At 43.2% G+C, this 576,716-nt stretch overlaps 24 protein-coding genes across 52 annotated transcripts; 14 read left to right on the top strand and 10 right to left on the bottom strand.

Moving 5' to 3' along the window:
• Positions 1–70,956: 70,956 nt before the first annotated feature.
• Positions 70,957–151,826, bottom strand: LOC149974343 (transformation/transcription domain-associated protein). Of its 5 annotated transcripts, none has more exons than XM_090211870.1 (73): positions 151,553–151,826; positions 150,472–150,650; positions 149,996–150,045; positions 149,744–149,854; positions 149,525–149,629; positions 148,553–148,636; positions 148,206–148,262; positions 147,937–148,062; positions 147,505–147,671; positions 147,220–147,316; positions 146,926–147,064; positions 146,760–146,838; positions 146,127–146,361; positions 145,593–145,941; positions 145,315–145,412; positions 143,687–143,881; positions 143,253–143,444; positions 142,857–143,022; positions 142,398–142,654; positions 142,052–142,252; positions 138,131–138,282; positions 136,749–136,948; positions 136,326–136,543; positions 135,910–136,107; positions 135,503–135,763; positions 134,873–135,034; positions 134,544–134,640; positions 134,185–134,306; positions 133,163–133,333; positions 132,965–133,033; positions 132,163–132,183; positions 131,449–131,568; positions 131,132–131,251; positions 130,735–130,899; positions 128,071–128,252; positions 127,636–127,834; positions 125,702–125,830; positions 124,750–125,016; positions 124,281–124,487; positions 123,387–123,545; positions 123,106–123,273; positions 122,413–122,523; positions 121,389–121,535; positions 120,253–120,466; positions 119,938–120,066; positions 119,099–119,248; positions 113,829–113,891; positions 112,576–112,775; positions 112,192–112,313; positions 110,999–111,212; positions 110,288–110,467; positions 109,750–109,896; positions 109,267–109,386; positions 107,899–108,189; positions 104,950–105,087; positions 104,429–104,541; positions 102,916–103,051; positions 101,453–101,644; positions 98,602–98,797; positions 97,691–97,809; positions 94,691–94,837; positions 94,214–94,314; positions 91,022–91,223; positions 87,529–87,690; positions 85,231–85,321; positions 84,640–84,839; positions 83,299–83,560; positions 79,617–79,842; positions 79,302–79,519; positions 77,227–77,411; positions 76,874–77,077; positions 73,724–73,918; positions 70,957–72,757 (listed from the first exon to the last, which is right to left on the bottom strand). In XM_090211870.1, exons 2-73 carry the CDS (start codon positions 150,569–150,571, stop codon positions 72,473–72,475), a joined length of 11,655 nt encoding a protein of 3,884 aa, XP_090067996.1. In that variant the 5' UTR covers positions 150,572–150,650; positions 151,553–151,826; the 3' UTR covers positions 70,957–72,472. The 5 variants fall into 5 exon arrangements, with proteins under 5 accessions (XP_090067996.1, XP_090067997.1, XP_090067999.1 ...); XM_090211871.1 differs by having other exon boundaries at positions 143,687–143,875; XM_090211873.1 differs by lacking the exon at positions 113,829–113,891.
• Positions 151,827–172,854: 21,028 nt separating this feature from the next.
• baiap2l1a (BAR/IMD domain containing adaptor protein 2 like 1a) lies at positions 172,855–214,631 on the top strand. 7 transcript variants are annotated; one of them, XM_021576156.3, is made up of 15 exons: positions 172,855–173,282; positions 174,463–174,538; positions 174,930–175,016; positions 195,775–195,836; positions 198,385–198,456; positions 198,685–198,819; positions 203,809–203,961; positions 205,669–205,824; positions 206,016–206,145; positions 206,301–206,330; positions 206,862–207,084; positions 209,994–210,053; positions 210,215–210,335; positions 212,879–212,919; positions 213,051–214,631. In XM_021576156.3, the coding sequence occupies exons 1-15, from the start codon at positions 173,220–173,222 to the stop codon at positions 213,121–213,123; spliced, it is 1,482 nt and encodes a 493-aa protein (XP_021431831.3). In that variant the 5' UTR covers positions 172,855–173,219; the 3' UTR covers positions 213,124–214,631. The 7 variants fall into 7 exon arrangements, with proteins under 7 accessions (XP_021431831.3, XP_021431828.3, XP_021431832.3 ...); XM_021576153.3 differs by having other exon boundaries at positions 210,215–210,368; XM_090212137.1 differs by having other exon boundaries at positions 173,026–173,282; positions 203,809–204,304.
• Positions 214,632–215,253: 622 nt separating this feature from the next.
• Positions 215,254–231,558, top strand: LOC149974342 (tectonin beta-propeller repeat-containing protein 1-like). The gene is made up of 24 exons (XM_090212126.1): positions 215,254–215,403; positions 217,025–217,257; positions 219,284–219,466; positions 219,676–219,798; positions 219,959–220,084; positions 220,305–220,479; positions 220,676–220,776; positions 220,868–220,969; positions 221,134–221,285; positions 221,426–222,015; positions 222,236–222,381; positions 222,533–222,688; positions 222,780–222,929; positions 223,224–223,381; positions 223,661–223,785; positions 224,249–224,448; positions 225,125–225,204; positions 225,351–225,407; positions 227,514–227,688; positions 227,801–227,936; positions 228,221–228,313; positions 228,436–228,542; positions 228,685–228,804; positions 228,974–231,558. Exons 2-24 carry the CDS (start codon positions 217,033–217,035, stop codon positions 229,151–229,153), a joined length of 3,660 nt encoding a protein of 1,219 aa, XP_090068252.1. The 5' UTR covers positions 215,254–215,403; positions 217,025–217,032; the 3' UTR covers positions 229,154–231,558.
• On the bottom strand, positions 231,552–236,385 carry LOC149974341 (class A basic helix-loop-helix protein 15-like). The gene is made up of 2 exons (XM_090212133.1): positions 236,190–236,385; positions 231,552–233,619 (listed from the first exon to the last, which is right to left on the bottom strand). The coding sequence occupies exon 2, from the start codon at positions 233,582–233,584 to the stop codon at positions 233,003–233,005; it is 582 nt and encodes a 193-aa protein (XP_090068259.1). The 5' UTR covers positions 233,585–233,619; positions 236,190–236,385; the 3' UTR covers positions 231,552–233,002.
• A 1,014-nt stretch (positions 236,386–237,399) lies between these two features.
• LOC149974340 (serine/threonine-protein kinase LMTK2-like) lies at positions 237,400–253,687 on the bottom strand. 5 transcript variants are annotated; one of them, XM_090212128.1, is made up of 7 exons: positions 253,485–253,634; positions 242,007–242,076; positions 241,709–241,828; positions 240,078–240,258; positions 239,792–239,978; positions 239,466–239,699; positions 237,400–237,909 (listed from the first exon to the last, which is right to left on the bottom strand). In XM_090212128.1, exons 3-6 carry the CDS (start codon positions 241,792–241,794, stop codon positions 239,467–239,469), a joined length of 687 nt encoding a protein of 228 aa, XP_090068254.1. In that variant the 5' UTR covers positions 241,795–241,828; positions 242,007–242,076; positions 253,485–253,634; the 3' UTR covers positions 237,400–237,909; position 239,466. The 5 variants fall into 5 exon arrangements, with proteins under 5 accessions (XP_090068254.1, XP_090068255.1, XP_090068256.1 ...); XM_090212129.1 differs by lacking the exon at positions 253,485–253,634 and adding an exon at positions 242,300–243,928; XM_090212130.1 differs by lacking the exon at positions 253,485–253,634 and adding an exon at positions 242,588–243,927.
• A 952-nt stretch (positions 253,688–254,639) lies between these two features.
• On the top strand, positions 254,640–257,092 carry LOC110499196 (parvalbumin, thymic). Its single transcript, XM_021576166.3, has 4 exons — positions 254,640–255,292; positions 255,535–255,667; positions 256,329–256,438; positions 256,851–257,092. Exons 1-4 carry the CDS (start codon positions 255,232–255,234, stop codon positions 256,877–256,879), a joined length of 333 nt encoding a protein of 110 aa, XP_021431841.1. The 5' UTR covers positions 254,640–255,231; the 3' UTR covers positions 256,880–257,092.
• Positions 257,093–257,935: 843 nt separating this feature from the next.
• LOC149974339 (parvalbumin-2-like) lies at positions 257,936–260,776 on the top strand. Its single transcript, XM_090212125.1, has 5 exons — positions 257,936–258,151; positions 259,028–259,098; positions 259,231–259,363; positions 260,168–260,277; positions 260,508–260,776. The coding sequence occupies exons 2-5, from the start codon at positions 259,038–259,040 to the stop codon at positions 260,531–260,533; spliced, it is 330 nt and encodes a 109-aa protein (XP_090068251.1). The 5' UTR covers positions 257,936–258,151; positions 259,028–259,037; the 3' UTR covers positions 260,534–260,776.
• Positions 260,777–265,158: 4,382 nt separating this feature from the next.
• Positions 265,159–267,512, top strand: pvalb2 (parvalbumin 2). Of its 2 annotated transcripts, XM_090211861.1 has the most exons (5): positions 265,159–265,241; positions 266,080–266,143; positions 266,464–266,596; positions 266,871–266,980; positions 267,106–267,512. In XM_090211861.1, exons 2-5 carry the CDS (start codon positions 266,086–266,088, stop codon positions 267,129–267,131), a joined length of 327 nt encoding a protein of 108 aa, XP_090067987.1. In that variant the 5' UTR covers positions 265,159–265,241; positions 266,080–266,085; the 3' UTR covers positions 267,132–267,512.
• Positions 267,513–272,554: 5,042 nt separating this feature from the next.
• Positions 272,555–277,535, top strand: pvalb9 (parvalbumin 9). Of its 2 annotated transcripts, none has more exons than XM_021576167.3 (5): positions 272,555–272,888; positions 273,781–273,848; positions 274,304–274,436; positions 275,505–275,614; positions 277,184–277,535. In XM_021576167.3, exons 2-5 carry the CDS (start codon positions 273,788–273,790, stop codon positions 277,207–277,209), a joined length of 330 nt encoding a protein of 109 aa, XP_021431842.1. In that variant the 5' UTR covers positions 272,555–272,888; positions 273,781–273,787; the 3' UTR covers positions 277,210–277,535. The 2 variants fall into 2 exon arrangements, with proteins under 2 accessions (XP_021431842.1, XP_021431844.1); XM_021576169.3 differs by having other exon boundaries at positions 272,883–273,400.
• A 3,246-nt stretch (positions 277,536–280,781) lies between these two features.
• LOC110499198 (CCZ1 vacuolar protein trafficking and biogenesis associated) lies at positions 280,782–295,717 on the top strand. 2 transcript variants are annotated; one of them, XM_036956024.2, is made up of 17 exons: positions 280,783–280,909; positions 282,348–282,419; positions 282,501–282,597; positions 282,783–282,880; positions 282,992–283,085; positions 283,910–283,990; positions 284,122–284,169; positions 284,300–284,383; positions 287,153–287,328; positions 287,964–288,045; positions 288,963–289,024; positions 290,515–290,626; positions 291,130–291,163; positions 291,414–291,531; positions 293,605–293,763; positions 293,891–294,018; positions 294,123–295,717. In XM_036956024.2, the coding sequence occupies exons 2-17, from the start codon at positions 282,406–282,408 to the stop codon at positions 294,176–294,178; spliced, it is 1,443 nt and encodes a 480-aa protein (XP_036811919.2). In that variant the 5' UTR covers positions 280,783–280,909; positions 282,348–282,405; the 3' UTR covers positions 294,179–295,717. The 2 variants fall into 2 exon arrangements, with proteins under 2 accessions (XP_036811920.2, XP_036811919.2); XM_036956025.2 differs by lacking the exon at positions 282,348–282,419 and having other exon boundaries at positions 280,782–280,909; positions 282,465–282,597.
• A 1,298-nt stretch (positions 295,718–297,015) lies between these two features.
• On the top strand, positions 297,016–316,533 carry LOC110498774 (DLG associated protein 5). 3 transcript variants are annotated; one of them, XM_036956026.2, is made up of 16 exons: positions 297,016–297,168; positions 297,411–297,655; positions 297,905–298,080; positions 304,105–304,176; positions 304,346–304,385; positions 304,509–304,556; positions 304,697–304,855; positions 304,987–305,275; positions 305,497–305,664; positions 305,793–305,881; positions 305,989–306,149; positions 311,591–311,954; positions 312,164–313,182; positions 315,470–315,647; positions 315,788–315,831; positions 316,021–316,533. In XM_036956026.2, exons 2-16 carry the CDS (start codon positions 297,415–297,417, stop codon positions 316,135–316,137), a joined length of 3,165 nt encoding a protein of 1,054 aa, XP_036811921.2. In that variant the 5' UTR covers positions 297,016–297,168; positions 297,411–297,414; the 3' UTR covers positions 316,138–316,533. The 3 variants fall into 3 exon arrangements, with proteins under 3 accessions (XP_036811921.2, XP_090068249.1, XP_036811922.2); XM_090212123.1 differs by lacking the exon at positions 304,509–304,556; XM_036956027.2 differs by lacking the exon at positions 315,788–315,831.
• Positions 316,534–324,835: 8,302 nt separating this feature from the next.
• LOC110499200 (mismatch repair endonuclease PMS2) lies at positions 324,836–335,365 on the bottom strand. 2 transcript variants are annotated; one of them, XM_021576174.3, is made up of 10 exons: positions 334,559–335,365; positions 332,493–332,632; positions 331,063–331,149; positions 330,849–330,951; positions 330,526–330,709; positions 328,042–329,576; positions 327,618–327,785; positions 327,429–327,529; positions 327,085–327,254; positions 324,836–325,266 (listed from the first exon to the last, which is right to left on the bottom strand). In XM_021576174.3, exons 1-10 carry the CDS (start codon positions 334,600–334,602, stop codon positions 325,123–325,125), a joined length of 2,676 nt encoding a protein of 891 aa, XP_021431849.1. In that variant the 5' UTR covers positions 334,603–335,365; the 3' UTR covers positions 324,836–325,122. The 2 variants fall into 2 exon arrangements, with proteins under 2 accessions (XP_021431849.1, XP_021431850.1); XM_021576175.3 differs by lacking the exon at positions 334,559–335,365 and adding an exon at positions 332,773–333,290.
• A 3,862-nt stretch (positions 335,366–339,227) lies between these two features.
• LOC110498775 (eukaryotic translation initiation factor 2-alpha kinase 1) lies at positions 339,228–366,940 on the top strand. Its single transcript, XM_090211864.1, is given in 16 exon segments — positions 339,228–339,236; positions 339,650–339,815; positions 340,073–340,209; positions 340,323–340,366; positions 342,030–342,129; positions 342,218–342,298; positions 342,413–342,509; positions 342,634–342,682; positions 342,744–343,187; positions 343,272–343,278; positions 343,819–343,924; positions 345,644–345,750; positions 354,309–354,429; positions 354,685–354,764; positions 365,458–365,691; positions 366,728–366,940. Coding segments are annotated over 16 exon segments (1,908 nt in total). The 3' UTR covers positions 366,854–366,940.
• On the bottom strand, positions 345,962–353,473 carry LOC110499203 (ankyrin repeat domain-containing protein 61). Its single transcript, XM_090213200.1, has 6 exons — positions 353,073–353,473; positions 352,224–352,242; positions 352,055–352,149; positions 351,571–351,742; positions 346,752–346,952; positions 345,962–346,618 (listed from the first exon to the last, which is right to left on the bottom strand). The coding sequence occupies exons 1-6, from the start codon at positions 353,342–353,344 to the stop codon at positions 345,962–345,964; spliced, it is 1,416 nt and encodes a 471-aa protein (XP_090069326.1). The 5' UTR covers positions 353,345–353,473.
• A 475-nt stretch (positions 366,941–367,415) lies between the features above and the next one.
• LOC110499199 (ubiquitin carboxyl-terminal hydrolase 42) lies at positions 367,416–401,506 on the top strand. Of its 3 annotated transcripts, XM_090212121.1 has the most exons (19): positions 367,442–367,557; positions 383,892–383,954; positions 385,473–385,731; positions 391,847–392,056; positions 392,675–392,785; positions 393,106–393,205; positions 393,596–393,663; positions 394,734–394,804; positions 394,906–394,988; positions 395,116–395,227; positions 395,368–395,508; positions 395,758–395,858; positions 396,039–396,195; positions 396,276–396,902; positions 397,028–397,104; positions 397,490–398,626; positions 398,711–399,072; positions 399,190–399,296; positions 399,457–401,506. In XM_090212121.1, exons 3-18 carry the CDS (start codon positions 385,482–385,484, stop codon positions 399,255–399,257), a joined length of 3,675 nt encoding a protein of 1,224 aa, XP_090068247.1. In that variant the 5' UTR covers positions 367,442–367,557; positions 383,892–383,954; positions 385,473–385,481; the 3' UTR covers positions 399,258–399,296; positions 399,457–401,506. The 3 variants fall into 3 exon arrangements, with proteins under 3 accessions (XP_090068246.1, XP_090068248.1, XP_090068247.1); XM_090212120.1 differs by lacking the exon at positions 383,892–383,954 and having other exon boundaries at positions 367,416–367,557; XM_090212122.1 differs by lacking the exons at positions 383,892–383,954; positions 399,190–399,296; positions 399,457–401,506 and having other exon boundaries at positions 367,416–367,557; positions 397,490–398,760.
• Positions 400,593–439,067, bottom strand: LOC110499201 (cytohesin-3). Its single transcript, XM_036956030.2, has 13 exons — positions 438,621–439,067; positions 419,519–419,601; positions 418,940–419,004; positions 418,456–418,522; positions 418,139–418,257; positions 416,332–416,412; positions 416,030–416,142; positions 414,580–414,728; positions 414,394–414,505; positions 408,736–408,812; positions 407,821–407,892; positions 407,516–407,670; positions 400,593–402,323 (listed from the first exon to the last, which is right to left on the bottom strand). Exons 1-13 carry the CDS (start codon positions 438,637–438,639, stop codon positions 402,251–402,253), a joined length of 1,185 nt encoding a protein of 394 aa, XP_036811925.1. The 5' UTR covers positions 438,640–439,067; the 3' UTR covers positions 400,593–402,250.
• Positions 439,068–465,056: 25,989 nt separating this feature from the next.
• rac1 (ras-related C3 botulinum toxin substrate 1 (rho family, small GTP binding protein Rac1)) lies at positions 465,057–474,191 on the top strand. Of its 3 annotated transcripts, NM_001160673.1 has the most exon segments (7): positions 465,185–465,443; positions 467,532–467,603; positions 467,851–467,968; positions 470,299–470,361; positions 471,917–471,934; positions 471,970–472,076; positions 472,399–473,038. In NM_001160673.1, coding segments are annotated over 6 exon segments (330 nt in total). In that variant the 5' UTR covers positions 465,185–465,408; the 3' UTR covers positions 471,994–472,076; positions 472,399–473,038.
• Positions 474,192–474,249: 58 nt separating this feature from the next.
• LOC110499216 (crystallin, mu) lies at positions 474,250–479,143 on the bottom strand. The gene is made up of 8 exons (XM_021576206.3): positions 478,584–479,143; positions 478,357–478,507; positions 478,132–478,194; positions 477,902–478,003; positions 477,569–477,752; positions 474,735–474,856; positions 474,491–474,575; positions 474,250–474,398 (listed from the first exon to the last, which is right to left on the bottom strand). The coding sequence occupies exons 1-8, from the start codon at positions 478,748–478,750 to the stop codon at positions 474,334–474,336; spliced, it is 939 nt and encodes a 312-aa protein (XP_021431881.1). The 5' UTR covers positions 478,751–479,143; the 3' UTR covers positions 474,250–474,333.
• Positions 479,144–479,860: 717 nt separating this feature from the next.
• Positions 479,861–481,352, bottom strand: LOC110499221 (NHP2-like protein 1). The gene is made up of 3 exons (XM_021576213.3): positions 480,869–481,352; positions 480,581–480,701; positions 479,861–480,311 (listed from the first exon to the last, which is right to left on the bottom strand). Exons 1-3 carry the CDS (start codon positions 480,869–480,871, stop codon positions 480,049–480,051), a joined length of 387 nt encoding a protein of 128 aa, XP_021431888.1. The 5' UTR covers positions 480,872–481,352; the 3' UTR covers positions 479,861–480,048.
• uqcrc2b (ubiquinol-cytochrome c reductase core protein 2b) lies at positions 481,288–490,201 on the top strand. The gene is made up of 14 exons (XM_021576199.3): positions 481,288–481,421; positions 483,093–483,173; positions 485,751–485,900; positions 486,034–486,098; positions 487,241–487,297; positions 487,403–487,527; positions 487,683–487,780; positions 487,940–487,997; positions 488,140–488,235; positions 488,523–488,722; positions 488,926–489,006; positions 489,266–489,339; positions 489,449–489,602; positions 489,827–490,201. The coding sequence occupies exons 1-14, from the start codon at positions 481,389–481,391 to the stop codon at positions 489,908–489,910; spliced, it is 1,356 nt and encodes a 451-aa protein (XP_021431874.1). The 5' UTR covers positions 481,288–481,388; the 3' UTR covers positions 489,911–490,201.
• A 19,236-nt stretch (positions 490,202–509,437) lies between these two features.
• Positions 509,438–519,304, top strand: LOC110499219 (uncharacterized protein C16orf52 homolog B). 2 transcript variants are annotated; one of them, XM_021576212.3, is made up of 3 exons: positions 509,438–510,321; positions 517,227–517,439; positions 518,460–519,304. In XM_021576212.3, the coding sequence occupies exons 1-3, from the start codon at positions 510,216–510,218 to the stop codon at positions 518,642–518,644; spliced, it is 504 nt and encodes a 167-aa protein (XP_021431887.1). In that variant the 5' UTR covers positions 509,438–510,215; the 3' UTR covers positions 518,645–519,304. The 2 variants fall into 2 exon arrangements, with proteins under 2 accessions (XP_021431887.1, XP_021431886.1); XM_021576211.3 differs by having other exon boundaries at positions 509,477–510,330.
• A 2,886-nt stretch (positions 519,305–522,190) lies between these two features.
• LOC149974338 (transmembrane protein 235-like) lies at positions 522,191–537,227 on the bottom strand. The gene is made up of 4 exons (XM_090212118.1): positions 536,632–537,227; positions 536,380–536,445; positions 536,072–536,209; positions 522,191–525,082 (listed from the first exon to the last, which is right to left on the bottom strand). Exons 1-4 carry the CDS (start codon positions 536,807–536,809, stop codon positions 524,829–524,831), a joined length of 636 nt encoding a protein of 211 aa, XP_090068244.1. The 5' UTR covers positions 536,810–537,227; the 3' UTR covers positions 522,191–524,828.
• A 14,087-nt stretch (positions 537,228–551,314) lies between these two features.
• LOC110499206 (FA core complex associated protein 100) lies at positions 551,315–558,367 on the top strand. Of its 4 annotated transcripts, none has more exons than XM_036956042.2 (9): positions 551,315–551,383; positions 552,028–552,194; positions 552,540–552,661; positions 552,752–553,716; positions 553,812–553,968; positions 554,079–555,048; positions 555,374–555,481; positions 555,574–555,660; positions 555,844–558,367. In XM_036956042.2, exons 2-9 carry the CDS (start codon positions 552,039–552,041, stop codon positions 555,973–555,975), a joined length of 2,697 nt encoding a protein of 898 aa, XP_036811937.2. In that variant the 5' UTR covers positions 551,315–551,383; positions 552,028–552,038; the 3' UTR covers positions 555,976–558,367. The 4 variants fall into 4 exon arrangements, with proteins under 4 accessions (XP_036811937.2, XP_036811938.2, XP_021431859.3 ...); XM_036956043.2 differs by having other exon boundaries at positions 551,341–551,475; XM_021576184.3 differs by lacking the exon at positions 551,315–551,383 and adding an exon at positions 551,792–551,887.
• Positions 556,379–575,301, bottom strand: LOC110499224 (fascin-2). Its single transcript, XM_036956048.2, has 8 exons — positions 575,121–575,301; positions 567,811–568,027; positions 567,484–567,585; positions 566,511–567,237; positions 560,414–560,570; positions 559,672–559,793; positions 559,356–559,523; positions 556,379–559,165 (listed from the first exon to the last, which is right to left on the bottom strand). The coding sequence occupies exons 3-8, from the start codon at positions 567,577–567,579 to the stop codon at positions 558,963–558,965; spliced, it is 1,473 nt and encodes a 490-aa protein (XP_036811943.2). The 5' UTR covers positions 567,580–567,585; positions 567,811–568,027; positions 575,121–575,301; the 3' UTR covers positions 556,379–558,962.
• Between the last annotated feature and the right edge of the window lie 1,415 nt (positions 575,302–576,716).

Raw genomic sequence — 576,716 nt, 5'->3', positions numbered from 1 at the left:
GCTGAGCACTTGTTGGCAGCTTTTCCTTCACTCTGCGGTCCAACTCATCCCAAACCATCTCAATTCGGGTTGAGGTCGGGTGATTGTGGAGGCCAGGTCATCTGATGTAGCACACCATCACTCTCCTTCTTGGTCAAATAGCCCTTACACAGCTTGGAGGTGTGTTGGGTCATTGTCCTGTTGAAAAACAAATGATAGTCTCACCAAGCGCAAACCTAGATGGGATGGCGTATTGCTGCAGAATGCTGTGGTAGCCATGCTGGTTAAGTGTGCATAGAATTCTAAATAAATCACAGACAGTGTCACCAGAAAAGCACCCCCACACCATCACACCTCCTCCTCCATGCTTCATGGTGGGAACCACACTTGTGGAGATCATTAATTCACCTACTCTGCATCTCACAAAGACACACTGATTGGAACCGAAAATCAAAAATTTGGACTCATCAGACCAAAAGACAGATTTCCACCGGTCTAATGTCCATTGCTCCTTTTTTTGGCCCAAGCAAGTCTCATCTTATTATTGGTGTCCTTAAGTAGTGGTTTCTTTGCAGCATAAAGGAAGTGGGGAAAAGACGGGAGGTTGGGATAAACTTGGCCTGGGTGGGTAAGAGAGAGCATGGATGGGAGGTGGTGATAAGCTTGGCATGGGGGGCAAGGGTTTTTCTCAATTTCCGCCTGAATGACGTGCCCAAAGTAGAAGTTAAGTTAATTTTAATACATTGCAAATATTTCTAAAAACCTATTTTCCCTTTATCATTGTGGGGTATTGTGTGTAGATTGATGAGGAACATTTTAATTTAATCAATTTTAGAACAAGGTTATAACGTAACAAAATATGGAATATGAATACTTTCTGAATGCACTGTATTTAAGGAGGAGCTGGGTTGGAGAGGCCTATGCCGCCACCTATTGTAGAATCAGATGAGGTGTAGGCATGCTGATAAATAAGAATACACATTTTTCCTTATATCCTAGCTAGCACATGGACCAAGAAGGCCATTTTCTAATGTTGAGAATAGTACCTTAGATGGTGAAACATACACATTGACTTAATTGTATATCCCACCATTGGCAAATCTGGTGTTTTTAGATACAAATAAATCTATATTAGATCAAATCCAGACAGAAACTATTATTTTAACAGTTGACCTAAATCATTCATTCAATAAGATTGACATAGGGCTTCATTAAAAAGTCAAACTTTGCGAGCCTCCAAAGAGGCTGAAAAATGTTATTTCTTCAAATAATTTACAGGATTTACCTGGAGATAAATATTCCCAACTAGGAAGTTTACATACACTTTAGCCATTTACATTTAAACTCAGTTTCACAATTCCTGTCATTTAATCTGAGTAAAAACTCCCTGTTTTAGGTCAGTTAGGATCACCACTTTATTTTAACAATGTGAAATGTCAGAATAATAGTAGAGAGATGTCACGCCCTGGCCATAGAGAGGCTTTTATTCTTTATTTTGGTTAGGCCAGGGTGTGACTAGGGTGGTTATTCTATGTTCATTTTCTATGTTTGGTATTTCTTTGTTGTTTGGCCGGGTGTGGTTCTCAATCAGAGGCTGCTGTCTATCGTTGTCTCTGATTGAGAACCATACTTAGGTAGCCTTTTCCCAGCTGTGTTTTGTGGGTAGTTGTTTTCTGTTTTGTGTCTTTCTGCACCAGACAGAACTGTTTCGGTTTTTGGTCATTCGGTTAATCAGTGTTCAGTTCCAATAATAAAGATGAACATGTACCACGCTGCACCTTGGTCCTCCACTCCTTCCAACAGCCGTTACAAGAGAATGATTTATTTTAGCTTGTATTTCTTTCATCACATTCCCAGTGGGTCAGAAGTTTACATACACTCAATTAGTATTTGGTAGCATTGCCTTTAAATTGTTTAACTTGGGTCAAACGTTTCGGGTAGCCTTCCACAAGCTTCCCACAATAAGTTGGGTGAATTTTGGCCCGTTCCCCTTGACAGAGCTGCTGTAACTGAGTCAGGTTTGTAGGCCTCCTTGCTGGCACACGCTTTTTCAGTTCTGCCCACAAATTTACTATAGGATTGGGGTCAGGGCTTTGCGATGGCCACTCCAATACCTTGACTTTGTTGTCCTTAATTGTCCTCCATTTTGCCACACCTTTGGAATTGTCCATTTGGAAGACCCATTTGCAACCAAGCTTTAACTTCCTGACTGATATCTTGAGATGTTACTTCAATATATCCACATAATTTTCCTATCTCATGATGCCATCTATTTTGTGAAGTGCACCAGTCCCTCCTGCAGCAAAGCACCCCCACAACATGATGCTGCCACCCCCATGCTTCACGGTTGGGATGGTGTTCTTCGGCTTGCAAGCCTCCCCCTTTTTCCTCCAAACATATCGATGATCATTATGGCCAAACAGTTCTATTTTTGTTTCATCAGACCAGAGGACATTTCTCCAAAAAGTATGATCTTTGTCCCCATGTGAGACGAATGCGTCTCCTTCCTGAGCGGTATGGCGGCTGCATGGTCCCATGGTGTTTATACTTGCGTACTATTGTTTGTACAGATGAACGTGGTACCTTCAGGCTTTTGGAAATTTCTCCCAAGGATGAACCAGACTATCAGACTATGTATTAAACATGAGAAAAAAATTCAACAATTTACTTGCCACACAGTGTCATTACACTTTATGACACTGTCAAAAAGCATTATGACCATCATAATCATATAAGCTAGATAGTCCTATCACGTATATGTCCTTATATCAGTCATCAGTCAAATAAGAGGGTGTCTTGTCCTGCTCCTGAAATCTGCTCCTGCATTCATCCCAGTCATCAGCAACAGAGCATTGGGGTAGGTGCATGTCTGACATCAATGTGTGCGCAATTACAATTTAATATGGTCAATTAAGAAATATATATATAATATTACATAAACATACTGTTGACATAGGCTATGGTGTAATGAATTGTTTTGCCTTGTGCGGTAGATTTTGTGGGTTTTGACACTTATATACAGTAGGTGTCATAACCAGCCGTAAAATAACACAATACATATATGTCACAACAGGTCTAAATATATGTGTCATGACTGTGCCATAACCATATTATAATAGGTTATGAAAAGTTATGTCAGCTGTTATGACATATGACAAGGTTATGACCATGTTATAACGTGCTATGACGCTGGGTGTCAAGTAAAGTGTTACTAAAAAAAAATACTTTACAGTTTCTAAATGACATAGAGGACAGGGAAAACCCGACCCCTGATATAATCTGGGATGCCTTTAAGGGGTACAGTACATTAAGGGGATGATAATCTCATACTCATCAAAGCTAAATTATTTAGACATATTTATTGAAGAAAAAGCCCATTAAAAAAATCTTTACAAGGTAAAAAATAAAATAACATATCTGAACTGAAGCTGGAGTCTTTCAAAATCTTTCACTTCTGACGAGAGCCAACAATTACAAGGTTAATAAACTCAAATAAAGCCTATAATTTAATGGCAAATTAACATGGTAAATATCTTTCAGCTCTCACAAAACAAATACACGCTAAACAAGCTATAATTTTAAAAGATAAAAGATACAAATACAGTAATTAGAAATAACAATGTGATTAATGACAATATTTAAACAACAGTTGGACAGATCCTATAGCCTTCTTGGACTCAACAACCCTGAAGCAATTATCAGCAGAAAATAAAAATCACTGAAAACAGAGATCACGCAAAATGAAATATGGGATATTGTTAAAACCTCTCAAAAGCCAGAGAAAATGCAGAGTTCCAAATTCAAATACAGTGCCTTGCGAAAGTATTCGGCCCCCTTGAACTTTGGGACCTTTTTCCACATTTCAGGCTTCAAACATAAAGATATAAAACTGTATTTTTTTGTGAAGAATCAACAACAAGTGGGACACAATCATGAAGTGGAACAACATTTATTGGATATTTCAACTTTTTTAACAAATCAAAAACTGAAAAATGGGCCGTGCAAAATTATTCAGCCCCTTTACTTTCAGTGCAGCAAACTCTCTCCAGAAGTTCAGTGAGGATCTCTGAATGATCCAATGTTGACCTAAATGACTAATGATGATAAATACAATCCACCTGTGTGTAATCAAGTCTCCGTATAAATGCACCTGCACTGTGATAGTCTCAGAGGTCCGTTAAAAGCGCAGAGAGCATCATGAAGAACAAGAAACACACCAGGCAGGTCCGAGATACTGTTGTGAAGAAGTTTAAAGCCGGATTTGGATACAAAAAGATTTCCCAAGCTTTAAACATCCCAAGGAGCACTGAGCAAGCAATAATATTGAAATTGAAGGAGTATCAGACCACTGCAAATCTACCAAGACCTGGCCATCCCTCTAAACTTTCAGCTCATACAAGGAGAAGACTGATCAGAGATGCAGCCAAGAGGCCCATGATCACTCTGGATGAACTGCAGAGATCTACAGCTGAGGTGGGAGACTCTGTCCATAGGACAACAATCAGTCGTATATTGCACAAATCTGGTCTTTATGGAAGAGTGGCAAGAAGAAAGCCATTTCTTAAAGATATCCATAAAAAGTGTTGTTTAAAGTTTGCCACAAGCCACCTGGGAGACACACCAAACATGTGGAAGAAGGTGCTCTGGTCAGATGAAACCAAAATTGAACTTTTTGGCAACAATGCAAAACGTTATGTTTGGCGTAAAAGCAACACCCTGAACACACCATCCTCACTGTCAAACATGGTGGTGGCAGCATCATGGTTTGGGCCTGCTTTTCTTCAGCAGGGACAGGGAAGATGGTTAAAATTGATGGGAAGATGGATGGAGCCAAATACAGGACCATTCTGGAAGAAAACCTGATGGAGTCTGCAAAAGACCTGAGACTGGGACGGAGATTTGTCTTCCAACAAGACAATGATCCAAAACATAAAGCAAAATCTACAATGGAATGGTTCAAAAATAAACATATCCAGGTGTTAGAATGGCCAAGTCAAAGTCCAGACCTGAATCCAATCGAGAATCTGTGGAAAGAACTGAAAACTGCTGTTCACAAATGCTCTCCATCCAACCTCACTGAGCTCGAGCTGTTTTGCAAGGAGGAATGGGAAAAAATTTCAGTCTCTCGATGTGCAAAACTGATAGAGACATACCCCAAGCGACTTACAGCTGTAATTGCTGCAAAAGGTGGCGCTACAAAGTATTAACTTAAGGGGGCTGAATAATTTTGCACGCCCAATTTTTCAGTTTTTGATTTGTTAAAAAAGTTTGAAATATCCAATAAATGTCGTTCCACTTCATGATTGTGTCCCACTTGTTGTTGATTCTTCACAAAAAAATACAGTTTTATATCTTTATGTTTGAAGCCTGAAATGTGGCAAAAGGTCGCAAATTTCAAGGGGGCCGAATACTTTCGCAAGGCACTGTAAATTACTATAAAAATCAAACTTTCATGAAATCACACATGCAAGATAACAAATTAAAGCTACACTTGTTGTGAATCCAGTCAACATGTCAGATTTCAAAAAGGCTTTTCGGCGAAAGCAAACAATGCTATTATCTGAGGATAGCACCATAGTAACCAAAGAGAGAAAAGCATATTTCAACCCTGCAGGTGCGACACAAAACGCAGAAATAAAAATAGAATTCATGCCTTACCTTTGACGAGCTTCTTTTGTTGGCACTCCAATATGTCCCATAAACATCACAAATGGTCCTTTTGTTCTATTAATTCCGTCGATATATATCCAAAATGTCCATTTATTTGGCGCGTTTGATCCAGAAAAACACCGGTTCCAACTTGCGCAACGTGACTACAAAATATCTCAAAAGTTACCTGTAAAACTTTGCCAAAACATTTCAAAGTATTTTTGTAATACAACTTTAGGTATTTATTTACGTAAATAATCGATAAAATTGAAGATGGGATGATCTGTGTTCAATACAGGAAGAAAACAATTTGTAGCTAGCTTTCTGGTCATGTGCCTCTATCTAACAGTACACTTCAAGTTACCCTCGTTCTGGATGGCCGTACTTCTTCAGTACACAAAGGAAAAACCTCAACCAATTTCTAAAGACTGTTGACATCCAGTGGATTCTGTATTGTATTCCCAATGAAAACTCATTGAAAAGAGAGTGACCTCAAAAAAACAAAATCTGAATGGTTTGTCCTCGGGGTTTCTCCTGCTAATTAAGTTCTGTTATACTGACAGACATGATTCAAACAGTTTTAGAAACTGAGTGTTTTCTATCCAAATATACTAATAATATGCATATCTTATATTCTGGGGATGAGTAGCAGGCAGTTGAATTTGGGCATGCATTTCATCCGGACGTGAAAATACTGACCCCTGTCACCAAGAAGTTTTAAAAACATTTGTGTGAAAAAAAGCACAAGGAATGGATCACTTTCCCATAGAAGTCTATTCAACATTTTGGGACAAAGTAGCGCCCCTATTTATACAAATGACAATATGTCACTCAATTCAGTACTTCCTAGTTCCATATCTCAAACAGTTATTTCAGTTATATTAAAACCTGGAAAATCTGGAGAGTACCCTATTGATATTAAGACCCATAAGTTGAATAAATTGTGACAATAAAATAATAACAAAGCTTATAAGCAATAGAATGGCAAAAGTCTGATCAGACATGATACATATCAATCAAACAGGGTGTATTAAACATAGACACTTACAAAGACACTTACAAACAAATACAAGAACACAAACAAATACAAGAACACGTTTCAGTTTAGTATAATACAAAACTAAATCTAAATTTATAAATAATGGCTGTTGATGCTGAAAAGGCTTTCGACCATCTTGATTTGCCTTTTCTATTAAAAACTTTTTGGAAGCTTTCAACTTTCCAGCTGAAAGAATAAATGTAATAAAAATAATATAGAAATGTCATCAAGCAAAAATATACACAAATAAAGCAGTATCTGATGAAATTGCTTTAGAAAGGTGCACAAGGGAGGGATGTCCAATCTCCCCCCTCCTGTTTGCATTGGCAACTAAAACGCATGCAGAAAGAATTAGACAGGACCCAAACATATCAGTATTGGTGAACATTAAAATAAACTAAACTTATTTGCAGATTATCTCCTGACGTGTCTGACCAATATTGAAATCTCCCAATCTTAGGGTATAAAATTAATGTGGAAAAAATGAAATAATGGCATTAGGAAAAATAGAAAGAATAATTCATGATCTATAGCAATACTTTAAGTGGACCACACAAATACTTATTTTCCACCATAATTTGCAAATAAATTCATTAAAAATCCTACAATGTGATTTTCTGGATTTTTTTTTCTCTTTTCGTCTGTCATAGTTGAAGTGTACCTACGATGAAAATTCCAGGCCTCTCTCATCTTTTTAAGTGTGAGAACTTTCACAATTGGTGGCTGACTAAATACTTTTTTGCCCCACTGTAAGTGAGTAAACTGAGATATGACTAAGGAGTTAATAAGGGCAATTCTTCCATAAATAGACAGGTATTTACCTCTCCGTGGTTGCAGGATCTTGTCTTTTTTTACAAGTTTTCTATTGAAATTCATTGTGGAGAGCTTATTTATATATTTTGTGATATGAATACCAAGTATGTCTACTTCACCATCAGCACATTTTATAGGTAAGCTGCAAGGTAATGTAAAAGTTGTATTTTTTAAGGATCCAATACGTAATATTGTACACTTATCATAATTAGGTTTTAGTCCAGAGAGTACAGAAAAGTTATCTAGATCTTTAATGAGACATTGCAGGGATCTAGCTTGCGGACTTAACATAAAACTTGAGTCATCAGTATACATGGACACCTTTGTTTTTAAGCCTTGGATTTCTAATCCTCTAATGTTGTTATTGGATCTGATTTTAATAGCTAGCATTTCGATGGCCATAACGAATAGATATGGTGACAGCAGATACCCTTGTTACTCCTTTTGACAATTCAAAACTCTCTGAGAAGTAGCCGTTATTTACTATTTTACACCTGGGGTTGCTATACATTATTTTTACCCATTTCATAAGAGAATTACCGAAATTGAACAAATCCAGGCATTTATAAATAAAATCCAGTCCTACTTTATCAAATGCCTTTTCAAAATTCGCTATAAATACCATTCCTGGCTTCTTAGATGTTTCATGATGTTCTATTATTTCTAGTAGTTGTCGTATATTATCTCCAATGTATCGTCCATGTAAAAAACCTGTCTGATCAGGATGAACAATACCTGGTAAAACCATTTTAATTCTGAGTGCTATGCATTTTGCTAGTATTTAGATAGACCGGGTTGCCATCTGGGGCTTGTTTTAATAATAGAGAAATCAGACTTTCCTGCTGAGTACCTGACAGACTACCATTTGTATAGGAGTAGTTAAAAAAATCTAACAATGAGGGGCCTCCCGGGTGGCGCAGTGGTTAAGGGCGCTGAACTGCTGCACCAGCTGTGCCACCAGAGACTCAGGGCGGGTGGCTTCCGGGTTGGATGCGCACTGTGTTAAGAAGCAGTGCGGCTTGGTTGGGTTGTGTATCGGAGGACGCATGACTTTCAACCTTCGTCTCTCCCGAGCCCGTATGGGTGTTGTAGCGATGATGACAAGATAGTAGCTACTAACAATTGGATACCAAGAAATTGGGGAGAAAAAAGGGGGTAAAAAATCTAACAATGGAGCTTTTCGTATATCAAAAAATACTTGATTCACCTCTACCGGTATGCCATCAAGCCTTGGGGTTTTCCATACTGAAAGGATTTCATAGCCTCAAAAAGCTCTTCCTCTGTAATCTGGCCTTTGCACTGTACATTTGTTAATTTTCCATTTTTTATATTATTTGGAAAGAATTCCTTACCGTAATCTTCATTCAGTGGGAGAGGATGAGATGGAAAAGAGAGCATCTGCCTAAAATAATTAGCTTCCTCTTTTAATATATAATTCGGAGAATCATAGATGACTCAGTCTGCAGTAACGAGTTTGTGCAAATTATTTTTGTTAGCGTTCCTGTATTGGAGATTCAGGAAGAATTTTGTGCATTTTTGTCCATATTCCATCCAGTTTGCTTTATTTCTGTAATAGATCACATTAGATCGTTCTTGAATAACTTCCTCAAGTTCTTTTTGTTTTTCCTCTAACTTATTTTGTATCTCTGTAGTATAATTTTTATTGCTATCTACCTGTACTATTAGTTTATGAGTTTCCCTTCTTTGTCTTGTTTCTTTAGCCAGAAACTGCTTTTTTATTATTGATGATTTTGACCATAATTAGTGCTTGTAAAGTTACTGCCATCAGAAGGTTAAAACTAGAGCTTTCAAATGTCTGATATTTAGAATTCAAGAAATAGGTTCTAGCAATATTTTTTTAATACGTTTGCATGTGAGCCAATGCCACAGATGTTAGAACATTGAGACAAATTATGTGTGTAACAAATCTGAGTAGGTTGATGTGTATGATATTGGATATGATATAATGAGAGTGTGTATGATGTCTGTATAAGAGTAAGACCATAATTTGTGATGTCCAAATAAATAATAATTTGCATGTTTGAGTGTTTATGTGTGTAACATGTAGTGCTTATAGCCTTAATATTCATAATTGTAATCCATATCATATCACCATCATAGTTGCATCCTAATTACCTTTAACATAATTGAAAAAGACATCCCAGCATTTCCATAGCAATTGACATTTCACATGATCATGAAAGAGACCTTGCATTACTCTAGAGACTGCTTCACTACAATACAAATGTATTCCGTACAATATGTTATTATTCCCCAATGCCCCTATTTTGATATCTTCCCCTTGCTTGTTGTTAACATATATAAACTTGTAGACAAATACATAAAAAAAGATAGACAAACAATAAACACATTAATTTATAAAACAGTTCTCGACAATAGAGAGAGGGAGAGAAGAGGAGAGAAAAGAGAGAGTGAGAAAAGAGATCGAGATCAGGTGTGTGTGTGTGTGTGTGTATAAGTCCGTATGTGTAAGCAAGCATGTAGTTGAGTATGTGTGTGTTCATATCCACTTCATAGTGTTCAGATATTTTAAACAGTCCCCATACCTTCTTTGTTTTTGTAACCTGAAGTCCCTGTAGAATTTAGTACAGCCACGGTGTTATAGAGCTGTCTCGGAATAGCTGTCCATCTATAAAGAGTTTGTCCACAATGATAAAGGCACGCCTACCATCCATCCTTTGTTGTCTTTGTACCGGATAATGTCTCTTACGACATTCGTTTATCTCCCTTGGAAATTGGTCATTGAGACCGAATTTAGTCCCTTTAAGCTCCCTTCCTCTGCTTTAAATCAGCAGATCTGAAAGCAGATCTAATTAAATGGAAAAATCTTCCCATAAATCTTACAGGTAGAATAAACCTCTTCAGAATGGCATGGCTCCCAAAGTAATATCAATCGGTAATACCAATTACCCCACAGAAGACATTCTTTTAAAAAGTATACTTGATCTTAACAGACTTTTTATGGGCAAATACAATTCATAGAATAAAAAGGAAAGTTATACATCTTCCTAAGTCTGAGAGGGGTTTAAACATTCCAGACTTATCAAGCCTTATCTTGCAACATATACAGTTGAAGTCGGAAGTTTACATACACCTTAGCCAAATACATTTAAACTCAGTTTTTCACAATTCCTGACAATTAATCCTAGTAAAAATTCCCTGTCTTAGGTCAGTTAGGATCACCACTTTATTTTAAGAATGTGAAATGTCAGAATAATAGTAGAGGGAATTATTTATTTGAGCTTTTACACATTCCCAGTGTGGGAAGTTTACATACACTCAATTAGTATTTGGCAGCATTGCCTTTAAATTGTTTAACTTGGGTCAAACATTTCGGGTAACCTTCCACAAGCTTCCCACAATAATTTGTGTGAATTTTGGCCCGTTCTTCCTGACAGAGCTGGTGTAACTGAGTCGGGTTTGTAGGCCTCCTTGCTCGCACGTTTTTTAGATTCTGCCCACAAATATTCTATAGGATTGAGGTCAGGGCTTTGTGATGGCCACTCCAATACCTTGGCTTTGTTATCCTTAAGCCATTTTGCCACAACTTTGGAAGTATGCTTGGGGTCATTGTCCATTTGGAAGACCCATTTGCAACCAAGCTTTAACTTCCTGACTGATGTCTTGAGATGTTGCTTCAATATATCCACATAATTTTCCTCCCTCATGATGCCATCTATTTTATGAAGTGCACCAGTCCCTCCTGCAGCAAAACACCCCCACAACATGATGCTGCCACCCCCATGCTTCATGGTTGGGATGGTGTTCTTTGGCTTGCAAGCCTCCCCCTTTTTCCTCCAAACATGGTCATTACATGGTCACAACAATGGTCATTATGGCCAAACAGATTTATTTTTGTTTCTTCAGACTAGAGGACATTTCTCCAAAATGTACAATCTTTGTCCCCTTGTGCAGTTGCAAACCGTAGTCTGGCTTTTTTTATGGTGGTTTTGGAGCAGTGGCTTCTTCCTTGCTGAGTGGCCTTTCAGGTTAGGTCGATATAGGACTCATTTTACTGTGTATATAAATACTTTTGTACCTGTTTCCATCTTCAAAAGGTACTTTGCTGTTATTCTGGGATTGATTTGCACTTGGCTGAGGTCTTGGCTGATTTTCCCATGATGTCAAGCAAAGAAGCACTGAGTTTGAAGGTAGGCCTTGAAATACATTCACAGGTACACCTCCAATTGACTCAAATTATGTCAATTAGCCTATCAGAAGCTTCTAAAGCCATTACATAATTTTCTGGAATTTTCTAAGCTGTTCAAAGGCACAGTCAACTTTGTGTATGTAAACTTCTGACCTACTGGAATTATGATACAGTGAATTATAAGTGAAATAATCTGTCTGTAAACAATTGTTGGAAAAATTACTTGTGTTGTGCACAAAGTAGATGTCCTAACCGACTTGCCAAAACTATAGTGTGGCGTGGTTGAAAAACGAGTTTGACTCCAACCTAAGTGTATGTCCGACTTCAACTGTAGTTACATTTTTATTTATATATATTTTTTATTTCACCTTTATTTAACCAGTTAAACTAGTTTACAACTGCGACCTGGCCAAGATAAAGCAAAGCAGTGCGACACAAACAACAACAATAAACAAACATACAGTCAATAATACAATAGAGAAAGTCTATATACAGTGTGTGCAAATGAGGTAGGATAAGGGGGGGGGGGGGTGAGGCAATAAATAGGCCATAGTGGCGAAATTATTACAATATGGCAAGTTAAACACTGGGGTGATAGATGTGCAGCAGATGAGTGTGCAAGTAGCGGTACTGGGGTGCAAAGGAGCAAAATAAATAAAATAAATAACAATATGGTGATGAGGTAGTTGGATGGGCTATTTACAGATTGGCTGTGTACAGGTGCAGTGATCTGTGAGCTGCTCTGACAGCTGGTGCTTAAAGCTAGTGAGGGAGATATGAGTCTCCAGCTTCAGTGATTTTTGCAGTTCGTTCCAGTCATTGGCAGCAGAGAACTGGAAGGAAAGGCGGCCGAAGAGGAATATGCTTTGGGGGTGACCAGTGAAATATACTTGCTGGAGCGCGTGCTGCTGGTGGGTGCGGCTATGGTTACCAGTGAGCTGAGATAAGGCGGGGCTTTACCTAGTAACGACTTATAGATGACCTGGAGCCAGTGGGTTTGGCGCTAAAGAGGAACTAAAGAGGAACAATGGGTACATAATGAAACTGTGCATACTATCCCCAAAATATTTTTACGTGTCTATTTTAAAGGATAAAATTAAGAACATTAATTACTTCATAGTTCAGACACTACTTCGGCCCTGCCATGACCGAGGGGTGGAAAGTACTGTAGATCCGCACCCACTTTGAGAGTTCTGGGAAGATAAGTTGCCCTGTGAGACAGGGAATACGCGCTGCTCCATACATGCACATTCTCATTTACAGCAACGACCTGGGGAATAGTTACAGGGGAGAAGGGATGAATGCTGGGGATGACTAGGTGACCGTGATGGTATAATGGACAGCTTGGGAATTTAGCCAGGACACTGGGGTTAACACCCCTACTCTTATGATAAGTGCCATGGGATCTTTAGTGACCACAGAGAGTCAGCACACCCATTTAACGTCCCATCCGAAAGACGGCACCCTACACAGTGCAGTGCCAATCACTGCCCTGGGGCATTGGGATATTTTTCTAGACTTGAGGAAAGAGTGTCTCCTACTGGCCCTCCAACACCACTTCCAGCAGGACCGACCAGGACAAACTCTGCTTAGCTTCAGAAGCAAGCCAGGGTGGTATGCTGCTGACTGGGCTCTGACAGTTCAGGCCTCATGAGGCTCTGACAGTTCAGGCTTCTCGGGTAAGAGAAGCCTGGAGCCCTTGTGCTGCCGTGAGCCTCCTAGTTTGGTACCATCTGAGCCGGCTTGGGCATGATTGTACGTCCCCATAGTATGTTATATCGAATGACCGACAACGGGAGCATACAGTTATGAATATAACTACTGTTCCCTGAAGAAGGGAATGAGGTATAAAGTATTTTGGCTTCACACCGTCATGGGGTTTGGGCTCGCTGAAGAGCGGTACTGAATTGAGGAAATGGATGCAAGCCCCGGTATTATAGCCAAGAAGGCGAGGCCTCCGAGGGTGGGCTCGGCATCCATTGGCCCGTTGGACTTGATTTCAGTTTGCTTCAGGTGAATAGGATTGGTCGTTGGCTCCCCATAGTATGTTATACCTCGTTCCCTCCTTCAGGGAACAGTAGTTATATAGTCATAACTGTACGTTTTGTTAATTGTGTATCATTTGGCATAGTTGTGTGGTCCCATTTACTGTAGGTTGGTTGAATGCTAAAACTGCCTTCTAATCACCACTTACCGCAACATGGCTGAAGGAAGGCTCATGGATACAGTGTATGACATGACTGACGAACACCACTTTTATTTTGTCACCCTGACCTTTCATCCTTTTCAAACATTCAACAAATAAATGATCTAACTAAAGTGAAGCCAAGCTGTGCCGCACCGCCTGCCATCTCTCAACTGTATATACATTTATTCAGCCATTTTGGGTTTGCGGCTGACAATGAGGATGGGAGCTGGTCAAGTTGACACTGCAGGACAGGCAGACAGACAGCTAGAGTAATAAAGAAGGGCCCTTGGCAACAAGCTGTGCTATACTACCTGCACTGCTCTCTCTTTCTGTCTCTGAGTGGGAGAGAAATGAGAGGAGCTGAGAGGAGAGAAATGAGATGCACAGTCAGCAGCCAGGTAAATGGGATGGGGGAGACGGGCGAAGGGGGCAGAGGGAGAAGGGGGAGGACAGTGGATGGCAAGGGGAGAAGGGGGAGGACAGTGGGTGGTGGTAGAGACAGGGGGCCTCCTGAGGTGAGCTATGCTGTAGTTAGTTAGTAGAGCCCTGAAGAAGCCAAGAAGCTATTCCCGCTGGAGGGTGGTGGGTGTATGAGAGAGGATATAGCTGCTCTGACTGGCTTCATATATCATGCTGTTAAGGGTATTGGCCAAATCTCAAACCTAATGCGTTCATATGTCTCTCTCTTCCACTCTCTCTCTCTTCTCTCTCAATTTCCATCTCTCTCTTGTTCTCACTTTCCTCCTCACTCTCTTTCCACCTTTCTCTATCTCACTCTCTCTCCTGCTGCTTCTCGCTTTCATTCTCGTTCTCGCTCTCTCTCTTTCTCTACTCCTTTTATCTCTTAATTACTTTTGGGCCCCATCCAAAACTGCATTTGGTGTGTCTCTATTTTAGCTTTGCTGTCATCCTTCTTTGATTTACAATGAAGGAGCAGTGATTTAACTCTTCACTTTTCACAAATGTGTTTGATAAACAGAAAGGAGTATAAATACTGAGGGTAGAAATGTTTTCTAATCACAAGGATGTTTATGAGGGCCTCCACACACAACATAATAAATATGCTCAATTTTTCATGGGTAGTCTGAGCTAATCATGATAACCTGCAGACCATACTATTTACCAAGAGAGAATTCATCAATATTTTTCATAGCTATCTATTTACCGTCACAAACCGATGCTTGCACTAATACCGCACTCAACGAGATGTATAGGGCCATAATAAGCGAACAAGAAAATGCACATTCAGAGGTTGCGTTTCTCATGGCCAGTGATTTTAATACGGGGAAAGTGAAATCCGTTTTAACAAATTTTTACCAGCATGTCACATGTACAGTACATACCCCAACCAGAATCCATGGATTACAGGCAAAAAATGCACTGAGCTAAAGGCTAGAGCTGCCACTTTTAAAGAGCAGGACACTTATCCAGATGCTTCTAAGAAATCCTGCTACAACCTCCGACAAGCCATCAAACAGGCAAAGAGTCAATACAGGACTAAGAGGGAATCCTACCACGCCGGCTCTGACACTCAATGGATGTGGCAGGGCTTGCAAACTATCACGGTTTACAAAGGGAAACCCAGCCATGGGCTGCCCAGTGACATGAGCCTACCAGACGAGCTACATGCGAGCTATATGCTCTCTTCGAGGCAAGCAACACTGAACCATGCATGAGAGCACCAGCTGTTCCAGACAAATGCGTGATCATGCTCTCCTTAGCCGATGGGATTAAGACCTTTTAAAAGGTTAAAATTCGCAAGCCCGAGGGGCCAGATGGAATACCAAGACCCGTACTCAGAGCATGCGCTGACCAGCTGGAAAGTTTCTTCACAGAAATGTTCAACCTACCCCTAACCCTGTAATACCAACTTGTTTCAAGCAGACCACCATAGCCCCTGTGCCAAGGTAACCTGCCTAAATGACTATCGCCCCATAGAACTTACATACAGTACATAGTCATGAATGCTTTGAAAGGCTGGTAATGGCTCACATCAACACCATCATCCCAGACACGGTGGGTCAACAGCAGTTTGCATACCGCTCCAACAGATCCACAGAAAGCGCAATCTTTATTGCGCTCCACACTGCCCTCACCCACATGGACAAAATGATTGCCTATGTAAGAATGCTGTTCATTGACTACAGTACAGTATTCAATACCATAGTCCCCTCCAAGCTCATCACCAAGCTCAGGACCCTGGGACTGAACACCTTTCTCTGCAACTGGATCCTGGACTTCCTGATGGGCCGCCCCCAGGCGTTGAGAGTAGCAACAATCTGCCACGTTGACCTCCTGTTCACCCATGACTTTGTGGCCATACACAACTCCGACATCATGTGCTGACAACACAGCAGTGGTGGGACTGATCACCGACGACGATTAGGCAGCCTGTAAGGAGGAGGCCAGGGACATGGCAGTGGCATGCAAGGACAACAACCTCTCCCTCAACGTCAGCAAGACAAAGGAGCTGATCGTGGACTACAGTAAACGGATTGGTGAGCACGCTCCATCAACATCAAGAGCATCAAGAGCTTCAAGTTCCTCGTTGTCCACATCACTAAGGAATTTACATGGTCCACACACACCCACACAGTTGGGAAGAGGGAACGGCAGTGCCTCTTCCCCCTCGAGAGGCTGAAATATTTGTTATGGGCCCTCAGATCCTCAAAAAGTTCTACAGCTGCACCATTGAGAGCATCTTAACTGGCTGCATCACCGCTTGGTACAGCAACTGCAAGGCGCTACAGAGTGTGGTGAGTACAGCCCAGTACATGACTGTGGCCGAGCTCCCTGCCATCCAGGACCTCTATACCAGGCGGTGTCAGAGGAAGGCACACAAAATTGACAAAGACTCCAGCCACCTAAGCCACAGACTGTTCTCTCTGCTACCACATGGCAAGCGGTACCAGTGCACCAAGTTGGAACCAACAGGACCCTGAACAGCTTCTACGCCCAAGCCATAAGACTGCTAAACAAGACTGCTAAATAACTAATCAAATGGCTACCCAGACTTTACCCTTTTTTCCACTAACTCTCTTGCACTGACACTACCAACATACTCACACATACTTACTCTGACACCCCAACACACTCAAACACACACACACACACACACACACACACACACACACACACACACACACACACACACGCACACACACACACACACACACACACACACACACACACACACTACATATGCCTAAACACACATAACATGCACACACATGCATACTGACGCCATACACCCACATCCACACACACACACAGCTGCTACTGTCTATCGTCTATCCTGTTGCCTCGTCACTTTACCCCTGTCTATATATACACATAGCTACCTCAATTACCTCGTACCCCTGCACATAAACTCGGTACTTATACTCCCTGTATATAGCTATGTTATTTTTGCTCGTTATCGTTATTCACTGTGTATTTGTTCCTCATGCCACTATTTCTATTTTTTATTTTATTCTTTATCTTTGCATTGTTGGAAAAGGACCCATAAGTAAGCATTTCACTGTTAGTCTACACCTTCTGTTTACGAAACAGGTGACAATTAAAATTTGATTTGATTTTGTCTGTGTTGATTTTGTTCGAGAGCATCTAAAAACAGCCTTTATAAAGTGCACCAAAAGTGGTTCTAAATGACTTGACACATGATAAGATTTTACTGGAAAGTCAGCAAAGACTATACTTTGATTAGGGTCCACTGATAATATCAATCACTGTTGGAAAAGGTTGATTGTATAATTAAATGTGTTTTAAAGAATGAATACCATTGATCCTAACATCTGTGATGTTATTACACTCTCACTCCTTTGCTTTTCTGAGGTAAAATAAGATCAGATCAGCGACTCCACAAAGCAACGACACAGGATCAGTTCTCTGCCCAGACCTACAGTATATTTAGAACACTGGAAGTCAAAATAACAACAACAAAAAAGCACTGTTATTTGGCTTTAGGCCAGGACGAGGTAGAGGGGGTCTATTCGAGACCTATTCCTGGAGAGGCCCACACTCCAAAATAAACTCTACATACACACAGAATATGACACAAACATGCCTCTCTTCTCCCTCCCTATGCTCCATATGACCCCATACATACAGGTGTAGGATCTGCATTTGATCACTCTTTTGTTGCCGAGAATTGTCCTGAATTGTCCTTATGGACTAAATGCTCAAATCCTGTTGAGGCAGTTTTATTTGGCTGTGACAATAAAGGTGTGGAGACTAGGTGCAGCCAGCTGCCAAAACAGAATTGATAAATAAACACAAGGAGGGGTAGGGAACCAGGGAGAGAAGGAAGGGAGAGAAAGTGGAGGGGAGGAGGAAGAGGGGGGGAAATTGATAGCTAGGCTATTCAGACTAGGCTGAATAAGTGTTTTGCAATAGCATAGCAGCTTATTATAGCTAAGACTGGGACTCTTTGGATCATCGTAGAGGCTTTGTGTTTAGAATAGGGTTCATTAAATACACTCCTTTAGACTATTGACACACCCGACCTTTTGTCTGTAGCGTCCGAACCGTTTGACCCCCCCCCCCCCCCCCTATGGGAAGGGGAGATTCTCGCAAACACAATGGTGTTCTCTGTTTTGCTCTACGACCCCCACAAGTGTCACGGGACTCGTTGGAGGTAGTTTTGTGCCAAAAAAAAAGAAGGGGTTAAATATGTGTCCAAAAAACTAAAATTCCTTATGATATATTTTTTGGACGGTCTGTTTTGCCATTTATGAATGTGTTATTCATTGCGTTTCTATGGGCTATAGTAGTAAAGGCCAAATTCAATATTTTATATTTTTATATACAGTCTCACTCAAAAGTTTGGACACACCTACTCATTCAAGGGTTTTTCTTTATTTTTACTATTTTCTACATTGTAGAATAATAGTGGAGATATCAAAACTATGAAATAACACATATGGAATCATGTAGTGACCAGAAAAGAGTTTAGGACTTCATTGGCGCTTGGGAACTCCTTCCTCTGTGTTCCTTTTCATACCCACAGCACTGCCGGTAATCGGAGTTGAGACTTGATTCCTTTTTCCTACAGTGACTCTGATCGGAATGAATTGCTTACGTTTTTTCCTCAGTTTAGCAGACACATCCTGGAGGAATCGAATGGACTAGCCATGGATTTTAATCTCCTTTCCCCATGTGCCTCCAGAATGTTGACTGGTCTGATAGTTCCACAGCTTAAAGATTACCATGCAAAGGTATTTAACTTTTGTCTGTTTCACGATGATCAGATGGCATCGCTCCAGCTCCTCCGGTGATACATTCATGCCAAGCTCCTCCGATATTTGCTTGATCAAGTAGCTGGAAAGGTCTCCTTTTTCCTTGTCTTCCGGTAGGTACAATATTTTCATGTTGTTTCATCTCATTCTGTTTTCTTGCTGGTCCAGTTCATCTTCTAAAGTTTGCAACATTGTTTCCAGAAGGCCCATTTTGCTGTCCTGCTCATCTACGTGTCCAGTGAAGGGAAATCTTAACACTACAGCATACAATGACATTTTAGACGATTCTGTCCTTCCGAACTTTGTGGAAACAAATTGGGGAAGGCCCTTTCCTGTTTCGGCTTGACAATGCCCCCATAACACAAAGCAAGGTCCATACAGAAATGGTTTGTCGAGATTGATGTGGAAGAACTTGACTGGCCTGCACAGAGCCCTGACCTCAACCCCATCAAACATCTTTGGGATGAATTGGAATGCCGACTGCGAGCCTGGCCTAATCGACCAACATCAGTGCCCGACCTCACTAATGCTCTTGTGGTTGAATGAAAGAACGTATAGCAGCATATTAACTCCATATTAATGCCCATCATTGGGGAATGAGATGTTCGACAAGCAGGTGTCCACATACCTTTGGTCATGTAGTGTATATAACTGACCCCTCACTCTCTCCTGGTTGCTTAGGGATATATTGACCTATCAATTTTAGATGCTTAATTTAAACTATGCTGTCTGGTTTCTACATATAACCATAGTTTTGACAGTACAAAATGGAATCCGGACTCTGAATACTGCCAGAGGAACCGGAATGAGCCATCTCAGCTGGGATGACGCTCCTCACAAAGTCAGCCCGACTACGGAAGTTGAACCGAGCCGAAGACAATGGTCACACAAACTGGTCCGAACCAAGGCCTCCTGAGCGGGTTTCCACCCCTGGCAAAAGGACAGCACTTGTGAGTATTTTTCTTTTTCGTAGTGAAATGAAACTCTAACCCCAGGGCACAGTTGGAGGTTCCAACTTGGCTAGTTAGCCTTTTTGAACTTACTGCTACGACTGGCCATCTTACCCAAGCAAGGAAGCACTGGCTACACAAGCAGAGCAGAAAGTAGCTTTTCGCAAACACAAAAACCGATTCCAAGACCGAAAACTCACAACATCTAGGGGGACAAGTACTCTCTCCCCACTAACAGACACCTAAGTCAAAGCTGAATCTCGTAGCCTTTCTGTGCTTGAAAAGTTTGTAAATTGCGTGGCATGTTTTTCCTTCATGCGAGTTGAAGAGTGAAGAATTGAGGAAATGGATCCGATCCCCGGTATCATAGCCAGGAAGGCGAGGCTTCTGAGGGCGGGCTCGACATCCATTGGCCCATTGGGTGTGATTTCTGTTCGCTTCAGGTGAATAGGATTGGTCGTTGACTCCCCTATGTTATACCAATCGACCGACTGAAATGGAACAACATGTTGACCTGTCTCACTTTACAACCTCAATTACAGCACTGCGTGTGTGTGAAGGGGACTTTCTGACTCATTCAGTCAGTAATAGGTCAGTATTAGGCGGGGATCCATTTAACACTGACCTCAGATCTGTTATCGCTCCCCACAATGACACAGTGTACTGGAGGAATGAAATGAGAGAGAGGGGGGGGGGGGGTTAGAGACAGAGAGAGAAAGAGAGAGAGGGGGAGAGAGAGGGAATGAGAGGAATGAGGGAGGAAAGAAATAAAGAACAAAAGAGGAGAGATAAGAGACAGAGTGGGAACATTGGGGGGAAAACACAGGTTGGCAACTGATTCCCAGTGATATCCCTATCTACATTCATTCCTATGACAGGTCAAACCGATGTGTTGACACTGATCTCAATATCCAATATACCAAATCCTCCTGGGCCGCCCCCCCTGCCACGGCGTTGTACTTTATAAGATGATGATAGCTCCATCTGAATGGCACTGACTGTTACCAGAAAAGATAGTTTTCATCCGACTCAGAACGGACTGACCTTTAGGTGGTATAGCTTCAACACCACGGTACTTTCCCTCAGGCTAAACTGACAGAGATTGCTGCTGTTTTTCCCCGAACACAAGCTTTATTGAACAAACACGTAGAGAGAGAGAGCGAGAGAGAGCAGTTCTTTCTCCTCCTTTTCCTTATCAGGTGTCATGGAATATTACAACAAAGTCTCACCTCCGAGCCCATTTGCGTTCTCTCAGTGATCAGTGAGCCAAAATCGTTTTTAAGAAATGGTGTTAGCTCTGTGAATGCAGAAAAGGCAACATTGTATGGTGAATTGAAACTATTCCGGCTAAGATCATTTGTTTATTATGTCATGCTAGAAAGATGTGAACCATGTTACTGCTGACCTGCTGTTAAATCTGTGCCTCACACTTATTTTACGAGGTAAGGTATTTTATTGTATGTTTAGTGATGTGTCTGAACATTTAACTATTAGAGAGTATGGTTTATGTGGGTCAAATATGTTACATGTAAACCCTTCAAATGTAATTGCCAGTGATGTGAAATGTACTGCAGTGGCAGGCGACTGACATTTTGTCTTGTAGATGGCTGATATCTAAGCAGCATTATCTGTGTTTTGCAATTCAAAGAGCATATTGATCTCTCTCTGCATTCCACAGAGCCAGTCTGCTCTTATTTCCCATAGGACATAAAGGACTAGTTCACTATTTTACAACTTGATGTCACCCTGAAAGTAGTCTGTGGACCAGGAGAAACTGTAATCCATGGTTCAGTTTTCTTCAAACAGCCATTCCAAACTTCAGCTAACTTTAGCCACTGCTAGCTAATAATCTATGGAAGTAGTGGGGGCTTTTGAGCATGTTTTTTTTTTTTAAATGGCCAAATCACCTTTAAATAACATCAAACCAAATATGGAGTTGATTTCAGGTGATTTGGACATGATTTTTTCTAAACATGCTCACATGCCCCCATCACTTCCATAGATGTTTAGCTGGCGGTGGCTAAAGTTAGCTGATGTTTGTAATGGCTGTATAAAGACAACTCAACCATAGATTATGTTTGTTCCTGGTCTATAGACTACTTTCAGGATGAGGAACCATGTAACATCAAGTTGTAAAATATTAAACTACTCCTTTAAGTCTCTAAGCCATCTAATGTCACTACCCTGTCACCATTATTGAACAGCCCCCTCCTAGTATATACCAACCCCCCTATCCATCCATCCATCCATCCCTTTTCCCCCCTACTTGAACACACACACACCTCTCCTTCCCACATACACACACAAAGCCGGTACAAACCTGTTGGGTGCTGTCTAAATATAAATGGAGTCCAAGTGTTAGGGCACAGGGCCCTGTTTCTTTGTGCGTCTGCTGAGACAAAGGGCCTGTTGTTAAGTGGAGGTGGGAGCAGGGGCAGGTGGTTGGCCTTGATTGCATTAGAGTGATGACGTGAGGGGAATGTGAGGCTGGCTGGGCGTTCAGCAGCACAGCACTCAACCTCCACCAGAACAACACGAATAAAAATATGGCACACCCAGACAGGGAGGGAAGAGGGGAGGGAGAGGGAAGAGAGAGAGAGAGAAAGAGAGGGGGAGAGAGGGGGGGGGGGGGGGAGAGGGGGTGGAGAGAGAGAGGGGGGGAGGGAAGAAGGGGGGGAGATAGGGGGGGAGGGAGAGAGGGGGAGAGGAAGAGAGAAAATAGAGAGAGTGGAAGAGAGGGATAGAGAAAGAGAGAAAATAGAGAGAGTGGAAGAGAGTGATAGAGAAAGAGAGAAAATAGAGAGAGTGGAAGAAAGTGATAGAGAAAGAGAGAGAAGAGAGAGGGGAGAGAGTGATAGAGAAAGAGAGAGAGAGAGAGAGAGAGAGAGTGGAAGAGAGTGATAGAGAAAGAGAGAGAGAGAGTGGAAGAGAGTGATAGAGAAAGAGAGAGAGAGAGTGAGTGGAAGAGAGTGATAGAGAAAGAGAGAGAGCGAGAGAGAGAGTGGAATAGAGCGATAGAGAAAGAGAGAGGGAGAGAAAAGAAAGGAGCTGAGGTACGTGGTGAATAAAACATACTGTAGCCAGACATCGCCTCACACTTTTCCACCACTTGTCTCTGCTCTATCACGCTAACCTCAAACACATCCCCAAGTTAATTTATTTCAGAAGACAACAAGCACCAAATCCTCACACCTGAAGTCCACAATCTAATTAACACGACTAAGTAGTCATAAGGCTTAAAAAAATAATAATCACAAGCTCCTACTTTTGAGCCTTGGTCAAAAGTAGTGCACAATGTAGGGAGTCAGGTGCCATTTGGGACACAGTCAGAGTGCAATACAAACAGCGGGGTTGATCCTTAAAGCCTGGTAATGAATACAGCCTATTGATGGACATATTGATGGATTATTCTGAGATTATTCTGGGGTTTGATGTCCATATGGGGCTGCTGCTGTTATTCAAGAGGAATGTCAGGTCAGAGGTTCTTTCTCAATTCCTACTTCCTTTATTCCTCACATCCTCTCCTCCTCTCCTCATCTCCTTCTCAAAATGCATTGGAAAAGAAGGTCTGAGGGGAGGGACCTTGGACCGTCTACTCCAATACGGTTCAGAGGAGGCAAGGAGATAGGATGTGAGGAATCGAGAACAGGCAAACTGAGATACAGCCAGGGTCTGACTGTAGCTGATCTGATCTTCATGGGATCTGGATAGTTAATGTCTGTCTGTATGTGGATTGATAACAATGAGGACAGACAGGACAGCAATGCACCGTGGTCCATTTCTTGGTCTGTTTCTGTGTCTGTCTGGTGAAACACTCAGACGACCCCATCTATCATGGCTAATCGGAGGTCAAGTTTCCATACATGGATCAAATAGCGGACCTTTTGAAGATTCTCCTGGTGTTTTCTGTCTGTCAGTCACAGAACTGGACTGTATCTAATGTTGTAATGATGCTGTAGACTTTAGAACTGCGAGGAAGGTAGCATTTAAATCCAGATTCTTCAGCAGACAGTCTGGCTGCTGGGACAAAGCAACTGAGGAATAATACATTTGATTTCTGATTGCAATCACTTTAAAACCCAAACAGAACAGAGGATGTAAAATCGGTAAAATGCAATGAGCATAAAACAAGGAATCTACAAACTAGATATATGGCTAACTGATGAGGACTGCTACATTGTATTTGTCTGTGACAAGAGCCTAGAGCAATCCTTCTTTGTCCTTCTTTACTCACTCCACTTTTAACTAAAGCAAGTAAGCAGGCAAATTGGGGCTTCTGAATAGATTTAATTCAGATTGAAAAAGTTAATTGAATTAGCATTGGTCAATCATTCAACCATGGTATTAATCTCCTACCCGTGGAAATAGCTAGAAGGCAGCTGCCCAACGTGTGATTGATTAGACACAAGACCTAACATGGGCTTTCCAGTCCCTTTCCATCCCTTTTCTTAAAATGACAACACATCAAGTTGATATCTCCAGCTAACAGTACGAGATACAGTTCAATTGTGCAACACCACGAGTGGTATGAGAAAAGGCTTTGGGGCAGCAATTCTATGTACATTTCTTCATAACAACATGTATTTTCCATTCACAGATCGGGTCCAAGTCTGAGAGAGAGCGCAGTATGCATAGATTTGTCTCTGTCTATATTGTATCTGTATGTTTACATGCTTTAACTTCATAAAGCAGAGAATGGATGGAGGGGCACAAATACTACCCACTGTTATTATAATATGTCCCATTGTTTGATCATAGTTCTCAGGGGTATATTGTTCAGCCAGGGGATGCGGAGAGAGGGGTGGGAGCCCTGCAGATATCCCTGTTGTTCAACTGGGGTAATTGTAGGAGCTATGATTCTGTTATCACAGGTCGTCCATTGTGGCTCTGAGGCACTGATAAAGATGCATGTCCCTAGCTATGATTCTGTCACCACTGGTTGTCCATTGTGGCTCTGAGGCACTAGTAACACACTGTCCCTTCTCTGTATGGCTCATAGCCTACATCCATGCCCCAGCCATAATTGTACACATCAATAAACCTCTCACATCGTATCTGACCCCCCCCCCCCCCCCCCCCCCCCCACACACACACACACACACACTCCTTTTTGTGCACACACACACACACATGCACGCACAGACACACTCAAGCACACAGAGACATGATTCCATTGAAAAGATGGAGGCGTGGGTGAAATGTTTGTTATATTACTCACAGAGCAGGGCTTGAAGCGGAGGAGTGCCTTCAGAAGGTATTCCTACCCCTTGACTTAATCCACATTTTGTTGTGTTACAGCCTGAATTCTAAACGGGGGGGAAAAAAACTCCCTGGTCTTTGTGGTTGAGACTGTGTTTGAAATTCACTGCTCGAGTGAGGGACCTTACAGATAATTGTATGTGTGGGGTACAAAGATGAGGGAGTCATCAAAAAATCATATTAAACACTATTATTGCACACAGTGAGTCCATGCAACTTATTATGTGACTTGTTATTAAGCAAATGTTTACTCCTGAACTTATTTAGGCTTGCCATAACAAAGGAGTTGAATATCGACTAAAGACATTTCAGGTTTTCATGTTTTATTAATTTGTAAAAATGTCTAAAAACATAATTCTGTTTTGACATTATAGGGTATAGTTGAATCTATTTTAAATTCAGCCTGGACCAAAACAACATGTAGAATAAGTCAAGGGGTGTGAATACTTTCTGAAGGCTCTGTACGTCCGTGTGTGTGTGGTTTACACTGCATCAGGCAAGTCACCCTTTTCTTTAGCTCTCTCTCTCTCTCTCCCTCTGCCTTTTGTGATGCTTTTCCTCTCCTCTCCATCCTCACAATTACCTGCCAGTGATCTGGTGTGTCTGAGGGAAATGGCTCTATAACTCATTTACACCCACTGTCAACACCCGGGGAGCAATACGCTCTCTTTCCCTCCCATTAACAGGGGGTCTATATTTAAAGCAGCTGTGGTGGTGGAAGGATACACCAAGCGAGGTCCTGCTTGGGTCATCAGGCAATAATATGTGTGTGTTCTGGACGGAAATTCTGGTCAGCTTCAAGTACCTCTTCAGATGCACATTCAATCATTTTTCTTGGGTTGAGAACAAAAGAGATCGTTATACACAAGGCCAAGAGTTTGTCCTGACCAACCAGTTGACCTGATAGAAAAACATGTAGACCCGCGGATACTAACTATCAGATAGAAAAACAAGTTACACTAAAATAAGTTACATTCATTCATTAAGAGTACACTCCCATAGGGTCAGTACAGTTTACAGATTAAACCACTAGCCAGATTCAGATCAAATGTGAAGAATCACCAACATTACTGACTCCCCCAGACATTTAACTGGCCTGTCTCAAAATGGCTGCTGTGTTATCTTCCAGGTGGCAGATTGAAATGTTAATGATGTCGTTTGATCATGAGGGGCCCTGCCTGTCAAGAAGGCTTGAAACACATCCATTTGTTTGTCCAAAACCTAGGTGACATCTGCTCTTCACTGACCTCTGGGTTGAATTAAGAAATGCCTTGACATGAATCATTCTCCCTCTCACTCGCCTCGCCACTGATTCCCCACAGTTTCCAATTATTGATTGGTCTAATGAAGAAATGAAGGTCTGCGATTCAAAATGAGACGGGTTTCAAAAAGTGGCCACATCAGCAGCGGAATTCCAATTTCAATGGAGAGAGAGAGAGAGAGAGAGAGAGAGGGGAGAGAGAGAGAGAGAGAGAGAGAGAGAGAGAGAGAGAGAGAGAGAGAGAGAGAGAGAGAGAGAGAGAGAGAGAGAGAGGTGGGGGTATAAAGAGATAAATGGAGTATTGAATGTGGGAATTACTGTTATATAGAACTGTCATTGCAGAGGAAAAATGAGCTACCATATAACTTTGACAGTCCTCAGCAGCATACCACCCTGTATTGCACTGCTGGCTTACCTCTGAATCTAAGCAGGGTTGGTCTTGGTTGGTCCCTGGGTGGGAGACCAGATGCTGCTGATGTTAAAAATATATATATACCAATGCCCCAGGGCAGTGATTGGGGACATTGCCCTGCATAAGATGCTGTCTTTTGGATGGGACGTTAAACGGGTGTCCTGACACTCTGTGGTCACTAAAGATCCCATGGCACTTATCGTAAGAGTAGGGGTGTGTCCTGGCTATTTTGGTTTTATTATAACTGAACCAGTGTTTCTGGATGCAGACACACCAAGTTAAAACTGAACACTGATTGGTTGCAGCAACACTAAACCGAACACTGATTACTGATTGGTTCCTGGTCATTTGTAAGCCAATAATTTCCTGTTACTTAGGTGTTCCCTTTTTATTCTTCAACTTCAAAACCAATCAAAATAAATAGGTGAATAATAGAGACACGGTTGCTGGCGACATCCACCTTGCTATTATGATAAGAGAACGAGTTGACCCACTTGCGACCCACTGTGCTGTACTTATTCCTGACGGTCTACACTGCTTTATGCTGTAGTAGGCACTGTGGTTTTGTCAAGCACCATCTCTTTCCCTATATGACTTGATGATGATTGGACTTTAGGAGAAATGCACATTTCCCGTTCAAGTGGCTTCCTTAACAGATACACTTCATTAAGAGATACAGAAACGGGTTCCAAAAGGGTTCTTTGGCTGTCCCCATAGGAGAACCCTTTTTGGTTCCAGGGAGAACCCTTTTTGGTTCCATATAGAAACCTTTTGGGTTCCATATAGAACCTTCTCTGGAAAAGGTCCTACATGGAACCCAAAAGGGTTCTACCTGAAACCGAAAGGATCCTACCTGGACCAAAAAAGTGTTTTTTAAAGGGTTCTCCTATGGGGACAGCCGAAGAACCTTTTCAGGTTCTAGATAACACCTTTTTTTCTAACTCCTTTGGACCCTATTTTCTAAGAGTGTAGTGTCAAATATGTACAGTACTCAACATGTTCTGGTGGTCGTGGTGGGTCCTTCCCTTCGTTTGTCAGAAATGACCTGGGACAGAAGAGAACTAAATCTGAATGGACTCTTGGGCATATTTTTGGCAGGGTTTAAAATCCTTTGAGCATTGTGTAATGTGAATATTGAGTCTTATCAGATAGAGTAAACAAAACTAAATGTGATTTCAAATGAGCATATACTAATCCTATCTGGTGTATAGCAGGAGAGTAGAGAGTACTGTACCATGTCTTAAAGCTACCATGTCTTATTAGTAGCTGGTGCAGGAGAGCAGAGCGAAAGAAAGGAGGAAATAGTACCACGTAGTACAGTGCATAAAGTACAGTAACATGACAGCTGAATCTGAAGGTTTGCGGTCTGAGGTTTGCATTTGCTAATAATGAACGCCTGCCAGGTTTTTTTTAATTGGCTGTCAGGAGGGTTGAGGGCTGGCCACTTGATTAGCACTGGTATAAAAAAAAGCCTCCCTGGGAGAATTATTAATGTCCGTTTTCATGGCTAAACGCTGCCTTTAATTTAGCTAACAGGAGTTATATTAGCTATGTTTAAATCAATCAATCAAATCATCCTTTTTTTTGTAATTATGTCCGTAATAAAGCTACAGACTGAAAGAAATTGAGACTATGGTAGGCCCTACTGGTAGAGTTTATATAGCTTTAGTTTCATCAGCTAATCCTCATTGAGCGTAGTACAGTATCCTCCTGACTGTCTGAATCAGACTCTTCTATTTTCTAGAGGAAATTAAGGAAGTTAGAAACAGTCATCGATGATATAATCTACTGCGCCCAGTGAGGTCCTCCATGCTCTGCTTTATAACACTACCAGCCATACTAGATCAAATACGTACAGTATGTAGCACCTATGCTATCAGTTATAAACATATACTGTATCATTAGTTAAAAAGCATCTACAAAGCCGTCATGACACACACAAAACGACAGTGTCCAAAACCCCTTTCTAGTCCTGTCCTGAGTTCAGTGAAAGATAACACTGGAGCGGTAGAAAGAGAGGGATGAGAGGAAGAATGAGAGGAGGGATGGGGCCCAGTTATCTGCTATATTATCTTCTAACTGCTCAGTCTCTTATTCCTCTGGGCTGCTTGTGCCTTCACAGCGATCCCTCCCTCCCATACAGACAACTAGAGCAGCTAAAGAAGCCAATGTCCCCAGTAGACTACCATATTACTGCTCCAATGAACAGCATAATGAAAGTCTCCGCTGGGTCACGTCCATGGACTGGGCTAGGCCGCCATGGGAAAATAAATGTAGTGGTTAGCTGATGTTTCATGACCATATACTGAAGCCATGTATGGAGGAGAAGGATGCATATCATTGTTGGGGTTAACTTCATTTCAGTTGAGGTTATCAATTTAAATTCCAACTTTACAGTAAGAATTTGAAAATGGCATTTGTTTTCAATTGGATTTTAATTTCACTATCTCTTGCAGCTTTTGGTTTGGCACTGTACAAAATATATCTATTTTCAATCTGTGTGTCAGTTTAAATGGATGAAGCCCATTACAAAGCCATCTTCACATGTTCATATGGGCTGAAACCGTCCACCATGGGGCGCAGGATGAGAGAGCTCCGGAGAGGGTCCCATATTGACCCCCTGCCCCTTAGATTAAGACAAATGAAGCCCTCATCCTATAAAGTTTGCTATGGCTACTTTGTCAAACCAGCCCAGAGGAGTGAATAAGGGTTCTAGAAACCAACGGTTTCTCTCTCGCACCCACGCCACTGTCACCACCCCACCCACGCCACTGTCACCACCCCAGCCAGCCACTGTCACCACCCCACCCACGCCACTGTCACCACCCCAGCCAGCCACTGTCACCACCCCACCCACGCCACTGTCACCACCCCACCCACGCCACTGTCACCACCCCAGCCAGCCACTGTCACCACCCCACCCACGCCACTGTCACCACCCCAGCCAGCCACTGTCACCACCCCACCCACGCCACTGTCACCACGCCAGCCAGCCACTGTCACCACCGCAGCCAGCCACTGTCACCACCGCAGCCAGCCACTCCATCTCACCCTCTTTCGTTAGTCAAGATGATTCAGAGGGAAGTGATAAAATCTGGGTTGATGATGCACACTGACTCCGTAGTGCACATTTCATTTGGTCTGATAGGACAGCAATTAGCCACATTATGGATCAGACAAGGCTAATTGAACTAGCGTTCACGCTACAGTAATCGGGTTTTCAGTTCAGATCCTCAATCTGAACGGAGGGAGAATGGCATTTCTCAACTAGCAGCGCTACTATAATAGGAGAACACAGATATGTTCTGAAGATTAATATAGATCTAGATATCTGGATTCTGGAAATAGTTAAGCAACCATCAGCCACTGTACCAGAGCGTAAATTAAATTATTTTTACTTTTTCATACAGCGCTATGCTGTTAATTCACTTTCTGGTCTCATCCATGGCTGTGGTTCTTTGATGGTCCAGAAATTGGTTTAATCAGGGTCTAGAAACTGGCCTGTATTGCGCTTCTGCAAAAACACGTCCCCTGTTCTATTCGAGATAACCTCCGCTGCTCAGTTGTCTCTGTTGTCGAGAGTTGTCTTTTAGGGAGTGAACGCAATTATATTTCTGCCCCCACTCTTTCTCAGGTGCTCACTCTCTCTCTCACTTTCTCTCTCCCTCCTCCCCCTTCCCTCTCTCCCTTTCTCTCTCCCTCCTCCCCCTTCCCTCTCTCCCTTTCTTCTTTTCATAAAGATGATCGATAGTGGAGCTGCAGGTGACGGAGGAAGGATGTGTGGTAAACGCTTCATAGTCTCTCATTAGAACAGGAAGAAGAAAGGAATGTGTACTGAGGACATCTCTTTGTTTGGCTGTTCATTTAAATGAATACTCTCATATATTTTGATTAAATTAATACCATACAGTAGGAAGATAGGCGAGGGATATATAATATTAGCGTAGAGTGTTTGCAGAGTAGGAGGAAGGTAAGTAAACATAATGCTGTGACAGTAGTGCTATTATTGACTATATTTATAGTGTGAGTAGACTGTAGACTGACTGTCTAGTAAAGAGTGATATATCCTGCCTGGTGTAGAGACAGGCTGGCTCTCCTCTCCCCTCTGTCTTCCCTCATGGCTTATCTTCTAGGGGGGGGGTTTGGAGAGCTGAGGCAATTACTAAATTAAAGAGGTATTCTCTCTCTCTGCCTCTCCCTTTCCATTTCTCTCTCTCTCTCCCTGTCTCTCTCTCTCTCTCTCTCTCTCTCTCTCTCTCTCTCTCTATCTTTCTGATTGATACACCCATTTCACAAAGATTTCACGCCTGAAGGATCCCAAATAGGTCTATCTCTCACGACACACAGATCAATTTTTATAGAGTTGAAAGTTGCTGGTCTTGAAATTGTTTGAGTATCTTTGAAAGACCACAGGGGTAGCTAGGCTACACCGGTCCCTCTGTTTCATTTCTACTAAATACTGGCATCAGTGTTAATGGCAATGATGTACATCATTAGTTATAACACCTCTATAAAAAGTAGAGGATACAAGGTGCAATTTCTAACTTTGCTAGTACATCAGCAGTTTTCCACTTGTTATGTCAGTCACTGACAGTCACTCAATTAGCCCATGTCAGCTAACTCTTTTTTTATTGCTAGGTAAGCTAGTCTAGCTAAACCCTCCAATAATCATCCCCAAATTACCAACCGAGCCTGTAGGGCATTTGCCCAGGGGCCCTGACGTCCAGAGGACCCCCATTGATTTTGTTAGATATCACTCAGATATATGAACATGGCATAAGTCATGGCAAAATGTGTAGAATTGCTGAAAATGTGCTTTAAAACGGCAACAATTTCTCTTCACCTCATGGCAAAATGTGTAGAATTGCAGGATATTACCTTTGAAACTGCAACATTTTCTCTCTGCCCCATGGCAAAATGAGTAGAATTGCATGAAATTAGTTTTAATATGCCAACATTTTCTCTACACAGGAAATTAACTTTAACACTGCAAAGCAAATTTTGCAATGCCAAGAGGGGGGCACTAAATGTTTTGCCCGCAAGGTGGGAGGGGGGCCCACAATCAAATCAACCCCCCCCCACCAAAAAAAAGGTTGGAGGCACTTCTGTGGTACACTCTTGCACATGCACTGAAGAGGCGACTCCAGGGCTGCTGGCCTTCTAGGCAGAGTTGCAAAGAAAAATACATATCTCAGACTGGCCAATAAAAATAAAAGATTAAGATGAGCAAAAGAACACAGACACTGGACAGAGGAACTCTGTCTAGAAGGCCAGCATCCCGGAGTCGCCTCTTCACTGTTGACGTTGAGACTAGTGTTTTGCGGGTACTATTTAATGAAGCAGCCAGTTGAGGACTTGTGTGGCGTCTGTTTTTCAAACTGGACACTCTAATGTACTGGTCCTCTTTTTCTATTCTGGTTAGGGCCAGTTTGCGCTTTTCTGTGAAGGGAGTAGTACACAGCGTTGTACGATATCTCCAGTTTCTTGGCAATTTCTCGTATGGAATAGCCTTAATTTCTCAGACCAAGAATAGATTGACGAGTTTCAGAAGAAAGTTCTATGTTTCTGGCCATTTTGAGCCTATAATCGAACCCACAAATGCTGATGCTCTAGATACTCAACTAGTCTAAAGAAGGCCAGTATTATTGCTTCTTTAATCAGCATAATTGCAAAAGGTTTTTCTAATGCACAATTAGCCTTTTAAAATGATAAACTTGAATTAGCTAACACAACGTGCCATTGGAACACAGGAGTGATGGTTGCTGATAATAGGCCTGTCACGACTTCTGCCAAAGTTGGTCCCTCTCCTTGTTCGGGCGGCATTCGACGGTCGAAGTCACCGACCTTCTAGCCATCGCTGATCCACTTTTCATTTTCTTTTTTTTCTTAATTTTTTCTATTTTTTTTTACCCCTTTTTCTCCCCAATTTCGTGGTATCCAATTGTTTTTAATAGCTACTATCTTGTCTCATCGCTACAACTCCCGTACGGGCTCGGGAGAGACGAAGGTTGAAAGTCATGCGTCCTCCGATACACAACCCAACCAAGCCGCACTGCTTCTTAACACAGCGCGCATCCAACCCGGAAGCAGCCACACCAATGTGTTGGAGGAAACACCGTGCACCTGGCAACCTTGGTTAGCGCGCACTGCGCCCGGCCCGCCACAGGAGTCGCTGGTGCGCGATGAGACAAGGATATCCCTACCGGCCAAGCCCTCCCTAACCCGGACGACGCTAGGCCAATTGTGCGTCACCCCACGGACCTCCCGGTCGCGGATGGTTGCTGATAATAGGCCTGTCACGACTTCTGCCAAAGTTGGTCCCTCTCCTTGTTCGGGCGGCATTCGACGGTCGAAGTCACCGACCTTCTAGCCATCGCTGATCCACTTTTCATTTTCTTTTTTTTCTTAATTTTTTCTCTTTTTTTTACCCCTTTTTCTCCCCAATTTCGTGGTATCCAACTGTTTTTAATAGCTACTATCTTGTCTCATCGCTACAACTCCCGTACGGGCTCGGGAGAGACGAAGGTTGAAAGTCATGCGTCCTCCGATACACAACCCAACCAAGCCGCACTGCTTCTTAACACAGCGCGCATCCAACCCGGAAGCAGCCGCACCAATGTGTTGGAGGAAACACCGTGCACCTGGCAACCTTGGTTAGCGCGCACTGCGCCCGGCCCGCCACAGGAGTCGCTGGTGCGCGATGAGACAAGGATATCCCTACCGGCCAAGCCCTCCCTAACCCGGACGACGCTAGGCCAATTGTGCGTCACCCCACGGACCTCCCGGTCGCGGCCGGTTACGACAAAGCCTGGGCACGAACCCAGAGTCTCTGGTGGCACAGCGCCCTTAACCACTGCGCCACCCGGGAGGCAAAGTTGGTCCCTCTCCTCGTTCGGGCGGCATTCGACGGTCGAAGTCACCGACCTTCTAGCCATCGCTGATCCACTTTTCATTTTCCATTGATTTTGTCTTGTCTTCCATCACACCTGGTTCCAATTCCATCAATTACGTGTTGTGTATTTAACCCTCTGTTCCCCCCCCATGTCCTTGTCCATAATTGTTTGTTGTAGTGCTTGTGCACAGTATTACTGGGTTTTGTTTGACCCATTTCATGTATTGTTCTGTTGACGGTGGTTTATGGATATTAAACGACACCGTTGTGAATCAGTTTCCGCTCTCCTGCGCCTGACTTCTCTGCCACCAGTATGCACATCACTACAGGGCCTCTGTACGCCTATGTAGATATTCCATAAAGAACCTGCCGTTTCCAGCTACAATAGTCCTTTACAACATTAACAATGTCTACACTGTATTTCTGATCAATTTGATGTTATTTTCATGGACAAAAAGAAGGACATGTCTAAGTGAGCCCAAACTTTTGAACGGTGCTGTATATATATATTTTTATACATAAAGGGATCTGCTTACCTGCCTTTCTGCTTGCGTTCCTGCTTGACTGCCTGCTTACCTGCCTGCCTATTTACCTGCCTGTCTGTCCACCTGTTTACCAGTGTTCCTGCTTGCCTGCCTGCCTGCTTATCTACCTGCCTGCCTTCTTACCTGCCTGCTGCCTGTCAGCCTGCAGCCTGTCTCCCTGCTTCGTGTTTCTACTCTCCTTTAAAAACAATGCCTGCTCCTGGAACTCAACTGTCAGCACACAGGATATGGTAAATGTGTGTGCGTCTGAGCGAGCATGTGTGTCTTCTTCGAACTCAAGCATTTTTCAGCATTCCTGGTAATGCTACCACCACTTACCTGTTTTCTAACCCGTTTTCTAACCAGAATGCTAGCTGCCTTGAGTGCCGCAATGTTGCGGTAACAAAAATTGGCATCTCTTATCAGGCAATTGCTGCATATCCTGGGTAAGGCTCTGAACATGGCAGCTCCAACATGAACAGGATCAGTATGGATGGTACATTGGAGACCAATGACTCTTCTCTCTCACAACAGCAAGATATACAGTAGGGGTCAGTATACAGTAGATTGAGGGTTTGTGTTTGATTTATCTTAACCAGACAACAGTCTGTACAGTAATGCTGTGTTGAGCCATTGAATTGTGAGTTAGTGTTAGGCTAGAACAAAACCCTGCTCTAGACCCTGTGAATGCATTAGACCAGGAGTGTGTGAAGAACACTGAGCTAAGGAGACAGTGTAAGGGCTGGATTGAATCCACAGCGCCAAAGATCTCTGCAGACATCAGAGTGTCAGTATAATATAAGCAGGTCATTTTTATACATTAATAGAAAGATCTCCATTTTCCAATGATTTTCTGTCTCTGTGGCAGAGTACACAAGTTCTATTTTCCCCCTGAAACGCATTACTGTATCAGTAACTGTAGCAGTAATGCTTTCAACAATCAATAAGGACCCACAAAGTAATGAAAATCCTCAAGGATGGATACTCAAGCAATACATACAATTATACGGTATCTGTTCTGGAGTTGTTACAGGGATGAAAGCCGACATCAATGGATCTTGTCTGATGCACGGTGTGTGTAGAACATTGGGCGAAAAACGGACAATCGACTACTTTTATCTCAGGACTTTGATGTTCTGAGATGGGGAGATGGAAGTTCAAGGATCATCATGAGAGAGATGGGCCTTTTCTCAATTGGGTAAAAGTCCATCCTCTCTTCGACTACTCCGTCCTCCTCTCCTCCGTGACCCAGACACCGATAAGTGGTCGGAGAGTGCTGATTTGTTAATAGCTGAATGGGAGTAGTTATCTTCTTTCTGCGATTGCCTATGCCAGTGGAGGATGCTTAGGTGTATCCTAATCCGCCAAACCCCTTTAAAACGGTTGTTTTCTCTGAGGATAAAAGCATGCACACAAAAAAAAATGATACACTAGCCTACTTATCGTTTAACTATACAATGTCTAACACAACTAGCTACATTTCTTTTTACCACTTACCACGTGTGACGGGATTCCACCTCTGTTAACCTCATTGGGCTAGTTTAAAAAAAATAAAAAAATTAAATGTACATTTTCCAAAAACATTCTGTCTCCGTAGTAGAATATTCAAGTTCAGTTTTCCCCCTGAAAATTCAGGAGGTATCATTAATGCTTTCATCAATCGATAAGGTCATTTCATCCTGGAACATACACACAAGGACACTCCTTGAGGAGGGATACTCATGCAATCCATACAATTGTATATTATATTACATATGTTCTGAAGATGTTACAGGGATGAAAGCCAACATCATCAATGTATGTAGAACACTGGGAGAAAAACTGACAATCAACTACTTTATGTCAGGGCTTTGATGTTCTGAGGAAATGGAAGTTCAAGTAGGGCAGGCACAGTTGGACGGGCATTTGATTTCCATAGGGGGGCAAGTTTTTTTTCACAGAACCTTCTTTATTTTTAATGGGTTTCATAGTAAAAATGTAATTTAACTGTAAAAATGTATTACCGTCATGTTTTCATCTGATTGTCAAACAAATAATAGGTTACCTTCGCATGTCCGTCCGTGTGCCCCCTCCACTTCTCCTTCAGTTCCAGTGGTGTGCTGCTATTTCTTTTTATGTGAGGGAGTACAACAAAATGTTTTTTCAATGAGGTCATCATTTCTCAATCAAAGTTTGTAACGCCAGACGTAGCCTAATGAATATCATGGTAGAACAGGCCTATGCCTGAAATGCTCCCTCCAATTGCAACGACTGCCAATGACCACAAATGGTCTGTCTCAAGAACCTTTTCTAATTTGAATACCATCAAACACCGTTAGGTGGACCTCATTTCAAAACAGACTGAATGAACACGCCCCACATTTTACTGGTGAAATGTCCACACATATACCATTCATTTGATCTCAATACGTTTCATGGGAATATGCATTTCCTGTAGATCCTCATGAATTACTGCTTCATGAGGGAATTAAAACCGATGGCGTTAACAAACTATTAGCCTTTCTTGAAAGCATATTTTGTTTCAATCAAAGCAGATATCCTGCCCAATGGTGCGTGCTGGTAAGTTTTGGCCACATGAGGATTTGTTTTTTCACTATTCAGCTGCAGATTACAGATTACTGAGGAGGTGTTTTCAGTGTAACGTGTTATAGGCCTACAGTATATGCTATTATGTTTGGTTATATTATATAAAATACTAATCAATCATTATGTGATCTTGCGAGACATTGATTAAGCGTTGATCTAACTTTACTAAACAAGCACCCTTGTGAGAAGTGATCATCTTCTATTTGTAAAACAAATAATAATAAATGATGAGTAGCACTATCAGGTGCAGGCAACAGAACTTGGCGAGGGTTATGTTAAACGAGTTGAATTGTGGTGCTGAAGGGACAGCACCGTAACCAAGTGGTCACATACAGGGCAGTCAGAAAGTATTCACACCCCTTGACTTTTTCAACATACTGTTGTGTTACAGCCTGAATTTAAAATGGATACAATTGATATTTTGTGTCACTGGCCAACACATGTTACCCCACAATGTCAAGATGGAATTATGTTTAAAGACATTTTTTGTTGTTGCCCGCGGATGGACAGCTGACTATGTCAGTTCGCTAATACGGGAGTGGTAAAGCAGTGCGCTACTTTTGGACTTTTTCAGGGGGTTCTGCAGCAGCCTCAGCACCCCTACTTCCCGTGGCTATGCCGGTCACTACAAAGATACAGGCGTCCTTCCTAAATCAGTTACTGGAGAGGAAGGGAAACACTCAGGTATTTCACCATGAGGCCAATGATGACTGTAAAACCGTTAGAGTTTAATGGCTGTAGTTAGTGCTAAATACGGCTGCTAGAATCCTGACTAGAACCAAAAAATTTGATCATATTACTCCAGTGCTAGCCTCTCTACACTGGCTTCCTGTCAAAGCAAGGGCTGATTTCAAGGTTTTACTGCTAACCTACAAAGCATTACATGGGCTTGCTCCTATCTATCTCTCTGATTTGGTCCTGCCGTACATACCTACACGTACGCTACGGTCACAAGACGCAGGCCTCCTAATTGTCCCTAGAATTTTTAAGCAAACAGCTGGAGGCAGGGCTTTCTCCTATAGAGCTCCATTTTTATGGAACGGTCTGCCTACCCATGTCAGAGACGCAAACTCGGTCTCAACCTTTAAGTCTCTACTGAAGACTCATCTCTTCAGTGGGTCATATGATTGAGTGTAGTCTGGCCCAGGAGTGGGAGGGTGAACGGAAAGGCTCTGGAGCAACGAACCACCCTTGCTGTCTCTGCCTGGCCGGTTCCCCTCTTTCCACTGGGATTCTCTGCCTCTAACCCTATTACAGGGGCTGAGTCACTGGCTTTACTGGGGCTCTCTCATGCCGTCCCTGGAGGAGGTGCGTCACCTGAGTGGGTTGAGTCACTGATGTGGTCATCCTGTCTGGGTTGGCGCCCCCCCCCCCCCCCCCCCCCCCCTTAAGTTGTGCCGTGGCGGAGGTCTTTGTGGGCTATACTCAGCCTTGTCTCAGGATGGTAAGTTGGTGGTTGAAGATATCCCTCTAGTGGTGTGGGGGCTGTGCTTTGGCAAAGTGGGTGGGGTTATATCCTTCCTGTTTGGCCCTGTCCGGGGGTGTCCTCGGAGTGGGCCACAGTGTCTCCTGACCCCTCCTGTCTCAGCCTCCAGTATTTATGCTGCAGTAGTTTATGTGTCGGGGGGCTAGGGTCAGTTTGTTATATCTGGAGTACTTCTCCTGTCCTATTCGGTGTCCTGTGTGAATCTAAGTGTGCGTTCTCTAATTCTCTCCTTCTCTCTTTCTCTCTCTCGGAGGACCTGAGCCCTAGGACCATGCCCCAGGACTACCTGACATGATGACTCCTTGCTGTCCCCAGTCCACCTGGCTGTGCTGCTGCTCCAGTTTCAACTGTTCTGCCTTATTATTATTCGACCATGCTGATCATTTATGAACATTTGAACATCTTGGCCATGTTCTGTTATAATCTCCACCCGGCACAGCCAGAAGAGGACTGGCCATCCCACATATGCTCTCTCTAATTCTCTCTTTCTTTCTCTCTCTCGGAGGACCTGAGCCCTAGGACCATGCCCCAGGAATACCTGACATGATGACTCCTTGCTGTCCCCAGTCCACCTGACTGTGCTGCTGCTCCAGTTTCAACTATTCTGCCTTATTATTATTTGACCATGCTGGTCATTTATGAACATTTGAACATCTTGACCATGTTTTGTTATAATCTCCACCCGGCACAGCCAGAAGAGGACTGGCCACCCCACATAGCCTGGTTCCTCTCTAGGTTTCTTCCTAGGTTTTGGCCTTTCTAGGGAGTTTTTCCTAGCCACCGTGCTTCTTCACCTGCATTGCTTGCTGTTTGGGGTTTTAGGCTGGGTTTCTGTACAGCACTTTGAGATATCAGCTGATGTACGAAGGGCTATATAAAATAAATTTGATTTGATTTGATTTGATTTGATCGGAGAAAAACAACAACACTACAACACAACAACACTATAGTTACTCCACAGTACTAAAGTAAATGACAGAGTGAAAAGAAGAAGCCTGTACAGAATGAAAAATATTTCTAAACATGCATCCTGTTTGCAATAAGGCACTAATGTAAAACTGCCCCAAAAATTGGCGAAGAAATTAACTTTATGTCCTGAATAAAAAGCGTTATGTTATGTTTGGGGCAAATCCAACACAACACATCACTGAGAACCACTCTTATTTTCAAGCATGGTGGTGGATGCATCATGTTATGGGTATGCTGGTCATCGGCAAGGACTAGGGAGTTGTTTAGGGTAAAAATAAACGGAATAGAGCTAAGCACAGGCAAAGTCCTAGAGGAAAACCTGGTTCAGATTTCTAACAGACATTGGGAGACAAATTCACCTTTCAGCAGGACAATAACCTAAAACAGAAAGCCAAATATACACGGGAGTTGATTACCAAGGCGATATTGTTCCCGAGTGGCCTAGTTACAGTTTTAAATCAGCTTGAAAATCTATGGCAAGACTTGAAAACGGCTGTCTAGCAATGATCAACAACTAACTTGACAGATCTTGAAGAATTTCAAAAACAATAATGCAAATATTGTACAACCCAGGTGGGCAACGCTCTTAGACACTTATCCAGAAAGACTCACAGCTGTAATCGCTGCTAAAGGTGTTGTTGGGGTTAACTCAGGTGTTTGAATACTTACAAGTGATGTCAGAAGTTAACATACACCTTAGCCAAATACATTTAAACGCAGTTTTTCACAATTCCTGACATTTAATCCTCATAAAAATTCCCTGTTTTAGGTCAGTTTGGATCACCACTTTATTTTAAGAATGTGAAATGTCAGAATAATAGTAGAGAGAATGATTTATTTAAGCTTTTATTTCTTTCATCACATCCCAGTGGGTCAGAAGTTCACATACACTCTATTAGTATTTGGTAGCATTGCCTTTCAATTGTTTAACTTGGGTCAAACGTTTTGGGTAGCCTTCCACAAGCTTCCCACAATCAGTTGGGTGAATTTTGGCCCATTCATCCTGACAGAGCTGGTGTAACTGAGTCAGGTTTGTAGGCCTCCTTGCTCGCACGCGCTTTTTCAGTTCTGCCCACAAATTTTCTATAGGGTTGAGGTCAGGGCTTTGTGATGGCCACTCCAATACCTTGACTTTGTTGTTCTTAAGCCATTTTGCCACAAGCATGCTTGGGGTCATTGTCCACTTGGAAGACCCATTTGCAACCAAGCTTTAACTTCCTGACTGATGTCTTGAGATGTTGCTTCAATATATCCACATAATTTCCCTTCCTCATGATGCCATCTATTTTGTGAAGTGCACCAGTCCCTCTTACAGCAAAGCACCCCCACAACATGATGCTGCCACCCCCGTGCTTCACCGTTGGGATGGTGTTCTTTGGCTTGAGAGACTCTCCTTTTCCTCCAAACATAACGATGGTTATTATGGCCAAACAGTTCTATTTTTGTTTCATCAGACCAGAGGAAATGTCTCCAAAAAGTATGATCTTTGTCCCCATGTGCAGTTGCAAACCGTAGTCTGGCTATTTTATGGCGATTTTGGAGCAGTGGCTTCTTCCTTGCTCAATAGCCTTTCAGGTTATGTCGTTAAAGGACTCGTTTTGCTGTGGATATAGATACTTTGGTACCTGTTTCCTCCAGCATCTTCACAAAGTCCTTTGCTGTCGTTCTGGGATTGATTTGCACTTTTCGCACCAAAGTACGTTCATCTCTAGGAGACAACGCGTTTCCTTCCTGAGCAGTATGGCAGCTGTGTTGTCCCATAGTGTTTATACTTGTGTACCATTGTTTGTACAGATGAGCGTGGTACCTTCAGGCATTTGGAAATTTCTCCCAAGGATGAACCAGACTTGTGGAGGTCTACAATTTGTTTTCTGAGGTCTTGGTTGATTTCTTTAGATTTTCCCATGTCAAGCAAAGATGCACTGAGTTAGAATGTAGGCCTTGAAATACATCCACAGGAACACCTCCAATTGACTCAAATTATGGCAATTAGCCTATCAGAAGCTTCTAAAGCCATGAAATCGTTTTCTGGAATTTTCCAAGCTGTTTAAAGGCACAGTCAACTTGTATGTACTTGTATGTAAACTTCTGACCCACTGGAAATTTGATACAGTGAATAATAAGTAAAATCATCTGTCTGTAAACAACTGTTGGAAAAATTACTTGTGTCATGCACAAGGTAGATGTCCTAACCGACTTGCCAAAACTATAGTTTGTTAACAAGAAATGTGTGGAGTGGTTGAACGTGTTTTAATGAACTTCCGACTTCAACTATATGTATATGAGATATCTGTATTTAATTTTCAAGACATTTGCAAAAAATTCTAAAAAAGTGTTTTCACTTTGTCATTATGGGGTATCGTGTGAATTCGGGTGTGATTTTTTTTTCTTAAATACATTTTTAATTCAAGCTATAACACAACTAAATGTGAAATAAGTCAAGGGGTATGAACACTTTGTGAAGGCTCTGTACATTCTGGGTTCCCCTGTGCAAGAGGGAGTCTGTGGAGTTTTATGAACGTCAAGGAAAACCAATGGTGAATTTGGATCCTAGATATTGTTGGTATGGCAGTGGATCAGTGGATCAGTGGATCAGTGGATCAGTGGATCAGTTTGTCTGCATACACAATAGAGGAGGTACGTTTTTGTAAGCCAAGCACTCGGACAGTAGAGCAAGTTCAAGTGCGTCAAACATGAGCCCCAAGTGTATAAAAAACTGTCTTTGAGGACAACCCCTGGTAGAGTTTTCTGTCTGTGGCTGTTTTTGTTATGTCGGATTTGGATCTCTCGAAGTGGTCAAGTCTCCAACCGACGGGCCTCTGCACAGACGCCTACAGTTATTTAGTCGTTTGCACCACCGCCAGAGAGAAAGAAGACAGGGAAGAAACCCCCATTTACCCACCTATAGGCTGCTATAGCCTACATGTTTATTTAGTTTGTCATTCTATCATTTTCATAGAATTTTTGTAGCAATTCAATCATTTATTTAGAATTTATCCAAATACATTTTCCAGAAATATGTTTACACCGCTTCCCCCACGCTACTTTCAATTCACTAGTGGCTGAAACTATGGTTGTCAAGAGTTACCACTGTGCCACAAAGTCATAAAACCCCTATTTCTACAATGTATCTTCTTAAAATGTGATTTTAAACCTAACCCTAACCACACTGCCAACCGTATGCCTAACATGAACATTAAATTAAGACCAAAAAGCACATTTTTGTTTTATGACAGCTGATTTGGACATTGTTGCTGTGGTAACTAGTGGAAACCCTATCTCACCGAAGAAAGCATCCAAGTTTTTTAGGTACTCCACCCCATTCATGAAAATGGTGACCATGACTTGCTATATAAAACAGGCAGACAGGCATTCAGTTTCTGTTCGATTCAACATTAAAATGGGAAAACAAGTGACCTAAGCAACTTTGAACGTGGTATGATCGTCGGTGCTAGGTGCGCTGGTTACAGTTTCGACAGTGTCTAGGGTTTACTGAGAATGGTGCTACAAACTAAAAACATCCAGTCAGTGGCAGTCCTGTGGGCGAAAACATCTTGTTGATGAGAGGTCGAAGGAGAATGGCAAGAATCGTGCAAGCTAACAGGCGGGCCATAAACAGGCAAATAACAGTGGTGTGCAGAACGGCATCTTGGAACTCACAACTCGTCGGTCCTTGTCACTGATGGGCTATTGCAACAGATGACCACACTGGGTTCCACTCCTATCAGCTAAAAACAAGAAGAAGCGGCTCCAGTGGACACACGGTCACCAACACTGGACAATTGAGAAGTGGAAAAACATTGCCTGGTCCAATGAATCCTGGTTCCTGTTACATCATGATTTGGCGTAAGCAGCATGAGTCCATGGCCCCATCCTGCCTGGTGTCAATGGTAATGTCGTGGGGAATGTTTTCCTGGCATACGTTAAGTCCCTTGATACCAGTTTAATTGAATAAATTGTTATGGAGGCAAAGGGGGGTCCGACCCAGCACTAGATCAATGTACCTCATAAACTGTGTGAAATGCCATACACTTTTTGTCCATACAGCTTTAGATACATGGGCTACACATACTGAGACAGAGGGGGCCGTTTATCTCGCTCAGATGCTTTATCTGAGATTGATGCGTCTTTCTTTTTTTGCAGGGACGGGGGGGGGGGTCGGGCATGAAGGTACGGTAGGGCGGCCCAGGCCCCCCTAAGGCCCGCCATAACGCAGGCCCTGAGTTCAAGGATCATCATGAGAGAGAGAGAGAAAGAGAGAGAGAGAGGGAGAGGGAAAGAGTGAGAAAACAGGGAAAAGATAGAAGAGAGATGCCCACTGAATGCTGGGCCGGGTGGATGATCCTTAACAAACATTTACCTGTGTGTGTGTCTCTCTGTGTGTGTGTCTCTCTCTGTGTGTGTGTGTGTGTGTGTGTGTGTGTGTGTGTGTGTGTGTGTGTGTGTGTGTGTGTGTGTGTGTGTGTGTGTGTGTGTGTGTGTGTGTGTGTGTCTGTGTGTGTGTGTGTGTCTGTGTGTGTGTGTGTGTGTGTGTGTGTCATGCTGTGCTGCGCCGTGGGGAGAAATGGCTGTGTTTGATTCCATTACACTTCTATAACAGCTGTAGTTAATGGTTGTGTCACAGTCTATTAACTGCATTCATCTTTTCTGTGATATATAACAAGGCATCACCACGCCCAACAAAGACAAATGACCTGGACTCCCCTCTTCCTGCTGCCGCATTACCATTCCTACCTTATTCTCATCAGTGTGACGACAACACACACACGTATGTACGCACGCAGTCAGGTACAACGCGCACACACACACACATAGAAGAAACCGGGGTCTGTTTGACAACGTGAGCACCACTGGCAGGCAGCAGTCTGGTTGATAATAGAATGGAGAGAGGTGTTTTTTGTAATCTAAACAACTCAATTATCTGTAGGCGCTACCAAGCATGATCAAAAGACATCATCATAATAACCATATTACATTTGAATTGAAAACCACGGAACAGGGAATGAGGGGTAACAGCTGTGACGTGACTGTGTGTTGTGTGACTGGAAGCTTTCATGCTTGTGTGTGTGCATCTTTGTGTGTCTTTCTCTCATTTTCTCAGCGCCTGTGTTTTGTTAATTTCATTTTGTGAAGATGCATGGTCTCTGCCGAGTGTTCCAAATAACCCATCCGGAGGGGGAGAAGGGTGGGGGGTCTTCTGTGGTAACCAGTGCACGCACTGCTCTCGGCTTGCCAGCCTTAATCTATTTGAGGCGGCTTTTAGGCCTGCTCTGTCGCTATACTCTTTCACAATTGATGAGGCCGTAATCAATAAACAATGGAGCATCTACATGAATAATGGTAATGGGGAAACCGCAGGGAGGGAACATGAAAGGCAAACGCTGAGGCTATCCCTTTTCTCTGAAACAGATACCACTCAACTGCCTAATAAAACTTAATACTAAATATGAAACTCTGAGACCACATATGCAGCCGGTGGAAGCTGATATTCAGCTAAAGTATTTCTATTCCCCACTTCCCAGCACGCCCGCCCGTGTGCCTGCCTGACAGCAAATTGTGTCCATAAAACACATTTAGATAACTCACCCGTTGACAAAGCTCTAGCTACAGGGGTCATTGTAGAACCCTCTCTCGCCAACGGTACACACGAAAATGACATTGTCACTTCACTATTAATTAAGACAAGTGCCGAGGCCCTCTTTAATCTTCTATGATTAATAGGAATTATCTGTCAGTCCTCGTTATGAATTTGATTAACTTGTATCCGGAAGCAAATAAGCCTTTTGACCCAAACAGGAGTTTGGATAAATGTCTCTCTACCATTTAGTGGTAAACACATAAAATCACAATAACAAACAACCCTGTAAAGCAGATTTACGTGAGGGGAATGGATAACTCTCTCAGAGGATTCTGCGACTCTAAACCATATGTATACCCATTTTCAGGTGTGACAGGTCAATGAGAGGTGGCACCTGGTCTAAGATGTGGCCTTGCGTGGAGGCCAACAAAGTTTCTGCACCAGTGCACTCACTGATCCTCATGTAGAACATGGGTTGTGATTGGTTAAATGAAGTTCAAACTGCACCAATCCTGATGGATTTGGATAGATACACGCAACCTGGGAACACAACTAAGACTACATTTCTTAGATTTACTGTACTGTAGTAGATTCGTTATATCCAGGTTAAAATAGATATTTACAAAGCCCAAAACATATAATTTCATAAATGAATTAAATGTTTAATTAATGTAAAACAAATGCATGCTTTTCAACTGTTCGCTGCCCGACTGGCATCACCACCCTGGACGGTTCCGACCTAGAACATGTGGACAACTAGAAATACCTAGGTATCTGGCTAGACTGTAAACTCTCCTTTCAGACTCATTTTAAACATCTCCAATACCAAATCAAATCTAGAATCGTCTTTCTATTTCGCAAAAAAAGCCTCCTTCACTCATGCCGCCAAACTTACCCTAGTAAAACTGACTATCCTACCGATCCTTGACTTCGGCGATATCATCTACAAAATAGCTTCCAACACTCTACTCAGCAAATGGGATGCAGTCTATCACAGTGCCATCCGGTTTGTTACCAAATCACCTTATACCACCCACCCCTGCGACCTGTACCCTCTCGTTGGCTGGCCCTCGCTACATATTCGTCGCCAGACCCAATGGCTCCAGGTCATCTATAAGTCTATGCTAGGTAAAGCTCCGCCTTATCTCAGTTCACTGGTCACAATAACAACACCCACCCGTAGCACACGTTCCAGCAGGTATATCTCACTGATCATCCCCAAAGCCAACACCTCATTTGGCCGCATTTCCTTCCAGTTCTCTGCTGCCAGTGTCTGGAACGAATTACAAAAATCGCTGAAGTTGGAGACTTTTATTTCCCTCACCAACTTTAAACATCAGCTATCTGAGCAGCTAATCGATCACTGCAGCTGTACATAGTCCATCTGTAAATAGCCCACCCAATCTACCTACCTCATCCCCATACTGTTTTTTTTTATTTACTTTTCTGCTCTTTTGCACACCAGTATCTCTACTTGCACATCATCATCTGCTCATTTATCACTCCAGTGTTAATCTGCTAAATTGTAATTGTTCGCTCCTATGGTCTATTTATTGCCTACCTCCTCATGCCTTTTGCACACACTGTATATAGACTTTCTTTTCTCTACTGTGTCATTGTATTGTTTGTGTTATTGGCTTGTTTATTGTTTACTCCATGTGTAACTCTGTGTTGTTGTCTGTGTCACACTGCTTTGCTTTATCTTGGCCAGGTCGCAGTTGCAAATGAGAACTTGTTCTCAACTAGCCTACCTGTTACGGTGCGTGAATGAGGACCCAAAAGCGAATTAACGTAAACAGAGCTTCTTTAATAACAAAACATAGGTAGGCTCAGATGGACCGGCAGATTCCGACAGGACAGGACAAGGTTGCAGCAAACATGACGATAGTCTGGTTCAGGCATGAATAACACAAACAAGAATCCGACAAAGACAGGAGCAGGAACAGAGAGAGATATAGAGGACTAATCAGAGGGAAAAAGGGAACAGGTGGGAAAAGGGGTGACGAGGTAGTTAGGAGGAGACAAGGAACAGCTGGGGGAAAGAGGGGGAGAAAAGGTAACCTAAAACGACCAGCAGAGGGAGACAGGGTGAAGAGAAAGGACAGAAACAAGACACAACATGACAATACATGACACTACCTGGTTAAATAAAGGTGAAATGAATAAATACAAAAATTAAATGTTTGTTCCTCAATAAGACCCAACTGTAGTAGGTTGATACTCCATCCCTCACAGCTGTCCCTGTCGTCTAACCAACTGATGGCATATTTGGCTTATCATCTCATTGTTCCAGGAAGATGTGCCTATTTTTAAATGACCCATTCTTTATTGTTTCTCTGTGGCTTCATCCCAAACGGCACCCTATTTCCTAGTTAGTGCACTACTTTTAAACCAGGGCCCATAGGACTCTGGTCAAAAGTAATGCAATTTATAGGGAATGTGGTGCCATTTGGGAAAAGCCATTGTCTGTCTCTGTTTGTCTGTGCTGGCTGGCCAGTGGACATGGTGTAACCGGCCATGCTGTCTGTCTCTGTTAGCGACGTGGATGGAATGGAACAGGATTAAGTCTGTTTTCTTCAACAAGCCCTTGATATAAAGGGGGCGAGCTATAAGCCAAGTCATTCCAGGCTATTGCAGAATAAAACCAAAATAAGTACAGAGGCAGGTGCAAGCCAAAACACTTGAGTAACACTTTGATCCTGTTCCGATGAGAAATATGAAATAAATCACCTCAACTGCATTGATCAAGTATGTGCTGCCAGTGTGAGAACTGGAGGAGAGGATGGAGCCTGATTGTCATTCACTCTGCCTCCTCTTTGGATTCACCAGCATGGAGAATCAGGAAGATGGGCTGAAAAATGCCACGTCCACACTGAGACCAGAGGCTAATCTGGAATGGCATCCTATTCCCTTTATAGTGCACCACAAGGGGCTCAGGCAAAAAGGAGTGCACTACATAAACTACCGTTCAAATGTTTGGGGTCACATAGAAATGTCCTTGTTTTTGAAAGAAATGCATGTTTTTTTGTCCATTAAAATAACATCAAATTGATCAGAAATATAGTGTAGACATTGCTAATGTTGGAAATGACTATTGTAGCTGGAAACGCCAGATTTTTAATGGAATATCTGCATAGGTGTACAGAGGCCCATTATCAGCAACCATCACTCCTGTGTTCCAATGGCACGCAGTGTTAGCTAATCCACGTTTATAATTTTAAAAGGCTAATTGATCATTAGAAAACCCTTTTGCACAGGTCCTCAACTGGAAAAAGACATATCTCAGACTGGCCAATAAAAATAAAAGATTAGGGTGGGCAAAAGAACACAGACACAGGACAGAGGAACTCTGACTAGAAGGCCAGCATCCCGGAGTCGCCTCATCACTGTTGACGTTGAGACTCTTGCTCAGTTGTGCACCGGGGCCTCCCACTCCTTTTTCTATTCTGGTTAGAGACAGTTTGTGCTGTTCTGTGAAGGGAGTAGTACACAGCATTCTACAAAATGTTCAGTTTCTTGGCAATTTCATTTCCCAGAACAAGAATAGACGGACGAGGGTTTTCTAATGATACAATGATCAATTAGCCTTTTAAAATTATAAATGTGGATTAGCTAACACAAGGTGCCATTGGAACACAGCAGTGATGGTTGCTGATAATGGGGCCCTGTACGGCTATGTAGATATTCCATTAAAAAATCTACCGTTTCCAGCTACAATAGTCATTTACAACATTAATGTCTACACTGTATTTCGGATCAATTTGATGTTATTTTAATGGACAAAAAAAATCGCTTTTCTTTCAAAAACAAGGACATTTCTAAGTGACCCCAAACTTTTGAACGGTGGTGTATGTACAGAACAGGGTGGCATTTCGGGCATATTCCAAGAAGGACTGATACTAAAAGTCCATTGGACATCTAGAGACACAGTCTTTTGAAGTGAAAACCAAGCACACACACAGCCACTGAGACAAACAGAGAAAGAGTGGCCTGTGTCTTCTACGTAAAAATAGATTTCTCACCGGGATATAAATGCATGTGGGTGCATTATTTCCACAGGGGAAAAACGCATTGAGAAGCATTTTTCAGTGAGAGTGTGAATATAAGTTCATTTCTGACTGGGATAATGAGTAGCAACGCACCTCTCTCAACATGTCTCTTAATACATATTTAGGCCTATGGGTTAGAATTCAATGTGAGTTGTAAGGAAGACACTGTTTTGAATCAATGTTCAGAGCTTAAGGATTGTTATTGGCCTTGATCAAACGACCCTCGAATGCTTTCCTATTTGCCATTCACCTTCTCTGTCCTCACACCCTCCCTCGCTCCTGCATCTCCCTCTCTTTCTCTTTTCATCCCTCCCTCCCCCACTTTCTCTCTTCCTCTTGCCCTCCCTCCCCCTCTCTCCTACATCTCCCTCTTTTTCTCTACCATGTATTTTCAACTTGGCCTGGCTCTCCTCTGAGAGATTGAGACCACCATTCAATCAGGCGCATGGTAACTTGAACAACTGCTGCTTGTCAGGGTTGTTACCTTTGAGGCAGTGATTTGAGCCCAGGGGGCCTTGAGGAGCCAGGTGAGTGGGTTTCAATCAATCTCTTTGATTCATCTATTAAGCACTGAGCTGCAGAGAGAAGCAGAGGCCTCTATGTCAGTACGAGAATTGAGCTGCTCACGTTTCATCAAATACATCAACTGTAAAGGGGGGGAGAGAGAGACATCCACTCTTTAGCCATGTTATAATGTCTAACATGTTTCTAATGCATATCACATATTACATACTTGACATTCATAGGCTCAAATGGTACGGTGAATAGGTTATCATTGCTCTGTGTGACTTGAATGGAATGAATTAAAGTGAGGTTAATATTGTACTTAGATTTTTGTAATATGGACAGATGTCACGCCCTGACCATAGAGAGCCATTGTTTCTCTATGGTGTAGTAGGTCAGGGTGTGACTAGGGGGTATTCTAGTTTATTATTTCTATGTTGTGTTCTAGCTAATTTTTTTTCTACATTGGTGTTTTGTATGATTCCCAATTAGAGGCAGCTGGTAATCGTTGTCTCTAATTGGGGATCATATTTAAGTAGCTATTTTTCCCACCTGTGTTTGTGGGATATTATTTTGTGTTTGTGCAACTTGATAATAAAGATGTGGAACTCTATGTACAGTGGGGCAAAAAAGTATTTAGTCAGCCACCAATTGTGCAAGTTGTCCAACTTAAAAAGATGAGAGAGGCCTGTAATTTTCATCATAGGTACACTTCAACTATGACAGACAAAACAAGCAAGATTTCTGGCTCTCACAGACCTGTAACTTCTTCTTTAAGAGGCTCCTCTGTCCTCCACTCGTTACCTGTATTGATGGCATCTGTTTGAACTTGTTATCATTATAAAAGACACCTGTACACAACCTTAAACAGTCACACCTCAAACTCCACTATGGCCAAGACCAAAGAGCTGTCAAAGGACACCAGAAACAAAATTGTAGAACTGCACCAGGCAGGGAAGACTGAATCTGCAATAGGTAAGCAGCTTGGTTTGAAGAAATCAACTGTGGGAGCAATTATTAGGAAATGGAAGACATGAAAGACCACTGATAATCTCCCTCGATCTGGGGCTCCACGCAAGATCTCACCCCGTGGGGTCAAAATTATCACAAGAACGGTGAGCAAAAATCCCAGAACCACACGGGGGGACCTAGTGAATGACCTGCAGAGAGCTGGGACCAAAGTAACAAAGCCTACCATCAGTAACACACTACGCCGCCAGGGACTCAAATCCTGCAGTGCCAGACGTGTCTCCCTGCTTAAGCCAGTACATGTCCAGGCCCCTCTGAAGTTTGCTAGAGAGCATTTGGATGATCCAGAAGAAGATTGGGAGAATGTCACATGGTCAGATGAAACCAAAATATAACTTTTTGGTAAAAACTCAACTCGTCATGTTTGGAGAACTAAGAATGCTGAGTTGCATCCAAAGAACACCATACATACTGTGAAGCATGGGGGTGGAAACATCATGTTTTGGGGCTGTTTTTCTGCAAAGGGACCAGGGCGACTGATCGGTGTAAAGGAAAGAATGAATGGGGCCATGTATCGTGAGATTTTGAGTGAAAACCTCCTTCCATCAGCAAGGGCATTGAAGATGAAACGTGGCTGGGTCTTTCATCATGACAATGATCCCAAATACACCGCCCGGGCAACGAAGGAGTGGCTTCGTAAGAAGCATTTCAAGGTCCTGGAGTGGCCTAGCCAGTCTCCAGATCTCAACCCCATAGAAAATCTTTGGAGGGAGTTGAAAGTCTGTGTTGCCCAGCAACAGCCCCAAAACATCAGTGCTCTAGAGGAGATATGCATGGAGGAATGGGCCAAAATACCAGCAACAGTGTGTGAAAACCTTGTGAAGACTTACAGAAAACGTTTGACCTCTGTCATTGCCAACAAAGGGTATATAACAAAGTATTGAGATTAACTTTTGTTATTGACCAAATACTTATTTTCCACCATAATTTGCAAATAAATTCATTAAAAATCCTACAATTTTGTCTGTCATAGTTGAAGTGTACCTATGATGAAAATTACAGGCCTCTCTCATCTTTTTAAGTGGGAGAACTTGCACAATTGGTGGCTGACTAAATAATTTTGCCCCACTGTATGCTGCGCCTTGGTCCAGTTCTTACGACAACCGTGACAACAGACTTTGAAGTCAGTGTTGATCAGTCTTACCGTATATGTTTCATTGGCTTCATCCGCAAACTCTCTCCTCCCTCTCTTTCCTTTTTTAGTCTACACATTTTAATGGCTGCTGAAGGGCTCTGATTAATGAATCATGTTGCTCTCTTTCTATACAAGGTTAATAAAGCCCACACGAATGAATGTCAAAGTATCTTTATCTGTCTCAGTGTATTATGTACACCTGTGCATTTGTGTATGTGTGCACATGACCAAGGTCAGTATGACCATTAGAGCAGTTAGTAATTACTACAGGGTAATGGGGTCCACTGATTAGCCTGTTGATTGGTTTAATTATACAACAGTTTTCTTTGCATTCCTCCTTTGTGACATTTTAGATGTAAGTATGATGTTGGTATTGATGTGACCAACACTTGGCTTACTAGGTATAGTCATATATCATATATTCATAATCAGCGCTTCTCTCAACTGTACACGCGTGACATAAAATCGCAAAATGTCTCTAATTTGAAGCTAATATAAAATAACAGTACATGAAGGTGACTGTGTCCTTTCTGACATTATGGCCTGTGTGAAGTTAACAATGGAAATTGGTTGAGTGTTGTAGTGAATCCATGAGCATATAGTAAGTAGTGAGCCACTCTTCCTCCCTCTAATGATAGAACTTCCTCAGCATATAGATACAGCTAGAATATGATTTGAATGTGAAACATCGATGTCTCGGGATGTCCTTCAGAGAGAGAGAGAGAGAGACGCGTTTGGGAAAAAGTAATTAATTTGTGTGCTATATGTTCGTATAATGCCGACAGTATATACCATTTACTCTAGCTAGTCTTCTTTTGTTATATTTTGTACAGGTGGAGATGCTTATTCTAGAGGTACTGTAAAAGTAACACGTAAATAACTATACTGTACAACTGATGCTGCAGCTAATGAGCCAGAGGGGTATTTAACAAGCATTTGTTTCACTTCTTCCATTTGAGCATGTCTCTTGCCAGCCGAGTGATTCTAACCTAGGGCTTTCTAAACATCATGCTTAAACGGTGAAATTCACAAGTTGTCACTGACGTCTGTAGAGACAAAACGATAATGTCACTCACAAAACCAAACTCTCTTTCTGTCATTTCCATTTAATTCAATTCAAATTCCAGGTCAGTCTTCGAATTCAGCAATAATTCAATTCTTCTAAATTCCAATGTTAGGCAAATTCCAATAATTAAATTCCCAATTCAACATTATCCTCAACAATTCACAAATTCCAATTTGAATTTAATTCCGTCAGGCTTTCAGGCTGATCATCTCACTGTTCAGACAACCTAGCTATACTGGAAATATAGGGACACTGGTAGAAATGATTAAAAACAAATCATACAGTACATTTTTGAAACTATGTGCATTAATTCTATTATCTTGGAAATGTAAAAATATTGAATTCCAATTGAATTCAATGATTAAATATTTTTACAATTCTTACACCATGCCCAAACCGGATGCGCGCATGCGTGTGCCATGGTGCGCAAATAGATTTTGTCCCCCTACACCAAGCGCGATCATGACACGCAGGTTGAAATATCAAAACAAACTCTGAACCAATTATATTAATTTGGGACAGGTCGAAAACCATTAAACATTTATGGCAATTTAGACAGCTAGTTTGCACTTGCTAGCTAATTTGTCCTATTTAGCTAGCTTGCTGTTGCACCGCATTCAGCATCACAAATAGAACTGACTTCGTTTTTAGCTTGGCAATGCAGATGCTCGTTGGCTCGCGCGAGCAGTGTGGGTGCAATGATTGGATAACAAGTATGTGTAAATGTATTTTGCAACGCTCGGGCATGCGACACGAGCGGTGTGGTCAGCATGTTATGCAATTCCAATTCAAAAGTTAAAACAGTCTAATTCCACTTCAATCCCAATTCCATAGCTATTTCAGCATACCCTATCAGCAATGCACAGCAGCTTTCCCCTAGAACAGAGACAGATGTACAGAACAACATCAGTTGAGGGGCTGCAGCACTCAGTTGATTACCCACAAGCCCTGGGTTCTAAATTGATTAATTAGAGTCATTGATTGGATGGGAGTGGACTCACCTGGGTTCCTCTGCCTGTAATGAATGACTGATTGGAGGTTTGTTATGGAAACTGGGATAGACTGCAGCCTCTGAGGAGGTGACTGACTGACGCACTGCAACAGAAATAACTATCAGGGCTTCAGACATGTTTAAAATACATCTGAAGCACTGTTCTCATGCAGGGCTATGACGAGCAATGAGGTAAAATAAGACGCTGTGGTAGAAAGTAATCACCGTTAATAGCTATCTAAAGTGCAATTATATTTAGGCCTTGAATGTGAGGCACTTACGTTATTATAATTATTAAGTTTAAAGGTGCACTTCTGATTTAAACTACAGTATTTTTTTTAGCAAGTTTAGCTAGGTTTGATCCAATTCAATGAGGGATGGAATAGAATAGAATAGACAGAATATTATCTGTCTTGCTTTGAACTAACCAAAGATGACAGTGTGAGGGGCAAACAGCCGAAGGACATGTGAGACCTTTGGAGGAAGTCATGTTCAGGTTGGCTAACAGCTCAGCTGGACAGCTGTAGTGCGGCGTTTCCCAATCCTAGTCCTGGGGACCACAAAGGTTATACATTTTTGTTTTTACCCTAGCACTACACACCTGATTCAAATAATCAACAAACCATCAAGCCTTTGATTACAGTATTTGAATGAGGTGTTTAGTGCAAGGGAATAAACAAACATTTGCACCCTTTGGGGTCCCCAGGACTAGGATTGGGAAACTCTGCTCTAGCAAACACATGACATGGTCTAAGAGGACAAGCAGCTGCAGAAATAAAAGCTGCTAATTTCTCATGAATTATCGTTTTGATTTTCTATGTCAATTAAATCACTAATGACTACAAAACAAAATACCCCCATTCACATCATATACATGAGTCATTCAATCATATGAAAGGGAATGATTTGTTTCCATTTTAAAATACAGACAACAGTCACCCACAGCGATACACAAACACCCAATCAATTGTTTACATTTATTCACAAAGATACCATTGCTCATTGCTGTCATATATAAATGATGTGACTCTTGGCACAGCGATAACAGGACTTGAAAGTCTCCAGCAGCAAGTTACTTATGGTGAATCTCTCCTTTCAAATAAGCTACACGCCCAGAGAAGATTGAGCCCAATGATCTATCCTGGGTTTGAACAGAGTTCTGCACTGATCAACAGGGACACTGTATTATTAGTGATGAGCTAGTAGATTGAAAACAATCTTGGGTTTCATCTATCTCTGCTGAACATGCTCTCTGTAGCTATCTGATCCTAGATCAGTAATTACTGCAGGTTGTCAACAATTTATCACTTGGGTGCCATAGTGTCCTGAGTGCAGTGGCTATATACACTCACGAAAGGTTCACACACACACACACACACACACACACACACACACACACACACACACACACACACACACACACACACACACACACACACACACACACACACACACACACACACACACACACAGGCGCGCACATACACACACACTTTTTCTCTCTCCACACCCACTTACAAGATGCACATGTATTTACGAGTTGGGTTGAGGTGGGGCAAGTTCATTTGCTTTCTAAAAATATAATGTTTGTTATTATAAAGTTCCTTAGGAAAAACAGAAACTCCCATGTCTAAATTGTATGGAACATTAGCATAATTATGTCTAATTTAGTAAATGATCTTTTAAGTAATATATTTTTGGCAAAATCATAGGAAAGGACATATTGTATTTGTTACAAGAGAGGTAGAAGAAGTCATAGTTAACATCACAAACGGAAAGGTCACAATGTAACTGCTCTGTAATCCACACTAGACAACAAGGTACTGTTGTGAAGGGTATACAATTCACAAGAGAGCTCTTTCCGTCTCTGTCCTTCTCCTGGCTGTGAGACTTGATTTATGAACTTTGACAACGGCATCACTGTTTTTAATTATTAATACAGTAGAGTCTCACAGCGCAATCTCTCAATCACTCTGGGAAGTAATGGGGTTATTTGTTCCAACACGCACTGCACACCTTGATTCATTTGACAATAGTCCCCCTTGTCAAGTGTAGCTGCAAAACCTGGTAGATAAACAATGTTATTTCTAATGATCCGGTGACATTGACCTGTTCTGCGAGGACACACACACACAGACAAAAGCCTGCACACAAACCCATTTCATCTAGCACAGAACAGTTTACAACAGTACACAACAGTACCACAGTCTATTCAGTGGATGGCAGCCCTCTGGAAGCTCTCAAGGAGTTCAGGGGAAATTGATGTAATAAGAATGAAAATGCATTCCAAGCAGCAGTAGGGGTTAGTCGAGCAGGGTACACTGAGGTGAACCAGACAAGGACAAGTCATCTGAACTGGCACACTCTGATAGTACACTTTGCTATTTATGAGGGGGAGTAGTGCACATGCAAAATCAAAGACTGATCAGCATACTATCAAAGTGTAATGAATAAGAGTATAAAGGGTTGAATCGCTAATATATTAAACATGAAAAAGCAGAAACTGTGTCATGTTCAGAAGGGCACACAATCAAAACATTTTTTTTTTTTATTGGACTGTTCAGGTAGTGCGTCCCCATTTCATTCTTTATTAAACCATTTTCTCTCTACTGAACACTACCCATGTTTACCTCTGTCCGTTCGCAATGAAATCTGCATTAGCTTGCTCCTCAATGTGCATCAGCTCCCCAAATTACAACCCCTATCATCCTGCTCCAGCCTCGCCAATATATTTTCCAATCAACAGCTAAATTATTCAGTGTTGTCTGTATGGGGAATCTGGTAAGGCGAGGCTACAAGGTTACAGTAGCTGCAGAGAGGATACAGTAACAGCGTATAGAATATTAATCATACTGCTATATTTATATTGCATTTATATTGTATAAAATAGGAGATGGGTGTTTTTTTCCATTTGCGAAACCCTCTAGCCCTGTAATTAGAGTGTAAGCCTATGAAGGGTTTTCATCATCATCATCATCTACTCACTGTCTGGGTGTGTATCTCACACATGGGTCATTCCATGTCATTTCAACAAGCCATGACACCCACCATCTCAGATTGTTCTGAAATAGTTTCTGTAGTTAGAAACAGATAAGATTACCATTCCTGAAACATTATTTGGTTGAAATATAATTTCTGAGAAAGGAAGCTAATTGATTGCACCCAAATTGGCCATTTTAATTTATAGGAATCATATGATATTCAATAAATATAGTACCTTACATCCGATTTCGACCAAACTTTTTCATAAAAACGAGTAAGATGAGGAATCTAAAGAAATGGTGAAAAGCCACCCACAGACCCCCCACGCCAATCCCAACCCAACAACCAATATACAGTATCTGCTCAGAGTATTTTCTATATACTATGCAATGTATTCTCAGTTAATTTGGTGACACCCCCCCCCCCGTTCATAGAAAGTAAAGTTGTACGATTTGTCAAATAAAAAAATTGAATCAAATGTTATTTATCACTTGCTTTGTAAACAACAGTTGTAGCCTAACAGTGAAATGCTTACGGGCCCTTCCCAACAATGCAGAGAGAAAAATAGAAAAAGATAATGACAAGGAATAAGTATACAATGAGTAACGATAACGTGGCTATATAAACAGGTTTAATAGTACAGAGTCAATGTGCAGGGGTACGAGATAATTGAGGTCAAATATATGTATGTATAGGTAGGGGTAAAGTGACTAGGATCAAAAATAAGCAGTTGCAGCAGCATACACTGTATGGGATGAGTCAAAAGAGTTAGTGCAAAGGGTGTTCAATGCAGAATGTCCGGGTTGCAATTTGGTGAACTATTTAGTGGTCTTATGGCTTGGTGGTAGAAGCTGTTCAGGGTCATGTTGGTTCCAGACTTGGTGCATCGGTACCACTTGCCGTGCGGTACCAGAGAGAACAGTCTATGGCTTGTGTGGCTGGAGTATTTGACCATTTTTAGGGCCTTTCTCTGACACCAACTGGTATAGAGGTCCTGGATGGCAGTGAGGTCGGCCCCAGTGATGTACTGGGGCGTACGCTGTACCCTCTGTAGCGCCTTACTGTCAGATGCCAAGCAGTAGCCATGATGCAGCCAGTCAAGATGCTCTCAATGGTGCAGCTGTAGAACTTCTTGAGGATCAGAGGGCCCATGCCAAGTAATGTCAGCCTCCCAATTATTGTCTAATCTTTAAACTAAATGCAATATATTAGCTATTAAAATGTAACTAGGTATATCTAGCTGTCCAATGACACATTCTGATGGAATGGCTTGTCCTGCACTTTGTAAAAAAGTGCATTTAGTGAATGTTGGAAAAATATCTTGGTTCCTTTCCAAACATGGCAATGCGAATGCAAAGATGACTCGGACCACGAAATTGGTGAAGTGAACTAGCAAAATAGTTAAGTCCTCATTCCAAGGCAAGGGCAGTGTGAATACAAAGACAACTGAGTTATTTCTGCTTTTTTTTTTACCCCAGAGTTCACTTTAAAGAGAGGACTGGGATTGGTTATTTTAAAGAGGATTATATGTGAAAACACCCTGAGATAGTGGGTGTCAAAATCCTCTTTCTTGTGCTTTTTGAGGTGGAACATACACACATGCTTGGAGAATATTCCTTAACCAATATATTACAGATATTCAAATGTTCTAGTCGTTTCAGAAGGGTATACGCAGTCTTTCAAGAAATAAACATGTAGTAGTTTCATCCTAATCCACTAACTGTTTTTCCAACTGAAAAACAAGGTGGCAATGTGGCCCTATGCACTCTTAAGAAATAAGGTGATATCTAGAACCTGAAAAGGTTCTCTGGCTGTCCCCATAGGAGAACCCTTTGAAAAAAAAAGTTTTGCTTCCAGGTAGAACCCTATTGGGTTCCATGTAGAACTACTTCTCCAGAGGGTTCTACATGGAACCCAAAATAGTTATACCTGGAACCAAAAAGGGTTCTCCTGTGAGGACAGCTGAGGAACCCTTTTGGAACCCGTTCTAAGAGTGTGTTGCTCCAGTCAAAAGTAGTGCACTTTGTTGGAAATAGGGTGTTACGGGGTCAAAAGTAGTGCACTTTGTTGGAAATAGGGTGTTACGGGGTCAAAAGTAGTGCACTTTGTTGGAAATAGGGTGTTACAGGGTCAAAAGTAGTGCACTTTGTTGGAAATAGGGTGTTACGGGGTCAAAAGTAGTGCACTTTGTTGGAAATAGGGTGTTACGGTGTCAAAAGTAGTGCACTGTCTGCCCATGTATAACATGTTAGCAGCCATCTGGTGCTGCTGTTCTTGGTCTGGCCCCAGCTCTGATGAGATTGAAAGCAGATGTTTGCAGATGTAATTGACTCCTCTGAGATATGTATCCCCTATCGACTTCTCCCCGCAGGCTGTCTGTCGCCTCTTAACACTTGCTTCAACTAGACTGCCTCTCGCTTCCGGTCGCATCCTGTCCTCTCCCTCTCTCTAATTCAATCCCCACAACTGTTGCTATTTTCAACCATTGGTTCAGCCCGTTGTCAAAGAGCATCCTGTTGTTCCAGAGCATAGATAACCTGACATCTGCAGGGCTAGACAGGCTTTGAGGAGGTCCAAACCCACCAGAGCGTACAGGATCTGAGGTGATGTGATGGCCTTTAGTACATTTAATTTGAGTCATACTGTATTAGTGGCATTTTCTTATCATTTTCTCTCCTGCCTGCTTATCCATGGGTCTCTTCCACTGTCTCTGTGACTCTTTTCATCTGCCAACAGGGGAGGGCATTCAGCCACCATAACGCTCTTTACACTATTTCCCACCACTCCACTGAGATAGTGTGCAGTCTTAATTATACGGCAGGTCAACACTAATGAGAAGGTTCTGGATGGTTTTTCTTCTTTATATCTGTGAACCCACTGAACCTTCTCGCTCTCTGAACTTCAACTGTTGACTTCAAAAGCACCTACAGAGTTCATATTTTGCCAAAAATGAAATACCTGGGGAAAAGTCAAAGACAAACCTAATCTAATTACAATAAATATATATATCTAATAGATAACTGATGTGGTACATGTAAGCTTTAACTAGGCAATACTACTGTAGTAATTATAGATGTTAAATGACCATATTGAGTACATGGGTAGATACAATTCTGGTGCTGTCCTAAACCAAAGTGCCATAATAGTCACAACAGTAGCGATGTGTCTAATCTGGTCTCATCCTGTTCCTCCATTACAGGCACAGCAGAGAGACGAGCTGTATAGCGGCGTCTAAATGAGCTCAGCGCAGAGCAACGTGTGCTAGTTGGAACAAGATCTCCTTCCGCTCGTGGCTTTCACCCAGGTGGGATACGACTAGCTGAGGCAGCAGGAGTGAGTCTCTCTTTTTCTCTCTCGCTCTCTTTGAGCGTGTTGGGAAATAAATTGTGTCTGTCACGTCAACTGAGATTATATTAGCTGTGACATTACATTAGCCTGTAGAGGGGAAAATAGGAGAAGCAATACATTTCGGTTTTAGATTATTGGGTGAAGAGAAAGAAGTGTAGTGCGAGTCGGTGATTAAGCTGAAGCCTAATTTTTTTGAATACTGAACTGCAAGTTTGTGCTAGGACTGTTTGGCTGGAATAAATGTACTATAATTTACCAATTTAGAGAAACAAAGTAGCCTAGGCTTAATCCAGAACAAATATGAGATGTTTACCTTGCAGACATTATTAGGCCTAAAAAACATCCTCTACATCTGTAGTCTACAATAAGGATTAGCTGCAATATCAACTCTTTCTAACCTTCAAAATAGAGATGTAAATTCAATACATCTGATTTCTAGACAACATATTCATGAAAACTCCCATGGTGATTCCTCAACCCATTAGCCTACATGTTGTGTTTGTGAATCTATTCTGCAGCAGGAGATATACATAACACACAGAGTAAACTGTAATAATGGAATAGAGGCTAGAGAATTTCCTCATTTTGTAAACTAGGTTTAAATGATTTCATGTGGTGTAGAGAGGGATATTATAGTCATTAGTTTATGTACATTAGTGACGGTACCTAATAGGTTTTCCATATGGGGGGGGCAAGGGCTTTTATGATTTAGAATGATGCTTATTTTATGGTAATGAAACAGTACTAACCAGGGTTAAGCATATAACTCATGTAGATAGGTAGGTCTATCTCGCTCTGATTAAATTGTAATTTTTCCCCCGCCCATGTACACACAATACCTCATAATATCGACAAAGTGAATTTACTACAGCTGTGTGTCTTTCTGGGTAAGTAACACCTGAATTGTACAATATTTGTACATTATTCTTTTTCAAGTTCTTCAAGCTCTGTCAAGTTGGTTATTGATCATTACTAGATAGTCATTTTCAAGTATTGCCAAAGATTTTCAAGCCGATTTACATCAAAACTGTAACTGCCGCTCAATGTCATTTGGTAAGCAAGTCCAATGCATATTTGGCCTTGTGTTTTAGGTTATTGTCCTGATGAAAGGTGAATTTGTCTCCCGGTGTCTGTTGGAAAGCAGACTAAACCAGGGGTTCGTCTAGGATTTGACCTGTGCTTAGCTCTATTCCGTGTTTTGATATCCTAAAAAACTCCCTAGTCCTTGCCGATGACAAGCATACCCATAACATGATGCAGCCACCACCATATGAAGAGTGGCACTCGGTGATGTGTGTTGGATTTGCCCCAAACATAACGCTTTGTATTCATGACATCAAGTTAATTTCTTTGCCACATTGAACGTGGTTTACTCCATGACTCCCATGCAATACACACGCGCACCCCACGTGTCCCAGAGAACCCAAATGCACCCAGGAGGCTACTACATCACATTCTCCTCTCGCTCTCTTTTTATTCTCTCTTTCTCCTCATCCCTCTCCCTGCCAGATAAAGTTATGTTGATAGTGATTTAAGTGGAGTTAAATGAGGATCCCTCCAGCTATATTATCCAAGTGTGGTAGATTGTGAGAAGGTAGATGTTGGGATATGCTTCACAGCATTTCACCTTCACTGAGATACAGTATCACCCTGTAGGTACAATGTGCTTATAGGAGAAAAAACTAGGTAGTGGAGGAACTACTTTGGGGGTGCCGACATAGATAATTATATGGAGATGGAAATAGGGAGATGTGTCTCAAACCTCCAACCTCACTCCTTGCCAATCAGTTTGATCTGAGCTCACTCCTCTGCCTGATGGGCTGTGATCTGTTATCATGCCTGAGGTCTGGCCTCCTCACAGACAGGCTAAGTAGGCGGTCTCCCTCCACTGGAGGTGGAAATGAGTCTGGACTGAGATCCACTTTCCTCCTGTCTGTCATCTCTCTCTCGCCCTGCCTGCCTCGTTCTTCTCCTCCCCTCTTCTTCCGTCTCTGCATCCCTGTCTTCCTGCTTCCCTCGCCTAACTGCCCGCATTCCTCTTCTCCTCCCCTTTCTACTTCCATCTCCCCTCCTCCTGCCATGCTGTCTATGGGATAATCTCTATTGAATAGTCCTCGCATCCTCTCTCCTTCTCAAAACCTATTGGAGGTCAGAGTGGAGGGACCTCTGTCTTTCTCTTCAAATGTGTTATGAGAAGGAGGGGAGGAGAGAGGACACGAGGAGTGTGCAATTAAGATTCTCCCTATGTCTCCCTCCCTGCCGGCCTGCCAGTCTACCTGCCTGCTTTCCTCGTCTCCTCTCCTCTTTAGTCTCTTCCCTCCCCCTGCCTGTTTGTCTCTGTGTTCCCGACTATCATTGTCAGGAGGAGAAAGAGGAGAGAACCTGTTACAGAGGACCGTTGCCTGGTGAATAGGCTACACTTGCTACATACAGTGAATGTAAAACGCAGAGTGAGCTGTCTTTTCTGTGTGGTGGTTGTGTGTGTGTACATTTGTTATGCCCTACTTTCTTTTGTCAAAATGACACCTTTGTCAAGGGTATTTTCACCAAACTGTGTTGTAATGGAATGACTATTTGATGGTATTTCAGAAGTTTGGAAGAATCCTCCTTTTCACATTTTACAGTTAGGCAATTTGATGACAAATTGTTTGGATGAGTAATTGTACTGGACATTGAGTAATATTTCATTCCTCTGTTTTATTTCATTATCTTCAATTCCTCGATATTCTCTGAAAGAGTAGAGTCAGCTCAACACTTCCATTCTCTTCCTTTCACAGGGAATAGATCACTGTCAGTCAAAGCAGTGTGACTGATCAGAGCCGACAGAGAGCTTGACACCATGCTTGACACTGACAAAGTGAATCAACATCCCTAATTTTCATTTGCCTCTGGGCTTTGGAAAGTTCAGGGCAAACTACAATAAGTTGATTATCATCTCTCGTTGCCGTCTCAGCACTTCTTTAGTCGAAGAGCTCTCCACTTTTAGAAAGTGGGGAAAGGTGTGAAAGTTAAACTCCAGTACGATATGGTTCACTGGCTTGGCTTTCCGTCTACTCTGCTAGGCTGAGCTGACATACCTGACATGTACCTGCTCAAATAGCAGGTATATGCTGGTTGTGATTGTGAGTCGGATTGTCGGTTGCCAAGGTGTTACTCTGAGAACACCTAGATAGCATCGCCTGTGCATCTAGCTCAGAATCACCATGGCAGGTTGATATGAGTCAATAAGCAGGTCGTCATGGAAACGTGTCACTGTAGAGTACTCAAAAGTTGAGGAAATATTTGTCATGCTCTGTTGAACAATACATGTTGGGAGACATTGAGGTAATGCTGTCAATATGAAAGCACACACATATTACATGTACATTGAGAATATGTATGAACAAGATTTTGAAATAGGCATTGTATTATTAGGGAGGAAATTCCTAAAATAGGTTTGACAACGTACAACAAATCTGATCAGGAGATAATATGACCTGACAGACTCTCATAGGAGAGGTAGAATGGATGGATTAGATTAGCTGCAGAAGTTACAGGGATACATAATGGATGGATTAGCTGCAGAAGTTACAGGGATACAGAATGGATGGATTAGCTGCAGAAGTTACAGGGATACAGAATGGATTGGATTAGCTGCAGAAGTTACAGGGATACAGAATGGATTGGATTAGCTGCAGAAGTTACAGTGATACAGAATGGATGGATTAGCTGCAGAAGTTACAGGGATACAGAATGGATGGATTAGCTGCAGAAGTTACAGGGATACAGAATGGATGGATTAGCTGCAGACGTTACAGGGACACAGAATGGATTGGATTAGCTGCAGAAGTTACAGGGATACAGAATGGATTGGATTAGCTGCAGAAGTTACAGTGATACAGAATGGATGGATTAGCTGCAGAAGTTACAGGGATACAGAATGGATTGGATTAGCTGCAGAAGTTACAGGGATACAGAATGGATTGGATTAGCTGCAGAAGTTACAGGGATACAGAATGGATTGGATTAGCTGCAGAAGTTACAGGGATACAGAATGGATGGATTAGCTGCAGAAGTTACAGTGATACAGAATGGATTGGATTAGCTGCAGAAGTTACAGTGATACAGAATGGATTGGATTAGCTGCAGAAGTTACAGGGATACAGAATGGATGGATTAGCTGCAGAAGTTACAGGGATACAGAATGGAACATTGCACCTGGCTCTTTGTCCCCATTTACCTCCGTCTTCATAGTGCCGCGCGTCTTGACAGAGCACACCCCTGAGTAAAGTACGGAAGCAAATTGGTGTCGGCCTCCCTGTTCAGGTGCTCCTCTCCACAGCAGCAATCCTCTGCCCACTCAAGCAGCTGTCAAGGTGAGACAGTTTTACATAGTGAGGCTCCAATGCCCCTGTCCAATTTCACTTTGGAGTGAGGCTGGGCTGAACATGCCAATCCTGATATTACCAAACAAATTAAATCACACGTCTGGGAGAAAGCGGGATGAGGAAAGGAGAGTAGGGTGGAGGGATGAGGAGTGGAAGAGGGGGGGGGGGGGTGGCTGTCAAACAGGGCTGAGCTAGTCTCCTTCCCGCTTCGTCTGCCAGAGGATCGGGACATTGTTAAGAGAGTCAATAATTGGTTGAGGATGTTGAGCTTTTTGGAGCCAGGCAGTGCTGCTGAGGGAGGAGAAGAGAGGTGGAGAGAGCCATGATGCCTGGACATTAACACAGAACTAGCTAGAATACAACTGAATTCTCTCACAGTGACTGAGTGTTAATCTTGTTACAGTATCATTACATGCTTGATGGGAAAACCTTCAAAATGGTTAGAAGGTACCGAACAGTCATTCTGACTCCCATGTAAAATAGCCTTTTGAGTGACAAAAATCACTCATAATATTTTGGGAATGCTCAAAATCTGAGAAAAATGACTTTCTCTCTGATGGCTAACTACCAGGAGGTCAGAAAAGTGGGCGGGGAGCTTATTTTCATGAGCTCGGCTTGACTGACAGCTCTTTGAAATGCCTATTTCATGAAATGTGGATGCAGTGAGGGGTGCTGCAGTGAAATCATCTCAAGCAAAGTTGGTGATACACAAAGTAACTTAGATGACATAGAAATTGCATCAACAATTACACAAATATACACTATAAACTAAGTATACAAAACATTAAGACCACCTGCTCTTTCCATGACATAGACTGACCAGGTCAATGCTATGATCCCTTATTGATGTCACTTGTTAAATCCACTTCAATCAGTGTAAATGAAGGGGAGGAGACGGGTTAAATAAGGATTTTTAAGACTTGAGACATGGATTGTGTATGTTTCCCATTCAGAGGATGAATGGGCATGACAAAATATTTAAGTGCCTTTGAACAGGGTATGGTAGTAGGTGCCAGGCGCACTGGTTTGTATCAATAACTGCAACGCTGCTGGGTTTTCCACACTCAACAGTTTCCCGTGTGTGTCAAGAATGGTCCACCACCCAAAGGACATTCAGACAACTTGACACAACTGTGGGAAGCATTGGCGTCAACATGGGCCAGCATCCCTGTGGAATGCTTTCAACACCTTGTAGAGTCCATGCCCCGACTAATTTAGTCTGTTCTGAGGGCAAAAGGGGTTGTGCAACTCAATAGTAGGAAGGTGTTCCTAATGTTTAGTATGATCAGTGAATATCTCTCATTTGGCATGTCTATTTGTGATGTGGTTCACAGCAGCACTGACAGATGTGTTGACATGACAACTGTATCAGTTTTGAACTACCCTTCCCCTTCTTTTGTTCCATGCTAGCTGAAGACCTAGCTAGCCAGTAACTAGCTAACACGTGACACAGATGAAGACCTAGCTAGCCAGTAACTAGCTAACACCTGACACAGATGAAGACCTAGCTAGCCAGTAACTAGCTAACACCTGACACAGATGAAGACCTAGCTAGCCAGTAACTAGCTAACACCTGACACAGATGAAGACCTAGCTAGCCAGTAACTAGCTAACACCTGACACAGATGAAGACCTAGCTAACTAGTAACTAGCTAACACCAGACACAGATGAAGACCTAGCTAGCCAGTAACTAGCTAACACCTGACACAGATGAAGACCTAGCTAGCCAGTAACTAGCTAACACCTGACACAGATGAAGACCTAGCTAGCTAGTAACTAGCTAACACCTGACACAGATGAAGACTTAGCTAGCCAGTAACTAGCTAACACCTGACACAGATGAAGACCTAGCTAGCTAGTAACTAGCTAACACCTGACACAGATGAAGACCTAGCTAGCCAGTAACTAGCTAACACCAGACACAGATGAAGACCTAGCTAGCCAGTAACTAGCTAACACCTGACACAGATGAAAGGGGCGACATAAGTATCTTTGCCATAGATGAAGTGTAAACATTTCATTATATTTGATGACACCCTACAGTGAAAATATGAGTGGTACTAAGCGATGTGTTCTGTTGGATTTGCTCCAAACATAACGCTGTGTACTCATTACATCAAGTTTATTTCTTTGCCACATTTTCAGTTTTATTTTAGTTTCTTATTGCGAACAGGATGCATGTTTTGGATTACTTTTCTGCAAAGCTTTCCTTCTTTTCACTCTGTCATTTAGGTTATTATTGTGGAGCAAATACAATGTTGTTGATCCATCCTCAGGAGAAAACTATCAGACATCAAACTGTTTTAAAGTCATCATTGGCCTCATGGTGAAATCCCTGAGAGGTTTCCTTCCTCTCTGGCAACTGAGTTAGGAAGGACGTCTGTATCTTTGTAGTGACTGGGTGTATTGATACACCACCCAAAGTGTAATTAATAAATTCACCATGCTAAAAGGGATATTTAAGTGTCAGATGTTTTCTTTTTTACCCATCTACCAATAGGTGCCCTTCTTCGCAAGGCAAAGGAAAACCGCAAAGACCTCCCTGGTGTTTGTGGTTGAATCGGTGTTTGAAATTCACTGCTTGACTGAGGGACCTTACAGATAATTGTATGTGTGGGGTACAGAGATGAGTTAGTCTTTAAAAAAAATTATGTTAAACAGTATGGCACAGAGTGAATCTGTGCAAATGTTTAATCCTGAACTTATTTAGGCTTGCCATAACAAAGGTGTTGAATACTTAGACTCCAAGACATTACAGCTTTTCATTTTTTATTAATTAGTCAAATGTTTCTAATAACATAATTCGGTATTGTGTGTAAGCCAGTGACACAAAATCTCAATTTAGCCCATTTTAAATTCAGGCTGGAACAACAAAATGTGGATAGGGTGAAGGGGTGTGGATACTTTCTGAAAACACTGTAGCTACAGAAATCCGCAAACACAACTTCTCCGATGTTGGTTACAAGGCAGGCGGTGCCTTATTTAAATTAGGTAAGATAATATCATGTTACCATTAGAGTGCTGTCACCCTATCCCCTTAATAATCCCACCTCCTGAATCCAAGCATTTGACACAGAGAAGGGGATCACTCTTTATCGATGTAGAAGCAAAAGTCATTGTTCATACTTGTCATCATACTTCAATCTGGTTTCATCCAAATATATATATTTTTTATATCATCCATGATTTTTACTACAGCACTAGCTGTGATGAAGTACAGTGTAAAATACCACTCATTCTCTTGCCCAAGAATATCAATGAACTGTTCCTAACAGTGTGCAGGCTTTGGAACAAGGGATTGGATGCTGAAACAGTCAGGAAGCATAAGCATTACAGCAATGTACTGAATGGATCCTGTAGAGAAGAAGTCAGTGAATGACCAAAATAATGACTACAGTTGATGTGATTTTAATTCACAGAAGACTGAAAATATCTGGTCACAAACTGAATTAAATGAAATGGAAATGGACATTTAAATCATCATCAGCACTGACCCATTTTTTACGCAGACAATGTAATTCATTCTTCAACCTTGGTTTCAACAACCGTGCGATGAGATGACGTTTGACACAGTGAAATTCTAATAGCCTGAAGGATCATGGGAAACATGTTTAATGAATTCCATTAGCTGTGTTAATGGTGTTCTGTCATAGAACAGGAATCAAATCTTCCTCAGATGAAAACAGGCATTTAAAGAAAAAAATACTACTGTGATATATAATCTGATGTCTGGATTAATGTTTGTTAACATAAAAATAAAACATGCAGGATGCCTCCCAAATGGGAACCTATCCCCTATATAGTGGGGAGGGGATCATTAACTTAGTGTACTATTTTTGAGCAGGGCCCATAGGGCTCTGGTCAAAAGTAGTGCACTAAATAAGTAATAGGGCACTTTTGGGACGCTGATGTAACAAATCCCTCAGATCTACATCAAGCCATAGGCCTGCTGTATGACAGGCGATAACATCCTGATCTTGAATGATGCATTACAGTAGAGTAATCCAAACCGATTAGGATTATGTTTTCCTTGTCACTAGACAGATTTACTGTAGCCATATACACAAAAGTACGTGGACACCCAATCAAAATTAGTGTATGCGGCTATTTCAGCAACACCTGTGTATCAAATCGAGCACACAGCCATGCAATCGCCATAGACAAACATTGGTAGTAGAATGGTTTACTGAAGAGCTCAATGACTTTCAACGTGGCACTGCATAGGATGCCACCTTTCCAACAAGTCAGTTCATAAAATCTCTGCCCTGCTAGAATTCCCCGGTCAACTGTAAATGCTGTTATTGGGAAGTGGAAATGTCTAGGAGCAACAAAGACTCAGCAGCGACATGGTAGGCCACACAAGCCTAAGACCACCATGCACAATGCCAAGCGTCAGCTGGAGTGGTGTAAATCTCACTGCCATTGGACTTTGGAGCACTGGTAAAGCGTTCGCTGGAGTGATAATTCACGCTTCACTATCTGGCATTCCGACGGACGTTTTCTGGATGCCAGGAGAACGCTACCTGCCCCAATGCATAGTGCCAACTGTAAAGTTTGGTGGAGGAGGAATAATGGTTTGGGCAAGGCCCCTTAGTTCCAGTGAAGGGAAATCTTAATGCTACAGCATACAATGACATTCTAGACGATTCTGTGCTTCCAACTTAGAGACAAGAGTTTGGGGAAGGCCCTTTCCCATTTCGGCATGACAATGCCCCCGTGCACAAAGCGAGGTCCATGTAGAAATGGTTTGCCGAGATCAGTGTGGAATAACTTGACTGGCCTACTCTACTGGACACAGAGACAGGCCCGTTATCTACTTACCCAGAGTCAGATGAACTCGTGGATACCATACTGTCTCGGTGTCCAGTATGAAGGAAGTTTGAGGTAGTTTTCTGAGCCAATGCTAACTAGTGTTAGCACAATGAATAAGTCTATGGGTATCTGTTAGCATGCTAACAAGTCGAGTGTCTGCTAAATTACTACAATGTAAGTATGCTGTGAACTATAAAGGGTAAGATTGCTGTACTATTGTAAAACATGTCGACTTGAAATATTATAACATTTTATATTCATGATATACACCTTAAAATTCTTTAATAGATAATCTAACAATGCACAAAACATGTTTTATTTTCTTGCTTTATCCATCCACCCATTGTCAGATTGCGGATATCAGCAGAGGGAATTCTGGACGCTCTTCCTGACAGGTTCCATTCCACTGAGTGTGTCCTTAGAGTCCCAGGCAGTGCCAGCAACCATGTTCCCTCCCTCTTCTTCCTTCCCCACTTCAATCCCACCGGTCTGCATCAATCACATCCTCTTCCCAGATATCAGTCTAGACATCAGCAGACGCCTAGGCCGGCCGGGACACATGCCAGGACACAGCACACAGGATACAACACATCTCTCTGTTGTGATGTGTGTGTGCGCTGTTGAATTTCATATCTCACTGCCAGCCTCATATCAGAAGAGACACCTGAGGCATGAAATGGATGCCTTAACTACAAAGGCCAATAAGGACACCCACAAGTTCAAATGCTATTGTTTAGAGAGAAATGGATCGTGGGTGTCCTAGATGTTTGTTAAGTGTTACGTGCCATTGGAAAGGGATATCAAACATGATATATGGACATACAGTACATGGTGGTATACTTTCTTTCCGATGTCATATTTGACATTTTCTGGCGAGGCCCCATGTGATGTGATGGTAGCCTGGGTGGCAGTCTGTTCTTGCTTCAGGCCCACTTGTTTTTAACCTGCCAAACAGATTGCAATAAAGTATCATTGTTAAATGCAGGTTGGTAGTCTGAAACAATAAATGTGGACAGTGAACTGCGAGAGAGAGATGGGAGAGCTGCAACAAAGAGAAGTTGGATGACAAGAGAGTGAGATTAAGTGAGAGAAAGAGACATTTACAGTATTAAAAGACATGGTTTATGAGTGTGGAGAGCAGGCTGACAGTATAACTCAGCGTAGGCCAGACCATACTGAGATATACGGACATGGATAAATCAGTTGCCAGGGGAGAGGCGGAGGCTGACCACACCTCAGTAGTCTTCCCCTGGAATTCCATGGCGGGGGGGGGGGGCAGGCGCGGAGGAACAAAAAAAAGGCAAACAAGGTTATTCTGCCTCCACATAGCCCTCAGCCAAAATGTTAACAGGGATTTACTTGAAACTGCAGACCAGCTAAAGGTAGTGCTTTTCATTTTTCAGTTATTTAGAAAAAAAAAAAAACAGTGTCCAAGTGTGGCACGATTGATTGATCTCCCTTTGTGCCAAGCATGATGTGTGCAATGTGAGAGGTAGCGACTGCAATGTAAGACAAGGTCTTTTTTTCATGAAAGAAGTGTCATTTCTTCAACTCTATTGTAACTGAATGGGTATGAGATGCACTGTCTGACTTGATATGTAATTCAAATCCAGGACTTGGTTCTCTTTACCGTGAAATTGAATGGCGACACACAAACAAGGGTCTCCAGAAAATGGAAATTATTTAAAAGAGCATTTTATTAAAACAAAATGCATATTTACAAGGCAGGAGGTAACAATCCTTCAGTTGGTCGAAAAGCACTGTACCTTTACAAAAAATGGGGGATAACGCATACAAAAAAACATGTCAGTGTAGCTCATATAGGCTACTACAGAGATGCTGTATGTATAGATACTGCTTACGGAGTACAGTCTTGAACCTGAACGCTTGAGTGCAAGACAGTTGTGCTAAAGGGAATTCAATCAGCTTAAAAAAAAAAATATCCTCATCTAGACCTCTGACAGCTGCAATAGAACAAAACCTAAAGTAAAAATGGCTTTTGAGTAGCTCGGACATTGTACAGTACACACACTCCAGGCAGTGAAAAGGAATGTCACAGCATAATTATTCACAAGAGCATTATATTCTACATTTTTTAGGGATATATAAAAAAAACGTCAAACACATAATTTGGTATTTAAATAATAATACAAACTCAAAAAGAAGGGCTTAGAATATGTTTTACATTGTGTTGATTCACTGGAGTCAACTTGTAAACTTACAAAAGACTCGTTGAGACGATTACAACGTCAACTGAAAATCATATGACCTCTACACAAAACGAGCATTATAAAACAGTACTGTACTTTCTCCAATACTCCCTGGACTGTTCCATTTTCATGGAGGGATGATATACACAACACACAGTAAGTCAAGTACAGAGAGAGGCGATGCAGAATAAACATGTGTCAGACTACGTTTGGTTCGAGTGCCTTAGTTTCTCCATCATAGTGAGTTTCCTGATTAGCCTGGTTAAACAAGACTGAACGTGTCCAGACTGGTTTTACCAGGCTATTTCCTGATAACATGGGTTGACTGGCTGGTTCTGCAGCACTCAACTTCGCTACATCGTTCCCTTGCTTTGTTTGCTTGCTACAGTAAATCGCTGCATCCTTTCAACTTGAGACCAGGAAGCCCGCTTCAAAAATAATACCTGACAGAACCATTTCTACATGACAAAAGCATTTTCTTCACTTCCAGTTTACATCTTATGATTTCCTCTTTTCTGTGGCTCAATAGTGAAAGGCGCCTGTCACGCTATTCAGTGGCCAATGATGACATCTTATGGTTGTGTGAGCAGCATAAGCAATAAGGCCCGAGGGGGTGTGGTATATGGCCAAAATACCACAGCTAGGGCAGTTCTTAGGCGTGACGCAACGAGGCGTGCTTGGATACAGCCCGTAGCCCCGGTTCAGTTTATTGGACATACGCCACCAACCCCCGGACGGAGGTGCCTTATTACTATTATAAACTGGTCACCAACATAATTAGGGCAGTAAAAATAAATATTTTGTCATACCCGTGGTATAAGGTCTGATATACCACGGCTGTCTGTCAATCAGCATCCAGGGTTCAAACCACTCTGTTTATAATATGCATTAGAACCCCCTCATTTCATAGGTTTTATCATGTCCATTGTCTTCTTAATCTTTCCCCCCCTCACAACCAGGGCTGCCAGGCATCTCCTCTCCCCCCTTATAGCCAGGGGTGCCAGGCAGGGTCCATGCGACAGAGGTTGTCCAGGCTGTTGGCAGCAGCCACCAGGGTGTTGACCTTTGACTCCCCTCCCTCGAACTGGGCCAGGTTGTGGAGCCTGGTCATGATGGCCGTCACAGCCTTCTGCACCAGGGACACTAGCTGCTGGGAGTCCATGTTCTCAGGCTGGCCTGCTGGGGACAGGGGCATGGACGTGTCCTCCTGGGTCTTCTTGTGCCACGCGATGATCTCGTCACGGAGCACCGCCTTCAGGATGCCGTCCACCTAGTGGGGAAGAAGGAGAGGAGAGAACAGAGAATGATGGGGAGCAGCTAAATGCATCTTGCACTCTAGCAAGACTATTTATGGGAACCAAACTATGAATTGATACTAATTCAGGAACCATGAGATACTGTGAAACCACTGTGTATTGTTAACTCACCATGTTGGGTAGGGCTAGACACAGCAGCCATATAAACTATACAGAGACCACAATACTAGCTAACCACCTAGCTGGGTACTCGGTCTTCTCCACTCATTGTGCACACTTTATGGTGTGTTGAGGGCCTGCTTGTCAGAACAACCGTCTCCTCTCCCAGTAAGTATGTGTAACCACCACTCCACCAAAGAAAGCAGTGGCCTCTGGGATACATCTCCAGCTCTCTGTGTGTGTGTGTGTATTTCTAGCTCTCTGTGTGCGCATCGCTGCACGCCCTCCATCCAAAAGCCCCGTCTTCAACATCCCAGTTTGTTCACCTCCTGAAGGAAGCAGCCCCTCTCTGGCTGTAGCTACAGGATGAAGCTATACATAGACATATAGCTGCCTGCCTGATGCCCTATCATTACAGGACCAACATAGATATACAGCCCTCCTCCTGCCACAGCTGGGACTGAGGCTGAGAGGCTGTTGTTTTTGTTTTGATACGCCTCAGTGAATTTCCCTCCAAGTTTACATTTGTGGGATGTAAAACACCCACACAGAATAACATCCATCAAGAATTATAGTGTCTAAATTAAGACAAGAATTGAGAAATGAGTCCGCTCACACTTTAAACTTAATTCAAGTGTATGGTTCTACCAGTGAGTTCTACGCGGTGCACAGTAGTGGTCTACCAATGTAAAGGATAATTCTCACCAACCATGACTTCAAAATTTAAACTGTGATATGCTGCTTCATTATTCTTGTCCAATAAACATAGTTAACAAACTATGAAAGTAATTTGCTGTTGTACAACAGGTGTGTGTGCTTACCTTGAAGTTTGGTTGAGCAAAGCAGCGTGCCACAGCGATCATGGAGGCGGTGAGGGGGCCAGAGACGCCGATGGTGGTCAGGAACTCTGAGATGTTGGGCGTCAGACGGAAGGGCACGGGCCGGTTGGCGTCCAGATCACCAGTGGCATCGTTGATGTCGAAGCGGAAGTAAGACACATTCAGCTTCCCCGTGTCCTGTTGGAGGAGAGAAGTCTAACGGTTAGGATCAGTGTGTGTGTGTGTCTCTACACTTCCTGATATTGCCTCATACAGTGCATTTGTAAACTTTTTCCACATTTTGTTAATTACAGCCTTATTCTAAAATGGATTAAATTAAAAATGTTCCTCGTCAATCTACACACAATACTCCATAATGACAAAGCAAGAAACAGATTTAGCATCATGCTGTGGGGATGTTTTTCGGCAGCAGGGACTGAGAGCCTTGTCAGGATCGAGGGAAAGATTAATTGAGCAAAGTCTTTGATGAAAACCTGCTCCAGAGTGCTCAGGACCTCTAAGCACACAGGCAAGACAATGCAGAAGTGGCTTCGGGACATATCTATGAATGTCCTTGAGTGGCCCAGACAGATCCCAGACTTGAACATGATCGAACATCTCTAGAGACCTAAAAATAGCTGTGAGGCAACGCTCCCCATCCAACCTGACAGAGCTTGAGCGGATCTGCAGAGAAACTCCCCAAATACAGGTGTGCCAAGCTTGTAGCGTCATACCCAAGAAGACTCAAGGCTGTAACTCGATGCCAAAGGTGCGTCACAAAGTACAGAGTAAAGGGTCTGAATACTGATGTAAAATGTGATATTTCAACAACAAAAACATTTGCAAATGTCTAAAAACCTGTATTTTCTTTGTCATTGTGGGGTAGTGTGTGTAGATTGATGTGGGGGGATGACAATTTCATCCATTTTAGAATAAGGCTGTTACCTAACAAAATGTGCAAAAAGTCAAGGGGTCTGAAAACTTTCTGAATGCACTGTAGATTCCAGTCTGGATTCCACCGTGTACAATCACTGAGACAAGTCATCTATAAACGTTCTCCTGAGGTATTCTCTATGGACATGTTTCTCCTGTATAGAACCCATGGACAGGATACAGCTGCCTTCCAGTAAAGTGTTTAACTACAAAATGGCTGCTTTTATTGATCTGCTGTAGACAGAGCACCATAAAACAACATATCTCCCCAAGCACATCCATAATCCCTCCATCCCTCTTTCTCTGTGGAGTTAAGTATATACAGCAGGACTTTGTCTTTAAGCCTGCATTTGTGTAAAGAGGGACCCGTATGAAGAGCAAAGAGCATTCTGGGAAGATAAGCTGTTTATGGGAGAAAGTGAGTGTGCTTATGACAGCTTTATGGCAAAAGCATTTCATTTGAGTTTTTTTCCCCCAACAGGGTTAGACGCTAGACCCCCGGAGGATCAGAGAAGCTCAGAGAGAAACTTCTCTGGCTCCGGACTGAGGCAGGGTCCTGAATAATAACACATTAACAGGTGACTGCTAATCCACTTTGACGCTGTATCAATAGACTGAGTCAACAATACGAGGGAGGTGACATTACAATCCATACTCTGAGGATGGGGGCAGGCAGAGGCCAAACCATCTCAATGCACTATGTTAGAAAAGCTGACTATTCTAGGGGTAAAATATGGGGTTATTTGGGGTGTTTATTGGGGCTAGGCTAGTGGTTACACATGTCAGTAATGTCCTTGATATGCTGGTGTCAGTGTGCGTGCATGCGCGTGTGTGCGTGCGTGTAATCCTGCCTGTGGCTAATGGGATCTATGGCGTGGAACAGGCAGAGAGGGGGCTTAATGCGTCCGCTTAGCTGCCCAGTGAAACGCCTGTCAGCAGATCATAGAAGAGGAGAGGGGAAAGGAGAGGAGGCTGTCCGTCTGTTCCACACAATCATCTTTAATAATGACTTTCAGAGATATACTCTCTGCCCTCCGAAAGGACCGTGCGCGCGTGTGTGTACCACTGCTCCGGTGCGACACACACTCTGGGCTCTTTATATTGAATGGTCTCTGATAGCAGAGCAAAGAGTCGGAATAAGACTGACTGTCAAAACAGCATCGTCCCATAGAGGCTCACTGACTGACAGGGCTGCATTGATGTCATAGAGAGGAAGTCATGCATATTACCAGTCAGAGCGATGCGCATCTCCAATGAATCTGAGGAGGAACATCTCCATACTGAATTAGTCTCCTTGACATGAATCCTCCTTTGACAGACTGCTTCAAATTCCCTTCGCCACGTGTCCTTGGCTGGGTTAGGTGTGTGTGTGTGTGTACACGCTTTTATGAGTGTGAGTATGCGTTTATCTGTGTGTGTTAGGGTTGGGCGGTAAACCATATTTTACCTTATACCAGGAGAAATGAACGGACCAGTTGAATTTGATAAACTTTTCCTTCCATAACGGTATTTCAATGTTTGGTTTGTAAAAATGTGATATGAAACTCCGGCGAATGTAATGTCCATTTTTATAGTTAGCTGGTTGCTCCTCGAGTCGTCTTTCTCCCTCTCCTGCTGCATGCCCTGCCCTGCCCTTGTCACTCAATGGAGAGCAGTTGCTCAATCACGGTATCTTTTAAATCAGAGAGGACTAGGCGAAGCATGAATGTTCGCTAGCTACGTAATGTAACATCGAATTAGGGTCCCCTGGAAACACTGACCAACACTTTGCTTCCTACCCTCTCAATAATTCCTCCCTGGCTTCTTCATTCGTTGTCATGTCAAAACAATGTATCAAGGCGCTGCCCACTACATATAAACTATAGTTTATCATTATATTTCTATGACTCCAACAGTTCACCAATTAACTAGGCCTAGGTTTTTTGCCAATATCATGCAGCCCTGTGTGGCAGTGTGGAAATGAAGTTGGATTGAACAGTATAAAACAATCAGAATGGAGAAAGACCCATTGAAATCATTTAGAATGTATGTGTTGCCACCCTGGGGTCATGAACTACCCATAAAGCATATTCAGAGCTCTTATTATTAAAAGGCATAAAATACCATCAAGATTTGAAAAATCGTGATATGATGTCACCAAGCCCTAGTGTGTGTGCATGCACGTGTCTGTGTGTGTATGTCCAGGTGTGTGTGTGTGTGCGCTCGTCGCTCTCCCCCTACCTGTGCTATTTGCAGCATCTCAGGGTTGAGGCGGTTGAGGTGTAACATGAATTCAGCCAGGCCGATGAGAGACAGCTGGATGGTGAACATCTTTCTGAAGGTCCAGTAGTCTGTAGCGTTGGGGAAGGTGTGTAACGCCCACTCCCTCAGCATGCTGCGAGGTACCATGTTCCCCTGCACCTCCTTCAGAATGTCACGCAGCACCTGGTGGGGACAGGGGAGGTTCGAGTCAGAGGGAGTGTGTCTGTGTGTTCCAGACAGTACCTGGTGGCTGGCCAGTGTGCCACTGGTCTGTACAGTAGCCAGACAGTCGTTGTATTTGTGTGTCTCCATGCGTATGTTCCAGACAGTACCTGGTGGCTGGCCTGTGTGCCTCTAGCCTGTACAGTAGCCAGGCGGTCGTAGTAGCGTGAGATGGGGTTGTCGTGCTCAATGCCTTTCTTGGCACAGCGTTGCTTATAGATCTCCACCAGAGACAGAGATGATGGGTTGTCCTCTACCAGACGCATCTGAGGAGACACAGCTACCACCCTGGGGACTGGAGAGATAGGAAGGGGGAGAGTAAGCACAATTTAATAAGATGGTAAACTGATTACACACATCCATACACTGTATACAACCTAACCTTGGAGGGCGAGAGAGGGACAGAGAAAGCCACCTCAATACAACATTGCAATACTAAACATCTACATTTTCCAAGGCAAAACAAGCCATCTTCATTTCAATACACTGTGTAAAGTAAACTAGTACACCCAACACTGCACAACAGGTCTACATATCTGACCTAAGATGTGTCAACACAAGAGGTAACACTAGGGTTACTAGAGGTTCAGAGGACAGAACCTGGAATGTAAATCACACCCACGGAAACATTTACATAACATGGTAAACCACCAACCGAACACATTTCACGTAGGGAAAGGGAGGGAGAGGGACCACAGAAGTCCACATTCCCTCTTAAACAACCCAATCAGTCGCTGAGAGGGAGAGTGGGCAAACATCTGGATGGAAGGAAAACTGGGGGAGGACAGGAAAGGAAATTGTGTATACAATGGGATTGTGAGAGAGAGCGAATGAGTCTCTCCCATCCCCCTCTAATGTATAACCCATCTAATTTACAATGAGTGAACAAAACATTAAGACCACCTGCTCTTTCCATGACATACTGACCAGGTAAAAGCTATTATCCCTTATTGAAGTCACTTGTTAAATCCACTTCAGTGTAGATGAAGGGGAGGAGACGGGTTAAAGGATGTTTAAGGCTTGAGATATGAATTGTGCATGTGTGCCATTCAGAGGGTGAATGTGCAAGACAAGTTTTAAGTGACTTTGAACGGGGCATGGTAGTAGGTGCCAGGCGCATAGGTTTGAGTGTGTCAAGAACTGTTACGGTATTGGGTTTTTCACACGCAACAGTTTCCCTTGTTTAACAAGAATGGTCCACCACCCAAAGAACATCCAACCAACTTGACACAACTGTGGGAAGCATTGGAGTCCACATGGGCCAGCATCCCTGTGGAACGCTTTCAACACCTTGTAGAGTCCATGGCCCAATGAACTGACGCTGTTCTGATGGCAAAAGGGGTTGTGCAACTCAATATTGGGAAGGTGTTCCTAAAGTTTTGTATACTCAGTCTCTCTAAATGTCTATCCCATCTCTTCAGATCAGATGAAAGGAAAGACATGAGCCCTCTTATTCTATTTTGAAATGCACTTCTTTAGGTCATCAGACCAGAAGTATGTAGCCCCCCCATGAGGATGCCCTTGACCTCTGACCTGGAAGTGGTTCACCATAATACTGATAAATCAATCACAGAAAGGCAATTTAGATTCAATCTCCCAGCCAGCCTCCCGTGGGAATAACCTTGCATCTTATTTCATTCACTCACTGACATTCTCTGCCCTGACACATGTCGACAATTCACCTCAATTTCATTTCTCCCATTCCCCTCTCCTCTGCCATATTTTTCTTTAAAGAAAACCACATGTACAGTACAACTAAAGAGGTTGCTAGGATTTAAACATCACCCGCCTGCCTTATCGGACTGTATAGACATGCCCTTGGAAAAACAGTTTAGACTGAGCTACACTTGACATTTCTACTCGCTCCTTGAATTCTCTATTCCTGGGTTGAGAGCCCAAGATACACAGAGAGGAGATTTTAGACTGCCTGTCAAAAAAACTGGCCTGCCAAGAAGAAAATGAGAGAAACAGACCTGTAGAATGATATATGAAAGAGGAGAGTCAGAGAGGAAAGGGAAGGAGAGACCAGACAGACCTGTAGAATGATATATGAAAGAGCAGAGGACAGGGAAGGAGACCAGACAGACGTAAAACAATAGTCCAGAGAGTTGTCCCAGGAATAATGCGTCTCTTGGTGGTCTGAGACTAGAGACGGTGGAGAGAGCTAGCCCAGTGTGTGTCATACCAGTAAAGAAGAGGTGTCTCTTGGTGGTCTCCTTCCTCTTCTCCAGACAGGGGTTGAGCAGCCTCAGTAGCTGCAGGACCCTCTCCTCCCTGCGGGACTCAGTCAGACAGGCATCGTTCATCACCAGGTAGGGGTAGATCTTCCCATTGTGACCTCTGATGTAGAGACGTCGTGCTGCCGTGTTGTGTTTCTGGACTATCTCCACTCTGGGCATGAACCTGAAGGAAACGCCACACACAGTTAGTACCTGGAGGTAATGGATGTGTAACACATGTGTGTGCACATACTTTCTATATAAACGTGCACCCTCCTCACCGTGCGATCTTGATGTAATAGTGTGTGGGTTTGGGCATGAGGAACTCCCCAGGGATCTCCACCTCGGCGGTCTGGGCTGAGAAGTTGCTAAGGAAGCGACACTTCTCCTCGATCAGGAAGAACTTGGGCAGCTGCTTGGTCTTGGCCTCCAGGATCTTGATCCACTTCTTGAGCTTAGAGATGAGGTTGTGGAGCTTCATGGAGCCAGGCACGCTGAAGTCAAAGTCTGCATGGAGACAGATGACCAGCAGGAGGTTATTATTAAGCGGAGGTAGACAACCTGTTAGATTAGAAGGAAGCCAACACCAAAGCCTAGACTGACAACTATGAAATTCAAAGTTTGGGTTCACCTGGTTTATCTATTAAGGGTCAAAGAGAGCTCAAAAATGGTCAGATTGACAGATGGAAATAAGGCAATAAGATAAATGACCAATGACAGCAAAGCTGAGACTGAAAAGAACCAATGCTAAAGAGGCAGAAATAAGCGCTTCGTTGCCATATCAACCAAAGTGCTGTACGTTTTCCACCCAGTCCCCCATGGAGCTAGTCTACTGATACAATCACAAGGGTTTACATTTCATATTCAAGACACAACTGACATTGTGCATATTCTTGGGAGGGAACGGTAGAACAAAAGGTGCAAGCAGAAAGGGAGCCACGGTGATGGCCCCAGGACATCTTTATCAAACAGGTACAAACCTGCTCCATTATTACAAGCCTGTTGTGCTTTGCTTGTTGTAATGAAACCATGAAAGTGTATCAGAGAATGAAAGGCCTTGCCATTTCAAACCTCTTTCGGAGTGAACTCTTACACTTTAAATAAACCTTTTTTTTTTAAATCCAATGTTCCTTCGTAGCATCCATTTTACCTGCCTGCTGTTTGCTAGCCTAGGGGAAACGGTGAATTAGGCTAGTCTTATTGAATTGCCAATGATTCAGCAGCATAAAAGTATATATAACCTACAAATAGAATACATGAACTGTGGCTGTCTTCATTTTACAAGAATTCATCACCATCTCAATTGTTTTGTGATGTAAAAATAGGAAATAATAGGAGAGCTGAAAATATAACACATTTTGACACATTGGAGCTTGGCCATATAGTAGAACCTGAGTCAGAGCAGAAGTAAGGAGGAGGGCTATTTCAGCTCCTTTTTTCACTGACCGCTGATCAGTCATCTCATGCTTCTGTTAACAACAAGCCCCCTTCTCTCTGATCCATAGTCTCCTAAAACTGCTACCTTCTCCCTGACCGGAGACTGGAACACTAGGAGGCATGTAACACGCCCTCTTTCACTGCCCTCTCCCTGCTCCCCCCCCCTCCCCTCCCCTCCCCATAACCAGAGAACCACAGTGGTCCGTCTCTATAAATAGCCACTAGACTTTATCGCAGCAGCAGGAAGTCTCAGGTGAGTTATACTCAGTGGTTTGTTCAGCAATAGATGTAACGGCTGGATGGCCACTGGTTGGCTGTCTGGACCTCAGAGCCAATCAGTCTCATACAACAACAGCAGTGCAGAAGGCTACTGGTGTGATTGTGTGTTGAACTGCTATATTTGTTATTGATAAAAATAGAAAATGTTTAGTCCGGTAGATTCAGTGCAGGGAGACTTATTTCTGTATGTTCACCTGCACAACCCATCAGACAAAATAAGAAAATCCTATCAGAGTGTTTCTCATAGCCAAGTAAAATGTCCTTTTACAGAAAAGTTATTTCAGTGTGAAAATTGTTTGAAAAACTCAAGAGCATTCACATGCCATGTGGCCAATGTACTGTAGTTTGAGAGCCTGACAGAGATAGGTGAACATATTGTAGCTGAAAACATGCGCTGGCTGCTGTGAACAGTGAAGTTATTTCAAATATTTTTTTCCAGGGATCTGACAAGCAGAGAGCTTTGGAGTGAATCCATTTAGAAAACAGTACCTCGTGCAAAGAGCATTCCCCATAATTGGATTTGAATGCCCCCCCCCCCCCGTCCCCGTCCCCGTCCCCTCTGACTAATGTTATGTGTGCGCACATAAACACAGATTTTCCGGCCCACAAACCCAGGGAAAGCGAGGGAGGGAGCGGGTAACGCAGCGAGGCTGGCTGCTCGGCAGCAGCAGAAGTGCGGGGCTGTAAACCCTGTTTGTTCCGCTCCGGAGGCTTGTCGGGTTTCTCTGCGGCGCTCGGTTGGCGTGGGTACAGCTGGGGAGCGACGGCAGGCACCCTGTGAGTCGGAGCTCCGGTGACGCCTGGCCGAGCCAACACAGCTGGCACCCAGTACCCACACATCTGGTAACATGAATGAATGCCACACGCTCCCCTTCTACCGCTTTCCATCTCTCTCATAGGCTCGTGTTCCTAATTTTCAATTTCTCCATTACTCAATTATCTTTCCCTCTTTTGTATTTTATTTTCATTCTCTCGCTCTCTATTCTCTGGCCCTCTCTCCCTCTCCCTGCCCAGTCAACATGCAGTACCTTAGCCAGACACATTAGCCCAGCTAGCCTCTCTCCCTCTCCCTGCCCAGTCAACATGCAGTACCTTAGCCAGACACATTAGCTCAGCTAGCCTCTCCAGTCTGGTGGAGGGGAAAACAGAAGTGGAAAAGAGGGGGAACAGAGGGAGGCCAGGGAATGAGCAGCTCTGTGTGTGTGTACTCAGTCATACAGTGTTGAGAAGAGAGCCAGAGGAGAGGAGGGAGAGTTGTGTGGATACAGGGAAGGAGTTGGAGGTTGCAGCAGAAATTCTTAGTTTAAACCAGTGGCCAGGGAACTGAACTGTGGTTAAACCTGGGGGTTAACGTACTATTTCCAAAAAATAATTTGTTTTTTAGAAATGTCTCTACGTGGGCCAGTCTGCACCTGTCTGTCTGTTGCATTCCTAAGTAGAATATAAATAAATACTCAGGAGAATGAGGGTCTGTCTCATGGGTCGCTGACTAACATGCACAAATACATGCATACGAGAGATAAACGGAGCGCTTCATGATTCAAATTAACTTCTGCATAACTGTTTCCAAGGTATTGTTATGAAAGCAGTATGTGGTAGGCTGATGATTTGAGTTACAACAGTTGCTGAGGTCAAATACAAAGGCCACAATAAAAAAAATCTATAGTTTTCAATAGTTTCTCTTACTGCTATTAAACATCCTTCAGTTGAAACTGAACTCTCATTGGAGCTGCAGTACCAGTAAGCACCGTTTTGATCTTCTCCACATGCTGTGCCTGTATGTACCCAAATGACCGCTAAACAGGCCTGGAGGGCAAGTCAGTGGGTTGGATTAGCAGAGCTGTGTAATGCCTGTGTAATCAACACCCCAAACCAGCCCAGCAAACACGCACACACACACATACGTCAGCCCTCCATTAAATCAAATCATCTGGTTCAGAAGCCCCAATTACGTTCCGGAACAACACTGTTCTGTTGTTTCTGCCTGGTGAAAAATAACCCAGGCCTGCTGATGCACACAGCGTGGCTACATCTGGCAGCTTGGTTATGTCTGGCTATGGCTAGAATGAGACGGAGCACTGCATAAGGAATAGGGTGTGATTTGAGATTTACCCCTACACTCCTATGGGTCAACACTGTTAGTAAGATTCCAAAAGTGAGTTATATTTCTTTAAAATGAAATCAATAATAGGGAAATAATTAACCTAGCAGAAGTAACAAACTACATGAGGTTAGAGCAGTGTGTACCTGTGGTGAACTGTCCCTTCATCTTCTGGAAGACCGGGTCCTGAGCGGTGGCCTGGGCTCGGCGGGCGAGCGACTCAGACGCCGCGCTGGAGAACATGGTGGAAACGTTGGAGACGTTCTCCAGCCCCACGCCAAAAGTGCTCACCAGCTTCTTGACGAAGTTCAGCGTGTGCGGCGTGATCTTGGCGTCCGACACGGCACCGCTCTTCTCGAACGCCACCGAGTAGCACTTAAACAGACCCTGCTGGAGCTGTCTCAGGACCTGGATGGGAAGGGGGGAGGAAGATATTGATAATGTATAATACACTGTTTCTGACCCTAAAAATGCTGATAGTGAGCAAAATATGCCACCCACAAGCTCACCTTACCCCCCTAATCTGCCAACCCTCCCTCCTTTTCCAATAGCCCCCCCCCCTACTGAAAACTCCTCTCCCCAGGCAGGTGTATCCAGGTGAGGTTGTTCCCACGGTGTTCCTCTGTCCAGGTTTAACCAATGGAACGGACTGCAGCCCCGAGCACAGACACTACTACCCCCCCCTCTCCCACGCAGCATTGCTAAAGCACTTTGCAGCACCGGCGAGTTGCATTTGGAAGCTTGTATTATGTCAGCGCTCTCCCGGTTTATAGAAACCAGTCAAGGTTTCTATAGGGGGGTAGGATATAGTGTTCTAGATGAGGGAGTGATTCCAGAGGTGGGTGCTGAAAGTGTTTCAGGAAAAAGAAGTTAATCCTCTGTGTAAATGTTGCGTTCACTGACAGTCACTTCCATTTTCCAGTCTGTAAGCTCGCTGTGTTGGAGGTTGGATGGAAAAGTCGCAGTTTAGCTTCGCCATGTCAGAAACATGACAGAGCCCTTCCTTCAACAGGGCTTCAGACTACTCAGGTAGAGAGGAGCACCGGACTGAACAGATGTGGCTAATGGTAGTGGTGGAAAATAGGAGAACAGATGAGTGCCTGGGTGTGTAGGAGGACAGGGAATTGGCAGCTCTGTGTACTCAGTCATACAGCATTGACAAGAGAGCCAGAGGAGAGAAGGGAGAGTTGTGTGGATACAGGGAAGGAGTTGGAGGTTGATGCAGAGTTGTCTTGTTCAAACCAGTGGCCAGGGAACTGAACAGTGGTTAAACCTGGGGGTTAACATACCATTTCTAAAAAAATCTGAATTTGTTTAGAAATGTCTCTACGGAGGCCAGTCTGCACCGGTATTTCCGTTGCATTCCTGAGTAGAATATAAATAAATACTCAGGAGGATGAAGGATTCATGGGTCGCTGACTAACACAGTCCTCTAACACACACACCCTCTCACCACCATCCCAGGTGACCAGGTGCCCCTGCCTCACCTCTTCGTGCCAGTTCTCTCTGAACCAGACCATCTGGTCCACAATGCCCTCCAGAGAGGAGAGCAGCGTGGGGTGCAGCTCTCGCTGCATGTGCATGATCCTGCTGCAGCGCCACATAGGGGCCGTGGCCCTGATGGGGCCCGGGTCAGACGCCGAGTGGGTCTGGGCCCCCACCGAACTGGGCTGCTGCTGGCCCGAGTCTAGAGAGGAGAGGAGGAAGAGGTGGGGAGAGAGAAAAACGAGGTGTGAAGACAGTGGAGGCAGAATCGAGGGGTAGTGATGTGAGAAAGATGAGAAAAGAGAAAAGGAGAGAGTGTAGATAAAAGAAAAGGCATTAGGAAGCAAAAAGACAATGAGTTCTAAAATGCACTTCAAAGCCTGCAAAACAAAGTCATAGCTTTGTTTGATAAACGCTTTTCTTTAAGAAGTCAGTGAGCTAGAACCCTCCTGCACCTACAAGGTGAATACATAAATACGCTACTCAACAGTAGCGCCGCTTTCAAACACAGTCATACCCTTCGTGTCCAAAAGGGGACATAACATCACCTTTAATGTTCAAACCGTGGTGAAACCGGCACGCACACAACTTACCGCTCTTGTAGCGTTCCCTCTGCTCGATCTTGAGCGTCAGGTAGAGGGTGCGGATGGGGAAGTAGACTGCCTGGGGGTACACTCGTCCCACCTAGCAGACAGCGGGGGGAGGGGGGGGGGGTCAGATTACCATTCAAAGAAGAAGCTACCCTCAGAGATCTCATTGCACACAGGAGAGGAGTGTACGCTGCAGAGAATCCCAAAGAATATCCAACATTGATACCCTACAAGCAGCTCTGTAATGTGTAATGGAGATATGATATGAAACCCTGGAGGGTATTTCAGGTTCCAACAACTCTGTGCCTAAATTTAGAGGGTTGCCTTGGCCTAGACTGCTAGAGACTGACCTAAGTTCAGCGGCATTAACTTTATCCGCAAACTATACACTCCATAATCTACATTTCTACAGACGTCATCAAGACACCTCAGAAAACCAAACACGATTTGACACAAACAATCCAGGGAATAAACAGGATGGATGTAAGAGTTTGAAAGGGGGACAGCCATAGGTGTGAGCTCAGCACCTTTTGCTAGGTGGGAGATAGAACGCCGATCAACTCAACACACGGGAGTTATGCACAGTGACAGTGAGGCCTTGATGACAGAGACAACAAGGTGGTTGAGCCCAGACCACAGCTCCTCTCAGGCCCCATTAGACTGACACCCTACACCCCTGTTCCCCTACCCTGCTGACAGAGGGGTGAGGAATAACCTGTAGGTGTAAAGAGACACCTCACTAACCCTGGTTCAGCCTCCCATTAACAGTACAGAGGAGCACAGAGGGAGGGCTATGCTGGGTGATGGAGAGGAGGATGGAGGGATGGATAGATAAGTGGCAGCTTAGCAGGGCATTAAAGATGAGGCAGAAGGAGAGAAAGGAGGAGGAGCGTAAGGAGAGATCAGGCTCTTAATGGGAGATGAAGGATGTTATATTTTGGAGGGGGATTAGATTCGCTGTAGGACTGTTAACGCTGTGATTCATCTCTCCTCTGCTCCTCAGGGTTAACCTTCATTAATATTTCACTGTCTGTTTTTAAAGCATCACGCCGTGCGGCCGCCGCCCACAACACTAAATTATTCAGCGTCGCTAAGATAAAGGCTTCCATCCATTAAAAAGGTGCTTTTCTCTTTTACAGACAGTCAACCTTTTACCCTTCACTCATCATATGATGAGGAGGAAGGCAGACGAGTGACAAAATGCTTCACCCATCCATTCCCCAAATACCAAACTGCAAAAGCCATTCATAAACCTCTCCATGATCTCACCATTACCTTAATAGGCTACAAAAAGGTTGAGAAACCCTGATTTAATAACTAAACAAACCATATTTATATTCCATTAAGCACATGATGTGGGCTTGTCTGACTCGCCTTAGAATAGCGTGTTTCCACTTCACGTGAGAGATTATCTATAAATCTCTTCGCTCCCTCTTCTCCCACCCTCGCTGTCTCTTCTCTCCCATTTCCCGCTCTACTGGGTGGATAAGGGGTGTTTGATGTAGCCAAATAGTCTTTGAAGTTCCCACCTCTCAATTGCTCGGAAATAATACTCCATTAACGGAAAGCAAATTAGTCCCTTACTTTATTTGTCAGCTCTGTTCCTGCACTGCGGATGAGTTTGATATTAACTTAATATTCATTCCTTCTATAAATAATTGAAAAGGGCTCACTGGAGGAAGGGGAAGCCAATACATGAGGAGAGGAATCTGAATGGTTAATTTGATAAATAGAAAGTGCTGGAGAGAGGCCACTCTGGCACTGAGTGCTGTTAATCCATCTCGATTAGGCTGACGTGCCTGCGCGCACACACACATACACACACCTGTCCACTCAGTATTTACAGACGGACAGATGCAAGGCCAGATACAGATGGGGGAACATTTACATTTAGGAGAGGAGGATAGGAGGGCTGAGTGCTTGTAGTACAGAAAGGTCCTTAGCTTGTCCGTCACAGGTACAGGAAAGTTGAGAAACAAAATAAAAAACGAGGACCAAGGCACTTTTTATAGAATTAAAATATGAAGAGTGCCTTGGTGCTCCTTGTTTTTTTTGTTGACCAATTAACCCTTTGCCAAAGAGCACCAATCGAATAAGACCTATGGAGCAGCAATTGCTTCCTTTCCTTTTTTCTACTCTAGAATTATAACGGGCTGTGCTGTAGACAGATGGGCTTATTCTATGGATGGGAGGTGGGTACAGGCGTAGAATTACATATTACAACTTCATTGAATAGGATCTCTGTGGGTACGGGTGTTGTGAGTGGTCACAGGTGTGCCGTAGGTACACAGGTTGACGTACCTGGCTGATGAGGTTGAGCAGGGGTTTGCCCTCTGACCCCACCAGGCAGGTCAGGAGCTGTGGTATCCATGCCAACCACTGGATGGGCGGCACCCCGATGCAGTACTTGTCCACAGCATCCGCCAGGGTGTTCTTGTCATCAAAGCTCAGCAGCCACAGCACCTGGGAATGGGGGGCAGGAGAGAGAACAGTGACACCGTTAGAGGGAGGTTGCTGGCGAGCTCAGGCAGCATGGACACAAATTACATCAACATTTCAAATGGTGACTAAAGGGCTTAATTGCCTGTAATATCATCACCAGACCATCTCTGGAGCTCAGATCAGTGGCACACATGAACAGTGAGAGGGAGGTTGCGTTCCTTGGCAAGCTTTAGCCGCTTTGAGAAGGGGAGGAGTGGGTCACAGAGCAGGTGAACTCCCTCCTGGGGGGGCTGTTGATGGAGACATTAACCCCCCCACCCCCTATCAGCCAGCCAGCTAGGCCACACAGCTTGTGTATAATTACTGATAATCACTGGACATCTCTGCTCATCCATCAGGCTCTAAATGCTGCCAGGACCAGACCCAAGATGTGTCCCAAACAGAAAGCTATTCCCTATATAGTGCACTACTTTTCAAAAGTAGTGCACTATATAGGGAGCCATTTGGGACACATCCCCGGTTACCGAGCCCCGGCCAGCCATCTCCTCTCTCCATACAATAGCAAGGGCAACATACACCCCCCCCACCCCCTTGTGTGAGAGTGCACTGTTTAATGTTATCCCCCCAGAAACACCAGCCCAGAGGAAATGGAAGCTAATGGCCCTGATTATTTCTGTAAGAGCTGATTATAGTACTTGTGTGACGGCCAATATTCACAGCTAATACTGGAGAGGGAGAGACTTTTGTCCCATTTCTCATTTTTACTACAGGTGAAAGAGTCAGGGGATCGTCATGTTAATGATGCCCTACTGCCCATTTAGTGTTTTCTATGCTGCTGTCCAATGTCCACCATCACACAAGAAGGATCCAATTACAGCATCTTACCTGGACATATTTCTACAACACAGAGCAGAAGATTCAACACCCCCCCTGCAATAGCTTTGCTGTAGGACTATTAGCTACAACTGTCCGCCGTTTCTGGTACCACAGTCAGCTAGGTCATGACCTCCAGAGAGAGCATCAAAGGATCAGAGTGTGTACTACTGATTGGTCTGGTTGTTGGTGATGGTCAGTCTGAAGCAGAGGGGGAATTGGGGTGGCTGGTGAACTTGTATTCAGTCATTTTAGAGTGCAGCATGAGATTGACCCTCTAGAGCAGGGTTCCCCAACTGGCATACCAATATTTTCTGTGGTTCATTTTATTTGACTGCCAGGTTTCCTGAGAATTAATGAATATATATATAGTGTAGAAAACATTAAAGGACACCTTCCTAATATTGAGTTGTTGCCCCCCCCCCCCCCAGTTTAACCTGTACCCTCCCCTTTATCGACACAGATTAAAGTGGATTTAACAAGTGACATTGATAAGGGATCATAGCTTTAATATGCATTCATCCTTAATGTTTTGTACACTCAGTGTGTGCATACACACATACATAGAACAAAAATAACATGTAAAGGGTAGGCAACACATCTTCCACCCTGATCCTCAACACAGGGCCCCCTCAGGGGGTGTGTGCTTAGTCCCCTCCTGTACTCCCTGTTTACCCACGAGTGCGTGACCAAGAAGGACTCCAACACCATCATTAAGTTTGTAGACGACAACTATGGTAGCCCTGATCAGACAACGATGGGACGGCCTATAGGTAGATCAGAGACCTGGCCGCATGGTGCTAGGACAACCACCTCTCCCTCAATGTGAGCAAGACAAAAGGAGCTGATCGTGGACTACAGGAAAAGGAGGGCAGAACACACCCCCACTTACAGCAACAGGGCTGTAGTGGAGCGGGTCGAGAGCTTCAAGTTCCTTGGTGTCCACCTCATCAACAAACTATCATGGTCCAAACACACCAAGACAGTCGTGAAGAGGGCACGACAACTCCTATTCCCCCTCAGGAGACAGAATTTGGCATGGGCATCCTCAAAAAGGTTCTACAGCTGCACCACCGAGAGCATCCTGACCGGTTGCATCACCGCCAGCTATGGCAACTGCTCAGCGTTCAACCATAACGTGCTATAGAGGGTAGTGCGTAGGGCCCAGTACATCACTGGGGCCAAGCTTCCTGACAGCTATAACAGGCCACATGGTGGCGGTGGGGTTATGGTATGGGCAGGCATATGCTACGGATAACGAACACAATTGCATTTTTTTCTATGGCAATTTGAATACATAGAGGTACCGTGACGAGATCCTGAAGCCCATTGTCGTGCCATTCATCCGCCGCCATCAGCTCATCTTTCAGCATGATAATGCATGGCTCCATGTTGCAAGGATCTGTACACAATTCCTGGAAGCTGGAAATGTCCCAGTTCTTCCACGGCTTGCATACTCAGACATGTCACCTATTGAGCATGTTCGGAATGCTCTGGATCGACATGTTCCAGTTCCCACCAATATCCAGCAACTTCACACAGCCATTGAAGAGGATTGGGACAACATACTAAAATCAACAGCCTGTTCAACTCTATGTAAAGGAAGTGTGTCGCACTGCATGAGGTAAATGGTGTTCACAGCAGATACTGACTGGTTTTCTGACCCACGCCAAACTTCTTTTTTTTTTATGGCATCTGATCATTCATTCCCAGTCATGTGAAAGCGATAGATTAGGGCCTAATGAATTCATTTCAAATGACTGATTTCCAAATACTAAAATTGTTGCATGTTGGGGGGCAAATCCGCTCTAAGTTCCAAAATATTCCCACGCATAATAGAGAGATACATGTACTCATACACAAATGTATGCAAGGTTTGAAATTATTACGTTTTAGACAAATATTATATCTGTTGTTTCGGCTTCGGGCAGTCAATTTGCAGTCTACAAATTATTTGTTGATATGTTCCGACCCCCTGACCATCCACTCAAGAAAAAAAATCGTCCTCAGACTTTATCTAGTTGATAATCCCTTCCCTAGAGAAAAGGAGACTATAGTAGTGATTGGTGGTGAAGAATAGATGGTGTTTCTTTGACATAGGTGCGCCACGCAAACAATCAGAAAGAGGAAGTGCTTTCTCTTAGTTACAGCCCAGTGGAGTCTAAATTATGTCTAAATGAAAATAACTCCTACACACTGAAAACCATTTGTGGGTTTAAGTTCACAAGTGCTTTCCTGTTCATCCGTGTGAGACCTTCACAGGTGAAGTTGCAAGGCAAGGCAAGCAAATAAACGTAACTCTAGCATTTTCACCATTTGTGATCCATAATATTAGCAGTTGCTTACACCGAATGATGGCATGCTAGAGCCATGTCCTTCACAGAAGCTGGAAGGTTACTAGTAGCTGTTCCTCATGAGGCATATAACTCCAGCTCAGTTGTGCTTGGATCACACGAGCAGAACTCCATCTCTAACCCACCTTGGCCAGGTACTTCCGTGACTTGCTCTCGTTCTGATGTCGGCAGGCGTGCAAGTAGCAAGTGAGGGCGGAGACACCCAGGTGCAGCTGGCGCTCCTTAACGAAGATGTTCTCCAGGTAGTCCCCCCACATGGCCCAGGCCTTCACCAGGACATCATGCATCTGGACCGCTGCCGAGAACGCCTTGTTGGCCTCCTCTGACCTGGAGAGGGGGAGAAATTAATGAGTGAGTAAGGGAGAATAGAGGAGAAAGAGGGGGGGAGTAATGAAGAGTGAGTAAGGGAGAATAGAGGAGAAAGAGGGGGGTAGTAATGAAGAGTGAGTAAGGGAGAATAGAGGAGAAAGAGGGGGGGAGTAATGAAGAGTGAGTAAGGGAGAATAGAGGAGAAAGAGGGGGGGTAAATGAAGAGTGAGTAAGGGAGAATAGAGGAGAAAGAGGGGGGGCAATGAAGAGTAAGGGAGAATAGAGGAGAAAGAGGGGGGAAATGAAGAGTGAGTAAGGGAGAATAGAGGAGAAAGAGGGGGGAAATGAAGAGTGAGTAAGGGAGAAGGGAGGAGAAAGAGGGGGGAAATGAAGAGTGAGTAAGGGAGAAGGGAGAATAGAGGAGAAAGAGGGGGGGAAATGAAGAGTGAGTAAGGGAGAAGGGAGAATAGAGGAGAAAGAGGGGGGGAAATGAAGAGTGAGTAAGGGAGAATAGAGGAGAAAGAGGGGGGGAAATGAAGAGTGAGTAAGGGAGAAGGGAGGATAGGAGAAAGAGGGGGGTAGTAATGAAGAAGGGAGAATAGAGGAGAAAGAGGGGGGGAAATGAAGAGTGAGTAAGGGAGAAGGGAGAATAGAGGAGAAAGAGGGGGGGAAATTAAGAGTGAGTAAGGGAGAATAGAGGAGAAAGAGGGGGGGAAATGAAGAGTGAGTAAGGGAGAAGGGAGGATAGGAGAAAGAGGGGGGTAGTAATGAAGAAGGGAGAATAGAGGAGAAAGAGGGGGGGAAATGAAGAGTGAGTAAGGGAGAAGGGAGGATAGGAGAAAGAGGGGGGAGTAATGAAGAAGGGAGAATAGAGGAGAAAGAGGGGGGGAAATGAAGAGTGAGTAAGGGAGAAGGGAGAATAGAGGAGAAAGAGGGGGAACATGGGAAGATAAGGAGAAAGAGGGGGATGGGGATATGGAGAGGAAGAGAGAATAGAGGGGAGAGTACGTTGAGAGAGAAGAGGGGATGAAGGATGTAGCAAAATGGAGATTGGGAAAGGGTAGAGTACGGCAGAGAGCGAGGATAGTGTTAAAATTATATTTTGAATATGTATATCAATAGCGATCAGTTTTAAAACTTCCCCTCATCGACAAGGCTCTCCTCCCATTATTACGGCTAGCGCTAGAAAGTAACATGACTACATCAGTGAAGGAGCGTTTAATGTTGTGGAGTATGTCAGAGCCAGCCACACAGTATTACAGCAGTTTAACAGCGTCGCAACATGCCATCAACGTCACAAAGCAGGTAATGGCGCCGTATACTGGAATAAACTTTAACCCAGAAGAGGATTCTTGATCCTGCTTTCAGAATCTGGAACTCACGGCTCAAGTGTTCAGCTCCAGTTTATAGCTGAAAATACCAAGAAGAGCGAGGGAGACAGACAGACAAGGTGGAACCTGGCAGAGACCTACGTTTGAATGTTGTATATGCTGATGGTGAAAAATATGTACAGTCATCAACCGCTTTCAAAGACATAAAACATTTGAATAATTTTACAACCAATTCAGGACTTGATTAAGGAATAAGGGGCAAGGCACCCCATAAAAAAATAAACATCTGCCCCTTAGTCAAAATAAAAACACTTGTCTGTAAACAAAACAAGAGCTCAACAGGACTTAGTCAAACAACCTTTCCCCACCATTTTGGGAGAGGTTTCAAACAGCGAGGAGAAAGCACACCTGCTTTAAAATGGCTCGCGGGCCAATCAATTATAAAGGGTTACTATAACAACATATTTGGCATTGCCATAAAGGAACATGGAGGCTGATTGCTGTGGGAGTCTAAACCAGGCCCCTCCAGACATACTTTATGTGCTCGTCACATTGGCCGTGTCAAAGTACATAAACAGTTTCTCCTCAGCGGGAGTGGAGTAGAGGGGGAGAAACGCCCAGAGTGTCAAGTCACACACAGATACACCACTTAACTGTACGCCCCAACTGTCTACCCCAGGCCCAAACCCCAGGCCCAAAGCGGTTCATACTCCCGCAGTGTGTGTGTGTGTATGTGTGCGTGTGTGTTCGTAATGACTGTGTTGGGTCCTTACTGCTGAGGTTAGGCTAAGTTCTGCTGATACCAGAGATTCCAGTAAATTGCCAGCGAGTTAATTATTTGGGCGCGGATATTTAATAAGCTATCCCCCATTTTTATTTCACCCCCGCGGGGAGCCGTCATGTCAGGGCTGATGAGGAGAGTGGGCACTGAAGGGTGAGGGGGAAAGTGGGTTGTGTGTGGATGTGTGATTTGGGAAGGGCATAGAGAGGGTTGTGTGTGTGTGTGTGTGTGTGTGTGCGTGCATGTTTATTTGTGTGTGCGGGTATGTGAGATTGGGGAAGGGAACAGAGGCATGTGTGTTTGCTCTGCAGGCACTCCCTGTAGTGAGAACGTAGTGTAGACACAGGCGTGTGTGTGTGTTTGCTCTGCAGGCACCCCCTGTAGTGAGAACGTAGTGTAGACACAGGCGTGTGTGTGTTTGCTCTGCAGGCACCCCCTGCAGTGAGAACGTAGTGTAGACACAGGCGTGTGTGTGTTTGCTCTGCAGGCACTCCCTGCAGTGAGAACGTAGTGTAGACACAGGCGTGTGTGTGTTTGCTCTGCAGGCACTCCCTGCAGTGAGAACGTAGTGTAGACACAGGTGTGTGTGTGTTTGCTCTGCAGGCACTCCCTGCAGTGAGAACATAGTGTAGACACAGGTGTGTGTGTGTTTGCTCTGCAGGCACTCCCTGCAGTGAGAACGTAGTGTAGACACGGGCGTGTGTTGAGGACACGGTTAGATATAAGAGTCTGAGATTAGAACCTGAGTCCGTCACCAAGTCAACCTGAAGAGCTCATTCATACACTCAGACACCCAGACAGTCCTACACCCAGACAGTCCTACACCCAGACAGTCCTACACCCAGACAGTCAGTCATACTCAGCCATCACTTGTAACGGTCTAGAGGAGTACATACTTGTTGATCTGAGCCAGGAACATGCCTTTGAGAGCGTAGAACTCAGCTGTCATCTCCTTGGTGAAGTACTTCAGGTTGGTTGACTCTATCACCTCCAGACCCTGCAGAGGGAGATGAAAACAACTTTGTTCACCAAATATACTCAGTCACTATTTAGAAAGTGAATTTCAATAAGCGTTCTGTCATCATTTAAGATCATGTATTTCAAAAGGCATTGAAGTGAAGTCTTCAATGGGGTTTTTAAAAATGGGGGAAAAAACTTCAGACAGGGGAACATTTATCAGATAAAAAAGGTCTCATCATCATCACTCAAACATACTTCATGTAATAATATATTCCATTTAGCAGATGCTTTTATCCAAAGCGACTTAGTCAGGCACACATGTACAAACAGGTGGTCCCGGGGATTGAACCCTCTACGCTGGCGTTGCAAGCGTCATGCTCTACCAACTGAGCTCCAAATGACCACTTCCTCACCTGCATACACTCGTTCTTGCCCATGACCCCTGCCAGCTGCAGGTAACATTTGACCTGCTGGCGGATCTTCTGGAAGCAGTCTATGATGGGCACCGTGGGGATGGTGTGGATACGACTCAGGATGTCCAGAGACACGTTCACAAGACCCTGAGGGGAAGCATACAGGTTCATAACATTAAAAATAGTAATAACATTATAATACAGTGCCTTCAGTCAGTACTTTATCCACAGTGTTACTAAGTGGGATTAAAAATACATTTAAATTGTCATTTATGGTCATCGATCTACACAAAATACTCCAGTGTCAAAGTGGAAGGAAATGTTGAATATTGATTAGATAAGTATTCAACCCCAATCACATTTGGCAGCGATTACAGCTGTGAGTCTTTCTGGGTAAGTCTAAGAGCTTTGCACACCTGGATTTGCACACCTTTTAAAAAACTCTTCAAGCGCTCAAGTTGGTTATTGATCATTGCTAGACAGCCATTTTCAAGTCTTGTCATAGATTGTCAAGTTGATTTAATTAAGTCAACTGTAACTAGGCCACTCAGGAACAGTCAATGTCATCTTGGTTTATGTTATTGTCCTGCTGAAAGGTGAATTCGTCCCCCAGTGTTTGTTGGAAAGCAGACAACCAGGTTTTCCTCTGGGATTTTGGCTGTATTCCATTTTATCCTAAAAACTCCTTTCAAACCAGCGTAAAAATATAATTAGTGGTACTCAGTGAAGTATTGCATTGGATTTGCCTCAAACAATGCTTTGTATTCAGCATAAAAAGTATGTAGTATTACTTCAGTGCCTTGTTGCAAACAGGATGCATGTTTTGGAATATTTTTATTCTGTACAGGCTTCCTTTTCACTCTGTCATTTAGGTTAGTATTGTGGAGTATCTACAATGTTGATCCATCCTCAGTTTTCACATCACAGCCATTGTAATAGTTTTAAAATCGCCATTGGACTCTGGTTCTCTTCCTATCCGGCAACGGAGTTTGGAAAGACGCCTATATCTTTGTAGTGACTGGGTGTGATACACCATCTAAAGCCTGATTATTAACTTCACCGTGCTCCAAGGGAAATTCAAATGTCTTTATTTTAATTTCTTCTTTTTTTTCCCTTTTCTTTTTTTAACATATTTACCAATCCGTGCCCTTCTTGAAAGGCATTGGAAAATCTCCCTGGTCTTTGTTGTGAAATCTGTGCTTAAAATTCATGACTCAATTGAGGGACCTTACAGATAATTGGTCTGTAAGGTCCCTCAGACATAATGTTAACCACTATTATTGAACACAGAATTAGGGCTGGGCAATTCAAAACTTATGGGCAATTCACAATATACCATGTGTACAAAACATTAGGTACGCCTGCTCTTTCCATGACAGACTGACAAGATAATTCCAGGTGAAAGCTATAATCTCTTATTGATGTCACTTGTTAAATCCACTTCAGTGTAGATGAAGGGGAAGAGACAGGTTGAAGAAGGATTTTTAAGCCTTGAGACAGGTATTGTGTATGTGTGCCATTCAGAGGTTGAGTGAGCAAGACAAAAGATGTAAGTGCCTTTGAACGGGGTATGGTAGTGTCAAGAACTACAACGCTGCTGGGGTTTTCACGCAAAACAGTTTCCCGTGTGTGTCAAGAATGGTCCACCACCCAAAGGACATCCAGCCAACTTGACAACTGTCAGAAGCATTGGAGTCAACATGGGCCAGTATCCCTGTGGAACGCTTTTAACACCTTGTAGAGTCTATGTCCTGACGAATTGAGGCTGTTCTGAGGGCAAAAGTGGGTGCAACTCAATATTTGTAATGTGTTAATGTTTTCTACATTCAGTGTTACCCTCAATTTTTTGTTTGTTTTTAAATCTCTGAATAAGCTTTGTAGTACAATTAAAAGATCACTACACCACATTTCAAAAAGTCAGGAATAATCTAATGAATTCAGGGCTTCTAAAATGATACGAAGGCTAAACATAAGCCTTCCACAACCATAAGACCCCACTAATAAAATGACCTAAATAGTTTTACCTGCTTTATTTAGCAAAAATCACTTCAGTCTTTCAAGTCCATGAAAATTCCCCTTTTGTTACAAATGTAACCAGAACCATGGTCATTATTGGTGGATGTGCAACCATTAACAGGTCTCATTAACAATCTCTCAAGCCCACACGCTAGTGAGTAAGCCAGTTAAGATGTATATTTCAAGTCTAGCCAACTTGGATGTATTTGCTTGCTAACAAGGTAGAAGAGTTGACCTGTTATGAATAAACACTTGTCTCCCAACTGGTTGAACAACTGGAAATCAAGTGGCTTACCTGGAGAAAAATCACCCTACTTCTCAGAATGAGAACGATATGCCAATTCCATAGAAAAAGTTATGCACATTGCACAATTCTAAAACACAAACTAGACGGCACATAAGTCTGTGGCTAAAATGCTGCTGGGGTACTGCAATGCCGTGCGCGACTGAAACTGAGCATTCATTTTCCACACCGATTTTGACTCCTGAACTTATTTCGGCTTGCCATAACAAAGGGCTTGAACACTTTTTGACACAAGATGTTTCAGCTTTTCATTTAATTAATTTGTAATACAAAATCTAAAAACAGAATTTGCCCAGTGACAAAATCTCTAAATTCAGGCTGTTAACAACAAAATGTGGAAAAGGAGAGTGGTGTGAATACTTTGAAGGCACTGTATGTGCAATTTAGTAGACGCTTTTATCCAAAGCTCATGCATGCATACATTTTTTTGTATGGGTGGCCCGTGGGAATCGAACCCACGATCCTTGGCATTGCAAGCACCATGCTCTACCAACTGAGCCACACAGGAGTTGGAAACAATTCAATTCATAAATTGGAAAACCTTCAAATGAATGGGACATTTTATTTTCAATGCTCTAATCTAATCTTCCATTTCCAGATTTGGCAACTGAAATTAAATCCAACCCTGGTGAACACGTAATCTTGGCAGATAGTGATTTATCACACAGTGAGCATGGTACCTGTTTGCGTCCTATCTTGCCATATTGGATGATGGCAGAGGCGGAGGCGTGGACCCCCAGCATGGCATTGCTGGTGTTGGGGTCGTGCTGCGTGTTGGTCTCATACGCCGTCACGATGGCTGGGATAGGAAGGAGGAGAACAAGATGTCACTACAGTCCAGTCAGTGTAGAGTAGAGGGGGCTCCATATTATTGAGCTTGACTATGTAACAAAGTTAATTTGGATGAAAGCATTAGAAATATAACTAAGGATGAATATCAAAGACAATGATGTCTCATGTTCTCTCGAGGTTTGTAGTTACACCAGTCATCATAGCTGTAGTAGTTTCATAGCAGCACTAAAGCTGCCACTGACATCTTTCAGGATGCTAAGTCTGAATGGTTTCAAAGTCACTGCAGGACAACGCCTGGCACCACAGCGTGTGTCATGTTATAGAGGACACAGACAACAACGAGACCAGATTTTTAAATTCACTCAACTCTCCCTTTATTTACCATGTCTCCTCATCTTCTACCTCAAATTTGTTCCATCTTTCCCCTCTTTGTTTTTTGTACTGTTCTTTCCTTCCTCTTGTCCTTTTCATATCCACTCCTCCTTCCTCCCCCTCTTTGCCACAGAGTTTCACCTCTTCTTATCTCCAGCTCTTTCCCTCCCGCCAACTTAGTCTGTGCTGTCATGCAGTCCCTTGGCATTGCTCCCCCCCCCCCCCCTCTACCTCTCTTTCACACTCACTGTCTGTCTGTCTCTTCTCTCCCCCTCTCATATGTATGTGTGTGTGTGTGTGTCATGCGGAGTAAACAAGTCATTTAGAGAGCTGACATTTGGGAAGGTAGAGAGAGCCTGAGGGGTTCAGCTCACTATGGCCTTTTAGAGACGTCCCCATTGTGAGTAGCGATAGGTGTGAGTCCTACCCTGGTAGTGGTGCTGCCGCCACATGAAGATGCTGCTCCAGTGGGAGAGGTCGTCAGAGACGATGGGCAGCCTGTTCCTCCAGGTCTTCACCACAGTTTTCATGTCGTGGAGGCTGGTGTTACGGCCCAGGTTAGCTGGCTGCAATCCGGCGTTGATCTGGGCCGCCTCCTGGAGCTCAATGATCTGCTGGGCAGCCTGGTTGGGGAGGAGAGGGGTGGGAAAGTTTAAGGGTTTTGAGAGAATGGAGGAATGGAGAGAGAAGGGGAGGAGATGAAGAAAGAATGAGTGTGGAGAACAGTGGTGACAGGAAATAATTGGAACGAGAGTGCGAGAGAGAGAGAGAGCGCGCGAGACAGAGGGCCAGGGTAAACAGAGAAAGAGAAGGAGGGGTACAGAAGACGGAGGGATGAGACTTGGCAGGGTTTCTGTTCTTTCTCTATGACAGTAAGAAAGGCAGGATGTTCAGGCCAATTCCAAACCCATTAGCCCACTGTATTACAGGCTTATGATGACTATTGGAAAAACCTTCTCTGAAATGAGGTCCGAGAAGCAAACACCTGATAGTTGATAAGCCACTTTGATCCTTCTATTTACCTTCAGGGACAGAACATCATATTAAGGCTAGGGCTGGTGACAGGGACAGAACATCATATTAAGGCTAGGGCTGGTGACAGGGACAGAACATCATATTAAGGCTAGGGCTGGTGACAGGGACAGAACATCCTATTAAGGCTAGGGCTGGTGACAGAACATCCTATTAAGGCTAGGGCTGGTGACAGAACATCCTATTAAGGCTAGGGCTGGTGACAGAACATCCTATTAAGGCTAGGGCTGGTGACAGGGACAAAACATCATATTAAGGCTAGGGCTGGTGACAGGGACAGAACATCATTAAGGCTAGGGCTGGTGACAGGGACAAAACATCATATTAAGGCTAGGGCTGGTGACAGGGACAGAACATCATTAAGGCTAGGGCTGGAGACAGGGACAGAACATCATATTAAGGCTAGGGCTGGTGACAGGGACAGAACATCATTAAGGCTAGGGCTGGTGACAGAACATCCTATTAAGGCTAGGGCTGGATGACAGAACATCCTATTAAGGCTAGGGCTGGTGACAGAACATCCTATTAAGGCTAGGGCTGGTGACAGAACATCCTATTAAGGCTAGGGCTGGTGACAGAACATCCTATTAAGGCTAGGGCTGGTGACAGGGACAAAACATCATATTAAGGCTAGGGCTGGTGACAGGGACAGAACATCATTAAGGCTAGGGCTGGTGACAGGGACAAAACATCATATTAAGGCTAGGGCTGGTGACAGGGACAGAACATCATTAAGGCTAGGGCTGGTGACAGGGACAGAACATCATATTAAGGCTAGGGCTGGTGACAGGGACAGAACATCATTAAGGCTAGGGCTGGTGACAGAACATCCTATTAAGGCTAGGGCTGGATGACAGAACATCCTATTAAGGCTAGGGCTGGTGACAGAACATCCTATTAAGGCTAGGGCTGGTGACAGAACATCCTATTAAGGCTAGGGCTGGTGACAGGGACAGAACATCATATTAAGGCTAGGGCTGGTGACAGGGACACAACATCATATTACTTTAATGGCTAATCACTTCTTTCAGACAAAGACTAAAAGGTATGTAGTCTCCATTCTGAAGGGTCTAATTTATTTGTTCTATTTAACCAGGTAGGTTGACTGAGAACACATTCTCATTTACAGCAACGACCTGGGGAATAGTTACAGGGAAGAGGGGATGAATGAGAATTGGAAGCTGGGGATGATTAGGTGAATGATGGTATGAAGGCCAGACTGGGGATTTAGCCAGGACACCGGGGTTAACACCCCTACAATAAGTGCCATGGGATCTTTAGTGAGTACAGAGAGTCTAAACCGGGATATGAAATGCTGTTGAGCTGCTAGAATCTACACACGAATGACGATCAATCATTTTCATCAACCCATCAATCAAGATTAATACTAAAGCCAACGATCAATATAGCTGGTGTAAATTCATTGGAAAGTCCTTTATTTTGATGGCTTGATTCCGAATGCAGTTTGATTCTAGTTATTTACCTGCAGAAAGCCTTTGTTTTAGAGGCTCTCCGGGCTTTAAGTGTATGGTACTGAAATAAAGATTTACGACTGCTGAGTTCACTAAGCAGGAAAGAAAAGTTGTTTTCCTGCTTTTATAATGAATGGGACCACAGACAAATGAATGTAGCAGCACGCAATTCAAATAGCTGCCTTCAAAAGAGAAATGTCCTGAATCGGTCGGTGGACCGACCAAATCAAATCACCAGAAACAAAATAAATTGGGCAGTACAATATTCTCACAATTATCTGTTAATATCAGCTGATGGCACATTTATAACCTTCATTTTGGAGTGGTCATTCATCATGCAAATGTAATTTTGGAACAGGTATTTATTCAAACACTATCTGATGGGGGGGGAAAGCAATTACAGACAGTCTAAAGTTACTGCCTCGGTCTCGCTACTTTACTTTCTGTCTCCATTTTTCTTTTCCTCTCAATCCCTCTCCTCTTTCGTCCATTTTATTTCACTCTCCTCTTTCTTTTCCTCCTTCTCAGTCTGTCTCACTCCATTATCTCCCTCCCTCTTGTTTTTATTGCACTTCCAGGGAAGTGTTTTCCCCTCTTCATTCCCAGAAAACAGATCATCAGTGTTTTCCCCAGTAAATTGGCTGGGATCACTGATCGACTCTTCATTTGGCAATACAGTGATCAAAAGAGACGTGTTCCAGACTTTTATTTCATCTTGATTAAGAATTGAGACATATTCAGGTGGTGCTTGTGTCTGCCTCCCTCATCTCTTACCTGAAGTAGTGGTGTGTGTACGTGGGACACGATGTGAGGCAGTCTCCTCCACTCCCGTATGGCCAGACTGGAGGCCATCTCCACCAGCCGTTCTATGAAGTTGAGCTGCTGCTCCTCTGGATGGCAGATAGCCAGGTAACCACGGTGCATGTTCACCTTCCACGCCATCTCCTTAGGACAACTCAGCTCCACCTTACAGATTAGAGACAGGTTACACACCCACACACACGTTCGGTGCATATGAGAAAGTGAGCCTATTTGGACTGCAATTCTTTGTGTGCATCTCAAGTGAATTACTTCATGCCACTGTCACAAAGCAGCACTCTAACAGGACACAATACACCAGCTGTTCAATTCATTCTCCTCATCATTTTTAAAAGGCCTGAGTGGTTAATGAATAATCAGCCTGACACGGAGGTGAGCAGAGACTATATTGATCAGACCACTGAGTGCATTAACCACAACACTAACAAAAGCCCAATGGGAGCCTGCCTTCTGCGCAGTCAAACCTGGGAAACATTATTAGGTGTGTGTGTGTGTGTGTGTGTGTGTGTCTTGGTCTGTGTGTGTTGATGGGGGAGAGAATTACAGCGATCGTTCAATGTGCACTTATCACAGACGAGGGATAGGTGATGAATCTCCCGTAGACAGTGGTGGCCTTATCAGAGGCTGTTTAATTGAAAGCTGGGCCATTCAGATAGACAGACGGAGCCTCACCACAACAGCAGCAGCCTGCTCTACTCTGTCTTCTACCACCGCCACGTAACAAAACACACAACAGATTTTGGGCCAATTAATCACGCAGACACGTAAATATTAGATCTATGCAAAACCATGGAAGAGAGAGAGAGAGAGAGAGCGAGAGAGAGCGAGAGCGAGGCAACCAGTGGAGCACAAACATTGTAATTACAAACCATATTTATTTTCCTTTAAAACTTCAAAAACTTGCATTGTTACAACACTCTACATAGCCAATAATAACATTTGAAATGTCTATTCTTTTAAAAATTGTGTAATGTTTACAAAATGTTCCTTGTTTGTTGTCTATTCCATTTGCTTTGGCAATGTAAACGTATGTTTCCCATGCCAAGAGACCGAGAAAGAGAGCGACTGAATGCAAGAGGCTGCTAGTTAAAAGGTTTTGCTGGACAGTTTAATGAGATGTCACCTCAGGACAGTGCCTCGTTTCAAAATCTCCTTGAGCGGAAAGCAAGGCAGGAGTATTTGTTATGTGTCAGCTACTATCACGTTCCCTCCTCTACTCTGCTTTAGAAAACACGAGGCTGATAAATTAACCTTCCTAACGACTGCCAAACTACATTTCCACAGCTTTACGAGAGTTCTGGAGCTGGGAACCAGACCTCAGCCGAGTGTGTGTGTCTGTCTGTCTGACTGTCTATGTGCGCTTGTGTGGTCTGTGTATAGCCGTGTCAGCGTGTGTGTGTGTGTTGGGCATCCCCTACCTGTACCAGCGCTTCCTTCATGGCGCCCCAGTTGGAGACTCTCCAGGCACACTCCAGTACCAGGTAGGGGTTGCTGTTGCCTTTCGACTGGCCGTACTCTGTCAGAGGCTCCCACTGGTTCAACTCTTTAGAACAGCTGCAGAAACAGGGAGGAGAGTTGATATCAAGATGAATACCAGTTCTCATCGACGGGGCTGTAGTGGAACAGGTTGAGAGCGTCAAGTTCCTTGGTGTCCACATCAACAACAAACTATCATGGCCCAAACGCACTAAGACAGTCGTGAAGAGGGCTTGACAAAACCTATTCCCCCTCAGGAGACAAAAAAGATTTGGCATGGGTCCTCAGACCCTAAAAAGGCATCACTGCCTGGTATGGCAGCTGCTCGGCCTCCAACCGCAAGGCACTACAGAGGGTAGTGCGTACGGCCCAGTACAGCCTTAAGCTTCCTGCCATCCAGGGCCTCTATACCAGGCGGTGTCAGAGGAAGGCCCTAAAAATTGTCAACGACTCCAGCCACCCTAGTCATAGACTGTTCTCTCTGCTATCGCACGGCAAGCGGTACCGGAGCGCCAAGACGAGGTCCAAAAGGCTTCTTAACAGGTTCTACCACCAAGCCATAAGGCTCCTGAACAGCTAATCAAAGGACTACCCAGACCCCTCTTTTACGCTGCTGCTACTCTGTTTATAATCTATGCATTGTCACGAACTACCAACTCTACCTACATGAGCATATTACCTCAACTAACCGGTTCCCCCACACCGGTACCCCCTGTATATAGCCTCACTTATTTTACTGCTGCTGTTTAATTATTTGTTATTTTTCATAATAACTTCTTAAAGCATTGTTGGTTAAGGGCTTGTAAGTAAGCATTTCACTGTAAGGTCTACACCGGTTGTATTTGGCGCATGTGACAAATAACATTTGAATAATATACACTGAGTGTACAAAACATAAAGGAACACCTTCCTAATATTGAGTCGCCCTCAGAACAGCCTCAATTCATCAGGGAATGCTTCCCACATGTGTATCAGTTAGCTGGATGTCTTTTGGATGGTGGACCATTCTTGATACACACGGGAAACTGTTGAGCGTGGAAAAACCTAACAGCGTTGCAGTTCTTGACACATTCAAACCGGTACTCCTGGCACCTACTACCATACCCTGTTCAAAGGCTCCTAAATATTTTGTCTTGCCAGTTCACCCTCTGAATGGCACACACACAATTCATGGCTCAATGCTTAAAAATCCTCCCATTAATCTACACTGATTGAAGTGGATTTAATAAGTGCCATCAATAAGGGATCATAGCTTTCACCTGGATTCACCTGGTCAGTCTCATGGAAAGAGGTGTTCATAATGTCATGGAAGGAACATGTAGTTATTTTATACACCATTAATTACATGGCAAATACAAATATTATATAGCAACTGCATAGTTCTGAGAGTAATTATGCAGTTATTACACCTACCAGGGATGAACAACTAGACCAGTAAATACATCAGTTATTTACCGTATCCAGTGGTCCTCCCAGAGTTGGTACTCCGGTAAGATGGCAGGAGAGGCGTTGCTCCTCTCGTGTTCCTTCCTGGCTTTTTCCATGGCCTTCTCATAGCTCTCCTGGGCCTGTTGAAGGTAACATAGTAAATAGTCAGTACTACCCAGCTGTGACCAACTCAGTGGCCTTGTGGATTGAGTGTCCGCCCTAAGATTGGAAGTTGGATCCCCGGCAGAGTCATACCAAATACTGTAAAAATGGAACCTGGTGCATCTCTGCCTTGGACTCGGCATTAAGGAGATAGATTGGGGGCAAGGCCTTGCGATAGACTAGCGCCCTGTCCAGGGGTTGTTGTAAATCACGCTGCCTCATGCTACAGAAACAGGAGATAGGCTTTTGCTCCCATGCGCTGTTCCAGGTCGCACAAGCCAAGGCTCGTGCAAGGCTACCTACCCAGCTGTAGGCTTTGTAGTCGAAATTGTACAATGTTTACAACATTATCAAATTTGCCAGTGCATCAATCAACAAGACCTCACCTGTTCGAAGAAGCCGTGCTGCTCGTAGGCAATAGCCGTGGAGGTCTCTGGGAACTTGCAGCGTTTCTGCCATAGCCCCGCCCACATGTCCTCCTCCTGCAGTAGAGAGTACAGCTCTGCCAGGGAGTCCAGGATCTCCTATAGGACCACACAGAGTTGGGATCAGGGGTGTACATCTTCCCTTTCAAAGACTATTCCATACACATCTAGATACATGGGCCACCATAAAGGAACTATATTTTATTGTAGTTTGAAACCATTCGGATTGATAAGAGGAATAAATCGATGCGATACAATTAGATTCAATGCACTAACAGTTATTGCATGAAGACATTCATTTTCCAGTCTAAATGGAAATCTGCTGCTCATGGAGCTGGGCCTCTCTGAGCAGGATCAGTCGGAGCTGTGTCAAGTCAAATGGATTTATCATATGCACAGGATACTCGCTGTACATAGTACAATGAAATGCTTTACTCGCAGGTTCACCTCTCGATATGCAACAATAACAGAAAAAAAAAAGAGGTAATAAAAATAGAATCGAAAGTTGAGCATTAGTATAAAGACGAGCAAGTGTCTGTTTTGACTGTGTTGGGTATGGTTCACAGTTTCTACTATCATGATATAAAATGACAGAGGTACATCTAACCCTAATCTTCAAGTTAAACCGACATGGTTCTCATAACATAAAGCTACTAAAATGTAAATACATGTTCTTGAAGAGAATGTGCACATTTCAAGTCAATTTTGTTCCTCCCCCACTAAAATGGTGGGCAAATATCAATCTAATGTTATTTCCAGTATAACGTCACTGCAGGTTTAAATCAATGTTATTTCCAGTATAACGTCACTGCAGGTTTAAATCAATGTTATTTCCAGTATAACGTCACTGCAGGTTTAAATCAATGTTATTTCCAGTATAACGTCACTGCAGGTTTAAATCAATGTTATTTCCAGTATAACGTCACTGCAGGTTTAAATCAATGTTATTTCCAGTATAACGTCACTGCAGGTTTAAATCAATGTTATTTCCAGTATAACGTCACTGCAGGTTTAAATCAATGTTATTTCCAGCATAACGTCACTGCAGGTTTAAATCAATGTTATTTCCAGCACAACGTCACTGCAGGTTTAAATCAATGTTATTTCCAGCATAACGTCACTGCAGGTTTAAATCAATGTTATTTCCAGCATAACGTCACTGCAGGTTTAAATCAATGTTATTTCCAGCATAACGTCACTGCAGGTTTAAATCAATGTTATTTCCAGTATAACGTCACTGCAGGTTTAAATCAATGTTATTTCCAGTATAACGTCACTGCAGGTTTAAATCAATGTTATTTCCAGTATAACGTCACTGCAGGTTTAAATCAATGTTATTTCCAGTATAACGTCACTGCAGGTTTAAATCAATGTTATTTCCAGTATAACGTCACTGCAGGTTTAAATCAATGTTATTTCCAGTATAACGTCACTGCAGGTTTAAATCAATGTTATTTCCAGTATAACGTCACTGCAGGTTTAAATCAATGTTATTTCCAGTATAACGTCACTGCAGGTTTAAATCAATGTTATTTCCAGTATAACGTCACTGCAGGTTTAAATCAATGTTATTTCCAGTATAACGTCACTGCAGGTTTAAATCAATGTTATTTCCAGTATAACGTCACTGCAGGTTTAAATCAATGTTATTTCCAGTATAACGTCACTGCAGGTTTAAATCAATGTTATTTCCAGTATAACGTCACTGCAGGTTTAAATCAATGTTATTTCCAGTATAACGTCACTGCAGGTTTAAATCAATGTTATTTCCAGTATAACGTCACTGCAGGTTTAAATCAATGTTATTTCCAGTATAACGTCACTGCAGGTTTAAATCAATGTTATTTCCAGTATAACGTCACTGCAGGTTTAAATCAATGTTATTTCCAGTATAACGTCACTGCAGGTTTAAATCAATGTTATTTCCAGTATAACGTCACTGCAGGTTTAAATCAATGTTATTTCCAGCATAACGTCACTGCAGGTTTAAATCAATGTTATTTCCAGTATAACGTCACTGCAGGTTTAAATCAATGTTATTTCCAGTATAACGTCACTGCAGGTTTAAATCAATGTTATTTCCAGTATAACGTCACTGCAGGTTTAAATCAATGTTATTTCCAGTATAACGTCACTGCAGGTTTAAATCAATGTTATTTCCAGTATAACGTCACTGCAGGTTTAAATCAATGTTATTTCCAGTATAACGTCACTGCAGGTTTAAATCAATGTTATTTCCAGTATAACGTCACTGCAGGTTTAAATCAATGTTATTTCCAGTATAACGTCACTGCAGGTTTAAATCAATGTTATTTCCAGTATAACGTCACTGCAGGTTTAAATCAATGTTATTGAACGTTGACATGTTTAAAAGGGGGATACTGTTGAAATTCAATTTTAAAATCGCCTAAATTGTAGCAATTTGATTAACACACATTCTACCCATAAAATGGAGACTTGATTTTGGAGTAAAAAAAATAAAAATTTTAAGTAGTCCTGATCGTGTCAGTTTCCCTATAAGCTTCAACGATATACCGAAAGCTGTGCTTTCTAGTATGTACAACTAGAGTTTACTGGACAGTGGGCACCGGTGGGTTGTCTTCCAACTAATAAAGCCTGATTGACTATTGCACAAGTCGTCTCACAAGTGAACCAGTTCATGCTACATTTTAATCGGTTTGGAGTTTTGTGGACCGAAGCACTTGCATCTTAAACATTTGAACTGGATTCCATATCGTATCAATGAATCGTTACATCCCTAGTCAGGATGCAGTGCCTGTCTAGTAGCCATACCCATTTAATGAATGGACAGTACACAAAAGGCAATGAATGAAGAAAAAGTTACCAAGCTAACCATGTACTCATTTAATAGAACTGAAAGTGAACACGATGACATCTGTAAACCTGTACCTGTTGTGGTGGAGTGATGCTCTCCTGTTCGTAGAACTCGTTGGTGCTCTGTTTGGGCTTGCTGTGAAGGCTGAGGCCCTTCTCAAAGGCCTGCTGTTCCAGCATCAGAGTGGAGCGCAGCCACAGATTGTGAGTCTTCCCCAGGTACTTCAACACACAGGGCCTGATGGGGATAGGGGGCACACACTGGGACATTGCCTCCACGAAGCAGTTGAGGGCACTGGGCTGGCAGTCCCTCTGAGCCTGGTGGCTCCCACTGCACAGGAAAGGACTCATCTCACCTGACAGGGCCTGGGAGGGAGGTGACGTGGGAGGATGGTTGGGGAGAGGAAAGGAGGGGAAGGAGAGTCAAGGTTAAGAGGACAGATAGATCCGCATTCTATGGCCAAAAGCATGCAATATTATGCACCACTGAAAACAAGCTAGAACTAATTGGATGCCACCACACTAGCAACCACAGAATAATCATCTAAGAGACAGCTTCAGCAAAAATAATCACTATTTAAATGCTTTGAATAGATTTTTCCTCCAGCAGTCAGTACCCTAAAACCACATGAAGATATTTAGAACCAGATAATCATCAGCCTAAATATGCATCCTATTTAAGTGTTCATCCATGTCCGTCTGTGAGTGACAAACATCATTAAGACGTCTAGTTCTATTTCCAACGCGTCTCAGAAAGTTAATAGCTCAAATCACTTCAAATCAGGAGCCCTTAAATGAGCCTCTTAATACTGGAGGCATCTGGTTCATTAAACTCAGTATGTTATTTCTTCTTACATATTCTGCATAAATGAATGGTTCCTCATTAAGAGGAAATTGCATGTTTTAAGGAAGAAATGGCAGAGCCAAGGTCAGGCTGACTGTCTGCTAACCAACGTCACGGAGCTGAGGTGTGTGTTTGTCTTAGAGAGAGCGCACGTCTCAGTATCTGTGTGTCTCAGAGTGTGGTGCTGACCAGTCAGGTCAGACCAGAGCCTGTGACCCGTGTCGGCCCTGTCCAGGTAAATAATGATGACAGACAATGAGTCACGCCATAGCCTTTGACCTCTATCACGGCATGACAACCAGGGTTTTGACCTGTAAACTTGCACAGAAGGTATAAATAGCTCATATCAACATTGCATATAGAAACACCATGAATAGACATTGGAAAATAATTACTATTACAATAGTTCATCTATTTCTATGGAGTGGACATGATTTCTTCCACCTAAACATTGCAGAATGTTGCCCCCTTTTGAACAGGCCCCAATCCAGTTGTGAGCACATTGAATTTACAGTCCATTGTAGCCTGGCCATCTAGTGCCAAACTTATGACCTGGAAGTACAAGACATGTTAATGCACGTTGACCTGGCAGTGCTTACGTGTTGCTGTCGGTCAGAGAGGATCTTCCACAGTCGAGGGAACAGCTGTACCCAGGTCTTCTCAGCCAAGGGGGTGGAGATGTGACACAGCTGGACCAGGGCGTTCAGCAGCGCCCCCGTCTGACACAGACACAATGACAACACAGGTCAGCATCAGACAAAATGACAATAAGGGGTTGACATCTCGCCCTTACAAAACAGCCCTACAGGAATCATTCAGCAAAAATCCCACATAAAAGGTTGTGCAGGAAATACCACAGGATTTTGTGGCTACTTTCCTGTGGAACAACCTACAAGATAAAGGTTCAGGGGTCAACTTATCACCTTCCAAATCTTGTTCCTTAAGGTTCATCCATATAAATCGATCAAATGTAGAATGTGTGCTCAAAGCCAAAGTATTTTTTGCTAAAAGCATGAACTTGTCAGTGAGGGCGGGGAGGGTTGATTTGAACTAAAAGGGCAAATGTTGGTGTCATAACTCACCTTGACCTCTCTAAGGGAATCGAGGAACTTGTCGTGGCGGTTGGTGAGCATGTGCAGCTGGTTGCCTGTGTCTTTCTCTGCCTGCTCCTTGTTCTTGGGGATGGCTGTCTGGTCCCCTGGGGCTAGCTCTATGTCGATCTCCACATCCTGGAGGAGAGAGAGGGGGAGAGAGTAGAAGAAGATTGCGGAAAGGAAGAACAGAAGAGGTGGGGGATGCATTTAGTCATTTGTTGTAATATATGCAAAAGCACTTAGTCTTTCCCCTTGGAGAGATGATCATAATGAGATGGGGAGGAAAGGTAAACAGAAAATATTGACTGTTATATAAATACTGCTATGAATACTGCATCAAATCTGTGGGGGAAACAGTTTGCTGCAGCAGGAAATACAGGTCAACAAAGAGGGAGAACTAGATGTTATTCCTCCCCAATAACAAACACACAATGGGATAATGGGTCTTTGTGTGTGTGTGTGTCAACACGTCTCTTAGAGAGTGTGTCCGTGTGACCCTCAGACTCCTGTTGCGTGGCATCCTCACCTCCTCCTTGGTCTCGCTGTTCTCCCTCTCTCTGGGCTCTTGCTTGATGTGGGTTGCCATGGCGAAGGCGGCACGGTCGTGGCTGTCGGCCAGATTGATGACGTTTGTGATGGATGGGAGCATGGAGCCCTGGCAGCTGGTCCCGATGATGCTGTTACGCTCACACACCGCCAGCAGCAACTAACAGAGAGAAAGTGACACAGAAAAAAAGATCACAGAAATTCAGGTTAACAGTTTCTAGGGGGTCTGAAGCATTATGGAGACACTTCACAAAAAAGGCCGTCTGTAGAGACATATGACATATATGGACAAGCTACATCACATACCACTGTATACAATAATTATTTGTGCTAAAACAGACAGGACATAGTTAGATTTCAAAGCTCAAATCAGAAACCTCTTCAAAGGACTTAGTCCTAACTGGAGTATTCAGAAACATGGAGAGCTTGGGACAATAAGGTTCTACCTGTAAAAAGAAAATGGAGATAATTGGCTTTAAAGTTGCGAACTCTCATTGGTTTCAATTTTTATCTGGTGTTCTTTTGAACTTAACATGAATTGGGGGTATTTAGAGTACACTGAAAACAGAGAACAAGGCTGTCAACTACATTGACAAAAATGCAGGTAACCGTATAGTCCCAAGCTCTCAAATGTCTCAACTGATATCAAAACAGTCATGACTTGACCCCTCGTCCCAGTACATCTCCTTACCTCTATGCATTGTTTGATCCAGAAGTGGCTGCTCATGGCCTCCCAGTTCTGAGAGCAGCAGATGTAGAGTAGCCTCTCGTAGACACGTCTCTTCATGGAGAGGTCAAACACCTCAAAGAACTTAGCCCTGATCAGAGGCTGGGCGCAACGCAGACCCGACAGAAAGGCCGGCTCCAACTTCGACGTGATGTCACTTCCTGAGAGACTCTCGTCCCTGATTGGACAAAGAGGGTTGAAATGCATCTATGTAACCATTATTTATATCTAATTGAAAATGGTTTACAACTGCAATTTATTTTTCTTATACAGTTATTAATGCTAATGCATTTCAGAGCAAGCGCCTTCATAACAATTAAGATACAAAAGGAGCTAAAAGCATCATAGCAATTAGTGAAGAAGCAATGAAGGTCATTGAAGTGAAACAGCATAGGATGCAGACAGTTACTTTAACTTAATGTTTAAAAACGGATCACCTTATCTTTTATGATAATCCTAGCGGAATAGTAAAACGGTTAACATCCCACATTAAATGCTGTGTAATAAGCTATGCAATCATTTCTAGATCATTCCACAGCCCTGGTGAATGGGCCTCTAGAGTATTTAAAAGAGAGGAAGAGTAATGTCTCAGCAGTGAGTGTATTATACTGAAGCTACTAAACCATCTACTTATTCAGAGATGTCGTTGTGGAGCAGATGCTATGTGGACGGTGATTCGTCAATCATAGTTTTACAGCTTGTTCAAAGTTACGTGACTTACAGAGCAGATCGTCTGTGGACAGGCAGAATGGGAAAAGGGATGGGGCAGTCTTGATGACTGGAGGAGAGGAACGGGGGCGTGGTATTTGTGGTGAGAGGCCCAGCCAGGCTGAATAGCAGTGGGCTGAGGAGTCAGTCGCCTTTCGCTTGGCTGCCTCACCCCTCTGCCACCCTCCCATCTCTCCCTCACACCATGTGTCCTGTCAATGGAAGACCCTCAAATCCAACCCCCACCATTCTGGCTACCCTATCCCCAACCTCTGTCCCTCCTGCTCAATGGATGAATGGTTTGTGGCGGTGACCTGGCATACTCCTCTCTCTGCACCCGACTCTCTCTACGCCCCCCCCCCCCCCCCCAATCGATGGGTGAAATAGCGTAGCGGCGCCGAGTATGTTTGCCGTGCATACTCATCCAGGTGATTAATGGGGGTAATTACCTGTAAACGTAATTAACGAGGTCCAGAAATTGGGCGTTTAACTCAAGGTCATCAGGGAAACGCTTCTCTATATAGGTCATCATCTTCACCAGCAGAATGGACTTCTCACGAAGATTGGGCATCTGTGGATGGAGAGAGAGAGAAGATTGATTCAGTTCATTTATCTTTAGTGCATCTGAAGGGGGGGGGTGTAGTACCTTTGGTCCTCGCTCCCCCCTCATTGTCTCTGCTGGACTCAGAGCAAAGACACCTGTGTAGATTTGTGTTTCCTGGTTCCCAGATTGGTTTGCTGGCTAGTTGTTCTTACACAGATCATTAGCAGTGCATGTCCTGGGTTTTCAGTGTTTGCTAAACGGCCAACGTGATGAAAAATGGTCCTCTCACCTGGTTTGCTGCCATGGGGGAGTTGTTCTTAACCCACTCCTCCACGATCTTGACGATGGCGCGGAGGATCTTGGCGTCAGGCGACTTCTCGATGAGCGACGTGAGGATGACTTGGATGAAGTTCTTCCTCATCTCAATGGACATGACAGACAGACGACTCTTCACCAGGTCCAGAGACAGCATCACTAGTTCGCTAGTCACTGTGGGGAGAGGTTAGAGGTCATGACATAGAATGTCAATTCACTTAACTGCATTCACTACAAAGTGAGTGTAAAATAGTGTGCTTGTGTTCTTTGACAGTGAACATACAGGTCATTAGAGATCCATTTAAAAAGCCTGATAACATCTCACTATCATTACCGGTCTTAGGAAGAGCAGGGATAGAGGTGCTTGGCTTGGGCTCATTGGCTATGACCAAGAGTAAATGCAGTCTCACTGCAGCAGCACCCAGTGGCCACACAAACACTGCAAGACTGAACATGCAGAAAACACTAAACAGGAGGACCATCTAACCTTTGGAGAAACGGTGCAAGGTAAACAAGTCTGTCTCAGCCAGAGGCATCTCACTGCATCTACAACCCAGGAGGGGAATCAGAGCCATGGTAGATTCCCAGTGAGACCTCTATCATCCCAGTGGATCTGCCAGACCTTCAAGCCATTCACATTGACCTTCCAGCCATTCACTCCCTCTTCTGTATGGGCCAAACAGACCCGAGGTAGGGGGATATCTGAGCTCTGGTTTCTGAGGGGTTTCTGGAGGTGTCCGGAACACACACACACACATTGTGATTCGACTGCTACACACTCTCATCTGAGTGTCACACACAAGGAATTCCAACTGTTTCCAGGGGGTGCTAAGGTCAGCCAGCTGAAATGTCACCCCTGTTTGATGAAGGCTAACTAGGGTAGACTGTATTATAGAACTGGGAGAGCAATAATGGCTGATGACTGGAGGAAATGGAGCAGAGAGCCAGGCAGTGTAAGAAGTAACAGGTTGCCATCCCACCTGGGCTGCTGGCGCTGGGTAACACGTCTACTGGGAGACCTGGGACTGGTGGGCCTGAGTATGTGGTAAAAGGTGAGTGTGTGTGTTAAGGCTCCAGAGTGCAACCATTTAGTTGCATTTTAAGTCCCATTGACTTGGCTATGCGAGTTAAAATGTTGAAAATGGTCGCATCTCATTCAAAACTCTGTTTGAAAAATAGGGAGTTATCCTGATTCCTACAATGAACGTGTCTGATCTGCCCCTGTACCTGTTTCGCTGGCGGCTGCTGTGATGAGCGAGCCACTTTCACTCCCTCTCCCTCCTGTGCGCTCTAGAGGGAGAGAAAAATGTGTTCTGATTGCGCAACATTTCAAACTGTAAAATTGTTTTGAAAGCACAATGTTTGTTGGATAGAGGATCCCAGCTTGCTGTAGGTATAACATGTATTTCTCAATATCGAGTGATTGGCACCGTTTCAAAACTAAAGTTTCTTTACGGTTTTAAGATGCATGCGCGAGTGCATTCTGCAGTTTTGTGAGTCAGTGCATACCGGTAGGCCTATATAAGTCACTGGGTAGGCTATCTTTTGTTGTTGGGACAATTCATTTACTGTTATATTAAATCAATTACACAGCTAACTAGCAGCCATATTATATTTATTTAGTAATCTAGCAAATGTTTTTTTAATTTCCACTTCCTTAAGAGGTGAATTAGTCCCAAATGAATTAGCCGACAGCAGGCATCATCAACTAGATTCAGCCGCGGGACAACCTTTTCTGAAGAGGATGGTCTGAGGACCGGAAAATATTTAGATACTTTGTTGACTGAAAGTTGACCGCAAGAAGTCAAAACATACAGTGCCTTGCGAAAGTATTCGGCCCCCTTGAACTTTGCGAACTTTTGCCACATTTCAGGCTTCAAACATAAAGATATAAAACTGTATTTATTTGTGAAGAATCAACAACAAGTGGGACACAATCATGAAGTGGAACGACATTTATTGGATATTTCAAACTTTTTTAACAAATCAAAAACTGAAAAATTGGGCGTGCAAAATTATTCAGCCCCTTTACTTTCAGTGCAGCAAACTCTCTCCAGAAGTTCAGTGAGGATCTCTGAATGATCCAATGTTGACCTAAATGACTAATGATGATAAATACAATCCACCTGTGTGTAATCAAGTCTCTGTATAAATGCACCTGCACTGTGATAGTCTCAGAGGTCCGTCAAAAGCGCAGAGAGCATCATGAAGAACAAGGAACACACCAGGCAGGTCCGAGATACTGTTGTGAAGAAGTTTAAAGCCGGATTTGGATACAAAAAGATTTCCCAAGCTTTAAACATCCCAAGGAGCACTGTGCAAGCGATAATATTGAAATGGAAGGAGTATCAGACCACTGCAAATCTACCAAGACCTGGCCGTCCCTCTAAACTTTCAGCTCATACAAGGAGAAGACTGATCAGAGATGCAGCCAAGAGGCCCATGATCACTCTGGATGAACTGCAGAGATCTACAGCTGAGGTGGGAGACTCTGTCCATAGGACAACAATCAGTCGTATATTGCACAAATCTGGCCTTTATGGAAGAGTGGCAAGAAGAAAGCCATTTCTTAAAGATATCCATAAAAAGTGTTGTTTAAAGTTTGCCACAAGCCACCTGGGAGACACACCAAACATGTGGAAGAAGGTGCTCTGGTCAGATGAAACCAAAATTGAACTTTTTGGCAACAATGCAAAACGTTATGTTTGGTGTAAAAGCAACACAGCTGAACGCACCATCCCCACTGTCAAACATGGTGGTGGCAGCATCATGGTTTGGGCCTGCTTTTCTTCAGCAGGGACAGGGAAGATGGTTAAAATTTATGGGAAGATGGATGGAGCCAAATACAGGACCATTCTGGAAGAAAACCTAATGGAGTCTGCAAAAGACCTGAGACTGGGACGGAGATTTGTCTACCAACAAGACAATGATCCAAAACATAAAGCAAAATCTACAATGGAATGGTTAAAAAATAAACATATCCAGGTGTTAGAATGGCCAAGTCAAAGTCCAGACCTGAATCCAATCGAGAATCTGTGGAAAGAACTGAAAACTGCTGTTCACAAATGCTCTCCATCCAACCTCAGAGCTCGAGCTGTTTTGCAAGGAGGAATGGGAAAAAAATGCAGTCTCTCGATGTGCAAAACTGATAGAGGCATACCCCAAGCGACTTATAGCTGTAATCACAGCAAAAGGTGGCACTACAAAGTATTAACTTAAGGCGGCTGAATAATTTTGCACGCCCAATTTTTCAGTTTTTGATTTGTTAAAAAAGTTTGAAATATCCAATAAATGTCATCCACTTCATGATTGTGTCCCACTTGTTGTTGATTCTTCACAAAAAAATAGTTTTATATCTTCATGTTTGAAGCCTGAAATATGTAAAAAGATCGCAAAGTTCAAGGGGGCCGAATACTTTCGCAAGGCACTGTATATATTTGGCTAAAACATCATTTCTAATCTGCTAACATTTGTATTGATCACTTATAAAAGTGCCTTCAAAGTATTCACACCCCTTGACTTTTTCCACATGTTGTAGTGTTACAGGCAGGGGTTGGAACCGGTTCAGCAAAAATAACCAAAACGTTTTTTTAAAAGCATGGTAAACAGTTAACATTATTTTGTGTTCATGACTTATTCTTTTTTTTCTAAGTACAAAAACACAAGACAAGTTCATATTTAAATCTAGCTCCTAAACTTAGTCAGCATTATGTGTAATGTAACAGAGTCATGGTCAAGGGCTAGCTCTGGTCAAACTCTAAGCAAACTCTTTGAAGTTTAAAAACATTAAAAGTTCCTCCATAAAAGCAACTCTTCTGTTGGTATAACTGTAGGCCTAACACCGATAATGCATGTCATAGCAAGATGCCCAGCGCTCACCCGCAAAATTTCAGTCGTATGTCCAACCCTACACTAGACTTGTCCGTCCAACGCATGTACATAGCAGCTTGCTAAGGAGTGGGCAAGCTCTATCCATTGGTGAAGTAATGTCAGAGGTTTAAAAAGGAACAAAACATTATTATTTTAACGGTTCTGAAGTTTGTTTTGCTGGTCGGAACGGGAAAACAATGCTTCCGTTCAGAACGAAATTCAAAAATAATTTTGGTTCCAACTCCTAGTTAGAGTGAATTTAAAATTGATTAAATTGAGATTGTCACTGGCCTACACACACACACACACAATATACCCCGTAATGTCAAAGTGGAATTAGGGTTATTTTTTAATGAATTAAAAATGAAAAGCGTAAAGGTCATCAGTCAATAAGTATTCAACCCCTTTGTCATTGGAAGCGTAAATAAGTTCAGGAATAAAAATGTGCTTAACAAGTCACAGGATACGTTGCATGGACTCACTACCTGCAATAGCGTTTAACATGATTTTTTAATTACTTCCTCATCTCGGTACCCCACACATTCAATGATCTGTAAGGTCCCTTAGTTGAGCAGTGAATTTCAAACACAGATTCAACCACAAAGACCAGGGAGGTTTACCAATGTCTCGCAAAGGGCACCTATTGGTAAAAGGGTAAAACATAAAAAAGCAGATATTGAAGATCCCTTTGAGCATGGTGAAGTTATTAATTACACTTTGGATGGTGTATTCATACACCCAGTCACTACAAAGACACAGGTGTCCTTAACTCAGTTGCCGGAGAGGAAAGAAACCGCTCAGGGATTTCACCATAAGGCCAATGAGGACTAAAACAGTTAGAGTTTAATGGCACGGAGGATGGATCAACAACATTTTAGTTACTCCACAATACTAACCCAATTGACAGAGTGAAGGAGGAAGCCTGTACAGAACACAAATATTGCACCCGGTTTGCAATAAGGCCCTCAAGTAAAACTACAAAAAAAAGTGGCAAAGAAATTAAGTTTATGTCCTGAACACAAAGTGTTATGTTTGGGACAAATCCAACAACATGTTACTGAGTACCACTCTTCCTATTTTCAAGCATGGTGTTGGCTGCATCATGTTATGCGTATGCTTGTCATCGACAAGGACTAGGGAGTTTATGGTAAAAGACACAGAATAGAGCTAAGCGCAGGCAAAATCCTAGAGGAACACCTGGTTCAGTCTGCTTTCCAACAGACAAATTCACCTTTTAGCAAAACAATAACCACGTGGCCAAATATACACTGCAGTTGCTTACCAAGACGACATTGAATGTTCCAGAGTAGCCTAGTTACAGTTTTTACTTATATCAACTTGAAAATCTATGGCAAGAGTTGAAAATAAATGTATTGACTCAGGGGGTTGAATACTTATCTAATCAATGACAGTGTTTTTTAGCCATATTTATTTACATTTTTCTTCCACTTTTACATTACGGAGTACTTTGTGGAGATCGCTGACGTAAATATTTTTTTTCTTCATTTTAACAAAATGTGTAAAAAGTGAAGGGGTGTGAATACTTTCTGAAGGCACTGCATCTCTATTATGTGTGGGAATCCTGTAAAACAGACTTCCAAAATTAAAACCATTTGGAGCTGATTTGCTGGTGTTTAGTATTTTATGTCCAAATATAAATCAATTAAATAAAAAAAAGTAATAATTTAAATCACCTGCAGGCCACCAGTTGGCCTACTGCATGTGATATTAGTGGGCTAAAAAGATGTATGCAAATGAATCTATTGAACAAAATAAAAAATAAAATCACTTCTATTTTGACAGTAAAATAAACTCAGTGTACAAAACATTAATAACACCTTCCTAATATAGAGTTGCAAACCCCCCTTTTGCCCTCAGAACAGCCTCAATTCATTGGGACATGGACTCTGCAAGGCGTTGAAAGCGTTCCACAGGGATGCCGGCCCATGTTGACTCCAATGCTTCCCACAGTTGTGTCAAGTTGACTGGATGTCCTTTGGGTGGTGGACCATTAGTGATACACATGGGAAACTTCTGAGCATGATAACCAAGCAGCGTTGCAGATCAACTTTTCAAACCGGGGCGCATGGCACCTACTACCATACTCCATTCAAAAGGCACTTAAATCTTTGGTCTTGCCCCCTCACCCTCTGAATGGCACACATACACAATCCATGTCTCAAGCCTTAAAAATCCTTCTTTAACTCGTCTCCTCCCCTTCATCTACACTGATTTAAGCAGATTTAACATGAGACACCAATAAGGTAGCATAGCTTTCACCTGGATTCACCTGGTTAGTCTGTCATGGAAATAGCAAGTGTTCCTAATGTTTTGTACACTCAGTGTATAGAAACAATAGCCTATTGTCAACCAAAAATCCATGACAATCACTGCTTTAAGTTGGACATGTTAGATGAAACATTTTTAGCACCGTAAATAATTTATGAGAGGATTACGGGGAATTCTTTTTATTGCGTGACACTGCGGCAAAATGTAGGTGTGACCAAATGATGGGCTGGTGCCGCCAACTGAAAAAGTAAATAGCTCCAGTGCCACGAGGGGGAAAGTTAGTCTGGAGCCCTGTGTGTTAGTGTCTCTGAATGCGTGTGAGTGTGTGTATTCCCAACCTGTGCTGGCCTCGGTGGGCCCGGGGGTGGCTTGCTGGGGACTGAGGTGTTCTCGGACCATCTTCTGCAGCGAGCGCATGAACACAGAGATGAGCCTGTCAATGTAGCTGGAGTTGTAACTACAAGCCGACTTCAGAATCATCAACGTACCTGGGAGAGAGAGAAAAATACATTCGAGACACTGCCACTGTCTCCCACACACACACACTAAATACATTTTTGGAGGAAATCGAACCAAATTACAGAAAAAGCATGCGGTCTCCTGTAGAGGGGAGACGAATGTTAAAATGTCACCGTTGGCGAGACATGCATCATACCAGCAGTGTGTGTGTAACACAACCCCTCAAGGAGAGGACAGGGTATGAAAGCAGTTATTGACCACTTTTGCCATTTCGGGAAACGGTATCAAATAGCGTTACCTTTAGAGTGTTCTCCAATAGCCATCTCACTTTGTGCCACTTAAATAAATAATGCCACCTCCATGTAAATTGAGACTTTATTCTCATGCATGAAAAATAAGCTTTTCAGAAAAACTTCTGACATCAGGTTTAAACCTGATATTAGAAGTAGTGAAAGAGAAAAATCTGGCTTTACCTCCACAGACTGACTGACCTGTGCTGCACCGTTCATTTAACCAAACGAGCTGTTAACCCACCCAGCATAGACCACTGCTTTAGATTTAAACGACACCTGCTCCTCTAATTACTGGATGGAGAGATGGTGTGTGCAGGCGCGCCTGAGAGAGCGAGAGCATGAATGATTGAGTGAATGGGTGCAAGGGAGAATAAGAGACCGACAGAGACAGTAAAAGTGTGTCTTGGTTCTGGTAGGTGTCTTACCAAACAGCTGTGTTGGGTTAGCGCTACTGGTGGCCTTTTCATAGTTGGTGAGGCCCTCGTAGATTACTTTCCCCACCGCTGCATACAGACACTCCAACTCCTCATACTTAGACGCCACAGTTGACGTGCCTAGGAGAGAAACAGGAAAAGGCAACATATTTGATTATAGTAGAATGAAGTTTGGCTTATTGAGTCAAAACGCAGTTTCCCAAATAGGCGTGTCTGCAGCGGATTCTTTTTGGGTCACAGGAAAACTCCTAAAAGTATGTCACAGCAGACACCGGCCTGGGATCTACTAATAAAGCTGGGACTCACTGGGCTCGGTGGGGAATACGCTCATCAGTCTGGATAGCAGGGAGTGGACGGCCCGCAGGACTTTGGTGTTGCCGCAGGTCATGCAGGCAGCAATGCCCCTCTGGAGGGGCTTGAAGTGGGTAAGGATGGCTGGGGACTGGAGTACCGTCAGCAGGAAGCACAGGATCTCCAGGCCAGTACAGATGTTAGAGAAGTTAGCCTGGGCTGGCTGCTCCTGGAGGAGGGAAGAGAGGGAGAGGTGGAGAGAAATAGAATGTGAGTGCAGGGTAATTCATCAATCCTTTTGGAGTGCTGTCAATTTCACTCCATCTAGTAGAGAGGGAGGAGAGAAGAGAGATAGAAAGATGATTAGGAGCAGACCATTTGGTCTAATGTGTAATAATGAACAAGGTGACTCGGTTGATAAGGCTCTGGTCTAAGTTAAAAGGTATTGATTCAGCGCTGCAGGAACAGAATAAGGCCTAGTCTCTGGTGTGTTTCAGATATGTGTGTGATGCCCTCTCCCACTGTCCCTTTAATGACTGACATGGCAGTACAATGAGATGAGAAAGGGCAATCTGATTTACAGCGTTGTTCAATGGTCTGGATAAGACTGCTGGACATGTACTGTTCAGTCCCACCCCCCAGGTAAGGTTGGGACTCTGTTTGAGGGGGGCTGCAGTGACCCACAGAGAGAAAAACAATAATTGTCAGACATTTGGGGTTGCCCTCAGATAAGCTTCCTAAGACAAGGTTATGAATAGGGAGGAGGAGTGGAGGATGGGACAGTCAAGTCAGTCCGGGTGGATTAGTTATCTCTCCTACACTGAGTGAGGCTGCTGCTTCAAATAATGACAGGGAAGTGATAAGGGACAAAGGAATTAAAATAGGAAGACAAACTTAGGAGCTGAGGAAAACAACTGACTGAAGGCCAAATCCCAGGAGGAAACTTGGCAAGAACATACTTCAGTTACTCACTCATTGAAAACACAGCTCTACATGGTGGATTTGAGCTGATGCATGTATGATGTGAGTATTACAAATCATTTCTGGGAGGCATGATAAAGCAATTTTGACCGGAAGAGAAGTAAAACCTCAATGTGAAACCAAAATTAATAACTAGAAAGCCAGAAGCAGAGATTTCTGTGAAGCCTTACCACAGTCATGAGGAGTTTGTCAAACCACTGTAGTTTGAGCTCAGCTCTGGGCCACATGTCAGGGCGGAGGGCAGTCTTCATCAGGCTTACACAGCGACGGGAAAGGAGCTCACCTGGAGACCCCGCCACGTTGGCACTGTCATTGACCTGGAGGACACATCATAATCATCATAGTACAGGTTTTTCCATTTATGTTTAGAGGTTAGACAGATTGGTGTCACCTCGTTAGTCAGTATACGTTACACCTGTGCTGGTTGCCATCTTGTTAATGGGAAGGTGTTTGACCTGTGCTGGCCCAGGTGCTAATTAAGAGTGGCCTAGAGGGATGTGGTGGGTCAACACCTTTAGTTGTCTCTCCCTGTTTGATTTCTAGAAAGATCTTCCCTGTCTACATCATTTTGCTCCTCCTTTTGGTTTGCTTCCTGTCTTTAAGTTTGGTGTAGGTTTTTCCTTTGTTTGGCTCTTAGTGCACGCTCATTGTGGGTGTCTGTCAGGTCCCGGTTGTTGTTGCTAATCAACTTTCAGTGGACACTCCCATGAGTGTATTTCAGAACCCTCCTAAAACCCCACTTTGTTTGTTTGTTCGTTCATCAGTGACTTTGTTAGTTCCACTTCTGTTTGAGCAACCTTGTTTTTCTTGGGGAAAGTAACAATCATCATTATCGTCTTCCATTGAAAATAGACAGAGGTTAATTAAGGGTCCCCGGGTCTTGTGAAACAAAATGGAGAAAAAGCAGCAGCTGTTTCAGTGTCAGACAATTGTAATATAAGTAAAAATGAAGCACATTCAGAGACTGCTACACATGGCAATTATGTACAATGGTGCCCAGAGGAGGTGGTGACATTCTTTCCCAGTTCTATTTCAGGTAAAGCCCACAGATCCAGAACCAAGGACATGTTGTCCCTCTGCAAGTCCAGGGGTGAACATCTGCTGCTGCTACCAAGGCCTGCTGACTGTGACGCAGTGACCCGGGGGGGTACCTGGGCCACTGTGTAAGCAAGGTGATCATGACAAAGGTGTTACCTGGCAGGCGATGCGGATGAGGAAGTTGACCACGGTGTCTGTGTGTTGTTTCTCCACTGGCTTGGTGAGGAGAGTCTCTGTTACCGGCATGGATGTACTGCGGCCAAACACCTACACACACACACATGGGACAGGGTGAGGCCAAACACCTACACACACACACATGGGACAGGGTGAGGCCAAACACCTACACACACACACATGGGACAGGGTGAGGCCAAACACCTACACATGGGACAGGGTGAGGCCAAACAACTACACACACACACATGGGACAGGGTGAGGCCAAACACCTACACACACACACATGGGACAGGGTGAGGCCAAACACCTACACACACACACACACACACACATGGGACAGGGTGAGGCCAAACACCTACACACACATGGGACAGGGTGAGGCCAAACACCTACACACACATGGGACAGGGTGAGGCCAAACACCTACACACACATGGGACAGGGTGAGGCCAAACACCTACACACACATGGGACAGGGTGAGGCCAAACACCTACACACACATGGGACAGGGTGAGGCCAAACACCTACACACACATGGGACAGGGTGAGGCCAAACATGCATATTCCACCTAGAAAATCAGAAGGCATGGTGGAGCTGTTACCTAGACCCATCAGGGTTTCCTGACCATGTGACTGGAGAAAATAATCTGTTCCCTCCTGATACGTACACTTGTGCTGGGCGGTGTTACCGCGGCGACAGCTCCAGTGGCGGTACGGAACCTCTTGACGTCCTGTCCGGCAGCAGAGTCCATGGAGAGGCCTCTCTTCACCCCCCCAGTACCGCCTGCACTGGTCCCCTCTCCACTACTACCTGGGTCGGCCCCCTCCGCCTCCGGCTAGGAAATATAAATCAAATATCAAAATCTACTTTCTACAGTTGTAAAAGGAAGAGTATTGTAGGTGAAACAATTAACGTGTTCTATCCTATTAAATGGGTCTGCACACGTACCAGTGCGTCTTTGATCCTCTGTAGTTCCCACTTGATGACAACCTCAGCCAGGTCCACAGCCAGCTTCCTCTGTTCAATAGTCACACTGGGGGTGAAGCCCAGACGCTGCATGGCACTGATCATGTGCTGCACCAGGTGGTGACGCACCGGGTAGTACACCTGGGGACAGGGAGGGGGTGCGTGCGTGGTTAGACACCACATGGGAGAAAAGTGGGACAGGGGAAATACCGTGTGTGTTCATCTAAGCTACATAGGTATGCTTGGGACTCGATTTAAACTCTGTGACAAAGCCCACACACTTATTAGGCCTATACTTAGCCAGAGAACACACTCAAACCCCAAAGGGTCAAGCACAAAGGCACACACAGACGCTCTGAAGAGGGTGTCTCTATGACACTCCTATCGGGAGTGCTGTCAGCATTGTCAGAGATGATTAGAGCTGTTCAGATGGAGTGATTATCTCTGATGGGTGACAGGGACTTCAATCCCAGACAGAAAGCACAGCTAAGCCTTGTCTACATGCATACACTGCAGAGAGTGAGATGAGCTTCCTGTCCGAGTGCAGTCTACACTGTCAGAGATCATCAGATGGAGACGCATACACACTACTCTAGGCACATGTCCATCGTGACAGACTCATCTCTCCAGGGTAATGATGATGAGATGAGCGGTCTCGGTCAGAGAGCAGTGTGTCAAAGTGCCACAGATCAATCTACAATGAACTTGACCAGGCGTCAGTCTACAGTTCTGAACAGCTGGCTGGGATCATGATGAAGGGTGTAGGAAGCACAAGGGGGGGAAACCCATAGAATTAGTAGATTCTATAAAGTAGAATTATACAGAAAAATCCACCCTGCGTGCTAGGATGTGTGTGCGCGAGCGTTTGTTACGCACTCTGAAGTGCTGGACGATAAGGTGCAGTATATGGACCAGTTGAGGGACGGTGTGTCCCTCCTCCACGATGATCTTGCGTGTCCAGTGGGTCAGCATCTGGTGTCCGTCCTCCATGCGGGCTGGCACGGCCGGGGTCAAGATGGCCATAGCCTGGCGGACGATAGCCCTGGCCTCCATAGTGTGGGCCTTCAGCAGGCTATGGAACACCTAGATACACGCACAGGTGGAAGAAATGTGATCATGTCAAATGTAAAACGTTACTTTTGAGGGCATAAATCAGTGAGCGGCTATCCTTTGTAAATTGGATTATGCAGCCTAAAAACAGGCCAGCAACCTCCAAGAATGGTGCCGGTCAAGTGCCCTCCACATCAATGTGGACAAGACAGAAGAGCTGATAACCTGCCACAATATATTAATTACAAGCTATTTCACAGACAATTCCAACTATATTTTTAAAAAGTAAAGTAACCTGCAGTACGATCTTCTTGTGGATGGCGAACTTGGCGATGATGTGTGCCAGGAGCAGGTGGCCGCTGTACTTGCAGGCAGGGTCAACACAGGCCTTGGGCAGCAGGCATGGCCAGGCGAAGGTCATGAGGCGCCGCAGCTTGCTGTTCCGGGACTTGTTGTTGTCGTGGATGTGGTGGGGGGCATGCTCCACCAGGAGAGTAGAGAACTGGAGCAGGTAGATACGGAGGGAATCTAGGAGGTCTGCCTGCTTTTCTGGATCCAGGACCTATGAGAGAGAGAGAAGATGGATGTATTACATATTTCTTGTCCTTGTCCTTCAATACATTTCTCCCCACAGAGAGAAGGGCAAGGAGAATATGTACATTCTATAGGTATTCTTTTTTAAATGTAATAAATAAATACAATATAATCTGATTGGGGGGGGGGGGGGGGCACACAAGTTGTTTTTGGCAGTGGCATTTTCCACAAAGACTTAAAATGCATAATCTGTCATGTAGAAAGGTGGAGAGAGAAAATGAGTTTAAAACCCAACCAGACGATCAGATCCATACTAGGTCTGGTGTTGGTCAGACAGTGAGTCAGGGACTATGATTAGATCGTGTTCAAGACAAACAAAACCGTGACCTTTACTGTTGCCACGGTGACAGTACTGCCAGGCAGGCCAGAACATTACACACTGCTCTGATGGATGGACAGAGTGATGAGAGGAGAGAGGGCAATAGGATGAGAGCAGGAAGAGGGGGCAAGATGGGCAAGGGAAAAGAGAGGTGAGAGGAGAAAGGGAGAAGATGATCAGAGAGGATCAGAATAAAAGGAAAAAGAGGTAGTGATGGATATAACAAATGATGAGGGAGAAAGGGATGAAAAGAGGAGAGAAGGACAGGGGTGTAGAGAAAGGATAGGCCATCCATGAAGAGTCTTGAGGGCGAGGCGTTGGTTGGTTTTTATACCTTGGTGATGAAGACGCTGGTGATGCTCTCGGAGTTGTCTCCCTCTGGGTTGGGCGGTCCCAGAAGTTGCTCCCCCTCCCCCTTCTCAAAGCTGTACAGGAACGCTGGATTCAGGATGTGCTGCAACACCTGGGACAGAAAGAGACAGGTTGTAATAACAGATCCACACTTAAAGAAGATAACTTCTCTAGCGGGTGTGGTCTTTTTTAAAGGTCTATAGAGGAGATAAGAGCAGGAATGTCAGTTAAATAAAATTCCACGTTGTTTAAAAAACATAATGTACATTTACATTGTCTGCTAAATGACCAATCTGATCAAGAGCGACTTAGTCAAATCTTTCAAATCAAAATTAAATCAATAAAAAGTACAACTTAATCATTTAAACTCCTCACAAAAACAAGAGCATATATCAATGGTAGACATTGAAGACAAAGGAATGATTAAGCAGTCAGCAGCAGAATAACTGAGCATTTATAGGTACCATCCTAATGAACTAGTCTCCACCCTATACATCATCCTCTAGGCAGGACATATTTTAATAGAGGCATCATGTGGCAGCATATGCTCCGACGCTGCCATTAACACACACAGGAACAGATAATAGAGGGAGAGGAAATGCGTAGCGCCACGCTCTCTTATTTGGTATCATATGTCCCCATTCATTTAGAGTGTCTGTGATATCAATCATACAGACGTCACCCAACATTACTTTATTGCCATTAGATGATTAGTGTCCTCCTTCTACAGCACGTGTGTGTGTGTGTGTGTGTGTGTGTCTCGCTCTCTCTCTAGCGGAGACATTAGCATTATCTATTAAAGCAGAGGCAGTGCCTGTGGCTGAACCAGAGAGAGAGTGTGAGAGATATGCATTATGTTAAATCGTCCAGATGTTAGGCTAGGGGAGGAGGACTACTAGAAAGAACAGCCGTTTGTTAGCAACAGTGGTCCTAATATTTCACCATATGAGAATAGGCCTCCATTTCTGCATCCCAAATAGCACCCTTTTCCCTATATAGTGCACTACTTTTGACCAGAGCCCTATGGGCCCTGGTAAAAGTAGTGTGCTATAAAGGGAATAGGGTGCCAGTTGAGACGCATCCTGTGAGTGTGGCTGCTCTCTCAGTTAAGGTGAAATATCCAGACCCCATCTGCCTAATGCTATTGCACAGCACACCCTTTCTCCCTATAGAGCCTTGTTTTCAGGAAACTGCTTAAGACTATGATTCACAGTAGAGATATGGGCGATATGGACAAACATCCATATTGGATAAATTGCCTGAATTGATGCGAGAACGAAAAATAGAACGATAAGTTTATAACATTAATGTGCACTTCAGCTTTTTAGTTAATAACACTTTCAACTACTTCTAGTAATTTGATGGTTGTGGCCACCAGTTGTACCATTAACAATCACCCATATTAGCAAACCTCATTCATGTCAAACTTTACAGTTCTCTAGTACAGACTACTTATTGTAATGAACGATATCAGAAAAATGCATGCGATAAGTCATTGGCGTGTCAATGTTGATCATTTTCGGTTTATCGTCCCAGCTCTAAACACACACACAGGCACAAGAACACACACTCAAGCACTAACACACACAGGCACAAGAACACACACTCAAGCACTAGCACACACACACGGACAGCATCTGCTCTTCGCTAGAGAACAATTAAGAGGATGACTATATGAGCAGCATAATTCATCAGGGGGAGAACTGGCGCTGCACCGCTGAAATTAAAAAACTCTGCAGTTCAGCAGGGAACACTATAAGAATATAGCCATTTAATTACAGATTTTTTTTAATATAATGGTCTTTCACCATATATTTGTGGGTGCGAGTGAATGCATTTGAGGGGATGTAGTGTTCCCATATACATCTCTGTGTGTGTGTGTGAGAAAGAGTGCGATAGCGAGAATGGGTTGGTTACCTTGGCTTTGAGCTCATCGTTGAAGTGTGGGTCGTTGAACTCTACGAAGCGGAAGAAGAGGGCCCGTTTGTGAGCGATGCTGTAGTTCTTAGGGATCTCCTCCTCCATGTAGTCCTTTAGGAAGGTCATGTTGCACAGGAAACGACCCGTGAACGCCCTCAGCAGCTGGAACAGCAGCTCGATCTCATTGAAGTTTCGTCTGGGGGGGGGGGGGGGGGCAAGGAGTACAAGTACAAATCCTTTGATTTTTGTAGAAGTCATACATCAATGTCTGAAGATTTACATGAAAGCTCGAGGTTGCACAGTCAAGGATGCATTTCTCTCAAGCCTCTTGAGTTAAGAAATATTGACAGTGGTAGTGCAACTGATGCACTTTTGCAGTAGCTGAGCAGGCATTAAGCCAGCACTATCATGGCGTGTGTGTGAGGTACATACTTGCAGTAGCTGAGCAGGCAGTAGGCCAGCAGCTTGGGCTCCTTCCAGTTGATGGCGGCCATGTTGTCTTTGCGGTGTCGTTCCTGGAAGGCCTCGCTGACCCAGACCCGTCTAAGCTGGCTGACCAGAGAGTGCTGGCCCGCCAACCAGCCCTCCTCATTCTTCACTATGATGCTGATAATCTGAGGAGTGAAAGAGGGGAGAGAGAACAGTAGACTCAGGTGTGAGAAGGTATAACAAACTCACTCTGTTGGAAAACATTTGATAAGTGTAAGTAGGGCTGCGGCAGTGATGAAATTTCATCAGCCGGTGATCATCTAGAAAATAACTGTCAGTCTCACAGTAATTGACCGTTAATTAACAAACATTTAGCATCTCCTGGCTTCCACACAGCCTACAAGCCACTGATGCAGACCTTAAGAACATACATTTTAAAAAGTCTAATAAATCCATGTAATATATGCTAAACTTCACAATAAATCAGCTCTAAAGAAACATGATAAGTAAATGTAGTCTATTTCAGAATAGCATACTCTGAGTTGTCCTTATGTTAGGCCCTGATCTGGCTAGGCCATATGGCTGTGGGCTACACTAGCTCAGATATTTGATATTATATATATATATATATATATATATATATATATATATATATATATATATATATTCTGTGGCATTATTTTATAGTATGAAGAATACAATTTAACAAAGCTGAAAAAAATAAAGGATATTTTCTCCAAACGATTTGAAGGAGTGTGCACATGCAGCTATTCTGTGTTGAGCCGTTAACAAAGAAATAGGTATTCCTATATGGTTAATTTAGAGTTATTAATGTAAGTATTAATGAATGTTCTACAAAGGTTAGGCTATATGTTTAGATGTTTAATACATTGTAAGGCTGCATGATGCGAGTCTAATGATGATTTGAAAAAAGTAGCTTGAAAAGGCATGAGCTCTGCTTAGTTTTTTTGAGCAAGCTATACACACACTTCATCGGTCACTCATTCACAATATGACAAGCACTTGATAATGCCTCAAATTTCCCGGCAGCATCCCCTTTGTATGGCCATAATGCCCCCCCAAAATTCCATGCCTTTTGCAGGCCTTCTCCCTAAATGCTTCCCGCTCCAAAGCCCTTCTCATCTCACTCACATGGCTCTCCATCACGTGATCTGGTCTTTCTCACAGGCTACAAGTGAAGACAGACACATCGGGGACGCAACTGCGTGCTTCCTTATCCAATTCTGAGGTGCATGTTGAAGATATTGGAAGAACTGTCCACATTTACTTTTTCAGCCAACAAGAGGAGTAGGCATAACGAACAGCAAAAGCACTAGCCTATGTCATACTGTCCCCCATAGTACAAAGGTCGACCTATTCTATTCGAGAAATAAATATTCCAAACATAGTCCAGGACAGTTGTGGGATGCGATAGACCCAAATTAGTACAACCACTAGCATCAAAACAACTTTTTTACGCAATGTGGCTGACGCAACAGATCAGAACGTTTGGCCAAAAATGCTGATAGGCTAATAGTTTATTTCTTCACATCATAAGCGCAGCAATGCGCATACAGCAGTAGGTTATAAGCGTAAATATTCAATTAGCAGGAAAACACCATTATCAAAAGTGACCAGAAATGGGATTATGCATGTAATGCTTTTATTATAAAAACAAATGTGCATTTATGGTGAAAATGAACTTACCCAACTTGAAACTCACGTGCTGCATATGTATGCCAGTTAGGCTCTACAATCCTTATAAAGCGGATAATGTGCTTAAATTTAAAGAAGTTATTTGGCCACTGTAGTTGTGATACAAACCTTATCAAAACATAGGCCTATGGGCCTACATGGGGTGTGCGACTATGATACGAAAGTTTCTTGCCTGCGCTGGGCATCATTCACAAGTGATAGTGTGATGGGTGACAATATTAGCCTATTATTGATTTCATCTTGTCTTTACAAAGAGTAAATAATAAATGTGTGAAATTTGTTTTGATTTACAATGGACCATTATCATGCACCTGTCTTGAAACGGGCAGCGGGGGAAAATACATGTCAGCTATGCACTTAAAAAGCAAATGGAGGATGCTTTTCCTGTGGTAAATTTTCATGCCAGCCATATAGGCCATACTCATTTTGTAAATATAAGCAATGTGCTTAATATTAGGAAAGTTGAAAAATAAATATAGTAGCCTATAGAAAGCTGATGTTTTAGTAGAGGCCATCACTCTTTTTTCTTAAGCAATTGCATAGCCTATTGAAATGGTGCCCAACATGCACTCATAGGCTCATGAAGTGTTTGATTAGATTTTCAAAGACATTTGCATTGATGTCAGAGTGACTAGAGGAACAATAGAGTGCTGAGTACCAGGCAGTTAGCCAGTTTGGTAGACTACTAATGACCAGCAGCAGCATCAAAGCTTGGAGAAGCTTAATTACTGTGACTAAACGGTCACATGGAATTTGACTTCCTTCATGACTCGTGATCGTATTACCGCCACACCGGCGGTCACAACAGCCCTAGGCGTAAGCAACATGGCTGAAACTAGCCTGTCAGCAGTAGATTAGCATGAAGTGTCATGGGGTAAGGAATGTGTGTGTGTGCGCGTAATGGAGTGCACTCGTGTCCAAAGCTGTGCATCTGTGTGCGTCCTCACTCACCTTGATGGCCTGGAACTGCAGGTCAAGCCGGGCTGTGTTGGTGGAGGGGGACCCAGGTCTAGCGGTGGCTGCGGTACCAGCAGGGACCAGCAGGGGGGCGAAGCGGCTCGGGTTGGAGGCTAGCACGTCCCTCAGGGGCTTGGCTTCTTTATGCTTCAGGAAACTCTGGAGCACAACAGTGGAGAGGGGATTAAGAGAATGGGAAATATAAAATTAATTTCTTACAGAGATCCATAGAGCAAACCAGCTAAATGAGAACACCCAGAGCAAAATGTTAGCAGCCAAAACGGCACTTGTATTTGGCAATTGTTTCCACACAGGGATTCCTTGACACAGTTAAAACCCGGTAGTGAGACAATGTGCCTGAGGCTCTTAGGCAGGAGGGCATTTGTCTCACCATGAACATGCGGCTCCACTGTGGGTCATTGAGTGTGGCCTCCATCATGAACAGCTCTACGGTCTGGGACGGGTGACGCGTCAGGAACTTGATCAGGGGCTCCCTGAACGGACTGCCAGCCTGGGGGGGGGGGGGGCAATAAGTTAACCATGTCCATGACAATCTAAAAAAGTGTTCTTTAAATGGACTGAAAAAGAAGTGGAAGGGAACTATAATTCAGGGGTAGATGGAGAGGTGGAATGAGGAGATTAGAGGGAGAGAAAAAGAGAGAGGAGTGGAAGGATGGATAGAATTGAGGCGAGAGAAGTGCCTAGTACCTCTATAAGCATGGCCCGCTCGGTCTTCATGACCACTTCCAGCAGAGGTTTGACCAGAGTCTGAGGAGCTGCTGGGATCAGGTGGAACAGGTTGATAATGGCCGAACATATCTTCATCTCCTAGAGAGGGAGAGGACAAGAGGGAGAGAGGGAAAGTGGAGGTGAGAAAATAAAATAGTATTAAGTCATCTTTACCAACATCTTGAACAGACATCTTGATTTTGCAGTAACTGTAGAGATACACTAGCCCAATACCAAATGGACCCCTTAGTCCGGCCTAATCCCTAGACTCTTTTTGAGATCTGAGAGGATTGGCTAGAGCTCCACGAGTACTTAGGGAGTAGGGGGCAATTTGGAACTGCGCGACAGGGCATTTCTAAGGGAAAACAGCTTCAGGGGATGAGGAAGTGATGTCACTAGTTGGGGAGTGGTGATTGGTTGTTTTGGAATATGGATGAGAGGGGTTGAGAGTACCATCTACAACTTGCTGACTTCAATGATGATTGATTTCTATGACTTTACTATTAGTGACTCTTATATGACGTTAAAATGAAATGGGGTCATAAACTGAGTTGGGATAAAATGTCACAGAACATTTTGATACGGTATAGCACCAGGTAAGGTTAATGTTAAGCAACCAAACACAACAGACAATACAATCCACCAGAACTACCACAACACTATGGGGGGGGGCAACATTGGACCCAGTCTCACCTCAACGCCCTCCAATGCAGGCTGTGCCGGAACGGAATGGGAGAGAATGGAAAGAGTCAGCAAAGCAGTGTGTGTGTGTGTGTGTGTGTGTGTGTGTGTGTGTGGGGGGTGGGGGGGAGGGTGCATGAAGGATGGAATGGAGTGGAATGAGTGTGTGTGTGCAAATATTCAGACAGTGGCAAAGACCTGAGAAATCTCAAACATTTTCATACTGAACAGGGGAGAAAAAAAAACAGGACAATTGGTTAAACAAACTGGTATAGTTGTGCTTCCTTCCTTATCCCTCTATCCACTCTCTACCCCTCCTTAACCCCCCCTCACTCTCCTCGTCATCCCTCTTATCCCTCCCTGCCCCCCTCCTCCTCCTCATCCCCTCTCTCCCTGTTCTCCTGTGCGGTTGACCTGGTGGTCTCTGCCTCATTGTCAGTGGCAGCCCTCAAAGAGAAGAGTAGTGGCAGGCGAACAGAGGGCCAATTTACATCTCATTACCACTACGTTTGAGGAGCGTAGAGAGAGGAAGAGAAAAGAAAAGCAGGAAATAATGGATGCTATTTCTGCGGAGGCTGACGGTGGACGGTGCATCTCTCCCCCCTGCAACACCTCTTCTTCCCCTTTACAAGGTTATCTGTCAGAGATAACGAGTGGAGAGACGGTGGCTGGGCTGCTGGCTCTGCGCTCTGGCTGGCGCCTAATTAATCATTGATTGTAATATGGCCACTCACTTCTCATCTGGAGCAGGCCTCACTGAGGAGCTGTCAGGGTGCATGTGTGTTAAGTCATCTTCCTATGTGTTCATACTCACACTGCCATCGCTGCGCTGGCCTCCCTTGTGAGTTATGACTACCACCTCCATCCACTTCCTAAGGTGTTGCTGAGAGAGAGAGAGATGAATCAGATATTTAATCATTCATTTATTCAAATGGATGACTACCTCCTTGATGCGTTAATAGCGACTTAATAAATAATGTTTAGCCCAAACTCAGCAGCCTTCCTTCTTTACCATCATCTGGTCACAGAACTTGTCGTTGAAGGAGTTGGGGAAGAGGCGCGTGACCGAGGTGAGGCGGTTGACCACGTTGAGGGTCAGACTGCGGTAGTCCCCCAGCATCATCAACAGAGGGCGCATGTGGGTGTGGATCTGGTCCACCTCGATGGTGGCCCCTTCCAGGAACTGGGAGACAGAACAAAGAGAAAAAAATACATTCCTTTAACCATAATCATTTTTCAATTCAGGTCATTCTCAGCATGAATCATGGCTTATTCTCACCAACTTTATTTCTGTCTCTCAACCCAAGAGCCCAGTAAAACAGCTCTGGATGATCCAGTGCCTGAGAGAAAGGCCGCAACAATAAGGCCAGGGCCAGTCACACACACAGGGATGATGCATGGCAGCCACATTAATTCTCCCCTCTTTGCTCAGAACAAACACTCCATCCTGTATCGACCGCTCCCTGGCAACGCTCATTAGTGTTAGGCCAGGGAAGACAGCGTGAGAGGAGGCGAGAATGAGAGGAGAGAATGGAGGGAGAAATGATTGTTGGATGGAGGGAGAGATGAAGGTGTTGATAGGTAGATTGGGGGTATGAAGGCTGGAGGTCAGTGTTGCATTGAGGAAGAGGCACATGTAGAAGAAATTCAATGATTTTGTGATGGAGGGAGAAAAAGGTGTGCAATGAGGAGATCAAGAAAGAGAAATAAGAAAGGTATGAATGAGGTGATGAGGATAAAAGAAGGGAGAAGAAAGGGAAGGGAGGATACCTAGTAAGTTGCACAACTGAATGCCTTCAACCAAAATATGTCCTCCGTATTTAACCCAAACCCTCTGAATCAGAGAGGTGCGGGGGGCTGCCTTAAAATCCACATTGTCAGCCCAGGAGCAGTTTTTGGGGCTGACTGCCTTGCTCAAGGGCAGAACAGCAGATTTTTACACCTTGCCGGGTTAGAAATTGAACCATGACCTTTCTGTTACTATCCCAATGCTCTTAATGGCTAGGCTACCTGGGACGTGTATAATATACTAACCTTCCTCATACAGGCCTCTCCTGCCTCCTGCAGTTCAGAGTTGGTAGAGTTGAGGGCTTTGAAAAGTGCAGCAATGATCTTCTCTCTGGACTGAGGCAGGTAGTTACAAGCTGCCAGGGCATCTATGCAGACAGAACAACTGTCAATTTACTGCTTTATAAAAGACAAAATGTTGGATTAACACATTTGTTTTGAGATGCTGTGGAATAGTAGATGATGAACAAAGCATAATTAGAAAGAATGTTGTTCCCATTTTGTCGAGTTGATTGTGATATGCGTGTTTGTTCTACATGTTGAATGGCAGAATTATTTGGAGTCCTTCAGTGTAGTAAGTACTCAGACTCCTGTCATGTACTCACTAAGGGCAGCGATGCGCAGGGGAACCAGAGAGGGCAGGCTCTTATAGCAGGGCAGTTTCATCAGAGCAGCGTCCTCAGCCTCACACAGGTTCAACAGCTGGAGAAAGAGCAAGAAAGAAATGTAATCAATACGGATCAATAGGGGATGGAAATACAGAGTCAACTCAATACATTGTTGACTCAATAGGGCAAATTGTTTTCAACAGTTTGTGATAATTATTGGATAGACCACTTTTAAGGTATGAAAACAAAACCTATGATAAACGTTTGACTTTGTGATAAACTATTCCTTTCAGTCCGTTGCCATGGCTATGCCCACGACCTCTCACCTCTGTGTAGAAGACCTTGTGCTCCATGACGTTGAGGTCCATGGTAAAGAGGCGTGGCTGCAGGGTAGTGCAGAAGGTATTGCCCTCCATCAGGCCGATCTGGGCATTGGCCGGCTGGTGACGCAGCAGGTGTTTCTTAGGGGGGATCATGTCCTGTAACACCTGTGGGTGGGAGGGGTTATAACAGGTTATAAATCAACAGGTGCTTCTTGGGGGGGGGGGGTCACGGTCTGTAACACCTGGACCATCGTCCCAATATCTGTAGCATGTGTAGAGCAAGGGCAATATCTACCACTGCCTAACAGTCACCACTTTATGAGCTACGAAAAATCCTGTTTTACCCATTAAATTTCTATGATGGTGAATGCATACATACACACGATAACATACGCACATGTACACATGGATTTTGTCTTGTAGATATTTGGTAGTAGAGTAGAGGCCTGATGACACACAGTACATGGTGACTTCTGTAATTAAAGTAATTCAAGTATTGTAATGTTTTTTTAAATTGTATAACTGCCTTAATTCTGCCGGACCCCAGGAAGAGTAACCTTGGCAGCAGCTAATGAGGATCCATAATAAATACAAAATGTGCCACAAAACCCTGGTACGGCATCTTAGACCCACCTCTTTGTGCGGCTCCATGATGATGGTGACACTCTTCCCGGTGACCTGAGCTAGCACCTGCAGGGAGTGCATGGCCTGCTTCCTGACTGTGGAGTTGGGGGAGGTGACCTCTCTCACCAGGTCATGGGTGACCATGTGGAAGGACTTGTCCTGAGCAGCCAGCAGCTCCTCAGTCTTCTCCTCATCCTTCAGAGGGGTGGCACAACGAACCAGGAGCTGCTCCAGAGTGGTCTTGGCCATGGCTACTGCACCATTAGACACCTGGAGGTCAAACTTGATATATTTAACTATTGTTTTTACCCTCCCCATAAACACATTTTTCTTTGATTTGAATGTTTTAACCCTGTGTGTCAACACAAATCAGACAACTAGTGTCTGCAACAGTTGGTTAACACAGGTAACTGTACCTCCCCAGTGAGGTCCATCATGACAAAGAGCAGAGCCTTGAGGAAGGTGAGTTGGTTCTGCAAGACCCAGATGAGAGGTAGTCTCTCCATCAGGAACTTAATGGACACCACCCCGCCCAGCTTGGCGTACCAGGCCTGCTCATAGCAGCATGCACACAGACGCTCCACGATGTAGGAGAACAGAGGCAGCTGGCACGCCTGGGGACAGCGACGAGACAAGAAGGGAGATGAGGGGGATAGAAAGATTAGCAGAATGAACTCATCGCAAGCACTTATTCACAGACAAAAATAAAAACAATTACAGTAATCAAGACTTCACATCCTACTTAAAATATATCAATTTTTAGAAATCACCACCAACAAGCATTAAAGTGATGCAATCCCACCGATAAACCCCCAAGCCCCCTTTCTCTCACCCTCTCCTTGGACCCCAGGATGATGGAGGCTACGTCGAAGATAACAGCCAGAGCCACCTCTCCTATTTTACACAGCTCCTTTTCCTCGTAGGCCATGCAGATGGCGATGGCGTCGATCAGAACCAGCGGATCCATGCCCTTAGAACCGTTCTCCTCACTGTGGAACATAGCTGTGTTGGGCTGGCTGCCCAACTGGTAGCACTGCAGCAAGAACGGACCTGGGGGTGGGGGAGACCAACACAACAACCATGAGGAGCATAGAAAAAGGAGGGGAAAAGAGTGAGAGAATGAGATACCGAAGGAGAGAGACAAAGAGCTGGAGAGCTTCCAGCCAAATGAGAAAAAGAAGAAGGGTGGAGAGACGGTCAAGTCCAAAATGCAAGTGGTACAAAAACACAGGAAGAGAAAGATTAATTCTCTCACCACACTGCTGAGCAACAGCCACCATGGTGTAGTGTCTGATGAGGCTGGCCACAAAGGGCAGAGCGCTGGGGCGGAGGTCCTTAATGACAGCAGACATGAATGCACCGGTCAGTGCCTGTTCAAAAGTCCTGCGGGCCGGCGTGTCCTGGGCCTTGTAGCGGTGGGAGATGATCACACTAGGGATCCACTTCTCTGTGAAACTGGACACACCACAAAACACACTAAATGAACATGCCGCCATAGGACATTCAATAGACAAAAGCAAAGGACAAAACACTCCCATTAACATTTTCTTTAGTGTTTCCCCTAGGATTTTTTTCAGTAGGGGAGAGTTGGTGGCGGAGCTGCTGAATGCATATACGGGAAACACTGGATCATATGACAAAACTGTAATGCATCATTTACAGGGCCTGTCGCATGTTTTTATCCTGCGGTAAATGTCTCTGGGTAAATCATCTGTTGTCTCTGCCAGTGCCTAAAAACCCTGAGGACCGACAGAGACCGTCTTTGGTTGGTATGTGCCTCTCTGTCTCCCCCCCCCCGACTCTCTCACAAGAATGTGTTGTTATTTAGCCCTGCTGAAGGGGACGGGTTGGTGTGTGTTATTTAGCCCTGCTGAAGGGGACGGGTTGGTGTGTGTTATTTAGCCCTGCTGAAGGGGACGGGTTGGTTTGATTGAGAGGCTGTTTTCTCCATGCTTGAGCTTATGTTTTATAATGCCAGATGCCATGGCTACCCCTGATGGATTGCTCCATTTCATTATCACCATTTAAAATAATTTTGCTTTCGGAGAGGGAGAGGCTGAGAGGGGAGAAAATGAGGGAGGGAGGGATTTAGGGGAGGGGGGGGCAGTTAGACAGACTGCCAGATCAATTTCTGTTCATTTACAGCCCCGGCCACTCTGATGGAGCTCCATTCTCACTTCTTGGCATTTGGTGATATTAAAGAAAAGCTGATGCTGTTCACTGAAAGGCCCTTTTCACGGTGACCAACCGGTAAAACAGACAGAGAATGAGGGGGCGAGAGAGAGAACAGAAGTCATGAATCAAAACATCTGACAGAGGTGGGGGGGGGGGGCTGTGTGTGTGTGGAGCAGGGAGGAGCGTAAACAGAGAGGGGAAAGTCAATTAGCCCCTGGTGAGGATCAATGATAGTAATGAGACCCACTCTCCCCTCCGTCTCTCTCTGCCGAAGCATCTTTCAGTAATCAGCAGCTGTAACACTTGACAGAGCTGATGAAGCAGCTTGACACGTGATGGAAGATATGAGAGAGGAGGGGCAAAGTGGAAGGGAGGGATGGAGAGGGGTATATATGGAGATTAATTAGGGCAGAGGGAGAAAGACCTCAAGTCATATGGGGTTAAGGGTGTGTGTAGTCTTACTTGGGGTGAGCAAGTAGCTGGTACAGGGCGTGTTTGTTGTCGTCCAGGCTTGTCATGGCAACCAGGAAACACTTGATGACCTCCCAGGCCTGTCGTCTGTAGTACGGCTCCGTGTTGGCACTCTTTAGACAATCCAGAGCCGTCTCTATAGCCTGCAGGGGAAACACACACAGAGAGATGTTTACCTTCCAACATCCATACAGACAAGGCTTCAAAATAAGATCCTACAGTAAATCATTTAATTGACCATGGTGGATTCATAAGATGAAAGAGCAGTTTTTTTGTCAACTTACAAAGGACCCTTGACAAGCAGTAAAACCAAACGTAAGTGTTCAACACTAGTGCTGAGCGAATAGTGCTTTTTGAAGACGGTTCGGTTTGATTATTTTTTAAATAATCATGGTTTTCGATTTCGATTGTTGTTTTCTTTACATGAAATGCATTGTGTGGCTTGAATGCTGTAAAAGAATCAAATAATGAATAAAAGCCTCATGATGGTAGTGACTGTCCATTACTGCTTATCACGTAATAACCATCATTTATTCACATTACTTAGGGCCTACTTTAAGCAAATATTTCAGTTATGTATATTAAATGGTTTTATGTAATGATATTATTTCATTTCAAGTCATCATCTCTATAGAGCTGCTGCCTACGTTGTCTGACCAAAAATCACAATTTTAGTACTTCTTCAAAGTAAATAAGGCATACTTTAATGACTGCTGAATACCAACAATCAAATCACTTAGATCCTGTATTTTCCGGTAGAGATACCTCGAAACAACAGCTTTCTATCCCTCTCCATCACACATTCTTCTGTCTCTTCTCTCAGGGTCTGCCTGACACTACTATAACAGGCGTTAAAGAAACACAGACCGGCACGCAGTGGATTATGGTCATTGTAGTTTCAGGTTTTCTGAGTGAAACTATGTAGCATTTTGTCCTGTTGGAAATTACAACTCCCTAGGACAGATTTATCGCTATAGAAACTACGCAATGTGCGCATTGAGCTTACAGGAAAAAACAGAAGGAAATGGAATTCAAATAATTAAACCGATGTTCATCATTTAGTTGTTTAAAAACAAAAATATAACTAACATTTCAGTTATTCGCTCAGCATTTCTCAAAACTTCCCATGAAAACAACCCTTTGAACCAAGTTAACAAATGTAATATAATTAATTGAAAGTTAAAATAATCTGAGTAGAACAACAAATACCCCACGGCTCAAGACTAACATTTCCCCATGATTTGGTGCCCCCTCCACACAAAAATTGAAATCTGCATCACACAATAGAATACATTCACAATGCCTTATTAAGAAGGCGAATCGACTACCGAGATTGTATTCAATAAATAAGTTGTTACAGCTAACATGTCAAAGCAGGAATGAATGATCCTAAATAGTTTGATATGCAACCTAATTGCAGTGAATGTTTTTGGTAGATCCAGAGATAGTAAAATATAACAAAACCTGTCAAAATAGGGCTCCAGAATATTCCGATTTTTTTGCCTTAATCTTTATGTTCACTAACAGTATTAAATACTGTATAGGCCTAATTCAATATGTGCTAATTCACCACCTGAGGAAGTGGAAACTCAAAACACGTCCTCTGGATCCCCAACTCTAAAAATAACACCTTCTAGTAGGCACAATAACAGTAAACGCAATGTCCTAAAAATAAACTTTGCAATGAGCCCTTGTGCACCTGCGATGGACAATACGCATTTCCCCATGCACTCCACAGATATCATGATCGTAAAACAGGGTGCTTTGAGCCAAGGTTATAGTAAACTAAAACAAGAAGAAAAAAAAAACACTTGAGTAAAATGGAAATAAAATGAACAAACCCATTTGATAACATAAAACGTATAATCTTTGGCTCTAAACCAACTAAAATAAAAACGAATCATGAATTATGTTCAGTTGTAGTGTTTGTGTTTTCAAGCGTCTGAATCTGGCGGGTCAAATTGAGATGACCTTTAAAATGATGAAGTCAAATTCACGAGCAGCACCGCATATATTGGGCGTGTTTAAAAATGGTAAGGCTAAAGTAACCGACTGTAGACAAAAGTCAGGGAGCGAAGTCAGGGGAGGTGCATCTGCGACAGCCAAAAGTCAGACACTAATCTGGTTTTCCAACAGCAAGGCTCAGAACAACATGGCAGTGTTGCCAAAGGTTCTTTATAATGTCAAAAATAAAATAAAATCATGTATTCCCATATCACACACTCAAACCATAATATTATGTGTTTACATTGTACAATCAATTAGTGAGAGACAGCCGTAAATATATTTATTTGAATATATCCATTGTACACATAAATCAGTCACACCTGGGAGAATTTTAGAATTTTATCTAACCCTACCTCGCACAGACAAGTGACAGGGTCACAAAATATGACAAAATGGTTGCAGACTGGAGCCCTGTACCCTGTGTAGAATAACAACCCTACTGCACTCGGGCAGTGTGTTTAACTCATGCCTGAGATCGGCGCTATGCGTAACCTGTCATGGAGAAAGAAACTCTACACATGGTGCCGGGCCCGAGCCCAGCAGAAGCCATTTCAACTGCCAGATTATGATCTGACAAACCAATGCGGCCGGACACTTAAGGGGGAGAAAATGAACTAATTAACGCCACTCAGAGAGAGGAGCAAGGGAGAAAGAACAAGAGAGAAGGATGGTCTGTCTGGTGGAAGAGGAAGGCGAAGAGGAGGAGAGTGCATAATTGAATTCTACTGGCTTAGCCCTGTCAGCACATTAGGGCTACACTGCTACTGGCTGACATGCACTCATCCCATCTCAACAAAGTACATAGATATAAAGACAAAGACATTAGAAAGTGTTTTGAATAAAGAGAGACTCAGGCGCTTTAAATAGACAGTGTCTCACTTCAAAAGGAGGAGGCAGTGGAGAGAGAGGGGGCCGGCGGAGATAAAGAGGACGAGGGAAAGTGGGAGAAGAGAGCAGGAAAAGAAGGGGATAGAGGGAGAAAATGAATGAGAACGGAGGGCAATAGCAATGGTGTCTTTTTGTAGGCACTAACTCTGCCACGGCTCTTTGGTCAAAGCCTATGGGGAAATTAATAGTTTTTCTTTTTGGGGGGGATAAACGCCAAAAATAAGGTCTGTGGTAAACCTCACTTCAGACCTTATTTTCAGCATTTATCCAAAAACCCCATTCATTTTCCCCATAGAGATGGCAGAACGAACCAGAGAAAACTCATTTCCGGATTTTAAGACTACAAGCTGGCGAGCTCCAGAGGAACAAACACCGTCCTTCTAGTCATTACCATCCAAATAAATTTCAGGATAAGACACATGATGTAAATACCATTAAGCCACTTAATTCCAGAGAGAGAAAGGGGACTGTGGCATCCATCTTTGGAGCATCAACTCAATTACAGAAATGACAGTCTGCATGTGTGTTTCACTATCAGCAGACAGCGATAGAGTCATTAGAAAGCAAATAATCGTCTTCATCCAGGGTTCTGTAGATTGATTATTCATGCCTGGAGCAGAGATGAGGAGCCCGTAAGGACGCATGATGTCTTTAATTACATGGGGAAGACAGTCTTCTCTCGCAGAGAGAAGCTCAACTCTGACAGGGAACGATCACCCCTATTCTCGCTACTTTCATTGTTATCTAACTACTTTCTCTGCTTTGTTATCACATTGAAATAGAAAAGGAGAAAGGAGTGGATAAGTGGAATTAACGGAGGGGTTTTGAAGTTGTCTCTTGCCTAGATTTTTAAAATGTTGCTCACTAGAGTTTTGCTTTGAGAACATACTACAATACCCTGCTACTGTGACTTAATGCCCAACACAGCACAGTTGAATACCTTAACCACTACTATGATCCAAAATGGCTACCATACCAAGCTCCATTCACACCCGTAATGGCTGACAAGTCACATACCTTCTCCATGGGCAGCTGTATAGAGGCCTTGCAGTCAGTGAACTCTGCCTTGATGCTGGGTCCCTGGACCTCAGTCACCACGTACTGTAGTCTCTGGGATTCCTTCAGCATCTTCCTGTTGCTGCCGCCAAACTTCCCCAGCACTCGGTACGCCACATGGCTGATGGTCTCCGCTGGGTTACGCAGCGTCCGCCACAATGCCTAGGGGGGGGGGGGGGGAAGAGGGGTCAAAGGTTAGGAAGTGAGAGCAGAGACTAGGATGTGTGTATAGATTGAATGTGTGTTTGTGGGGGGGGGGGGGGGGGGCACGCTTCTGTTGTGCCTGCATCCATGTGTACGTCCTTACCTGCATAAGCTCTGCTCTGACGGGCTGTATATGATCGTAGAGGAAGTCTGGCTGCAGGTTGTCCACACAGAGCTCCAGGGTGCGGAGGCCCTGGCTGACCAGCGTCTGGGAGCCATTCAGAGCAGAGACCAGCGGGTCCATCAGCATGGGCAGGTAGGGCAGCAGGGAGCTCAGCCTCACAGGCACCGTCAGACACAGCTCCACAAACAGATCCTTCATGTGCTGCTTATGGAGACCACTCTGGAGCATGTTGAGGCCTGGTGGAAGGAGAGTGGAGGCCAAAGTGAGGAGAGAGGACTGGAGACGTCCTGTAAAGCAAATTCCTGCTTGGCATCCACCATGTTTTTTTTACCCATCTATCCTGTGTCTTCAGATCAGTGCATATGAAAATACATGCTACTAACTTTAAAAGCTACAAAACAATATTTTAATTAATTTTTTGTGTGTGGCGCAAACTACCCTGCAGCAGGTTGGGTAGTAGGGGCAGGAACTCCTGGTAAAGCAGGTCATGGCTGCCTCCACCAATGGAACGGAAGAGAGCCCTGAGAAGCAGGAAGTAGTTGTATGGTTCCTTAGCAGACTGGGCCAGTTCCATGGAGCTGTTCACTATCTTGTGGAGGTGAGGCTGGGGGAAGGAAGAGACATGATTTGTGTTCGGCATCGATACATTTGGTTTTGAAAGTATGGTGAACATCACAATTTAGCCTTCAGACAAGATTAATGTTGTTTCCTGTGCATTTCAATTCAGTCAGGATAGTTATCTCAACAACCATTGTCAATTTAGGACAGGGCTTCCAAGAGGAAGAGGCATCGAAACTATGCAACACGGATGATGAAAATAAACATCACCCTAACCTTGAGCATCTGCTCGTTCTCAGCAGCGAACAGCGAGACAGAGCCGAAGACCAGTTTGAATAGCTTGAGGTAGAGGTTGGACAGCTCTACGTTGGAGCCCATCTCAGGTAGTCTCTCCAGAAGGTACTCCACCAGGATGGTGGCAAACAGGACTGACGTCGACAGGTTAGCAAGGAACGAGTTAGCCACGATCTGGAAAAATTAGACGGTGAGGTTTTACACATTAGTCCCCAAACAAAACCAATCCTACATACACACATTTCATTGAAAGTTATCTTTAGTCTAGGACTAGACTTAATCTGGGTCCGGGAAACCGGACCGAAATGTTCCATTAAACCCAGATCTGAAATTGCTCTTAGAGCCCTGAACAAAAGTAGTGCACTACATTGCAAACAAGGTGCCATTTAGGACACAACAACAGAGTGTGGGGTTACCTGCAAGGCGTAGTTCTTGGAGATCCTCTCCACCATGTAGGGGACTGTGGTCTGGAAGATCTCCTTGAAGGTGAGGGGGTTCATCATCGTGAAGACCCCAGCAAAGTGCTCCAGCACCTCCTTCTCCTCCTTCATACGCACCGTCTGACAGTTGGCCACTCTGATGTACGTCTGCTGGTTGTTGGCAATCTGTACCTAGCCAGGAGAGGGGGATGGGGCGCTGTTATATTATGGTTATTACAGCAACCCTGATCAATCTGTACCCTGTACCTAGCCAGGAGAGGAGGACGGGGCGCTGTTATATTACGGTTATTACAGCAACCCTGATCAATCTGTACCCTGTACCTAGCCAGGAGAGGAGGACGGGGCGCTGTTATATTACGGTTATTACAGCAACCCTGATCAATCTGTACCCTGTACCTAGCCAGGAGAGGAGGATGGGGCGCTGTTATATTACGGTTATTACAGCAACCCTGATCAATCTGTACCCTGTACCTAGCCAGGAGAGGAGGACGGGGCGCTGTTATATTACGGTTATTACAGCAACCCTGATCAATCTGTACCCTGTACCTAGCCAGGAGAGGAGGATGGGGCGCTGTTATATTACGGTTATTACAGCAACCCTGATCAATCTGTACCCTGTACCTAGCCAGGAGAGGGGGACGGGGCGCTGTTATATTACGGTTATTACAGCAACCCTGATCAATCTGTACCCTGTACCTAGCCAGGAGAGGAGGACGGGGCGCTGTTATATTACGGTTATTACAGCAACCCTGATCAATCTGTACCCTGTACCTAGCCAGGAGAGGAGGATGGGGCGCTGTTATATTACGGTTATTACAGCAACCCTGATCAATCTGTACCCTGTACCTAGCCAGGAGAGGGGGATGGGGCGCTGTTATTTTATGGTTATTACAGCAACCCTGATCAATCTGTACCCTGTACCTAGCCAGGAGAGGGGGATGGGGCGCTGTTATATTACGGTTATTACAGCAACCCTGATCAATCTGTACCCTGTACCTAGCCAGGAGAGGAGGATGGGGCGCTGTTATATTACGGTTATTACAGCAACCCTGATCAATCTGTACCCTGTACCTAGCCAGGAGAGGGGGATGGGGTGCTGTTATAGTATGGTTATTATGGTAACCCAGAGTAATCTGTATCTATCTGAGGATGGACGGGGCACTGTTATACTATGGTTATTACGGTAACCCTGATCAATCTGTACCAGCCAAGAGAGGGGGAGCTGTTATATTATGGTAACACTGAGTAATCTGTAGCCGAGGGCAGACGGGGCGCTGATATTCACAAGTATATACAATGTTTGGCTCTCGTTACAACCTGGACTTGATAGTGGTACGACCTGGAGTTTCTACATTGTATGGCCCTGGTTATACCATAGGCAATGTACCTAGCCAGGAGGGAGAAGAGAGCTGGTATACACATGTACAGTATATAGTGGTATGAGTTTTCAGAGTTTTCTATCTGGTTATATCCTGATCAATCTGTAGCTAGCTAAGCGGGCAGTGGAGCTCTCTTATACATGTGTAGTGTATACATGTATAATGTATGGCTATATAATCATATCTCCATAAGACAAAGCCCTACTGGTACACTGGCAGTCATACCTGGTAGATGTCCAAGGCCTGCATGGCGTATTTCACCAGCTTGATGTAGATCTGAGTCTCCTTGGGCTGAAGCTGCTTGTTAGGAATGAACTGGGCCTCTGCAACACAGAACACACAACAGGAGTGGTAAGCAATCAGTGAGGTTAGTTTATCCTGAGTTATCTTCATGAAATGAGGATGGAAATCAATGGGGAAAAAAGGGTCAATCTTGACATCGGAACTCAAGTGTCCATTTCTCCTCCGAGTGTAATGTAAGGGCCATTTTTTTGGCTCCTCACCTCCAGGAGCCTTGCAGGAAGTGATTCCCCAGGTGATGGTCTTCACCCCACAGACCAGCGTCTTCACCAGGCTGCGACAGTCCGACACCTGGAATGTCTGCTTGTCCTCCTTCTCTCCCAGCCGGTCGAAGGGGGTGGCGGGGGCGGGAGGTGCGGGGGTGACAGGGTTAGGGGGCGCAAGAGGAGGCAGGGCAGGGAGGACAGGGGTGGCTGGGAGGGCAGGAGTTGTGGGGACCCCGGGTAGCGCCCCCTGTGGTTCGACCACGCCCATCTCTGACTGGGGCTTGCACTTCTTGAAGATGGTGGCGAGCTGGTAGCGAGCGATGGTGTGGAACTTCAGCACAAACACCTTGAGGAAGAAGGAGATTGAAGATGTATTGAAGTCAATGTCTTGATAATCATAAAAGGAACATCATTTTCTTACATGGGGAACCTAGAGATAGTATAAAAGGTGCAGAGTTGATTTGTGATTGGGCACAACATTGCCCCTTTCCTTATAAATCAGGCTGTCGTTTCCCATCTCGCTTTACTTACTTCCAGCATTCTCATCAGTATGTCCCGGCCGTTGCCGTTCTCCTGTTCACTCTTGGAGCGGATGCAGTCGACCAGGTTAAGCAGCAGTTTGCAGGACATGGTCTGGATGCTGCTGGGGAGAGACTCGTCATCTATGTTCTTGGCAAACAGCTGCACGGCCAGAGACAGGTCTGTGAGAGGCAGGTTCTGACGCACGTGGTGCACCAGGTCTGCCAGCGTGCTGTAGGCCAGTGGTCTGGGGGGAGAGGAGTTGCAAAGGTTCACCACTATCAAAACAGAAGGTTATATTTCAGGTTATATAGTTCAATCACCAACTACCATGTAGGCCAGTGGTCTGGAGTGACAGGAGAGAGGGAAGGGAGAGGTCAGAAGAGTTCACTATCAAATGGAAGGTTTTTACAGTTTACGTAACATCTCAGTCATTTAGCAGACACTAAAGGCTCTAATCCAGAGCGACTTATAATCAGTGCATGGAAGGTGCCAGAGCTTTAAAGAGCATTAGAAGACACCTTTTCCCTTTTTTATACTCCACCATCCACAGATCTGCCAGGTCTGATAGCTACAGCTTGTTTCACATGGAGACTAATGAAAGATGAAGGCTGGTGTTTGATGAGAGGGTGAGAATGGTCTTACCTCAGTGTCTCCCGGGCTGTGTAGCCAGACCCGATCAATATGGACTCATCAAAAAGTTTGTCCATGCAAGGGATGAACTCTGCAACAGAGAATGAAAATAAAGTGTCAGAATTAGTCTGAGTGAACGAGTTTACATTTGTTTGTGCATGCGTGCGTCAATGCGTACGGCTGCGCAGGTCTGTGGTGAGGATGTGTTTGGCAGCGATGAGCAGTTCCTTGCGTAGATGGGCTGTCTCAGAGGGACAGTTGGTGAGCAGCTGCAGCATGCCCTTTACCATCTGCTGGGAGTACTTCCCTACCAGGTCCTGGTCAGAGGGATACACAAACACAATATAGTTTAGAAAGTTCCATGAAAACTGGCATTAAGTACTCTGTGTGCCAGGTAAATACAATACAGAAAATGAAATGAGAAATTGAACACAGGCACATGAAGTGAAAAGCACAACATGGGTATATGTACTTGGTAAATGCGGATGATGTAGGCCAGGAAGGACAGGGTCTTGATCTGAGCAGCGATAAAGTCAGCATACAGCTCCTTGTTATACAGCTTGTGTTGCCTGAAAGTTACATGTTAGGGTTTACAATAACTACTTATATACAAAGCAAACAATTCCACTGTACCCTTAATAATGATTTATGCTTTAATACCATTTCATGTTCTTGTGGTTGTTTAGCAAAAATAACAATTATGACTGACTCTAGGACGGAATCAAGACAGACTCAATCGCACACACAGGCTTCTTACCTGGCCTGGGGAGAAACCTGCAGCATGATAGTGTTCATGATGAGGGGGACAAACTCAGATACCACGTTATGGATGTTCAGTTTATACAGCTGGTACATGAGCACCACTATGATAGGCAGCTCAGCGAGCACCTTCAGGGACAGGGACCCCCGTGGGATGATGGTGTGCTGGAGAAACAAATAAACAGGAGTCAGGCAAGGGAAATGCCAGCCTATATTCAGGATCAGTACAACAGTATGGAACATTCAGATAGAAATATACTGTGTAGAACAGACATGATTCAATGATGAATCACATGAGCTCTGTGCCTTACATTTCTACCTAGAAAACGAGCCCTGGTCTGAGATGCTTTGCCAGTGCTTCTACACCACCAAGTGGTAATAAGAGGAGTTACAGACAGTTGATAGAAGTATTCAGGACAGGTCTACTCACTGTGCGTGTTTCACTGTCCTCCCTCTCGGGGGCGGTCTTCACCAACACCGAGGTGATCATGCCCACCATCTCAGGAGAAGGCACAGTGTTCTCAGCTATCACCTGGGGATTCTCAAAGTACCGAGCCTGAGAGAGAACAGGGACAAGAACAGAGACAGGGAGAAAAGACAAGAGGGAAGGAGAATGCAAAAGTGAGAACATGATTCCTACATCCTCAGAGACCAAACATTTCCCTGCTCAATAAGCCACCTGCTTTTCTGTTGTCTTACCACTACTTTAGGCAGCTCCTTATAGATCTGCTTCACAAAGTCCAGAAAGTGATGGATCTGAATAAAAGATTACAACAGACAGTTAATACCCTGATCAGAGGAGCACACTTCAGCATCCAGACATGGGCTCCATCGCAATTAATCTTTGCTCGATTCCTCACATCTTCTTTCCTCGCTTTATTCTCGAAACACATTGGGGAAGAAGGTCTGATCCAATATGGTTAAGGTGGCAAGGAGATGCGAGGAATCATGGAAAGAGGAATTGAGATAGAGTCATGGCAAGACACTGTAGGCAGGTCTTCTGTTCATCAACACAAAGTGAGATTGGAGAAAAGAAAGGTTCTCACCTCTTGAGAGATCTGTGGACGGAACTGTTTGTGCAGTTCAATGATAATACGCAGGCATATCAGCACATTCTCCTCGCTCTCAATCTGAAAGCAAACAACGAGCGATGCAATGCAAAGAAAACACTGAGTCAATCAGTTCAGGTTAGGGACAGATAACTATCTTAACTAAATACACTGAGTGCACAAAACATTAAGGACACCGTCCATGACAGGCTGACCAGGTGAAAGCTATGATCTCTTATTGATATCACTCTCTAAATCCACTTCAATCAGTGTAGATGAAGGGAAGGAGGAAGGTTTAAGAAGGATTTTTAAGCCTTGAGACATGGATTGTGTATGTGTGCCATTGTGTATGTGTGCCAGGATTTAAGTGACTTTGAACGTGGCATGGTGGTAGGTGCCAGGCGCATAGGTTTGAGTGTGTTGAGAACTGAAACGCTGCTGGGTTTTTCACACGCAACAGTTTCCCTTGTTTAACAAGAATGATCCACCACCCAAAGAACATCCAGCCAACTGTGGGAAGGATTGGAGTCCACATGGGCCAGCATCCCTGTGGAACGCTTTCAACACCTTGTAGAGTCAAGCTGTTCTGAAGGCAAAAGGGGTGCAACTCGATATTAGGAAGGTGTTCCTAATGTTTTGTCCACTCAGTACGTGTGTGTGTGGGGTGGACAATACCTTTCTGATAGATTTCTGAAACGATTGGTTCCTATGGAACATTCCACCACCACACAGTTCCCATCTCTCAGCAAACAGGCGTTCTCAGATCTTATCAGTTTTACTTTCAGCGACCAGAGTGTTTTAAGGTACATTTATCAGACACACTCGCACGCACTCAGTCAGTCAGTCACCATCACAAATACACTGTACCTTACTCTGGACTAAAGCATATCGCTCTCATCACATCGCCTCTGCTGAAAAGACGATACGCAGCATAAATCATGTCTGTCATAGACGCGAGTAACAACTTACCTCCAGGAAGCGAAACATGACAGACAGAATGTTCTTGGTGTGAGGTCTCAGGTGTTCATTAGTTGGGATCCGGTGGATGATCTCCAGCACCAGCTTCCTCAGTTGCTGTTTTAAAGTAATACAAGGTGAATCTGATTCTTGTGCATTCAATGACTTCATGTTTAAATTGTATCTGTCCTTAAGCAAATAAATATTTAAAATGATTTAATGTCCTCCTACCTGTGTGGGCTTCTCCTGCAGGAACTGCACCTCTCCGTCCTGGAGGAAGGTAAGGAAGCGAGGGATGATGTGTTCCAGGAAGGTGGAGTACTGTGGCGATGATGTCACATTCTGAAAAAGACATCACCACTAACATAAGACCAGTTTTCATTATGTAGACAAGATAAGTGAACAGTGTTGCGACTTACCGCTGTAGTAGAAACAGACATAATGGGTATACCCATTCTAGTTATTCTATGGTTAGAAACTTACCTCAAAGTTCTCACTGACCTCCTGCATCATCTTCAACTTTGTTTCATCAGCTGAGTGTTGGAGGATACAGTAACAACATTAAAACAGCTCATGTGACACAATGAGTCATCATATACTTCTCATCTCTGTGCAGACAGGGACACTCAGATCTTATCAGTTTTACTTACAGCGCCCAGAGTGTTTTAAGGTACTTTATCAGACACACTCGCACTCACTCAGTCAGTCACTCACAAATACACTGTACCTTATTCTGGACTAAAGAATATCGCTCTCATCACATTGCCCCTGCTGTAGAGATTATACCTAAACCATAGATTACTGAATAACTATGCCCACAACTCACTAATAGCACCTACAGCTACAGTATACATTAAATCACGCAAATAATTATGTTTCTGATCACAGGATATTTCTCAGGCTGATGCTGACTCTCAGACTATGGCACACTCAACTATCATAGTTTCTCATTCACTTACGAGTGTTGTTGTCTGTGAGGGCTGCCACGAACTGCAGGTACTTCTTCATGAGGGTGGTCTGGTCCACCACCGTTGGGCTAGGGGTCGGCACGAAGGCCATGGTTCCCGCCGGGAGTGACAGGGTTACGATGGGGTAGAGCAGACAAGAGTCTGCACCTCTCACAGAGAATAAATGTGCGCTGCGTGTGAGAAAATGGAAGAAATCAGAGACAATACGACATTTGATTTGCATGAGTAACTAACATACAAAACAAGTCAAGTGAACGTGTCAACAATTCTCTAACAGGCAAACTCTCTATAGTATGACAGCAAGCAACCGCGCAGTCTTTGTATACTCATAAAATTACATATGTATTCTCCGTAAGACCATTTCCAGTACTATGGTCAGTGAGCAAATGCGTACGGCTGAATTTAACTTACCGAAATGTATACTATTCCACCACAGCGATCTAGGATTCAACTAGCTAGCATAACATACTGACTGACTGGGTCGACAGGTAGCCTAGTGGTTAGAGCGTTGGACCAGTAACGTTAACAGGAGAATGCTAGATCGAATCCCCGAGCCGACAAGGTAAAAATTTGTCGTTCTGCCCCTGAACAACGCAGTTAACCCAGGCTGTCATTGAAAATAAGAATTTGTTCTTAACTAGTTAAACTAAAATACTATCAACGTGCCTCTAGTTCAAGTCAGGCGCACAAAGATGACATAATCTATAGCATGCAAGTGATAAAATAAATAGATAAACATTGTCCGTCGAACACGGACAATCCTCACATAATTACTGCTTAAAACTACACACATAAAATCAAACTTAGAAAGTGACCATATTGGATGGTTTAGTCAAAGACAAACTCTGTGGTTTAGTAACCAGGCTAGCTAGCTAAGAGAAAGAAACCAATCGCGCTAACCCCTCACATCCCCGTTTAGCTAGTATGTCGACAAAATAAATATATGTTTTACTTTTTGAGAACGCATTCGCTAGTTAACGACTTCATCATCCCAAAATGAGCATGCAAAGCAAAATATACATTATATTTTAAGGAAAGTAATTGAAAAAGAAAGCATCCCATTTAAACTTACCAACTAGCACAGACAGGAAATAGTACCTCTGTGACTTCCGGTCTCCGAGAGCCAGTCTGATATATGTACACTTTTGCACTTTACTAGGATAATAATTATATTCCCATATGCAATTCTTTGAAACATATTGTTTATATATGCATAAATAATACCGTAATGTGATATATATTCCGGTTCCTTCAACAATCCTCATCAATATAGTACTTGGCGGAATGATATTCAGGAACGGATTGATGTTATAAGACCATCGTTTTCGATGGTCTTTTTCTGCTCTACGGATTGTTCCTAGGCAAACAATTATGCGGTAAACTGCGCAACGCATGCAGTGGAGCGCGCCAATGTAGCGTGAAGTTCTGGGTGTCTGCCCACTTGGGTCTGTTGCTGGCTGTGTGTTTAGTTTGCATCGAGTTATACAATATAAATATAGACAATGTATGCATGTGTCATATATTTTCTAAGTATGTAGCTATGTCGTTCTTTTTTTTAAGCCAGCATTGGCCATTAGCCCCTATAAAGATCAATTTACAAGAAGTCAGTTTGTGATTATAGGCCTACAGTGAATAATGTCCCCTGTAGTAATATATCCAATATAGCAAACAGTTCAGTCCTAAAGTCCTTGCTTAGATGTTGAAACAAATCCTTTGCCACAAGATGGGAATAGGCCATCTTTGTTTGAGAAAATATTTAGGGCCTACAGTACAGAAACGTGATCCTCTGTAGCTCATTTGGTAGAACATTGCACTTGCAATGCCAGGATAGTGGATTGCCTTCATTGGACCACCCATGTGTAAAAATGTATGCACTCATGACTTTGGATAAATTGGTCTGCTAAATGGCATATATTATTGGTATAAATGGAACGGTACACATCAAACGTATGGATACCATGTTTGACTCCATTCCAATATTCCATTCTACCCATTACAATGAGCCCGTCCGCCTATAGCTCCTCCCACCAGCCTCCACTAATAGAAATGATAGTACATTTTCCAAATTAAGAAAACTATTGTCAAGTTCTGACCTTTATTTCCTTTGTTTTGTCTTTATTTAGTATGGTCAGGGCGTGAGTTGGGGTGGGCAGTCTATGTTTGTGTTTCTATGTTTTTTCTATTTCTGTGTTTGGCCTGATATGGTTCTCAATCAGAGGAAGCTGTTTATCGTTGTCCCTGATTGAGAACCATATTTAGGTAGCCTGGGTTTCAATGTTGGTGTGTGAGTGTTTGTCACCATGCGAGTGTTTGTTGCCACATGGTACTGGTTCGGCTATTTCACGTTTGTATTTCATAGTGGTCAGTGCGTTTCTTATTAAAATTGTCATGAACACTTACCATGCTGCATCTTGGTACGATCCTTACTTCTCTTCAGACTAAGAGGAAATCTGCTGTTACAGAAACACCCACCAACAGAGGACCAAGCGGTGTGGTAATGGGCAGCAGCAACAGCGGCCGAAGACACAGGACTCATGGACTTGGGAGGAAATTCTAGATGGGAGAGGACTCTGGGCACAGCCAGGGGAATATCGCCACCCCAGAGCTGGAGGCAGCGAAGGCAGAGAGGCGCTGGTATGAGGCTGCGCGGTTGGAAGCCCGAGAGTCAGCCCGGTGTGGTGGGGGGGGGTACACAGTGAGTGTGGTGACGCCAGGTAGGAGACCTGTGCCAACTCCCCGTGCTTACCGGAGAGGGATCGGGCAGGCACCGTGTTATGCTGTGCTGCACACGGTGTCCCTGGTGCGGGTGCATAGCCCGGTGCGGTACATTCCAGCTCCTCATTGGCCGGGCTAGAGTGGGCATCGAGCCAGGTGCCATGAAGCTGGCTCTATGCATCTGGTCTCCAGTGTGTCTCCTTGGGCCGGCGTACATGGCACCAGCCTTACGCATGGTGTCCCCGGTTCGCCAGCCCAGTGCGGGCTATTCCACCTCGCCGCACTGGCTTGGCTACCGGGAGCATGCAACCAGGTAAGGTTGGGCAGGCTTGGTGCTCAAGAGCTCCAGTGCGCCTGCATGGTCCGGTCTATCCAGTGCCACCTCCACGTGGCAGCCCCCCGCACCAGGCTGTCTCTCCGTCTTCTGCCTACAGGTGTGTCCTGAGCTGCCGGGGTCTCCCGTGTGTCCTGAGCTGCCGGGGTCTCCCGTGTGTCCTGAGCTGCCGGGGTCTCCCGTGTGTCCTGAGCTGCCGGGGTCTCCCGTGTGTCCTGAGCTGCCGGGGTCTCCCGTGTGTCCTGAGCTGCCGTAGCCGCCCTTCACTCCGACGCAGCCGGAGTCTCCCACCTGTCCGGCGCTGCCGGAGTCTACCGTCCATTCGTAACCTGTGGCGTGAGTCCCCAGTCCAAGATCGGCGGCGAAGGTCACCGCTCTAAAGAGGCCACAAGAGGCGGACGAAGAGGCGCACTAGAACTATGGCAAGTGGGGTCCAGAACCGCCACCGCGGACAGACGCCCACCCAGACCCTCCCCTATAGGTTCAGGTTTTGCGGCCGGAGTCCGCACCTTTGGGTGGGGTTGCTGTCACGTTCTGACCTTTATTTCCTTTTTGTCTTTATTTAGTATGGTCAAGGTGTGAGTTGGGGTGGGCAGTCTCTTTGTGTTTCTATTTTTTTTTTTCTATTTCTGTGTTTGACCTGATTATGGTTCTCAATCAGAGGCAGCTGTTTATCGTTGTCCCTGATTGAGAACCATATTTAGGTAGCCTGGGTTTCACTGTTGGTTTGTGAGTGTTTGTTTCCGTGTGAGTTTGTCGCCACACGGGACTGTTTCGGTTTGGTTATTTCACGCATTTGTTTATTGTTTTTGTATTTCATAGTGTCCAGTGCTTTTCTTATTAAAATCGTCATGAACACTTACCACGCCGCATCTTGGTCCGATCCTTACTCCTCTTCAGACGAAGAGGAGGAAATCTGCCGTTACAACTATGTATATACAGTACCAGTCAAAAGTTTGGACACCTACACATTCAAGGGTTTGTCTTTATTTTGACCATTTTTACATTGTATAATGGTAAAGACATCACAACTATGAACTGACATATATGGAATCATGTAGTAAGCAAAAAAGTGTTAATCATTATTTTATATTCAAAATTCAAAGTAGCCACCCTTTGAAGACAGCTTTGCACACTTGGCATTCTCTCAACCAGCTTCTTGAGGTAGTCACCTGGAATGCATTTCAATTAACAGGTGTGCCTTGTTAATTTGTGGAATTTCTTTCCTTAATGCGTTTGAGCCAATCAGTTCTTGTGACAAGGTACGGGTGGTATAGAAAAGAGCCCTATTTGGTAAAGACCAAGTCCATATGTCAAGAACAGCTCAAATAAGCAAAGAGAAATGACAGTCCATTTAAGACATGAAGGTCAGTCAATACAGAACATTCTAAGAACATTGAAAGTTTCTAAGTGCAGTTGCAAAAGCCATTCAAGCGCTAAGATGACGCTGACTCTCGACAGGAAAGGAAGACCCAGAGTTACCACTGCTGCAGAGGATAAGTTCATTAGTTACCAGCCTCAGAAATTGCAGCCCAAATAAATGCTTTGAAGTTCAAGTAACAGACACATCTCAACATCAACTGTTCAGAGGAGACTGTGTGAATCAGGCCTTCATGGTCGAATTGCTGCGAAGAAGCCACTACTAAAGGACACCAATAATGAAACTTGCTTGGGTCAAAAAACACAAGCAATGGCCATATTAGACCGGTGGAATTCTGTCCTTTGGTCTGAGTCCAAATGTGAGATTTTTGTTCCAACTGCCAAGTCTTTGTGAGACGCAGAGTAGGTGAACGGATGATCACTGCATGTGTGGTTACTAGCGTGAAGCATGGAGGAGTAGGTGTGGGGATGCTTTGCTGGAGACACTGCCTGTGATTTATTTTGAATTCAAGGCACACTTAACCAGCATGGCTACCACAGCATTCTGCAGAGATCCGCCATCCCATCTGGTTTGCTCTGAGTGGGACTACCATTTGTTTTTCAACAGGACAATTACCCAACACACCTCCAGGCTGTGTAAGGGTCATTTGAGCAAAAAGAGTGGAGTGCTGCATCAGATGCCCTGACCTCCGCAATCACCCAACCTCAACCCAATTGAGATGGTTTGGGATGAGTTGGACTGCAGAGTGAAGGAAAAGCAGTCAACAAGTGCTCAGCATATGTGGGAACTCCTTCAACACTGTTGGAAAAGCATTCCAGGTGAAGCTGGTTGAGAGAATGCCAAGAGTGTGCAAAGGGTGGCTACTTTGAAGGATCTCAAATATAAAATATATTTAGATTTTTTAAAAACACTTTTTTGGTTACTACGTTATTCCAAATGTGTTATTTCATAGTTTAAATGTCTTTATCATTCTACAATGTAGAAAATAGTAAACATAAAGAAAAACCCTTGAATGAGTAGGTGTGTCTAAACTTTTGACTGGTACTGTATATAATTGGATAAGTCTCCACCCCCCTGAGTTAATACATGGTGGAAGCACATTTGGCAGCCATTACAGATGTGAATCATTTGGAATAAGATTCTACCTTTTAACTCTTAGGGCAACATATTTTCACTGAAGTAAAAATATGACAGGAGCAAAGCTCAGGTAAAACGTTAGTGGAAAACCCACATCAGTCTTCTGAAAACCTAACCCTGGGATAGGGTTTTATTTTTCTGCTGGACAATTACACACGTTTATGCAAAAGACACACCAGAATGGATTTCCAAGAGGTGTTGAGTGTTCCTTAATGGTCTAGTCTCAGTCCTGACTTATACTGAACAAAAATATAAATGCATCATGTAAAGTGTTGGTCCCATGTTTCATGAGCTGAAATAAAAGATCCCAGAAATGTTCCATACAAAAAGCTTATTTCTCTCAAATTTTATACACAAATGTGTTTACATCCCTGTTAGTTAGCATTTCTCCTTTGCCAAGATAATCCATCCACCTGACAGCTGTGGCATATCAATAAGCTGATTAAACAGCATGATCATTATACAGGTGCACCTTGTGCTCGGGACAATTAAAGGCTACTCTAAAATGTGCAGTTTTGTCACACAACACAATGCCACAGATGTCTCAAGTTTTGAGGGAGTGTGCAATTGGCATGCTGACTGCAGGAATGTCTCCCTGAGCAGTTGACAGAGAATGTTATATTTATTTCTCTACCATAAGCCGCCTCCAATGTTGCTTTAGAGAATTTGGCAGTACATCAAACCGGCCTCACAACCGCAGATCTTGTGTAACCACTCCAGCCCAGGACCTCCACATCCGGCTTCTTCACCTGCGGGATTGTCTGAGACCAGTCACCCGGACAGCTGATTCAACTGAGTAGTATTTCAGTGTGTAATAAAGACCTTTTGTGGGGAAAAACTCATTCTGATTGGCTGGGTCTGACTGCCCAATGGCTGCGCCCCTCACCAGTCATGTGAAATCCATAGATTAGGGCCTAATGAATTTATCTCAATTGACTGATTTCTTTATAGGAACTGTAACTCAGTAATATTATTGAAATTGATGCATGTTGCATTTATATTTTTGTTCCGTATACTTGTACATCAGTGAAATAATATATAGTTCAAGGTTACTTTACATGTATATTAATCTCAAACCATACATTTTTAGCAAACTATTAGCATTGGACTTGAATCAGACCAGCAGAAGACTGGTTGCGGTATGAGTAGGCGTCAGCTCTGGTACCATGCTGCAACAGAAGGGTTTGGACCTTTCCTTTCTCTGCCCTGGACACATACAGATCAGTACTGATATCAGGGATGTCCTGATGGGGCTGCAGTTCCACTTTAATGCTGGAGTAAGTGGCGTTACTGTACCCAGACATCTGTAACATAATACAATAAACAAACAAATGTAAACATTTACACTGACACTTTTTTTGGTGTTTGTAGGGCTACAGTGTCTCAACATTTCCTAGCAAATTTATACAGAACAAGAACAAATACACTGAGCAAATCACCATCGGACAACTAAGTCACTACCGGTCGAGTCCGAGTCCATGTCCGAGTCACCACTGGTCGAGTCCGAGTCAGCACTGGTCGAGTCCGAGTCCATGTCCGAGTCACCACTGGTCAAGTCCGAGTCACCACTGGTCAAGTCCGAGTCACCACTGGTCAAGTCCGAGTCACCACTGGTCAAGTCCGAGACCATGTCCGAGTCACCACTGGTCAAGTCCGAGTCACCACTGGTCGAGTCCGAGTCACCACTGCTCGAGTCCGAGTCCATGTCCAAGTCACCACTGGTCGAGTCCGAGTCAGCACTGGTCGAGTCCGAGTCACCACTGGTCGAGTCCGAGTCCATGTCCGAGTCACCACTGGTCAAGTCCGAGTCACCACTGGTCGAGTCCGAGTCACCACTGGTCAAGTCCGAGTCCATGTCTGAGTCACCACTGGTCAAGCCCGAGTCACCACTGGTCAAGTCCGAGTCACCACTGGTCGAGTCCGAGTCACCACTGGTCGAGTCCGAGTCACCACTGGTCGAGTCCGAGTCAAGTCTGAATCTTGTACTAGAGTACCATAACATTGTTTGACAGTGCTTTCTACAGCCACGGCCATTATTTGAAGTTGATCGTTAGTCAATTTGTTAGGTATAGAACACCTCCTTGTGGACACGTTGTAGAATAGCCTCATATCTTTGGGAGGAGTATTGAAACAGGGCCTAACATTCTACCTGTGAATTGTTGTTGTTTCCTTTCTTAGGGTGACTGGCTATAACAGTGATGAAGGTGAGGATTGCTAACATGATCCCAGCACACGGCAGGATGAAGAGCAGGTTATTGGAGGCTATTAGGAGACAGAGAGAACTGTTTTTACCATAGTTCAAGGTAGGGAAAACTCTTCACATACTTTAATGCTACAGTATTACATGATGCAGTTAGACAAGCTTGAATACTGGTGAGAAGTTGTGCAAGCAAAATTAATTTCCTATTTACAATTCACTCCCAATTAGTAACTGTCATACTCACCAGTTTCTGCATACATGATTATTCAAGCACCACAGCATGTCTCCTCTTGACATACTTTGTACACCACTGAATCATGTTCCTATTTACAATAGCCATCATTCATCATTATTTTAGTCTTCTGGTATTTGTATATGCATTAGAATTAGGTCACAAGCTTCCTGAAACTCCTCAGTTCACCACAGGAGACATGAACAGTATGGGTTGTGGGTCCATGAGTTAAATTACTCTTCTCCAGAACTCCCTAGTGAATTCCTCAACCCTGGCCACTGTCCCATTGTCGTCTTTTAATTTCTCTGAAAAACACTATCACTCGGTTCAGTTTAAAGGGATACTTTGGGATTTTGGCAATGAGGCCCTTTATCTACTTCGCTAAAGTCAGATGAGCTCATGGATACTATTTGTATGTCTCTGTGTCCAGTATGAAGGTAGTTCAAGGTAGGTTTGTGAGCCAATGCTAACCAGCGTTAGCGCAATGAATAGACACTTCCAGTCATTGCACTAATATAATTTAGCAATTGCGCTAACACTAGTTAGCAACTTTCTTCAAACTGCATGCAGAGACATAAAAAGTATTACTACAAGTTCATCTGACTCCGGGGAAGTGGATAGAGGGCCTCATTGCCAAAACCCCATAGTATCCCTTTAAGATTACAAGGAGAACCATAAAATCTAAAGAGGTAAATTCGGATCAAAACCTCTTGACACTATACTAATAGATGGATCATTTGTACTATATCAAACTAGTCTATACTGTATTCATAGTGAGAGGAGAGAGTGTGTACTGTACTGTAGCTTCAGCCTAGGAGGTCTGTAGTTTGCTGATGTCATTGCAGGCACTGATGTCAAGACAGTGGACTCCTAAAGCCGTGAAGGTGTGGTTCAGTCTGAATGAGAGAGAGAGAGAGAGAGAGAGAGAGAGAGAGAGAGAAAGAGAGAGAGAGCTAATGAGAATGAATATAGCACACCCACATTGGAGGACTGGGAAGCAAAGAGAGGAAGAGAGAATAAATTAGTTGATTCTTTGATGTGTTATGCATGTTTATGGTGCTGTATGGGTGTTAATTCTACTGAGAAATTGTATCCACCTTCCATCGACATGAATAGCCAGACGGTTGTTTCTGGAAACCTGGAAACTCAAAGGGCCTTTCGACTTAATATTTCTGATGGGGTCGGGAAAATAGCAGAGATATGCAATACAATTTCAAACGAAATCATTCTTAACAAAAATTATGTGTATTCTGCCAACCTACCCAACACTGTAATGTCCATGGTGTAAACCCCAGTTAGTGGAGTACAGCTTTTGTTCACTTGGGCCCCCACTCTCAGCCGCAGAGTGTAGTTTCCAGAGGACAAGTATTTATGGTGCACATACAGCACCTCCCTTACAAAACCAGAATAAAACAACCACATGCTATTTAAATATATAGCCTAACCTGTGAAAAGGAATACAACAAAACATATATTCGATGATAAACAGGCAGACATACCCGTTGCCAAAGTCCCAGGTATAGTTGAATTTGGTGGTGCGTAAAGTGTTCCTTGGATCGAACAGTTCGAACTTTGTCTCGGTTGGAACCTTCGAGGCCAGCTCCCTGTCCCGCACGTAAGTCGCATTCCCTCTGAATGAAGCTGAGCTTCCCCGAAACATTTTCTGAAGGGAAAAAGTAACAAAAACATGAGTATAAATTGTTTAAAAAATATATATTATATTGAAATAATATTATGCGCGTAAAATCAACCTACTCAGATGGATCAAACCGTCTGTTGTGAGCCCCAAAATCCGGGGGCTCAGAATCAGGGCAGGTGACACGAAGACCACCACAATTATATTTCTGAAAACATAAACCAGAATTATATAAAAGTATATATTAAACTTGATATTTAATACAATTCTACTTATTTACTCGAATATTACGCAAGCAACTCACATTTACCGATACATTTGCGCTTGTCCACTCACAGATGAGGCAAATGGTATAGGCTACTCCAGAACAAAGAAATGTGAACACTTCAAAAGAACAACCTATAATATATTCCTTAACTGTCTTGTTAGCTGCTGCCAAAAAGTTGTTCATAGCCTTAAAATTTCCCAAATTCCTGTAAAAGCCTGAAATAATTCCTATGCGTTTCAACCATGTGCTTCTAGGAACACAAGGAGCTGTGTTGTGTGAGTCGCTGTCCATGGTATTAAGGAATTGGTTTATGGCCCACAACAAACATCTGCTGGACACTTCTTAGGAATGACCAACGTTATTTATTAGTTATGAAGTCACCCATGTTCTGTCTAGGGGAGTATATCATTGAATTTATTGGCTATACCTTTGTTCGATGTAAGCTATATTTGTCCTGCTGTTGAAAAAAGGATGTTATGCTGCTTGCATCTCAAATCAAATGTATTTTATAAAGCCTTTTTATATCGGCAGCTGTCACAAAGTGCTTTACAGATACCCAGTCTATATCCCTAAAAAGCAATCAACGCAGAATTAGAAGCACAAATTAGAAATGTGTGAATAAATGTGAATTTTGATTGATCGCATCTGTCATGAGCTCCAGTATTAAATATGGCCACACGATGGAGACATACACAGAGAATTGCGATGGAGCCCTCACCTTGCAAGCAAAACACTTGTTAGAGTGAATTTGCTGCAAATCTACATATTTTGCCATGGGGAGTAAAGAAAATGTTGCCGTTTTAAAGCAAGTTTGCTGCAATTATCCTAATTTTGCCATAAGGTGGAGAGAAATGTTTGCAGATTAATATGAATGACGAACACAAATATTTGCTGACATATTCAATCTCTCCGTATCCCAGTCTGTTGTCCCCACTTGCTTCAAGCTGTTCACCATTGTTCCTGTACCCAAGAAAGCGAAGGTAACTGAACTAAATGACCATCACCCCGTAGCACTCACTTATGTCATCATTAAGTGCTTTGAGAGGCTAGTTTAGGAACATATCACCTCCACCTTACCCAAAAACCTAGACCCACTATAATTCGCAAACCGCCCCAACAGATCCACGGACGACGTAATTGCCAAAGCACTGCACACTGCCCTATCCCACCTGGACAAGAGAAATACCTATGTAAGAATGCTGTTCATTGACTACAGCTCAGCCTTCAACACCATAGTACCCTCCAAGCTCATCAATAAGCTCAGGGCCCTGGGTCTGAACCCCTCCCTGTGCAACTGGGTCCTGGACTTCCTGAGAGGCCGCCCCCAGTGGTGAAGGTAGGCAACAACACCTCCACCACGCTGATCCTCAACTCTGGGGAACGTTAGGGGTATGTGCTCAGCCCCCTCCTGTACTCACTGTTCACCCATGACTGCGTGGCCACACACGCCTCCAACTCAATCATTACGTTTGCTGACAACACAACAGTGGTAGGCCTTATTACCAACAATGACGAGACAGCCTCCAGGGAGGAGGTGACGGCCGTGGCGGAGTGGTGCCAGGAAAATAACCTCTACCTCAATGTCAACAAAACGAAGGCGCTGATAGTGGACTACATGAGACAGCAGAGAGAGCATGCCCCTCCCCTATCCACATTGACAGGGCCAAAGGGGAGAGGGTCTAAAGCTTCAAGTTCCTCGGCGTACATTCACTGATGACATGAAATGGTCCCACAGACAGTGTGGTGAAGAAGATGCAGCAGCGCCTCTTCAACCTCAGGAGGCTGAAGAAACTTGCCCCTAAGACAGATGCATCATTGAGATCATCCTGTCAGGCTGTATCACCGCCTAGTATGGCAATTGCACTGTCCGCAAACACAGGGCTCTCCAGAGGCTGGTGCGGTCAGACCAACATATTATAGGGAGAACACTGCCTGCCTTCCAGGACATTACAGATTTCTCCATCCCCTTCTCCGGCTGTTGTATTGGGCAGTTCAAGGGTTGAGAAATGTCTCAGTCCCTGGAGCAAAAATCTTGTGATACCCAGGAGCACGAGTACAGGACATCAATAAGCTGCTCCAAAACATTTAACCCTGCATCAGGAAATTGAGTATATCATAGTTCATGTGGGATTCAATTAAATTATGAAGGGCAGGCAGAACAGCTGAAGATGGATTTTAAAGAACTGACTGGGTCTTTGCTTGACACCAACAAACGCCCCATAATATCTGGCCTTGTGCCCTCCCTAAACCGTGGCATTGAACATTTCAGCAGGCTTCTAGCCCTCCATAACTGGCTACGTAACTATTGCAGCTCTGTGGGTCTAACATTTATTGACAATTTTGATATCTTCTGGAAACAAAGCTTGTTTTATAAGGAGAATGGGATCATCCCAAATCATTTGGGTTCCTGGTTCTTTTCACAGCATTATAAGACTACGCTGAGACAATGACTTATCAATCACCCAAGCCCAGCTAGGTTAATCCATACCATTGTGTTGCTGAGTTGTCATAATGCTTCAGCAAATGTACATTATCCCGTTGGTAGACACAATGTAAGTAACCTAATGTATGTCCCTGTAACTGCCCGGAATACCTCTGCTGATCCTACAGCTATTATATGCAGTAATCATGTGCCTTTGAACAAGTGTTATACTGTTAGCACTGTGGCGGTGGGCCTTAGTAGGAAGTCCACTGTGTGCAGCTCAATTTGCACAAACATAAATAACATGAGCATGTCTACTTCTGCTAAGCTTCCCAGTAAAGCAATGAAAACAATCAAGCATCATAGAAAAGTGCTAAAAATAGCCACATTAACATATGTAGCTTAAGAAACAAGGTTTATGAAATCAATAATTTGCTTGTAACAGATGACATTAATATTCTGGAAAGCTCTGAAACTCACTTAGATAATACCTTTGATGATACAGTGGAGCAATACATGGTTATAACATCTACAGAAAATGCAGAAATGCCAATTGTGGAGGTGTTGCTGTTTATAGTCAAAACCCTATTCCTGTAAAGTTTAGAGAGGATCTCATGTTAAATACTGTTAAAATAATATGTCTACAGGTTAATCTGCCTCACCAAAAGCCCATTCTTGTGAGAAGCTGCTATAGACCACCAAGTGCTAACAGTCAGTATCTGAAAACATGTGTGAAATGCTTGATAATTTATGTGATATCAACAGATATTAGATATATAGATATATAGATATTTTCTGCGTGATTTCAAAATTGACTGGCTTTCATCAAGCTGCCCACTCAAGAAAAAGCTTAAAACAGTGCTTGAAACCTGGGTCAGGTTATCTGTCAACCTACTAGGGTAGTTGAAATTAACACAAAAATGAAATAATAAACATGTATTGATCACATCTTTACAAATGATACAGAAATTTGCATTAAAGCAGTATCCAAATCCATTGTAGTGTACACAATATAGTAGCCATATCTAGGAAAACAAAAGTTCCAAAGTCTGGGCCTAATATAGTGTATAAGAGTTCATACAATACGTTTTGTAGTGATTCATATGTTGAAGATGTAAAGCATATTTGCTGGTCTGTGGTGTGTAATCAGGAGCAACCAGATGCTGCACTTGACACATTTATGAAATAGCTTATTCCAGTTACTAATAAGCATGCACCCATTAAGAAAATGACTGTAACTACAGCCTGGGGTTCAATCCCAGGCTGTGTCATTATCGTCCGTGATCGGGGAGTCCCATAGGGCGGTGCACAATTGGCCCAACATCATCTGGGTTAGGGGAGAGTTTGGCCAGGGGGGGATTTACTTGGCTCATCGCGCTCTACCGACTCCTTGTGGCTGGCCGGGCACCTGCAGGCTGACTTTGGTCGTCAGTTGAACGGTGTTTCCTCCGACACATTGGTGCGGCTAGCTTCCGGGTTAAGAAGCGCGGTTTGGCGGCTCATGTTTCGGGGGATACATGACTTGACCTTCCCCTCTCCCGAGTTGCAGCGATGAGACGACAAGATCATAATACGGAAATTGGGGAGAAAAAAGTGGGTAAAAATATAAAAAATGAAATAAATAAAATTACTGTAAAAAACAAGGTTTGATGAGGAATTGAAAAATGGAATAGTTGTGTCAAGTCTACTCCCACTCCCCCGCTCGACGTCGCCGGTTGACTAACCACCAGTCCTGGCAAGCCATCTATACTCACACCTTGCAACACTCATGACGTACATCTGCATCTCATCATCAGTCACACCTGGACTTCATTACTCCCTTGATTACTCACCCTTCATATAGTACTCTTCTGTCATTAGTCGTCAGGTAGTATTGTTTATGCTTCCATGTCAGACGCTTCTCTTCTTTTGTATCGTTCCATGTTCATTATTATTAAACTCACTAACTGCACTTGTTTCCTGACTCCCTGTGCCTGCTTTACAGATTGAGAGGGATGAGGCAAAAGGACGTGCAAATAAGTCTGGCTGCACAACCGATTGGCAAATGTGCTGCAAATTGAGAAATCATGTGACTAAACTGAATAAAAAGAAGAAGAAACTGTACTATGAAACAAAGATAATTAATATAAAGAGTGATACTAAAAAGCTTTGGAGCACCTTCTTACGGATAGGCGGTACAGTTGCGTCCCACTTGGGCAAAAAACAGGCACATTTTTAAAAAATTACATAAAAATCCAACTTTCATTAAATCACACATGTGATTGGGGCAAAAAGGCTAACTCAGCTCCAACATTTATTGAATCAGATGGCTCATTCATCACGAAACCCACGGATATTGCCAATTACTTTGACAAAGAGCTGCAGTTAGTTTCAGAGTGGGGGGCAAGGAATTAGTTTGTCCTAAATAAAATTAAAATAAACTAAAAGCATTGTATTTGGGACAAATCACTCACTAAACTCTAAACCTCAACTAAATATTGTAATAAATAATGTGGAAATTGAGTAAATTGAGGAGACTAAACTACTTGGAGTAACCCTGGATTGTAAACTGTCATGGCCAAAACATTTTGATACAACAGTAGCTAAGATTGGGACAAGTCTGTCCATAATAAAATCCTGCTCTGCCTTTTTATCAACACTATCAGCAAGGCAGGTCCTACAGGCCTTAGTTTTGTCGCACCTAGACTAACATTCAGTCGTGTGGTCAGGTGACACAAAGAGGGACCTCGGAAAACTACAATTGGCTCAGAACAGAGCAGCAGGCTGGCTCTTAAATGTACACAGAGAGAAAACATTAATAATATGCATGTACATTTGTCATTGCTCAAAGTGGAGGAGAGATTGACTTCATCACTACTTGTATTTGTAAGAAGTGTTGACATGCTGAATGCACCGAGGTGTCTGTTTAAACCTCTAGCACACAGCTCTGACACCCATACATACCCCACAAGACATGCCACCAGAGGTGTCTTCACAGTCCCCAAGTCAGGAACAGACTAAGGGAGGCGCACTTTATTCCATAGCAGCAGTAGAATAAGATAAAAAAAACGGATAAGAATAGACCTTATGGAACAGCGGGACTGTGAAGAGACACACACAGGCACAGACACACAAACACATAAGACACTCACTCTACACTCACGTACACATGGATTTTGTATTGTAGATATGTGATAGTAGAGCAGTGGCCTGAGGGCACACACTTAATTTGTTGTGAGAAGTGTTATGGTATGTAATGTAATGTAATATTTAAAAATATGTATGACTGCCTTAATGTTGCTGGACCCCAGAAAGAGTAGCTGCTACATTTGCAGCAGCTAATGGGGATCCTTAATAAATACAAATACAAATCTACTGCATCCGGAGTCACAGAAAGACCTAGGAGATCATCAAGGACCTCAGCCACCAGAGCAATGGCCTTTTCACCCCGCTACCATCTCGAACAGGGGTGGGCAATTCCAGTCCTCTGGGGCCTGATTGGTGTCACAATTTTGCCCCAGCCCGAGCTAACACACCTGACTCCAATAATCACCTAATCACGATCTTCACTTTAGAATGCAATTTGAGTAATCAGCTGTGTTTGCGAGGGAAGTGTGGCACCAATCAGGCCCCCGAAGACTGGAGTTTCCCATCCCTGGTCTAGAAGGAGGAGACCTTACAGGTGCATCAAAGCTGGGACCGAGAGACTGATGAACAGCTTCTATCTCCAGGCCATCAGACTGTTAAACAGTCACCACTAGTCGGCCTCCGCCCAATACCCGGCCCTGAACCTTAGTTACTTTTACTAGCCGGTTACCACCCAGTACTCCTATATCACTACTGCTGAACACACCTTTTCAATTAATATATTATCCATAGTGTCTATACACATCATTATTCACTGAGTGTACTAAACAGTAGGAACATCTGCTCTCTAAATCGACTTCAATCAGTGTATATGAAGGGGAGGAAACAGGTTAAAGAATGATTTTTAAGCCTTGAGACAATTGAGACATGGATTGTGTGTGTGCCATTTAGAGGGTGAATGGGCAAGAAAAAAATATTTGGCCATCAAAGCCCTGACCTCAATCCTATAGAAAATGTGTGGGCAGAATTTAAAAAGCGTGCACGAGCAAGGAGACCTACAAACCTGACTCAGTTACACCAGCTCTGTCAGGAGGAATGGGCCAAAATTCACCCAACTTATTGTGGGAAGCTTGTGGAAGGCTACCCGAAACATTTGACCCAATTGAAAGGCAATGCTACCGAATACTAATTGTGTTACGGTGCGTGAATGAGGACCCAAAAGCGAATTAACTTAAACAGAGCTTCTTTAATTACCAAACATAGGTAGGCTCAGACGGACCGGCAGATTCCGACAGGACAAGACAAGGTTACAGCAAACATGACGACAGTCTGGTTCAGGCATGAAACACAACAAACAAGAATCCGACAAGGACAGGAACAAAAACAGAGAGAGATATAGGGGACTAATCAGAGGGAAAAAGGGAACAGGTGGGAAAAGGGGTGACGAGGTGGTTAGGAGGAGACAAGGCACAGCTGGGGGAAAGAGGGGGAGAAAAGGTAACCTAACAACGACCAGCAGAGGGAGACAGGGTGAAGGGAAAGGACAGAGACAAGACACAACATGACAGTACATGACAGTACCCCCCCACTCACCGAGCGCCTCCTGGCGCACTCGAGGAGGAAACCTGGCGGCAACGGAGGAAATCCTCGATCAGCGCACGGTCCAGCACGTCCCGAGAGGGAACCCAACTCCTCTCCTCAGGACCGTACCCCTCCCAATCTACGAGGTACTGGTGACCACGGCCCCGAGGACGCATGTCCAAAATTCTACGGACCCTGTAGATGGGTGCGCCCTCGACAAGGATGGGGGGGGGGGGGGGGAAGACGAGCGGGGGCGCGAAGGACGGGCTTGATGCAGGAGACATGGAAGACCGGGTGGACGCGACGAAGGTATCGCGGAAGAAGAAGTCGAACTGCGACAGGATTAATGACCCGAGAAATACGGAACGGACCAATGAACCGCGGGGTCAACTTGCGAGAAGCCGTCTTAAGGGGAAGGTTCTGAGTGGAGAGCCAAACTCTCTGACCGCGACAATATCTAGGACTCTTAGTTCTACGCTTATTAGCAGCCCTCACAGTCTGCGTCCTATAACGGCAAAGTGCAGACCTGACCCTCTTCCAGGTGCGCTCGCAACGTTGGACAAAAGCCTGAGCGGAGGGGACGCTGGACTCGGCGAACTGAGATGAGAACAGCGGAGGCTGGTACCCGAGGCTACTCTGAAAAGGAGATAGCCCGGTCGCAGACGAAGGAAGCGAGTTGTGGGCGTATTCTGCCCAGGGGAGCTGTTCTGACCAAGACGCAGGGTTACGAAAAGAAAGACTGCGTAAGATGCGACCAATAGTCTGATTGGCCCGTTCTGCTTGACCGTTAGACTGGGGGTGAAAGCCGGAAGAGAGACTGACGGAAGCCCCAATCAAACGGCAAAACTCCCTCCAAAATTGAGACGTGAATTGCGGACCTCTGTCCGAAACGACGTCTGACGGAAGGCCATGAATTCTGAAAACATTCTCGATGATGATTTGTGCCGTCTCTATAGCAGAAGGAAGCTTAGCAAGGGGAATGAAATGAGCCGCCTTAGAGAACCTATCGACAACCGTAAGAATAACAGTCTTCCCCGCTGACGAAGGCAGTCCGGTGACAAAATCTAAGGCGATGTGAGACCACGGTCGAGAGGGAATAGGAAGCGGCCTGAGACGGCCGGCAGGAGGAGAGTTACCGGACTTAGTCTGCGCGCAGACCGAACAAGCAGCCACGAAACGACGCGTGTCATGCTCCCGGGTGGGCCACCAAAAACGCTGGCGAATGGAAGCAAGCGTACCCCGAACGCCAGGGTGGCCGGCTAACTTGGCAGAGTGAGCCCACTGAAGAACGGCCAGACGAGTAGGAACGGGAACGAAAAGAAGGTTCCTAGGACAAGCGCGCGGCGACGGAGTGTGAGTGAGCGCTTGTTTTACCTGCCTCTCAATTCCCCAGACAGTCAACCCGACAACACGCCCCTCAGGGAGAATCCCCTCGGGGTCAGTGGAGGCTACTGAAGAACTGAAGAGACGAGACAAAGCATCAGGCTTGGTGTTCTTAGAGCCCGGACGATAAGAAATCACGAACTCGAAACGAGCGAAAAACAGCGCCCAACGCGCCTGACGCGCATTAAGTCGTTTGGCAGAACGGATGTACTCAAGGTTCCTATGGTCAGTCCAAACGACAAAAGGAACGGTCGCCCCCTCCAACCACTGTCGCCATTCGCCTAGGGCTAACCGGATGGCGAGCAGTTCGCGGTTACCCACATCATAGTTACGTTCCGACGGCGACAGGCGGTGAGAAAAATACGCGCATGGGTGGACCTTGTCGTCAGAGTGGGAGCGCTGAGAAAGAATGGCTCCCACGCCCACCTCTGACGCGTCAACCTCGACAACGAACTGTCTAGAGACGTCAGGTGTAACAAGGATAGGAGCGGATGTAAAACGATTCTTGAGGAGATCAAAAGCTCCCTGGGCGGAAACGGACCACTTAAAGCACGTCTTGACAGAAGTAAGGGCTGTGAGAGGAGCTGCCACCTGACCGAAATTACGGATGAAACGACGATAGAAGTTCGCGAAGCCGAGAAAGCGCTGCAGCTCGACGCGTGACTTAGGGACGGGCCAATCAATGACAGCTTGGACCTTAGCGGGATCCATCTTAATGCCTTCAGCGGAAATAACAGAACCGAGAAATGTGACGGAGGAGGCATGAAAAGTGCACTTCTCAGCCTTCACAAAAAGACAATTCTCTAAAAGGCGCTGGAGGACACGTCGAACGTGCTGAACATGAATCTGGAGTGACGGTGAAAAAATCAGGATATCGTCAAGGTAAACGAAAACAAAGATGTTCAGCATGTCTCTCAGGACATCATTGACTAATGCCTGAAAGACAGCTGGAGCGTTAGCGAGGCCGAAAGGAAGAACCCGGTATTCAAAGTGCCCTAACGGAGTGTTAAACGCCGTCTTCCACTCGTCCCCCTCCCTGATGCGCACGAGATGGTAAGCGTTACGAAGGTCCAACTTAGTAAAAAACCTGGCTCCCTGCAGGATCTCGAAGGCTGAAGACATAAGAGGAAGCGGATAACGATTCTTCACTGTTATGTCATTCAGCCCTCGATAATCTATGCAGGGGCGCAGAGACCCGTCCTTCTTCTTGACAAAAAAAAACCCCGCTCCGGCGGGAGAGGAGGAGGGGACTATGGTACCGGCGTCAAGAGCTACAGACAAATAATCTTCGAGAGCCTTACGTTCGGGAGCCGACAGAGAGTATAGTCTACCCCGGGGGGGGGTGGTTCCCGGAAGGAGATCAATACTACAATCATACGACCGGTGTGGAGGAAGAGAGGTGGCCCTGGACCGACTGAACACCGTGCGCAGATCGTGATATTCCTCCGGCACCCCTGTCAAATCACCAGGCTCCTCCTGTGAAGAAGAGACAGAGGAAACAGGAGGGATAGCAGACATTAAACATTTCACATGACAAGAGACGTTCCAGGAGAGGATAGAATTACTAGACCAATTAATGGAAGGATTATGACAAACTAGCCAGGGATGGCCCAAAACAACAGGTGTAAAAGGTGAACGAAAAATTAAAAAAGAAATGGTTTCACTATGATTACCAGAAACAGTGAGGGTTAAAGGTAGCGTCTCACGCTGAATCCTGGGGAGAGGACTACCATCCAGGGCGAACAAGGCCGTGGGCTCCTTTAACTGTCTGAGAGGAATGTCATGTTCCCGAGCCCAGGTCTCGTCCATAAAACAGCCCTCCGCCCCAGAGTCTATTAAGGCACTGCAGGAAGCTGACGAACCGGTCCAGCGTAGATGGACCGACAAGGTAGTGCAGGATCTTGAAGGAGAGACAGGAGTAGTAGCGCTCACCAGTAGCCCTCCGCTTACTGACGAGCTCTGGCCTTTTACTGGACATGAAGTGACAAAATGACCAGCGGAACCGCAATAGAGACAGAGGCGGTTGGTGATTCTCCGTTCCCTCTCCTTAGTCGAGATGCGGATACCTCCCAGCTGCATGGGCTCAGCACCCGAGCCGGCAGAGGAAGATGGTAGTGATGCGGAGAGGGGGGCGACGGAGAGCGCGAGCTCCTTTCCACGAGCTCGGTGACGAAGATCAACCCGTCGCTCAATGCAAATAGCGAGTTCAATCAAGGAATCCACGCTGGAAGGAACCTCCCGGGAGAGAATCTCATCCTTTACCTCTGCGCGGAGACCCTCCAGAAGACGAGCGAGCAAGGCCGGCTCGTTCCAGCCACTGGAGACAGCAAGAGTGCGAAACTCAATAGAGTAGTCTGTTATGGATCGATTGCCTTGACATAGGGAAGACAGGGCCCTGGAAGCCTCCTCCCCAAAAACAGATCAATCAAAAACCCGTATCATCTCCTCCTTAAAGTCCTGATACTGGTTAGTACACTCAGCCCTTGCCTCCCAGATTGCCGTGCCCCACTCACGAGCACGTCCAATAAGGAGAGATATGACGTAGGCGACACGAGCAGTGCTCCTGGAGTAAGTGTTGGGCTGGAGAGAAAACACAATATCACACTGGGTGAGGAACGAGCGGCATTCAGTGGGCTCCCCAGAGTAACACGGCGGGTTATTGATTCTGGGCTCCGGAGATTCGAAAGCCCTGGAAGTGGCCGGTGGATCGAGGCGGAGATGGTGAACCTGTTCTGTGAGGTTGGAGACTTGGGTGGCCAGGGTCTCAACGGCATGTCGAGCAGCAGACACTTCCTGCTCGTGTCTGCCTAGCATCGCTCCCTGGATCCCGACGGCTGAGTGGAGAGGATCCGAAGTCGCTGGGTCCATTCTTGGTCGGATTCTTCTGTTACGGTGCGTGAATGAGGACCCAAAAGCGAATTAACTTAAACAGAGCTTCTTTAATTACCAAACATAGGTAGGCTCAGACGGACCGGCAGATTCCGACAGGACAAGACAAGGTTACAGCAAACATGACGACAGTCTGGTTCAGGCATGAAACACAACAAACAAGAATCCGACAAGGACAGGAACAAAAACAGAGAGAGATATAGGGGACTAATCAGAGGGAAAAAGGGAACAGGTGGGAAAAGGGGTGACGAGGTGGTTAGGAGGAGACAAGGCACAGCTGGGGGAAAGAGGGGGAGAAAAGGTAACCTAACAACGACCAGCAGAGGGAGACAGGGTGAAGGGAAAGGACAGAGACAAGACACAACATGACAGTACATGACAAATTGAGTGTATGTATGTAAACTTCTGACTCACTGGGAATGTGATGAAATAAGTAAAAGCTGAAATAAATCATTCTCTCTACTATTATTCTAACATTTCACATTCCTAAAATAAAGTGGTGATCTTAACTGACATAAGACAGGGAATTTTTACTAGGATTAAATGTCAGGAATTGTGAAAAAAACGAGTTAAATGTATTTGGCTAAGGTGTATGTAAACTTCCGACTTCAACTGTATATTCCGGACTCTGACATGGCTTGTTCTGATATTTTGTCATTTCTTTCTTTTACTTTTGTATTGTTTTCGAGGTATTATTACTGCGCTGTAATAATATTTCGCTGCATCTGCAAATCTGTGTATACAACCAATAAACTTTGATTTGATAACAACAGCAATGAACCACAGCATAATTAAGCTGAGAAGATCCCTTATGGAAGAACCACGTGAATTTCACGTGACCACATGTCAAGTGTTCCAAAAACAAGTTTTTACATGATTTCACATGTGAAATTTTACTTGAAATCATGTGATTTTCCAGATGTGAAATCGTGTTTTTTTTCTGTAGGGATGTTTACATGAGACCAATGCCGATGGCCAAATGGGGGAGTTAATTGATTTTAAAATATTGTTTGTTTATTTATTTGGATCCCCATTTGCTTTTGCAAAAGCAGCTAAACCCGGGATGGTTCACCCTGATTTTAAAGTAAGCCTATTGTCATTTAAATGCTTCCGAATGCGATAACAGAACCGCCCCGGGAGAGTGAGCCATAGGGAGTGACTGAGCGCCCAACCCCTGTTGCCAATACCGAGTTGATCCACCTGAAAGCACAGCACCGAAAGTGCTTGACTAAAGCAGTGACGTCACGGATCCTACCTTTTCTGTCTCTCGCCCCTCCGACACACACACGGTGAAGTTTGACAGTCTCCGTTCAGGCAGCGCAGCGGTTGATGCCGGTTTGTTTGGCCTCTGGTGCACAGTTGCGCTTCTGCTCTCAATTGTAAACTACTCCTGGAACAACTAAACAGCCCACCCTTGGATTTGAAAGGAATTATATAGACTTCGAGTGATTGGCTTTGGTTTAGTTTTTTTTCTCCATCTTGCAGAGACTGAGAAATGACTGCCAACATGTCTCTGGATCATGACGATGTGAATAAACTGACCGAAAGTACATACAAGGTAAGCAGGCTTTTTTCCCTCGTCATAATAGCTCCCCATTTCTCCACCATGACCTTGGCTACATAATAACAGGGTTTCCATTTGGCCATTGTCCATCGTCGCCTTTGGCAATAGCAGTAGGCTCCAATTAGTTTCAGATTAGGGCTCACAGTTATTATAGGAGATACATATACCCATTCCATAATATGGCCATACATTTGCACAGTGCTTACCATTAGCGCACGTGTAAACTGTGCCCATGATTTGTTGAACGCAAAACGCAGTGAAGTAGCCTACAAAGTACCATTGCCTCTCAACTGAAAGAAAAAAAACAATAGATTTGTAATTTGTCAACTTCAAATTTGACCAATCATCTGTTTCGTATTGTTAGTTCATTAATTCTAAGGCAATATGGTGCACATAAGGCAATATCTCATGCCCCACCTGTCCAATACTCCGCAGGTGAGTGAAGTCGAAAGTGTCAGTTTAATAAATTATACATACAGTTTAGGACCTGCCACAATTTCAGCTGAAGAGAAGAGTGATGATAAACCTGTTTCTCTCTGTTTTCTTTTCCCCCTTTCTCTCTCTCTCTCTCTGGCTGGGTGCAAGCAGGCCTAACACATACCTGGCAGTTCATTGTTCTATTGAGGGTGTGCCTGGGGAATTTAAACAGGGACTCCAGTCCTGAACAGCATTTTATTGTGGGCCATTTGAATAGGACGGGGATTGGGTTTGGTTCACCCTAGCCTGCTGCTGCAAATACTTTGTGTCGGACTTTGTGTCGCACATAGCTGTAAAGTGTGAAGGATCATGTTAATGATTAACACGTTTTATTTCAGCTTGGTGTTATTTATAGAATTAACACAAACATTGAAACCTTTATTTATGATGACATTAAGACAATCATGTATGTGGTTTATGTATTGGCTTATTATTGGTTTCTGTGTATATAATCCACAAGAGAATTGGCCATTGTTAATAAAAAGTAAGTTTTCCCACTGGACATTGGTATAAAAATAGTGTTGTTTAAACAAACAATTTCAAGAATAGTCACACTCAGTCCCTGGCCAAGAATAAACAGGTCTTTGATTGTTCTGTAGTTTGTTTTTATCGTCTGTGTTCTCCCAGCTGTAGTTCATTCTCTCTCCTCTCTCTCTCTTTCTCTTTGACCCCCCCGTCCCCCCTCTCTCGCTTACAGAATGTGATGGAGCAGTTCAACCCAGGTCTGAGGAACCTGGTCAATCTGGGGAAGAACTATGAGAAATCTGTAGCCGGTAAGAACATGTTAATGTTTTCTACCCAGTACAACCAGAGGAGGATGGGTCTGAGTCTGGTTCCTCTCAAGGTTTCTTCCTTCTAGGGAGTTTTTCCTTGCCATTTGCCACTATGTTGCTGCTTGCTCTTTGGGGATCTAGGCCGGATTACTGTCAAGCATCTTATGACAAATGTTGTTATAAACAAGGGTTATACAGCATGAACAAAATGTGATTTATCATCCCAATATTTGGACATAAGTGAATTAGATGTCTCACATGATACACTAACAAGTTAACTTTTACACTGTGGTTTCAGACACAGGCATGGCTAGCACAAGGGTCTGAATAGGGTATCATGTAGGTGTTGGTGAGATCCATTCATATGATTATATTGTTTGTCTCCTCACAGCGATGACTCTTGCTGGGAAGGCGTACTTTGACGCTGTGTCAAAGATAGGAGAGACTGCTTCCGTGTCCCCTGTCTCCAGAGAATTAGGTAAGTTCACACACACACACACACACACACACACACACACACACACACACACACACACACACACACACACAGAGAGAGAGAGAGAGATACACAGAGAGAGAGAGATACACACACACACACACACAGAGAGAGAGATACACAGAGAGAGAGAGATACACACACTCACACACTGTAATGAAACTATCATTAGTACTATATACAGGTTGTTATTCCTTCTCTCTGTGGTGACTCACCACCCATTATTGAGGTGACCTATTCTCCCAGGTCTATGTTTTTATGATCCATTAAGTAGCTTCTTATCAGTGGTGTAAAGTAATTAAGCAAAAATAGCTTTAAGTACAACTTCATTTGTTTTTTTGGGGGGTATCTGTACTTTACTTTACAATTGATATGTTTGACAACTTTTACTTTTACTCCACTACTTTCCTAATGAAAATGATATACCTTTTACTCCATACATTTTCCCGGACATCCAAAAGAACTTGTTACATTTCAAATGCTTAGCAGGACAGGAAAATGGTCCAATTCACACACTTATCAAGAGAACACCCCTGGTCATCCCTACTTCATCTGATCTGTCGGACTCACTAAAAACACATGCTTTGTGGCCTCCTGGGTGGCGCAGTGGTTAAGGGCGCTGTACTGCAGCGCCAGCTGTGCCACCAGAGACTCGTGCCCAGGCTGTGTCGTAACTGGCCGCGACCGGGAGGTCCGCGGGGCGACGCACAATTGGCCTAGCGTCGTCCGGGTTAGGGAGGGTTTGGCCGGTAGGGATATACTTGTCTCATCGCGCACCAGCGACTCCTGTGTCGGGCCTGGCGCAGTGTGCGCTAACCAACGTTGTCAGGCGCACGGTGTTTCCTCCGACACATTGGTACGGCTGGCTTCCGGGTTGGATGCGCGCTGTGTTAAGAAGCAGTGCTTCTTCCGTCGTGTATCAGAGGACGCATGACTTTCAACCTTCGTCTCTCCCGAGCCCGTACGGGAGTTGTAGCGATGAGACAAGATAGTAGCTACTAACAATTGGATACCACGAAATTGGGGAGAAAAAGGGGTAAAATGTAAAAAATAAATAAAAACAAAAACACATGCTTTGTTTATAAATTATGTCTGAGTGTTGGAGTGTGCCCCTGGCAATCCATAAATAAAAAAATAAGAAAATCGTCCAGTCTGGTTTGCTTAATATAAGGAATAGCTGAGCAGTTCCTTCCTCTCCTGTAACTGAGCTAGGAAGGACGCCTGTATCTTTGTAGTGACTGGGTGTTTTGATACACCATCCAAAGTGTAAATAATAACTTTAATAATAACAATAACTTCGAAGGGATATTCAGCGTCTGTTTTAAAAAAAAAACTCATCTACCAATAGGTGCCCTTCTTTGTGAAGCTTTGGAAAGCCTACGTGGTCTTTGGGGTTTAATCTGTGTTTGAAATTCTGAGGGACTGTACAGATAATTGTATGTGTGGGTTACAGAGATGAGGTAGTCATTCAAAAATAATGTTAAACACTATTATTGCACACGGAGTCCATGCAACTTATTATGTGACTTGTTAAGCAAATTCTTACTCCTGAACTTATGCGAACTAGGCTTCCCATAACAAAGGGGTTGATTACCTATTGACTCAAGACATTTCAGCTTTTCATTTTTAATGAATTAGTTTTAAAAAAAAGAGAGAAAAAAAGGCTAAAAACAGAATTACAACTAAATTCTGTAGTTGACCCTTGGATCCGGGTCGGATCTGATTTGATTGTCACAGGTCTTGGGTATGTGTAATTAGAACTGATTTGCCAGTAAGGACCCGAATGTGACTTCTGCAGTAGAAAGGGAGAGAAAATTGTCTAATTTATACTGCTGCGGCTTTTCATGATAGGCTTGTAGCTTGTTGTTTTTGTCGGCTAATCACAAGTCATCAAAACTGCACTAGCCTCTGGATCTGTGTGTGTCATTGCAAGCAAGTGAAAAGATCAATGGAAGATGGAATTAAAAGGATGGAATTGAAAGTGAATTGACAAGGATATGTTTCAACGACCCAGATTGGATGATAAATAACCCAGATTTGGCAGCTAGAAGTTATACTAACTAGTGCGAGTTGGCTTGGTTGCTGCTGTCTCACTCTTCCTCCTCCTCGAGCCACTCATGTCTATATGGAGACCCGACACTGTCTATATGGGGCCTGATCTGATTAGCCTTGGGTCCATTCGGACCGTGTCTCCATGTTAAAACATATATTTATTCGGTAGGGTCTGGGGAGGAAAGCCCTGGGTCCATTTCAGAACCCGTCTAACTTTTTGGACCCAAGAAGACCTCTCGTGTGAATACTTTCTGAAGGCACATTCTAGGCACATTCTATATTCATATTGAACATTCATAGCCTGGTAGCAGATCAGTTTGTGCTTCTGGCCAACTTAATCTAACATTCCAAAATGGAACACCAGCGTCCGAAACGTTTTGTATTCGATGTCTGGAGCTGTTCCTACTCTATTTGTATGGTTCCTTCTCTTCTGCTCAGACTGGCCACAGCGAGACTGGCCACAGTCAGCGAGACGGTGTGAATTATCTCACGTGTTACACAGAGTAGGGCAGCAAATACACAGAACAAACAGACTGACAGAGGAGGACTGTAGTCCCACCATCATATCCCTTTTTCTATCTATCTATCCCTCCATCTGCTGCCCTTCTCTCCTCGTCTCCTCTCAGGGGTTCAGAGTAAACACACTGAGCAAAAACTGGTTGAATCAACTTGGTTTCATGTCATTTCAACCCCAAAAAAATGTAATGTAATGGTTTGGGAAAAAAATGTCACCCAACTTTGAACCTAAATCCAACTCAACCAAATATAAATCAAAAAGAAACGTTTGTGCCCAGTGGGAAGCTTGTATTGTTGTCAAGATAGAGGTTGAGGGGCCAGAGCTAGAGATGAGGATGTTGATGGATTTTTCTAACATTTTGAGTGTGACCCCTTGTTAGATATATATACATATATATATATATTTTTGGGAACATTTTCATGCTTCAAGTTATACTAGTAGACCAAGCCAGATGTCACAGTGTGACTGCAAAAGTTACCTCTGGCTCTGAATTGACTTCACAATGACTCTCATATTGATAAAATCCACTAACATATTGCTATGAGTAACCTTCCCTCTTATAAATGCTTTGTAAGGGTTTTAGGGGATGACATTGAATTTCACTCAGTAGCTAAATAGAGTAGTGTAATAGAGCAGCATCTGCATCAGTCAGTGAATTTGGCACTTCGTATATACAGTACCAGTCAAGAGTTTGGACACACCAAAAACCCTTGAATGAGTAGGTGTGTCCAAACTGTTGACTGGTACTGTACGTAGAATGACTATTCAACAATTCTAATACATAATGCTTAATTCCAGTTTGTGGGAAAACAAGCAAATATGGTGTTGCGAATCATTGTACAATCAAAACCGCTGTGAAATATCTTTTCCATAACCAAATATATTGTATATTTAGCTGTTTGAACACAGTTTCTAAACCCAGAGAAGCAACATTGCAAGACTTCCGGAAATGCTTGCGAAACAGACCAAACAGACCAGGCCGGGTTTGGGGTTCGAGAAGTCAGCGAAAGAAATGAAAAATTCTTCCTTAGTTGTTTATTTTGTCAAAATCTAATGGCACAACCTAGATTTGAGCCAATGTCTTACATAGTTTGTTGAACATGTTATTACTCCAACCTCGTGAGAGACAAAATGACATTGCCTACAAGTGTGATCAGAGATTTCTATTGGAGAATCTTCATACTGTACTGTCTTTGGTTTGAAGCTGCTGTACGAAATCAAAAGTAAAAGATGGCAAAACAAAACTTAAGAACAGGAAGCATAAGTAGCGCACATAAAACAGATCTACCACTTCTTAGACTTGCTTTCAATGAGAATGACAGATCTGTATAAAACACATTTCTATGTGAATTTGGTCTGGTCGTCCAAAAAGTGACATATTGCAGCTTTAAATACCTTGTAGTAATAGTACAGTAGTAGATGATCCACATCACTTCTAACTAACTACCCACAGAAGCCCATGTAATCTCATGTGGTCTCAGCTTTCATCTCAGGTTTCAAACATGTTTTCACCCTCTCAGGTTTCAAAACAAATCCCTGAGTCTGTATTTTGTCATACAGATTAGTTTGTACATCCTTTTTGGATGAAAAGAAAAGCAATCTTTGGATCCATAGCCTTTTTACAATGATAAGTGTAAGATCCTGTGTTTTTTCCGACCACATGACCTGACCGGGATGAACTCTGGCCCTACTTATAGGCTGCAACTAGAGTTTTCCCTTGTTTGGCCTCGTAGTCAATAAATACTTCAGGCCCTAATAATGATAGATAACCAATAAGGGACAATATCTACACAATATGTAAGCTCCGTTCTGCTTTATGACAGGCCTGTGTGACCTCCTGGTTGGTGCTGTGACATTGTGAAAGGTAAGTGGTGTTGTTAACCTAGAGAACAATCAGTTAATCGCTTAATGACTTACCATTTTTTGAAAATGACAGCATCGACTGTTAACCTCTGAGAGACATTCCTGAGTGCTTTCACTTCAAATAAAACTGCTGGGCTTTCAGATGTTTTAGATCTGTGAAATCTAAATGAAATAACTTTAAACAGACTATCTGACATCTTTTTATGTAGTCTATCACCAACTTTCCTCAACTCAATGGGAGGTATTCATAGAATTCTAAGTACAGTCCATGACTCCATTCCAACTCAAGTTAATGGAGTGGTTCTATTTACTCCATTGTGGCTCAAGGGAAAAGAGCAGTAAAATGACCTGGCTCTGCAAACAACAGGGGCAGAAAGAATCCGTGAGGGAGCCCAGACTGCTAGACTCCTTCCTGGCATTCAGTGTCATGGAAAGACCTGATTGTGGTGAGAAACATATCTCTCATCACAAGGTACATACTTTACATATACTGTAATACTACTTTATGGCTAGGTTTTTAACATCTCTGCTATCATAAAATATCTCCAACTGGTTTATAGTATGTGTAGGGACATTCATTTTTGGGGGGTGAGGGAAATAATGAACTAGCATGATCACAACAATCTCATATCAGTTCTCCATCAGTCATGTGCTTGTAGAATATCAAATAATGTGTTTACTTTTCAAAGTGCAGTGTTTCCCCTATATGCGTTTAGCTGCGTCACACACACACATGTACAGTGCATTCAGAAAGTGCTCAGACCCCTAGACTTTTTCCACATTTTGTTACATTACAGCCTTATTCTAAAATTGAATAAATAGTTATTTTTCCTCATCAAGCTGCATGTGGGGAGTTTCTCCCATTCTTCTCTGTACTGTACATCCTCTCAAGCTCTGTCAGGTTGGATGGGGAGTGTCACTGCACAGCTATTTTCAGGTCTCTCCAGAGATGTTCAATCAGGTTCAAGTCCCGGTTCTGGCTGGGCCACTCAAGGACATTCAGAGACTTGTCCCGAAGCCACTCCTGCATTGTCTTGGCTGTGTGCTTAGGGTTGTTGTCCTGTTGGAATGTGAACCTTCGCCCCAGTATGAGGTTGTGAGTGCTCTGGAGCAGGTTTTCATCTAGGATCTCTCTGTACTTTGCTCCGTTCATCTTTCCCTTGTTCCAAACTAGTCTCCCAGTCCCTGCCGCTGAAAAACATCCCCACAGCATGATGCTGCCACCACCATGCTTCACTGTAGGGATGGTGCCAGGTTTCCTCCAGACGTGACACTTGGCATTCTGGCCAAAGTGTTCAATCTTGGCTTCATCAGACCAGGGAATCTTGTCTCTCATGGCCTGAGAGTCCTTTAGGTGCTTTTTGGCAAACTCCAAGCTAGCTGTGATGTGCCTTTTACTAAGGAGTGGCTTCCGTCTGGCCACTCTACCACAAAGGCCTAATTGGTGGAGTGCTGTAGAGATGGTTGTCCTTCTGGAAGGTTCTCCCATCTCCACAGAGGGATGGGAGTTTGGTGGTTACAAACTTCTTCCATTTGAGAATCATGGAGCCCACTGTGTTCTTGGGGACCTTCAATGCTACATAAATGTTTTAGTACCCTTCCCCAGATCTGTGCCTCGACACAATCCTGTCTTGGAGCTCTACAGACAATTCCTTCGACTTCATGGCTTGGTTTTTGCTCTGACATACCCTGTCAACTGTGGGAGCTTATATAGACAGGTGTATGCCTTTCCAAATCATTTCCAATCAATTGAATTTACCACAGGTGGACTCCAATCAAGTTGTAGAAACATCTCAAGGTGGTCAATGGAAACAGGATGCACCTGAGCTCAATTTCGAGTCTTATAGCAAAGGGTCTGAATAATTATGTAAATAAGGTATTTCATATTTCTTAAATAAATGTATATATTTATTTATATTTATATTTACAAACATTTCTAAAACCCTGTTTTAGGTTTGTCATAAGGGGTATTTTGTGTAGATTTTTTTTAAATACATTTTAGAATAAGGCTGTAACGTAACAAAATGTGGAAAAGGTCAAGGGGTCTGAATACTTTCCAAATGCACTGTATATATACAGTACCAGTCAAAAGTCTAGACACAGCTACACATTCCAGGGTTTTTCTTTATTTTTACTATTTTCTACATTGTAGAGTAATATCGATGAAATCAAAACGATCAAATAAAACTAATGGAATCATGTATAACAAAAAAAAGTGTTAAACAAATTGATGACAGCTTTGCACATGCTTGGCATTCTCTCAACCAGCTTCATGAGGTAGTCACATGGAATACATTTCAATTAACGGGTGTACCTTGTTAAAAGTTAATTTGTGGAATTTCTTTCCTTCTTAATGAGTTCAGTTGTGACATGATAGGGGTGGTATACAGAAGATAACCCTATTTGGTAAAAGACCAAGTCCATATTATGTCAAGAACAGCTCAAATAAGCAAAGAGAAATGACAGTCCATCATCACTTTAAGACATGAAGGTCAGTCAATACGGAAAATGTCAAGAACTGAGAAAGTTTCTTTGAGTGCAGTTGCAAAAACCAACAAGCACTATGATGAAACACAGAGTAACAGACACACCTCAACATCAACTGTTCAGAGGAGACTCCATGAGTCTCCACCTTCATGTTCTAATTGCTGCAAAGAAACCACTACTAAAGGACACCAATAAGAAGGCTTGGGCCAAGAAACACGAGCAATGGACATTCGACCGGTGGAAATAATTTTTTTGTTCTGATGAGTCCACATTTGAGATTTTTGGTTCCAATTGCCGTATTTTTGTGAGACACGGAGTAGGTGAACAGATGATCCCCGCATGTGTTGTTCTCAACATGAAGCATGGAGGAGGAGGAGGTGTGAGGTTGCTTTGCTGGTGACACTGTCAGTGATTTATGTAGAATTCAAGGCAGACCCTACCAGCATGTCTACCACAGCATTCTGCAACAATACGCCATCCCATCTGGTTTGCGCTTAGTGGGACTATCAGTTGTTGTTCAACAGTACAATGACCCAACACACCTCCAGGCTGTGTAAGGGGTATTTGACCAAGAAGGAGAGTGATGGAGTGCTGCATCAGATGATCTGGCCTCCACAATCACCCAGCCTCAACCCAATTGAGATTGTTTGTGATGAGTTGGACCGCAGAGTGAAGGAAAAGCAGCCAACAAGTGAATCTAAAATATAACATTCAAAATTCACTCGCACATCTGAGCTATCTTTTTTTCAGGTGCATAGTACTGTAACAGTTGAATAAAATGAGAAAATAACATTTTTCTCAAGAATCTAAAATCTAAAATGTATTTTGATTTGTTTAACACTCTATTGGTTACTACATGATTCTGTATGTGTTATTTCATAGTTTTGCACTTCACTATTAATAAAAAAAAAAATGAAAATAGTACAAATAAAGAAAATTCCTCTAATATATATATATATATATATATATATATATATATATATATATATATATATATATATACTGGTTTTGGAATGAGATGTTCTACGAGCAGGTGTCCACATACTTATGGTCATGTAGTACAGGTATATACAAAAAATTGGAGCAATATATTTTAAATTAATATCATCTTTGAGAACTAGGAATCACCAAAATAAAAAGCTAGACGGTCAGGGAAAATCATTTTTTTTAAATGTCATGGCATTTGGCCTCCATTGATTTAAAAAAAAATTTGAGTCACTCAAATAGCATAAGATTCTCTGTGCCCCATGGCAAAATATGTAGAATTGCAGGAAATTAGCTTTGAAACTGCAATTTTCCTCTCAGTCTCATGAGAAAATTGATGGCATTTGCAATCAAACTAAAATGTTTCACTCAGGCCCATGACAAAATATGTAGAATTTTAGGGAACTAGCTTTAAAACGGCTAGATTTAGTCTCTGCGGCCAAGAGGAGCGCAATTGACCACGCCCACTATCTAAATCAAATCAAATCAAATGTATTTATATAGCCCTTCTTACATCAGCTGATATCTCAAAGTGCTGTACAGAAACCCAGCCTAAAACCCCAGACAGCAAGCAATGCAGGTGTGGAAGCATGGTGGCTAGGAAAAACTCCCTAGAAAGGCCAAAACCTAGGAAGAAACCTAGAGAGGAACCAGGCTATGAGGGGTGGCCAGTCCTCTTCTGGCTGTGCCGGGTGGAGATTATAACAGAACATGGCCAAGATGTTCAAATGTTCATAAATGACCAGCATGGTCAAATAATAATAATCACAGTAGTTGTCGAGGGTGCAGCAAGTCAGCACCTCAGGAGTAAATGTCAGTTGGCTTTTCATAGCCGATCATTGCGAGTATATCTACCGCTCCTGCTGTCTCTAGAGAGTTGAAAACAGCAGGTCTGGGACAGGTAGCACGTTCATTGAACAGGTTAGGGTTCCATAGCCGCAGGCAGAACAGTTGAAACTGGAGCAGCAGCACGGCCAGGTGGACTGGGGACAGCAAGGAGTCATCATGCCAGGTAGTCCTGAGGTATGGTCCTAGGGCTCAGGTCCTCCAGTGGTGCTTACCAGAATAATGTCATAAATCGATGGAATGAATGCATCAATAATCTGACATCAGTAAAATTTTCTTTCATTCTGCTTTTCCTTCGGAGCGAGGACGTTTAGGGGCCTGGAGAAAACGCAAGATTCCTCCTGTGCAAAATGTCCAAATGACATCAGTTTGACTGGTTTTAAGGAAACTAAAAGCTGTGAAAATGATCAAACATGTTTCTGATAAGATTTCAGTTAGTCTAGGATTAATTTATGTTGTTGAAATACAGCTTTTATGTAACTGTCAATCCCTGAAAAAGATTGCGTTCCCTTACTGTGCATTCGCATTCTCTCAAGCGATGCTGAAATAGATAAATCATACTGTTCCTGAGACAAAATTTTACTGCATGAAATACTTAATTGTGCAGGAGTTCATATTGTATTTATCCACATGTTAGAGATTATAGGCTTACAGTCCATGTCCAGATTACAGTTACTACTCTATGTAGCCCATCTGAACTTTAAAGGTGCGCAAACAACTTCCAACGTCCTTGGAATCCATGCTTTCACCAATCTATCCAAAGCATTTAAATCTATGAGAGGGACTGCACACTTCATGAAGACAAGTGAGCAAGTGAACACTTCATAGGGAGAACGGTAGGCAGCCAGGGCCAGCCATTGGCTGGCTGCTCATTCACCCATGATGCCTTAGGCTCTCCACTCTGTCACGCTCCTTTCGCTCTCCAAACAATCCCATGGCCACCCTGACCCCACACATCCTCCCTTGCCCCACACACCCTTGCTCTATCCAGCATCTGTTAAACCCAAAGTTTTCATAATATGGGTGTTTTTCCCCCTCCATTACCCTAATCTTCAAAGAACAATCTGTTTTTTATTTGTACATTTTATGCATGGGCAAAGTGAAGCCAAATGTTGATTTTAGCACATTTTCCTGATGGTGTGTTTGTGGCCTTTCTATTTGAAGTGAGTTTACTACTGTTGTTGAATTGCTTGGTGCCATTGTGTGTACAACACACATAAATCTGATGTAGGAGATATTATGATGTGATACATCCTCCTGGGAAATTACTCTCCCACCTATCTTGTGACACATCACTTAACAAGTGCCAAATTGTGGAATTTGGTGTTTCTTAATCTCCTCCTATGTCCTTGCAATTTTTTTTTTTTATCTACTTCTAAATCCAGTTTCTAAAGAAACTGGATCTCTAAACTCATGTCCTCCATGGATGGGTTGCCTGGAGGATTCTGGTCAGCATTTCGCCTTCCATTAGTTCAGTCAAGGTTCAGTAGCATCAGTACCATAGGGAGTGTGTGTGTGTGTGTGTGTGTGTGTGTGTGTGTGTGTGTGTGTGTGTGTGTGTGTGTGTGTGTGTGTGTGTGTGTGTGTGTGTGTGTGTGTGTGTGTGTGTGTGTGTGTGTGTGTGTGTGTGTGTGTGTGTGTGTGGGTGGGTGGGTGGGTTTGCATGTTAGCGCTAATGTCCTGACCTGAGTGCCACCGATGTCTGATTCATATCCAAGTAATATCAGAGAACGAAGACTTCCAACCATGGCAACATCAAAACACTAACTCTCCCTTCCTGCCATTGGAATGTGTGGCTTCAAGATTGCAATATCATTGGCCGTGACTCAAATAGGTGTTGTTCATATGGCATCAGACTCATGCTGTGACATGTTCTATAATGCACCCTGTAAGAGTTATCATTATTGTTTTATGAGAGTGAGGACTATCTCAAAGTGGAGAGTTACGATCTCAAAGTTCAAATGTCACTGTTTTGGGCACTGTGTATGAGGTAACCACACCTAGCTCAATCAGCCATAGATACAACTGTTTTAGTTCACTCCAATACTAACTAATAGTATAGTAGTATACAGTTGTCTCACACCGTGACCACATTATGTTGTGTTACAGCCTACATTTAAAGTTGATTACATTGAGATTTCTTGTCACTGGCCTACACACAATACTCCATAATAAGTGGAATTATGTTTTTGAAAATGTCCCTTTGAGCATGGTGAAGTTATTCATTCCAATTTAGATGAGTGAAAAGAAAGAAGCCTTTACAGAATAAAAATATTCCAAAACATGCCTCTTGTTTGCAACAAGGCAGTAAAGCAATACAAAACAAATGTGGCAAAGCAATTAACTTTTTGTGCTGAACACAAAGTGTTATGTTTGGGACAAATCCAATACAACACATTACTGAGTACCACTCCCCATATTTTCAAGCATAGGTGTGGCTGCATCATGTTATGGGTATGCTTGTAATCGTTAAGGATTCGGGAGTTTTTCAGGATAAAAAAGAAACCGAATAGAGCTAAGCACAGGCAAAATCCTAGAAGAAAACCTGCTTCAGTCTGCTTTCCGTCACACACTGGGAGATTAATTTTGTCACATGGAATGACACTGGAGAGACGAAGCAGGTACGGGGAGTCAAACATTTAATAAGCATACAAGAAAACAAAGACAAAAAAGTCCAGGTGAGTCCAATATCCCTGATGCGCATGACGAGGGAAGGCAGGTGTGCGTAATGGATCATAGGAGTGCGTGATGCAGGGCAGCCTGGCACTCTCAAGCGCCAGAGGGGGAAGAGCGGGAGCAGACGTGACACATTTACCTTTCATTAGGACAATAACCTAAAACACAAGGCCATAGCTACACTGGAGTTGCTTACCAAGAAGACAGTGAATATTCCTGAGTGGCCGAGTTACAGTTTTGACTAATGGGCTAATGTTGCACAATCCAGGTGTGGAAAGCTCTTAGAGACTTACCCAGAAAGACTCACAGCTGTAATCGATGCCAAAGGTGCTTCTACAAAGTATTGACTCAGCGGTGGGACAACTTACGTAAATGAGATATTTCTGTATTTCATTTTCAATAAGTTTGCAAACATTTCTAAAACATGTTTTCACTTCGTCATTATGGGGAATTGTGTGTAGATGTGAGAAGAAAAAAAAGACTTAATCAATTCTGAGTTCAGGTTGTAGCACAACAAAATGTGGAATAAGTCATGGGCTATGAATACTTTCTGAAGGGACTGTAGTAATAAAACTGGTACATATGAATAACCTGAACAGATCACCTGTTGAAATGTATTGTGATTCGTCATCGAATAAGATTAAGAATTTGCTCACAATGTTTCCTTATTACACTTATGAGAAAATGTCAGGTATTCTTTTGGCAGAGGCCTGCACCGTTCATAAACCACATCACCTGATAAGAATGTGAAAGGTGACAGGCTTAGTTTTATGTGCTATCAACACCACCATTAAACATAAAGGCTATAACACATAGGTGTCAGGGTGTAAGGTTGGGCAGGATCCAGATTTCCATACCTTCATTCCATGACGGTTCCATCTCAGGATATACTGTATAACCAGCCTCAAAAAATTTGAACGTCACGAAAAGGCCCAAAAATATCAGTTAACAAATACAAAATGCTAACAAGTGTTAAGCAATTCCCATAGCGGATGCTAGGTAAATGCTAACGGGCGCATGCTAATATGAACTACTAAGACAACCCTGCTTAAAGTTACGCCAGTAGCTATCCCAAAACACAGTTTGCATCACACACAAAACAAATATTAGACAGCAGAGATCTTAATAAAGGAAGGGATTGTCTCTGCTGCTGTTACGAAGAAGCTTTATCTTGCACGCTAAAGTCAGCTGCTTAGCTAACATCAGCAAGTTAGCAAAAACCTGCTGCAGAGAATATATTTGGCACATCTTAGATAGTTCATTTAATAATTAGAAGATATATAGCGGATAGACATTGGTAGTGTAGTGAATTTCATACAAGCGTAATGTAACGGGATTCGTCCTCCTCTGACGAGGAGTATGAGAGATCGGACCAATACGCAGCGTGGTAAGTGTTCATGATACTTAATAGAACAGAACACTTAAATACAAAAACAACAAGAGAACGAAAAATGTCACCGAAACAGTTCTGTCTGGTTCAGACACAAAACAGAAAACAATCACCCACAACTAAAATGGGGAATTCAGGCTACCTAAGTATGATTCTCAATCAGAGACAACGAACGACACCTGCCTCTGATTGTGAACCATACCAGGCCAAACACATAAACCCAACATAGAAAAAAGAACATAGACTACCCACCCCAACTCATGCCCTGACCAAACTAAAACAAAGACATAACAAAGGAACTAAGGTCAGAACGTGACACGTAACTCGATCACCTCCCTTAAGTTGCGCTGCAGCAGGAGTGACTCACCTCATGAAACTCCCGTTTTGCTCATTGTGCTTCTTTGTAAACAAACACACGTGACTGGCTCAAATAGGCTGTCTTGAGAAACGTATCTATTACCTAGTGCACAAGTTGACTGCATTATTTAAAAAATACAAATATTCCAATTGATAAAAAAATGGTATTGACGGTATTGGACAAATTCCCAGGATATGGTATACACAGTACACTGCCCAACCCTAGGATGTTTCTATAATAATGATCAAGTCGTTCTAAGTCACTGTAAAAACCAGACAGTATCACAATGAGACCTCTACCAGTGGTGCCACCATTAACTATCTAAAGACAGACTGACTGTGATAAGTCTGGGGTAAAAGTCTCATTGTCATTAGTGGGTGGTTCCAGAAAGGATCCACCACAAACAGACACAAACAGTCAAACGGGGAAGCCTTTTATTATTGTGGGTGTAATTCCGCTGAACATAAGGCTGGTTTTATGAATTCTTATATTGTAGATGTAGCAATGTTTAGAGATGTACACATAGGCCTATGTATACAGTATTATGAACAATACTATGTATCCTTTCCTGGGTAGGTCAATCTGGAGACAGCAGGAACATATGCCTTTGTAATGTTTTAGAAAGAAAGAGATAGAGAGAGAGAGATGTCTTTCCCCCCCTAGTTTTTAAACATTGTAGCACACAGATTGCTGAGACTAAGACCAGAGCCATGTGGAGGATTACAGGGTCAAATGTCATTACCTAGTCATATGCCTGGTTAACACAGAATACGATGGAGAGGAGTACAGGGATGGAGGGGGGGGGATCAAGAGGGAGAGAGAGAGGGGGGAGAGGAATAAGAGAGGGGAGGTCTGAGAGAGAGGGGAAGGATAGAGAGGGAGAGAGAGAGGGGAAGGATAGAGAGGGAGAGAGCGAGAGGGGAGAGGAATAAGAGAGGGGAGGTCTGAGAGAGAGGGGAAGGATAGAGAGGGAGAGAGAGAGGGGGGAGAGGAATAAGAGAGGGGAGGTCTGAGAGAGAGGGGAAGGATAGAGAGGGAGAGAGAGGGGAAGGATAGAGAGGGAGAGAGAGAGGGGGGAGATGAATAAGAGAGGGGAGGTCTGAGAGAAAGGGGAAGGAAAGAGAGGGAGAGAGAGAGAGAGAGAGATGAGTAGGGGATAGTCAGTCAGAACAAGTCACAACCTCAAGAGGACAATTCATATGGGATGCTTAACCTTTCTAAAGGGTATAGTCCACAATGCTCTTCACCCAGATGTATTATGCGTGATAGCAGGATAGCCTGATTTAGCCACTGCATTAATTTCAAACGGAGGGTTTTTCAACATTTAGTCCCTCTTAGTCCAATAGAGGATGTGTGTACTCTTGACCACAGATGTTATGTAATGATCGGCTGCTCTCCACCCATCAACATGTGAACATAAGTTAATTTCAGTTTGGTGAAGTCATCTAGTTTTTTTTCAGCATTATTTACAGTATCACCGTTTCTCATGTTCTGCTATACATACGGACAGAATATGTGGCTCGTTAGTTGGTTCTCAGAGAGGTCAGAGAGGAAATTAGCAGGTGTGTGTCGATACGAATACCAGCCCTCTCACTTTGTAACCTGTTTGAAAACAAGCCCTCTCACTACACACCAGCCCTCTCACTCTGCAGCAGGCTGTTGTTGGTGCAGTATAAACAGCCTGCCAAGAGCCCACCTCCCTCCTATTGCTCTCTCCCTTCTGCCGTACAATGGCAGCATTTACCAGTACGTTCTGTTGACCTTCAGAGGGCAATGTTGTTGTAGCTGCAGGCAGCCCGAGAGGTACAGCTCTGTCTCAGCAGATCTGGGATCACGCCAGGTGTGTGTGTGTGTGTGTGTGTGTGTGTGTGTGTGTGTGTGTGTGTGTGTGTGTGTGTGCGTGCGTGCGTGCGTGTGTGTGTGCGTGCGTGCGTGTGTGTGTGTTTTTGCGTGCGTGTGTGTTTGTGCGTGCTTACCTAATGTATGTATGCTCAGTTTGTTTGGGTTGATTCTGTTTATATGGTCCCACAGGCGCAGTTGTGATTATAACTGAATTAATACTGAGGTGATAGGAGTGGGTGGATGGTTTACTTGTTGCAGGTGTTTGCAGAAAATATTTAAAATCATTACAAACTAAGACTATACAATATAACATTTTGTAAAAAGCAGACCTTCTAGTGGTAGCTAGGTGGTTCTAGTGGCAGGTGGTTATAGAATGCAATTATAACTCATTCAAAAAAATATGGCTAGGCTACATAACCTCTAGATGTCACCCCGTTGTGTCTGTGTCTGTACTGTAAATTGTCCCGCTGTTATTGTCTGCTTCTGTTGACTGTAGTGACTGCTATTGTTCCTCTATGGTGTTCAATGTGGGTTCTCTCAATGGGGATTTTTCTGTCTCTGTGTCAGGTCAATGGCAACTACTGAGTTACCACTGTTCAAACACTACTGTGTCAAAATTAAATCTCATCCATGCAGTATGTAAAAACTCCTCATGACTTGATGAAACATAAAATACACATGATGTTTTGGTTTGTTCTTCACCCCTAAAGTCAACATTGCTTGTGTAAGCATAGGGAAAGAGCAGATACAACAACTTTGTGAAAACCCATTGTTCTCCTCGTGAAGTCTCAGCCAGTACCATGCCGGCCAGGCTATCAGGGACGTTGTTGCCGCCAAGCAACTTGAGGAAAAAGGGTTATAGATGTCCTCCACATATTCAAACGCAATAGTTTCCTTTAGCCTGGTTGTCTTAAAGTTTCTGCATTGATTCACCACTGATATATCCTGGCCTTGCCAAATAAGATAACATAATGTTGACGAAAGAAGAAATAGACTGGCAGTATCACAGAAATATTGAATGTGTTTCTCTATGACTGGAAACCAGGCTAGATGTCGTTTACCTGCATACCGCAGATACAGTTGAAGTCGGAAGTTTACATACACTCAGGTTGGAGTCATTAAAGCTTGTTTTTTCAACCACTCCACATATTTCTTGTTATCAAACTATACTTTTGGAAAGTCGGTTTGGACATCTACTTTGTGCATGACACAAGTAATTTTTCCAACAATTGTTTACAGACAGATTATTTCACTGTATCACAATTCCAGTGGGTCAGAAGTTCACATACACTACGTTGATTGTGCCTTTAAACAGCTTGGTAAATTCCAGAAAATGATGTCATGGCTTTAGAAGCTTCTGATAGGCTAATTGACATCATTTGAGTCAATTGGAGGTGTACCTGTGGAAGTATTTCAAGGCCTACCTTCAAACTCAGTACCTCTTTGCTTGACACCATGGGAAAATCAAAAGAAATCAGCCAAGACATCACCAAAAATATTGTAGACCTCCACAAGTCTGGTTCATCCTTGGGAGCAATTTCCAAACGCCTGAAGGTACCACGTTCATCTGTACAAACAATAGTACGCAAGTATAAACACCATGGGACCACACAGCCGTCATACCGCTCAGGAAGGAGATGAGCGTACTTTGGTTCGAAAAGTGCAAATAAATCCCAGAACAACAGCAAACGACCGTGTGAAGATGCTGGAGGAAACAGGTACAAAAGTATCTATATCTACAGTAAAACGAGTCCTATATCGACATAACCTGAAAGACCGCTCAGCAAGGAAGAAGCCACTGCTCCAAAACCACCATTAAAAAGCCAGACTACAGTTTGCAACTGCACATGGGGACAAAGATCCTACTTTTTGGAGAAATGTCCTCTGGTCTGATGAAACAAAAATAGAACTGTTTGGCCATAATGACCATTGTTATGTTTGGAGGAAAAAGGAGGAGGCTTGCAAGCCGAAGAACACCATCCCAACCGTGAAGCACAGGGGTGGCAGCATCATGTTGTGGGGGTGCGTTGCTGCAGGATGGACTGGTGCACTTCACAAAATAGATGGCATCATGAGGACGGGAAATGATGTGGATATATTGAAGCAACATCTCAAGACATCAGTCAGGAAGTCAAAGCTTGGTCACGAGTTGTGGAAAAATGGCTTAAGGACATCAAAGTCAAGGTATTGGAGTGGCCATCACAAAGCTCTGACCTCAATCCTATAGAGAATTTGTGGGCAGAACTGAAAAAGCGTGTGCGAGCAAGGAGGCCTACAAACCTGACTCAGTTACACCAGCTCTGTCAGGAGGAATGGGCCAAAATTCACCCAACTTATTGTGGGAAGCTTGTGGAAGGCTATCCTTAACGTTTGACCTAGGTTCAACAATTGAAAGGCAATGCTACCAAATACGAATTGAGTGAATGTAAACTTCTGACCCACTGGGAATGCGGTGAAAGAAATAAAAGCTGAAATAAATCATTCTCTCTACTATTATTCTGACATTTCACATTCTTAAAATAAAGTGGTGATCCTAACTGACATAAGACAGGGAATTTTCACTAGGATTAAATGTCAGGAATTGTGAAAAACTGAGTTTAAATGTATTTGGCTAAGGTGTATGTAAACTCCGTCCCTGTCCGTTGGTTGCGCCTGTTGGTCTGCCCTGTACGGAGCTCGCACACTCCTGGTTGTGTTATTATCCCAGTCTGCCCTTTATGGAGATCGCAGGCCCTGTATCCATACATGCATGGGTTGAGGGATGTGGTCACCATTTGAGTGTGTGTAGCTAGCTACCTAGTTTTAATATCAACATTACTGCCACAACAGCATAACATTTGATTCTCACTTTATAACACTTGATTTAACCTACATCATCATCAATATTTGGTCTGGTTGGCTGATACATGCAGCAGAGAGAAGCAGAAAGACATAGAGAGGAGCGGCAGTATCAACAACCCTCTGATCCAACTCCATCAGTTTCTTCTAGAGTTAGCAGCAACACTCGAGCTTACCACCATAATAAATATACACACAAGCCTCTAGCTTGAGTTAGTAGATTATGAGTATTATATTATGAAGTTATTATTTGATACAAGCATTGAAGATAAATCACAATCAGTAAAATAAAAAATTGAGCTAGCTAACTTGCAGATCTACATCAATCATCAACGTCAATGATTAGCTGATAGCTCACCATCTTTCCCCGATGTCGATCATCTGTTTAGGAGGCACTGTAACTAGCTTGCTTACAATTTGTGATGTTGAGTGACTGTGTTGTTGCAGAAATAAATAGGCCTATGCTCAACATTTGTTTTTGCTACAGGCATTTGGTATATTATGAATTTTGAGATGTGAATTATGGAAGTCATTTTGTTTTTCAAGTGGGGGACCTGACCCATGAACCTGCCCCCTGAATGGCAGTGAAGAGAAGTACCCAATTGTCATACTTGAGTAAAAGTAAAGATACCTTAATAGAAATTGACTCAAGTAAAAGTGAAAGTCACCCTGGGAAATACTACTTGAGTAGGTCTAAAAGTATTTGCTTTTAAATATACTTAAGAATCTAAAGTAAATATAATTGCTAAAATATACTTACCTATCAAAAGTAAAAGTTAAAGTATGAATAATAAAATAAATATATATTAAAAGTGAAAGTTGTCGAAAATATAAATAGTCAAGTCAAGTACAGATACCCCAAAAAACTTCCTAAGTAGTACTTTGAAGTATTTTTACTGAAGTACTTTACACCACTGCTGAATGGTCTGTGCATGGCCCTGGTCTCAGTCACCAGATCTCAACCCAATTGAACACTTATGGGAGTTTCTGGAGCAGCACCTGAGACAGCGTTTTACAACAAAACATCAAATTGTGGAATTTCTTGTGGAAGATCGGTGCCTCATCTCTCCAATAAATCAAATCAAAATCACATTTATTTATATAGCCCTTCTCACATCAGCTGATATATCAAAGTGCTGTACAGAACCCCAGCCTAAAACTACAAACAGCAAGTGTAACAGTATAACTTTAGACCGTCCCCTCGCCCATACCCGGATTGCGAACCAGGGACCCTCTGCACACATCAACAACAGTCACCCACGAAGCATCGTTACCCATCGCTCCACAAAAGCCGTGGCCCTTGCAGAGCAAGGGGAACTACTACTTCAAGGTCTCAGAGCAAGTGACGTCACCGATTGAAACGCTATTTAGCGCGCACTGCTAACTAAGCTAGCCGTTTCACATCCGTTACACTCACCCCCCTTTTGACCTTCCTCCTTTTCCGCAGCAACCAGTGATCCGGGTCAACAGCATCAATGTAACAGTATTACTTTAGACCGTCCCCTCGCCCATACCCGGGCTCGAACCAGGGACCCTCTGCACACATCAACAACAGTCACCCACGAAGCATCGTTACCCATCGCTCCACAAAAGCCACGGCCCTTGCAGAGCAAGGGGAACTACTACTTCAAGGTCTCAGAGCAAGTGACGTCACCGATTGAAACGCTATTTAGCGCGCACCACCGCTAACTAAGCTAGCCGTTTCACATCCGTTACACAAGCAATGCAGGTGTAGAAGCACGGTGGCTAGGAAAAACTCCCTAGAAAGGCCAAAAAGGCCAGAAACCTAGAGAGGAACCAGGCTATGAGGGGTGGCCAGTCCTCTTCTGGCTGTGCCGGGTGGAGATTATAACAGAACATGGCCAAGATGTTCAAATGTTCATAAATGACCAGCATGGTCAAATAATAATAATCACAGTAGTTGTCGAGGGTGCAGTAAGTCAGCACCTCAGGAGTAAATGTCAGTTGGCTTTTCATAGCCGATCATTGCGAGTATATCTACCGCTCCTGCTGTCTCTAGAGAGTTGAAAACAGCAGGTCTGGGACAGGTAGCACGTTCATTGAACAGGTTAGGGTTCCATAGCCGCAGGCAGAACAGTTGAAACTGGAGCAGCAGCACGGCCAGGTGGACTGGGGAGAGCAAGGAGTCATCAGGCCAGGTAGTCCTGAGGCATGGTCCTAGGGCTCAGGTCCTCCGAGAGAGAGAAATAAAGAAAGAATTAGAGAGAGCATACTTACATTTACACAGGACACCGGATAAGACAGGAGAAATCCTCCAGATATAACAGACTGACCCTAGCCCCCCGACACATAAACTACTGCAGCATAAATACTGGAGGTTGAGACAGGAGGGGTCAGGAGACACTGTGGCCCCGTCCGATGATACCCCCGGACAGGGCCAAACAGGCAGGATATAACCCCACCCACTTTGCCAAAGCACAGCCCCCACACCACTAGAGGGATATCTTCAACCACCAACTTACCATCCTGAGACAAGGCCGAGTATAGCCCACAGAGATCTCCGCCACGGCACAACCCAAGGGGGGGCGCCAACCCAGACAGGAAGACCACGTCAGTGACTCAACCCACTCAAGTGACGCACCCCTCCTAGGGACGCCATGGAAGAGCACCAGTAAGCAAGTGACTCAGCCCCTGTAATAGGGTTAGAGGCAGAGAATCCCAGTGGAGAGAGGGGTACCGGCCAGGCAGAGACAGCAAGGGCGGTTCGTTGCGATAGAGTTTCAGACACTTGTAGTGTCTATGCCAAGGCACATTGAAGCTGTTCTGGCTCGTGGTGGCCCAACACCCTATTAAGTCACTTTATGTTGGTGATTCCTTTATTTTGTCAGCTACCTGTATAATATGATATATGATCTTTTCTCTACAGGTGTGGTTCTGATGGAGATCTCTGAGGTGCACAGGAAGGTTCACCTGGAGCTGGAGGAGAACGTAAGTTTTCCTGCTGACCTACTGTCACTTCTTCTCTTGGTAGTTTTTTGTTATGTAATTACCATTTTACCAACTAATCGCTAATTAACTGGAAGACTGAAGTCAAGGGTTACCATTCTCTTTGACCTGCGTTGGATGTTCATGTCGACACACATATCCATAGTCCTCTATGCCAACTCTCTCTTTCTCACAGTGACTTAGTCATTAACAGACCTCCTTTATCCTCTAAACACACCAAGAACACAACAAAGCCTAGAGAGAAATCCCACCTGGACACAAGACAACTGTTTTTTTGTCATTTAGACCATTCCTTTCAGCGTGTGCTCTCTCTTTTGTCTGTCGGGTTTCTTGGGTAGGCCTGGGGGTGAGAGGCTTGGCATAGACTAGGAAATCAAGTGACTCTGGTTGGTGTCACTGGTGTTGTAACTGTGACAAGAGCAAGACACAACTAGCTCTTAGACAGTATCATCTCTAATCACTCACTACGTCTAAGTTACAATACTATACAATACAGATGGTCTAGACTGAAGCAGGTGCATTCTCATGTTTCTTCAGCTGTCATCGTACTTCTTCTGTGTTTTTTTATTCTATTTTCATTGTTATATACAGTGCATTTGGAAAGTATTCAGACCCATTGACATTTTCCACATTTTGTTAAGTTACAGCCTTATTCTAATATTGACTAAATTGTTATTTTTTCTCATCAATCTACACAAAATACCCCATAATGACGAAGCAAAAACAGGTTTTTAGAAATGTTAGAAAATTTACAACAACAAAAAAAAAATCCGGGAAATATCACATTTTCATAATTATTCAGACCCTTTACTCAGTACTTTGTTGAAGCATCTTTGGCAGCAATTACAGCCTTGAGTCTTCTTGGGTATGACGCTACAAGTTTGGCACACCTTTATTTGGGGAGTTTCTTCCGTTTTTCTCTGCAGATCCTCTCAAGTCGGTCAGGTTGGATGGAGAGCGTCGCTGCTCATCTATTTTCAGGTCTTGTCAGAGATGTTCAATCGGGCTCAAGTCCGGGCTCTGGCTGTGCCACTCAAGGACATTCAGAGGCTTTTCCCGAAGCCACTGTTGTGTTGTTTTGGCTGTGTGCTTAGGGTCGTTGTCCTGTTGGAAGGTAAACCTTTGCCCCAGTCATCAGGATCTCTCAGTACTTTGCGCTGCTCATCTTTCCCTTGGTCCTGACAAGTCTCCCAGTCCCTGCCACTGAAAAATATCCCCACAGTATGATGCTGCAACCACCACCATGTTTCACCATAGGAATGGTGCCAGGTTTCCTCCAGACGTGACTCTTCAGGCCAAATAGTTCCATCTTGGTTTCATCAGAACAGAGAATCTTGTTTCTTATGGTCGAGGGGCCTTTAGGTTCCTTACGGCAAACTCCAAGCGGGCTGTCATGTGCCTTTTATTGATGAGTGGTTTCCATCTGGCCACTCTACCACAAAGGCCTGATTGGTGGAGTGCTGCAGAGATTGTTGTCCTTCTGGAGGTTTCTCCCATCAACACAGACAGATGGGAGTTTGCTGGTTCCAAACTTCTTCCATTTAAGAATCATGGAGCCCACTGTGTTCTTGGGGACCTTCAATACTACATACATGTTTTGGTACCCTTCCCCAGATCTGTGCCTCGACACAATCCTGTCTTGGAGCTCTATGGACAATTCCTTCGACCACATGGCTTGGTTTTTGATCTGACATGCACTGTCAACTGTAGCACCTTATATAGACAGGTGTGTGCCTTTCCAAATCATGTCCAATCAATTGAATTTACCACAGGTGGACTACAATCAAGTTGTAGTTACATCTCAAGGATGATCAATGGAAACAGGATACACCTGAGCTCAATTTTGAGTGTCATAACAAAGGGTCTGAATACTTATGTAAGTAAGGTATTTCTGTTTTTTTATTTGTAATACATTAACTAACATTAATAAAAACCTGTTTTTGCTTTTCCATTATGGGGTATTATGTGTAGATTGATGAGGGAAAAAATGATCCCAGCATTGTTGGGAAAGAGTTCTCAAGAAAAACTGTCACTTTACTGTTTTATACCTATTGTATCCTATGCACGAGGCGGATAAACTTTGAAAATATGATTATTGTTGAATTTAAGATGATTTGATCTATGAATATTTATAGTATTGGTCAGTAATCAGAAGAGATATGATCAAATAAAATGTATTCTCACTACAGTATACATGTATTACACATTCAGAACTGTAGTAAAGCCTTTACAAGGCTCCCACTTGTCTTTCACTGGGCTCCAAGTAAAGCGACATGCCAACGAAGCATGGTTAGTTATTTCTGAGATATCTGCGAGAACGAAGGAAGGAGAAAGTAGTCAATGTTTAACTATTTGGAGAGGTAGATAAGACCTACCTGTTGTTAGAATTCCCCTCAGTTAGAAAGCAATTATCACAGCTACATTCCTCTGGCTCAGCCACACAACTCTTATTCTGATGTCACCATCTTGCCATGGTTATGCTATTGTTAAATGTTTATATATCGACTTGAACTGGATTCTTTCTGTTCAGTTCAAGCGGTTCCACAATGAAATCATTGCTGAGCTGGAGAGGAAAACAGAGATGGATGTCAAATATATGACTGTAAGTACATTGACCACTATAGGACTTTGGCAAATGACAATCTAATCACAAGGAGTGTGTGTGTGTGTGCATGTTTGTGTACGGGTCTGCATGTCTACGTATGCAGGTATGTAAGTACACACTTAATTATGGTCTCCTCTCTCCTCAATATCCCCTATCCTTGCATTCAGTAAAAGTCCTCTCCATCTCTACATCAAACTTATCTTAACCTTTGTATCTCTCATCCAGGCCACATTCAAGCGGTACCAGACGGAGCACAAGCTGAAGCAGGACTCTCTGGAGCGCTCTCAGACGGACCTGAAGAAGCTGCGGAGGAAGAGCCAGGGGAAACAAGTCACCAAGTACGAGATCAAGGAGAACGAGGTGAGACTAGAACCAGATCTTGATTAATCAAGGAGAACGAGGTGAGACTCGAACCAGATCTTGATTAATCAAGGAGAACGAGGTGAGACTAGAACCAGATCTTGATTAATCAAGTAGAATGAGGTGAGACTAGAACCAGATCTTAACTAATCAAGGAGAACGAGGTGATACTAGATCCAGACCTTAACTAATCAAGGAGAACGAGGTGAGACTAAAAACAGATCTCATCTTATCTCACTGGGGGTCTCAGTGATCAGACTCAGCTGTTCACTCAATGTATCATGGGTACACTAGTCAGAAAAGTCCCTTATTAAGACCCACTCTATGAATGTTCTCCATTTTCAAGCGAGAAGTGGCTCGGTGTCCAGTTAGTTTTTTCTGATGATGTGAACATGTGCTTGGATTATTTTGAGTTCCTGGAAGTTTCTCAGACGGCTAGAAAGGGACTTTAACAGACAGTCACGTGACTTTACCCTCATCCAGAAACACTTGTTGGTTTATGTGTCCAAAACAAGGCAACCAAGAGCAATAATGTTCTGTTTGGTTTATCAATATAAAAACCAAACAGAACATTATTGCTCTTGGTTGCCTTGTTTTGTTTACATAAACAAAGCTGAACCCTTCTATGGACTCCCTTATGCAACGGGTGGCTCTAATTCTGAATGGTGATTGGTTAAAACAGCATTCCAGCCATTGTCTATTCCACAAGTTATTAAATCTATGACATTAAAATGCCTATTTACTCTGTTCCACTGTCTCATCAGCCCAGCCAGGCAATTTATAAAGTTGATCTCCACTATAAAAAGCATCTAGACATTACCTCACATTTCTTTTAGACCAACATTTAGTTTTCAACAGCAGGGTTTTGTATAAACATTGTTTCAATATTCAAATTCGATCTCCAGCTGTCCCATAATAATGAACGTGTCGGGAGTCGGGATGAGACAGACAGGAAGGCAGTGTTTCTCAGCCTGTCAAAATCATGAATCAGCTGGCATCATTTTTATTGACATATACAAAGAACTATCGATAGAAACAGGTAAAACGAAGTGATTGTGTTAGCTGTGTTGTTGGCTAGCTCCTCTGAACAAATATCCTGACGAGAGCACATTTTCTACGCGAGGTGAAATCGTGCATCAATAGCTTATTGTTATGAATTTATCCACTAGAAAATAGCTTAAACAAACACAAATGCAGCTACTTTGCTGTTCTGTTCAACGTGACTGTAAGTTAGCCGTAGTTGGCTAGCTAGCAAGCAAGGGATAAGAACGTTGCCAGCCAGTATGGCAATGGAACATTTAGAATGAACAACTGGGTCGCATCCATAGGTATAGAACAAAAAGACTGAACGACTGGGTCGCGTCTCTGGCAACCGAACCGATAGAACCAATGACCAGCCGGCTTGGGTAGCAACTTTGAATTTGTGTCGGGACTATATCTTGTGGAAGGATGAAATAGTATTAATAAATCCATCAAAATAATATTTGTTATAAAAATATGTAAATAATTATTTGGATATGTTGGTAACCCGTTGTATAAAAGTGATAATTCCCTCGAAGCCGGTGTTTGGAGGATATATTGGCACGGTTTGCCGGACATTGACTTCTTCTCGGGCCTAACAACACCCGTGCCAACATGACCTCCAAACACCGGCTTCGAGGGTGTTATCACTTAAATGATTTGCACGCATGGGGCAATAACCCATCGAGAATATCAAAGAAAACATTTATTAACTTTGTCTTGAAAATAGGGTATGTCATTGGCCCAGGTGGCTCCTTGATCTTGCCGCACACCTCAAGGTGGAAAAACTGTACATAAAAGCGAGCGGGTGGAAAGGAAATGAACACTAAATATACACAATACCACCACACCTACAGTATAGCTGCAGGCAAATTCTTTGTAGTAATGTAAAGTGGAGTGCCGTCACTGCCTTGCCCCTTCCCCAGTGGTGCAAGGTACTTAAGTTAAAATGCTTTACAGTACTACTTAAGTCATTTTTGGGGGTATCTGTACTTTACAATTTATATTTTGGACAACTTTTACTTATACTCCACTACATTCCTAAAGACAATAATGTACTTTTTACACCATGCATTTTCCCTGACACCCAAAAGTACTCCTTACATTTCGAATGCTTAGCAGGACAGGGAAATGGTCCAGTTCACAAAGTGATCAAGAGAACATCCCTGGTCATCCCTCCTGCCTCTGATCATGCAGACTCACTAACAAAAATGTGTTTTTAAATTATTGCCTAAGTGTTGGAGTGTGTTGGAGTGATTTTCTTGTTTTAAAAAAAAACAAGAAAATCATGCCATCTGGTTTGCTTAATATAAAGAATGTGAAATGATTTATACTTTTGCTTTGACTTTGATACTTAAGTATATTTTAGCAATTTACTTTTACTCAAGTATGAAAATTGGGTCCTTTGTTCACCACTGCCCTTCACCTATAAAGCCACACTGAAGGCTCATCGAAAGGGACCAAATGGCTGTCATCACATTAGAATGGAGAGTGTATTTTAGTGAATGTGAGGAGTGGGAGCACTGTACACTCTTGCATGAGGATTGTGCTCTCAAGTGGGTGTAAAAAGCATGTACCCTTGACTGGCCAAGGGTACAGCCCCATCTGGAGTATGAAGTGTGCACTTAGGAGTTTGTAGTTGGTCTTGAGTTGGTTGGTAGTATACACTCGCTGAAAAGCTTTGTAGGGTGTAGTGGGACTGGGAATGGGTGAGGCATTTATAGTCAATAATGTCCACTCAAATAGAGTAGGCTTGGAGTGGTGCCTGGTAGCATATTTAGCCACTTACAGGAATCAGAGGATATACAGTAATAGTCTTCCTAACACAGTATACATTAAACATAGACTTCTTTAGTAAATCAATAGGACAAGTTGAGAGAGGGGCCAAGGAGATGCTGTCTGTTGATGAAACCCACTCTGGCTCTGCTTGATACAAGGCTGCCTGTGCAATAACTCCTATTTTATTGACGGGTTTCACCGGCCCGACTTTGATGAGTGTCAGTTTATGAGGTGGGTTTATTTTTAGTAAGGGGCCCAATATATTGAGCTGCAACACATTTTGTATTATTGTTCTGACTGAAATCCGAGAAGCACTAGCTAACTGGAGGTTTTGAAGAGTAGAATCTTGTCTCTCTCACTATTCAGTGATCATGATCTCTTCTTAATGGCTTCTTGGTTTTTATCTTGCTATTAACCATCTTTGTTTCAGTATGTAGATTACCTTTGCCTATGGAAAGAGGGATGTAATCTAGTTTTATCTCAGAGAAACTAATAGACAGTAATGTATTGTGGCTTGCTATGTGGAAGGAAACTGGTTTGTCATTATCCTATGTATATGACACCTGTTGATTAGACTAGATAAGGGCAAACACATGCACACACCCATGAACACTTTCTACTGTCATGTATCAGACTGTAGAGTATATTTAGTTTCGCCTCTACTGTGATCTTCTGTGGTTCAGTTGTCAGAATATAGAAATGGATGGAAAAGGTATCATCCTGCTCTCTCCAAAGTCATGCATGAATGTCTTTAATGGAATTTGCCCACAAATCCGTCGTTTTCAAACCCCTACAGGTTTGCTGCAACACTTGAGCTCAATTCAAGTTTCAAGTCGTATTTGTTACATGCACAAGTACAGTGAAATGGTTCTTTCTCCATATGTCTGTCTTTCTCTCTCTATCCTCTATCTCTCTCTTCCTCCCCTCTGTCTTTCTCAGTCTTCCAGCTATTGTTTGCAGTAGAAATTAAGCCATAGTTTAGTTGTGGCCCCATCGTAGGGGGAAGAGGGAGGGGAAGAGCGAGAGACAGGGGATTGGGGGAGAGAGAGAGAGGGGATTGGGGGAGAGAGAGAGAGGGGATTGGGGGAGAGAGCGAAAGAGAGAGAGAGAGAGACAGGGGATTGGGGGAGAGAGAGAGAGGGGAGGGGGAGAGAGAGAGTGGGGAGGGGGAGAGAGAGATAGGGGAGGGGGGAGAGAGAGAGAGAGAGAGGGGAGGGGGGGGGGGGAGAGAGAGACTGGGCTAAACATTAAAGGAGGGTCTGTGACACCACCACCACAACCCTAGAGACTAACCAGCTTTCGCTGTCGTCATGACAACCAGAAAAAGGAGAGGAGAGATAAGGGAGGAGACAGAGGGAGAGAGTTGTTTCAAAGAGGAGCTGAGCTTTGTCTGTGTGTGATGTCAGATTCCGTGGTCTGCTTTGTGATGGTGTTTCAGTTCTGAGTCACTCTCTGGGAAGGAGTGTGTCCTGCTTTCCAAATGTTACCCTATTCCCTATATAGTGATCTACATTTGACTATACACTACATTGGGAATAGGGTGCCATTTGGGACGCAGACACAGGTTCTTTCAGCAGGGTGATTTTCTACAGGATAGGGATGGTGGAGTAACAACAGGGGGTGAGATTGAGCCAGACAGAGGAGAGACTTTGATTAGAAGGCTCATTAGTTATTCCTGAACAGTTAAGCAAGCTGCTTTTGTCTGAGCATGCAATTACAACCTTACTGAATGTTTTAACAATCAGTCTCCCTCTGTGTCCTCTCGTCAGTATCTGGAGACAATCTCATACATATACTGTACACGCAGAGTTAACACAGTACGCCTGTCAGTAACCCAGTAATGACCTGTCCCCTTTAGTTCCTCAATGACCCCCCCCCCCCCCCCCCCGTCAGTTCAACCAACCCTTACTGACCTGTCCTCTTTAGTTCCTTAATGACCCCCCCACCCCACATCAGTTCAACCAACCCTTACTGACCTGTCCTCTTTAGTTCCTTAATGACCCCCCCCATCAGTTCAACCAACCCTTACTGACCTGTCCTCTTTAGTTCCTTAATGAACCCCCCCCCCCCCCTCGCGTCAGTTCAACCAACCCTTACTGACCTGTCCTCTTTAGTTCCTTAATGACCCCTCATCAGTTCAACCAACCCTTACTGACGTGTCCCCTCCTCTTTCCCTCCTCTTCCCCTCAGTATATGAAGACCATCTCGTCGCGGCAGAGTGACATGCAGAAGTTCATCGCTGATGGTTGCAGAGAGGCCCTCCTGGAGGAGAAGAGACGATTCTGCTTTCTGGTCGACAAACACTGCATGTTCTCCTACCATGTCACCGCCTTCCATGAGAAGGTACTGCACATAAGGGGTTTAGTCCTTTTAACCTTTAGTCATTTAGGCCTAAAGTAGATTTCATTTTTTTAAAGTAAGGTGAGGGATTAAGAATTTGCGCTCAGGACCTCAGACTGGGGCGAAGGTTCACCATCCAACAGGACAAGGAACCTAAGCAAACAGCCAAGACAACGCAGGAGTGGCTTCGGGATAAGTCTCTGAATGTCCTTGAATGGCCCAGACAGAGCCAGATCGAACATCTCTGGAGAGACCTGAAAATAGCTGTGCAGCAACGCTCCCCATCCAACCTGACAGAGCTTGAGAGGATCTGCAGAGAAGAATGGGAGAAACTCCCCAAATACAGGTGTGCCAAACTTGTAGTGTCATACCCAAGAAGATGCGAGGCTGTAATCGTAGCCAAAGGTGCTTCAACAGAGTACTGAGTAAAGGGTCTGAATACTTATGAATACTTATGTTTGTTTTGGGGGGGGGGTTTGCAAAAATGTCTAATAACTTGTTTTTGCTTTGTCATTATGGGGTATTGTGTGTAGGTTGATGAAGGCATAAACTCTTTTTTTAAATCTATTTTAGAATAAAACTGTAACGTAACAAAATGTGTAAGAAGTCAAGGGGTCTGAATACTAGCAGTCTACTAAAGTAATCAGACCAATTCTTTCTAGAACTAACTGCTTCAGCTTCTATTCAGCTTGAATTCTACATTTAAGACTTCTCCCTCTACCATACAAATATTTTTAGACAGCTGTTGCAAGCACACACTTTCTTCAGAAAATGTACCCTTTCTAGTTTTGTCATATTTATCTTACCTTAGTGTTTGCAGGCTGACTAGCATCTATTGAGTTGCAATGTCCCATAAATTGAATGCCCAAATCAACTTAAAGTATCTACAAAACAAGTTTTGCAGTCACATAACCCAAATGGGGGCGGCAGGTAGCCTAGTGGTTAGAGCGATGGGCCAGTAACTGTAAAGGTTGTGAGATCGAATCCCCGATCTGACAAGGTAAAAATCTGTCGTTCTGCCCCTGAACAAGGCAGTTAACCCACTGTTCCCCTGAACAAGGCAGTTAACCCACTGTTCCCCTGAACAAGGCAGTTAACCCACTGTTCCCCTGAACAAGGCAGTTAACACACTGTTCCTAGGCCGTCACTGTAAATAATAATTTTTTCTCAACTGACTTACCTAGTTAAATAAAGGTAAAAAAAATGGAAGGCTACAGGTTTTTTTGTTTGAAAATTACTGTTCACAATTTACACATTTTTATTTGGATTCACATGATTCGATTTAAGGGGATTGAACAGAATCCAACCTACTACAATCGCAAAGTGAATCGTTTGTTTCGTCAAAAATAATAATTTAAAATAATTGATTAAATGTTCAAAACCATAAAAAATATATTTATGTGAAGCGAGGTATCCGTTAAACAGTAAATCAACTTTGTTAGGCCTTAGTTAACCTTGACTTAAAGGAAGACTCAGTGATGTGACCTCCTCATACACCGAGGGGTTACTTCCTAGTTAGTCACATCAACAACAGCAGGATTCAAATCTAACAAATAGAGGCATTATGCCCACCTTGGGGTTGATATAGCTGAGATGTGTTGTTCAGCGCTGTAACCAATGCTCCCCCTAACTTGGCCATATAACAGTTATGAATGCTTCATAAAGCTTTATTGCACCTTTATAACTGGTCTATATCTATCTGCACTGTAGGCCAAAGAGCTGCTGGCGGTGAAGCTGCCCAGCTGGCAGGATAAATGCAGCGATGCCACCAAGGTCCCTGACACGGTGATGACCATGATAAAGGGGCTCCGCACTCCCGTGTCTGGATCCCCAGAAGCCTCGCCTCGCGTTGAGCGCTACAACAGGGTGAGTGGGACGTCATGGCTGTTATTACACTGTTGTTACAATGCTATAACAAGAGAAGGACAATCATTCACCGCTGTACTTGGTTTAAAGGCTTGGCTCTTCTCATAAATGGTATTTGCTCTTCTAGATGGATTGCAAGTACTGTGACTTGCATGTGCATAACATAACCGGTTTTATGTCTTCTCAATCAGAACAATGGGGACTCGATGGTTCCCCCACCAGCCCCCCAGCTGAAGGCCCAGATCAGTCCACTGGTTAACATGTTCAACCAGGACGCCTCCATCACATCCACATACGCCTCCACATCAGACCACAACTCAGGTACTACTGCAGCCTCACACCTCAGGCTTCAGTCTTTGGATTGAAGTATGGGTATGTGTTTCATTGTGTGTGTAGTTGTACATGTACTCCATATCACAAATGTGAAAATATAGCAGGTTCTGGTAGCTGGTATCTTATACAGAGATTATGTTTAGTTTTACAGAGTCTCACACCACCTTCCCCATGTAAGTATGCTGCCTTTCGTAATCTGACTTGTACAAATGGATAAAATAGATAACAGAGATAAAACTATAGGTCCTAATCTACATGTAATGTCTTGTTTAGGAATATTTGATCTTGTGCACCGGGGCCTTATTCAGTAAATGTGCTAGACAGATCCTATTCAGAAATCCAAAGGTTCAGGACGGCTACTGAATTCCCTTCAAATTGTGCTGCATCTTCCCTTTAATCCTGCTAATGGATCTGTTCTTACTTCGTTTGTTCTCCATGTCTTCTTTTATTGAATGTTCAAATTATACAGAAAATTACGCTGCAAAGCCAATTCTCCTCTTTAATGATGCAATTTCTCTTCTCCGCATGGTCATTTAGACCAGGGTTATAAATCACTAGCTATAAGCCATGTCTTCTCCCTGATATACTTAGCAAAGTATCAATTTGAACTCTGCTATTGTAAATATCAGGTATTTCAGAGAGTCCTTGCTGTCTTTCTGCAATTTGATAGTAAAAAACATTTAACTTGAACTTTGACCTTACAGACCAGGGCAGTATGGAGGACGGTGGCAGTCTGTCTCTGTCCAGGTCGGTGTCGATAGGTTCAGGGCTGAACGTGGGCAGGAAGCAACGGGTCAGGACCATCTTCCCTCACACGGCCGGCAACAATAACACACTCCTTTCCTTTGACGACGGTGACATCATCATGCTGCTAATCCAGGAGGACAAGGACGGGTGGCTGTATGGAGAGCTGGAGAATACCCGGCAGTGAGTCTCTATTCACTGGTTAATAAGGCCTTTATGAACCTTTTTGAAGCTTTATTACTCCTTTATAAAGGCTCATTAACCTGGAGAAGATCTGGCAGTAAGTCACTATTTACTGGTTATTAAGGGTTTATGAAGCTTTATAAAAGCTTATTGACGTCACTGGCATTAAGCGTTTGTAAAGCTTTATTACACGTTTACAAAGATTTATTACACCTTTATTACACAATAATTCAGGCCTTATTAACCTATAGATGCAGTTCTAAGGTCTCTCAGAGAAGTTATGCAATGTTGGCACCAACATTCGTGCAATTTCCTTCTGTGGAGTGTTCGTATCCTGTATATTTGACTGTGATATGTGGTTGTCTCACCTAACTATTTTAAGATGCTTACTCGTCAGTTGCACTGGATAAGAGCATCTGCGGAATTACTAAAATGTCCATTGTAAATGTTTTTCATACAGATCATCAGATAATACTGTATTGCATTATTTATTTGAAATATTTTTTAAATATTGATGTCATAAATATACAATTTGTACAGTTCTTTATAAAAAAAATATTTGTTACATTTGACTGTGTAAAACCGAGCAGTACTACTTATTTCTCTGAGAGTGATGCGGATATATAGCAAAAAAAGTTAACAAAAGTTAACGTTTTTTTTTTCATCTCTGACTACAGTGGCGATAGAACCAGGTACCAGTTGAAAGTAGCGCAGTGGAAAATTGGGGCTCATTATGTTTTGTTAAGCCGTTAAATGTCAGGTCTGAAAGTAATGTCATTGTTAAAGCAGTTGTATCTGTGCCATTCAGAATAGTATTTCAGAAGATGAGTTGTGGGTAATTGAATATTATTTCAGAAGATGAGTTGTGGGTAATTGAATAGTATTTCAGAAGATGAGTTGTGGGTAATTGAATAGTATTTCAGAAGATGAGTTGTGGGTAATTTAATATTATTTCAGAAGATGAGTTGTGGGTAATTGAATAGTATTTCAGAAGATGAGTTGTGGGTAATTGAATAGTATTTCAGAAGATGGGTTGTGGGTAATTGAATAGTATTTCAGAAGATGAGTTGTGGGTAATTGAATAGTTTTTCAGAAGATGAGTTGTGGGTAATTGAATAGTATTTCAGAAGATGAGTTGTGGGTAATTGAATAGTATTTCAGAAGATGAGTTGTGGGTAATTGAATATTATTTCAGAAGATGAGTTGTGGGTAATTGAATAGTATTTCAGAAGATGAGTTGTGGGTAATTGAATAGTATTTCAGAAGATGAGTTGTGGGTAATTGAATAGTATTTCAGAAGATGAGTTGTGGGTAATTGAATAGTATTTCAGAAGATGAGTTGTGGGTAATTGAATAGTATTTCAGAAGATGAGTTGTGGGTAATTGAATAGTATTTCAGAAGATGAGTTGTGGGTAATTGAATATTATTTCAGAAGATGAGTTGTGGGTAATTTAATATTATTTCAGAAGATGAGTTGTGGGTAATTGAATATAATTTCAGAAGATGAGTTGTGGGTAATTGAATATTATTTCAGAAGATGAGTTGTGGGTAATTTAATATTATTTCAGAAGATGAGTTGTGGGTAATTGAATAGTATTTCAGAAGATGAGTTGTGGGTAATTGAATATTATTTCAGAAGATGAGTTGTGGGTAATTGAATAGTATTTCAGAAGATGAGTTGTGGGTAATTGAATAGTATTTCAGAAGATGAGTTGTGGGTAATTGAATAGTATTTCAGAAGATGAGTTGTGGGTAATTGAATAGTATTTCAGAAGATGAGTTGTGGGTAATTGAATAGTATTTCAGAAGATGAGTTGTGGGTAATTGAATATTATTTCAGAAGACCAGATGTGGGTAATTGCGGTGAGGCCACAGAGACCGATGGCTCAAAGCCACCTTGGTAATTATGTGTGCATGCTTTGATGGCTGGTCTTGTGTCTCCCTCTCTCTATCTGTTCATTAAGTCATTAGTGCTCATATGTAGGTGAAAGATCAGAGAATAGGAGAGAGAGGGAGAGAGAGAGTGCTTTAAGCAGAGATGTTAGTCTACCTGCCTTGACATTTTCCCTCTGAAACAAATGAGCTAAGTTCATTTCATGACCCTTTGACATTGTCAGCCATTATTATTGCTTTGGGTACGAAATTGTTTTTAAAGTTATCAGTGACAGCTTGTCACGAACAGAGACTTGGTACCTCCAAGTAAACAGCCCATAAGCAACCCGTTTAATATTAGTATAATATAATATGATATTTATTTATTTTTTACAGTGAGATTTGGCTTGGGAACAATTTCTGTATTTCTCAACTTGAAACAGTGTCTTCGAAGCAAATCTGTCAAATATTTGATCATTGAAATATGTGTTTCACATGCCAACAGGGACATTTGGCTTCAGAAAAAAAGGTATTTGTTTCTGGCCATTTTGAACCTGTAATCGAACCAGCAAATGCTGATGCTCCAGATACTCAACTAGTCTAAAGAAGGCCAGTTTTATTGCTTCTTTAATCAGAACAACAGTTTTCAGCTGTGCTAACATAATTGCAAAAGGGTTTTCTAATGATCAATTAGCCTTTTAAAATGATAAACTTGGATTAGCTAACACAACGTGCCATTGGAACACAGGAGTGATGGTTGCTGATAATGGGCCTCTGTACGCCTATGTAGATATTCCATTAAAAATCTGTCATTTCCAGCTACAATAGTCATTTACAACATTAACAATGTCTACACTGTATTTCTGATCAATTTGATGTTGTTTTAATGGACAAAAAAATGTGCTTTTCCTTCAAAAACAAGGACATTTCTATGTGACCCCAAACGTTTGAACGGTAGTATATATATATTTTTTAATTATGTTATTCATTGTTGTTTTATTTAGCAAATATTTTGGTGTGTCTTTGTTTGTTTCAGGCGGGGGTGGTTTCCCTCATCATACTGCCGACCTTACAATGAACCACTGATCTCAAACAGGTAAGACCAAGACACATATAACCATGTGATAATCTTATGATATTGCCCAATCCTCTCAAATCTTTAGGGGTCTTTCAAGAAGTGTCTAGAATAAGTAAAACAAGGTTATTTTGGACCTTGTAAAGTTCTACAATGTGTTTGTATCTGGTCTATGTCTATAGTTTGGGGACACCGGTGCGTTGTCTGAGTGTGGCCAGTCTTCCGGAACAGGAAGAGGAAGAGCCTGTTCTGCTGCCGCCGCCAGACTACAGTGACGGGAAGGAGAGTCGCCCTGTCAGAATGGTCAGCTCCTCCACACACTCAGCCCAAAACACGGTCAGAACCCAATCATCCCTTCCATATTCTCACCTTACAGTACAGTCAGCAACCTACTTTAAAGTGACCTACGGGGTCTCTCAAATGTCTGAACAACTTTGATTTCAGTGTTGTTTATCAGGCCAAATACTGGGAAACGGTCTCCTTAGGGTGAACGTTAAACCTCCACACTCTCCTCAGGTTTATTGTTGGATGACCTAACGTGGAAGACTTTTTACGAGTGTATTTTCCCCTGGGCTAGTTAGGGATGTACTCCCACCCCCAGGAACACATTAAGCTAGGTCATGACAGAAACAGGGTTTTGAGGTTGTGTGTTAATGTAATCCCTGTCTGCCACACTCTCAGCTGTCCCAATAGGAGAACCCTTTTTGATTCCAGGTAGAAACCTTTTAGGTTCCATGTAGAACTCTTTTGGGCTTCATGTAGAACTCTCTTTGGAAAGGGTTCTAAATAAAACCCAAAATGGTTCTACCTGGAACCAAAAGGGTTCTTCAAACGGTTATCATATAGGGACAGCCAAAGAACCCTTATAGGTTCTAAATAGCACATAGGTAGAGTGAGGTGGAGGAGGAGCAAGAGAGAGAAAGAGAACAAGAGAGAGCTGTCACCTCGAAAAGACATTTAAAAAATGCTCCCTGCCTGGTTTTGTCTCTGCGTAGGAATGGAGGTAGGGACACAGAAAGGGAGGGAGGGAAGGAAGGAGGGAGGACAAGGGGGGTATAGGTCTACACAGAAATATTGCTCATCCACACAGCTTCAATTAGGACCTGCACGGTGTCAGCTGGTTTGAGAATGAAGTAATCAAGTAGTCTCTCTCTCTCCTCTCATTGCCTTTGTGTACTGGAACTGCTGCCTCAGGGCTTTGAGAGAAATAGACTGCTGTTAGGGATGTTATCGTAATAGAGTTGGCATCCCTCCCTCCCCTTTCTCTCCCCCCCTCTCCCCCATGCCCCCCCATCTGCTCTTCTCCTTCTCCAACTCTCTACCTCTCCTAGTTGCCTCCCCATCTGTTCTCCCCATTCCCCACCTCTCACCCTTTCCTTTCTAGAAGTCCCATACTTTCTTGCTTCCCTCCCCCTTTGATCCCCCCCCCCCCCCCACACTTCCATTTGATCATGTGATCGTAGAGAGATGACTTTGCTCTTTGCGTTGTTATTGTCGCTGCCAGATTGTTTAATGATTGTCTCTGACGTAAGCCACTCCATGGGGCCTCTCGCATAGGTGCCTCTGTGCCCTCACTTCTGGACACAGACTGCCCTCTAGTGGAATGTTAGGGTACTGGTTATGTCCTGAAGTAGTTTGAATAAGCCTACTACAGCAATGTTCCTGTGCAGTACAAAAACTGGCTGATCCACTGTTAGATTGTATCTTCAAAACATCAGATAAGGATACAAAATTAACACAACTTGGAGAGGGTTTGCTTACTCTCATCCATCATCAGATATTTGATTTTAATTTCTGAGAGTGCAGACATTTTTTGTCAGATAGATACACGTTCATACATCCTAAAACATAGCTAAGTAATCAGTTCAGCATCTAATTTAAAACTATCTTCATCACTCTCACTTGTTTGGATTTACAATAAGATTTCCATCTACTCAGAGAAGAGGTGTTTCTAGAGAGTTTCTAGAGGTGTTTCTAGAGAGTTTCTAGAGGTGTTTCTAGAGAGTTTCTAGAGGTGTTTCTAGAGTTTCTAGATGTGTTTCTAGAGGTGTTTCTAGAGTTTCTAGATGTGTTTCTAGAGGTGTTTCTAGAGGTGTTTCTAGAGGTGTTTCTAGAGTTTCTAGATGTGTTTCTAGAGGTGTTTCTAGAGAGTTTCTAGATGTGTTTCTAGATGTGTTTCTAGAGGTGTTTCTAGAGGTGTTTCTAGAGGTGTTTCTAGAGGTGTTTCTAGAGAGTTTCTAGAGGTGTTTCTAGAGAGTTTCTAGAGAGTTTCTAGAGTTTCTAGAGAGTTTCTAGAGGTGTTTCTAGAGGTGTTTCTAGAGGTGTTTCTAGAGAGTTTCTAGAGGTGTTTCTAGAGGTGTTTCTAGAGGTGTTTCTAGAGTTTCTAGAGGTGTTTCACGTTTGTAATGTTGAGTGTTCTTTAAGAGGTGCGATAAGAGGTGTTCTCTAGGTGTTTCTAGAGAGTTTCTAGAGGTGTTTCTAGAGAGTTTCTAGAGATGTTTCTAGAGGTGTTTCTACATATGTTTCTAGAAAATTTCTAGAGGTGTTTCTATATGTGTTTCTAGAGGTGTGCTGTATGCTGGCCTTTCTAGACATTCTAGATTCCTGACTCCCAGCGTGAGGTCATGGTACACTCCGTCTCCGTACGTCCCAGAGTTCTTCACTTGGGAGTGACACAACGACGATATGTGTTGACAGTTGACATCCTTATCCAACCTGTCTGACAAGAGACAACTAGAAGCAACCTTTCACACTCACAGCTGCACGGGAGGCAATACAACATGTACTAAATATGCACAGCATTTATCTGGACTTAAGTGTTTCTCTTTCTTTCATTTTGTAAACAGATCTCTCTACCCAATGGGGTTGGAAAGGCTCCCTTTCTGGGGTAAGTCATATAATAACTATGTTATAACATTATAACTTATCACATGGATTATGCATTGATTTTGATGGGAAATTTGAATAAAAAATAATAAGGATCTCACCTATTACAATGTGTTTTGAAATATTTTCCAGAGGTGGGAATCCCTTTGCCACTGTCAAACTGAGACCTACAGTGACCAATGACAGATCAGCACCAATCGTCTGATAACCAGGGATCATCCAGACAGAGGATTTATGAAGCTTGGAATCTCTGCGCCGCCAACACTTCAGAATCACAGTCCGACAAGATGTCCAGATAGCCTGGATTTTACTCTGCTTCAGAAAACCAGCTCCGTTGTTGCTAGGTCCGTTGCAACTGCATTGTAAAACAGACCAGTGAAGTGACAATAAATATGGGCAGTGCTGAGACAGACTAATATCCAGGCTACCTTCCTGACTCTTCAGCACTCAGATACAAAAATGAATAATAATAATAATCTGTCTGTAGTAGTTGTGGGAATGATGGGAGAGAGACACATGTTGGGAAAAGAAGAGCTCAATTATTGTTTACTTTTTCATTATTACGTGCCCATTTTTAAATGGGGAGACTATTTATGTAAACATATGAAACAAACTGAGTTTAAACAGTGAGAGTTTATGGAAGAATGAATATACCGACTAGGCACAGACATCCATCCGTTCAGTGTCTATTTTTGATTGACAGTTGGTTGAGTTGTCAACTGATGTGAATTCAATGTGAAATCAACAAAACATTACACCATGTCATTGGATTTAGGTTCAAAGTTGGTTGAAAAAAAGACAAAATTCCCTTATATTGAAGACTTAACGCAAAATCCAATCTGTTTTCCATGTTGATTCAACTTCATCACAAATATGTTCTGTTGTTGAAATGACGTGGAAACAAAGTTGATTCAATCCATTTATGCCTAGCAGGTAGTAGTGTAAATTTATTAATTCAAATAAGGGATTTTTGATTTGACATAGACTACTAAATGAATGTATTCTGAATGGGGAATGCATTGACATATGGACCCTGCCATGCTTTTTCTTCATACTTTTAAATGGTATTTTTTCATACTTGTTCAAAAGTTCATGATGTTTATACAATAATTGTAGGGTGGAAATTTCTCTTTGGCTTTTCATGGTAAGCTAAAGGTTGTGTGCATACAAATACACAATTGTTGCAAATCACAATCACATTGTTTTTGGTAGAAATACAGTATGAGCCATGCAGTATGTCAAAAGAGTCAACCGTTTTTTTTTTAATCTTCCTTCTGTGTAGAGTAATTCATGATACACACACCACACTGCTGTCCATGCTAATTGATGATTACCATCCCAAATAAGTATTTGAAAAGAACACTGGACATGGTTCCTCCTCTTCTATCTCTGTTCAGATACTGATGTGTATTGTTTTCATTCTCTAAAGGTGAGAAGGAAAAGGATGTAACATGATGTTCTGTCCTTGTCCTCAAGTTTTGTAAATATATCATGGGCAAAATGGTTGTCTGAAAAAAATATATATATTTCTTGGCACCATGTAGACTAATGTAATGTTATCTCACAGTGAAACAGGATAAACCTTACATGGTCCTTATTAATGTATTGGCTTTGCAATATACTGCCATAGCCTACTGTGTATCTGTATGAAGACTTGCATAATAATTGAAAATGTTGTTCATCCCTTAATACACGAGATGAAATGGAGAATAACAAGCTTTGGTTGTCTTTTATTGAATTAGTCGTTTTTTATATTGAATGAATTAGTGGGCTACCATTCTTTCCGGCCCCATAGTAAATTACTATAAGTTACGTTAATTTGATTAACATAAACACACACACATAAATCTTTCAATAAAGATATCTATGTTTACCACAATTTTCACTACTATTGTGTCAGGTCATAAGACACATTTAGAAGGAAAAGCATGAGACAACACTGGGGATTGTCAGTAGGACATTACTGTCCATGCCTAGGGAATTCTATAACATTCACTCTCTAGTGGTTATATCCAGTGTCTGTTTGTCTGTCTGTCTGGGGGTGTTGGGGGAAAAGCCCATTTCTGTTCTAACCAAATTGACTTTTACGTTTTGTCCATTTAGCAGATTTACAGTCAGTGCAACAACACATCACAATCACTTTAAGTAAAACGTTCCTCAATAAAACAGCTATCAGCAAAATCAGTGCTGGTAAGGAAAGACAAGAGCAATATTGTATTGTATTTTATTATATTATATTGTATTACATTCTCCAATGTTATTTTCCAGATCTTGTAATGCCCTATAATAACGAAACTACTATCATCGCCTACTGGACAAATTCAGCCATTGGTTCATTTGGTGCAGCAGCCAATCCGCGTTTACAGTAAAACACCACACTTCCTGTTTCGGATTAAAGAAAATATCGCAATTAATGGTATATTCAATCTGATATGACGAATGAATTGCAGTGACTTACCATACCGTTTATGAGAGAGAACACACGGTAAGGGATGGGCTATTGCTAACTATTACATGTATTGCTGTGCTTTAGTGGTAAGCCTCCCTGTAACGCTTAAAGAGCAATGTCAAGCTAATATTTACTCAGTGCTAGCTAGGCCATTCATTGTATGTATAGTCATGCCACGTTTGTAATGTTGAGTGTCCTTCATGTGGTTGTAGATTTGCTGATAGCAGTAGTCAGCTGTTATGCAACAACTGCAGTCTACCTGTGATAAGTTTAGCATGCTAACAGTAGACTACTTTGTAAACCAACCAAAAGCTTAGGTACTATGTGTCACATAGGTGCCCGATAATCAACAATGTATCAATGTTGATCAATCGCCATCCTATTACAATGTAGCAAACGTAATTCATGTGCCACAGTATTTTCTCAGTGATTGACAATGTTGCCGTTTAGCAAGTAGCAGTATCTAGAGACTCTCGAGTTAATTGGGCGAGTCACTAGATCAGATCGCAGCTTGCTTCAGATAGTGTACAGGTTTATCTCTCTGGCTAGTTTATTGATTGCTTTTGACAGGGGCTACAACTTCGTAGAGCATCCCTTGCCCCAGGCATTACATAACGTACTGGGACCAGGATAGGATGTAATAGGTTGAGGCTGCCTCGACTGGACACTGGTGTAAGGTCAGTTTAGCCTTTTACCCAGTGGTGGAAAAAGTACTCCATTGTCATACTTGAGTAAAAGTAAAGATAAGGTAATAGAAAATGACTCAAGTAAAGGTGAAAGTCACCCAGTAAAATACTACTTGAGTAAAAGTATTTGGTTTTAAATATACTTAAGTATAAAAGTAAGTAAAAGTAAAAGTATAAATAATTTCAACTGCCTTATATTATTAAGCAAACCAGACAGCACAATTTTCTTTTTTACATTTATTGGTGGATAACCAGGGGCAAACGCCAACACTCAGACAAAGCGTTTGTATTTAGTGAGTCTGCCAGATCAGAGGCAATAGGGTTGACCAGGGATGTTCTCTTGTGTGAATTGGACCATTTTTCTGTCAAAATGTAACGAGTACTTTACGGTGTCAGGGGAAAAGTAGGAAGTACATTATTTTCTTTAGGAATGTAGCGAAGTAAAAGTTGCCAAAAATATAAAAAGTAAAGTACAGATACCCCCAAAACTGACTTAAGTGGTACTTTAAAGTACTTTTAGTGAAGTACTATACACCACTGCTTTTACCCTTACATGGATAGATGGAATAGAGGCAGACTCTGTACTACAGCTTATTCTGCACTCCTCCAGAAGAGAGACGAGGCAGGGCCAGGGGCCACGAGGGAGAGCTGAAAAGAAGGTCAGCAGTGAGCATGCTGATTCAGACTCACTAGCCTGCTGGCTAGCCTAGCTACATCACTGGACTGTTTTAATTAGAAATATGATTTCCTTATTATTAGACTAAGCAGTTTGGCTGGGTGTGTGCCTCTCAATGAGGGTAATTTGAGGGAACTCGCTCTCTCGCTTTCTCTTTTTCTTCCTCCATACACCCTTTATGGTCCTCCCTCTCTGTGACCTCTGCTATTTGTCCATCCTCCTCTTCCCCATTTCTCACCCCTCTTTCCAAATGAAAACAAGGCATCTTTCTTTGTTATGTCTTCCTTCTCCCTAGGCCTGACCATGTCTGTGTCCCTGCTGTGGGCAGTGGATGTGTACGGGCGCGTTTACAGCCTGTCCACCGGAGGGCAGCAGTGGGAGCAGTGTCATGATGCCGTGTTAGAGTTTAAGAGGGTGACAGCAGTACAGCAGTGCTGCTGGGGTATCGCCTGTGACCACCACATCTACCTGAATGTCCACTCTAGTGATGTACCCATACGTTACCAGGAGGAGACATACGAGAACCAGGTACATGGTGTCGTGTCCTCGGAACGGACAGGTTTAGGGTCATGAAATATTGTGTGGATGAAGGGCGGGTGGGTGCCGGACAGGTTGAATAAAGATATACTTTTTAATAGAAAATCCATAAATGCATAATTATTGTGCAAGTCATATCTTTAGGCTACATTGAGGTTCTTCTTTCATTATCTTTATCTGGTGTTAGTACAGTGAGGGAAAAAAAGTATTTGAAACCCTGCTGATTTTGTACGTTTGCCCACTGACAAAGAAATTACCAGTCTATAATTTTAATGGTAGGTTTATTTGAACAGTGAGAGACAGAATAACAACAACAAAAATCCAGAAAAACGCATGTCAAAAATGTTATTAATTGATTTGCATTTTAATGAGGGAATGTTATGTGTGATGATTGTGAGACGTTATACAAATTCGACAGTCACAAGACCTCTTAAAGATCGGACCCTTTTTTTAAAACATTTCCGCCTAAAATTACATACCCAAATCGAACTGCCTGTAACTCAGGACCTGAAGCAAGGCTATGCATATTCTTGATACCATTTTGAAAGGAAACATTTAGAAGTTTGTGGAAATGTGAAATGAATGTAGGAGAATTTAACACATTAGATCTGGTAAAAGATAATACAAACAAAAAAGCATGCGTTTTCAATTTTTTGGTTTAAAAGGCCATACATTGAGATAGGATTCTATGTGTAATTTTGGCGTTTTACACAAGATGGCAGTAGTGTGTGTGCAACGTTTCAGACCTATCCAGTGAAGAATTACATCACTACACAATATTTTGTGTCAAGTCTGCCCTGAGTTTGACCAAATGTGCCGAATTGGTCAATTTATACATTTTCAAGTACAAAACTATAGAGAACATCCAAAAATACTAAGGGGGGTCTACTGTAAATTGAACACTGCAGTTAGATGAACAATAATTTAAGCTTCCTGCCCATATAAGACATGTTTATGTCTCGGAAAGTTGGCTGTTGTTTACAATGTCATTCTAGTCACATTATTGCATATTAAGCAACAACTGTCCCAGTTTAGGGACTGATCCCGTAGAGGTTAAAATGGTACGTCAAGGGAACAGTAGGCTACTGTTCAGATGGGTTAAATGGATGGAATAATAGCCTAACTGAAATCTGGATACTGAATGTAGGTTTATAACCTTTCACATAACCTAATATAATATTAACTCTTGCAGAATTGAGCATTCCTTGCAGTACAATTATACACCAAATGTTAATTTTGACTCTGGAACAGGAGTGAAGAAATATATTATTGATTTATTTCAGCATCTTGAGAGAATGAAACCGAATGAAATCGGTTAGTGACTGTAAAGATGCTATCTTTATCAGTATCATAAAAGCGGATACTATTTCAACCACATCAAAAATGCATCCAAGCCGAACTGAAGTCTTATCAGCAACATGTTGGGTCTATTTAACAGCTTTTACTTTTCTTAAAACCGGTCAAACTGATTTAGCGCGGGAAATCTTTCCAGGTTTTTGTTGTTTTGTTATTGCATTTTCTCCCTGGTCCATAAACGTTTTTGCTCCACTAGAGAAGCAGAGATGAAAGAGAAAACAAACTTTACCGACGTCAACTAGATTGAAGCATTCATTCTATCAATTTATGACATTATTCTGGCCACCAACTGTTTTATTTAGTCTTCTAGGGCAACAAGTAATGACAGAAGAGAAGCTGTATGTGTCTAATTATAGACAAGTTGACTAACTACCAAAACGTCTGAAAATATAAGCAGAAACGTAGGACTATCTAAAAAGGCCTGTCAAAAGATTATTCTTCCTCTGACTGTACAGTGCATTTTCTATATTTGTGGGTTAGGGTTGGGTGCAGATTTTCACTTTATCATATATAGTCGGGCGTTTGCAGGTGGGTTATTAGAAATTGCGGACGGATGCGGGTGTACAAACAGCTGACCTGCGCATCACTAGTGTGTGTGTGTATTTGTGCTTCTTTTGCCCCTGCTGCATTTATGATTCTTGTAACTCTCTCTCTCTCTCAGCGATGGAATCCCAAGGATAACTTCTCGGATCACTTGTTGCCGAGCGACCGCTGGCATTGGAGTGACATCACAGGGCTGGAACACCAACCCCTGGATAGTTTCCTTCTTCCCTCCACCAACTGGGAGTGGGAGGGGGACTGGTACATCGACGAGAACTTTGGAGGAGAACCCACAGAGAAAGGAGTGAGTGTCTGTCGTTCTTCGCTATTTTTCTCACACTCTCACTCTCTCTTTCTCTCTGTCTTTTCGTTCTCTTTCTCTCTTGTCTCCCCATTTTAGACTTTCCCTCTGTTCTCACCTTATCTCTTTCCCTCTCTCTTTCCTTCCCTCCCTCTATGTCCTTGTCTTACCCTCATCTACGATGATTCATCTGTGAATGGATTTGTCTGCAGGGTTGGACCTATGCCTTGGACTTCCCTGCCACCTACACCAAAGACAAGAAGTGGAACTCGTGTGTCCGTCGCAGGCGATGGATCCGCTACAGGAGGTACAAGGCCACAGACACCTGGGCCAAGGTGTGTATTTGGAGAAATATAATCACCTACCACAACTAGGATGTAACTGTATGCCTCTGCTGTGAATGCTTTCTTTGTGTACTGAACTGTACTCATCATGTACTGTAGGTTTGTTTAGGCCTGTGTGTGTGTGTTGACCCGTATCTCTCTGTGTTACCAGATCCCATCTGAGGGTCACAGTGGTCCCCTGCCAGACCCCTTTAATGACATCAGCTGTGGGGGCTGGGAGATCAGTGAGGAGCCCAGGGGGAGGCTGTCTCTGTGGGCTGTCTCTCTACAGGGCAAGGTATTACACACGCACACACATAAATGCACACACACACACAAACACACTAATACATGCACACACACATGAATGGCATGGACACACGCGCACACACAGCTCAGAGGGGGAGGTCATATCTCCAGAGATCACAAAACACACACATACAACACAAATGTATTTGTAAACGAACAAATCAATTTGATTGACTAATTGCCTGTGTGTGTTTGATCTGGGTCATTAGGTGTGGTTTCGTGAGGGTATCCACCACCACAGCCCAGAGGGGGAAGGTTGGGAGGAGGTGTCTCTGCCTGGGGAGGTAGTGCAGATCAGCTGTGGTCCAGGGGACCTGGTTTGGGCTGTGCTCTGGGAAGGACAACTCATCGTCAGGGAGGGCATCACCAGAGACTGCCCACAAGGTGGCTGGTTAACAGAGGAAGTGTGTGTGTGTGTTTATTCGTGTTAGAGGGAGAGAGAGCGAGATGGAGAGAGAGACATAGAGAATGAGAGACCGCATGTTTGTGTCTGTTTGTGTGTGTGCAAGGGAGAGAGAGAGAGAGAGAGAGCCTGAGATTGTGTCTAATGGTGTCTTTCCTCCTTTTCTCTCTCTACCAGGCTCGTCCTGGGTGGTGGTGGACTCTCCCAACCCAGAGGCCGGGGCCATCCACGTAGCTGTGGGGGACAACGTAGTCTGGGCCGTCACCAAGGACAACAAAGTAAGACTACATGAAACACTCTCATGTATGTTCTCTAACGCTTCCCTTGTCAGCAGTTTGTTCCTGATGATTATCTCTCTGTATCTGTCAGGTATGGTTCAGGCGTGGCATCAACTCCCATAACCCATGTGGTTCAGGCTGGATCGGGATGGTCGGGGAGATGGTCATGGTCAACGTGGGCCTCAACGACCAGGTAAGGATTTGATCAATGTTTATTAACAGACCTTCTAATAGATTGTCAGGTAAGTTCTCTGAGTGTGGTTTATAAAGATTCACTTGTCGCTGTCCATAGTGCTGAAACATGTTTGGTCGGGCATTCTACACAGGTCAATGTATGTTTGTTCTGACTCTGTCCAGGTGTGGGGTATCAGCTGTGTGGACCGGGCAGTGTATTTCCGTCAGGGTGTGACCTCCAGTGAGTTGAGTGGTAAAGCCTGGAAGGCTGTCAACGTGCCCCGAGACGGAGACATCAGGTCCCACTCCTCCGCCAGCATTAGCAGTCTGCACAGGTGGACATGGACACGGAATACTGTGACACATTTCCAATGCTTGGGCAATCTCATCTCCATAAAACAATTAGCCAAACAGTCTGCCAGCTGGGTGCTCTGCGTAATACTAATATCTCTCTCTCTCTCTCCCTGTCCCACAGTGCTGGTTGTTTCTTCAGTGGTGAGGTACAAGCCCAGTCTGTGATGAGTGAAGACTTGGACACAGAGGGCGGTCCACAGAGGGCGGTCCTAGAAGTAGGGGCATGCCCCTCCTCTCCTCCCCCCGAGCCCCCTCCCATCGACCCCGACGTCCCCAAACCACGCATCCCTAAGGTCACCAGCGACAGCTTCATCTCTGAGATGCTCTCCGACCGTGAGGTCAAACAGGAGGGGGCCACCGCTGTCACCACTGCCAGTCCCTCTATCCCAGAAGAGGAAGTCGCTCTTGGGGAACCAGAGGCCAAGTGTCCCCCTCCGGCTCTGGTTCTCTCCCCCAGCCTGTCTGGAGGGCTTGGGGACCCCCAGTGGAGTAACGTGGACCTGGAAGAGACCCAGACTCACCTGGCTGTGGGGCCTGCCGTGGTGAGAGGGGACTCGGCTGACACCTGTAGTCTGTCCTCGGTGGCCACCTACACCCTGTGTCAGGGGGAGCCGTATGGGGCAGATGAACACCCGCTCTGGGCATGGGTCAGTGGAGGAGGCTGTGGTGTGAACTGTCACTCCCAGCTCAACTGGTTCAACTCTGCCACAGGTGAGACACAGATACTGTAGATATTGTATTTCTCCTGTATATTAAAACAAGCCTAGGGATATGCAAAACCCCAGCTCCAACTCGCAATTAAACCAGAATACACACTTCTGCCTGATGTAACAGTGTCTGTCTGCTTTTTCCTTGTTGTTGTTGAGCCACTGGAGCGTTTCCTCACACGTTGTTGATAAAGTTTGGACCGTTGTCTTATTGTCTCTCCCAGCCCTGGCATCATCAGTCCAGTCCATGAGTCTGTCCATCAGTCCAGCCCAGACAGCTGCCTGGCGGAAACAGATCTTTGAGCAGCTCAGCGAACGCTCTAAGAGAGAGATGGACCACTTTAAACACTACGAACAGGCGGTAGAACAGGTACCGACAACTTGAACGTTTACAAATGCCACTTTTTGGTTGCTTGCCTTGATTTAATGAGTTTTGTTTATGACTTGTCCTTGTTGTATAGATGCTGATTAGTCTCCCTCCCTCCCCTCCTTCTCTCTCTCCCTCCCCCCCTCCGTCCCAGTCTGTGTGGGTGAAGAAAGGGGCCATGCAGTGGTGGAGGGACTGGAAGCCCCATAAGTGGGTGGATGTGAGGTTTGCCTTGGAGCAGTTCTCAGGACCAGAGGGAAACCAGGATGGTATTCTCTTCCTCTACTACAACTTCAACGAGGAGAAGAAGGTGAGGGGAGGGCCACAGTGCCTGTGTGTGGGTGTTTTCTGTGATGAGTTATTTAGTCCTTGTTTTCTCCTCCTCTCCTCCCTCTCTCCAGTACCTGCATGCATTCATCAACGAGGTGACTATCTTGGTGCCGGTGCTGAATGACTCCAAACACACGTTTGCCGTCTACACAGCAGAGAGGACCAAACAGAGGTGGCCTATCAGACTGGCTGCTGCCACTGAGGTGGAGATGCACGACTGGGTAGGTTATATGATCACTGTCTTCCATCTGAACCTGTCACAAAGTACAGTGCTCCATTTTCACAGAATATCATATGTTTTATTCATAAGCAAATGTCATGCTAAATGATGGATGGCAAAAGGGTTATGCCACAAAGAACCAGACAATCTTTTTAAATGAACCTTTTATGTAGTATGACTTTGCCTCTATGTAGGGCTTATGAAGACTTTATGTATGCTAAATACGTCCTTTATAAGTTGTAGTTTGGTAAAAGTGGGGCCTTAATGTCTTGACTATGTCTCTCTGTACCCCCAGCTGGCCCTGCTGAGTGTGTCGTGCTGTGACTCCCGGGGGATCCAGGGTCCCCCCTCTAAACAAGCCATCTGGTCAGTCACCTGTAAAGGAGACATCTTCGTCTGTGAGCCTTCGCCTAGCCTGGAAGCCTGTCCCTACCCCACACCCTGCGACCAGATGTAAGACCCGTCCTCTGGGCAGTTATCAATGCTTTATAAAGGCTTGGTAAATGAGACCTCTGAATACAAACCTGCAGTACATCGTGAATGAGTTATTTGTGGATAAATAGATGGATATTTATTGATCATATATATGCACTTACAACTGAATAGTCTTAACTGATTAAACATTGGTTGACAGTCACTTTTCTTTCTTTTGTCTCTAACCACATGTTGCTCTGTCCTGTCTGCCCTGTCTGCCCTGTCTGCCCTGTCTGCCCTGTCTGTGTGTGTTTGCAGGTTCTGGCGTCAGGTGGGGGGCCACCTACGTCTGGTGGAGTGTAACAGTCTGGGGGTGGTTTGGGGGGTAGGCTACGACCACACTGCCTGGGTCTACACCGGCTATGGAGGGGGATTCTTCCAGGGTAAACACCAATATATACCAAACATAAACCTACTGGACTGGACTTAAAGCATATACCAAACATAAACCTACTGGACTGGACTTAAAGCATATACCAAACATAAACCTACTGGACTGGACTTAAAGCATATGCCAAACATGACCAAGTACTGTATAGCCACTAACGGGGAAACCAAACTGGCAACGTCACGTGTGCGAGCATTGGAAAATAAATGATTTAGCAAGCTAGCTTAATGTCCATGAATGTTTATTTTAAGTGTTGAACAGTCCACAAATTGATAAAGTTGGTTCACATTTAGATTTGTTATTTTTACCTGTGTGTCATGATCGCGTCTGGTGGGGATAGACAAAATCAACATGCTCGCGGACATAAGTGCAGGGCCAGTTTGGTCAGGGTGAAAAGGTATTTATCAGCTCTACTTGATCTCAGCCCCTGACTATAACCTCTCTCTTGTCTTTGTCAGGTCTGGCCAGCAGCACAGATAATATCTTCACCCAGACAGATGTGAAGTGTGTCTACATCTATGAGAACCAGAGGTGGAACCCAGTCACAGGTTACACCAACAGAGGCCTCCCAACAGACCGTTACATGTGGAGTGATGCAACAGGACTGCAGGAGTGTACCAAGGCCAACGCCAAACCTCCATCCCCTCACTGGACATGGGTGGGTACCACTAGCAGGACAAAATATGTCCAGTTCACCCTCAATAGAGCGCAATAGTAATGACAACTCTTTTGTAGGCACTAACTCTGCCATGGCTCGTTGGTCAAAGCCTATGGGGAAATGAATGGGGCTTTTGTAGGAGTTTTGGATAAATAGAAAAAATAAAGTCTGTGGTTATCAGCCAATGTCAGTCTTTTTTTCCCTTTCATTTATGTAATCAAAACAAGCACATTAAAGGCTTCATAATTCATAAAGGTCATGGAGTACAAGCTGGCGAGCTCTATGGACAATGTCACATTTGAACTTAAACATCCACACAGTAGCAGTAGATGTTCAAAACGGTCCTACAAACAACGCTTGTTATCATGACACAAGGCGAGACCCAGGCAGATGGTTGGAGTCTTACAATATTTATTAATCCAGTAGGGGAAGGCAGGAGACTGGTCGTGGTCAGGCAAAAGGGGCAAAACCAGTTCAGAGTCCAAAAAGTACCGAAGGGCAGGCAGAATCAAGGTCAGGGCAGGCAGGATAATCAGGCAGGTGGGAAAGAAGTCCAGAGTCAGGCAGGAGTCAAAACCGGGAGGACTAGCAAAAAGAGAATAGCAAAAGGAGTATGGGAAAAACACTCTGGTTGATTTGACTAACATACTAGACGAACTGCTCTGTCTCTTATCAGGTAGCAGACTGGACCATTGACTATGGGATCTCCGGGGGGACAGACCGAGAGGGTTGGCAATACGCAGCTGATTTCCCAAGGTGAGTGTACCTAACCCTCCCCAATACATATTCATTGGTCTATCTATCACATCAAGCTGAATCTTTTCCCAGCTAGGAAAGCATCCATAATATTTGTTTACGTCACTGTCGTGTGTTGTCTCTCCACTCTGTATGTACTCTTCCAGGTCGTATCATGGCCACAAGACCTTGAAGGACTTTGTTCGTCGTAGACGATGGGCCAGGTACTGTACCTTACTACACAACAATGGCTCTGTTCCCTCATCACCGTTTCTTTAGTCAGCACACAATAATAATATATAGCGCTTTTCATTGCAAAGAGAATCTCAAAGACGCCGTAAAACCAAACAAAACAAACGTGGAGATCTGGCAGGTCTTGGGCGATGGTCATCCGCAGCGTCAGATGACGAGGTGTTGTTGAGCTGGGTGGTTCGGAAAGGCTGGGCAGTACTTCAGAGGATGGAGCTTTGATGGCACAGAGAGGGAGCAGCGTCAATCAGTTACTTAGACAAGCACGGTGCTGTTCATCAGGCACCTCATTCGTTGTGACCTTCTCCTCCTCTGTAGGTAGGCTGGATAGTCCACTACTGAAGTGTAGCACCCACCTAGGTGATACAATGGTCTGGTCTGCCTCATTCTGCCGACTCAGTACTCTGTTTAAACAACCCTGAGTTTGCGCTCTAGGTAGAAAAATGGCCCGTAAGCACATATCAAGGATCAGCTTTACTCTACCTAAATCCTAACCTTCGACATTGAGGGAAACACAATAACTGACCTTAGATTAGCTCTAGGACACAGTTCTTCAACCCTGGTCTTGGGGACCTACAGGAAGTGCATGTTTTTGCTCCACCCCACTACCAACACAGCTAATTAACTAGTGGTACACTGGTCTAGTTGCGACTTATCTCCTATTTTAACAACCCTTGTAAACTACGTGGCCAAAAGTATGTGGACACCTGCTCGTCGAACATCTCATTCCAAAATCATGGGCATTGATATGGAGTTGGTCCCCCTTTTGCTGCTATGACAGCCTTCACTCTTCTGGGAAGGCTTTCCGCTAGATGTTGGAACATTGCTGCAGGGACTTGCTTCCACTCAGCCACAAGAGCATTAGTGATGTTGGGCACTGATGCTGGGCAATTAGGCCTGGCTCGCAGTCTGCATTTCAATTCATCCCAAAGGTGTGCGATGGGGTTGAGGTCAAAGCTCTGTGCAGGACAGTTAAGTTCTTCCACACCAATCTCAACAAACTATTTATGTTTGGACACAGCTTTGTGCACGGGGGCATTGTCAAGCTGTATCAAGAAAGGGCCTTCCCCAAACTGGGCTCCCGATTGGTGCCGCGGTCTACGGCACTGCATCGCAGTGCTAGAGGCATCACTACAGACCCTGGTTCGATTCCAGGCTGAATCACAACCAGCCGTAATTGGGAGTCCCATAGGGCGCCACACAATTGGCCCATTGTCATCCAGGTTTGGCCGGTGTAGGCCGTCAGTGTAAATAATAATTTGTTCTTAACTGAATTGCCTAGTTAAAGGTTAAGTAAAAACTTTTGCCACAAAGTTGGAAGCACAGAATCATCTAGAATGCTGGAGCTTTAAGATTTCCCTTCACTGGAACTAAGGAGCCTAGCCGGAACCATGAAAACCGCTCCAGACCATTATCCTGCTCCACCAAACTTTACAGTTGGCACTATGCATTCGGGCAGCTAGGCCGACTGGGCCAATTGTGTGGCGCCCTATGGGACTCCCAATCACGGTTCTCCTGGCATCCGCCAAACCCAGATTTGTCTGTCGGACTGCCAGATGGTGAAGCGTGATTCATCACTCCAGAGAAGGCGTTTCCACTGCTCCAGAGTCCAGTGGTGGGGAGCTTTACACCCCTCCAGCCAATGATTGTGCATGTTGATCTTAGGCTTGTGTGTGGCTGCTCGGCTATGGAAACCCATTTCATGAATCTCCTGACGAACAGTTCTTGTTCTGACGTTGCTTCCAGAGGCAGTTTGGAACTCGGTAGCTACGCGGTTCAGCAATCAGTAGTCCTGTTCTGTGAGCTTGTGTGACCTACCACTTTGCGGCTGAGCAGTTGTTGATCCTAGACGTTTGTACTTCACAATAACAGCACTTACAGTTGACCGGCAGCTCTAGCAGGTCAGGAACGTAACTTAATCGTTCTACTGCCAATGTTTGTCTATGGAGATTGCATGGCCGTTTGCTCGATTTTATACACCTGTCAGCAACGGGTGTGGCTGAAAAAGCCGAATCCACTCATTTGAAGGGCTGTCCACATACTTTTGTGTGTGTGTATATATTGTGTATTTCCTCTGACAGGAAGTGTAAACTGACGACCACAGGGCCGTGGCAGGAAGTCCCACCCATCCCGTTGAGTGACGTGACCATCGTCCTGTGTGGAGCTCAGAGCAGTGTTGAGCCGATCCCTCTGTGGGCCATCAGTAACAAGGGAGACGTGCTCTGTAGACTGGGGGTCACCCTACTGACTCCTGCCGTGAGTCTTACACACACACACACACACACACACACAATATGTAAACACACATGTTCACTGTGAATACGCACACATTGTATTTGATAACCGAAGTGGTTGTGTGTGTTCCTAGGGGACGTCATGGCTTCACGTGGGCACAGACCAGCCGTTTAAGTCTATCTCCATCGGTGGGGCCAACCAGGTGTGGGCCATTGCCAGGGATGGATCTGCCTTCTACAGGGGCTCTGTGTCCTCAGAGAGCCCTGCAGGTCAGCCAGAGAACCACGCAGAACCCACACACTCTGACAGAACCCAGGGTTCTCCCTTCAGTCTTACTGCTAATCAACAGTTCAGTCAGTCACTCAAATGTATTTCTAAAGCTGTTTTTACATCAGCAGTTGTCACAAAGTGCTTTACAGTAATACTGTGGCTCAATTTTTCCTTTCTGGAGGAGCTTACCTCTCTGGGCTCTGGTTCATATCACAGAGATGCACCTTATGATGATGATAGTAGACTAACCACTGGCTGTTTAATGTACTATTGCCCCCTGCAGGAGATTGCTGGTACCACATCCCCTGTCCTGAAAGACAGAAGCTCCAACAGGTGTCTGTAGGGAGAACATCGGTCTACACTGTGGATCAAAATGGTACAACAGAAAATAATTTCATGACTTACTATGACACTTGTCTTTATTATCAGCTGTCTATTAGTTGTGCCATCGCAATGATTTATTTTTGTCATGATTTTAATGCTGTGCTCTCCATCCAGGTAACCTGTGGTTCAGACAGGGCCTGACTCCCAGCTACCCCCAGGGATCATCATGGGAACACATCTGCAACAATGTACGCAAGGTCTCCGTAGGACCTCTAGACCAGGTGAGCAGAACCTACAATCTAAAACCAGGGTGGTTGTCGTCGGCAATAATGAATCATAAAGACTTTCTCTTTTCTCAAAATTCAACGCTCTTGACTTTGCACTGTGTTGAGTAACTCAACCTTTCTCGTTGTGTTTGTGTAGGTGTGGATCATAGCTGACAAGGTGCAAGGCAGCCACAGTCTGAGCTGTGGGACAGTCTGCCACCGTCTGGGGGTTCAGCCCATGGAGCCAAAGGGACAGTCGTGGGACTACGGCATCGGGGTGAGACTCTTTAACCTTACCTCTAACCCTGACCCTAACCCATCAACATGCTTCTGAGACACCAATGACTTTGAAGGTTTTCTTGGTGGGGGGGCTGTCTGACTTTCTCTCTACGTCTGTTATCTTTCTCTCTCTCTCTCTCTTCCGCTCTTCCTCTCGCTCTCCTCAGGGTGGCTGGGACCACATCACTGTGAGAGGGAACTCCATTGAGGCTCCTCGTGTCCGTATGCCCTCCCTGACACCCTCCCTCACCTCCTCCCTAACGGACCCCCTCCGCCCCCCTCCACCCCGCAGCCTGCTCCCTGTCATGATCACGGAGATGGAGAACGGGAACGCTGTCAGATGTTAAACACACACACCTACAGTACTTGCTAGTGGACACTATCTCTGTTCTGTCTTCAGCCCAACACTCTCTTCAGATACGCCACAATGCAACTACCCCACCATCCACACTGTACTGTAGCTCCAGCCTCAGCTCTTCTGACCTATCACCTGGCTGTGTTAAAAGACCTTTGAACCCTATCTCTGCGCCCTCAACTTGACTCAGCCAATCACCTTTTCTCTTTACAGCTAGCAGATCATGTTCAGTATTTCCCACATAGAGCACTAATGTCGTTTTTGCGCTATTGTAATTTAAAGGTTAACTCAGCTAAAAGACATTGCCACGAGCAGCACCGCAAATATTCAGATGAGCGAGATGCAAGTCACACACAGTATCTGCACATGTACACAGGATCATTTCACGCTGTTGGAGCGGTAGGTACGGTTCGCTTCACGTTGGTAGAGAGTGGTAGGTACGGTTCGCTTCACGTTGGTAGAGAGTGGTAGGTACGGATCGCTTCACGCTGTTGGAGCGGTAGGTACGGATCGCTTCACGTTGGTAGAGAGTGGTAGGTACGGATCGCTTCACGCTGTTGGAGCGGTAGGTACGGATCGCTTCACGTTGGTAGAGAGCGGTAGGTACGGTTCGCTTCACGTTGGTAGAGAGTGGTAGGTACGGATCGCTTCACGCTGTTGGAGCGGTAGGTACGGATCGCTTCACGTTGGTAGAGAGCGGTAGGTACGGATCGCTTCACGTTGGTAGAGAGTGGTAGGTACGGATCGCTTCACGCTGTTGGAGCGATAGGTACGGATCGCTTCACGTTGGTAGAGAGTGGTAGGTACGGTTCGCTTCACGTTGGTAGAGAGTGGTAGGTACGGTTCGCTTCACGTTGGTAGAGAGTGGTAGGTACGGATCGCTTCACGTTGGTAGAGAGTGGTAGGTACGGATCGCTTCACGCTGTTGGAGCGATAGGTACGGATCGCTTCACGTTGGTAGAGAGTGGTAGGTACGGTTCGCTTCACGTTGGTAGAGAGTGGTAGGTACGGGACCAAAACAAAGGAAATTGACCCACTATGCTGTTTACTTTCTGCATCTACTTCATATATGAGTACGTTTAAATCTGTGCTCTTAAGATAACTTTGTTTTACTTATGGTTTTTGTTTGGTTGAATGTTTTTTATGTGTGTGTTTGGTGTGTACAGTATTATGTGAGTAGATTTTTTTTAATGTTATGTTGGTAATTGATTTATCTTTTTAAAATAATATATGTGTTTTGGGGATGTATTCAATGTGATTGGGGCGAGGTTAAGATGGGTAAGAAAGCATCACTGTCGGCCCAATTATTTGTGACTTATTATAAAAAGTCTGTATCAGGAAGTTACAGTACTTACTACTTTGTACCTGCTGGCAACAGGTCGAGATTCTACTGGAGTCGCACCAAAAACAAGAAGGATTTATTTAAAGAGAACTTTTGTTATTAACGTTTGATAACACATGATGCTTTTACAGTTCTAGGCCTTCCCCCTGAATGGTTTGTATCTGTGATGGCCACAGTGAAGAGTTTGTTGGCCCATGTATTTTTGACAGCACTCGAAAAGAAAGTATATATTCTTCTTTTCATGAAAAATTTGCAATGTGTAGTTCTACACTGGACCAAAGTGTGAATTGCTTGGAAAGGGATGACTTTACGGGGCTTTAAAGTTTATCTGTTTATTTCTCAGGAAAATAAGAGTTCTCCTAAACGCTATTATTGGCATGTTTTTGACCTTCTACGATTGTAGCAGTAATGACTGACAGGCAACACACGTGAAAGGTTTGGTGGAAAGAACAAATAAAATATTTTTGTTATAAATCTGTATATGAGTTTAGTATAAATGTTTTAATGGGGATATTTCAAGGTTGGTTATTGTGCGTTGGTATATAAAAAGGTAAAATATTAGTCCTATGAACTATTATCCATAAACCACAAAAGCTGAAACTAGCACATTTGGGCATTAATTGATCTTACTTCTCTACATGGAAACCATAAGCCAATAGCTATCACTGATATACTGGAACTACAAATAATTGATTGTACAGAAAACTGTCTGTGAAAACTCACTTTATCTTCCTATGGCAGTTCCTAATACAAAGAGGGCGTTTTTTGATAATGTTTCACTTACTACTGTTTAGACTTCATCCTAAAGGAGCGGCACATGCTTGTCATGCTGTGGTGTACCCCTTCACCTTCCAAGCTTTAAGTGTTAGGTCTAGAGGAGGACTTGTCCGTTTAAAAAATGATTCCATTGTTTTTATTGAGTATAATGTCAATTAAAATACTATAATCAGGTACTATTCTAAACCCAACAAGGCTGTTATTGATGTGTATATTTCTCCCTTCCAATAGTGTCCATGGTCAATGTCCTCTCAATAAATGTGATTATTGATAAGGAAGATTATTGTATTTTTTTTATTCTCATCATCCAAAACTCTCATGATCCAAGACTCGGAACCCAAGGCTACAAAGATATTACAGTATAATTCAAACACACATTGTAAGAGCAACATAAATATGTCTTCATTATCAAATTCACCTGTTACACACACACACCACTATTTGTATATAATAACCCAGACGCTTTTATCCAAAGTGACTTACTGTCATGTATCCATACATTTTTAATACACGTGTTCCCGGGAATCGAACCCACTATCCTGCCGTTGAAAGGACCCTTTTACAGCTCTGTAAATACACTTGCAAGATACCATTGCAGTTTGGAGATGGGTCATAGAGAGCACTTGGTCAACACATCAATTCCGACATGTACAAATATATATCTCTGCAGAGCCTGTGGGTCTAGTGGTAACTGCCGGCTTCTTCACCAAAGGCATGGGTTCAATTCCCTGCTTCAACCCTTCAAACTGTTTTTCCCACATGTATACATATATCTACAGTCATAACGATTCGCACTTCATTTAAATGATGGTGTGTTTTCGTTTCCTTACTTAAAGAGTACAGTATTTGACTAAAGTCTGTAGGACCAGTCTATTTAAGCATATCCTTGTCCTGTATGTGACTGTTGTGTCCAGAGGCAGTGCTCAGCAGGGAAAACCAAACGTTGGTCCTAAAAGGTTGAAAACAAGTCTTCCTCTACAGCAGGGGTGGCCTGTCCTATCTACACAGCTTGTGGCCCCTGAGGGCCACAGTGTATGCTGGTTTTTAGTTAGAGAATGAACTATACTTTGACAATCAGTTATTTTACATTGTTGACCAATTAACTACAGTAATCAGCAGTTAGAAAAATATTATGAAAATAAAAGACAATGAAATGAAACAGATTAAATAAAATGGCGCTGAATTGTTCTTTGACGTTGGTCGGTCAGAAGTCGGTCCACTCTTGGTTCTCACCACCAATCAGAGTCAGAATCCAAGTGATATGTTTTATCATGGTCCTCTGGGTATTCTGTCTGTCACTATTCATGCTAGGCCTATGTCTAGACTGGCAAAGTCCACAGGTGCTTTGCTTCAGCCAGCCAGAGGTGGGAGGATGCTGTCTGTGTCTTCACTTAGACTCCACCATTATGTTCTCTTAGAATTAATGTCAAGGGTATGGTGCTAAGAATCACCTCCCACCACTGTCTAATAGAGTTACTGAGTCAAGTTCTTGTATGCTCCATTTAGTGCATGGTGATGTCAGGTATGTCACTATAGCTCACTAGCTTGGTGGAGTATAAGGCTGCATCTCAGATGACACTCTTTCCCCATACAGTGTACTACTTTCGGTCATAAGTACAGTAGCATTGCACAATATGGGAGATAGTGTCAGTTGAGATTCGCTCCCCAAGTCAAGCATGAATGCTCCAACCCTTCGGCTGTTGAGTTAGCACCTGCTAGCTGTTAGCTTTCCTGGCTAAAGCTGTGAATCTGGGTGAGGAACTGAGACAGGCTCTCCTCCCCATCCTCCTCCAGGTGCTGCTGGTAACACTGGAGCAGTCTGGCAGCGCTAGCCTCTGTCGGTGTCTCCCCGGGGGGCAGGCGGGCGCTGGACATCCCCAGGATGATGGTGGTCAGGGACTTGATGTAGTTCTCGGCCAGCGTCAGCGTCTCGATCTTGGAGAGCTTCTTATCCATTTTGACATGCGGGATGGCCTCTCTGAGGGCCTGGAAAGCATTGTTAAGTTTGTGCATGCGCTGGCGCTCTCGCTCGTTGCTCTCCAGCCGCCGGACGTTGCGTTCTTTGTTGCTGTTGTGAGACCGTTGGCGTCTGTGGGGGTTGTGGGTGGCACCCCCTCCTCCTCTACCTTGCTCGCGGTCCCCGCCCCTCAGGACCCCCCTCCAGGAGCCTCCGATATGGACCGAAGCCTCAGAGCCCTCCTGTTCGCTAGAGCCTGGTTCACTGGTGTCACTGGTCTCTGGTTCGGGGTCTGGCTCAGTCCAGGGTTTTCTGGATGACTTAGCGGCCTTCCCTTTAGACTTCATCCTTCAGCCTGATTCAGTGACCCCTCTTCCTCACACTGTCAAAAGCATTGAAAGATAAGAAAAACAACAACTGGTTATAGAAAGGGCTTGTCATGGAAGAAATAAGCAAACAGGGGGCAGGGCCTTTACCCTGAAGGCTACAGTGTTACAGTTGAGTTTAAACACTCAAGTTGGAATACCTGGCTTTTTGAGCACCATTTTATTCCCTTCCAATCTCCTGGCTTAGACTTTAGTTTTTATTATTATTCATAAAAAACACTAGAAATTGGCAACCCAATGAAGTTATAAATGCTGATTACACTGTAATTACATTGTAATTAGCTAATGGAACTAATCCTGCTGTTTACGATCCATAAGCATTTTACTGCACCGTTTACATCCTGTATCCTGACGAATAAGCTTAGATTAATGAGTAATAATGAGGAATACCTGCATAATGCTATTTTATAGTAAGACAGAAATATGGCCCTTTTATCATTGTTTTTATTCGCAGTTTAAAATTAAGATTTAAGAAACACAGCATCTATCTAATCAGCCAGTGTGTGAAAACACCATAATGTTGGTTGTGTAATCTCCACCTCTCTTATCCTGCTGCAGGCTACCCAAGGCTCCAGATAATACCCGACTCAAGGTTACTCTCTTATAACAAACGAGCCAGAAAAGAACAGCACACGTTTGGTAGAGAGATTTTCCCCTGTGTATGCCATCTCATCATTTTAAAAAAAACTCTTAAGGATCTACGGGATCGGTTTCCCTATACCCGGGCGGTTGTTGCTAACCTGCGCTAATTTGACTAGAGTAACAGCAAACTTTCCAGGACATAGACATGTCTTATATGGGCAGAAAGCTTACATTCTTGTTCATCTAACGCACTGTCCAATTTACAGTAGTTATTACAGTGAAAAAATACCATGCTATTGTTTGAGGACAGTGCACAACAACAAAACTGATCACGGCAACTGGTTTGATACATTCACCTCTGAAGGTAAATAACGTTCTTACATTCAGAAATCTTGCTCTGATTTGTCATCCTCAGGGTCCCAGAGATAAAATATAGCAAAGTTTTGTTTGATAAAATACATGTTTATATTCAAATGTAGGAACTGGGTTCTACAGTTTGAACCCCTGCTGTCTATACTGTTATGCTTCATCAGATGCTATTCATGTACCATGGTAACAGGTGAATACACTAATAAAAATACATGGGACTTATATAGCACCTTTCAAGGACTCAAAGTTTTTTTTACTGCAAGTGGCTGTTCTGCTATACTACACCAGCAAACTCAACAAATAATAAGTATTAATATGTATATCAGCCTAATCGAAGTGTAGATTACAACATATATTAAAGTGTTTGACCTTGCAACAATGCTGGGATTATTACTAATGCGACTTGGCGCATCCAATGGCAATGTCTGCGTTAGGGAGCCGTCTGCTGATTTGACAGCTCCAACGCAGTTACACCTCTGACATCCCTTAAATAAAAACAATGAAACTGATATGCAGTTGCCAGTTATCACAAGTTAAGGCAGAACTGATTGAATCTAGCCCTAAATTGACAACACATATTTCCAGTGCATTTTTAAGGCATGTCATATTGAACTCAGTGTATCAATATAATAAAGCCTATTTTATATTAGCATTTAAACGTATACATTTGACCTTTTTCTGAAGTTATTATCTTAGTTCTGAACCCAGTACCAGGACATTTTAGCCAAAAACCTGCTTGGCTCTGTCAGGAGGCTGAAACTTGGCCTCAAGTGGATCTTCCAGCAAGACAATAACCCCAAGCACCCATCAAAATCCACAAAGAAATTATTAATTGACCACAAAGTCTCCGGACTTGAACCCCATTGAAAACCTGTGGTTTGAATTGAAGAAGGCAGTCCATACGGGCAGACGAAGAATATCAAGGATCTGGAAAGATTCTGTTAGGAGGAAAGGTCTTAAATTCCTCACACTGTGTTCTCCAATCTCATAAAACATATTAGAAAAAGGCTCAGGACCATCATCCTTGCAAGATGAGGTATTAAAAGGTATTGAAAACATGGGTGTCAATCTTTTTTAGAAAAAAATATTACTTGTTCATAAAAAAAAATATTTCTCTGAGCAATTGTATTAGTATAAAATAATAGAATTTCATTTTTTTGCATACAATTTGTATGATTTATTTCATACATTATTTTTTTGCTAATCTTTATCAAGAGTGCCAATCATTTTGAACCTGATTGTATGTTTAGATGCATGGAGAATGTTCTACAAGTCAATAATACACTTATAAAAAGAGAGGTGGCAAGTATATTTACTTTAGGGCCTTGAAACCCATTCTTTGTCAATAATTGGATTTAAACAAAACTTTTTAGGCTTGTAGAGACACTAATCAAGCATTGACATTGTTACTTTGTTCCCCGGTCTCCCCTACTGTATGAATACATGTTGTGACTCTCTCATACTCTCTTTCTCCCACGCTCACCAATCATTTACATAAAGTAAATAGTTAGCCTTCATCAAGTTGAGGAAAACAGTGAACATCTTAAATTAATACAACTTCATTGGATTTCAATAAAGAGAAAAGGAATAGACAACAAATTGACATGTTAGTTACCTTTAAAAATGAAAGTAAGATGCCTGTGTATGTAGAAGAATAGTTTTCACCGTGAAACATCAATAATATCCTCAGAATTAAAGTTTCGGTTGAGTGGAAGAAGCGTCTGTCGTTCTGCTCCAAGGATGAAAGATAACTGTCGCATGTGAGGTACCTGTCGCTGCTGTAATGTACACGTTGCGCTCGCTTAGCCAATGGGAGTGCGCTCAGACTCCGGACGTGGTCATCTGTGCCCGTGCGTAGCCAAAAGCCTCGTTTACATCTGAGGCTATGAAGCTAACATGCTTCATTTGTCCTGGTCTTATCAACATTCTGATTGTGCCCACATTGAAGCCTTTGCAGCTACACCAGAGGAGGCTGGTCGGAGGAGCTATAGGAGGACCGGCTCATTGTAATGGCTGGAATGGAATAGTTGGGAACAGTATCAAACACATCAAATATATGGAAACTACAAGTTTGACACATTCCATTTATTCTATTCCAGCCATTATAGCTCCTCCCACCAGCCTCCTCTGATCGAGACATGGTAGTAAAATGTATCTCTCTAGGTCCATCCACGGTCTCCGCATTGTGACCAGATATCCTGGTCCCTGTATGCAAATTATGCAAATGATTTGAAAGACCACTCCAGAGGTGGTCAGTAAGATTAAATGACAATCATATCAAAATGTGTATTTTAAAAGTCGACACCTGTCTTTAAAATGTGGGCACAATTAGATTTTGGACAAGATCAGGACAAATTAGGTTTTGTCTAGAAGGGATACAGCTTTTGTCACAATTTTCTTTTTGTAGCAGGTTTAGTAGAACCTATGCAGCAGTTTAGGAGAATGAACGTAGCAGGTTAGAAGAATCAGGTTAAGGTTAGGAAATGGGTTAGCTAAAACGCCCAAAAAATCTACTTTGAGGTCAATTTGACAAAAGCTGTATCCTGTCTAGACATGACCGACAACATGACGCATGTTAGAACCAAGTATAAACAGGGCTAAAACTATCAGCTTCATTGGTCAAAATCAACTGGAGGCTTCCCACATGTATCAGTCCACTCCTTGCACCCGCCCATTAATTGTCTGAATCCCTCCAAGTAGCTCATCAAAACACATTTATATATTTTTGAAGTCACTTTTAGTGTGTGTGTGACCTATTGTTGCAGAATGGTATTACTTATCACTGAGATACCGTTCACGATAGGCAAGGGGAAACAAATCAAATGAAGACTGTAGAAATGTTTTATTTTCAACATCAAGCTCTTATCAGTACAGTAGTTAGCTGATGAAAAGCCTGATGAAAATGTTCTTACATTTTAAATATGCAGGCTGTCAAATACTTGATGAGTGAATCAAGAGATTCCCATTGTTGGAACCCATTTATTCAATGTAGGATTATCAGGTCACCATTGCTATGTTCTGATCATCAGAGCCCTCTGTTATTGTTAACACGTTGCGTAGGCTAATCCTTATTGGGAGACAGCCACAGCCCTGAAAGGTAAACAACTGACTCTTGGTGGGGATGGTTTATCACCCCTGCAGTTGGACCCTTAGTCAGGTCCATAGAATGTAAAGGGAGTATGTGTAGTGTTTACTAGTGGTGAAACAGCAAGGTCCCACTGTTGAGCTCTTCTGTTCTTCTGTTTATCTGTAGATTTGTCTTCCATCACATTGTCTTCCTTCAGCAAACACGCTGTTAGGCCTCCATCTCCTCATCCCCAGAGGCGGATACTGGGCTAAAACACAAGAAAGACAGACTTCTGTATGATATAGTGTAATGGTTCCACAAACATTTCTACCGGTATCTAAAGAGAATGTCAGACACAGGTGAGCAGCTCCCAGCAGCAAAATGTGCAGCGGTGAAGTCCTTGAGTATGTATGTGTGTGTGTGCGTGTGTGTGGTGTGTGTGTGTGTGTGTGTGTGTGTGTGTGTGTGTGTGTGTGTGTGTGTGTGTGTGTGTGTGTGTGTGTGTGTGTGTGTGTGTGTGTGTGTGTGTGTGTGTGTGTGTGTGTGTGTGTGTGTGTGTGTGTGTGTGTGTGTGTGTGTGTGTGTGTGTGTGTGTGTGTGTGTGTGTGTGTGTGTGTGTCTGTGTGTGTGTGTGTCTGTGTGTGTGGGTGTGTGTGTGTGTGTGTGTGTGTGTGTGTGAACACTAGTACTGGTCCTGCCAGGTTTCTTCTAATCAACCAAACCACACTTCAGGTTCTGCGGAACATTTCCGTTTGTTCAGTTTCTCCTCAGGACAACCATGTGTATTTAGTTTCACCCATGGGCTCTGGGCTCTTACCCATGGGCTCTGGGCTCTTACCCATGGGCTCTGGGCTCTTACCCATGGGCTCTGATAACTAATAACTACTGGGTATACTTTAAAATAAGTCAAGCAAACTCAGGTCTTACAAGCTGGACCAAATACTGTAACACACGCACACACAGGCACACGGATGCCGACATCCAAGCATGAACATGCGGATCAGAGTTGAGTGCCATCCTGTCTTGTCCTCCACCTATACTGGCCATAGAGCCGTCCACAGATGGACTCAAGGACACCCCTTGAAATAGCTAGACAAATAAAGGGCCCTCTCCTTTTCTTTCCCCCCTCTTTCTCTTCCACTTCCTTTCCTTCTCTCCTTCCCTTCGTCTTTCCCTTTTCATCACACCTCTCTGTTTAGAGTCTACACAAACCTTGCTTTTTCTTATTATAAAATAATAAAAACAGATCAATATTATCCATTTACTACACCACTTACTACATTGTGTAATGATGAAGTCACTGATGAAGTCACTTAGAAACCTATGGAATAGCCTTTTCACTTTTGTTTGGCCTGAGGCTGAATGTGGCACGAGAGCATGACCGGTGGCATTGATAAGACAGTAGTAAAAGTAGACGTCTGTTGACTGGGCTGAACAATAGGCCTTTATGTTGACTGAGAAGAAGATAACATGCTTTCAACTCCAGCCAGAGCCACAGACCTGATATCTATTGCTTTCACTGTGGCCAGCTGTGCTGTTAGCTACTACACGGCCCAGGCTTATTGAGTCAGACAATGTACTGTCACAGAGCTTTGTGATATCAGTGTAACCAACCGACAGGTGGTTTGGAACTGTTGGAGAGAAGGAGAAAAAACTCTCCAGCTAGAAATCCATTAAATAATGAATCATATAAGGGTTGGGGAGAGGAGTGGAGAGAAATGAGGGGGGGGGGGGGGGGGGAGAGGGAGAGAGGATAAGTCATTTTTTCCATGAGCCCAAGGCTCTCTGGGTGACAGAAAAACAAGTGTGCAGCCAACCACTTGCCTTACTGCTCCAGGTCAGCATCAGTGACGTGGGTGAGGACCAGACTAGAAGGTCTCAACTGTGAGCAGGCATGGGTGGATGGACAACTCCACCTCTGGTGTGAGGATGTGGAGGGCTGGTGGGGGGATGCGGAAAATATACTGGATTCTGATATTATTAGATGGTGATCGGCCATCTTGGTTTTGAGGGAGCTGTCCAAGAAGGAGAAGTCATCCTCCCATTCTAAACCATGACCTGTAGGGCAGCGTAAACACAACCACCATCAGATAGAGATGTCATCAGACAGATAGAGAGATCACCATCAGGAAAGAGAGATAAAGACATACCATTGTCCTTTAAGCAGACACCTGAGGTTGCCATGTGAGGTAGATGGTTCACATAGCTGCAGGGCGGGATTGGGGATAGATCATTGGTCTCAGGTGTGTGTCTGTAAATTGGTATTGGAGATTGACCCTTGGTCTCTTTGCTGTTGGTCTCTGGCCAGTGACTTTGTAGCTCCCTGGTGGGACTCTCCTATGGAGCGTGTTCAAAATGAAATGATGTTGATACTGTAGGCATAAAAACATGACTCTGATGTAAAATACCAATTATCTGTATGATAGATGCAGTTACCTGATCAAACACATAGACAGTGACATCATCAAAGAAAGACACCTTCCTCCCTTGTCCAGGTTCGTCCCCTTCTGATGACACAGGGCTGGGCTGAGGGGTCACAGGGTTGCGGTGGGGGGTGACAGGGCTGGACTGGGGGCCCCTCTCACCTGAGGAGAGCCAACACTGGAAGTCTTCATACCTGCATGGAGAAAAATATGATTCTTTCACATAAAATGCAGTTAATTTTATGTTATTCTTCAACATACAACTTGGTATTTTATACAAATAAATAAACATCTACTGAGACATCCATCGTCTCCTTTCACACTGTGTGCCCCAGAGCGCTAGCGACAGTATATCTCCTTCCAAAACAGGAAGTGCAAAAACTCATTACTAAGCGGCTCCTCTCCGTACAATGACATGGCACCCAGGCAATCATTGGAGAATGCATGTCTATTATTTTCTCCTGGCCACTCACTGCAGGGCCTGAATAAATATTGGTGGCTGTCTTCGCAGGCGAGCACGCAATAGGAACCTTTTTCCGTTCTGCGGTCACCGGGCAACCGTTAAATGAGTGACTCAGGCAAGGAAAAAGAGATGCTGAGTCACTGAGCGCTATGACGAACAAACGCAAGAGGCAGACACACAGCCCAGGAGATGCATACACACGCTCTTGCCCCCTCCCCCCTCTCTCTCTCTCTCTCTCTCACATTCACACGCATGCGTGCACACACACACACACACACACACACACACACACACACACACACACACACACACACACACACACACACACACACACACACACACACACACACACACACACACACACACACACACAGGGCTGTAATCTGTGTCTCCTTTACCACCTGGATTAGCACCTCACTGTGTATCCGCTACCAATGTCCTACATACAAAAAAGACACAGCTTAAACACACACACATGCGCACACAGACACAAATACACAAGCACGCACTCGCACGAACAGTGGTGGAAAAAGTACCCAATTGTCAAACTTGAGTAAAAGTATAGATACCTTAATAGAAAGTTATTCAAGTAAAAGTGAAAGTCAGCCAGTAAAATACTACTTGAGAAATATACTTAAGTATCAAAACTAAAAGTCTAAATTATTTAAAATTGCTTATGTTAAGCAAACCAGATGTTTTTTCTTTACGAATGGACAGGGGCTCACTCAAACACTCAGAAATCATAATTCAAAATGTAACGAGGACTTTTGGGTTCTAGGAAAATGTATGAAGTAAAAGTACATTATTTTCTTTAGGAACGTAGTGAAGTAAAAGTACATTATTTTCTTTAGGAACGTAGTGAAGTAAAAGTACATTATTTTCTTTAGGAACGTAGTGAAGTAAAAGTACATTATTTTCTTTAGGAATGTAGTGAAGTAAAAGTGAAAGTAGTATTTTTTTAATAGTAAAGTAAACTACAGATACCCCCAAAAAACGATTTAAGTAGTACTTTAAAGTATTTTTTACTTAAGTACCTGACACCACTGCGCACAAACACACACAAAGAGAGAGAGTACTATAAAATAAAGAGGATTATGAGCTGAAGATTTAACAAGACAATGCAAACTGCAAAACAATGGACAAAAACCATTGACACTGTAGTAAAAGTTACAGGAACATACCATTGGTCGCTCTCATCAGTTTTCTCCACTACGACCACACCCATTCGGGTGGCCAATAATGGGTAGCCAATAAGATGAGGGTCCATCCAAAGACAGGACAGCTAACTCAGCCTCTTAAGTCTGTCAAGTGAAGATAAACAAATGTCATTTTACATGTTGCTACATCATGATGCCCTCAACTACAGAACAGTACAAAGTTCTGATGCAACTTCCTGACACATGGTCCTATCTTACATTATCAATGCAAATTTCAAGAGAAAATTGACTTAAGAGAGAGGAGGTCAGAATACTACTGTACCTTGTGGTTTGAGGATCCCATTCTACAGCAAATGGTCAGATCAGCGGATCAGTAATCCAGAACCGAGTCTCTGGAGAAAATAGATACAATAGGAAATTAGGAGAAATAAGAAGAAAGGCAAGAGAGACAGTGAAAGAGAAATGAGGACGAGAGAGATAAGAAAAAGGAAAAGCGAGAGAGAGACAGAGAGAGAGAGAGAGTAGGAGAGAGAGAGAGAGAGAGAGAGAGAGAGAGAGAGAGAGAAGACCAAAGTCAGATAGAGGTGAACAGTGGGGAGAGGACAAAGAGCTCACGTGTACAGTAGTCAGTCCCATGGGCTTGACCAGGAGCAGAGCAAGACAGGCAAATCGATTAAAAGCCTGGCTAATGTTGCCTACTTAAATAAAGGTTAATAAAATAAAATGAATAATGTAACAGATCCTCCTCAGTGAGAGACAGTAAGAGGACAGTACTCACACACACCGACTACTCCCTGAAGCTTTACAGACAAAATGCTTGGACAATTTTGGCTCAAAATCAGAAACTGAAAGTTTGCAAGAGGGCTTGGAAGAAAGAAGGCTGTGCAACCTCAGGACCCTTACTATTTTTAGGACTTTCACCACGGCATACAATCACAAGCCTATGCGGGCAGGACTGCCCTCTAGTGGTTCTGTTGATAATAGCAGACAGTCGATGTCAAAGACATGTCACACACAAATCAAAGGTCATTGGTCGCGTACACAGTTGAGCAGAGCGAAGTGCTTATGTTACTAGCTACTAACACTGCAGTAAAATGGCAAACACCAAATAATAATAAATAACAAAATACTACACGAAGTCAAGAAATGTCAGATCGAATCTAATTAACAGCATTCCAAGTGTAATCTGTACATATTTACACCAGATGCATTTACACAATATATACTAAGAATGATATGTATATCGGTAGATATATTAGAATGAGCTATGTTGAGAATACAGTATTTAAGTACACAGAACAAAATCCCATGGCATAATGGATGGAATTGCAGGAAATTAGCATCCTGACCAGAGACCTGAATATAAATACACACACTACCGGTCAAAAGTTTTAGAACACCTACTAATTCAAGGGTTTTTCTTTATTTTCACTATTTTCTACATTGTATAATAATAGTGAAGACATCAAAACTATGAAATAACACATATGGAATCATGTAGTGACCAAAAAAAGTGTTAAACAAATCAAAATATATTATATATTTGAGATTCTTCAAATAGCCACCCTTTGCCTTGATGACAGTTTTGCACACTCTTGGCATTCTCTTATGTGTTATTTTATAGTTCTGATGTCTTCACTATTATTCTGCAATGTATAAAATAGTGAAAATAAAGAAAAACCCTTGAATGAGTAGGTGTTCTAAAACTTTTGACCGGTAGTGGATATATGTGCATGGTGTGTATAGACAGTATGGGCAGTATGTGAATATAAAAGGTGTGTTCAGCAGTAGTTATATAGGATGATCCATGACTACAATACAGGGTATACATAGAAAGTGGGTAAAACAGTATGTAAACATGATTAAAATGACCCGTGTTCAATGACTATGTACATAGGGCAGCTGTCTCTAAGGTGTAGGGTACAATACCGGGTGGGAGCCGGCTAGTGACATTGTCTAATGTTCATTCAAAGGTACTGGTAGGAGGTCAGCTAGTGATAACTGTTTAAATATCTCATTGACACATCTTGCAAGTTTCACATTTATTTGATGTGACATAATAAATGTCCAACAACACGCCTATGTACAGATTCCATTCAATTACTACTATCTCCTGAAAGAAGGAAGGAAGGAGGGATTAATTGACTGAAAATATTATTCTTCATCAATTTTCACAGTATATTTCCCACACTGTTTCTGAAGGAGGGCAAGTTGTAAGGTCCGATTGCTACTGTCCTCCCCCTGGCAACAAAATCACTGATGCTGGAGTTCCACTTGATACACTCATGCAGCATCAGGATATTGTTCCCAGGGAGACACGCGCACACTCGTCTTTCAGGTCCTCCCTGTCCAGAGTCTGAAAAAGAAGGAAAGGATGGAGTGAAGAGAGGAGTGGAGGAAAGGAGATGGAGAGAGAGAGACAGATGGTGGTTAACTCAAATGGAGGAAGGTGCTTGCATTTCACCCTGGCCCCTGTGTGTTTAAGGGGCACCCCCCCCTCTTTCCTTTAATCCCTCCCTTGCTCCCTTGCTCCCTCCCTCCCTTGCTCCCTTGCTCCCTTGCACCCTTCCTCCCTCCCACTTTCTGTATAGTCCAGGCATCATGTCACCTAGCCTGCAAACCCTGGTCCTTCTGTTGGGTCCACCAAACTTAGCAGCAATGTGCATATGATATAGGCCAGGGTTGAAAAACAAGTTCAAATGTAGTCTAAACTATTTGCGCTGTGTTCAATCTATTTACTCAGCATCAGATAGTTCTGCTACCTCTTGACATAGATCTACAACGTCATCCGCTTCATTCATTCATTACAGTATCTTTGACTCTGATGGGCCACATTGAAAGCGGCATCCATCTTTGCTCAGATTTCAACTGTAGGGATAGGGTGGGTGGATAGCTGTTCCATTCCCTAATTTATTGTTGTTTTTCTAACTGGGGCAAAGCATAGAATATCCCTTCTCCACTGCCCCACCTGCTATTAATACCCCTAGCCAGGGTAATAACGAGTCTATATCTACCTCTCCTCTTCCCAGGTCTTCAACATTAATGGCCACTTGATGACAGTCCAAAGAAATGCAATGCACCAGTCCCACAATGCAATGCAACGGCCTGGGACACTTGTCCATGTGCAGACCCTAGTGGGCGGAGTCAGGGACAGAGAGTACCGATAGTAGATCTACCCGTGCCTAGCACCACCCGAAAATGGGGAGGGAGGGGGGTCGCTTTTCTTTTCTGATTGGGTTGGCTGTGAGTTTGCCACACCAATTTAGTTGTATCACACGCACATTCGCAAGCCGGGGTGGGGGGGGGGGGGGGCTGCGTAACTATCCTTTTACACCAGAGGCACAGAATCATCATATCCAGCCAACAGACGACAAGTGACACCAAACAATCCGTGAGAGGAGGGTAATTGGAGCGCACTGGGCTTATTCTGAGCAGTGGCAGTGACGCCCAAGCAAGGCGGGCGACACATGACGCTCTGCTCTCTAACCGTCCAGACCATGCAACATTGCACTCTGGGTAAACCTGTGAAATGAGCTCTCCACCAGCCAGGGCCCTAGCAGCCCTGCCTACAGCCTTTATTTGGACACGCCCGGAGGATAGCGTCTCACTTCTCATTCTGCCGTTTTGGGGGTTAGGGTGAAACTAGACACTGAAACAACAACAGTCAAAGTGGTAAACATGTCAGCTTATTGTGTCATGCCAGTAGTATCTTAGTATCTTAGTAGCAGATTATTGGGTCTTTAGAGCGTTTGCTGACAAGAGTTCCTATAATATGATGACATAAATCTAAGATACATTTCAGAGAGCTGATAATGTATTTATGAGCCTCTGTTGACACCAGTACTCCTGCTCTTCCCCAGTTGAGACCTGGACATGGCTGAACAAGCAAGATTGATGCCAATAATGTATTACCATTTTGGGCAAGTATGCACGCATCAAGTGTGTATGTGCCTCAAGTGTGTGTGTGTGTGTGTGTGTGTGTGTGTGTGTGTGTGTGTGTGTGTGTGTGTGTGTGTGTGTGTGTGTGTGTGTGTGTGTGTGTGTGTGTGTGTTTTGTGTGCGCTTGCATGCGTGCTTAAACAAGTATTGAGTGGAGCCAACTTAGCCTAATTTATTCATCCATGTTCATTCCCCTGTACGGGCAGAACACGGTTTACTGGGGTAAGGAACTCTATACTGCAGTATACTGTACAGTAACCTGTAATGGTACCTCCACCCCTCAACATAAAGTCTAAATGTAGATAGCCTGAACACATTCCTAAATAGGAGTAAACACGAAGTAGAATTGAACACATATACAGTGAGTACAGTGCCTTCAGAAAGTATTCACACACTATTCCACATTTTGTTGTGTTACAGCATGAATTTAAAATGGATTCAATGGAGATTTTGTCTCACTAACCTACACATAATAGAGTACCACAGTATGGGTCATGATAACCATAAAACCTAGCGTTCAAACAGCGAATTGGTTCCAATCATTTTTCCACCGTTCATTTTTCCCATAGAGGATTTTAGAAACTTAAAATAGGGGCTGTGTTTTGTGTAGACTTACCCTGGTGTGACTTTTTTATAACCTTATAAATCTCTCTCGGACAAGGTGACTTTTATCAATATTTACCCCCCAAAAGTGAAATGCTAATTAGCTGCTAATGTTTGATATCATAAAGAACTACAAATGTCATTTTGATCTGGACGAGACTGCTGAATCGAGGCAAAGGTAAGAATCTCTGGATTAACTATCTAATGGTAGCTAAATGTAGTATTGAATCAATTGGTTACATTTCTTGAAATGGACAATTTTGTGAACTGCCTTGTGCAAGTTCTAAATTGACACAGTACCTGTTAGCGAAGGTGTCAGCTAGAGAGGACGTGGAGGAGCTTGCTGTCACGCCTGCTCCCGCTCCCCCTCCCTGGCGCTCGAAGGCGCCAGCCTCCCCAGCATTACGCACTCCTGCCACCATCATTACGCGCACCTGCCTTCCCCCCGTCACGCGCATCATCGATTATTGGACTCACCTGGACTCAATCACCTCTGTCATTACCTCCCCTATATCTGTCTGGTTCCCCGCTCTGTTCCCTGCTTCAGCCTTGATGTTCGCATGTCTTTGTTACTCGGGTTCTGACGCTGGTCCTGTCCTGTTACCTGTCTGTTCCACATGAAATGTTCAACTCTCTGTACCTGCTTCTCATCTCCAGCGTCGGACCTTACATGCAGGGATTTGTAGTTTTGCATGATGTCTTTGATGCTAATTAACATTTTGAGAGTAAATAGAGACAAATATATTGATAAAAGTCACCTTGTCCGAGAGAGATTTATAAGGTTATGAAAACGTCACACCGGGGTAAGTCTACACAAAATACAGCCCTTATTTTAAGTTTCTAAAATCCCCTAAGCCAACTGACATACAATCATCATATACGCTGCTGCTACTCTGTTTATCATATATCCTGATGCCTCGTCACCTTACCCCTATGCATATCTACCTCTATCTCTCCAGTATCCCTGTACATTGTAAATATGCTACTGGAACTGACCCTGTATATAGTATGCTTGCTTACTTTCTCCTGTTTTTCTTATTTTTATTTCTTGTGTTTTTTTTCTACCTTTCATTATTTTTAGTGCTACATTGAAATTGATTACTGCATTGTTGGGTTTAGAGCTTGCAAGAAAGGCATTTCACTGTACTTGTACATGTGACATTACAACTTGAGACTTGAACCTCCTTCCCAAACCACTGACAGTAAGTCAGGTTCTCACAGTTCTGCAGGTAGCCTGGCAGTAAAGAGCGTTGGGTCAGTAACCGAAAGGTTATCCCCGAGCCGACTAGGTCAAAAATCTGTTGACGTGCCCTTGAGCAAGGCACTTAACCCTAACTGCTCCTGTGAGTCGCTCTGGATAAGATGACTAAAATGTAAATGTAAGTCAGTGAACTCCAAAACCCATGTCGTGACAATATCCTACCAATAGAAGGCAGATAAACCCATGTCGTGACAGTATCCTACCAATAGAAGGCAGATAAACCCATGTCATGACAGTGTCCAACCACTAGGAGGCAGAGAAGAGAACCACTCCCTCCAGAAGAGCTCGTCTCACTCAGCCAGTGTGTGTAGTGGATGGAAGTAGACCTTATAGGGTCATGCATGTCTCGTAGACGATGTGGCTCTGCTGCTGTGTCATGCCGATTTAAAAATAAAAGTGCCATGTCAGTCTGGCAGCTCTCCCACCTGCCTCTCTCTGCCTGGGTTCTGGGTTGTTACCATGGTGAGGAGAAGAGATTAGGAGATCAAATGACCCAGCTTGAACAGGAACACAAATTATAGATATAGCTGTCTATACCTATACTGTCTATATCTATACTGTCTATAATTGTCTATATCTATACTGTAAGGTTAATTTGCCCTGGACTTTTGGTACATACAGGTGTGGGATCTTAATTTCCTACACAGTAGTAAAATGCAATCTTGTATACAAGGTTTAAAAAGGCTTCTAATGTTGGTAATTTCCACTTTAAAATGTCAGACTTGATTTGTCCTACTCTGCAGAATGTTTGTGAAGGGGTTTAGTAGGTAGTTAATTGACTGTTAACACAACACTAGGCTGGACTGTGAACTGTTAGTTTGGTCTCTGGGGAGAAAGAGGGGGATTGGAGGGTTCGGGTTCGTAGGGTGTTGGGGGTCGCGAAATGTGTAGGGGGCTGGGAGGTGGGTAGGGAGGTGGATGGGAGTGTAGGGGGGTGAGGGCTAGTCAAGACAAGCATTGGCACACCTAGGCCTGTCATTACATCATCAATCTGTACAACCTCATTTTACTTTACACTTTTAAAAAATTAATCATTAAAATGGTTACAGTATATGTTACCACGGTGAAACTCAAAACATTGTTTGAGTCTATAAAAGTGAGCATAGTGACTGTAGAAAGTAAACTGAAACTATCCTAATGTGATAACAAGAAACCCATTGAAGCCTGTGACGGCCCCATATAAAGGTACACATACGAACACATGAACTCATACAGTACTGTAACAGAAGCAGGAGACCAGCTTAGAGCAAACTGATATTTCAGCAATAACATGAAGCTAGCACTGAGCCGCAGAACACACAATCGCTGAGAAATTTGCTTGCGACGCTGAGAGGCAAAGAACTGTTGGGAAAGTGTTGAAAAGCTAGACTGTCACCTCTGACCTGCACACACACACACACACACGCAATCATAATCCAAGATGGACAGCTGTAGAACTCTTGGATGGTGCAAAGTGATCATTCAGCCAGCCACACTCAACCGCAACCACTATCAGATACTAAAACAGTCCCACTGGGACAGCTGGTCTGGAGGGAGAGGACACAGCGTACATACAGTAGCCTGAGAATCTAATGATTGACAAATTGGTAAGCACATTCCCTAACTGGAGAGCTATATTACATGAAATTGTTTTCTTGGTTTCTGAGGACTGGCCAGCGATGTTCTAATTTAAACCCTCAGCTCTGCTCTGTGCTCCTCCTATCCTTCACACCCTCGCCCCATCCCAACCTCCTCCAAGGGGTGCTGGGGAACCCCACCCTTCACTCACCCACCACCGGACAGAGAGAGACTGTCACTCATGCTCTAAGCCAACTGGCATCAGAATGGCCCTATTACAGCTTGGGGGGGGGGGGGGGGGGGGGTACTACTCCAGTTGCATGGTGCAACTATATATCGGTCCAAAATGTAATGAGTCAGGGTTTCCCTGGTTACGAATTAAAAACAGACAGGAAACAGAAGATAGAGGGACAGAGAGAGACGAACGGTGAAGGGTATAGGCTACATATGCCAAAATAGATTTTCACATTTAATAAATAGCTTACATGACACTTGTTACAGGTGAACTTACTTATGATTAAAATAATTGCAGTTTAATTCATATCAACCATTTTTTTCCCTTCTGGTTTGCTGCTTCTATCCCCACTCTTTAAATAGAGTCGCTGGCTAGCTGCATTGTCACGGATCCCCCCGGTACTGCTGCTCATTCTGTTTACCAGTTCCGGAGGTCAAACGTCACCGGCCTTCGAGGCATCACTGAACTGTGTCATTACGCACACCTGGCTCCAATTCCTCACTGATTGTATTTGTACAAATGTGCCCTTTGTTTCCCATTGGGCTGTCCATTATATTCCCCATGTCCGTTGGTCATGTGAGTACCTATGCCTTGTCTGTGCTGCGTGTTTTGTGTATTACGGGTCTCGTCCCGTGTCGTTCTACGAGGTTTGACCTCACTCTTTTGTTTGGGTACATCCCAGTGTTACTGCACATGTTTGTTTTGGGTGTATTAAAAACCCAGATGTATTCCTGCGCCTGTCTCCAAATCCTTTATACCAGAGTGACATGAATTCTTTACATTTTTGTGCTGACCGATGGTAGCCAATGGCTAAAGCACAGGGATTAAAAGGCAAGTTTGAATTTAAACCCGTACGTGAAATAAGCTACAGCACAGTGCAGGATGGTGGAAGCAAAGATCCCTGTTGATTTGAACAAACCTGTCTAAGCCAAATCTCTTAACTCTTTAAGGGGGTCCTGAAGCTTGAGAAGTGTACATTACATTCCACCCCACGGCCCCTATCCTATCCAGAAAGTAACACAAGAGAAAGACCAACCATTTTCTAACACTCCTTAGAACAGAAGGGTGGAGGGGAAGCGAGAGAGTCAGGAAAGAGGGAGAGAAAGGATAAAAAAAAGTGAGAGGGGGGGAGAGAGCAAGCGAGAGAAAGAGAAATGAAGAGAAACGGAGAGAAAAAGAGCACTGCACCTGCTGATGTGGGTGTAGAAGGGAAACCTGACATACAATGGCTTAATGAGCATCTCAGGGAGTTACAGTAGACTAGCTAACACAGGCCTATTTAATGGCCTGGTGAAATCACACCAGCAGAGGGTGATGTGTGTGGGGAAGTCTCTCTCCAGCCCCCTGAGATACAACTGGCCAAATGTCCCCTCTAACCCAGGGCTGTTCAATCCCGGTCCTCAGGACTTGGGAGCCACACATGGTACATGCTTTTGTGCCAACGCAATCATACCTGATTCAACTAAGCCTGGATCGCAGCCAAAGGGGGTCTTTAACTGGGACTGAGCGTTGGTTGAAACGTTGTCCATTTAATAACGTTCATTGGGAACACGTGACAGTGTGCACGTTCATTCTATTTGCTTATTTACTCAACCCACCTGATAACTTCCTCCACATAATATTACTCCTATAAATGTCTGGTCATTTTCATCCCTGGACAAAACTATGTTATGTTGTGTTTATCCTCCCAAACCCAGTGAGTAGCCTACCCTTGGCTCACGTGTAGACTGCAGAATGAGTGTGAGGGAAGGTCCTTAGGTTGTTGTTGTGGAGGGGACAGGGTACTCAGCCAGCCTGGCATTAAGTTAGGTTGGAGTAAGGAGTAACGTGAGCAGTGATCAGAACGTGAGCAGCGATCAGATAGAACACTCTGTCTTGTTTTCCTTTGGTTGCTGAGGATTTATAGCTGCGAGAAGTGGCATAGGGTTACTACAGGGCTCCCATCAACACGCACTCCCTCACGCACACACGTGCACGCACGCACACACAGACAAGCATGTACGCATGCACGCGCACACACACACTTAAATCTTGAGTGATTGATGTCAAAGCGTCAGGAGAGTGAAATAAAACCGCTTGAGGAGGGAGAGGCCTTGCGAGGAGAAGTGGGGTGATGGGATTGGGGGGGTCGGGATGAATCTGAGAACGGTATCGGTATGTCCCCCACCACAGCTGGTCCGATGGAAATAGACAGAGATGTAACTGAGCCCAGGGAAGAAGAGGAGCAATCGCTTTCCCCAGGATGGATGTTCAAGCAGTCTCTCTCTCTCTCTATCTGTCTCTCTCTCTCTCTCCCCCTTTATGTCTGTATCATTATCCTCTCGAGGGTGCAAATGTTTAAAACATTAAAAACCTCTACATGCAGTCCACAGTAAGTACCCGATTACAATGGAAGGTAGATCTAAAGCCCATACTCATAGCAGCCAGTTAGTGGGCTGAGCGAGCGAGCCCGGGCTGCAGATCTCTGTGTCTGAGTGTGAGAGGAGTACAGTAAGCTGAATAGCTCAGCAGCAGAGCCCCAGATATACTCCCTGTGACTCCCCAAAGACCTTATCAGTGGTAGAAACGTTGTCCATAAACAGCATACAGAATCAGACCTGAGCAGACTTCACCCTGAAATGTGCACAAACCCAAGTCAAAACAGGATTGGTTGTCTTTCAGATACTTAAGATGCACTTCATTTAGCTCGATGCAGTGCGACCAACGGAGAAAAAGCCAGATAAAGAAAGCAAGCAAAAAGTCCAAACCCAGCAGGTCAGCAGGCTCTCTCTCTCTCCTCTTACTCTGGGAGTGAGAAGAGAACACTGCCACCGGCTGGTTGGCTTGGCAGCTGAGAGACCGTCCCCATGTCTGTCAGCTATGCCAAAATGACTCAGCTCTCACCACACCAAAATAGCACCAATCAATCCCAGCCAGGCAACAATGTGGTGGGGTGTTCTAAGGCCCTACAGATCCAGGTTTGATCCCAGGCTGTGTCACAGCCGGCTGTGACCGGGAGACCATGAGGCGGCGTACAATTGGCCCAGCATCGTCTGGGTAAGGGGAGGGTTTGGCTGGCCGGATGTCCTTGTCCTATAGCGACTCCTGTGGCGAGCCGGGCTCATGCACGCTGACACGGTCGCCAGTTGGGCGGTGTTTCCTCCGACACATTGGTGCGGCTGGCTTCCGGGTTAAGCGAGCAGTGTGTCAAGAAGCAGCGCAGCTTGGCATGGTCGTGGGGTCGTGCTTGGCAGGGTCGTGGGGAGAAAAAGGGCTAAAATATGAAAAATAAACGATGTGGTAATCATGGTCCAGGGATCTGGGAGAGATCCCTCAGGAGGCTAATGTGTTTACTATCACTCTGTTTGATTCATCTGTTGTCACAGCAAATTTTCCCGCTGAGCAGGAAGTGCAAAATATTGTGTATTCAAGGTTTTAAAAGGCTTCTGAAGTTCGTAATTTCCACTTTAAAATGTCAGACTTGATTTACCCTAATAAAAAATTGATCGACCCCTACAAACATTTTCAAATAATAACTAACATTTCCTGTTGCTGCTGGATTCTTTTTCTGCTTTGAGAAACTGGTCAAATTAAGATAGTACACCTGTACGTGTGCTTTACTTTCCACTGATGTGTTTTAGTGTTTCCATAGTTAGCAGTTAGACTCAGCTCTAATGATGGAGTGCAGATCCCCCTGGAGGATACATAGACAAGTCTTTACACTAAATAATTGAATAGACATTTTTTCCCCATAACATAATTAATCAATAAGGCCCGAGGGGGTGTGGTATATAGACACCACAGCTACGGGATGTTCTTCGGCATGATGCAACGCAGAGTGCCTGGACACAGCTCTTAGACGTGGTATATTGACAATATATCACAAACCCCCCGAGGTGCCTTATTGCTAATATGAACTGGTTACCAACATACTTAGAATAGTTAAAAGAAACGTTTTGTTGTACCCGTGGTATACGGTCTGATATACCACGGCTGTCAGCAAACCAGCATTCAGGGCTCGAACTAACCAATTTATAATCCCCTTTTGATAGATCAACAAGACATTTTACAAACCCAAACAATTCAGTCTTGTCAGGTCTCAACATGACATCATATCTGGCAAAGTGGATACAGTAAGCTCTATCAACCAGCACAACGCAAAACAGGACTACAATGACAAACACAAAATCCCAATCCCCAAAATATATCATTTTCCTCCTACTTACCACTATGGTTCTCCATGTAGAAGAAGGCTGCTCTGCTTCTTAGTTCCATTGTCTTTCCTCCCCCACCTCCACAACTACTGTGTATTGTCTTCGTGGATATCAACAAGCTTCACCTGCACAGGAAACTACATAGAACGCCAACATCCACACACAGCTAAAACATAAAGTCAATCTGTACAGTCTCTACGTGTAGAAGCCCTACCACCCATCCCTCTTCCCCTCTCCCTCATCCCCCCCATCCCCCTCTCCTCCATCACACAGGAAACCTGGCCTTCCTGCAAACAAGCATCGGAGCATGGAAGGGGACAAGGCCATGGCCGGGGGCAGGTATGGAGGGAGAGGATGTTTTTGTCGTTTTTCAACTCCCCTGGCTGAGAGGCCTGCTGTCGTCTATCCTGAGGAAACCGGCTCACGTCATTGGTGCTCAGAGGAGCTCTACAACTCCAGCCATAGGCTTGCACGTGCTCAGTAGCAGGCCCACAGTGACACAGATCGCTGCAGAGAGGGCCCGGGGCAGATATCAGTAATGACCCCCACATGTGAGCAATGAAGTAGATGTATTATTAGGGATAGTGGGGATACTGTCAATCATCATTCCCCAAAATTTCATGTAAGGGTAAATGTGTCACGGTCAGTTCAAGCTCTTTATCGTTATATTTCTCTCCAAAGCTAGTCGCTGTCGAACCAGCAGGAAACATTACACTGTACTGTTTCCAAGCCAACGGCCATTATCCAGTTACTGTACCTAATAGGCTACAGTAGAGCATGGCCACCTGGGAATGTGTGAATACTCCAGCAGGTGGCTGTTCAGTAAAACAGCCTCGCAGGGAGGTGGCTCTTCAGCATTCATCCGTCGTTAACACTTCCTCAACCTCTATCAGGCACCAACAGCTGTGTCTGCCCCACTGCAAAGACATAACATGTACAGCAGTACTGACACTGGAGATTTGCAGAATCAAAACCTAATATTCTCATAAAACAAAGTCCCTGGTAAGTGATTTACCACTACCCGTGACGATAGTGAGCCTACCCCCATCTCAGGGGAAGCCCAAACGTGACTGAGCCTCCGAATAACAGGATGTTTATAGCTAAGCCTGGGGGATCATGTGCCAGAGAGACAGCTCTGTAACACAGGGAGGAAGCAACCAGAAACTTAGAGAAGGGAGAGGGCAGAGAGGAGGGAGATGAGCAATGACAGTGGAGGAAGACAGGAGGAGAGGGAGAGAGAAGAGCAGGCAAGCCAGGCGATATCTGGCCAACCAAATATAGCATGTCGTCTGTTTTCTTGTCCTCTTATCTGTTCCTGAAGCCTTTTCCCAGCATGTCCGAAAGGAAAATGACTAAATCTCATGAATACAAAGACAGATCAACACTTCTGATCATGTATCACTGTCGCTGGCTGTTTCAAACAAATCTCATATTCAGGCTTAAAGGGTTCAATCTGTACTTTTTCCACTATATGGGGGAAAGCTAGTAAGAATGGCTTTCTGTTCACCAGAAGGGCCACTTTCAGTTTGTCTCTTAATTAAGTGCGAAACAAAAGCTTTGTCATAGTGACGCCGTGACATCCACGCCCGTTGAACGTCAAGTGGGCCCAAAAGACAGCTGTGTTTGGCAGGGAAACGCTGGTGGTTTCTGACACCATGGCATCATAAGATCGCTCTTACCAGTAGCTTTCTACCTCACCATCAGTTAGGATAGAACCACAAGCTGCTACGTTTCATCACGATCTCGCTACAGTTTCAGTATGGCTCTCACAGACTTCCTTGCTGCGTCAGATATTACTTCAGCGATCAATGCTTGCAGAGGTATGAATGTATGTTTGCACTTTTGACCTCTACTGTAACTTAATGGTATGTGGAATATTACAGTAGGTGTGTTGGATTGCCCATAGGGACTCATAAATGCCGTTTATTTTTCTCTCTATGATTGTGGCTTCACAAATGTGTTTACGTAAAGAAACTGGAAATGCAAGTTATGAGCTATTCATTTCAATCATCAACGGGTTGTTTGGTCGTTTGTCGTTATGCACTGTCCATTCTGCTCTTAGCAAACGACTCCTTCAGCCCCAAGAAGTTTTTTGCGATGGTGGGCTTGTCCAAGAAGTCTCCCCCTGAGATTGAGAAGATCTTCATGATCCTGGACCAGGACAAGAGTGGCTACATCGAACAGGACGAGCTACAGTTGAGTCTCAATATAACACACACGTCTTCTAGGGAACTTGATCCCATGATCAAAGTAGCAGCAGATACTAGGCAGATACAAATATTGTTATTTTATTTTGTTTCTCAAAAGAAGTAGCCTAATACAAGGACTTAAGATCCTTTAGAGTTAGATGGATACAACCAAACACACAAAACTTCAACTGTACAGTGTACCGTATGTAATGCTACTTTTTGTGTTTTGTGTGTGTGTGTGCGTGTGTGTGCGTGTGTGTGCGTGTGTGTGCGTGTGTGTGTGTGCGTGTGTGTGTGTGCGTGCGTGTGTGCGTGTGTGCGTGTGCGTGTGTGCGCGTGTGTGCGTGTGTGTGTACGTGTGTGTGCGCGCGCGTGTGTGTGTGTGTGTGTGTGTGCGTGTGCGTGTGTGCGCGTGTGTGTGAGTGCACGTGTGTGTGCGCGTGTGTGTGTATGTGCACGTGTGTGTGTGTGTGTGTGCGTGTGTGTGCGTGTGTGTGCGTGTGTGTGTGTGCGTGTGTGTGTGCGCGTGCGTGTGTGCGTGTGTGCGTGTGCGTGTGTGCGCGTGTGTGCGTGTGTGTGTACGTGTGTGTGTGTGTGTGTGTGTGTGTGTGTGTGTGTGTGTGTGTGTGTGTGTGTGTGTGTGTGTGTGCGTGTGTGTGCGTGTTAGGCTTTTCCTCCAGAACTTCTCCAAGGGGGCTCGTCCCCTGACAGCGGCTGAGACCAGAGCCTTTCTCCTAGCTGGGGACAAGGACGGGGACGGAAAGATAGGCTGGGACGGTAGGGTTACTAGGCCATCAGGCAGGTTGTTGTTTATTGTCATGAGTCTTGTCCTGGAGGCAGAACTGAGACATTTTGCCTTAGATAGGCCAGCTGCAAAGTCAAATTGGCTAAATTGTATTAGGGTTATCAGTGTGGTTAAGGTTATGGTTAAGTTTAAGGTTTGGTTAAAAATCTGATTTTATAACTGCCAGCTATTGACCACTCTCCAGAACAAGAACCATGACGAAAAACACCTAACCTGCGGTAGCCTGGGTCGGCTGTTAGCATTTATGATTCTAATGGCAGTTTAAGGATCACTGGATGAGAAACCCAGTTTGGAAATGTAGTTAGACAGTAATTAAATCTGTATATTCTGCATATTGAACATTAAGAATGAACACATTGAAAACAGTTTGTGTCTCTCTTTCAGAGTTCTCCAACCTTGTCATGTCTTCATAAAGAGAGGAAGATAAAGAAGATGTTTATTTTTGACAATCTTGTAGTTTGAAGACAAGCAGTACATGGTCTGTGTGAATCTGCTCAGTGCCTTCTTGGATTGGTCCAGCCTCTGTCTGTCAGTACAAGTAGTGAAATATGCTGTATGCTAGTTTGGACTAAGGAAAATATGATATTGTAAACCAATACAAATAAACAGTCTTTGGCTTAACACTTGCCTCGCCTGCAGCTGTCTTTCTCTGATGTAAAGTTTATAAATACAGTATATATGGCTTTGATCATAAATATTGTAGCACCTGTTTCACATGACAGTATGTGATGTATCCTAGTCATGTCCTTGACAGGCTGCTCCTTGCATGAATATGAGCATGTGGCCCAGGGTAAAGAGTCAAGTCAACACAAGTCTATATTCCTCTCATGTGTATCCAACTGCAGTACATCATCCAAACGAAGTCAGTTTCTTCTCATGATTATTCATATACAGTATATATGGAAGGCAGACAAGGGATTAGGTTTCTTGCTATAAACTGATAACTTGGGAACCTTTTAACTGTCAAGAAGATAATGTCTATGTTTCTATCAACAACAACAACTTTTAACGTGTTTAAAATGAGACTCTGCTAGTATGGAGGTGATTTTATTGTTTACAAATATGACAAGCACAATGTCTTCCAGCATAAGAATGATGAATCTATGTCAAATAATAATGAAGTAGAAAATCTAGACCTACATCATATGAATATATAAATTGACATTAAGCTTATACATTTTTTTAATGATTAAAACTATATTGTACAGATAGTTAAACAGTTTGATTTTTATATAAATCATACAAAACAAAATGATCTGATTTGATGGATACTAAATTGTTCATGTCTGTTTATCATCTCACACTTGCTCTATACATTTTCAGAAACACACTGAGGTCACCAAGTGCCACATTGCCATGATTGCAGATAATGGGTCATATTAAAAAAAACGCATTGCAGGCATTTTATCTCCAACATACAGCCGAATGAGAAGATCAGCTCGAAGCCCAAAATGCCCCTCTTGCATTTCACCCCAGGACTGCATGCATATCCCTAGTTGAAAGGATAAAAATAGTACAATTTGACTACTAGACACATTTTTCCAAAAGGAACCCTAAGCATACGGTGTGCGTTACACCTTGAAGGGCGAGGGTATATAATGTGGGAGCTAGGGGAGTATTGCTTCATCCAGCCCTACACTGAGATACAGCAGCCTCCTCGCCACTAATCCACTAATCCTCCAAAGGTGAGTTCCCTCAACCGGACTGATGCTCTAATTTAGGCTACAGACCACCAATGGTTTTCAGCATCAGCAACATGCAAAGATTTTTTCTTTACTGCCTCCACGGAATACATTCAATAAAAAATGAAGAGGGAAACGTTTCTATCTGGAGTGCGTTTGGAATTGGAGTTTAAATAAAGCAAAAAAAATTGGACTTAAAGCGCTTCTTACCTGAGAGATGGAGGACTTATGCCATGGTTTTGGCGCACGAGGAATGTCAGTTCGAGGACCACTCTGAATGATACTTACTGTCACTGGCAGACATGTCTTACTCAATGTGTCTTTCTTCACCAATGCTTCTTCTCCATCTAAATTGCCATGGACCTTCATGACAGTGAAAGTCCTATGTGAATCTTTCTGTGTGAATGGTTGAGAGACAGAATAGAAACAGACTCCAGAGCTGGTAGAAATAGATGAAAGAGATGATCTGATAAACAGGTCTAGCAGACCTAAAGGACATGGGTCACAGCATACCACTGTATGGGCTTTGGCCTACTGTAGTTTCTTGCGTTGAGGCACTCTGCCTTTGAGCACAGATGAGCTACGTTTGGAATGTAAACCTGTAGGCTACAGATAACACAGTACTAATGCTATTTATTATCCATTTAAATCCATTAATTCATTAAACAATTAGTAAATTAATGAAAGAACATTTGGGAAAAGGTCAATCTACATAAATATATATATGCCTGAGACAGTTTTCTTGACAATAGATGTGGTTTTCAGAGTCAAAAGGTTAGTGGGCCCAAGTATTTTCTGTTGAATATTCATGTTCATGACTTGAAAATGTCTCTCTCTCTCTTTTTCTCTTCTCTTGCTTTCTCTCTCCCCACTTCTCAGAATCGAAAAAATGGCTTTCAAGGGAATGCTTAAGGACGAGGATATCGCTGCTGCCCTCCAGCATTGCGCAGGTGTGCTATACTTAATTGATTTATGACAATCAATGTCAGTTAAAGTGAAAGGGCCCATATTGACCATGTTTAATCATCCATGAGCAGGCCAGACAGTGATGTTGAAATTACCACGGTGTTTATCCCTCACAGCTGCTGACTCCTTCAACCACAAGGAGTTCTTCGCCAAGGTTGGCCTGGCTGGCAAGTCTACTGAGGATTTGAAGAAAGCCTTCTACTTTGTTGACCAGGACAAGAGTGGCTTCATTGAGGAGGATGAGCTCAAGTAAGTCTCACACTGATCCAGTTGATTCCGTTGTCAAAAGCTAACTTACTGTATTATACAAGGCCACTTATTCCTGAGGAAGGCAGTTAACCCACTGTTTCCCGGGCGCCGAAGACGCAGCCCAGTTGATTAATTTGCCAAAAGCTAACTTACTATACCGTATAAGGCAACTCATTCTGTTGATTCATTTGCCAAAAGCTAACTTACTGTACATGACAACGCAACACCACCCATGAAACTGAAATGAATGCCAGTGCATATCTTCACTATTCCTTGATCTCCCCTCACCAAGTCTCATTTCAATTTGATCGCATAGGGATACTTAAACACACCCTTCAACTCAAATCACATTTCATTGGTAGCGTGCACATATTTTGCAGATGTTACCTCAGCTGCAGTGAAATGCTTATGTTTCTAGCTCCAACAGTGCGATATACCTAACAATACAAAACATTACACACAAAAAACAATAAAAATAAAGAAATTAAGAAATATGGGAATGAGCAATGTCAGAGACTGGAATATATATATATATATATATATATATATATATATATATATATATATATATATATATATATATATATATATATATATATATGTATATGATGGTGTATAAACAGTATGGACAATATATGAATATAAAAGGTGTGTTCAGCAGTAGTTATATAGGATGATCTATGACTACAATACAGGGTATACATATAAAGTGGGTAAAACAGTATGTAAACATGATTAAAGTAACCAGTGATTGATGACTATGTACATAGGGCAGCGGTCTCTAAGGTGCTCCTCTCTCTCCAGGCTGTTCCTCCAGACCTTCTCTGCTGGTGCCAGAGCTCTGACAGATAAAGAGACCAAGGTCTTCCTTGCAGCAGGAGATGCTGATGGTGATGGCATGATTGGAGTTGATGGTAATCAAATCACTTTTACACATTTCTATCAAACAAGCAACTATGTACTTGACCCTATCCAGTTGGCCAAGTAACTGTAACAACAAACAATTTTTAGTAACGTGTAACTAACTACCTTTAAATGCCATGACATGAAGGAAATGAGGATTTTATGAGAATCATTTTTTTCCCAAGTCCTCATCATGACCTGTCTTGCAATAACTGTTGTTGTTTCTTCCTTGTTTCCACAGAGTTCACCACCTTGGTGAAGGTATAAGTCATCTATTATTGGCTCGGTTTTCATAGAACCACAAGTCTGCTGCTGAGGTTGTCCTGGCTTGCTGCCTGTCAAATACTGCATCTTTTTTATATTCATTTTATTTATGAATGTCACCCCACACTCCCAAAGCGTGTTGACTGTTATGTTTTTTAACTGCGTCAGCCGGTGTGCAAAAGTTTACCACCAGACCTTTTGCACTTTTAGAAAATTGAAATAAATGTTCATTTGGATTAACAACGACTTTTGTTTCTAATGGTTTTTCATCTGACATTGAGTGTCACAGTTGAGCAAGTCCTTCGAAGCACTTAAGAAGGAATAAAATGTTAGGCTTATTTAAAATATTGGAGTATACAGGACTGATGCAGCACACACTAGCTACACCGGGATTCCCATCAGCATTCCTCCACAGGGTACTGAGAAGTAACTGTATATAGTGACCTCTGCGATACATCATGTGAACATATCGGTTCACATAAAATTAAAACAGGATCCACCTACTTGCACTGCATCTAGGAGACATATATATGTTCAGCTCTGGCACACCTATAGCTGGTTCAGAAAGACACAGATACTGCCAGGGCCTCTTGGAGACAGCTCTTCAGAGGGCTGGCCAGCTGGAAGATCTCTTGCATATGTTCAGTTAGAGCCAGCACATTGCAAAGGCCCCCAGCCAGCTCTTGGCTAGTGTTTCAGAACTCCCATGTTACACCGTTTTTGTTAATGAGGCACATTTATGAACAAGTTTCTCTCCCTCAGCTATCAGACTGAGAAAATGTCATACTCGGTGACATAGAATAAGGCCATTTCTATTTATGTCGCGAGGGAGGGAAAAGTGAACAAATTGCACTCTGAACTTTTACTTGCAGATATTTGTTTACATGTAGAATGTACAGTAAATGTATTTAATTATTTGTATATGCTATTGATGACAAGGTGGGATTTAGTCCAAGGACCACCTCTAAGTGGAGTTTGGAATGTCAGAATATCAGAATGTCCCACATCAGCTTGGATTCCTTCCTAATTTCAGCTGATAACGGGTTGTCCATTGTTCTGACACATCCATCTAACAACAACACTCATGTTAAATAATGGCAGGAATAGATTTTTAAAAAAGCACATAATCTAAGGGAGAAGATTTAAGGGGGAAACGCTTTAATCTTATTTGTGTCAAGATGGATTCCTCTACCTATCTGTGGGTAAAGGTCAGGGGTTAGGGGTCAAGCCAAACGGCACCTGAGGATCAAGGATGGGGAAAGGAGTGACTGACTGATAAAACGTATTGAATATGCTATTTCTATGTAATTAGCATTTTCCCATGTAATTCTAGACCTGTTGATTTATGTACCATAAAATATAAACTGATGAGGTTGCCATCGCTAAATCTATTTAAATGGCCACTACTACTATGGCCAGTACACACACAAAGGTTTGGATAGTCTCTACACAATCATAGAAAAAGAATGGCAACCAACTGCATTCCATAGTTTATCCAGCTGGCCTTCTCAATCAAAAGTAACAAGTGCCACCTCAACAGTGCCACCTGCCGTAGTATGAAACACATAGCATACATGCCAAATGGCGCCCTATTCTTTCTATAGCGTACTACTTTTTATCAGGGCCCATAGAACTCTGGTCAAAAATAGTACACTACTAATTAGTGCCATTTGGGATGTAGACACATTAACCGTGTCACACACATACTGTATGTATACTCGTATGTGGACTTCTGCATCTGAAATGGCACCATCGAGAGCATTGTTAAAATTGAGTGATGTACGGTACAGTAGCCTAGGTATTGCGTAATGGCTCTCCCCAGATCTAAATGTTTGAATGATGATAGAAGTAGACCTATCACCTTTCACTGTTGTCGTAAATAATAGCATAGCCATACTGAGAAACAGCCTGGAGGGGAGTAGGGGACCTGAAAGGGACCAAAATAACACCAGGCAACCTTCAATTAGACAGAGGTGATGACTGACTCAATCTATCCATTGTGCCAAATACATTCCTACGGGTGTCCCCTCTTCTCTCCCTTGAGCCACTGATTTAAAAAATATGTTTATTTTATTATTATTTTACCTTTACTTTAAACAGGGAGTCCCATTGAGACCAATGTCTCTTTCGCAAGGTAGCCCTGCATACACACAATTTACAAAATATAATATAATACAAATATACAAAATTACAAACTTTCTCAGGAAAAAGAGTCACATTCCTCAGCAGAGAGGTCCCCAATTAACATTTTGAACCTCCCAAATGGCACCAGTACATCCAATTGTAAGGAAAGATGTGAAATATAGATTAATAGTTCCATAAATTATTAGGCCCTAATTAGAATTCAATTAATGTTTTTTTTTGCCAAATGTGCAAATTGTATATGACAGATAAAAGAACCTATACAATTGTATATGACAGATAAAAGAACCTATACAATTGTATATGACAGATAAAAGAACCTATACAATTGTATATGACAGATAAAAGAACCTATACAATTGTATATGACAGATAAAAGAACCTATACAATTGTATATGACAGATAAAAGAACCTATACAATTGTATATGACAGATAAAAGAACCTATACAATTGTATATGACAGATAAAAGAACCTATACAATTGTATATGACATTTTGGGCTAGATTTTGAATTATTTTGTTATTATGTTTCTTGAGCTTTTATTTTTATTTTCACCATATATAATTTCAAGCATGCACTTGCTGATTTACTCAGCTCTAAAGAGCTGTTAAGTTATTGAATGCACTTGTTAAAGTTTCAATGCTGTCATTTCCGTCTCAATATCAAACCATTTATGGGTAGCAATTAAGTACCTTACTGTAATTGTTTTCAATTAAAATGGACAAAAAGAAAGAAAAATAGCTTCTTAGCTAGGAGCAATTTCTCAAGCAGGACTGCTTGGACTGTCTGGGAGAGGTCTGAGTGGGGAGGGGAAAACTGAAAACTAGCTGATATTGGTAGAGAGGTTTGGAACTCTTTCTTATTAGTCTATTAGCTCATTTGTCACCTGGTGATGTCACCAGGCAGCCCAAAACACCATCCCACTAAAACAGGCTGAAATTTCAGGCGTTCTTTTCAAAAAGCTTTTACACTAAAAGGGCATTATCATAATTTTCACAATTTCATAGTATTAGTCCAACCTTATAGTGTGGCAAAATATTTAAAACACAGAGAACTCACGTTTCTGACAGCACAGGTCCTTTAAAACGTCTTCAGGATCGGTGGGTCCCCTGCGGGACGGTTGAGCTAACGTAGGCTAATGCGATTAGCATGAGGTTGTAAGTAACAAGAACATTTCCCAGGACATAGACTTATCTGATACTGGCAGAAAGCTTAAATTATTGTTAATCTAACTGCACTGTCAAATTTACAGTAGCTATTACAGTGAAAGAATACCATGCTATTGTTTGAGGAGAGTGCACAGTTTTGAGGATGAAAAGTTATTAATAAACAAATTAGGCACATTTGGGCAGTCTTGATACAAATATTTTGAACAGTTCATTGATTCAGACTAAAACTTTGCACATACACTGCTACCATCTAGTGGCCAAAATCTAAATTGCACCTGGGCTGGAATAATACATTTCAAAGATGATGGTAACAAAAAAATATTAAAAAGGGTTGTTTTTTTCTTTGTATTATCTTTTACCAGATCGAATGTGTTATATTATCCTACATTCCTTTCACATTTCCACAAACCTAAAAGTGTTTCCTTTCAAATGGTACCAAGAAAATGCATATCCTTGCTTCAGGGCCTGAGCTACAGGCAGTTAGATTTGGGTATGTCATTTTAGGCGAACATTTTCAAAAAGGGGCCACCCTTAAGAGGTTTAAATGGTGTTTAGCTTTTTCAATAACAAAACAAAAAGGCTTTCAATGTTTTTAAATGATTTAACATGAAGACACATCAGCCCTATTATAATTAGTCTTTCAAGTAATTCAAGTGTTTGTTTTCTTCCGCAGCGTAATACAGCACCTTACACCTATGGCCATAAATCATGGGCTCTACTTTTGTTAGACAGATACATGCACAACAACTCATTCCAGACATTTTGCGCGTGCCAATTACGCATTGAGACGGAGCAACTCAGTCGTAAATTAGGCCTATGAACTGTTAAACTTGATAGCTGTTGATGGATTTTGTAAAACAGACCGTAAAACATAAATAAATGCCCAAATAAGTATTTCACTGTTAGTCTACAACTGTTACGACGCATGTGACAAATACAATTTGATTTGAAATCAAAATATTTTTATATATGTATATATATGAAAGTCGAAGCCAACAAAAGATGCAGAAACATCTGCGTATAAAGTCAAGTTTTCAATAACTACAAATCTAATTTACCTAATATTGTCATCAGTATGGATTTTAACACAATATAAATCTGCATCAGCGGCAAATCTATGTCATCAATACCAGCGTATATTATTAGCCCGATTTAATATTAAGCACTTTTGCAAACAAGTACCATTTAAGCATCTTCATGTATGTAGATATAAATAGAAAGGACACTGACTACTGGACACATTTTCAACCAACTGCTTTGCATGCGGTGTCTATTACATTTTGCCTCATATTTCGGGTGAGTAGGGTATATAAGGTCGAGGGCTTGGGCAGGGGGGCTTACACCAGTTGGCAGAATCATCTTTGCGAATCCACTCAAGCGTTAAAGCCAAACCTGAGGTGAGTCTGTTGCAGAGGGATGAATCTTCGTCTTGTCAGGTCGACAACATCTTGCATGTATCTTCAACCCTTCGGCTTTACTACACCTTGCTATGGAACGGAACATGATGGAAGCATCTCAATTAAAGAAACGCAGGACACGTTTTTTTTGCCTTTGGAATAATCAAGGAACCAAATGGAATGACTAGGCTACATCATTGGGATGATATATCACTCACTGCCTGCAAATCCAGGTTTTGGAATAGAGGACTGTCCATCCTGATGCTCTCTGTTGTGTGAACCTATCCTAACCAAAATATCAAAAACTAAGTAAAATAACTAACATTAACCAAAAGAACCAAAACTAACCAAAAGAACCAAAACTAACCAAAAGATCCAAAACTATCCAAAAGATCCAAAACTAACTAAAACTAATCAAAAGAACCAAAACTAACCAAAAGATCCAAAACTATCCAAAAGATCCAAAACTAACTAAAACTAATCAAAAGAACCAAAACTAACCAAAATAACCAACTCTAACTAAAAGATCCAAAACTACCCAAAATAACCAAAAATAACTCAAATAACTAAAACTAAACAAAATAATATAACTTGTTTTTCAGATGTTAATAACAGCACAATAACTATGTTAACTACAACAACTATGTTATTACCATTTATATTATTAGGAAATGCAATGGTTTAATATAGGGTGGTTCAATCTTCCAAATATCCAACTCTGATAAAGGACAGAGACTCAGCATAATGAAATCAGTCTTTGCGGTTGCTGTACAGAAGCAGGTGATGAACAGAAAAACATTTGCTTCGCTGTAACTGATCTTCTCTGCTGTTTCCCCAGCTAACCATGTCCTTCGCCGGTCTTAACGATGCTGATGTTGCTGCAGCCCTTGCTGCTTGCACAGGTAAACCTCTTGTAGATGCCTCAGTTCATTTTCTACTCTCTCTCCCTATTGTAGGATCTCTGTGTTTGTGGGCAAGATTGTATATAGCAGGCTTCTTTCATTTTTGTGGTCGTTGAGGAGAGAGATGAGAGGGATATAGCACAGAAAAGAGTGGCTAGACCGGAATATTGAACCGTTGCCTCCAGTCTGGGGGCAGCAGGTCAACCACTAGACTAGCCATGGGCAAGTGGGCACAGCCCTGGCACAGCAGTATTGTTAAGTATATTTGTAACTGTGAAATCCTCTGACAGCATTTTAATGGATAACTGATCTCCCCACAGCTGCTGACTCCTTCAACCACAAGGCTTTCTTCGCCAAGGTTGGCCTGGCCGGCAAGTCCAACGATGATGTAAAGAAGGCCTTCTACGTCATTGACCAGGACAAGAGTGGCTTCATTGAGGAGGATGAGCTCAAGTAAGGACCCCTCTGATATTACACTCATCATATAACACCTTTGATCATGTTTCTTAAAATTAATGTTCCCTTTATAGGGCTTTACTGATTGTTAAGTGTGGGGGCAAAAAAAGGACGTCACTTTAAACCTACCCCTCTGTAGGGAACGGGGTTCCTATTTCTGTCTCAGCAAAATAGAGTCCCCTCCCCCAAAATATGAGTAGAGCAGGAAAGCATCAGCATAGTCTGTGGTTACAGTCTTTGCTTATTGCCTGTTTGTTCTGTATCCATCCAGGCTGTTCCTGCAGAACTTCTCTGCCTCTGCCAGAGCTCTGACTGACGCTGAGACCAAGGCTTTCCTGGCTGACGGGGACAAAGATGGTGATGGCATGATTGGAGTTGATGGTGAGGATTATTCCTTTTTGGAATTTGGGAATGTTATTTCAAGTCTTCGCAATCTCAGTTGAAATTGAAAATTATTGAACCATTCATATTATTAATACAAAAAAATGGTGTGTTCACTTTTGCAGAGTTCGCTGCCATGATCAAGGGATAAATGAAGACCTGACCAACACCTCTTGATCTGAAGGAACAACTTGACCCAAGACATCCCCCTTTTCATCTTAACACTTTTATACACGTGACTGTTACTGTGTCTGAAATGACACCCTTTCCCAGGCATAGTGCAATACCTTTTCCCAGAGCTGATGGGCAAAAGTAGTGCACTATATTGGGAACAGGGGGTCATATCAGACACAGCCTGTGACTGTCTACCCATAGTGCATCTTTCTGTCCACTATGAATGTAAATGTAGCGTGGCTGTGTCTCTCCCCTGTCCTCATTCATTTGAGTTTTGCTTTAGTGTCCAATCAATGATGCACTTTTTGGGAAATGGACGTCAGACGATATATAGAAAAGAATAAACGTTCTTTTTCAATATGGTGTCTCATCTTTTCTTTACAGTTTGCTTTCATGTTCAGTGCCACTCCACATGAGAGTATCTATTTAGACTAGAGGGGAATTTTGTCATCACCTGACCCACTTGAATAATCCAGCACAGTTCGGGTCAGTAGGATGGTGCGAAGAGGGTATATTGTTAAGCATCCTCTTACATGATAAATAGCAGCTATTTATCATCAAACATATCAACACATAGTAACTAAGATGAGGAGATGAGAGATCAATGGTTGTCCATTGATTTTCTTTTGAGAACTGGAACAGTCATGTGTCATATAGTAACTAACATTAAGTGGTTACACCTCCAGCCATGTATATTCCTGAGTCACTAAGACAGAATAGATCTTCCTTGTAACCTAGTGGTTAACCTGGTCAAAGGTTCCTGATAGCCGATTCAAATTTTACAGCGGCACCTGTGCACATACCCCACCGTCCTTCGATCCACTGCTGCCATTCATGAGTTTTGGCAAGATACATTTTTTTCCCCCTCCTCTTGTTCATCAGTAATAATTCCATGGCAGTTGTAATCAGTTGCCAGCCTGGCTGACACGACCCAAGTGACCACACAGGAAGAGCTGTGACTTACTCGTCTGGACAGGAGGCTGTTTATTAATGCAATATTCACTCAGAAATTGAGCAAAAGCATTGATTAGTTCTCTCAAATGTATTTTTCTTCTGGTGTGTTTGAGACCTCTTGTTGTTTGGATTTGAAAATCCAACAGTAGTAATGGAAGGGGGCGGCACTCTGGGGGTGGGTGGGGCTGTGCCTGTGGCTGTTTGAGTGTGAAAGCCCAGAGGAGAACCAACCTGTAAAAGCCCCCTTAATTATCAGTGTATCGTACTGACAACTGAAGTCAGGAGGACTTTGAGTTAGGTGTCAGCCAGACTAACCAGTTGACAACTGAAGTCAGGAGGACTTTGAGTTAGGTGTCAGCCAGACTAACCAGTTGACAACTGAAGTCAGGAGGACTTTGAGTTAGGTGTCAGCCAGACTAACCAGTTGACAACTGAAGTCAGGAGGACTTTGAGTTAGGTGTCAGCCAGACTAACCAGTTGCAGGAGAAAGATTAAATCCAATGTCCATAAACTAAGCCAATCTCCTCGAGAGGTAAATTCTTACCTAGTCAAAAGTTCCTGATAGCCACTCTACAGGTGGGATTGCAAATGAAATGTCCATAAACGCATGTAAAACATAACTTTCCAGACGCTATCTTTGCCCATTTATTACCAGCAAAGTTTTTTTTTAAACCGTCTGCAACAATTTCATACAGACAGATGTAATTACTAGGCTCTCCATACATGTGCCAAAGACGGTGGATTATAAAGATGATGCAAAAAGGACTTTTACCATTGAAGAAAATGGTCACAGTTCTGGTCTATTTCTTCCATGCACTAACCAGAAAAACTGCCTAAGGAATGTAACACTTTTTCTACTTTGCCTGTGCCATAGACATAGTCAGAGGATGCAACATTGTGGTCGTGTTCCCCCAGCTCTAACGTTGCATGCATCAACCAATGGTTGTGTGCAACGTCATCGGCTGTGCCATCGGGATTGCTATAACATATGATGTGTTTAGCTGATATATAAAATACCTATCCAGGTGTTGCAAGATCTGGCATTCGTCAGCAACCTTTGGGCAGTGGAACATGTTCTATATCTGTCCCGTTATGGCGTCTGTGAGAGCATGGGCAGCGCTATTAGGACCATCTCCATTTTGAAACAGTCAATTATCTTTTTCTACTACTTCTATGTTGGTAAACAAACTGAAAGGGTATATACTGCCACCTGGAGGGTGTTTTTGGAACAGTTATAAAGCCAAGGTTGCAGTTATGGACTGTTTGCTCACGAGTGTAATTCATTGGCTGATTTCTCCTGGTGAACTGAATGGCATTATATGATCCTTCTTTAACCCATAAGAAGTCCCATCCAGTTGAGTACTTCAAAATGGTAAAAGTCCTCAATGGTGCTGCCCCTGCTAAAATGGGCTTTTGGGCACTTGAGTCCTCTATCTATCTCTATGGCCTGTGCATCCATACTTATTTGTCACCTGTGTGCCTATAGGGTTCACATGACCAGTGAACAATAACATGTGCCTTCTAGTGTAGGCCTACAAGGCTAAAGACAGACAAACTATAGACAACACAACACAACAAACACATTAGTAGGCCAAAATTGCCCCGAAATATTCAAATGAGTCATGGCCCATTATTCACCGTTATATTAAATATCAATAAGGGATGAGTCTGATTTCTATTCAATTTCTAAAGCCCACATTGATTCCAGTTTGATTCAGGCGCCATTGTTGAGGCCTCTGCAGTAGCAGAAAAAAAACACTAGGTAGTGTCCAAGTCAGACGATCTGAAGCCAGAGGCGCTGTCTAGCATTGAATGAAGCTGTCTTTTTGTGAGTTTCACAAACCTGTTATGCAGTCTAGTTTCCATGACATAGCTGTGTAATTGGTTTTTGGCCTTTACATACGTATTTTCACTTATCATCAGGATTCCCATCATGTAACAAGATCTGTCAATCAAGAGACAAATGGTTGGTAAAAGATTGGACTGGGTTTGGGGTTGAGTATAATGGAGAGTAATAATTCCCTTGGTCCTCATTATATATGTATCTTCCCTCCACCTTCATTTTCTCCTGACTAAATCAAGTCATGAGAGATACTGCTGCTGCGTCTGATGTTTTGAGAGCCTCCACTGCTATGTTACACATCCCTCACCGCAGCCAAGCTGGTTGTTATAGCGACCAGGTGGAATCACCAGCACAGTGCAGGTTGAGTGAATTTATCTTCACGAGGAAGAATACTGTGTGTGGGCTATTCACCTTTACAGTGAAATTGAACACTGTTTGGTACCCTGAGAGTTTAACAAGGCCACACAGTAAAGAGATGCAGTGCATAGCGCAAACATTTCATACTGTTTTATTCAAACCATTTCCTGCATGTTCATAAACTAAAATCACCTTTTGAAATAAGCAAGTCTAAAACAGTAAAATAATGTGTACAGTAGCCTTAAATCACTTGCACTAGGTACTGAGCTTATACACTACTAAATATACACTACATGGATATACACTACATGGCCATGCACTGTGGCTCTGTGCAAGCCAGTCAAGTTCTTCCACACTGATCTCAACAAACCATTTTTGTATGGATCTCACTTTGTGCATGGGGGCATTGTCATGCTGAAACAGGAAATGGCCTTCCCCAAACTCTTTTTCAACAAAGTTGGCAGCACAGAGTCATCTAGAATGTCATTGTATGCTTCAGCGTTAAGATTTCCCTTCACTGGAACTAAGGGGCCTAGCCCGAACCATGAAAAACTGCCCCAGACCATTATTACTCATCCACCAAACTTTACAGTTGGCACTGTGCATTTGGGCAGCTAGCGTTCTCCTGGCATCTGCCAAACCCAGATTTGTCCGTCGGACTGCCAGATGGTGAAGCGGGATTCACCACTCCAGAGAACGCGTTTCCACTGCTCCAGAGTCCAATGGCGGCTAGCTTTTGTCACGCCCTGGTCTTAGTATTCTGTCTTCTCTTTATTATTTTGGTTAGGCCAGGGTGTGACATGGGTGAATTATGTGTTTGTCTTGTCTAGGGGTTTTGTAGATTGATGGGGTTGTGTTTAGTATAGTAGTCTAGGTAAGTCTATGGTTGCCTAGAGTGGTTCTCAATCAGAGGCAGGTGGTTATCGTTGTCTCTGATTGGGAACCATATTTAGGCAGCCATATTCTTTAGGTCTCTTGTGGGTGATTGTTTCCTGTCTTTGTTGCACCAGATAGGGCTGTTTCGGTTTTTTCACGTTTCTTGTTTTGTATATTGTTCTATTTTCATCTTTCATTAAAAAGATGTATAAAGATAACCACGCTGCATTTTGGTCCGCCTCTCTTTGACCAGAAGAAAACCGTTACAGAATCACCCACCACAACAGGACCAAGCGGCGTGGTGACAAGCAGCAAGAGCAGGAGAAGCAGCCAGCATCACAAGACTCATGGACTTGGGAGGACGATTTGGACGGAAAAGGACCCTGGGCAGAGCCAGGGAAATATCGCCGCCCCAAAGCAGAGCTGGAGGCAGCGAAAGCAGAGAGGCGGCATTACGAGGAGCAGGAGAGGCAGCGACGTCAGAGCCGCCTGTCAGCATCGAGCCGCCAGAGCCGCCTGTCATTATGGAGCCGCCAGAGCAGCCAGTCAGCATGGAGCCGCCAGAGCCGCCAGTCAGCATGGAGCCGCCAGAGCCGCCAGTCAGCCAGGATCCGCCAGAGCCGCCAGTCAGCCAGGATCCGCCAGAGCCGCCAGAGCCAGGATCCGCCAGAGCCACGCTGCATTTTGGTCCGCCTCTCTTTCACCACAAGAAAACCGTTACAGCTTTACACCACTCCAGCCAATGATTGGCATTGCATATGGTGATTTTAGGCTTGTGTGCGGCAGCTCGGCCATAGAAACCAATTTCATTAATCTCCTGACGAATAGTTATTGTGCTGAAGTTCCCTCCATAGGCAGTTTGGAACTCAGTAGTGAGTGTTGCAACCGAGGACAGACGATTTTTGTGTGTTACTCCTAGAAATTTCCACTACACAATAACAGCACTTAACCGGGGCAGCTCTAGCAGGGAAGAAATTTGATGAACTGACTTGCTGGAAAGGTGGCATCCTATGACCAGGCCATTCTAATGCCAAAGTTTGTCTATGGAGATTGCATGACTGTTTGCTCGATTTTATACACCTGTCAGCATGGTGTGGCTGAAATAGCTGAATCCACACATTTTTAAGGCGTGTTCACATACTTTTGTATATAGTGTATCAGATAAGCTGGCCCCATCTGCTACCACTTGGTTTTTTGATAGAATAGTAGGGGAATTCATATTTTGGGGCTACTTGGGAAATGCCCATTTTTATCTTCTAATGGATCTGTCAATAAGTGTTTCTATTGATGATTTGTTAATATTATTTATCAATGTTAAATACCTACATAATTTGTTACCAATTAGACTGTAGGTCAAATATGTTTATTTACACGTGGTGTGGGGGGGAGAGAGTGAGAGAGACAGAGAGAGAAGCGTGAAACACTTGTCTGCCTGCTATAGAAAAAGGGCGGTACAGGTTTCAGTATTTACACGCATCAACCAGTCAAGGCAAATATTTAAATAGTAGGTTAACGGTTAATTAGTTAGGTAAGCAATTCGAAAGTGGCCTGGCTGTGAGAATTTGATACACGGACAGGTAACTCAAGCATCGCAGATTTTATGTGTTTCCAGTCCATATATAAATATTAATCGGCAGTCATCAGTCACCACAAGACCTGGCATATTCTGGTTTGGACACCGGCGCGGGCAAGATCATCAAAGCGGTGAGTAGGATAAAGGACTGGTCGAGTTTTTGGTGTGATTTGTGCGTGTGGTTACTTTGCCGACCGAGTGAGTGATGCTCAGGTAGCCTAGTGCGGCTCAGATCATACACGGCAGAGGAAGTTGCAGGTCCATTTACCTGGCTGACACTTAGGTGATTTTTCTCGGGATTTGTGTTTTTAACAGGATTTTTGTTTTAAGGTTTTCCAGAAGTAGCAAATACCTTTCTTAATCCACTTTGTAGTCACAGTTACGCATCTGCTTCCATAAATATTGTTGCGTGTTTATCGATAGTAACATTTTTGCCAGGTAATTTCAAATCGTTTACATCAGACGAATCGTATCGAGCAGCCAGATTACGCTAAAGCAGACAGAACAGGGACATCAACATCAGTCAAATTGACATCAACAGATTATCAGAGCAAGGAGAGAGGGAAGAGGTTGACAGAGAAAAACAAACTAAAACATTCGGTTTTAGAAATCAAAGTCTCGTAGGGAGAGAGAGGGAATACAGGTAGGTTTGAACGTATTATGTGTTCAATTCAGTGCTGTGTTTGTTGTGGTTACTTGAAATGAATTGATTTGAGAAATATTCAGAAGAATATTCTTAAGAAATTGATGTGTAGCATTGCCTTGCATTGTGTAACATTGCATACATTTTATTTTTTTATTTTATGTTAAGATACATTTCGTAACAAGGCATTATTATTGGCATAGCCTACTGTACATCCTTACGTAATCCAGCTGCTTTTTTCAATGAATGCAGTCGGAGATTACTGACTGATATTCTCTAAATGAATTGACTGGACCTGACTCTTTGAACAGCCTGTGTGTGTGTGTGTGTGTGTGTGTGTGTGTGTGAATAATTTACTCCGTTGTTCCTCTGTCCAATAGGATTAATATGTCACTCACTTCTATCCTTTCCGCGGAGGCTATTGAGAATGCCGTCAAGGAGTGCCAAGGTGGGTCTTACCTCAGGACTGCCTGATAGAGAGAGAGAGAGAGAGAGACAGAAGGACAGAGAATGAGAGAAAAACAGAGAGAGGAGAGAGATGGTAGGGTTGTAACAGACTATGATCATGTACTGTAGAGTTATTGTCAGGCAGAAGAGAGTGCTTCCTACTCAGTAGTAGGCTGGCAGTCGCCCACAGACTATTGCACTAGAATTTAGCATCCTGAGGATGGGTTTAGTCCATATGCTGGGGTGAAAAGGACTCTTTAAGAAGAGTGTCTGTGTGCCAGCCTGTAAAGAGAGAGACACGCAGGGATAAATCTCCAGTCTGGACTGCACCACGCTATCTTTTAAGCTCATCAGGGAGTCAACCTTGCCTGAACTCTAACCCGGGTGTGTATGCGCGCTGTGTGTGCATGCATTGGTACATTTATGGGTGCATGTGTTCTCCCTCACTCCCTTCAGCCCCAGACTCCTTCAGCTTTAAGAAGTTTTCCCAGCTGTGTGGCCTGACCTCCAAATCTCCCAAAGAAGTCAAAGATGTCTTCCAGATCCTTGACGAGGACAACAGTGGCTTCATCGAGGAGTCAGAGCTCAAGTATGACATTTGGAGTAATCCTTTAGATAGAGGGACACTTTCCTGTGCTTCCTGTAATGATAATACATGGGCGTTTTACTGACACCTTTATTCAAAGTGACTTACCGTTAACACATAAATTCATTTGGCTATATGTGGCCCCCTGGTGGGTTTCAAAGCTACAACTGTTCCAATTAGAAGATGCTTTTACCCATAGCAACTCACAGTACAGTGAGCACATACCATACATTTTTATGAAGATTACTTGATCCCTGTGGGAATTGAACCCATGACCTTGGCTTTGTCAGCGGCACTCTCTTACCAGCGAATCCACACAGGACCACCAGCTGTGCTGGCGGCTGCCTGGTGAGCCATCAGAACCACAGAGAGCATTTCAAAATGTATGCTGAGTGACAGGGGACTTAATAATATTTAATACAATGACCTATTTTTGTTGCAAGCGCAACAAATGTCAATGAGATCAAATTCTACAATTCCACTCCCCTGTCATTTTAATGGAAGGCTACCATTAAGCCTTAGTATAATCCATGGGTAAAAAAAACAATAATTATTATATATTTGCATTATATAATGCACTGTCTACATTATATAAATGTGCCAGCCAGCTAACCTTAGGACACCAACTGTATGACCCAAGTGCATTTGAGTTCTTGGATGGATGCAGTATAGCAGAGTTTTCACTCAATCCACTTTCCCTCACCTCCTATGAGAATGCATATAGAGACTGTGCAGCAAAAAAACATACTATATTGTTACAAAGCTGTCAAGAGACCAGGCTGAGCATTGTGCCAGAGAGTAGATAATTTGAAGTTTCGGCTATAAAGCCTAGCTATATTACTTTCAATCCTTGTTAAACTGGAACCAAATAACCTTTATGCCTAAAAGGGCTGTGCTGGAACACAAGTTGTGTGTGTGTGTGTGTGTGTGTGTGTGTGTGTGTGTGTGTGTGTGTGTGTGTGTGTGACACATGGTACAGTATGTGGTATGTGTAAGGCTCACATAATGCTTGTATATATGTGTGTATTATGATTGTGTGTACTCTGTTTGTGTGTGTGTGTACTTCCCTAGGTTCTTCCTGCAACGGTTTGTCCCCGGGGCGCGGACGCTGACGGACGCTGAGTGCAAAGGCTTCCTGTCTGCAGCTGATGATGACAACGATGGCAAAATCGGAGTAGAAGGTGAGTGGCTTTCTGCAATCACCTGCAGGCTGGGGTATTATCATGAGCCAATTGGTAAGGCTGTTAGTATTTCCTTGTAGGGATTTTGATGAGCAGGAGACCAAGACTCTCTGAGATCCACTACATTTTGGGAGTCTCTTGGTTTTGACTGTTTTCCAAGAGAAAAGATAAAGAAGGCTCAAATTTGAATCAAATAGTTTAAAGTTCTTTCCTGACGATTGCAAATCCTGTTCTTGTGTGGAAGACTACTATTGAATCGAAGCCAACATTCACAAACTTGGCATTGGCCATGACTAGGTCTTTCTTCATATGTATGGCAATGTATGGCTATGTGTATTTTGTAATGTGAGATTAACGTTATGCTCTTTAGAGTTGTAATCCTCCCTGACCACTGTCAACTCAGATGTATGGCTTTTAGTAAGGGCCCTGAGTTGGCAGAAGAGAGTATGCATAGAGGATGAGCGGTAGAGACACTAGATGTTTCAGGTCAAGAGGAAGGCATTGGGACAGCCCTTGTAGAGTATACTGTATATAGAGTAGTGTTTGTGCACTCGTGTGTCTATATTCCCGTATGTTTTGTGCTAGGTTTTGAGGGTGACAAAAACCAATTTTGGAGCTTATACAGATGCTCTTAATGGCAATTCTAGTTGGCCTCATTGGCAAGTAGAGATCCAAAAGTCACAGCCTCCAGTAGACCTAGGTTAAAATATTATTAGAAACCTTTCATATACTGTTAGCGTTTGATTGAGCCTACATGGGAGTGCCAGATGGGCGAAGTTTGCACTTTTGGGTCTATTCCATTGATCCCAATAACCTAGACAAGCTCAATCAAACACAGCTAAAGCAATCAAAAGATTTCAAATACTATTTGAACCCTGGTCTGGGCCTCCAGATGCTATATTAATGGCTGCCAGCCAGATTTGAGCAATATCTAGGGCTGCATAGACTGGCTGGGCTGGGATTGCATAACCGGATGAAGGAATCAGACAGCGTCTAAACATTATTACAATCTCTGGTTCCAAACCAACTCTTTGGTTCAGGGTAATTTTGTCAGCTTTTTGGCACTTCCCTCTGTTGAAGGAATAACAACAACAACAAAAAAATGTTTTACAAGTGTTTGTATTATGTAAGGTTTGAATTCTAGGTTGTTCTGCTTAATCCCACATATTTATGACAAGGGAGCAAATTAATTCTGTGAAAACACTCATGTATGCACCTGATGGTATGCATAAGATGATTACAAGGTTGGTTTGCGAATGAGCTACAAACTGATTTACATTAACATTTTTGGTCATATTGCATATTGTAATCCAATCATGTAAATTGCGTAGATTATGCTTTCAAACCAGACAAAACACAGCAACCAAAAAACGAATGGTGAATTCTCATTAAAGAACCCATACTGTTACATATGTAGGCCAAAGAGGGTTTAGTTATAGGCTGTCTGTTCAAGTGATTTAGATAATGAGCAACATTTCCAAAAGGCTGTTTTGATGTCGCTCATCTCTGAATGTTCATATTCTAATCCATATTTGGAACTCATCTCAGAATCTTTCTCTCCTGCCACAGAATTCCTGATCATGGTCCAGTCCTGAGAGTTCCATGGGAGCCGGGAGAGCAGCAGGTGTTCATTCTCCTCTCCTTCCTCCAGCCTCAGCCTCCAACTTCCAGACTGCAGTCAACTTCCTCAAGCCTACAGCAGCCTCCATTCCCAGGAATATGTTTTTCTTTGTCCTTGTGCTTGAATTTTGCCCTTAAATTTTGTTTTTCTTTCAGAGCCCCTCTCTTATTCATTCATGAAACCATTTTTACTTGCCCTTTGATTACGTTCTAGGAGGTTGTATAGCTGCGTCGCCCCATATTTCCTTCCAATGCACACTACATTGTCGATCAAAAAAATGAATAAACACATTGTAACTTATTGTGGCGAATTTCATTTTTCTTTCAAACACAACTGCTGAACATTTGCATCTGTTAAATTCCTGTATTGTAACCATACAACAGATGCCATGTAAGGAAGTGCTATATGTTACATTGAACTGAATGTGCACATAACCCTTGAGAGAGTGCGTAATTAAATGTAGAATTTCTGCTAATCCTGACTGGAAATCAATTTCATGCACTATTACTTTGTTACTTAGTGTTACCTAAATGTTAACAGACATGGAGAGCTGCTATGTTAGTTGTAACATTGTGTAACACCGTTCTGTCCATCTGAATCACATTATGAATACCCTACAGCTTGTATGACCCAGCGGTCTGTCTTAGCTGTGTAAAGCTCACATCATGTTTACAATGGTTAGCATCATCGCTAGCTCAGGTTGGTTTCCCAGCAACATCCCACCTATACATAGAGCTACTTCACGTGAAACGAAAAACAAGATACCATTGAGGTGCCCATTCAGACAACTGGGTCGAAGGAGAAAGTGAAAACCTTGCCTGCTGTTTCTGGCAATTAAGTGTAAAGGGAGTTGTTCTGTTTAATTTCCCTCAGTGTTTAGAGTAAGTATCTAGTAAAAGTGAGACGGTGACCTTACCAGTCTGTCTCTAGCTATATTGGGTAACACCTTGTGTCGGCTACACCACATTAGGTGTGTGTGTGTGTGTATGTTTTTGGGACAGCTGTCATAAAGGGCTAATGATCAACACTGAGCATAAAATTATTCCATTGAATTTACAAGATTGTTTTTATATATTCCTTTGAATATTTAATGATTAGGTTATTCTTGTCTTAGTTTACTGAAAATAACCTTGTTTATTCTTCAGTTTCATCAGAACAATAGAAACCTTATTTTGTGATTGATAGAAAATTCAATAATTCATAAAGGGACCTTGCTCATTGTTTGTCCAGGAATAGGTCTGGAATAACAGTGTTAAAGGGGCAATCTGCAGTTGCTTCATCCAGTTTTGGACTTCTGAATTAATTAAATGTACCCATTGACTCTTGAAGAATATAACTTATACAATAAATGCCCCATGAGCTTAGTTCAACTGTCATACCCCATCAGAATCCAAAATATAAGCCTGTTTCACTGGAATGTTTGTAAACAAAGTAAACATAAACAAAATTGGAAACTAAACAATACATTTGATTATACATCATGGCTGATCATTCCTTGCATCCATCCCAATGTTTATGAATTTCAGTGTAGTTACACTTCTCCAGCCCTATTCCTCAGCTTTTTACCGAAACAGGGGTGGGGAGGACACGTTATTGTCTCAACTCCTGATTGACGCTTTAAAGAATTAAAGCAAATTGAGGTGACACAAAGGGAGGTGACAGAGTTTAAGGTTACAGTATCCAGGGCCTCTCAATTTCTCATTGGAAAGACTACCCCTCAGGTTTCTGTTGAATGAATTAAACTTAAAGTGATGAGAGAAAAATGAGACAGAGCCAGTTCCAAAATAATTAGGAATTAGAATACTAGAATGGACAGACAGAGCTAGTTCCATAGAATTAGGAATTAGAATACTAGAATGGACATGAACCTTCTTATGGTGGTCTAAAGATCAGTCAATTGTTCAGGGAGTTGGTCAACCATGGTTTGCCAGTGCTGTGATAACATATTGTGAGAAAATAAAGAATTTGAAGAATTTATCTGCACTGTTTTAGAGGAATGATTCCATAACTTTTTCAAATGAACTGCCAATATGCCAGTATTTCATCCAAACAATTCAGTCAATCCACAACCATATACAGGCTGAAATCTGTTGATTATAGGACTTAGACAAGTTGTTAATGGAAAAAGTACTGAAATTGTATAATAGCACTCACAGCTTTTGAAGAAAACAAATGTAGACATTTATGATCAGTATACGTTTGTTTCAGTTTCATTGCACTGTTCCGACCAGGAAAATAAAGTTCTGAACCAGTTTGAATATAACAAAGTAACATTTTGCACTGCATCGCAGCGCTAGCTGTGCCAATCAGAGACTCTGGGTTCGCGCCCAGGCTCTGTCGCAGCCGGCCGCGACCGGGAAGTCTGTGGGGCGATGCACAATTGGCCTAGTGTCGTCCGGGTTAGGGAGGGTTTGGCCGGTAGGGATATCCTTGTCTCATTGCGCACCAGCGACTCCTGTGGCGGGCCGGGCGCAGTGCACACTAACCAAGGTCGCCAGGTGCACGGTGTTTCCTCCGACACATTGGTGCGGCTGGCTTCCGGGTTGGATGAGCGCTGTGTTAAGAAGCAGTGCGGCTTGGTTGGTTTGTGTTTCGGAGGACACATGGCTTTTGACCTTCGTCTCTCCCGAGCCCGTACGGGAGTTGTAGCGATGAGACAAGATAGTAATTACTAACAATTGGATACCACGAAATTGGGGAGAAAAAGGGGGTAAAATAAAAAAATTTATAAAAGAAAGTAACATTTTATATTGCTCCTTTTTCAACCGGTGAAATGTTTATTTATTTCGTTTTTTTACATTTAGCTCAATGACTTCACCAATTAGTGCAGATCGAACAGGCAAGCTAGTGGTTTACATGCGTGATGGACAGAAAAGTGTAGCCAATGGTGCAAGACACAACTGAAATTTTGTGGGTGGGGAGAGAGCAAGGATTTTCATCTTGCAGGCAAGGACTGAAATACCTTTCTGAGTGACAGAGTGAGGGCTTTGTATAGGCGCTTTGTTGTGGGACGAGAAAAAAATGCCTGGAATGAAAAATAACATTTTTAACCAGTTTCCATGCTTTTAAAATAACGGTTCTGTTCCATTACAGTATGGATCACTTTCGTTCCAGGTTCTGTTTATGTTTCTTGAAACAAGTAATTCTTTTCAGTTGCAGCATTCTGTTGTATACCCCTCGCTGAACAAGGGGTGCAACATCAGGACTTAGAATTCCTAGGCATTAGTCACTCTAGCATGGTGTTGGTAAATTAAGCCTTTATGTTTTAAGAACCGGGGGATGCAAATGTATTACCAGCTGTGCACATCAAGCTCAGATGATAGTGGAGATCCATAAAGCCCACCAGTGGCTGCTCAGGCTACATTATCATTAAACAAAGACCAATCCATGATCATCAAGAACAATCAATGTTTTCCTTCAACGTTGTATTGGTATATAGGCCTGATTTATGCACAATCTGGAAAGGCACGGACATCACAGTAAGTTTTATTGTGGAACCATAGTTTAAGTACAATAAATCCCACCGATCAGTTTTTACTGTAACACATGAGATGCTGTCAAAGCAGGAAGTGTGCGCGGATTTTGTCATTGATCGCGGCTTTTCTACTGTATCTGTTTACTAATGTTAACAACAAACGAGATTATCTGCATGTGCTGACTTTATACAGTAAAAGGTAAGTCGCGTCGTTGTGTTTATTGTCGAATTAATTTGTGATAAAGAAATAGTTTTCCCAGATCGATGCGAACACAACGTTAGCGGATTGTTGACACTGCTGCAGTGCAACCATACAAATTAACCACCTAACGTCGGCTAATTGCTAGCTTGCTTCTCGCTAACAAATTAACAGTATACATTTAGCTAGTTCGTTTGTTTTGTATCACATTTGTCTTTTCAGATGGCAAAAAAATCCCCGTTGTCCCCACCTGGCTACTAAGGCCGATGTGCTAGCTTGTTAGCTAGCTGTGTTGTGGACTTGTTTGAGCGAGTTGGTTAACGTAGGTAGCTAGCATGCTAACTTGCACTGGGCCTTATTAAAAATAATAGGTTGTAGCAATGCCACCTAGCGAGCCACATAAAGGGGATCAATTAGCCATGCGCCTGAGGTGTGGAAGTTAGGATACATTTATACAGCTAACTATTATAGCTGGTGTCAGTGGAAGGTAATAATGCTCTGTTCAAATCAGAAAATGCATGCTTATCTTTCAGCCTGATTTGAGATAGAGCTTTTGATGCAATTTACTGCCTAAAGTTAACAGACCAAATTCCATGACTCACTGATTCTCTTAATCTGAAATGATCAAATCAAATTTTATGTGCGCCGAACACAAGTATAGACCTTACAGTGAAATGCTTACTTACAAGCCCTTAACCAACAGTGCAGTTCAAGTAGAGTTAAGAAAATATTTACCAAATAAACTAAAGGAAAAATGTACAATAAGTAACACAATAAAATAACAGTAATGAGTCTATGAACAGGGGGTACCGGTACTGAGTCAATGTGCGGGGGGTACAGGTTAGTAGAGATCATTTGTACATGTAGGTCGGAGTGAAGTGACTATGCATATTTAATAAACAGCAAGTAGCAGCCGTGTAAAAACAAATAGAGGGGGTGGCCATTTGATTAATTGTTTGGCAGTCTTATGGCTTGGGGGTAGATGCTGTTCACAAGCTTTTTGATCCTAGATTTGGCACTCTGGTACCACTTGCTGTGTGGTAGCAGAGAGAACAGTCTACTGGAGTCTTTTACAATTTTGTCGGGCTTTCCTCTGACACCGCCTAGTATATAGGTCCTGGATGGCAGGAAGCCTGGCCCCAGTGATGTACTGGGCCGTATGCACTACCCTCTGTAGCCGTTTACGGTCAGATGCCGAGCAGTTGCCAGGTCAGAATGCTCTCGGTGGTGCAACTGTTGAACTTCGAGGATCTGGGGACCCATGCCAAATTTTTTCATTCTTCTGAGGGGGAAAAGGCGTTGTCGTGTCCGCTTCATGACTGTCTTGGTGTGTTTAGACCACGATAGTTCGTTGGTGTTGTGGACACCAAGGAACTTGAAACTCTCAAATGTATTTGTAGCGTTTTTAAAGCTGAGCTGATATTCTTTTTGTCTGCAGCCACAAAGCATGCTAAATTCACTCTGGAACAGAGGACGTCCAGACACAAACCACACTAATGCTGATGATCAGGTAAAAACCCAGGTCTCATTGTGATACATCTTTCCGTCTGTTCAGTCACAGATAGTTGATCAGCATCTTCCTCTGTTGCAGTCCGAGAATGGCTTCGGGAATGCAAGAGAAACAGTACACCCCATCTCTTCTCAGCTTTTTCGTCTATAATCCTTCATTTGGGTCACGAGAGGGAGAGGTGAGCTCCATTTGGTTGTTTTTATTTCCTGTGTGTTTCACATGTTCCTACTATGAACTTCAAACACACTGTTCATCAGCTCAATGTTTACTGCTGTAAATGATCCAATGTGATTATCTGGTAACTTTGTGGTCTCCATTCAAATACGGTGCCTCGTGGAATCTGCCTTCTTGTGTGCATTGTAGGAGGAGAAGAAGATTTTATTCTACCATCCCAGTGAGGTCGAGAAGAATGAGAAGATCCGTAATGTCGGTCTTTGTGAGGCCATTGTACAGTTTACCAGGTACACGGGAACTACTAACTAATCAATTATCTTACAGTAAAACATCTCACATCTGTTATGTGTATTGGATTCATATCCCCTATCCCAACCACCATCTTTGCTATATTCCAGAACCTTCTGTCCAACAAAGCCTGCTAAATCCCTACACACACAGAAGAACAGGCAGTTCTTCTTTGAAGCAGAGGACAGTTTCTGGATCGTTATGGTATATTGGTTTTCCATCTAATTTACACTTAGTATATACAGTGCCTTCAGAAATGATTCATACCCCTTGACTTATTTCACGTTTTGTTGTAAAAAAAAAAATTCTCACCAAATCTCTGAGTGGTTTCCTTCCTCTCCAGCAACTGAGTTAGGAAGGACACCTGTATCTTTGTCGTGACCGTGTGTATTGATACACCGTCCAAAGTGTAATTAATAGCTTCACCATGCTCAGTGGGATATTCAATGTCTGCTTTATTTTAATTTTTTACCCCATCTACCATAGGTGCCCTTCTTTGCGAAGCATTGGAAAACCTCCTTAGTCTTTGGTTGAATCTCTGTTTGAAATTCACTGCTCAACTGAGGGACCTTACAATTATCTGTATGTGTGGGGTACAGAGAATAGTCATAAAAAAACATGTTAACCACTATTATTGCACACCGAGTCTGTCCATACAACTTATTATGTGACTTTTTAAGCACATTTTTACTCCTGTACTTATTTGGGATTGCCATAACAAAGGTGTTGAATACTTATTGACAAGACATTTAATTTGTAATACATTTTTTTTTACATTTCTTAGAACATAATTCCACTTTAATATAATGAGGTACTGTGTGTAGCTCAGTGACACAATCTCAATTGAATAAATACAGGCTGTAACACAACAACACGTGGAAGAAGGGGTGTGAATACTTTCTGAATGTGCTGTATAGAGCGGTTGCGCTCTCAGCACACTCATATATTTTTGACAAGTCATTAGGTCTCCTAGGATACTTTTGAATAGATAATACCTCTCCTCAACCTGTCCTTGTTTGCTTCTCCAGGTGGTGCGGAACCCGGTGGTAGAAAAACCTAATAAAGATGGGAGACCTCCCACAATAGAATATCAGGAAGAGGAAATACTTGTACGACTTAATTTGTTGCATCTTTTATTCGTGTATATTTCGTGTTTGTCTGGTCCATTTATGAGGGAATTCAACTCTTTTGTGCAGAACATTTACAACTTTCTCAGTTGTTTATTCTCTTATTTGTGTAGGACACAGTTTATGGTGCAGTATTACGGGAATGCTACAGTATGTACAAGGTGAGCATCCGGTTGGGACTCGGGAGTAAACCTCAACCAGCTCACATTCTCTAGTAAAGACTGTGTGAGAGACTGACATTTAGAAAGGATGTGGTTTGCTGATGGATCTTTTCGTTGCTCTGTTCTCCAGCTCTTCAACGGCACATTTGGCAGAGCAATGGAAGCAGGCGGGGTGGAGCTGCTCATGCAGAAGCTTGACAAGTTCTTTTACAGGGTAAAACAGAACACACACTAGGCTACATAGTATATACTTCAAGTCTCTGCAACTATATACAGTGCCTTGCGAAAGTATTCGGCCCCCTTGAACTTTGCGACCTTTTGCCACATTTCAGGCTTCAAACATAAAGATATAAAACTGTATTTTTTTGTGAAGAATCAACAACAAGTGGGACACAATCATGAAGGGGAACAACATTTATTGGATATTTCAAACTTTTTTAACAAATCAAAAACTGAAAAATTGGGCGTGCAAAATTATTCAGCCCCTTTACTTTCAGTGCAGCAAACTCTCTCCAGAAGTTCAGTGAGGATCTCTGAATGATCCAATGTTGACCTAAATGACTAATGATGATAAATACAATCCACCTGTGTGTAATCAAGTCTCCGTATAAATGCACCTGCACTGTGATAGTCTCAGAGGTCCGTTAAAAGCGCAGAGAGCATCATGAAGAACCAGGAACACACCAGGCAGGTCCGAGATACTGTTGTGAAGAAGTTTAAAGCCGGATTTGGATACAAAAAGATTTCCCAAGCTTTAAACATCCCAAGGAGCACTGTGCAAGCGATAATATTGAAATGGAAGGAGTATCAGACCACTGCAAATCTACCAAGACCTGGCCGTCCCTCTAAACTTTCAGCTCATACAAGGAGAAGACTGATCAGAGATGCAGCCAAGAGGCCCATGATCACTCTGGATGAACTGCAGAGATCTACAGCTGAGGTGGGAGACTCTGTCCATAGGACAACAATCAGTCGTATATTGCACAAATCTGGCCTTTATGGAAGAGTGGCAAGAAGAAAGCCATTTCTTAAAGATATCCATAAAAAGTGTTGTTTAAAGTTTGCCACAAGCCACCTGGGAGACACACCAAACATGTGGAAGAAGGTGCTCTGGTCAGATGAAACCAAAATTGAACTTTTTGGCAACAATGCAAAACGTTATGTTTGGCGTAAAAGCAACACAGCTGAACACACCATCCCCACTGTCAAACATGGTGGTGGCAGCATCATGGTTTGAGCCTGCTTTTCTTCAGCAGGGACAGGGAAGATGGTTAAAATTGATGGGAAGATGGATGGAGCCAAATACAGGACCATTCTGGAAGAATGGAGAACCTGATGGAGTCTGCAAAAGACCTGAGACTGGGACGGAGATTTGTCTTCCAACAAGACAATGATCCAAAACATAAAGCAAAATCCACAATGGAATGGTTCAAAAATAAACATATCCAGGTGTTAGAATGGCCAAGTCAAAGTCCAGACCTGAATCCAATTGAGAATCTGTGGAAAGAACTGAAAACTGCTGTTCACAAATGCTCTCCATCCAACCTCACTGAGCTCGAGCTGTTTTGCAAGGAGGAATGGGAAAAAATGTCAGTCTCTCGATGTGCAAAACTGATAGAGACATACCCCAAGCGACTTACAGCTGTAATCGCAGCAAAAGGTGGCGCTACAAAGTATTAACTTAAGGGGGCTGAATAATTTTGCACGCCCAATTTTTCAGTTTTTGATTTGTTAAAAAAGTTTGAAATATCCAATAAATGTCGTTCCACTTCATGATTGTGTCCCACTTGTTGTTGATTCTTCACAAAAAAATACAGTTTTATATCTTTATGTTTGAAGCCTGAAATGTGGCAAAAGGTCGCAAAGTTCAAGGGGGCCAAATACTTTCGCAAGGCACTGTACATGATGATGGGTGGTACTAGGTGATGAGGTGATTTTTCATGTCTTATTGGATGCAGAACATCTGTTTTACTATTGTGCTTTATATACTTTGAGTAATGTAGCTTGATTGGACAGTTCAACAGAAATCATCTATGCATATTTTCAGTCTTTTCTCAGCAAAGTTTTCCTAGGGGCAGGGCACTGCTATTTCAATGCCAGATTATTGACTACTTGTGAAATTCATTTGCAAATCTTTGTAAATATATATTACACACATCGACTCTTACTTCTTAGTAGTTCCTACCTCTTAGATGTCCTTTTGTTTTTAGTGAAAACGTTCACATCTGGTGTTGTATGCTATCCACGTTACTAAAGGTGTGGTGGTGGTCTCCAGGCCTGGCCGCCTGCTTGACAGACAGGAATGCTACTGGTTCTTCTAGCCGTCTAGAGTGGTAGACTCTTGAGTTTCTAGTGACTAAATGCAGGGTCAGATGTCAGTCATAAGTGACCTTCAAATATGACTTCCCCCACTAATTATCACTACTCAGAAATAGCGCCTTTCTCAAGGAGAGCTGGTCACAGCATCCTCCATACTACAGGCCCAGCCCATTGGCCGCAATGACCTGTTCATTATTCATACCTAGACAGAGGAAACCCCCAGCTCTCCCTAATCCTATCAAGGGCTTCTCCTTTCCAGTATGTAACTCAGACACAGAGAAGGCCTATTGTGTCTATCGTATCCCAGGTTGAAATGTTCTAGCAATTCTAGTGTCCTCTCGTGTCTTTGGGAACAGCAATGTAAGCACTACGCAGGTAAACTAATATCTCCAGCTTTGACCTAACTGAGATCCACCTTGGACAGAAATATGGCTGCCATTGAAGCTGGAAATAGGAGCATTGTGTTGTCCAGGCATACAGTGTGCAGCCCTTTTGTGTTTCTTAATGAGGTTTCTCAGCATTGGGCTCCTGATCACAATGGGATGTGCGTATAACTTTGCTTTCTAAGCTAACACCTCACCTTCCCCACGTATCCCTGATGTCTATTAACCAAACGGAGACATGGCTGCATGTATAACTGTCCTCTATCCCTGGTCTCCTCCAGTACCTGCAGACGCTGCACCTGCAGTCCTGTGACCTGCTGGACGTGTTCGGTGGGATTGCCTTTTTCCCCCTGGACAAGATGACCTACCTGAAGATCCAGTCATTCGTAAACAGAGTGGAGGAGAGCCTCAGCCTGATCAAATACACAGCCTTCCTCTACAACGACCAGCTGATATGGTACAGCTGGGGGAAGCAGACCGTATGTGGGATGTGTGGGGGTTGTCTGCTGTACTCTGGTTTAAAACACCTGCCCACATGTAGAAACCAAATTTAGCCTACAATTTGCAAATACTAACATAAATCGTTGAAAAACATAAGCTCTGAATTGCAATCTTCCGTGATCTTGAGGCACAGGCTGCTTCACCATTCAACTGGCCAGGCCTAGTAGGCTGTTTTTTGGGATGCCAGGAGGAGAGGAGGGGGGAGGTTATTGGGCTTCCTGCAGGCCCTTGGCGCCTCCTTGCGGCCCTTTACCACTGCAAGGTGTGGGGGAGCCTGGCAGCAGTGGCAATGCTCCTTATCTCGTTAGGCTGGGCTAGGTATGGGGTTGTCTTGGGCATGGCTGGGAGACAGAAGATGCCTTAAATACACACAATCTGATTACAGTAATTAATACCCCGACATGTCTCTATCACTTAACTGTTAGTCTGACCCGTTACAGTATGTAATCTGGGGATTACGTGATAATTGATTGATCCTAATGATTTGATTGATAGCTAATCAAATTATTTGAGCAGTTATGATAGCATTGGGCCCATGGTGAGTTTGATGCTAACAAAGGTGTGTCCCCTTTTTTTGTTGTCCCCATGCAGGAGTGGTCTGGAGCAGGATGATATGCGGATCCTGTACAAGTACCTGACGACGTCACTGTTCCCCAGACACTCTGAACCAGAGGTGAGAGAGGGTGAGAAGGAGGTGGGAGAGAGGAGGGATCAGGGAGAGAGGAGGGATCAGGGAGAGAGGAGGGATCAGGGAGAGAGATCAGGGAGCGAGGGAGAGCGGAGGTATCAGGGAGCGAGGGAGAGCGGAGGTATCAGGGAGCGAGGGAGAGCGGAGGTATCAGGGAGAGCGGAGGTATCAGGGAGCGAGGGAGAGCGGAGGTATCAGGGAGCGAGGGAGAGCGGAGGTATCAGGGAGCGAGGGAGAGCGGAGGTATCAGGGAGCGAGGGAGAGCGGAGGTATCAGGGAGCGAGGGAGAGCGGAGGTATCAGGGAGCGAGGGAGAGCGGAGGTATCAGGGAGCGAGGGAGAGCGGAGGTATCAGGGAGCGAGGGAGAGCGGAGGTATCAGGGAGCGAGGGAGAGCGGAGGTATCAGGGAGCGAGGGAGAGCGGAGGTATCAGGGAGCGAGGGAGAGCGGAGAGATCAGGGAGAGATCAGGGAGCGAGGGAGAGATCAGGGATCAGAGAGGAGGGATCAGAGAGCGAGCGAGGGAGGGAGAGAGGAGGGATCAGAGAGCGAGGGAGAGAGGAGGGATCACGGAGAGAGGAGGGAGAGGGATCACAGAGGAGCTAGAGTGCAAGCAACTGCCACTTCCTTGCCTCTGTTCTATTAAAACTCTGATCCTCTGCCTAAACCTTCCCCGTTGCCAGAACTCTTCCAACACCTGCTCCACAATGGCATCATGCCACACGAAGAATGTATTGTTGTGTAACAAGCACATTTAAAGTTGACCACACATTGATACCCCACAGGCTCAGACAATGTTGATAATGACTTAAGTTATACTAAAGCAGCTTCTCTCTCTCCAACATCTCTCTTCTAACTCTCTCCCTCCCTGTCTCTCTTCCTCTTCCTCCCTTTCTCTCTCCAGCTGGCTGGTAGGGACTCTCCCTTAAGGCCAGAGGTGGCAGGGAATCTGCTTCACTATGGGAGGTAAGTTCTTAAACGCCCTCTCTTGTCCGCTGCCTCCCCCTCCCCTCCCTCCAGGTCTCCTGGCTAGGCTGGACCAGGCGCCCTCCCTGGGGCTCTGGTCCGCTGCGATCTCGGGGCAGAAGGACAGGGATACCAGATCATCATGTCAGGCTGGAGCCTTCTAGCCATGCCACATCTGCTGCTAATCTGACTATAGCAGACTGATACATTTAACCTGAGGGGATGGATGGAATTACGACTTTATCGTGTTCATCCATGATGGTTTTTATTGCATATATTGTTATTTCAACAAAGCGATGGAGGAATATATGTTGTTTTAGATTATCAAGTGAAAGCAATAAAAATCAACAGTGATATCACAATAGGAGGTGTTATGTTTGATAGTTCTGGTATGATAGGAAAGCATTATTATGCTAACATTAGGTTGTAATTAGTGTTGGTGGTCCGGCATGTGCAATATCCAGTCTGATTGTTATAACAACATGGAGGATTACTGATCAGTGTTCCAACGTGATGTGGTCTTACCCCACTGACAATAATGAGATTTCTATCTCTACCGTCCCACACACAGACACAAAGGAAGGGAAATTACACTTAACAGAGAGGAGGAAGGAGAGCCAAGCTAGTTAACAGAGTCTCTGTGTAGCCTAGTCCACCCTAGAGGCCTCTGTGCCTGAGGTGGACAGAGTAGGAGAGAGAGGAGGAGGAGAGCACAGGAGAGGAGGATGAGATTATTAGCAGAGATGCTCTGTAGTCTCTGTATGAATACTCTAAAACACAATCCTTCCTGCATCCCTTCCAAGCACTGATTTGTAAGCATTTCACGGTAAGGTCTACTACACCTGTTGTATTTGGCGCATGTGACAAATAAAGTTTGATTTGATTCAACACAGCTGTAAAGAGGAAAGAAGGGGTTCCACTACATGGTTTTCATCTATCCTGTCTGGTCAGAGCAGCGATCACTTAATAGAAGGGAAGGTGAATAAATGATCTCAAAGAATGGGTAGAATTAAGAGGTTATCCTCTTAGGGCAAGTTGCTTAGCAGAAAGTAGTCAAACACACAGACCTTTTATTTAGATCTGAATACAAGCACAGAGAAGACAGAATACAAGCACTTAATATGAATGCATTGAAATAGAGCCGTTGTTGGAGGAAGAGTGATCCCTGAGAGTGTGCCACTGCCAGGCCAGTGTGACTCCTGAGAGTGCCACTGCCAGGCCAGTGTGACTCCCGAGTGGGGTGGGTGGGGGGAACTGACAGTGCAAATTATGGAAGGGATACGCACAGTATGCAAACTGTACGTCCACATATACATTTACAAATTGCTAGATAGACTAGGGGATTCACTTTTTTTGTGTGAGGTAAAACAGTTTTTGATTTGCATCAAACTAAATTTGTTTTGTAATTGTGAAACACCCTTGTCAATCAAAATAATCGTGATGAGCTGTGATGCATACGCCGTCATATCCTGTCCTCTTTCCACCCTCAGGTTTTTGACAGGACCTGCTAACCTCAAAGACCCAGAGGCCAAATTCCGGTTCCCTAGAATATTTGTCAACACAGAGGACAGTTATGAGGAGCTGCATCTGATTGTTTATAAGGTGAGGAGAGGGCATCATTCTAAATGGTACTCTATTCCCTATATAGTGCACTACTTTTGACCAGGACCCATAGGGATCTAGTCAAATGTAGTGCAGTGTTCTGGTCCAGAGTAGTGCACTACATAGGGAATAGGGCGTCATTTGGGACAGAACTGAGGAGCAGGGAACTGTGGTCTGGAGCCCTGCTGGGTTTTGTGCGAACTCAGTAGATGCTTTATTCTTTTGTGTTTTTAAGAGAGAGACAGGCAGTACTCCCAACCCATTATTTGTTTGGCAGAAAATGTGGTAATCTGTTATTATTTCATTACTGAAGAACAAAGAGAAGGTTTAACCTGGGATATGACCTCTGATGTTGGGGGAATTGGCTTTGTTCGTTGGTATCTCAAATGGCTTCTTTAAATGATTTATAAACTCAATGTATTTGGTAATAAGTTGTAAATGATAGTATTATTTTGTCTAGACCCATTATATTCAAACTGCACATCGTCTGCTCTTTATTTCAGGCGATGAGTGCAGCGGTTTGTTTTATGATCAGTGGTGAGTATCCTCTCATAACATTTGGTCAGTCCCCTCCCCCCAAACAGCTGGGCTGATGCTTATTACATCATTTCTCAGCATTCTCTGAGTCTGCCGTTCCAAATGTTCTGTGAATAATGCAATGGAAAATTCTAAGGCATTGCCATATTATGTGGACTGTGAAAGAAAAAACCTTTTATAAATTCTTAGAAATTCCAAAGTCCATTCTACTAATTCTAACTACCGTGTGGTCATATTCTCTCTCCCCCAGCATCTGTGGAGCTGACGAGGGAGTTCTGTGAGCAGCTGGATGGTCTGGTGGGACCTCAGCTCACCCTGCTGGCCTCCGACATATGTGAACAATACAATGTCAACCGCAGGATATCAGGGTCAGTACTGTTGCTTTAATCCTCTAGCCTCCAGTTCCTGGGCCTGTGTTGTTCCAACACGCCATGATAGAAATCACAGTCCAAAATATATCATGCGTTTTTAAAAAAGGTACGCGTTTATGCCACGACATCCTCTTGACGATTGGACCAATGAACTCAATGACCTGGATAAACTGATGATGGTCCTGAGGTGTAGTACTGCTTAAAGGTAGACTCAGTGATGCACAAAGTACACAGAAATATTGGGCCGATTTTTCCGCAATAACTAAGAGCGTTGAAGCACGAAGCTAACCTTTTCCCCTGTTTTTGTCCCAGAGCTACCGAGTGTAGCAGCGTGACACGCACCCGTGACCCTGCGCACATACTCTGTGAATATGTGAGAGAAAGGTCTTGCATCGCGCTCATCTCAATATCTGCAGTGCTTCTCATGGCAACGTCCTAACATTGTGCTGGCTCTGATATTTTATTTTCATATGGGCCTTTCCAGTATGGTTCCAGCAACTATTTGTAATGAGTAAGCAGGCTTGCGCAGTACAGTCCTACTTGGCTCTGCTCATCTCGGCTCAGTAGTGTGAAATTGGCATTAGACTCTCCTCTCATCCTTGTAATGATCTTCATTAGAGGTCAACCGATACCGGTTATTGGAGGACGAAAAACGGCCGATTTTTTTTACATTTATTATTATTTTTAGAAGTCGACAATTACAATAATACTGAATGAACAATGAACACTTAATTTAATATAATACATAAATAAAATCAATTTAGTCTCAAATAATGAAACATGTTCAATTTGGTTTAAATAATGCAAAATCAAAGTGTTGGAGAAAAGTAAGTGCAATATGTGCCATGTAAAAAAGCTAACGTTTTAGTTCCTTGCTCAGAACATGAGAACATGTGAAAGCTGGTGGTTCCTTTTAACATGAGTCTTCAATATTCCAAGGTAAGAAGTTTTAGGTTGTAGTTATTATAGGAATTACAGGACTATTTCTCTCTATACCATTTGTATTTCATATACCTTTGACTATTGGATTGTTCTAATAGGCACTTTAGTATTGCCAGCCTAATCCTGGGAGTAGATAGGCTTGAAGTCATAAACAGCGCTGTGCTTCAAGCATTGCGAAGAGTTGCTGGCAAACGCAGGAAAGTGCTGTTTGAATGAATGCTTACGAGCCTGCTGCTAACTACCACCGCTCAGACTGCTCTATAAAATCAGACTTAATTATAATATAATACACAAATACGAGCCTTAGGTAATTAATATAGTCAAATTCTGAAACTATCATTACGAAAACAAAATGTTTATTATTTCAGTGAAATACGGGACCGTTACGTATTTTATCTAACGGATGGCATCCCTAAGTCTAAATATTGCTGTTACATTGCACAACCTTCAATGTTATGTCATAATTATGTAAAAATCAGGCAAATTAATTACGGTCTTTGTTGGGAAAAAATGGTCTTCACACAGTTCGCAACGAGCCAGGTGGCCCAAACTGCTGCATATACCCTGACTCTGCTTGCACAGAACGCAAGAGAAGTGACAATTTTTCTAGTTAAAATTGCCTGCTAACATGAATTTCTTTTAACTAAATATGCAGGTTTAAAAAAATATATACTTGTCTATTGATTTTAAGAAAGGCATTGATGTTTATGGTTTGGTACATTGGTGCAACGACAGTGCTTTTTTCGCAAATGCGCTTTTAAAATCATCACCCTTTTTGGCAAAGTAGGCTGTGATTCGATGATAAATTAACAGGTACCGCATTGACTATTTGCAACGCAGGACAAGCTAGTTAACCTAGTAATATCATCAACCATGTGTAATTAACTAGTGATTGTTCGATTTTTTTATTTACAAAATTTACAAGATAAGTTTAGCTAGCTAGCCACTTTTTGCTCCTTGCTGCACTTGTGTGGTCAGCCTGCCATGCAGTCTCCTCGTGGAGTGCAATGTAATCGGCCATAATCGGCGTCCAAAAATGCAGATTACTGATTGTTATGAAAACTTGAAATCGGCCCTTATTAATCGGTCGACCTCTAATCGAGATCCTCTCCCTCTGTGTTGTTGCAGGCCGGACAAGGAGCCCCAGTTCAAGTTCATCTACTTCAACCACATGAACCTGGCAGAGAAGAGCACCATCCACATGAGGAAGACAGCCAGCGTCTCTCTGACCTCGGTCCACCCAGACCTCATGAAGATTCTGGGAGACATCAACTGTGACTTCGCCAGGTATGCCCAATGAAATACCACAAAAACCCTGTTAGGGTTAGCACTCGGAGGCCTAGTTTTGGCAACTCTGTATGTAAAGTATATTACAGTGTCCGTATGTTCATGTTATTTTTGTATGTTGCCTTAGGGTTGATGAAGATGAAGAGATCATTGTGAAGGCTATGACAGACTACTGGGTGGTCGGCAAGAAGTCGGACCAGAGAGAACTCTACGTTATCTTGAACCAGAAGAATGCCAATTTGATTGAAGTTAATGGTAGGTCCAACAGGGATGGATTAATTAATGTTTCTTTGAGCTCATCTCACATGTTTTCTTGGTTATACTTACTGATCCCAACCCTGTTTTTTTTCAACCAACAGAGGAAGTGAAGAGGCTCTGTGCGACACAGTTCAACAACATTTTCTTCTTGGACTGAAAGAAATAAAGGAAAGAACTGCACGAAGAAGAGGGAGAGAAAGAGAGACGGTGAGAGGGCAATGGACTGTTTCACCACACTAAAACTGTCAGCATTGCAGGGTGTTATGACAGCATCAGTGTAATGCAATAATTGCATAGATTAGGTAAGAGTTCGACCAAAACCATGGAAACGCCACACACCCGTCCCCCCATGGGGGATAGGTCCAGAATCTATTTAGTAACCACACTGTAGGCCTGTTAGAACACATACAGTGCCTAGTGAAAGTTACACAACACTTGCACAGTCTTCATATTTTTCTGCCTTAACATTAAATTAAATTGAAAAAAAAAAAGAATTTTGGGGTTTCCTACAGATCGACACAACCTACTCCACATGATCTAGGTGAAGGAAAGTTATAGAACATGTTCCAAATTAATGAGAAGTTAGAGGAAGACCTAATCCTGAGATAGAGTTGTATTTTTCTGCGGGACAGTTGCACACATTTTAATGCCAAAGACACAACAGAATGGCGTTCTAAGGTGTTGAGTGTTCCTGAATGGTCCAGTCTCCTTCCTGACTTGAAATCTGCTTTAAAAATCTGAGACAAGGTTTGAATATTGCGGTCCATCAATGATTCCTAAACAAATGTACTGAGCTTGAGCAATTTTGACAGAAACAATAGATATACATTGCCCTAAGAGTTGTGCAAGGTTGGTAGAGTCTTATTCACAGCTGTAATGGCTGCCAAAGGTGCTTCCACTAAGTATTAACTCTGGGGTGTGAAGACATAAGCATTCAATACATCCGCATTTTGTATTTCTTAGAACATTTTCCAAATGACTATCATTTTTCTTTCACTTTGAAAATGTGTAGTTAGGTTGCGTAGATCGATATGAAAAAATAATTTAATCCCTTTTTAGATTTAATTAAGGCAAAATGTGAAGACTGCAAAGGGTGTGTAGACTTTCACTAGCGACTGCTGTCAATTGTGATTGATTTGACAAATATCAACTTTTTTTGTATCAGCTTTTCTGAATGGACGCCATTGACAGTGTCCTTGTGCTATCCCCTACGGGTGCGTGGCCATCGGCGCTCCATTGATCTCTTACCGTATGTATTGTAAACAATTAAATAAAGAAGCTTTTCACATGTAATTTCTTTCGATTTTTATTTAACCAATACAAAATGGTATTTTCATTTTTGTAATTAAGTGTCAAATGATCAGAGTAATTTTACTGTACATGTACTTAATTTGTCTATTTCTTTGTATATAAAGTGCATTGTCTTATTGTTTAAGTTCCTGTCAGCTGTTTGTATTACAATTGACATCATTGGTCTACTGACTCTACTCGTTGTTGTTATTTTTAAGGACACAACATGACATGTATCACTATATTAATTTAAAAACAGACATGCACAAACATGCTGTTTTCCTTCTATGGGTTCTGTTCATTGTCTAGTATAATTTTGAAATGAGATGCTATGATTCATGTCGAAAGTAATGTGGTTTGTAAAATGCAGCCCCAACTTTAAATAAATGAAGAAATTCTAATTTTCCTCCATGTACCCTATTTCTTTCTTTTACTGTAAACAGTCTAAAAAAAGTCTAGAACGAACTGAGATGTACTTTAGGATCAGCCTCTAACCAGAACGAGAAAACAGCAAACCTTGATCAGCTGCTTTTGTACTTTCTAAATTTCCCCTGTAGGGACTGTCACATTATAACAAGGCATTGTGGCTGGTTACCCAGAATTTCCCAGTGTCCCTTGTAGGCTCCTTCTAGACTGCTCTGGAATGAAGTTTCCCCTAGGAACTGATCTAGGATCAGCTTCTCTAATCCTATTTAACCTTAACCATTGTTGAGGAAAATGCTAAATTGACTTAAGATCAGCGTCTAGGGGCAACTTCATTCACCCTTCTCCGTCTGGCCTAGATCTTGCCACAAGTAGGTCCCAAACTAATACAGAGTCAGATATTTTTTCATAGGGTGGCGCATAATTGGCCCAGTCATTGTAAATAAGAATTTGTTCTTAACTGACTTGCCTAGTTAAATAAAGGTTCATTTAAAAAATGTAAAATCGGACTGTGGTGCAACTTCTGCCATGGTGCCATAAAGGCCCCTAGCTTACATAAATTCAGTGCAGTCTTTTTCACCTGGGAGATATGGTCTGTCTCATGGGTGCAGTGCTGCCAACTTAGCAACTTTGTCGCTATATTTAGCGAGTATTCAGACCCCTCTAGTGACACATTTTCAATAAAGTCACTAACAACAAATCTAGTGACTTTTTCTGGTGTTATTGGAGAATCTGACGTGAAAGCACATATCATTCTTACTCTTCTCAACGAGCAGCAGGTGCTGCCGTGAGCCCCACTCCCGTCCCAAAACACTCACAGGTGGCCCAGTCCTCACGCAGCAGTCCCTCCCAGCTGTAGTCAGAGCAGGAGATGTCCAGACTGCAAATTAATCGCGCATACGCCGCCGCTGACTGACCCCTAACTAGTTACTATAATTTTCTCACATTGCCATTGACAGTTTTTTCTATTGTCTCTTTTTGGTCCTTTTAGACTGTTAATGTAGATTGTATACATTTTTTAAAATGTTATGGTTAAAAATGTTCATGTTTTACTGTGACTTGTTGTAGGCTCCTAAGTGGACAATAAGGTTAAAAACAAAAACAAATTAAGAAAACTAAACAAAAAATAAAAGAATCGTCAGAAGAAAGTTCATTTGTAGTTCTAAACATATTTAGAGTGTTTTTTTTACTCACTTTTTGTCTCTCCCACAACTTCGACATTTCTAGCCTATCAGCGCGACTCTCCTGACCGGAAATATATAATCAGCCAATCAGCTTTGAATGGCAGAATTTTCAAAACTAACCCGCCATGTTGTTGTTATTTTTAGTTCTAACTTGGAAGTCGTTTATCCGAGTACTTCCATCCATAAAGGTTGCCAGATAGTTGGACTGCTAGAACTTGGATATCACCAATAATAATTACATTTTAAACAGGTAAGAGTACACATTGATAAAATCCTATTTTGATTAATATATCTCATAACTAGGTAGAGCATATTAAGCGTCAGTGACTAACCGTGACTGCTACTAGTAAGATAGCCAGCTAGTTTGTTTGGCTCATCGTTTGCTAACTAACGTTTTCTAAATATACAACCACACGATAATCAATATGTATTTGTCTGTAACAGCGTGTTAATAACTAGTAGTTTAATGCATTGTATGTATATTTGTCACAGGATCATGGACACAATGGAAGCTCGTTTCGGCCACATGCGTCAGCGTGACACCAGTGTGGACATGCTGCGCGTGAAGATGTCTCGCAGACGGTCGCAGTCCCAGAAGGAGAACCGAGACAAGGCCCTGAACAGCCGCAGACAGCTTGACAAACTCCCCGAACTGGAATGCTCTCAACTGGACATGTCTGTTGCAGAACATGTGTCAGTAATTCAGGAAAAAGCACCGAATGCAAAACAAGTGAAAAGTGAGTTTGTGTGCTTTTGATGTGCATTCGTGGATCACTTATTTAGCTACCTAACACTATTCTCTAGGTAACATTACTGTAGTCAGGTTAGCTGGCTTGAATATTTTCTTCTCTGAAACTGTGGTGTCAAAAAAAAAAATGTGCCTGAGCCAACTTCGCCCTCATGCCTCTTCATCCTCCACGCCCACTAATATTATGTAATCCCACACTGATCTATTTTTTCTCCAACTCCCTCATTCTATTTCTCAGACACTGCAGTGGAGGAGCGAATTAAAAAGCTTGCACGCTACAAAGAGAAGAAGGAGCTTGTGAAGGAGAAAGAGAAGAGGGCAAGGGAGAAGAAGGGGGTGTTTAAAGTTGGGCTATACCGGCCCCAGCCCCTGGCCCCTCTACCTCAGGCCCCAGCTGCCACGACCAAAGCCATGGTGAGGGGGCACAGCTTAACACGGAGTCTGTATACTGCTGACATATCTATAGATAGTATATCCATCGTCCTTGGGAGTCATCGTTCAATCGTTGAGTTGATGAAGATGTACTTGACTCATCACCAGAGGGTGAACTTGATGTGCTCAAAACTCATAGGGATATAAGACAGTGGCGGTCGGTGCCGTTTTAAGTTGAGGGAGGACATGTTTTTTTATACACTTGGCCTTATTTCTATTACATCATATTTGCTGATTGTCGTTCATCTTCCATTCACCCAGCTCAATGTAAAATTGATAGGTTTAGGCTACAACCTGATAATACAATTTTCCATATACCCATCATGAGATTGCTACAGCAGGTCGGGAGAAAATTTAGTAATCCAGGCAGTGACACATTCTATACCTCCTTGCACATGTGCCTGTATCTAGCTGATTTGGGGTGTAATCATTAGTCCAACAGTTGCAAACGAGTTTCTATTGGACAAATTCAGGTATGTTTATCCCTGTTTTGTTCTGTTTGTTTCCTTTAAGAAACGTTTTCGAGCAGAATTGGCGCAATGAATACACTCCTGATCACAGTTCACTTTCATAGCAGCCACATACAAAAACAGCATAATAATTTGCTCATTGTCAATTTTTTTGGCAGCTATACGCTCTCCTCTCACCTTTTCCCTTTGCTTGTGGACTTCAGTGCACAATACAACAGCTGCCTATGACCAGGTCGAAAAAACCTTTCCATACCATAAACGCTAACTGCTACACACAGCTTACATCGTTGTCCCCTAATGTCAGTCAACATAGTTATTAACTACTAGAACTAACGCGTTAATAAACCTGCTACATTCGTGCACTTAAGCAGTTACACCGGCAGGCCACGATGGCAGTAAATTAATAAAACCAAAAGCTTACGTTGACTTGAAAGAGTTTGTGTTGGATAGCCAGCCCGTAAACATAGCATCCATCTCTGTTTGAGTAGCTGCATTTGCAAGCTAGGTAACATTTGCTAGCTCGGTAAGTGAAAGTGGAGAAAAAAACGCAATTACTTATATTAGTGCCTTCAAAAGTATTCACCCCCCTTGGCGTTTTTTGTATTTTGTTGCATTACAACCTGTAATATAAATAGTTTTTGGGGGGGGGGGGTTATGTAATGGACATGCACAAAATAGTCAAATTTAGTGAAATTAAAAAAATTACTTGTTTAAAAAAATAATGTAAACTGAAAAGTGGTGGGTGCATTTGTATTCACCCCCTTTGCTATGAAGCCCCTAAATAAGATCTGGTGCAACCAATTATCTTCAGAAGTCACATAATTAGTTAAATGCCACCTGTGTGCAATCTGTGTCACATGATCTCAGTATGTGTGTATATGTGTCCATTCTGAAAGGCCCCCGAGTCTGCAACACCACTGAGCAAGGGGCACTATGAAGACCATGGAGCTCTCCAAACAGGTCAGGGACAAAGTTGTGGAGTACAGATCAGGGTTGGGTTATAAAAGAAAAACATTGAACAGCCCACGGAGCACCATTAAATCCATTATTAAAAAATGGAAAGAATATGGCACCACAACAAACCTGCCAAGAGAGGGCCTGCCCACAAGAGGCGCAACAAAGATAACCCTGAAGGAGTTGCAAAACTCTAATCTCCGCTGTGGAGCATCTGTCCATAGGACCACTTTAAGCTGTACACTCCACAGAGCTGGGCTTTACGGAAGTGTGAAAAAAGCCATTGCTTAAAGAAGAAAAATGCAAACATGTTTGGTGTTCGCCAAAGGCATGTGGGAGACTCCCCAAACATATGGAAGAAGGTACTCTGGTCAGATGAGACTAAAATTGAGCTTTTTGGCCATTAAGGAAAACACTGTCTGGCACAAACCCAACACCTTGCATCACCCCGAGAACACCATCTCCACAGTGAAGCATGGTGGTGGCAGCATCATCCAAGATGGCGTAGCAGTCGGATGTGTGTTTTGTCTTGTACCGTCCTGTCCCGTGTAAATATCGTATTCCCTCCTGGTATATATTTTAATCTCACTTTCCATCTACGGACTGAATATACTCTCCTGCAACCCGCTTCACCATATGTGGTACGGAGCTGCTATTTTTATGCCTAAGAACCGGTACCCCAATCAGAAGCTAGCCAGCTAAATAGCTGGTAGTCAGTCAGCCACTGTTAGCGGTCTTTGCTGTTAACTCGGACACCAGCCAGCCTCAGCTTGGTCAATACCTGCCAGTCCGCCGATCCATCACGACTGGTCTGCCGACGTAATCGTCCGAGGTGTTTTCAACAGGCCCTTTCGTTGCGACGACGCCAAAGGCCCATCTGCTAGCCCCGGCCCGCTAGCTGTCTGAATTTCTGTGTCTCCAGCTCACCTAGCGTAGTAGCGACTACTGAATCGGCTCCCTGACTTACCTATTGCTACTCGCTGGACCCTATGATCACTTGGCTACACATGCCTCTCCCTAATGTCAATATGCCTTGTCTATTGCTGTTTTGGTTAGTGATTGTCTTTTTCACTATAGAGCCTCCAGCCCTGCCCAATATGCCTTAGATATCCCTTTTGTCACGCCTCTCACATATGCGGTGACCTCATCTGGCTTAACTGTTGCCTCCAGAGACAAAACCTCTCATCGTCACAATGCCTAGGTTTACCTCCACTGTACTCACATCCTTCCATACCCTTGTCTGTACGTTATGCCTTGAATCTATTCTTCCGCGCCCAAAAACCTGCTCCATTTACTCTCTGTTCCGAACGCACCAGACGGCCAGTTCTTATAGCCTTTACCCGTACCCTTAGCCTACTCCTCCTCTGGTGATGTAGAGGTTAATTTGTTGACTTTCGTAACCGTAAAAGCTGTGGTTTCATGCATGGCCTCCTCCCTAAGTTTATTTTATTCACTGCGTTAGCACACTTCGCCAACCCTGATGTCCTAGCCGTGTCTGAATCCTGGCTTAGGAAGGCCACAAAATCCAGAAATTTCCAACTACAACATTTTCTGACAAGATAGAACTGCCAAAGTAGGCGGGGTTAGCCTGCAGAGTTCTGTCATACTGACCAGGTCTGTGCCCAAACAATTCAAGTTTCTACTTTTAAAAATCCCCCTTTCCAGAAACAAGTCTCTCACCATTGCCGCCTGTTATAGACCCCCCTCAGCCCCCAGCTGTGCCCTGGACACCATATGTGAATTGATTGCCCCCCATCTATTTTCAGAGCTCGTACTGTTGGGTGACCTAAACTGGGATATGCTTAACACCCCGGCCGTCCAACCATCTAAACTAGATGCCCTCAATCTCACAAATTATCAAGGAACCTACCAGGTACAACCCTAAATCTGTAACCAAATTTGCATCCTGTATAACAAACTCCAAAAAGTTGTGGGACACTAAAGTCCATGGAGAATAAGAGCACCATCTCTCAGATGCCCACTGCACTGAGGCTAGGAAACAATGTCACCACGATAATTGATTATTTCAATAAGCATTTTTCTACAGATGGCCATGCTTTCCACCTGGCTACCCCTAGCCCGACCAACAGCTTTGCACCCCCTGCAGCAACTTGCCCAAGCCCCCCTCGCTTCTCCTTCACCCAAATCCAGACAGCTGATGTTCTGAAAGCGCTGCAAAATCTGGACCCTACAAATCAGCTGGGCTAGACAATCTGGACCATCTCCTTCTAAAATGATCTGCCGCAATTTTTGCAACCCCTATTACTAGCCTGTTCAACCTCTTTCGTATCGTCTGAGATCCCCAAAGATAGGAAAGCTGCCACGGTCATCCCCCTCTTCAAAGGGGGAGACACTCTAGACTCACACTGTTACAGACCAATATCTATCCTACCCTGCCTTTCTAAGGTCTTCAAAAGCCAAGTTAACAAACAGATCACCGACCATTTTGAATCCCACCGTACTTTCTCCACTTTCCAATCTGGTGTCCAAGTTGGTCATGGGTGCACCTCAGCCACACTCAAGGTCCTAAACGATATCATAACCGCCATCGATAAAAGACAATACTGTGCAGCCATCTTCATCGACCTGGCCAAGGCTTTCGACTCTGTCAATCACCGCATTCTTATCGGCAGACTCAATATCCTTGGTTTCCTCAAATGACTGCTTCGCCTGGTTCACCAACTACTTCTCAGAGTTAAGTGTGTCAAATCGGAGGGCCTGTTGTCCGGACCTCTGGCAGTCTCTATGGGGGTGCCACAGGGTTCAATTCTCGGGCTGACTCTTTTCTCTGTATATTGCAATGATGTCGCTCTTGCTGCTGGTGATTCTCTGATCCACCTCTACGCAGACAACACCATTCTGTATACATCTGGCACTTTGGACACTGTGTTAACTAACCTCCATACGAGCTTCAATGGCCCTCACTTCATATTCGTCGCCAAACCCACTGGCTCCAGGTCATCTATAAGTCTTTGCTAGGTAAAGCCCCACCTATCTCAGCTCACTGGTCACCATAACAGCACCCACCAGTAGCACGTGCTCCAGCAGGTATATTTCACTGGCTGCCTTTCCTTCCAGTTCTCTGCTGCCCATGACTGGAACGAATTGCAAAAATCATTTAAGCTGGAGACTTATATCTCCCTCTCTAACTTTAAGCATCAGCTGTCAGAGCAGCTTACCGATCACTGTACCTGTAAATGGCACAACCAACTACATCCCCATATTGTTATTTATCTTCTTGCTCTTTTTCACCCCAGTATCTCTACTTGCACATATCACTCCAGTGTTAATGCACAATTGTAATTATTTCACCTCTGTGGTCTATTTATTGCCGTAACTCCCTAATCTTCTATATTTGCACACATTGTACAACTGGCCTCTCAACTGGCCTACCTGCTTAAATAAAGGCGCAAATTCAAAAATGTTTTCAAGATTGCTGTACACCGGCGGAACCCATTCAACTTGAAGGATCTGGAGCAGTTTTGCATAACTCCCAGTGGCTAGATGTGCCACGCTTACAGAGACATACCCCAAGAGACTTGCAGCTGTAATTGCTGCAAAAGGTTGCTCTACAAAGTTTTGACCCTGGGGGGATGAATAGTTATGCATGCTCAAGGTTCCTGTTTTTTGTGTTTCACAAGAAAAGTAGGCATGTCTTGTAAATCAAACGATACAGCCCCCCCCAAAAAACCAAATATATTTTAATTCCAGGTTGTAAGGCAACAAAATAGTAAAAATGCCAAGGAGGTGAATACTTTCGCATGCCTCTGTAGCTAGCACTCTTTCTCTCTCTCAGGCAACTATTCACCACATTTTATGCACTGCAGTACTAGCTAGCTATAGTTTATGCTTTCAGTAGTAGATTCATTATTTGATTGCGTCGACATATCAGTTCATACTGCAAGAGCTCTGATAGGTTGGAGGACGTCCTCCGGAAGTTGTCATAATTACTGTGGAAGGTCTGTGGTAGGGGGTGAGAACCATGAGCCTCCTAGGTTTTGTATTGAAGTCAATGTAACCAGAGGAGGACGGAAACTAACTGTCCTCCGGCTACACCATGGTGTTAAGGCTGCTGTAGACCTTTGTTGCAAAACTGTGTGTTTTAATCAATACATGCCCATATTTGTAGACTGGTGTAGACTATAAAAAGACACAGTGGTTTGATTTTGATCAGATCTTCCTGACCACTACTGGAGGTAGTCGGGCACGCATTGTCTGTGTATCTCTCAAGTGTAGACTAATCTGGACAGTGACACCATTTTTAAATCCTCATTATCCTACCTTCAATCATTGACAGCTGGTATAATTGACTTATGACAGCAATATGTTTTAAAATAAATATTATTTTTGAAAGAATATCTGTCACGTTTGCATACAGGGAGGGACCAGGAAATCTGGTCGCAATGTGGACACAGTGGCTGGATGAGACATTTTACTACCATGTGTAAACACATTTGAAAATGTGGTAACAATCCGATTGTGGACAAGACCAGGACAAAGGATGCCAGTTAGCACCAGGTATAAGCAAGGATTTAGTGGTGTTACGTTGTCATAACGTGGCCTTGCCTTTTCCTCCTACCAGGCAACAACGACAGTGGTCCTGCCCCAATCCACCAGAGTGACGCGCTCAACCATGAGGCAGCAGGCCCCCAAGGTGATAAAAAAACAATAATAATTGCCCTACCAAGTCTGCATTTTGTTCTGCACACATCTTTTATATAATATGTTTTATTAGATTATTTAGTCAATAACTATAATAGCAGCTTTTTGGAATAACCATATAATTGACAAAATGCTGTATTTTCTCTGTTCCATTGACCTAGGCACCACAGACTATTGACACTGTCCCTGCTTCAAGAAAAGGTTGGTGTTCTTTGTTGTTTGAAAAACAATTTTCCACCCTGTATAATCATTGAATGGTGTGCTTAGTTCAACACCTGTATGTACTGACTGCTAACCCCTTAACTTGACCTGGTTCTGTCTTAGTTGAACCAGCTGTGGTCAGGTCAACCAGGAGAACCAAGATCAATTTAGGTAACACTCGTAACCATGACAAAAATATTGTCAGCTGTTCTATACATTATGCCTCAACCTTTTTGTTTAGCCAATTATTTAACCCCAATAAACATATCCTTGACTTGTAATGTAACTGTTCTTTTTCCAATTTCCTGCAGGTGAACCAGTCGTCAGAGCCCCATCCACAAGGTCAGCTAACAGGCCTCTGGTCTCTGTGGCCCCGGTGGCAAAGGACAAACCTACTGCAGCTCCCAAGACCAGATCAAATGCCAAGCAGTCTGCATCACCACCTGTTGGCAGAGGGAGGAACACCAGGGGTGAGCTTTGGCAGCTGACATCCCACGCTTCATATGCATTATTCCTCTACAGCATTTTATGTGGTTTCCCACATTTTATTTCTGAATAAAAAAAAAAGAAAGAAAAAGGTACATTTTGACATTCTCTTTAGGAAATACTGAAAGCAATAAGCAAGCTGCTGTAAAAGGGAAAAAGCCAGTGGAGGAGCCCAGGGCTGCCAGCCCGCCACCCCCCAGTGTAAAGGAGGAGAAGATGGTAGAAGACCCTTCCCCTGCTGATCCAGAACCTGTCCCAGCCCAGGCCTCCTCCCTCCCCCCTCCAGCCCCTACCCCGTCCTCCTTCGCTCCTCAGGGCTTTGTGTTCCAGGCCCCAGCAGGCCTGTCCAACTTCAAGCCCACCCCTCTCACCCCCCGCTCTGCAGACTCCTTCTTCAAACCCAGGTAACACATTGTGGGTTTCTGATCAGTCTGTATCCCTCTGACATATTTTAGATTCCCTTGTAATATTTATTAGGTGCATTACAGATGCATTTTTTTCTGCTGGGGTATGAAAATCTGGTTGATATACTGTTACTGCTTATTAAAATATGACTGGCTGTCATTTCTTACTGAAAACATATTGTCATTTTATATGTTTTAAATCTTCATCCTCCTCTCTGCAGTGTCCCTGCCTTTGTACTACCACCTGTGCCACTCTGGCTCTCTGACTTGGTGCCCAAAATGGAGCTCAGTGCTCCCTCTCCTGCCAAGTCCCCTGTACAATCCCCACCTTCTCCTACTCTGGCCCCTCAGTGTCCCCAAGAACCAGAGCATGATGTGCCCTACTTTAGGTGAGGGTTACATTTTAGCTGACAAACTTATCATGCATATTATATGAAACCAAGTCAACAGCGAAGTTCCTGACCTAGACAAGTGTTGTGTCATGTGATATGTGAATGTCTGTCTGTGTGTCTGTCAGGTTGGTGGTGGTCAGTGAGACCGAGAGACTGACAGCATTTTGTCAGCAGTGGGAGCCCAGGGTGGATGATGCCTCTATCCCTGAAGAGAGTGAGTAACTTGACGTGTTTTAACCATCTTAAGTGGTCGATTTGGATTTCTATTAGCGAAATGCATCCTACAACATTTCCTCAATGTTTATATCCATCCCTTTGAAGTGCGGGACCGTATGCGTACTGCAGTGGGGCAGGCCAGGCTGCTGATGAAGGAGAGGTTTGGTCAGTTCTCTGGCCTGGTGGATGACTGTGAGCTTGGCAGAGGAGAGAAGATCACCACATGCACTGACTTGCAAGGCTTCTGGGACATGGTCTACTACCAGGTGGGTTAGTGACTAGGAGGACATGGTCTACTGCCAGGTGGATTAGTGACTAGGAGGACATGGTCTACTGCCAGGTGGGTTAGTGAGTAGGAGGACATGGTCTACTACCAGGTGGATTGGTGACTAGGAGGACATGGTCTACTGCCAGGTGGGTTAGTGACTAGGAGGACATGGTCTACTACCAGGTGGATTAGTGACTAGGAGGACATGGTTTACTGCCAGGTGGATTAGTGACTAGGAGGACATGGTCTACTACCAGGTGGGTTAGTGACTAGGAGGACATGGTCTACTGCCAGGTGGGTTAGTGACTAGGAGGACATGGTCTACTACCAGGTGGGTTAGTGACTAGGAGGACATGGTCTACTGCCAGGTGGCTTAGTGACTAGGAGGACATGGTCTACTGCCAGGTGGATTAGTGACTAGGAGGACATGGTCTACTGCCAGGTGGGTTAGTGACTAGGAGGACATGGTCTACTGCCAGGTGGGTTAGTGACTAGGAGGACATGGTCTACTGCCAGGTGGGTTAGTGACTAGGAGGACATGGTCTACTGCCAGGTGGGTTTGTGACTAGGAGGACATGGTCTACTACCAGGTGGGTTAGTGACTAGGAGGACATGGTCTACTGCCAGGTGGGTTAGTGACTAGGAGGACATGGTCTACTGCCAGGTGGGTTAGTGACTAGGAGGACATGGTCTACTACCAGGTGGATTAGTGACTAGGAGGACATGGTCTACTGCCAGGTGGGTTAGTGACTAGGAGGACATGGTCTACTGCCAGGTGGGTTAGTGACTAGGAGGACATGGTCTACTACCAGGTGGGTTAGTGACTAGGAGGACATGGTTTACTGCCAGGTGGGTTAGTGACTAGGAGGACATGGTCTACTACCAGGTGGATTAGTGACTAGGAGGACATGGTCTACTACCAGGTGGATTAGTGACTAGGAGGACATGGTTTACTGCCAGGTGGATTAGTGACTAGGAGGACATGGTTTACTGCCAGGTGGGTTAGTGACTAGGAGGACATGGTCTACTACCAGGTGGATTAGTGACTAGGAGGACATGGTCTACTACCAGGTGGGTTAGTGACTAGGAGGACATGGTTTACTGCCAGGTGGGTTAGTGACTAGGAGGACATGGTCTACTACCAGGTGGATTAGTGACTAGGAGGACATGGTCTACTACCAGGTGGGTTAGTGACTAGGAGGACATGGTCTACTGCCAGGTGGGTTAGTGACTAGGTGGACATGGTTTCCTGCCAGGTGGGTTAGTGACTAGGAGGACATGGTTTACTGCCAGGTGGGTTAGTGACTAGGAGGACATGGTCTACTGCCAGGTGGGTTAGTGACTAGGAGGACATGGTCTACCGCCAGGTGGATTAGTGACTAGGAGGACATGGTCTACTGCCAGGTGGGTTAGTGACTAGGAGGACATGGTCTACTGCCAGGTGGGTTAGTGACTAGGAGGACATGGTTTACTGCCAGGTGGGTTAGTGACTAGGAGGACATGGTCTACTGCCAGGTGGGTTAGTGACTAGGAGGACATGGTCTACTGCCAGGTGGATTAGTGAGTAGGAGGACATGGTTTACTGCCAGGTGAGTTAGTGACTAGGAGGACATGGTTTACTGCCAGGTGGGTTAGTGACTAGGAGGACATGGTCTACTGCCAGGTGGGTTAGTGACTAGGAGGACATGGTCTACTGCCAGGTGGATTAGTGACTAGGAGGACATGGTCTACTGCCAGGTGGGTTAGTGACTAGGAGGACATGGTCTACTGCCAGGTGGGTTAGTGACTAGGAGGACATGGTTTACTGCCAGGTGGGTTAGTGACTAGGAGGACATGGTCTACTGCCAGGTGGGTTAGTGACTAGGAGGACATGGTCTACTGCCAGGTGGATTAGTGAGTAGGAGGACATGGTTTACTGCCAGGTGAGTTAGTGACTAGGAGGACATGGTTTACTGCCAGGTGGGTTAGTGACTAGGAGGACATGGTCTACTGCCAGGTGGGTTAGTGACTAGGAGGACATGGTTTACTGCCAGGTGGGTTAGTGACTAGGAGGACATGGTCTACTGCCAGGTGGGTTAGTGAGTAGGAGGACATGGTCTACTGCCAGGTGGGTTAGTGACTAGGAGGACATGGTCTACTACCAGGTGGATTAGTGACTAGGAGGACATGGTCTACTACCAGGTGGATTAGTGACTAGGAGGACATGGTCTACTGCCAGGTGGATTAGTGACTAGGAGGACATGGTCTACTGCCAGGTGGATTAGTGACTAGGAGGACATGGTCTACTGCCAGGTGAGTTAGTGACTAGGAGGACATGGTCTACTACCAGGTGGGTTAGTGAGTAGGAGGACATGGTTTACTACCAGGTGGATTAGTGAGTAGGAGGACATGGTCTACTACCAGGTGGGTTAGTGACTAGGAGGACATGGTCTACTACCAGGTGGATTAGTGACTAGGAGGACATGGTCTACTGCCAGGTGGGTTAGTGACTAGGAGGACATGGTCTACTACCAGGTGGGTTAGTGACTAGGAGGACATGGTTTACTGCCAGGTGGGTTAGTGACTAGGAGGACATGGTCTACTACCAGGTGGATTAGTGACTAGGAGGACATGGTCTACTACCAGGTGGATTAGTGACTAGGAGGACATGGTTTACTGCCAGGTGGATTAGTGACTAGGAGGACATGGTTTACTGCCAGGTGGGTTAGTGACTAGGAGGACATGGTCTACTACCAGGTGGATTAGTGACTAGGAGGACATGGTCTACTACCAGGTGGGTTAGTGACTAGGAGGACATGGTTTACTGCCAGGTGGGTTAGTGACTAGGAGGACATGGTCTACTACCAGGTGGATTAGTGACTAGGAGGACATGGTCTACTACCAGGTGGGTTAGTGACTAGGAGGACATGGTCTACTGCCAGGTGGGTTAGTGACTAGGTGGACATGGTTTCCTGCCAGGTGGGTTAGTGACTAGGAGGACATGGTTTACTGCCAGGTGGGTTAGTGACTAGGAGGACATGGTCTACTGCCAGGTGGGTTAGTGACTAGGAGGACATGGTCTACTGCCAGGTGGATTAGTGACTAGGAGGACATGGTCTACTGCCAGGTGGGTTAGTGACTAGGAGGACATGGTCTACTGCCAGGTGGGTTAGTGACTAGGAGGACATGGTTTACTGCCAGGTGGGTTAGTGACTAGGAGGACATCGTCTACTGCCAGGTGGGTTAGTGACTAGGAGGACATGGTCTACTGCCAGGTGGATTAGTGAGTAGGAGGACATGGTTTACTGCCAGGTGAGTTAGTGACTAGGAGGACATGGTTTACTGCCAGGTGGGTTAGTGACTAGGAGGACATGGTCTACTGCCAGGTGGGTTAGTGACTAGGAGGACATGGTCTACTGCCAGGTGGATTAGTGACTAGGAGGACATGGTCTACTGCCAGGTGGGTTAGTGACTAGGAGGACATGGTCTACTGCCAGGTGGGTTAGTGACTAGGAGGACATGGTTTACTGCCAGGTGGGTTAGTGACTAGGAGGACATGGTCTACTGCCAGGTGGGTTAGTGACTAGGAGGACATGGTCTACTGCCAGGTGGATTAGTGACTAGGAGGACATGGTCTACTGCCAGGTGGGTTAGTGACTAGGAGGACATGGTTTACTGCCAGGTGGGTTAGTGACTAGGAGGACATGGTTTACTGCCAGGTGGGTTAGTGACTAGGAGGACATGGTCTACTGCCAGGTGGGTTAGTGACTAGGAGGACATGGTCTACTACCAGGTGGATTAGTGACTAGGAGGAGATGGTCTACTACCAGGTGGATTAGTGACTAGGAGGACATGGTCTACTGCCAGGTGGATTAGTGACTAGGAGGACATGGTCTACTGCCAGGTGGATTAGTGACTAGGAGGACATGGTCTACTGCCAGGTGGGTTAGTGACTAGGAGGACATGGTCTACTACCAGGTGGGTTAGTGAGTAGGAGGACATGGTTTACTACCAGGTGGATTAGTGAGTAGGAGGACATGGTCTACTACCAGGTGGGTTAGTGACTAGGAGGACATGGTCTACTACCAGGTGGATTAGTGACTAGGAGGACATGGTCTACTGCCAGGTGGGTTAGTGACTAGGAGGACATGGTTTACTGCCAGGTGGGTTAGTGACTAGGAGGACATGGTCTACTGCCAGGTGGGTTAGTGAGTAGGAGGACATGGTCTACTGCCAGGTGGGTTAGTGACTAGGAGGACATGGTCTACTGCCAGGTGGATTAGTGACTAGGAGGACATGGTCTACTACCAGGTGGATTAGTGACTAGGAGGACATGGTCTACTACCAGGTGGATTAGTGACTAGGAGGACATGGTTTACTGCCAGGTTGATTGGTGACTAGGAGGACATGGTTTACTGCCAGGTGGATTAGTGACTAGGAGGACATGGTTTACTGCCAGGTGGGTTAGTGACTAGAAGGACATGGTCTACTACCAGGTGGGTTAGTGACTAGGAGGACATGGTCTACTACCAGGTGGATTAGTGACTAGGAGGACATGGTCTACTGCCAGGTGGGTTAGTGACTAGGAGGACATGGTCTACTGCCAGGTGGGTTAGTGACTAGGAGGACATGGTTTACTGCCAGGTGGGTTAGTGACTAGGAGGACATGGTTTACTGCCAGGTGGGTTAGTGACTAGGAGGACATGGTCTACTGCCAGGTGGGTTAGTGACTAGGAGGACATGGTCTACTACCAGGTGGATTAGTGACTAGGAGGACATGGTCTACTACCAGGTGGGTTAGTGACTAGGAGGACATGGTCTACTACCAGGTGGATTAGTGACCAGGAGGACATGGTCTACTGCCAGGTGGATTAGTGACTAGGAGGACATGGTCTACTGCCAGGTGGATTAGTGACTAGGAGGACATGGTTTACTGCCAGGTGGGTTAGTGACTGGGAGGACATGGTTTACTGCCAAGTGGGTTAGTGACTAGGAGGACATGGTCTACTGCCAGGTGGGTTAGTGACTAGGAGGACATGGTCTACTGCCAGGTGGGTTAGTGACTAGGAGGACATGGTCTACTGCCAGGTGGGTTAGTGAGTAGGAGGACATGGTCTACTGCCAGGTGGGTTAGTGACTAGGAGGACATGGTCTACTACCAGGTGGATTAGTGACTAGGAGGACATGGTCTACTACCAGGTGGGTTAGTGACTAGGAGGACATGGTCTACTACTGTGTGTGTGACAGTTTGTGTAGAATTAGATGAACAGACACGGGTGTTTAGTCTGTTTATGCTTGACTGTTAACACTAAATGTAAGCTATACTAGCTACCTCTAGGAAGAATTACCACCTAGACTGGTACAGCATTCTAAAAGGTTGAAAATTTGGAAATGTGTCAAGCTTTCTAAAAAGGCATTCCCTCTTTCCTCACTTACCTTGTTTAACGCTTCCTTTTTCAGGTAGAAGACGTGAACAATAAGTTTGGTGCTCTGAAGGAAGCAGAGTCTAAGGGTTGGCAGGAGGAGAGAAAGCTCCCACCACGACAGAGGAAGGTGGTCAAGAAGCCGGCCTCTGCTCCGGTGGCAAAGCCTGTTGGTGGAGCTGCCGCCAAGTCTCGTCTGGCTGCCATCAAGGCTGCTATTAAGGTCAAGCAGCAGGCTGCAGAGGCAGAGAAGGCAGTCCAGGCTGCAGGGCCAGGCAGTGCTGTGGACGACCCTGCTCCAGCTCCTCAGGACCCCCAGGCAGAGATCTTGGCCCCAGAGTCACCGGTGGTGGTGTTCCAGGGAGGCTTCTTCCAGGTGGAGAGTCCCGCCAAACTCACAGGTGAGAGTCATACCTCGGCTGTTCTTCTCCCATGCCTCCCCTCAACTGCTGTGATGCACAGAGATATGGATGGAGTCAGAGGAAGATGCAGAGAATGGCAGGCTGAAAGGACAGAGGGTTTGCGCGGGCCTGGAAGAAAGCTGACATCTCCTTCTGTCAGTGTTAGAGTTGTGAATTGACTGACTGCTGTGTTGTCTCTGTCTTTCTAGGCTCTGTGAGGAGATCAACCCGTGTAGCTGCCAGGCCGCCTCAGGCATCTCCCTGCTCTGTCACCAAGTTCTCCACCCCCGTCAGAACCCGCCACTCCAACGCTGCTGCAGCTGCACAACCCTCTACTCTCCCCTGCCTCACCCCTGCTCGCTCCACCCTCACCCCTGCTCGCTCCACCCTCACCCCTGCTCGCTCCACCCTCACCCCTGCTCGCTCCACCCTCACCCCTGCTCGCTCCACCCTCACCCCTGCTCGCTCCACCCTCACCCCTGCTCGTCTGTCTGATGCCACCCCACTCTGCACCCTGGCCCCCGCCCAGAATAGCCCCACCAGAGTCTCTCTCTGCTTCTCACCAGTCAAAGAAGCTTTGATAGACGCCCAGTCAGAGGAAGGCCCCTGCTACCAACCAGAGCTAGTCTCGGTCCAGAATGAAGTCACTCCTGACAAACCAGAGCCCGAGAGCATGCAGGAAGCTTGTGACCAATCGGAGGTTGTCACAGAGCCCACTGTTTGCCATGAAGAGCACATTGAGAGCTCTGAGTCTGAGAAAATGAGCCAATCGCCATCCAACACGCAACAGCTGACCAATGACGAAATGACCCAAGAAGTCTTCAGCCAATCGGTGTTGGCCGCAGAGGAGCCCAACCAATCGGCGCTCTTGGCCATGCCTGAAGTGAGCAGCACTTTGGCTACCCAGTCAATCCTATCCTCTACCTCACTCCAGGACAGAGAAGAAGATTTAGAGGACTACGATATCAGCCTACCCATCTCACCAAGGCTTCCCCTCTCTTCTTCACTGCCCCACACTCCCACCTATGGAGCAGAGTTCTCCCCAGTCAGGAGCCCTGCCTTCAGCTTCACCCTCTCCTCCAATCCAGCCAGGCCAAAACCTACCGAGGACAGCATATCTCCCCTCTCCTCACCCTGCCTGGTGCCCTCCTCTCCTACTGTCCAGGTCTCCCTCAGCGTCTCTGCTAATGCCGATGTGACAGTGACTCCAAACAGTTATATCACTGAGGTAAGTTTTTTTTGGCAAAGGAGATATGTGTGTGTGTGTGTGTGTGTGTGTATATAAACTCAGCAAAAAAAGAAATGTCCTTTCACTGTCAACTGCGTTTATTTTCAGTGAACTTAACATGTAAAAATATTTGTATGAACATAAGATTCAACAACAGACAAACTGAACAAGTTCAACAGACATGTGACTAACAGAAATGGAATAATGTGTCCCTGAACAAAGGGGGGGTCAAAAGTAACAGTCAGTATCTGGTGTGGCCACCAGCTGCATTAAGTACTGCAGTGCATCTCCTTCTCATGATTTGCCAGTACTTGCTGTGAGATGTTACCCCACTCTTCCACCGAGGCACCTGCAAGTCCCTGGACATTTCTGGGGGGGAATGGCCCTATCCCTCACCCTCCGATCCATCAGGTCCCAGACGTGCTCAATGGGATTGAGATTTGGGCTCTTCGCTGGCCATGGAAAAAACACTGACATTCCTGTCTTGCAGTAAATCACACACAGAACGAGCAGTATGGCTGGTGGCATTGTCATGCTGGAGGGTCATGTCAGGACGAGCCTGCAGGAAGGGTACCACATGAAGGAGGAGGATGTCTTCCCTGTAATGCACAGCATTGAGATTGCCTGCAATGACGACAAGCTCAGTCTGATGATGCTGTGACACACCGCCCTAGACCATGACGGATCCTCCACCTCCAAATCGTTCCTGCTCCAGAGTACAGGCCTCCGTGTAGAGCTCATTCCGTCGACGATAAACGCGAATCCGACCATCACCCCTGGTGAGACAAAACCGCGACTCGTCAGTGAAGAGCACTTTTTGCCAGTCCTGTGTCTGGTCCAGCAACAGTGGGTTTGTGCCCATGGGTGACATTTATTGCCATGGTCACATCTGCAGTCCTCATTTCTCCTTGCAGCATGCCTAAGGCACATTCACGCAGATGAGCAGGGACCCTGGGCATCTTTCTTTTGGTGTTTTTCAGAGTTTGTAGAAAGGCCTCTTTAGTGTCCTAAGTTTTCTTAACTGTGACCTTTATTGCCTACCGTCTGTAAGCTGTCAGTGTCTTAAGTGCCTTATGGTTCATTCAACAAGCATGGGAAACAGTAATTAAACCCTTCACAATGAAGATCTGTGAAGTTATTTGGATTTTTATGAATTGTCTTTGAAAGGCAGGATCTTGAAGAAGGGACGTTTATATATGTATGTATATGTGTGTGTACACCCCTTCAAATGAGTGGATTCCGCTATTTCAGCCACAGCTGTTGCTGACCAGAGTAACATTTATCAAACAGCCATGGCGAATCTCCATAGACAAATGTTGGCAGTAGAGCTGAGTGACTTTCAACGTGGCATCGTCATAGGATGCCACCTTTCCAACAAGTCAGTTCGTCAAATTTCTGCCCTATTAGAGCTGCCCTGGTCAACTGTAAGTGCTGTTATTGGGGAGTTGAAATGTCTAGGAGCAACAACAGCTCAACTGCAGTGCTAGGCCACACAAGCTCACAGAACGGGACCACTGAGTGCTGAAGAACGTAATAATAGTCTGTCCTCAGTTGCAACACTCTCTACCGAGTTCGGAACTGCCTCTGGAAGCAACGTCAGCACAAGGAACTGTTCATCGGGAGTGTCATGAAATGGGTTTCCGTGGCCGAGCAGTCGCACAGAAGACTGATCATTTTGTGAAATACCAAGAGTGGTGTAAAGCTTGCCGCTGTTGGACTCTGGGGAAGTGGAAATGCCTTCTCTGGAGTGATGAATCACGTTTCACCATCTGGCAGTCCGACAGAAGAATCTCGGTTTGGTGGATGCTTGGAGAAAACTACCTTCCCCAATTTTATATTGGCAACTTTGAAGTTTGGTGTAGGAGGAATAATGTTCTAGGGCTGTTCTTCATGGTTCAGGTTAGGCCCCATAGTTCTAGTGAAAGGAAATCTTAACGCTGAAGCTTACAACGACATTCTAGATTCTGTGCTGCCAACTTTGTTGAAAACCTTTTGGATTAATTGGAACGCAGACTGCGAGCCAGGCCTAATCGCCCAACATCAGTGCCAGACCTTACTCATGCTCTTGTGGCTGAATGGAAGCAAGTCCCCGCAGCAATGCTCCAAAACCAGTGGAAAGCCTTCCCTGGAGGCTGTTACAGCAGTGTAGGGGGGAACAACTCCATATTAATGCCCATAATTAAGGAATGAGATGTTTGAGCAGGTGTCCACATACTTTTGGTCATGTAGTTGAGCTGATCTTAATGAATGACTGGCAAGAGGTAATTGTTTTCTCTAAATACACTAGAGTCTTCTGGGGTTGGAGTTTGAGCGCTACCTCCAACCTGTAGCAAGCTGCAGCCTGTCGCCACGGGAGTTGGCTGTTGCTGAGGAGATGCTGTCGCCCATGGCGATAGACGTAGAAATGGAGAGTCCGATGGCTCAGTCTGGAGAGCCCACTTGGGAGGAAGCGTCGTCTCCCACAGGTAGGTGGTGTGTGTGTGTGTGTACACCTGGGTTTTGGTGCATGGATAGGCTTTGACCTGGATATTTGTATTCCTTATGGTGGATTTGTTTTCTTTTTCAATCAAGTCATTTTTGTATTCCCTCCTCACTCCCATCACAGCGTTTCCCAGTTTGGCACAAATGTTCACCCCACGGACCACAAAGGTTAACTTCCTTGTTTTAACCCCTTCTTTCTCACATATATAAAGTATGATTTCATTTGGTGTTGGATCACTTTTCACTATGGTGTTCTGAAATATGTAATTTTACTATTAGGCATGCATTCTTCTCAATTCATCAACTGACCCATGCTGTCCCCACTTCTTTCTCCTAAATCTCTTCTCTCTCCTCCAGCCAGTTGAGTCGGATATGTTGCTGTTCACCCCTGATCAGATGGACAGAGTGAGACAGTCAATGTGCCCCAGTGACCTCATGTCATTCACACCTCCATCTAATAGAACGAACAACTGATGAGACCGATTTGCTTAACTGCTGTTTTTTTCCCTCCATTTCGCTCTAGAGACTAGTTTTTATTGTCTCAAGAAAATAATTAGTTTATATGCATTGTTACTTTTTTCTAAACTCCTCTAATTGTCAGAAAAGTGTTTTTATGTAACTTCAACAGATTTTCAAGGAGTTTCCTTAAATTCTTTGTCATGTCTACTACACCTTTTTTATTGAAATACCAAAAAGGCTCCAGGTAGTTTCCTAATTGTTAAGCACATTTTCTATGGTGCCCAGGTGTGTGCAGTAAAAAAAAAAATTGAACCAAGAGTTTATAAATACCGGTAGCCTAAATTCTTCTATGTTGAATATGCATTCTGAAAAACCTTTTGGTTTGTGTAAATAAAATGTTGATTCTTCTAATTGGTCTTCAACAGACTTCTTTTTTTTAAAGGGTTCCTCTCCTTCAAACACTATTGAAGCAACGCTGCAACGTGTTATATTTTACAGTGAAAGCTGCAGCAGGAGCGAACTGGTTTGTCAGTGCCTCTTTCTACAACTAGAGCATCTATACCAAACAATGACTGAATCATGAAACAGTATTTTATTATCAGAAGAATTGTGTGAAATGCATGTTAATGTAGAGGACTTATGATTTGATAGACCATGATCTGAAAATGTCTGTTTTTAATCTGGCACTAGCATACGGGTCTTACAGTCCTATCTCTCCCAAACCCCAGGGTGATCTGGGTAGTCTATTTCCTCTTAGCCGCTGCAGGCAGGTGACTGTTTGGTGATGACCACAGAGGTGGTGGAGGCCACAGTTATCTCAGCCACTGGAGACGGGTAAAGGTCACTCTCTGGCCCTTTGCCTTGCTCCTCCCTCCATCTCTCCTTTTATAATTTATTTATTTGTTGTGGAGTTACCATGAAGAGCTTGTGTTGGACCAGAGTTTGACATCAGCATTCATTGTGCACACCAGGGCCAGATTTCCTAGACTAAAAATCACTTCAAAAGGGTTCTCTGGGTTTTAATCTTGGGACATTTGACTGTCCCTTAGGGTGTGGTTAGGATTCAAACTGGATGAAGGGGCCTCTTCATAATGTCTCTCAGTACCTGGCGTCTTCCTTGGCCTGAGCCAGAGTGATGCAGTGCTAGTGCAGTCTGCGTCAGCCTCTCGTCCTGCACCTCCCTTCTCCAGGCTGTACACTGGTGAGTCCCCTCTGGGTCCAGCTCAGTATCCGCAGGACAGGAAGTCTTCCCTGCTCCTTCAGCTCCTCCTGCTCCATTCCTCTTAAACAGGCTCGGGTTAGGGTACACAGCAGGAGTGAGATTGGGATGAGCACACCAAAGAAAAATGTTATAATTAGAAGATACATCTGTATGAAATGGTATTTCTGAGGCTGAATTCCAAATCACCCTCGCCCCTACATTTGGCATTCACCATTTGCACAAGTGTCCCAAAGCTGAGGGAGTGAAAATTGAGGGTGTAGGAGCAAATTAGACCATGTCAGCAAGGCTGCAGGCTCCAGAGCGACGTGGTATCCCAACAAGCAGTGATAGGTTTGCGCAATTTCATACAGAAGAATGGAGGTATGCCTAATTTATATGCCACGTGCATTTAATTAAAAAAGATATACACACAACAAATGGAATGCCGCCCAAATTAAATGTTTAACTGTTAGATGTTTATCTTGTAAAATGACGGGGAATTTGAATTTCATGTTATTATTTGAACGTGGAACAAATTGCATAACTCAAGGCATGAGTTCTGAAGTTGATGTGTTTATTGATTCCCCCCCACTGACAGTTTCATCAACACATGACGAGGGCCCTCGGAGCGAGTTGCTATGGGTGAAGGGGTGGTTGGGGATGAACCGTGATTTTCAGAGGTCATCAAATTAGTTGTGTAATATACTTGTGTGTAATCTACCTGTGCTGGGGGGATGATCATTGGGAGGGTGATTTGACACTAGCTTCCACTGCTGATAGAGGTGGGGCTACCCATGGTGATCCCTGAGTCCTCAGTGTCTGATGAGTGGGTTGCTGACCCACCACCTGACTCTGAAACACAGGAATACATTTTCAACAATGCCGCAAAGATGTGACCATCTTAACAATGTAAATTGGGCTATACAGATATGTGGGTATAGTAAAAGAGGACCCCTCAACCGATCTGTGATTTGAGGTTGCCTGCTGCATTGAGACTGGGCTCCACCTCTGCGGGTGTAGACAGCTGGAGACTCCTTGGATTTTCCCATCTGCGTAGAAAAATATTATTGAATGAATAATTTTTGGACATGGGTTTGTCTCAATTGCTAGAATTTTCCATGTGGGATTACCTGTAATTTGACTGAAAGCTGATTATACCAATCAGCTTTCAGTTCAGTTGGACGACTTTACAGTAGGTTCAGCCAGAGGGGAGGGCCGCTGTCTCTTGTCCTCTCCCCAGGGGAAACCCTCCTGGTGTCAGCAAGAGTGCAGCTCTTCAGCTGGTGGTCTGACCATCCCTCTGATCCCTGACCTCTGCACAGCCCAGCAATGCCTCAAAGAACTCCAGGAATGTAATCTAGAATCAGGTCCACCACCATGAACGTTCACTTAACTTATTTGTTTTTAAAGCGTCTTTGAGATTCTTATTGTAATGAAAATCGCTATACAAATTAAACATGATTTATTATTAGACCCCTAAACAGCTTCTATCTCCTGGCCATAAGACTGTTAAATGGGTAACAACTACTGCTCCCCACCATACCTACACTGCTGCTAAAATTACTATTGATTAACTGTATTACTACCACTATGCTGCTGTTTATTGATTATTGATTGCCACATGTATCCTGCTACTGGTCACTATTACCCCTGTTTTGAAGTATATACAGTTGAAGTCGGAAGTTTACATACACCTTAGACAAATACATTTAAACTCAGTTTTTCACAATTCCTAACATTTAATCAGAGTAAAAATTCCTTGTTTTAGGTCAGTTAGGATCACCACTTTATTTTAAGAATGTGAAATGTCAGAATAATAGTAGAGAGAATAATTAATTTCAGCTTTTATTTCTTTCATCACATTTCCAGTGGGTCAGAAGTTTACATACACTCAATTAGTATTTGGTAGCATTGCCTTTAAATTGTATAACTTGGGTCAAATGTTTTGGGTAGCCTTCCACAAGCTTCCCACAATAAGTTGAGTGAATTTTGTCCCATTCCTCCTGACAGAGCTGGTGTAACTGAGTCAGGTTTGTAGGTCTCCTTGCTCGCACACCTTTTTCAGTTCTGCCCACAAATATTCTATGGGATTGAAGTCAGGGCTTTGTGATGGCCACTCCAATACCTTGACTTTGTTGTCCTTAAGCCATTTAGCCAACTTTGGAAGTATGCTTGGGGTCATTGTCCATTTGGAAGACGAATTTGGGACCAAGCTTTAACTTCCTGACTGATGTCTTGAGATGTTGCTTCAATATATCCACCAAATTTCCCCCCTCATGATTCTATCTATTTTGTGAAATGCACCAGTCCCTCCTGCAGCAAAGCATCCCCACAACATGATGCTGCCACCCTCATGCTTCACTGTTGGGATGGTGTTATTTGGCTTGCAAGCCTCCCCCTATTTCCTTCAAACATAACAATGGTCATTATGGCCAAACAGTTCTATTTTTGTTTCATCAGACCAGAGGACATTTCTCCAAAAAGTGCAATCTTTGTCCCCACGTGCAGTTGCAAACTGTAGTTTTGGAGCAGTGGCTTCTTCCTTGCTGAGCGGCCTTTTAGGTTATGTCGATTTAGGACCTGTTTTACTGTGAATTTAGATACTTTTGTACCTGTTTCCTCCAGCATCTTCACAAGGTCCTTTGCTATTGTTCTGGGATTGATTTGCACTTTTGGCACCAAAGTACGTTCATCTCTCTAGGAGACAGAACGTGTAAATTATAAGTGAAATAATCTGTCTGTAAACAACTGTTGGAAAAATAACTTGTGTCATACACAAAGTAGATGTCCTGACTGACTTGCCAAAACTATAGTTTCACAAGAAATGTGTGGAGTGGTTGAAAAACGAGTTTTAATGATTCCAACCTAAGTGTATGTAAACTTCCGACTTCAACTGTATTTTCAGAGGGACTTCGTGTGCTTACCGTCCTCAGAATGGGGGAGTGTGTGTTCTTATCCCACTCAGATCAGGGGGGTTTGAACCTTCCAGGCAGAATGCTGGGAACTCTGCCGTGTGGTCGTCCACAAGCTCCCCTTCAAATATGCACCCATTTTTTTACAATAAACTTTAACCAGACTGTTCAGAGATCTTATTATTTCCACTCCACATTAACATCTACTCAATTAGAATGATTGCTCTATGGAAGTAGGAAGTGTTTTTTCCCCCTTCACCTGTCCATGTTTTTTGTTGTCCTTCCACTCTCTTTTGTGAAGAGCCTGCGGCTGTTGTAGAAGCTGCCCTGGCCATGCCTCAGCCCCTGGACAGTGTCCCCAGTGTACTCATTCCTCAGGGGGTACTGAGAGCCAGGCACTCTCCTCAGGAATCATGTGTGGATCCCCTTTCCATGCTTAGAAACAGAGGAGGATTTACCAGTCATTTATCAGTTTTACGTGAAGTTACACTAACCATGTCTTTCTCAGCAAAATAATGGGTTTATTCATCTATCATGTCATGGCAGATTGGGGCGATATGGTATACTACCCACCACTGCGACCTGTATGCTCTCGTTGGCTGGCCCTCGCTTCATATTCGTCGCCAAACCCACTGGCTCCAGGTCATCTATAAGTCTTTGCAAGGTAAAGCCCCACCTTATCTCAGCTCACTGGTCACCATAGCAGCACCCACCCGTAGCACGCGCTCCAGCAGGTATATTTCACTGGTCACCCCCCCAAAGCCAATTCCTCTTTGGCCGCCTTTCCTTCCAGTTCTCTGCTGCCAATAACTGGAACAAATTGCAAAAATCTCTGGAGACTCATATATCTGTCACTAACTTTAAGCACCAGCTGTCAGAGTAGCTCACAGATCACGGAACCTGTACCTAGCCCATCTGTAAATACCAACTACCTCATTCCCATACTGTTTTTGTTTTTTTGCTCCTTTGCAGCCCAGTATCTCTACTTGCACATTCATCTTCTGCACATCTATCACTGCAGTGTTTAAATTGCTAAATTGAAATGATTTCGCAACTGTGGCCTATTTATTGCCTTACCTCCCTTATCTTACCTCATTTGCACACGCTGTACATACTTCTTTTCTACTGTGTTATTGACTATGTTTGTTTATTCCATGTGTAACTCTGTGTTGTGTCGCACTGCTTTGCTTTATCTTGGCCAGGTCACAGTTGTAAATGAGAACTTGTTCTCAACTAGACTACCTGGTTAAATAAAGGTGAAATAAACAAAAATTAAAAAATTATATCCTGAACAAAAATGCAACATGCAACAATTTCAAAGTTTTTACTGCATTACACTTCAAAGAAGGAAATCAGTCAATTTAAATAAATTAGGTCCTAATCTATGGATTTCACATGACTGCAGTAGCGCAACCATGGGTGGGCCTCAGAGGGCATAGGCCCACCCACTTGGGAGCCAGGTCCACCCACTGGGGAGCCAGGCCCAGCCAATCAGAATGAGTTTTTTCACACAAAAGGTCTTTATTACAGACAGAAATCCTCCTCTGCACCCCCCTCCCCCCAGATGATCCCACAGGTGAAGAAGCCGGATGTGGATGTCCTGGGCAGGAGTGGTTACATGTGGTCTTCGATTGTGAGGCCGGTTGGATGTAGTAGCAATTTATCTAAATCGATGTCGGACACAGATCAGATCAAGAAATTAACATTCAATTCTCTGGCAACAGCTCTGTTGGACGTTTGCCTTTTACTGTCTTCAGCACAAAGTGCACATGTGTAATGATCATGCTGTTTAATCCAATTTTTGATAATCCATCCACCTGAAAGCTGTGGCATATCTTGGCAAAGGAGTAATGCTCACTAACAGGGATGTAAACAATTTTGTACACAATACTCTTTTTGTGCATATGGAACATTTCTGGGAATTTGTATTTCAGCCCATAAAAAATGGGACCAACACTTTACATGTTGCGTTTATAGTTTTGTTCAGGATACAATGTGACATAGACACAATATGGAAATGGCATAATGAAATACCTTAAAGACATGTTCTCCCTGAAAATATGCCACACCTTCACCATGGAACTGCTTTTGATACTTATCATCATACTCGAGTGAGCAGATTGTTTTCTTTGATCATGTAGTTAGCAGGCTGAGCAATGTATGCTTAATTTATTATGGGAAAAACAAACAATATGGAGGCATTGTTTCATGTTCAGAGAGAGGCGAATGATGAGCAATGGTTTACCTTTGGACAATAATATTAGGAAGACCAGGGACCATCACTTCGCTCAAATTGTTTGTCAGTGAATGGTGGTTGTCTTTAAATGTGTCCTATCCCACTCTTCATCTACAACACAGGTGTCAAACTGATTCGGGGCGGCACGGTAGCCTAGTGGTTAGAGCGTTGGACTAGTAACCGGAAGGTTGCAACCGGAAGGTCCCTGAACAGGCAGTTAACCCACTGTTCCTAGGCCGTCATTGAAAATAAGAATTTGTTCTTAACTGACTTGCCTAGTTAAATAAAGGTAAAATAAATAAAATTCAAAAAATTCCACGGAGGGCAGAGTGATTGCAAGTTTCTTCCCCTCCCTTTTACTAAAAAACTCTCCACACCTGGTTGTCTAGAGCTTAATTGGAAACAAAAACTTGCAGACACTAATGCCACGTTCACATGTTAGTCTGAACTAGGAAACTCTGAAATTTCCAACTTGCTAACTGGTTGTAGATATACACGTGTTCAACAAATCAGCAAGTCGATTAGCATTTGAACACGGCATAGGCCCTCCATGGAATGAGTTTGACACCCCTGATCGACAACGTGTGGTTCCAAGACAACACCAGCTTGGGAGCCAAATGCCAAAGGTTGACTTAATGACCGTTTGTGAGTCGTTATCTCCGTTTTTTGCCATTTCACTTTGTCATCCAGCCGATGCAGTTCAGTAAACATACCATGCTAAGGAGCTCAGTATGGAATCCTCAGTATGTCAAGAAAGTACAGTGCCTTGCGAAAGTATTCGGCCCCCTTGAACTTTGCGACCTTTTGCCACATTTCAGGCTTCAAACAAAATATATAAAACTGTATTTTTTTGTGAAGAATCAACAAGTGGGACACAATCATGAAGTGGAACGACATTTATTGGATATTTCAAACTTTTTTAACAAATCAAAAACTGAAAAATTGGGCGTGCAAAATTATTCAGACCCCTTAAGTTAATACTTTGTAGCGCCACCTTTTGCTGCGATTACATCTGTAAGTCGCTTGGGGTATGTCTCTATCAGTTTTGCACATCGAGAGACTGAAATTTTTTCCCATTCCTCCTTGCAAAACAGCTCGAGCTCAGTGAGGTTGGATGGAGAGCATTTGTGAACAGCAGTTTTCAGTTCTTTCCACAGATTCTCGATTGGATTCAGGTCTGGACTTTGACTTGGCCATTCTAACACCTGGATATGTTTATTTTTGAACCATTCCATTGTAGATTTTGTTTTATGTTTTGGATGATTGTCTTGTTGGAAGACAAATCTCCGTCCCAGTCTCAGGTTTTTTGCAGACTCCATCAGGTTTTCTTCCAGAATGGTCCTGTATTTGGCTCCATCCATCTTCCCATCAATTTTAACCATCTTCCCTGTCCCTGCTGAAGAAAAGCAGGCCCAAACCATGATGCTGCCACCACCATGTTTGACAGTGGGGATGGTGTGTTCAGGGTGTTGCTTTTACGCCAAACATAACGTTTTGCATTGTTGCCAAAAAGTTCAATTTTGGTTTCATCTGACCAGAGCACCTTCTTCCACATGTTTGGTGTGTCTCCCAGGTGGCTTGTGGCAAACTTTTAACAACACTTTTTATGGATATCTTTAAGAAATGGCTTTCTTCTTGCCACTCTTCCATAAAGGCCAGATTTGTGCAATATACGACTGATTGTTGTCCTATGGACAGAGTCTCCCACCTCAGCTGTAGATCTCTGCAGTTCATCCAGAGTGATCATGGGCCTCTTGGCTGCATCTCTGATCAGTCTTCTCCTTGTATGAGCTGAAAGTTTAGAGGGACGGCCAAGTCTTGGTAGATTTGCAGTGGTCTGATACTCCTTCCATTTCAATATTATCGCTTGCACAGTGCTCCTTGGGATGTTTAAAGCTTGGGAAATCTTTTTGTATCCAAATCCGGCTTTAAACTTATTCACAACAGTATCTCGGACCTGCCTGGTGTGTTCCTTGTTCTTCATGATGCTCTCTGCGCTTTTAACGGACCTCTGAGACTATCACAGTGCAGGTGCATTTATACGGAGACTTGATTACACACAGGTGGATTGTATTTATCATCATTAGTCATTTAGGTCAACTTGGATCATTCAGAGATCCTCACTGAACTTCTGGAGAGAGTTTGCTGCACTGAAAGTAAAGGGGCTGAATAATTTTGCACGGCAACTTTTTCAGTTTTTGATTTGTTAAAAAAGTTTGAAATATCCAATAAATGTCGTTCCACTTCATGATTGTGTCCCACTTGTTGATTCTTCACAAAAAAATACAGTTTTATATCTTTATGTTTGAAGCCTGAAATGTTGCAAAAGGTTGGGTTTATGTACTAAAATTATGTCAGAGCATTTGTTTGGATTATTTTATTGAATGCGTACTAAAATAATAAAATGTGTAGAAATATAAAACAAATATGGAGGCTGAACATGAACATGCTGTGTCAAATTGATGAAATGTTAAGATTGAAAAAAAAAAAAAACTAACAGCGCTTGGTTTTACATAATGAGTTCGTCAATGTTTTGGGGGTGAAAAGCAACCTGGTGTCTATTCAGATAAGAGCAGGCCAACACTGTTTAGAGAGGTATTCAGTGTATCTGTTTGTGCTGGTCCAGCTGAGTTGAGAAACCAATGTAAACTTCAGTCTTCTGAGATGATGTTCAAGTTTGCAAGGTGTCTCATAGTGGGTCTGCCATGTGGACAGTTCCAAGGCTGCTCTATCTCCCCCATATGAACCACAAGCTTCTTCATCTCACTGGTGCTCAGAGCAGTACCGATCATCACCTTACGTGGGAGACAGAGTACATAGCATCATTGGACCAGGGCACAAATTAAAATTGTGTCATTGGAAAACTAGCGCAAAAGTATGTTTAAAATACCAAACAAACATTTACACTTTCAATCACTGCATAACATACATTATAACTGGTGTATTTGTACTAATAACTCTTATTTAGTGGTTAAATCATAGAGCTCATTAAATCACAAGTCAATCACATTAATACATCACAAAAACATATACAGTTGAAGTCGGAAGTTTACATACACTTCGGTTGGAGTCATTAAAACTCATTTTCAAACACTCCACCAATTTCTTGTTAACAAACTATAGTTTTGGCAAGTCGGGTAGGACATCTACTTTGTGCATGACACAACTAATTTTTCTAACAATTGTTTACAGACAGATTATTTCACTGTATCACAATTCCAGTGTGTCAGAAGTTTACATACACTAAATTGACTGTGCCTTTAAACAGCTTGGAAAATCCCATAAAATGATGTCATGGCTTTAGAAGCTTCTGATAGGCTAATTGACATAATTTGAGTCAATTGGAGGTGTACCTGTAGATGTATTTCAAGGCCTACCTTCAAACTCAATGCCTCTTTGCTTGACATCATGGGAAAATCAAAAGAAATCAGCCAAGACCTCAGAAAAACAATTGTAGACCTCCACAAGTCTGGTTCCTCCTTGGGAGCAATTTCCAAATGCCTGAAGGTACCACGTTCATCTGTACAAACAATAGTACGCAAGTATAAACACCATGGGACCATGCAGCCATCATACCGCTCAGGAACGTCCTTTGGTGCAAAAAGCGCAAATCAATCCCAGAACAACAGCAAAGGACCTTGTAAATATGCTGGAGGAAACAGGTACAAAAGTATCTATATCCACATAACCTGAAAGGCCGCTCAGCAAGGAAGAAGCCACTGCTCCAAAATCGCCATTAAAAAGCCAAACTACGGTTTGCAACTGCACGTGGGGACAAAGATTGCACTTTTTGGAGAAATGTCCTCTGGTCTGATGAAACAAAAATAGAACTGTTTGGCCATAATGACCATTGTTATGTTTGGAGGAAAAAGGGGAGGTTTGCAAGCTGAAGAACACAATCCCTACCGGGAAGCACAGGGGTGGCAGCATCATGTTGTGGGAGTGCTTTGCTGCAGGAGGGACTGGTGCACGTCACAAAATAGATGGGAGGGAGGAAAATTAGGTGGATACATTGAAGCAACATCTCAAGACATATGTCAGGAAGTTAAAGCTTGGTCGCAAATGGGTCTTCTAAATGGACAATGATCCCAAGCATACTTCCAAAGGTGTGGCAAAATGGCTTAAGGACAACAAAGTCAAGGTATTGGAGTGGCCATCACAAAGCCCTGACCTCAATCCCATAGAAAATTTGTGGGCAAAACTGAAAAAGCGTGTGCGAGCAAGGAGGCCTACAAACCTGACTCAGTTACACCAGCTCTGTCAGGAGGAATGGGACAAAATTCACCCAACTTATTGTGGGATGCTTGTGGAAGGCTACCCGAAACATTTGACCCAAGTTAAACAATTTAAAGGCAATACTACCAAATACTAATTGAGTGCATGTAAACTACTGACCCACTGGCAATGTGATGAAAGAAATAAAAGCTGAAATAAATGATTCTCTCTACTATTATTCTGACATTTCACATTCTTAAAATAAAGTGGTGATCCTAACTGACTTAAGACAGATAATTTTTACTAGGATTAAATGTCATGAATTGTGAAAAACAGTGTTAAATGTATTTGGCTAAGGTGTATGTAAACATCCGACTTCAACTGTAACAGACACTTGCCGACTTCCTGCAGGCCCTGGAGGCGAACATCTGCCTGACACGAGACGGCCGACACATGACCCCTGGGCTGTCACTCAACATAAAGATGAGCTCCTCGATGTCCCCCGGACCAAATGTCCAGTTCTTACTGGTTGGCAGGGACACCAGCTTCACCCGCTCCATCACCTGGGCTGGAACACAGAGCACAATGGAATTCAGAATCAGAAAACAGACAGGCGCCATACCCATGCATGCTAGTTTGAAATCTACCTTTTGGAGAGTGTTATTGTAATTTCTTATGGCAAGGTATATTTTACCCCACTAAATATAGGAGTGAGTGAGCGTGTTGTTTTAATTTTTTTTACCCTCCTCATCTATGAGGAAATCAAAGCCATTCTTTCTGAAGATCTCAAGGTTCTCCACGAGAACGTTCTCGCTGACTGCTGTGAGGTGGAGATTCTGTGGACTGAGAACACCATAAAAACAAATAAGTTTAACACAAAAGGAGTTAAGTTAGCTATATAAAGTGGTGGTGAATGTCAGTGATTCCTTACACAATGAGTCTCTGTCCTTGCAGTGCAGTGTGTTGTTGAAGCATCTCAAAGTTGTACTTCTCGTCGGTGGCATGCTGGTCTATCATGAAGATGTCAGAGTTGAGCTTAGTTATGATGAAGCCCAGGTTAAACTGCCCGATTATCTCCATGTCCTTAAAACTGTCTTTGCTATGGGGATTACAGATGGGAACATTTCAACAGATTTAAGTATAATAACTTGATAATAATCATATTGATATGTTATGTCGACCCTGACGAAGGCAACGTGCACCGAAAAATTGGTTCAGAAATGCAATAGAAAAAAATATGATTAAATTGTGCCACTTTCTTATATGGAGATAAAAGGTCAAATATAGTGGTCAGGAAAAAAATATTGTCCTTACAATTAACCAACAATAACCAAAAATATCAGTTAAATTCCCACCATATCTCTTTCTTCAGCTCATCCTCAGCACTCTGATTCTCTCCAGGGCTGATTTTGGCTCTGAAGCGTCTGTAGCGCAGCCTGTCTTCAGCCTTCTCTCTACGCTGTTCCTGAAGCCTTCTCACCCTCCCAAACAGCTCCTGTACAGAGAACTGCAGTGGCACTGTCCTCTTCTGTACACAGACTGGTGCGTCCACATTAGACCCAGAGGATCCTTCAGAACCGGCTGAATGTGTGGTCTTGTACTCTAAGGAGAACTGACCATCCTCTAGTTTGGCCTTCTTGGCGTTGGGACTGAAGCTCATTTCCTCAGACATCTCTGAAAGTGGTTCAATCGGCCGGTCGAAGTGCTTAGCAACTGTGCGTTCCTCGTTGAAAGGTTCATTGAGTGCCTCGCTTTTTATAATGGGTTCGTCATCTACTGTGATGTCTGGTGAGTTGAACTCTGACCCTATAGTAGCATAGAGACTCTCTGGGGTGGCTGTGGGGGAGCTGTGCTCCGACAGGACGCTCTCTCTGCCAGAGTCTACGTCGCTCTCCGTCGTCCTTCCATACCTGAACCCCTCCAGCACAGACCTCCTCACAGGGGAACATTTCACTGCACCTCGACTGGTTTTCAAAGGAGATTGTAAACTTGGCCCGTGTGTGTTCTGACTCTTGTCAGAGCCTCCGAAGAAAGACTGCAGTTTCTTCTGGGTTGGACCAGTGTTAGCAGCTTTAGCAGTGCTCGACTTGGACCCACTGCCTGGGCTGTTGTGCATGGAGAAAGCAGCCTTCAATCCAGCCAAGTTGAGAGAAGACTGGGGGCTTGGTATAACAGATTCTGAATCATCTCCAGCTTCAGGAGCCGTCTCAGATGATGGAACCTGGCATCCTTCCATATCCGATGGAGGCTCTGCTGGTCTGTAGGTATCTTGTAAAGTGTGTTTACTGGTGGTGGAGAAGGACATGTGGTTGAGGCTGATCTTGTTGACCCCAGTCTCGTACATGGCGATGAGAGAGCTCTTCATGATGGCTAGCAGGAGTTTCTCCTCCTGGAGGAAGATCTGACGCTTGTCTGGCGTGACGTTCACATCCACACACTCTGAGGCAACAGTGATGTTCAATGCAACAAACGGATACTGATGTCTGTTAAAGGTGTGATACACTTCATTCACAACCTTGGAGACCTTAGAAGGATCACACGGGCGGTTGTTGATGTAAAAGAACTGTCTGTCTGTGGCACTTCTCCCGACACCATGATCCCCTCGCGACACAAAACCGGAGATTGCGAAGAGGTCTTTGGGTAGGTCTGCATTACTCAGTCCATAATCCTCCTTGATGTTGTCTGTTGGCGAGAGCTGCTGGAATAGAAGCAGACTCTGCAACTGTTTGGGGCCAAATATGGCTCCAATGTTGTCTCTCATGCTCTGCCTGCCGCTGGTGCAGAGGACCGGGGTGCGTTTGCCCTGTCCCGTCTGGTTGGTGCAGGTGATACGAACCCCTGTTGAGACGATGCAGTAGGACTGGAGGATGTGAATCATCTTGGTGTATTCCTGCACACATACAACGTGGGAGCATAATACTTTATACATTCCCTAAACCAGTTCTGAAGAAAATACAAACAGTAGAATAAAACCAGTCAAAGTAGTGTGTTGACATTCCTTTTAAAGGAGTGCTGTTATTTTAGTCAATTGTGTTGTGGTTGAGTAATGTACTGTCCAACCACAGCATGACACACCACTCAGTGTAGATCCAAACGAATATGACTGACTAGTGACTAATAACCTCCAGTATTTATGCTGCAGTAGTTTATGTGTCAGGGGGCTAGGGTCAGTCTGTTATATCTGGAGTTTTTCTCCTGTCTTATCCGGTGTGTCCTGTGTGAATTTAAGTATGCTCTCTCTTATTCTCTCTCTCGCTTTCTCTCTCTCGGAGGACCTGAGCCCTAGGACCATGCCTCAGGACTACCTGGCATGATGACTCCTTGCTGTCCCCAGTCCACCTGGCTGTGCTGCTGCTCCAGTTTCAACTGTTGTGCCTGTGGCTATGGAACCCTAACCTGTTCACCGGATGTGTTACCTGTCCCAGACCTGTTTTCAACTCTCTAGAGACATCAGGAGCAGTAGAGATACTCTGAATGATCAGCTATGAAAAGCCAACTGACATTTACTCCTGAGGTGCTGACCTATTGCACCCTCGACAACCACTGTGATTATTATTATTTGACCCTGCTGGTCATCTATGAACATTTGAACATCTTGGCCATGTTCTGTTATAATGTCCACCCGGCACAGCCAGAAGAGGACTGGCCACCCCTCATAACTTGGTTCCTCTCTAGGTTTCTTTCTAGGTTCTGGCTTTTCTAGGGAGTTTTTCCTAGCCACCATGCTTCTACAGCTGCATTGCTTGCTGTTTGGGGTTTTAGGCTGGGTTTCTGTACAGCACTTTGAGATATCAGCTGATGTAAGAAGGGCTTTATAAATAAATTGGATAATAACTGACCTTTTTGATGTTGCGTTGGAACTCCTTGTGTCGGACAGGCAGGGTGTAGAAGAGCTGCGACAGGCTGACCGTGGTGCCCTGCTGCCTGGGGTGGGGCAACTGTTGGGTCAGGTGACCGTTGTGGTCAAACACCAGCTTGGTGCCCACCTGTGCAGCCTCATGACAGGTCACAACACTGAGGTCACTGGGGAGAGAAGAGAGGAGGTCAGCTGATAATACTGCAGAGGAGAGTAGGGAACTTGTATCTGACTCTTAGAGTAAGTACAACTACGTTATACTCTCCATCCATCCAGGATATATAGAGAGATAGAACACAGCTTTACCTGAGGGCACAAAGAGAGCTGAGGGCTTCCCCTCTGAAGCCAAATGTTTCCACGTGGATAAGGTCAGAGAAATCCTTCAGCTTCGATGTGTGGTGCTTCAAGGCTGTGGTCAGGAGGATAAAATCAAGGGCCTGAGTACAGTGTCCTATAAAAACAGTATACTACAGTATGCAATATACAAACATTCAATTGGCAGATAAATGGTGTTACTCACTTAGTCCTTCAAAATTAGCCTCTTCCACTCCTTTGCCGTTGTCAGACACTTCCACAAGCTCTGTTCCGCTGTCCTTCAATTTAATGTCTACAGATATGAGGTGGAAACAACTCTCCATAATTTGGATTTGTGCAACAACAACAACGCATTTCCAAAACAGAAACCATACTACATCCACAGTCGATTTACAGTACAGTATTTGCAATAGAGGTCGACCAATTAATCGGAAATTAGGGCCGATTTTAAGTTTTTATAACAATTGGAAATCTGTATTTTTGGGAGTCGATTTGCAGATTTTTAAATGTATTTTTACACCTTTATTTAACCAGGCAAGTCAGTTAAGAACACTTTCTTATTTTCAATGACGGCCTAGGAACGGTGGGTTAACTTAACTGCCTTGTTAAGGGGCAGAACGACAGATTTTCACCTTGTCAGCTCGGGGGATCCAATCGTGCAACCTTACAGTTAACTCGTCCAACGCAATAACGACCTGCCTCTCTCGTTGCACTCCACAAGGAGACTGCCTGTTACGCGAATGCAGTAAGCCAAGGTAAGTTGCTAGCTAGCATTAAACTTATCTCATAAAAAACAATCAATCATAATCACTAGTTAACTACACATGGTTGATGATATTACTAGATATTATCTAGCGTGTCCTGCATTGCCTATAATCTGACTGAGCATACAAATATCTAAGTATCTGACTGAGCGGTGGTAGGCAGAAGCAGGCGCGTAAACATTCATTCAAACAGCACTTTTGTGCGTTTTGCCAGCAGCTCTTCGTTGTGCGTCAAGCATTGCGCTGTTTATGACTTCAAGCCTATCAACTCCCGAGATGAGGCTGGTGTTACCGAAGTGAAATGGCTAGCTAGTTAGCGCGCGCTAATTGTCGTTGTGTTGCTGGTTCGAGCCCAGGGAGAAGCGAGGAGAGGGACGGAAGCTATACTGTTTCACTGGCAATACTAAAGTGCCTATAAGAACATCCAATAGTCAAAGGTTAATGAAATACAAATGGTAGAGGGAAATAGTCCTATAATAACTACAACCTAAAACGTCTTACCTGGGAATATTGAAGACTCATGTTAAAAGGAACCACCAGCTTTCATATGTTCTCATGTTCTGAGCAAGGAACTTCAGCTTTCTTACATAGCACATATTACACTTTCACTTTCTTCTCCAACACTTTGTTTTTGCATTATTTAAACCAAATTGAACATGTTTCATTGTTTACTTGAGGCTAAATTGATTTTATTGATGTATTATATTAAGTTAAAGTAAGTGTTCATTCAGTATTGTTGCGATTGTCATTATTACAAATAAATAAATAAAAATCGGCCGATTAATCGGTATCGGCTTTTTTGGTCATCCAATAATCGGTATCTGCGTTGAAAAATCATAATCGGTCGACCTCTAATTTGCAAAGCACTTACCAACATTGGTGGCCCCTGCATCAATACTGTTTTCAACCAGTTCCTTGACAGCTGTAGCCAGGGTCAACACAACTTGTCCAGAGCAGATCTGATGCACAGAGTGCCTGTCAATGGCCTTGATTATTCCAGCTGGTTCAGAGCTGTTATGAAATATAATCATCATGACACAAATGGCTTTGGTACATGTATGCAGGTGTTTTCATTCTACACAATTATGGTTCCTTGCAGTTGAGTGTAACATCAATGAACAAGGAAACATGTAGATGGGTACTCTTCTCACCTTGCATCCGTCATCTCGACTGTTTGAAGAAAACACCCTAGCTGGTGCACTGTCTGTCTGTATAAGGTCTATATTCTGTTTGTTGATTCTGTTTTCTCTGGTAGCACCATTTCATCAAATCAAATTCCGGCTACAACTAGATGGCTAGCGTCTGACAAACCAGCTAGCTAGCTGTCATACATGTTGTCAGCAAGTAAGAATACTAACGTTCAGTTCACAGAATTCAGTTATCGCAACAACAAAATCAGTAAACCGTGATTTAGAAGGAAGTGGCTGCAATGAAAACAAAGGTAGACCTCTTCCTCCTCATGTTGACATCCATCTATCCGCGCGCTTGTTTTGGATTAATCACCATAGATTCTGCGCAGAGAACACGAGCAGAGCGCTTGCTCTTCCTCCTCCTCCTCCTCTTCTTCGTCGGGGTTGGTTAAGCGGATCGCATCCAACTTTAATGTGCATACATTGCCACCTACTGTACTGGAGTGTGGGGCCAGTCACGGCCTGTCTATTTCACTCCTCTTACATTAGTCCTGTAAGAGGAGTGAAATAGACACCACTCCCCCCCCACTACACCACCCTCTCTAGACCGCTGCGCCACTCGGGAGGCCCCGCAAATAGATTTTAACAAACAATTAGTCCCCCAAAAAATGCGGCCCTCCGTTGAATTTCAAAATCCCGCTGTGGTGCTCGAGCCAAAAAGTTTGCCCACCCCTGCGCTAGTGCCTACATTATATTCAATACTCTTAGACAGTTGTGTGCCTGTGTTATGACGTTCTCTTACTGTTAGTTGTTGGTGCGCAATGCGCATGAACAGTTATCTCGGTTTCGCAGGGTCCAAGCAGGGTCATGGCTAGAAAGGATTTAAATGTTGTCAAATCAACGTCAAAAGTTGTTTGACAAAAGCAGTAACCTTTTGAACTATTGAACATGTCAGTACTTGTAGTTTTCTTTTGAGGCCATCTCTAACATGTGTATTTTTTTCTAATTAATAGTATTTTAAATACATGTATGTCACCAATAAAGATTTGTAACATTTCATCATCATCCTTGCCAGGATCAGGGACGAAATGAGATGCTGCAGGGAATGTCTGACTTGTAGCGCAATAATAAAACGAACAAAATCGCGGCAATGGATTACATGAATGGATAGGGTTACGGTTTAAAAGTGATACAATCTCATCAATATATAATGATACAAATGAAGTCAGACTTGATTCATAATTTCTCCTCAAAGTGGACGTGAATTGATTAAACTGAACGTAATGTTCAGCTCAGGTTGTTTTAAGACCCCCCCCCCCCCCCCCCCTCTCTCTTTCCTGTGTGTGTTGTTCGAAATGGATGACATTTGACGGTATGGGACTCTTCTGGCGAGCTTTTGTAAATATTATTTGATAATAACGTCTACCTAAAGTAGTTACCGTTCATGCGAAATGGAAAATATTAAAGCCTAAGTATTCTTACAGTTGGACATGGATTTATGCCAGTTAAATGGCCGACGTCAATATGTTTAGCTCTCTGAACGGGCTCAGGGAGGAAAGTTCGAGTAAGCAGCAGCATGATCAACCCCTTGATTCGCCGAAATCTAACCACAACGACCAGACATGAGGGGAGTGTGTTTAATTTGACCAACAGTGAAGATGAGACACCCGAAATTGATTCTACAAATATGGCTGTGCTAACTAGCCTCAATCTAACTAGCTAGCCAGAATTGAGAATGTATGTATGTATGTAATGGTACTGTGGGCAGAGTCATCCTGCTGCCAGCCAGCCTAACCACTGAATGTACCTGCAATAGGGTCCAGTTGCGACGTCATCTCTCAGAGCAGTCATTCCTATGCTGCCATCTACTGAAATGTCATATTTCAATGCATTTCATCTTTCAGAAAAAGTGGGATATCGAAAGAGTGGGCGTTTCGAAAGGAACCATATAAGGAGAAGTGGGGATTTCGAAAGGAGTCTTAACACTAGACGCGCTGGAATTCCATAAATACTAGAACCGCCATGACTTGATATTTTCTATTATTATTTCAAATATTTAATAAAATACATTGTAAAATCAATGCTTTTTATAAGAAGGTAGCTAACATTTACGAAAAACGTAAAGTTACATATATGGCAACGGGTAGGTAAAGTTCAAACACAAAGCTCACAGTGAGTGAATATACATTTTTCTTGGCTACAACTGAAATTCCTTACTGTCATCTCTGCAGACCATGACTAAAGTCCGATAACACAAAGGACATCTTGAGTGGCACTTTTTGAAAACCCCACTTCTCCTGATATGGTTCCTTTCGAAACCCCCACTTTTCCTGAGAGATGCACTGCATTGAGAGATTACATATCAGTATGCGGTAGCATAGAGACCCTGAGGGATGACTGCTCTGAGAGACGATATCGGAGCTGGACCCCTTTCCCTACCTGGTCCGGTTTCCCAAAAGCTAATGCCGCGTTCAAAACAACTGGGACATTTTTGACTCCAGTGCGTTCAAAACAACTGGGAACCCAGGAGAAAAAATGAGCTCCGACTGGGAAAAATGTATTTCAAAAGTCATCCAACTCGGTCCTCTTTCTAGAGAACCGACCTGAAGATCGTCATAATTTTACGTCGTATTATTCAGAGTTCCCAGTTGCTGTGAACGCGGCATGAATTCGTCGTTAACACCTTCGTAAGAACATCGTTACATCTCCGAGTTGTTTTCCAAAACCAATGCATTTGAAAACGCCTGTAGTCTTACGCCTGCCTCAGACCACTTGTAGAACAGCTAAGGGCATCGTCCGATTATTTTTTTGCACACTTGCGTCACTTTATACACAGAAGAGATCCGCTAAACATGGTTTATCCGTCTTTCTGTGTCCACTGATAGCGTCAGAACAAAGTTCGTAAATTGCTTCCAGTGTGTCAGAATGCGCTCTTGACAACTTTTGTCTCCAAAATATTGGCCGCTTCGTGGGCGTAGGTGTGAAACTAATCAAGTTAGTAAAAAAATAAGTTACGAACAAAATAGCACAATTGATTACGGGCATGTAAAACGTCATCCATCCTCTTCGGCGCCATCATCTAGATATGTTAGTGCCACTGAATTCATTTAAAATATTGATGGGAGACTGTTACGGAGTATTGTAAATGCTTTTTATAGGCTGAATCATGTTGTTGTATTTTTAAATTCTGTAATGTATTGATTGTTGCTGCCGCGTCGGTCAGGTCTCACTTAAAAAAGAGACTCTGGGTCTCAATTGGCTTTTCCTGGTTCAATAAAACAACTAACTTGCCTATATAAAGGTAAAATATATATATATTTATACAGTTGAAGTCGGAAGTTTACATATACTTAGGTTGGAGTCATTAAAACTCGTTTTTCAAACACTCCACAAATTTCTTGTTAACAAACTATAGTTTTGGCAAGTCGGTTAGGACATCTACTTCGTGCATGACAGAGGAATTTTTCCCTCAATTGTTTACAGACAGATTATTTGACTTATAATTCACTGTATCACAATTCCAGTGGGTCAGAAGTTGTTTACTGTGCCTTTAAACAGCTTACAGACGATAGGCAATTAAGGTCACAGTTATGAAAACGTAGGACACTAAAGAGGCCTTTCTACTGACTCTGAAAAACACCAAAAGAAAGAAGTCCAGGGTCCCTGCTAATCTGTCTGAACGTGCCTTAGGCATGCTGCAAGGAGGCATGAGGAGTGCTGATTTGGCCAGGGCAATAAATTGCAATGTCCTTACTGTAAGACGCCTAAGACAGCGCTACAGGGAGACAGGATGGACAGCTGATCGTCCCCGCAGTGGCAGACCATGAGTAACAACACCTGCACAGGATTGATACATCCAAACATTTCACCTGTGGGACAGGTACAGGATGGCAACAACAACTGCCCGAGTTACATCAGGAACGCACAATCCCCCCATCAGTGCTCAGACTGTCCGCAATAGGCTGAGATAGGCTGGACTGAGGGCTTGTAGGCCTTTTGTAAGGCAGGTCCTCACCAGACATCACCAGCAACAATGTCGCCTATGGGCACAAACTCACCGTCGCTGGACCAGACAGGACTGGCAAAAAGTGATTTTTTGTCTCACCAGGGGTGATGGTAGGATTCACGTTTATCGTCAAAGGAATGAGCGTTACACCGAGGCCTGTACACTGGAGCGGGATCGATTTGGAAGTGTAGGGTCCGTCATGGTCTGGGGCGGTGTGTCACAGCATCATCGGACTGAGCTTGTTGTCGTTGCCTGCAATCTCAACGCTGTGTGTTACAGGGAAGACATCCTCCTCCCTCATGTGGTACCCTTCCTGCAGGCTCATCCTGACATGACCCCCCAGCATGACAATGCCACCAGCCATACTGCTCGTTCTGTGCGTGATTTCCTGCAAGACAGGAATGTCAGTGTTCTGCCATGGCCAGCGAAGAGCCCGGATCTCAATCCCATTGAGAACATCTGGGACCTGTTAGATCGGAGGGTGAGGGCTAGGGCCATTCCCCCCAGAAATGTCCGGGAACTTGCAGGTGCCTTGGTGGAAGAGTGGGGTACATCTCACAGCAATAACTGGCAAATCTGGTGCAGTCCATGAGGAAGAGATGCACTGCAGTACTTAATGCAGCTGGTGGCCACACCAGATACTGACTGTTACTTTTGATTTTGACCCCCCCCTTTTTTTCAGGGACACATTATTACATTTCTGTTAGTCACGTGTCTATGGAACTTGTTCAGTTTACGTCTCAGTTGTTGAATCTTATGTTCATACAAATATTTACACATGTTAAGTTTGCTGAAAATAAACGCAGTTGACAGTGAGAGGATGTTTCTTTTTTTGCTGAGTTTGAAATATACAGTGGGGCAAAAAAGTATTTAGTCAGCCACCAATTGTGCAAGTTCTCCCACTTAAAAAGATGAGACAGGCCTGTAATTTTCATCATAGGTACACTTCAACTATGACAGACAAAATGAGAAAAAAAGCCATAAAATCACATTGTGGGATTTTTAATGAATTTATTTGCAAATTATGGAGGAAAATAAGTATTTGGTCAATAACAAAAGTTTATCTCAATACTTTGTTATATACCCTTTGTTGGCAATGACAGAGGTCAAACGTTTTCTGTAAGTCTTCACAAGGTTTTCACACACTGTTGCTGGTATTTTGGCCCATTCCTCCATGCAGATCTTCTCTAGAGCAGTGATGTTTTGGGGCTGTTGCTGGGCAACACGGACTTTCAACTCCCTCCAAAGAGTTTCTATGGGGTTGAGATCTGGAGACTGGCTAGGCCACTCCAGGACCTTGAAATGCTTCTTACGAAGCCACTCCTTCGTTGCCCGGGCGGTGTGTTTGGGATCATTGTCATGCTGAAAGACCCAGCCACGTTTCATCTTCAATGCCCTTGCTGATGGAAGGAGGTTTTCACTCAAAATCTCACAATACATGGCCCCATTCATTCTTTCCTTTACACGGATCAGTCTTCCTGGTCCCTTTGCAGAAAAACAGCCCCAAAACATGATGTTTCCACCCCCATGCTTCACAGTAGGTATGGTGTTCTTTGGATGCAACTCAGCATTCTTTGTCCTCCAAACACGATGAGTTGAGTTTTTACCAAAAAGTTATATTTTGGTTTCATCTGGCCATATGACATTCTCCCAATCTTCTTCTGGATCATCCAAATGCTCTCTAGCAAACTTCAGACGGGCCTGGACATGTACTGGCTTAAGCAGGGGGACACGTCTGGCACTGCAGGATTTGAGTCTCTGGTGGCGTAGTGTGTTACTGATGGTAGGCTTTGTTACTTTGGTCCCAGCTCTCTGCAGGTCATTCACTAGGCCCCTCCGTGTGGTTCTGGGATTTTTGCTCACCGTTCTTGTGATAATTTTGACCCCACGGGGTGAGATCTTGCGTGGAGCCCCAGATCGAGGGAGATTATCAGTGGTCTTGTATGTCTTCCATTTCCTAATATTTGCTCCCACAGTTGATTTCTTCAAACCAATCTGCTTACCTATTGCGGATTCAGTCTTCCCAGCCTGGTGCAGGTCTACAGTTTTGTTTCTGGTGTCCTTTGACAGCTCTTTGGTCTTGGCCATAGTGGAGTTTGGAGTGTGACTGTTTGAGGTTGTGGATAGGTGTCTTTTATACTGATAACAAGTTCAAACAGGTGCCATTAATACAGGTAACGAGTGGAGGACAGAGGAGCATCTTAAAGAAGAAGTTACAGGTCTGTGAGAGCCAGAAAACTTGCTTGTTTGTAGGTGACCAAATTCTTATTTTCCATCATTTGCAAATAAATTCATTAAAAATCCTACAATGTGATTTTCTGGCTTTTATTTCCTCATTTTGTCTGTCATAGTTGAAGTGTACCTATGATGAAAATTACAGGCCTCTCTCATCTTTTTAAGTGGGAGAACTTGCACAATTGGTGGCTGACTAAATACTTTTTTGCCCCACTGTATATTCGGAAGTGACTTTATGCAGCAGGTTAGGAGGGTTAGGGTTGGGTTAGGGTTAGCTAAGATGCTCTCCGAACTTGCTACAAAAAGTAACTTCCGGTCATATCAATACTTTATTTAGTCCCAACCAAATTTGAGGGCTGCTTTTGCTCCACACCCCCATCATCAGTACCATGGGGCAGATACAATATATACTGTGGCTACATCCTTCCCCCTTACATTTTTACAAAAAACTAATTTCGCTATAAAGGGGTATTAAAGTTTTTTTTTTTAATTGTTTACCTTATGTTGGGCATCATCTCCTAGCTACAAGGAAGTTTTGGAGGGTACTGTTGAAACACAACTTTGCTATTATCCAATCTATTACATTATCTATAATCTTGTTACAAAATCTTACCAGGCTCTCCTCTGTCCTGTTTCTCATCCTCTATGTAAACGCAGCGTCAGACTACGATAAGAACTGAGGTTCTGATGGCAGGCAAACAGTACCCATCCATCCAGAAGTTTGCCTCATCCATCACCAACCAGCTGCTGCTGGGCTCCCTGCTGGAACACCTGTGCTTTGTCTATGAGAGGGACCCGACCCGCTCACATATGCTGTTCAAAGGTAAAGAGGATCGACTAAACTCCATCTCTCTGTTAGTAAAACATGAACATTCTCTGGTTGTTGTGTAGAGAGAGGTTAGAATAGGATTATTTTCAACTAAGTAACTCAGTAAACTCTGTTTTTGTCTGTGTTTTTGCCACCATTTTGCATCGCTGACTTCAGGAAATATATATTTTTTGTGTAAAAAGTCAAAAAAAAGAACTTGTGAACAATAACAACACAGTGAATGACTTCCTTGTCTTTGCTGTCCTCTCCAGCCATTGGTCAGCATTTAGCAGCGAAGAACGTCCTCTCCCTATTAGCCATCAGTGAGGAGTTCAGCACAATCAGACTTCAATACAACAGAGGCTTCACTGAACTACTGCATTCTGTCAGCACCTCCATTTTTCCACAGGTAACACTTGATATGTCCATTTAGTGATAATGTAATGCGGGACATGCCTGGTCAGATTTCTTGTTTATCATTGATGTTCACTCACTGACCAGTTTTCTTTGCTGCTATTTCAGGGTCAAATGTTATTGAATACAGACACCCAGAGCCTTACGTTAAGGTAAGCTTAGTAACTTTGTTGAGGGAACAGGAGGCTGCTAAGGGGAGGACAGCTCATAATAATAGCTGGAGCAGATTGAATGGCATCAAACACATGGAAACCATGTGTTGGATGTACAGTACCAGTCAAATGTTTAGACACAACTACTCATTCAAGGGTTTTTCTTTATTTTTACTATTTTCTACAATGTAGAATAATAGTGAAGACATCAAAACTATGAAATAACACATATGGAATCACGTAGTCACCAAAAAAGTGTTAAACAAATCCAAATATATTTTAGATTCTTCAAAGTAGACACCCTTTGCCTTAATGACAGCTTTGCACACTCTTGGCATTCTCTCAACTAGCTTCACCTGGAATGATTTTCCAACAGTCTAGAAGGAGTTCCCACATATGCTCAGCAATTGTTGGCTGCTTTTCCTTCACTCTGCTGTCCAACTCATCCCAAACCATCTCAGTTGGGTTGAGGTCGGGTGATTGTGGAGGCCAGGTCATCTGATGCAGCACTCCATCACTCTTCTTCTTGGTCAAATAGCCCTTACACAGCCCACAGCCTGGAGGTGTGTTGGGTCATTGTCCTGTTGGGAAAATAAATGATAGTCCCACTAAGCGCAAACCAGATGGGATGGCTTATCGCTGCAGAATGCTGTGGTAGCCATGCTGGTTAAGTGTGCCTTGAATTCAAAATAAATCACAGTGTCACCAGCAAAGCACCCCCACACCATCACACTTCCTCCTCCATGCTTCATGGTGGGAACCACACATGCAGAGCATCCGTTCACCTACTCTGCGTCTCACAAAGACACAGTGGTTGGAATTAAAAATGTGGACTTTTCACTGGTCTAATGTCCATTGCTCGTGTTTCTTGGCCCAATCAAGTCTCTTCTTCTTTTTGGTGACCTTTAGTATTGGTTTCTTTGCAGCATTTCAACAATGAAGGCAGTCTCCTTTGAACAGTTGATGTTGAGACGTCTCTTAATTGAACTCTGTGAAGCATTTATTTGGGCTGAAATCACTGAGGTGCAGTTAACTCTAATGAACTTATTCTCTGCAGCAGAGGTAACTCTGGGTCTTCATTTCCTGTGGCGGTCCTCATGAGAGCCAGTTTCCTCATGGCGCTTGATGGTTTTTGCAACTGCCTCATGAAGCTGGTTGAGAGAATGCCAAGAGTGTGCAAAGATGTCATCAAGGCAAAGGGTGGCTACTTTGAAGAATCTCAAATATATAATATATTTTGATTTGTTTAACACTGTTTTGGTTACTACATGATTCCATATGTGTTATTTCATAGTTTGATTGTCTTCACTATTATTCTACAATGTAGAAAAAAGTAAAAATAAAGAAAAACCCTTGAATGAGTAGGTGTGTCCAAACTTTTGACTGGTACTGTATTTGATACCGTTCCACTCCAGCCATTATCACGAGCTCGTCCTCCCCAATGAAGTTGCCACCAACCTCCTGCGGATGAGGGAAAATGTACCTAACACGATTGTGTTGTCTCACCTAGCTATCTTCAGACGAATGCATTAATTGTAAGTCGCTCTGGATAAGAGGGTCAGCTAAATGGCTGAAATATAAATAAACGTACTGCTGTGTACTTCGTGTTGTGAGAGGAATTTGAGGAGCTGTTTCTTTACTCGTTTTCTTCATCTCACCGTAGACCAAAAGAGGGTCTGTTCCAGGCACAGACGTCTCGCTACCTCAGTGAGTTTGAAGAGCTCTCTATACTTGGAAAAGGATCCTATGGCAAAGTCTTCAAGGTACGGAACTGTCGTGTCAAAATACAAAATCACACGTTAATAAAACCAACAGTGGAATAAATTCCCCCTTTTTAATGTTTTGTCATAGGTTAAAAACAAGCTGGATGGACAGAAGTATGCTGTGAAGAAAATTCTCATCAACAATGTTTCAAGGGAAGACTACATGAAGGTATTTCAAATGTATTGAGTTTTAATGTTCCAAAAATGCAGTATTCTTCAGTGAAGTATTAATGGACACAAGTGAATTTATCAGTCATTTAGTATTTTCCTGTATTTGTTTCAGGTTCTCAGAGAGGTGAAAGTGTTATCCAGTCTTGAGCACATCAATGTAGTAGGCTACCACACTGCCTGGATGGAGCATATCACACATGCTTTTACTAGTGAGTTCCGTTACGTCTTTCCTCTGGCATGTTCTAGTATAGAAATTCAAGTGATTTAGTTTATTCATAGCCAACCTCTCTTGTTTTTTCACATTTTACATTTGGTACAATTTCTTTATTTCAGAGCCTGCATCAATACTCTCTGCACTGGAAATGCAAATGCTGCCAGAACGGTACAATTATTATCTCATATAACTGAATTACAAGGCCAATTATTATTCAGTATCATATTAGAAACCTAAACTTGTTTTCCCCCAATCTCACAGCAGTGAGGAGAGTACAGAGTAGCAGCGGCTCCTCAAAAGTCTTCACGAGCCCAGATCAGTCAAAGGAGCCAGTGGCCATAGCTAAAGCACCAGTGAGCCTCCCAGTGAAAGAGGAGAAGAGCACGCAGGCGGTGGGTCCTAAAACCATGCGCCACGCCCGTTTCCCAGATGACCGTTTCCCAGATGACCATTTCCCCAATGTGTTGCTGGGACAGTGTGGCCAGACGAGGGACGGCTGCACTGTGGTCAGCTGGGATAGCTCGGCCCTGTCGGAGGATGACTTAGGAACCAGAAATGGGATAGATCTGAAAAACCACTCCTACATCGACATGGGGAGCGAGCAGTGGGACACGAAATTCCCCGCCAAGGAGGCATTGATACTGTGTAACCTATGTGTATATAATGGAGCTCCGTAGGAGCAGCACCTCTTATCCTGCTGTTTTAACAAAATCCTCTTACAACTCTGAACGTCTACAAATGTCCCGTGTATATATAGATCATGGGCAACTGGCGGGCCGCATTATTATGTCAGTCACTGATAGTCAGTCAATTAGCCCATGTCAGCAAAACATTTTTAGATTACCAAATTAGTTTAGCGGCCAGCTATCTAAACTTGTTATCATTGTTGAATTACCATCCGGGGGGCCCCCTATTGATTTTGTTAGTCAGTCTCACTCCGATATCATATTACAAACTGCAAACCCCTTTCTCCACCCTATGTCAACGTGTAGAATTGCATGAAATTTGCTATAAAATTGCTAAATCTTCTCTCCGCCCTATGGCAAAATGTGTACAAATGCACAAAATTACTCAGAAATTATTTTTTATTAAAACATTTTAAAAAAATCTCTGCTGTCGAGGGGGGCCACTAAGACGTTTGCTCACAATGTGGATGTGGGTACGCAGAACCGAGAGCAACTGCAGCCCCTCATGATGAGTTACGATTGTTTTGTGGCCCCCACCCCCATAAAAGTTGCCTGATATAGATGATTATTTTACAGATTTTTGGTTAAATTCTGATTGCACTGGACACTATTCTATAGCTTCCTCAGGTGCAGTTCCATTTCATGCTATATATCCAGATGCAGCTATGTGAACGCTCGCTCAAAGACTGGATTTTAGAGAGAACCACCAAACACACATCACAAAGTGAGCATACATGAACAGTACCAGTCAAAAGTTTGGACACACCTACTCATTCAAGGGTTTTTCTTTATTTTTACTATTTTCTACATTGTAGAATAATAGTGAAGACATCAAAACTATGAAATAACACATGGAATCATGTAGTAACTGAAAAAGTGTTAAACAAATCTAAATATATTTGAGATTCTTCAAAGTAGCCACCCTTTGCCTTGATGACAGCTTTGCAAACTCTTGGCATTCTCTCAACCATCTTCAACTGGAATGCTTTTCCAAAAGTTTTGAAGGAGTTCCCACATATGCTGAGCACTTGTTGGCTGCTTTTCCTTAACTCTGCGGTCCAACTCATCCCAAACCATCTCAATTGGGTTGAGGTCGGGTGGAGGCCAGGTCATCTGATGCAGCACTCCATTACTCTCCTTCTTGGTCAAATAGCCCTTACAGCCTGGAGGTGTGTTGGGTCATTGTCCTGTTGAAAAACAAATGATAGTCTGACTAAGCGCAAACCAGATGGGATGGTGTATCATTGCAGAATGCTGTGGTAGTCATGCTGGCTAAATGTACCTTGAATTCTAAATAAATCACAGACAGTGTCACCAGCAAAGCACCACCAAACCTGGAATACAAAGCACCCACAGGCCACCGCCATGCTTCACGGTGGGAACCACACATGCGGAGATCATCCATTCACCTACCATGCGTCTCACAAAGACATGGCGGTTGGAACCAAAAATCGCAAATTTGGAATCATCAGACCAAAGGACAGATTTCCACTGGTCTAATGTCCATTTCTCGTGTTTCTTGGCCCAAGCAAGTGTCTTCTTATTGGTGTCTTTTAGTAGTGGTTTCTTTGCAGCAATTCGACCATGAAGGCCTGATTCACACAGTCCCCTCTGAACAGTTGATGTTGAGATGTCTGTTACTTGAAATCTGTGAAGCATTTATTTGGGCTGCAATTTCTGAGGCTGGTAACTCTAATGAACTTATCCTCTGCAGCAGAGGTAACTCTAGGTCTTCCTTTCCTGTGGCGGTCCTCATGAGAGCCAGTTTCATCATAGTGCTTTTAGCGACTGCATTTGAAGAAACTTTCAAAGTACTTGACATTTCCCAGATTGACTGACCTTCATGTCTTAAAGTAATGACGGACTGTCGTTTCTCTTTGCTTATTTGAGCTGTTCTTGCCATAATATGGACTTGGTCTTTTACCAAATAGGGCTATCTTCTGTATAACACCCCTACCATGTCACAACACAAGTGATTGGCTCAAATGCATTAAGATGGAAATAAATTCCACAAATTCACTTTTAACAAGGCACACCTGTTAATTGAAATTCCTTCCAGGTGACCTTATGAAGCTGGTTGAGAGAATGCCAAGAGTGTGCAAAGATGTCATCAAGGCAAAGGTTGGCCACTTTGAAGAATCTCAAATATAGAATATATTTTGATTTGTTTAACACTTTTTTGGTTACCACATTAATCTATATGTGCGATTTCATAGTTTTGATGTCTTCACTATTATTCTACAATGTAGAAAATAGTAAAAATTATGAAAAACCCTGTAATGAATAGATGTGTCCAAACTTTTCACTGGTACTGTAGGTAACTTGCACAATGAGATGCACCTCTTTGTGGCTTTGGTTTTTCATGCAACATTTATCACTGTTTTGATTAGGTTTACATTATGCAGAATTTGTTAATGAGTATGTTTTGTCTTTTGTTTTTCAGATCCTTATGGGGCTGTGGACACAAAACAAACCCTCAGCATTCTACATAAAATACTTAAAGGTGTAGAGTACATTCACTCTAGAGGAATCATGCATAGAGACCTGAAGGTATGTTCTTTGCAAGTGTATATTATTTAAATTCATAAGAAAAAGAAGTGCACCATCAAATAATAACAAAGGAGGTTTTGCCGCTCTCTGATGAGGTTGATCCCTTGTGAACCTCTCCATATCTCTGGAAGTTCATGGAATATGTTGAAGTAATGTGTATTAAAATGTTAAAGTAACATGCTGTAGCCTTCATCTCCTTGGACAGGAGGAGTTAGACTCCTTGAGGCATGGTGAAGTCCTCCATATTGGGAAAGCGGGGGAACCGAGGTGGGATGTCATCACCCTCCTTAACAAACATGACATCACATGCGTTTTCCCAATGGTTAAACACAAAGTCATGCACCCTGTCTGGCAGAACCTGCTTCAGGCATTCTCTACCATGACTCTTCCAATAGCGTTGGTAGATGTGGATCTTACATATGTCCATGAGGCTCCTAGGCTGCTGGCACAGGTTCAGTAGCTGGTCCCGCTGGTCAAAGTACTCTGGGAGCATTAAAGAGCTGGGCAGGTGGCCATCTCTGTTGCTGATGGTCAGGGGGTAGGTCATGGTGAGGAGCTTCCACAGCAGAGAGGTGTGCCTCAGGTTGAGCTTCTGATCCAGGTACAGGAAGAGGCAGTTTTCCCCTGCGGTGGTCAGCTGGTTGATGTCCGCTCCATACTTCAGGAGGAGCGCCACCACGGCCTCGTGGCCCCCGTTACAGGCCTCGTGCAGGGCCGTCCGCCCGGCATGGTTCACTGTGTTCGGGTCAGCCCCCTGATCCAGCAGCTCAATGATACAGCCCAGGTCCACTCCCAGGGCCTTCACTGGCTTGTTGGCCGCCGCCAGGGCAGCCAGGTGGAGGGGGCTGTTACCCGACTTACTCATCACCTTCAAAGCAAACTATATTTAAAATGTGCACTTCTAAACATCAGTATGCTTTCACCAGAAACATTCCTCAAAGCTTGACAGCAGGAGTTGAAAATGGGTTACGTAAAACACAAATAACAAAGAAACTAAAAACCTTGTTGACGTCGGCCCCAAGCTTGATCAGGCTGGCTGTCATCTCTGTATTGAGGATCCCGGCAGCCATATGCAGTGGCATCATCCCAAAGTGGTCGATGGTGTTGATTTTGGCACCGTGGCTCGCCAGGATGCTGATAGCGGGCAGGGCTCCGTAGCGAACGGCCAGGTGAAGCGCGGTGTGGCGGCCGTCACTGTCCACCTAGAATTTTGTATTTGTATTTACTATGGATCCCCACTAGCTCTTCCTGGGGTCCGACAAAATTAAGGCAGCTATACAATTTTAAAAAACATTACAAAACATTCATTACAGAATTCACAACACTAAGTGCATGCCCTCAGCCCCATACTCCTCTACCACATATTGTGTGTGTGTGTGTGTGTGTGTGTGTGTGTGTGTGTGTGTATGGATGTGTCTGTGCCTATGTTTATGTTGCTTCCCATTCTCCACTCTTCCATAAGGTGTATTTTTTTATCTGTTTAAAAAAAAAATCTGATTCTACTGCTTGCATCAGTTACCTGATGTGGAATACAGTTCCATGTAGTCATGGCTCTATGTAGTAATGTGCGCTTCCCATAGTCTGTTCTGGATTTGGGACTGTGAAGAGACCCCTGGTGGAATGTCTTGTGGGGTATGCATGGGTGTCTGAGCTGTGTGCTAATAGTTTAAACAGACAGCTCGTGCATTCAGCATGTCAATACCTCTCACAAATACCAGTAGAGATGAAGTAAATCTCTCCTCCACTTTGAGTTAGGAGAGATTGACATGCATATTATTAATGTTTTCTCTCTGTGTACATCCAAGGGCCAGCTGTGCTGCCCTGTTCTGAGCCAATTGTCATTTTCCTAAATCCCTCTTTGTGGCACCTGACCACACAACTGAACAGTAGTCAAGATGTGACAAAACTAGAGCCTATAGGACCTGTCTTGTTCATAGTGGTGTTAAGAAGGTAGAACAGTGCTTTATTATGGACAGACTTCTTCCCATTTTAGCTACTGTTGTATCAATGTTTTGATCATGACAGTTTATAATCCAGGGTTAATCCAAGCAGTTTAGTCACCTCAACTTGCTCAATTTCCACATTATTTATTACAAGATGTAGTTGAGGTTTAGGGTTTAGTGAATGATTTATCCCAAATACAATGCTTTTAGTTTTTGAAATATTTAAGACTAATTTATTCCTTGCCACCCATTCTGAAACTGCAGCTCTTTGTTAAGTGTTGCAGTCATTTCAGTTGCTGTAGTAGCTGACGTGTATAGTGTTGAGTCATCAGTATACATAGACGCACTGGCTTTACTCAAAGCCAGTGGCATGTCATTTAGTAAAGATTGAAAAAAGTAAGGGGCCTAGACAGCTGTCCTGGGGAATTCCTAACAGAAATGCAATAATGTGTCCTTGAACAAAGGGGGGTCAAAATCAAAAGTAACAGTCAGTATCTGGTGTGGCCACCAGCTGCATTAAGTACCGCAGTGCATCTCCTCTTCATAGACTGCACCAGATTTGCCAGTTCTTGCTATTAGATGTTACCAAACTCTTCCACCAAGGCACCTGCAAGTTCCCGGACATTTCTGGGGGGAATGGCCCTATCCTTCACCCTCCGATCCAACAGGTTCCAGATGTGCTCAATGGGATTGAGATCCGAGCTCTTCGCTGGCCATGGCAGAACACTGACATTCCTGTCTTGCCGGAAATCACGCACAGAACGAGCAGTATGGCTGGTGGCATTGTCATGCTGGAGGGTCATGTCAGGATGAGCCTGCAGGAAGGGTACCACATGAGGGAGGAGGATGTCTTCCCTGTAATACACAGCGTAGAGATTGCCTGCAATGACAACAAGCTCAGTCCGATGATGCTGTGACACACCGCCCCAGACCATGACGGACCCTCCACCTCCAAATCGTTCCCACTCCAGAGTACAGACCTCGGTGTAACGCTCATTCCTTCGATGATAAACGCGAATCCGACCATCACCCTTGGTGAGACAAAACCGTGACTCGTCAGTGAAGAGCACTTTTTGCCTGTCCTGTCTGGTCCAGAGACGGTGGGTTTGCGCCCATGAGCGACGTTGTGGCCGGTGATGTCTTGTGAGGACCTGCCTTACAACAGGCCTACAAGCCCTCAGTCCAGCCTCTCTTAGCCAATTGCAGACAGTCTGAGCACTGATGGAGGGATTGTGTGTTCCTGGTATAACTCGGGCAGTTGTTGTTGCCATCACACCTGCGGGAAGGGTACAGGAGGTTCAGATGTACCGATCCTGTGCAGGTGTTTGTTGCACGTGGTCTGCCACTGCGAGGACGATCAGCTGTCCGTCCTGTCTCCCTGTAGCACAGTCTTAGGCGTCTCACAGTACGGACATTACAATTTATTTTCCTGGCCACATCTGCAGTCCTCATGCCTCCTTGCAGCATGCCTAAGGCACATTCACACAGATGAGCAGGTACCCTGGGCATCTTTCTTTTGCTGTTTTTCAGTTAGTAGAAAGGCCTCTTTTTTTGTCCTAGGTTTTCATAACTGTGACCTTAATTACTACCGTCTGTAAGCTGTTAGTGTCTTAATGATTGTTCCACAGGTGATTGGTCATTAATTGTTTATGCTTCATTGATCAAGCATGGGAAACAGTGTTTAAACCCGAAACAATGAAGATCTGTGAAGTTATTTAGATTTTTACGAATTATCTTTGAAAGACAGTGTCCTGAAAAAGGGACGTTTCTTTTTTTGCGGAGTTTATTTGGCAATATCAGTCGTTTTTGTAATGAATGAGCCATCTGATTCAATGAATGATGAAGCTGAGTTTGCCATTTTTTCCAAAATTTCATTTAAGGTGCTCCAAATCTTGGATCAAAATGTGGCTTAGGTGGTGGGCGTGGCAAGGGTGTGGCCATGGCCAATGATGAGGTCGCCAGCCGGAAATTTAGGAGGCCCTCCGGTTGACCGCAGTGACACAATTTTTCTGTTTTAAAGCTATTTTCCTGCAATTCTACATTTGGCCATGGCTTATGGGCATTTCCATCTAAAAGGACCCATTGGGTGTCAAATGATAGCTGAGTCTATATAGTTTTGGGAAATGGAAAAACGTTCTTCAACCATTTTCCATCTTAAAAATTTTCCATTTTCCATCTTAAAAATTAGGCATAATTAAAAGCTTTGATTTCTGGATAAAAAGATGGAAAATGGATCTTAGAAAACATCTACCAGAAAAAGCCTTGAAAGTTATCAAAAATACATCAAAATACAAAAATGTTGTCCTAAAGAAGACCCCTGACAACTAATATCAACACTTTATATTTAGTCTTGGAGAAATTGTTTACCTTCTGTAAGTTTAAGAAATATTGCCTTGCAATTCCGTTACCAAAAACCCACATATCTTTAGGATATTTTCTAATTTCTCTCCCTCATGAGGGAGGATAATGTACACAAAAGTAACAAGGAATGGTAGACCTACCAATTAGTTAAAGTGATTTTACTGAAACCAATTTTGTTTATGAATTATTAAGTGATCCACACTCGTAATTCCATTACGTAATTGGTAATGGACATACCCCAAAAATCTGTAACGGATTAACTGCAACTGAATTGGCTACAATGGGAAATCATAACAGTCACAAACCACAGTTGGGTCACATGCTACAGTCCTCCCTTTCAGTGGCATACTGTTATGTTCAGCGCACTACTCTTTTCTTTGTCTTTCTGTTGGTATAACCAAGAATGTTCAAACAGTCTGTCTGGACAACCCCTCTCTTCTCTCTCTCTCTCTGCTTATCTCTCACTGTCCAGTTAATGTCACCTGTCACAGCTCTTACTGACACCTACTCATGAGCCCCCTCTCTTTCTGTAATTATGTTACTGTAATTCCGTTTCCGGGTGTAAATCCACTTCACTTAGTGTAGTTAAATAACCAAAATACATTTTTTTCAAACTGTCATAGCTGACACCCTATTCTTTCAGCAGACATCTTTGAATCTTAATTCAGAGCAGATATTTAAGAATTTTTGGAAAATGAAAATGTTGTTGCATGAATACTTGAAGGCGATTTTAAAGTAATTCTGCACAGTTATTCCACCAATTTAGTTTTTGTGAACTAAGTGCATAGAGTCAAAGCGTAATTCTGTTACAGTGGAATTGCCCTTATGCTATCTGAGTGATTCAAACATTATAACAAAATCAATGGGGGCCCTATGCCATGACAAAAATACTCCTTAATGTATAATTTTTTTAAATTTTAGATTCTTCCCGACTGTCTAGCTATTATTTGGGTGATTGTTAGTTCTCAAAGGATATCTTATTAAAAATATGTAGGTACATTACCTTTTCTACATACTTCATCTGGTTTTAGTAATTTTAAATTTACACTGAAAAACGTTTTTCAGTTTTTCCATCCCCAAAAACATTTTTTCTTTACTTCCCTAAACTTTTCTATGCAGAAAAACCCCTGTTCATGACTTCTGGTTTAATTCCAATCGGCTGCGTTTAGGCAGCCCAATTCTGATATACTTTTTTACTAACTAACTGGTATTTTGACAAATCTGAATAAGATCTGATGTGAAAAGATCTAATGTGATTGGTCAAAAGACCCGTTAGTGGAAACAAATATCAGAATTGGGCTGCTTGTGTAAACGCAGCCCTTTAGGCACAGACCTTGGCTCAGCTTAAACCCTTGGGTGGAAATACAAAACGGACAATAAGATCAGCATCTCTACAGGAAACTTTATCATGCTTTGTGTTTACCCTTGATAATTGGGTTAGTATATGCATACATTTTTCAACATAGGGATGGAACAATTTTAGATGAAATTTTCAATTAACCAATCAATCAATTACCTCTGCGTTGATGTTGACTCCGTGGTTGCAGAGCACCCTGAGGCAGGCCTCGGCCCGGTGCTGCATGGACATCATGGACATCTCAAACTTGGTGCGTGGCTTGGGCCAGGAGGCCAGGATGGTGGGCCAGTGGGTGATCACCAGGTGCAGGGCGTTGCGCCCTCGCTGGTCCCTGAAGGTTGCAAGGAGGACATGGGAGAAATGGTCTTGTCAGAATGGTTTTGTTTTGCTGGTGGTGATTTATTTTTTCACATAAAGGAGATTACAAAGACTTGTCGTGCCACTTCCAAATACTGGCATTACTCATAGAGCTTTTTTCATGTTTTAGGACATTTTGAATGGTTATGCTGAAGTTTAGGGGTGTAACTCAATAATCTAATGTTGCTTAGTTATACAGAGCAGCATTATCATTTGAAAGCTCTAATATGGTCTTCCCTTTTCAGTGTATGACCCAAACCAGTGGAACCTGTTCATATAGGGATACCTGATCTCCGGGTCTGCCCCGGCAGAGAGAAGGCTCTCAAGGCTCTTCACTCTCCTGTAAGATGCAGCCAGGTGGAGGGGGAGAATTGCTAAGCCCTGTAGGCAATGAGCGAGAGAGAACTTGTTTAAAGACTTAGAAAAACATGTTAGGAATGCTAAATGTTTGTTACCGAACGGGCTGGGGGACACCTGGAGGTCAGAGCCCCCAGATAGCATATTAACACGTCATACGCATGGCAAAATGTGTAGAATTGCAGGAAATTAGCTTTAAAACTACACGATTTTCTCTCCGCCTCATGGCAAAATGTGTACAATTACAGGAAATTTGCTTAAAAACTGAACAATTTTCTCTCATTGTCATGGCAAAATGTGAAAAATAGCACGAGATAAGCTATAAAACAGCACATTTCTATCTCTGTCCCATGGAAAAATGTGTACAATTGCAGAAAATGTGCTTTTAAAACAGCAAAAGTATCTCTCAGCTTCATGCAAAAATGTGTAGAATAGCATAAAACGTAAAATGTTTCTCTCTGCCTCATAGTAAAATGTGTTGGATTGCATGAAGTTTGCTGTTTCCTAACTTGCTATGTATTATATTTTATGTATGTTGTATGCAAAATAGATTTTTGCGATGGATATTTGAACGAGAGGAATATCTGGGCCCCAAATCTGTATTCTCCAGCAGGTGGCTGTTTTTTTTGTACTTTTTTTTTTTTTTTTTTCTCACAAAGCGAGGAGTTTTTGTATGGAGGTCAATGAGTGTCGAATTTGGTTAACAAAAAATTGCCAGGATGGCTTATTTGATCGAATATAAATTTCGTAATGCGTAACTTGTTACGAGTGTAGATAGATATAAGTAGGCCACTTGACATCCTGGCAACATTTAGAAAACACTTTATGTCGGTGTTGTGCCTGAGATACACGCGTATCTGCCCTCTCATTGGCTAGAATGGCCCCACTTGAGTATTTAGTCAGTATAATGGATAATCTGTGAGTAAACTAAATAACATGGCTATTACGCATGCTCAATAGTTTTGGAGGTCTGGGAGTTTTTGGTTAATAACTCCAGATTGCATGAACTCTTTTGTACCATACCGTTAGAGAATACCATGTCTGACGTTTTTATTGTGGGTTTTACCTTTGAAAGGATTTCATGAAGAAGTCCCGTTGTTCTTATATCGATGTAAAAGTTGGACCCCCGTTTTTGGGTAAAATCGTTAATACGCGCCAGGTCTTCTATCAAGATCGCATCATATAATTCAGCATCTGAAAAGTTGACGTTCGTATCCATACCCCATAGCTAGAAGATCAAGGTCCTACTCAAGTGTACGTTCGCTTTGCTCTACATTATTGAAAACTTACACGTTTTAAGGCTCTTTGTAAATGTCAGTTATCGTGAAATGCTGGTTATCAGCCTCAACATTAGCCTCTGATCAAACAGTAAATTACAGCGCTGTACTCTGTCAGTGCTCTGATGTTTTTTCTCAAGAAGGCAGTAATAAGCACGTTTGGAAACGTCATCATTCTGCATCGCTGGTGACAGCTGTCGATATGATGTTAGTGCCTCACCTATGGCCGAAAATAACCTGTATGTAATATTACGCGTAGGCATATCCTACCTGAGTTATTTCATGATAATAATAATAAGGACTCTATTTGTAAAAAACAACAACAACAACAAAAACAACGCATAGACGCTCCATGTATTCTTACTCCAACTGATAGTTAGTTATTCCCTGTGAACGATTTATAACTTTTTGAGGGGCCTATATATTTAGGCTAGCGAAAATGGCATGTTTTTCAACACTTAACGTTACCTGTCTTTGAAGTGTAGAAAAAACAGTACAGTATTTCCAAATCTGAACAGGCTCATTGACAGGGTGAGATCTTAAAAGCTTGATAATACTAGACACATCTCCTTTGACTATTGCTTCGTGAATTTTAAACTGCAAATGATCAAATTCACCGGGGACTCCATCGCTGAATCTGATTTTCTTATTAAGCTGAAGTTTATAATGCATGCAGTAGGGACTAAGGCATGGTTTGTTACTAATATTACCCATTTTAAATAAAAAATTAAAGTTAAAACATATACTAAAGCAATAACGTGGCCTAGAGGTAATGACAAAATAGAATTACGCATTGTATAAAATAATCCCTGTTTTAGAATCTCCTGTAGCATTATGACCTCACAGACAACATAAAAATGGGATATTATGTGAATATTTTACATTTTGTATGATTTTGATTTACAGCCCAGGAATATTTTCCTGAGTGGACATAACTGCCATGTGAGCATTGGAGACTTTGGACTGGCTTGCAGGGATAAAATGATGGATGACAAGGAAAAACCACCCTCCACCTCACAGAACACTGGTGAAAAACTGAATTCATCTATTTTTCTAATCTGTCTCTATCACCACAAGCTCAATGGTTGTTACATTATATATGTAAACAGTTAACATTGTACGCTTTTGTCCATGTGTAGTTCTTGAAATCACCAGAAGATGGTGGTATGGGTTTGTGTAACTAAATCCCTTTTACGGCATAGCACTGATCTTGACCCACACATTTCCCCTGGCTAGCTCTGGTCCTGTGCATGTTCTTGATATGCTTGTAATCTTTCTGCAGGTTCCTCTCACACCGCTGGAGTGGGGACATTTATTTACGCAGCACCTGAACAACTGGAGGGTTCCCACTATGATTCAAATGTGAGTCATCTCCATAATGTCAGAAATATATACACTACTGTTCAAAAGTTTGGGGTCACTTAGAAATGTCCTTGTTTTTGAAAGGCAAGCTAATTTTTTGTCCATTAAAATAACATCAATTGATCAGAAATATAGTGTAGACATTCTTAATGTTGTAAATTACTATTGTAGCAGGAAACGGCTGATTTTTAATGGGATATCTACATAGGCGTACAGAGGCCCATTATCAGCAACCATCACTCCTGTGTTCCAATGGCACGTTGTGTTAGCTAATCCAAGTTTATAATTTTAAAAGGCTAATTGATGATTAGAAAAACCTTTTGCAATTATGTTAGCACAGCTGAAAACTGTTGTTCTGACTAAAGACTCACTAAACTGGCCTTTAGACTAGTTGAGTATCTGGAGCATCAGCATTTGCTGGTTCGATTACAGGCTCAGAATAGCCAGAAACAAAGACCTTTCTATTGAAACTCGTCAGTCTACTCTTGTTCTGAGAAATGAAGGCTATTCCATGCGAGAAATTGCCAAGAAACTGAAGATCTCATACAACACTGTGTACTACTCCCTTCACAGAACAGCACAAACTTGCTCTAACCAGAATAGAAAGAGGAGCGTGAGGCCCCCGGTGCACAACTGAGCAAGAGGACAAGTACAGTGGGGCAAAAAAGTATTTAGTCAGCCACCGATTGTGCAAGTTCTAAACAAAATTAGGAAAAAAAATACATAAAATCACATTGTAGGAGTTTTAATGAATTTATTTGCAAATTATGGTGGAAAATAAGTATTTGGTCAATAACAAAAGTTTATCTCAATACTTTGTTATATACCCTTTGTTGGCAATGACAGAGGTCAAACGTTTTCTGTAAGTCTTCACAACGTTTTCACACACTGTTTCTGGTATTTTGGCCCATTCCTCCATGCAGATCTTGTTACGGTGCGTGAATGAGGACCCAAAAGCGAATCAACTTAAACAGAGCTTCTTTAATTACCAAACATAGGTAGGCTCAGATGGACCGGCAGATTCCGACAGGACAGGACAAGGTTACAGCAAACATGACGACAGTCTGGTTCAGGCATGAATGACACAAACAAACAAGAATCCGACAAGGACAGGAGCAGAAACAGAGAGAGATATTGGGACCTAATCAGAGGGAAAAAAGGGAACAGGTGGGGAACGGGGTGAATGGGTAGTTAGAGGAGACAAGGGACAGCTGGGGGAAAGCGGGGGAGAAAAGGTAACCTAACACGACCAGCAGAGGGAGACAGGGTGAAGGGAAAGGACAGAGACAAGACAACATGACAGTACATGACAGTACCCCCCCACTCACCGAGCGCCTCCTGGCGCACTCGAGGAGGAAACCTGGCGGCAACGGAGGAAATCATCAATCAGCGCACGGTCCAGCACGTCCCGAGAGGGAACCCAACTCCTCTCCTCAGGACCGTACCCCTCCCAGTCAACTAGGTACTGATGACCACGGCCCCGAGGACGCATGTCCAAGATTTTACGGACCCTGTAGATAGGTGCGCCCTCGACAAGGATGGGGGGGGGGGGGGGGAGACGAGCGGGGGCGCGAAGAACGGGCTTAACACAGGAGACATGGAAGACCGGGTGGACGCGACGAAGATATCGCGGAAGAAGAAGTCGCACTGCGACAGGATTAATGACCTGAGAGATACGGAATGGACCAATGAACCGCGGGGTCAACTTGCGAGAAGCCGTCTTAAGGGGAAGGTTCTGAGTGGAGAGCCAAACTCTCTGACCGCGACAATATCTAGGGCTCTTAGTTCTACGCTTATTAGCAGCTCTCACAGTCTGCGCCCTATAACGGCAAAGTGCAGACCTGACCCTCTTCCAGGTGCGCTCGCAACGTTGGACAAAAGCCTGAGCGGAGGGGACGCTGGACTCGGCGAACTGAGATGAGAACAACGGAGGCTGGTACCCGAGGCTACTCTGAAAAGGAGATAGCCCGGTCGCAGACGAAGGAAGCGAGTTGTGGGCGTATTCTGCCCAGGGGAGCTGTTCTGACCAAGACGCAGGGTTGCGAAAAGAAAGACTGCGTAAGATGCGACCAATAGTCTGATTGGCCCGTTCTGCTTGACCGTTAGACTGGGGGTGAAAGCCGGAAGAGAGACTGACGGAAGCCCCAATCAAACGGCAAAACTCCCTCCAAAATTGAGACGTGAATTGCGGACCTCTGTCCGAAACGACGTCTGACGGAAGGCCATGAATTCTGAAAACATTCTCGATGATGATTTGTGCCGTCTCTTTAGCAGAAGGAAGCTTAGCAAGGGGAATGAAATGAGCCGCCTTAGAGAACCTATCGACAACCGTAAGAATAACAGTCTTCCCCGCTGACGAAGGCAGTCCGGTGACAAAATCTAAGGCGATGTGAGACCACGGTCGAGAGGGAATAGGAAGCGGCCTGAGACGGCCGGCAGGAGGAGAGTTACCGGACTTAGTCTGCGCGCAGACCGAACAAGCAGCCACGAAACGACGCGTGTCATGCTCCCGGGTGGGCCACCAGAAACGCTGGCGAATGGAAGCAAGCGTACCCCGAACGCCAGGGTGGCCGGCTAACTTGGCAGAGTGAGCCCACTGAAGAACGGCCAGACGAGTAGGAACGGGAACGAAAAGAAGGTTCCTAGGACAAGCGCGCGGCGACGGAGTTTGAGTGAGTGCTTGCTTTACCTGCCTCTCAATTCCCCAGACAGTCAACCCGACAACACGCCCCTCAGGGAGAATCCCCTCGGGGTCAGTGGAGGCTACTGAAGAACTGAAGAGACGAGACAAAGCATCAGGCTTGGTGTTCTTAGAGCCCGGACGATAAGAAATCACGAACTCGAAACGAGCGAAAAACAGCGCCCAACGCGCCTGACGCGCATTAAGTCGTTTGGCAGAACGGATGTACTCAAGGTTCCTATGGTCAGTCCAAACGACAAAAGGAACGGTCGCCCCCTCCAACCACTGTCGCCATTCGCCTAGGGCTAACCGGATGGCGAGCAGTTCGCGGTTACCCACATCATAGTTACGTTCCGACGGCGACAGGCGATGAGAAAAATACGCGCATGGGTGGACCTTGTCGTCAGAGAGGGAGCGCTGAGAAAGGATGGCTCCCACTCCCACCTCTGACGCGTCAACCTCGACAACGAACTGTCTAGAGACGTCAGGTGTAACAAGGATAGGAGCGGATGTAAAACGATTCTTGAGGAGATCAAAAGCTCCCTGGGCGGAAACGGACCACTTAAAGCACGTCTTGACAGAAGTAAGGGCTGTGAGAGGAGCTGCCACCTGACCGAAATTACGGATGAAACGACGATAGAAGTTCGCGAAGCCGAGAAAGCGCTGCAGCTCGACGCGTGACTTAGGGACGGGCCAATCAATGACAGCTTGGACCTTAGCGGGATCCATCTTAATGCCTTCAGCGGAAATAACAGAACCGAGAAATGTGACGGAGGAGGCATGAAAAGTGCACTTCTCAGCCTTCACAAAAAGACAATTCTCTAAAAGGCGCTGGAGGACACGTCGAACGTGCTGAACATGAATCTGGAGTGACGGTGAAAAAATCAGGATATCGTCAAGGTAAACGAAAACAAAAATGTTCAGCATGTCTCTCAGGACATCATTGACTAATGCCTGAAAGACAGCTGGAGCGTTAGCGAGGCCGAAAGGAAGAACCCGGTATTCAAAGTGCCCTAACGGAGTGTTAAACGCCGTCTTCCACTCGTCCCCCTCCCTGATGCGCACGAGATGGTAAGCGTTACGAAGGTCCAACTTAGTGAAAAACCTGGCTCCCTGCAGGATCTCGAAGGCTGAAGACATAAGAGGAAGCGGATAACGATTCTTCACTGTTATGTCATTCAGCCCTCGATAATCTATGCAGGGGCGCAGAGACCCGTCCTTCTTCTTGACAAAAAAAAACCCCGCTCCGGCGGGAGAGGAGGAGGGGACTATGGTACCGGCGTCAAGAGCTACAGACAAATAATCTTCGAGAGCCTTACGTTCGGGAGCCGACAGAGAGTATAGTCTACCCCGGGGGGGGGTGGTTCCCGGAAGGAGATCAATACTACAATCATACGACCGGTGTGGAGGAAGAGAGGTGGCCCTGGACCGACTGAACACCGTGCGCAGATCGTGATATTCCTCCGGCACCCCTGTCAAATCACCAGGCTCCTCCTGTGAAGAAGAGACAGAGGAAACAGGAGGGATAGCAGACATTAAACATTTCACATGACAAGAGACGTTCCAGGAGAGGATAGAATTACTAGACCAATTAATGGAAGGATTATGACAAACTAGCCAGGGATGGCCCAAAACAACAGGTGTAAAAGGTGAACGAAAAATTAAAAAAGAAATGGTTTCACTATGATTACCAGAAACAGTGAGGGTTAAAGGTAGCGTCTCACGCTGAATCCTGGGGAGAGGACTACCATCCAGGGCGAACAAGGCCGTGGGCTCCTTTAACTGTCTGAGAGGAATGTCATGTTCCCGAGCCCAGGTCTCGTCCATAAAACAGCCCTCCGCCCCAGAGTCTATTAAGGCACTGCAGGAAGCTGACAAACCGGTCCAGCGTAGATGGACCGACAAGGTAGTGCAGGATCTTGAAGGAGAGACAGGAGTAGTAGCGCTCACCAGTAGCCCTCCGCTTACTGACGAGCTCTGGCCTTTTACTGGACATGAAGTGACAAAATGACCAGCGGAACCGCAATAGAGACAGAGGCGGTTGGTGATTCTCCGTTCCCTCTCCTCAGTCGAGATGCGGATACCTCCCAGCTGCATGGGCTCAGCACCCGAGCCGGCAGAGGAAGATGGTAGTGATGCGGAGAGGGAGGCGACGGAGAGCGCGAGCTCCTTTCCACGAGCTCGGTGACGAAGATCAACCCGTCGCTCAATGCGAATAGCGAGTTCAATCAAGGAATCCACGCTGGAAGGAACCTCCCGGGAGAGAATCTCATCCTTTACCTCTGCGCGGAAACCCTCCAGAAGACGAGCGAGCAAGGCCGGCTCGTTCCAGCCACTGGAGACAGCAAGAGTGCGAAACTCAATAGAGTAGTCTGTTATGGATCGATTGCCTTGACATAGGGAAGACAGGGCCCTGGAAGCCTCCTCCCCAAAAACAGATCGATCAAAAACCCGTATCATCTCCTCCTTAAAGTCTTGATACTGGTTAGTACACTCAGCCCTTGCCTCCCAGATTGCCGTGCCCCACTCACGAGCCCGTCCAATAAGGAGAGATATGACGTAGGCGACACGAGCAGTGCTCCTGGAGTAAGTGTTGGGCTGGAGAGAAAACACAATATCACACTGGGTGAGGAACGAGCGGCATTCGGTGGGCTCCCCAGAGTAACACGGCGGGTTATTGATTCTGGGCTCCGGAGATTCGAAAGCCCTGGAAGTGGCCGGTGGATCGAGGCGGAGATGGTGAACCTGTTCTGTGAGGTTGGAGACTTGGGTGGCCAGGGTCTCAACGGCATGTCGAGCAGCAGACAATTCCTGCTTGTGTCTGCCTAGCATCGCTCCCTGGATCTCGACGGCTGAGTGGAGAGGATCCGAAGTCGCTGGGTCCATTCTTGGTCGGATTCTTCTGTTACGGTGCGTGAATGAGGACCCAAAAGCGAATCAACTTAAACAGAGCTTCTTTAATTACCAAACATAGGTAGGCTCAGATGGACCGGCAGATTCCGACAGGACAGGACAAGGTTACAGCAAACATGACGACAGTCTGGTTCAGGCATGAATGACACAAACAAACAAGAATCCGACAAGGACAGGAGCAGAAACAGAGAGAGATATTGGGACCTAATCAGAGGGAAAAAAGGGAACAGGTGGGGAACGGGGTGAATGGGTAGTTAGAGGAGACAAGGGACAGCTGGGGGAAAGCGGGGGAGAAAAGGTAACCTAACACGACCAGCAGAGGGAGACAGGGTGAAGGGAAAGGACAGAGACAAGACAACATGACAGTACATGACAGATCTCCTCTAGAGCAGTGATGTTTTGGGGCTGTTGCTGGGCAACACGGACTTTCAACTCCCTCCAAAGAATTTCAATGGGGCTGAGATCTGGAGACTGGCTAGGCCACTCCAGGACCTAGAAATGCTTCTTACGAAGCCACTCCTTCGTTGCCCGGGCGGTGTGTTTGGTATCATTGTCATAATGAAAGACCCAGCCACGTTTCATCTTCAATGCCCTTGCTGATGGTAGGCTTTGTTACTTTGGTCCCAGCTCTCTGCAGGTCATTCACTAGGTCCCCCCGTGTGGTTCTGGGATTTTTGCTCATCGTTCTTGTGATCATTTTGACCCCACGGGGTGAGATCTTGCGTGGAGCCCCAGATCGAGGGAGATTATCAGTGGTCTTGTATGTCTTCCATTTCCTAATATTTGCTCCCACAGTTGATTTCTTCAAACCAAGCTGCTTACCTATTGCTGATTCAGTCTTAACCAGCCTGGTGCAGGTCTACAATTTTGTTTCTGGTGTCCTTTGACAGCTCTTTGGTCTTGGCCATAGTGGAGTTTGGAGTGTGACTGTTTGAGGTTGTGGACAGGTGTCTTTTATACTGATAACAAGTTCAAACAGGTTCCATTAATACAGGTAACAAGTGGAGGACAAAGGTGCCTCTTAAAGAAGAAGTTACAGGTCTGTGAGAGTCAGAAATCTTGCTTGTTTGTAGGTGACCAAATACTTATTTTCCACCATAATTTGCAAATAAATTCATTAAAAATCCTACAATGTGATTTTCTGGATTTCTTTCTCTCATTTTGTCTGTCATAGTTGAAGTGTACCTATGATGACAATTACAGGCCTCTCTCATCTTTTTAAGTGGGGGAACTTGCACAATTGGTGGCTGACTAAATACTTTTTTGCCCCACTGTACATTAGAGTGTCTAGTTTGAGAAACAGATGCCTCACAAGTCCTCAACTGGTAGCTTCATTAAATAGTACCCACAAAACACCAGTCTCAACGTCAACCGTTAAGAGGCAACTCCGGGATGCTGGCCACCAGCTGCATTAAGTACTGCAGTGCATCTCCTCCTCATGGACTGCACCAGATTTGCCAGTTATTGCTGTGAGATGTAACCCACTCTTCCACCAAGGCACCTGCAAGTTCCCTGACATTTCTGGGGGGAATGGCCCTAGCCCTCACCCTCCGATCCAACAGGACCCAGATGTGCTCAATGGGATTGAGATCCGGGCTCTTCACTGGCCATGGCAGAACACTGACATTCCTTGAGGGAAATCAGTCTTGCAGGAAATCACACACAGAACGAGCAAGCGATGCGAGCAGTATGGCTGGTGGCATTGTCATGCTGGACGGTCATGTCAAGATGAGCCTGCAGGAAGGGTACCACAGGAGGATGTCTTCCCTGTAATGCACAGCGTTGAGATTGCCTGCAATGACAACAAGCTCAGTCCGATGATGCTGTGACACACCACCCCAGACCATGACGGACCCTCCACCTCGAAATCAATCCCACTCCAGAGTACAGGCCTCGGTGTAATGCTCATTCCTTCGACGATAAACACAAATCCGACCATCACCCCTGTTGAGACAAAACCGCGACTCGTCAGTGAAGAGCACTTTTTGCCAGTCCTGTCTGGTCCAGCGACGGTGGGTTTGACGTTGTTGCCGGTGATGGCTTGTGAGGACCTGCCTTACAACAGGCCTACAGCCCTCAGTCCAGCCTCTCTCAGCCTAGTGCGGACAGTCTGAGCACTGATAGAGGGATTGTGCGTTCCTGGTGTAACTCGGGCAGTTGTTGTTACCATCCTGTACCTGTCCCGCAGGTGTGATGTTCGGATGTACCGATCCAGTGCAGGTGTTGTTACACGTGGTCTGCCACTGCGAGGAAGATTAGTTGTCCGTCCTGTCTCCCTGTAGCTCTGTCTTAGGCGTCTCACAGTACGGACATTGCAATTTATTGCCCTGGCCACATCTGCAGTCCTCATGCCTCCTTGCAGCATGCCTAAGGCACATTCACGCAGATGAGCAGGGACCCTGGGCATCTTTCTTTTGGTGTTTTTCAGAGTCAGTAGAAAGGCCTCTTTAGTGTCCTTTGTTTTCATAACTGTGACCTTAATTGCCTACCGTCTGTAAGCTGTTAGTGTCTTAACGACCGTTCCACAGGTGCATGTTCATTAATTGTTTATGCTTCATTGAACAAGCTTGGAAAACAGTGTTTAAACCCTTTACTATGTGGTTTCTACTGTAAAAGGGACGTTTCTTTTTTTGCTGAGTTTATATACAGTGCCTTGCGAAAGTATTCGGCCCCCTTGAACTTTGCGATCTTTTGCCACATTTCAGGCTTCAAACATAAAGATATAAAACTGTATTTTTTGTGAAGAATCAACAACAAGTGGGACACAATCATGAAGTGGAACGACATTTATTGGATATTTCAAACTTTTTTAACAAATCAAAAACGGAAAAATTGGGCGTGCAAAATTATTCAGCCCCTTTACTTTCAGTGCAGCAAACTCTCTCCAGAAGTTCAGTGAGGATCTCTGAATGATCCAATGTTGACCTAAATGACTAATGATGATAAATACAATCCACCTGTTTGTAATCAAGTCTCCGTATAAATGCACCTGCACTGTGATAGTCTCAGAGGTCCGTTAAAAGCGCAGAGAGCATCATGAAGAACAAGGAACACACCAGGCAGGTCCGAGATACTGTTGTGAATAAGTTTAAAGCCGGATTTGGATACAAAAAGATTTCCCAAGCTTTAAACATCCCAAGGAGCACTGTGCAAGCGATAATATTGAAATGGAAGGAGTATCAGACCACTGCAAATCTACCAAGACTTGGCCGTCCCTCTAAACTTTCAGCTCATACAAGGAGAAGACTGATCAGAGATGCAGCCAAGAGGCCCATGATCACTCTGGATGAACTGCAGAGATCTACAGCTGAGGTGGGAGACTCTGTCCATAGGACAACAATCAGTCGTATATTGCACAAATCTGGCCTTTATGGAAGAGTGGCAAGAAGAAAGCCATTTCTTAAAGATATCCATAAAAAGTGTTGTTTAAAGTTTGCCACAAGCCACCTGGGAGACACACCAAACATGTGGAAGAGGGTGCTCTGGTCAGATGAAAGCAAAATTGAACTTTTTGGCAACAATGCAAAATGTTATGTTTGGCGTAAAAGCAACACAGCTCATCACCCTGAACACACCATCCCCACTGTCAAACATGGTGGTGGCAGCATCATGGTTTGGGCCTGCTTTTCTTCAGCAGGGACAGGGAAGATGGTTAAAATTGATGGGAAGATGGATGGAGCCAAATACGGACCATTCTGGAAGAAGACCTGATGGAGTCTGCAAAAGACCTGAGACTGGGACGGAGATTTGTCTTCCAACAAGACAATGATCCAAAACATAAAGCAAAATCTACAATGGAATGGTTCAAAAATAAACATATCCAGGTGTTAGAATGGCCAAGTCAAAGTCCAGACCTGAATCCAATCGAGAATCTGTGGAAAGAACTGAAAACTGCTGTTCACAAATGCTCTCCATCCAACCTCACTGAGCTCGAGCTGTTTTGCAAGGAGGAATGGGAAAAAATGTCAGTCTCTCGATGTGCAAAACTGATAGAGACATACCCCAAGCGACTTACAGCTGTAATCGCAGCAAAAGGTGGCGCTACAAAGTATTAACTTAAGGGGGCTGAATAATTTTGCACGCCCAATTTTTCAGTTTTTGATTTGTTAAAAAAGTTTGAAATATCCAATAAATGTCATTCCACTTCATGATTGTGTCCCACTTGTTGTTGATTCTTCACAAAAAAATACAGTTTTATATCTTTATGTTTGAAGCCTGAAATGTGGCAAAAGGTCGCAAAGTTCAAGGGGGCCGAATACTTTCGCAAGGCACTGTATATATATATATTTCTTATTATTATGATATTTATATATTTTTTGTCATGTTATTTTTTTGTATTTCACTAGACAAGTCAGTTAAGAACAAATTATTATTTACAATGATGGCCTACCCTGGCCAAACTCGGACAACGCTGGTCCATTTGTGCGCCGCACTATGGGACTCCCAATCATGGCCAGATGGAATACAGCCTGGATTCCAACCAGGGTCTGTAGTGATGCCTTTAGCACTGAGATGCAGTGCCTTAGACCGCTGCGATACTTGGGAGCCCTAAAGATAACAGCACACAGGGCAAGACGGTATTGACAACAATGCATCACGCGAAGTAGCCACAACTGTCAGTGTCCATGATTGAGTCTTTGAATGAAGAGATAAAACGGTCCAGTTTGAGTGTTTTTTTGCAGCTCGTTCCAGTCGCTAGCTGCAGAGACCTTTTAACAGAATGTGACTGGCAGAACAGGTGTTGTATGAGGAGGATGAGGGCTGCATTAGATATCTCAGATAGAGGGGAGTATAAATAAGCATCAACCAGTGGGTCTTGCGACGGGTATACAGAGATGACCCGTTTACAGAGGAGTAGAGAGTACAGTGATGTGTCCTGCAAGGAGCATTGGTGGCAAATCTGATGGCCGAATGATAAAGACCATCTAGCCGCTCGAGAGACACACAAAAATGACTGGGCACAATCAGTGTGACTTTTCTACATAAAACAAACTTTTATTGAATTGTAATGATGATAATATAACATTTTTATTTATAAAGTAATTGATACACAGTAAATCTAAATATTTGTATCACTATGTCTTTTCTTCTCCAATGCAGTCAGACATGTACAGTATAGGAGTGGTGGCCCAGGAGCTGTTCCAGCCCTTTGGGACAGAGATGGAGTGTGTTGAGACGCTAGGGGACCTCCGTGAGGGGAAGGTCCCAGACTCCTTCTCCCAGCACTGGCCTGTCCTGGCCAAGTACATCACACTGCTGACCAGCAGAGACCCCACTCTAAGACCCAGCGCCACACAGCTGCTGCAGAGCGAGCTGTTCAGCAGCAAAGACATGGTATGGATGACTAGGCTGGCTGGGAATGAGACTGATTGTTTAAAGTTTTATTAGTCGTATGTACAGGATACACATAGTATACACCATTGAATGAAATGGTTACTTGCAGGTTCCTTCTTGACAATGCAACAACAATAAGAAATAATAAAAGATAAGAATACAAACATCAAGTAAACGGCTCAGTAGAATAGAATAAACATTTTAGCATAAGTACTGAACAACAATATGTGAGAATTTAAAATATTTTTCTGAGTTACAGTTTATATAAGGAAATCAGTCAATTGAAATAGTTTTATTTGGCCTGGGCCTGCCTGAGAGGGCATAGGCCCATCCACTTGGGAGCCAGTCCCAGCCAATCAGAATACGTTTTTCCCACAAAACAGCTTTACTACAGAGAGAAATACTCATCCGCAAAAGATGAGATGGCATTGGGTTGAGCTGATTGCCATTCCAGAATGACTGCAGTGGCTACTGCTAGCTAGCATGAGGACGAAAGGGACAGTTTTCTGGGAAAACTAGCAGTGTTTCAATCTTCTCAATGTATCAGTTTGGATTAAGGTAAAATTTGGAGTACAGTGGCATTTTCCGACCAATATCTCGAGCCGGCTCCACTGTGTCTTAATCTAACAATGATGGAGTTCAGATCCTGGTGTAACTCAGTGTAAAAAAAGCATGATGGTCATTTGGAATCTTGTGGCTAAGATATAAACTTTCTCTGAGACGGTTGGTAGCAGTCCTCATGCCCCAATACTGTCTGCCCAACCGTTAGGGATTGAACAGCTCATGACTGGGGTGTATGTGTTTGATGTACTTGTTGAATTTCTGCTTGCCATAATATTTTACACTGCTATTGTAAAAGCTCAAACACATATGATCCAAATGCTAGTAGCATCGCTTGGCTATAATGGTTTGATCTGTGTCACTTTCAGCCACATGTTTAATTTGGTGCCACCTACTGACAGTAAATATCAGGAGAAGAGTGTTACACATTGGAGATGTTTGATCTGTGATACCAATGTCCCTCTTCTCCTTACAGGTTATCCATGGCTTGCAGACAAGGGTTAAAGAGCAGGAATATGAGATAGTTCAACTCAGGAGACAGATCAGTCAGCTACAAACTCAGAGCATGTAGCAAGCATCCCATTCCACGGACAGGACCTGACGTCAACCATCTCTGCCCTTCTTCAAACCTGTTATATTCGACCCCTTTACCTTACCATATGTGAATAATTTGGTGCAAATGGTTGAATGTGTGTGGTCTCTCTGCCTGGATGTAACAAAGTTAAAATTGTAGAATAAATCATTTAATTTACACTTATCTGAGAGTCTGCAGACATAGTCAAGATTCATTTACATATTTTGTGGTTGTGATTAACATACTCATATGATGAAGGTAATCAAGCCAATAAGACTGGGTTGTTTGTTTGACCACCCTTTAATTTGAGGTAATTAAGACACTCACTCCTGTTAATTATTGTTATGCATGCCTCAGTCATGAATCATCTGGGAGTAGTTGTAGAAGCTTTGCTTTCGAAGTAAACAGGCATAGCACACACACCTACGGATTGAAAACGAACCAAATATAATGTATGTATACAAACTCCCCATCAGCTGTGTTTAAAAATATATAGTATAAAGACAAGTCGAGCACGGTATTCACGACACAAAGGTCAGACGTGTACGTGCTTTCTACGACTCATATGAACACGTTCCACACGGAGCCTAAGCGAATCAAGAGTTGCCTTTCTTCGGTAGTACCCGGATTTGCCCGTGGGGAAAATAGCTACGTCATTGTTCACCGACGGACTACCCCGCTTGAAATAAGAAATGGACCTACACGAATAATACATTTGTGAAAAATTACAGGTAAGGGTATTTCTGTTGTATTAAATACTGAACATTTTAGTTATATATTCGAAGAATTCTAAACAATTTAACCTATTGGGTTTTGCTGTAGTTGGCTTACACCGGGCGGCTCACTGAGTGTCATGTCGGAGGCAAGCGTTCAACCACCAGTGAATTTTAAATCTCGAGCCCCTCCTTTTAGAACGTAGTTAGCTTAGCAGCTACATTGCTAGCCATATTTCCCGTTTAGCTAAACCTGTGAAGGCTAAAATGTTTCGGCGTTCTTGTCTCCAGGTTAATCACGGAACCGTATATAAACACCACATGTATTGTTTTACAACTGAAAAGGCCAGCTAGCTAGCATTGTAACTAGTCACTAGCACAATGCTCATCGCCGTAGCATGTTTCGGCAGTATTAACTACGTTTCACCGTTACCATGGCGTTTGTGGTTACCATGCACTCACACCTCCGATTTAGACGGTCTTTGCTTGTTAATAAGAAATACATTGTTTACTTTCCGAACACTTGTTTACAAAAACACGGTAAGAAAGTTTAAAATTATTTTCGGATCTCCTTTTGAATTGCGTGTTAGAGGCCTATCTCGTTAAAGCCTCAACCAGCCAGACTGCCAGGCAGAGGTGGGAGGGAACAGTTGTCGTAAACGTGCGTGTGTAAAAAGTCATTCCTTTAATGGCTGGTTAGCTAGGTAACATTATTTGTTTGAAACTGCCACTTAAATCCAACGAATACTACTTTTATTTAAGTGTTTAATCGATAATGTGTTTTTGTGTGATTTTAATAATCTGGGGAATTTGCGTCTCTAATTGGTAGTACTATTTTAGCTAGCTATTAGCTTTCTATGTGGTAATGTTAGTTAGCTTCTTGCACAGGCAGCTGGCTATGCGGATGGTGATGCTTGAAATGCTGGTTGAATCATAGGGACCTCCAGAGAAAGCCAATGTATTAGCTAATTGAATAGCTAAGTCTCCGCTCTTCTGATTTGGTTGACGTTAGTGGGATCCTTGGGATGTACTCCAAACCTTAACCGTAAAGCTGCATTATATAACTTTTGGGTCTACTCCACCAAATGTACATAGAAGTGTTAGTAATAGCTCTGTCATTCTCATTGAAAACAAGTTTAAGAAGCGGTTCGATCTTTTCTGTGCGCTATTTCTATGCTTCCCTTAAGTTTCGTTTTTGCCTCTTTTACTTTTGTACACAAGTTTCAGCAGAAAATATTTCTACGCTGTTTAAATAGTACAATTATTCTCGACACCCCTCAAACAGAACTCTGGACCTCAAAGCTTTTCAGTTGTTGCCCTCTAATCAGGGACTGATTTAGACCTGGAACACCAGGTGTGTGCAGTTCATTTAAAGGTAGAACAGAACCAGCAGGCTCTGGACCTCGTAGGGTAAGAGTTGAATACCCCTGCTCTACATTGCCTCATTTCAGTTTGTGTTAAAACAAGCAAACTTGCAACCAGGAATTGGCTGTGCGTTTCTGCACATTGCAGCTTTAAGCCGTATCCCAATAATGGACTAAAGGAGCCTAAAATACTCCTTGGCTTTCAAGGACCTTACTGGTGGACTAAACTCCACTCCGTGGTAAAGGAAGTTTATGATGAACTTCACCAATTGCGTGGAGATGAGACCAGGGCCCGTATTCACAAAGCATCTCCGAAAAGGTCCTAGGAAGCCTGTTAAAAGCTATTTTTCAACACAAAAAAAAAACTCCCAGCTCAGAGGAGGTTTTAGGATCATGTTAAGACACTGCCCATACAGTCTGTGATCCTGGCATAAAAATCAACTCATGAAAGTTTCTCGGCTGGTAATCACAACAGTTTGAGGTACCGCAAAGGAAAAATAGTTATGACGCTCATTGACATTGTTGAAAATAATGGGGAATAACAAATCGCGAATGCATTGCTAGCTGTGCATGCTTCAGACAACCACAGTGAATGTGGATGTCAAATGTTGCAATGGTAAAATATTTGATATCATTTTCACCTGACATGATCACTTTGCCTACTGTTAAAAATCACTCCTCCGTTTCTTGGTTGCTAAAATTCTAATAGTTAGCCTAATTTCAGTTTGTGACAAAACAAGCAAGTATAGTTTAGAGAAACAATGTACCATCTAAACAGCTGTGAAATATATTTTGCATAACCAAAAATATTGTGTTTGGAGCTGGTGTACAAAAGGGAAATATTTAAACAACATGGAAGCACAGAAACCGCGCACATAGAACACATCTACCACTTCTTAGACTAGCTTTCAATGAGTGACAGATTTATACCACATTTTTATATGAATTTGGTCCGGTCACCCAAAATGTTACAGCTTTAATTCTTTGATAATACGTTGGCATGCATAATAATTGGAAGGAAAAAAAGTGATTACGTGAGTTTGTGGTTAGAAGTATTTAAGCATTTCTGAAATCATTTTCAAAAGCATGTAGGTGTCAATTGCACGTGGTGCAGGAACCACTGACCTACTTTTTCTATTATCAAGACACCGGCTGGTAACTCTGCCCTGAACAGGCAGATAACCCACTCTTCCTAGGCCGTCATTGAAAATAAGAATTTGTTCTTAACTGACTTGCCTAGTTAAATAAAGGTTAAAAAAAATACATATAAAAATACAGCCCTAGGCTTTGTGGACTCTTGCTCTGACTACATCAATTTGCCTAACGTCAATATTTTAAAAATAACATATATATATTTGTTTCTATCTCACACACGATCAAAAAATTTAGAACACCTACTCATTCATTATTTGTACTATTTTCTACATTGTAGAATAATAGTGAAGACATCAAAACTATGAAATAACACATGGAATCATCTAGTAACCAAAAAAGTGTTCAAGAAATAAAAATAAATGTTATATTTGATGACAGCTTTGCACACTCTTGGCATTCTCTCGGCCAGCTTCACCTGGAATGCTCTTCCAACAGTATTGAAGGAGTTCCCACATGCTGAGCACTTGTTGGCTGCTTTTCCTTCACTTTGAGGTCCAACTCATCCTAAACCATCTCAATTGGTTGTGGTTGGGTGATTGTGGAGGCCAGGTCATCTGATGCAGCACTACATCACTATCCTGGGTAAAATAGCCCTTACACAGCCTGGAGGTGTGTTTTGGGTCATTGTCCTGTTGAAAAATAAATGATAGTCCCACTAAGCGCATACTAGATGGGATGGCGTATCGCTGCAGAATGCTGTGGTAGCCATGCTGCTTAAGTCTGCCTTTAATTCGAAATAAATTACTGACAGTGTCACCAGCAAAGCACCATCACACTTCCTCCTCCATGCTTCACGGTGGGACCCACACATGCATAGATAATCCGTTCACCTACTCTGCATCTCACAAAAACACGGCAGGTGGATCCAAAATCCAATTTGGACTCATCAGAACAAAGGACAGATTTCCACTGGTCTGATGTCCATTGCTTGTGTTTCTTGGCCCAAGCAAGCCTCTTCTTCTTATTGGTGACCTTTCGTAGTGCTTTCTTTGCAGCAATTCGACCATGAAGGCCTGATTCACGCTGTCTCCCCTGAACAGTTGATGTTGATGTCTGTTACTTGAACTCTGAAGTATTTATTTGGGCTGCAATTTCTGAGGCTGGTAACAAAAATGAACTTATTCTCTGCAGCAGAGGTAACTCTGGGTCTTCCTTTCCTTTGGCGGTCCTCATGAGAGCCAGTCATCATAGCACTTGAAAAAACTTAAAGTTCTTGGATTGTTCTGTATTGACTGACCTTCATGTCTTAAAGTAATGATGGACTGTCGTTTCTCTTTGCTTATTTGAGCTGCCATAATATGGACTTGGTCTTTTCCCAAATAGGGCTATCTTCTGTATACGACCCCCTACCTTGTCACAACACAACTGATTGGCTCAAATGCATTAAAAAGGAAAGAAATTCCACATTCACTTTTAACAAGGCACACCTGTTAATTGAAATGCATTCCAGGTGACTACCTCATGAAGACTGTGCAAAGATGTCATCAAGGCAAAGAGTAAAAAATAAAGAAAAACCCTGGAATGAGTAGGTGTCAACTTTTGACTGGTACTGTGTCAATATATACACTACTGTTCAAAAGTTTGGGTGTCACTTAGAAATCTCCTTGTTTTTCTATGAAAACATACATGAAATTTGTTGCAAAATGAATAGGCAATATAGTCAAGATTTTGACAAGGTTATAAATAATGAATTTTAATTGAAATAATTGTGTCCTTCAAACTTTGCTTTCGTCAAAGAATCCTCCATTTGCAGTAATTACAGTCTTGCAGACCTTTGGCACTCTAGTTGTCAATTTGTTGATGTAATCGGAAGAGATTTCACCTCTCGCGTGTTGGATTGGCTTGATGGGCACTTCTTACGTACCATGTGGTCAAGCTGCTCCCACAACCGCGTAATAGGGTTGAGATCAGGTGACTGTGCTGGCCACTCCATTATAGACAGAATATCATCTGACTGCTTCTTCCCTAAATAGTTCTTACATAGTTTGGAGCTGTGCTTTGGGTCATTGTCCTGTTATAGGAGGAAATTGGCTCCAATTAAGCGCCATCCACAGGTTATGGTCTTCATGATCCCTTTTACCCTGTACAAATCTCACACTTTACCACTACCAAAGCACCCCCCAGGACCGCCACATTGCCTCCACCATGCTTGACAGATGGTGTCAAGTACTCCTCCAGCATCATTTCATTTTTTATTTCTTTGTGATCTGAACACCTCAAACTTAGATTTGTCTGTCCATTACACTTTTTTCCAATCTTCCTCTGTCCAGTGTCTTCTTTTGCCCATCTTAATCTTTTATTTTTATTGTCCAGTCTGAGATGGCTTTTTCTTTGCAACTCTGCCTAGAAGGCCAGCATCCCGGAGTCGCCTCATCACTGTTGATGTTGAGACTGGTGTTTTGCAAGCACTATTTATTAAAGCTGCCAGTTGAGGTGTCTGTTTCTCAAACTAGACACTCTAATGTACTTGTCCTCTTGCTCAGTTGTGCACCGGGGCCTCCCACTCTTTCTATTCTGGTTAGAGACCGTTTGCGTTGTTCTGTGAAGGGAGTAGTACACAGCGTTGTATGAGATCTTCAATTTCTTGGCAACTTCTCGCATGGAATAGCCTTCATTTCTCAGAACGAGAATAGACTGACGAGTTAAAAAAAAAAAGGTATTTGTTTCTGGCCATTTTGAACCTGTAATCGAACCCATAAATGTGTCTTCCACATTTAACTCATCCCCTCTGAATCAGAGAGGTGCGGGGGGCTGCCTTGTGGGTCAACTGCCTTGCTCAGGGGCAGAACTACAGATTTTTACCTTGTCAGCTCGGGGATTTGATCCAGCAACTTTTCGATTGCTGTCACAAAGCTCTAACCGCTAGGCTACCTGCCTAGTTCACTCAAGAAAAATCTTCAAACTGTAAGCAGTGCCTTCAACCTGGTTTAGGTTATCAGTCAACCCTACCAGGGTATTTAGAAATAGCACAGGAATGAAATCGCTTGACATATTTAAGAAATTGCTTATTCCAGTTACTAATAAGCAAGCACCCATTAAGAAAATGGTTGATGAGGAATTGAAATTTTTTTTACGGTTGAGAGGGGGTCGAGGCAAAAGGAATTACAAATAAGTCTGGCTGCACAGATGACTGGCAAACGTGTACTGTATATTGAGAAGTCGTGATTAAACTAAACATACAAAAATAAATTCTAGAAAGAATGATGGTTTTGGAGTTCCTTAAATGAAATTTTGTGTAAAATGGTGAACTCGGCTCCATCCGTCATTGAATCAGATGGCTCATTCATCACAAAACCCATTGATATTGCCAAACTACTTTAATGATTTTTTTCATTGGCAGGATTAGCAAACTTTGGCATGACATGCCAACAACAAATTCTGAATCTACACATTAGAGGTCGACCGATTAATCGGCTTGGCCAATTTTTAATTGGGGACGATTTCAAGTCTTTAATCAACATTTTTGAATGCCCGATTACATTTCATTCCACGAGGAACTGCGTGGCAGGCTGACCACCTGTTACGCGAGTGCAGCAAGGAGCCAAGGTAAGTTGCTAGCTAACATTAATCTTATCTTATAAAAAACAATCTTAACAATCACTAGTTAACTACACATGGTTGTTGATATTTCTAGGTTAACTAGCTTGTCCTGCGTTGCATATAATACATGTGGTGCCTGTTAATTTATCATCAAATCACAGCCTACTTTGCCAAACGGGGGATGATTGAAAATAAAAAAAGGTCATTTGTGAAAAAAGGACAATCGTTGCATGAATGTACCTAACCATAAACATAAACATAAGCCTTTCTTAAGGTTGCCGCCCGTTGGATAAAATACGGAACAGTTCCGTATTTTAGTGAAAGAATAAACATTTCTGTTTTCGAAATGATAGTTTCCGGATTTTACCATATTAATGACCAACGGCTTGTATTTCTGTTGTGTTTATTATAATTAAGTCTATGGTTTTATGGAGCAGTCCGACTGAGCGGTGGTAGGTGTAACGGATGTGAAACGGCTAGCTTAGTTAGCGGTGCGCTAAATAGCGTTTCAATCAGTGACGTCACTTGCTCTGAGACCTTGAAGTAGTAGTTCCCCTTGCTCTGCAAGGTGGAGCGATGGGTAACGATGCTTCGAGGGTGACTGTTGATGTGTGCAGAGGGTCCCTGGTTCGCGCCCGGGTATGGGCGAGGGGACCGTTTAAAGTTACATAGGCATCAGCAGGCTCGTTCATTCAAACTTTACTGCATTTGCCAGCAGCTTTTAGCAATGCTTGCTTCACAGCGTGGTTTATGACTTCAAGTTTATCAACTCCCGAGATTAGGCTGGCAATACTAAAGTGCCTATTAGAACATCCAATAGTCAAAGGTATATGAAATACAAATGGTATGGAGAGAAATAGTCGACGGATCATAATTCCTATAATAACTACAACCTAAAACTTCTTAACTGGGAATTTTGAAGAACTGGGAATATATATGTTCTGAGCAAGGAACTTCAACGTTAGCTTTTTTTACATGGCCCATATTGCACTTTTACTTTCTTCTCAAGCGCTGTGTTTTTGCATTATATAAACCAAATTGAGCATGTTTCATTATTTGAGACTAATTAGACTATGTATTATATTAAGTAAAAAAAGTGTTAATTGTTCATTCAGTATTGTTGTATTTGTCATTATTTTTTATATATATGTATATGTATATGTATATGTATGTATGTATGTATGTTAAATAATGTTTATTTAATCGGTATCTGCTTCTTTTGGTCCTCCAATAATCGGTATCGGCGTTGAAAAATCATAATCGCTCAACCTCTACGACACATCCCTTTTAAAACGGACAGTTATGAAGGACAAGCTTTGTAATTTTGAATTCTGTAAATTGAGTGTGGAAGTGATGATGGCTTTACATCTTCTGCTATATCATGGAGCGAGTTACCTGTCTTAACAGAACACAGTGTGTTCTTAAACATTTTACCCTATTTTTCTTGCCAATTTCATGATCTTCGTTTGGTAGTTAGTCCTGTCCCATCGCTGCAACTCTGAATCGGGAGAGGCGAAGGTCGAGGCGACGTCCTCCGAAGCACGACAATGCCAAGCCGCACTGCTTCTTGACACTGCTCGAAAGCCAGCATCACTAATGTTTCGGAGGAAATACCGTACAACTGGCGATCGTGTCAGTGTGCATGTGCCCTGCCCGCCACAGGAGTCGCTAGAGCGTGATGGGATAAGGACATCCTGGCCGGTCAAACCCGGGTGTGTAGTGATGTCTCAAGCACTGTGATGCAGTTCCTTGGACCGCTGCGCCTCTCGGGAGGCCCCACAGAGGGTGTTCTGTGGGGCCTCGTCATTGTCTTGTCATGTCCCGTGTCTGTATCTTTTTTTTATTTTTCTTCGTATATATTTTAAACCTCAATTTCGACATACACTCCCGCCTCACCCAATGTGGTATAGATCTGCTATTTTCTATACTTTATAACCAGAACCCCCAACAGAAGCTAGCCAGATCGCTAGCAGTGGCTGTCATCAGCTAACCTCAGCCCGGTCAACTCCTGCCAGTCTGCACATCTGCCACATCTCCGGATTCCTACCAAAAGCTCTGAATCTTGTCACCTGGATTATCTCGGCTAGCTAGCTGCTATCCGAGTGGCTACTCTTGGCTAACGTCTCTGTCCTGAAGCAAGCACCAGTTAGCCTGGAGGCCCTGCTAGGCCCATCTCTCAGTTCGCTGAAGAGGTCCATCAGCCACTTATTGGGCTACAATACCTATTTTGCCAGTGGGCCTGGACCCCTTTTACTGCCAACACGGAGCCCTGTCGATCCATCACGACTGGTCTACTGACCTAATCCGCCCGAGGGGGTATCAACAGACTCCTCCGTCGCGACGTCCCCTGAAGGCCCATCTGCTAGCCCCGGCCTGCTAGCTGTCAATTGCCGTGTCTCCAGCTCGCCTAGCTACTCACTGGACCCTTTGATCACTCGGCTACACATGCCTCTTCCTAATGTCAATGTGCCTTGTCCATTGCTTTTTTGGTTAGTGATTGTCTTATTTAACTGTAGAGCCTCCAGCCCTGCTCAAAATGCCTTAGCTAGCTAGCCCTTTTGTTCCACCTCCCACACATGCGGTGACCTCACCTGGTTTAAATGGTGTCTCTAGAGACAGTACCTCATCGTCACTCAATGCCTAGGTTTACCTCCACTGTATTCACATCCTACCATACCCTTGTTTGTACATTATGCCTTGAATATATTCTTCCACGCACTGAAACCTGCTCCTTTTACTCTTTGTTCCGAACGCACTAGACAACCAGTTCTTATAGCCTATAGCTGTACCCTTATCCTACTCCTCTGTTCCTCTGGTGATGTAGAGGTTAATCCAGGCCCTGCCTGGCCTCGCTCCACTCCCATTCCCCAGGCGCTCTCATTTGTTGACTTCTGTAACCGTAAAAGCCTTGGTTTCATGCATGTTAACATTAGAAGCCTCCTCACTAAGTTTGTTTTATTCACTGTTTTAGCACACTCTGCCAACCCGGATGTTCTAGCCGTGTCTGAATCCTGGTTTAGGAAGGCCACCAATAATCCTGGAATTTCCATCCCTAACTATAACGTTTTCTGACAAGATAGAACTGCCAAAGGGTGTGGAGTTTCAATATACTGCAGAGATTGACAGAACTCTGCTGGCTTACTATCCAGGTCTGTGTCCAAACCAGTTGGTGCTTGTTATAGATCACCTTCAGCCCCCAGCTGTGCCCTGGACACCATATGTGAACTGATTGCCCCCCATCTATCTTCTGAGCTCGTGCTACTAGGTGACCTAAACCGGGACATGCTTAACACCCCGGCCATCCTACAAACTAAGCTTGATGCCCTCAATCTCACACAAGTTATCAATGAACCTACCAGGTACAACCCCCAAATCCGTAAACACGGGCACCCTCATAGATATCGTCCTGACCAATTTGCCCTCTAAATACACCTCTGCTGTCTTCAACCAGGATCTCAGTGATCACTGCCTCATTGCCTGTGTCCGTAATGGGTCTGCGGTCAAACGACCACCCCTCATCACTGTCAAATGCTCCCTAAAACACTTCAGCGAGCAGGCCTTTCTAATCGACCTGGCCCAGGTATCCTGGAAGGATATTGACCTCATTCCGTCAGTAGAGGATGCCTGGTTCTTCTTTTAAAAGTGCATTCCTCACCATTTTTAAATAAGCATGCCCCATTCAAAAACGTAGAACCAGGAACAGATATAGCCCTTGGTTCACTCCAGACCTGAATGCCCTTGACCAGCACAAAAACATCCTGTGGCGTACTGCATTAGCATCGAATAGCCGCCGTGATATGCAACTTTTCAGGGAAGTTAGGAACCAATATTCACAGGCAGTTAGGAAAGCAAAGGCTAGCTTTTTCAAACAGAAATTTGCATCCTGTAGCACGAACTCCAAAAAGTTGTGGGACGCTGTAAAGTCCATGGAGAATAAGAGTAGCACCTCCCAGCTGTCCACTGAGGCTAGGAAACACTGTCACCACCGATTTAAATCCACTATAATTGAGAATTTCAATAAGCATTTATATACGGCTGGCCATGCTTTTCACCTGGCTACCCCTACCCCGGTCAACAGCTCTGCACCCCCCCCACAGCAACTTGCCCAAGCCTCTCCATTTCTCCTTCACCCAAATCCAGATAGCTGATGTTCTGAAACCGCTGCGAGATCTGGACCCCTACAAGTCAGTTGGGCTAGACGATCGACCGATTATGATTTTCCAACGACGATACCGTTTTTTTGGGGGGGACAAAAAAAAAAGCCCATACCGATTTTTTTTTTAAAATTTGTATGTGTAATAATGACAAAACAATACATCAATAAAATCATTTTAGCCTCAAATAAATAATGCAAAAACAAAGTGTTGGAGAAGAAAGTAAAAGTGCAATATGTGCAATGTAAGAAAGCTGAAGTTCCTTGCTCAGAACATGAGAACATATGAAAGCTGGGGGTTCCTTTTAACATGAGTCTTCAATATTCCCAGGTAAGAAGTTTTGGGTTGTAGTTATAATAGGAATTATAGGACTATTTCTCCCTATACCATTTGTATTTCATATACCTTTTGACTATTGAATGTTCTTATAGGCACTTTAGTATTGCCAGTGTAACAGTATAGCTTCCTTACCTCTCCTTGCTCCTAATTGGGCTCGAACCAGGAACACAACAACGACAGCCACCCTCGAAGCAGCGCTACCCATGCAGCGCAAGGGGAACAACTACTCCAAGTCTCAGAGCGAGTGGCGTTTGAAACGCTATTAGCGCGCACCCCGCTAACTAGCTAGCCATTTCACATCGCATCGTTACACCGGCTTAATCTCGGGAGTTGATAGGCTTGAAGTCATAAACAGCAGAGCTGCTGGCAAAATGCACGAAAGTGCTGTTTGAATGAATGCTTATGAGCCTGCTGGTGCCTATCATCACTCAGACTGCTCTATGAAGTCCTAGACTTAATTATAACATAATTACACACACAAATGCGAGCCTTAGGTCATTAATATGGTAGAATCCGGAAACTCACCTCGAAAACAAGACGTTTATTCTTTCAGTGAAATACGGGACCGTTACGTATTTTATCTAACGAGTGGCATCCATCAGTCTACATATTCCTGTTACATTGCACAACCTTCAATGTTATGTCATAATTACGTAAAATTCTGGCAAATTAGTTCGCAATGAGCCAGGCGGCCCAAACTGTTGCGTATATCCTGACTCTGCGTGCAATGAACGCAAGAGAATTGACGCAATTTCACCTGGTTAATATTGCCTGCTAACCTGGATTTCTTTTAGCTAAATATGCAGGTTTAAAAATATATACTTCTGTGTATTGATTTTAAGAAAGGCATTGGTGATTATGGTTAGGTACACGTTGGAGCAACGAAAGTCCTTTTTCACGAATGAGCACTGCATCGATTATATGCAACGCAGGACACGCTAGATAAACTAGTAATATCAACCATGTGTAGTTATAACTAGTGATTAAGTTTAATGCTAACTAGGAACTTACCTTGGCTTCTTACTGCATTCGCGTAACAGGCCGGCTCCTCGTGAGGCAGGTGGTTAGAGCATTGGACTAGTTAACCGTAAGGTTGCAAGATTGAATCCCTGACCTGACAAGGTAAAAATCTGTTCTCCCCCTGAACAAGGCAGTTAACCCACCGTTCCTAGGCCATCATTGAAAATAAGAATGTGTTCTTAACTGACTTGCCTCGTTAAATAAAGATTAAATAAATGTGTGTAAATTTTTTTTTAAAAAAGATAAAAAAATCGGCAAAATCGGTGTCCAAAATTTCCAATTTTCGATTGTTATGAAAACTTGAAATTCGGCTCTAATTAATCGGCTATTCCGATTTAATAAGTCTACCTCTAATCTGGACGCTCTCTTTCTAAAATTATTGTTGCAACCCCTATTACTAGCCTGTTCAACCTCTTTCATATCGTCTGAGATCTCCAAAGATAGGAAAGATGCAGCGGTCATCCCCTTCTTCAAAGGGGGAGACACTCTAAACCCAAACTGTTACAGACCTATATCTATCCTACCCTGCCTTTCTAAGGTCTTCGAAAGCCAAGTTAACAAACAGATCACCGACCATTTCGAATCCCACCGTACTTTCTCCGCTATGCAATCTGGTTTCAGAGCTGGTCATGGGTGCACCTCAGCCACGCTCAAGGTCCTAAAAGTTATAACTGCCATTGATAAAAAACAATACTGTGCAAGCTGTATTCATCGACATGGCCAAGGCTTTCGACTCTGTCAATCACCACATTCTTATTGGCAGACTCAACAGCCTAAATTTCTCAAATGACTGCATTGCCTGGTTCACCAACTACTTATCAGACAGAGTTCAGTGTGTCAAATCGGAGGGCCTGTTGTCTGGACCTCTGGCAGTCTCTATGGGGTGCCACAGGGTTCAATTCTCAGGCTGACTCTTTTCTCTGTATACATCAATGATGTCGCTTTTGCTGCTGGTGATTCTCTGATCCACCTCTATGCAGACGACACCATTCTGTATACTTCTGGCCCTTCTTTGGACACTGTGTTAACTAACCTCCAAACGAACTTCAATGCCATACAACTCTCCTTCCATGGCCTCCAACTGCTCTTAAATGCAGTAAAACTAAATGCATGCTCTTCAACCGATCGCTGTCCGCACCTGCCCGCCTGTCTAGCATCACTATTCTGGACGGTTCTGACTTAGAATATGTGGACAACTACAAATACCTAGGTGTTTGGTAAGACTGTAAACTCTCCTTCCAGACTCTCATTAAGCATCTCCAATCCAAAATTAAATCTAAAATCGGCTTCCTATTTCGTAACAAGGCATCCTTCATTCATGCTGCCAAACATACCCTCGTGAAACTGACTATCCTACCGATCCTTTACTTCGGTAATGTCATTTACAAAATAGCCTCCAACACTCTACTGAGAAGATTGGATGCGGTCTATCACAGTACCATCCGTTTTGTCACCAAAGCCCCATATACTCGCTCATATTCGTCGCCAAGCACACTGGCTCCAGGTCATCTATAAGTCTTTGCTAGGTAAAGCCCCGCCTTATCTCAGCTCACTGGTCACATAGCAGCACCCACTGGTCACATAGCAGCACCCACCTGTAGCACGCGCTCCAGCAGGTATATTAAACTGGTCACCCCCAAAGCCAATTCCTACTTTGGCCGCCTTTCCTTCCAGTTCTCTGCTGCCAATGACTGGAACGAATTGCAAAAATCACAGAAGCTGGAGACTCCTATCTCCCTCACTAACTTTAAGCATAAGTTGTCAGAGCAGCTTACAGATCTTTGCACCTGTACATAGCCCATCTGTAAATAGCCCATCCAACTACCTCATACCCATATTTTTGTTTTGCTCCTTTGCACCCCAGTATCCCTACTTGCACATTAATCTTCTGCACATCTATCACTCCAGTGTTTAATTGCTAAATTGTAATTACTTTACCGCTATGACCTATTTATTGCCTTACCTCCCTAATCTTACTTAATTTGCACACACTGTATATAGACTTTTCTATTGTGTTATTGACTGTACGTTTTTTTTATTCCATGTGTAACTCTGTTTGTGTCACTTTGCTTTATCTCGGCCAGGTCGCAGTTGTAAATGAGAACTTGTTCTCAACTGGCCTACCTGGTTGGTTAAAGGTGAAATAAAAAAATTATATGGAAGCCTCCAACATAATCCAGGTAGTCGGGCAGTTGTCTAGGCCCCTTGCTTAACTTCTTATGGCTGCAGGGCCACTATTGAGTAGCTTGGATGAAAGGTGCCCAGAGTAAATGGCCTGCTCCTCATTCTCATTTGCTAATATATGCATATTAGTAGTAGCAGTAGTAGTATTGGATAGAAAACACTCTGAAGTTTCTAAAACTGTTTGAATGATGTCTGTGAGTATAACAGAACTCATATGGCAGGCAAAAACCTGAGAAGGAATCCTAACAGGAAGTGAGAAATCTGAGGCTGGTATATTTTCAAACCATTCCATTTTGAAATCCCTGTTAGATATGAATGAAGATCCACTTCCTAGAGCTTCCACTAGATGTCAACCGTCTTTAGAAATTTGAATGAGGCTTCTGCTGTTATGTGGGGCTGAATAAGAACAGAATGCATCAGACTACTGGCAGAGTGCCAGTTCCAGGTCACGCGCATACCGCATGATATCTTCCTGTATTCTGTTCCTCCTCTAGAGACAAAGGAATTATCCGGTTGGAACTTTATTGAAGCTATATGTTAAAAACATCCTAATGATTGATTCTGTAGTTAGTTTGAAATGTTTCTTCGACCTGTAATATAACTTTTTGAAGTTTTTGTCAGAAGAAACTGTCGACCAGCTCCAGCGTTTGGATAGGTGTACCTAACGCGTTAACAAAAGTAGCTAATTGGACATAAATAATGGACATTATCAAACAAATCAAGCATTTATTGTGGACCTGGGATTCCTGGGAGACTTTCTGAAGAAGATCATCAAAGGTAAGGGAATATTTAGCATGTCATTTATGGTTATAGTTGACTCCAAAGTGGCGGCTATGTGACTTATTCTGAGCGCCGTCTCAGGTTATTGCATGGTTTTTATTTTTCCGTAAAGTTTTTTTAAAAATCTGACACAGCGGTTGCATTAAGGAGAGGTATATCTATAGTTCCATGTGTATAACTTGTATTATCATCTACATTTATGATGAGTATTTCTGTTGAATCCATGTGGCTATGCAAAATCACTGGATGTTTTTGGAACTAGTGAATGTAACGCACCAATGTAAACTCAGATCTTAAAAATATAAATATGAACTTTTTCAAACACAACATATATGTATTGTGTAACATTAAGTCCTATGAGTGTCATCTGATGAAGATTATCAAAGGTTAGTGATTTAATTTTCTCTCTCTCTGTGATTTTTTTTTTTCTCTCTCTCTCTTTGGCTGGAAAAATTGGCTGTGTGTTTCTGTGAGTTGTTGGTGACCTAACATAATCGTTTGTGGTGCTTTCCCCGTAAATCCTATTTGAAATCGGACACTGTGGTGGGATTAACAACAAGACTACCTTGAAAAAGATATGATACATGTATGTTTGAGGAATTTTAATTATGCGATTTCTGTTCTTTTGAATTTGGCGCCCTGTACTTTCACTGGTTGTTGTCATATCGCTCCCGTTAACGGGATTGCAGCCATAAGAAGTTTTTTATTTTTTATTCTCTAATGATCTGGCACTGCGTAAAGCCTGGGTATCTATTTATGCTGGTGACTCAACATTATATACACTACATGACCAAAAGTATGTGAACACCTGTTCATCAAACATCTCATTCTAAAATCATGGGCATTAATATGGGATTGGACCCATATCTGCTACTATAACAGTTTTACACTAGATGTTGGAACATTGCTGTGGGGACTTGCTTCCATTCAGCCACAAGCATTAGTGAGGTCGGGCACTGATGTTGGGCAATTAGGCATGGATCACAGTCATTGTTCCAATACATCCCAAAGGTGTTCGATGTGGTTTTGGTCAGGGCTCTGTGCAGAACAGTCAAGTTCTTCCATACTAAACTCGACAAACCATTTCTGTATGGTTAATGTACACAGAGTTAACATCAATGACATGCATATCAATCTCTCTTGGCTTAAAGTAGAGGAGTGACTTCATCACTATTTGTCTTTTGTGAGAGGTATTGAAATGTTGAAAGCACCGAGCTGTCTGTTCAAACGACTAGCACACAGGTCCGATGGCAACCCATGTATACCCCACAAGACATGCCACCAGGGGTCTCTTCACAGTTCCCAATTCCAGAACACACTCTGGGAAACGCACAGTACTACACAGAGCCATGATAACTACATGGAACTCTATTCCACATCAAGTAACTCATGCAAGCAGTAAAATCGAATTAACAAAACAACATAAAACTACACCTTATGGAACAACGCACACTGAAGAGAGACACATACTTATACTAGCACTCTATACACACACACACACACACACATTTTAAAATTGTTGTATGGTGGTATTATACATTTTGTGCTGTAATGATATATTATTTTGTTTAATTTGTAGTTTTTTTTGTGCCTTAATGTGTTTGCACCCCAGGAATAGTAGCTTCTGCCTTGGCAATTACATGTTCTGTTTAGAGGCAAATTGTCTCTGTTTACACACAGGTGTTCGGAGACATATCTAATTAGCTCAGGCAATCGACTGTCTTCCTTCTGTTTTCATTAAAACAAGTGCTGTAACATGGCAGTGTGGGAACCATCAAGGTGTATAGTGATTTGTCCTTTTTACGATTTCTTGCAGATCTGAAAGATGTTCCTTTATGCTTCCAAAACCATACCGCAAGCGAAGCGCTGCATGTTGAGAGTAAGCATTGGGGCTCTTAGTGTCTTCTGACCGGGTGTGTTTTGCTATCGTCAATAGGTGATAAAGGTAGTTAGTGTCTGAATGTCTTACCATAACCCTTCCCGTAACATTTTTACATTTCCACGTCAATGAGGACATCCAGCTGACATCACCTAAGGATCTCAGATAGCAAGGACCCTTCTGATTTCAGGGAAAGATGGTGGATAAATTGTCTTACTCAGGCCGTTTACAATTGAAAAAAATTATGCTTATGGGGTGGCTCTCCCGTAGGCACCAATACCAAAGATATTGTGCCATTACGATAGCAGCCGGATCTGGTTAGTTCATTGACTAACCAGAAAAAATGAGGGAGTGGGATGCCTAGCTTCCTCTTCAGTCTCTGGTTTCATTTTGGGGATTGTTCCTGTATGTCATTACTACTATCTACAATGTTGTTCATTTGACTTCAGTTTTAGCTAGCTAATAACATAATCAATCACTACTACTGACTGGTAGTGTAGTGATATCATTTTGTGTAATTTTAGTAAAGTTTTGTGTGTCAATGTATCTACTAGCTATACCAGTGTGTCCCAGATGCAACTCAAACGCTGACCCCTAGTCCCTACACCCTATACACTTGTGGTAGTTGTAAAGGTTCTAATTAGTTGCAATATGATGAAACTTCCACCTAACCTATCAGGACAAGGTGGAGCTATTTCAATATTGTTTGCACTTGTCAAATCTTCTCAGATCTCCACTGGAGCATAGGAGTCCATTTGGGATTTCGCCCTAGTCCCTGGAGCAAATGCAGTTAACTTTGTTGTAATAAAATATTACAACAAACTTGCAGTCAGTAAACGTATCACTAAATCTGACTTTAAAGGGAGCTCTGTGTCGCATGTAAATTCAATGCAAACCATAAGCACAGCATGCCTTTGGGGCTACTCCACTGTCTGCAGAACTCCTCCTTTTCCCTCAGAGGCTACTTTTGCTTTTATATCCCACGGCCGTGGTGTTGTCTACATGACTTATGACCCATTTACACCACCAGACAGACCACCTGCTGGTAATTTAGTGGGTCAATCCTGTTAGATGCTCTGTGTGATTGGTGCTACCTACGCACTGAAATCCTACCCGGCATATCTAACAATATCAGTTGATTTATTTAGGCACTGGAAACCTGTTAGTCACATTGTGACATGATGATATTACAGACAATCCGCTGTTGCTGTGCAGGTTCTTAGAATACGACAACATACAATTCCGTATAGTGCAGTGAATTCGGCACAATCTGCATCTTCAAGTAGGATGGTAGTACTGAACCATTAGATTGTCAGGAAATAATGTGAGTTTGAAATAGGATGCTTTTGGGTGGTTTAGGGGCTGTTTCTGTAAAAGTCTTTCATCCTCTAGCCACAGAGCTAGTCTTCAAGACCAATTTTTTTTCACAGTTCTCCCAACTCAGAATAGGTTAGCTGTAGTATCTAAAGAAACAGCATTATCTAACTTCCTCTGTATTTATTTGTTTTTGTCTAACAGCAATGAACAATGACCATAGTTGACAGATCTTCAGAGAAATCTGACCACGAGTCAGTCGGGTGCAAGCGCTCCGGATCGCTGACCTTCCCCGGCGGCGACGGGAACGGGATGGACGGCGGGTGCTCCAGCTGGGGGGCGGGGGGTCCCTCATCCTCCGACACCCCCAGGGTGAAGACCGGGGGCTGCATGGGCCCAACCCCTGGAGCCACTGTCTACAGCAGCAGTGCTGCCATCACCGCAGACAGGCCCAAGGAGCAAGGTGAGGAGGGTTGATGTGCTCAATTCTGAAGTATTTTGACGCTAACAGATAGGGATGGGGCGTTTCCATCAAAGGACGCATGAGCACCAATGTGAAGTTCATAGCAGCATATCAAATTGAGTGTCAAATGAAGACCAAGTCTATATTTTTTTGGAAATGAAGGCATTGCTGCATCTTTCAACCATTTTCCACCTTAAAAGGCATAAGTAAAGGCTTTGATTTCTGGATAAACAGATGGAAAAGGGGTCTTTTAGTTTTTCTGGTAGATGTTTTCTATCATAAATCCATCAAAACACAATGTTGACAAACTAATGTCAACAATTGTATTTAGTAATTTAAATTGTTTACCTTCTGTAAGTTTAAGAAATATTGCCTTGTTGGTTTTTGGAAACAGAATTACATCTTTAAAGGTGCTACACATGAGATTTTTAATTGTTGCATTGTAATTTCAGAAAATTTCCATAATAAATATATATATATATATAGAGATAGCACTAATAGTGGAATGCTAGTGTTTCACAGTATTACTTACCCACCAGTTTTGTGATTGGCTGGGATATCCGCCTATTGATTTCTCCCGCCAGAGTGGCATCTGTTGTCAAACTGGGAAAGTTGTTTTAGTGTTTGCAGAGGTTGCATGGCCTGTATCCAGTGCGCGCTTTATGCACATGTACAAAACATTAGGAATACCTTCTTAATATTGAGTTTAGAGGTCGACCGATTAATCGGAGTGGCCGATTTAATTAGGGCCGGTTTTCATAACAACCGGAAATCTGTATTTTTGGACACCGATTTTGCCTCTTTTTAAAAAATATTTTTAACTAGGCATGTCAGTTAAGAACACATTCTTATTTTCAATGACGGCCTAGGAACGGTGGATTAACTGCCTCGTTCAGGGGCAGAACGACAGATTTTTACCTTGTCAGCTTGGGGGATTCAATCTTGCAACCTTACAGTTAACTAGTCCAACGCAATAATGACCGTTGCACTCCACGGAGACTGCCTGTTACGCGAATGCAGTAAGCCAAGGTAAGTTGCTAGCTAGCATTAAACTTATCTTATAAAAACAATCAATCATAATCACTAGTTAACTACACATGGTTGATGATATTACTAGATATGATCTAGCGTGTCCTGCGTTGCATATAATCTGACTGACCATACAAGTATCTGACTGTGCGGTGGTAGGCAGAAGCAGGTGCGTAAACATTCATTCAAACAGCACTTTCGTGCTTTTTGCCAGCAGTTCTTTGTTGTGCGTCAAGCGTTGCTCTGTTTATGACTTCAAGCCTATCAACTCCCGAGATGAGGCTGGTGTAACCGAAGTGAAATGGCTGGCTAGTTAGCGCGCGCTAATAGCGTTTCAAACGTTGCTCGCTCTGAGTCTTGGGGTGGTTGTTTCCCTTGCTCTGCATGGGTAACGCAGCTTTGAGGGTGGCTTTTGTCGTTGTGTTCCTGGTTTGAGCCCAGGGAGGAGCGAGGAGAGGGACGGAAGCTATACTGTTACACTGGCAATACTAAAGTGCCTATAAGAACATCCAATAGTCAAAGGTTAATGAAATACAAATGGTATAGGGAAATAGTCCTATAATTCCTATAATAACTACAACCTAAAACTTCTTACCTGGGAATATTGAAGCCTCATGTTAAAAGGAACCACCAGCTTTCATATGTTCTCATGTTCTGAGCAAGGAACTTCAGCTTTCTTACATAGCACATATTGCACTTTTACTTTCTTCTCCAACACTTTGTTTTTGCATTATTTAAACCAAATTGAACATGTTTCATTATTTATTTGAGGCTAAATTGATTTTATTGATGTATTATACTAAGGTAAAATAAGTGTTCATTCAGTATTGTTGTAATTGTCATTATTACAAATCGTTTTTTTAAATCGGACGATTTATCGGTATCGGCTTTTTTGGTCCCCCAGTAATCGGTATCGGCATTGAAAAATCATAATCGGTCGACCTCTAATTGAGTTGCATCCCCCCCTTTACCCTCAGAACATCCTCTATTCATTGGGGCATGGATTCTACACGGTGTCAAATGCGATCCATAGGGATGCTGGCCCATCTTGACTCCAATATATCCCACAGTTGTCAAGTTGGCTTGGTGTCCTTTGGGTGGTGGACCATTCTTGATACACACGGGAAAACTGTTGAGCATGAAAAACCCAGCAGCGTTGAAGTTCTTGACACAAACCGGTGCACCTGGCCCGTACTACCATATCCCTTTCAAAGGCACTTAAATATTTTGTCCTGCCTAATTACCCTCTGAATGGCACACATACACAATCGTTGTCTCAAGGCTTAAAAATCATTTTAAAACCTATCTGGTATAAGAGTACCACCTCAATAACAGCCAGTGAAATTGCAGGGCGCCGAATTCAAAACAAAAATCCAATAATTAAAATTCCTCAAACATACAAGTATTATACACAATTTTGAAGATAAACTTATTGTAAATCCAACCACAGTGTCTGATTTCAAAAAGGCTTTACTGTGAAAGCACACCATGCGATTATGTTAGGTCAGCACCAAGTCACAGAAAACCATACAGCCATTTTCTAGCCAAGGAGAGGGTTCACAAGTCAGAAATAGCGATTTAAATGAACCACTAACCTTTGATCATCAGATGGCACTCATAGGACTTCATGTTACACAATACATGTATGTTTTGTTCGATAAAGTTCATATTGATATCCAAAAATATCAGTTTACATTGGCGCGTTATGTAATACTCATCATAAACAATGATAAACAATACAAGTGTTAAACATACGAATAAAGAAACTTCTCCTTAATGCAACCGCTGTGTCAGATTTCAAAAAGGCTTTACTGTGAAAGCACACTTTGTGATTATGTTAGGTCAGCACCTAGCCACGGAAACTCATACAGCCATTTTCCAGCCAAGGAGTGTCACAAAAGTCAGAAATAACATTAAACGTTATCACTTACCTTTGATCTTCTTCTGGTGGTACTTCCAGGTCTCCATGTTAGACAATACATGTTCGATAATGTCCCTCTTTATGACAAAAAGCCTCCTTTTTGTTTGTGTGTTTTGTCCAGTAATCCGAATGCTCAAGGCATGTGCACTAAGTCCAGACAAAAAGTACAATAAAGGTTAGAAACATGCCAACCTTCCGGTTGTTTTTGTCATAAATAATATTTAAACCGGACAAAAGCTTCGTCAATAGAAAAAGAGAAACAAGAAAGGCGCGTTCCCGATCAGGCGCATGGCTGAAAATGTCTGGAAATTTCCACTGGCCACATGTAGAAGAAGACATAGAGCTCGTGAACTGGGACCTAAGTCTTTGTATGGTGGATAGGCTTTCAATAGAAAAACAGCCTTTCAAAATAATAGTAATTCCTGGTTGGATTTTCCTCAGGTGTTCCCTGCCTTATCAGTTCTGTTATACTCAGACATTATTTTAACAGTTTTGGAGACTTTAGTAGATTTGGATAGAAAACACTAATTATATGCATATCCTATCTTCTGGGCCTGAGGCAGGTTATTAGGGACACACTTTTCATGCAAAATTCTGAATGCTGCCCCCTACCCTAGTGAGGTTAACCTGTCGCCTCCCCTTTATCTGCACTGATTTGAAGTGGAAGCCTAGCGGTGAAGAGTGTTGGGCTAGGTCGCTGGTTCGACTCATCGAGCCAACAAGGTGAAAAATATGTCGATGTGCCCTTGAGCATGGCACTCAACCCTAATTGCGCCTGTGAGTCGCTCTTATCCAGCGCATCTGGCCTCCCGGGTGGCGCAGTGGTTAAGGGCGCTGTACTGCAGCGCCAGCTGTGCCATCAGAGACTGGGTTCGCGCCCAGGCTCTGTCGTAACCGGCCGCGACCGGGAGGTCCGTGGGGCGACACACAATTGGCCTAGCGTCGTCCGGGTTAGGGAAGGCTTGGTCGGTAGGGATGTCCTTGTCTCATCGCGCACCAGCGACTCCTGTGTCGGGCCGGGCACAGTGCGCGCTAACCAAGGTTGCCAGGTGCACGGTGTTTCCTCTGACACATTGGTGCGGCTGGATTCCGGGTTGGATGCGCGCTGTGTTAAGAAGCAGTGCGCCTAGGTTGGGTTGTGTATCGGAGGACGCATGACTTTCAACCTTCGTCTCTCCCGAGCCCGTACTTGAGTTGTAGCGATGAGACAAGATAGTAGCTACTATAACAATTGGACACCACAAAATTGGTTTAACAAGCTACATCAATAAGGGATCATAGCCTTCACCTGGTCAGTCTGTCATGGAAAGGACAGGTGTCCTTAATGTTTTGTACACTTGGATGTGACCAGCTTTTTGCCTGTTTCACTAATCCAGCTCGGGGTAGGTCGCTTTCTTTCCAGTGTCTTTACAGCGAAGGGCAAGGGTTGCCTAGCAGTGTGCGTGCTCACTCCACCAGTGGTGTGGCGGCTGCTTGGGCATTGTTCAGGGGCATGATGATTGGTGATATCTGTGCTGCAGCGAGTTGGTGTTCTGTTTTGAGGTTTTATTGCTTGGACGTAACTGTTCCCAGTGTGGCAGCGCACAGGTTGTGCATTTATCTGAGTTACCACAATTCCCTGTGGGTTTGGAACTTGGGCTGCCTTGGGGTGCAGCAGTGTGTAAAGCGCGCATTAGCAAGGTTACCACCGTTATCTGTGGTTTTGAGCCTTGGCAGCGCGCGAGTAACAGGTTTTAGCCTCGGCTTGCCCTGGTTCATTGACTATAGTCAATGCTATGCAGTGCGCGTGTGCTCTTTTACAAAGTCACGACAGGTGTTCTGTTTTGTACTTGCGGTTGTACGCGTTCTGACATTTCCAGGCTTGCACAGTAAGTATTGTTCTTGGAACCTTTTTTGGTCTATGGACTTGAGCTGCAGTGGCAGCGTGTCAGTATCCATAGCCAAATTACAGCAGGTTTTGGTTACCTATATGAGACTTGACAGTTCAGGCCTCATGAGGCTCTCTGACAGTTCAGGCTTCTCAGATAAGTATTAGGGGAAAAGGGTGTCTTCTGTAAACCCTTTTTGGTGCCTGTGGAACTTGTGTGTGCTTGGGCTGCTGAGGGCCTCCTAGTTTTTGGTATCTTCTGAGCAGGCTTGTGATTCTAAGTCCCCATAGTATGTTATACTGAGTGACCGACTGAAAGGGAATATACAGTTGTGAAAATAACTACTGTTCCCTGAAGGAGGAACCGAGGTATAACATATGTTGGCCCTATGCCGTCAGGCATAGGAGCGGAACTGATTGCAAGTCCTAGTATTATAGCCAGGACGGCAGGGCTTCCGAGGGCGTGCTTGGCATTCATTGGCTCGTTGAATGTGGTTTCTTCTTTTTTTCGGGTGAATGTGATTGGCCGTTGACTCTCCATACTATGTTATACCTCGTTCCCTCCTTCAGTGAACAGTAGTTATATTCATAGCTGTACATTTGTTAAACTTTCAAATCAATGTTTGTGGTTTGGCATACATTTTAAAGTTGAAAAAAAACTGAGTCAAAGCGTAATTCCATTACTGTGGTATTGCCCAGTATCTTTGGTTGCAGGGCTCCAAATGCATAAAATTACAGAAGGAAAGGACCTTAATTCATTGGAAAATAGTATTGAAAATGTAATTCATGCCCGATTGTAATGAATGAAATCTTTCAAGACTATATTCCAAACAGGGAGTGCTGAGTTGAGTAGTGGTTTCCCAGATCTCTTCTCCATAAGTGACTGCCTTAACCGGTTCCCCTACATGTTTCTATTATACTGGCCCAGTTATGTAACCATATTGCGATTTTGAGGGGTGTAAATAGCCGGATGTACCCTGAACAATAGATCCTGTGGCGCCACATGTTATGTCACTAAACAAGAAACACAGCATCTCTCTGCTGTCCCCACCCATCCATCAAATATGCCTAGCTTTCAATTCAAAGAAATTGATTGTCAATTTGAAAGTGCCTTCAAGTTGGAAGCAGTAAAAAAAATGTATTCCCACTGATTTATCTACCAGGCAACGCTGTATTGCATTATTGCAACAAGAAAATAACAGACATCTGTGATTTTGAGGCTGCTTTCACACAGTTGTGCAATCTGGAAGACATTTGTAATATGTATTTTACCGTTGGTTTCCCTTTCCCCTCCGCAGTGGTGCTGACCAGTGGGGACGGCATCGCCTTGCCCCAGAAGGTGCTGTTCCCGGCCGAGCGGCTCAGCCTGAAGTGGAACCAGGTCAACCGCATCGGATCAGGTCTCCAGAACCTGGGCAATACCTGCTTCCTCAACTCGGCTCTGCAGTGTCTCACCTACACTGCTCCCCTCAGTAACTACATGCTGTCCCGGGAGCACTCTAAAACGTGTATGTAGATAATAGAACCAGGGGCTCTTTTGTTTATATTACATTTTCATAATGCAAAGCAGGAGAAGGTTAGAAAGAGAAACAAAAGTAATATTTAGACAAAGAAGAGCGCTTCAAATTGATCAAAGTGTATGTTGATTCTTTGCTTAAAGGCCCAGTGCAGTCAAGTTTTTCCTGTGTTTTATATACATTTCCACACTATGCACTTGGAATAATACTGTGAAATTATGATAATGCTCTGTTTGAAAAGACTGCCTGAAATTTCAGCCTGTTTTTGTGTGATGTAGTTTTTACCTGCCTAGTGACATAACCTGGTGGTAAATTAGTTAACAGACCAATAAGAGTTCTAAACCGCTCTGCCAATAACAGCTAGTTTTCAGTTTCCCCTACGCACTAAGACCACTCCCAGACAGACCTAGCAAAATTATTCCTTGAGAAATCGCTTTTTGCTAAAAAACTTTTTTTTAACCATTTTAAATTGAAAACACAGTAAGATCCCCCCCCCCCCCCCCTGAAATAATTTTTTCCCCAAAAATTATTTGATATTGAGATCAAACTGGCTGCATTAGACCTTTAATGCCTATTTACCCGATTGACCGCCTCTGTGTTGATGTTCAGGTCACGAGCCTGGATTCTGTATGATGTGCACCATGCAGAATCACATCACCCAGGTCTTTGCCAACTCTGGGAACGTCATCAAGCCCATCGGAGTCCTCAATGAGCTCAAACGTGAGTAGTATTTACTTTGGAATCAGAGGGGGAAAGACTTTCGCACAGTGTGGATAGGAATTAGTCTTTGTGCAAACGTGTTGAAAGCCATTACAGCTAACCAACCTGTCAGCAAAATTGTTTTCCATACAAAAATGGAAGGAGAGTTGAGACTGCATCACAGGTGTAGAATTCTGGGAAACCTAGTCAGCAAAATTAGTTTTCCTCCTGAAAATATAGAGTTGATTCTGTAATTTTTAGAGGGAAAACTGACAGTGTCAAAGTCTCTAATTTATTATGTTGCTTCTTCACCTGTCTATACCTCTGTCACACCTGTGCAGGGATTGCAAAGCATTTCCGTTTTGGTAGCCAAGAGGACGCCCATGAGTTCCTGCGGTACACAGTGGATGCTATGCAAAAGTCCTGCCTGCCCGGAAGCAAGTAGGTGTTACACTGAAACTCACATCTCATCTGACCCACATTCACATTTCACTTACAGCACAGAGTGAGACATGATTAATAAATCATGTTTCAGTGACCATCTCCTATACACTAGGGACCCTTAACTGACTTTAGGAAGCCTTCCTCCTATGTAGAGTGGGTATTCTGCCCTCCATCAGGTTGCCTCTACTCTCTGGAATTACTTTTGCTCTATTTCTTCTGCTGTCTTCCTCCTCAAAGGGCTAGGACATTGTGTCCCAATGAGAAATTAAATTAAGGCTATCTTGATTTAAATGATCCTGTGTGTACACATAGCCAGCAATTTCCCTTGAAGCTATTGGGAGTCGCTGATTAGCATCTTTACTGGTTTGACGTTTCCTTTTTCAACAGATTGGACAGGCAAACACAGGCAACCAGTTTCATCCATCAAGTCTTTGGAGGGTATCTAAGGTCCAGAGGTAGGCTTATTAGTGCTTTCTTGAAAAAATAGATATAAACGGTACCAGTCAAATGTTTGGACACACCTACTCATTCAAGTATTTTTCTTTATTTTTATTCTTTTCTACATTGTAGAATAATAGTGAAGACATCAAAACTATGAAAAAACACATGGAATCATTAAGTAACCAAAAAAGTCCAAATGTATTTTATACTTGAGATTCTTCAAAGTTGCCACCCTTTACCTTGATGATAGCTTTGCACACTATTGGCATTCTCTCAACAAGCTTCATGAGGTAGTCACCTGGAATGCATTTCAATTAACAGGTGTGCCATGTTAAAAGTTAATTTGTGGAATTTCTTTCCTTAATGCGTTTGAGCCAATCAGTTATGTTGTGACAAGGTAGGGGTTGCATACAGAAGATTGCCCTATTTGGTAAAATACCAAGTCCATATTATGGCAAGAACAGCTCAAATAAGCAAAGAGAAACGACAGTCCATCATTACTTTAAGACATGAAGGTCAGTCAATGTGGAACATTTCAAGTAAGTTTCTTCAAGTGCAATCACAAACACCATCAATCATTATGATGAAACTGGCTCTCATGAGGTCCGCTACACGAAAGGAAGACCCAGAGTTACCTCTGCTGCAGAGGATAAGTTAATTTTTGTTACCAGCCTCAGAAATCAAATATAAAATACATTTTGATTTGTTTAACTCTTTTTTTTGGTTACTACATGATTCCATATGTGTTATTTCATAGTTTTGATGTCTTCATTATTATTCTACAATGTAGAAAATAGTAAAAATAAAGAAAAACCCTTGAATGAGTAGTTGTGTCCAAACTTTGGACTGGTACTTTGTGTATGTGATATATATGATGCAGATACAAGCATTGCTTGCTCTTTGCGGTATTAGACCAGGTATCTGTAAAGAAACTTTATAAAATACATTTGATTGATATACTTTCTCTGTGTGTGCTGCTGGACACCATTAGAACTTTTTGAAGAGGCAATTATGATTAGATGACTGTCATAGTTGTTAATAGGTACGATTATCTAATAATTGTCTATGCTGTCTTTTTTTACAGTGAAATGTTTAAACTGCAAAGCAGTCTCTGACACGTTTGACCCTTATTTGGATGTCGCTTTGGAAATAAAGGTAACAGTGAAGTACCTTTTTCATGGTGTACAGTGAGGAAACCTGTCAAACCTCTTTCTAAGAATACATCATTGACACGTGTCACCCGTGTTACCTTTCAGACTGCTCCCAGTATCACCAAAGCACTGGAGCAGTTTGTTAAGCCTGAGCAGCTAGATGGAGAGAATGCCTACAAATGCACTAAGTGAGTATATCTGTATTCATTTATTGTTAGTCTCAGCATAGTGCTGCCTAAACCAGTGTTATTGCAACCTTGTGAACTGCGTTTTTAGTTTCATTGGTTTTTATAACCGTTCCAACTGTGTGTGCAGGTGTAAGAAGATGGTTCCAGCCTCTAAGAGATTCACCATCCACCGCAGCTCCAATGTGCTCACCATCTCACTGAAGCGCTTCGCCAACTACAACGGGGGCAAGATCGCTAAGGTAAGTTCAGAGTACGTTATTAGTAACAGAAACATAAACATGGACCACTTCTTTTAAAAACTGTTTTACCAGTCACATTTTTACTGAAATCTTTAATTGGGGAGATATCATCTCACATGGCCTTGCTCTCTCTCCCTTAGGACGTGAGGTATCCTGAGTGCCTGGACCTGCGTCCCTTCATGTCTCAGTCCCACGGGGAGCCCCAGGTCTATGTGCTCTACGCTGTCCTGGTGCACTCTGGCTTCAGCTGCCACGCTGGACACTACTACTGCTACGTCAAGGTAAGCCCCAACATAGACGCAAAACCACTGTTAAGACTGCTCCCGAACACACTCCAATCAATCAATGAGAGAGACTGCTTACAACCTCCAAGCGAATAAGCCTTTTACCACTTCTATGTAAGCCTGATATATTTGATTACATCTGTCTTCTACAGGGGGTTATGGTTACTATGGTGTCCGTGTGACGTACTGTATGTTTGTGGGATGCATGTCTATAATTTCTCTCCTTCTCCCCCCACTTTCTCTCAGGCTAGCAACGGCCAGTGGCACCAGATGAATGACTCCTCTGTATCAGTCAGTGACATCAGATCAGTCCTCAACCAGCAGGCGTACGTCCTCTTCTATATCAGGTGAGTAGCTCGCTCCCATTCACCTTTTGTTTGAATGATGAAAAATATATCTGAGCGTTGAAGCATTACGTGTGTTTCTAAAATGAAGTCTGCTTGACGATGCAATAGTCCTGTGCAGGATTTCCCTTTTAGTGGTTGAGTTTCTCATCTGTGATGGGTGCTGCCTGTTCTTGCCACCAGGTCACCTGATCTGAAGAACGGAGGGGACTACAACCACATGAGTCGGCCCCCTGGACAATCGTCCCCCCGCCCCATCCTCACACCCCGGGTCAACATTGGACCACGACACACCAACACTTGCTTCATAGGACCACAGCTGCCCCCACACATGGCCAAGGTACAGCCTCAACACACACTAGCCTCTGCACAATCTTCTTTTCAAAAGCAACGTGTAATAACTGTCTTTTTTTCCCCCAGAACACCTTTCACATCAATGGGAACGGCTCCCTAAGGGACTTCCCCTCTGGCTCAAAGCCCAGCAGTGGGAGCAGCAGCATGGGCAAGACTAGCTACGGCCTGCTCTCCTCTTCTTCCTCTTCCTCTCATTCTCTAAGCTGTCCTACAGGTATCCCTGACACTGCCAAGCGTCAGAAGCTCTCCTTCTTCATCGGTCAGGGCAAACAGATCCGCCCCTCCTCATCATCCTCCTCTTACGCCCAGCCGTCCTCCTGTTCTTCGTCACAGACTACCTCAGACATGTCCGCGCCCCGGGCTCCTTGCATAAACGGTACACCCTCCGTTAACGGAAACGGTCATGGAGCCTCATTCCTGGTGCCGTATGGCCAGGAGTCATCGGAGGAGTCTGACCAGGAGGGAGGCAGCGGTTTGGAGAACGGCACAACCAAGCCTCACGTTAACGGGAGGAAGGGAGGGGCTGTCTACGGCCCCGTCCCCAGAGTGCTGGCCCTCAAGCCCAACGGCATCAGTAACGGCCAGGCCACCATGCACCATAACGGGTCTGGGACAAACGGCTCCTCCAAACTCAGCCAGATCGGACATCAGAATGGACACCACAAAGTTAATGGCATCAAACAACCGGAGAAGGTACTTCAGTCGAGACACGCACACATATTTAAATACTTTACTTGAATCCACACATCACATTACATTTGCAGAATCTTCACACACACAAGCAGCTGTGTATTATCTGTGTATGTGTTGTTGTGCAGGTCAACGGTCATGTACTGTCTCCTGGGTTGGGTCCCAGCAGTTCTAATGAGGCGGAGTCTCACCACAGTGGCCCAAGGTGAGTGTATCGCCTCGTGTACACCGGTTGCATCAAACTGTGTTCCGGCAAAAGTCTGTTTATTTAATTGTGAGGCAAGCCACACTGCTGCGACTCCTCTGCCGGACTAGGTTGTGGTGCGTGGCACTGCGTGCAGTATGCCACATGCGTTGGTTTGCCGTGCAATACCAGAAGTAAACCACACAAAAAGTTCCTAATGTGTAGCATGATACTTTTTGTTGTGATGCGGTGCATGGATTGTGAAGACTACGTGAGATGTACCATACAGCAATAACCTGTGTGCACGCAGCATTAGATTGTTTTACCTATTTTGTTTTATCAGATTCTCTCATGATCATTTTGATGTACAGTAATTCATGAATGCTATTGATGTATTTTTCTACAGCAAAGAGGTGTATAGTGCCATCCCCAGCCAGGACAACCCGTCTCAGAGCCTCCACAGTGCCGACAGCGATAGCCACCTCTCCCCAACCCCAGAGAAAAGGACTAAAACTCACTCTGACCCCCTCCCTCACCACCCACCATCAACCACTGCTAACCCGCCATCCTCATTGGCCGATGTTGGCGCTAAGCCACCTACTGACACCATGAGGGAATCCAGCTCCACCTCCAACCCTGGGGCCTTACCCCTCCAGCCCACCCCCCACTCCCTCAGAACCCTAGTCTCTCCAGCCTTCTCCCAGCCCCTCTCTGGACCAGGCCAGGGGACCACAAAAGGCCTCGGAGCACCACACAGCAGATCTGGGGAGGACGTCAGGGAGACTGAGAACAGCCCAGCAGCAGCGCTGGATGGACGGCTGGACGGCAAGCCCAGCTCCAGAGAGGGAAGAGACCGGATGTATTCTTCTGATCGGGATAAGGGGAGAGACCGACTATATTCTTCGGACCGCGATAGGGATGGAGACCGGCTGTACTCTTCTGACCGGGATAAAGACAGAGAAAGGAATGGGTACCACCGTGACATGAGCCGTGAACGCAACTGGGACCGTGACTCAGACCGCTATCGACACCGGCGGGACCACAGAGATCGAGAACACCACCGAGACCGAGAACACCACCGGTCGTACCGTGATCGCTCGGCCAGCCGGGACAGACACTGGGAGTCAGAGCGTCGCTGGGAGAGGAACGCCTACCACCCCAGGGACAGGGACCGCTGCCACCACCACTACCACAGACCCAGAGAGAACAGGGAGAGGGACCGGAGGGAGCACAGCCTCCCCCATAGAGAGGAGCCTCACGGACGCTCCAGGTGGAGGGGGGAGAGGTGTGAAGGTAAGGACAGGGGTGATGGTAAGAGGGGTTACTACCCTTCACAGGAGGAGACCCCCCTGCCCACCCCACTAAGCTCCAACACCAAACCCAGTCAGCCCCCCACTAGCCCAGACCTCTCCCCAGCCAGACCAGCTCTGGAGAAACGACCCGATCCTCTGAGAGAGGACAGCGTTGAGGAGCGTCGGGCCAAGAAACACAAGAAGAGCAAGAAGAAGAAGTCCAAGGACAAAGCTAGGCGTCGAGAGAATGGGTAAGGCAGTCAGAAATAATAGACAAGGTGCCAGAGAAATTAATTCAGTTACTTTAACCCTGACCTGCGTGTTCTTTCTTCAAGGACCTCTGATGTGGATTCCTCTGACAGGGCTGCCGATGGCAGCAGGTCCTCCAAACACAAGAAGAAGAAGAAGAGGCGGCACGACACTGACATGGAGGACGAGAAGTCCCGCTCTACCCAGAGTTCCGAGGGGCACCGTGACCCCAACGCCCCCCGGGAGAGTCGCAGGGCGAGCAGCAGTGACGAGGAGAGGGCGAGCAGGAAGCGACGTTACCAGGACGATGATGGCTCTGACAATAGCTACCCCGAGAAACACCATCGCTCCGATGACGACGACAACAAAGACCGCTTCTTCTCTCACAATATATTGCCAACAGCCACCTCTCACAATGCATCGCACCACCACCTCAACGGGCACACAGGTAAGAAACCAGCTGATTTTAGAAACCATACAATGGTTTCGATATGTCAGGTCCACTAGTATTTTTCAGTTTGTAACTGTTAAATAATCTTGACCGTAATATGTTTTTCTCTTGTAGGTAATGGCTTCAGTCGACCCAATGGAAACTCCCACGGATGTTCTACCAATGGACTGTACAATGAATGACATTAGATTTTCTCTGTTTGACCAGAGAAACAGAACAAAGTAAGTGTCTTACTTTTACGTCGGTCTTACTCAGAGAATCTCTATGCTTGACTGTGTGCTTATGTGTGGAAACAGTAGCCAGTTTCAACTTATCTTCTTAATTGTCTAAATACTGTAATGGGTCTGTATGCAAACGTAACACATCTCTCTCCCATTGCAGACTTGGAATACTGTAAAAATCAACCTTTATGGAAAAGTGAAATGCAACAGGAATGTCATCCCTAATATTTGAACGTGGTGCTGAATTACTGGGAATATACTGTATTTTTACCACACAAATGTTTTAAAGATTCTACCAGATTTTTTTTTTTTTTGAAGGTATTTTTTTTTCTAATTCATTCGGTAGACACTTGTCACTCAATGGACATTTATGAAAAATAATTAATATATACACGTTGTAAACAAAAAAGAAGCCTGGAGCTTAACCATCTCAACTGCTGCTTAGTGGAAGACTCAGGATTTGTTAAAATGAGACTTTTTCCTCCTCAGAGAACTGACCACTTGGTTAAATAATCGAACGACTATTGTTGTTGCCTAGGAGATGACCTGTTTGATATGACTTCAGTTGGCCGCAAGTTTGTCACCATTATCCACATATCTGTATAGCTGGAGTTGTTGGTAAAAAAAAAAAGATGAAAAGAAAATGGAGGGAAACGTTATGGAGGAGTGAGGACCGTGTGGTAGACACAAGGACATTGCCAGCTCTTTGTTGCTTTCAATTACTTTTAAAAATTCTCTTAAGCCTACAATTCTTTCTCTCAACACGTCACTGGAGAAGATTCCTTCCCTCTGCATCCCTCTCTTCACTCGCTTTCACTGAGATATCATTTCTATCCTTAACTCATTCAAGGATTTAAAAAATCATAATAATCATGTTATCTTATGGCTGTGGACCTGTTTTTTTGTTTTTTTTATAGCGTCCAAAAGAATACTGTGAATTTAATTTTGAACTGTACTATCAGTTATTTTTTTATACATTAAAACGGTCCTGTATCAGGAATACCAATGTAGAATTTCTTTTTTTGTTTTAGAATTCCCACAACATAATTTAGACTGTGTTCTATGGACATAAGTCAGTAGAATGGTATGATGATCTGCTTTTGGTCTGTTTGGATGGCTTTGTTTTCTACCTAAAAAAAGACCAAAACATGTAAATGGTTGTTAATACATTTGTAGTTCTACAATAGCATGTCAAATTTATACATTGTACAAGGTATATAAAACGCCTTAATACATTTAATGTCATTATTATTATTTTTTGAATGAATGCTGTTGATTGATTGGGGATGTACACACAGATGGTGAAAAGTTTCTGCCATTTTATTGGAAGGAGTAATTTGTCTGACTTTTGGTAAAAAAGATTGCATATGAGTGATTGTTTAATTGGTTGCTTGGATAGACTGAAACACTTTGGATTTAGGGCTAACAGTGGTTAGGTAATTTTTCATATTGTTTCCAGGTTACACAATGATAGTGTGGGAGTTCAAAACAGGACCTGTGAACCTTGTATGTGGACCTGTATTGTCCACATACAATAGACTGTGTGGAAGCTATAACCTAAAGAATAGGTGGCTGGGTAGGTATCAGACTGGTCAGTTACACAGGAGAAGATCTGGTATTTTTACTCAAAATTCTCATAACATTAAGGCTGCTGTAACATTTTGAGATTCTCTTGAGCTTTTACACAACTTTTGTAAAGTTCCATCTCTGTCTCACAACGGGGCGATTTAGATCCAAACCTGATCTATTCAATCTTTTTCGCTGAAGTGTTACACTTGGCGCTCTATAAATTGAGGTAATTTCCAATTGAGCTGACATATGCAGCGTTTACCGTGAACGCAGTCTCTGCTAACGCGGGAACATTGAAATGTAATGGCAATCACGCTGTCTTCTACGATAGAGTGAATAGAGCCATTAGTTTTCACCTTGACACCTTCCAATGTAAAAACCAGCTGGCTTGGCTGCTACATTTCTGTTTCTTTTAGAAATATGAGGAATTGTTTTTCTTCATTTTCTCTGTGGAGTTGGAGTTGAGGGTTTCTTCCACTGCAGTATGTAATCTGTAATGCTCATTGCTCAACTTTGAAATGTGAACAAACGGGTGTAGGCTAGCCATAACCTTTTACATGCTACAGAAACAAACTATGTACAGTACATATGTCAAGGGGAATACACTTTTGTAATTAGAGAAAATAAATATGAAAAACAAATGTACAGCAGTGGACTTTGAATCAATACATAAACTAGCTTTGAATAACTGTCACACAAACTTGACTATGTATTATTAATACAGTATATTATAGCTCTGCAGGAATTCACATTTGACCTTACATAGACCATAGTGATATCTAATATGAACTGGCAACAACTGGGTATGGCATTATGAAACAAAAGAGGAAAGAAAACAGATTCTTATTGTACACTACTTGTATCAGTCGTTTTGCAGGTGAAAATCTGACCCGTTGATTCCTAAAAGTTTGAGGTTCTTCTGACATTGAAATCATACTCAATTCACCCACTAGAGGACAATGTTGAGCTAGCCAAGATGTCCATGTTTCTTCGAGCCTGCTTCGATGGTTGGGGAAAGCGCCGTCTGTATGGGGACATTGGGGAGGCCCCACACAGCCTCATACATATTGCTCAGACCATTGTCCTTTTCACAATACAGTACATTCACACATACAATTTATAGTTGTGTGCATTGCATGCATCTGAAAAGAAACTGATAACCAAAATGTCAAGTGCCCTTCCCGACTTGTCCTTTATCCATACTGATGAAGTGTAGACGTGTTGCATCCGAAGTCAAATCCCCACTAAATCTGGATCCCCTTGTCTGCTGTGTCTCCTGTCCCTGGGCTGTGTGTGTGAGCCCCCCCCCTCGCCCCCCGTCTCCTGGACCGATGGAGGTCCATGCTGGTGTCACTGATGATAGGGTGGGTGTGGTCAGGTTCTCCTCACTTCTTATTGGCTATCCTCCGCTTCCTGGTGGCTAGCATGTCATAGAAGGGATCCCTGCTAATGCTTGCTCTGCAGAGAGAGATGGATTGGTTATGAAAAATAAACAATGGTTGTGTATTACAGTAGCCTGTGTAGGCCTTTTGTGAGCAGGTCTGGGAATAGTTTCAACAGCTTTACTATATTCGGTATCGGCACAGTTCACATTCTAACCTACACTGTCGTCCAAGGAAAACATTGCAATTGGTTTCATGTTTTTCAGCCTCCTCTGAAGGAGTACCTCTCTATCAACATAGATGTAACACAATAAAGCTGTCTCAACAAGCTTGTTCTTCGGTACATGACTGCAGGCTATTATACACCCCCATATTCCCTTGAAGACTGCAGAGGGAAAAGCCATAGCGGTCCATTAAATTACTGAGAAAAGCCTTGCGTCCGGTCTGAGTTGGTTGTTGTTTTCTCTCTTCACACACAAACCCCAACGGGACAGTAATAGGGTTGAGTAATTCACTGCTTTCCCGGTAGTAGGAACACAGGACATGCTGAAATGGCCATTCTGTGTATGTGTGTCATGCTAACCACAGAGGAGACAACCTAAAGCTGAGTCAGGGTACAGAGTGTGAGCGAAAGCAACCCTGGCCTGTTCTGCACACAGTCTGTCACCCTGTCCCACAGTCTCACAGCTACACATAGAGTTCTATAAACCTGACCTACAGCTGTGATTTCATACAGGGCTGGTATGCACTAGGAAAGGCACTGGTTTCCCACTGCAAACTCCCTGTCCAACACCCTATCTAAAGTATTAATTGCAGAACTGAAGTTGACATTGTCTCCCTGTCAAATCTCCCTAACTGTGTATGGCATCCACTTCTTCCAAATAAGCTTGGCAGTAAGGTTGTGGAACACGCAGACAAATCTATTTTGTTGATTCTAATGGAAACCCAGCTGTCAATTGCAAATGTTTCTATATCATACCTGATGAGAGTATCATATAATATGATTTCTGATATTGATCATTGGAAAGCTCAGCTGAGAGGAGCTATGATCAATCACCCTCTGGGTCTATTTTAACAGAGCATCTTTCTCCTTAACAAGACAGCCTTTGTGTATGATAAATAGTTTGGATTTGGCAAAAACACTTAAGAGGAAAGAATTGAGGCAGAGTGCCAGAGAAAGAGAGTGTAATGCGTGTCGTCTAGCTCTCCTGTCTATAGGCTAATCTAGAGGGCTTTATCAACCGGAAACCCATTTAACCTCCAGAGAGCAGTCTTATCTACCGCACACTGTGAGAAAGTTAGCCTCTCAGCCATATGTGTTAGTGAGTCACACAGTTACATCAAAAAGTTCACACATGGGAAGAAACACATGGTCATAGTGCTATTTGTGTAAAGACGAATGTATCTTCAAAGAAGCGTCGGTGAATACTGGTGTAATCCTAGCTTTGTCATCACGTACACATCACGGACAAACTGGATTGGTCCACCCACACAGACAGCGTTGTGAAGAAGGCACAGCAGCGCCTCTTCAACCGCAGGAGGCTGAAGAAATTTGGCTTGTCACCAAAAGCACTCACAAACTTCTACAGATGCACAATCGAGAGCATCCTGTCGGGCTGTATCACCGCCTGGTACGGCAATTGCTCCGCCCACAACTGTAAGGCTCTCCAGAGGGTAGTGAGGTCTGCACAACGCATCACCGGGGGCAAACTACCTGCCCTCCAGGACACCTACACCATCCGATGTCACAGGAAGGCCATAAAGATCATCAAGGACAACAACCACCCGAGCCACTGACTGTTCACCCCGCTATCATCCAGAAGGCGAGGTCAGTACAGGTGCAACAAAGCAGGGACCGAGAGACTGAAAAACAGCTTCTATCTCAAGGCCATCAGACTGTTAAACAGCCACCACTAACATTGAGTGGCTGCGGCCAACATACTGACTCAACTCCAGACACTTTAATAATGGAAATTGATGTAAAAATGTATCACTAGCCACCTTAAACAATGCCACTTAATATAATGTTTACATACCCTACATTACTCAACTCATATGTATATGTATATACTGTACTCATTTAAACTGCTGCATCTTGCTGCATCTTGCCATCTTTATGTAATACATTTTTTCCCCCCACCTTTATTTAACCAGGTAGGCTAGTTCAGAACAAGTTCTCATTTGCAACTGCGACCTGGCCAAGATAAAGCGTAGCAATTCGACACATACAACAACACAGAGTTACACATGGAATAAACAAAACATACAGTCAATAATACAGTAGAACAAAAGAAAACAAAAAGTCTATATACAGTGAGTGCAAAGTAGGTAAGTTAAGGAAATAAATAGGCCATGGTGGCGAAGTAATTACAATATAGCAATTAAACACTGGAATGGTAGATGTGCAGAAGATGGATGTGCAGGTAGAGATACTGGGGTGCAAAGGAGCTAAATAAATAAATAAATACCACTATGGGGATTAGGTAGGTAGATGGGCTGTTTGCAGATAGGCTAAGTACAGGTGCAGTGATCTGTAAACTGCTCTGACAGCTGGTGCTAAAAGCTAGTGGGGGAGATGTGAGTCTTCAGCTTCAGAGATTTTTGCAATTCGTTCCAGTCATGGGCAGCAGAGAACTGGAAGGAAAGACGACCAAAGGAGGAATTGGCTTTGGGGGTGACCAGTGAGATTTACCTGCTGGAGCGCGTGCTACGAGTCGGTGCTGCTATGGTGACCAGTGAGCTGAGATAAGGCGGGGCTTTACCTAGCAGAGACTTGTAGATAACCTGTAGCCAGTGGGTTTGGCGACGAGTATGAAGCGAGGGCCAACCAACGAGAGCGTACAGGTCGCAATGGTGGGTAGTGTATGGGGCTTTGGTGACAAAACGGATTGCACTGTGATAGACTGCATCCAGTTTGTTGAGTAGAGTGTTGGAGGCTATTTTATAGATGACATCACCGAAGTCGAGGATCGGTAGGATGGTCAGTTTTACGAGGGTATGTTTGGCAGCATCAGTGAAGGATGCTTTGTTGCGATATAGGAAGCCGATTCTAGATTTAATCTTGGATTGGAGATGCTTAATGTGAGTCTGGAAGGAGAGTTTACAGTCTAACCAGACACCCAGGTATTTGTAGTTGTCCACGTATTCTAAGTCAGAGCCGTCCAGAGTAGTGACGGTGGACGGGCGAGCATGTGCGGGCAGCGATCGGTTGAAGAGGATGCATTTAGTTTTACTTGCGTTTAAGAGCAGTTGGAGGCCACGGAAGGAGAGTTGTATGGCATTGAAGCTCGTCTGGAGGTTAGTTAACACAGTGTCCAAAGAAGGGCCAGAAGTATACAGAATGGTGTCGTCTGCGTAGAGGTGGATCAGAGAATCACCAGCAGCAAGAGCAACATCATTGATGATACAGAAAAGAGAGTTGGCCCGAGAATTTAACCCTGTGGCACACCCATAGAGACTGTCAGAGGTCCAGACAACAGGCCCTCTGATTTGACACACTGAACTCTATCAGAGAAGCAGTTGGTAAACCAGGCGAGGCAATCAAATGATGTTCTGAAAGAGCTGCAAAATCTGGACCCTCTCAAATGAGAGGGTCCAGATTTTGCAGCTCTTTCAGAACATCGGTTATCTGGATTTGGGTAAAGGAGAAATGGTGGGGTCTTTGGCGGGTTGCTGTGGAGGGTGCCGGGCAGTTGACCGGGGTAGGGGTAGCCATGTGGAAAGCATGGCCAGCCGTAGAGAAATGCTTATTGAAATTCTCAATTATAGTGGATTTATTGGCGGTGACAACGTTTCCTAGCCTCAGAGCAGTGGGTAGCTGGGAGGAGGTGCTCTTATTCTCCATGGACTTTACAGTGTCCCAGAACTTTTTTGAGTTAGTACTACAGGATGCAAATTTCTGTTTGAAAAAGCTTGCCTTAGCTTTTCTAAATGCCTGTGTATATTTATTCCTAACTTCCCTGACAAGCTGCATATCACGGGGGCTATTCAATGCTAATTGCAGAACGCCACAGGATGTTTTTGTGCTGGTCAAGGGCAGACAGGTCTGGAGTGAACCAAGGGCTATATCTATTCCTAGTTCTACATTTTTTGAGAGGGGCATGCTTATTTAAGATGGTGAGGAAGGCACTTTTAAAGAATAGCCAGGCATCATCTACTGACGGGATGAGGTCAATATCCTTCCAGGATACCCCGGCCAGGTCGATTAGAAAGGCCTGCTCGCAGAAGTGTTTCACAGTGATGAGGAGTGGTCGTTTGGTCGCAGACCCATTAAGGATGCAGGCAATGAGGCAGTGATCGCTGAGATCTTGATTGAAAACAGCAGAGGTGTATTTGGAGGGCGAATTAGTTAGGATAACATCTATGAGGGTGCCCGTGTTTACTGATTTGGGGTTGTACCAGGTAGGTTCATTGATCATTTGTGTGAGATTGAGGGCATCAAGCTTAGTTTGTAGGATGGCCGGGGTGTTAAGCATGTCCCAGTTTAGGTCACCTAGTAGCACGAGCTCAGAAGATAGATGGGGGGCAATCAGTTCACATATAGTATTGAGGGCACAGCTGGGGGCAGAGGGAGGTCTATAGCAAGCGGCAACAGTGAGAGACTTGTTTCTGGAAAGGTGAATTTTTAGAAGTAGAAGCTCAAATTGTTTGGGTACAGACTTAGCCTGCAGAGTTCTGTATTACTTTCTATCTTTGCAGTAGATTGCAAAACCGCCCCCTTTGGCAGTTCTATCTTGGCGGAAAACGTTATAGTTAGCAATGGAGATTTCAGGGTTTTTGGTGGTTTTCCTAAGCCAGGTTTCAGACACGGCTAAGACATCTGGGTTGGCAGAGTGTGCTAAAGCAGTGTATCACTAGCCACTTTAAACTATGCCACTTTATGTTTATATACCCTACATTACTCATCTCATATGTATATACTGTACTCGATACCATCTACTGCATCTTGCCTATGCCATTCTGTACCATCACTCATTCATATATCTTTATGCACATATTCTTTATCCCTTTACACTTGTGTGTATAAAGTAGTAGTTGTGGAATTGTTAGGTTAGATTACTCATTGGTTATTACTGCATTGTCGGAACTAGAAGCACAAGCATTTCGCTACACTCGCATTAACATATGCTAACCATGTGTATGTGACAAATAACATTTGATTTGATTTTGAATCATGGTGAGTTGCGAACCACTGGTATCTCGTAGCAGACTCTTGGTTGTGTTTACATGGTGGGCAAAAACCTTAGGTGGGTTACAGCGAAAACGTACTTGATGGATTTGATCCACTCCTCCTTCTCCTCTGTGGTGGGCGCTGAAATCCTGTACACTGTGTGGTTGCCCTCGACGACCCGGCCGTCCGCCTCAGTCTTACACGCTTTGATCAATGAACCCTTGTGATTGGGGTTGTAGAGCTCGAAACAGTTCTGATTGGACGACAGGGTTAGAGAGAGAGGGAGAGAAATAATTAGCTAGGGCGAATATTCAAGTGGAAAGTACACAGAGACTAAGTATCCAGTTCATTTCATTAGCCCATTCTCAGGCATTGTTTTCTTTACATATTTTGGGGAACTTACAGGCTTCCTGGGCTCATCCACCTCTCTTATGCTAAGGTTCTCTAGAGGAATGATCCCACGAGGTTCCTTGTCCTGGAGACAACACAAAGAACACATTCAATACATGATTTAATATATAAACACACTGCATATATATATGCCAATTGATTTATGCAGCTGCCCTTACATAACTGAATTTGTTGTGGCAAACTTCCTGCAAGTTTTGGCAAAAACTAAATAGTGTGCCACAACTGTTTACCAGAAGCCTGTTTTTTGGTAAGGGTGTTTCAAAAACTACAAGTAGGTTTTATATACACATAAGGGTGTATAAATCAGTCATACTCAAGACAGGAAAACGAAGTAACTTCCTAACTGTACATGGTCTGTATCCTACACACATTACAACTGTACTATACTGTTATTGTTCACACTGAGGTCACACAGAGTGGTGTACCTAGGGAAGAAGTAACCCAATCCTACAGTGGATTTCTATTGTGTCTGGGGATAGTCTGGAAGCTGAGGAGACCTTGAAGAACAGAGCAGAACAGCCTCCCTGTTGTCCACAGTCTTTCTCTTAATGAGAGAACACAGCAGGGATGGGATGCCCGGGGACTGGACTGGGGGCTCAGTGCTGGGGGGTGGGCTCTAAGCAGTGTGTATGGGTGTGCTGGTTTGTGCCTATGTGTGTCAGCGTGTGTAGGGTAATGGGGGAGGGGTCTGGGCTAGGCCAGATGTGCAGCAGACCGCCCAGATGTTTTCCATGCATCGTGTTAATTGCTGGACCGGGGTGCATTTAGGTCAAAGGGCCGGGCTGCATCTGCTACAGACTGGCTGTGGCTGACTGGCTACAAATGACATACAATAGCCACTCTCTCTGACTGTCTGCCTATGATTTCTCTCTCTCTCTCTCATTGACAAAACCAAACGCTAACTTACCGTTGTGTATTCAAAATAGTACAGGCAGTTGTCAGTCAGAATGAACCACCGTCTCTTCCAGGTCTTCACTCTTCCACCTGTAGAGAAACATACCAGACATGTTGAGTAACAACATAGTAACATCATCACAGAGAGAGAGAAGAGCAAATGGCCAAGCCATGCGGAGAGGGAGTGTTGTAGGCTACACAGCCAATGAGATGATACTGCTAGTATTGCAGATAGAAATGCCATGTTTAGAGCTGACATGATTCCCTATATTCTACATACGCAATACATTTCTATCTGAATGTTCTGTAATGTTACACCCGCCTGAATAGACCCCAGGGCTACGTGTGGATGCTACATTAATCACTTGGGCCTTTACAATACTATAGAAAAGCAACTACAAGGGTGTAAGATGGAGGCTGCTTAGTGTCAACGTTGAAGCAACCAGCTCAGCCTTTCTCTCAGACACATTTCAATGCAAACTGCAAAAGCAGTTAGGCATATTTCTATTGAGACTCAATGTTGAGACAGACAGACTAGCCTATAGCCCAGCCCTCAGTCCTTAGTACCCTACCCCTACCCTATCCTAGCCCTCCTACCCCCCAACCTACCCCCAAACCTTCCCTCCAACCCTACCCCTCCACGTGCCACATCTGGTTCTGATCAGCAGTCTGCCCATTAAGCTGATTCAATCAGTGGTCCAATATCCCCCCCCCCCAGCCTCCCCTCCCGGTCCCCAGAGGGCCCTACGCAGTGCGCGGTATTGCTTGTGAAAACAGTCAAAATGTGTGTTCAATTTGGGTGAGAATCCTAGAAACGCAGCCTTTCACGTGTGACGGCATTGCATTGGCTCAGCCGGAGCTGGGGAGCATGGTTCATTGGTCAGGGATGGCTAGGCATGTGACAGTATACCCAACCCACTACATAATGAAGACATTTGCCTCTCAAATTAAGTGACACATCTTAATGTATTTAATTATTTTATGGATATAAAGTGAAAAGATACAGAGGGACAATTACTCATTCTGCATTTCTGTAAACTAACCAATGTAAACATGTTCAAGTGTTTGACACAATGAGTATACTTCAAGTACTAACAATTCAAAATGGGGATGTTGGGCCTATTTCTAGAAGCATTTATCAGTCTAAACTCAGCTGTTTTTCCATTGGCCGAATCGCTCTCTCTGTACCGTGAAGGCAGCCAAAGCTAGTCTGTCTGTCCAACCGACCAGGGAGTGTGAAGAACAGAATGAGTAACAAGATACAATTCTCAGACGTTGCATTTTTTTCAAGAAGAATATCTCCTCACAATTTGGAGTTAAGGTTAACCCTTCTCTCCTTGAGTCAAGTAGATAAATCCAGACATATAATTCTCTACAGTTGTACAGATAAGGATTATTTCATGCAAAATGATGCAAGCAGTCAATAATCCATGTAATTATAAGTAATGATAATACATTGTACGACACTGAATGTACAAAACATTAAGAACACCTTCCTAATATTGAGTTCCAACCCCTTTTGCCCTCAGAACAGTCTGAATTTGTCGGGGCATGAAACTACAAGGTGTCAAAAGTATTCCACAGGGATGCTGGCCCATGTTGACTCCAATGCTTCCCACAATTGTATCAAGTTGGTTGGATGTCCTTTGGGTGGTGGACCATTCTTGATACACACGGGAAACTGTTGAGCGTGAAAAACCCAGCAGCGTTGCAGTTCTTGACACAAACCGGTCTGCCTGGCACCTACTACCATACCCCGTTCAAAGGCACTTAAACATTTTGTCTTGCCCATTCACCCTCTGAATGCGACACATACACACAATCCATGTCTCAAGGCTTAAAAATCCTTCTTTAACCTGTCTCCTCCCTTTCATCCACACTGATTTAAGTGGATCATAGCTTTCACCTGGTCAGTCTGTAATGGAAAGAGCAGGTGTTCCTAATGTTTTGTCCGCTCAGTATATTATTATTATTATTAGTTTACTTATAGGGTGCTATAGAATCCTATAGTTTTATGTGGAATGCACTGTTTACATATTGTACAAACATACTGACATTCTAAAATAGGTCTATGGGGGCCCCTGCAGTTCACTGTATTTTCCATGCAATACTCGAAGCACAGCCTGCCTGTCATATCATGTCAAAACCTGACATTGATTTATGTATTTATGCTGATGTTCCACATAGAGGGGAGCTCTACTAGACTCACAGCAGAGTACACCTACAGAGCTCTAACCTCAGTTAGGGCAGCTCAGTCGCTTCCATTTAACTACCTGACAGGCTGCTGTAATGACTCATTTCACTACCTGACAGGCTGCTGTAATGACTCATTTCACTACCTGACAGGCTGCTGTAATGGCCTCTTTAACTACATCATAAAAAACACAGCTTCTCCATCAGGTAGCTCCATCCAAAGGGATGCTAAAATTAGCATACGGACTTATTGCAACTCTGAGAGAGGAAAATTGGAACTAAAATGATCTGGCAAGCGCAGCTGGTGGGATGGAAAGAGAGGGGGGCATGGAAATTGGATAGATAGAGGATGCATTCCATAGGGCACCCTATTCTCTATATACGGTGCATTCGGAAAGTAGTCAGACCCCTTCACTATTTCCACATTTTGTTACGTTACAGCCTTATTCTAAAATTGATTAAATCATTTTTACCCCATCAATCTGTATATAATACCCCATAATGACAAAGAAAAAATGGGTTTTTAGAAATTTTTGCTAATTTATTACAAAAAAAAAACAGAAATATCACATTTACATAAGTATTCTTTGTTGAAGCACCTTTGGTAGCGATTACAGCCTCGAGTCTTCCTGGGTATGACGCTACAAGCTTGGCACACCTGGGCTTGACACACCCGGGCTCCCGAGTGGCGCAGCGGTCTGAGGCACTGCATCTCAGTGCTAGAGTTGTCACTACAGACCCTGGTTCGATTCCAGGCTGTATCACAACCGGCCGTGATTGGGAGTCCTATAGGGCGGCGCACAATATGCCCAGCGTCGTCCGGGTTAGGGTTTGGCCGGGGTTTGCTAAATAAGAATTTGTTCTTGACTGACTTGCCTAGTTAAATAAATAAATAATAAATCATATTTGGGGAGTTTCTCCCATTCTTCTCTGCAGATACTCTCAAGCTCTGTCAGGTTGGATGGGAAGCGTCGCTTGCACAGTTATTTTCAGGTCTCTCCAGAGATGTTTGATCGGGTTCAAGTCTGGGTTCTGGCTGGGCTACTCATGGAGATTCAGAGACTTGTCCCGAAGCCACTCCTGCATTGTCTTGGCTGTGTTCTTAGGGTCGTTGTCCTGTTGGAAGGTGAACCTTCACCCCAATGTGAGGTCCTGAGCACACTGGAGCAGGTTTTCATCAAGGATCTCTCTGTACTTTGGTCCGTTCATCTTTCCCTCGATCCTGACTAGTCTGCCAGTCCCTGCCGCTAAAAAACATCCCCACAGCATGATGCCGCCACCACCACCATGCTTCACCGTAGGGATGATGCCAGGTTTCCTCCAGAAGTGACGCTTGGCATTCAGGCCAAAGAGTTCAATCTTTGTTTCATCAGACCAGAGAATCTTGTTTCTTGTGGTCTGTGTCCATTTGATGCCTTTTAGCAAACTCCAAGCGGGCTGTCATGCGCCTTTTACTGAGGAGGGGCTTCCATCTGGCCACTCTACCATAAAGGCCTGATTGGTGCAGTTGTGCTGTGATGGTTGGCCTTCTACAGAGGAATGCTGGACCTCTGTCAGAGTGACCATCTGGTTCTTGGTCACCTCCCTGACCAAGGTCCTTCTCCCCCGATTGCTCAGTTTTGCCAGGCGGCCAGCTCTTGGAAGAGTATTGGTGGTTCCAAACTTCTCCCATGAAGAATGATGGAGGCCACTGTGTTCTTGGGGACTTTCAATGCTGCAGAATTGTTGTACTACCCTTCCCCAAATCTGTGCCTGGACACAATGCTGTCTTGGAGCTCTAAGACAATTCCTTCCACCTCACGGCTTTCCAAATCATGTCCAATCAATTTAATTTACCACAGGTGGACTCCAATCAAGATGTAGAAACATCAAGGATAATCAATGGAAACAGGATACACCTGAGCTCAATTTCGAGTCTCACAGCAGAGGGTCTGAATACTTATGTAAATAAGGTATTTAAGTTTTTCTTTTTTAATAAATTATCTTTGTCATTAAGGGGGATTGTGTGTAGACTGATGAAGCCAAAACAATTATTTAATACATTTTAGAATAAGGCTGTAACGTAACAAAATGTGGAAAAAGTCAAGGGGTCTGAATAGTTTCCGAATGCACCATAGTGCAATACACAGGCCCTGATCAAAAGTAGTGCACCATATAGGGAATATGGTTCCATTTGACATGCAACCAGATAGGAGGAAGTAGGAAGCAGCAGGAGGTGTTTCAGGCCTGGAGGGCAGCAGGAGGTGTTTCAAGCCTGGAGGGCAGCAGCAGCAGGAGGTGTTTCACAGCAGGAGGTGTTTCAGGCCTGGAGGGAAGCAGCAGGGGGTGTTTCACAGCAGGAGGTGTTTCAGGCCTGGAGGGCAGCAGCAGCAGGATGGAGGAACTCAGAACACCACAGGATCAGCACATACTGTAGCTAGCATACAGAACACATTCTCATAGTGCAAACCCATGACCTAAATAAAGGAAATGCACCCCTTCCTAGGGCCAGGAGTTTTTCCTGATCACTCTAGGTCCCTATTTTTAAACACTAGCTACAAGCCAATAATAACTGGTCCTCAGTTTTTCCTGGTCGGGTAACGAGGGCTGTAAAACTCCTGGCCGTACACCGTTCCCCAAAAGTGAAATAGCATGTTATCATGGTTAACATAAATGGGAGCTGTGTGAGACAGATGTTGGCCAGTCAGAGGAGGAATGTGATGGGTGGATCCTCATCCAAGATCAAAGAGATCACACAACCCATTCTAGATAACCCCATCACCCCTGTCAACCATAAGTCACAGATCCACACACATCTCTGCAACAAACAAGCTAATAGATGACCACTAACCAGCCAGCAGCTAATACATCTGTTGACTTGGAAGATAAGAGCTAAATGTTGTTAGCATGGGACCTCAGGATGAGGTAAAGCAGAGGGGTGGGAGGCAGGGAGGGAGGGTAGGAGTAGAAGCTGTCCTAAACCATAGATCTAGTATCAGTTTACCGCCACCCTCAATCCTAACCATAACCATTCATGGGGATGGGGAAAAGCTGACCCTGTATCAGTGGTTAGGGGTAACTTCTACTGGGATTTAGGGGGAGTACCTACCTCCTAGCGCAGAGTAAGAAGAAACAGCCAGTCAAAGAACAGAAAGGTGACAGGTCAAAGGGTGTGAGGGAAAACAAGAGGGCACATTTAAAACACTACCTAATTCAACAGAGACAACAATGACGCAGTAAGGACATAAAAGGAACGACAGAGCAAGGAGCAGCTGAATCACACAGACCATGCTTGGAGCGAGAGAGGGGGAAACAGAAGAACGAGACAGTAGTGCAGAAACACAATACGAGACGAAAGAGTTGCTTCGCCAAGTGCGCAACATTTCTCGCATCGCTAACATTTCCATCTGCCCTAAACGTGGCGAATACAGAGATAGTACATTTGTATGTATGTTGGTGAACCAAGTACCAAGATGTGGATTCTTTGGTCGTCACTCACCTAGTTTCAGTAGCCATCCCTCTCTGTCAGGGTTGAAGAACGTGTGTGTCAGATCGTTGCCATCGTCTTCTGGGATTTTGAAGGGCTCATTTTTGATGCTATCAAATAAATTCTGCAAAACAGAATACAAAAAGGTTGAGTAATGGAGGAAAGGTTTCCTCTCCACGCACACTATCTCTGTCTTACCCTGAGTAGTTCCTCTGGCAGGTCTCCTCCCTCGTTGATACCTCTGTTCATGGAGATGAATCTCTCTACAGGGGGCTTGTCTCTGACGTTGGGGTTGTGCAGGCTGGTGTTCAACATGATGATGGCAAACGACAGCACATAACAGGTGTCTGCAGGAGGGAGAGAAGTAATGAATATTTAGTACTGATACGCACCTCAACAGACACACCTCTCTGCCTTTCACTGAGGTTAACCAGGGATACGAGACACTAGAGTCAATTAATGTGTTTGGGGAAGACTGTTGTTCTCAATATATCGATCATATCTGAATATTGATCTAGAAGCAATAAACAACTTCTTATTTTCTTTTCCTCTGCTCTCCTGCATCCATGACACTCCTGCATCCATGACACTCCTGCATCCATGACACTCCTGCATCCATGACACTCCTGCACTACATTTTGGGATTAACGGAACCTAAAACCCAGAGTCCGTAGAAAGTAGACATTCCATTGTACTGGTGGTATATTAATTCCCTGCTGACACATACCAGCCCATGTCTGTACATAAATGATTATTCTCTGTTTCCCTCTGACGCACTCCTGTCTGTCTGTCCGTCCGTCCGTCCGTCCGTCCGTCTGTCCGTCCAGAGCTACGGAGTGCATTGTCTGTCTCTACCACAGAGCCCCCCACTGAGTGTGTTAGGAATTCTGGTACAGTACTGTTGTTCTGCCCTGGTTTACTCAGAGCAGAGATCCCACTGGGCACACACTGGTTGAATCAACGTTGTTTCCACGTCATTTCAATGAAATGACGTTGAACCAATGCGGAATAGACACTGAATTGACTTCTGTGCCAAGTGGGATGTGTCTTGTGTGAAGAGCACAGATTCACTGCACAGTCCCTCCCTCTCTGGGTAGAGCCATGACAGGCATAGAAAATGAACTATAAAGTATGTATTACCTATGGTGGAAATACTATCCTTACTGTAGTGTAGCTCTTTTTTGTAAATAATTCTGGATTGTGTGGGAATAAGAAGTTGTCTCATCCGTTCCTACTGTATTTCATCCACCTAAGAGATGCTTACATGGCCAGATGTTTTGGTGGCTAAACTACTTGTTGTTGATTCCACATGTGAACTTTTGACCCAGGACAGATGGCAACGGCAAAGGTCTCCAATCAAGATCAGGAAGTATTCATTAGTGATATTTGAATTACTTCCGTATAAGGAGAATGCAAGGCTGAGGGTGACCTAGACCCACAGTGGTCAACTCATAGGAACTAATCTAAAACAGTGAATGGACATTCACTATCATTAAATTCCAAATGGCACACTGTTCCCTAGACAGTGCACTACTTTTGACTAGAGCCCCTATGGGGCTTACCAATAGTGAATGTCAAGTTTCAATGTAGCAGCGTTTTGACCCCCGTGGGTCTAGACAGACTTAATGTTGAATGTTGAGGATCTGACCTGTTGACTGGAAAACCCCCGGATTACAGCCGCAGTACCGCGAGGCAAACGCCTCCATCATCCGGTCAATCTTCTGAGCCTCACCAGGAAGACGGAAACTCCACAGGAACTGCCTGCAACAGACAGAGCAGAAACATTCAGACACTTCATCGAACACAGATGAACACAATTAACTTTCATCATCAGTATTGAGTGTGTACCATATAGAGTCTCTTTTTATGTAGAAACGTCTCCATCTGTCCCTTATAAAAGCAGTTTTGTTTAGTTTGTTCCCTGTTAGATGATGGAAACATGCAGCTCACCTTAAGGCCTGGACGAGGTTGAGGTCAGCAAACTCATGGAGCTCTACGAACGCCTGCAGCACCTTGAGGTTAAACTCATCTCTGGGGACACAAAGACAGGTATTCCAATCAGGAAGTGTTTTTTTTTCTCAAGGCATTTTTCCAAAGCAAAGAGTGGTAATATTGTCAAGGGAATATCCAAAACATTTCCTGGAGAAGAGATTTAATAGTTCCACACACGCAGGTTGAGCCCAGAAGGGAAAAACAACATTTCCACTGCAAATTATTTATTTTGCCCAAGCAAATGCCTTTTCCTTTGAATTCCAGAAAATGTTCTTCCTTCATTGATATACAAAACAACTCTTCAAGAGTCTGGAAGCAATCTTAACAGCTGGCCTATTGAAATGGATCCCAATACCTTGAGGTGCTGAGCTATTGAAGCTTGACATGGTCAAGGATGCATTTGATTGGTGAAAAACAAGCCAACAGAATCCACACAGTCTTTTGTGAGAGAGATTTGTTGAAGAAAGTCAACATCACCTTTGAAGCATAGTGACCTGTGGTCCTCTGAGGTGGTTCATTTAACATCCAATTTAATGTTCCTGAGCCTGAAAACTCATTGTATTATGTATCGCTCATAAACTTCAGAAGGAAACCAAACTCAGGAAATGTTTCTGTAACAATGTTTTCCAAGTAAATAAGAGTTGCTGTGTGTACAGAGAGAAATACCTGAGAAAGAAGCTGATCAAAAAAAAAAACAGCTTTATTACTAATGTATGTCTGAATCTCACTTAAAACAATGATCTGTGGAAAAAAAATCCAACCTTGTATTGTATCAACCGGAGTAATAAGAGGAGCTAGGAAATCAGGACAGGATTACTAACATATTACCAAAGATCCTGTCCGATTGTGTTATTTAAGACAGCTTCGCCCACTCTTTCTCCCTTTCCATCCCTCTCTCGCTCTCTTTCTCTCCATTAAATCTGTAATTACAGTGTGTGTAATGATAGGTTCCAGATCCTCCCGTAAACTCAATTAGGACTAAATGCTAAGTATAGCCGCCCCACCAATGTTTACAGTTATTTCCACTGAGTGGGCTGGCTCTTTGATCATTCCCTCTGGGTTTAGAGGCGGGAACAGTAGAGGACGTATGGGGGATCATAGATTTAACATCTAGACATTTAATATTGACGACTGACTCCAACACACCCACGTCTGGCACACACACACACACACACACACACACACAGTCTGATGCAAACACACACATACACACACACACACACACACACACACACACACACACACAGTCTGCGTCACACTGCACATCTCTTTCAATACATAGACTCTCTCTCTCTCCATTCATCTATTCCTCCTGTTTTTCATATAACCTAACCTCCCGGTCTTTCACTTCTGATATCATCTGATGCTGCCAACAGTGCTGTCTTTAAATCCTTTAAACTGCCGTATCTCTAGTCCCAAGCTGACGCCCCTCCTCTGTTACCTGACATTGTGTTTCTGGGTTGAGTTGTGGAGAATTAACTATTTTTTATTGCTACGCAGGTGTCCACAGTGAGTTGGCATAAGCGGGGCAGACGAGACCAGAGACACCCACGACGACTCGTTGCCAAGGTGATTTGTATTCCAAGGGAACCTGGTGGTCACTTTCATCAATAAATCCAGACCATAATATCCCGCTAGGATGGCCTTATATTCGCCGAGCGAATGGACTAATCACGCGGTGGACATAAATCTGCAGCGCGGCTTTGGGAGCACGACAGGGAGGGAAAACAGTTTCTCTACTAGGTAGATAGATAGGATGGCTTACCGCTCCCCTAAGTAGTCTCCGATGACCGTCTTGTTCAGGCCCTCGCCCTTATAGAGGAACTGAGAGATGTCTTCTGGGGTGTGCTGCAGAAGGTCGTTCTCCAGGAGAAACTGGATCCCCTGGAGACAAAATGGACGACAGACAGTGGGCCGTTTATCTCAATCAAGGGTGAATGATTCTAGCAGAGCAGTATATCACAGGGTTCCATTACTGGACACAACACCACCACAAAAGCTATCCCAAGGCGGAAGAAAATACTTAGACGTGGCCCTCCCTGAACCCCGAGGGTCTGGTTATACACATACACATGAAAATACCTTTTTAGGATCCATGTTGAATTTCTTCCTCCCCATGGCGATTTGTTTGTTCCGCTGTGTTGTTTTGCTGTGAGACATGAAGTGGAAGGAAAGCCATGAAAAACCCACAATACAACCAAGCAACCTCTCCTACAAACACAAAAAAATGACTAATCCTTTACATGTAAAAAGCCACAGGTGCCTTTTTAACCTTGGTCTGTTCGGACACCTGTGACCCATTAGTGCCTGTGACCCATAGAGCCAGATTTAAGACATGTCTTTTCTCACCGGATATACCAATAGGGATCAATTAGTGATGGGAAACGAAGCAGGCTGATGGTGATAAATTAGATTATAAGGTAGTTCTGTCACATTTTGGGTATGGAAATTAGATATGGTTCATCGACTAAGGTTGATTGAAAGCACTGCACAAAATTCTTCACTATTCAAGTTAGTTAAAACAAATGCAAGCACCAGTGAATGAGACCATGGGCTGTTCACTCACCTTTCTCCTACACATGTTAGTTGCTCAATCTCAGTCATGACTTCAGCTATCTCAAACTTCAAGCGCTGAGAGGGGAAGAAAAATAAATATAATTGGATTCTTGGAATAGGCTGTATTCTGAGAAACCTCTTCAAGAGTGAAAGCAGTACTGTACAAAAACATATGTTGAATGAACAGAGACACTGACAGAGATCCAAAATAGTAATTCTGAGAAAATGATAGAGGCTACAGATGTAGAATATTAATTTGACAAGGAAAATAATCCTGCAGCAACAGGACATGATAACTATTGTGTGGATTATAATTAATGGACATTTTTGTAGGGGTTGATACATTTTTTTGTCAGGGCAAATCAAGTCGGACATTTTAAAGTGGAAATTACCAACTTTATAAGTCTTTTTTAGACTTTGAATACACTACAACTTTGCATTTCCGGCGGTGTAGAAAATATATTGCAACAATATAATCAAATTAAAGGTCCTACATCTGTACACGAGCACGTCAGAAAAATACAATACACTCTTCCTCAAAGCTTTCCCAGCTACGAAGCCGAGGCAAAGCAACTTCAAGGCTACCCACTTCAATATCATCCAGCAGCTCTCTCTTCCTCCGCCGGATGTTTGACAGCTCACCCCTCTCTTCCAGTGAGAGATCCTGAGGTACTAGAAGAGAGAGATCACAGGGAGAGAAACATCCTTAGTCTACTGCCGATGCATCTTGTTACACTCCGTGTCACACACATCAAAGCAGATACATTTGTCTTAATTTGTGAAAAAAAAAAGGTTAATGGTCTTAACTATTCCACATGAAAGTGTTTTCTGACCCTTTTTAATGCTCGGGAATATTCTATTAATAAAACCAATCCAGATTAAGTTTCCGTTCATTAAATGCGAATTTGGTAAATTAACGCAACCGTCGCCCTCGACTCTTTAACCGCCCAAGGGTTTAGAGCTGAGGTGAAGCGGACACGAGTGCCCTCGCGCTCTCTCTCTCTCTCAATCCCTCTTTCATCCCTCTCTCTATCCCTCTCTCCATCTCTATCCCTCTCTTCCCCCATCTCTCTCCATCTTTATCCCTCTCTCCATCTTTATCCCTCTCTCTCTTTCTCTCTCTCAGTGAAACCACCAGAGAAGGGTCTCTGTGATCCGGCTTCATTAACCCAGCTAAGAGGCAGATATACACCCACTAAATCTCTCTTCATAAAGCAGGACCATGACAAGACTGATATCAATGCCAAGCCACTGCGTACAGATACTGTGGAAACATACAGTATTTACTTCACAGTTTCCCTTTATACAGAACCGAATAACATTACCAGTGAACTAAAGCCATGTCTTGCCAATTAAATAACATGGGAGCCTACCCAAGAGCTGCCCAGTGCTAATTTAGCAGTTGGCAACTCGAGTTCTTACAAGAGGTGCTCAGGGCTCTAAACATTGATCGCAGCAATGATATTAATAAGACTAACAATTAAACAAATGCCCGTGTAAAGTATTTTTAAAATTATAATTAACTTTTATTTAACTAGTCAAGTCAAAATGATTGTTCCCTTTAACTATTTTATGTAATCCTATGTTGCACTTTGTGTCCGGGGGTCAGGTAGTGAGACAGAGAGCCAGTTAAGCATTTCCTCCTGGTTCACTGTGCTGCTGTCCGTGTTGCTCTACGACAATAGAAGGGATGTGGAGCTACAATAATCACTGACTGGAGTTCAACATCCAAATAGAGACAATAATTAGCTGGCTATCCTCGGGGTTAACCTCGCTTTGGTTATACAATCTCGGTGGAACTGTGACTGAATGTGATGCAATTAGTTTCAAGTTCAAGTTGACACAGCTCTCAATTGAGAAATGACTAAAGTTATTATTTGAAGTGGCACAATGTTATCTGTGATAGGAAATGTCTGCTCATTTCAATTTGGCCTATTTCAAAGCAGAAATGTACTGAATTGTCTTATTATTACCAAGAACACAAGAAATCTTAAATCCTGTTCACCAGAAACCCATTGGAGTCTATTTCTATAATAATGTGCGTCATCCACTCAACGCATATTAGATTATTGCTTTTTACAGCAAATATATTTAGATGTATGTAATTTGCTTGTTGGATGGATGATATTCTGCATAGAGAGAACATAGCCTGGTTTTTCCCCTGCCTGAGACCAGAGGCTCTAATATGTCTCCTGGTTAATAGGACCGTCTGGGTAAATTCATCTGGCTGATTACTATCTGATTCATCATGGATGTTAATGAGAAGGTGCATGGGAGCTAGCCTGGTTAAACCAGACTGAACACTGCTCAGACTGAGCACACCACATGAGTGCAGCATTCCGTCTGGTTTAAGCAGCCGAGATGTGAGGCTGAGCTCCCTTCAGAAGCCTCCCTACACCACATCTGCTCTGACCATTATATCACCCTGCAAAACACACCTTCATCTATCAGATCAACAGGGAAACAAGCTGGGCAAAAGCAGGGAAGGTACATTTAAAACGGGTAATAAATGGACCCTTCTGGTCCAGTGGTGGTGGACATTAAACATGAAGATAGGGTAGGGGGTCTTACAAATTAGATTGCTAATACAATCCACCCTGGCAACCGCCCTCTGACTAATCCAGGAAATGAGTTTAGTAGAGTCTCCAGTTGGCAGACAGAGAAAGAGTCATTTGTGAATCTAACAGGGTCCAGAGCTCTGACAGTCACAACAACTGAATGGTTCCTTTATCAACAAAACAAGTCTTTATCAGTCTTACTTTCAGCAGTCGTTAATGTCTCTTCACCAGTCTGTATTCCACCTGTTTACACCGTCTAGGTGCCACAGGTACATTATCGTTCAAATGTTTAGGGTCACTTAGAAATGTCCTTGTTTTTGAAGGAAAAGCACAGCGCAAACTGGCTCTAACCAGAATAGAAAGAGGAGTGGGAGGCCAGGGTGGACAACTGAGCAAGAGGACAAGTACATTAGAATGTCTAGTTTGAGAAACAGACGCCTCATAAGTCCTCAACTGGCAGCTTCATTAAATAGTACCTGCAAAACACCAGTCTCAACGTCAACAGTGAAGAGGCGACTCCGGGATGCTGGCCTTCTAGACAGTGTTGCAAAGAAAAAGGCATATCTTAGACTGACCAATAAAAAGAAAAGATTAAGATGGGCAAAAGAACGTAGAAACTGGACAGAGGAACTCTGCCTAGAAAGCCAGCATCCCGGAGTCGACTTTTCACTGTTGACGTTGAGACTGGTGTTTTGCGGGTACCATTTAATGAAGCTGCCAGTTGAGGACATGTGAGGCATCTGTTTCTCAAACTAGACACTGTAATGTACTTGTCCTCTTGCACAGTTGTGCACCGGGGCTTCCCACTCCTCTTTCTATTCTGGTTAGAGCAAGTTTGTGCTGTTCTGTGAAGGGAATAGTACACAGCGTTGTATGAGATCTTCAGTTTCTTGGCAATTTCCTGCATGGAATAGTCTTCATTTCTCAGAACAAGAATAGACTGACGAGTTTCAGAAGAAAGGTCTTTGTTTCTGGCCATTTTGAGCCTGTAATCGAACCAGCAAATGCTGATGCTCCAGATACTCAACTAGTCTAAAGGCCAGTTTTGTTGCTTCTTTAATCAAAAAACAGTTTTCAGCTGTGCTAACATAATTGCAAAAGGGTTTTCTAATGATAAATTAGCCTTTTAAAATGATAAACTTGGATTAGCTAACACAGCGTGCCATTGGAACACAGGAGTGATGGTTGCTGATAATGGACCATACAATATTCCATACAATAGTCATTTACAACATTAACAATGTCTACACTGTATTTCTGATCAATTTGATGTTATTTTAATGGACAAAACATGTGCTTTTCTTTAAAAAACAAGGACATTTCTAAGTGACCCCAAACTTTTGAACGGTAGTGTATGTCAACAAAGTTTTATCTGAATCTCAAATTGATTTGAGAGTTGCAGTTGTGTGCCACTGAAATAGCTACACATCTACTCTGTCAAATCTACTCCAGTCAGTGGAGTGACAGGTTGGGTTGAGCAGGTGCAAAAATGGTGCCAGGGGGCAGGGGTTAAATAAATTCCAACATGTGCACCACAGAGCAGAGCCTCTGTAAATCTATAAATAACCATAACCCTCTATACATTTACCCCCTAAACAAATCCCCTCAATCTCATTTTAGGAGTAAATCCCTACGATGAAGTCCTCATCCAAAAACGGCCAACTGTTCACTACCCTCCCTCTGCAACTGGGTAGTTGATGATACAGTAACAGAGACAACTTCTGACTTGAGATCTGTGCACATTCCTCTGTAGAATCTCTGACAAGGATGGGATACATTTGGGGGTAAGAAAGCCCACCTCATTATGTTTAGTCAGCTTACAGTACAAACTACCCTTGCACATGATACACATTCAAATAGACCCAAAACAGGCTGTCCATTTCATCACATTTTATCCACTTGTTGGACTGGAAAGTGTGATAACCATCTATTACTAAAACCCCCACTCATCCCAGCTTGACCAGTCAAACAGAGTAGGACTTAGACCAAATCCCATACTCTGTTACTGTACATGGGCCAACTTACCATTTTAAAAGCTAAACTGGGTAATGGGCACAGCCTGGCGGGTTGTCTTTACTGTCCTCTAGCTAGCCTGGTCTGTGTGTTGGAGCATGGGAGAACCCTGTCACCCCACTGGCCCCAGCAGGGAGATGGGATGAGATAGACAGGCCAGGCAGGCTGTCTCTGAGAGCCTCCTCTGGCTATAACCTGTAATCTAAAGCCTGTTGTCACCAATCCCTTTAACTTTATACCACTTGGACTCCCCTCACTGGCCTCACATGCACGCACAAACACACATTTACAGGGACACACGTCATGCACACACGCAGATGCAGGAGCACATAGACAGACACACGCACATAGATACAAACATACATATACAGATGCATGCACATCAGTGGAGGCTGCTGAGGGGAGGAAGGCTCATAATAATGTCTGGAACAGAATGAATGGAATGGTATCAAACATATGGAAGCCATCGGTTTGATGTTGTTGATACCTTTCCACTTATTCAGCTCCAGCCATTACTATGTGCCCGTCCTCCCCGATTAAGGTGCCACCAACCTCATACCTTAGGAGGCCGGTGGGGGGGGGGGCTATAGGAGAACGGGCTCATTGTAATGGATGGAATTGTATCAAACATCAAATTTATGGAATCCACAAGTTTGACTCCGTTCCATTTATTACATCAATAACAATGAGCAGTCCTCCTATGGCTCCTCCAATCCAGCCTCCTCTGATACATACATAAATACAGTGCATTCGGAAAGTATTCAGACCCCTCAACTTTTTCCAAATTTTGTTAGGTCACAGCCTTATTCTAAAATTGATTAAATTGTTTTTTTTACCCTCATCAATGAAAACACAATACCCGATAATGACAAAGCAAAAACAGTTTTTTAGAAACGATAAAAAATGCATAAAAATGTATAAACTGCAATATCACATTTACATAACTATTCAGACCTTTTACTCTGTACTTTGTTGAAGCACCTTTGGCAGCGATTACAGCCTTGAGTCTTCTTGGGTATGACACTACAAGCTTGGCACACCTGTATTTGGGGAGTTTCTCACATTCTTTTCTGCAGACCCTCTCAAGCTCTGTTAGGTTGGATGGGGAGCGTTGCTGCACAGGTATTTTCAAGTCTCTCCATAGATGTTCGATTTGGTTCAACTCCGGGCTCTGGCTGGGCCACTCAAGGACATTCAGAGACTTGTCCCAAAGCCACTCCTGCGTTGCCTTGACTGTGTGCTTAGGGTCGTTGTCCTGTTGGAAGGTGAACCTCCGTCCCAGTCTGAGGTCCTGAGCGCACTGGAGCAGGTTTTCATCAAGGATTTCTCTGTAATTTGCGCCATTTATCTTTCCCTCGAACCTGACTAGTCTCCCAGTCCCTGACGCTGAAAAACATCCCCACAACATGATGCTGCCACCACCACCATGCTTCACCTGAGGAATGGTGCCAGGTTTCCTCCAGACGTGACGCTTGGCATTCAGGCCAAAGAGTTCAATCTTGGTTTCATCAGACCAGAGAACCTTGTTTCTCATGGTCTGAGAGTCTTTAGATGCCTTTTAGCAAACTCCAAGTGGGTTGTCATGCGCCTTTTACTGAGGAGTGTCTTCCATCTGATCACTCTACCATAAAGGCCTGATTGGTGAAGTGCTGCAGAGATGGTTGTCCTTCTGGAAGGTTCCCCCATCTCCACAGAGAGACTCTAGAGCTCTGTCAGAGTGACCATCGGGTTCTTGGTCACCTCCCTAACCAAGGCCCTTCTCCCCAGATTGCTCAGTTTGGCCGGGCGGCCAGTTCTAGAAAGAGTCTTGGTGGTTCCTAACTTCTTCCATTTAAGAATCATGGAGGCCACTGTGTTCTTGGGGACCTTGAATGCTGCATAAAAAAATGGTACCCTTCCCCAGATCTGTGCCTCGACACAATCCTGTCTCAGAGCTCTACGGACAATTCCTTCGACCTCATGGTTTGGTTTTTGCTCTCTGACATGCACACTGTCAACTGTGGGACCTTATATAGACAGGTGTATGCCTTTCCAAATCATGTCCAATCAATTAAAATTACCACAGGTGGACTCCAATCAAGTTGTAGAAACATTTCAAGGATGATAAATGGAAAATAGAAAGCTGACTCAAGTTTTCCAAAAAGCACCTGGAAGCACCTAGATGATCATCAAGACTCTTGGGAGAATGTTCCACAGACAGATGCGTCAAAAGAATAACTTTTTGGATGACATTGGTCCCATGATGTCTGGCGAAAACCAAACACTGCATTCCACAGTAAAAACCTCATACCAACGGTCAAGCATAGTGGTGGTATTGGGATGGTTTGGGGATGCTTCGCCAAAATTCCTCCACAGCGATGTGAGAGACTGATCAACAACTACAGAAAGCATTTGATTGCAGTCATTGCAGCTAAAGGTGGCACGACCAGTTATTTAGTGTAGGGGGAAATTACTTTTTCACACAGGGGAATTGGGTGTTGTATAAATGTGTTAATTAAATAAAAAATAAAAGTATTATTTTCTTTTTAAACTCAGTTTCTAATATTAGGTTTTGGATGAAGATCTGATAATACTCCGTATCAAACATATGCAAAAAGAGAACATTTGAAAGCGAGCAAATACTTTTTCACAGCACTGTACATGCATACATACAAACTGTAGCACACACACAGGCACACGCTCGTGCTGCCAGCTGGCTTTAAACCCGCTAATACCCACCCCCACAGCTCTTAATCCCAATCGGACCATGGGGCTGACGGCCACAGTGGAAGTGGGATGTATACAGTGCACACCCACAGATGTTGTTTCCAATGGCCAGCCAGCCAGCCAGCCACTCTTTCTCTCTCTTCTGTAACTGACTTTGGCAGTGACAACACGGACAGACACAGTAACAAACATTTGTAGTCTTGTTTAGCTGTACGGGGATGCGACCTGGCAGTTTGTCAAGACACAAGAATTTGGGGAATGATTGGTACAGGGCAAGTCAAAGGGCAGTGGGTTATGATGAGTGTGTACTGTATTCTCTATGTTAGTCAGTGTAGCTAATGGAAGTGTATTATTTTCATGAACGTATGATCTGGCTGCTGTTTGGCCTTTTCAATAGTTGAGTATGTTGCACCTCACTGCTTTGTGGATCCATCTATGTGCATCTATGAATTGTCGTGTATACGACAATGCAGGAGCGATCACTATACCATTATTTTGCAGTAATAGCTCAAATCTTTGGGCAGGAGGAGAGCAAAGATTGTGGGGGGTAATATCTTGGGGTTTAGCTACTAGAGCAGCATCTAGTACCCTGGTGTAGAGAGATCTAAGATCTAGTACTGGGGAGCTAAACTAAACTGCCATCCAATGATTGCATTGTGTAATCTGCTGTTTTAGGGAGAGGGAGCGGACCCCTGCTAGGGGGTGATCCATCCATCCGGGTGGTCCCTCCCTCCACCCTGGTCTGTCCAGACATCATGTCCCCTCATGCCCAACATCTGCTCAGGATCACCACTAGAATGTAAATATTTTATTTGATGTGCTGTGGCCTTATATCAGCTAGGGCCGGATACTTCACGCCCATATGCCTGCTGCCAGTACATTCGTATTTATGCAGATTTGATACACCTTGGAATGAGATTGATGCTGTTTCTGGCACCCACTTCTAATCAGAGAGCTGGATGGGGGTTGAGTGACTGTGAAGACTGAAGACAAAACCACTGCCTGGAGATTGTTGCCTGGAAGTCCAGGATGTTGATGCTTGTCTACTCTGACCGGGCGGAGCAAAGCTGTCTTTGGCTGACCTGCTGGAGGCTTGAAAGACTAGATACACAGGCCACTTCAAAATAACAGTCATGGAACACCTAAGACATTTACTGACTTCTGTGTTATTGTGTTAGGGTGGACGTTTATACAATCTATAAGCACACCTTTGATGTCTACATGTACATCTTGTGTAGTTACTAGCTATAAGCACACCTTTGATGTCTACCTGTGCGTCTTGTGTAGTTACTAGCTATAAGCACACCTCCTTTTAGAATCCCTGAAAACACAAGCACAGCACACTTCTTCCTTTTAGAATCCCTGAAAACACAAGCACAGCACACTTCTTCCTTTTAGAATCCCTGAAAACACAAGCACAGCAAACTTCTTTCTTTTAGAATCCCTGAAAACACAAGCACAGCATACTTCTTCCTTTTAGAATCCCTGAAAACACAAGCACAGCACACTTCTTCCTTTTAGAATCCCTGAAAACAGAAGCACAGCACACTTCTTCCTTTTAGAATCCCTGAAAACACAAGCACAGCAAACTTCTTTCTTTTAGAATCCCTGAAAACACAAGCACAGCATACTTCTTCCTTTTAGAATCCCTGAAAACACAAGCACAGCACACTTCTTCCTTTTAGAATCCCTGACAACACAAGCACAGCACACTTCTTCATTTTAGAATCCCTGAAAACACAAGCACAGCACACTTCTTCCTTTTAGAATCCCTGAAAACACAAGCACAGCACACTTCTTCCTTTTAGAATCCCTGAAAACACAAGCACAGCACACTTCTTCCTTTTAGAATCCCTGAAAACACAAGCACAGCACACTTCTTCCTTTTAGAATCCCTGAAAACACAAGCACAGCACACTTCTTCCTTTTAGAATCCCTGAAAACACAAGCACAGCACACGTCTTCCTTTTAGAATGCCTGTGAACTCTAAATAGGTGTTCTGGTTCTACATACTTGTGTTCGCAGGGCCACAGGGCTGAGTGCTCCAGAGAGTAGAGCTGGGATGATAAACCAAAAATTATTGATACCGACCGAACTAACCATTTATTGAGGACATTTTACTGATATTGATAAGTAGCCTTTACTAGAGGAATGTGACATTTGAAATGAAATAAGTCTTAATATAGGCTATTGCTAACGGGATAATTGATAGCCACAACATTCAATGTAGTAGTAGTAGTTTAAAGGGTAATGTAAAAAAGTAACTGGTGCACACTAATGTTGTAAACTTAGCGTTCAATTGATCGTTATCATGATAATTCAGTCAATTTATCATGATATGGATTTTTGTCCATATTGCCCAGCTCTACCAGAGAGCAGCAGTTACCTAGCCTGGCCAAGAAACACACACAACCCACGTAGCCTCCAGCCTCTATCCAGCCTCTAACTACCCCCTTAAAATTGGATCTACTTCCATTTAGTTCCCCTACTAGTGAAATAAGATCATTATTACTCAAGGAAAGTACCGTCTCTCTCTCTCTCTCTCTTTTGCTCAGTCTCAGTCTCTCGCTTTCCTTCTCCATCTCTTCTCCTCTCTCCCCCTCCATCTGAACTCCACCCCTGTCTGTCTCTTTTCTCATTCTTCCTAATTTGATAACTCATTAACAATCGAGGCAATAGATTGCATCCAAACAAAATGATCTGTGGGACATGCCAACTCTTCCAGACAGTCGTACGTGCTAGTCCACTACCCTCTCTTCTATGGCACTGAAAACACATTGGGAAGCCTCCTCAGTATTCCCCATAATCAATTCCATATGTGGTGTTTCTCTACAGATGAGGCAGCAGTACTGGAATCCTTTAAGAGTCCCTCTCAATCCCTCCTTAAACCTAGTCTGTGCAGTGCCAATGATGCCTCACCCCTTAAAGTGTGTGTGTGTGTGTGTGTGTGTGTGTGTGTGTGTGTGTGTGTGTGTGTGTGTGTGTGTGTGTGTGTGTGTGTGTGTGTCTACTGTATAGCCTAATCCTTCAATGTCGTCCCACAATACACTAAACTCAATCTTAACAGTCAAAATGAACAGAATATTTTTTTTCTAAATCTCCTTTTAAGCTGTTTCAATAAGGCAACATGGTAGGAGGCCTCATAAAGGCTACATGTATAACATGGCTCATATAGCACACAGAGTAGAAATATGTCATGAAGATACAGTCGGGAAGGAAGACAGTAAGACACAGGATGGTAAAAGAAAACATAAGAAAGAAAACAGGACTTACTCTGACAAACCAGAAGGGCAGAGAGAGAAACAGCTGTGTAGGGGGGCTAGTTAGTTGACTGGCTGTATCTGATGTAGCCATATAGCCTATGGCTGTAGCTAGCAGATGCCTTGTGCAAGCCAGAAGGCCCTCCAGGCAGTGTTCGAGCTACAGACCAGCCAAAAGGCACCCACAGCATGGCAATAATGACTTCCTAATGTCCCCTCACACCCCTCACCCTACCGCCACAACAAAGACTGCTGGCCAACGAAATAGACCTATAGTGTAGATTCGGGGCAGGAAACCACTAATGTAAAACTTCAACTCATATAAAACTTCAACACCCCAAAGACTCAAGCAGTTTGTATTGATGTTCTTCTCAAAGAACATGTATGTTTCCATGCCCAGTGAGATTGATAAAAGGCATAATTACAGTCTCCAAGATACAGAATGAAAGGAAAATGGAGATGAATTCAACATAAAATAATAAAGTATTAATTTGAAAAAATAATTGTTGTCAAGGTGCCCATTTCTGATAAGAAAAGCCTATTGACAGAATTAACTGCCCCTCAACACCGTAACCTACAGTCCCAAAGAACAAATACACACACAATCATGCACACACACACACAAATCATACACACAAATCATGCACAAACACAGACACTTTCTGCCCAGAGAGAATGGAAGGAAAGGGGTTTCCTTGGTGTTTCCCACGGTCAGATAGAAGAAAGCATGTTGAAAGAGAGAGGGTGTCACTAAGGTTATCAGGATCCGGACACAAGAAATACTGACAAGACACACAGCACTTAGTAAAAAACCCATTGCAACAGAGCACTTAGTAATAACCCCATTCCAACAGAGCACTTAGTAAAAAACACATTCCAACAGAGCACTTAGTAAAAAAAACATTCCAACAGAGCACTTAGTAATAACCCCATTCCAACAGAGCACTTAGTAATAACCCCATTCCAACAGAGCACTTAGTAAAAAAAAACATTCCAACAGAGCACTTAGTTATAACCCCATTCCAACAGAGAACTTAGTAAAAAAAACATTCCAACAGAGCACTTAGTAAAAAAAACATTCCAACAGAGCACTTAGTAAAAAAAACATTCCAACAGAGCACTTGGTAAAAACCCCATTCCAACAGAGCACTTAGTAAAAAAAACATTCCAACAGAGCACTTAGTAATAACCCCATTCCAACAGAGCACTTAGTAAAAAAAACATTCCAACAGAGCACTTAGTAATAACCCCATTCCAACAGAGCACTTAGTAAAAAAAACATTCCAACAGAGCACTTAGTAGAAACCCCATTCCAACAGAGCACTTAGTAATAACCCCATTCCAACAGAGCACTTAGTAATAACCCCATTCCAACAGACCACTTAGTAAAAAAAACATTCCAACAGAGCACTTAGTAATAACCCCATTCCAACAGAGCACTTAGTAAAAACCCCATTCCAACAGAGCACTTAGTAATAACCCCATTCCAACAGAGCACTTAGTAAAAAAACATTCCAACAGAGCACTTAGTAAAAACCCCATTCCAACAGAGCAATTAGTAAAAAACCCATTCCAACAGAGCACTTAGTAAAAAAATCATTCCAACAGAGCACTTAGTAAAAACCCCATTCCAACAGAGCACTTAGTAAAAAAAGCATTCCAACAGAGCACTTAATAATAAACCCATTCCAACAGAGCACTTAGTAAAAAAAACATTCCAACAGAGCACTTAGTAATAACCCCATTCCAACAGAGCACTTAGTAAAAAAACATTTCAACAGAGCACTTAGTAATAACCCCATTCCAACAGAGCACTTAATAAAAAAAACATTCCAACAGAGCACTTAGTAAAAACCCCATTCCAACAGAGCACTTAGTAAAAAACCCATTCCAACAGAGCACTTAAAAATAAACCCATTCCAACAGAGCACTTAGTAAAAAAAACATTCCAACAGAGCACTTAGTAATTAACCCATTCCAACAGAGCACTTAGTAAAAAAAACATTCCAACAGAGCACTTAATAATAAACCCATTCCAACAGAGCACTTAGTAAAAAAAACATTCCAACAGAGCACTTAGTAATAACCCCATTCCAACAGAGCACTTAGTAAAAAAACATTTCAACAGAGCACTTAGTAATAAACCCATTCCAACAGAGCACTTAGTAAAAAAAACATTCCAACAGAGCACTTACTAATTAACCCATTCCAACAGAGCACTTAGTAAAAAAAACATTCCAACAGAGCACTTAATAATAAACCCATTCCAACAGAGCACTTAGTAAAAAAAACATTCCAACAGAGCACTTAGTAATAACCCCATTCCAACAGAGCACTTTATAAAAAAAACATTCCAACAGAGCACTTTGTAAAAAATAACATTCCAACAGAGCACTTAATAAAAAAAACATTCCAACAGAGCACTTTGTAAAAAAACATTTCAACAGAGCACTTAATAAAAAAAACATTCCAACAGAGCACTTAGTAAAAACCCCATTCCAACAGAGCACTTAGTAAAAAAATCATTCCAACAGAGCACTTAGTAACAACCCCATTCCAACAGAGCACTTAGTAAAAAAAACATTCCAACATAGCATTTAATAATAAACCCATTCCAACAGAGCACTTAATAAAAAAAACATTCCAACAGAGCACTTTGTAAAAAAACATTCCAACAGAGCACTTAATAAAAAACACATTCCAACAGAGCACTTAATAAAAAAAAACATTCCAACAGAGCACTTAATAAAAACCCATTCCAACAGAGCACTTAATAAAAAAATCATTCCAACAGAGCACTTAGTAATAACCCCATTCCAACAGAGCACTTAATAAAAAACCCATTCCAACAGAGCACTTAGTAAAAAACCCATTCCAACAGAGCACGTAGTAAAAAAAACATTCCAACAGAGCTCTTAATAATAAACCCATTCCAACAGAGCACTTAGTAAAAAAAACATTCCAACAGAGCACTTAGTAAAAACCCCATTCCAACAGAGCACTTAGTAAAAAACCCATTCCAACAGAGCACTTAATAATAAACCCATTCCAACAGAGCACTTAGTAATAAACCCATTCCAACAGAGCACTTAGTAAAAAAAACATTCCAACAGAGCACTTAATAATAAACCCATTCCAACAGAGCACTTAGTAAAAAAAACATTCCAACAGAGCACTTAGTAATAACCCCATTCCAACAGAGCACTTTATAAAAAAAAACATTCCAACAGAGCACTTTGTAAAAATAACATTCCAACAGAGCACTTAATAAAAAAAACATTCCAACAGAGCACTTTGTAAAAAAACATTCCAACAGAGCACTTAATAAAAAAAACATTCCAACAGAGCACTTAGTAAAAAACCCATTCCAACAGAGCACTTAGTAAAAAAATCATTCCAACAGAGCACTTAGTAAAAACCCCATTCCAACAGAGCACTTAGTAAAAAAAACATTCCAACATAGCATTTAATAATAAACCCATTCCAACAGAGCACTTAATAAAAAAAACATTCCAACAGAGCACTTTGTAAAAAAACATTCCAACAGAGCACTTAATAAAAAACACATTCCAACAGAGCACTTAATAAAAAAAAACATTCCAACAGAGCACTTAATAAAAACCCATTCCAACAGAGCACTTAATAAAAAAATCATTCCAACAGAGCACTTAGTAATAACCCCATTCCAACAGAGCACTTAATAAAAAACCCATTCCAACAGAGCACTTAGTAAAAAACCCATTCCAACAGAGCACGTAGTAAAAAAAACATTCCAACAGAGCTCTTAATAATAAACCCATTCCAACAGAGCACTTAGTAAAAAAAACATTCCAACAGAGCACTTAGTAAAAACCCCATTCCAACAGAGCACTTAGTAAAAAACCCATTCCAACAGAGCACTTAATAATAAACCCATTCCAACAGAGCACTTAGTAATAAACCCATTCCAACAGAGCACTTAGTAAAAAAAACATTCCAACAGAGCACTTAATAATAAACCCATTCCAACAGAGCACTTAGTAAAAAAAACATTCCAACAGAGCACTTAGTAATAACCCCATTCCAACAGAGCACTTAATAAAAAAAACATTCCAACAGAGCACTTTGTAAAAATAACATTCCAACAGAGCACTTAATAAAAAAAACATTCCAACAGAGCACTTTGTAAAAAAACATTCCAACAGAGCACTTAATAAAAAAAACATTCCAACAGAGCACTTTGTAAAAAAACATTCCAACAGAGCACTTAATAAAAAACACATTCCAACAGAGCACTTAATAAAAAAAACATTCCAACAGAGCACTTAATAAAAACCCATTCCAACAGAGCACTTAATAAAAAAATAATTCCAACAGAGCACTTAGTAATAACCCCATTCCAACAGAGCACTTAATAAAAAACCCATTCCAACAGAGCACGTAGTAAAAAAAACATTCCAACAGAGCACTTAATAATAAACCCATTCCAACAGAGCACTTAGTAAAAAAAACATTACAACAGAGCACTTAGTAATAAACCCATTCCAACAGAGCACTTAGTAAAAAAAACATTCCAACAGAGCACTTAGTAATAACCCCATTCCAACAGAGCACTTAATAAAAAAACCATTCCAACAGAGCACTTAATAAAAAAATCATTCCAACAGAGCACTTAGTAATAACCCCATTCCAACAGAGCACTTAATAAAAAACCCATTCCAACAGAGCACTTAGTAAAAACCCCATTCCAACAGAGCACGTAGTAAAAAAAACATTCCAACAGAGCACTTAATGATAAACCCATTCCAACAGAGCACTTAGTAAAAAAAACATTACAACAGAGCACTTAGTAATAAACCCATTCCAACAGAGCACTTAGTAAAAAAAACATTCCAACAGAGCACTTAGTAATAACCCCATTCCAACAGAGCACTTCGTTAAAAAAAACATTCCAACAGAGCACTTAATAATAAAACCATTCCAACAGAGCACTTAGTAATAACCCCATTCCAACAGAGCACTTTGTAAAAAACATTCCAACAGAGCACTTAATAAAAAAAACATTCCAACAGAGCACTTTGTAAAAAAACATTCCAACAGAGCACTTAATAAAAAACACATTCCAACAGAGCACTTAATAAAAAAAACATTCCAACAGAGCACTTAATTAAAAAAACATTCCAACAGAGCACTTTGTAAAAAAACATTCCAACAGAGCACTTAATAAAAAAAACATTCCAACAGAGCACTTTGTAAAAAAACATTCCAACAGAGCACTTAATAAAAAAAACATTCCAACAGAGCACTTTGTAAAAAAACATTCCAACAGAGCACTTAATAAAAAAAACATTCCAACAGAGCACTTTGTAAAAAAACATTCCAACAGAGCACTTCGTTAAAAAAAACATTCAAACAGAGCACTTAGTAAAAAAAAACATTCCAACAGAACACTTAGTAAAAAAAAACATTCCAACAGAACACTTAGTAAAAACACCATTCAAACAGAACACTTTGTAAAAACACCATTCAAACAGAACACTTAGTAAAAACACCACTCAAACAGAGCACTTTCCTTTATCCCCCTGACGAAGGCAAAGCTGAAAATGTCCCTACAGATCTAGAGGAAATAGAGGCTCTAAAAACCCACAACCAGCATCAAGTGAGTGCTGGACAATTTGTAGGCCTACAATGTATTTCATTTCTGCTTTCACTCTACCAGCCTAACTATACAATGAGTCTATAAAATAGACTTTGTGCCATACAACACTTGTGATTTAGGGTCTGTTTTACACAATGTGAGCGCAGACGTCTGTCTTGTGGCATGTAAACAGCACAGAGGAGTGCGCCAAGTGTGTAGAAGTAGGAGTAAACACGCATTAATGAATTCCATATTATACTCTACTCACTGCCCTAGTTTCTCAGAGTGTGCCGGAGTGTGTGTGTGTGTTCTGTTCTTCTGTGTAATTATCTCTGTTTGTTCTCCTATGAGAGGAAGTATGCATGCTCACTATCAGCACATATAAGAACATGAACTAATCCTATATCATGTCCCTTTTTCCCTCTCCTTGTTAGCAGGCAGTAAATGGAGGCGGAACAAATTATGCCCCAACTTTGACCATATGCTGCACAGCACAGTACAGCTCCATGACATCATGAAGCGTTACACTCTGCACAGCACTGATTTGAGTTTAAGGGTTTTGACTTGAATTAAAAAGGCATTTTAACCAGCGCTACTCTGACTACCAGGGGGAAATGTAGCATGCCAGCATAGTGTACAGTATACTTTGAGCAGACACACACACACACATTTTACTAGACACTCTTATCCAGAGCAACTAGGATTAAGTGCCTAGCTCAAGGGCACATTGGCAGATGTTTCATCAAGTAGGCTTGGGATTCGAACCAACGCTCTTAACCGCTAGGCTACCTTCTGCCCTTAAACCTTAATTTAACCAGGCAGGGGTTATGTAGAGCATGAAAAGGGTTAACACTACAGAAACAGGATGGACCAGTGTGGGCTGAAGAGGGGTGAGATATGCAGAGGGTCCCCTCTTCAGCATCTGCTAATCTCTCACAGTTTAACTGCCAAACAGTTATTCTGCTTCTCTTCTCAAGACAAATGTTTACAACACATTTACATGGCCTTCGCCCCCTGCCTTGGGATGGGGCTGGAAGATTATCCTGTTTGGATTTGGTGTTTGTGTGTGAGATTGTGAGATTGTGAGATTGTGTAAGTGTGTGTATCTCACCCCTCCTGTGTGTGTGTGTGTGTGTGTGTGTGTGTGTGTGTGTGTGTGTGTGTGGGGGGGGGGGGGGGGGGGTTATCAAAATATACTGTGTGTGGGTTTTCTCTTGCATCGTGAAAGCAGTAGACCTATGGAATGCCATAGGCTGTAGTTTATCACTGTCACTTAAATACAGTTGAAGTCAGTAAGTAGTTTACATATAATTTTGCCAAATATATTTAAACTCAGATTTTCACAATTCCTGACATTTAATCCTAGTAAAAATTCCCTGTTTTAGGTCAGTTAGGATCACCACTTTATTTTAAGAATGTGAAATGTCAGAATAATAGTAGAGAGAATGATTTCTTTCAGCTTTAATTTCTTTCATCACATTCCCAGTGGGTCAGAAGTTTACACACACTCAATTAGTATTCGGTAGCATTGGGTTTAAATTGTTTAACTTGGGTCAAATGTTTTGTGTATCCTTCCACAAGATTCCCACAATAAGTTGGGTGAATTTTGGCCCATTCCTCCTGACAGAGCTGGTGTAACTGAGTCAGGTTTGTTGGCCTCCTTGCTCGCACACACTTTTTCAGTTCTGCCCACAAATGTTCTATAGGATTGAGGTCAGGGCTTTGTGATGGCCACTCCAATACCTTGACTTTGTTGTCTTTAAGCCATTTTGCCACAACTTTGGAAGTATGCTTGGGGTCATTGTCCATTTGGAAGACCCATTTGCAACCAAGCTATAACTTCCTGACTGATGTCTTGAGATGTTGCCTCATTATATCCACATCATTTTCCTGCCCCATGATGCCATCTATTTTGTGAAGTGTACCAGTCTCTCCTGCAGCAAAGCACCCCCACAACATGATGCTGCCACCCCCGTGCTTCACGGTTGGGATGGTGTTCTTCGGCTGCAAGCCGCCCCCGTTTTTCTCCAAACATAACGATTGTCATAACGGCCAAACAGTTCTATTTTTGTTTCATCAGACCAGAGGACATTTCTCCAAAAAGTACGATCTTTGTCTCCATGTGCAGTTGCAAACCATAGTCTGGCTTTTGTGTGGCGGTTTTGGAGCAGTGGCTTCTTCCTTGCTGAGCGGCCATTCAGGTTATGTCGATATAGGACTTGTTTTACTGTGGATATAGATACTTTTCTAACTGTTTCCTCCAACATCTTCACAAGGTCCTTTGCTGTTGTTCTGGGATTGATTTGCACTTTTCGCACCAAAGTACGTTCATCTCTAGGTGACAGAATGCGTCTCCTTCCTGAGAGGTATGATGGCTGCGTGGTCCCATGGTGTTTATACTTGCATTCTATTGTTTGTACAGATGAACATGGTACCTTCAGGCATTTGGAAATTAATCCCAAGGATGAACCAGACTTGTGGAGGTCTACAATTTTTTTTCTGAGGTCTTGGCTGATTTCTTTTGATTTTCCCATGTCAAGAAAAGAGGCACTGAGTTTGAATGTAGGCCTTGAAATACATCCACAGGTACACCTCCAATTGACTCAAATGATGGCAATTAGCCTATCAGAAGCTTCTAAAGCCATGGCATCCTTTTCTGGAATTTTCCAAGCAGTTTGAAGGCACAGTCAACTTAGTGTATGTAAACTTTTGACCCACTATAATTCTGATACAGTGAATTATAAGTGAAATAATATGTCTGTAAACAATTGTTGGAAAAATTACTTGTGTCATGCACAAAGTAGATGTCCTAACCAACTTGCCAAAACTATAGTTTGTTAACAAGAAATGTGTGGAGTGGTTGAAAAACGTGTTTTAATGACTCCAACCTAAGTGTATGTAAACTTCCAATTTCAACTGGAAAACCATTTGGAACGGATACCACTCTGAAGGATCTAATGAATGTTGCAAAAGTTCGCTTTCCTGGTTTAAAAATGATACCTTTATCTTATCTTTTTTCACACGTCCAGGGCATTGAGCGGCTGTTTCAATATAACTGCTTTATAATGGAAAGAAGCGAAGCCTAGCTAGAGCTCCAGCACAAACTTCAAAACGACATTAAACACGAAGAAGCACTAAACATTGCATGCGTTTTTATGCATTCCTCACACTGAGGTCAATTACTATACACCCTCTTATTTGATGGATAATCATAATTTATTGTCCCACCTGATGATTAAGAAATATGAACAGTAACCATCCTCCACTAGGTCTCTTTATACCCTACCCCTGATGTAGCCCCATATCTGACAACAGTTGATAAAATACCATTGCATTTCTTAATACCTTAGTGTTGAAGGAAAATCAAGATCAATTGCTGATGATTAAATGCATGCATTGGTGGTTACAGTTGTATGCCTCGACTCATGCTTTACGGCGCATTTCATATAGTCCCTAGCAGTACATGCACACATCACAGCAGATGATGGAACAGAGAGAGGGAAAGAGAGACGGTGATTGAATCATCGTGGGTCTTACCTTGATTGTCTTCGTCCATCTCGTGAATGCCGTGATGAGACAGTCCAGAAATCAGATCGGTGGGTCAAGTTTAGATGTCAAGGTAGACGTGTTTTTATTACTGTCTTTAAACGGTAGATAGGCTACGATCTATATCCTGTAATGACAGACCGACGACTCACAGGGAGCTGAGCTGTGCACAGTCGAAATGCAACAGCGAAAATATATTAATAACAAAAAAGCCTACCTTCATGAGAAATCTAGGGTACCACCAAATAAACATCCATGTATTACGATTAAAGATGTATTAGAAACGTTTCCAAGAATTGGATGTATTAAATCCGATGATAATAGTTATCCTGCCACTACCATCCCTCTCTATCCAGGTTAGGCAACCTACTCCAATGCAGTCCAATGCAATGCAAAGGATAGCGGATTCTCTACATGGCTAAACGTTTACCATACGTCATCACTCTGCTCCGCCCCGGTGGTGACAGACAACCCCTCACCCTCAAAAAATGTTTCATTAGTTCCATGTATATTTCCATGTATATTTATATATATATATATATATATATATATATATTAAAAACATATGAACAACTTAAGAACATTTGCACTGATAGAAGATAAAGTCTCTATTTGGTGCAACAAGCTTAAACTGTCATTCGGCGGTGTAGGCAGAAATCCGTTGATGGCGGGGCCAGCAAAAATGTAGGTGGACCACAATTTGGGCACTCAAATCATCATTAAATTATCATAAAAACATAGCCTACCCTATACCCTACTGTAATCGGTCTAACACAACAAACCATCTAACATGTAATTTCGCATTACAGACCAGATAGTCTTGAAATCCAAGATTCTTGCATTTAACATAGGACTCACATAGACCCGAAACATAATAAACCATAGGCCTATAATTAATAGACTTTGAGATTAGAACATAATGCCCTGATATAACAGTAATAATCACAATAGGCAGCCATAGCCTATATAGACTAGAACAGTGGTCACCAACCTTTTCTTAGTCGAGATCACTTTATAAGTCAAAATCCGAGTGCAATTCTCTGCTGGGCGCGGGAGACCAAGTGCGCCTACAATGTATTGTGTGATATCAATTAAATGCCTATAGGGCCCAACTATAGCGCATGGGTGGAGAAGCATAGGGCAAAGTTATATTTCCAATTAAATTCGAGTCGAAGTGAAGCGTATTTCATGATTTCTGAAAGTCTTTAATAAATCAAATTGTATTTGTCACATGCGCCGAATTCAACAGGTGTAGACCATACCTTGTTTACGTACAAGACCGGGCTTGGGGGTAGAAGCTGTTAAGGAGCCTTTTGGACCTAGACTTGGCGCTCTGGTACCGCTTGCTTTGCTTGCGTTAGCAGATAAAACAGCGTTGTAGTGCTGATCATTGTCTCTGAATGTACTGAAACTGTATTTAATGCGCTTGATTAGATCAATGCGATCAGTGATTGATAAAGAGAGGGACTGGAGGCCCTTTATGGCAAAATCACTGATATCAAATAAGTTGACATTTTATCCAACAAAAAATTTAACTGTGAGCTTTGTTTAGCCATTGTACTTGTTTTTGCTAGCCAAGTTGGCTCGTGAGTCTTAGCTAGATAGATCATGGGGAGTAGCCTACACAGTGTAGCCAAGCCTACACAGTGTAGCCAAGCCTACACAGTGTAACAGTGTAGCCAAGCCTACACAGTGTAGCCAAGCCTACACAGTGATGGCTACTGTTTACTGCACATATGGTATCAGTGCAAGTGACAAGTGCCAGAACCTGCCCATTATTTTGCAAATTTTTAAGCTGATTGTTTTTTTTACAGTAAATAATCAAGCATAAATCCAATTCATTACATAGGCCTAAATTATTGATTTTATGTACAGCACTAGATTTTATGTAAGATGTCCTTGAGTGTCCTGACAGGCATCTGCCAAATAAAATGTGTTATTATTATTATTATTATTTCCCCACCTACCCACCCCCTTCCATCTGAGGGTGTATGTGTGTTTAAGCCAGTGCTTGACTTGGATTGAAATAGGTTCTAGTACTCATTTTGGGTGCAGGTACCGTTTATATTTACTATTGCACTAATATTCTATAGGAGGTGCAGGAACTCAAGCAGAATAACATTTGCGGTTCTGGTCCTGGTGAGCTCCTGCCCAAGTCTAGTGCTGTACTCAGGTAAAATAACAATTAATGTCCCGTTTGGAACACTGAACACTGATTGGGTGGGCTTGGCTTTCCAGTGGATGGCTCTGCACCCACCCAGGCCCACCAGTGCCTACGCCCCTTTGTCATTTGATGGTGATAATGACATTAATATATTCATCTTTCGTAATGTGTTTGGAATTTGCAAATGCATAATGAAATGGCATCATGTATGACACGATTATTGAATTGCTCTCAGAGTGTTGGCTCTAAGGATCAAATCAAAGTGTCTGCTGTATCTCTCTTATTTCTTTGGGGAATGTTAGAGGCTCCTCCCACTGGTGACATCACATATTAAACCAACAGTTAAACATAGTAAATTATTATATATATTCAGCATGTTACAGGAACTCCTGGCAGTTCCTCCTGTCAATCCTCAACATAGTACTGACATCATGACTTCAGTGCATCCGACCTGCAAGGGCACGTGTGACTCACTCACAGGAGTACATGTTAGGTCCACCTACACGTCCAGAGGACTCATGTCATTGCACAATGGCAGTTGAGAGGAAGAGCCATTGTACAGATTGGAAGGGCCAAGGGAGGGGAGGGTGCTCTGTTGTTACGTCTGGTTTAGACCTACTGCTTCAGGGTTTGGAGGAGGAGTGGATAGGATGAAAGACAGCATACAGTGAGAATTAAATGGGTTTCCAAGGAAAAACAGCCAAGTCTTGGGACAGATCCAATCCCTTAGAGTATAAAACAAATCTAATTTGGCCCCATACTGTTGGCTTACACTACTTCTTGCCTTTTCCCATCTCTCCTTAGTTACTGATACACAATGAATGTTATCCCATGAACCATACTGTGAGGATGGGAATACATTGGATCGCTTCCGTTTCATGGATTGCCAAAGGATTGTGTAACAATTATGGAAAACTGACCTCACTTCACCACACCCCTTACATCATTTCCACACTGACGCCTGTTGACAGTAGAACAGCCATGACATAACTATTACATAATGAAATTAGAAAGGGCAGCAGGTAGTCTAGTGGTTAGAGTGTTGGGTCAGTAATCGAAAGGTTGCTGATTAGAATTAGCTTTATCCTGCTAAACAACACATTTCACTGCACCTATCTGGTTTATGTGACAATAAAAAAAATGTATTTTTTTTAAAGAGGAAGTCAGTCGGCATTGATTGTTCCTTTAACTTGGTATGACTTTCTCTTACAGCTTCTCTTACACAAAGGCAATATACCCTTATAATGTTTTACCTTTTTTTTTCATTCGTTCTCTTTCTCTTTATCATATCATGATATCTAGGCTAGTCCTACAGAGTATACAAATAGTAGTATAGTATACGAATACACATTGAATACACATACACTACATATACAAAAGTAGAGGGACATCCCCAAATTAGTAGATTCAGCTATTTCAGCCACATCCATTGCTGACAGGTGTATAAAATCGAGCACACAGCAATGCAATCTTCATAGACAAACATTGGCTGTAGAATGGCCTTACTGAAGAGCTCAGTGACTTTCAACGTGGATGCTATCTTTCCAACAAGTCAGTTCATCAAATGTCAACTCTGGTCAAGTGTAAGCTCAGTTATTGTGAAGTGTAAATGTCTAGGAGCAGGCCACACAAGCTCATAGAACAGGACCACGAGTGCTGAAGCCTGTAAAAATCGTCAGTCCTCGGTTGCAACACTCACTACCAAGTTCCAAACTGCCTCTGGCAGGACAATAACTGTTCTTTGGGACTGTTTTTCATGGTTTGGGCTAGTCCCCTCAGTTCCAGTGAAGGGAAATCTTAACTCTACAGCATACAATGGCATTCTAGATGATTCTGTACCTTCAACTTTGTGGCAACAGTTTGGGGAAGGACCTTTCCTGTTTCAGCATGAAGCTGAAAGCAGCCCCTGTGCACAAAGCGAGGTCCATACAGAAATGGTTTGTTGAGATCGGTGTAAAGGAGCTTGACTGGCCTGCACAGAGCCCTGACCTCAACCTCATTGAACACCTTTTGGGATGAATTGGAACCACGATTGCAAGCCAGGCCTAATCGCCCAACATCAGTGCCCAAGCTCACTAATGCTCTTGTAGCTGAATAGAAGCAAGTCCCCGCAGCAATGTTCCAACATCTAGTGGAAAGCCTTCACAGAAGAGTGGAGGCTGTTATAGCAGCAAAGGGGGGACCAACTCCATATTAACGCCCATGATTTTGGAATGAGATGTTTGACGAGCAGGTGTCCACATACATTTGGTTATGTAGTGTAAAGTACATAGGATGATATGGATCATGATATCCACACAATATAATATAGGATCATACAAATTATGATATTCACATTCATTTATGCAATCACTGACACAGAAGACAACCAGGAGATGTTTATCTGACCAGGATAATGATGCAACTGTGCTGTCTGTAATGAACATGCGACAAGCGTTTACTGGAACAGAAAATGAATGGTCCTCTCACAAAGGCTGCAGGGGTAAACAAATGAAGATTCCTCCCTGCTTTTGAGCGTGGATGGTTACAGCTAATTCACAGAAAGACCCCATACAGTCCTATTGATATGCAGAGGCCTCCCTTAGCTAGAAGCACAAAGCAGTTTAGATTTCAAATCACGCCATATTATAAAGAAACTTAAGGGGAGAAAACTTTTTTGTGACACAGTTGAGAATCTTCCAGGAGTTTTAAGGGGTTATCTCCTTAGGGCAAGTCCTACAGTACTGTACATGATGTGTCAGATTTGGGAGATGATGAAGTTTGTATCAGAAGACAGTGAACAGAGGTTAGGCCAATATAGACTCAATCCCATCCTCCTGTACACACCAAATCAAACCTCCAGATTACCCTTGATGCTCCTTTCTTTCTCCTACTCCTTCTCTCGTCCTGTCTTTCCCCCTCTCCCTCTCTCCCCCTTCTTCTTCTCCACTTCTCCTCACTCTTTTCCCTCCTCCTTCTATCTCTCTCTATTTCTCTCCCTCTCCTTCTCTTCCACTGTGACACAGCTGTTTTATCTCAGCTACAACAGAGGATGCCTGTGATGCAGAGAGTACTGCTAGCTGGTTTAAATGATGCACTGAGGACCACTCATCAAAGGAGAAGAACAGAGAGAAAAAATAGATCTAGAGTTCAATCCAACACACACACACACACACACACACACACACACACACACACACACACACACACACACACACACACACAGGGAGACAGTGTGGGGCCTCCATTTTGGAGAATGATTTCCTGTGTTGAGAACAGATGTCCGGCCTGGTCCAGGAAAGGCTCTGTTTCCCCCCCAGTTTTACTCCCTTTAAAAATGTTGCTGTGTGCGGTTGTGGAAGGGTGGAGTAATGAAAAGCACTCTCAATCAGACACAATTCCTGCTCTTTCTTGAAATCAATAAAAACTAATGTAATGGGTCTCAAATGTCTCAATCCATTGTCGTTGCTAAGGTACAGCTGAAGTCCATCCCCCCCATGACATTTCTGTCGCCTTTTTTCATTTTCAAATGACTTTATTGTCTTGGATTTATGATACATTTTGATCCCCCCCACCCCCAACCAAACTGTCCAACTTAAAGCTATGTTTTTGTTGACAATCAGAGGCTAAAGGAACATCCACATGATGCTCTTCATTCCATATTTAGCTGGAGGCTGTCATGTTCCCTGAGGCAGCATATGTCTGTCAGATTAAGGCATCAGTCCTGGGGAATGGTGGGAAGCTGACCGAGTTAACATGGTCCGGTGTGTGGTTGTATGTGTGTGTGTGTGTGTGTGTGTCTGTGCGTGCGTGCGTGTGTGTGCGTGCGCGCGTGCGTGTGTGTGAGTTAACTTAGGCTGTGCTGAGCCGTCATATATGATAATATTCATCTGCCACCCTGCCTGGGAGCTGAACTGAGGTTTGCTACACAGCCTCCCCCCACCCCACTAGCAAGCCCTCACTGCTATCTGAATGCTGCCTTTTCAGTCTCTTGCACACTGTTCTGTCTATGAGATGTACACTTCCTTCTTTCAAGAAGACAGCGAGAATATATCCAATTTCTGCATGAAATGTTGCTCCCTTTTGAAGAATTTGTGGAGTCAGACCAACACTCATGTTTGATTTCCGTTCTCCAATGGACCAATATTGATGAAACATTACTTTCTAAAACAGTAGGGGACACACAGACATGTTTTCCTCAGCTAGTATATCTTGCACTATTGCTGCTCTTGGTAAAGTCTAGGCAACATATTTGAGCAAGATAACATGTTACGTGACCCAGAAGGTTATAATGGGGTACCTCTTGACTTACAACCAACTGGCTGAGTCTCAGTCAACTGTCCAGGAAATACTGTGACTACCGTATCTCCAGTCACTCTGTGAGTTTTAGGGACTCTCCCTGAGTGTCCACATAATGTTGCTGCATGTCCATGACTGGCATTAGACTCAACAACCATGGTTGAATAGTTGTGAGAAACGGTTCATTGACAGAGAAATCAGATTGAATCCCATGGCAGTGATTTCCGGCAGGGCGGGAATATTGTGATATACAGTGCCTTGCGAAAGTATTCGGCCCCCTTGAACTTTGCGACCTTTTGCCACATTTCAGGCTTCAAACATAAAGATATAAAACTGTATGTTTTTGTGAAGAATCAACAACAAGTGGGACACAATCATTTATTGGATATTTCAAACTTTTTTAACAAATCAAAAACTGAAAAATTGGGTGTGCAAAATTATTCAGCCCCTGTACTTTCAGTGCAGCAAACTCTCTCCAGAAGTTCAGTGAGGATCTCTGAATGATCCAATGTTGACCTAAATGACTAATGATGATAAATACAATCCACCTGTGTGTAATCAAGTCTCCGTATAAATGCACCTGCACTGTGATAGTCTCAGAGGTCCGTTAAAAGTGCAGAGAGCATCATGAAGATCAAGGAACACACCAGGCAGGTCCGAGATACTGTTGTGAAGAAGTTTAAAGCCGGATTTGGATACAAAAAGATTTCCCAAGCTTTACACATCCCAAGGAGCACTGTGCAAGCGATAATATTGAAATGGAAGGAGTATCAGACCACTGCAAATCTACCAAGACCTGGCCGTCCCTCTAAACTTTCAGCTCATACAAGGAGAAGACTGATCAGAGATGCAGCCAAATGGCCCATGATCACTCTGGATGAACTGCAGAGATCTACAGCTGAGGTGGGAGACTCTGTCCATAGGACAACAATCAGTTGTATATTGCACAAATCTGGCCTTTATGGAAGAGTGGCAAGAAGAAAGCCATTTCTTAAAGATATCCTTAAAAAGTGTCGTTTAAAGTTTGCCACAAGCCACCTGGGAGACACACCAAACATGTGGAAGAAGGTGCTCTGGTCAGATGAAACCAAAATTGAACTTTTTGGCAACAATGCAAAACGTTATGTTTGGCGTAAAAGCAACACAGCTCATCACCCTGAACACACCATCCCCACTGTCAAACATGGTGGTGGCAGCATCATGGTTTGGGCCTGCTTTTCTTCAGCAGGGACAGGGAAGATGGTTAAAATTGATGGGAAGATGGATGGAGCCAAATACAGGACTATTCTGGAAGAAAACCTGATGGAGTCTGCAAAAGACCTGAGACTGGGACGGAGATTTGTCTTCCAACAAGACAATGATCCAAAACATAAAGCAAAATCTACAATGGAATGGTTCAAAAATAAACATATCCAGGTGTTAGAATGGCCAAGTCAAAGTCCAGACCTGAATCCAATCGAGAATCTGTGGAAAGAACTGAAAACTGCTGTTCACAAATGCTCTCCATCCAACCTCACTGAGTTCGAGCTGTTTTGCAAGGAGGAATGGGAAAAAATGTCAGTCTCTCGATGTGCAAAACTGATAGAGACATACCCCAAGCGACTTACAGCTGTAATCGCAGCAAAAGGTGGCGCTACAAAGTATTAACTTAAGGGGGCTGAATAATTTTGCACGCCCAATTTTTCAGTTTTTGATTTGTTAAAAAAGTTTGAAATATCCAAAAATGTCGTTCCACTTCATGATTGTGTCCCACTTGTTGTTGACACTGTTGATTCTTCACAAAAAAATACAGTTTTATATCTTTATGTTTGAAGCCTGAAATGTGGCAAAAGGTCGCAAAGTTCAAGGGGGCCGAATACTTTCGCAAGGCACTGTATTTGTAAAGAATGTGGAAAGTGATGAGTCACTAAGTCAGCTGAGTTTAAGGATGAACCACCTGTCTTGTCACAAGTCACAGATCAGCCATCCACATCCACACTCATTAGATCAAATCAGTGCCTTTTTACAGTAACTTTTGAATGTTTTCTTCTTACAACGTTTAGGGGGTAGCTCATAGCTCAGACTCATCGGACATGGAAAAAAGCATGCCCATCTACTCTCCAAGAACTACTGTTCTCCACCGTAGTTCTAAAGCAAATGAAAACATCTGAGTACGTGTGTCTACCCACTACACCACACACAGTGAAGTGAATGTGATAAGCTTCCTTTCTCACAGAGGGAGTGAGAGGGTGAAACGGTCAGACGAGGGAGTGGGAGACAGAGCTGGAGGGAAAGGGAAATGTGGGGGACATCCTTCCTTCTCACAATGTGATGACCTTAGACCTAAAGTAGAGCAAGGCTGCTGGACAGGACACCTTCTGGACAGGACACTTCCCATCCCCCTACAAACAGGAACATTCCTTCTACTGTATAATTTAATTTGGATCTGATTTGTATTTGAGGTGTTTGCGAAACGGCACAGTACACAGTTGAGCAGGACGCATCACTGAAACGGTGGTTACTGGTTATGGCTGAATTGTTTTCTCACTGAAATGTCCTGGTTGCTGATTAATAATGCAACAACAAAGAACTCTGCTGCTGGTTGATGAATGTGCTTCCATACGTTGAACACCTCATTACAAAATACGTTTCTCACACAAACAGCCTAATGATCATGTACTTTCATTAGTAGGTCTATTTTCATGCAGGCAGCCTCACAGCAAGAGCCTCTGGCTTACATACAACAATGAGGTTGCATACACAGTAGGGAATCCTTCTGCCACCATTATAGAAGAGCGAGATATGGTTTATGACTATAATCCATGAAGTAACCAGGGAAGGGTAAAGCTAGAGGGGGTTTGTTAGGGGAAGAACAAATAGAGATGATAGAAGTTCATTTGAGATGCAAAGACAACATTTCCGGTGCAGATTTACTGCGCTGTATATTTTCAAAGTGTTGACACAGCTGTATATGACTTTCCATCAGGCAGCGCTGGAATAGAGAAAGCCTTTGTGGATGTGTGTATGCATATGTGTGTGTGTGCGTGCGAGCGTGTATCCTGCTGAGATGGTTGGCTTGGCTGGACAGGCTGTCATGGACTGGCAGGTATTATTCTTTGGTGACTGAGACGACCATGGTATATGGCTTGCATCGTTTTCATGCAAACCATTCAGTGACCACTCGTGCTCAGTGGATGGCAGCATTGTCATCCTATGGGGGCACAGCCATGGTAGCTAAAATAATGTCCTGCGCAGGATTTTTATAAATGGCCCTAACTAAGCATGATGGGATGTTATTTGCTTAATTAAATCAGGAACCACACCTGTGTGGAAGCATCTGCTTTCAATATACTTTGTATCCAACATTTACTCAAGTGTTTCCATATTATTTTGGTAGTTACCTGTACATCTGTAATGGAGTTGGCCAGACTGATCCGTGGAGAAATGACATCAAACTAGAATGAATAAATGTTGGTCCTTGGACCATGCACGTGTTCCTCTTTTTTAATTGGCTAATGTCTCTTTCGGCCAATTAGACTTTTGTCCGTAAAAATGGATGAAAGTATGGTGCTTTCAAAACAAATGGGAACTCAGAAAAAAATAGGTCAAATGATGATGTCAGTGATCTGCAGGTCGGAATGTTGGCGTTCTAGAAAGATGCCCGAGTTCCCGACTTGAAATTCCGAGTTGGATGACCATTCAAAAGATTTTTCCCATTCCCATTTTTTCCAGAGTTCTCAGTTGTCTTGAGCGCACTGAAGTCGGTGATTTCAGAGTTCCCAGTTGTTTTGAATGCTGCAATTGTAAGGATATGGACTCGTCATCTCCTCTGACTGTCAACTTAACGCCTCATTTCCACCAGATGCATCAAACTCTTTGGTTCTGGCGGAAGTCATTCATTGTCAATGGAGCAGTCCGAAACGTTATGTTGGGGGTGTCGCACTAGGCTGCGGTGTGTTCAGCATTGATTTACCATGCGGTGATACAAACGAAAGTTGAAAAGCTTGTTGGAGTCTGCTTGTGCAGGCCTACTGTCGTTTGTATCACCGCATGGTAAATCAATGCTGAAATCATGAGGTACAGAACGCACCGCAGCCTAGTGCGAGACCCCCAACATAGCATTTCAGACTGCTCCATTGACAATGAATGCCAGAACGCAAAGAGTTTGATGCATCTGGTGGACATGAGGCGTTAAGTTGATGGTCAGTTGAGATGACACGTCCATATCCTTACTCACTACTGTAAATTGGTCTGGATAAAAATCAGTGAGCCAGTCACACACAGCCTACACTTACATAGAATTTCTTTGAAAATCCATCAGAAATCCTATACCGACATGACTGCGTCATTGTATAGACCAGGGTTTCCCAAAGTTGGTCCTGTGGCCATACACTACACAGCTGGTTCAAATAACTCAAGCTTTATGATGAGTAGGTTAATCAGCTCTGTAGTGCTAGGGCAAAACCAAAACTTTCACTCAGAGGGGGTAGGACCGACTTTGGGAAACCCTGGTATAGATAGATATATTTTTAATTTTTTTATTTCACCTTTATTTAACCAGGTAGGCAAGTTGAGAACAAGTTCTCATTTACAATTGCGATCTGGCCAAGATAAAGCAAAGCAGTTCGACACATACAACAACACAGAGTTACACACGGAGTAAAACAAACATACTGTCAATAATACAGTATAAACAAGTCTATATACAATGTGAGCAAATGAGGTGAGATAAGGGAGGTAAAGGCAATAAAAAAAAGGCCATGCTGGCAAAGTAAATACAATATAGCAAGTAAAACACTGGAATGGTAGATTTGCAGTGGAAGAATGTGCAAAGTAGAAATAAAAATAATGGGGTGCAAAGGAGCAAAATAAATAAATAAAATAAATACAGTAGGGAAAGAGGTACAGTGCCTTGCGAAAGTATTCGGCCCCCTTGAACTTTGCGACCTTTTGCCACATTTCAGGCTTCAAACATAAAGATATAAAACTGTATTTTTTTGTGAAGAATCAACAACAAGTGGGACACAATCATGAAGTGGAACGACATTTATTGGATATTTCAAACTTTTTTAACAAATCAAAAACTGAAAAATTGGGCGTGCAAAATTATTCAGCCCCCTTAAGTTAATACTTTGTAGCGCCACCTTTTGCTGCGATTACAGCTGTAAGTCGCTTGGGGTATGTCTCTATCAGTTTTGCACATCGAGAGACTGACATTTTTTCTCATTCCTCCTTGCAAAACAGCTCGAGCTCAGTGAGGTTGGATGGAGAGCATTTGTGAACAGCAGTTTTCAGTTCTTTCCACAGATTCTCAATTGGATTCAGGTCTGGACTTTGACTTGGCCATTCTAACACCTGGATATGTTTATTTTTGAACCATTCCATTGTAGATTTTGCTTTATGTTTTGGATCATTGTCTTGTTGGAAGACAAATCTCCGTCCCAGTCTCAGGTCTTTTGCAGACTCCATCAGGTTTTCTTCCAGAATGGTCCTGTATTTGGGTCCATCCATCTTCCCATCAATTTTAACCATCTTCCCTGTCCCTGCTGAAGAAAAGCAGGCCCAAACCATGATGCTGCCACCACCATGTTTGACAGTGGGGATGGTGTGTTGCTTTTACGCCAAACATAACGTTTTGCATTGTTGCCAAAAAGTTCCATTTTGGTTTCATCTGACCAGAGCACCTTCTTCCACATGTTTGGTGTGTCTCCCAGGTGGCTTGTGGCAAACTTTAAACAACACTTTTTATGGATATCTTTAAGAAATGGCTTTCTTCTTGCCACTCTTCCATAAAGGCCAAATTTGTGCAATATACGACTGATTGTTGTCCTATGGACAGAGTCTCCCACCTCAGCTGTAGATCTCTGCAGTTCATCCAGAGTGATCATGGGCCTCTTGGCTGCATCTCTGATCAGTCTTCTCCTTGTATGAGCTGAAAGTTTAGAGGGACGGCCAGGTCTTGGTAGATTTGCAGTGGTCTGATACTCCTTCCATTTCAATATTATCGCTTGCACAGTGCTTCTTGGGATGTTTAAAGCTTGGGAAATCTTTTTGTATCCAAATCCGGCTTTAAACTTCTTCACAACAGTATCTCGGACCTGCCTGGTGTGTTCCTTGTTCTTCATGATGCTCTCTGCACTTTTAACGGACCTCTGAGACTATCACAGTGCAGGTGCATTTATACGGAGACTTGATTACACACAGGTGGATTGTATTTATCATCATTAGTCATTTAGGTCAACATTGGATCATTCAGAGATCCTCACTGAACTTCTGGAGAGAGTTTGCTGCACTGAAAGTAAAGGGGCTGAATAATTTTGCACGCCCAATTTTTCAGTTTTTGATTTGTTAAAAAAGTTTGAAATATCCAATAAATGTCGTTCCACTTCATGATTGTGTCCCACTTGTTGTTGATTCTTCACAAAAGAATACAGTTTTATATCTTTATGTTTGAAGCCTGAAATGTGGCAAAAGGTCGCAAAGTTCAAGGGGGCCGAATACTTTCGCAAGGCACTGTAGTTGTTTGGGCTAAATTATAGGTGGGCTATGTACAGGTGCAGTAATCTTTGAGCTGCTCTGACAGCTGGTGCTTAAAGCTAGTGAGGGAGATAAGTGTTTCCAGTTTCAGAGATTTTTGTGGTTCGTTCCAGTCATTGGCAGCAGAGAACTGGAAGGAGAGGCGGCCAAAGAAATAATTGGTTTTGGGGGTGACCAGTGAGATATACCTGCTGGAGCGCGTGCTACAGGTGGGTGATGCTATGGTGACCAGCGAGCTGAGATAAGGGGGGACTTTACCTAGCAGGGTCTTGTAGATGACATGGAGCCAGTGGGTTTGGCGATGAGTATGAAGTGAGGGCCAGCCAACGAGAGCGTACAGGTCGCAATGGTGGGTGGTATATGGGGCTTTGGTGACAAAACGGATGGCACTGTGATAGACTGCATCCAATTTATTGAGTAGGGTATTGGAGGCTATTTTGTAAATGACATCGCCGAAGTCGAGGATTGGTAGGATGGTCAGTTTTACAAGGGTATGTTTGGCAGCATGAGTGAAGGATGCTTTGTTGCGAAATAGGAAGCCAATTCTCGATTTAACTTTGGATTGGAGATGTTTGATGTGGGTCTGGAAGGAGAGTTTACAGTCTAACCAGACACCTAGGTATTTGTAGTTGTCCATGTATTCTAAGTCAGAGCCGTCCAGAGTAGTGATGTTGGACAGGGGGGCAGGTGCAGGCAGCAATGGGTTGAAGAGCATGCATTTAGTTTTACTTGTATTGAAGAGCAGTTGGAGGCCACAGAAGGAGAGTTGTATGGCATTGAAGCTTGCCTGGAGGGTTGTTAACACAGTGTCCAAAGAAGGGCCAGAAGTATACAGAATGGTGTCGTCTGCGTAGAGGTGGATCAGAGACTCACCAGCAGCAAGAGAGACATCATTGATAAATACAGAGAAGAATGCCAGAGGTCCGGACAACAGACTCTCCGATTTGACACACTGAACTCAGAGAAGTGGTTGGTGAACCAGGCGAGGCAATCATTTGAGAAACCAAGGCTGTCGAGTCTGCCGATGAGGATGTGGTGATTGACAGAGTCGAAAGCCTTGGCCAGATTAATGAATACAGCTGCACAGTAATGTTTCTTATCGATGGCGGTTAAGATATCGTTTAGGACCTTGAGCGTGGCTGAGTTGCACCCATGACCAGCTCTGAAACCAGATTGCATAGCAGAGAGGATATGCTGAGATTTGAAATGGTCTGTTTGTTCACTTGGCTTTCGAAGACCTTAGAAAGGCAGGGTAGTATATAGGTCTGTCGCAGTTTGGGTCAAGAGTGTCCTCCCCTTCGAAGAGGGGGATGACCTCAGCTGCTTTCCAATCTTTGGGAATCTCAGACAACACGAAAGAGAGGTTGAACAGGCTAGTAATAGGGGTGGCAACAATTTCGGCAGATCATTTTAGAAAGAAAGGGTCTAGATTGTCTAGCCCGGCTGATTTGTAGGGGTCCAGATTTTGCAGCTCTTTCAGAACATCAGCTGACTGGATTTGGGAGAAGGAGAAATGGGGAAGGCTTGGGAGAGTTGCTGTGGGGGGTGCAGTGCTGTTGCAGTGCTGTTGACGAAGGTAGGGGTAGCCAGGTGGAAAGCATGGCCAGCCGTCGAAAAATGCTTATTGAAATTCTCAATTATAGTGGATTTATCAGTGGTGACAGTGTTTCCTATCTTCAGTGCAGTGGGCAGCTGGGAGGAGGTGTTATTGTTCTCCATGGAATTTACAGTGTCCCAGAACTTTTTTGAGTCAGTGTTGCAGGAAGCAAATTTCTGCTTGAAAAAGCTAGCCTTGGCTTTTCTAACTGCCTGTGTATAATGGTTTCTAGCTTCCCTGAAAAGCTGCATATCACGGGGGCTGTTCGATGCTAATGCAGAACGCCATAGGATGTTTTTGTGTTGGTTAAGGGCAGTCAGGTCTGGGGAGAACCAAGGGCTACACTTCGTGGAAAGGAAATGCAAGAGCGCAACCACATGACCTCCACAAACTGAAATGGTCCACCCACACAGACAGTGCTGTGAAGAAGGCGCAAGAAATTTGGCTTGTCACCTAAAACCCTCACAAACTTTTACATATGCACAATTGAGCGCATCCTGTTGGGCTGCATCACCACCTGGTACGGCAACTGCACCACCCATAACAGCATCGCTCTCCAGAGGTTGGGGCGGTCTGCACAATGCATCACCGGGGGCAAACTACCTGGCCTCCAGGACACCTACAGCACCTGATGTCACAGGAAGGCCAAAAAGATCATCAAGGACAACAACCACCCGAGCCACTGCCTGTTCACCCTTTTACCATCCAGGAGGTGAGGTCAGTACAGGTGCATCAAAGCTGAGACAGAGAGACTGAAAAATAGCCTCTATCTCAAGGCCATCAGACTGTTAAACAGTCATCACTAACATAGAGAGGTTGCTGCCTTCATACAGACTTGAAATCATTGGCGACTTTAATAAATGGATTGATTACTAGTCATTTTAACAATGCCACTTTAATACATTTTACATATCTTGCATTACTCATCTCATATGTATATGCTGTATTTTATACCATCTTGCCTATTCTGCTCGGTCACTTCTCATCCATAAATGTATATATTCTTATTCCATTCCTTTACTTAGATTTGTGTGTATTAGGTAGTTGTTGTGGAATTGTTAGATCACTTGTTAGATATTGCTGCACTGTTGGAACTAGAAGCACAAGCATTTCGCTACACTCGCAATAACATTACATTGCTACCTGACAACTTTATGGTTTTTACTTTTTAATTATCGTTTATATTTTTAGTTTTTCCCTCACTCAACTTTTTTTCATTCAACTTTTTCACTCCGGACGTTTTATCTGAATATGGTTCGTCAGGACCTCCACCAGCCGAAGCTAAGTAGTGACATTAACATGATGCCTTCTAATTGCAGTCGCTGTACTCATAATATACAGGAGAACGATCGCCTTACGGCGAGGATAGCTGTACTACGAGCCCAGCTTCAGACGCAATCGTTAGGCATGGGTAATTTCAGTGTAGGAAAGGATGAAACAGCGTCTGTGCCACCAGTAAGTACAGATAGTAACGTTAGTATAAATCCCCTCGCACGGTCCCAGCAGCCGGACAACTTTCTCACGGTTTCTGGAGGGAAATGCTGTAGGAATGCTCAACCGGTGTCGCTCATTCAGCCGACAGAAACTTTCAACCGGTTTTCCCCATTAAGCAGTGAGTCGGAGTCTAAGGCCGAGCCTTCTCTAGTTCTACTCCTCCCGTTACGGGGTCTGAGATGCCGAAGGCTCCCACCATTAGCTTGACAAATTGAATACCCTAGTCATTGGCGACTCCATTACCCGCAGTATTAGACTTAAAACGAATCATCCAGCTATCATTCACTTTTTACCAGGGGGCAGGGCTCCGACGTAAAGGCTAATCTGAAGATGGTGCTGGCTAAAGCTAAAACTGGCGAGTGTAGAGAGTATAGGGATATTGTTATCCACGTCGGCACCAACGATGTTAGGATGAAACAGTCAGAGGTCACCAAGCGCAACATAGCTTCAGCCTGTAAATCAGCTAGAAAGATGTGTCGGCATCGAGTAATTGTCTCTGGCCCCCTCCCAGTTAGGGGGAGTGATGAGCTCTACAGCAGTCTCACAACTCAATCGCTGGTTGAAAACTGTTTTCTGCCCCTCCCAAAAGATAGAATTTGTAGGTAATTGGCCCTCTTTCTGGGACTCACCCACAAACAGGACCAAGCCTGGCCTGTTGAGGAGTGACGGGCTCCATCCTAGCTGGAGGGGTGCACTCATCTTATCTACCAACATAGACAGGGCTCTAGCTCCACAATGAAATAGGGTGCAGGTCAGGCAGCAGGCTGTTAGCCAGCCTGCCAGCTTAGTGGAGTCTGCCACTAGCACAGTCAGTGTAGTCAGCTCAGCTATCCCCATTCAGACCGTGTCTGTGCCTCGACCTAGGTTGGGCAAAACTAAACATGGCGGTGTTCGCTTTAGCAATCTCACTAGAATAAAGACCTCCCCCATTCCTGCCATTATTGAAAGAGATCATGATACCTCACATCTCAAAATAGGGCTACTTAATGTTAGATCCCTCACTTCGAAGGCAGTTATAGTCAATGCACTAATCACTGATCATAATCTTGATGTGATTGGCCTGACTGAAACATGGCTTAAGCCTGATGAATTTACTGTGTTAAATGAGGCCTCACATCCTGGTTACACTAGTGACCATATCCCCCGTGCATCCCGCAAATGTGGAGGTGTTGCTAACATTTACAATAGCAAATTTCAATTTACAAAAAAAACTACTACGTTTTCGTCTTTTGAGCTTCTAGTCATGAAAGCTATGCAGCCTACTCAATCACTTTTTATAGCTACTGTTTACAGGTCTCCTGGGCCATATACAGCGTTCCCCACTGAGTTCCCTGAATTCCTATCGGACCATGTAGCCATAGTAGATAATATTCTCATTTTTGGTGATTTTAATATTCACATGGAAAAGTCCACAGACTCACTCAAAAAGGCTTTCGGGGCCTTCATCGACTCAGTGGGTTTTGTCCAACATGTCTCTGGACCTACTCACTGGCACAGTCATACTCTGGACCTAGTTTTGTCCCATGAAATAAATGTTGTGGATCTTAATGTTTTTCCTCATAATCCTGGACTATCGGACCACCATTTTATTACGTTTGCAATCACAACAAATAATCTGCTCAGACCCCAACCAAGGAGCATCAAAAGTCATGCTATAAATTCTCAGACAACCCAAAGATTTCCTTGATGCCCTTCCAGACTCCCTCTGCCTACCCAAGGACGTCAGAGGACAAAAATCAGTTAACCACCTAACTGAGGAACTCAATTTAACCTTGCGCAATACCCTAGATGCAGTTGCACCCCTAAAAACTAAAAACATTTGTCACAAGAAACTAGCTCCCTGGTATACAGAATATACCCGAGCTCTGAAGCAAGTTTCCAGAAAATTGGAACGGAAATGTCGCCACACCAAACTGGAAGTTTTCCAACTAGCTTGGAAAGACAGTACCGTGCAATATCGAAGAGCCCTCACTGCTGCTCGATCATCCTATTTTTCCACCTTAATTGAGGAAAATAAGAACAATCAGAAATGTATTTTTGACACTGTCGCAAAGCTAACTAAAAAGCAGCATTCCCCAAGAGAGGATGGCTTTCACTTCATAAATTCATGAACTTCTTTGAGGAAAAGATCATGATCATTAGAAAGCAAATTACAGACTCCTCTTTAAACCTGCGTATTCCTCCAAAGCTCAGTTGTCCTGAGTCTGCACAACTCTGCCAGGACCTAGGATCAAGAGAGACACTCAAGTGTTTTAGTACTATTTCTCTTAACATAATGATGAAAATAATCATGGCCTCTAAACCTTCAAGCTGCATACTGGACTCTATTCCAACTAAACTACTGAAAGAGCTGCTTCCTGTGCTTGGCCCTCCTATGTTGAACATAATAAACGGCTCTCTATCCACCGGATGTGTACCAAACTCACTAAAAGTGGCAGTAATAAAGTCTCTCTTGAAAAAGCCAAACCTTGACCCAGAAACTATTTTAAAAACTATCGGCCTATATCGAATCTTCCATTCCTCTCAACAGTTTTAGAAAAAGCTGTTACGCAGCAACTCACTGCCTTCCTGAAGACAAACAATGTATACGAAATGCTTCAGTCTGGTTTTAGACCCCGTCGTAGCACTGAGACTGCACTTGTGAAGGTGGTAATTTACCTTTTAATGGCGTCAGACCGAGTCTCTGCATCTGTCCTCGTACTCCTAGACCTTAGTGTTGCTTTTGATACCATCGATCACCACATTCTTTTGGAAAGATTGGAAACCCAAATTGGTCAACACGGACAAGTTCTGGCCTGGTTTAGATATTATCTGTCGGGAAGATATCAGTTTGTCTCGGTGAATGGTTTGTCCTCTGACAAATCAACTGTAAATGTCGGTGTTCCTCAAGGTTCCGTTTTAGGACTACTATTGTTTTCACTATATATTTTACCTCTTGGGGGTGTCATTCGAAAACATAATGTTAACTTTCACTGCTATGCGGATGACACACAGCTGTACATTTCAATGAAACATGCTGAAGCCCCAAAAATGCCCTCACTAGAAGCCTGTGTTTCAGACATAAGGAAGTGGATGACTGCAAACGTTCTACTTTTAAACTCAGACAAAACAGAGATGCTTGTTCTAGGTCCAAAGAAACAAAGAGATCTTCTGTTGAATCTAACAATACATTTTTATGGTTGTACAGTCGTCTCAAATAAAACTGTGAAGGACCAGGGTCAGTCTGTTATATCTGGCTATGGAACACTGACCTGTTCACCGGACGTGTTACCTTGTCCCAGACCAACTGTTTTCAACTCTCTAGAGACAGCAGGAGCGGTAGAGATACTCTTAATGATCGGCTATGAAAAGCCAACTGACATTTACTCCTGAGGTGCTGACCTGTTGCACCCTCGACAACTACTGTGATTATTATTATTTGACCATGCTGGTAATTTATAAACATTTGAACATCTTGGCCATGTTCTGTTATAATCTCCACCCGGCACAGCCAGAAGAGGACTAGCCACCCCTCATAGCCTGGTTACTCTCTAGGTTTCTTCCTAGGTTTTGGCCTTTCTAGGGAGTCTTTCCTAGCCGCCGTGCTTCTACACCTGCATTGCTTGCTGTTTGGGGTTTTAAGCTGGGTTTCTGTACAGCACTTTGAGATATCAGCTGATGTAAGAAGGGATATATAAATACATTTAATTTGATTTGAACATCTGCTAACTATGTGTATGTGACCAATAACATTGTATTGGATTTGAACTGAATAACACCATGGCAGAGGGTTCAGTCCTCCTAAGGAATAATATCTTTACCACAATCTGTATCCATCAGAAGGTTGGATAGTTCCAGTGGGGGGGGATTCGATTATGCAGGGCACTGGGCAAGGTCATCGGCGAATGCAGGGAGGGAGGAGCACCATTCTCAAATGGAACAATAGGCAAATCTGTGCCACTAGGTAATTTTGTCAACAATGGTGCATCGACCAGAAACATACAACATCTCTTTTCCATAAAATAAATGTTTGAATTTTCTATTCTATTTTTCATTGGGAAGGCAGATAAAGCATTTTTATTAAAAGCAATCACTTTTGCATGGGAAAACACAGAATCCTACTAATTACTACACGTGCTTAATTACGTCACTTTTGTTTTGAAGCCATCTTCGTGTTGGGCTATGAACGGAGCACCTGGCTCACGACCGGGAGGCAACCCAATTCCAAATCGAATGCAATCAACTTTTAGCTGACACATAACATGCCTATACCGCTGCCCGGGCGAGATTGATCAAACTCCCTCATTGACTCTTCCAGCGTTCTAAAATGTCATCCAGACAATCCATGCTCTCGCATGGTGCCAATTACTGCAATCGTGCACACATTTACATGACGATTCCCCACAGACTGTTATGCAAATGAACTTTGCGTTTTGAATGCGGTAGTTGAGAGATGATTCAAAAACATAATGGGAAACATAATGACCAGGTGACAAAACACTCAGATCCTGAGCTTGGAGAGTGAGAAAGATCTATTTGCATGAATTAACTTCTATCATTTCCACGCTAGTGTTATATACCATGAGAAGGAGACTCCATAAATGGTGTGTTTGCTCTACTTTCTATAGCTCTAGCAGAACAGTTGCTTCTGGGCTAAACTGTAGTGTTGCTGATCTGCATGCTTTACATTCAGTAGCTTTCCATAGCTTTATCAGAGAAGCCTACCTATGCATCAGGATCAGAATCACCTTTATTCACCAAGTACATTTACACATACCCAGAATTTTACTTGGTGATATGGTGCTGCTAGCAATAGACGACATATAGACGCAGAAACAGACAGAGGAATTTACACAAAGTTGACATATTTTATATACAAATAGATAGTTTGGCATAGAACTGTAGCGTATGAGTGAATTTACAGTATAAATATACACATATATTTACATGTATGTATATATATATATATATATATATATATATATATATATATATATATATATATATATACTGCTAAAAAAAATAAAGGGAACACTTAAACAACACAATGTAACTCCAAGTCAATCACACTTCTGTGAAATCAAACTGTCCACTTAGGAAGCAACACTGATTGACAATACATTTCACATGCTGTTGTGCAAATGGAATAGACAACAGGTGGAAATTATAGGCCATTAGCAAGACACCCCCAATAAAGGAGTGGTTCTGCAGGTGGTGACCACAGACCACTTCTCCGTTCCTATGCTTCCTGGCTGATGTTTTGGTCACTTTTGAATGCTGGTAGCATACAACCCACACAAGTGGCTCAGGTAGTGCACCTCATCCAGGATGGCACATCAATGCGAGCTGTGGCAAGAAGGTTTGCTGTGTCTGTCAGCGTAGTGTCCAGAGCATGGATGCGCTACCAGGAGACAGGCCAGTACATCAAGAGACGTGGAGGAGGCCGTAGGAGGGCAACAACCCAGCAGCAGGACCGCTACCTCCGCCTTTGTGAAAGGAGGAGCAGGAGGAGCACTGGCAGAGCCCTGCAAAATTACCTCCAGCAGGCCACAAATGTGCCTGTGTCTGCTCAAACGGTCAGAAGCAGACTCCATGAGGGTGGTATGAGGGCCCGACGTCCACAGGTGGGGGTTGTGCTTACAGCCCAACACCGTGCAGGACATTTGGCATTTGCCAGAGAACACCAAGATTAGCAAATTCGCCACTGGCGCCCTTGTGCTCTTCACAGATGAAAGCAGGTTCACACTGAGCACATGTGACAGACGTGACAGAGAACGTTCTGCTGCCTGCAACATCCTCCAGCATGACCGGTTTGGCGGTGGGTCAGTCATGGTGTGGGGTGGCATTTCTTTGGGGGGCCGCACAGCCCTCCATGTGCTCGCCAGAGGTAGCCTGACTGCCATTAGGTACCGAGATGAGATCCTCAGACCCCTTGTGAGACCATATGCTGGTGCGGTTGGCCCTGGGTTCCTCCTAATGCAAGACAATGCTAGACCTCATGTGGCTGGAGTGTGTCAGCAGTTCCTGCAAGAGGAAGGCATTGATGCTATGGACTGGCCCGCCCGTTCCCCAGACCTGAATCCAATTGAGCACATCTGGGACATCATGTCTTGCTCCATCCACCTGATGAGGGGTTGCACCACAGACTGTCCAGGAATTGGCGGATGCTTTAGTCCAGGTCTGGGAGGAGATCAGGAGACCATCCGCCACCTCATCAGGAGCATGCCCAGGCTTTGTAGGGAGGTCATACAGGCAAGTGGAGGCCACACACACTACAACCCACACAATTTTGAGTGTGACTCCAAATCCAGACCTCCATGGGTTGATACATTTGATTTCCATTGATAATTTTTGTGTGATTTTGTTGTCAGCACATTCAACAATGTAAAGAAAAAAGTATTTAATAAGAATATTTCATTCATTCAGATCTAGGATGTGTTATTTTAGTGTTCCCTTTATTTTTTTGAGCAGTGTGTATGTATGTATATATATATATACAGTGCCTTGCGAAAGTATTCGGCCCCCTTGAACTTTGCGACCTTTTGCCACATTTCAGGCTTCAAACATAAAGATATAAAACTGTATTATTTTGTGAAGAATCAACAACAAGTGGGACACAATCATGAAGTGGAACGACATTTATTGGATATTTCAAACTTTTTTAACAAATCAAAAACTGAAAAATTGGGCGTGCAAAATTATTCAGCCCCTTTACTTTCAGTGCAGCAAACTCTCTCCAGAAGTTCAGTGAGGATCTCTGAATGATCCAATGTTGACCTAAATGACTAATGATGATAAATACAATCCACCTGTGTGTAATCAAGTCTCCGTATAAATGCACCTGCACTGTGATAGTCTCAGAGGTCCGTTAAAAGTGCAGAGAGCATCATGAAGAACAAGGAACACACCAGGCAGGTCCGAGATACTGTTGTGAAGAAGTTTAAAGCCGGATTTGGATACAAAAAGATTTCCCAAGCTTTAAACATCCCAAGAAGCACTGTGCAAGCGATAATATTGAAATGGAAGGAGTATCAGACGACTGCAAATCTACCAAGACCTGGCCATCCCTCTAAACTTTCAGCTCATACAAGGAGAAGACTGATCAGAGATGCAGCCAAGAGGACCATGATCACTCTGGATGAACTGCAGAGATCTACAGCTGAGGTGGGAGACTCTGTCCATAGGACAACAATCAGTCGTATATTGCACAAATTTGGCCTTTATGGAAGAGTGGCAAGAAGAAAGCCATTTCTTAAAGATATCCATAAAAAGTGTTGTTTAAAGTTTGCCACAAGCCACCTGGGAGACACACCAAACATGTGGAAGAAGGTGCTCTGGTCAGATGAAACCAAAATGGAACTTTTTGGCAACAATGCAAAACGTTATGTTTGGCGTAAAAGCAACACACCATCCCCACTGTCAAACATGGTGGTGGCAGCATCATGGTTTGGGCCTGCTTTTCTTCAGCAGGGACAGGGAAGATGGTTAAAATTGATGGGAAGATGGATGGACCCAAATACAGGACCATTCTGGAAGAAAACCTGATGGAGTCTGCAAAAGACCTGAGACTGGGACGGAGATTTGTCTTCCAACAAGACAATGATCCAAAACATAAAGCAAAATCTACAATGGAATGGTTCAAAAATAAACATATCCAGGTGTTAGAATGGCCAAGTCAAAGTCCAGACCTGAATCCAATTGAGAATCTGTGGAAAGAACTGAAAACTGCTGTTCACAAATGCTCTCCATCCAACCTCACTGAGCTCGAGCTGTTTTGCAAGGAGGAATGAGAAAAAATTTCAGTCTCTCGATGTGCAAAACTGATAGAGACATACCCCAAGCGACTTACAGCTGTAATCGCAGCAAAAGGTGGCGCTACAAAGTATTAACTTAAGGGGGCTGAATAATTTTGCACGCCCAATTTTTCAGTTTTTGATTTGTTAAAAAAGTTTGAAATATCCAATAAATGTCGTTCCACTTCATGATTGTGTCCCACTTGTTGTTGATTCTTCACAAAAAAATACAGTTTTATATCTTTATGTTTGAAGCCTGAAATGTGGCAAAAGGTCGCAAAGTTCAAGGGGGCCGAATACTTTCGCAAGGCACTGTATATATATATATATATATATATATATATATGCAGAGGTAGGGATGCTCTGTGACATAATGCATTTAAGGTAGTGCATCTAACAAAGTTACCAACACCCACGGATTCTACACAAACCCCACACAATTCCTCTTTGAGCATCTTACATGTCTCCAATGCTCCACATTTCCATTGGGACACATATGTGTGTTAGTGCTAGTGCTGGCCCCTAGTCTCTGTGACAAGCATGTTTATCCTGCATTAATCCCTTTCCTCTGCTTTAACCCACCACTTAATGCTGTTGTCTATCCTATTAATGTGTCAATCGCTTCAAAATCCTCCAATAACATAATCCTTCCTGCACGATTCTGATGAGAGGTATAAACATAGAATTAGAATATAAACTGGACATGAACCTTCTTATGACGGTCCAGAGGTCAGCCATGTTAGTCAGGGAGTTGGTCAACCATGGCTTTGCCAGTGCTGTGATAATATATTGTGTAAAACAATGAATGCAAATAATTTATCTACACTGTATGTGTTTTAGCTAGCCAGACAATTTTAGAGGAATAATTCCATTAATTTTTTTAATTAACTGCCAATATGCCAACATTCCATTCAAATGATGCAGTCAATCCACAGCCATATAGTTGCTGAAATCAGTTGAAGACTGAGTTTAGAAAGTTTTAAATGCAACAAGTACTGATATTGTATCATATAATAACACTCAAAGCTTTCCAAGAAAACAACATCTGAGACATTCATGGTCTGTTTACATATATTTTAGAGGCTATTTATGCAGAAAATATGTATAAAACCTGTATAAACTCTATTTATAATTATATGACAGTATTTTAGATTGACTATAATTCCATTGCACAATTTCTGATACATCACATGCCTTTCTTTTATTTTCCTACATAATTAAAAGCAGGAAATGCATCACCTAGGAAGCTGCTGACATTCATTCCAATTAGACTGGTTTTGAATTTCTCCCTGACCAAGATTGCTGTAATTTTGGCCTCATTACGGAACTTTGAGGGTTCATGACATAGCCCCTCTAGTAATATAATAAGATCTCTCTGGGTAGAAATATATTGGACAAAAATATAAACACAATGTAAAGTGAGCTGAAATAAAAGTTCCCATAGATTTTCCATACACACAAAAAGCCTATTTCTCTCAATTTATTTGCACAAATTTGTATAAATCCCTGTTAGTGAGTATTTCTCATTATCCATGATAATACATCCACTTGACAGGTGTGGCATATCAAAAAGCTGATTAAATAGCATGATCATTAAACACACAAGGTGCACACCTTGTGCCGGGGACAGTAAAAGGCCACTCTAAAATATGAAGTTTTGTCACACAGCACAATACCAGGTGTTTCAAGTTTTGAAGGAGTGCACAATTCATATGCTGACTACAGGAATACCCCCCAGAGCTGTTACCAGAGAATTTAATTTTCATTCATTTTAGAGAATTTGGCAGTATGTCCAACCAGCCTCACAACTGCAGACCAAGTGCAACCACGCCAGCCCAGGACCTCCACAGTTCTGCATACTCACGAGACCCATTGAGCATGTTTGTGATGCTCTGGATTGATGTGTACGACAGCGTGTCCCAGTTCCCATCAATATCCAGCAACTTTGCACAGCCCTTGAAGTGGAGTGAGACAACATTACACAGGCCACAATCAACAGCCTGATCAATTCTATGCGAAGGGAATGTGCCGCCTAATTAATTTATTTCAATTGACTGATAACTCAGTAAAATCTTTCAAATTGTTGCATATTGCCTTTATATTTTTGTTTTTTGTTCAGTGTACATGGGCATGGGGAGACAGGGTTTGAGTTACCATGAAGACACTGATTAATTAAAGATGAACTCAAGCCACTTTAATAGTTTTGTTGAGAAGGGGATAATGGGAGAGGGGGGGGGGGGGGGCTGGAGAGAGAGAGAGCTCAAAATTACAGCTTAACTGGTTTTACATTGTCTTACTCAGATGTCGTACAACATGGATCCACAGTCAGCAGGGGATAAACTCCCTTTTAATCTGTTAATTTAGATAAGATGCAATTTTTCATCTATATAAATGTGGATAAACACATCCTTTTTCTTAGGATAAAACACAGGACAACTATGACACAGTTCCGGAGTGATGTAATCATAACACCCAAGGTATTGCATCTGGACTTGTCTTGACTGTCTCGTCTCATGCCTGCCTCCCTGAAATATTTACAATATTAAATGATGAGAAAATACTGCCCTCTAACGTTAATGACCTAAAGGTGGCTGTAGAAATATTAAATTTACCGCTAGGTGGCGTCTCTTGACAGTCCTTTGAAAATTCCTCTATCCAATCTACAGTAAACGGAAATGACTTGCATGGAATGGGAGTTACAGCTTCCGTTGTCTGAGGGCGTTTTTTCAAGTTTAGCACCAGAGATTTTTTGGGTGGTGGCTGCTTGTTTTACAAGTTTAGAATTCCACCAAGTTATTGTTGAGGACACTGATTTGAAGGAATTATACTAATTTCCAAACTATCGTAACTTGGGCCCTCTAATCGAGGCTTCAAACCTTGTTTTTCCCCGTTGGGGCAACTAACGAGTGGTTAACCGATCAGCTCAAATTTTATCTAGCTAGCTGAGAGAGGCGTCAGATGCAGGCCATCAAGTGTGTTGTAGTGGGGGACGGGTAAGTTTAACCTACATTTGTCTAGTTAGCTATGTTTATAAAATGTCTTACAATATAAGTTATGGTGTAGAATATAAATTATAATATCAAAATTGTTTCTAGTAGCCCTTAGTTTGCTTGGTACTTTGCTAGCTAACTGGTGACAACTGTTGTCACTGTTTCCAGCTTGCTAACGACACATTTGTCTGTAAACTTGTGGCATGTTGTAATTTAGCTTAGCTAGCGTAATTGCTACCTACTGCTAACTGTTCAGCATTCTCGTTTGCTGTTTATGGTTACGCAGCTATATGCACTATTTTCTCAGACAGGGATATGCAAAAAAAATACATTTCCAATTCACACATCCGTATCAATACGCACCCACCATATTATCATTAGCTATTAAATTGTGCTTAGCAAGCTAGCAATCCTTTAGGGTGGGTTGCCCAAACATGGTTTAAATTAATCTTAGATTAGACCTCATTTAGATTTTGTATATCTAGGTTTATAGCTAGCAACTTTGCCTAATTTCAGTTTGTGACAAAACAAGCAAGTGTAGTGTAGAGAATCATTGTACCATTATTAACAGCTGTGAATATATATTTTACATAACCAGAAATTCTGTATTTTCAGCTGGTTGAAGCTGGTGAACAAAACAAAGTGAAAGACAAATGTAATTTAAGAATGGGCAGCATACACATAGTGCACACAGAACATATTTTTAGACTTGCTTACAATGAGAATGACATCTATAACTCACATCTATGTACATTTGGTCAGATCGCCCAAAATGTTACATACTGCAACTAACTTTTTGGGAGACCTGACCAAATGTACGTAGTAGATATGTGAGTTGTACATCTGTCATTTGCACGGTTTGCCAATAGATCCTCCAAACACCGGCTTCTTGGGCATTATCACTTAATTAAATAACTAAACTATGATTAGTGACACGTGTCATACATAATACATTCAACATAGCAATATGTTCTAATTTTATTCATATGGAAACAAACCAGCACTGGTCATTGCTAGTTTGCTAGATAGCTAGCAAAGTGAGTTTTCGAGCTTTTTGAAATTTGTGAAATTAGTTAATGTTACCTGGCTAGTTGAGTTTTACAAACATAAGCCGCAGGAGCTGAAATTGGTAATCGCTCTGAAAACACAGCACATACACTGACATGATAAACTTAAACATCCTCCAGTGGCAGTTTTAGATTTAATCCCTAACCTACTTTTACATTTGACTTTAAAACAGTGGAGCAACATGATTACATTTGATTTTTGTTTATAAAAGGATTACATTTAACTAGGATTAATTTAAGCCTACTGAGTGGCGCAGTGGTCTAAGGCACTGCATCGCAGTGCTAGCTGTGCCATTAGAGATTCTGGGTTCGAGTCCATGTTCTTTTGCCAGCCGGCCGTGACCCGGAGACCCATGGGGCGGCGCACAATTGGCCCAGTGTCGTCCAGGTTAGGGGAGGGTTTGTCCACCAGGGATGTCCTTGTCCCATCGCGCACTAGCGGCTACTGTGGCAGGCCGGGCACGCTGACACGGTCGCCAGGTGTTACTGTTTCCCTCGACACACTGGTGCGGCTGACTTCCGGGTTAAGTGGGCATTGTGTCAAGAAGCAGTGCGGCTTTGTTGGGTTGTTTCGGAGGACGCGTGGCTCTCTGCCTTCGCCTATCCCGAGTCCATACGGGAGTTTTAGTGACGAGACAAGACTGTAACAGCCAATTGGATAACACAACATTTTGGGGAAATAGGGAGTAATTTACAACTAGGTTTCAAGTTTGGTGCAACAAGATTTATAGATAAACTGGGTTAAATCAAGGTTTAAGAGTATCCATGATGGTGCAACCCAACCTAAATGTCTGCTGCATGTTCTTATTGAGCTACACCACCCAATCTTATTTAGGACATTGTGATTGGGACTCAAATGTGTCATTCTGCAGACATTTTTCAGTTGAACTCATTGTCTTAAGTTTGCCAGTTACACCCCATTCAAGTTCTCCTTTCAGTTTTGAAATTGACAAAAACAAAACTGAAGCCAGGTGGCTTATTTCTCCTCTTCATTCCTCCATCTCTTTATGCTTCTCTCCTCCAGAGCTGTGGGTAAAACATGCCTGCTCATCAGCTACACCACCAACGCGTTCCCCGGGGAATACATCCCCACAGTGTAAGTACACTCTCACTCTATCCCCCCACTCCCTCATCGTAGCAGGTGCCCCACACGAGAAACATAGAATGCCAACATTAACATTCAGAACTGTTATATTTTATAGTCAGATGTGGGGGTTTTTCTCCTGATGATCAGGAAATTCTATATTTGGCCTGTCGAATCATTGAAATTAACTCGTTGCCTTTATTTCTTGGTGGTGTGCTGATCACATCCATTGATGTCAATGTGGTGTATCTCTCTCTAGCTTTGACAACTACTCTGCCAATGTGATGGTAGATGGGAAACCAGTGAATCTGGGTCTATGGGATACAGCAGGACAGGAAGACTACGACAGACTCAGACCACTGTCCTATCCACAGACGGTAAAACAACAGGATAAATGTACTGTGTCCTCTAGGTCACTAGTGTCAGCAATGAAGACAGTCAAGCGACTTTACTGCGTCTCAAAGTATCAAACAAATTTTCAGATGTTTCTATGGGTACAGCCAAACAACGGAAGTGATGGGATTCGACTTTCGCTTTACTTCCTTACTGCAGTTTGCCAGTTCGCTGGTTGCAAACTTGGTGCGGTAAATTATTTGGAGTCAATTTATAGAGCATAAAAGTAAAGTAAACAAGTTTAATTTTGTATTTATTTCCTTCAAGTTTGCTAACGTTAGCTAGACCTACTAGTTGTACTGTTGTGATAATGTTAGTTGTGTCAGAGTTAAGGGCCATCCACAAAGCCAATAACGATAAACTATAGCCTACATAACTATAAAACCTTGGTGAGCATCCACACTAGGGGAAGGTTTATCGTTCTACAGTCCTACAGATGTCAATCAACTGATCAACGCATCGTGCTGCCTATTAAAAAATTTTATGTTATAGGCTTTTAAGCCTAGTATAAAAAAAATATCAAGATAAATATTCTAGAGCTTTTTTCCCTGGGATTTTACGAGAAGAGGAATGGCTATCATGGAGAGGCTTGCGTAGCCTATAGCCTAAACAGCTGGAAAAGACAGGCTAGTGATGTCTGATGTGTAGCTGAAGTAAGAAGCTAGATATTAGGCTATTCATTAGCTAAATATTAGGGCTGTAGGCTAAATAATAACCAGTCAAAGTGCAAGAAAAATAAGTTAACAGATTATGAAATGTCAGATCTGTGGGTTCCTCCAGGCTACGCTCTGTTCCCCGCGAATGCAAAGCTCCACTATTGATTAGGGCTACATTTTTACACAAGACAATTATTCTACCTGTGCTACAACAGTGCAATGAGGAATTCATTTTTGTTACCAAGTCAGTACACAATTGTCTATAAGGCTGTAAACTACAGTGATATAGGCTAGTTTGAATAAACGCTCAAACGTCCTGTTTTGTTTCATGCCGAAATAACTGCATACAGCCTAGGCCTGATTATGCAACCATTTGGATCAGTTGGGGTACATTCTCGACAATTTAGAATGGCTAGAAAGGTACATTAGCAGGCGACTCGTATGATGTATTTTGGCAGGATGTAGCCTATCGGTGTTAAGATGGGCCTACAAGGAAAATATGGGCTTCTCCTTTCCCACTCCCTGTGTGTTCTTAATGCTGTAGCTTATTTTACATTCAGCGAGCAAGTGTGCATCTCTCTTCCAATAGACTATTTTCTTTACTAATAGCCTAAGTTAGAAGCCCTTAATTCATCAGCTCAATGTTAGGCTTCATACTGCAGTGAATATATCCAGTCAATTTACACAGTGAAAGAAAACATAGTTATCAGAAATGGAAATCATAGGTAGCCTACACTGTGCGGCCCCGAGGCTGAGCTCCCAGTCCCCGGGCACGCAGCTCGAAAAGCTACTCTATGGATTCTGTTTTTTTAGGGACCAGAAATGTATCCAACCTAGGCTACAACAATGTAATTAATAATTTTCTTGTTTTCAAGTGAGTATAAAACTCTAGACTGCAAACTGCTGTGAATTGCCATTGTTATTTCAATAATCGCTCAAAAGCCTGGTGTTTTTCATGCATATTCATTTAGAAAAATAACTGCATCTAGCCTGCCTTATTGGGCAATCATTTGGATCGGTTATGGGTCTTTTCTCTGCAGTTTAGCCTACAAGGTCCAGGCACATTAGCAGGTCAGTAATATGGTGTATTTTGTCAGGATGTATTGGCTAACAGAAACATGCTAATGCGGGGATTTCTAGTGGCGCGCATATGGATTATCATAATAGGTGAGCACAGAGGAAGTTGTTTTAAAATTGCTGTCAGCTCTGCATAAAGAATCAATCCCTACAACATTGTGAATAATATAACAAGATAATCAGGGCGTTAGGGAAAGGCGTATTGAGCGTTTCTTATGGCTCAGAGGTCTGTATGAGGAGGAGAGTACAGCCTGCTTTCCACAGTACTGAAACAATGTCTGGAGCAGACATTAAGGAAGTGAAAGAGTGCTCTGTTTGCCCCACATTCTGGGCTCTGACTCCTCCCGGCAATTGAGTGTTCAGGGAAACTTTGTCCTCCTAGATAACAGTAAAGTTGTATCGCAGTGAATTGAGGATGTTCATGAACTCTGTTGTCTGTGTCATGTATGTTTTTTTTGTACCATTCATAGCTACAAAACATTAATCTCCATAAATTGTAAGTGTCAATTTTTCATGTTTGATCTTGTAATGCTGTACTCGTATGACCAAATAAATAATGCTGGTTGTTTCCTCCCCAACAGGATGTGTTTTTGATCTGTTTCTCTCTCGTGAGTCCTGCCTCCTTTGAAAACGTCCGTGCCAAGGTGAGTCATAGTCTCCGCTTTGTTTCTGTTAAGTATTAAGTTAACAGAAAAACTAATCTTGAAAATAAAAGAGAGCCGCACACTCTAGGAGCTCAGATGCAAAAATTTAATTACCGACGTTTCGACAGCCAAGCTGTCTTCATCAGGGTATAATCACAAACACTGCGGGATGAATCGTTTATATAGTGTCAAAAGACACAGGTGTCTGTAATCATGGCCAAGAGTGGCCTAATATCATTGGTTAATTCTCAAATATGAAAATGTCATACAAAGAACAGCATACAAACAACAAATGGATAGCATACGATCATAGATTAATTTGACAACACAAGCTTACAAACAATTACAATGGCAAAGTCACAATAATCACAAGAATGCCTTCAGATCAAAGTCTACGTTGAGACCGAAGGGCGCAAGGGTCTTTAAGTTAAAGATCGAGGCAGCCTCTCGTTTTAACAATAAATTATCAAGGTCACCCCCTCTCCTAGGGAGGGTGACATGTTCGATGCCAATATAACGCAGAGACGAAATCGAGTGGCCTGCCTCCAAGAAGTGGGCCGCAACTGGATAAGTAAAGTTTTTACACCTAATGGTGCTACGATGCTCTGAGATACGTACTTTTAATTTGCTCTTTGTTTTACCACAAGGACAAGTTATAAGATAAATAACTGCCTTAGTGGAGCACGTAATAACACCTTTGATTGGGATCGATTTCTGTTTGTGGGTGTTTGAAGGATCTACATTTATAAGTGCCATTACATTGAGCACAGCCATTACATTTGTAATTTCCATCCAGTAGGGGCGCAAATAGACGCTGTTCAGGAATATCTTGGGGTGGTAAATCAGTGTATCAATTGGTCTCTGAGATTTCTGCCCCGCGAGAATACGACCAAGGGAAGGTCCGAAAACACATTACCGAGACTACCATCGGATTTTAGGATGTGCCAATGTTTGTGAACAATCCCTTAATTTGTTCAGGGCACTTTGAATAGCGGGTAGTTAGAACACAAGAATGTGTCTTTTTGCGAGACTGACCTTGAAAAAGGTTTTGTTTTGAATTTTCTCAAAGGCAATATTAATCTGATCATTCTTGTAGCCCCTCTCCTTGAACTTTCTTTGTGTCTCGGCCATATTTCTGTCAATCTGATTGTTTTTTGCAAATTCTTTTGATTCGATAGAATTGGCTGTAGGGCAAACTGATTTTCAAGGGAAGTGGGTGACAACTATCAGCCCTCAACAAACTGTTACGATCAGCAGGCTTCCTGTAAAGATCAGTGTATAGGACATTATCTTCACACAAGATCAGAAGATCAAGAAAACTGATTTGACGTGTGTCAGATTGCATTAAATCTCAGATGCTCAGAACAGGAGTTAAGAAAAGCATAAAATGCCTGGAGCTGTATTAACTTAAGTATTAAGTTATCAACATGGTCATTGCTTGACAGGGTGGATTTTATCCACATTCTCAAAACAACTGATGTACTTGATAGATAGACCTCTAGTCTACAGTAACATCCTGATCCTATCCTGACTGTCTTGGCCCTGTCCTCCATAGTGGTACCCAGAGGTGAGACACCATTGCCCCAACACCCCAATCATCCTGGTGGGCACCAAGCTGGATCTGAGAGATGACAAGGACACCATCGAGAAGCTGAAGGAGAAGAAACTCACCCCCATCACCTACCCCCAGGGTCTGGCCATGGCAAAAGAGATTGGTTAGTATGCTAATAGTACTTTAGTGTCCTGTCCAGGGGGTGTACTTGTACATCAAGCTGCATCACGCTACAAAAACATCAGATAACAGATATGAGCTGTTCTGGCTCGGACGAGGCTTACTTCTTAGTAATACTTGAGGGCCCGGTATCCCGGACGTAGAGCGAACTTTTTACTGGACAACACAGCAAGGTCAATGGAGTTTCTCCATAGCTTCATTTGCAACCGGATGGGGTAGTCTTAGCTATTATTCAATTCAGGATTTTAATGAATGAAATCCCTGTTTGCTGTGATGTTGAATGCCGGCCTGTCTCCCCTCTACAGGAGCAGTAAAGTACCTGGAATGCTCAGCCTTGACACAGCGTGGCCTTAAGACAGTGTTTGACGAAGCCATCCGGGCGGTCTTGTGTCCCCCGCCCGTCAAGAAGAGGAAGAGAAAGTGTTCACTACTCTAAACGCCGCAGACAGGAAGTAGGAAGTCACACTGCAGTCTGAGCTCACCTATTGGTTGGGGGGATGAAGAAGAGGGTGAGGGAGTGTCTTAAGAGGGAAGATTCTACAGATGTCATTTTTTTTCTCTCTTGGATTGTAATTAGTACATAGTACTTAAATATGATTTTTATTATACAAATCCTAGAATTAGAGCTTTGTGAAATTCCTGCTGCCTTCTAAAAATAATAACTTTTTTTTAATGTTCTTGGACGATACTAATTGTTCTTTTCAATTTCAGTCTCTTTCCACTCTTCTCGAGTCCATATTGTTTGTTTACAGACTTCAATTGTGTAGAATTGAGGTGTTGCCAAAATTCCTACCGCATATAACGGTCATCACTTTCTTGTAGCTCCATGTACACTAAATGTAATGATTTCTTCTTGTTTTTTCTTTTGTACCATATGTGCGACCATAATTAGCAAAATCTTAAAATATCCTTTAAATGGTTCAAGAGAAATTGAAGTAAACTCTTAAAAAAACAAAAAAAAGTGTTGTAGTGTCTTCTATGTTCTATAATCATACTCTATGTAGATCAAGTAAATGTAGATCAATTGTTTCTCGTCAGGTAGATTTTATCTATCCATCCAATACATCGTCAAAATAACTGTCAATAATGGATAATAGCGATCACTTTATACCTAGGTGGATTAAATGCTTATTAGATCAATCTAAATATCAACTTACAGTACTTGCCCCTTGATCTGATAAAATAGTATTTTACATTCTACAGGTGTCTATACAGATGCACCTGAACAGGTGAATAGGAGAACCTGTTAGAAAGTGGATGGAGAATGGTTCTTTATCAGACCAATTTAGATGGATCCCTCTTGTTGGATTAAACAACGGTTTCACAAACGGTGTTTTCTGTACATAAACACAAAATACATCCATTGTATGAGTATTGTCAGTAATGGAACTGTACTGTGTAGTCTGCCAGATGTACACTCCAAACACCTGCGTGTGTCAACCTTTTTGTTATAGGCCTTCTTTGTTATAAGGTAGAATTCAACCTCATTCCCTTCAAGAACGTATGCTGTCAGCAGATGCCATCTATCCAGTCCTTTACAGAAGGTCTAGTTCTTGTGTGAAGAATCTGGACTTTGTTTGCTACTCGAAACAACATAGTTGTGAACTCATTTTAACATTAAGCTTTATCATCACTAACATCATGATGCTATGTAAACATTACCTTGTTGTTTTTGTCATCAGAGCTGCCTATTACTAGTCTGGGTACCAGTCTTTCTAGCTAACATTCCACTCCTTTCGTTTGGCCAATGGCAGGAATGTAATAGCTGAACAGGGACTATATCCAGGCTAACCTATTACTGTATCACTAAAAACTGAGCAATTTAAAATAATTCAGAAGTTGTAACTGACCATGTTGTCTTTGTCTTATTGTAGCTTCTAATTGCTGTATTTAAAATATACAGTAGTTCACCTACCAGTGAATTTTCAAAGTACTCTTTTTAATTTGAACTGAGTGAGGCTGTTCTGAGCTGTTAACAGCACAATGAAAGAAATTATACCTGATTTTTCTTTGGCTAAATGTGGTTTTATTTTGACAATAGTAGTTTTAATCTGCTGATTTTTTTTTTTTTAAAGCCAATAAATTCATTTAAAATCTCTGCCTGTCATTTTTTACTTTCTGTTGTGCAGATGTAGGAATAACACAGTAACTCCCACTATCTTTCCACCAACTCCCTTTAATATAGAACTGGTGGGAATGTAAGTGATCACATCCATGGCCATCCCATTATCCTCAGGTCTTCAGTGTTTGTTCTTCCACTGTTCAAACACAAGCTTGGCAGAGACTGCATCTTGAATCCCCATTCCTGTTGTATACAAACAGGGTCAATAAAACTATGGAAAAAGTACAATGAAGGAACATGTTACAGGATTTGAATAGAGGATAAAGACAATCTACCAAGGGATTTGAACACAGTGGTCTTCTCTCTAAGGGCAGGTCTTGTTCCATTGAGAACCTCTCCAAGCTCTGCAAACACTTTGGCCTGGAGATTAAGTATTCATTAGCACACCAAATCATGTTAAACATGTTTATCCTTTAATTGGGATTACCCACTTGTATAACTTCCATAAACCAAGATTGCATTCAGTAGGCACAGCCAGAAGAAACCCATATACAGAAGACTAATAGTCTCACAACCTACCCCAGACAGGATGATGTCACCTGACTCTGCCACAGCTCCCTCTCTGCTGTCTACATACACCTCAGCCTGTCTCATCAACACATCATCCAGCTCCCTCCAGTCTGGCCTGCAGGCTCCCACAGCTGATGCGCGCGGACACACACACACACACAACAATGATACGTTACATTAAGAACAAAGAGAGATGTCCTGTCTTTCTGATGTCCTGCACAAGCGACATGACTCAATTCATTATTTTAGGAGATTTGAACTGGGGCGTGCATACATCTGTATCGGACTCTTTTAAATAACTCTGAATCTCGCTCTAATTAATGCGCCGACAAGACCGAATCCCAGAGCACCTAACAAATCAACGCTATTGGACATTATTCTAACGAATACCCCACACAACGAATACACATCAACTGGGATATTCTGCAATGTCTGTGATCACTGTGCAATTGCTTGTGTTAGAAATACAAAAATTACCAAAGCCAAATCCCATTATTTTTAAAATATATTTTAGACAGTTTGATGAGCAAGCGTTCTTACATGATCTGTACCATAATATTGACAGAGTAAGTCTGATTCCCGATGTTGACACTGCCTGGGACTATTTGTATATGAAATTTGTGTCGATTTGCGATAAACATGCCCCTGTGAAGAAATTTAGAATCAGTGGAAGGGACAATCCCTGGTTTTCAGATAACTTGGCAGAATTAATTAGAAAGAGAAATGTCTTTGGGCTCAAGCTAGACATACAAATGCTCTTGTTGACTGGGCACAAAGAAACAAATGCACAGGATTGATCAGGAAGTCCAAATCAGATGACTATTTAAATGCAGAGAACCTAAACAACCCGAACAAGTTCTGGAAGCTAATCAAATCAGTGTCAGGTTCTAATGTATCCTCTGGCCTTCCTGCCCATTTAATGATGGATTCTAATGAAGAGAAGGATATAGCCGATATTATAGGGGTTTTTAACAAGCACTTCATATCTGCTGGTTCAGTTTTTGATAATGGTGGGGCCCAGGCCTCTAATGTAAGCTCTGTTACAGTAAACTATGATATAGGCCCTCACGTGAACCATTTTAACGTTGAGCCTGTTTCTTATACTGAGGTCTATAAAACACTAGAGGCAATAGACACTAAAAAGTCTGCAGGTTCAGACAACCTTGACCCCTACCTCTTAAAGATAGTAGCTGGTATTATTACTGAACCTGTGGCTCACATGTTCAACTTGAGTCTCTTGACCAATTCCATACCAGCATTTGGAAAGCAGCTTATGTCCCCCACTGCTAAAGAGTGGAGATCCCTCAGATGCCAATAACAATCGTCCTATCTCCAAACTCCCTATCATGGCCAAAGTCTATGAATCCCTAGTGAACTCACAGTTAAAAAGCATCTTCATTGAAAAGAACATACTGAGCGGGGTTCAGTCTGGCTTTAGATCGGGGCACAGCACCACAACTGCAGCTATGGCTGTGGCAAATTACATAATAAATGCACTTGATAAAAAGCAACATTGTGCTGCTCTGCTTGTGGATTTATCAAAGGCCTTTGATTCAGTTGACCATGAATTGTTGCTAGCTAGACTCAGAAACACTGGTCTCAGTGAAGGGGCAGTAAATAGGTTTAGGAACTATCTTTCTGACAGAACACAACGTGTATAACTGACCATCACAAGTCTGGCATTCTTGAGATTAATAGAGGTGTGCCCCAGGGTTCCATTTTATTTCCTGTGTTGTTCTCAATGTTTATTAATGATTTGGGAAATGGGATGCAACCAGCAAAGTTACATCTATATGCAGATGATACAGTCATATATTCATGTGCTCCTTCTCTGGTTAAGGCTGTTGAAGAGCTCCAGACTGCTTTTCAGTCACTGCAGGCCTGCCTTTATGGCCTCAAACTGGTCTTGAAAGAAAATTCAATTCATGACCTTTACCAGAGCTAGAACTCTGCCAGAGAACGTTAGCATTGTCACATCTGGTGGCTTATCCATTGAAAAGGTGTCATCCTACAAATACCATGGTATTTAGTTGGATGACAAGTTGTCCTTCAAAGTTCATGTGGATAATCTTGTGACAAAGCTTATATTGAAATTGGGTTTTTATTTTCGTAATAAGGCTTGCTTCCCGCTTATGGCTAGAAAGAAGCTTGTTCAGGTCACTTTTCTCTCTGTAATTGATTATGGTGACTTGTTGTATATGCATGCAGCCTCCTCCGTCTTACAGAGACTGGACTCTGTTTATCATGCATCCTTGCACTTTATTACAAATGCCAAGTCCCTCACCCACCATTGCACATTGTACCAAATGGTAGGTTGGTACACTTTACTTTATATGTGCAGAAAGATACATTTGTATGTGTTCACCTACAAAGCCGTTTTGGGTAAACTCCCTCTTTACCTCTGTAGTGTGGTCTCCTTCACCACTAGCAGTTACCATACCCGGTCTGCTAGGTGGTTGCTACTTAAGGTCCCCAGGACATTCACAGTATTAGGCAAGACTGCCTTCTCTTCTTGTGTACCAGAGGCATGGAATAGTCTATAATCCATGCTTCATCTAGATATGTTAGTGCCACTGAATTCATTTAAAATAATGATGGGAGACTGTTACGGAGGAGTGTAAATGCTTTTTTTTAGGCTGGATCATGTTCTGTTGTATGTTTTAATTCTGAAATGTTTTGATTGTTGCTGCCTTTTTGGCCAGGTCTCCCTTGAAAAAGAGTCTCTGGGTCTCAATGGGCTTTTCCTGGTTAAATAAATGTTAAAATTAAAAATGTAATATAGAGTATGTTATCTTCACACATCAAAGTCTTAAGGCATGGCACTATCAACTCAGTTTCCTCACCTGCTACATGGGCACCTGGCTTGACCCACTGGCCAAAGAGCACTGGTTCACTGGCCCCAGTCACAGTGACTATGACATCTGCACCGTTCACTGCCTCCTCCACTGACTCCCATACTGTAACGTGACCCTGGGTGGACTGGGCAAACCTCTCCGCCGTCTCTTTCCTCCTGCTCCACACGCGGACCTGTAATGACGTGATCCCTCAATGGTCTTTCATATTTTCTCATGACCCACAAGATATTTCTAACCAGAACCCAGTTTTATGTCTGGAGGATATAGCCACAACATACCAGCTCTAATCACCCATTCAGAAACACGGAATCACTCTGGTACCTCTTTAAAGGAGAAGGTTTCTGTGAAGACGTTGTAGTGGCTGAGGGCCTGATGGCCAGCTCCCAGTATGGTCAACACCTCCGACTTGGCTGGCATCAACAGCTGGACAGTTCCAAGGGGGGTTCCAAACATTCCAACGTTAGAACAGCACAATGTTATTGACAGGTAGTGAGGAATCACCAATAAAGAGAGTATGCATGCCCGCCTAGGCCACAAAGAGAGGGCCTTACTTTGGCAGAAATAGCAGACACTGCTGCTGTCCTTTTGGCTGTGATGACCTCCCCATCCATGACCTGCAGATGTCAACCACACTGAGACAGCTGTTATTACTGAATTGACCTCTATTATAACCAGCTGTGCTAAATCCTTGAAGTATTTAACTTTACTTGTATTGCTAATCACAAATGATAAATAACATCTAATGGCCACTGTTCAATGATCATAGGCATACTCACAGCTTTGACATTCCCATACTCAGGATCAAACAGCAACACTGTGGCTTGAGTTGATGGCAGAGTTGACCCACTCTCCCTCTTGTAGAAGCACACCAATTTTGTGCAGAGGATGTCTTCATGCACCAAATACGCAGGCATCAGCCCCAGAAATCTGTCCGGAACATTTTTGGAACAGTATTGTTACTAAATTACCGACCAATGATAAATAGGGGAATGAATAAACATACCCATTGTATTTTTGTAACGGGACCGTAGTACGAACGGGCTGGATCACTTCTGCGCTGTCCAGTTTGGAAAACTTCCCCAGTGCTACTTCAAGTCGCGGGATCAAATCTTTGTAATGCAACAAACCTTCAACCTCATCTTGTCGTATAAGAACGGGTGGCTGAGCCATGGTGGCTAAAGCTTTTGCTCAACTCAAGCGTACAGACAGTTTATGATCAGTGATGCGAGTCCAAAAGTTCAACTTTGTTGAAATGTGACCTCGGTATTGGGTAAATTATTCCAGCTCAGACGCTGCGTTCAAGACACCAAACGGTTGCGTGAACGCTAGGATATGTTCTAAAAACGCCCTACAAGAAGATCAAATGGGCACATATTGATTCTGCCAAGGTAGTTCTATGAGGTTTCTGTGTTATGCACTATAGCCCATTACCATATATATGATTGAATAGTATCTGCTGTTAGCTTGTGTGGATGTATGTATGTGTTATGCAACATAGCTGACTTGAAACATTGTTAACAGTTTCAAGGCCATGGGACTTTCTCATGATGGAAAAATACAGAGAAGCATGAAGACAGGAACTGTTCAATGAGTTGGGAGGGGGGCACATTCAGAGCGGGGTGTTGCGAGAACAAGCGGTATTTTGTTAGATAACAGGAGCCAGGTGCGAGATAACGGTATGAGCGCATGGATGTTCTTCGCAGCAACAGTTACATCTATCAACAGAAGCGCCAAGAGGCGGGGACCCGCCTGAGCGCCTGCAATAGGCTGAGCAAGTTTAAACCACGCCCTGTCTCTGTGATAGGCCAACAGACGGGTTAGAACTGTCTATCACAGTATACAGAATATTGTTTACATACATCTTGTCAGTTCTCTGTTTTGCCCTGCGAGGTGGGACAGAGAGCCCGTATATCCGAAAATTGCATTTACCACTTATTGCTTAGCGGTGACTCATTGTCATATGTATCCTGATACCAGATTCGAATTGACGCAACTCTTAACAGTTCGAGGGACCCTTCATATATGTTTTATTACCCTTGCTGTTCCGCAACAGACATGTGGTAATTACTCATCATCCAACACAATACCGTATGCAAGATAAATTGGTTGAGAAAAATAAGTTAATCAATGATAAGATCCTGTTCATAACGAACTAATAATTTTCTAGTTGGTTCATCCCTCCATCAAAAGTACTCAACTCATTTCTCTTGTATAAAGTATTATTTTATACTGTAATAGTATTATGGCACTTACAAAATTGAACACAATTACATATCACACATTAGTAAAAAGAAATGTTTTATTATCACAAAACAAGAGTAAATTACATAACATAGTATGTCCCTGACAAAATACAATGTATCTTCCAAAGACAATTCAATTCAACTATCCAAGAGAACACACAATTAAATTGCCTGACATAGTCCTTTAGACTATCCAATACTATAGAGAGCAGAGCAGCAACCAGATCAGACCAGCAGTCTCTCAATGGCCATCTGGGTAGACTGGATCTGGGGCTTCAGCTGAGATCCCTCCTTGATGGTGATTGAGGTGGCGATGACGGGGCGGGAGACCCCACAGGCACGCCCCAGGGCCTGCTTAGAGCGCACAAACACGTAGGGGACGTTCTTGTCCTCGCAAAGCAGCGGCAGGTGGAGGATGATCTCCAGTGGCTCAGCATCAGCAGCCATCACAATGAACTCAGAGATACCACGGTTCAATGTCTTGGTGGCTGGAAGAGGGAAGACAAGAGTTAAGGGTTAGTGATATATGTCTTTGATAGATTAGAACTCCATAGATAAGTGTTTGAAGTGGTAATCTGAGCAGGATTTGAACCAGCTAATCTGTGGTCAGATATCAAGCACACTCAACCTCATGTACTGTGCAATTGGGCCAGATGTCTTAGAAGCTGGTATAATGATGGTTGCAGTAAGGAGTATATTTCCAGTACATTACTTATATATTATCAAGTGGGTATTCATCAATGTCTGATTCTCTCACCCTCATTGGCCCCTTTCCTCAACTGTTTGTAGTTGGAGGCTTGCTGCACAAGGTCCAGGATGGTTTTGGAAAGTGTGGCGTCGGCCAGGGGGTAGGCCTTGGGATTCACTTCGGCTTCAGTCTGAGAACAAACAAAAACTGTTAGAAGATGTAGAGACTAGATGAGAACGAAATAACGCTATCCTTATCAATTAGGTAACGTTAACTAGTTACGTTATTACCGGTATTCAGGTAGTTAGCTAACGGTAGCTAGAAATGCTAACTGAAGCGGTCCATTAAAATACTCACCATGCTTGCTTCCGTTTATTTCTGATATTTCTCCTCTCGGCGAATGCTTCACGGAGGACTATACGTCTACGATTGAGGTTTTGGGAAATTCAAAAATAAATCGTTATGTAGCTAAAACAGCTTGTTTCGATTCTCAAAAGCTAGAGGAACTTCAACACGCAGCTACTCTAACAACACGTGTTTAGGACTGAGCGTGGAACGAATGGGGGCTTTGGTTGCTAAACTGGGCAGGAAGTGAATTGTTTGACCCGCCCATGTTCTTCTTTTTGCTTCGTTTTGTTACCAGTTATTTCCCATTGATGCATGTTGTGCATTTTCACAAAATGTGGACAATATTTGTAGAATCCTACTGGGTAGATAAAAAGTTGTTTAGCACATTTAAAAACAGTGGTGGTAAATACACTTGTTAGTGCACGTTTTTAAACCCCAGAAGAAGAAGTTGGTGCGCTAGGAATTCTGGGTACGACATTCCCGTGTCAGCCATATTGTTTCATCGTTCTGGTGTAAGGTTAAAGGGGAGATGAAGGGGATTCGCGGAATAAGTCAGTTATCGGTAAGAACTCCTTTGCCATTTTCATAAATTGAATAGTTGATTATTCAGGAGACGTTTTTGATACCCATTTATAGATTGTGGGGCTTGGTTGGCGAGGATCGCAATCGGGCCAGTATCTGAAAGGTTGCTGGAACAAATCCCCGAGGTGACAATATAAAAATCTGTCCTTCTGCCCCTGAGCAAGGCAGTTAACCCACTGTTCCCGGGGCGCCGAAGACGTGGATGTCGATTATTGCAGCCGCCCGCTCTTTTCTGCCTCAGAGGGGTTGGGTTAAATGCGGAAGGCACATTTCAGTTGAATGCATTCATTTGTACAACTGACTGGGTATCCCCTTTCACCACAAATTGTGATGACACTAGGGTAGCTAACGTAAACATACTAGCGAGGAAGCGAACGTTAACACAATGATGATAAACCCAGCCTAAACGTTTGATAGTGGGTCGAAAATGTGGTTATTAAGCTAACGTTACAATTTGTGGAATATTTGATCTACTCTTTACCCGCGTCAATGCGTTGTCAAATTTGTCCCTCGCGGTCTGTCCAATCAGAAGATCGGATCATGCAGAGGCTAATCGTTCCGTAGTTTATCAGTCTCACCGGGGTCGCTATAGGGTTTAGCAGCTGTTGGTTTGACAGCTAGCCTTCGGTGTGATTCTCCTTTGAAAGTCAAATGTAGTTCATAGCAGGTGGTCATGTGTCCTGGACTGTGCACTATGATGCAAATAGCTGGCACACTGTCGTGTCATTCAATGAATCAGGACATAACGTTATTCAGTTGGCTACAACTTGATGTTTTAAAAGTTCCAATATCAATGAATACCGTAACATTCGCACAAGTTTGCTTTCCTATCTAGCTAATGCATAAGTAAACTTTGCTGTCATGCTCTCACATACATTCACTGGGTTACATAATACCCCCTTTTACAAGTAGGAATTGACTGGGTGACTTTTACTTAAGTCAGTTTCTATTAAGGTACTTTTTCCACCAATGGTTAACATTAGTTAATCCAGAGATTCTTACCTTTGCCTCGATTCAGTAGCCTCGTCCAGATCATCATTCGATTTGTAGTTCTTTATGATAGCCACATTTGCAGCTAATTATCATTACATTTTTGGGGGGGCAAATACAGGTGAATATATTGATAAGTCACCTTTCTCTGTAATTTAACATTTTGTTTTATGAAAAGGATTTCTCTTAACAAAATTCCCCCGGCCAGAAGATACTATCGTCAATAGGCGCTAAAGGTAGTTAGCGTCTATGAATGAGTTGAACTGGAGACAGAATTTCTAGGTAGCTAATTTCCCCCTTACAGCCAAGTTTATCCCGGCTCAAGCTTCATCATGGTCCAGCATGGTCTATTCTTTGATTTTGCACGTTCCATGATCCTCCTCCACAGTCCTCCAAAACCAAAACAAACAAGTGACCGAGCTGCACTGTTGAATGGAAACAGAAAATACGGAATGTGCCTTTTTTATTAAACATTAAACATTTGAATATTATTATACCACTGTGCCACCATAAGGTCCATCCACATCTGTCCAGTCTGCATTCAACCATCATTCTGTTTCTGATTCTCAATCATCTAATTGTCTCTCTCTATCCAGAGTCCAGACCCACCATAAAACCCTAGTAGGATATTAAGTCACCTTGTATCTTTTCTCTATTACAGACAAGGCTTTACTCAGCCCAGGCTGCCCGTAAGTTGGATGTCGCTGCAGAGCATGTCAAGTTTCAGCCTCAGGATGTGCAGGTCAGTGGGTGTTGACATGTTTCTCTCTCCTCACAAAGACGTTTCTTTGTAGCCACCCGGACAGACCAAGGCCCAGTTTCCCAAAAGTATCTTAAGGCTCAGTTCATCGTTAGAACCATTGAAGGAGTATCATGAAATCTCCGAGCTGTTTCCCAAAACCATCGTTATTAACGTTGCACTTGAAAATGCTTGTAATCAAACGCCTGCCTCAGACCACAGCTACGTGCCTAATTAGATGCTTTTTTGCCCTCCCGTGTCACTTTATGCACAGAAGAAACAGAAGATCTCAGCTAAACATAGAATCACATGGTTTATCAGAGTCTCTCTGACCGCTAATAACTTCAGAACAAAGTTCACTACAAATACAAAGTTGCCAATGTTTTTTATTTATTTATTTTTTTACATTTTACCTTTATTTAACTAAGCAAGTCAGTTAAGAACAAATTCTTCTTTTCAATGACGGCCTAGGAACAGTGGGTTAACTGCCTTGTTCAGGGGCAGAATGACAGATTTATACCTTGTCAGTTCGGAGATTCGATCTTGCAACCTTTCGGTTACTAGTCCGACGTCCAATGTCTTTCTAATTGATACAAACAAGCAACGTATAAACAGATGCTTCAAATTAAAACTGAGATGATTGCATTAAATCATATTGAAACAGGCTACATTTCATTTTCAATCAATTTGGTTATGTTTTGGTACTTGTGCTCTACTGTCTGTAATTTGTCTCAATATATTACATGATATGTAGCCTAACGTGCACAATGATAGCATTTTTATTGGTCAAGCCGTAGAATAAGCCGCCTCAATATATGCAGCCGTAGGTGGTAGGACTAATATAGGAGCTGCTTCGTCGTCAGTATTGTGGAATAATTATAATGTTAAAGGTAAGATTTGAATGGAGAATGCTGATCCGAGAGCAGCGCTCCCTTTCTTTTCGATCCTATCAGTATCGGAAACACGTACCAATGGTGCACTTAGCAACTGTTCTCTTGGCGTAGTGTTTTGGGAAACGCAAGTTTTATCTCCGGACGTTGTAGAAAAGATGCATTGTTTAAACACTCAGAAGCCTAAATTCCATCACTATCGGGAAACCGGGCCCAGCCTCTGCCAGGCCTCAAATTCTCCACAGGGGCTGCCCTCATGCCAAGATGTTCATGTATGTGGTGGTCTGAGGGAGCTACTTAGGAGGTGGAGATTGTCATCTGTCTTACTCTTAACTCCAGTGTATTTACACAGGCCTTTTTTCCTTTGAGATATTGGTCTGCTTTTATTATACCACATAGAATCTCTATGTACTGCTACAAACTGCCAGTGAAATGTTGTGCTGATTATATTTGTAATAGTTGAAGTAAAACTAGCAAAGGCATTTCAGATTTGTAATGCGATGCTTTCCACCCATTTGTTGCCTTTTATGTGAACATGCTATAACAGAACCTAGAGCTAAGACGTGTTGCACTGCTCTGTTGACATTTTGTGACGTCGTAACTGCATAAAACACGTGTTCAGGGCCATCAGGAAGTATCCATTCCCCTGGACTTTTTCCACATTTTGTTTTGTTACAGCCTGAATTAAAAATTTATTCAATTGAGATGTCACTGGGCTGCATATAACACTCCACAATGTCAAAGTGGAATTATGTCACGACATTTTTACTAATTAATAAAAAATGAAAAGTTGAAATGTCTTGAGTCTAAGTATTCAACCCCTTTGCTATGGCAAACCTAAACCAGTTCACCTAAATCAGTTCAGGAGAAAACATTTGCTTAAGAAGCCACTTCATTTGCAAGGACTCACTCTGTGTGCAATAATAGGCAGGATAGAGAGCGTACTGCTACCAGACACACATCAGCAGAAGAGGCTGCCTAGAGTGTAGCCTGTTTTCCAGATGATCAGTGGAGAGAGATGACAAGACACACCATATGACCACAAGTCACAGCACAGGGGTAACCCCACCAATAATACCTCATACATTAATAATTCATAGAACAACTCAGAGGCAGTTTCATAGAGGCACCAGAAAATAACAAGCCTAGTTAATTAGATTATTTGTGAATATCAATATTCCTTATAGAGTGAAAAGGGAGTTGGGTACATTAATGGGAGAGTGTGTAGTTCAAAACAGTTGCTTACCGAGATGACATTGAATGTTCTTGAGAGGCCTAGTTACAGTTTTGACATAAATCGGCTTGAAAAGCTATGGCAAGACTTGAATGGCTGTCTAACAATGATCAATAACCAACATGACAGAGCTTGAAGAAATATAAATATAAAAAATTATAATGTGCAATCCAGGTTTGCAAAGCTCTTAGAGACTTACCCAGAAATACTCACAGCTATAATCACTGCCAAAGGTAATTCTAACACTCAGGGGTGTGAATACTTATTTAAATGAGATATTTCTGTATTTCCTTTTCACAAAAAAAAAGGTTTTCACTTTGTCCTTATGTGTAGATGGGGGAGATTTTTGTATTTATTATTCAGGCTGTAACACAGCTAAATGTGGAATAAGTCAAGGGGTATGAATACTTCCTGAAGGCACTGTAGGTGTGATGCTAACTGATATTTCTCCTCCAGGTGACTAAACTGCCCAGCGGTCTGGTGATAGCCTCGTTGGACAACTACTCCCCGGCTTCCAGGATCGGTGTGTTTGTGAAAGCTGGCTGTCGATATGAGTCCCCGGACAACCAGGGGGTCACCCACCTGCTCCGTCTGGCTGCCAACCTGGTAAGCCTGGTTCTGGTTCATTAACCCTCCATGAACATGATGTATCCAGGAGCTCGAGTGATTGTTCAATGTACTCAATACTGCTTAGGAACTAGTGATGTGGTTCATCCCAATCTCTGCTGCTCTTTTCCAGACTACCAAAGGTGCTTCAGCCTTCAGGATCTGTCGTGGTGTGGAAGCTGTTGGAGGAAGTCTAGGGTCAGTGTCTGTGATTTAGTGTACATCCTCATACAAACATAAAGAGAACTAAACATACCTTTGATTTAGATTGTTTGGGATACTTAATACTTAATTAAAGACCGTTACTTTGATGACTAACAACGTATTTTTTTAAACCTCCAGCTTTGGGCTGGATGTGTCAATGTGTAGTTCATGCATCATCATCTGAGAATAATTACTGTTTTACCTCAATTTGCCACGAAATCCCTAGTTTGAAAGTGACTGTTTTCTTGAAGCTGTGCCGTGCCATTTTCCTCCAAGTGGGCCAGCTCCCTAGCAGTTTGAGTTCTAGCCAATGATCTTCAGCCCCTCGCATTTGAGTGGCAGCTAGCAAGGGGCCTGCCCAGCATTATCCAATGAGGTTGCAGGATGGGCCTGATTGTTCTATGGACACAGCAGAGAGAGAGAACAATGCCGCGGTGCACATACGTATGTGACTTTTGGTTCATGAGTACTACTTTCACAACTACTGGCTAAAAAGTATACAAAAGTACCAGAGAATCTCTTTAGCATATTTTCTGACTAGCTGTACCACTGCCATGGATGTCATACTTACACGATATATACGAAAGTATGTGGACATCCCTTCAAATGAGTGGATTCGGATATTTCAGCCACACCTGTTGCTGACAGGTGTATAAAATCGAGCACACAGCCATGCGATCTCCATAGACAAACATTGGCAGTAGAATGGTCTTATTGAAGTGCACAGTGACTTTCAATGTGGCACTGTCATAGGATGCCACCTTTCCAACAAGTCAGTTCGTAAAATTTCTGCCCTGCTAGAGCTGCCCTGGTCAACTGTAAGTGCTGTTATTGTGAAGTGGAAATGTCTAAGAGCAACAACGGCTCAGTCGCAAAGTGGTAGGCCACACAAGCTCATCGCTCAACATCAGTACCTGACCTCACTAATGCTCTTGTGGCTGAATGGAAAGCAAGTCCCCGCAGCAATGTTCCAACATCTAGTAGAACACCTTCCCAGAAGAGAGGAGGCTGTTAAAGCAGCAATGGGGGGACCAACTCCATATTAATGCCCATGATTTTAGAAAGAGATGTTCGACGAGCAGGTGTCCATATACTTTTGGTCATGTAGTGTATCTGTGTGTGTATTTTCTATGCAGCGTGACGTCATCCAGAGAGAACATGATCTACTCTGTTGACTGTCTCAGAGACCACATGTAAGTGTTGCTTGCCTCACCTATACATATGTGTACACAAACATAGATCTAATATATGGTGAATAAATAATTGTTATTCTCATTTCTGTGTGTTGTCTAATGCAGTGACACAGTGATGGAGTACCTGATCAATGTGACCACAGCACCAGAGTTCAGGCCGTGGGAGGTGTCTGACCTCACCTCCAGGGTCAAGATGGACAGGGCCCTGGCCGCACAGTCCCCCCAGATGGGTTAGCACACACATACACACTCAGTCATGTGGTTGTTTGTTTCTTTATTTGAATGTACTTTCTGTTAACGGCTCTAGATTACATTATGCTGAATGTCAAAAGATTGCAAATTGTCATCACACTGCGTCTAAGGGCCTTGCGGTTATTTTCCTCAGGTGTGATTGAGGGTCTACATGGAGCTGCTTACAAGAACACGCTGTCCAACTCCCTCTACTGCCCAGACTACATGGTTGGCCACGTCGACGCTGACCATGTAAGACACTCAACATCCTGGTCCCTGCATTATCGAGTTGGGACTAATGCTATGGACGTTCATCTTCCTCTCCTGATGCACAACCCAGCATGCTCTACTTCACGAAGTACAGCATTACGTTTATGTTTTTGATTAACCCTCTGATGTTTGCCTCTCCAGATGCACAATTTTATCCAGAACAATTTCACAAGTGCAAGAATGGCTCTGGTTGGGCTTGGTAAGTGTTAAACATGTATATTTAATAAAACATATATTTTTTTCAAATTATTTTTCTCCAGGTAGCTGTGCGTTAAGGTAATATTAAAAATATATATATATATATATATTATTGTATTCTAACATGCATTCTATGTGTTCAGGTGTGGACCATGATGTTCTGAAGCAGGTAGGAGAACAGTTCCTCAACATCCGCAGTGGGATGGGCACCGCTGGGACAAAGGCGCAGTACCGAGGCGGTAAGACTGTTATTCCACTATCTGCTAAAAGCATGAAACCTCATTATCCTCTGGCACGGAAAATTCCCTGAATTCTACGTTTCTTGCTGCCTTTCTCTCTCCTCTCTCTCTGCGTCTCCCTCTCCTCTCTCTCTGCGTCTCCCTCTCTCCTCTCTCTCTGCGTCTCCCTCTCTCCTCTCTCTCTGCGTCTCCCTCTCTCCTCTCTCTCTGCGTCTCCCTCTCTCCTCTCTCTCTGCGTCTCCCTCTCTCCTCTCTCTCTGCGTCTCCCTCTCTCCCTTCCTCTCTAGGTGAGGTGAGGGTGCAGAATGGATCCAGCCTGGTGCACTCTGCAGTGGTGTCTGAGGGGGCGGCGGTGGGCACAGATGAGGTCATGGCCTTCTCTGTACTTCAGCACGTCCTGGGGGCGGGGCCACACATCAAGAGAGGCTCCAATTCCACCTCCAAACTCATCCAGGGCGTTGCTAAGGCTACTGCAGACCCCTTCGATGTGAGTGGCATAATCACCAGATGGGATTGTGTTTGTTTTCATAGCTGGGCTATATACAAGAGGAGAATGCAATATGTGGAGGAATATTTTGATAGAAGTGTTTTGTGCAGAATAGATATTGTATTCTATCATGCAGAATTTCATATTGTTGTATTAGAGTGGCAAAACAAATGTCATTCTCCTTTGGTGTCCCCTCCTTTTAGGCCTCTGCTTTCAATGTCAACTACTCTGACTCTGGCCTGTTTGGAGTCTACACCATCTCCCAGTCTGCAGCAGCTGGTGATGTGAGTATTATGTCTCTTAAATTTCCACTGCATTCTAGTAAGGTCATTTTTATGAGAATTCATAAAGCTTAATTCAAACTCTTCACAACAGCTTTCTGAATCAGTTGCTAAGTAGTCCTATGAACCCTGTGGGTGATAGTTTTTTACATAGAATGTAATGTAAGATCATTCATTTAGGATGAGGAAAGAGCATAATGAAGATTAACTTTGACCTCCCATTGATTAATTTACTGACCTATCCCTGTCCTCCTCTCTACAGGTGATCAAGGCAGCTATTGGCCAGGTGAAGGCTGTTGCAAGTGGGGTCTCAGAAGCTGACCTGACCCGCGCCAAGTAAGCTAACATGCACACAGACTTCAGTATAGAATTTGAGTACATATAATCGAGAAAAGTATTGCAAATAGAAGGGAATTAAGTTGTGCCTGTTTCTTTACCTCTTTAGGACCCAGCTAAAGGCTGAGTACCTGATGTCGTTGGAGAGCTCAGAGGGTTTGTTAGATGCCATGGGTTCACAGGCTCTGGCCAGAGGGGCCTACCACTCCCCCGAGGCCATCGCACAGAAGATCGACTCGGTCTCAGCAACTGATGTTGCCAATGTACGTTTATTCAGTTTTAGGCGAATATTAACTTCCACTGAAGTTGAATTTTGATTTAGTCATGCATTGATGTGAATTGGACAGGAAGTGAACATTTGAGTGGAAGTGAATATATTACCGTCTTTGCTGCAGCTCACTCTCGACGTGCACAGTATATTCTGAGTGTTTCCTAGTTTGTTTGTTTGTTTATTTTGTGCTTAGATGTGTTTTCTTTCTTCTCTCAGGCTGCAAATAAGTTTGTGTCGGGCAAGAAGTCCATGGCTTCAAGTGGAAACCTCGTCAAGACGCCCTTCGTAGACGAGATCTAAACCCTTCCAACTTTTTTTCACCTGTGATTTTAAAATGCACAACAAAAGCCCATCTGTCCATTCAAAACAAACCGACTGAAACAGTCATTATCCCCATTTCATCATTGTTCTTCTGAGGAATAATAATGTTGTCCCACCAACCCTCAATATTTATAGTTGTTGCTGTTTTTAAGTTGATCTTGATTGTTTGTGCATGAGGAAATAAGATCCACATTTGTTCACTTCTTGAACTGTATAGATTATATAAATTAATTAATAAAGTATATCTACCTTCATGTAAAGATTCACCCATTTTGGATGTTATATTGTTTTTGTACATCTGAGTGCTGTTCTATCGATTCCCTGGGTCATTTCATGTTTTCATCTGTAGCTGCGCTATTGCCATTATACAGCAATTCGGCCGGGATAACGTAGCATTGCGATAAAGCCTGTCACTAGACTGGATACCTTACGGAAAAATCAGCGTGACCGACGTTTCGTGTCTGTTTAGACTTTTTTTAAATGCGTTGTGTCCGCCTACGTCCTGGCGGTAACACCAGCCCTTCCTCCAAGGACATCAATACAATTTTGGGGAGTGTAAAAAGAATCGAGGCCGAAGAGGCAATGTTGGCAATTAATTGAATGGAAAAGACTTCAATGAAGTCCTGAACTCTGGTCTCTCTAAATTGGCCTCCGTGCCAGTAGGTGATGCTGTGGTGGATCCTTTTGCAGCTGGCTCTGGTCCTGCTGCGGAAGAGAAAAAGGAGGAGGAAGAGGGATCTGATAATGACATGGTATTCGGACCCGTTGATTAATCTTCCTTCTGTTAGAGGTTGAAAAAACAGTTATACATCGAAATCGTTACAAGAAAAAAATTGAGGTTAACGACTTTTAGATCGCGAAAACGTCTATCATATAGTACATGTCAAATGTCATGACGCGGGAGGTTGTCTTCTCGAATGAGCCATTTTATCATAGAGTGCCTTGCGAAAGTATTCGGCCCCCTTGAACTTTGCGACCTTTTGCCACATTTCAGGCTTCAAACATAAAGATATAAAACTGTATTTTTTTGTGAAGAATCAACGACAAGTGGGACACAATCATGAAGTGGAACGACATTTATTGGATATTTCAAACTTTTTTAACAAATCAAAAACTGAAAAATTGGGCGTGCAAAATTATTCAGCCCCCTTAAATTAATACTTTGTAGCGCCACCTTTTGCTGCGATTACAGCTGTAAGTCGCTTGGGGTATGTCTCTATCAGTTTTACACATCGAGAGACTGACATTTTTTCTCATTCCTCCTTGCAAAACAGCTCGAGCTCAGTGAGGTTGGATGGAGAGCATTTGTGAACAGCAGTTTTCAGTTCTTTCCACAGATTCTCGATTGGATTCAGGTCTGGACTTTGACTTGGCCATTCTAACACCTGGATATGTTTATTTTTGAACCATTCCATTGTAGATTTTGCTTTATGTTTTGGATCATTGTCTTGTTGGAAGACAAATCTCCGTCCCAGTCTCAGGTCTTTTGCAGACTCCATCAGGTTTTCTTCCAGAATGGTCCTGTATTTGGCTCCATCCATCTTCCCATCAATTTTAACCATCTTCCCTGTCCCTGCTGAAGAAAAGCAGGCCCAAACCATGATGCTGCCACCACCATGTTTGACAGTGGGGATGGTGTGTTGCTTTTACTCCAAACATAACGTTTTGCATTGTTGCCAAAAAGTTCAATTTTGGTTTCATCTGACCAGAGCACCTTCTTCCACATGTTTGGGGTGTCTCCCAGGTGGCTTGTGGCAAACTTTAAACGACACTTTTTATGGATATCTTTAAGAAATGGCTTTCTTCTTGCCACTCTTCCATAAAGGCCAGATTTGTGCAATATACGACTGATTGTTGTCCTATGGACAGAGTCTCCCACCTCAGCTGTAGATCTCTGCAGTTCATCCAGAGTGATCATGGGCCTCTTGGCTGCATCTCTGATCAGTCTTCTCCTTGTATGAGCTGAAAGTTTAGAGGGACGGCCAGGTCTTGGTAGATTTGCAGTGGTCTGATACTCCTTCCATTTCAATATTATCGCTTGCACATTGCTCCTTGGGATGTTTAAAGCTTGGGAAATATTTTTTGTATCCAAATCCGGCTTTAAACTTCTTCACAACAGTATCTCGGACCTGCCTGGTGTGTTCCTTGTTCTTCATGATGCTCTCTGCGCTTTTAACGGACCTCTGAGACTATCACAGTGCAGGTGCATTTATACGGAGACTTGATTACACACAGGTGGATTGTATTTATCATCATTAGTCATTTAGGTCAACATTGGATCATTCAGAGATCCTCACTGAACTTCTGGAGAGAGTTTGCTGCACTGAAAGTAAAGGGGCTGAATAATTTTGCACGCCCAATTTTTCAGTTTTTGATTTGTTAAAAAAGTTTGAAATATCCAATAAATGTTGTTCCACTTCATGATTGTGTCCCACTTGTTGTTGATTCTTCACAAAAAAATACAGTTTTATATCTTTATGTTTGAAGCCTGAAATGTGGCAAAAGGTCGCAAAGTTCAAGGGGGCCGAATACCTTCGCAAGGCACTGTATTTTTGCAATATTTTTGAAGGGTCTCTAACACATTTATCCTATTTGTTTGCCTCTTCAGTTCATGTTACATGCATGGTGCTGTTGTGAATGTCAGACGGCATGTTGAACATTGTGACTAAATTGATAGGGCAGTTTGTTTAGGAGATTTTACAGCTAACTACAGCTACATCAGATGCTGATATTGATTTAGGATTATTGTGGGTAGCTACTTAGCTAGCCAGCCAGCCCATAGAGAGCACTGCATTGTCGGTTTTGTAGTCGATTTGAGCTGCAACAGATTTCCACTACGATTTTCATATGTTACCAACATTATGACGACAAAATAAAACACTTGTAAACAAAAACATGTTGTTCTCACATATTAGTGCAATGTAACACTGAAAATGATAGGAATGGGTGGTTTTGGTTGGGTTTTTCCTTTTAAGGCGGAATAAGACAATAATTCCCTCTAAATAGACCAGGTGATAATAAAGTAAAAGTTTTAATACATTGCCCATAGTGTGAAATTATTGCTTTCATGAAAAAGTGTTCGATTCCATCCTATCATGTTGAACAACTACGTCTACATCGTTCATCGGTTGATTCGTTAATTGTTCCCAGAAATTAGTGACTCGTAGCCCGGTGGGTTTATTGTGACGTTTTCTAATGAGAAAAACACCTAGCATTTTTGTTCCAAAAGGTTTACACTTGAGGTTTAAGCAAGAGTTCGTACGTATGGTCCCCACATGTCCGACCTTAATGAAGTACTTATAAAACATTTTCGTTAATGAAATAACATGCTAATTTCCTGCCAGTGCCAGCCCTTTGCATATCTGTGCACTTTACCTCCATTTTTGTTGTCATTAACCCATTTAATCCCATTGGCCACAGCACAAAACGTATGTACTGTATGCATTATCAACGTGTCATTTAGAGAAGATTCATATGCTTTCTTCAAAATGGTCTTTTACAGACAGATTTGGCACCAGAAGTCTCCATTCAACAGCTTTAAAATCAATACATTGTTGACGTTTAACAATATTTTCCTTGTTAACATAATGTTTAAAGGCTCTAGTTTACATATGTGCTTTCATATTCAATACATTGAATTCATGATGCTTGTGGTATATGAAAATATATTTCTGGTCCCAATTGTGACCAATGGGACAATAGTGACTCTAATCTATTATTTAAATTTAATCATAGTAGATCATTTTTTTTCAGTAGATTAAGATTGTTCGGTTATGGATACTTGATACATTAGCCTTAACCTATGCTTAAATCAGAGATTAATTTGTAAAATATATATATTACATTTTTGACTGTAAAACATTTAATTTAGTTATTTCAAGGGGAATTGGTGATGTATAGACCCCTAAACGCAATAACCTGTAATATAATAACATATATAGTTGATGTCAATAGCTTTGTTCAGTGTCTCTTGAACAAGGGTAGACTTGGTTTATGTGAGTTTTGCTAAATAGTTACAAGCGCAGATGTGTTTTTATCAGAATATTGGACATGGCCACTGTACAAAAGGCTGTGAAGTATTTGTAGTTAATCTTATCAGTAATGTTAGTTCATCATATCAGAGCTGTAGTTCCGCCCACCAGTGAAGTGGAGCAGAGCATGCTGGGCAATCTCCAGCTCAGAAAAGATCAGCTTGAGAGATGTTAAGTGAGAGAAAGTTCTGGCCATCCTTGTGTTTTCTCACCAGTTAGCTTTCATTGTGTTAGCCAAGGCCAGTGTGCATCCTTGTTGATAAACCACACACACACTTTGTTTGAAACAAGTTGCCAGGCCACTAATTGCCTTAGCCCATCCATACTACATATACTGTGCAGTGCTGTTCCATGCTTATCCATCTTCAGCGTTATTAAACCACCTCAACTGGAATCCTACCTGTCTGTCATTTGTACCCTTACCAGCACACTGGAACAAACACATGAAGTAAAACCTAACCTAAAGAATATACAGTCCACCAAGTCCTCACTTATAGCCACAGCTCCTAGGTGTTAACCTTGTTCGTATGGGTATATTAGGGCTGAAGTGCAGGTGTAGACATGCATGGTTTGTATGAATGAGGAGGCTTGGACACTGGGGTAGACCTGCTTTATATGAGTATCAAGCTTTATGCCCATGAATAAACCTGGTTTATATGAGTTATGGGATGTAGAGATTTACCAGGCTCATTCAGGTAATGGGTCTAAATGGACGTCTATAGCCCCTTCAAATCCTTTCTGGCAGTGACATAGTCAAGTCACTAAACTTCAAGTTGAGTCCCGAGTGCCTAGCATTCAAGTCTAATTCTGAGTCCTCTATACTTGAGTCATGAGTCCCTTGGTAGTGCTTAAAACTATATTTTGTAAGGTAGAAAGCTATGTAATGCTGTTTATAGTAACTATGTGTGCAGGGGGATAGCTGGATATAGGTAAATGTTGGTGACTTGGGGGAATACCTTGACAAACTGGGTATCAGGGCTAAGATCAGCACGTAACAGGGCTGAGGTGTTTTGGCAAAGGAACTGGAGTCTATTGGTAACAAATGGGGCAAGGATATAGGTGTATTGGGACTTGATTGGATCAATATTGGGGTATTGGCATGTGGGTGTTGGATAGGGCATTGGGGTAATAGGGATGTGTGAGTCATTGGGCTGAGGTACAGTTGAAGTCGGAAGTTTACATACACTTAGGTTGGAGTCATTAAAACTTGTTTTTCAACCACAAATTTCTTGTTACAAACTATAGTGTTGTCAAGTCGGTTAAGACATCTACTTTGTGCATGACACAAGTCATTTTTCCAACAATTGTTTACAGACAGATTATTTCACTTATAATTCACTGTATCACAATTCCAGTGGGTCACAAGTTTGCATACACTAAATTGACTGTCCCTTTAAACAGCTTGGAAAATTCCAGAAAATGATGTCATTGCTTTCGAAGCTTCTGATAGGCTAATTGACATCATTTGAGTCAATTGGAGGTGTACCTGTGGATGTATTTCAAGGCCTACCTTCAAACTCAGTGCCTCTTTGCTTGACATCATGGGAAAATCAAAAGAAATCAGCCAAGACCTCAGAAAATAAATTGTAGACCTCCACAAGTCTGGTTCATCCTTGGGAGCAATTTCCAAATGCCTGAAGGTACCACGTTCATCTGTACAAACAATAGTACGCAAGTATAAACACCATGGGCCCATCGTACTTTTTGGAGAAATGTCCTCTGGTCCGATGAAACAAAAATATAACTATTTGGCCATAACGACCATCATTATGTTTGGAGGAAAAAGGGGGAGGCTTGCAAGCCGAAGAACACCATCCCAACCGTGAAGCACGGGGGTGGCAGCATCATGTTTTGGGGGTGCTTTGCTGCAGGAGGGACTGGACAATGACTCCAAGCATACTTCCAAAGTTGTGGCAAAATGGCTTAAGGACAAGCAAGTCAAGGTATTGGAGTGGCCATCACAAACCCTGACCTCAATCCTATAGAAAATTTGTAGGCAGAACTGAAAAAGTGTGTGCGAGCAAGGAGGCATACAAACCTGACTCCGTTACACCAACTCTGTCAGGAGGAATGGGCCAAAATTCACCCAACTTATTCTGGGAAGCTTGTGGAAGGCTACCTGAAATGTTTGACCCAAGCTAAACAATTTAAAGGCAATGCTACCAAATACTAATTGAGTGTATGTAAACTTCTAACCCACTGGGAATGTGATGAAAGAAATAAAAGCTGAAATAAATAATTCTCTTTACTATTATTCTGTTATTTCACATTCTTAAAAGAAAGTGGTGATCCTAACTGACCTAAAACATTTTTTTACTAGGATTAAATGTCAGGAATTGTGAAAAACTGAGTTTAAATGTATTTGGCTAAGGTGTATGTAAACTTCTGACTTCAACTGTACATGTTGTGGCTGGGGAATAGGCATGAATTATTGGTAATTATAGGCAGAGCGCTTATTCTCATCGGTCACAATTGTGGCTGAAAATAAAACAGCCTACTTTTTCAAATTCTTTTCACTCAAATAATGAATAAAAATCAGCATGTATTGCATGTAAGGGTTTCTAATGGCATTAGATTTGCATAGTGGCATGTCTAGGAATTTTTTGGGAACAAATGGGTAGAAGGCCAAAATAATTGCATTTACTTGTTAGGCAACCAGCTGCAATTGGATTCTGGATTTGCTTAACATTCGGGCAGTGTATTGTAGTTACCACCCTTGACTCTTATTTGTTAGCAACAGACACATGGTTGTTGTATTCAATGGCTTTCAGTCCTGCAGCTTTCACCAAGTGAGTATCTAAGTGGATATGTTATCTTTAAAATGAAACTCTTTATGACAAGGGTAAGTATAAGGAATTGGAGACTATGCTATAGGACTGCTTAGCTAGTGCTGAATGGACTTTGTTCCGGGACTCCACCGATAGCATCGATGAGCTAACCACCTCTGTCACTGGCTTTCGATAGGAAATGCATCGCTGACGTTGTCCCCACAGTGAAGGCTTGCTGCTTCCCCAATCAAAAGCCCTGGATTAACACTAAGGTTGGTGCTAAGCTAAAGGACAGGGCTACCGCACACAGGGCTACCGCAGCCAACCCCGAGGCTATGGCTGAGGACACGAACAAGTGCAAGAAGTTCTGCTACGACCTCCGCAGAGCCATCAAACAAGCAAGAGTTAAATATATAGGAACAAGGTGGAATCCTATTACACAGGCTCAGACACCCGTCGCATGTGGCAGGGGCTGCAGTAAATTATAGATTACAAAGGATGACCCAGCCGTAATATGCATAACGATGCTTCTTTACCAGACAAACTCAATGCATTTTATGAACGCTTCGACAAAAACAACACCAAGCCATGCATGAGGTTCCCAACCGATCCAGGGGACTGGGTGGTCTCGCTGGGTGGCCAACGTGAGTTAATCAGGTCAACACTTGCAAAGCAGCTGAGCCGGACGGAATTCCAGAGCGTGTTCTTTGAGCATGCGCAGAACAGCTGGCAGGTATATTCACTGTCATTTTCAAGCTCTTCTTGTCCCCGTCTGTAATCCCTACATCTCAAGCTGACCAACATCATTCCTGTTCCCAAGAACTCTAATGCTACCTGTCACAATGACTACCGCCCTGTTGCACTCACATCTGTAATCATGAAGTGCTGGTTATGGCACACATCAACTTCATCATCCCAGGTGGTGAGCGTAGGCAACATCACCTCCGCCACGCTGACCCTCAACACAGGGGCCCCACAGGGGTGTGTGCTTAGTCCCCGCCTGTACTCCCTGTTCACCCATGACTGCATGGCCACGCACGATTCCAACACCATCATCAAGTTTGCTGACGACAACCTGGTAGGCCTGATCCCCGGTGACGAAGACAGCCTACAGGGAGGAGGCCAGTGACCTGGAAGTGTGGTGCCAGGACAACAGCCTCTCCCTCAATGTCAGTAAGACCAAGGAGTTGGTCGTGGACTACGGGAAATGAGGGGGGAGCAGGCCCCCATCCACATCGACAAGGTTGCAGTAGAGCGGGTCCAGAGCTTCAAGTTCCTCGGTGTCCAAATCAATAAGGACTTGAAGCTGCAATATGTAACTTTTTGGGCGACCCGACCAAATTCACATACAGTGCCTACAAAAGTATTCATCCCCCTTGGTGTTTTTACTATTTTGTTGCATTACAACCTGTAAGTTAAATTGATTTTTATTTGGATTTCATGTAATGGACATTCACAAAATAGTCCAAATTGGTGAAGTGAAATGAAAAAAATAACTTGTTTCATGAAATAAAAAAATAATAAACGGAAAAGTGGTGCGTGCATATGTATTCACCCCCTTTACTATGGAAGCCCCTAAATAAGATCTGGTGCAACCAATTACCTTCAGAAGTCACATAATTAGTTATAATAAAGTCCACCTGTGTGCAATCTAAGTGTCACATGATCTGTCACATGATCTCAGTATATATATATATATATACACATATATATATATATATATATATACACCTGTTCTGAAAGGCCCCAATGCATAGTGCAAACTGTAAAGTTTGGCGGAGGAGGAATAATGATCTGGGGCTGTTTTTCATGGTTTGGGCTAGGACCCTTAGTTCCAGTTAAGGGAAATCTTAACGTTACAGCATACAATGATATTCTAGACAATTCTGTGTTTCCAACTTTGTGGCAACAGTTTGAGAAAGGTCCTTTCCTGTTTCAGCATGACAATGCCCCATGCACAAAGCAAGGTCCATACAGAAATGGTTTGTTGAGATCTGTGTGGAAGAACTTGACTGACCTGCACAGAGCACTGACCTCAACCCCATCAAACACCTTTGGGATGAATTGGAACGCCGACTGTGAGCCAGGCCTAATCACCCAACATCAGCGCCAGACCTCACTAATGCTCTTGTCAGGTGAATGAAAGCAAGTCCCCGCAGGAATGTTCCAGCATCTAGTGAAAAGCCTTCCCAGAAGAGTGGAGGCTGTTTTCGCAGCAACGGGTGGACCAATTCCATACTACGGGATTGGTGTCCCTAAACCAGGATAGTTGTTGCTAACGTGTGTTAATGTGATGCCGTGTCTTTGGCTATGCCGGATTAAGTGATATGACATGCTATTCTATAAAATCCTTTCTCCGTAATTAATATTACCTGATTGAGCTAATCATGTAAATGTAATTAACTAGAGAGTCGGGGCACCATGAAAGAATATTTATAGAGCTGTTATCTTCCGAATAAACTCTTAAAGACCTAGTAATATTTTACATCAATAGCAGTCAATATTAATCGTCACCTTAATTCAGTCTTATCTGAAAGTTGTAAATTCTTGGTTATCTTCACGAACCCTGGCTAACAAGTTGAATCAGCAATACAAAATTGTGTTTAATTAGTTATTTACTAAATACCTAACTAATCACACAGAATTACATATACAAAGAATTAATCATACCTTGATTACAAATTATGTCATAAAGGAAAACGTCCCTAGCGGGCGGAACAGATATGACAGTTGGTTACACAAAATAAAAGGGGCTGGGTTTGAGTGAAAGAGCGGAAAGACTGCGGGACAAAGGGAGAAGCTGTGCTATCGTAAATACAGCATCTTATGCATTCTAAATTACCGCCCATTTGGAAAGGGAAAATGCAATAAATATTTACTCTGAGCTGTGCTTCGGTAAGTTGGTGGTAGATGGAAGGCCGTGTTGCCAAACCGAGTCCTTTGAAGAATGTCTCTGGTGGTCAATTGGATAAGTTGTAGTAACGTTGTTGTGTAGTAGACGGGATACTCTTTGCTGTTGCTAACTCAACGGCTATGAGGTTTCACTTCTGTAGTGAATAAGAGTTCAAAGTTCATACCATTCGCAACCAAAGCTCACGTTGAGGTTGGCTTAGTTCTGTAGGTGACATGTTAGTCCTTTTAACGCAGAGGCTGCAGACCTCACGTACTTGGAACAGGAGGTTACATTTTTGTCAAGGCTTATAGTGGAGCGAGAAGGGTGTTTCTGAAAAGTTTTATAACCCATGTCTCTTCACAGGGGCGGGCCACTGATTGAGCAGAGCCCTAACCTTATGAAAACCCAAATCTCTCATTTGGAAGCTAAAATTACATTTAATCTCTTCAGCAATAATGTTATATTCAAGCATTTCAATTGAACAACAATTCCATGTGACTCCGATAACTACAATGTGCAGACTTTCCACGGTAGAGTTTATGTCATCCTATCATTGATGAGAATGTCCCAGATAACAACCGAACTGACATCATATTCATTTGGTCGGATTACCCGAATATAGTTAATTTCCCTCCACCTTCTGATGTTCCCAGAATCTCTATGTTAACCAAGGGGTTTTCAAATTTCACATCAGTAGAGTAGAGAGAGGAAAAAGGGGAAAGAGGTATTTCTGACTGTCATAAACCTACCCCCAGGCCAATGTCATGACAGTGACTAGAATGACGTTGCAAGTTTCAGCCAACTTTCCAGGACATAGCCATGTCTTATATGCTTCAATATTGTTTTGAAATTTGACTTGATTTGATTTATGGGCAGAAAGCTTACATTCTTGTTAATCTAACTGCACTTTCCAATTTACAGTAGCTATTACAGTGAAAAAAGACCATGTTATTGTTTGAGGAGAGTGCACAACAACAAAACACTTTTATCACGGCAACTGGTTTGATAGATTCACCTCTGAAGGAAAATAATGTTCTTACATTCAGAAATCTTGCTCTGATTTGTCATCCTGAGGGTCCCAGAGATAAAAGGTAGCATAGTTTTGTTTGTTTGTTCTAACTTTAAGCATCAGCTGTCAGAGGAGCTTATCGATCACTGTACCTGTACACAGCCAATCTGTAAATAGCACACCCAACTACCTCATCCCCATATTGTTATTTATCCTCTTGCTCTTTTGCACCCCAGAATCTCTACTTGCACATCATCACTCCAGTGTTAATGCTATGTTGTAATTATTTCACCTCTATGGCCTATTTATTGCCTTACCTCCCTACTCTTCTACATTTGCACACACTGTATATAGATTTTTCCATTGTGTTATTGACTGTACGTTTGTTTATGTGTAACTCTGTGTTGTTTTTGTCGCACTGCTTTGTTTTATCTTGGCCAGGTCACAGTTGTAAATGAGAACTTGGTCTCAACTGGCCTACCTGGTTAAATAAAGGTGAAATAAAATGAAATAAATACATAAAATGTAAAAAAGAGGTTTTAATTCCCATGATTTTTGGAATGAGATGTTCGACGAGCAGGTATCCACATACTTTGGTCACGTAATGTAGGAATGAATGGTGTCACGGTGATCGATGGCTTTGCCCATTCATACATTCAACAGTCTTGTTCGACATTGCAGCCCACAGTGCAGGCAACTGCCAGACTGAGTGATCTACAAATCACCTTGAATGACCTACAAATGACCTTGAGTGATCTACAAATCACCTTGCATCATAAATAAAGACTCATTATGATTTGTAGATCAGTCAGCCACAATTGACCCATGATACATCACGATTTTGATGCTCTAGACACTGCCATTGGGCGCGTTCTACAGACGTAACACAGGATGTGGTTAGCTGATACTTAAAATACCTATCCAGGAGTTGTAAATTCTAATGGTTCTTTCAAGACAGCTGGGAACTACGATTCTTTGGGGAGTCAAATAATGAAGTCAGTGATCTTTGAAAAGTTTGAAAGTCTGAGCTCTAGAACAATGCCAGAGTTTCCTATTAGGTATTCCGAGTTGAATTACATTTTTTTCCAGTCGGAACTCATTTTTTCCTTAATTCCCAGTTGTCTTAAATTAACTGAGGTTGGAAGTCCGAGATTTCCCGAGTTCCCAGTTGTTTTGAACGCGGCATATGCATAGGAATGTGCTCATTGAATCTGTCAGTTTATTTCACAGTCGATGACGTTGCACGCAACCATTGGGTGATGGATGCAACCTCTGACCTTTGTGTGACGGAGTTGAACTGAATCTCGCGAGAGCTGAGGTTTGCTAAACATTTGAGAACAAAGCTCCGTGAAATCAGCAGCATTTAGCGTTACGAACAGGTCCAAATCGCGCAAAAATAAAAGTCATTCGTTTACTTGAACACAATATCACAAAAAGTTTTGTATTTTGCATGTTTCAAGATTCGTTCTGTTTCTCTGATCCTACCCTCTCATGTTCATGCTATTTTAGGAGGTATTGAGGCATATTTTTGCGTTCTAGTGGTTATATAGGTACTCTGCCAAGTTGGGTAAATTAAATTAAAAAATGCAATCAGTACATGTTCAAAAACGTAATCAGCGTTATGTTAATAAGCGGACATCAACATGTTAATTATACAACCATGTTAAATATTGATGAGTAGAAAATGAATTAATGATTGATAGTTCAATATTCTATATATTAAATCATATCTGGAATAATAGTTTAATTTTCATTCCAGTAGATGGCAATGTCCCCATGCTGATCCAAGTCTGGGGTCTGAAGATTCAGAAACAAAAAAGTGTATGATCTTGAAATGCATCCTTGCATTGGTAGATGTGCTGCACATTGTTATAAGCAGTTATGTTACACTGCTATAAACTGTTATTATCGCTGTTGTTGACTGTTATAGACACGAATAACATTATACTGTTATTACGTTGTTATAACAACAGACATACTGTGAAGGTCTTTATTTAAAAAATATATATATATTTGGAAAGTTTACATCAATTGGACAGGCAGCACATCTATCTGTTATTACTTGATTCAAAAGTTATGGACAGAAATGTTGGTTGAAATAAGGGAAGGGTGTAGTCTGTACAGTGCATTCAGAAAGTATTCAGACCCCTTCCCCTTTTCCACATTTTGTTATGTTACAGCCTTATTCTAAAATTGATTAAATCATTTTTTCCCTCATAATTCTACGCCCAATAACCTATAATGACCAAGCACATTTTTTTTTTAGCAAATGTATTAAAAATGAAAAACAAAAATACCTTATTTACATAAGTATTCAGACCCTTTGTTATGAGACTCGAAATTGAGATCAGGTGCGTCTTGTGTCCGTTGATCATCCTTGAAATGTTTCTACAACTTGATTGGAGTCCACCTGTGGTAAATTCAAATGATTGGATATGATTTGGAAAGGCACACACCTGTCTATATAAGGTCTCACAGTTGACAGTGCATGTCAGAGCAAAAACCAAGCCATGAAGTCTGTAGAGCTCTGAGACAGGATTGTGTCCAGGCACAGATATGAGGAAGGGTACCAAACACATTCTGCAGCATTGAAGTTCCCCAAGAACACAGTGGTCTCCATAATTCTTAAATGGAAGAAGTTTGGAACCACGAAACCTCTTCCGAGAACTGGCCGCCTGGCCAAACTGAGCAATCAGGGGAGAAGGGCCTTGGTCAGGGAGGTGACCAAGAACCTGATGGTCACTCTAACAGCTCGAGTTCTAATGTGGAGATGGGAAAACCTTCCAGAAGGACAACCATCTCTGCAGTACTCCACCAATCAGGCCTTTATGGTAGTGGCCAGACGGAAGCCACTCCTCAGTAAAAGGCACATGACAGCCCGCTTGGAGTTTGCCAAAAGGCACCTAAAGGATTCTCAGACCACGAGAAACAATATTCTCTGGTCTGATGAAACCAAGATTGAACTCTTTGGCCTAAATGCCAATTGTCACGTCTGGAGGAAACCTGGCACAATCCCTACGGTAAAGCACGGTGGTGGCAGCATCATGCTGTGGGGATGTTTTTCAGCGGCAGGGACTGGGAGACCAGTCAGGATCGAGGGAAAGATGAACAGATCAAAGTACAGAGAGATCCTTGATGAAAACCTGCTCCAGAGCGCTCAGAACCTCAGACTGGGGCGAAAGTTTACCTTCCAACAGGACAACGACCTTAATCACACAGCCAAGACAACACAGGAGTGTCTTCGGGACAAGTCTCTGAATGTCTTTGAGTGGCCCAGCCATCTCTGGAGAGACCTGAAAATCGGCATGCAGCGACACTCCCCATCCAAACTAACAGAGCTTGAGAGGATCTGCAGAAAAGAATGGGAGAAACTCCCCAAATACAGGGGTGCCAAGCTTGTAGTGTCATACCCAAGTAGACTCGAGGCTGTAATCGCTGCCAAAGATGCTTCAACAAAGTATTAAGTAAAGGGTCTAAATACTAATGTAAATGTGACATTTCTAAAGACCAGTTTTTGCTTTGTCATTATGGTGTACTGTGTGTAGATTAATGAGGTGAAAAAAACGATTTAATCAATTTTAGAATAAGGTTGTAACGTAGCAAAATGTGGAAAAGGTCAAGGGGGTCTGAATACTTTCCAAATGCACTGTATTAACGAGTGATCTGCTACTGTATAGTACAGGGTTGGTATAATGTAAAGTTAAAGTAAAATCATGACAAGCAAATCTTATTTTTTAACTCAGGTTTTATTCAAAGAATAATTATTTCTTTCCATTAATTTAATTAAGAATGAATGTATACAGAATTGATTTATTAATGGTAACTTGGTTATCATGGCTATGTGTAAACAGCATTGAGAACCCCTCTGGGACCAGAACTGACTTCACTATTACTGAACCGATATACTAACTATTATATACCCAACTACACAGAGAGACAGCAATACATATCAAGACTGTTTCAAGGACAGCTTTTTCCCATCTACGTAACATTGCAAAAATCAGAAACTTTCTGTCCAAAAATGATGCAGAAAAATGTATCCATGCTTTTGTTACTTCTAGGTTAGACTACTGCAATGTTTTACTTTCCGGCTACCCGGATAAAGCACTAAATAAAGTTAGTTAGTGCTAAATACGGCTGCTAGAATCCTGACTAGAACCCAAAACATTGATCATATTATTCCAGTGCTAGCCTCATTACACTGGCTTCCTGTTAAGGCAAGGGCTGATTTCAAGGTTTTACTGCTAACCTGCAAAGCATTACATGGGCTTGCTCCTACCTATCTTTCTGATTTGGTCCTGCCGTACATACCTACACATACGCTACGGTCACAAGAGGCAGGCCTCCTAATTGTCCCTAGAATTTCTAAGCAAACAGCTGGAGGCAGGGCTTTCTCCTATAGAGCTCCATTTTTATGGAATGGTCTGCCTACCCATGTGAGAAACGCAGACTCGGTCTCAACCTTTAAGTCTTTACTGAAGACTCATCTCTTCAGTGGGTCATATGATTGAGTGTAGTCTGGCCCAGGAGTGTGAAGGTGAACGGAAAGGCTCTGGAGCAACGAACCACCCTTGCTGTCTCTGCCTGGCCGGTTCCCCTCTCTCCACTGGGATTCTAACCCTATTACCGGGGCTGAGTCACTAGCTTACTGGTACTCTTTCATGCCGTCTCCTAGGAGGGGTGCGTCACTTGAGTGGGTTGAGTCACTGACGTGATCTTCCTGTCTGGGTTGGCCCCCCTCCTTTGGTTGTGCCGTGGCGGAGATCTTTGTGGGCTATACTCGGCCTTGTCTCAGGATGGTAAGTTGGTGGTTGAAGATATTCCTCTAGTGGTGTGGGGGCTGTGCTTTGGCAAAGTGGGTGGGGTTATATCCTTCCTGTTTGGCCCTGTCCGGGGGTATCATCAGATGGGGCCACAGTGTCTCCTGACCCCTCCTGTCTCAGCCTCCAGTATTTATGCTGCAGTAGTTTATGTGTCGGGGGGCTAGTCTATTATATCTGGAGTACTTCAAATCAAATCAAATCAAATGTATTTATATAGCCCTTCTTACATCAGCTGATATCTCAACGTGCTGTACAGAAACCCAGCCTAAAACCCCAAACAGCAAGCAATGCAGGTGTAGAAGCACGGTGACTAGGAAAAACTCCCTAGAAAGGTCTAAACCTAGGAAGAAACCTAGAGAGGAACCAGGCTATGGGGGGTGGCCTGTCCTCTTCTGGCTGTGCCGGGTGGAGATTATAACAGAACATGGCCAAGATGTTCAAATGTTCACAGATGACCAGCAGGGTCAAATAATAATAATCACAATGGTTGTAGATGGTGCAACAGGTCAGCACCTCAGGAGTAAATGTCATTTGGCTTTTCATAGCCAATAATTAAGAGTATCTTTACCGCTCCTGCTGTCTCTAGAGAGTTGAAAATAGCAGGTCTGAGACAAGGTAGCACATCCGGTGAACAGGTCAGTGTTCCATAGCCGCAGGCAGAACAGTTGAAACTGGAGCAGCAGCACAACCAGGTGGACTGGGGACTGCAAGGAGTCATCATGCCAGGTAGTCCTGAAGCATGGTCCTAGGGCTGAGAGAGAGAGAGAGCATACTTAAATTCACACAGGACACTGGATACAACAGGAGAAATACTCCAGATATAACAGACTGACCCTAGCCCCCCGACACAAACTATTGCTGCATAAATACTGGAAGCTGAGACAGGAGGGGTCGGGAGACACTGTGGCCCTGCCTGACGACACCCCCGGACAGGGCCAAACAGGCATTATATAACCGCACCTTCTTGAAGCACAGCCCCCACACCACTAGTGGGATATCTTCAACCACCAATTTACCCTCCTGAGACAAGGCCGAGTATAGCCCACAAAGATCTCTGCCACGGCACAACCCAAGGGGGGGCCCCAACCCAGACAGGAAGATCACATCAGTGATTCAAACCACTCAAGGGACACACCCCTCCTAGGGACGGCATGGAAGAGCACCAGTAAGCCAGTTACTTAGCCCCTGTAAAAGGGTTTGAGGCAGAGAATCCCAGTGGAGAGAGGGGAACCGGCCAGGCAGAGACAGCAAGGGCGGTTCGTTGCTCCAGTGCCTTTCTGGTCACCTTCACACTCCTGAGCCAGACTACACAACAACAAAGACTTAATGGTCAAGACCGAGTTTGCGTCTCTCACATGGATAGGCAGCTCTATAGGAGAAAGCCCTGCCTCCAGCTGTTTGCTTAGAAATTCTATGAACTTGCGTCTTGTGAACGTAGCGTACGTGTAGGTATGTATGGCAGGATCAAATCGGAAAGATAGGTAGGAGCAAGCCCATGTAATGCTTTATAGGCTAGCAGTAAAACCTTGAAATCAGCACCAGCCTTAACAGGAATCCAGAGTAGAGAGGCTACCACTGGAGTAATATGATTGATTTTTTTTTGTTCTAGTCAAGATTCTAGCAGCCGTGTTTAGCACTAACTGAAGTTAATTAACAGTTGACAACTTATATAGAATTAACAATATGCTAGCAACACGAATGAAGACAGTTGGTGGGGAAAGAGAGAGAGAGAGAGAGAGAGAGAGAGAGAGAGAGAGAGAGAGAGAGAGAGCGAGAGAGGAAGCATGCCTAAGATCACACAGTACACCAGGTAAGACATCCAGTTCCTAGCCCCTAGGCACATAGGTTATTGCAGCATACATATTGGGGACTGAGACAGTTGGAATGGGCCAATGTGAAAATGTTATCTTCAAAACATGTTTAAATCGTGTTCTGTTAAGAGTTGACAGTAGTTATCTGCCGCAATTGTTGCACCCCCTATTACTAGCCTGTTCAACCTCTCCTTCGTATCGTCTGAGATCCCCAAAGATTGGAAAGCTGCCGCAGTCATCACCCTCTTCAAAAGGGGAGACACTCTAGACCCAAACTGTTACAGACCTATATCTATTCTACCCTGCCTTTCTAAGGTCTTCGAAAGCCAAGTTAACAAACAAATCACCAACCATTTCGAATCCCACCGTACCTTCTCCGCTATGCAATCTGGTTTCAGAGCTTTCAGAGTTATGGGTGCACCTCAGACACGCTCAAGGTCCTAAACGATATCATAACCACCATCGATAAAAGACAATACTGTGCAGCCATATTCATTCACCTGGCCAAGGCTTTCGACTCTGTCAATCACCACATTCTTATCGGCAGACTCAACAGCCTTGGTTTCTCAAATGACTGCCTCGCCTGGTTCACTGACTACTTCTCAGACAGAGTTCAGTGTGTCAAATCGGAGGGCCTGTTGTCCGGACCTCTGGCAGTCTCTATGGGGGTGCCACAGAGTTCAATTCTCAGGCCTACTATTTTCTCTGTCTACATCAATGATGTTGCTCCTGCTGCTGGTGATTCTCTGATCCACCTCTACGCAGACGACACCATTCTGTATACTTCTGGCCCTTCTTTGGACACTGTGTTAACTAACCTTCAGACGAGCTTCAATGCCATACAACTCTCCTTCCGTGGCCTCCAACTGCTCTTAAATGCAAAGTAAACTAAATGCATCCTCTTCAACCGATCGCTGCCTGCACCTGCCCAACCATCCAGCATCACTACTCTGGACGGTTCTGACTTAGAGTATGGACAATTACAAATACCTAGGTGTCTGGTTAGACTGTAAACTCTCCTTCCAGACTCACATTTAGCATCTCCAATTCAAAATTAAATCTAGAACTGGCTTCCTATTTCGCAACAAAGCATCCTTGACTCATGCTGCCAAACATACCCTCGTAAAACTGACAACCCACCAATCCTTGACTTCGGCGATGTCATTTTCAAAATAGCCTCCAACACTCTACTCAGCAAATTGGATGCAGTCTATCACAGTGCCATCCGTTTTGTCACCAAAGCCCCATATGCTACCCACCACTTGCAACCTGTAGGCTCTCGTTGGCTGGTCCTCGCTTCATATTTGTCGCCAAACCCACTGGCTCCAGGTCATCTACCCGTCATCTATCCACCTGTAGCACGTGCTCCAGCAGGTATATTTCACTGGTCACCCCCATAGCTTATTCCTCTTTGGCCACCTTCCTTCTAGTTCTCTGCTGCCAATGACTGGAACGAATTGCAAAAGTCACTGAAGCTCGAAACTCATGTCTCCCTCTCTAACTTTAAGCATCAGCTGTCAGAGCAGCTCACAGATCATTGCACCTGTACATAGCCCATCTGTAAATAGCCCATCTGTAAATAGCCCATCCAACTACCTCATCCCCATATAGTTTTTTTGCTCCTTTGTACCCCAGTATCCCTACTTGCACATTCATCTTCTGCAGATCTATCACTCCAGTGTTTAGTTTCTAAATTGTAATTACTTCGCCACTATGGTCTATTTATTACCTTACCTCCCTAATCTTACCTCATTTGCACACACTGTATATCGATTTTTTTCCTATTTTGTTATTGACTGTACGCTTGTTTATTCCATGTGTAACTATGTGTTGTTGTTTGTGTCGCACTGCTTTGCTTTATCTTGGCCAGGTCGCAGTTGTAAATGAGAACTTGTCTACCTGGTTAAATAAAGGTGAAATAAAAAATAAATAGTTTAAAACGATTAAAACTTCCAGCAACAGTGATGTTATTGTTGTGTCATTATAGTAAAAAATATTGACAGAAAATAGATATTTGTTAATTTATTTCGTTAATATATTGTTAGTTTTTTTAAATGAATAAATACATGTTTAAGTCACTTTAAACTATAAATCAGAAAAACATCTTGTAACAGTCGTGTTACATTTTTTCAGGGGGACTTTTATTTAGACATTTTGCCGAATGATCACGTGACCTTAATGTCGCTTGTTTCACATTGCCAGAGAACAGCGAGTTTTGTTACCGCTGATTCCATTGAGCTGATTCCCCCTTCACTACATTGCTAGGCTACATTATAACCTCGAATGGATACATCTGACGGGCATTGCAGGCTACATTGTAACCTCGAATGGATACATCTGACGGGCATTGCAGGAGGGACAAATAACGGTATTTCTATTGAAGGGAGTATTGGCAGATTATGAAATCTGACCATTGCATACAATATATGTATTTTATGGAATTTCCATTTGTTTGCAATGAAGACATCTCAGATGGAGAAGATAAACGGACACAGGAAAGAAGCGGTATAATATGCACTCTTGCAAGCATCTCTTAAATAACATAATTTCGGCGAAAATGGTCGCAGAACTTTTGAGTTTTCCTTTAACTCATCTTTCAAATATATTTTCCTGACACCATAAGCTACCCTGTTGCGATACTGAGCTATGGTAATGGGTGAAACAGTGGGCGTTCATAGCCAGGGCCATGGTCGATCGTTATAAGGCAATGAAAGGAAACGGCTTTGCATAAATCCTACACCAGGACTGCTGCGTGAAGATGAGAGGCTTGCCCTTCTACCAAGAGGACAATGACAATACATCCACTGGGCATGACCAAAACATTGATATGGGACCTTGAAATCCATGCCTGAATCTCTTTTGTCCTATCTGCCCTTGGAGGGGGCGAGATAGAGGAGACTTTCCTCTTTGACTCAATATAAAGGAGAAGAGAGCATCCACGTCTGAGAAATGGATAAACTCTCCGTCATATCAGGATGTCTCTTTCTAGCAGCTGATATCTTTGCTATCGCCAGTATTGCCAATCCGGACTGGATCAACACAGGAGATGCAGCTGGTAAGTTAGGTGAGCTAATTTAACTCAATTGACTATTTACTTGACAGCCATGCACACACCATCTGTCTACCATTGGCATCTAGGCTGCTACAGCTGACTGTCAATAATGTGCATTGACACCCTATTCCTCTAGAAATTCACTTCACATTGGCCAAACTTTTTGAATCACACTTTTTCCAAATATAACACTTTGGCATTCTGGTGTCCTTTCTCTTGACAGGTCAAGGGAGCTTCCGAATGTACCGAGGCCTCATCTAAGACCTTCTAAATGTTGTGTTACACTTATAGCCTTCCTGCTCTCTTTCTCCCTACATCCACATCATCACTCTCCAAAATACAGCTGCTGATAAATGATCTGCCCTCTACTTTTCCGCCCCACCATGCTCCTATACCCCATGTCCCTTCAAGGCATATACGCCTTCCTGTACCAGCTACTCACCTCCGTTGACAAATAGTGTGTCAGACTGAGCGATGTGAAGTGAGTGCCACTTATCCAGCTATGCCCTTGGAGGTCTGTTCAGCTCTCCACTCACTCTCTGTCTGTTATATGCATCTGACACAGACACACTGAGGCATTGGCATTTCATCTACAGTCACCAGTCTGAGGGCATGTTAAAGTGAAGTGCAGCAGCAAAGGTAGGCTACTGCTTTTTTTGCTGTTGTTGCTACAACTACAAAACAGGCTACTTGGAATGAGCTGGTGACCTTTAGCTACAGCTGTAGTCAGCAGATTGTAGTTCTGTGCTGTGGCCTACTGCATAAACGATGGGGTGACATTTTCCCCTGGTTGGTGTGAGGTAGGAAGATGTAACTTATTGAGTCCTGTGTTTAGATTTTAACGGTATAATTTGTGATCATACTTTTTTATGTTTTTATACATCATGTACACCGGGACAAAGAATTAAAACATAGGAAGGACCAAACTAGAGATAATATCCCACTTCCCTCCCACAAGACCACCAACATCACATAATGATGATGAGGTTTTAAAACATGGTTATAACAATGTTATAACTGTCTTATGTGCCCAGCACATTGAGAATTTATGCAAACCTGAAAATGTACAATTTATAGCAGTCCATTAGCATTCAGGTAGAACATACAATGCACAGAAGGAACAGAAACATGCTTGACTTCCCTTGTGAGACTTCCTCCTTTCATCCCACACAACAGAGAAGGTATGAAATCAAGCAGGGTTAAGCCTTTTGTTCCAGCCTAATTTGCCTGCTAGTAATTACCAGGTGGAGAGAAGCATTGTTTGTAAATGGAGAAGGGTGGAGTCTTTCCTGATGAGGTCCGCTGGGAGGTAGAATTCTTTCAGATGAAGCACTCACAACTCAATTATCAAGGAAATTGCCTTGACTGGAAGGCCCTGTTTGTATATCTGAGGTCCAAACATATTGTTTTGTTCATGTGAAATGGATAAATGCATAGATCTAGTTGTTCCTGCCAATTAAGTTAATTTGCCAGTCTAGCATTTTGGCAGCACCCAGATGTTGATGCTCATTGCTCACAGATAAGAAGATGTTGACAATGACATCATCAGATTGGAAAATGTTATTATAAATCCAAAAGTCTCTCTTTCATCCCCTGAACTTTATCCTGGAAAGTCAGCATTATGGTTTATTTGTTGACAGCAAACCTCTCTCTAAGTAGTTATCCAGGAGGTGAAGCTTTGAACAAGTTTATAGAGGTGTGTGAGTTATACTAACGTGCCTCCTGGTTGTTACGCAGGTATTCTGTAGTGAAGTCTGTAGCAGCAGGGGACTGACTGGGGCTGCATGGGGAAGTGTTTACTAACTACAGACATTGGCCCACAATCACACACACCTCCCTGTGTCTCAAAGCCCTGGCAATCAGACAAGCCTGATGTGGTACGCATCTAAAACAGTCCCAAGAATTAGAAATGGCCTCCAAGAGTGCCTAGGAACAAAAAGTAGTATTTAGATCATTGACAAGCTATGGAATGGGTGTGTAAGCTTGCTAAAGAGAGGGAAATATTGTGTCATGACAGGATATAGTTAGAATAATAGTAGAGATAATGATTTATTTCAGCTTTTATTTCTTTCATCACATTCCCAGTGGGTCAGAAGTTTACATGCACTCAATTAGTATTTGGTAGCATTGCCTTTAAATTGTTTAACTTGGGTCAAACGTTTTGGGTAGCCTTCCACAAGCTTCCCACAATAATTTTGGCCCATTCCTCTTGACAGAGCTGGTGTAACTGAGTCAGGTTTGTATGCTTCCTTGCTCGCACACGCTTTTTCAGTTCTGCCCACACATTTTCTATAGGATTGAGGTCAGGGCTTTGTGATGGCCGCTCCAATATCTGGAATTTGTTGTCCTTTAGCCATTTTTCCACAACTTTGGAAGTATGCTTGGGTCATTGTCCATTTGGAAGACCCATTTGCGACTAAGCATTAACTTCCTAACTGATGTCTTGAGATGTTGCTCCAATATATCCACATCATTTTCCTTGCTCATGAAGCCATCTGTTTTGTGAAGTGCACCAGTCCCTCCTGCAGCAAAGCACCCCCACAACATGATGCTGCCACCCCCATACTTCACGATTTGGATGGTGTTCTTCAGCTTGCAAGCCTCCCATATCGATGGTCATTATGGCCAAACAGTTCTATTTTTATTCTATTTTTTATCAGAGGACATTTATATAAAAAGTACGATCTTTGTCCCCACGTGCAGTTGCAAACCATAGTCTGTCTTTTTTATGGTGGTTTTGGAGCAGTGGCCGCTTCATATCCTTGCTGAGCGGCCTTTTAGGTTATGTTATGTTATGTTAGGTTACGATATAGGACTCGTTTTACTGTGGATATAGATACTTTTGTACCTGTTTCCTCCAGCATCTTCACAAGGTCCTTTGCTGTTGTTCTGGGATTGATTTGCACTTTTCACACCAAAGTACGTTCATCTCTAAAAGACAGAACGCGTCTCCTTCTTGAGCGGTATGACGGCTGCATGGTCCCATTGTGTTTATACTTGCGTACTATTGTTTGTACAGATGAACGTGGTACCTTCAGCCGTTTGGAAATTGCTCCCAAGGATGAACCAGACTTGTGGAGGTCTACAATTTATTTTCTGAGGTCTTGGCTGATTTCTTTTGATTTTCCCATGATGTCAAGCAGAGAGGCACTGCGTTTGAAGGTAGGCCTTGAAATACATCCACAGTTACACCTCCAATTGATTCAAATGATGTCAATTAGTCTATCAGAAGCTTCTAAAGCCATGACATAATTTTCTGGAATTTTCCAAGCTGTTTAAAGGCACAGTAAACTTCTGACCCACTAGAAATGTGGTACAGTGAATTATAAGTTAAATAATCTGTCTGTAAACAATTGTTGGAAAAATTACAATTGTTGAAACAATTGTTGGAAAAATTAACCGACTTGCCAAAACTATAGTTTGTTAACAAGAAATTTGTGGAGTGGTTTAAAAATGAGTTTGAATGACTCCAACCTAAGCGTATGTAAACTTCCAACTTCAACTGTATCTAAACTAATGAAAGGGTTTATCTTCAAAACAAATCAGCTAAAGTAAAAAAACACCATTGATGGGAAGTTTTCCACTCAGATCTCTGTCCGGTACTATAACATGATCTGTATCAGGGCTGTTCTTATATTATTAATCTTCCATTCATTTGTGATTCTGGTCATTGGGAAGCAAACTGGACCACTATAATGAGTGAGGAAACATGACACATTAGTTTAGTTTAGTAATGATGAATTTTTTTTGATTAATTTTTACATTTGTTTTATTTTAATTAGGATGCTATGTCAATAGCCATGGCATAACAGCTGTGGTCAACATTACATACATTTACACTGTGTCTTGACATCACAGGCGGCTGGTGGCACCTTAATTGGGGAGGATTTTCTTATAGTAATAGCTGGAACTGAATAAATGGAATATAGAATACATCAAACAGATGGTTTCTATGTGTTTGATAACATTCCATCCAAGCCATTATTATGAGCCGTCCTCCCCTCAGGAGCGTCCTGTGCTTTACATACTGAGCACCGAATGGCAAATCACTAAATTGCTATTACTAAGCCTCAGTGCTGGCATCTAAGGACACAGTTCCAATCTTTGGCAGCATACTCACATCAAGGGCAGTATACTATGTCCTTAAACCTTTGAGGGATGCTCATCATATAAGTCCATACTCATTCTCTCCCTCCCCTCCCCTCCCCTCTTTAGTGATGTACAGTATGTTCTTGTTTCAGAGCCATAATGGGGTATTTGTAAGTCTCAGCAGGACTGGACCGATCTGTCCAATTACTAAATTCATATCCATCCATCTCTCTAATCCAATAGATAAAAAATGGTTGTGCCAAGGCCACTGTTAGTTCCTCTCTCCTCTAGCCGCTCTTTCTCCATCCTCTGTTCTTCTCTCCGCTCTGCCAAAGCCTCTGTTCCTCTCTCCGCTTCGTCCCGAGCCACTGGAAATGACAAGGTGCTGGCAAACTGCTCGCCTCATGAGAAACAATGATTTAATTTTATATTTCTCTCTTAAAAATCTATACGGGTGAATTGTCCTTAATAGCTGACGAGGGGGTTGAGTGTTGCTGAGTTGACATACAGTGGCAAGTCAAAGTATGTGAACCATTTGTAATTACCTGGATTTCTACATAAATTGGTCATAAAATTTGATCTGATCTTCTTTAAGTCACAACAATAGATAAACACAGTTTGTTTAAACTAATAACACACAATCAATCATACATTTTCATGTCTTTATAGAACACACCGTGTAAACATTCACAGTGTAGGGTGGAAAAGTATGTGAACCCTTGGATTTAATAACTGGTTGACCCTCCTTTGGCAGCAATAAACTCAACCAAACATTTTCTGTAGTTGCGGATCAGACCTGTACAACAGTCAGGAGGAATTTTGGACCGTTCATCTTTACAAAACTGTTTCAGTTCGGCAATATTCTTAGGATGTCCGGTGTGAACCGCTCACAAGGTCATGCCACGGCATTTTAAATGGGGTTGAGGTCAGGACTCTGACTGGGCCACTCCTGGAGGCGTATTTTCTTCTGTTGAAGCCATTCTGTTATTGATTTGACTTTAACTTACTGTGTTTTGCGTCGTTGTCCTGTTGCATCACCTAACTTCTGTTGAGCTTCAATTGGCGGACAGATAACCTTACATTCTCCTGCAAAATGTCTTGATAAATTTAATTCATTTTTCCATCGATGATAGCAAGTTGTCCAGGCCCTGAGGCAGCAAAACAGCCCCAAAACATGATGCTCCCTCCACCATACTTTACAGTTGGGATGAGGTTTTGATGTTGGTGTGCTGTGCCTTTTTTCCCCACCAATAGTGTTGTGTGCTCCTTCCAAACAACTCCACAGAATGTCCACAGAATATTTTGCCAGAAGCGCTGTGGAACATCCAGGTGCTCTTTTGCGAACTTCAGACGTGCAGCAATGTTTTTTCTGGACAGCAGTGGCTTCTTCTGTGGTGTCCTCCCATGAACACCATTCTGGTTTAGTGTTTTAGGTATCGTAGTCTCGTCAACAGAGATGCTAGCATGTTCCATAGATTTCTGTAAGTCTTTAGCTGACACTCTAGGATTCTTCTTAACCTCATTGAGCATTATGCGCTATGCTCTTGCAATCTTCTTTGCAGGACGGCTACTCCTAGGGAGAGTAGCAACAGTGGATGGATGAACATCCAGGCTTTTAGAGATACTTTTGTAACCCTTTCCAGCTTTATGCAGGCCAACAATTCTTAATCTTAGGTCTTCTGATATCTCTTTTGTTCGAGGCATGGTTTAGATCAGGCAATGCTTCTTGTGAATAGCAAACTCAAATTTTGTGAGTGTTTTTTATAGGGCAGGGCAGCTCTAACCAACATCTCTAATCTCATCTCATTGATTGGACTCCAGGTTAGCTGACTCCTGATTCCAATTAGCTTTTGGAGAAGTCATTAGCCTAGGGGTTCACATACTTTTCCAACCTACACTGTGAATGTTTAAATCATGTATTCAATATAGACAAGAAAAATACAATAATAGGTGTGTTATTAGTTTAAGCACATTGTCTATTGTTGTGACTAAGATGAAGATCAAATCAAATCTTATGACCAATTTATTCAGAAATCCAGGTAATTCCAAAGGGTTCACATACTTTTTCTTGCCACTGTATTCTGAGTTGGGTCAGGGACAGACAGGAAGGGTGGAGTTCGTATACAATCTTGTTGTTGTCGAAAGCGTTATGTCTTCACAGGCCTAACTAACTGACATAATTGGACCCACCAGGCTTTGGGGCAGGAGAGCAGAGGCTCTTAGGCAGTAAGTTACTTTCTGATGTAAGGCCTCTCTTCCCTCTCTCTTCTCTCTCTCTCCTTTATCTTATCTCTCTCTGTGGTGTCAGGGGCTCTGGTCCTAAGCCATCTGAGTCTTACGCCATTGATTGATTCCTCAGGGACCCCTGGCATTGGTTCAGGGCCTAGGAGTCCCACTCTTCAGCCTTGTTATTATACCAACCCTCCTTGAGCTCTACTTTGTGTGGTCACACGGGACCGGAAGTGGAAACCGGTGTCACCAGGGAGGTCATTAGTCCAGTCGTGATGTAATGCCGTCATGCCTCATACAGATCTTAGCTTATCTAATGGTGACACCATCACAAGTTGAGGGATATTTCACAACTGATGCAATCTGCTTCTCTGGGTTATGCTTCTTCTAATAAAACAATGTGTACATCTTGTGGTGGGACAGCACAGTTGACCGGCGAGAGTTTGCTCTGTGTGTGATGAAAGATACTCTCCCTCTGTGTGTCTATGTGATTAAGAACTCTCTCTGTAGGTGCTCTGACAGCGGGACTGCTGGTTGTGTGTGATCTAACCCTGACTGATCTCTGTCTCTCTCTCCCTCTCTCTCCCTAGGTTCCCTGACGGTAGGCCTGGTGCGGCAGTGCCAGACCATCCACGGTCGTGACCGGACCTGTATCCCCCCGCGGCTGCCCCCAGAGTGGGTCACCACCCTCTTCTTCATCATCCTGGGCATCATCTCCCTCACGGTGACCTGCGGCCTGCTAGTGTTATCACACTGGTACCGTGAAGCCACTCGTTACGCCCGCTGGATTGCCTTCACTGGGAGTATGTTTCATTTTGACTTATGTAACGGTTATTCAACCAGGCTGGTCAATGGAGAACCAGTTCTTGTTTACAGTGACGGCAAAGAGACAAAAACCACAATAGGATAAATACAGAAACTAGCCAACAACCCTTTCATTCATGAGTGGGGCCAGACATAACCCCCCATTATCCCCTATGTGGGCTCTGGTTAAAGTAGTACAGACTAGGGAATAGGCCAGGGTCATTTGAGGCATAGCCATTAGTTGGCCTACAGCTTCAAAGCACCTTAAGATTCTTGTTATATCACTAATGGATGTTAGCGAATGGATTTGAGATTAATGTCACTTGGGTTTCATTTTAGGAAAAGCTTTTGTGTGGTACAGTAACTGTGTCTGTGCTGAGTGGCTCCTTGAACACGTAGGCTACAGTAAATGGGTCTGTTGCTATTTTAAGAGGGAAAGAGACCATGGGGCTGCTATTAGCAGACCTAAAATCAGTAGGAGGGATTTTAGTGGTCCAAGGGATATGACGGAATAACATTCTTTGTTATTATTATACTCTGATAGGTTATTTTAGCTGAATCTTTATTGGGCAAAAGTGACCTTGAGGTATAATAATAAAGTATTGACAATGTAATATGACAATGTAAATTGATTTTGTTGAGCGCTCAGGTGTAAAGATATATATTGTTAAATATCTATGGTCTATTTTGATATTATGGTCTATTTTGATATCAGAGGGGTGAGTAATGTCTGAATTAGTTTATTCTGGGAGTTATTGATCTTAATGACTAGACACAACTGTGTGGTTTTAGGTATTCAGACTATTCACACTACATGATAACATGACATACAGTATGTCACTTAGATCAGGCTACAATGCCGATGAAAACGCAATATAGAATTTAGCCTGACATTGTGTACACTGTTGCTGCCTATTTTTTCAATGTTGTAAGAGATATTGCTCCCTAAATTGTGTGCATTGTGAATAGTGTTTTTAAGACGACTGTGTTTCCTAAAATGTTTTCTCTCTCCTCCACAGTGATCCTGTTTTGTATGGCGGCTCTTATATTTCCTATAGGATTTTACATCGATGAGGTTGGGGGACAGCCTTATAAACTACCCAACAACACAGTGGTGGGGTCCTCATATGTACTCTTTGTCCTATCTATATTTTTCACTATAGTGGGACTACTGTTTGCAGGAAAGGTCTGCTTGCCTGGGTGACATATTGGACACTTAAGTGTCCCGCTTGCGTCGCCTCATTAGCTAGCTTTTGAGGTGGCGCCATCGGCTAAGACGCTTAAGGAGGGCGGCTACGTGTGTTTTGTAAGGCAGAGGTCCTGAGTTCACGCCAGGTATGGGCCAAATCGTGAGGAAGTGGTACTGGCTAAGCAAGCAGCGTGACAGCATGACGTTTGAAAATGGATGCCTGGAAGGGAAAAATAGGAACTGTGAGAAACACACTTTCTCTGTGTTTGTGGAACTCTCTGATTTACCTTTGGATGACAGGTCTCTACAGCCCCTAGCCCTGGTCCCATAGGACAGGTAGTAGGCACTAGCCTGTCTGTGGTCATAGATATGGGAGGAATGGACACCTATCCAGTCCCTTCACAGATCAGTGAACACAGAAGTTTTGTTCCACGAATAGAGTGCCTTTTTGGGTAGTGTAACTTTTTATTTCACCTAATTTTAACATTTTGTCATAAAAAGCACGTTTTAACGTCATAAGAAACATGTTTCTCCAACTCCTTTTGAAAAAAATAATTTAAAAAGGAATCATTTCACCATATTTAAACGAGAGTTCAGTTGACGTAACAGGGTTGACCTTAAACCTGAAGGACATGAATCACTAATCAAATGAAATAAATAATACATATTCAGAAATCACTTTGTCAAAGCAACAAATGTTATTAGGGCTTTACATTGGTTGTGAACACTTGGGGAAAGTTGGGGATGTTAAGTGGGTTCAAATCTTTAAGTCGGACAAAAATGACATGGGACATGCCAAAATTATCACAACTCAGAATAAGACCCAAATGCACAGTTCGAATCACAGATGTTTATTAACAAAACAGGACAGGCAGACGACAGGTCAAGGGCAGGCAGAGGTCGGTAATCCAGGGCAGAGACAGTAAGGTACAGAACGGCAGGCAGGCTCAGGGTCAGGGCAGGTAGAGGGGTCAAAACTGGAAAAACAAGAAAAACGGGGTAGAGAGAGAAAAACAGGAGTATGGGGAAAACACGCTGGTAGGCTTGACGAGACAAGACGTACTGGCAACAGACAAACAGAAAACACAGGTATGAATGCACAGGGGATAATGGGGAATATGGGCAACACCTGGAGGGGCTGGATACAAGCACAAGACAGGTGAAACAGATCAGGGTGACAAAAATTGGGATTTTCTGAGAAAACCAATGTATTTTCATTTAAAACACACTACAAATATGTTTTTAAATGTTTAGTTAGAGTGTAGATGTATATAGTGCCTTCATACCTCTTGATTTATTCCACATTTTGTTGATACAGTACATACAGCCTGAATTCAAAATGGATACACACAATAGCCCATAATGATGAAGTGAAAACATGTTTTTAGATTTTTTTGCAAATTCATAGAAAATGTCATACAGAAATATATATTTTACAGAAGTATTCACACACCTGAGTCAATACTTTCTAGAAGCACCTTTGGCAGCTGTGAGTTTTTCTGGGTAAGTCTCTAAGAGCTTGCCATACCTGGATCGTGCAACTTTTTCCCATTATTCTTTTGAAAATTCTTCAAGCTCAGTCAAATTGGTTCTTGACACATCATACTAAAATGAGTGTCTCGGATTTACGTAAAGAATAATACGAAATGCTCTGAGACCAGGTTGGTTATAGAGCAGCAAAGCACAGCTCAGAGCCAGCTACTGGCAAGCAGGGACAAGGTTGGGCTGCTGAGAAGGTTACCTCTCTCTCCCACTGGCCCACTGTTGATAAAGGTCAAGCAGCAGTCATTCAAAAGCCTTTCTGCTCTGACCTTCCCTCCACGCACAGCGCACCACAACCACTGCTATTATCAGCCCTGCGGAACACTTAAATCTTGGATGATTATTTTTGTTGTGTACTTTATGTAAGCTGCTGTGTCCTTGGCTGGGATTAATTCCATTTGCGTTTTGCCAGCTATGCACCTTTTAAAAGCTTATTTATTTCAGCGTCCACTGAGATCACATTCACAGTAAGCACGGCATAGGTCTGCTCAATCAGAAATGTAGGGCAGGGCCCCTTCTGATTTGAGCCCCACTTGTTTAGCAAACATGTTTGCTGTTGCCTGCTTTGCATGTTATTTTGGCATTAATATGTGTCACATATCAGTTTGCAATGTAAAAAAAAAATCATTGAGTTAATAACGCCACATACATGGTCTCTTTTTTGTTTTCTTGAGTAAGGCAGCTCCAAAATGCTGGTGTTTCAGTCTAGCTCAGTGCCTTCTGTGGTGGTGGGGCAGCCAGTGAAAAATAAAGAGAGTAGGGGTTTGTAATGTTTGCTAGTTGCGCCGTGATTGGCTCAGTGTTCTGTCACTCATGGGAACACTACGTCGCCGCAAAATCTGAATAGGGGAGCTCGAACATTTAAGCCCATTGGGTGCTGCCATGGAGTTACATTATACGTGCCCATCCAAGAAGGCTCAAGGTCATTGGCCACAGATAAAATTACGTAAAATAACGTTATATCTACCGTAGCTTTGATTGGACTGATCATGTCAACATCATACTTTCAAAATCTTAGCTAGCAAGCGACGAACAAGCATGAATCACATCGAACATCTACTGGCAAATCCTTTTCAAATGATAGATAAAAATGATCGGTGCTCATCGGATATTGGACATAAACATTACACAACAAGTTGGAAATCGCAAATTCAACATTGAGTGGTTTGGAAGGAATCAGTGGCTAACTGCAAGTGTTGCAAAGCAATCACTAGCCTGCTATTCAGTGGAGAGGGTGTGTGGTCCATGTCTGGGTTTAAGGGTCTCTTTTACAAGCTTAAAAGGATAAACATTCACATGCAACACCATGGGCCAGAAAAGGTTGAACACATTGGCCATGCTGTTAATCCAGCATGACTTTGCCACATTGAAAACAACTGGGAAGATGCGTTTTGAACGGTCATCCAACTCGGAATTCTAAGTCAGGAACTCAGGCCTCTTTCTAGAGCTCCAACCTGAAGATCACTGATGTCATGATTCAACCTTGTTTTTTTCCTCTGAGTTCCCAGTTGTCTTGAAAACCCCATAAATCCAAAGAATGACAGGTTTTGATGACAAATTTTGCCCACAAGAAAGACCACCAACACCACCTTCCTGTTCATGTAAGCACAGCACAACAAAGTGAGTCCAAATATGTCTTGTATGCTGCTGCATAAATTATGTAAGATGCCAGGAAGATATGTATACTGTAGCTAAGAAAGTAATACTAAGTGTATGTTGTGTAGTAAACTGTTAGTAGGCCATGTGCCTCACCCTAATAATTTGGTCCCTTTCCCCCTCATAACTTAGATTACTGTTGTGACTTGGTGGTGCACATGTAGCCTATAGCCTGTTTTAGAGAAATTCCATCATTGAATATTGTAAGAGTTTTCATTGTCTGCTTATATGCCTCCTTTATTACCTTTATTTATCCTACAGTCCTGACTTGGTGTACAGATAGAATACTGTAAGAACGGGTTCTGAATTCTGTCACTGCACATTTCAAAAGTGCCGAACAAATTGTTATATTGACTACGTCCGTTTTAGCATGCTCATTTGGTATTTTATTAGGATCCCCATTAGCTGTTGCAAAAGCAGCTGCTACCCTTCCTGGGGTCCACACAAAACATGAAACATGACATAATACAGAACATTAATAGACAAGAACAGCTCAAGGACAGAACTACAGTTGAAGTCGGAAGTTTACATACACCTTATCCAAATACATTTCAACTCCGTTATTCACAATTACTGACATGTAATCCTAGTAAAAATTCCATGTCTTAGGCCAGTTAGGATCACCACTTTATTTTAAGAATGTGAAATGTCAGAATAGTAGAGATAATTATTTATTTCAGCTTTAATTTCTTTCCAGTGGGTCAGAGGTTTACATACACTCAATTAGTATTTGGTTGCATTGCCTTTAAATTGTTGAACTTGGGTTAAACGTAGCCTTCCACAAGCTTCCCAGAATAAGTTGGGTGAATTTTGGCCCATTCCTCCTGACAGAGTTGGTGTAACTGAGTCAGGTTTGTAGGCCTCCTTGCTCGCACATGCTTTTTTAGTTCTGCCCACAAATTTTCTATAGGATTGAGGTCACACCAATACCTTGACTTTGTTGTCCTTAAGCCATTTTGCCACAACTTTGGAAGTATGCTTAGGGTCATTGTCCATTTGAAAGACCCATTTGCGACCAAGATTTAACTTCCTGACTGATGTCTGGAGATGTTGCTTCAATATATGCACATAATTTTGCTGCCTAATGATGCCATCTATTTTGTGAAGTGCACCAGTCCCTCCTGCAACAAAGCACACCCACAACATGATGCTGCCACCACCGTTCTTCACGGTTGGGATGGTTTTGAAATTACTCCCAAGGATGAACCAGATTTGTGGTCTACAATTTTTCTTGGCTGATTGGCTGATTTCTTTTGATTTTCCCATGATGTCAAGCAAAGAGGCACGGAGTTTGAAGGTAGGTCTTGAAATACATCCACAGGTACACCTCCAATAGGCTAATTGACATCATTTGAGTCAATCAGAAGCTTCTAAAGCCATGACATAATCTTCTGGAATTTTCAAAGCTGTTTAAAGGCAGTCAACTTAGCGTATGTTAACTTCTGACCCACTGGAACTGTAATACAGTGAATGAGTGAAATAATGTCTGTAAACAGTTGTTGGAAAAATGACTTGTGTCATGCACAAAGTAGATGTCCTAACCGACTTGCCAAAAGTATAGTTTGTTAACAAGAAATTTGTGGTGGTTGAAAAACAAGTTTTAATGACTCCAACCTAAGTGTATGTAAACTGCCGACTTCAACTGTACATACATTTCTTAAAAAGGTACACGTAGCCTACATATCAATGCATACACAAACTATCTCGGTCAAACAGGGGAGAGGCGTTGTGTGGTGTTGCTTTATCCTTTAAAAAAAAACAAAAAAAAACAGATTCTGTTTATTTGAGCAATACGAGATGGAACAGAGTTCCATGCAATAATGGCTCTAAATAATACTGTACGCTTTCATGAATTTGTTATGGATTTGGGCTCTGTCTGATGGGGTAAGTGTGTCAGAGCTTTGTGTATGTTGACTATGCAAACAATTGGGGATTTGACACGTTAATGTTTCTTATAAAAATAAGTGATGCAGTCAGTCTCTCCTCAACTCTTAGCTAAGAGAGACTGGCATGCATGGTATTTATATCAGGCCTCTGATTACAGTGAAGAGCAATATGTGTCGCTCTGTTCTGGGCCAACTTCAGCTTCACTAGGTCTTTCCTTGCAGCACTGGACCACACAATAATCAAGATTAGACAAAACTAGAGCCTGCAGAACTTGATTTTTGGAGTGTGGTGTCAAAACAATCAGAGCATCTCTTTATTACGGCCAGATCTCTCCCCATCTTTACAACCATTGAATCGATATGTTTTGACCATGACAGTTTACAATCTAAGGTAACGCCAAGTCATTTAGTCTCCTAATTTCTTAATCAGAATTACAGATTGCCTCTTATCCACTCATCACTCCCTAATGCCATAGTTTGTACATCTCAATTGTCAGTAGTAACCACCTTTGTTTAGGCAAGTCAGCCATGTCAGATGTTTTTTTTTTTTAAACAGGCATTAAATGAGTCTGAATGAACTGTTTTTCTGCCAGACAAGGCTCCGTTGATACCACTGCTGCATCTGGCTAAAGACTCACTTGAGATGCACCCTCAGTCTGCTCTGAGCATTTCTACTATGGCTTTTGCTTTGAGTACATCCACTCATGATACATACTTCTTTCCTATAGCCCTTCACTTGCCCAAGTTCCAAAATGAAACCCCTTGACCGCTAACAGCCATTCAGAGTGACTTGTGGTTGAGGCCTGTAGTTCTAGTACGTTTAAATTTCTCATCCTATAGGACCACAATAATACAATTTGCTATTTGGGGGCATTTGTCAATTGAAATGTAGTGACTTATCACACCAAAAGATGGCACTACATCTCAACTGTTTTGCCCATAGACTAAACCACATATGGCATTTTGGATGGAAAAAATAAATACTTAAAGAACAATTTTTCCAGAGAGAACTTAATTTGTGGTGCCAGATACGAGCACATACAAATCATTTGAAAATTGAAGGTACAGTTCAGGGCCAGTTGGTTATCCAGTTCTTGTGACATCTGCCTCTTGGGTTAGGTTACAACATGGAGAGGCCAGCCGTGGCCTTGTGGTCCGTGCTGCAGGGTGGCTAGGCGGGAAGCTAGCAGCAGCAGCAGGCCAGCGAGGACCTCCAGGCAGAAGGAGAGCCAGGCCAGGCCGAGGGACCAGCCGAAAGAGGTGCTGACCACCTGGGCCAAACGCTCAGCCCCCACCAGCCTCTCAGTCTCAGCCATCGCCTGTTGGGAGTAACTGATGTACAGGCTGACACCAGAGAGGGTCAGAACACCTGAGGAAACACACACACACACACGTAATTGATGTAGCTGGGGCTCACTTTGAAGCATGTCAGCAAACCTGGGGAGACAATAACAGTAAGTCATTGCTAATATACCAAATGCGCACACAAGCAGTTGGAGAGGGAGATTGAACATTATTTTCATGTAAGCACAAGTATGTACAAGTGCTAACAGGGTACACTTGGCTTGGAGAGAAGGATCACCTGAAAGGCGGTAGCATTGGAGGACAATGACGCCACAGACAGCTTCTTACACATAAAAGAATAGGATCAAAGGGACAGCCAGCGAAAGAGAGGAACACTTGAATGGTGTATTTGGTTTTGTCTTTACAACCCACATATTACAATGAGAGAAACAAGAAGTAGACTGAAGCATGCACCATCTGATGATATCGGAGTTTAAGAGCCATCAGAGTCCTGTTATGTTGCCATGGAGGAAACTCCTGTCTTTGGTTCCGGCGGAATAGGAAAAGTCAATAAACTATAACGTCTTTGTATCCAGCTCCCTGCACCCAGCAGCCCAAATCACCACATATTGTTGGCAGGGGGGCTAGGTGGGCATAATTTTAATTTATCCCTATGTCACCCAAGGGTGTCAAGAGCTGAGAGGGAGGAAGGAGTGGAAGGTGTGTGAGTGAGAGAGTCAGTTATTATTGAGTTGACCTACAATCCTCAAATGGACCATCAGACAGCCTTACTTTTCCCTCAGACTCCATCTACACTGGACTGACTGGCGACTAATACAAAGATACTCATAAAATTCCAGAAAACCATAGAGCCATCAAGCCAGGAACATTAGAAAGAACATCAGTGACAATTACACAGAGGGCTTATTCACACAGGACTGAAATAATAAAAGTGATCCGAATGACTTACAATGACAAAACCAGAGACAGTACCACAGGGAGTATAATCAACTACCCATCAGCCTGCTCAATGATTGGTGGATATGGTTGCTGGCTACGACAGACACATCGTTTGTTAGCAGAAATGAACAGGAAATTGAAATAAACAAGTTCTGGATATTCCCTATTGACACGGACCCCAGATGACAGAAGCTCGCCTCGTAAGAGACTGCTCCTGATTACTTCCGAGGTGTGGTAGCCTTGTGGTTCGTACGAGGCTAGAGGTGTGGTAGTCTTGTGGTTCGTACGTGGCTAGAGGTGTGGGTCTCTCAGACACTTATAGATTCCAAGCATCACCCAGGTGGAGTCTACACTTTCGCTGGTGGATGTTCCAGCCTACCGACAGAGGATGAGTAGTTGTGAACTTCAGAGACAGAGATGCCTGATAAAGAGCTCCAGTCCTGCTTGTCTGACTGATGTTTCTCCCTACCTGGCTGTACCATCTCCACTCAAGCTATTCCTTTATTTAACTGCATTCTCATCTAGCCATAGTTATGACCTGTTAAATCTACTCAGCTCCGTTCAGAATCACTAGAAGGAAATCCAATTTCACCTTTGCTATTCTTACTCATGGAACCCCTGGCTCAGGCAATTCATCAATCGAAGGAAATAACACAAATTTCCCCAAAATCTACTGATCACTTAATATCATTACACGCTCGATTATACACTGCTCAAAAAAATAAAGGGAACACTAAAATAACACATCCTAGATCTGAATGAATGAAATATTATTAAATACTTTTTTCTTTACATAGTTGAATGTGCTGACAACAAAATCACACAAATTATCAATGGAAATCAAATTTATCAACCCATGGAGGTCTGGATTTGGAGTCACACTCAAAATTAAAGTGGAAAACCACTACAGGCTGATCCAACTTTGATGTAATGTCCTTAAAACAAGTCAAAATGAGGCTCAGTAGTGTGTGTGGCCTCCACGTGCCTGTATGACCTCCCTACAACGCCTGGGCATGCTCCTGATGAGGTGGCGGATGGTCTCCTGAGGGATCTCCTCCCAGACCTGGACTAAAGCATCCGCCAACTCCTGGACAGTCTGTGGTGCAACGTGGCGTTGGTGGATGGAGCGAGACATGATGTCCCAGATGTGCTCAATTGGATTCAGGTCTGGGGAACGGGCGGGCCAGTCCATAGAATTAATGCCTTCCTCTTGCAGGAACTGCTGACACACTCCAGCCACATGAGGTCTAGCATTGTCTTGCATTAGGAGGAACCCAGGGCCAACGGCACCAGCATATGGTCTCACAAGGGGTCTGAGGATCTCATCTTGGTACCTAATGGCAGTCAGGCTACCTCTGGCAAACACATGGAGGGCTGTGCATCCCCCCCAAAGAAATGCCACCCCACACCATGACTGACCCACCGCCAAACCAGTCATGCTAGAGGATGTTGCAGGCAGCAGAACGTTCTCCACGGCGTCTCCAGACTGTCACGTCTGTCACATGTGCTCAGTGTGAACCTGCTTTCATCTGTGAAGAGCACAGGGCACCAGTGGCAAATTTGCCAATCTTGGTGTTCTCTGGCAAATGCCAAATGTCCTGCACGGTGTTGGGCTGTAAGCACAACCCCCACCTGTGGACGTCGGGCCCTCATACCACCCTCATGGAGACTGTTTCTGACCATTTGAGCAGACACATGCACATTTGTGGCCTGCTGGAGGTGATTTTGCAGGACTCTGGCAGTGCTCCTCCTGCTCCTCCTTGCACAAAGGCGGAGGTAGCGGTCCTGCTGCTGGGTTGTTGCCCTCCTACGGCCTCCTCCACGTCTCCTGATGTACTGGCCTGTCTCCCGGTAGCGCCTCCATGCTCTGGACACTACGCTGACAGACACAGCAAACCTTCTTGCCACAGCTCGCATTGATGTGCCATCCTGGATGAGCTGCACTACCTGAGCCACTTGTGTGGGTTGTAGACTCCGTCTCATGCTACCACTAGAGTGAAAGCACCGCCAGCATTCAAAAGTGACCAAAACATCAGCCAGTAAGCATAGGAACTGAGAAGTGGTCTGCGGTCACCACCTGCAGAACTACTCCTTTATTGGGGGTGTCTTGCTAATTGCCTATAATTTCCACCTGTTGTCTATACCATTTGCACAACAGCATGTGAAATGTATTGTCAATCAGTGTTGCTTCCTAAGTGGACAGTTTGATTTCACAGAACTGTGATTGACTTGGAGTTACATTATTGTGTTTAAGTGTTCCCTTTATTTTTTTTGCGCAGTGTATATTTTACCATATCTAGACAAAGTAGCTCTATGGCTCCCAAACACTGAATGTATCTATGATATGCAATGCTTCATCTCAAGCTATAAAAGGTATCTAACCAAATCAGCCCTCCTGCCTCTCAAGACGCCGATGGTGGACTCCATCTCTACTTAAGTAATACCAATTGTTTCCCAATTTAAATAATTGGGAGTAGATATAGTTCCTTCCTTAGATTAAACACTTGCCAGAAACTTTAACAGAACGCTCAAATCAATTCAATCCGACCTCAGTAAATGAAATAATATTTTAGTTGTTTTAACCTGCAGAATATCTATTATCAAAATGAATATATTGACACGGCTGAATTTCTGTAGTTCAATGATACCCATTGCCCTGGAAGAGGTGGTCTACACTGAGATATCCAGATATCCCTTAATGTAAACTAGAGAAGACTAGTTCTGCAAAATGGCAACCATCTCACGCTCTCCCATTTAACCAGTGGGAGGGGGGTGTTGGCGGGTGTATGGTTACTAACGGGAGGAATGCGTTGGGGTTGTCCTTGTATGCATTTCTTTGATAGTTTTTCTTTTACACCTGTAATCTCTCCCCACCCGATGTCTAAGGGGTGTACTTGTACATCAATCTGACTCAAGCTACAGAAAAAAAACAGATAGAGTCCTACCCTATGAGCTGTTCTGGCTCGGGCAAGCCAATGCTCATCCAAGGCTACTTACTGCTGCAGAAGCACTTTGGGTCAGTCTGACCCGGAGTCCCTCTTCCTGAGGGGATTGAAAGGACCTTTGTGTTGTGAGGCTTTAGGGCCCCCTTAGCCATAAAGCTCACTGATGGTGATGTGTATTTAACATTTTTATTAAGCTCATGGAATTTGTTAAATTGAGCATTTGGCAGATGATACAAGACCCTCACATATACACAAAGAGACAAGTTTTCCAGTAAATTGGAGACGTTTACAAGAAAACATGCTTGATGGAGGAATTGAAGAAGATAAAATCAAAGATAAGAATGACCGGGAGAAGACAAAAGAAGGATGGATAGAAGGCACAAACACAATAGCGCCACACGTAGAGTGACCACAACAGAGCGAGGAAGACAAGGCACACAGACCAAATTCACAAGGAGTCAGTAGAAAGCCAAATCCCTGAACAAAAATATAAAACGCAACATGTAAAGTGTTGGTCTCATGTTTAATGAGCTGAAATAAAAGATCCAAGAAATGTTTCATTTGCACAAAAAGCATATTTGTTTACATACCTGTCAGTGAGCACTTCTCCTTTGCCAAGATAATCCATCCACCTGACAGGTGGCACATCAAGAAGCGGATTAAACATCATTACACAGGTGCACCTTGTGCCAGGGACAATAAAAGGCCACTAAAATGTGAAGTTTTGTCACACAACATAAAGCCACAGATGTGAAGTTTGAGGCAGGCATGTTCATTTCTCTACTATAAGCTACCTCCAACTTCGTTTTAGTGAATTTAGCAGTACGCACAACCGGCCTCAAAACCGCAGACCACATGTATGGCGTCGTGCAGGCGAGCGGTTTTCTGATGTCAACATTGTGAACAGAGTGCCCCATGGTAGTGGGTTTATGGTATGGGCAGGCATAAGCTACAGACAATGAACACAACTGCATTTTATTGATTGCAGTTTGAAAGCACAGAGATACCGTGAAGAGATCCTGAGGTCCATTGCCGTGCTATTCATCCCCACCATTACCTCATGTTTCAGCATAATAATGCACAGCCCCAAGTCGCAAGGATCTTTATACAATTCCCGAAAGCTGAAAATGTCCCAGTTCTTCCATGGCCTGCATTCTCACCAGACATGTCACCCATTGAGCATGTTTGGGATGCTCTGGATCGACAGCGTGTTCCAGTTCTCGCCAATATCCAGCAACTTCGCACAGCCAATGAAGAGTGGGACAACATTCCACAATCCATAGCCGGATCACCTCTATATCATCATTCATTGAATCAGATGGCTCATTCATCAAAATCCACTGATATTGCCAACTCCTTTAATATTTGTTTTCATTGGCAAGATTAGCAAACTTAGGCATGACATGCCAGCAACAAATGCTGACATTACACATCCAAGTATATCTAACCAAATTATGAAAGACAAGCATTGTAATTTTGAATTCCGTAAAGTAAAATATTGTTTATCAACAATGACAAGCCACAACTTGTCTGACAACTTGGATGGAATATTACTGAGGATAATAGCAGATGAAATTGCCACTCCTATTTGCCATATTTTACATTTAAGCCTACTAGAAAGTGTGTGCCCTCCTACCTGGAGGGAACACAAGTTAATCCCCTACCTAAGAATAGTAAAAAACCCTTAACTGTCTCAAATAGCCGACCAATCAGCCTGTTACCAAGCCTTAATAAACTTTTGGAAAAAAATGTTGTTTGACCAGATACAATGCCATTTTACAGTAAACAAATTGACAAGACTTTTAGCACGCTTATAGGGAAGGCCATTCAACAAGCACAGCACTTACACAAATTACTGACGACTGGCTGAGAGAAAATAATGGGGGGAGCTGTTTTGTTAGATTCAGTGCGGCTTTTGACATTATCAATCAAAGTCTGTTGCTGTAAAAACTTATGCGTTATGGCTTTACACCCAATGCTGTATGGTGGATAAAGAGTTGCCGGTCTAACAGAATAGAGGATGTTCTTTAATGGAAGCCTCTCCAACAAAACCCAGGTAGAAATCAGGAATTCCCCAAGGCAGCCGCCTAGGCCACTTACTTTTTTCAATCTTTACTAACATGCTTTCAGCAAAGCAGCAGGGTAGCCTAGTGGTTAGAGAGTTGAACTAGTAACCGAAAGGTTGCAAATTCAAATCCCTGAGCTGACATGGTACAAATCTGTCGTTCTGCCCCTGAACAGGCCGTCATTGAAAATAAGAATTTGTTCTTAACTGACTTTAAAAGGTTTAAAAAAAAATTAAAAAGTGTGCTGATGACGAAACACTATACACGTCAGCTACCACAGCGACTGAAATGACTGCAACACTTGAAAAAGAGCTGCAGTTTCAGAATGGGTGAAACTACAGTTCTAAATATTTCTAAAACTAAAAGCATTGTATTTGGGACATAATTCACTAAACCTCAACTAAATATTGTAATGAATAATGTGGAAAGACCAAACTGCTTGGAGTAACCCTGGATTGTAAACTGCTATGGTCGAAACAAATGTATACAACAGTAGCTAGGATGGGGAGAAGTCGGTCTATAATAAAGCGCATTCTAAACAGCACTATCCACAAGGCAGGTCCTACAGGCCCTAGTTTTCTTGCACCTGGACTACTGTTCAGTCGTGTGTTCAGGTGCCACAAAGAGGGACTTGCAATTGTCTCAGAACAGGGCAGCATGGCTAACAATAATATGCATGTCAATCTCGCCTGGCTCAAAGTGGAGGAGAGATTGACTTCATCACTACTTGTATTTGTGAGAGGTATTGACATGTTGAGTGCACCGAGCTGTCTGTCTGAACTACTGGCACAACTCGGACACCCATGCATACACCACAAGACATGCCACCAGAGGTCTCTTCACAGTCCCCAAGTCCAGAACAGACTATGGGAGGCGCACAGTACTACATGGAATTCTATTCCACACCAAGTAACTCATTGCTAGCAGTAAAATTAGATTTACAAAACAGATACACCTTATGGAACAGCAGGGACTGTGAAGCAACACAAACAAACATCGACAGATGCACACAAACACACGATAACATACGCACTATACACACACATGTACACATGGATTTTATGTAATAGATATGTGGTAGTAGAGGCCTGAGGACACACATTTAAAATGTTGTATAATCTGTTATGACTGTATTGTAATGTTTTTAAAATGTATTACTGCCTTAATTTCGCTGGAGCCCAGAAAGAGTAGCTTCTGCCAAGGCAGCAGCTGATGGGGATCCATAATAACTACAAATAGGAAGGAGGTGTCATACTGCATGAGGCAAATGGTGGTCACACCAGATTACTGACCAATTTTCTGATCCACGCCCCTACTTAAAAAAAAGGTGTATGACCAATAGATGCATATCAGTATTCCCAGTCAAGTGAAATCCATAGATTAGTGTCTAATGAAGGTATTTCAATTGAGTGATTTCCTTATTTGAACTGTAGTCAGTTGAAATTGTTGCATGCTGCGTTTATATTTTTTGTTCAGTGTAATTCCAGCCTTGATTCCATTTCACACATTGCCATGTGCTGTTGATTAGGTCTGAAGGCATTTAGAGTCTTGTTCCTTAACTCAGTTCTCCTGCATCACAAGGCTTTCTTTATCAGGGTTATTCTAGGCCTAACTGGCAGTGTCACGGGGAGAGAAAGGGCACCAGTAGAGTTAGAATTAGTAGAATCTAGAATGTTCGTTCCACTCATTCAATTTGTGTGGGGACGCCCATCGGTCAAGAGCGGCGTGTTGGCTGAAGCTGCTGCATTGGTCACTCTTGATTAAGTAAAACAGTAAACAACGCTCTACCCTCAAGTTCATAATCTATTAGGGCCCTTTTCTGACCAGAGTTAAGCGCACGTAAAACTAACGTAATTCCAATTTTAGGCACTTCTCTCGCTGTGTATTCTGACCTTGAATCTAAGCAGGAGAACAGCATGAGTATTCTGACCTTGAACCTAAACAGGATAGCAGGATGCTATTCACCCGCTATTTGTTCGGTGTGGAGATCTAAGAAATTAAGTTGTAACGGAGGTGTGTCTACAGATAAACCTTAGTCTGACCTTGGTTTAGTCGCCTCATTATTCCACTTTTACGCGCGAGGACTCCATGAATAAGGTCGAGCGAACCGGCCCGTTCCAAGAGGAAAAAGCATATACTTTATTTTTTGCTTGGAGACGAATGTGAAACCAGCTATACGGAAGCAAACTGAAAATCAACATGACATGTATTGCGGCCCCTTTTCCACAGTGAAAGAGGCTACAAATAGCTGCGCCGTTGTTACGAATTTTAAATGTGTGCCCGTATAATTTGCGTGGATGAAATTTGGACACCCAAACTATAGGCTTCTGTAGGGAACCTGCCCCCGAACCTGCCGAGTTAATGCATGCTCATTAGAATGTCTTAATTATAGCCTATGCCCGGGCTTTTCTCAGGTTTGATTTTACAATGTGTGTAATGTTAAATATCAGCACTATCGGGGAGCCACCGTCAGTAATACCCACATACATTTATAACTCACTTCAGTGTTAATTTTCTTCCATTTGTAGCCTATATTTTGCATCATTCCATTCCGTTTCCCTTTCATTCCTCTGTCACGTTCGTGTAATTGTTCCTGATGGTCGCTAGCATTTGTGGCTCATATTAGGCTAACGTTGTGCAATAATTTGGGTCACGTAGCCTTTTTAAATCATTGAGTAAATCAGACCACACGTAGCAGGTTAAGCCTGGAACCTTGCGCACGGTTCACGACGAGTGGACCGTTGTTTCATGATTAGTGAGAATTAGGGTAAATTCATAGGACTATTGTTCATAGGACTATTGTTCAAACCCTATTGTACACTTTTTTCCACCTTTGAATATTTTATGGATTATACTTGAGTATGACAACTTTCAGGATTAATCAAACCACTTTTTTATTCATCAAGATATGTAGTGCGTGAAGGCTCTCTAAACCGGTTTATGATTCATAGATACTTTCCTAACCCTAAAATATACCGTATTAATCTACAAAATCAGAGTATTTTTTATATCTACCGGTTGGTGCTGAAACGGAGACCTTCATAAGGTAAATCTGAATACCAACTACTGAGAAGTGCGTCGGAAAGGCGTGTGCAATAGTTATTTCCTTAATCAGAATCGGGCCCCTAAATAATAAGGTGCTAAATCCTGGTAATGTTGTCCAACAATGAAAAGGAAAACACTTTCCAGTGTGCTGTCCAATTAATTGATATTCCTCTCAGAGGACATACAGTACTGTGTACTTGCACTTTCCATAGAGAAGGTCTTTACAACTCTAGCGCCAAGTGACTCTCGATAACGATAATAAAGGATATACTGTACGGTTGAGAAGGTAATCCTCATAACTGGATTGGTAATCAACAGGCTAGGCAGGGGTGCCATCAAGCCATCTGTGGCCTGTTCCTTCCCAGTGATATGGCCTTGTAATTGGGGTACAGTGTAAGTCTATCATCATCCATCGCTCTCAACCTAGTTCTCGCTCTACAAACCTTTATTTTTACAATCTCTCCATACCCTAATTTCTCTTGTTTAAATCCCAAACACTAATCTCTTCATCTCCATCCATTTTAAAGCCCATAACTTCCACCTCTTTCTCCTCCTCTAAAGCTGGCTAAAGTCATTCCCATCCATATCTTGCTCTCCAGTACCTTCCCTCTTCTATTCTCTACACCCCCCTCACTATTACTCAAATGACTTATTTCAGTGGATATAACCAAATCATTGCTCTCCTCAGCAGCCCCCTTCAATAAAAATGAAATTAGGAAGTGAAAGTGTTTGAAAGCAGAGGGATATTGCAGTGTTGGCCATCCCCAAAGATCAGTAACAGATATACTAATACCGGTAATCTATCTACTATCTGGGAGGCAAACAAACTAACATTTCCACTAAGTACAGGAGAGAGATGTAGGGCTGAATAGACTTTGTTTTCTTTTTTTCCTACTGTATTATTGACTGTATGCTTTGTTCATTCCATGTGTAACTCTGTGTTGTTGTATGCGTCGAACTGCTATGCTTTATCTTGGCCAGGTCGCAGTTGCAAATGAGAACTTGTTCTCAACTAGCTTACCTGGTTAAATAAAGGTGAAATAAATCAATACAATTTTAAAAGATGGACTGGCGGGCAGTGGAGAGAACATCCATCTTAAAATATTCTTCCTTCCTCCGTGGTCAAATCAAACCCATTATTATCAGTCTAGCTCCAACCACATGGAGATAGTTTAGTTTAGTGTGTGTGGAGACTGACATTGTGGTAAATAACATTGCCGACAATAACAAGACCTTTCCAAGTCGTTCTGTGATGCAGAGCCAGATGGTGTGAGACCTTCTGTATCTGTGCTCCAATTAACCACACCACCACCCTCTCACTTCAACTGTGAAACTACAGGGGTGAATCTCAATTATCTAAAATTACCCTGATGCCTCCAAATGTCCTCCTTTGTACGATTGAGATGCACACAACTCTAAGTGAATGGTCTGGCTCTAAAGCAGTCTTTCCCAACTCCAGTCCTCGAGCACACCCAACAGCACATATTTCTGTTGTAGCCTGAGACAAACTCACCTAAATCAACTCATTGAGGACTTGATGATTAGTTGACTAGTTGAATCAGGTGTGCTTGTCCAGGGCTTCATCAAAAATGTGTACTGTTGGGGTTACTTGGTACTGGAGTTGGGAAACATTGCGCTAAAGCAGAGGTTGGCAAATCCAGTCCTCGAGGGCCTGATTGGTATCACTTGTTCTCAATCCCTAGCAAACCCAACTGATTAATCAAATTGCATTCTAAACTGGAGATCATGATTAGCTGATTATTGGAGTCAGGTGTGTTAGCTGGGGCAAAACTGACACCAATCAGGCCCTCAAGGAATTGCCCACCCCTGTTCTAAAGACTTTATGGATGGGAGTATGTTGCATAGGAGTGCATTTGGACATGCAGGTGTCAGGTAACCTTGCCCTTGTCCCAGATCTCCTTGTGCTATCATGTCAACTCTGTGTCATGCTAAACATGACAATGAGTAACAAGGCGTTGGCATGGTAGCACAAACAGACTAGCATTAAGACTAGGAGTTAGGGCCCTAAGGATGAGCGATGATGGATGACACACTTACTGCAGAGGATGAGATAGGAGGCGGTGCCAGTGAGGAGGGTGGGGCTCCGGGCCAGGGAACTGATCAATCCACAGATGCCTCCGAACACCAGCAGGACCAGGCTTAGAGGCAATAGGACCACAATCGCACTGTGCATGTCTGGGGAAACAAACAGACACACAATATTCCAACCATAGGAGCACTTCTATCACCAACACTTGAGACACAGATTGCGGCTTCATCAATAAGAGAATCTATTCAAAATAGCAATAGCTGTAAATGTTTTATTCTGTCTTGTTTAATAAGGTGATAATGGACAGGTAACTCACTCAACATGTGCATCTCAGAATCAGAGTAGTTGGGGGAGTTAAATGTGTAAGAATACACCTTCTGACCTGAAAAGATGGATAAACACATTCAGAGGACCAAATGGATTATCCACGGATTTTATTCAGTTTTCATTGTGACAATAAAAGTGTCTTGCTACAGGAAAAATGACAACACATAATCCTAACTGATACTATAAAAGGCATCCATCTAAGAAAGACATTGGTTTCAAATTACTTCATCCAAATGCATACCTTCATAAGTTATCCACAATCCGGAATGGGAATCCGAAACGTTTGTATCGGTCCGGTTGGTTCTGTTCACCTCAATAATGTACCAGTAGTCGCTCCCGATCGCCGTAGCCAGGAACGCGAAACTGAGGATACCGAAGATGCCAGCCGTGATCACCAGAGAACTAAAGGACAGCTTCATCTCGCCTGATTGATGTAAAGTACAGTATTTGCTCAGAGAGAAAAAAAAAACGTGTGCATCGAGTCAACCCCCAACCGGTATAGGGACTGGTAACATGCCCTATTTGTACGCACTATTTCTGCGGTTGACTAGAAGGATTAATGCCAGTAAAAGGCGAAAGTACTATAGATTATAGTGAAATTAAGTCAATTATCACAACTAATCAAAATCATCTCCACTGGCAATCTTTATTTCCATGTCTTCAGGATGGCGCGCTTTCCCGGTGTATCCAGCAAATTCACCGCCCAATAGAGATTAAACAATGTACGAGGTTGAGGCGTGAACCATTACTGATGAGGGTTGACCACTACGCTGAGGGATAAAATATTTTTTTCTGAGCAGCAAGCAGCAGAGTACAAGCAGGCGGGTCCTTTTATTTTATGTGTACAAGTCTCTCGCTCTCCCTTTTACGCATGGCTATTACGCACATCAACTAGTGCACAACACCAACATATTGTAGCGATCCGCAATGCTTAGGGTATTTGCCTTTCACTCCAGCGACCCGGGTTAGCTTCTCTACCCCAACATTCACTACAATTTGTCAGCAGGTTTAACAGCAGATCCTCACATTCGAAGGTTATATTGTGTTCATTTGTTAGAACTGATTATATATGACAAACGTATCTTCAGATATGCCTGTAGTTACAGTGCATTTGTAAAGTATTCACACCCCTTGACTTTTTCCACATTTGGTTACGTTACAGCTTTATTCTAAAATGTATTCAACACACAATACCCCATAATGACAACAAGGTTTTACATCAATTTTTTCATGAATTTTTACAAAATTACATAAGTATTCAGACCCTTTGCTATGAGACTCGAAATTGAGCTCAGGAGCATCCTGTTTCCATTGATCAACCTTGAGATGTTTATACAACTTGATTGAAGTCCACCTGTAGCAAATTAAATTGAATGTACATGATTTGGAAAGGCACACACACACACCTGTTTATATAAAGGTCCCACAGTTGGCTGTGCATGTCAGAGCAAAAACCAAGACATGAGGTCGAAGGAATTGTCCGTAGAGCTTCGAGACAGGATTGTGTCGAGGCACAGATCTGGGGAAGGGTACCAAACAATTCTGCAGCGTGGAAGAAGTTTGGAACCACCAAGACTCTTCCTAGAGCTGGCGACCCGTCCAAACTGAGCAATCAGAGAGGTGACCAAGAACCTGATGATCACTCTGACAGAGCTTCAGAGTCTCTCTGTGGAGATGGGGGAACCTTCCAGAAGGACAACCATCTCTGCAGCACTCCACCAATCAGGCCTTTATGGTAGTGGTCAGACGGAAACCACTCCTCAGTAAAAAAGGCACATGACAGCCCACTTGGAGTTTGCCAAAAGGCACCTAAAGACTCTCAGACACTGAGAAACAAGATTCTCTGGTCTGAGGAAACCCAGATTTAATTATTTGGCCTAAATGCCAAGCATCATATCTGGAGGAAACCTGGCATCATCCCTACGGTGAAGCATGGTGGTGGCAGTATCATGTTGTGGGGATGTTTTCAGCAGCAGGGACTGGGAGACTGGTCAGGATCGAGGGAAAAATTAACAGAGCAAAGTACAGAGAGATCTTTGATGAAAACCTGCTCTAGAGCGCTCAGGACCTCAGACTGGGGGCGAAGGTTCACCTTTCAACAGGACAACGATCCTAAGCACACAGCCAAGACAATGCAGGAGTGGCTTCGGGACAAGTCTATGTCCTTGAGTGGCCCAGCCAGAGGCCGGACTTGAACCCGATCAAACATCTCTGGAGAGACCTGGAAATAGATGTGCAGCGACATTCCCCATCCAACCTGACAGAGCTAGAGGTGATCTGCAGAGAAGAATGGTGTGTCAAACTTGTAGTGTCATACCCAAGAAGACTCAAGGCTGTAATTGCTGCCAAAGGTGCGTCAACAAAGTACTGAGTAAAGGGTCTGAATACTTATGTAAATGTCAGTTTTTTAAAATAATTTGCAAAAAAATCTAAACCTGTTTTTGCTTTGTCATTATGGGGTATTGTGTGTACATTGAGGGGGGAAATGATTTAGTACAGTTTACAATAAGGCTGTAACGTAACAAAATGTGGAATAAGTCAAGGGGTCTGATTACTTTCCAAATTGACATACGAGACGTTTGACCTCAATGTCACCTGATGCATGTTCTTCTGCATTATGATTTTTCTAGCCAAGTTACAGGCTGTTGAGAAATAACATTCTCAGCATTAGTATAGACCTATTTTTGAACCAGTGACTTTTCAGTTACTGGCCCAATGCTCTAACATTTGTTATTTTTATTGTAATGTAAAAGTATTTCAGTGTTTAGTATGACTTTTTAAGAACCTGTAAGACCAATAAACTGAACTACAATACAGTTCAAAATATATACTAATATGCAGAAATCGCTAGGCTCTCCTGGTTTAAAAAATATAAAAATGATTTCACCTTTATTTAACCAGGTAGGCTAGTTGAGAACAAGTTCTCATTTGCAACTGCGACCTGGCCAAGAAAGCAAAGCAGTGTGACAGACAAGAGTTACACATGGAGTAAACAATAAACAAGCCAATAACACAATAAACAAGTCAATGACACAGTATAAATAAAGAAAGTCTATATACAGTGTGTGCAAAAGGCATGAGGTAGGCAATAAATAGGCCATATGAGCAAATGATTACAATTTAGCAGATTAACACTGGAGTGATAAATGAGCAGATGATGTGCAAGTAGAGATACTGGTGTGCAAAAGAGCAGAAAAGTAAATAAAATAAAAACAGTATGGGGATGAGGTAGGTAGATTGGGTGGGCTATTTACCGATGGACTATGTACAGCTACAGCGATCGGTTAGCTGCTCAGATAGTTGATGTTTAAAGTTGGTGAGGGAAATAAAAGTCTCCAACTTCAGCGATTTTTGCAATTCGTTCCAGTCACTGGCAGCAGAGAACTTTAAGGAAAGGCGGCAAAATGAGGTGTTGGCTTTGGGGATGATAAGTGAGATATACAGTGGGGAGAACAAGTATTTGATAACCTGCAAAATCGGCAGTGTTTCCTACTTACAAAGCATATAGAGGTCTGTAATTTTTATCATAGGAACACTTCAACTGTGAGAGACGGAATCTAAAACAAAAATCCAGAAAATCACATTGTATGATTTTTAAGTAATTAATTTGCATTTTATTGCATGACATAAGTATTTGATACATCAGATAAGCAGAACTTAATATTTGGTACAGAAACCTTTTTTTGCAATTACAGAGATCATACGTTTCCTGTAGTTCTTGACCAGGTTTGCACACACTGCAGCAGGGATTTTGGCCCACTCCTCCATACAGACCTTCTCCAGATCCTTCAGGTTTCGGTGCTGTCGCTGGGCAATACGGACTTTTAGCTCCCTCCAAAGATTTTCTATTGGGTTCAGGTCTGGAGACTGGCTAGGCCACTCCAGGACCTTGAGATGCTTCTTACGGAGCCACTCCTTTAGTTGCCTTGGCTGTGTGTTTCAGGTCGTTGTCATGCTGGAAGACCCAGCCACGACCCATCTTCAATGCTCTTACTGAGGGAAGGAGGTTGTTGGCCAAGATCTCGCGATACATCCATCCTCCCCTCAATACGGTGCAGTCGTCCTGTCCCCTTTGCAGAAAAAGAATGATGTTTCCACCTCCATGCTTCACGGTTGGGATGGTGTTCTTGGGGTTGTACTCATCCTTCTTCCTCCAAACACGGCGAGTGGAGTTTAAAACAAAAAGCTCTATTTTTGTCTCATCAGACCATATGACCTTCTCCCAGTCCTCCTCTGGATCATCCAGATGGTCATTGGCAAAATTCAGACGGGCCTGGACATGCGCTGGCTTGAGCAGGGGGACCTTGCGTGCGCTGCAGGATTTTAATCCATGACGGCGTAGTGTGTTACTAATGGTTTTCTTTGAGAATGTGGTCCCAGCTCTCTTCAGGTCATTGACCAGGTCCTGCCGTGTAGTTCTGGGCTGATCCCTCACCTTCCTCATGATCATTGACGAGGTGAGATCTTGCATGGAGCCCCAGACCGAGAATGAATGACTGTCATCTTGAACTTCTTCCATTTTCTAATAATTGCGCCAACAGTTGTTGCCTTCTCACCAAGCTGCTTGCCTATTGTCCTGTAGCCCATCCCAGCCTTGTGCAGGTCTACAATTGTATCCCTGATGTCCTTACACAGCTCTCTGGTCTTGGCCATTGTGGAGAGGTTGGAGTCTGTTTGATTGAGTGTGTGGACAGGTGTCTTTTATACAGGTAACGAGTTCAAACAAGTGCAGTTAATACAGGTAATGAGTGGAGAAAAGGGGGGCTTCTTAAAGAAAAACTAACAGGTCTGTGAGGTCTTACTGGTTGGTAGGTGATCAAATACTTATGTTATGCAATAAAATGCTAATTAATTACTTACAAATCATACAAATGTGATTTTCTGAATTTTTGTTTTAGATTCCGTCTTTCACAGTTGAAGTGTACCTATGATAAATTACAGAACTCTACATGCTTTATAAGTAGGAAAACCTGCAAAATCGGCAGTGTATCAAATACTTGTTCTCCCCACTGTACCTGCTGGAATGTGTGCTACGGGTGGGTGTTGTTATCGTGACCAGTAAACTGAGATAAGGCTGAGCTTTACCTAGCATAGACTTATAGATGACCCTGGAGCCAGTGGGTCTGGTGACGAATATGTAGCGAGGGCCAGCCGACTAGAGCATACAGGTTGCAGTGGTATAAGGTGATTTGGTAACAAAACGGATGGCACTGTGATTACTCAGCAAACTGGATGCAGTCTGAGTGTTGTAAGCTATTTTGTAGATGACATCACTGAAGTCGAGGATCGGTAGGAGTCAGTTTTACAAGGGTAAGTTTGGGGCGTGAGTGAAGGAGGCTTTGTTGCGAAAACGTAATTTCAGTTTGTGACAAAACAAGCAAATGTAAAGTGTAGAGAATCATTGTACCAGCAAAACCCTAGTGGCGCAGCGTTTCAAGGCACTGCATCGCAGTGCTTGATGCATCACTACAGACCCGGGTTTGATCCCAGGCTAGGTCACAACCGGCCGTGACCAGGAGACCCACGAGGTGCCGCATAATTGGGCCAGGGTCGTCTGGGTTAAGGGAGTGGTTGGCCGGCTGGGATTTTCATCGCACTCTACCGGCTCCTTGTGGCGGGCCGGGCGCCTGCAAGCTGACGGTGGACGATGTTTCCTCTGACACGGTGCGGCTGGCCAAAATATTGGATTTTCAGCTAGAGTACAAAACAAAGTAAAACCAAAACTTAAGAACGGGACGCATGAAAATAGCACACACAGAACAGATCTACCGCTTCTTAGACTTGCTTTCAATGAGAATTACATATTTATAACTCACGTTTCAATGTCAATTTGGTCAGGTCGCCCAAAACGTTACATATTGTAGCTACACTGTTTTAACCAGTATTTTTCAGTTACACGCTCTAGTGATGGGGAAACAAAGCTTCCTGAAGCATTGAGGCCTTTGAGCCAAATGTCGAAAATAGGTAAATTAGACACTGATCAACACAGTGTACTCAATAGTGTCTCCTGCTGGTCAAAAGAATTTAGAGCAGACAAATTATACACTGCTCAAAAAAATAAAGGGAACACTTAAACAACAATGTAACTCCAAGTCAATCACACTTCTGTGAAATCAAACTGTCCACTTAGGAAGCAACACTGATTGACAAATTTCACATGCTGTTGTGCAAATGGAATAGACAACAGGTGGAAATTATGGGCAATTAGCAAGACACCCCCAATAAAGGAGTGGTTCTGCAGGTGGTGACCACAGACCACTTCTCAGTTCCTATGCTTCCTGGCTGATGTTTTGGTCACTTTTGAATGCTGGCGGTGCTTTCACTCTAGTGGTAGCATGAGACGGAGTCGACAACCCACACAAGTGGCTCAGGTAGTGCAGCTCATCCAGGATGACACATCAATGCGAGCTGTGGCAAGAAGGTTTGCCACTGGCGCCCTGTGCTCTTCACAGATGTGCTCAGTGTGAACCTGCTTTCATGTGACAGACGTGACAGTCTGGAGACGCCGTGGAGAACGTTCTGCTGCCTGCAACATCCTCTAGCATGACTGGTTTGGCGGTGGGTCAGTCATGGTGTGGGGTGGCATTTCTTTGGGGGGGATGCACAGCCCTCCATGTGTTTGCCAGAGGTAGCCTGACTGCCATTAGGTACCGAGATGAGATCCTCAGACCCCTTGTGAGACCATATGCTGGTGCGGTTGGCCCTGGGTTCCTCCTAGTGCAAGACAATGCTAGACCTCATGTGGCTGGAATGTGTCAGCAGTTCCTGCAAGAGGAAGGCATTGAGGCTATGGACTGGCCCGTCCGTTCCCCAGACCTGAATCCAATTGAGCACATCTGGGACATCATGTCTCGTTCCATCCACCAACGCCACCAACACCACATTGCACCAGACTGTCCAGGAGTTGGCGGATGCTTTAGTCCAGATCTGGGAGGAGATCCCTCAGGAGACCATCCGCCACCTCATCAGGAGCATGCCCAGGCATTGTAGGGAGGTCATACAGGCACGTGGATGCCACACACACACTATTGAGCCTAATTTTGACATCTTTTAAGGACATTACATCAAAGTTGAATCAGCCTGTAGTGTGGTTTTCCACTTTAAATTTTGAGTGCGGCTCCAAATCCAGACCTCCATGGGGTCATAAATTTGATTTCCATTGATCATTTGTGTGATTTTGTAGTCAGCACATTCAACGATGTAAAGAAAAAAGTATTTAATAAGAATATTTCATTCATTCAGATCTAGGATGTGTTATTTTAGTGTTCCCTTTATTTTTTTGAGCAGTGTAGATTCAGAGATTCTAAACCCAGAGTTGCAACATCGAGACTTCCGGGAACGCTTGAGAAACAGACCAAACATACCAGGCCGCTCCACACGCCAGCCAAGCTCGATCCACTCCAGCTCCACTCCGAGACAATGTCTTAAGTAGTAGAACGTGTTATTATTCCAACCTCGTGAAAGGAACAAACTGACATGTTAAAAACAACTTTATATCGAAGGAGTGCCTTCGTTTTGTCCACAAAGTTGACTAAAGTGACTTATTAGGAATTTTCAAATGTGACTTCTCTACGTGGCCATCAATGGGAATTGTCTTTCTCAGTCATGATTCAGTTAAACTGCAGAACCTAAGTACTACTGTAACTGCAGTCAAAAGCCTGCTTCCAGACCAGAACCCTGGCCCATTAGCTTGCCAACATCAGCACAACAGGCAAAACGGTTTCCAATTGTTACCACTGCCACAAAGCCAAAATCGTAAAGTCATGAAAACATTTGCCTTTTGGTTGTGTGCTGAGTGATTAACCAAAATGTTGGTTATTTTTCGGTTTTTAATTAAACAACGTCATTACATTTAGTAGATTTTTTTTCTATGAGCTCAATGTGCATATCGCAGTTTCTTTAGAGCAGAGATTGCTAACCCTGTAATGCCTGGGTTTGGCGCTACCTGACCCAATGCATAGTGCCAACTGTACAATTTGATGGAAGAGAAATAATGGTCTGGGGCTGTTCTTCATGGTTCAGACTAGGCTCCTTACCAGTAAAGGAAATTCTCAATGCTACAGAATACAATTACATTCTAGACAATTATGTGCTTGCAACTTTGTGGCAACAGTTTGGGGAAGGCCCTTTCCTGTTTCAGCATGACAATGCCTCAGTGCACAAAGTGAGGTCCATATAGAAATGGTTTGTAGAGATCTGTGTGGAAGAACTTGACTGGCCTGCACAGAGCCCTGACCGCAACCCCATAGAACAACTTTGGGTTGAATTGGAATGCCGACTGCGAGCCAGGCCTAATCACCCAACATCAGTGCCCAACCTCACTAATGCTCATGGCTGAATGGAAGCAAGTCCCCGCAGCCATGTTTCAACATCTAGTGGGAAGCCTTCCCAGAAGAGTGGAAGCTGTTATTGCAGCAATGGGGGGACCAAAACCATATTAATGGCTATGATTTTGGAATGAGGTGTTCAACAAGCAGGTGTCAACATACACTACATGACCAAAAGTATCTCTGCCTGAAAATACATGATCTAAAGCCTTGTTCACATTGGCAGTTTGAAGTGACTAAATGTTTTTTTTTAATTGCTTATCCGATTTGAATCTCTTCTTTCTCCTTCAGTCTGAACAGCCAAAAAGCCAATGGAATCAGATATTTCAAGTCACATTTTCCGCCTTGGTAGGTGGTTAGATGTCATATACAAATCTGATTCCTAGCATTGCGACTTGTGTCTGAATGGTCAAATCTGATTTATTTGCCCTGAAATGGTTTTTAGATTTTTTTTGGCATATCTTGTTTCTTGCTAGCTAATTTATTGACAGTTTGACAAGAACATGTGAAAGCTAACTAGGTTATTAATAAACTTACACATTAGTGAATTTGCTAAACAGGTACCCAGCTTACTGCTGTGGTTAGCCAAGTTGGATCATCTTATCCTTTTAGGCTTTAAAAAAGTGTTCTTACACTATGATTTCGAACATTCAAAAGATGCCAGAGTTTCCGACTTGGATGACCATTCAAAACGATTTTCCTAGTCTGATCTCGCTTTCCCCCTCTGAGGGAGCTGATTTAAATGAGTAAGCAGCTGATGTGTCAAAAAGCTGCAAAACATTATCAGGCAGCTGGTGCTCATAGCAAGCCTCACCAGACAGCTTCAGTCCATATCGAATGTACAGGATGGAGTTAAGGGTCTGCAAGGACATGCGATTTCTAAGTGGCAAGGACAACACAGACACAGCAGCCATGGCAAGTTCTTGAAACGGGTTGATATCAGCTGCATCCCTGAACTTCCAAATCTCACTCCAGATTCCCAGTGTGTTTTGTGTCTCATTCCATTTACTAAGCTGGATGGCACGCCATTGCTGGACAATCTTGTCTATCTCTGCAGGGGAGTAGCCAAGGAGCTTGGCTATTTTTTAAAATTCCTCCAGGGCTCTTATTGTGCTTTAGAGTTTCCTCCACATTGAAAACTGACATCTACTGCAATGCGTCGATGTTGTCCGGCAGTCTCACTCTCAACTCATTAGTGAGGGAGATGGTGAAGGCAACACACCGCTTCGATGTTGTCCGGCAGTCTCACTCTCAACTCATTAGTGAGGGAGATGGTGAAGGCTACACACCGCTTCAATGTTGTCTGGCAGTCTCACCCTCAACTCATTAGTGAGGGAGATGGTGAAGGCAACACACCGCTTCAATGTTGTCTGGCAGTCTCACCCTCAACTCATTAGTGAGGGAGATGGTGAAGGCAACACACCGCTTCGATGTTGTCCGGCAGTCTCACTCTCAACTCATTAGTGAGGGAGATGGTGAAGGCTACACACCGCTTCAATGTTGTCTGGCAGTCTCACCCTCAACTCATTAGTGAGGGAGATGGTGAAGGCAACACACCGCTTCGATGTTGTCCGGCAGTCTCACCCTCAACTCATTAGTGAGGGAGATGGTGAAGGCTACACACCGCTTCAATGTTGTCCGGCAGTCTCACCCTCAACTCATTAGTGAGGGAGATGGTGAAGGCAACACACCGCTTCGATGTTGTCCGGCAGTCTCACCCTCAACTCATTAGTGAGGGAGATGGTGAAGGCAACACACCGCTTCGATGTTGTCTGGCAGTCTCACCCTCAACTCATTAGTGAGGGAGATGGTGAAGGCAACACACCGCTTCGATGTTGTCTGGCAGTCTCACCCTCAACTCATTAGTGAGGGAGATGGTGAAGGCAACACACCGCTTTCGGACATTGTTTTCATCCTCAGGCGCAAGGTGGAGCTCAGCTGCCTTTGACTCAAAGAGGTAACCAAGGTACGGTTTGGGACTGATGTATCCATCTATTGGCCCTTTGAGTACATCAATATTTGCCAGTGGATTCAGCACCCTGCTGCTGCTCACAGACTTGATCAGACTAACCAAGCTGTCAAGTAGCTTAAGAGGATCTACTTGCTCTCCCTCAAAAGCCTTGATGGCCAACTGTACCTCACCCAGCACTGACTTCACAAAAGTCAGATACAATATGTTTTGAGGATCACTGTACCAGGAGTATAAAACCTCAGCCATGTAGCAGTGTTCACTGGACTTGGTGACTGCGAAGTGCAGCCTAAGCTCCTACCACTGGTCCAAAATGCGTGAAACCGTGGGTTCAATGGAGAGCCAACATGTGGCACACACCTTGGCTATCTGTAAAGGTTTCCCCCACAGTTGATGGTCTCATATATGGCCTTGTAGGCCTCCCTGCGCTTTGGAGACACTGAAAACCAGTTATAAGTCTCTCGTACCAAGTACTCCTCACTACGGGGGGGGTGTCATTGGAAGCATGACTTACAGCAAGCGGCAGAGAGTGGCACACAGCGAATAAGAACCAGATATTTGAGGCCATACTCCTCCTTCAGCACTTTATGGACCCCATTGTTAATCCCCGTCATAACAGAGGCATTGTCAGTCCCTCTCCCCAGGAGTTTCTCTTTTTTAAGACAACACTTCGAGGAAAGCCACAACAGCACGGGCTATAGATTTGACATCTCCTCCCTCCAACTCAACAAGCCCCAGAAATGTTGATACAATTGTCTGCTTGGTGTCACTAAATTACCTTATCACAACCCCCCAGGTACTTAGAAACACTTACATCCGTGGACCCATCGAGGAGGAGGCTGAAACGCTGGTCACCCACATCTGCGACCAACTTTTTCAGAAAGTATGGTGCTAGAACACCATTAATCATTTCTGTGCACTTTGTCCTGTGCATTTTGAAGTGGGTAGCAGCAGTGGAGTCTGAGAAAGCAGCTCTACATGCTTCTCCAATGTGATCACATGCCAGCATGGAACAGTGTTCAGCGATAGCTAATGCCATGGTGGCCCCTTTTTTGCAGAGTCAATTTTTTAAACCGTAAATGGCAGTTTGTTTTGGGTGGAACTGTTAAGGCTTTGCCTTTTGAGTATGTTTTTGAGATGCCATGTGTTTTTTACATCACTAAGTTTGGCGTAGAAATCAGCCTTACAATATAGGCAGTATGCCCATGTATCATCTCCAATACACGGCTTCAACCAGCCTTTGAATTCAGGGTTTGATTCCTACTCCTTTCTGTATTTTTGAGTGTACAGTTTAGACATGAGCTAGCCAGCTAGATGTTTAGCGTATGTCACAAAGAGGCACACACAGTGGACAAGGTGAGTAAGTGACTGAGGCCGTGCGAGTCAAATGCATAGATTTATTTTTGTGCAGTGATTTATTTTAGACAAAGAACATTTTGCATCCCGCCCTGGGCGGGATCAGCCAGCAGGGGATGGGGCCCAAGGCAGCACCCGTGGCTCATTGAGAAGAGTAAGAAGAGTAAAACGATATGTGCTTTCACGTCAGTCGCAAAGTCTCCAATAACACCAGAAAGTCGCTAGATTTGTTGCTAGTCGATTTTTTGAAAATGTGTCGCTAAGTTGGCAACACTGCACAACATTACTAGTTACATGTTTCTGGCGGCATTCTTTCATTCACGTTACACACATTGAAATAAAGGACACAAAGAACCAATTTAGGGTTCTTTAGCAATAAATTGTCCAACAACTCACTCTGGGTCCTCTTCTGGCTCCCAGCCCTCCAGTTCTTTGAGACAGAAGAAGCACTTGGCTAAGTCCGGGCCAGAGTATATGCGAGCGGAGCGAGAAGCGAAGCTTGCCCAATTTTACTGGAGTGCGGAGCGAGAGACCCAAAGGCTGGCGTGTCGGCCTTCTCGCCCATTCCAATTGTGCTCACATCACAAGCTCAGGACATGCCAGGCCCCGCATGCGTTTGTAGTCTATGTGTGTGGTGCTGTAGACCCTTGCTTCAGCTACTGTCATGGAGTTAGCTAAATATTTTCATAAAGAAATTGATAAAACACACATGTGCAAAATCAAGGTGACTTACAAAGATGAGGACCGAGAGCAAGAAAGGGATGTTTGACTAAAATCTAATCATTTTAAACCTTGCTTACATTTGTATACGATCATGTGTCTCTCTATTATGCGTGGGAATACTTGGGAACAGATTTCTTAAATTAAAATCACTGAGCTGATTTCCTGGTGTTTTTGTAGTCTTTTATGTTTAACAATGAAAATTCCACAAAGGTTTTTTTGTTGTTGCTCGGAATACTTGGGGGGTCAAATAAAACCACCAACAGCCAAATTCAGCCCGGGGGCTGCCAGTTGGAGAACCCGGCCCTAGTCCCACTTCAATTTCCATACCACCCCAATAGATCCACAGTCGATGCAATCGCCATCGCACTGAACGCTGCCCTATCCCATATGGACAAGAGGAATAGCTATGTAAGAATGCTGTTCATTGACTACAGCTCATCGTTCAACACCATAGTACCCTCCAAGCTCATTATTAAGCTTGGGGCCAGGGTCTGAACCCCACCTTGTGCAACTGGGTCCTGGACTTCCTGACGGGCCACCCCTAGGTGGTGAAGGCATGAAACACCTCCACTACGCTGATCCTCAAACAAAGGGACTCCACAAGGGAGCATGCTCAGCCCAATCATCAAGTTTGCAGACGATACAACTGTACTAGGCCTGATTACCAACAAGATACAGCCTACAGTGAGGAGGAGGTGAGGGCCTTGGCGGAAAATAACCTCTTCCTCAAAGTCAACAAAACGAAGGAGCTGATCGTGGACTTCAGGCAGCAGAAGGAGCACACTACCATCTACATCAATGGGACCGCAGAGGAGACGGTGACAAGCTTAAAGTTCCTCGGCATACACATCACTGACAATCTTAAAATGGTCCACCCACACAGTGTGGGGAAGGCACAACAGCGCCTCTAACTTCAGGAGGCTGAAGAAATTCAGCTTTGCACCTAAGACCCTCAAAAACTTTTACAGATTCACCATTGAGAGCATCCTGTCGGGCTGTACTACCCCCTGGACAGCAACTGCACTGCCCTCAACCGCAGGGCTCTCCAAAGAGTGATGCGGTCTGTCCAACGCATCACAGGTGGCACACTGTCTGTCCTCTAGCACACCTACAGCAACCGATGTCACAGGAAGGCCAAAAAGATCATCAACATCAATCAACATCAACCACCCGAGCCACGGTATGTTCACCCCTCTATCATCCAGAAGGTGAGGTCAGTAAAGGTGAATCAAAGCTGGGACCGAGAGACTGAAAAACATCTCAAGGCCATCCGACTGTTAAATAGCCATCACTATATGGCCATTAAATAACACACAGCGGCATTTAAAATTAATTTAGAGGCTATATTTAGAGGCCTGTGAGCTAGGATCTCTTTAAGGGGAGGCCTATAATAAATAAATCAAACATTATAAAACACAAATAGAGTTCTAAAATATTTCCATTGTGTGAGCCTAAATTGCAATGCCTACAAGTTGAAGGCCTATTTTTTGTATTTGGATAGGCCTAAATGAAACGTTTAATTATTAATTACTAAAGACCTTAATTATGATACTTTTGAATACACACACGGATTTCAATAAACAAATGAATAAGACTGTTCCGTTCTCTTTGATTTAGTTCCTATTGCCACTCAGACAAATGACAGAATGGATGTCAGACTGACTGAACTGAATGAAGGATGATTTAAATGATCAAATATGTTAGAATGATGAGTTGCCCACATCAAGCATGCTCTGCACTTTATTTGGCTAGTAGGCAAATGGGCCTACATTAGAGTATAATGACTATAGCTGCATGCCTTCAGAAGGGCATCTTCTGAGGCTGAGGGGTGCTTTTCTGAAGGCTCATGGTGTTGCATGGAGATCACAAGCTCTTCACCTGGGTAGCAGTATCACAATTGAGAGATTAGCCTATACGGAGACTACCTAAGACCACTGAACAGTTGTTGTCAAGTGTGGGAATAAGCTTATGCCTGATTTAGCCTAAATGTAACCTCTCCCTTGTTCATTTCAAAGTCCATATGTTCATGACCCGGTTCATATAAATCATGTCAAATTATTTTACATTAACCCCTCCTACAGAATATGCTTTGGCAAGATTATGAGTGTAAATAAATATACAAATATTAATACTAAATGGCAAAGACTCCAGTGGTCATATATAATTCATAGAGTCATCAAACATATATTCTGTTTCATTATTCCTAGTAATATATATATATACACACACATACATACACACACACTACTGGTTATGATTGCAGACAGAACCCAGAGAATTGGATGGTACAATATTGAATTAGTCACATTTTGAGAAGGTGCATACATGGGGGTGTCCACATCACCCAGAGATATGCCCATGCTGTAGAGATACACCTAGCAAACTTCACTGTTGTAGGCATAATACAGCTAGTGCCATCTAGACTTGCGCTGGCAAACTAATCCATTACATTAGCTACCTAAATGTGAAGTAAACTAAACTGAGGAGTAAGAGAGAATGGAGACTTTTAACTTGAAAACGTGCAGGATACCTATTTTTCCGGTTTCCCCGACTTCCGTTTTTTTTTTTATATACTGGGTTAGGCTTGTTCGTGTAGCACTCCTAACAAGTGGTTTGGGGTACGTTTTTTTTGTGCGAGATGAAACTGCTAAAACTCTGAAAGGCATTATTGTATGTCAGAATTTCAACAAGATTTGTTCAAGCCTAAAATGTTAGTCCGTAATCGTAACCTGGTGTTTGTATGTTCACAGATTAAATTTCACGTTTACGTGTCATGTTTCACAAATGGCTTTTCTTACTGATCCTAACGATTACGTACATTCAACCTTTTGGCAGCTATCTGGCTCCGTACATAACGCCTTCAACCAAGAGTTTACAATAGCTAAAAGCTTACGACCGCACTAAAACGTGTTAGAAAATTTGGCGGATGTTTTCCTGCGATGTTGTGATTGGTGGGAGGCTCATGACGTTATACGTCGGTATTGGTGTTTGGGTAATGGGTATAAAAAAAAGCGGTTAGGAACGCTGATTAGTCAGAAACACACACGGAGTTTTGCATCCGTCAACAACCAGTTGATGTTTTTTTTCAATCAAGTTACAGCACTGAAACGACCTACAAATTGGTATTATGGACATAACTAGTTAGTAAATAAGTTGCTGCTATCATGACTTTGACTGCACAATACATTTCCCAATTGTGACTATAAAGATAATTTGAATAATCTCTTGGTTGAATAATCTTTCTGACCTGTTATTTTTCCAGTTCTCTCGGCTATGGAGGCGAGATGTGCTGTTGTTGAGACTTGGGCTGAGTTCGGATGTCCTTCGCCGGGTACAGCTGCTAAAGTGATCTGGTCTGGGGAAGATGTGTTGATTTGCACTGGGGGCGACGAGGTGTCGGTCTTCAACACACAAGAGCTGAAACTGACGGTAAGCCTGAATCTCAAACCATACACTTCGCCCGCTTCAATTAAAGAACAACAGGTGACACATTCACTCAGGTGAATAACAGGTGAACTGATTATTGATGAACACTCAGGTGAGTTGCAGGTAATATAATGACAAGGAACTGATTATTGATAAACACTGAAATGAATAGCAGCAGGTGATACAATTACAATAAACAGATTATTTGTGAACAGGGGTAAATAGCAGGTGAACTGATTATTGATTAACGCTGAAGTTGCAGTAACAGGGGGTCTATTTGAACCTGGCAGTCAAATATATCTGATATTCTTCATGGACAAGAAACACTCATCTTGTCTGTTATTCCAGGCTATTCTTCAGTTCCTGAGTCCAGTGTGTCACATGGTGCTGAGTGAGGACAAGCAGTCTGTTTATGCTGTCTGTGAGAGTGATGGGGTGTACTGTGTCAGTCTACCAACTCTGCACCCTAAGTATGAACCTCTTCATTTGAACTATGGAGACTGAACATGCAAAAATGACGTATATTTGATTACCCTCTCCCCCTTGTCCTGTCTCACCAGGTCTCCCACTCCCCCAGCTGACCAATCCCCTGGCCCTGCTCTGATCAAGGTGTCGTCTAATTCGCTGGCAGCCAGAGACGAGGGGGTGTGTTCTCTGATTGAGGTGGGAGGGTCCGGTGGGGCCTTGGTGACCGTCTCACTGAGAGACGCAGCCTGGTGGTTTACTCTCTATAAAGCAGCTGACCACCAGAAACTGACTCAGTTTAGTCTACCTGTCGTTTCAGTTGGTCACCATGTCGAATCAGAGGAAAATGGTTCCGCAGGACTGGTCATGAGACCTGTGTTAGCTTGCGTTTACAGCAGTGATGCACCACCCTTATCATCTTCATCATCCTCAACAACAACAAAACTACCACGTTTGTCATCATCATTAGGCATCAAACATTTTCTCCTGGAGCCTCTCCTCTTCAAGCTCCTCTTCGGCGTCGACGCTGCCCTCATCAACTCCCCCATGATCCTTTGCGGCCTGCCTGATGGGCGTCTCTGCTCCCTCCCCTTACTTCTCCCAGGACGATCAGGCCCCTGCGTTAGAGTTCTACACAGCATGGAGCAGCCAATCATGTTTATCGGAACCACGACCGGGACAAATGATGGCCCACAGTGTTTGGTGGCAGTAGGCCAATGGGGGGGGGTGGTGCTGGTCAGAACCTGTGAAGGGGGGCCGGAGGAGGGGGGCAAGGTAGCAGCATTAACAGAGGGGTGTGTGTCGGGGCCTGTGGTGTGTGTGTGTGCAGGCAGGGAGGGCCTGTACTACAGCACAGGGTCAGATCTTCTAGCCCTGGATCTCCCAGGGGTGAGAGAGGAAGCTCCAAAGCCAGAAGAGAGCCTGGTGGTCAGCCACGGGGAGAGGCAAGGCCAGGGACAGGCCATGGTGAGAGCAAGGGAGTCTGCTACCCTACAGAGTCCTGTCAGCCTTAATGTCTGCAGGGTCATTGCCCTGGCTGGGCCCTCACGCAATGCCTCAGGTAAAGTGTGTGTTCAGCTCAACCAATATTTTCTGCAACCGATCTTTGTTATCAAGTTTGTTTTCTTTCGGATCGTGTTTGTGTGTGTGTTACAGGCATAGTGCAGTTGGTGGCTTTGTCTCTCCGGGGGAGGCTCCAGCGTTTAACCCTGCCTAAGGGGACAGAGACAGGGGGCATACCCAGGCTCCCCTTATCACAGGTGGGACAGAGAGTGAGGGACCTCCTTGCAGCCATCGGAGATGTGTGTGAGAGGTGAGGACGCATGCAGTAGATTTGATGGTAGATCTAACATGTTTTATTCAGATGAATAGTACTTATTTAACATGTTAATTTACTTGTATGTGCTCTTGCTTGTCCCACAGAGCATCTGTGTTGAAAAGCACCATACAGTCCAAAAACCACTCCCTCAGACACCTGAATCAGGTGCTCAATGTCTGCTGCCTACTGCTAGCAAATCAGAACAGTGGAGAGCAGCTCCCGGTCAGCAAGAAGCCAATCAGGTGTCACGTTGTTGCCAAGTGGAGCCGCCTGCTACAGAGAGACTCCCTGAATCTGACCTGTGTTCTGGACAATTCTAGTCCTTACATTCTAGAACGGAACTGGACGTTCTGTGTGAGAGTTCTACCATTATCCTACCCTCTTCCTGCAGGGGGGGAGAACACCTCTCAAACATTCTCATTCCCATTCCAGAAACTAGAGCCGGGTGGGAGAATGGAAGTGTCGTTGCCCCTAACAGCGGCGGGGGACACATCTTTCCCTGTGACGGTTAGCTGCTCGCTCACCTACTCCCTGCAAAGCCTGCTGGGGTCTGAGGAGCTGTCCCGCCTCCTGGCCAATGGGGAGCCGGCATCTCGTCTGGGATTGGAGGGTGGATGGGTCAGTCTGCCCCTTGACACGCTGACAGTGGATTGGCTGGATGCTCTGCAGGTGACTGGGACCACGCCCCCTCACAGGGACCCAAACAGACCCCCCATTTCCCCAGATACCGTCTCGATGGATATCGTTGAGGCCTTCGTGAGCACCCGTCGGTGCAGGGGTTCTGGGAGGGGGGATGGAGGAGGAGGAGGAGAGAGGATGGTGGCGTCTGATGGGGGGCTGTTTTCAGCAAGCATCAAGGTCTCAACAGAGCTACTGAGAAGGACACTAGGACTGGAGCCACCAGGCTCTGCTGGCCCTTCTCAGGGTGTGTGTGGCTCTGTGCTGGGATGGCTGCTGTCACAGGGGACAGGAGAAGAGGACTGGAGGGGCAGAGGGGACAATGGAGGACAGGAAAGCTCTGTGGTCTACGCCCGGTGTCTAGGGCGACACACCGTCAAACTCACAGCCAAAGAGGTGTGTATTTATTTTATATTTTTACATATCATGAAAACATGATTGTATTGATACTGGGTGTATCAGTTGTGGTCCTTTAGCTCAGTTTGTAGAGAATGCCGCTTGTAACACCAGGGTAGTGGGTTTGATTTCCGGGACCGCCCATACAGAAAATGAATGCATGCTTGACTAAATCTCATTGGATTAAAACAAATACAAATTTATTTTATTATATTATTATAGTTGTATCCTTTTAGACTCACTTTAAGGTCATGTTTAACTTTCCTGGGAGACTATTGTATGAGGTATGTGTTGAGAATGACTGTACCTGTATGTTGTTGGCCAGGTAACTGTAGGGGACACCAGTGTTAAGGAGGCTGTGGAGGTGCGGGTGCAGTGCTCCTCCATGGCAGCCGTGTGTGGACTACACCATGCAGTGTTAAGCCGTGTTCAGGTAGGGAATCCCAACGTGTGTGATAAACATTTGTGCCTGTTTGCTACATTCCCTCTCCTCCCTTACACCCTGTGTGTTGTGTGTGTTGAAAGGCTCTTCTCCAGGGTACTGCTAGCACACAGGAGTCCTCTATGGGAGTCCAGGGACTGGGCTTGAGACAGGCCCTACAGCGGGCACAGGTGAGACCAGACTAACAACAAACTACCTGGTAACATAAGGGTTGAAAGAAATACTCAAACACACAAATCCTCAAACACACAAGAAACAGACAATCTGTAGTATTTTCTCAACTTTTCTCTGTGTCTATAGCCTTACCTCTTTTTCCTGTTCTTTATCTTCTTCCTCCTCCTCCCCCCTGCCAGGTCCTATCTGAGCATCTCCAGGAGGCTCGTATCCCAGAAGCCATTGGACTGGGGATGACCACGGGACAGACCACCAAGACACTGTTCAGCGTTTACAGGCAACTCAGAGAGAACCCCCTCCTCATCCTCTGACACCGTTACCATCCCACATACGCTCCTCATACACAGCATCCTCACACACAACATCCTCACACACAACATCCTCACACACAACATCCTCACACACAACATCCTCACACACAACATCCTCATCCACACATTTACAATCCTCTCCGCATCTTCATTCTCAGCCCCACACTCACTATCCAATACATCTCCTGCAAAGGAGAAATAAATGACTGTTTGTCTCCCTCTGCTGTTTTAGTACACAAACAGCATTTATTTATTTATGTGAACGTTTGTAAAATAGTACATAGCAGGTAGGTTGTGTGTGTGGATTAAAATGTACCTGTAAAGTTAGTTAGAACAACGGATTTGAAGAGTCACTTCACTGACAACATTATCCACACACGAAACATAACTTTTACACATCTCAGAGATTATTTTTATTATAGTTTTTCAAAACTTTTCAGAAAAATTAATATTAGAAAAGGATAAAACAAAAGACAAATGAAGTATGTATCATTGCCAAGTGACAGGCTGTAAATCACGAGCACTATACTCTTTCTAGGATGATGTTACTGTTTTGATTGTAGGGAAAAGCCTGTAAAAATCTCAAACGACACCCATTACACTCCTGTATCCCATATAGAGGGCTCCTACTTATCACCTGAAGCCATTACTCTATGTGTCTGTGTTTTGAAGTGGGCCTACTGCCCTACATGGGGAAGAGGGTCATGCTTGTTAATGTTACGATGCTAAGGAAGCTGTCCGCTAATGATGACTCAGCTACGATGAATTGATGACTTTCTGAGTTTATTATTACACACTGTCACTCGCTTAGAAAGTCAGAATTGGCAAAACGACAGGGAAGAATGGGATGGAAGAGTGGAAAAGAACAGTTGGTGAAACCAGAGAATCAAGTGAGAGAGAGGGGTGGAAGAGAGTGTAATAGACAATTGGTTTAAGGCACATTGGTTTTACACCAGAGTGTCTCTATAGGTATTTGTAGCATTGTGTGTATGTTCTGGAGTATTTGTAGCTGCTGTAGTAATAATGTATACCATTTAGCAGATATATTTATCCAAAGGGGCTTACAGTCATGCATATATTTTACACATGGGTGGTACCAGGAATCAAACCAACTATCCTGGCATAGCAAACATTAAAGTGCCATGCTCTACCAACTGAGCTACAGATGACCAGTAGACACTTCAAAACTGAAAACCCAAGCCATGTCAACTCCTCTATAGCCTCATTTATACCTGGTGCGAACATGCGTCCTCTTTCCTGATCTTTTCCACATTCTGATTGTGCCCACATTTTCAGAAATATGTCTACACGTGGTATTAAAATGTTTCTCTTATCCATCTACTGTGACTACATTTCCTGGTCCCTCCCTGTATGCAAATGATTTGACAGCTATTCTTTCAAAATAATATTTATTTCTTTATTTTAAAGGGGCAATCAGCAGTTTCTACATCCATTTTTGGACTTATAAATTAAGGATATGTACCCATTGATTCTTGAAGAACTCCTGAGTGGTGCAGTGGTCTAAGGCACTGCATCTCAGCGCTAGAGGCATCACTACAGACCCTGGTTAGATTCCAAGCTGTATCATAACCGGCCGTGATTTGGAGTCCCTTAGGGCGGCGCCCGGTGTCATTAGGGTTTAGCCGGGGTAGGCCGTCATTGTAAATAAGAATTTGTTCTTAACTGATTTGGCTAACTAAATAAAGGTAAAATCAAAAGAATGAACTTGTAAATGTCTCATGAGCTTAGTTTAACTATCAGAACCCAAAATATAAGTCCTTGCAGCTATAGCTCTGTTTATGAATTTGAGAGTGGTTACATTTCTCCAGCCCCATCCCTCAGCCTTTAACCAAAACGGATGGGGAGTGTGCTTTGATATTGTTTCTACTGTTGATTGCTGCTTAAAGATACATATTGATGCCATAAGTCAATAGTGCCACCTGTCAGTGATTTTAGAAGGCTGGATAATGATGATTTAAATGGTTTCACTGTCCAGAGCCCGGTTTCCCAAAAGCACCTTGAGGCCTAAGTTCATTGTTAGAACCATAGGATCCTAAGTTGAACTTAGCCTTAAGATGCTTTTGGGAGACCAGGCCCAAATCCGTTTACACTTGTAAGATATCAGACCCACAATGTGTCTTTTAATGCATCCGGTCTATACGATTAAAATACTAATTTTAATACCGTGTATAGACATATTTCTGAAAATGTGGGCACGATCAGAATGTGAGAATGTGGACCACGACAGGAGAAAGAACGCATGTTAGCGCCAGGTATAAACAAAGTCAAGTCATTCCATGTGTATGGAAATGGAAATATCCGTAGTTGTATTGCTGTTGTATCATGAATAGTGTTGTTGTAGCTAAAATAATGTTGCAAAATGAAAACCCAAGCCATGACTAGTCCTCTATGTGTGAGTATGGTACTTACTCTGAATCCTGACTTTTACTAGTAACATGCTAATTTTAAAAAACATTTTTAAAAAACTCATAAGCCTATAAAGCATAGTGTTGTTTGGAATCTGCCGTTGACTCACTGAACAGTGTTAACTCCAGCAAACATGATTAATTTCTTCTGACCAGGCTCTTCTGAGCTGAAAACTTGAGACCTCTGCCTTATTTTAAATGAACATTTTAGTCATTAAGCAGACACTCTTATCCAGAGCGACTTACAATTAGTGCATTCATTTAAACGCATGTCTTCCCTCGACCTCCCCTGTAAAAAGAGTCTGTTTTCTCTTTGTGCCTTCTTCATTGGCTGGCATGCCAGGAGTAGGTTGAGGGGAGTGGCATGGGCAGAAATGGACCTATGGGAGAGGGCAGAAGTCGCCACTAACTTTTAGTCTAGGGTCAGATATTCTTTACCAATCTGTTCATTCATTTTTAGGACATGGGGGTTAGGGTAATCTGGTAATCTGCCCCAATCTGATCCTAGATCTGTGGTTAGGGGTAACCTCCGGCAGGGTAGGAGAGTGGCCCCCATATAGGTCAGTACTCCCAGAGGGCAGAGCTGTCGGGGGTAACCCCGTCGCCCTTCAGCATGCCCCCCTGGCCTCGCAGGTATCTGCCGTTCTTGCCTCGGATGGCGATGCGTCCGTGCTCCAGGAACTCAAATGAGAAGTCATCTGGTGTCTCTCCGTCTGAACATACCAGACCACTGCTGTTCACATACCAGAACCTCCCTCCCTCACCTACAAGGGGTTAGTTAGAGAGAGACAACATGGACTGGCAGCACTATATGAAAGGCCTTTACACGTCAAGACAGATTGAAGCAGAAAGCAATAGATTAAAATAAGCAGTTGCACAAAACTTCTTAAATTCTTCATGAAAAATACATTGAATTCTATGCAATAAGCTAGAATGTGCATATCATATCCTCACCTTTGATGTGGTACGCCCCATCACTGAAATGCAGTGTGAAGATGTCATAGACTGATCTGTTGGCATCCAGCGTGTTGGAGTTCTTATGATGGCAGATGAAGCCGTTCAACCCTCGCAGGATCAGCATGGGACGGTTTATCAGCTTCAGAATCAACTTCTCATCCTCACCTGATCAGGGAAGAGAGGGTGGGGAAAGAGAGGGAAGGAGGAGGAAGAGGTAGAGGTAGAAATTAAGGAGAGAGGAAGGAATATTAGGTTTAAAAAGCATAAGAACCATGGAACCCACTCACCCACTTAAAGACAAAAAAACACTTACCTATGGAGTCGCTGACGGCTGCTAGCTGACCGTTCTTCTTGGTGCAGATGTATTTCCCGTTACTGGCTCTTAGTGCCACCCTGCGGCCCATCCACTCCACTGCAAACATGGTGTTGGCAGACCTGGATAATAAATGGTTAGGGTTGTGACTGGAGCTAGGGTTAGTGTTGTGACTGGAGCTAGGGTTAGTGTTGTGACTGGAGCTATGGTTAGTCTTGTGACTGGAGCTAGGGTTAGTGTTGTGACTGGAGCTAGGATTAGGGTTGTGACTGGAGCTAGGGTTAGTGTTGTGACTGGAGCTAGGGTTAGTGTTGTGACTGGAGCTAGGGTTAGTGTTGTGACTGGAGCTAGGGTTAGGGTTGTGACTGGAGCTAGGGTTAGTGTTGTGACTGGAGCTAGGGTTAGTGTTGTGACGAGCTAGGGTTAGTGTTGTGACTGGAGCTAGGGTTAGGGTTGTGACTGGAGCTAGGGTTAGTGTTGTGACTGGAGCTAGGGCTAGGGTTGTGACTGGAGCTAGGGTTAGTGGTAGGGGTTAGTCTTAGGTTTAGAGCATGTGTCAAACTCATTCCACGGAGGGATGAGTGTCTGCGTGTTTCCGCTCCTCCCTTGTACTTGATTAATGAATTAAGGTCACTGATTAGTAAAGAAATCTCCACACCTGGTTGTTTAGGTCGTAATTGAAAGAAAAAAACAAAAACCTGCAGACACTAGAGTTTGACACCTCTGGTTTAGAGTTAGTTACCTCTCTGTGGCCGTAGTCTGGATGCCTCCGTGGGCCACCAGGGCCCAGTATTTCCCCTCGTTGGTCCGAAACAGACACTTCCTGCTCTCCTTGTCAATCTCCATCTGGAACGTCTCCAGGTCCGTCTCGTCCTCCTGGTTTGCCGAGATACTCACACCTGGGAGGGGCCAGAGGTGTGAGGTCAGTCAAATTCAGTTCATGGTATGTTCAGTTCGAAATCAATCCAAGTTTTATTGATACTCATAACTGTCAATACAGGCTGTCTGAAATCCGTGGGCACGCACATTTACACACTCACACATGCATGCCCTTATACACCCACATGTGGATGGCCCGTAACCCACCATAATGTCAAAGACCTCTGTCCATTATGCAGAATACAAATAGCATTAACATTAATTAAAGACACAGGCATGCACGCAGACAGGCAGGCAGATTCTACCAACCCCTTTACTAACAGTCTTCTGCACTAGGGTCCTCCTTAGTTACATTCAACCCAGCTTTCTAAAGCAACTATTGGCTTAGTCTAAAAAAAACTATTCTCTATCTTATCACCAGGGCTTGTGTTTCTGTTTGATCAGATTCCCCTCTCATCTCAGCACTGCTTCACGCTTTATTGTCCAATTTCATGTGTGTGTGTGTGTGTGTGTGTGTGTCCATTTCACACCACACCATCACCATAACAGTCTGCTGAGCTCAGCTGTGATCAGACTACAGCCCATCTAAGAGAGAAAGAGGAGAGAATGAGAGAGAGGAAGAAGACAGGAAATCAGGGGGTATCAATGGAACGTTTAATACCTCAGGGGGTATCAATAGAAGGTTTTATAACTCAGGGGGTATCAATAGAAGGTTTTATAACTCAGGGGGTATCAATAGAAGGTTTTATAACTCAGGGGGTATCAATGGAACGTTTAATACCTCAGGGGGTATCAATAGAAGGTTTTATAACTCAGGGGGTATCAATAGAAGGTTGTATAACTCAGGGGGTATCAATATAAGGTTTTATAAATCAGGGGGTATCAATAGAAGGTTGTATAACTCAGGGGGTATCAATAGAAGGTTTTATACCTCAGGGGGTATCAATAGAAGGTTTTATAACTCGGGGTATCAATGGAACGTTTAATACCTCAGGGGGTATCAATAGAAGGTTTTATAACTCAGGGGGTATCAATGGAAGGTTGTATAACTCAGGGGGTATCAATAGAAGGTTTTATAACTCAGGGGGTATCAATAGAAGGTTTTATAACTCAGGGGGTATCAATAGAAGGTTTTATAACTCAGGGGGTATCAATAGAAGGTTGTATAACTCAGGGGGTATCAATAGAAGGTTTTATAAATCAGGGGGTATCAATAGAAGGTTTTATAACTCAGGGTATCAATAGAAGGTTTTATACCTCAGGGGGTATCATTGGAAGGTTTTATAACTCGGGGTATCAATGGAAGATTTTATAACTCAGGGGGTATCAATGGAAGGTTTTATAACTCGGGGTATCAATAGAAGGTTTTATAACTCAGGGGGTATCAATATAAGGTTTTATAACTCAGGGGGTATCAATAGAAGGTTTTATAACTCGGGGTATCAATAGAAGGTTTTATAACTCAGGGGGTATCAGTGGAAGGTTTTATAACTCGGGGTATCAATAGAAGGTTTTATAACTCAGGGGGTATCAATGGAAGATTTTATAACTCAGGGGGTATCAATGGAAGGTTTTATAACTCAGGGTATCAATGGAAGGTTTTATAACTCAGGGGGTATCAATGGAAGGTTTTATAACTCGGGTATCAATAGAAGGTTTTATAACTCGGGGTATCAATGGAAGGTTTTATAACTCAGGGGGTATCAATAGAAGGTTTTATATCTCAGGGGGTATCAATGGAAGGTTTTATAACTCAGGGGGTATCAATAGAAGGTTTTATAACTCAGGGGGTATCAGTGGAAGGTTTTATAACTCAGGGGGTATCAGTGGAAGGTTTTATAACTCGGGGTATCACTAGAAGGTTTTATAACTCAGGGGGTATCAATGGAAGGTTTTATAACTCAGGGGGTATCAATAGAAGGTTTAATACCTCAGGGGGTATCAATAGAAGGTTTAATACCTCAGGGGGTATCAATAGAAGGTTTAATACCTCAGGGGGTATCAATAGAAGGTTTAATACCTCAGGGGGTATCAATGGAAGATTTTATAACTCAGGGGGTATCAATGGAAGGTTTTATAACTCGGGGTATCAATAGAAGGTTTTATAATTCAGGGGGTATCAATGGAAGGTTTTAAAACTATCTGATACTGCATCTATCTGATATCTTGAAAGGCATTGCTGACACTACAGTTGGTCAATCATACCAAATGGTGCACACTGACTGCTACATAGCCTAGGGCAATGGTTTTCAAACCTCTCCTCAGGGATCCCCAGACGTTTAGCAATTTTGTTGTAACCCTGAACTAGCTGAGCTGATTCACTTAAGGTCTAGCTGTGGATAGTTAAAATACATTAAACGTTTGTGGGTCCCCAAGGAGAGGTTCAAAAATCACTAGCCTAGGGTAGAGTGTGCTAGTCTACACTCTTAGAAAAAAAGGTTATGTCTAGAACCTAAAAGGGTTCTTCGGCTGTACCCATAGGAGAACCCTTTGAATAACTATTTTTGGTTCCAGGTAGAACTTTTTTGTTCCAGGTAGAACCAAAAAGGGTTCTACCTGGAACCGAAAAGAGTTCTCCAGCCGAAGAACCCTATTGGAACCCTTTCTTCTAAGAGTGTAGTGTAAGGTTTAAAACAGACCGCAGACCCATCTCCAATTCCTGGTGTTGGCCTACCTGGAAGCCCGCCCACCTGCCTGCCCACCCAAAACTGGATCAGGCACGACTAATACATCAGAGAGTCGCTCTGCCATCCATTATTAATGATGCCACAGCCCACTGTCCCTCTCTTCCTCTCTCTAATCCCTCTCTCTCTCCCCTTTGTATCTTTCTCACTTGCTCTCCTCCATTGCTATTCTCATTTTTTCTCTTTCTCTTTGTTTATTTCACTGCATCCTTTATCTGTCTATCAGACCGTAGCGGGATGATGTGTGTGTGTGTGTGTGTGTGTGTGTGTGTGTATTTGAGCGTTCGTCTCTCTTACAATTTCTTCCCAGACCAGATCGATGTACCCGAGGGAGTAGAGAGGTGACGACAGACATGATAACAGATCTGACCCACACACACACACACACACACACACACACACACACACACATGGACACACACACACCACATGGGCACTTTAATAGAAAGAGAGTGGGAAGGCAGTAGAGAGAAAGAGAGAGAAGTATCAAGTCAGTTTCTGAGCCTAGTTGTGTCTGTAAACTATCTGACGGTGACACGTCTGCTCTTCAGGGAGAACTGGCAGTCCTGTTGATTTATGTGCGAACACATAGAGAAGGTGACTTCTTCTATATCTGACTATGCTCTCCGCTCTCTCTCTCTTACTCCTCCTCATGTACTTTCACAACCACTCTCCGCTCACTTTCCTCTATTTCTTCTTTTCCCATCACTCTCCCTATATACGCTTTCCCCTTCCACCCTTCTCCTCCTGTCTACCTCACGAACCCTCTCTCCCCACCCTCTCCCCTGGCTGTTCCCTATAGTCTTTCCCTTTCCTCTCCTCCATTAACTCTTTTTTCCTCACTTGCCCTTCCCTCTCCTCCTTTATTCTCTTCGCAGCTCTCTCCCTGGGTCGCCCTCTCAACCTCCTTTATCTCCATCCCTGGGCTGGGGTCTGTGGCTGACTGACTGACCCAGTTGTCTTTCTGATTTGTGGGCTGAGTTGCTATGGGCTATGCCCCTGGTGTGCTGTTGGCCAGAGACCCATAGAGTTAGAGTAGGGCTTGGGTTTCTGAAAACAGACTCCCCGCCTTCAATGAACAACCGCCCTGGCACTATCAATTATTTAACACACTCTGCACCTCATCACTCACCAATACAGGAGTGTTTGTAAAAGAGAGAGAGAGAAAGAGAGAGACAAAGCTTGTGTTTGTGAAAGAGAGAGTGTGTGTAATGCATGTTTGTAGGTACAAGATGGAGAGGGAGAGAAAGTGTGTGAGTGCATGTGTGTCTGTGCACTTGTCGTCTGAGTGTGTGTGTGTGTGTGTGTGTGTGTGTGTGTGTGTGTGTGTGAGAGAGAGAGAGAGAGAGAGAGAGAGAGAGAGAGAGAGAGAATGAGAGTGGAAAAAGTAAGTGTAAGGAAATGTTTTGTGTATCCTGTTTGAGTGTCTTTCAGCACTAGCAAAGAGGTGTGTCACCGCCCTTTCTTCCCTGCCCTCATGAGGTTTCCTGTACCCCTCAGGCCTCGAGGTAATCACTTTCTGCTCGTCTCACTCAGTCATTTGGTTATTGCAGATCGTAGTGCTAACCAGGAACAATGAGCCACAGCTACAGTTACAACCCTCAGGTTAGAGTAACACTACTCCTCAGACAAGAATATTCACCAAAGACCACAGCATCAAACACACAGACGATACACAGAACACTCTAGAGATTCTAGGAAAAGATTCCCTCTCGATGAGATTCTAATAACACTGTAGATTCTGGAGTCAGTTACCTGGTCTATGACATTATCATAGACCCGGTAACTGATTCCAGAATTGTTTGTGGCTCGGGCAATGGGAAAGAGGCACAAGTTACTACATTATCATATTATACAGTGATGCTGACACTATTAATCAGTAACACACTTTTCACAGTGGTCGTGCATGCAGGTTAGGCCAGAGATTAAGTCTACACAGTACATAAACTGCACTGGAATAATCAGCCATTATAATTTGCCAATCTCATTCCCACTGACCTGGTGACATGTTTTCTGAGCCTGAAATACAAAAAGACTACTATGCTGCGGAGGGGTTTAAGCTACTGTTAGGAGGCAGTGGAATGATACTACAACACTGGAACTTCCCTTTTAACAATACAATAATGATCTGTTAGAAATTGAACAAACGATCAACGCATGCACAAACATGACAACATATCAGTATTTATGCTGCAGTAGTTTATGTGTCGGGGGGTCAGTTTGTTATATCTGGAGTACTTCTCCTGTCTTATCCGGTGTCCTGTGTAAATTTAAGTATGCTCTCTCTAATTCTCACTTTCTTTCTCTCTCTCGGAGGACCTGAGCCCTAGGACCATGCCTCAGGACTACCTGGCATGATGACTCCTTGTTGTCCCCAGTCCACCTGGTCGTGCTGCTGCTCCAGTTTCAACTGTTCTGCCTGTGGCTATGGAATCCTGACCTGTTCATCGGATGTGCTACCTGTCCCAGACATGCTGTTTTCAACTCTCTAGAGAAAGAAGGAGCAGTAGAGAAACTCTTAATGATCGGCTATGAAAAGCCAACTGACATTTACTCCTGAGGTGCTGACTTGCTGCACCCTCGACAACTACTGTGATTATTATTATTTGACCATGCTGGTAATTTATGAACATTTGAACATCTTGGCCATGTTCTGTTATAATCTCCACCCGGCACAGCCAGAAGAGGACTGGCCACCCCTCATAGCCTGGTTACTCTCTAGGTTTCTTCCTAGGTTTTGGCCTTTCTAGGGAGTTTTTCCTAGCCACCGTGCTTCTACACCTGCATTGCTTGCTGTTTGGGGTTTTAGGCTGGGTTTCTGTACAGAACTTTGAGATATCCGCTTATGTACGAAGGGCTACATAAATACATTTTATTTGATTTGATATCAACTGCGTTCCTCTCGTCTTTGAGGAAACACCCAACCTCAGACAACATGATAAGGAATCTGAAGACTACATTACCCATAATTATGGAACAGTCTTTATCGGCTGTCAATCATCCATATCGAATGACAGTGGTGAAGGTCCATGCATATTCAATACGGCTGCTAATGTATTTTCTGTACATCTGAAAGCTCAGTTACCACAGTAGGTATCAAGTGGTACGAGAATATGAGGTAGTAGTAGTAGTAGTAGTAGTTGAGTAGTTTTAGAAGTGACACATGAGGAGAGGGAGAGAAAACAAAAAAAGAGAACAAAAGAAGTGTATACTGTATATTTATGCGTGTGTGACATCTATGTTCATACTGTGTTTTGTCTACTGTGTGTGTCTTACGTTGCCGTATAGACACGTATTTCCCATTGGCTGCCATCAGCACCACCTGAGGGTGGCTCTCCTCCAGGTCAAACAGCTCGTCCTTCCCCGGCTTGCTGCACCTGCCAGACCTCAGTGTCCCCGTGGGGCCCATGGGACTCAGGTACTTCCCCTCACAGTCCTTAAACGCCAGCTTCCCACACTTCAACTCCAGCGTGTACCCCGTGCCCTGCCCGCTCTCCGCTGACAGCTTCCCGTCGTTGACAAGGTAACGGCTGTCACAGGTCTTGAGCCGGTACTTCCCCTCCAGGTAGACGAGCGTCAGGAGCGCCGCCACGCCCCATGGAATGTTCCGGTCCACAGCGATCTCGCCGTCGTCGGGTGACAGGTGGGCATAGCGCTTGCGGGCGACACTAAGCAGGTTGGCCTGCGGGTGGAGCGCCAGGTGCACCGCCCATAACTCTGCCTCTGTGATAACTTGGGCGAAGCAGGACAGGTAGTCCCGGGAACCTCCGAATAACCTCAGGTAGGGTTCCGACTGAAGTGCCCAGCGGCCGTCTGACTGGGCAGCGATCAGGAAGCGGCAGTCTGTGTTCCGGCCCTCGGCCTCGCAGGTGACCTTGCCATCCTTGTCGGAAGCCAGGTAGCGGCCCAGATGGCTGCGGAGGTAAACCACCTGGGGGTCCTGGGGGTCCTGCTCTAATGTCCACACCTGCTTCCTCTTCAGACTCGGGGCCGACGCATTCACCTGATGGAGGAGAGATCACTGTCAAGAGCACTGGGAATAGACCGTTTTCACTTGTCTACCTAAAACACCTTCCCTCTTCCCCTGTCTTCACCCTTTCTAACTCTTTCCTGCTTTAGATAAACTTATTTGGCATCTACTCTACTCTGGCATGAAAACTACAAAGGAGTTGGCTAAAGCAGGACCAGACTGGTACCAGTCTAGACAGGAACACAGTAAGACTAAGCTGTGTCAGATGAGGTATCTCACCTTGAAGCCAAAGGCCTCTGCGGTGAGGTAGCGACTCTCGTGGTTGATCAGACCAAACTGCAGCTTCAGTGGACAGTTTGTACCGTTAGTGGGCATCCTGGCCTGGGGGAAGGAAGAGGAGGAGGGATGGGAGGAAGAAGAATGTGTGGCGGAGGGGAAGAGTGGGGAGGGGAGGGCATGGGGGTATGAATGACAAGTATGAGGTGAGGTTAAAAGGGTGGGCAGAATTAGGAAATAAAATATGAGAAGAAATCAATGAGGAAGGTAGCTATAATGCCGTGACTTTGTCTTCTACATTTTTTTTACACAGATTTATGATCTACTTACTGTGTTTATGTGGTTCCTTTCTGTAGTTTCTGTGATTCCTATGCTCCTAATTCCCAGATGAAAACGTTTCCTTTCAAATTGCTCCTCTTCTTATTCTGTTTCTCCTCCCTTCTCCGTTTCCTCTCCACCTCCGTTTCTCTCTGGTGGTAGTGAAGGACTCTTTCTCGTCTTTTCTCTTTCTGTCATTCAGGGCTCCTGTTTTTTTTCCTTCGGTTTCCTAATCAGGATTATAGTAATCAGCAGGGCTCAATACTGCAATCCAACAAGTGACGTCACCCTCTCCACCTCTCCTCTCACAATTTCTTTCAAACTACCTCTCCCTTTCTCCCTCAATTGATATTTTCCCCCTTCTCTATCTCCCTCTCTTAGTCTTCCTCTCACTCAATCGTTACCTTTGGCTCTGTCTCACTCTAACGCTCTTCCTCTATGCTTCCCCCCTCTGTTTCTTTCTCTCCCTCTCTCTCTCTTTCCCTCAGCCAGTCTCTCTCTTTTTTCAATTCCCTGTTCTTTCTCTCCCAGTTTCTTTCTCTGAGATTACTGAGCCACTGATCTCCTGACCAGTCTCCAACCTTGGCCTTAGTGACCAGTCAGTAACCCAGTCACCCAACCAGTCAGTCAGTCAGTCACCCAACCAGTCAGTCAGTCAGTCACCAAGTCACCCAACCAGTCAGCCAGTCAGTCAGTCACCAAGTCACCCAACCAGTCGCTCAGCCAGTCAGTCAGTCAGTCACCAAGTCACCCAACCAGTCAGTCAGCCAGTCAGTCAGTCACCAAGTCACCCAACCAGTCAGTCAGCCAGCCAGTCAGTCAGTCAGTAACCAAGTCACCCAATCAGTCAGTCAGTCAGCCAGTCAGTCAGTCAGTCAGTCAGTCACCAAGTCACCCAACCAGTCAGTCAGTCAGTAACCCAGTCACCCAACCAGTCAGTCAGCCAGTCAGTCAGTCACCAAGTCAGTCAGTCAGTCGGCCAGTCACCCAGTCAGTCAGTCAGTCGGCCAGTCACCCAGTCAGTCAGTCAGTCAGTCGGCCAGTCACCCAGTCAGTCAGTCAGTCAGTCACCCAGTCAGTCAGTCAGTCGGCCAGTCACCCAGTCAGTCAGTCAGTTACCAAGTTTTTATTTGCTTTGTCATTTTTATTGTTGGGGGGGTTACAGGTAGAATATTCATATCAATTCACACACTCAGTTTATACCACATGTACCGTAGGCTGACACTCAACAGGAAAACTAAGAAATACATACAGAGAAATTATCATATTGATCACACAGGATTTTGTAATAATGATGGGGTGACAGATAGCCTCGAGGTTAGAGGGTTGGGCCAATAACTGCAAGGTCGCTGGGTTGAATCCCAGAGTCGAAAAGGTGAACAAATCTGTTGCTGTGCCCTTGAGCAAGGCACTTGTGTCTCAGGGGGAGTTGGGATATGCAAGAAACACATTTACATTCCACACTTGGGTGTAACAGGACAAATATAAGCACCCCCCAAATGATTATACCCTAGCTACCAGAGAAACCCCTCCCCATACCACTTCTTCCCCGTGGGCCTGAAAGCAAAGAATAAAAAATACAAAAATGTTTCCTTGGTGTTAAATACAGTCTGTGAACAAACTTCAAATGTGTAAATTGATGGTTTGGATTACAGGAAGCAAAGACCATATTTTTCCAGTTATATCTATGGACCATACTTTTTTAATGGCCAGCTTAGAGTATGAGCTTTCCAAATGTTTATATATTATAGAGATCAGTCCTTTCAGGGGAGCCCAGGTCATTTATTTATAAATCCCATCATTGGATGGTTTGGTAGTTGGGTTTCCCCAGCATACCTGACCTAAGTTAGAAATATAGATATATCAAGGGTATGGATTCCACATTTGGACCATTGGGGGGGATTTCCCAATTTCCCATCAATTTCTTGATAGTTGCTGGTTGAAAATACTTCTAATTTGCCGGGAGATTCGGCTTTCTATGGTGACATCACCATGGGGTAAACTGGCTAATGGACCAATAACAAAGAGTTCCAAATCTCTCTGCCAATTACAGCTAGTTCATAGTTGCCCCCTCCCGACTCAGACCACTCCCAGACATTCCTAGCAATATCCTTGCTTGAGAAATAGTTTTTTTGCTATAAAGCTAATTTTGCCAATTTGAATGGAAATCTATTACAATAAGGCACTTAATTGTTACCTAGAAATGATTTGATATTGACATAAAAAACAGTGGTGTATATTCATGGAGGCTAAATTGTCCTATAATGTTTTTTAAAAGATAAAATAATGTATCTTTTGTCTCTCTGTGTTTCATAATTGTCCTTCAATTCGCAAGTGGCTGAAAGTATCTCACCGGAGAAAGCATCTGAGCAAGTGAAACAGTGCCCCTCTGTCTCTGTGTAGCCTTCTATCTGATGCTGTCAGGTCAAAAAGTGTATGACATTGTTGCCGCCCATTGCATTGAATGCAAAGGAAGCCAGGGAGCATTTGGCCTCCCTTGATAAAAAGTATAAAATAATAGCCAATCAGCGTTGAGCTAAACTGAATGAGCTCAACTGTGATTGGGCCTGGCGCACCAAAAATAAATGTTAAGGGAAGCCAGTTTGGATTTGGCTTCACACCAATCACATCACATCGAGAGTGAAACATAATTGACAGAAAAACTTGAATTGTTGCATCTCGTGTTGTTGTCCTCCGGTGGCTAGCAAGCTAGCTAAAATTGTCCCTTTCCTAAATTAGCCATGGATGGAGATAGGGATTTGGACTTGTGGTTTTACTTAATTTTCCGTACAGGGCAATGATTATAATGACGATTCTGATCCAACCAAAAATTCATACATTGTGCCCCTGGCCTGAGAGGATGGAAGTTCAAAATGTAGTTTGACATAGCATGCTAATGTTAACTAGCTGGCTCATCTTTGCTTATGTATGAAAGTTAGGCTTGCGAGCATGCATTTTAGCCAGGTGGCCTAGGACAGCAAAAACTAAAAGTGTGTACTGTATAACAGAGTCATAGACCGTTTTGTCAACATGAAAGAGAGGAGGATGGCATTAGCGTTTCTATACAAGTAGGGTGAGTCAAAATGTTTGTTTCTACTAGCACGAATGTAAGCACACACACACACAGAAATCAGAACCATGGACAACCACATCATATTTAGCTTACGTTGATTGGATTTAAATCGTTTTTGGTATATTTCAGTTGTCACTGCATTAGACTAAGCAGAAGTGATTTGATAATGTTGAAGTTGAAGTAGTGATGGAATAGTGGAGGCAGTTCCTGTTTTCTCTGTGACTTGTGGTAACTCTCTGTGGTTCTAAATCAATAGTTGTTTAGTAGCCCGAAAATAAACATTAACCTGCAGGTCATGCTGCAGGTCATGTAACAGTTTGTTACCTGCAATATGCTTTGTGGACTTGAATGGACAGAGGTTGCTCTCCGGTTTTGTGATGAAACAAACGTGTGGTTGAATTTATCCTGCCACTGTGTCATCTTATTGTCTCAGCCTTTGTTGTAATATGGCATTTTCTTCTGGCTTGGCTTCCACAGTTATTTTACCCACGCAGCGCTACTGATAAAAACAAGTGCATTGGGACTTTAAGGGATCTATCAGTATAGGCCACCTCTTTCAGAGGAATAGGAAGAATCATGTCTAAACCAATTTAGGATGTGGTGAAATGCTAGTTCCTGGAAAAATCATTTAAAGTTTGGTAGGTATAGTCCTCCTATGTCTTTCCCTCTTTGTAAATGTGTTAATTTGATCCGGGATCGCTTACCTTGTTATATACATTTTGTAACCGCACTATGAGTTTTATCTCAATAGCCAGAAGGGGAAGCATTGAACTACAGAAATTCAGCCTTGGCAGTATATTCATGTTGACAATAGATACTCTGCAGGTTAAAGCACCTGAGATGCTAGTCCATCTACTGAGGTCAGGTTGAATCGATTTGAAAATTCTGTAAAAGTTTATTTTGTCAGTGGTTTTATCTAAGAAAGGAAAGATAACTAATCCCAAATATTTTAAATGGGAAATGATTGGGATTCCATAAGTAGAGATGGAGTCCTCCATCGGGGTATTGAAAGACAGTAGGTCTGATTTGGTTAGATTAATTACAGTGGGGCAAAAAAGTATTTAGTCAGCCACCAATTGTGCAAGTTCTCCCACTTAAAAAGATGAGAGAGGCCTGTCATTTTCATCATAGGTACACTTCAACTATGACAGATAAAATTAAGAAAAAAATCCAGAAAATCACATTGTAGTAGTTTTAATGAAATTATTTGCAAATTATGGTGGAAAATAAGTATTTGGTCAATAACAAAAGTTTATCTCAATAATTTGTTATATACCCTTTGTTGGCAATGACAGAGGTCAAACGTTTTCTGTAAGTCTTCACAAGGTTTTCACACACTGTTGCTGGTATTTTGGCCCATTCCTCCATGCAGATCTCCTCTAGAGCAGTGGTGTTTTGGGGCTGTTTCTGGGCAACACGGACTTTCAACTCCCTCCAAAGATTTTCTATGGGGTTGAGATCTGGAGACTGGCTAGGCCACTCCAGGACCTTGAAATGCTTCATACGAAGCCACTCCTTCGTTGCCCGGGCGGTGTGTTTGGGATCATTGTCATGCTGAAAGACCCAGCCACGTTTCATCTTCAATGCCCTTGCTGATGGAAGGTTTTCACTCAAAATCTCACGATACATGGCCCCATTCATTCTTTATTTTACACGGATCAGTCGTCCTGGTCCCTTTGCAGAAAAACAGCCCCAAAGCATGATGTTTCCACCTCCATGCTTCACAGTAGGTATGGTGTTCTTTGGATGCATCTCAGCATTCTTTGTCCTCAAACACGATGAGTTGAGTTTTTACCAAAAAGTTATATTTTGGTTTCATCTGACCATATGACATTCTCCCAATCTTCTTCTGGATCATCCAAATGCTCTCTAGCAAACTTCAGATGGGCCTGGACATGTACTGGCTTAAGCAGGGGGACACGTCTGGCACTGCAGGATTTGAGTCCCTGGCAGTGTAGTGTGTTACTGATGGTAGGCTTTGTTACTTTGGTCCCAGCTCTCTGCAGGTCATTCACTAGGTCCCCCCGTGTGGTTCTGGGAGTTTTGCTCACCGTTCTTGTGATCATTTTGACCCCACGGGGTGAGATCTTGCATGGAGCCCCAGATCGAGGGAGATTATCAGTGGTTTTGTATGTCTTCCATTTCCTAATAATTGTTCCCACAGTTGATTTCTTCAAACCAAGCTGCTTACCTATTGCAGATTCAGTCTTCCCAGCCTGGTGCAGGTCTACAATTTTGTTTCTGGTGTCCTTTGACAGGTCTTTGGTCTTGGCCATAGTGGAGTTTGGAGTGTGACTGTTTGAGGTTGTGGACAGGTGTCTTTTATACTGATAACAATTTCAAACAGGTGCCATTAATACAGGTAACGAGTGGAGGACAGAGGAGCCTCTTAAAGAAGAAGTTACAGGTCTGTGAGAGCCAGAAATCTTGCTTGTTTGTAGGTGACCAAATACTTATTTTCCACCATAATTTGCAAATAAATTCATTAAAAATCCTATAATGTGATTTTCTGGATTTTCTTTCTCATTTTGTCTGTCATAGTTGAAGTGTACCTATGACGAAAATTACAGGCCTCTCTCATCTTTTTAAGTGGGAGAACTTGCACAATTGGTGGCTGACAAAATACTTTTTTGCCCCACTAGCTGAATTTATCTATGATCTTCAATGCGTTTCAGAGCAATTGAAATACATTGTCTAGATACAGTAAAATGTCATCTGTGTATAATAAGATGAAGTGATCAGTTTTAATTTCCTCCCTCACTGATTCAGATTTGAGGGAAATTGATGTTACTGCATTCGATTGAAGAATTTCTTGAGCCAGGGGTTCCATGGATAATAAAAATGGCAAAGGACAAATCGGATCGCCTTGCCTGCTGCTTCTAGTGATTATGAACGGAGCTGAGCAGATATTGCCTGTTATAACTATGGTTGAGGGATTGGCATATAATATTTTAATCATATGAATAAAATTGGAGCCAATTCCCATGTTCCAAGACATACCAGAGATATGACCATTTTACTCTATTAAAAGCTTTCTCTGCATCGAGAGATAAAACAGCCCAAGGATCTGTTGTTTCTGACTAAGCATTTAAGATATGTAATAGTCAACGGAGGTTGTTTTTTGACAAAGCCGCTTTGATCCGTGTGGACCAATTTGACTAGGTAAGTGTCAAGGCGGGATTAAATTTTTGGAAAAGTTTAATATCTGTGTTATTTGCGTTTATGAAAGATAGTGAGGACACTGGGCGGCATCCTTACCTTTTTTAATATTAGTGCTGCATTCACATCCCCAATGAACCTTTGTGAACGGCTGTGTTAATCATTTTGAGCAATATTGGACCTAATTGATTCACAAATGTCAAATAGACCTCAGGAGGAATACCGTCCAATCCTGATGATTTTATTTATGTTACCCAATGCCCGTTTGAGTTAATTGAGAGAGATTTGGGCTCCCAGTGAGGCAGCTTCATCTGTTGAGAGAAGAGTTCTTCATTATTTTAGAAAGGACTTAGTCTGGCTTGGTGTGGATTTACAATCAGAGGTGTACAGTTCTTAATAGAAGTCCTTTCTGTTTCAGATTCAATAGTGGCTATATCAGCTAATTGATCATTACTGCTTAGCTTGTTGGCCAGTAAACAACTGGGACGATTACCATGGAAGTAATGTATCGCAAATTCTTCTCTCTGTCTTATCAATAAATTAAGTTCTATCTTGACTTTGGAAAGACTATTAGCTAAAAAAAAGTGTTTATTGAGACCGCTCTAAGGCAGTTAACAACATTTCTAATTCTGAAATCTTTTCTACCTGTGATTTATTCAACCCAGATGCGAATGCAGTTGCCTTATTTTTATGAAAACCTTTGGTGGCATCCCATAGAAGTCATCAACTGAATTTTTATTGATCATTATGAATTCATTTAGTTACATTTCTAATTTATCACAGAATGTAGGATTGTGTAGTAATGAAACATCAAAACACCATCATATAGCTCTTTTGGGAGATTCTGACATTTGTAGTTGCCAGTAGTAAGCATGGTGATCAGACAATCTCATATGTATATTTTCTATTTTCTTAATTTTAAGAAGGTAGAGGTGTAGATAATAATATAACATCTATTGGGAAGAATGTTTTATGCCTATTTGAATAGAAAGTGTATGCTTTTTTGATTATGTGCTTGCCAGGCATCAATGAGGTTGTAATCAGAGAGCATGTGTTGGAGAGCATGTGGTGGATTGTCGTTGGTCCTTACCTTCTCATTCACTTCATCTCTCTCCCTCTCTTTTTACCACTCTGTCACTTTCTGCCTCTCACGTTATCTTCCGTTTGTTTTTCTTCTCCTCTTCTTTCACACCTCTGCCTTTATTCACATTCCAGTTTCCTTCTTGACCAGAAGCTAGTTTGATCCGCACGTCCCTTAAATATGCACATCTTTTGATTAAAAAGGTTCCACCCTGAGATCTCAGTGAGGCCCTAGAGCGGCGCGACACCCTTTTCCTTCCCCAACTCCTAAGCACCCAAACATAAACCCTTCATCTTTACGCTACAGCAAGGTGGTGGAACGCATGCTTTAGTACTCTTTAGTCTTTCCCTCCTTCTTTGTATCTCTCCCCTCCTTTCTCTCTGTCTCTCTCTGACGTGGCGGCTGTGTATGTACTCCTGTCTTTATCTGGTTTTGCGCTTTATTCTGCTCTCTACTTCTTGCCATGACGAGAGAGGTGGAGTGACAAAAGCCAAGGTAACCAGAAACAATGTGTAGACACACACACACACATACAGTGAGCGTCGGGTAACCAGAGCCCACCCTGTGCCTCTGTGGCAGTGGCCCGAGTGCAGCTCTCCTTACCTGCCTGGCCAGTGTATGGTTACACACCATCTCTGATTCCAAGTTCTGTCGGTCAGCTTTAATGGAGCACGTGTGTGAGAGAAGGAAACAGAGAGATAGAGAGAAGGAGAGAAAAAAAAGGAGGGAGAGAAAGGGAAGAAGGGATGAATTTCAAATAAATGTGAATTTCAAAGAGAGGGAGGAAAGGGGAAAAGTTGACAGAGAGAAAGAAAGAATGGGGAGAGTGGAAAGAGAGAGCAACATAATGTGTCTTGTTCCTATTTTAGTGAGAGCACCAATCATCACGTCATCTTTTCTCCTCTGGTGTACCAACAAAGAGTTGTTGATCAAAGTAGGGCCTGTGTGTGTTAAAGCGTATTTGGATAGTAAACAGACGTGTCCATTCCTTAACCCTTCTAATCCTTCTCCCAGTGATCCCAACCTGGCTAATCTACCACCCGTAACCCCTCCCCCTGACGAGTTACACACACACACACACACACACACACACACACACACACACACACACACACACACACACACACACACACACACACACACACACACACATACACACACACACACATACACACACACACATACACACACACACACACACACACACACACACACATACACACACACACACACTCATACACACATACACACACACACATACACACACACACACACACACACACACACACACACACACACACACACATACACACACACACATACACACACACACACACACACACACACACACACACACACACACACACACACACACACACACACACACACACACACACACATACACACACACACACACACACACACACACACACACACACATACACACACACACATACATACACACACACACACACACACACATACACACACACACACTCATACACACACACACACACACACACACACACACAGTTGAAGTCGGAAGTTTACATACACTTAGATTGGAGTCATTAAAACTAGTTTTTCAACCACTCCACAAATTAC

The sequence above is a fragment of the Oncorhynchus mykiss genome, chromosome 20 (assembly GCF_057628025.1).
Source record: "Oncorhynchus mykiss isolate SJ-2025 chromosome 20, ASM5762802v1, whole genome shotgun sequence".
NCBI classification, from domain to species: Eukaryota; Metazoa; Chordata; class Actinopteri; order Salmoniformes; family Salmonidae; genus Oncorhynchus; species Oncorhynchus mykiss.
Note: the sequence above shows the minus strand (reverse complement) of the source record. Positions and strands in the feature narration are given on the sequence as shown.

Excerpts from the sequence above, each read along its gene's own strand:
- LOC149974343 (XM_090211870.1), bottom strand. The coding sequence starts at position 150,571 with ATGGCCTTCGTGCCGACCCCTAGCCCAACGGTGGTGGACCAGACCACC. Across the intron at positions 143,023-143,252 it reads AGAACGAGCAGATGCTCAAG|CCTCACCTCCACAAGATAGT; the intron begins GTTAGGGTGATG and ends TCCTTCCCCCAG. Across the intron at positions 110,468-110,998 it reads GGATCAAACAATGCATAGAG|TTGCTGCTGGCGGTGTGTGA; the intron begins GTAAGGAGATGT and ends TCTCTCTGTTAG.
- baiap2l1a (XM_021576153.3), top strand. The coding sequence starts at position 173,220 with ATGACTGCCAACATGTCTCTGGATCATGACGATGTGAATAAACTGACC. Across the intron at positions 195,837-198,384 it reads ACCTGGAGCTGGAGGAGAAC|TTCAAGCGGTTCCACAATGA; the intron begins GTAAGTTTTCCT and ends CTTTCTGTTCAG. Across the intron at positions 207,085-209,993 it reads GAGCTGGAGAATACCCGGCA|GCGGGGGTGGTTTCCCTCAT; the intron begins GTGAGTCTCTAT and ends TGTTTGTTTCAG.
- LOC149974342 (XM_090212126.1), top strand. The coding sequence starts at position 217,033 with ATGTCTGTGTCCCTGCTGTGGGCAGTGGATGTGTACGGGCGCGTTTAC. Across the intron at positions 221,286-221,425 it reads AGCATTAGCAGTCTGCACAG|TGCTGGTTGTTTCTTCAGTG; the intron begins GTGGACATGGAC and ends CCTGTCCCACAG. Across the intron at positions 228,805-228,973 it reads CGTGGGACTACGGCATCGGG|GGTGGCTGGGACCACATCAC; the intron begins GTGAGACTCTTT and ends CGCTCTCCTCAG.
- LOC149974341 (XM_090212133.1), bottom strand. The coding sequence starts at position 233,584 with ATGAAGTCTAAAGGGAAGGCCGCTAAGTCATCCAGAAAACCCTGGACT.
- LOC149974340 (XM_090212128.1), bottom strand. The coding sequence starts at position 241,794 with ATGGACCCTCATCTTATTGGCTACCCATTATTGGCCACCCGAATGGGT. Across the intron at positions 240,259-241,708 it reads ACTGATGAGAGCGACCAATG|GTATGAAGACTTCCAGTGTT; the intron begins GTATGTTCCTGT and ends TTCTCCATGCAG. Across the intron at positions 239,700-239,791 it reads TGTCTGCTTAAAGGACAATG|GTCATGGTTTAGAATGGGAG; the intron begins GTATGTCTTTAT and ends GCTGCCCTACAG.
- LOC110499196 (XM_021576166.3), top strand. The coding sequence starts at position 255,232 with ATGGCTCTCACAGACTTCCTTGCTGCGTCAGATATTACTTCAGCGATC. Across the intron at positions 255,293-255,534 it reads AGCGATCAATGCTTGCAGAG|CAAACGACTCCTTCAGCCCC; the intron begins GTATGAATGTAT and ends TTCTGCTCTTAG. Across the intron at positions 256,439-256,850 it reads CGGAAAGATAGGCTGGGACG|AGTTCTCCAACCTTGTCATG; the intron begins GTAGGGTTACTA and ends TCTCTCTTTCAG.
- LOC149974339 (XM_090212125.1), top strand. The coding sequence starts at position 259,038 with ATGGCTTTCAAGGGAATGCTTAAGGACGAGGATATCGCTGCTGCCCTC. Across the intron at positions 259,099-259,230 it reads TGCCCTCCAGCATTGCGCAG|CTGCTGACTCCTTCAACCAC; the intron begins GTGTGCTATACT and ends TATCCCTCACAG. Across the intron at positions 259,364-260,167 it reads ATTGAGGAGGATGAGCTCAA|GCTGTTCCTCCAGACCTTCT; the intron begins GTAAGTCTCACA and ends CTCTCTCTCCAG.
- pvalb2 (XM_090211861.1), top strand. The coding sequence starts at position 266,086 with ATGTCCTTCGCCGGTCTTAACGATGCTGATGTTGCTGCAGCCCTTGCT. Across the intron at positions 266,144-266,463 it reads AGCCCTTGCTGCTTGCACAG|CTGCTGACTCCTTCAACCAC; the intron begins GTAAACCTCTTG and ends ATCTCCCCACAG. Across the intron at positions 266,597-266,870 it reads ATTGAGGAGGATGAGCTCAA|GCTGTTCCTGCAGAACTTCT; the intron begins GTAAGGACCCCT and ends GTATCCATCCAG.
- pvalb9 (XM_021576167.3), top strand. The coding sequence starts at position 273,788 with ATGTCACTCACTTCTATCCTTTCCGCGGAGGCTATTGAGAATGCCGTC. Across the intron at positions 273,849-274,303 it reads TGCCGTCAAGGAGTGCCAAG|CCCCAGACTCCTTCAGCTTT; the intron begins GTGGGTCTTACC and ends CACTCCCTTCAG. Across the intron at positions 275,615-277,183 it reads TGGCAAAATCGGAGTAGAAG|AATTCCTGATCATGGTCCAG; the intron begins GTGAGTGGCTTT and ends CTCCTGCCACAG.
- LOC110499198 (XM_036956024.2), top strand. Across the intron at positions 283,086-283,909 it reads ACAGTTTCTGGATCGTTATG|GTGGTGCGGAACCCGGTGGT; the intron begins GTATATTGGTTT and ends TTGCTTCTCCAG. Across the intron at positions 284,384-287,152 it reads TTGACAAGTTCTTTTACAGG|TACCTGCAGACGCTGCACCT; the intron begins GTAAAACAGAAC and ends GGTCTCCTCCAG.
- LOC110498774 (XM_036956026.2), top strand. The coding sequence starts at position 297,415 with ATGGACACAATGGAAGCTCGTTTCGGCCACATGCGTCAGCGTGACACC. Across the intron at positions 305,665-305,792 it reads CATGATGTGCCCTACTTTAG|GTTGGTGGTGGTCAGTGAGA; the intron begins GTGAGGGTTACA and ends TGTGTCTGTCAG. Across the intron at positions 315,832-316,020 it reads TCACCCCACGGACCACAAAG|CCAGTTGAGTCGGATATGTT; the intron begins GTTAACTTCCTT and ends TCTCTCCTCCAG.
- LOC110499200 (XM_021576174.3), bottom strand. The coding sequence starts at position 334,602 with ATGACTGCTCTGAGAGATGACGTCGCAACTGGACCCTATTGCAG. Across the intron at positions 327,530-327,617 it reads CAAGGACAGAGACTCATTGT|TCCACAGAATCTCCACCTCA; the intron begins GTAAGGAATCAC and ends TGGTGTTCTCAG. Across the intron at positions 327,255-327,428 it reads TTTCCTCATAGATGAGGAGG|CCCAGGTGATGGAGCGGGTG; the intron begins GTAAAAAAAATT and ends TCTGTGTTCCAG.
- LOC110499203 (XM_090213200.1), bottom strand. The coding sequence starts at position 353,344 with ATGGATACGAACGTCAACTTTTCAGATGCTGAATTATATGATGCGATC. Across the intron at positions 351,743-352,054 it reads GGGGCAGACCCGGAGATCAG|GGACCAGCGAGGGCGCAACG; the intron begins GTATCCCTATAT and ends TGCAACCTTCAG. Across the intron at positions 346,619-346,751 it reads TTGGGGCCGACGTCAACAAG|GTGATGAGTAAGTCGGGTAA; the intron begins GTTTTTAGTTTC and ends TTTGCTTTGAAG.
- LOC110499199 (XM_090212120.1), top strand. The coding sequence starts at position 385,482 with ATGACCATAGTTGACAGATCTTCAGAGAAATCTGACCACGAGTCAGTC. Across the intron at positions 393,206-393,595 it reads TCCTGCCTGCCCGGAAGCAA|ATTGGACAGGCAAACACAGG; the intron begins GTAGGTGTTACA and ends CTTTTTCAACAG. Across the intron at positions 394,989-395,115 it reads AATGCCTACAAATGCACTAA|GTGTAAGAAGATGGTTCCAG; the intron begins GTGAGTATATCT and ends CTGTGTGTGCAG.
- LOC110499201 (XM_036956030.2), bottom strand. Across the intron at positions 419,005-419,518 it reads AGCTGCTGGATGATATTGAA|CGCTTGAAGTTTGAGATAGC; the intron begins GTGGGTAGCCTT and ends TTCCCCTCTCAG. Across the intron at positions 414,729-416,029 it reads GGGGGTTTTCCAGTCAACAG|ACACCTGTTATGTGCTGTCG; the intron begins GTCAGATCCTCA and ends TCCCTCCTGCAG.
- rac1 (XM_036955530.2), top strand. The coding sequence starts at position 465,409 with ATGCAGGCCATCAAGTGTGTTGTAGTGGGGGACGG. Across the intron at positions 467,604-467,850 it reads GGGGAATACATCCCCACAGT|CTTTGACAACTACTCTGCCA; the intron begins GTAAGTACACTC and ends ATCTCTCTCTAG. Across the intron at positions 470,362-471,916 it reads TTGAAAACGTCCGTGCCAAG|TGGTACCCAGAGGTGAGACA; the intron begins GTGAGTCATAGT and ends TGTCCTCCATAG.
- LOC110499216 (XM_021576206.3), bottom strand. The coding sequence starts at position 478,750 with ATGGCTCAGCCACCCGTTCTTATACGACAAGATGAGGTTGAAGGTTTG. Across the intron at positions 478,195-478,356 it reads AGTATGGGAATGTCAAAGCT|GTCATGGATGGGGAGGTCAT; the intron begins GTGAGTATGCCT and ends TGACATCTGCAG. Across the intron at positions 477,753-477,901 it reads AAACCTTCTCCTTTAAAGAG|GTCCGCGTGTGGAGCAGGAG; the intron begins GTACCAGAGTGA and ends ACGTCATTACAG.
- LOC110499221 (XM_021576213.3), bottom strand. Across the intron at positions 480,312-480,580 it reads GAGGAAAGGGGCCAATGAGG|CCACCAAGACATTGAACCGT; the intron begins GTGAGAGAATCA and ends TCCCTCTTCCAG.
- uqcrc2b (XM_021576199.3), top strand. The coding sequence starts at position 481,389 with ATGAAGGGGATTCGCGGAATAAGTCAGTTATCG. Across the intron at positions 485,901-486,033 it reads TCCGTCTGGCTGCCAACCTG|ACTACCAAAGGTGCTTCAGC; the intron begins GTAAGCCTGGTT and ends GCTCTTTTCCAG. Across the intron at positions 487,528-487,682 it reads CGCACAGTCCCCCCAGATGG|GTGTGATTGAGGGTCTACAT; the intron begins GTTAGCACACAC and ends TATTTTCCTCAG.
- LOC110499219 (XM_021576211.3), top strand. The coding sequence starts at position 510,216 with ATGGATAAACTCTCCGTCATATCAGGATGTCTCTTTCTAGCAGCTGAT. Across the intron at positions 510,331-517,226 it reads AGATGCAGCTGGTAAGTTAG|GTTCCCTGACGGTAGGCCTG; the intron begins GTGAGCTAATTT and ends CTCTCTCCCTAG. Across the intron at positions 517,440-518,459 it reads CTGGATTGCCTTCACTGGGA|TGATCCTGTTTTGTATGGCG; the intron begins GTATGTTTCATT and ends TCTCCTCCACAG.
- LOC149974338 (XM_090212118.1), bottom strand. The coding sequence starts at position 536,809 with ATGAAGCTGTCCTTTAGTTCTCTGGTGATCACGGCTGGCATCTTCGGT. Across the intron at positions 536,446-536,631 it reads ATTGTGGATAACTTATGAAG|GTCAGAAGGTGTATTCTTAC; the intron begins GTATGCATTTGG and ends CCATCTTTTCAG. Across the intron at positions 525,083-536,071 it reads CTCCTATCTCATCCTCTGCA|GTGTTCTGACCCTCTCTGGT; the intron begins GTAAGTGTGTCA and ends GTGTTTCCTCAG.
- LOC110499206 (XM_021576183.3), top strand. Across the intron at positions 555,049-555,373 it reads TCAAACTCACAGCCAAAGAG|GTAACTGTAGGGGACACCAG; the intron begins GTGTGTATTTAT and ends GTTGTTGGCCAG. Across the intron at positions 555,482-555,573 it reads CAGTGTTAAGCCGTGTTCAG|GCTCTTCTCCAGGGTACTGC; the intron begins GTAGGGAATCCC and ends GTGTGTTGAAAG.
- LOC110499224 (XM_036956048.2), bottom strand. The coding sequence starts at position 567,579 with ATGCCCACTAACGGTACAAACTGTCCACTGAAGCTGCAGTTTGGTCTG. Across the intron at positions 559,794-560,413 it reads CAGACTACGGCCACAGAGAG|GTCTGCCAACACCATGTTTG; the intron begins GTAACTAACTCT and ends TTTATTATCCAG. Across the intron at positions 559,524-559,671 it reads AGCCGTCAGCGACTCCATAG|GTGAGGATGAGAAGTTGATT; the intron begins GTAAGTGTTTTT and ends TTCCCTGATCAG.